This window comes from Hypanus sabinus, chromosome 2 (assembly GCF_030144855.1).
Source record: "Hypanus sabinus isolate sHypSab1 chromosome 2, sHypSab1.hap1, whole genome shotgun sequence".
NCBI classification, from domain to species: Eukaryota; Metazoa; Chordata; class Chondrichthyes; order Myliobatiformes; family Dasyatidae; genus Hypanus; species Hypanus sabinus.
Window position 1 is genome coordinate 94,940,006 of NC_082707.1, and position 436,156 is coordinate 95,376,161.

The 436,156-nt window shown below is 43.1% G+C and overlaps 6 protein-coding genes across 11 annotated transcripts; 1 reads left to right on the plus strand and 5 right to left on the minus strand.

Annotated features, from left to right (window-relative positions):
• Positions 1–17,896: 17,896 nt before the first annotated feature.
• On the plus strand, positions 17,897–107,669 carry stk25b (serine/threonine kinase 25b). Of its 5 annotated transcripts, none has more exons than XM_059950552.1 (12): positions 17,897–18,088; positions 53,294–53,471; positions 59,421–59,651; positions 76,979–77,035; positions 79,201–79,309; positions 82,858–83,015; positions 86,999–87,184; positions 94,419–94,564; positions 96,014–96,125; positions 97,546–97,617; positions 99,184–99,320; positions 104,827–107,669. In XM_059950552.1, exons 2-12 carry the CDS (start codon positions 53,319–53,321, stop codon positions 104,864–104,866), a joined length of 1,401 nt encoding a protein of 466 aa, XP_059806535.1. In that variant the 5' UTR covers positions 17,897–18,088; positions 53,294–53,318; the 3' UTR covers positions 104,867–107,669. The 5 variants fall into 5 exon arrangements, with proteins under 5 accessions (XP_059806535.1, XP_059806544.1, XP_059806554.1 ...); XM_059950561.1 differs by having other exon boundaries at positions 53,336–53,471; XM_059950571.1 differs by lacking the exon at positions 53,294–53,471.
• Positions 107,670–140,333: 32,664 nt separating this feature from the next.
• LOC132405258 (transmembrane 4 L6 family member 5-like) lies at positions 140,334–164,771 on the minus strand. Its single transcript, XM_059989943.1, has 4 exons — positions 164,682–164,771; positions 149,667–149,747; positions 141,807–141,976; positions 140,334–141,544 (listed from the first exon to the last, which is right to left on the minus strand). Exons 1-4 carry the CDS (start codon positions 164,742–164,744, stop codon positions 141,370–141,372), a joined length of 489 nt encoding a protein of 162 aa, XP_059845926.1. The 5' UTR covers positions 164,745–164,771; the 3' UTR covers positions 140,334–141,369.
• A 7,158-nt stretch (positions 164,772–171,929) lies between these two features.
• ubxn7 (UBX domain protein 7) lies at positions 171,930–279,254 on the minus strand. Of its 2 annotated transcripts, XM_059950614.1 has the most exons (11): positions 278,810–279,254; positions 255,764–255,908; positions 248,206–248,273; positions 245,409–245,474; positions 241,134–241,246; positions 232,228–232,374; positions 218,235–218,325; positions 202,780–202,907; positions 202,149–202,551; positions 181,894–181,973; positions 171,930–175,026 (listed from the first exon to the last, which is right to left on the minus strand). In XM_059950614.1, the coding sequence occupies exons 1-11, from the start codon at positions 279,213–279,215 to the stop codon at positions 174,865–174,867; spliced, it is 1,809 nt and encodes a 602-aa protein (XP_059806597.1). In that variant the 5' UTR covers positions 279,216–279,254; the 3' UTR covers positions 171,930–174,864. The 2 variants fall into 2 exon arrangements, with proteins under 2 accessions (XP_059806597.1, XP_059806604.1); XM_059950621.1 differs by lacking the exons at positions 171,930–175,026; positions 181,894–181,973 and adding an exon at positions 191,798–192,742.
• A 10,375-nt stretch (positions 279,255–289,629) lies between these two features.
• On the minus strand, positions 289,630–323,786 carry rnf168 (ring finger protein 168). The gene is made up of 6 exons (XM_059950629.1): positions 323,226–323,786; positions 307,321–307,397; positions 306,935–307,111; positions 305,743–305,876; positions 302,388–302,460; positions 289,630–291,039 (listed from the first exon to the last, which is right to left on the minus strand). Exons 1-6 carry the CDS (start codon positions 323,542–323,544, stop codon positions 289,936–289,938), a joined length of 1,884 nt encoding a protein of 627 aa, XP_059806612.1. The 5' UTR covers positions 323,545–323,786; the 3' UTR covers positions 289,630–289,935.
• Positions 323,787–334,073: 10,287 nt separating this feature from the next.
• On the minus strand, positions 334,074–382,632 carry LOC132403759 (single-pass membrane and coiled-coil domain-containing protein 1-like). Its single transcript, XM_059987427.1, has 3 exons — positions 382,499–382,632; positions 342,259–342,408; positions 334,074–334,479 (listed from the first exon to the last, which is right to left on the minus strand). Exons 1-3 carry the CDS (start codon positions 382,630–382,632, stop codon positions 334,074–334,076), a joined length of 690 nt encoding a protein of 229 aa, XP_059843410.1.
• A 27,949-nt stretch (positions 382,633–410,581) lies between these two features.
• On the minus strand, positions 410,582–430,878 carry LOC132403766 (uncharacterized). Its single transcript, XM_059987439.1, has 10 exons — positions 430,868–430,878; positions 427,038–427,165; positions 426,318–426,440; positions 426,055–426,201; positions 425,531–425,961; positions 421,231–421,414; positions 416,517–417,321; positions 413,291–413,390; positions 412,149–412,270; positions 410,582–411,278 (listed from the first exon to the last, which is right to left on the minus strand). Exons 1-10 carry the CDS (start codon positions 430,876–430,878, stop codon positions 410,582–410,584), a joined length of 2,748 nt encoding a protein of 915 aa, XP_059843422.1.
• Positions 430,879–436,156: the final 5,278 nt, after the last annotated feature.

A 436,156-nucleotide genomic window follows, 5' to 3' on the forward strand; every position in this document is an offset into this window, starting at 1 on the left:
GGAATTCCAATTAAAGGAACCTTGATTTAAGTGAATGTTGTGTAAATTCTCCCCATACACAGTTATTAGTCACCAAGAAATAACAGATCGTACACCAGCATAAAATTATAAAGGAAGTATATTTACCAATTTCAGCTTTATCAAATAGTTAATAAGAAAAAAGAAATAAAAGGGCCCATTACAATTAAAGCAGTACACACAATGTTGGAGCTCATGTTGTGTCTGTAATGGTCAGGTGTACAGTTTTACTCAAGGCACTAAATTTTCATCACCAGTTACAGGCAGAACTTCCCTCCATGGACTCCTTTGTCTCGCAAAGCATTCCTTGCAATAGGGTCACCCCTTTGGATTGGATCCTTTCCTCTCCACATTTCCTGCCAAAGAAAAGCACAAATCTGACCACTGACCGTCACAAATATCCCTCCATCCAGCTCTCTCTAGAACCTTTTCCTGATCCCACCATCCTAACTGGCTGACCCAATATTCTTAACTTGAACAACATGGCTCCTTATCTTTAGCCGAAACTAAAACAGCAGGACATACCGCTTTTACAGAAAACTGCAAAAATGAAATACCTACAACATAGCAGTAGAAATCTTAACCAGGACACCACATAGTTCAAGTTAAAGTTTAATTATCATTCAACCATACATGAATAGCCATGAATACATCCAAACAAAACAGCGAATAAACAAACGAAGCTGGCTATATTCATATAATAAGTGGGAAAGATTCTTTGACATTGGACATCATCATAGCTTTTTCTCAGATACCTACAAGACACATACTGAAAATTTTCAAACTCTGAGAACCAAGGTAACATAAATGATGGAAGAGGTATGTTACTGTATCTTGTGTATTTAATATTTCAGTTATATTTGAGTAATATTGTAAATATATTGTTTTATAAATATTTGCATTTTTGTTTGCTTAATGAATTCATTATGGGTTATATTTAACAGTAAGAGAAGGCTTACATTATCACACCACATCATACGTGGGCATCTCACTAAAAATGTAACTAAGAATGCACACGAGTTGTTCTGGCTCCATGTTTCCTTTCAATTAGTTTTTATGTTTTTAAGTTACAAAACATAACAGTAGCAACAAGGAAGTTTTAAATGAACCCAAAGTGACTACCTACCTGTTGAAGTGCAGTGAGACATTCAAGTTAAAAGAAGCACAATGAGAAACAATCAAGTAAAAAACAGCGCAGCATGTGTTCTTCAGAAAGGAAGAGATGTTCAAGTAATAAAAAAGCAGAAAATAGACAAACTCACAGGTTCATAAATAAAAAATGCAGAAATGGCTAGCTACATCGGAAAGATAGATACATTTGATTGCACAAGAGATAACTAGGTATTTTATACTGAGCGGATTGAGCCATATTTTGAAGCAACTTAAATGGACAAAAGCAAGTACCAATTTTTCTGAGCGCATTAGGTGGGAAAGCTCACAACTTGCCTAGTTTAACTGCTCCAACCAAACCAGCCGAAATGAGCTTTGCTGATATCGTTAAAGTAATGCAAGAATGTTTAGAACTGAAACCATTGTTGACTAAAGAATGCTTTAGGTTTCATAAGCAGAATCAAAAGGAAGGGGAATCAATTTCAGTGCACTTGGCTGAATTGAAAAGTTTGTCTGAGCATTGATGTACTGAGAAGTCGTTTAATTTGTTGAATTTTACAAGAAAGCATTCAAAAACAGCTCTTAACTGAACCACAGCTTACATTTAAAAGAGCAGTTGAAAAAGCTGTGTCAATGGAAACAGAAGTGATCCAATTGAGTTGCTGTCAGGAATGAAAGTGAGCAGGAACAAAATTCCAACGCATGAATGAAAACCTGCCTAGCCTGTCAAATTCTGTTACCATTATGGCAGGGGTCATATACACCAGACCAATGCAGGGTTAAAAGTGAAGCTTGCAGAAAATTCAACAAAATAGGGCACATACAACGAGCATGTCAGGCAGACAAAAATAAATGTACTGCACAGAAAAGATAAAAAGTCATTACAGTTTCAAAAAGAGCACCAATCTGCATGCTGTTAATGAAAAATATAATGATGAGAGTGTCACAGGACTGAGTAGCCTTGAGACTTACATTGTGAAAACTAACATGAGACAAGCAACATGTCTGACACTAAAAGTGAATGGCGAATTAATTAAAATGGAATTGGACACTGGCTCAGCTGTTTCAGACCCTCCACAAAATGAGTTTTAACAGCATTTCAAAGATACTGAACTGAAGTCTGCAGAGATCAACTAAGAACTTATATGGGATAAAGGATGACACTGGTGGAAATTACATTCATAACAGTGAAATACAACAACCAACAAACTACATTGGATTTGTATGTGGTAGAAAAACAGGAAGACCTGCATAATGGGGCCATGATTGGCTGAGACAACTACAACTTGAACAACCATCCACCATTTGCATGCCACATCCCCTGCAACAGAGACAACCAAAAGTAAATTAAGAAAGGTACTGGATAATGCCACAACAGTGTTCAGGGATGGCAGTGGAAAACTCAAACATATCAAGAGTAAAATAGTGTTAAATGAAAATGCCACACACGTTATTCAAAGCCGATATAGTTCCTTAGACCACCATGACAAAATAACCAGTAAGCTAGATTACGTGGAGGCTGAAGGAGTTCTTTGCAAGATTGGATGGAGCCCATGGGCAAAACCAATGGTCTCAGTAGCCAAGAAGAATGGGCCAGTCAAGGGTCTGTGGTGATTCTGAGGTCAGCATCAACCCAGTTCTGAAAGTTGATCAATACCATCTTCCCAGGATAGAGGATATCTTTGCAAACCTTTCTGGAGGAAAACACTTCAGCAAAGTGGACCTAGCTGAGGCCAACCTACAGATGGAGATAGAAGAAGAGTCCAAAGTGTTTCTCACCAAAAACTCTCATAAGGACTTTACGTCTATAATAGGCTTCCATCTATGTGAACTGATGGATATTCAAATTCCAATCTTTGGTGAGATATCATTTCAATCAATCAGTAAGTAAACCAATTCTGGAAAGAGAGTTTGCCACAATTACCGCAACTGAAAGGGTACTCCAATAATAATGCAGGCTGATTACTGGTTTTATGGTTTAGATTACTAAGCTAGTGATACTAGCTGCATAGCTGCTGATTGTCTGGTCCAAAGCCTACATTGCCATTTGCTTCTACCTTTAGCTAATGTTACCTTTGTCATAATCAATGTTGAATGCTTTTACTATGAATCTTTGAACTTTGAGCTATCACATGTTTTTGGCTTGAACTATCTCCATGTAGTGCACACTTGAAGATGCAGCTGTCTTTCAATCTGTCCACCTGGTCAATCCACTTAAGTATTTCTTTCTGGGATGATGATTGTGTTCGAAAACTTTTCCTTCCCTGAGTTATCAAGAATTTGCCATTAAGTTAAATGTGAAAGTTTCGAGCAGCTGTATAAAGTCCATGTTCCAATGCCTGTTAGAAACCACTACTGTTATACGGTGGATCCAATTAATTGTACCATTGGTTAATCAGGGCAGCCACTTATTTTGGACAACTATTAAAGAACAAAAACAATTGAAAAAATAGCTAGGATACCCTTGTTTATTTGGGGTACTATGCTGATTAATTGGGATAGGAGAATTGTTGAACAGTTTCTAACTAGTGTCTGTCACATGAAAGTCGTGTGGTTGTTAGATACTATGCAGTGATTAGAGCAAACGGTTTTAACATAGCATCACTTGCATGTACTTACATTCAAAAAGCAGTAAAAAAATTTAGAACTGTTTTATCCACTGCGATTTCAAGCATTCAGGCTTGAAGATGCCAGAAATGACCTGGAGTGAAACTGAAATGATTTCACTACTTCAACAAGTTAGAAACTATGAAAATTTTGAAGGTATCAACAATCCTCTTGAATGTTGCAATGAAAACGTTGATTTTCAGGATTCAATGGTCAAAAGTATTGTTTAAAGGTAGTCTACTATCTGCACTAGGTGTCTGCACTGATTTTGTTAATTTACTGTCAATCAAATGAACATGGCACCATACACTGGATGAATTCCTCTGACAACAACCATTAGGAACTAATACACAGTTTTATAGTACTGTGGTGACCCACTTTCTGTGCAGGCAAACCGGCTCACAAATAGCCAGCGCGCGGGGGGAGACTTTGGTAATGCACCCCTGATATCATTTCCGCCCAGAGAGGGCGGGCGCAAGGGATTAAATGCCAGCGCCGCGAAGTTTGAATAAACTAGTCTCGAAATGACTTACCGACTGCGTGTCGTTATTTCAGCGCTGTGTGTAGCACATCGCTATATTGGTGACCCCGACGGTCCAACGGGATTTGGACCAAAGATGACCGACTCTTCATCTGTTCATGCAGTTTCGCTAAAACTGCCGACTTTCTGGACGCTGCGACCATGCGTTTGGTTTAGCCAAGCAGAAGCCCAGTTCCAGATTCGGCAGATATCATGGTGAGAGCCCTTGACCAGGAGATGGCCGCCCAGGTTGCGGATTTCATACAGTCACCCCCGGAAGAAGGCAAATATGAAGCATTCAAAGCATTGCTCATTGGGAGCTTTGGCCTCTCACGGCGTGAGCGGGGTGCCCGCCTGCTTCACCTGGATGGTTTGGGAGACAGACTGCTGTCGGCATTGATGAATGAGATGCTGGCCCTGGCTGATGGACACAAGCCCTGCCTCATGTTCGAGCAAGCGTTCCTAGAGCAACTGCCCGGGGACATATATCTGCTGCTGGCTGATGAAGATTTCAGCGACCCCCGGAAGGTGGCGGCCCAGGCAGACGTGCTGTGGAAAGCCAAGAGGGAAAGCGTGGCATCCATTGGTCAGATTACCAGGCCACATGCCCAACAGCGGACCAGGCCCGGCAGGCACACAACACAGAGGCATCAGTGAGGAGGCCAGTGAACAGTGGTGTTTCTACCACCAGCGGTGGGGCATAAAAGCCCGCCATTGTTGCCTGCCCTGCAAGGGCCAAGGCCAGGACTAGCTGCCGCTAATGACTATGGCGGCTGGCCACCAGTACAGCCTCTTGTACATCTGGGACAAACTCTTAGTCGACACTGGAGCAGACATCAGCGTCTTGCCCCCGATGGGGTATGACACCAGCAACAGGAACCCAGGACCCGCCCTGAGGGCTGCAAACGGCAGCACGATATGGACCTATGGCACCCGCACAGTGCAGCTGCAGTTCGGCGCCAGCCGGTTCACGTGGGACTTCACACTGGCCGCTGTGGCCCAACCACTCCCGCAGGCGGACTTCTTGCGAGCTCACAGCCTGTTGGTCGACTTGCAAGGGAGAAGACTGGTACATGCTGAGACTTTCCAGATGTTCTCCCTGGGTGAAACCAAGTTGCTGGCCCCACACCTGGACTCCATCACACTGTCGGACAACGAATTCACCAGAATCCTGGCGGACTTTCCATCGATTCTGGCACCACAGTTCATGGCAACCATGCCCAGACACAGGGTTCAGCACCACATCCCGACCAAGGGACCAACCCTCCTCGCCCGTGCACGAAGGCTCCCCCCGGAAAAGCCTCTGCCTGGCGAAGGAGGAGTTCAAGAGAGTGGAGGAATTGGGGATCGTACGGAGGTCTGAAAGCCCATGGGCCTCCCCCCTGCACATGGTGCCCAAAGCAGCTAGGGGTTGGAGACCATGCGGCAACTACCGCAGACTGAACTAGGCTACCACTCCAGACCGCTACCCCGTGCCGCACATACAGGACTTTGCAGCAAACCTGCTGAATATTTTCCAAAGTAGACTTCATCCAGGAATACTTTTCCGGTGCACCCTGAAGACATCCCCAAAACAGCACCTATCACCTCATTCGGCCTGAAGAATGCCGCACCGACATTCCAGTGGCTAATGGATGCCGTGGGACGCGACCTGGACTTTGCGTTCATCTATTTGGATGACATCCTTATAGCCAGCAGTAGTCGCCAGGAGCATCTGTCCCACCTCCGCCCGCTCTTCTCCCGCCTGAGCAATTTCGGCCTCACGATCAACCTGGCCAAATGCCAGTTCGGTCTCAATACCATCGACTTCCTGGGCCACAGGATTTCCAAAGACAGGGCACACCTCTGCCCACCAAGGTAGATGCGATCCGCCACTTTGCCCGGCTCAACACGGTCAAAGGCCTACAGGAGTTCGTTGGTATGGTGAACTTCTACCACCATTTCCTCCCCTCAGCAGCCCGTATCATGCGCCCTTTGTACACCCTGATGTTGGGTAAAGGCAAGGACATTACTTGGGACGAGGAGGCCACAGCCGCTTTCGTCAAAGCCAAGGAAGCCTTGGCAGATGCCGCGTTGCTGGTGCACCCCAGAACGGTCGTTCTGACCGCCCTCATGGTGGACGCATCTGACACAGCAGTCGGTGGGGTGATGGAGCAGCTCATTGAGGGGCACTGGCAAACCTTGGTGTTCTTCAGCAAGCACCTACAACCACCCGAACTCAAGTACAGTGCTTTCGACTGGGAGTTGTAGGCACTGTATCTGGCAATCCAGCATTTCAGGTACTTCTTAGAAGGCAGGCCGTTCACCGCGTTCACTGACCACAAACCGTTGACCTTCGCGTTCATGAAGGTGTCCGAATCCTGGTCGGCTCGCAAGCAGCGACATTTGTCGTACATCTCCGAGTACACGACAGACATCCAGCATGTCTCGGGAAAGGACAACATCATGGTGGACGCACTCTCCAGACCAGCTGTCCAGGCCCTGTCCCTGGGGGTGGACTCTGCAGCACTGGTGGAGGCGCAGCAGGCAGACGACAAGATGCCCAGCTACAGGACCGCAGTCTCGTGTTTGCAGCTGCAGGACTTTCTCGTAGGCCCAGGTGAGAGGACCCTCCTGTGCAAAGTGGCTACCGGCCAACCTCGCCCCATCGTCCTGGCAGCCTGGAGGCGGCAGGTTTTCGACTCCATACACGGTTTGACACACTGATCTATCAGGACAACCGTCCGGCTGGTCTCCAGCAAGTTCGTGTGGCACGGAATTCGCAAGCAGGTCAGTGAATGGGCCAGAACGTGCGCGCAATGCCAAACAGCCAAGGTGCAGCAGCACACTAAAGCCCTGCCACAGCAGTTCGAACCCACCCACTGGAGGTTCGACCACATTCATGTGGATATCGTGGGCCACCTACCAGTGTCCCAAGGAGCACGGTACCTCCTAACTATGGTAGACCGGTTCACAAGGTGGCCAGAGGCGGTCCCGCTCACCGACACATCTGCCGATTCCTGTGCCCGAGCACTGATTGTAACCTGGGTAGCACGCTTCAGGGTACCAGCCCACATTACCTCCGACAGAGGTGCCCAGTTCACCTCCAGCCTGTGGTGTGGCCAGCCTGCTGGGAACGCAGCTACACCACACTACAGCCTACCGCCCACAGTCGAACGGACTAGTGGAACGCTTCCACCATCACTTGAAGTCGGCTCTCATGGCCCGCCTGAGTGGACCTAACTGGGTGGACGACCTTCCCTGGGTCCTGCTTGGAATTCGCACAGTGCCCAAAGAGGATCTGCACGCCTCGTCGGCCGAGTTGGTGTACGGCGCGCCCTGACCGTCCCAGGAGAGTTCATACCAGCCCCAAGGGGGCAAAAGGAGGAACCCGCAGCAGTCCTGGACAGACTATGCGAAAGGCTCGGCAACCTGGCCCCCGTACTGACTTCACAGCACGGACGGACCCCGACCCATGTACCCAAAGACCTGCAGAACTGTAAGTTTGTGTTTGTACGAAGGGGCGGACACCGGGCACCGCTACAGCGGCCGTACGAGGGGCAGTTCAAGGTGACCAACAACAACGGGTCCACGTACGTTCTGGACACTGGGGGGAAAGAGGAGGTTTTCACGGTGGACCGACTCAAACCAGCCCATGTGGACGGCACAGCCAGTCGAGGTTCAGGTACCGCAGTGCAGAGGCAGACCTCCCAAACAGAGGCTGATCCAGACTGTGGACATTGGGGGGTGTATTGCCAGTTCTGGGGGGGAGGGTTATGTGGCGACCCACTTTCTGCGCAGGCGAACCGGCTCACAATTAGCCAGCGCGCGGGGCTAGACTTTGGTAATGCACCTCTGACGTCATTTCCGCCCAGAGAGCACGAGCGCTAGGGATTAAATGCCAGCGCCACAAAGTTTGAATAAACTAGTCTTGAAATGACTTACCGACTGCATGTCGTTATTTCAGCGCTGTGTGTAGCACATCACTACAGTACTGTAGTAGTTTTGGTCATTCTAATTTGTTATGTATTTTATTTAAATACATAATTTGTTATTCAGTTAAATGATAGTTTGTCTTTTTTTACACCTTTATAACTTCGACTAATTGGGGCAATTAGTCCTGCAACCCTCAATTTAACCCTAGCCTAATCATGGGACAATTTAGAATTACCAATTAATATCTATTGACTGTGGGAGGAAACTAGAACACCTGGAGCAAACCCATGCAGTCACAGGGAGAAAGTACAAAATACTTACAGACAGCGGCAGGAATTGAACCTGGGTCTTCAGTACTGTAAAGCGCAATGCCAGCCACTACACTACTGTGCCACTCTGTACTCCTGAAATATATCACATCAAAGGGTGCAGGTATAGTCAGAGGACATTATCAAAACATCAATTAGCCTGAGTTAAAGAAGAAGGGATAGGTTTTGGACCAGGGGAAGGAGAAAAGAGGGATATCCTACAACATTTCCCAGCCTTCAGTGGAATAATTCACAGTGGAAGAGTTAAGTCTTAAGTACCTGCAGAAGCTGTGCCTCATCATCTTGGGTCTGCAAGAAACCAGCTGGAATTAGTGAATTGCATAACCATGATAGTCTTTATATTTTTGGTGAGTGACTCATAAATTTCCACTTGGACCACACACTGAGTCTGAACCCCAATGAACCAAGTAATTAAATTTAATGGGGACTTATTGTACATCCTTACAGCAATATACTAAGAATCCAAACTTTTTAATATAAACATAGTGCCGTATACCTGTTATGTTAATCACCGAAGTTGGTAGGTGTATTTCAAATGTGTGCAGGTTAAATGAAGGCATTGAATAGTAGAAGGTGCAGTTTTAAGTTATAACATAATGCATGTACTTTAGATGTAATGGGGAGACTCCTGAAGTATAAGTAATAGGGTAAGGAAACAAACTAGATTTCATCGCATAACATTTTGAGAATTGAAAAGAGGAACTGTACTACAATTATGAACGTCACACCCAAGTATAACAATTTAGGAAAACCTTTAAATTAAAGAATAAAATTATGGTAAGATATTGGATGAACAGGAACTTTTTCTTTATGATGCAAAGGCCATCTGATCTGAGATATTTACAATTGTGGAAATAGGTAATAGGCTAGAGATGAATTCTTCATCATCATAGGGACCTCATAACAAGAAGAATTTTTCAACTTAAGTTGAACTGAGTTAAAGTAAACTCAGAATAAACTTACTTAGATAAGGAGAAAAAGTACACAGTCCCAGCTAACCCTTGGATTCAAAGTAAATTAAGGTATTGAAAGAAGAGACACAAGCTCAACTGGGACAAGGCAGGCTGTAAAATTAAGTTGTTCAGTGCCAATTGTAGGCAATATGGAAGCCATCAGCATAAGAGATTCTGCAGATGCTGGAAATCTTGAGCAATACACACAAAATGCTGGAGGATATCAGCAAGTCAGGCAGCATCTGTGGAGGCGAATAAACAGCTGATGTTTATTCCCCTCCTAGATACTGCCTGACTTGCTGAGTTCTTCCAGCATACTGTGAAAGCCAATTTGGCTGAAGTTTCCACCATGAATCACAATTGCAAAATCCTGGTATACCACATACAACTTGTCAAATCCACTCAGCTTAAGAGTATGCAAAGCAAACAGTTGGCATTATCTGGGCTCCAAAACTTCTACCTTGATGTTTGTTCTGTTAACCTGAGTCTTGTTAACAGAGCTAACATATTCCAGTAGCTGTCTTTTGGAAAACTGCTCTGACAACATAAAGAGGCTCCTCCACATATTCCATAAAGCATTCTAAATTACTTAAATATTAGTAACAGAAAATGATGGGGACATTGCATAGATCAGGCCAAGTAATGGATGATCCTTCATTAGGATTTGCAATAATTTCTCAATTACTGACGTGCTTGTCGGGTGTTGGATTGGTGATGCACCTTTTTTGATAATTTTCTTCCATGAGTTCAGAAATCTGAGGTAATAGCACATTTTGTTCAAAAATAAATCATTTGATTGGGTTCTACTGTGTTTCCAAGCGTGACCGTAAACAGGATGAAAGGGTCTGAAGGGAGGACCTACTCCGGCTATACATCCAAATTACTGAGTAATGAGTTAAAATTCTCCAAGCTGGTAGTAACTGAGATCTGCCATGTAGCTCCAGCCACAGAGGTATGTTTGAACTACTCCGCTGCAACTAGAAAGCTAGTGATAACTTTTGGCCTCATGCACTGTGTGTCATATCAGAATGAAATCATTCAGTCCACCAGATACTCACCACCTCATAGGAGAGGGGAAAAGGCTCTAGATGGGAAGTCCCTAGTAGATATTTCCAATCTTCCAGGAGCCACACTCCTAACTGCAACTTTCCAAAGAGGAATGGACCAGGAGCCTAAAACCTAAGTTGGTTATGAAAGAGATCAGTCTCCAGTTGCAGCATTCTGTAAATATCAAAGCCTTTGTCACTCTGAATTCTGAAGTCTCTTTTCATGTCATTCCAGAGGTTTATGTAAGTTATTTATTAGACTTTACTGCTCATTATATACATGGAGTCTCAGGAGTGCCATAGGTAGAAGGATCTTCCAAGATTGTGGACTTCTTGAAGGAACGATAAACAGAGGTCCCTCATGAACTGAGCACACAGATTGTGCATGATGTTTCTCCCAGCCTAATAAAATAAATCCTCCCTGTCAACACCATTCTTCCAGGAAGCTATGTGTTACCCATGAGGCAGCTTATTGCATTGCAGTCACTGACCCATTAAAATGGATGCTCACCTGGAGCTAAAAGACTATCTATTAGCACAGCTTTTCTTACTCTCAACCAGGGTCCTTGACCTTGATAGAAATCTGCAAGCCCATGCTCAGTGCCACCTAGGTTCTCAAGGTAGGAATCTGCACATTGTCTTGTATTCAGGGTCTCATGCTTTGTCATCCATCTTTGTATCCTCAACAACCTGGACATCTTGAAGACATGGCCTGTGTCCACATTGCAGCAGGAAGAAGAGAAGGAAGGTGGTAGAAAGTAATTCTGGACATGCTGAGATGATGTGCTTTTCATACTGAGATTAACCTAATGGTCATGCTCCTCTATTCCAGAGTACAGAGAAATAATCTGTGTTCCAGTGTCCCAGGACTTTACAGCTATGTGAGTTGGAACTTTAAGGTGCAAGTTATTATTTAGGAGAGAGAAGACAGGGAACTATGAACTAAAAACATAAAATCATAAGACATTGAAGCAGAATTAGGCCATTGGGCCCATCAAGTCCGCTCTGCCATTCCATATGGCTGATTCATTCTCTGAACACCATTCTCCTGATTTCTCCCATAACATTTGACATCTTTACTAATCAAGAACCTATCAACTATTGCTTTAAATATTCTATTCCAGTTTAATTATCGTTCAACCATACATGAATACAAACAAATGCAACACCATTATTCCGGGGCTAAGGTGCAAAACACAGTGCTGACAGTCACAAAGCACAAATAGCAGATAATACATACAAGATAGCAAGCACGTAAAGATATCAGTATAACACAACCAAGTAAAAAAAGATTGTACAGACCTGAGCCATGAATGCTGCAGAAATCTGCAGTCGACCACAATACAGCTTATCTACTGCCGAGCAAACACAGGGGGGCAGCACAGACTCCAGCCTGGATGCCACCCCACATCGCTCCTCCTGTAGCGCACCAGCTCCAACTCCTCCCTCCTGGCAAATGTAAACAGTCGACACCCAGCTTCAGGCCTAGTCCTTGCTATGACCAAGGCTACACAACACCCTCGCCATCCGAATCTGCTCACCCTCAATAACATCAGTGAACCGAACTTGTGGCATTCATCATTAACATTGCCCAAACGGGACTTGCGATATCAAGAAAAGCAACCAAGAACATACTCGCTATTAGTCTGTATGCCTTCTTCAATGCAAGCAGAGGCACCATGCACAGATCCTTCATTTCCTCCTCCAACAGGCAACTTGCTGATGGAGTAGACATGCAGTACTTTGTTCTTAATGTCTTGCAGGATCTTGCAAACATAAAAGATACATTTAAAAAGGACAATAGCACCTCTTGTTAACCCCATAGAAGTCGCTGTGATCAAATGCACCACCATCTTGCTGGAACCAGAATACCCAATGACTTGGTCTCCGCAGCCATATGTGGCAATAAATTCTACAAATTTGTTGCCCTTTAGTTCAAGAAATTCCTCCTCATCTCTATTCTATAGGGATGTCCTTGTATTCTGAAGCTGTGCCCTTTGGTCCCAGACTTCCCACCATGAGAAGCATCTTTTCCATGTCCATGCTATTAAGGCCTTTCAATATTCGATAGGCTTTAATGAGAACCTCCCCCACTCCATTCTTCTAAACTCCTGTGAGTACAGACCCAGAGCCAGAACCATCAAAGACTCCTCATACATTAACCCCTTCATTATGGGATCATTCTCATAAACCTCCTATGGACTTCCTCCAATGCCAACCTAACATGAGTAGCAGTGAAAGTATTAGATTTATTATTACAACACAAAAACACAAAAAGCACTAGAGGAACTCAACGGGTCAGGCTGCATCTTTGGAGACACAAGAGGCTGCAGATGCTTTAATCTGGAACAATACAAAAAGCACTGAAGACACAAGATGTATTATTACAAAGATTTGAAAAGCACAAGTAAAAATAATGTAGGATTGGGTAGAGTTGGCATGGATTAATGAATAAGAAATCGTATTTGACAAACCTGAACAAGCTTTTTTAATGTAGCCAACTGAGTGGATAAGAGGAAAGCCAATGAGTATGGAAAGAAATTAGACTTTGATACGATGCCACACAAGAGATTATTAAACAAAAGTCAAAATTCAACAAGTGATGAAAAATCAAAAATATACACTTTACAAATTAACATCTCAGGCTGAAGACTCTTTATCAGTATTTTTTTATTTTTATATTAGCACACATAGAATTGTAGATTATATACTGGGTACTGGTTAGTGGGCAAAACACTTTTGGGTTAGGAGGTGTAAACCAGTGGGGTGCCACAGTGCTTCAACTTTATACATAGATACATGGAGTTATACACCATGGAACCAGGTCTTTTAGCCCACACCAATTATCTTTACATCACTTTCACCAGACTCTACCACTGACTACGCTGCAGGGGCAATATACAGGAACCAGTTAATCAATCAACGTACATGTCTTTGGGATAAAGGAGGAAATCCATATATTCATAGGGAAAATGTGTAAAATCAACAGACAGTTCCAGCAGTCAGGATAGTACCTGGCTCACTGGAGCTGTGAAGTAGCAGCTCTACCAACTACACCAATGTTCTGCTCCAAAGTAACAAGAAGCTAGATCTGTAGTCCTAGTGTGTAATATCCAAATTTGCTGATAGTATATCTACATTTAATAATCAAAAGCTGGCTGGCAGGATGAGATATGAGAATTAGAATTGGATTATTATTATCGCACGTACAAGATAGAGTGAAAAACTTATCTCGCATACCGTTCATACAGATCAAGAGAATCAGGAGCCGAATTCGGCCGAATGAGTCTGCTCTGTCATTCCATCATGTCTGATTTATTAACCCTCTCAACCCCATTCTTCTGCCTTCTCCCCATAACCTTAGACACCCTTACTAATCAAGAACCTATCAACCTCTGCTTTAAACATACTAAATGACACAGCCACCTGTGGCAATGAATTCCACAGATTCACCACATCCGGCTAAAGAAATTCCTGCTCACCTCTGTTCTAAAGGAATGTTCTTATATTCTGAGGCTGTGCCCTCCGGTCTTAAACTCCCCACTTCTATTTCACTGTTTGCAGACTCATTCAAGAGTCTTTTAACAGTAAAAGCCATTCTTGAGCCTAGTGGTACAAGCTTTCAGGCTTTTGAATCTTCTGTCCTGTGGGAAAGGGTAGAAGAGAGTATGACTAGCATGAGTGGGACTTGATTATGCTGCCTGCTTTACTAAGGCAGTGAGAAGTACAGTCAGAGTCAATAGAGGGGAGGTTTCCATTTTATGCTGAGCCCTGTCCACAACTCTGCAGTCTCTTGTGGTCACATCCAGAGCAGTTACTATACCAAGCCAATATGCATCCAAATAGGATGCTTTCAATGATCCATTGATAAAAATGGGTAAGAGTTGGCATGCCAAATTTCTTTAGCCTCCTAAGGAAGTAGAGGCAGAATGAGCTTTCTCAGTTGCCTCCACATGCTAGTACTAGAACAGTTTATCGGTGATGTTCAGACTTAGGAACTTGAAGCTCTCAACCCTCTCACCTTTGATGCAGGCAGGTGCATGTGCACTGCCATCTTCCTGAAGTTAATAACCAGCTCTTTTGCTTTGCTGACATTAAGGGAAATATTGTGGCCGTAACACCACACTAGTAAATTCCCTATTTGTTCCCTGTACTCCAATTGATCATTATTTGAGATACAGACCACTTTGCTGTTATCATCTGCAAACTAGTCAATGGAGTTAGAGCAGAATCTAGACAAGCAGTCATAAGTGTACAGGGACTAGGGTAGGGGCTGAGGACACAACCACATGGAGCCCCAGTTTTAGAATAATTATAGAGGAGTTGTGGATTCCTATCCTTACTGATTGCAGTCTATTGGAACCTTTCGGAGTGATATATACAGGCTGATTGAAGGGACAAGATCATGACAGAATGTGATGTAGACAAATTTCAGATCATTGTTAGAAAAAAAAACATTAATGAAAAATATGCAATAAATCACGAGAGATTGGAAAGTGTACGATTCGGGGAGACCCTGGTGGTCTTGCATGTAAATCACCAAAAGCTAACAAAGGATTACAAACTATGGTGACTTTATTAGAGAGGATCTGGGTACTTTTAGAAATCATAAAAAGCCAGCTGGGGTTGTAGTGACATCTGCACCGGACTTTGAGGCAAGTAGTCCTGGGTTCGAATTTTGTCGGCTCCTTGCATGTTTTCCATCTGTGTAGGGTTGAGTGTTGAGCTAGCAACTTGGCCTCATAAAAAACAAATGCTAAAGAAATGACAATTGCTGCCCAATGCACCACAAGGTGTGGAGAGGAATAACAAGAAATTACATAGGGCGCTGTTGGAATCAATCCTCAGTCAGTGAAGATCGCTAACAACAATGGCACTGTAGCGTAACAGTTAGCGCAACACTTTACAACAACAGCAATCAGGGTTCAATTCCCATCGCTGTCTTTAAGGAGTTTATACATCCTCCTCATGAGCATGTGGATTTCCTTCAGGTGCTCCAGTTTCCTCCAACGTTCCAAAGACATATAGGTTAGGGTTAGGATTAGTAAATTGTGGACATGCTATGTTGGCACTGGAAGTGTGGAGGCACTTGCAGGCTACCCAGCACATCCTTGGACTGTATTGGTCATTGATGCAAAAAGATGCATTTCACTGTATGTTTCAACGTTTTAATGCACATGTAATAAATAAGCTAATCCTCTTGCTGACCATCAACGCAGATGCGCCTCAAGTCTGTGTGCTTAGCCCATTACTCTATTCCCTATACACACAGGACTGAATGGCAAAGCATAGCTTCACTGCTATATACAAATTGACCAATGGGGGTGATGACTCAGTGTACAAAAACAACATAGGACAACTGGTTGAATGGTGCCCAACAACAACTTCTCACACTACATCAGTAAAAGTAAAGAACTGATTGGGGAAGGATGATGCACATGCATCAGTCTACATTCGGGGAATCAGCGGTGGAGAGAAACTACAGCTTTAAATTCCTGGGTGTTATATTGAACCGTCAATCCTGGGCTCAGCATATAGATGTAATCACAAGGAAGTCCTTATTTTTTTTTAGGAGATTAAGTGATTCAGCTTTCCACAATCTGTCACAAACTTCCTCTCTTGGAAGTATCCTGACTGATTGCTTCCTTGTCTGGTATAGCAATTTGAATTCTCAGGAATGTAAGAAGGTACAGACCAGTGGATTCAGCTCATTACATCCCTGACACAACCCTCCCCAACTACAGGTGGTGCTGCCGGTTGGGGGCATTAACCTCCACTTTCCACAGAGGAACACTTCAAGTATAATCTTCTTTCAGCTCCTCAAGCTCAGTTTCATCCTATAAAAATATTTCTGACAGCTTACTATATCCTGTGTGAGTGCACCTGAACTGGCAGTTAGGCTAATATGATGGAGATAATGAAGATGGAGCATCACATCACAACTGAAAGTTCAACTGTTCATTTCCCTCTATGGATGCTGCCTGACATGCTAAGTTCCTCCAGATTCTAAAATCTGCAGTCTGATATGTCTTAATGAAGATGCAGCTGAAGTTGCAAAACACGAGCACTCTGAGAACATAAATAAATGCAAACTTTTGTGAAGTACAATACCAAAGAATTGATCTGTAAAATCAGTAAGTAATATTGACTGCTAATAAATACTGCAGTAGCCAATACTCAAGACACTGTCTATTGTTACTGTGAATTGTCCATTTACTATTGTAATAATTACCACTCATATGAATAATCAGCATGATTATTAGTACACATATTGGACCGCAATTTAAAAGAACAGGTATTCTGCTAATTTCAAATACATTTAGTTGTTGCTTTGTATAGTGCTGTGATTCTCAGAGTCTGTCATTCACTGGTTTCTCATGTAAGAGCCTGACCTTATTCCATCAGTCCTCCTGACTTTGTCCATTTCTCATATATGCACACGCTACTGGGTTCATTTTCTGACTTCATTATCCCTGAAGGATTCAGATACACTGATTTGGCTGGGTATCATACATTCCTTGAGTTTCAGATTCCTTCTGGTCTATATTATTCTATATTTTTCTCTAGGCTTTACACCCTTATTGGGACTTCCAATTACCTATCTCTGTTGAGCTCTCACTGTTCCGTTTTTCTGGAATCCTTATTGTTGCAGGTTTGCTAATCCCACCACACCTATTTCATTCTTCTGGACTGGGCCCCTGGTGAACTTGGTATTACTATTGGTTTTCACAGCCTCCTCCTGTGGATTTGAATCGCTGGGTTATTTTATATCCTCAACAGGGAGGCTGTGTTGCATGGGCTTTGTATTTTTGATTCCTGTCAACTTTCTATTAGGTAGTTATACTAACATTGTTCCATTGCTTGTAATCCCAGCCGTGCTTCTAGATTGGGTTTTGTAACTGGTTCCAAACATCACACACTTTCTACACCCCACAGAAAAAAAACTTTTTTTGCTGTGTTTTTTTTTCCTGCAGGGTTTGGAAGACCTGTGCCATTCTTTCTCTGGGATCCCTCTTGGTTGATCATGCTGTTGAAATCCCTGTCTGTCGAGCTGGGATAATTCTATTGGGTTCGTCTCTGGGGTTGGGGTTTAGGCGACACATTTCCTTTGCGAAGCCATCCACGACGTTTAAACAACGTCAAAGGTCGTTCCCAGCTGAGAATCCCCCTTTGGAGATGCCGCTACATCATTGCCGGAGTGACAAGAGCCTGCTCCAGAGGGATTCGGAGAAGGAGGGTGTGTCGTGACGCCAGTCGAGGCGGCCTACTCAGGCCGGAATCTCCGCGCCACTGCGGTGCATGCCGGGAGTTGTCGTTCTCTGTACAGCCGTCAGCGGCAAACGCCGATCCGTAGCCAGCCGGAGAACTCCGATTCCCGGCAAGCTCCGCGGTGAGCGCGCGCTTGCGCAGTCGGAGGGCACAGGAGGGCTGGAGACCCAAACAGTGAGGAGCTGACGGGCTTTGCGGAGGTTCGAGGCGGCGATGTCCTCTTGGGCCTCTATGTAGACATTGTGCTGCAGTCCTTGCCCTCGGAGACTACCAGTACCGGCCCTGATGGAAATGGCTCACATTCGAGACTTCAGTTTACAGGTAGGAGCAGAGGCAGCTGCTGGCGTTTTATTGGCTGTGGCTCCTCTGGGTATTTTTTCTCTCCTGTTCCCTGTTCTCTTGCCTGGCAGATTGAGGGCTCGGAACTCCCATTTTGGTTAAGCTCAAATCAAGCCGACGACGGGTCTGCCATCTCCAGCTGGCTGCCACGTGCGGCCAAGGGCTCCCGGCCCGATTGGCGCCCACCAAGGGGACCCTGGTTTGAGTTGGCAGTGCCAGGATGCCCTCCCCACCGCACCTGAGGTAAAAGCTCCCAGCAGTATCAGAGAACTTTATTTACTGATTGAAGCATCCCATTGTGTCTTTACAGCAAGAACTGAGATTTTTTTTTCTAAATTAGCACCCTAACTTGATAAATAGGTGAAAATATATTTGTGCTTTAGAATTGATACTTTACAGGTATTGTCAGTGTATCAACTTTAACTACCTGCGCCTGCCTACTCACGATTTCAGCTGACCACTGAGGTGAATCATTCCAGTGGAGAAGTTCACTGAATGGTGTGCAGCCAACTGTGTTGTGGACATATGTCAGCAGCTGGTAACAATCTTTCTCACGCTTGTGTACTGGATCATATGATGGCAGCTTCTTCCACGTTGGATTGAATAGGATCAGTTCTGTACCTGTACTCCTCAAATTTCTTCATTCTTGATAAGGAATCATTATTACAAAAAACCTTATTGTAGTCAGTGAATTGTAGTCATTGTTTCTGTTTGATCCTACAAATAGGCTGCTAATCTGATGAACATATCAGATTGGTTGAAGCTGTATGTCCAAAGTCGTTTTAACTGCATTTGAAAGCAAGTTCAAAATACATTAAATATACAAGGATGCCACTATGAAGAGCTGCGGCATTCACTTTGAAGAAAATTGCTTTAAAGAAAAATTGTTGTTGCACATGATCTGCTGAAGGGATTTGAAGAGTTTATGGGGCTGAAAGACAACTAGAGTTTGAGTAAATTACCATATTTAATCCCTAATCAGTCTGAGAATGGACATGAATGTCATCTCAGATCCCTTCATTGTTGGCTCCCCTGTAACCAATGCTACTGAATCTTTAGTCCTTATTGATGATGAGGTTAAGAGATGCAATCAGTCAAGACATAACAATCAATGTTGGAGTAATTGGTGGAGCTAAAATCTTGGAGTTGAACAACTGAGTTTTGTGGAAACAAATATGGTAATGCATGCAATATATATTTTTGGAACATTTAGATCTACATGGCATGGAATCAGGACCTTTGGCTACCAAGTCCACAATAACCATAAAGTATTTGCACTCAGCCTACACTGATCACACTTCATTCTTCCCACATTGCCATATCATAATTAGCTGACAGAAACGGTTACCAAATACATCTGCAACCTTTGTGTTAACTCTTATCTGATTTGGATACAACATGGCAGCTATTCTCATGGGTGAATTGAGAAGGAAAAGCTGAAAAAGCTAACAAGCTCTGTCCAAACAAAACTGAAATAAAAATAAATTGTTGGAAATAATCAATAGATGTAAAGAGCATCCATGGAGAGGGAAACAAGCCAAGGTTAATATTTCAGGTTAACTTTTCTCTCTCCATAGATACTCCTCAGTACTTCTATAGTTTTCTGTTTTATATTAGCAAACAGTGCCTCTTTTTGACAGATGCACACATTGACAGTTACATATTATTCTGAGAAATTCTTTTTACAAGGTATGTTAGATATTCAGTTTGGAAGATCCATCAATAGAAAGTTTCTATTGTTGTATTCTTTAGAACAATATTGTCCTGTTAAAATTATTGGTTGGCCATGTGTGTAGCCGTGCAGTTTCATTTTAGTCAAAACAAAAATGTATTGCATGTAATTTAGGTAAATGTATATATTCTTAAATCCTTCAGGTTTTCTGTTTCATCAGAGTTGGAAATTCTGTTATGAATTTATCAGATGCCATTAATTTAATGCAGGTTTTAGTCCAGAGATTGTCTTCAGTATTCAAGGGAGTGCAATGAATCATGCACTCAGCATCAAATATTTGCAGTTCAAAACTTTTACCACTCATTGTATGCAAATGTGACTTCTAACTTCATACTTTAAAGATCTGGCCCTCCATTTTTACTTTGGATAATGCTTTTTAGTCCAATATTCCTTAACTAACAAATCATTCTGCCCTTTGGTACAAGCTTCTCAACTAATAGTAATAGATTCTTCTTATTGCCTTCACACATTCTTATCAATATCTTGAAACCTTCAATGAAATCATCCCAAGTTGTAAATTACCAGACAGTGTATTCTTCCGAAGATTTGAGATCCAGAGTAGCTTGTATCAAACCATTCTTAATCCTATACTTCGCAGTTCTTTAGAATTATTATTATTGTTTTAATGATCTGCACCTATTCCTTATTGGTGCTTTAATATTTTCACCATTTAAAACATTATCCATTCTCTCTGTTTTACTTCTCACATTGTTTATATTGAAAATTTGACCAATTAGCTTTGTAAATTGAATACTTTGGTCTATATCATCATAATTCCATTGAACCTCTGCCATTCACACAAATAAACCGGACTAGAAAGCTATACATCATATTGTTCATACATGCCATTACGTGTAGCTTTATATAGGTTTCTGAAGAACATCACTGTTCGTACCCAGCCTTCTGACCAACTGTCTCCTGCTTTTCCTTAATCAGATCAATAATTTGCCTTTAATTGCTTAAGCTTTAGCTAATGGTTTCTTTATTTAAAATATAGAATAATTTTTAGATATCCGAATAAACAATTTTCTTGCCTTTATTGATCAGGAATGGTATCTCCTGAAAACCCATGTTTTCTCTATTTGGTTAGTAGGCAAATTTCAAGCCATTCAGTCATTTGACTCTTAATAATTTTACTATAATTGAAGTTGGGATAATTGATCTGTAATGTTCTGGTTTCTTCCTCACTATTCTTAAATAGTTGAGTGACAAACAGAACTAGAAAAAGAAAGCACATGAACATATAGTAAATTTGAAATAATGCAAGTGTAAGTTGAACTTGGGTGGTATGGATGTCCCATTGTGACATGAAACCCAGTTAGTTTTATAATCTGAAACAGGAGTTCCCAGCCTTTTTTATGCCATGGACTCCTACCATTAACCAAGCGGTCTATGGACCCCGGGTTGGAACCCCGCTATAAAAGAAATGCTTCCTCAGTTGAGAGCAAGCTATAAGTGACTTAACTATTACTGTCCAATGTTCTCACTTCTTTCTTAAAGCCTTTGAGATGGAAACTCTTTGCGTGTTGCAATTTGGCATACTTCTCATACTTCGTCATTTTACTCTTCATTATTGCTAATTAGGAAATGTTAATTTTGAGATTTCAGACATTCTCCTATTCCTCCCCATAATCTACTGACATACATGCTCATTGCTCCTAGCCCCACAAATGAATTTTAAAAAAAACATTGAATGGATTGACTACTTCACTGAACAACTCTTTTTGGACTGCAAAGATGAGCTTCCAGGTAGCTTCCAATACTGTTCAATACCAAGGAATAGCATCACCTCTTATTTGACCTGATACAGTTTTCAGGACTTGATACTGGATTTGACAATTTCGGATGATCAGCACTCCACTGTTGTTTGTTTGTTCCATTGTACATTTTGATTATCCTCTCCATTTCTGGTTACATTTCACTCATCATCTCTGTTGTTGTTCCTTTTTGTGCCTTGTTGTGCATCAGGCGGCATTTTTTTGCTGTTTCCTTAACATTTGTCTGCTTTTTTTTCTTACGAGGCCGAGTTGCTAATTTGACACTCAACCCAGCACAGATGGAAAGCATGCAAGGGGCAGACCAGGGAATATTCGCTTCAGAGTACGGAACTTACGCCACTACATCACTGGCCAGCACCGCCTTTCTGTACCTCTTCCATTTACACTTTTACTACTCTTTCAGTTGGCATCTCCATGCTTGAATTATTCAATCTCTACTAGTAAAACATTAGAAGTGCTATATCTGATGAATGTATCACTTGAATCACCAAGTTATGGGAAGTAAACATAGTCTCTGAAAAAAGATGTGGAACAGGTTTGCAGATTGCTTAGGCTGGATTTGTTTCCTCTGAAACAAGAAACCTGAGAGGATGCTTGCATGTGATTAGGAAGAACCCAGATAACGCTGGTAGGAGCTGCCTGATTCCAGTTTAAATAGCAGAGAGCCTAGATTTTTATTAATTGGAAGATGAACTGGAGAGAATCAAAGCAGGAAAATAAACACCCCAAAAGGAGGTTGGAAAGGTAGAAATCTTCAGTGCATTAAAATTGTATTTGAAAAATCATGTCCTGCATGACTGAAGATTGTGCAACAGATTGGGAATAGGTTGGTCATCCCTGTTAAGGCTGGCACAACAATGATGACTGAATGGACTTTTTTTGTTAGAATTTTTAAATTCTCTTGTGCTCCATTCCATAACAGACCTTTATCCTTTATTGTTTTCTTTACCTCTCCTTTGACATTTTTCAAACTAGAAAATCACTTTACTTTTATGTTTTTGCAGTTCTGATAAAACATTCTGTTTTTCTTCATACAAATGCTGCTCAGCCTGCAGAGTATTTCCTGTTGCCTATTTTTATATCCAGTGTATTGATTTTGAAATTGCTTGGAAATTTCTTTCCGTACTCTTGTAGCTGATTTGTACCTCTCCCAGAAGCAAAAATCTGTGTGGAATTCCAGTTTTGTGTGCTTTCCTTTTAGTTCTGTTATCCCTATTAGTGTTTTGTTTTCCTTAGGGAAAATAATGTGAGTACATCAATTTCTTTAACAAATACCTTCATTTGATCTTGTGTCATTTTACCTATTTACACATTTTATCTTGTTTACTGTTGACAATGTCTTTATCATTCCATTGAAGTCAGCTTCACCTAAATCTATTTTCATAATTGATTTCCATGATTTTAAACACTAAATTGAATTTAATCATGTTATAGTCATTATTAGATAAAAGCTAATGTACTGTTAGGACGTTAACCATGTCTGGAACCTTGATCAATCATGGGCTTCCATGCCCCCTAACTTATAGTGGGGCCTATTGCTGTAGAACCCTTTTTACTATGCATCAAGAAATTCCCTACATTTCAGGAAATTTAATATTCCCACTAAAATAAATCTGCCTTTACTACATTTATAACTTGGCCTAATATGTGTATTCTAAAAGCATAATGTTACATATATTTGTTTTCTATCCATTAAATTCCCACTGTCTACTTCCTTCCTTCCTGACATCCAAGCTTCTTTATTCTCAATCTTTAAAATTCCTCCATTCCTACCATTTTCTCAATCTTTACTGTAAACCAGGTTTATTTATTTTCCAGTGTTGACCAAGTTTCCGTATCTTAATATGTTCTTTTTACTTCATATGTTTGTTTTTTCTAGTTCTGTGTATATATCTGCCACTGGTTTAAATTACACTTTTTGTTTAAATCCCAGACCTCATCTGACAAACAGTAAATTATTTTCACCTGCTGAAAGGAAAAAAATTATTTGGATATTTATAACAAATATCCCTAAGGCAGTCCTACATTGAGTTCAATGTTGACGGGCAACTCCTGCGATACTGCTGACACCAAACTGAATCAGTGTCTGCCATTTCTTTGGGTTCACCAGATTTGTGGAGAGGGAGCTTGCTACATGGGCAGCAACTTGCTTTCCATATCTACTGTCCAGGCTTACATATCTAGAAAGCTAGATGCAGTATCCATAGTCAACTCCTTCCAACAGAGGCCTCAGCAGCAACAGCTCAGCCAGGTGCATTGGAAGCTGCCTCTATTCATTGAGAAATTTCATTTTTATTGAGCAACAGCTGTGGATATTAAGACAAAGCTGACAGAAAGGGGTTTGGTTTTGTTGGAGAGATAGTTGACATTTATTGTCAAGGAGTTACATCAGCAAAAATAATTCCCTTTTGTCTTGCATGGAAAAATCACCTTTTATCATTCTAAATGAAAAAAAATCAGTCCCTGAAAATGTTCTGCTTTAAAAGGAAAAGCTCAATCCCAGCTATGATCCATTTTACCTAGGGGAGCAAGTATGTGGAGGTAGAATTACTGACCTGACCTGCTTTATAATTAACTAGTTTTCTAAGTAGATTATGTCCTTCTAAGGAAGTTTAATGTGATTTAGCAGGTTAATAAGAAATTATTCACAAAACTATTTGGATTTAGAAGCAGTAAATTGCTTCTGGCTCCCAATGTCAAGGAAACCTTCAGCTTTACTAACATTCTTCCCAATCCAATATAAAAGCAATTTGTTTTTATCATAGTCACCAAAATATTTAATAACTTTGAAGATAACCAACTGAACTTGTATACCGTTGTGGGTAACATGGTTGAATGTTAAAAAAAAATCACAAGTATTTGAAATTTAGCAGGGAATCATCAAGGTAAAATTAGCAATTTCAGTCATATGGTAGATATAAAATATGTATTATTCTGTGCATGTGTCAATACAATTTCTGCTGTTTTTTGGTACATTTCGGATGCATTGCACTATGCATTTGCTTAGGTCATTGATTCCTTGTCTATACAAACCAGAGTCTTCAGATTTGTTTTGATATCGCATTTGCTGTGGTTTCTTAATGCATTTGTTTTTGTTAATTCCTGTGTTGACCTTGGATGGCAGACTCTGGAAGCGAGTGTAGTTCCCCTTTAAGTGGGAACAGCATGCCAGTCTTCAAGTAAAATTGAAACGTGAAGGCCTTAGACCCTTATTCCAGTCAATACTACTGGCAAATGTAAAGTCTATGGAAAATAAAATTGAAGACCTCAGATCAAGATTGCAATACCAGAGGGACATCAGGCAATGGTGTGTACTTTGCTTCATGGAAACATTGCTTACATTTACAACACAGCACTGCAGCCCAGTGGCTTCATCATTCACTGTATGATGTCTGAGTCAGTTGAGCCTTTTAAAGATAGAGGAGGTGAAGTATATTTAATGATTAACTCATTATGGTGCATTGACCTCACCTGACCTGGAACATCTTAGTCAAATGTCTAGCTTTTTACCTTTTCAAGGGAGTTTTCTGTCATCATCCTGGTGGCAGTGTTCATTTCACCTGAGGCCACATCAGACAAGCACCAGAAGAGCAGAGCATCGTATTCAGTAGGCGGGATACATTGCACCCTGATGCCTTCCCTATCATTCTACAAGGCCAGTCTCTGAGCAACTACCACCAACATATTACCTGTGGAACCAGAGAAGCCAACACACTTGACCACGGTTATACCTCCATCAAGAACACTTATGATCCACCCCACACCCATATCTTGGAAAGTCCAATCACTGGGCTGTACTTCTATGCCTACTGTATAGGCAGAGACTTAAAGCTTACAGCATTGGTGGTGAGAACCAAGTAGGCATAGTCAAGGGTGGTGGAGGATTGCTTACAGGGCAGCAGAAATTTTGTGGCGTGCAAGGTGTACTGTTCAAGCTCTTCTGAAGAAGCACGAAGAAACCGGCAAGGTTGAGGACATGGTGATCGGCATGGAAACAGTGCAGATGTACGTCAATATGACATCCCTTCTAACAAGTCCAGCACTGCTATAGCTCTAAACTCAACAAAAACCACAGAAATCCAAGGACACCCCTCTGCAGTTTGAAGAAGTCTTTTCAGAAGTGGTCCTCATGAATGAGTTTCAGCCAAAGAGCCATTCCTCCAATGTAAAAAAAAGGCAAGAGGCTCACCTATGCACAAAAACACAAGGACTATTGTGGTGAACAATGGCAACAAGTGCTCTGAACTCTAAAATGTTTAAGTTTTAGCTCAAAATAGGCAGTTAGTCTGTAGAAGAACTAAAGAGCTCAACATCGATGAGTGTCTGGAGCCAAGTGAAGCATGGCGAATGTCCCCTGCAGGTTTGGAGTAGGTGATCTGATCAGAATTAATGGAATCCTCAATGCCAAGAGGTACATGCATATTCTCATCCATCACGTAATACCATCTGGTCTGATTGGTCCCACCTTCATTCTGCTTCAAAACAATGGCTAGGGTCATTATGGGACTATCTTCACGGGAAAGAAGAAAAAGGAGTTCTGCAACAGGTGGTATGACCTCCGCAAAGCTTGGTCTCAACATTATCGAGACTGTCTGGGATTACCAGGAGAGACAGAAGCAAGCAGGATAGGTAAAGGCTGCAGAAGAACTGTGCCAAGTTCTCCCAAGATGTTCGGAACAACTTACCAACCTATTTTTTTCTTATGAAACTGCACGACAAGAGAACTGATGCAATTTTAAAGGCAAAGGGTGGTCACACCAAATACTGATTTGACTTTTTTTATGGTTTACAGCTCTTTATAGAATTTTTTAAATATTTAAAAACATTACTTTTCTAAACAGCTTTGCTTTACAGATTTTTTGTATGTGACTTTTGCACAGTAGTATATACCAGTGATATTAAACCTGATTCTGATTAACGTATTCTTTAGAACATAGAATATCTACAGCATGCTACAGGCCATTCGGCCCACAATGTTGTGCTGACCATGTAACCTAGTCATTCTCATGTAAGCCATGAAATCTTAGTATTATGATGCATTGAAACTGTCTGCAGAGTTATTTCGATTTCTTTAATATATTAATGGATTCAGAAGGGAAGAAACCACAAGTTGTTATTCAGCAATTTACTGTAGATATATTCAACAGGTTCTTATAATTTTGCTCCAGCTTGCATTGTCTCTGCTCCATGAAATGCATTACTTCCTACTAGGTATGGGCAATATTGTGCATCAATCATTTTGTTCCTGATATTTTTCCCTGTAGGAAGTCAATGATCCCCACATTATACAAAATAATTACTGTTCCCACAATCTTTGAGTATTATAATCTGCTTTCCATCCTTGATTTCAAAAGACAAAGTATGTGCAAGTTCAGTTCAGGACATACACAAGTCACAGTATTTGCATTTCTACAGTACATTTCTCAACCTCTATCTAAATCACTTTAGATCCAATTAAATATTTTAGAAGAATGGTCACATTTTAGTGGAAGTTGAGTACGATCAACTTCAAACTTCCGTGGGATCCTGTGACTGATCATAACAATTTTATTTATATAGTACTTCTAAAATATAAAATATAACAAGTCAAACTACAGCAAGACAAATTAGCTGAGGCAGTTAATCCAATTCAACAACTTTTCCTTTTAGTCTTCTAATTTGTTTTCCCCCTTGTAATGTTTATCCAATTCCAAACTGCTCAGTTTATTTCATTGCCCCTTTGGTTTCAAGTCACAACAGCTGACCTGTTTTTAGAAATGTTTCAAATTCAAGTTTAATTCAGATTCTCTGGTTTTGTTGGTAAACATCTAAACTTGTGCTGTGGTTAATACTTATCTGAAAACCAGTTTTTCCACATTTATTCAAAATTATGAATGATTTTTGAACAACATTTTCCTCTTCTATTACAATAGTGAATGCACTTCAAGCAAGACAACCTCTTTGTTGTAATGTTGAAGATGTGCTCAAGCAATACATACTAATTGCCAAGCTGTTACAGAATTGTTAGTATCCAAGCATCCAAATAATAATTTGGAAATTATTCCTCATAAAACAGGACATATCCAGTAAACCTACTTGCTATGCTTGCACTAAATAATTTGTAGAATTGCTGCCAGAGACCCAGGTTCATCTAATGTCTGGCTGCTCCAGTTACCTTCCACATGCCAAAGACCTGCAGATTTGCAGGTTCATTGGTCACTAAATTTACCTAATCTGTAGGTGGGTGGTAGGATCTGGGGTGCTAATAACAATGTCAGTAGTAGTTGATATGGACTCAGTGAGAAGGGCCTACTACTATACTACATCTCTTATCATATTCCTGTTATCTGCAAAATGATTATAGGTGTTATGGACAGTGTTATCAAGTATCCTGAATAGGAGCAGCAGGTTTAAGGAAGCCATGTTCGATTCCCATATACCATCTGAACATGAAAATGTATTGCCATTTCTTTATCCTCTGTGCTTAATTCCTAACAACACTGACATATCTTCATCAGAAAGATGACAGTACTTCAGGACAACAAAGGATGACCACTACAAGCTACCTTGCTAGTAAAGCTCACTTCCATAAATTGGAAAAAAAATATAGGGTACCTCATTGGTTATAAAATGCTTCAGAATGATCCGAAGACATAATATGCACTGTTAGAAATGTAAGCCTTTTGTAACTATCCAATTTTTGTCCTTCAGTCATTTTTTAATTTACACAATCATCCTTTTTCAATAAAGTTATGTAACACCTTCTTCACTATTTTACAATACCTCTTTAAAGTACTTGATCAAGTTAATCAAGCACTATTTGTCTTTAACTTTCATTTAACTTGCCATTCTTTTCCAAATGTTAGTTAGACTTGACCAAATTTATTTTTTCTAATGGTTTTTCCACCAGTAATTTAGGCATTTTTTTAATTGTTAGGCTTAACTCGTGTTGTATTTTATTTGAGTTTAGCAAGTAGATTTGCACTCACCCAGTTCTTTTGTATTATCCACAAATTCAGAAGAAGTTTGGAATATTGTGACTTGGACATCCACAATTTTAGTCCCTGCCTCAGCAGCTTCATCTGGACTATGTGCTGTTTCTACTTTGAATGCTTAAGTATATTCTCCTAAATTTTAATTCTCTATGATTGTACCTATCTCCTCCTTTCAATTGGATTGACAGCATTGTCTTCCCTGTTGAAGTTAGATGTAAAGTAATAATTATTAATATATCTATTCCCTCTACCTTTATAAGATAGTATTCTTGATCCATTATCAGCTCCACCGGTAATTGACTTAATATTTGTTAACTATTTTTATAAACTGCGATGGATCAAGAGGAGCTTAGCATTGATTTTTATCGAGGAATACAGCTGTAAGTGGCATGAAAAGCTTGAATATTCCATTCATTAACTTGAAAGTCAATGAATTGGCATGGTATTTTTCAGCTGTTTTAAATCATTCTACTGTAGCATGATTTGGAGGGTTTTTTCCTGGAGAGTTAATCATCTGAGAATTGGGTTTCATTTAGTCATTAGTCCAGTACCCATTGGAAAATTGCGTGCTGCCCATATTTTGGTAAAATATTCTCAGTTCTGTCACTGACAAAATGATTGTTTGCTGTGGTGCAGTTCCACTGGCAGTGTCCATCTCATAGAGACACACGTGGCCATTTTTGCATGGATGATTTGCACTAAGGCTTTAAAATGCCCTAAGGAAACTTTAGGTGAGCATTATCAGATAAAATTTGATACTGAGCCATGTAGGAAATATTGGGGAAGATAACCAAAACCTTGGCCAAAGCACTCGGTTTGAAGATGCATCACCTGTTTGGTAAAGATGCTGTCCAGAAAGCGGCAAAGGTAAACCATTTCTGTAGAAGAATTTGCCAAGAATAATCATGGATCAATAATCAAAGACCATGATCACCTATGTCGTATAACATGGCACATAGCAAATGAACGAATGGCTTATTTCAATACTCGGTTTTATATATTCTCTTTGAGCTATCAATGAAATGTGTTCATTCAGCATTGAGCATTTTCTAAAATTGAAGTTTTAATTCAAGTCAAGTCAAGTCACTTCTATTGTCATTTCGACCATAACTGCTGGTACAGTACATATTAAAAATGAGACATTTTTCAGGACCATGGTGTTACATGACACAGTACGAAAACTAGACTGAACTACACAAAAAAAAACACAGAGAAAGCTACACTAGACTACAGACCTACACTGGACTGCATAAAGTGCACAAAAACAGTGCAGGCATTACAATAAATAATAAACAGGACAGTAGGGCAAGGTGTCAGTCCAGGCTTCGGGAATTGAGAGTCTGATAGCTTGGGGGAAGAAACTGTTAGATAGTCTGCTTGTGAGAGCCTGAATGCTTCGGAGCCTTTTCCCAGGCAGCAGGAGGGAGAAGAGATTGTATGAGGGGTGCATGGGGTCCTTCATAATGCTGTTTCCTTTGCAGATGCAGCGTATAATGTAAATGTCCGTGATGGCGGGAAGAGAGACCCCGATGATCTTCTCAGCTGACCTCACTATCCACTGCAGGGTCTTGCGATCCGAGATGGTGCAATTTCCGAACCAGGCAGTGATGCAGCTGCTCAGGATGCTCTCAATACAACCCGTGTAGAATGTGATGAGGATGGGGGGTGGGAGATGGACGCTCCATAGCAAAGCAAGCCCAGCAGCATCTCTACTTTTTGTGAAAGCTAAGGAAAGTCATTCAGCGCATCTGGGAGGGAGGCATCACCTGCACAGTCAGGTAATGTTGTCCTGTAATTGGTGATATCCTGGATACCCTTCCGCATGCACCGCGTGTCACCGCTGTCCTGGAAGTGGCTGTGGATTCACTAGGTGTGTGCATGCTTTGCCCCTCTGATGGCCCGGGACAGTTTGGCCCTTGCTGTTGTTAGAGCTGCCTTGTCGCTTGCTCTGAAGGTGGAGTCGCGGGTCCTCAGCAGCGCACACACCTCCGTGGTCATCCATGGCTTCTGGTTGGTACGTATAGTGATGGTCTTGGACAGAGTAACATCATCAATGCACTTGCTGATGTAGCTGGTCACTGATGCTGTGTACTCCTCTCAGTTTATAGAGTCACCATCAGTTGCAGCTTCCCTGAACACGTGCCAGTCAGTATGCTCAAAGCAGTCTTGAAAAGCAAAGATGGCTCCTGCTGGCCAGGTTTTCACCTGCTTCTGAACTGGTCTGAAGCGCCTGACCAGTGGTCTGTATGCTGGGATTAGCAGAACAGAGATGTGGTCTGAGTAACCGAGGTGGGGGTGGTGCTCTGCCCAGTATGCATCGGGGATGTTTGTATCAAGTAAGCTCCAACGCGTTCTCCCCTCTCGTTGCAAAGTCCACATACTGACGGAATTTGGGGAGCACTGACTTAAGGTCTGCGTGGTTAAAATCACCGGCGACAATAAACAGTCCATCGGGATGTGCGTTCTGCAGTTCACTAATAGCCCCGTACAGTTCGAAGAGCACCTCCTTAGCGTTAGCGCCAGGGGGAATGTATACACTGAATATAAGAACAGAGGTGAATTCCCGTGACAAATAAAATGGTCTGCATCGAACTGCTACAAACTCTACTAGCGACGAACGGTGTCTGGAAACCAGCACAGAGTTCTTACACCATTCCGTATTGATGTAAACACACACATCACCACTGCAAGTCTCACCGGAGAGAGTTGCTTCCCTGTCCGTACGAAACAAGGTGAGTCCATCCAGTTAAATGGCAGCGTCCGAAATCCCATCAATGAGCCATGTCTCTGTGAAGACATGCAGAGCAGACTCTGTACTCCGCTGAGTATTTCGTTGGAGTCGGATGTAGTCCAATTTATTGTCCAGTGAGCAGACATTGGAGAGTAGAATGGACGGGAGAGCCAGCCGGCTAGGTTTCGCTTTTTGCCAGGCATGGATCCCTGCCCGCTTGCCTTGCTTCTGCTTCCTTGCGCATCTCTTACGATGTCTCCATCTCCCGCTACCAGCATCAGGCGAGTCCGAGGAATGTAGGCCTATTCCCCTCAGCAAGCCGAGGTTGCGTAATTCTGCCAGCAGCTATTTGTGAAGGTGATGATAGATAGCTGCTCTGTTATCCATTTACCCTAATCGAAAATTGTGTATCACACTTAGATTAGAAAATTCAATTAAAGTAACACCTGGTCTGAAAGGCCGCTGCTGCCGTGCCGCGCCGCCTCGTGGGAGAAATTATTTGAACATTGACGGAAAATACAGTTCTGAATGGTTAAGCAAGCCAGGTCATCTAGATTCAGATGTTGCTCTTTGCAATAATATTCAAAAATCTGACATTTGTGTCAAATAGAGCAATCCGCTTAATCTTGAGGGATTACTACTGGACATGTAGATTAAAACATTTTAAAATTGGCTGGATTTAGGGCAGTATTGCATTTGTCATGAAGAGTAATGAAGTGGATATCTTTGAATAGGTTTGGCCAGTTGGTCCTTAAAATTTTACATGCAGCTATGTTATTGTCATTGGTACAAAAGGAAAACAAAATAAGGCTCAACATAAATTGTTAAATTATTGCAGGTGAAATTGTGAACAGGGCAGGAGATTGTAGAAAAGTAGTATTTGTAATTAATAGCAGACATTTAAAAGCTGGGAGGGTGGTGTTTTTCCTCCCAAGTGTTGGGAGGAAAAACACTTCTTGGGAATAAAATCTTTTTATACCTGCTATTAATATTGACTTGTATCTGTTGTTGAAAATCATTTGCTGTCAGCTATTATTTTACAGCAAGGATTAAAATAAGCTAGAATGTAGGACTAATGGACTGGAGGAATGGTGAATGATGCTGCTTTGTTTTGCTATCATCCCCAGTTTGAGGGGAGTAAAATCCCAACATCACCAGGTCTAATCACAGGAGCAGGTCCCAAATCCCAGAAACTGCAGGTATCCTTCATTGGGCCAGAGTTGTAAATCTCATGTGCCAACACCGTCCTCTGCTGTGTCTTCTTCCCTATCTGGATCACACATCAGGAGAGATTATGTGAAAGAGAGAGAGAGTGACATGGTGTGAGGAACTACATGCGTACTAGGCTCCAGTGTCACAGAACAACAACATTATTGTTGGGGCTTAATGTGCAATCCACAGGTTCCACAAAAATTGAAATTCTTGTAGGGACCATGCCGATTATTTTGGGTCCTATTAGGAACTGAACATGAAGTGTTTGTAAGAGAAATTAGGATGGAAGTTTCCTTATAGGTGTGTGGTATAGGCAGAACAATCAGAGATGAGTGGAAAGAAATGTAGTTACTGTGAAATGACTGGGCATCAGTTTTGTAACTAGAGCACAGCCCTAAATCATCAGAACATTCCTTAATGTCTGCACCAGCTGTTGGTCTGGATTAGAGTTCAGCCTGATTATCAAGCCATTTTGTGATTATTTCTTTACTGGCAGTGCCAATTTGTTTATACTTTTGACTGATAAAATGTACCTACTGTACTAATTTATTTTTAATACTTAAATTAAGTGTTATCCAGCTGATTATTTGCATTATCTGAGTTTGTTAACTTGCTTTACTATTTTTAATAAATTGCTTTATGATGACTTTGGACTTCTACCCCATTTATGTACAGTGGATTCTGGTTAATTGGAACAGCTGCTTATTTGGGGTAACTCTTAAAGAAAAAAAATTAATCGAGAAAATAAAGCAACACACACAAAATGCTGGTGGGAACGCAGCAGGCCAGGCAGCATCTATAGAAAGAAGTACAGTCGACGTTTCAGGCCAAGACCCTTTGTCAGGACTAACTAAACGAAGAGATAGTAAGAAATTTGAGAGGGGGAGGGGGAAATCCAAAATGATAGGAGAAAACAGGAAGGGGTGGGTGAAGCTAAGAGCTGGAAAGGTGATTGACAAAATGGATACAGAGCTGGAGGAGAGAGAGGATCATGAGACGGGAGGCCTTGGGAGAAAGAAAGGGGAAGGGAAGCACCAGAGGGAGATGGAGAACAGGAAGGAGTGATTGTGAGAGGGGCAGAGAGAGAAAAGGGGGGAAATAATAAATAAATAGGTAAATAAATAAGGGATGGAGTAAGAAGGGGAGGAGAGGCATTAACGGAAGTTAGAGAAGTTTATGTTCATGCCGTCAGGTTGGAGTCTACCCAGACGGAATATAAGGTGTTGTTCCTCCAACCTGAGTGTGGCTTCATCTTGACAGTAGAGGAGGCCATGGATAGACATATCAAAATGGGATGGGATGTGGAATTAAAATGTGTGGCCACTGGGAGATCCTGCTTTCTCTGGGGGACTGAGCGTAGGTGTTCAGCGAAACGGTCTCCCAGTCTGCATCGGGTCTCACCAATATATAGAAGGTCACACTGGGAGCACCGGACGCAGTATACCACACCAGCCGACTCACAGGTGAAGTGTCGCCTCACCTGGAAGGACTGTCTAGGGCCCTGAATGGTGTGAGAGAGGAAGTGTAAGGGCAGGTGTAGCACTTGTTCCGCTTACAAGGCTAAGTTCCTCCAGCAGTTTGTGTGTGGCATGAACATTGATTTCTCTAACTTCCATTAATGCCCCTCCTCCCCTTCTTACCCCATCCTTTATTTATTCCCCCCTTCTCTCTCTCTCTGCCCCTCTCACCATCACTCCTTCCTGATCTATCTCCCTCTGGTGCTCCCCTGCCCCCTTTCTCCCTAGGCCTCCTGTCCCATGATTCTCTCTCTCCTCCAGCTCTGTATCCCTTTTGTCAATCACCTTTCCAGCTCTTAGCTTCACCCCTCCCCCTCCGATCTTCTATCATTTTGGATTTTCCCCTCCTTCTCCCACTTTCAAATCTCTTACTATCTTTTCTTTCAGTAAATCCTGACGAAGGGTCTCAGCCCGAAACGTCAACTGTACTTCTTCCTATAGATGCTGCCTGGCCTGCTGCGTTCCACCAGCATTTTGTGTGTGTTGCTTGAATTTCCAGCATCTGCAGGTTTCCTCTTGTAATCGAGAAAATAGTCAGGATTCCCTTTGTTTATTAGGGACAGTATGCTGCACAGTCTGTTGCCGAACCGTTTCACCCTAGTGTCAGTCAAGTATACTGTGTGGCCATCAGACACTACACTAGTGGTCACCAACCTTGTTAAGCCCAAGATCTCCTACCTCGACTTTAGCGAAAGGCAAGATCTACCTACTAAACCATTTAGAGAGAAAACAGCTTAGATTGTACTTCCAATTTGAGGCCTTTTATTTGAGCTAATTGTATTTGAATTATATGAAATGCTTTTGTCAAACTTTCAAATTAATTCAAACAAGAAAACACTATAACTCGCCTATCAAACAGGCCACAGCTGTCTTTCTTTAAATAATATTACAATACTTCACACCCAAGTTTCATTATTTAATTTTATTTCAACGTGAAAAATAAATAAATAAATAAATAAATAGATAAATAAATAAATAAATAGAATCGTTTGCTGCACTCAGTGAGATGACTGGGGCTGAATACTTTCTGCTAGTTCCCTGAAATTTGGCTCATAACTACAGACAGCCTGTCTGAGATAGTCTGTGAGGTGTCTGTCAGTAAGACAGCTCCTGTACTTAGATTTAGTAATTTTCATCTGTGAAAATGCAGTTTCACACAGATAAGTTGACCCGAAGTAGGCACTGACTTTTAGTGCACATGTGGTGAGATGAGGAAGCTTCTCCCTACTGACAAGCCCCCAAAGGTCACCGTCCCTTGACCTTGCTTTAAACTCAATGTCATTTTGCAGATCTATTATTTCCATTTCAATATCACTTGGCACACCAAATACTTGCTGGAATTTGGCTGCAAATATATCTGTTCTATATTGATTGGCAGAAATGAGTTTGAAATAAATGCAGCAATATCTTTCAGGACGTTTAACTCCCCAAATAGTAATTGCCACCAGTTTATGAATGGGGATGTCATGTTCATAGATATTTTTTAAACTCATTGTAAATATCCTCACCTCTTGGTCTCTCCTTTAATTGCAAAAGAGTGAGGAAGTCCTCCTTTGCTGTAAAATCCTGGAAAGCCAATCTGACAAATACAACAAGCTGAGTTTTTTGCATTACATCCAGGGATTCATCGAACTATCGCAAAAAATATTCACAGAGTGACAAGTCCTTTAACACTTGTCGATCCACTTCCTCTGACAGTGACTCTACCCTCCTTGTCACTGTTGCAGGGCCAAGCGGTATATTATCTATTGTGGTTGTGATGTCGTTTTTGTTTTTAAAGCCACTAAAAACAGTCTCTGTGGTGATGGCCATTGGCCATTGCTTCCTTGAATAAATTGCCATCTGTAAAAGGCTTCTTGTGTTTAGCCCAGGGGTCAGCAACCTTTACCACTGAAAGAGCCACTTGGACCCGTTTCCCACAGAAAAGAAAACACTGGGAGCCGCAAAACCCGTTTGACATTTAAAATGAAATAACACTGCATACAACGTTTTTTTTGCCTTTATGCTATGTATAAACAAACTATAATGTGTTGCATTTATGAAATTGATGAGCTCCTGCAGAGAAAACGAAATTACATTTCTGCATGCAACAAAAACATTTTGAACTCCGAAAAAAAGACGTTGGGTTGAAAGTTACTTTTAAGTAAAATATTCAATGTCTATTTGAGTCCTTCTTGTATTTATGAAAAACGCCGAACTTAAATTTTCCGCCAGCAGCAAACCAAAAATAATGTCAGCCAGCTGTCATCCTGAAAAATGAAAGGACTATTTCACTGAACAATGAAAAAATATGAATATAAGTAAAATAATAGGCAATTAAAATATTTATCATACTTGGTTAATGGGATTTCTGCTCCTGGACCTCAGCGCACAGCGTCTGCACATCAGGGCTGTATGACGTCACCTTCATCTTTACACAGGATCGCAAGCTGTCATCTGTGAGGTTTTCAATATCACTCCATTTGTGTTTCTGAGCAAGAACGGCCTTCTGACGGGCAACATCTTCAAGGTCTGCTGTCAAGCGTCTAAACTTGGACACCCATATGTCTTTGTCGGCTATGTCGGCCAGTTCCATCTCAAGATCAGGTTGACTCACACCTGCCAATGCAGTCGTATTCAGTAGGGAAGGATCGATGCTTAAGGGAGTGACCGGGAAGGATAATGTGTTTTTTTCCTCTCTGAACTCACAGAAGCGTTTCCCAAACGATGTTTGCATTGCGATGATTGCAGAATGTAAATACTCCGAAATTATCATGTCGTGACCTTGTTTGAACTCTCTCAAATTGGGGAAGTGAGACAAAGTGCCTTTCTGTAAATCTCTGGCAAGCACTGTCAACTTGCGCTCGAATGCCAAAACATCCTCCAACATGTGCAGGGCTGTACGTCCTTTCCCCTGAAGAGCTGTGTTCAGCGTGTTCAGGTGCGCTGTCATGTCTACCATGAAGTGTAGCTTTTCCAGCCACTCTGGCTGTTCCAGCTCAGGAAAGGTGAGCCCTTTGCTGCCCAGGAAAGTTTTCACTTCTTCCAGACACGCGACAAAGCGTTTCAGCACCTTCCGTCTGGACAGCCAGCGATAAAAACACGTTGTAGCGGTGTCAGTAAACTGCAGTCAAAGATAGCTTTATTCGAACTAAACAGCCTTGCTTTTAAGCCTCCCTCAACCCAGCCCCCATGGACGCAGATGCTGCAAAAGACGCATACTCACAAACCCCCGTAGGCTATCTCCCTTAGCCGGAATGCTGGCTAATTGTGAGCCGTTTCGGATGTGGCAGGAAATGTGTCGCTACACTTAGGTTGTACAAGATCACCATAATTACATTTCAAAAGCTAACAAACTAACATAAAATACATTTTAATTAAATACTGACCAATTATTTCCCAAAGCCACAGGGAGCCGCAGCACAGAGGTGAAAGAGCCACAAATGGCTCGGGAGCCGCAGGTTGCCGACCCCCGGTTTAGCCAAAAGGTGACTTACATGAAATGATGCTTCAATAGCGGCCTTATTTTGAGCAGCATATTTTATGAAAAACAATTGCTGGGCCTTCAACCTCGATTTCTGCTCCTCAACTTTTCTGGCATGGATTGCACTTTCTGTGGGGTGGGTGCCTTTAAATTTCTGGTGGTTGGTGTTGTGGTGCTGCTCCAGATTCCCTCTTTTAGTCAGTGCTTGTGTTTGGTGGCACAGCATACATACACACTTGTCTTTCACCAAGGTAAATAGAAATTCCCCTTCCCATTCTGGATGGAATTTGTACGTTTTCATCTTCTTTCGTGGAGCCTCCGCCGTGTTAGCTACCTACCTTGCAGGATATCACCAGCAAGTGCCGTATATTGATGTTTGCAACAGTCTGTACTCTTATCTAATGTAATTGGTCACTTTGATGCAGCACAAGCTACGCTGAAACCGCGGTGCATGGCAGGGGAGCTATGCACACTGGGCAGAAAGAATGGCACTAAAATCCCGCAACCTGAAAACAATCTCTCTTTACAAGCAGCTTTCAAAAGCGGGAGTATTGCTATATTGCCATTATCCTAATTAGTGTTACTTATTTTTATAATGCTCACATTACAACAGCATTTGTGTATTTATGTTTCATTTTTTTCGGAATCTACTGGGAAGGTCTCAAAGATCAACCAGTCAGCGACCACTGCACTACACCATGCTTAGAGCAAACAGTTCTAAAATAGCATTATTTGCATCTGTTTGTGTTCAATAAGCATTGATTTTTGTCACTGATAGTTGGCAATAAATGAGCTGTAAGACAATTCAGAACTGTTTTGCTCACTGTTGTTCAAGCAGTCAGGCTTGGTGATGCCAGAAATGGCCAGGAGTGAAAACAAAATGATTTCACTAATTCAACAAGTTAGTAACTGAAGAATTTAAAGGTATCCCCAATCATCTTGGATGTTACTATTCAGTGGAGTTTTAAAAACTGCCAGTGTATGTGTTGACAACAAGTTGTTGGGTTGTCACAAAAATGCAACTGGGTTATTAATATCTTTTCCTTTGTTTGTTCAGAGTGACATGTGTTTCTAATCTCATCCACAAAATATAAACTATAAAAATTGAGAGTTCCCTCTCACTCGCTGCCTTGGAGTTGATCATTTCTTTTTATTTCTTCAACTAGACTTTCAACTTCAAGCTTTGTCTACAGACCTTTTAATCTCGCTGTCATGACCAATTCATATAGTTTTTGATTTCTTTCACACCTGAAAGCACTCCAGCCCCTTGGGCTTGATTTGATTTTGCTCGCACAGTTCATTCCAATTTGGCGATTCCAAACATCAAAATCAAAGTGGAGTTTATTGTCACATGCACAAGTGCATGTGTGTGCAGGTGTAGTGAAAAACTTGCAGCAGCATCAAGGGACATAACATCATATAAACCACGTTCATGAGAAAAGTACATTATATACAATGTTTACAAGAAAACACAATACAACTAAAGTTACATGTTATTGCAATGTGGTCATAGTGTTGCTAAACTGAATGGTTGAGGGGAAGTAGGTGTTCTTGAACCTGGTGAATTTCAGGCTTCTGTACCTCCTGCCCAACCTTTTTCCAAATTTTTTCTAGTCCATCAACAAATAACTTTTAAATAGTAATTCAAATTGAAATCTGAACTTCTAAATAAATTTTCCAAGCATTTCTTGGAAGATTTGTTTCTTTTAAAACTCTGAACAACTGAGGTATGAAGGATCAGAATCAGGTTTATTATCACTGACATATATCATGAAACTTGTTTTTTGGCAGGGATGCAGTGTCAAACATAAAAATTACTGTAAGTTACAATGACTAAATAAATAGCGCGAAAGAGAAATAATGAGGCAAGGACCATTCAGAAATCTGATGGCAGAGAAGAAGTTACTAAAATTTGAGTGTAGGTCTTCATGCTCTTGTACTTTTTCCCTGATGATAGTACTGAGAAGAGAACATGCCCAACATACAGATGGATGAATAATAATTCTGAAATTATTTTGAATTTAGCAAAATTAATTGCAGTTTTTTGCTATGCTGTTGTCAGTTGTGTTGGTAGAATGCACTTTACAAACAAATGTCAACAGGGAGTTGAGTTTGGCATATTGTTCTGCCTTGGAGGTTTGGTCACTGAAGCATTTGACATCCATGACAAAGAGCTGAGTATGTACTTGTGAACAAAGTGGAGGGGAACCAGCATAACCACAAGTCTTTTGACTTGCGCATTACATTAAATTAGCAGCACAGAAATGGACCATTTGGCACTACAGAGCCCAGGCTAGAATTTGTTCCTTCATTAATCATATCAGTGTAACCTGCATGTTTCCGCCATGCATATTTGCATAGTTTTTCCTTGAGTATACACTCAATGGCCACTTATATTAAGTACACACGCACATCTTGTTAATGCAAATATCTAATCAGCCAATCCTGTGGCAGCAATTTGGTGTAAAAATAAGCATGCAGGCATGGTCATATGGTTCAGTTGTTGTTCAGACCAAGCGTCAAAATGGGGAAAAAATGTGATCCAAGTGACTGACATTGGAATGGTTGTTGGTGCCAGGACAGGATGGTTTGAGTAACTGAAACTGCTGGTCTTGAACTTTTATGCACAAAAGCCTCTAAAGCTTATAGAGATTGGTTCAAAAAGAATTGTAGTGAGTGACAGTTCTATGGGTAGAAACGCCTTGTTAATGACCAAGGTCAGAGAGAATGGCTAGACTGGTTCAAACTGACAGGAAGGCAAAGGCAACTTCAGTACTATGCATTACAGATTAAATCAAGTTTAATTATCATTCAAACTATACATAGATACAGCTGAACAAGACAGTGTCCCTTTGGGACTAAAAGTGCAAAACATTCAAAATAGTGGGTAATGTAGTTCAAAATAGTGAAAAAAGGAACACATTCATTTGAAACAAAACGTGTAGTCCTGAGCAATGATGTCCGGCAATTGATGATACGGTCTCCCAGCAGCATACAGATGCATGCAATGCAGCCTGTCATTCCACCGCTTGAACACGGGAGGACAGAACCAACAGGGGAGGCCAGGCCCCAGCCAAGTGTGGACACGACACTGTAGCATTTCCACTTCTTCTCACCCGAGCTGCAGCAGGCAAGCCCAAGGCTTGAGGCCTAGTCCTCGCTACAACCAAAACTACACAGCTCCTGTGTCATTTGTCCCTCCACCAGACAAGGGTAACAGGCCTACGGCCACTTACATTATCACTGACCAACAGAGTCTTGCGATCGCTAGTGAAATGCCCAAGACAATCTCCCACAGTTATGTTGCACCAAATCTGACGCTTCCAAGTAGTGGGCAGCAACACAGTCTGCAGCCAGGTCGGCTCCTCTCTCGATGTCCCGGCCGGTGGGCTTCTCTCCCAACACCAGTTCTGCTACTCTGATCAACAAGCAACTCACTGATGAAGTAGCCCTGCAGTACTCAAAGTTCTTGGAGTAGAATCGTAGATCATGAAAAAAACGATTTTTACCAATAAAAATGTTGTGCAGAAAAACATTTTTGAATGCACTAGTTCATGGGTCGGCAACCTTTACCACTGAAAGAGCCATTTGGACCCGTTTCCCACAGAAAACACTGGGAGCCACAAAACCCGTTTGACATTTAAAATGAAATAACACTGCATACAACGTTTTTTTTTGCCTTTATGCTATGTATGAACAAACTATAATGTGTTGCATTTATGAAATCGATGAACTCCTGCAGAGAAAACAAAATTACATTTCTGCATGCAACAAAAACATTTTGAACTCCAAAAAAAAGACGTTTGGTTGAAGGTTACTTTTAAGTAAAATACTCAATGTCTATTTGAGTCCTTCTTGTATTTATGAAAAACGCCGAACTTAAATTGTCCGCCAGCAGCAAACCAAAAATAACGCCAGCCAGCTGTCAACCTGAAAAATAAAAGGACTATTTCACTGAAAAATGAAAAAATATGAATATACGTAAAATAATAGGCAATTAAAATATTTATCATACTTGGTTAATGGGATTTCTGCTCCTGGACCTCAGCGCACAGCGTCTGCACATCAGGGCTGTATGACGTCACCTTCATCTTTACACAGGATCACAAGCTGTCATCTGTGAGGCGTGCGCGATGTTTGTTTTTAATAAAGTTCATGTTGGAGAACACCTGCTCACATACATGTGTGAATCCAAAGATCGACAGGACTCCAAGCGCATACTTTTTAATGTTTACATAAATGTCGGGGATAGCATTCCATGTTTCGAACACAAGTTTGTCCGGTTTGCGGAGGTTTTCAATATCACTCCATTTGTGATTCTGAGCAAGAACGGCCTTCTGAAGGGCAACATCTTCAAGGTCTGCTGTCAAGCGTCTAAACTTGGACACCCATATGTCTTTGTTGGCTATGTCGGCCAGTTCCATCTCAAGATCAGGTTGACTCACACCTGCCAATGCAGTGGTATTCAGTAGGGATGGATCGATGCTTAGGGGATTGACTGGGAAGGATAATGTGTTTTTTTCCTCTCTCAACTCACAGAAGCATTTCTCAAACGATGTTTGCATTGCGATGATTGCAGAATGTAAATACTCCGAATTTATCATGTCGTGAGCTTGTTTGAACTCTCTCAAAATGGGGAAGTGAGACAATGTGCCTTTCTATAAATCTCTGGCAAGCACTGTCAACTTGCGCTCGAATGCCAAAACATCCTCCAACATGTGCAGGGCTGTGTGTCCTTTCCCCTTTCCCCTGAAGAGCTGTGTTCAGCGTGTTCAGGTGCGCTGTCATGTCTACCATGAAGTGTAGCTTTTCCAGCCACTCTGGCTGTTCCAGCTCAGGAAGGGTGAGCCCTTTGCTGCCCAGGAAAGTTTTCACTTCTTCCAGACACGCGACAAAGCGTTTCAGCACCTCCCCTCTTGACAGCCACTGGACTTTGTTGTGCAGCAGGAGATCAGAATATGCGCTTTCCAGCTCGTCCAGTAACAAACGGAATTGACGGTGATTTAAACTTTTTGCCATTATTTTATTGACGATCTGAATGACAACATCCATTACTTCTGTGCATTCCGGCGGAAATGTTTGAGCGCACAGTGCCTCTTGGTGCAAGATACAGTGAAAAGTCAGCAGCTTTCTGTCCAGCAACTTCTTCAGTAAAGCCACAAATCCCTTGTGCGCTCCTGTCATACTTGGTGCCCCATCAGTAGCTACTGACCCCAGGTGCGTGGTCTTTATTCCTTTGGCTCTTAAACAATTCAAGACAGCCTCACAGATGTCCTCCCCACGTGTTTGGCCTTTTAGAGGTATCAACTCAATCATTTCTTCCTGTGGCCCGGCAGAGCTTACATACTGGCAGAACAGCGCTATTTGTTCAATATCACCTTTGTCTTTAGACTCGTCACAGGCAATCGAGTAGGCCACAGCTGAATTGATGTCTTTAATTTGCTGTCTTGTGATGTCTTCTGCCATTTTTATGATTCTGTCTTTGCAGAGAGGGGCATATCCCTGATTTTCTGCACAATTTCACTCTTGTTTTTAAAGTCTGTGAATAGATGTTCTGAAATCTTAATGAAAGATTCTTTTATATATTCACCATCTGTAAACTGCTTCCCGTACCTGACTATTTCCTGAGCGGCAACAAAACTAGCATATGTAGTTGGATTTTCCAGACTTCATCCACTTCTTGAAATGATTTTTGCTCAGATCAACCTTACGCATCAGTTCCGAAAAGGCTTTTTTTCTCTCATCTCCATCCGGATATTTTTGAGCAAAGGCTGCGTGTTTATTCTGGAAATGTCTTGCGACTTTTGACTTTTTGTTGTTTGCTAGTTTCTCATTGCATATTAAGTATACCGGTAAACCAGTCTCGTCAGCAGTGAAAGCAAATGAATCTGCCCACGTATCATTAAACGTTTTGTTTTCTTCAGTCACTTTTCATTTTTTTTTAGAATTCTCCATAGTTAGCCTACCTTGGATCAAAAAATTAAAGAAATCGCGCACTGGCAGGTGTCAGGCATTGGCAGTGGTGACGTATATTAATAGCGACAAAAAACACATTTTATTTAGATTGTACAAGATCACCATAATCTTCAAATTTAGAATTACATTTCAAAAACTAACAAATTAATATAAAATACATTTTAATTAAATACTCATCATTTATTTTCCAAAGCCACAGGGAGCTGCAGCACAGAGATGAAAGAGCCGCATGCAGCTCCGGAGCCGCGGGTTGCCGACCCCTGCACTAGTTAAACTTGAAATAGATGAGCTACAAGAGCAGAAGTCCACACCAGGTTCCATTCCTGTATCTAATTAAGTGGCGACTGAGTATATCTAAGCTATTCTCCAAGTGTAAACACATTTCTCTTAAATTTTTTCTATTGGATATATAAACAACTTGCTTGTATTTATAATTATTTTTTGATCTCACCCAGCCTTGCCCTGCACACTTCAGCTATATTTTCAGTGTATTGGTTTATGTAAAAGCCCCGAATTGTGATCTCCAATGGTCAGAGTTCATTGCTTTCACTGTAGTGTAATCTGTAAATGTCAGAGTTTGTTATGAGTAACCCAGATCAGAATGGTCTATGAATTGGTGGAGGAATTTATATTTGCAGCCTTTTATGAGATGGGAGGTGTATCACAGTACACCATTAATGTTATGAGTCTTGTGTTTTATGTACTTGGATTAACAGTACAACAATAAGAAGATACTTGTCAGAAAATGTTGGTGCTATGCGAAATGTGTGATGTTGTGCAACTTTGCATCAGTGCTGAACTGTACTACTAAAATTTGATTATATTGTTAATCATTAGCAGTTATAGTTGGAGCTATATAAATAACTGATCACTGTAACAAGTTCCCAGTGATGCTTCTCTGAATGTCTTATGGTGCAGTGGACACTACTTATAATGTCAGCACCAAATAAATAGTATTTGCTGGTTCTGAAAGATCAGGTCGTGTAGTTATTATATAATTGCCAAACTCAGAGAATACTTGCTGGCATTTAGTGTTTTATTGAATGAGATTGTTTCTGCTAACTAAATCAGTCTGTACACATGCACGTTCCTGTTTGTCCTGACGGTAACGGTAAGAAAGCCAACCAGACACTTGCTACATGTCTAGCACGCATGAACCACTTCCCTGGTATCTGACCCTAGATGAGTGACTCCAAATCACTTCTATAGGCTTCTCGGTTTTTCTATGAATTGTAATGCCCTATCTAGATATAGTACAGTGCTTATAAAAGGTAATCAATCCCTTGGACGTTTTAATGTTTCCCTGTTTTACAATGTTAAATCACAATGGATGTAATTTGGCTTTTTTGACACCGATCAACAGAGAAAGACTCTTGTCAAAGTGAAAACAGATCTCTACAAAGTGATCTAAATCAATTACAAATATAAAACACAAAATAATTGATTGCTCAAGGATCCATCCCCTTTAATGTGACACATCAAATCTCTGGTGCAGCTAGTTACTTTTAGAAGTCACATAATTAGTTAAATGGAGGTCACTTGTATACAGTCAATGTGTTTCAATTGATTGTAGCAGATGGGAGAGACTGCATATACAACAATTGTTGCCCGGGTACATCACCGGTCGCAGCTTTATGGGAGAGTGGCAAAGAGAAAGCCACAATTGAAAAAAATTCACATGAAATCTCAGATAGAGTTTGCCAGAAGGCATGTGGGAGACTCTGAAGTCAGCTGGAAGAAGGTTCTATGGTCTGACGAAAAGAAAATTGGCCACGACTAAACATGTTTGGCGTAAACCAAAAACTGCACATCATCAAAAGCATACCATCCCTACCATGAGGCATGGTGGTAGCTGCATCTTGCTGTGAGGATGCTTCACTGCAACATGCCCTGGAAGACTTGTGACGGTAGAGGGTAAAATAAATGCAGCAGAATACAGGGAAATCTTGGAGGAAAACCTGATGTGGTCTGAAAGGGAACTGCAACCTTGGAGTAGATTTGTTTTTCAGGAAGGCAATGGCCCCAAATATAAAGCCAAAGCTACACAAGAATGGCTTAAAATCAACAGAGTTAATGTCCTGGAGTGGCCGAGTCAGAGTCCAGATCTCAATCCAATTGAGAATATGTGGCTGGACTTGAAAAGGATTGTTCACTTTCGATCCCCATGAAATCTAACAGAGCTTGAGTAGTTTTGTAAAGAATGGGGGGAAATTGCAGTGTCCAGATGAACAAAGCTAACAGAGACCTATCCACACAGAGTCAAGGCTGTAATTGCTGCCAGTGGTGCGTCAATTAAATATTGACTTGAAGGTGGTGAATACTTATGCAGTCAATTATTTTGCTTTATATTTGTAATTAATTTAGATTACTCTGTTTTCACTTTGATATAAAAGACTCTTTTTCTGTCAAAATGGCCAAATTAAATCCACTGTGATTCAATGTTATAAAACATGAAAACTTTTGGGGGGGTGGGGGGTTGAGTACATTTTATAGGAACTGTATTTCAGGAAGCAGGAGTGATCATATGAAACCTTTAACTAGCTGTGAATTTTAAAGTAATTTTATACTTAACAGAAGATATTTGCTGAAGATATATTAAACTCAAGGTAGATTAATTCAACCAATGAAAGAAAATAAAAGCTATGAAATAAGTGATAGTAAGACTTATAAATCCCTGCTAGAAGTATACCTTGTGTTCAACAAACTGCTTTCATTAACTTTTTGATCTTGCATATCTAAACTGAACATTTCCTCTACAAATAGGAACCAATTACATCATATCAGTACACTGATCTTGACCATTTTCTTTTCTTCCCTTTAAAGATTTTAAGAAACCTACAGCTTATCTGGTTGAGTTTTGGAATTAGACTCTGTGCAGGTTAATTACCAATTGGTGCCATGCCGTGTGTGCAGTTACTTCAGGGTCAAAGGATGTAGGTTTAGGACAGGAAAGTGATGTTAGATCCTGCTATTTAATTCTTAGATTGGACTGTTTAATTGTTAAACTGAAAAGAAAATATCAATCATCTGCTTGTATTTAAAGTTTTTCTTATATGCATATTACAGTTTATATACATGTAACAGTTTATTGTATGTATAAGTAAATTCAATGTGCCCATTAATAGTTGTATTGGTATAATATTGGTATAATCTGGAAGTTTCTCTTGTACTGTAGAATTTAAATAAGTGGTTTCTCATTGGCTAACTCTTATCTATAAATTTGGGTACAAAAATAGCTGCTCTATGTTGGATGACAGCTTAGCTTTTTGTTTCTCCCTTCACTTAGCAGATCTCTATCACTGTTCATTTTCAATTTTCCTTTGTTCCATCAACACTTACTAAAACAATCGTGAAACGAGTTGTCTGTTTTCCTGACCTCTGAAAGAACCTTGGATTAGTTATCAGATTCCAACAAGTGGCGTGTTCAGCAAAGGTTTTGAAATTAAGGACTCGGAACAATCACTGACAGTGGAATTTTTAGTGCACAACAGAAGGGGTAAGAACTTTCTCTATTCCTCTGAGAGAAAAACTGGTTGTGGCTTCAAATATCTGATGAAAATTAGGATTGAGAACTGCTGCATTACTATTTAAAAAGAAAACAACTATAGAAATAACACTTGCTGGAACAATCCATTTTGGTTGCAGGGCAATCAATCAGTATCTAGTAAAAATAACAGTGGTGTAATCCATTAATTTGGTTGTGGGACAACCCAGCAGTTGCGGGAACAATCTGTTGGTTGCAGGACGACTCAATTGGCTGTAATATTTTAATATTTTGAGATCATGGTCAAAGTAATAGAAGGTAGGCAAAATTATGGCCAAAGTCATGAAACTTACTTACTAAGAGCTCTTTCCTGAATTAAACATCAGTAAGTGCTCAGATGACCCTATGACTCTCAATGAAGAATTGAAAGTGTTTCAGACGTTAAAGGTGACATTGCATTCTGCATCTGCATTAAGAATCCATGATACAGATACACCTGTATGTCAATGAGAAACACATGATTGAAGATTCTACTAGAAGGTGTATGGATGCAGCAGCCATTCCAGTTCCAACCAGCGGTGAAATTGCTGTACATTACAAACATTAAAATTGGCAAGTCTACCTTGCAAGCGAGAAGAATAACAAAGGTGCTGTACAGTTACAGACTAACATGGGTTACAGGCTTTTGCTTAGTGATGTGGCCTACTATAGCTACTCAGAAGCAGCCAACAGAAGTAGTGCACTTGAACGCCAGTATTAAAGTTAAACTTAAAGTGGATCATGCAAGTCCATTATCCCATCAGTTACATGCACTAACTGGATCATCTGCATCTGAACCAGAGTAAGATGAAGGATTGTTGTATGTGCATTCTGAAAGAAATGTGGCTCCAGGATACCATTCCAAACTCAGCCATCCAGCTAGAAGACTTAATCAATTTTGGGTGGACAAAAATGCTACAATTTCCAGCAAAGCCCATGGAGGAGGTCTATAAGTATCTACATCAGTGTTTTCTAACTTCTTTTAGGCCAATGCACCTCCCCCCCACCCAAGCACCTTTGCTAACATGAGAAAAAGGATTCTGTTTGAAATTTTTGTTTGCTTCTGAAACTAGCTTACACAGTACCTGTGAGCTGTACAGCAACTATGATATCAATGTGGTTTTTAGGAAGCATTGAAATAGCTGGTTCAAGTTGTGATTGATAGTAGATTGATTCTCCGTTGATATTTGTTTTAAACTTTTTCCAAAACCTTTTCAATTTTTCATAGACCATACATGTGCCATTAACAATGCCAGGTCGTCTCACACAGTTGACTGATTCATTTGTATCCCAAATTCTGTCTTTTGTAGCTCTGAGCATAGTTGATACTCAATATCTTCACTCATTTTGACAATATGGTGAGCTACAAAGTTATTACTCGGAGGAATTGATTTAAAAATACTGGTAAGCATTTTGAGAACAGTGGGTGAGCACCTCTGATATAGCAGGCATTATTTATCTTTCACCAGTTGTATGAGATTTTCCACACGGCTATCATTTTGGAAATGTTATAAGAAGCAATGAGACCACTATCAGGGTTATTTTTAGCTTGGCAAATGACTCAATTGTGCAACACTTTTCAAATGCTTCTTTCATCTTCTGGAACTGAGTAATACCATAAGTAACCTTTTCAGGGTGTTTTTTTAAGGTATGTTCTACATTTTTGATGGTTTCCTGACTTCATTAGACTGTACAGTATAACAAATAAGACACATGGGATGCCGTTGATCTGACAGGAACAGAATAAACCATACTTTATGTATTTTACATTGTATTGACACACTTTCTGTAGTTTTAGTTTCTTAGCAGGATTAGAATTCAAGGCTTCACTGCCTTCAGACTCGATCATGCCAAACATATTTATCCATCATTAAAGGGGCTAAATTAAAATTTTAAAAAATGTACACAGACTGGGAATACCTATCAGAGGTTGACGACAGCAGTGAGTTGACATGGATGAAATGATGATCACAGCACATAAAGGAACAAGATGAAGACTAACACAACAGTGAAGATTGCATTGACAACGATTCATATTGGAATCTGAGTGTTAGTCAAGATAGAGCTGTTGTTTAGCAAGCTACCTTTATTCTATTCTAGTTAGCACAATTGATCAGTCATAGCTACCTACGATCATCGTGTCAACATTGATAACTGGCTACATTGGAAAGTGTATTGAGGACACTGCACTGCAAGGGTAAACCAGAAACCATGCCTGACTAGGGTTTTGTGCACTGCTTAAAAATCAGGATACGGTCTTTAGATCAGGGGCAGTATGACTCTAAGGTCAACAAAGCCAACTGTCCCTTGGCATCAGGAAGGCAAAGTGTGAGTATGCATAGAAAATCCACAGGCACCTTTGTGACACTAGGGACACGTAGAGCATGTGGCAAGGTATAACTGATTATAAGTCCACCCTGTTCATCAATGACAAATTTGCTGTCTTTCCTGATAGGCTTGAAAGCTTAATGTGCATGATTTGATGAATTGAATGATGTGGCATCAAGGGAAGCCCCCTCTCTTCCCAAGAAATATGCACTCTATGTGGCCACAGGTGGAATGAGTAGGACCCTAGCCTGGTAAATCCGAGCAAAACTGCAGGGCTGGACAATGTACCTGGTCAAATAGTGAAAGACTGTGACCCAGCTAACAAAGGTCTTTATGGACATCTTTAATCTCTCCCTGTAACAGTCCTTTGTCCCTGCAGGCTTCAAGACAACCATTATTATTCTGGCCTTAGAGCAACAGTAACCGGCCTAAATAATTACCGCTCAGTGGCACTGACTTCAACAATCATGAAGTGCTTTGACTGGCTGATAATTGATTATATAACATCCCAACTTCCAGCTGCTTTGGACTGTTTCCAGTTTGCCTACCAGTCATATTGATCCACTGATGATGCTATAGCTCTGGGCTTGCACTTTCTCCTGTCCCACCTAGTAAACAATGCCTCATATGCCAGTATGTTGTTCATTGACTTCATCTCTGTTTTAACACAATCATCCCTTAGAGGCTGGCGGGTAAACTGGCCTCTTTGGAACTCAGCAATCCTCTCTGCTATTGGATCTTGGGCTTATTGGCAGAAAGACCCCAGTCAGTCTGAGTTGGCAATAAAATCACAATCTCCATCCCACTGAGCAATAGCGCTCTTCAGGGTTTTTGCTCAGTCCATTGCTGACTCAAGTTCACTGATGTTACTACAGTGGTTGGCCTCATCAGCAACAATGTTGAGTCGGCATACAGAGGGGAAGTAGAGAGACTTGTCAAATGCTGCAAGTACAACATCAATGGGTCTGTCATGTAGAGTGAAGAGCGCAAAGTTCCTTAGTATGCACATATTAGACAATCTAACCTAGACCCAGAATACCTCACTAGACAAGAAGGCTCAGCAGTGTCTACACTTTCTGAGGAGTTTGAGGTGTGCAAGTATCCCCACCCCCATTTTAACTCCTTTCAGGAGTACCATTGGGAGTGTCCTGTCTGGCAGCATTTTTGTGTGGTACAGAAGCTGCAAGGATTCAGACTGCAAGACCCTACAGAGGATATTGAAAATCACTGAGAGGATCATCAGGGTCTCATCCACTGTCCCTCCCCTCCCCCACCCACACACACACACATGGTTGGTTATTACTCTGATTCTGTACACTGCCTCCTCAGTGACTGAAAGGGGAATTTGAATGGCTTCTGGTACCCCAAGCAACAGGCAGAACTAAAACTTTTGGAGTTTGTAAGTTGGCAGAAGAAAGATTGGCTATTACCTACACTGATTCTTTATATGCTTTTGAAGTTGTTCATGATTTTTGAAATTTATGAAGACAGAGGATTCCTTAGCACTGTAGGAACCCCAATCAAGAAGGCCAGCTAGTACAAGAACTTGTTAATGTCATTGGAGGTTGCTGTATGAAAATGTAAAAGCCACTGCAAAATAACTACAATGAAATGTATCCACAGATGAAATAACAAGAAAGGCAACATGGGAGGAAATAAAAGCAGTAAATGTATGCAGAACATGTGCGATGAACCTGACAGCAGGAATTATGGAAACAAAGCTGACCCTGTACCACAAACGTATAAAATCATCCGACATAACAGACACACTCCCTAGGACACATTGGAGTGCAAAAGATGATTGACAGATTTTCACAATGGTGGCGAAATCCAAAGTTCAGGGCACAAGTTTGACAAACGTTTGAAATTTGCATGACATGCCATGAAACAAGTCTTGGAGCAATGGAAAAACTACCATAATTAGGTGCTCCTGGCCACCTGGTCCATTTTTACACTTATTAAATTATCAAAGTGTCAAGGATACTCAGACGTACTAGAAATAAGGAATGAGGTTTCAAGGCGGGTGGAACCTATTCCAGCAAGGAAAACCACTACCACATACACAGCAAAAATTCTGTTTAAGGAATACATTCTAGGTGGGAATTGTCAGGAATTATGTCGACTAATGAACATTGAATGGTCCGCATCACCCGGAGTCAAACAAAAGAATGGATTTATCAAAACAACTAAGTATCCTGATGATGGTGTACCATGGCCTATGGCTCTTCCTATGGTCTTGTGTATCATCAGAGCAATCCCAAACAAGAAAACTCAACTAAGTCCATTCAAAGTGGTAACAGGATGTCCTGTGTCATTGCTGGGAACCCTTGTTCTTGGAGTGGCTGATATACACATTATGGCAGGTAGTTTAGATAACTATTGAGTGAAATTAACCCAAACTGTCTAGTCTGCTTCCCAGGAGGTTTCTGTTGCATGGAGTGATCCAGCAGAAAGAGGACACATCCTGATTCCTAGTGAGTTGGTTCTGATTAAGAACCTGCATAAGGATCCACTGGGAATTTGACAGCCATTGAGTGTTGTTAATTACCAATTCAGTGGTGAAAATTTAAAAAAAAAGCAAATGGATATATGCCAGCCACTGAAGGCAAACTAAAGTGGTACCCAGTAAAGACGAGCACTGTGATTAATGTGCTAGTAATGTCTTGGCCCATGTGTACACTGATTGGCTACAGTTAGCAAATCACTAAACAGGTAGGAGACTTGAAGCAGGTTGTCAACTACTGGACATTATGAAATTTATTCTAATATTAGCTGCTATATTTTTGTCAATTTTCCCTAGTCATAATGTGCCAGTTGAGTTAACTCATAATGCATACTTGTGGGTATCGCATAAATTTACTGGTGCTGTTAATATATTGACATGCTATTGGGCATGTCAGTATATACCACACATTTCAACACTGGGCATTCCTGCAGGCCCAGAGTAAACATGCACCCTCTTTATTAAACATTCTAGCAATGGTGATGTTGACACTATGCCTATGATACATTATTCTCAAGGGAGACATAAATATGTGATGATTGTACCCCCAAAACACCTGGATCATTTATGTAAATATAATCAGCATGATTTAGGGAATGTTATATCTGACCTTATTCATGTCTTATCCTGAGATATATCCACATCTAGTGTGTATGACAAAGCTATTAAATATTTCATGTTTACTGTAAAATCTACCTTTTGAGTAGAGATGGTACCATTCCAGTTGGGCCTTGTTCACTTGTACACTTCACACTGACCTAAATGGGTAATAATTCTATAAGATAGAGGAGCAGAATTAGGCCATTTGGCCCACCATTCAATGAGCCTTTCTTCCCTTCCTCAGCCCCACTTCCTGGCCTTTTTCCCCATTATCTTTGATGCCTTGTCCAATCAAGAACTTACCAAGTTCTGCCTTAAATACACCCAATGACCTGGCCTGCATAATTCCACAAATCCCCCACACTCTGGATAAAGAAATTTCTCCATATCTCTGTTTTAAATGGATGCCCCTCTATCCTGAGGCTGAGCCCGGTTGTCTTAGACTCCCCCACCATGGGAAACATTCTTTCAACATCTACTTTGAATGCCTTCCAACATTCAAATGGTTTCAATGAGATCCATCCAGATCCTTCTAAATTCCAGCAAATACAGACCCAGAGCCTTCAAACGTTCCTGTTAAGATAACCCTTTCATTCCCAGAATCATCCTTGTGAACCTCCTCTGAACCCTCTCCAATGCCAGCACATCTTTTAGATGTGGAGCCAAAAACTGTTAATGACTCTGGAATTTCTATTGATGATCAGAAAAATTCAACAAGGTTCCTCTTAAGTGATAAGAAATGGTCGGAGACTCCACTTACTGCCTACGGAGTGACACACATTTGTATGGCTGTGATTAATTCTTCCTTTTCCCTAGTTTAAACTTCGAATTTTTTAACTTTTTTTGTCAGATCTTAGAGGGGAATAATTGTTGTTATGTCACTGTCTTTAAGAAGTGGAAAGCAGCTTCCTGAATCTAGCAATGGAGAGGGGAAAACTTCAAAAGAAAAATCAGAAGATATGCCGGTCTGGGCTGAGCGTCTGGAACATTCACTGATGGTTTTCGACAGGAAAATAGACAACAACATGGTAAAACTTGATGCTACCTCTTCTGAGATGAAGTCGTTATGGGAGAATATTCAATTTGTGCAGGAAAATATTATTTCCCTGGATTCTGAACTTAAAGAGACAAAGTGTCAGTGGACATTTCAGCTCACCTGGAAAAGTCTTAATGTAAAATTATAGATTTGGAAGCAAGATCTCGTTGGAATAATATTGGAATTGTTGGTTTGAATGAAAGATCTGAGAGTGGGGATTTATTGGACTATTTTGCTAACCTGTTTCCGGATATTTTACCTCAACCTCCCGATATTGAAAGAGTGCATAGAATTTTCACTTCGAAATCTCGGGATCCGAATAAGCCAAGGTCAGTTCTGGTCTGCTTCCTTCATTTCAAAGTTAAAGACCAAATTATGAAATATGCAAGGAAACAGAGTTTTTAAATTCAAGAGTTCCGAGATTCGTTTTTATGATGATTATCCACAGGAAATTATGGACCTGTGGTCTAAATTTGTTCCAACTGTGAAGATAGCCTATGATAAGGGATTATTCCCATCACTTCGCTATCCAGCCCGATTAAAGTTATTTCCCAGAGATTCGACTCCATGTGTTTTTCCAGACCCCAAAGAGGCATTGGACTATGTTAACTCTATTTCGGTTGCAGCCGAGGTTTGAATGGTTTTAAGTCTGTTGAATAATTGTTATTTCGGAAAGAAAATAAGCTTTGAAGATTTCTGATTCGCTTAAAATGTCCTTTGATCGATGGACCATTTAAAGAAGATGTGAACTTTTTGATGTGACTTTTCCAAAATCTGTTTGGTCTACTGAGCGAATTAACACAGTGGACAGATTGCTAACCGGTTTGATTATTTGTTTCTATCCTCCTTTTATTTTCATTAATTAGTTTTCATAGTTCGTAAGGACTTTTTCTTATACATAGTTGGGAGGGCTTAGTAGATAGATACTTAGTTTTTTTTTCTAAAAACAGTTTTTCATTGGGTGTGTAAGTTAAATGGAAAATGGTGCTGATTTTTCTTCATCAGAGATTACATAGGCATTCTTCTTCTCTTTGTTTAACTTTATTGTTTTGGCATTTTTGGAGACTGTTTCTGCATTCCCCAGCTTATTTTGAAGGATTCCTCTGCAGGGCTTTTTTAGGGCTGTGTGGGTTTTTTTTGTAACGGGGAGGTATTAAGGAAAGCTTTTAAAATTACCACTATAAAATAGGCAGCTAGCAGAGTCTTTCCCTTGTTTTTTTTACTTCTATAGGGATGCATTTCGGCTTTTTTTTGCCGAATTTCGGGTCTTTCGGAGTGGTGGGAGGATTGGGGTTAGCTTTGAGTTATAAAATTAATTGTAGGATTAATTTTAGTTTTCCTTTTTGTATTTTTTTCCCCATTACGGAGTTCCGGAGCATACATGTTTTGTATATAGTTATATTTATTACCGCCAGTTTTGATTAGCCCGCACTGGTATGGGTGTATTTATGTGTTAAATAAAATAAAATTTTTGAAATCTATTTTCTCTACAATTTCTAAAGTTTTAAAGCTTAATTTACAACCTAATGAATTGACAGTTTTGTTTGGTATAATCCCTCAATATATTCATGGTATTTCTCTATCAGACCAACATTTAATTGCATTCGTTACATTATTGGCCAGAAGGGCTATTTTGTTGAAATGGAAAGATGCTTCTGCTCCTACTTTGATACAGTGGTTCTCTCAGGTGATGCTATGTCTTAGACTGAAGAAAATTAGAGGTCGAACTTATGAGCCTCGATTTGATTTTGAGAAAAGGTAGGGTTCATTTGCCCGCTACTATCATCTGACTTGAGTTAATTAATATGGTTTCCTTCCAATTTTTTTTAAATGGATTTGAGTTGGTGGATTGATGTTTTTCTTCTATGGAAGCTTGTGTGATGTATAGCTCCGGGGTTGTGCTCCCAATGGGTTTTTTTCCAGTTTTTTTTAGTTAGTAGGGGTTCTTTTTTTCTTTTCTATTTATCAAAAAAAATTCTTAATACTTTTTTATTATTATTGATATATTGCTTAGCTTTGTTAATCAGTTAATTGTTGGTTAGTTTATTGTACATAATGATATATTGACTTCATTACCTTAATGTATTTTGTTTTGTTGATCTTCAATAATAATCAATAAAAAATTCTAACAATGAAATGAGAATGGTCTAAGTTCATGGAACTGTATGTACAGGTAGTTCCCGTGTTACATACGTCCAACTTATGGATAACTCAAATTGAGGAAGAAGAACACTGTCCGCCATTTTAAATCAGATTGCAACGTTGTCCACCATTTTAATTCGTTGCCGTTGACACTGTGTGGAGTGTGTAACTTTGTATTTGGCTTAAGTTTTTCTTAGCAAGATTCACCCTGCCCCCCCCCCCCATTCCGTTCAGCTAGTGGCGCAGTGAGATTCGAGAACAGAGGTTCCCAAGTTCGATCCAGTGACAGACCACTCCCGAACGTGCCGGGTTGATGTCGATCCAGTGACTCCCGTACCATCCGTGCCAGGGTTGATGTTGAGCTCGCAACTCGACCTCGTAAAAAAAAAACACTGCCCCCACCCCCCCCCCCCCACTTGTCCCATTTAGCCTGTCCAGTGCAGTGGTCCTTTGGACCCAGCAGAGCTCAGGACTCGCCACCTGCAGTGTTTCTGTTCCATTGATGGGAAGCGATCACGATTGAAAATAAAGTGGAAATAATAAAGCGTTTGGAAAGAGGTGAAACATCATCAGTCATTGGAAAAGCGTCAGGCTACAGTCAGTCAACGATCAGAACAATTTTAAAGAAAAGCGAGAATAATGGAACATGTGAAAGGCCTACCCCGATGAAAGCTACAATTATTACTAAGCAACGCAGTGGTTTAATTATTGGAATACATACGATTCTTAAGTGTTTTATATGCATAGAAAAATAAAATATATACTAAGACAAACATTTGACTAACTGGTGCTAAATTCAGATTCAAATTATTGTAATTTAGAAACCACAAATGCAATGCAGTTAAAAAATGAGACAACATTCCTCCAGAATGATATCACAAAAGCATATGACAAAATAGACTACACCAGAAAATCCACATAACATTTGGCAATCCCCAATCCAGAGTCTGAAGAGGCTGCGGTGTATTAATATTGTGCTATCATCTTAGCACGTTCCCCAGAAAGGAACTCCAAATCCACCAGACAAAACAAGACGAAAAACTAAAGCTACAAGACCTGCACAAAGCCACATAGTTACAACATATAGTTACAACAGTGCAAACAATAGCATAATTGATTGAAAAACAGACCATGGGCACAGTAAAAATAGTCCAAAGATGTTAAAAGACTATAAATTCGAAAGAAACCACCACACAGTTTCCACAAGTCCTCAGGGTCCCGATTGACTCGTCATTCCATGCCAGCAGCAGAAGGGAATACCCCTGCTATGGATTTCCATGATGCCCCCCGACTCAGCCTTGCAGGCGCAGCACACAATGAAAGCTCCATCAAACCAGCCTCGTAGGCGCAGCACACAGTGAAAGCGCTCTGACCGCGGTGGACTCCAAGTCCGTCGAACCTCCGACCATCTCCTCCGGCAACATCACTCTGCCAAGTATGTTAAGACGATGCCAACGGCCATCGGCAACACAACCCCGAGGACTGGGGGCCTGTTCTTCCCAGCAGAGACCTGGACCTCACAGCAGCAATGAAGAAGGTCTTCCTGGAGATTTCCAGATGTTCCTTCGTGCTCCCACATCCGTTTTCAACCGATTATGACTGCACACGGCACCCCGCTTCACAAATAACAGATAATCAGCTCCGGAGTGGCCGCTGCAAGCTGTGTCGTGTCGCCATCTTGGATCTTGCCTATCTAAATAATACCAGATCTTGCATCAATTTTATTTCCATTTTATGGTGTTGCAAGGAGTATAAGAGAGACTAATAGTGTTGTGGCAGCCCTAGAAAGAGTAAACAATAACACTGCCGAAGCCTTGGGGAAAATTAACAACAGAAATAGTCGCCATGCATAAGATGGTTCTTCAAAATCGTATGTCATTAGATCTTCACCTAGCAGTTAATGAGAGAAAGTGTGCGGTTGTAGGCAAAGAGTGTTGTACTTACACACCTGCGAGTCTGAAAATATAACTAATTTGGCTGATCATATCTGTAAAGAAGCGGTTAAAATACTGATGAAGGGGATTTCTTATGATTCATTTAAGTTTCAGAAGCTAGAGAGTTATTCAACTAATGTTGAGTCATGTTGTTTATAGTAATATGTCATCTCGTAATTTACCCTGACATAATCCTGTGAATACTTTAAGGAATATATACCCTTTGATATTTCATGACTTGGGTAGTTTTTGATTATACTTAATGTAGATACCACAAGTCTTTTCTACCTCTGAATTTTCAGGTGTAATGATTCTAAATGTGTGATTTAGAATTAAAAAGGGGGATTGTTGTTTAGTTGGTATTTTCTTTGTTAATTTCTTAGTTAACAATTATCAGCTTGTATTTTAGGTAGTTCTGTTGTTTGTTATGCTTCTTAGTGGTTATGTATATGCAATTTTAATGTGTTAGAAACAATTTTTTAATACTTTTTTATAAGATATGTACTTTTTAAGAAACTCGTATTTTTCAGATAGTGGCAGAAAGTGGTATAGCAGCTAAATAAATAGTTTATCACCTTCCTCATTTTTCATTGGCTAAGTATTAACATATTACCCATGTGATGTACTTATTTTAATTATGTAGCCAATTAACTTGTTCAATCCTATCTAAGGATTTTCACGCATCCATAAAAGTGATAGATTTCTTAGAAGCGTCATCTTCATTCTTTTGTCTCGCATCCCTTAGCATCATTTCACAGTTCTTTATTTAGTGCACTTAGTATTAGTATGTTTGTTTGTTCTCTTAAAATAAATGGAATTAAGACTGCTTCTTATTTTTGACTTCCAGATTAGAAATTTAATGGAGATCCAACAGCTAATGGTTATATTAGTATAACACTGGTATGATTCTGGAAGCTGCTCCTGTTACTGCAGTATTGAATAAGTGCTTTCTCGTTGGTTAATGTTTATTTATAAATGGAATTTCCTTATCTATTGGTTTAAGAATAGCTGAGCCATGCTGGGCACTACCTTGCCCTTTTATCTCTCCCTTCATGTAGTAGACCTCTATTACCCTCCATTTTCAATTTTCCTTTGTTCTATCAGCACTTAATAAAATGATCATGAAGCAACAAGTTTTATGATGCTTTCCTGACTTCTGAAAGAACCTTGCATTAAAACATCAGAATTCAGCAATGAGTTGATGTTGATGTATAGTCAGGTTCATATTACGCAGGAGTCTCTGTAAGTCTCTTGCAATGATATTTTTTTCATCTTGTGTCTCATAACAGATAGTTGGGAAAATCAAAAATGCATGAAATTGGATACAAGTTTGTGACTTGGGTCAGAAAGTAAGACCAATGAAGGATAAATGGGTTGTCTTCTTATAGGGTATGACAAAATGGCATTTGTAGATATCTGTGCTTTTGGTTTGTAACACAGCTATAGGATAAGCCTGGAATTTTTTCCCTCAAAAGATTGTGGATGCTGGATCAGATTTTCAGCTTTCTGTAAAGTAAGTGTAGTAGGGAATCTAGAAGTTAATTATGTTACAATTTAATAACTTTCTTGAATGTTGGAACAGCCATAAGAGGTTGAATTCCTGTTTTTGTTTCATAGAGACTAGAAAATTACATTGCACTTAAAGGAGAGCATTCGGTCCATTGTCCTGCCTCAGTTCTTTGTGAAGTAACACTTGACATATCTTTTTAAACTCCACTTTGCATCCTGTATAACATTCTAAATTGTTTAGAATTCTGAACAAAAGCAATTATGGAATTGAATGCCAGTTATATTATACCTAAACAAACAATACTTTGCATTCTCTTTTAGACCAAAAAATGTGTGATGTTGTGGTTTTCCTTTAGAATGCACGCATGGACCCTGAGGAGCTCTTTACGAAACAAGAACGGATTGGAAAAGGCTCTTTTGGTGAAGTTTACAAAGGAATAGAGAATCGCAGTAAAGAAGTTGTGGCAATCAAAATCATTGACTTGGAAGAGGCAGAAGACGAGATAGAAGACATACAGCAGGAGATTACAGTGCTCAGCCAATGTGATAGTCCATATGTCACCAAGTACTACGGCTCTTACTTAAAGGTAAGGGATTTGGAGTAAGCATTGAACGAGACACCAGCACCATGCTATTTAAATCTGTACACCTGTATTCATAGTTTCCAAAGGAGAGATTCTTCATTTACTGCCACAATTTTGTTTTTGATTTAAAAGAAGTTTTGTCTGCTTTACTATTCGCTTCCTGATAAATGCAGTCATAGGAGTGTTAAAATGACAAATCTGGTATGGAGGCATGAACTTGCTGAACTGTGGAAAGCTAGACCATACCAAACCAATATGAAATAAGAAAATAATATGAAAAATAGGAAATGTCCAATAATTCCCCAAGATTTAAAACATAAAAATCTTGTACACCACATTGAACAATGACTTTTTCCAAATGTACAGTTCCAGTAGAACATGACAATTTCATCCTGCTCCACAAAAGCCTATCAACAACAATGAGAGGAGCAGCAAAATAATCCATTTTATGGATGTTAGTTGAGGAATAATCCTGAAAGAACAGTAGGGAAAAATTCTCTTCAAAATGGAATCTATTACTTCCTCTGTTTAGAAGGGATCTCATTTTGACTTCCTCAGAGTATGCCAGTACAGTCTTACCCCAGTACTGAAAATGTCTGTGCATTTTGTGCTCAGATTTCTGCGGAAAAGGTCTTTGGTTTTTCACTTGAGCAAGAGTTCTGCTACTTGACCACAGATGGCGCACAATTAGTGCAAGTTAACTCTTCTAGTAAATTAAAAGATGTTTCTTGTACAATGCATAAAGTAGCTTAAAATCTCAAAACCTAGTTATTAATTCTGGCCTTCGGGAGATAACTGCATGTAACACCACAGATGTAAAAGATATAAGCAGGAAACTTATTTGCACCAGAGTATTTTCCATAACTAATCTTTCGAAGGTTGTCTGCTGTGTACTTGATGCCCTATTCTATGTAAACTTGTTTCATCGATTAATCTCCACACATTACTTGATCCTCAGCAAAAATAATTCACTTGAAGATGTGAGATGTTTGAGATTCAAAGAAGGCACAGGCAGAGGTTTCAGTAAGGACTAGTTAAGAGAACAAAAAAAATCATTTTAAAGCAAAGTAATATGGATGCTAGTTAGAAAATGCATGATATACTAATAAGCTGGGCAGTATCAAATGAAGAAATAATCAATTTTTCAGGTTATGATTTCCTCATTGTCCTGAAGTGCTAACTTGCTAACTCAGCCTGAATTGCTGAATAGTAGGAAGACGTCTTGGGGTGATAAAGATTCTTAATAAGGTTTCCACTCTTTGAACAAGCAGATTTGAAATCCCAATAAGATGTGTGATTTCAGTATCTAAGAATCAGTTATGGGTAAAGATGGGAAAGCAAATGAGTGACTGGAATATGGGATGAAACTATTTACATTAGTTTAGAAGTAGCTGCTTAAAGGACCATTCTTAAAGGACCAAGTATTAGAGAACAGTTACGTCAGGATGATGAAGAGAAATATAACTTTGAAGTAAGCAATTGTATTAATTTTTTTATCAAAGGAATCACAACACACAAAACTCATCTTTAGCATGTATTGTTGGTATAAGAAAATAATAGTATATGAAGCTACATAGAAATCATCAGTTGTTCAGAGGGCTGGAAAATAACTAAATTCTTGATTGTGATGAATATCAGTTCAGTTTGCTCCATATAATCCTCCCCCCTTTCCCAATTATTTTCCTTTCTTCAAGAAGATCTTTCTAAACGTATTCAAGTGAGTAAGAAAACTAACATAAAGTAGCTTAAAATCTCAAAACCTAGTTAGGCCTTCAGGAGATAACTGCATGTAACAGTTGGTAGTTAGCATTTGTGTTGGTAATATTGGAGAGGACAAAAGCAGGGGCAGATATCTGAGATCTTTGTTGCTGTGATCTGTTGCTTTTTTGTAAGTTGTGACAATGCAATAATTGGAAAGAATTTTCCATTTAAACCATAATATCAGCAAAAGCAATTATCTGCTCCTGTGTCCTCAAGCATCTCATGCCATTTTTCTGGATGACTGAAGGATGGGATTTGCAAACAGGAACTCTTATCATGTTGGCCGACTATCCAGCTAATATTTCTAACATGTATATCTAAAGATCCCAATGATTCATATTCAATCTGTATTACTAATTACACTAAATCTGGGAGAGACTTAATAGATTAATGTTTGTAAAATACCTAGTTAATTTTAAAATTTAACAGTAGAGATTCAAGTTTAAATTCAAGTTTGAGACCAAAGGGTTTTGAAGCATCAGTGTTGTTTATAGACCTTTAAGCACAAATTCTTTAAGTACCTTTAAGTTTTGCTGCTTTAATTATCTTTGCAATAAGCCCATACCTTACTGATGCACAAAATGATGTCAGAGCTGTAGCACGGTCCTTAGAAACAATATAATTTCTTTCCTAAGAAAAGTGTGTATGACATTTAATAAATTGAGTAATAATAAATTGAGGGATTAAATCAAAGAAATGTAGATTAAATTAAAATAAGTGTAACATAGAAATTTGTCTTTTTGTTAAGGGGAATAGTAGGCAGGAAGTGATTTTAATTACCTTCTTAAAAAGCTAGCAGAAAATATTGAGTGACTTTTGATTAGCTAACCAAATTTTAGTTATGTGAATTATTGCCAAAGAAGAAAAGTAATCCAGGCACAGAGCAGGCAGCATCTGTAAGTTTCCAATGACATAACTGTTGTTGGCAGAATTTTAGATGGTGACAAAAAGACCTACAGGAGTGAGATACATCAGCTAGTTGAGTGGTGTCACAACAACAACCTTCTATCAAACATCAGGAAGAACAAGGAATTAATTGTGGACTTGGCTGGAAGGGAAAGTTGGAGAACACACTAGTCCTCATCAAGAGGTCGGTAGTTGAAACGGTGAGCAGTTTAACTTTCTGGTGTCAACACATCTGAAGATCTATACTAAGGCCAACATACTGATACAACAAAGAAAGCATGACAGTGGCTGTACTTCATTAGGAGTTTGTGGAGATTTGGTACATCAAATACTCTTAACAAATTTCCACAGATGTATCGTGGAGAGCATTCTAACTGGCTGCAGCACTGTCTGGTATAGAAGGGCCACTGCACAGGATTGGAAAAAGCTGCAGGAGGTTGTAAACTCAGCCAGCTCCATTATGGACACTACCCTTCCCCCCTCCCCAAGCGTTGAGGTCATCTTCAAAAGGTGATGCCTCTTATTACTACCATCAAAGAAGAGGTACAGGAGCCTAAAGATACAAACTCAATATTTTAGGAACTGTTTCTTCCCATTCACCATCAGATTTCTGAATAGACAATGAAGCTACTCATGAACACCACCTAACATTTTTGGCTCACTTTTTGCACTGATGGTAACTTAATTTAACCCTGATTCTGGGTATGTCCATGAATGGGAGACAGGAATGATGTTTGTTTTGCTGTTCTTCTTGCTTATTGTGTCCTGTGATTTTTCTGCCAAGCATCGTGGGCATGTCACGTTGGTGTAGGAATGTGTGGTGACACTTGGGCTGCCCCCAGCACACCCTATGATGTGTTGGTTGTCAACACAATTGACACATTTTAATATACACATGATAAATACACTTAAATCTTGAGTCAATAAATTATAAGCCTTTGAAAATATTGAGTTAAATCTTTCTTTCATATCCAGAACTCTGATCACTGTCTGGAAAATACTTAAAATTTTGAATACGATTTATAAAATGAAATATTTTGTATATACAGTGACATGCGTAAGTTTGGGCACCCCGGTCAAAACTTCTGTTACTGTGAATAGTTAAGTGAGTAGAAGATGAACTGATCTCCAAAAGTCATCAAGTTAAAGATAAAACGTTCTTTTCAACATTTTAAACAAGATTAGTGTATTATTTTTATTTTGTACAATTTTAGAGTGAAAAAAAGGAAAGGAGCACCAAGCAAAAGTTTGGGCACCCAAGGAGATTTGAGCTCTCAGATAACTTCTACCAAGGTCTCAGACCTTAATTAGCTTGTTAGGGCTATGGCTTGTTTACAGTTATCATTATGAAAGGCCAGGTGATGCAAATTTCAAAGCTTTATAAATACACTGACTCCTCAAACCTTTTCCCAACAATCAGCAGCCATGGGCTCCTCTAAGCAGCTTAAAATTAAAATCTGAAAATTAAAATAAATGATGCCCACTAAGCAGAAGAAGGCTATTAGAAAATAGCAAAGATTTTCAGGTAGCCGTTTCCTCAGTTCATAATGCAATTAAGAAATGGCAGTTAATAGTAATGGTGGAGGTCAAGTTGAGGTCTGGAAGACCAAGAAAACTTCCTGAGAGAACTGCTTGTAGGATTCCTAGAAAGGCAAATCAAAACCCCTGTTTGACTGCAAATGACCTTCAGGAAGATTTAGCAGACTCTGGAGTGGTGGTGCACTGTTCTACTATGCAGTGACACCTGCACAAATATGACCTTCATGGAAGAGTCATCTGAAGACAACCTTTCCTGCGACCTCAGATGCGAATTCAGCATCAGAAGTTTGCAAAGGAACATCTAAACAAGCCTGATGCATTTTGGAAACAAGTCCTGTGGACTGATGAAGTTAAAATAGAACTTTTTGGCCACAATGAGCAGAAGTATGTTTGGAGAAAAAAAGGGTGCAGTTTCATGAAAAGAACACCTCTCCAACTATAAAGCATGGGGGAGATGCTTTGGGCTTGTGTTGGAGCCAGTGACACAAGGAACATTTCACTGGTAGAGGGAAGAATGAATTCAATTAAATACCAGCAAATTCTGGAAGCAGACATCACACTGTCTGTATAAAAAAAAAAGCTGAAGATGAAAAAAAGGATGGCTTCTACAACAGTATAATGATCCTAAGCAAACCTCAAAATCCACAATGGACTACCTCAAGAGGCACAAGCTGATGGTTTTGCCATGGCCCTCACAGTCCCCCAACCTAAACATCATTGAAAATCTGTGGATAGACCTCAAAAGAGCAGTGCATCCAAGAAGGCCCAAGAATGTCTCAGAACTAGAAGCCCTTTTCAAGGAAGAATGGGCGAAAATCCCTCAAACAAGAATTGAAAGACTCTGGCTACAGAAAGCGTTTACAATCTGTGATACTTGCCAAAGGGGGTGTTACTAAGTACTGACCATGCAGGGTGCCCAAACTTTTGCTTCGGGCCCTTTTCCTTTTTTGTCATTTTGAAACTGTGAAAGATGGAAATAAAAAAAGTAATCTTGCTTAAAATATTAAAGGAATGTGTCATCTTTAACTTTATGCCTTTTGAATATCAGGTCATCTTTTCCTCACTTAGCTATTCACAGTAACAGAAATTTTGACCAGGAGTGCCCAAACTTTTGCATGCCACTGTATCAGTTTAATAAGTAAACTTTGAAAGAATTGTCAGTAGAATGTTCATTTTTGAACTTCTTTTCCTGAATGTGATATATCGGCCAAATGTGGAGTCCTGAATTAGGTAGAGATTGATGGGGATTAACCAGCAAAAGGATAATGAAAACAAATATATCTTAATCAAAGGGAATAAGAAAAAGGGAGTGAATAAGTAAGACTGGAGATAGATACAGGAACAAAACATGGTAATTTAAGCACCTTTTAAAATTTGAGATGTGGGATTAAAAGCCAATGTAGATGAGCAAAGATGGGTCATGGGTGAGTGGGACGAGAAACAACACACACAAAATGCTGGTGGAACACAGCAGGCCAGGCAGCATCTATAAGGAGAAGCACTGTCGATGTTTTGGGCCGAGACCCTTTGTCAGGACTAGGTTTGGTTTGTATTTAATGTATTTATTTTTGACATTTTGTGGCACCTAATGAAATTTTCTTTTTCCATATGGAATCAGCTATATGACATCTAATAATGCAATAACCTTCTGCTCTTGTCATTTTTCAAAGAAATTGGCTGAAAAACATTAATTGTATTTAGTCATGTTGCATAGTTAAGAATTCCTTATGCACTTTTTAAAAATACTGAAGTTTGCTGGGTGGACTACAGGAGGAACTTCAGAAGTAAGAGTGTATAAAAATGGCAAATGAAATCAGAATCTGAATCAGGTTTAATATAGAAACATAGAAAACCTACAGCACAATATAGGCCCTTCAGCCACAAAGTTGTGCCCAACATGTCCCTACCTCAGAAATTACTAGGCTTACCTATGGCCCTCTATTTTACTAAGCTTCATGTACCTATCTAAAAGCCTCTTAAAAGACCCTATCGTATCCGCCTCCGCCACAGTTGCCGGCAGCCCATTCCACGCACTCACCACTTTGAGTAAAAAAAAAACTTACCCCTGACATCTCCTCTGTACCTACTCCCCAGCATCTTAAACCTGTGTCTTCTTGTGACAACCTTTTCAGCCCTGGGGAAAAAACCTCTGGCTATCCATACGATCAATGCCTCTCATCATCTTGTACACCTCTATCAGGTCACCTCTCATCCTCCTTCGCTCCAGGGAGAAAAAGCCGACTGCACTCAACCTATTCTCATAAGTCATGCTCCCCAATCCAGGCATCATCCTTGTAAATCTCCTCTACACCCTTTCTGTGGCTTCCACATCCTTCCTGTAGTGAGGCGACCAGAACTGAGCACTGTACTCCAAGTGGGATCTGACCAGGGTCCTATATAGCTGCAACAATACCTCTTGGCTCCTAAATTCAATTCCACGATTGCTAACAGCCAATACACCATATGTCTTCTTAACCACAGAGTCAACCTGTGCAGCTGCTTTGAGTGTCCTATGGACTCGAACCCCAAGATCCCTCTGATTCTCCACACTGCCAAGAGTCTTACCATTAATACTACATTCTGCTATCATATTTGACCTACCAAAATGAACCACTTCACACTTAATTGGATTGACCTCCATCTGCCACTTCTCAGCCCAGTTTTGCATCCTGTCAATGTCCCGCTGTAACCTCTGACAGCCCTCCACACTATCCACAACACATCCAACCTTTGTGTCATTAGCAAACTTACTAACCTATCCCTCCACTTCCTCACCCAGGTCATTTATAAAAATCACAAAGAGCAAGGGTTCCAGAACAGAACCCTGAGGCACTCCAGTGGTGACCGACCTCCATACAGAATATGACCTGTATACAACCACTCTTTGCCTTCTGTGGGCAAGACAGTTCCAGATCTACAAAGCAAAGTTGCCTTGGATCCCACACTTCCTTACTTTCTCAATAAGCCTTGCGTAGGGTACCATACCAAATGCCTTGCTGAAATCCATATACACTACATCTACTGCTCTTCCTTCATCAATGTGTTTAGTCATATCCTCAAAAAATTCAATCGCGCTCGTAATGCAGGACCTGCCCTTGGCAAAGCCCTGCTGACTGCTCCTAATCATATTATACCTCTCCAAATGTTCATAAATCCTACCTCTCAGGATCTTCTCCATCAACTAACAAACCACTGAGGTAAGACTCACTGGTCTATAATTTCCTGGGCTATCTCTGCTCCCGTTCTTGAATAAAGGAACAACATCCACCACCCTCCAATCCTCCAGAACCTCTCCCATCCCCATTGATGATGCCAAGATCATCGCCAGAGGCTCAGCAATCTCCTCCCTCACCTCCCACAGTAGCATATATCTCCAGCATATGTTGTGAAATCTGTGAACTTTACAGCAGTAGTGCAATGAAATACATGATAAATATAGAGAAAAAAACTGAGTTACATATTAAATATATCAAATAGTTAAGTTAAAATAAGTAGTGCAAAATAACACAAATAAAAAAAGTAGTGAAGTAGTGTTCATGCGTTCAATGTCCATTTAGAAATCAGATGGTAAAGGGAAAGAAGCTGTTCCTGAATCGCTGAGTGTGTGCCTTCAGGCTTCTGTACTCCTTCCTGACGATAGTGGTGTGAAGAGGGCATGTTCTGGGTGGTGGGAATATCTATGAAGGAAGCCACCTTCCTAAGGCACTGTTCCTTGAAGATATCTTGGATACTATGGAGGCTGGTACCTGTGATGGAACTAACTAATTTTACAAGCTTTTCAATCTTGTACACTAGCCTTCCCCCTCCCCCCCACCAGACGGTGATGCAGCCAATCAGAATGCTCTCCAAGGTACATTTGTAGAAGCTTTCAAGTATTTTAATTGACAAATGAAATCACCTCGAATTCCAAATAAAATATAGCTACTGTCTTGCCTTCCTTAGGGCTGCATCAATATGTTGTGTCCAGGTTAGGTCCTCAAAGATATTGACACGCAGGAAATTGAAATTGCTCATTTTCTCCATTTCTGATCCCTCTGAGGATTAGTTTGTGTTCCAAGTTCTAACTGTGGACTTTGAAGTCCACAGTTAGCTCTTTGGTCTTTCTGATGTTGAGTACAAGTTTGTTGCTGCATCACCATCCAACTAACTGGTATATCTCGCTCCTGTATGCCCTTTTGTCACCATCTGAAATTCTGCAACAATATCATCAACAAAATTATAGATGCTGTTTGAGCTGTGCCTAGCCACATAGTCATTGGTGTAGAAAGAGTAGAATAGTGTGTAAAGCATAAACTCAAGGGCAAAAAGAACCTAATTGTAGAATAGATAGCAAGAACCAGTGTATTTGAAAAAGCTGTAATGGAGTTCAGTAGTGACAGCTTTCAGTGAAGTCATATAACAAGAGGTTGGTTGACAAGCTAGTGGAGAAAGACAATATTTAAGAGTTAAACGTCCATAAGTTTGTGTCATGAGGAAGTCCTTAGACAGAAAACAAATGCACAGACTATCCAAAATATATAACACATAATAATAATTTAAAGGGGAACAGCCAGAAGTCATGGTGCATTTTGGCGACAATGTCATAGGCAAAAAAGGGGAAGAGATCCTACACTCTGAGTATGGAGCTAGAAAAGAGGCTGAAGAGAAGGACCTCCAAGGTAGTAATGTTCGGATTGCGCTCCGTTCCTTACAAAGTTTCCTAAATCAATTGTAAATATAAAGCACAAAATACTTAAATGCATAAGAATTATCCCCCTTTAATATGACGTACCAAATCATCACTGGTGCAGCCAATTGCTTTCAGAAGTCACATAATTAGTTAAATGGAGATTGCCTGTGTGCGTTCAGTGTGTTTCAGTTGATTATAGCAAAAATACACCAATATCTAGAAGGTCCAACTGCTGATGAGTCAGTATCCTGGCCAAAGCTACGCACATGAAAATTGCAAGCAACTCTGTGAAAAGGCTATTGAAAAGCACAAGTCAGGAGATGGATGCAGGAATCATCAAGAAATATAAAGAATATGGCTGTAAATCTGCCTAGAGCAGGCCATCCTCAGAAACTGGGTGAACTTCCAAGAAGGGGCTAGTGAAGGAGCCCACCAAGAGACCTATGACAACTTTGAAGGAATTAAAAGCTTTAGAGGCTGAGATGGGAGAGAGTGCACATATAACAACTGTTGCCTGGGGGCTTCACCAGTCACAGCTTTATTGGAGAGTGGCAAAGAGAAAGCCACTGAAAAAACTCACATGAAATCTCAGATAGAGTTTGCCAAAAGGCATGTAGGAGACTCTGAAGTCAGCTGGAAGAAGGTTCTATGGATCAATGAAAACAATAATCAGACTAAACACCATATTTGGTGTAAGCCAAACACCACATATCATCAAAAACACACCATCCCTACCATGAGGCATGGTGGTGGCTGCATCTGGCTGGGGATGCTTCACTGCAGCAGGTCCTGGAAGGCTTGTGAAGGTAGAGGATAAAATGAAAGCAGCAAAATACACAAATCCTGAAGGGAAAACCTGATGCAGTCTGCAAGAGAACTGCGACTTGGGACGTTTTCCAACAAGACAATGATCGCTAACAGAAAGCCGAAACAACACAGAAATGATTTAAAAACAACAAAGTTGATATCCTGAAGTAGCCAAGTGAGAGTCGGGATCTCAATCCAAATGAGAATTTGTGGCTGGACTTAAAAAGGACTTTTCACTCATGATCTTCATGCAGTCTGACAGAGCTTGAACAGTTTTGTAAAGAAGAATGGGGGAAGATTGCAGTGTCCAAATGCACAAAGCTGGTGAAGAACTATCCGCAAAGACTCAAGGCTGTAATGCTGCCAAAGGTGCATCTGCTAAGTACTGACTTGAAGGGGATGAGTAATTAAGCAATCAATTATTTTGTGTTTGATTATTGTATTAAATTTAAACCAATTTGGTGAAACTTGCCACAAGAGTCGTTTCTGTTGATCGGTGTGGAAAAAAACCCCAAAGTAAATCCATGTGATTCAATGTTATAAAACAATAAAACAGGAAAACTTCCAAGAGGGATGAATACTTTTTATAGGCACTGTTATGTTCCTGTTTAGAAGGAAGGACTGAGATGGAAAGGTAAGAGAACCTTGGATTTCCAGAGAGGTGTTGAATTTATCAAGAAGGAAAAGTATGTAAAGCTTTGGAAGTTAGGATCAAATGAAGCACATGAGGAGAATAAAGAAGCCAAAAAAGAACTAAAGAATGGAATTAGGGAAACCAGGAAGAGTCATGAAAAGTCCTTGGCAAGTAGGATTAAGGTGAATCCCAAACATTCTACACATGCATCAAGAGCAAGAGAATTACTTGAGAGAGGGTAGGACCATTCAAGGAGAAAAGGGGAACATTTGCTTGAATGTGGAGTATGCGAGTGAGGTATTAAATGAGTACAGTCGGCCCTCCTCATCTGCGAGGGATTGGTTCTGGGACTTCCCATGGATACCAAAAAACACGGATGCTCAAGTCCCTTATATAAAATGGCATAGTACTTGCATATAACCTACGCACATCCTCCCATATACTTTTAAATCATCTCTACTTATAATACCTAATACAATGTAAATGCTATGTAAATAATTGTTATTTCTGTAATGATTAGGGAATATTGACAAGAAAAAAAAACTGTACATGTTCCTCGTCGAGACTTCAGAATTGCAGCTCCTCTGGGAACACTGCTGTGGCCTCGGCATTAGCCAATGCCAATTCTCCCATAATCTTTACGTTCTTGAGGCTGTAGCGCTTTACATAGCCAGTCAGCCATCCCTTACAAGCCTTAAGCTCTTTTCTCTCGCTTTCATCAACCCCGTCACAGTAGAACTCATAGAGACGAAGAGCTTTTTCACGTATAATTTGGCCATTTACAGGGATATGCTTCTGTAACATGTTCTCTAGCCACACACTTTATACTTTCTCAGTCTTGCAAGCACTTTATCACCAACTAGAGAGACCATTTTTGCTGTTGTAGGGGCAGCACTAACACTTCCATGAATTTCAGTTCTTTCCGCTTTATTGTGCCAATGCTCAATTCATCCTTACCAACTTTATGGCCCACTTCGGAATGCGATTTGCCTCTTTTCAAAAGGTCTGATATATCTACTTTCTCGGTGAGAGGTAGCATTTTACACTCCCTCTTAGCCTTTGAGGAATTGCTTTTTAGGAGCCTTTTTTTTCACAGGAACAAAGTAGCGAACAAACAAGATGTGAGACGAACAATTCTCAAACAACAAGTGCTGGAAGAGCACTTTTGGTTTCCTCGATTCACAGTTGGTTGAATTCGCGCATGCAGAACTCGCGGATAAGGAGGGCCGACTGTACTTTGCTTCAGTATTTACCTAGGAAAAAGATATGCAGAGCCAGGAGATCAATGCTGAGTGTATAAATGTGTTAGGGCATTTAGAGGTTAAGAGGAGGAAGATTTGGGCCTTCTAATGAGTTTTAAGCTGAATAAGTTCTCAGGCCTTGATGGAATTTGCCCTAGGATTACCAAAGGAGGCAAGAGACAAGATTGCTGGGCCCTCTTCAGTTCCTTTCTCGACATAGGCAGGGTTCCGGAGATCTGGCGAGTGTCTGATGTTTTACCTCTATTTAAGAAGGGAACAAGGGAAAATCCTGGGAACTATAGACTGGTGAGTCTCACGTCAGTTGTAGGGAAATTTCTGGGCAATATTCTTAGGGATAGGATAAAAAAGCATTTGGAACCCCATGGCGTAATTAGGGAAAGCCAGCGTAACTTGTGCGTGACAGGTCTTGCCTTACCAACTTGATTGAGTTTTCTGACAAGGTGACAAGAGATTGGTGAGGGTAGGGCAGTGGATGTTGTCTATATGGATTTTAGTAAGTCAAGTCAAGTCACTTCTATTGTCATTTTGACTGTAACTGCTGGTACAGTACATAGTAAAAAATAAGACAACGTTTTTCAGGACCATTGTGTTACATGGACAGTACGAAAACTAGACTGAACTATGTAAAAACAAACAACACAGAGAAAGCTACACTAGACTACAGACCTACACAGGACTACATAAAGTGCACAAAAACAGTTCAGGCATTACAATAAAAAATAAACAGGACAATAGGGCAAGGTGTCAGTCCAGGCTTCGGTTATTGAGGAGTCTGATAGCTTGGGGGAAGAAACTGTTTCATAGTCTGGCCGTGAGAGCCCAAATGCTTTGGAGCCTTTTTCCAGACGGCAGGAGGGAGAAGAGATTGTATGATGGGTGCATGGGGTCCTTCATAATGCTGTTTCATTTGTGGATGCAGCATGTAGTGTAAATGTCTGTGATGGCAGGAAGAGAGACCCCGATGATCTTCTCAGCTGACCTTACTATCCGCTGCAGGGTCTTGCGATCTGAGATGGTGCAATTTCCGAACCAGGCAGTGATGCAGCTGCTCAGAATGCTCTCGGTACAACCCCTGTAGAATGTGATGAGGATGGGGGGGGGGGGGGGTGGGAAATGGACTTCCCTCAGCCTTCGCTGAAAGTAGAGATGCTGCTGGGCTTTCTTTGCTATGGAGCTGATGTTGAGGGATCAGGTGAGATTCTCCATCAGGTGAAACCAAGAAATTTGGTGCTCTTTACGTTCTCTACCGAGGAGCCGTCGACGTTCAGCGGGGAGTGTTTGACAAAGTCATTCACAGGAGGCTGATCTAGAAAATTAAGATGCATGGGGTCTCCGGTGAACTGGCTGTTTGGATTTACAACTAGCTTGTGCATAGAAGGCAGGAGGTAATGGTTGAAGGGACTTATTCGAGCTGGAGATCTGTAATAGTAATGTTCTGCAGGGATCCATGTTGGGACCGCTGCTGTTTGTGATGTATATAAATGACCTGGATAAAAATGTAGATGGGTGGTTTAGTAAGTTTACTAGGGCAAATACAAGGAGACTATACACTGTGAAGGACAGGATACTTAACAGTACTGCTGAGCAGAGAGATCTTGGGATCCAAGTCATAGCTGTTTGAAAGTGGCTACACAGGTTGATAAGGTGGTTAAGCTGGCTTATGAAATGCTTGCTTTTATTAGTCGAGACGTTGACTTCGAAAGTCAAGAGGTTATGTTGCAACTTTATAAAATGTTAGTTAGGCCAGATCTGGAGTATTGCATACAGCTCTGGTTGCCCCACTATAGGAAGGATGTCTGGAGGTTTACCAAGATGCTACCTGGTTTAGGTTGTTTTCTCTGTTGTGCTAAGAGGAGATTTGATAGAGGTTTATAAGGTTAGCAGAGGCTTAAATAGAATGGACAGAGTATCTGTTTCCCAGGATTGAAATGTCTAAATACCAGAGGGCACGCATTGAAGGTGAGAGAAAGTAGGTTCAAGGGGGATGTGACGGGTGAGTTTTTTTTACTGAGAGTTGTGGATGCCTAGAATAGACGTTGTAATATAGTAGTAGATGCAAATACGTTAGAGGCTTTTAAGAGACATTTGAATAGGCATAAGGATGTAAGGAAAATGGGGCGATGCAGATATGGTGTAGGTAGAGATTAGTGTTCAAGTGTTTTTGATTTGCTTTTTAGCCGGTTGGCACAGCATTATTAGCCGAACAGCCTGTTCCTGTTTCTGTGCTGTACTCTTCTCTGTTCTAAGGTTGCAAGCAGTATTGATCAAATAGTTCAGTTAGTCATTCCTCATCACCAAGGGTCTACTGGCTGCTGGTTCCCTGGTCTGGTGGCACCACTGGCTTAATGTGTGATGCATGGATCCAAGTTGTCTTCCCCTGGGCCTTCAGAACAGTATATGTGGTTAGCAGTACTTGAAATGGGCCTTCTCAACAGGGCTTAATACAATTCTTTCATTGGTAGGATCGCACCAGTACCCAATCTCCCGGCTAGTGGCTATGGCACTCTACAGTCATCACGTTCTTATGAACAGCAACACGTTTATGAGGACAGTGTAAAACAAGCTCATATACTTAAGGATGTTGATGTTAAGAAAGCGGCTGTGCTAGAATGTTTGAAAAACATTAGAATAGATGAATCACCAGGGATAAATGCAGAGTACCCCAGATTACAATGGAAAGCGAGGATAGAGATGGCTATGCCTTTGTGATCTTTGCTTCCTTATTGGCTACAAGAGAAGTATCGGATAATTGTAGGGTGGCAGATGGTATTCCTTTGTTCAAGAAAGGGAGTAGGTAAAGTTCTAAGAATTATAGACCAATAAGTCTTATTCCAATAGTGGGCAAATTATTTAGGGGGTTAGAGATTAGATGAATGCATATTTGGACTAATTAGGGATAGTCAGCATGGCTTTGTGAGGAGCAGATCAGCCTCATGAGCCTGATTCAGTTCTATGAGGATGTGACAAAGCACATTGATGAAGGTGGAGCAGTGGATGTGTTGGATGTGGTGTTTGATAAGGCTCCCCATTGTAGGCTCATTCAGAAAGCTAATCAATATTAGGAAACTTAAAGTCCCCATCATGACAGCATCCCTGTTATTTCTGCACCTTTCAAAAAATCTGCCTCCCTATCAGTCAGTCTCTCTCTTGCTTTTGGAAGGTCTAGAGAATACTCCCGATTGTGTGTTTGCTCCCTTCCTGTGACTTCAGGTTTATTATCACCGGCATGTGTCATGAACAGCATCCTGACATATGTGTTTATTTTATCCAGGTGGTCTAAAGCCATGTGAAGAGCCATTGAGATTGCATCTGCCATTAACCTATTGTGGCCATAGGCAAATTGCAATGAATCCAGGTCCTTGCTGAGGCAGAAATTCAGTCTAGTCATGACCAACCTCTCTGAGCATTTCATCACTATAGATAGTTATTAAGACTGCTCACATTGTTCTTCTTAGGCACTGGTATAATTGTTGCTTTTTTGAAGCAAGTGGGAACTTCCATTTATAGCAGTGAAAGGTTGAAAATGCCCTTGAATACTCCCGCCAGTTGATTGGCACAGGTTTTCAGAGCCTTACGAGGTACTCCATTGGGACTTTCTACCTTGTAAGGGTTTACCCTTTGAAGACAGCCTAACATTGGCCTCTGAGACAGAGATCACAGGGTCATCAGGTGCAGCAGGGATCTTCACAGCTGTAGTTGTGTTCTCCCTTTCAAAGCGGGCATAGTTGAGTTCATCTGGTAGTGAAGCATCGCTGCCATCCATGCTATTTGAGTGTCGCTTTGTAGGAAGTAATATCTTGTAAACCCTGCCAGACATGTAGTCAATGTGTTTTAGCAAGACCTTTGACAAAATTCTACATGGAAAACTTGAGTTAAAAAGAAGTCCATAAGATCCAGTGACCTGTGGCAAGCTGGATTCAACATTGACTCTGGCAAGAAATGAAGGAAAATGTTGACAAGTGTTTTAGTTACTGGAATGCCATTTATAGTAGTTCTGTAGAGCTCAGCACTGGCCAGGTCCCTTATAAATATCGAAAATTTAAACAGCTGTATGACGCATAATTTAAAAATTTTGGAGGTAATAAATTTGCCCATGTAGTTAGCAGAGAGGATCAAAATCAATGGACTCGTCACAATGACAGAAAAGGAACTGAGTTCTGATCAGTGTAAGGTGCCAGGCATTAGAGTAATGGTCGCCAAACTGTCGATCGCAATCGACTGGTCGATCTTTGAGACTTTCCCAGTAGATCCCGAGAAAAATGAAAAATAAATACACAAATACTGTTGAGAGATTGTTTCCAGATTGTGGGGTTTTAGTTCCGTTCTTTCTGTCCAATGCGCATGCAAGTAGCTCCCCGCCACGCGCTGGTCCTCAGCCACCGGGCCACAAGGAAACGATATGAGTCAGCTGCACCTTTCCTCATTCCCTGTCATGCCCACTGTTGAACTTGAACTCACGCGAGGTCATTACCCAAGCGCGTTAGCAATCACTGGTTGGCCTCGGGTAACTGGCCACTTCGTGCGGCCGGCAAGAAGTGCCATTGCTACCGGCTTGGAGCGCGGACAGATGGGCGCAGCCTCTAAATCTGTTTAACACACCGAATGTTCGTGGGGAACTCAGTGCTAAAATATTCGCAGACGACCTAATTTGGGCTCAGGGTTTCGTAAGTGCCAGAGCAGCTACCGCGCTGCGACCTACTGAAACAAACTTTAGTCGGCCGATAAATCCTACAAGAGGGGTGGGCAGGCGCCCTGTCACACTCCTCGCTCTGTTGCTCTCTTCAGACTATGACTGCCACGGCCCCAGTACGGGAACAGACGCATCTGGCCAAGGTGGCAGGCGGGTGGGAGGCTGGAGTTCGGGCCTGGAGGCTGTCTAATGTGGTAATGAAGCCCTCAAAACTGCTTCGGTACCCTGAGTCCAAGCACCCCGCACTTAAAAACAAACCAACTGAGTTTTTCAGCGGGAAAAACGTGAGCAAGCGTGACAGCAGATAAAGTAAATTGCAGAATAGACTGGACGTAAGGAACCTGCTTCAATCTGGCCGTGATTAACCCCCCCCCCCCCCGTTAGCCGGTCCGCAAGAATATTGTCAATATTAAACTGGTCCGTGGTGCAAAATAAAAAGCATGGTGCCCCCTGGTGTTCATACATTATTTCTACTTCCGGGTTGTGGGGTTTTACTTCCGGTCTTTTCTGCCCCAGTGTACATGCGTGTAACTAATTGATTTGGAGTCGATCTTGCCTTTCACTGAGGCCGAGGTAGGGGATCTTGGGCTTCAAAAGGTTGGTGACCACTACATTAGAGGAATATACAAATTAACTTTTTATTGAAAAGCTTACTGCATGCAATTTTTCTAGATGGGTACAAAGAAACATTGGAAGGAATGGGAGTAAAGAGTACAAGGAAGAGGTGATCAAATGAGAATACTGAGTAATGAGGAAGGAGTGTCCTTAAGCCATCCAGAGAAAGCTAGGAATGATGGTTTATTTTTAAAACAAAAATCCAATAAATGGCACGAGAATTTGAATAGAAAAGGAACACTTAGGAGTCGGTTACCAAAAAGTATCATTAGTCACGAGCAAGGTTTTGTCAATTTGTGCTGCGTGAATTTCAAAGGATAAAGTTGTTTATCTTTAAATTGATTATCAGTTTCCTGGATCTGTGCTTTTTACATTTTGGTGAAACTCTTGAGTTATATTTCAGGATGACTTGTTGCTGATGTTAGAAGTTGTTTGTTTGATCCCTAGGGCACAAAATTATGGATAATTATGGAGTATCTGGGTGGAGGCTCCGCTTTAGACTTGGTGAGTACAGTTTTCAAATATGATGCCACTCTACTTTGTCTTATATATGGACTAATTTTCAGGAAACAAGATTCACCACTGAAGGATAATGAGATATAATCCCACTTTTTAGTGTCGCTTTGAAATAATACTGGAATTCCATTGAAAAAATGTGTTTTAACTGCAAATGTAAATCTGCTTGTTAACTGCTTTACTAGGTTATCCTGCCTTTAACCTCAGTGATGTTTTAATATTTTCTGGGTTAGTGACAACTTTGTATGTACTATCCAACCCAAGGTTCCTGATTGCTGATTATTAATTCCAAAAAATTTTTGGTCTGGATAAGAAGTAGTTATGCTTTAAGGCAATGGATTTGAGCTATTAAGTTGAATTTGCTGGACAGAATAAAACAGATTCAATGAAAGAGGCATTTTACATTCAGGCACAAAATGCAAACTTCCAGAAGAACTGTGGGTCAAGCACATTCATGGAGATGAGGGGACGATAAACATTTCAGGACGAGACCCACATTATGACTGAGTATAGAGGGAAGATGGTCAGCATGTAGAAATGAGGGACAAGTGAGAGGAAGCCCAGTATGTGAGATAGAAACAGATAAATAGATGGTGCCAGATGAGGGAAGAAATAGGAAAGGTGAACCAAGGGAAACTTACTTGGGTACATGGGTAATGAGCAGATGGAACCATGTAGGGGAGGGTGGACATGTAGAAAATGGAGACGATGCAGATGAAAACTCCCATCAGCTATGGCAGAAAGGAAGCTATGTTTCTTGAAGAAGGACATTTCAGAAGGCCTAATAAGAGCAGATGTGGCAGAGACGGAAAAACAGAAATTACTGTGTTGTTTTTGCAGGAGGCAAAGGTATGGTGTGATAGCCATCCAAAGAATAAATAGTGGTAGTGTATTTTTTTAATATAGAAAACAGCTTGCTCCAGTGCAACTTTATTACCCTTCTGCTGTCAAATTCTGCCCTTCATTCATGGTCTACTTCTGACTGTTCCTTTTCTCAATTTCACTATCACTATCTCAGGATATAAGTTAGCAGTTAATGTCAACACAAGCCCTTTGGTTCCAAGGAAGAGGCTTCGACTTGAAGCATTCACTCTTTCTCATTCTATAGATGCTGCTTGACTGGCTAAGTATTTGGTGTTTTCTGTTTTATTTTAATCCATTACAAGCTTGCAAACTCCCAGAGGTATAGTAATGACACCTCTTCCTTCTAAGGATATTCCTCCATTTTCCTGGTTTTTCTGACTCTTGGGTCTGTTCTAATAATGATACTTCACACACAAGTGCTCCTGAAATACTTTCCGTTCTTCTTAACAGTAGTTCTCCATCACCATTGTTTTTGTCTCCATAGATGCTGCCTACCCCACTTGGCATTTCCAGCTGGGCTGTGATCTGCAGATCTATAAAATTCCCACACTTATCCACAAAAATCCCACCTAGAATAAAGATAGGCTTCCTTTGTCCTTGTCCTTATCTTCTACCAGCTTCCACATTCATGTATAATTTTCCATAATTCTGCACCTTAAAGTTTCCATTACCTCTCATCCCCTCTTAGCATTCCAAAAGAACAATTCTCTCAGAGATTCTCTGGTTCATGCTATGAGTACCCATATCAATTCTCACAGTGCTTTTCTCGTAAAACTGCTCTCTAACCTCTTTGCTTTCCCACTGTCCAAACACTAAACAGTGATTCACTTGTAGATTTAGTGTTTTTGTCTCCTAAACATTAGCAACAACAAAAGGTGGATTGGGCGATTGCTTGTAAATCATTGTTCAATTTGCAAAGGCAAACCTGGCTTCAATCTGCTCATCACTTTAAAGTCCCAAATGACCTCTGCCCTTGGACAGTGTAAAATTCCAAAAAGAGCCCGGCATAAGCTCCAGGAACAAGATTGGAAATGCCTTGTTTGTTATACTTGAACGCTGGATGTTTCCCCTGGCAATACTACCTGCATGTTCTCACAGGAAGGTCTAGAATCTCAAATGGCTAGCCTGCCCAAGCTAATTCTTAACCTCTTTAACCAATAGCCAGCTGAGCTTGTTTGAAACATTGCGGGTTTGGAATTGAACCAGTGATTTTTCTACAGAGCAGCTCAGTTATTCAAGCTTGTTCCCTGACCATCAGTATGGTTAATTCACCGCTGTGATCTTTGCAGCTGAAACCAGGCCCTCTGGAGGAGACATACATTGCCACAATTCTTCGGGAAATCCTTAAAGGTTTAGACTATCTGCACTCGGAACGGAAAATTCATAGAGATATTAAAGGTAAGAGTATCTGATAGGTGGAATTATGCACAAGATGTTATAATAATAAGTACTTTATTGACCCCGAGTGGGAAATTATTTCATTACAGCAGCAACATTTAAAAGCACACTTAGCAATAACAATATTAATAATATTAACTAGTAATGAAGTACAGAATAATATACACAATAATAATTTACCAATGTGGGATACTGTGCAACTAATAAAATACAAAATAATAAAACAGGCTATTGTATTATGAGGCAACACGAGTGAATCTGCAGATGCTGGAAATAAATAAAAACAAAATGCTGGCAGAACTCAGCAGACCTATGGGAGGAGGTAGTGACAACGTTTCGGGCCGAAACCTTTCATCAGGAGTGAAGTAATATGGGATGGTCGAGGGGGGATAAGAAGTAGGGGGAGGGATGAAGTAGAGAGCTGGGAAGTGATAGGCTGGAGGGAAATGGGCTGGGGGAAGGTGGAGAATTACGGGAAATAAAAGAGAAAGAAAGGTAGGGCTGGGGGGGGGGGAGATTATTGTGAGGGGGGGAAAAGAGAGAGAAAGAGAACCAGACTAAAATTATAGATAGGGATGGGGTAAGGGGGGGCAGGGGTATCAACAGAGGTCACCTGTGGACCAGCACCTTCAACACGTGAGATGTGAGGGCAATTGGTCTGTAGTTGTTAAGTTCTGGTAGAGTTGCTGCTTTAGGTACAAGCAGGAAATCTTCCATAGTACCGGTATCTTAACCTGATTCAGATTGTAAAGGTGCTGCAAAATACCAGACATCTGGCTTACATCGGCCTTCAGTATCCTGGAGCTGATGTGGTCCAGTCCAGAAGCCTTGCCCTGGTGTAGCCTCTTAACCTGACCTGCACAGTCAGGCTAGGTAGGGTGGTCATCCCCAGCAGGCAGGATACTTCAAAGTTTGAGGGTTTGGAAACAAGCAGTCACCAGAGGGAAGGGAGGGGTAGAGGGAGAAGGCTTTGGAGGCAGGGAGGCTGTGTGGTTTGGGCAAGTGGAAGAGTGGACAGCAGGAGGTCCCATGCTGAACCTGTTGAAAAACGTGTTCAGTTTGTTGGCCCAATCCAAGCAGCCCTTGATCTTCCTTTCCTTCAGCTTGAAGCCAGTGATCCGCTTCGTGCCCAACCACACATCCCTTATGATATTTTGCTGAAGCTTGCACTCCAGCTTCTTCTTGTAAGATTCTTTGCACTCCCTCAGCTTTACCCTCAGTCCACTCTGTACTCTCCTCAGTACTTGTCTGCCGTCAGACCTGAAGTCTTTCTTCTTTTTCAAAAGTTCTTTCCGGTCGCTGGTCATCTAAGGCTTGTTGTTGGGGAAGCAGTGTCCAGTCCTGGCTGGCAAGATGGTGTTCTCACAGAATTTGATATAGTCTGTGATACAATCAGTTATTTTGTTAATGTCCTCCCTATGTGGCTCACATAACACATCCCAATCCATCCTCTCAAAGCTTTCCTGCTGTGCCTGCAGTCCACCTCCTTACAATCCACATTGAGACAGGCTGCTGCTGGACAAGAGGGACGTACCTGGGTCTTAGCAGGACCAGCTTGTGATCAGATCTGCTTAAGTAGGGGAAGGGCAGCAGCACTGTCTGCATCCTTTACGTTCACATACACAAGGCCCAGTGTTCTTTTGTTCCATATAGTGCAGCTGACATATTGATAAGAAGTTGATATTGTTGCCCTGAGATTATCTCACTCCGGAACTGATCATCTGTTATTTGTTAAGTGGGGTGCTGTGCGCAGTCGTAATCCTAATCGATTGAAAATGAACGTGGAAGCACAGAGAAACATCAGGAAATTCCAGGAAGACCTTCCTCATTGCTGCTGTGAGGTCCGGGACTCTGCTGGGAAGAACAGGCCCCCAGTCCTCGGGGTGGCGTTGCCGATGGCCGTTGGCGTCTTAATACGCTCAGCAGAGGATGGTGCTCGGAGAAGCTGTGCCGGAGGGGATGGTCGTCGGCTCGGTGGTTCGACAGACTCAGGTTGCTTTCGGTGTGTGCTGCGTCTGCGAGGCTGATTTCGACGGAGCTTCCATTGTGTGCTGCGTCTGCGAGGCTGAGTCGGGTGGCGCCTTGGAAGTCCATAGTGAGGATACTCCCTTCTGTCACCGGCGTGGGATGGCGAGTCAATCGGGCCTGGGGACTTGTGGAAACTGTGGTGATTTCTTTTGAACTTACTGTCCTTTAACATCTTGGACTATGTTTACTGTGCCCATAGTCTTTTTTAATCAATTATGCTATTGTTTGCACCGTTGTAACTATATGTTGTAATTATGTGGTTTTGTGCAAGTCTTGTAGCTTTAGATTTTGGTCTTGTTTTTGTCTGGTGGATTTGGAGCTCCTTTCCGGGGAGCGCACTAGACGGTAGCGCGATATTAATACGCAGCAGCCTTTCCGGACTCTGGATTGGGGATTGCCAAATGTTATGTGGATTTTCTGGTGTAGTCTGCTTTGTCATAGGCTTTTGTGATATCATTCTGGGGGAACGTTGTCTCATTTTTTAACTGCATTGCATTTGTGGTTTCTAAATGACAATAGACTGAATCTGAATCTGAGAGAACCATGATTAAAATCCCTAGTAACAGCCACAAAAGTATTGGGATATTGAGTTTGTATTCTAATGATGGTTGAAAGAAAAGTGTCACACGCTACATTCACATCAGTTGACGGTTGAATGTAAACAGCAGCTGAGAATTCCTGTGGTCATTTCCCATGCTTGATGTCCGGGCTACATCATCATTCCTTTACAGTACATGTGTGGGATTATACCACCTTTTGTTCATATTTATTTAGTAAGTAAAGGCAGTGACTGCTTTCAAATGATTATATTTGCTATAATCTGATTTTTTTTCTGACTTAAACACTGGTAATGGAAAAAAAACACAAAGTACACTGCAGGTGCTGTGGTCAAATCAACACGTGCAAACAAGCTGGATGAACTCAGCAGGTTGGGCAGCATCCGTTGAAACAAACAGTCAATGTTTCGGGCTAAGAGTATTCGTCATGACTCAGGAAAAATATCTTTTAGAAAGCAGGAAATAGCTGCCATCAAGCACACTATGAGATGCATACTGAATTATTGCTGTGACACATGTCGAAAGCCCTTTGGTGATGGGATCTTGCTGCATTGCAGTTGAGTATTACACAAGTGCTGCATATCACTCTTGACCTCAGACATGTTCTATTTCTGAAACTGGGTGCAAACTCAAAGCACAGATCTGCAGTGAGAAAGCTGCAATTGAGCCAGGTGAAAGATAATGTAATTGCAGAAACTGAGTTGGGAATAAAGAAGAAACCTTGCCATTGGGGAATGACACAAGGACAAAGACAGCCAGTTGCTGAGATTAGGTGACTTTGCCTCCGCGTACCCATTTCCAAGTTGTTACACACAGCTCCTAATCCAATTGTACATTTCAGTGTCAACTTAAATGTGGGTGCAGAAGTCTCTGGAGTTAAAATTTGAACCCACAGCCTTCTGATTCTGGGGACTTAAACCAAGGCTGACTTACATTTAGTTTTAATTTTCTTCTTCTCCACAGCTGCTAATGTTTTACTGTCAGAACAAGGTGACGTCAAGCTCGCAGACTTTGGAGTTGCAGGCCAACTAACAGATACACAAATAAAGAGGAACACTTTTGTGGGCACGCCCTTCTGGATGGCACCAGAAGTCATAAAACAGTCTGCATATGACTTCAAAGTAAGTGAACAAATGCATGCATTTGGTCTGTGGGTTTGCGTTCTATCTCTCCAGGATTGTTTCTATTGCTATCAACAAACACCTTTAGCGCACAAAACAGGAGAAAATTCAATTGAAGCACAAGCACTATTCCAGGAATAACATTTGAATAGTAGCGTGTGTGCTTCCATTGCTCAAATTGCCTGGGCAAGTGGCTTCCCCCAGTTAAGTTGCAATGGGAAGAAGTGGAAGATGATTGTTAAGTCATATATTCCAAATTTTGAGTTGTGACCAATTATAGTACTTCAATTGACTTAATAGATATTATATGATTAGATATATACTTTATTGATCCCAAATGAAATTACAATATCACAGTAGGGTTACAGGTGCACAGATATCCAATATTAGAAGAGAAGTAAGAAAAGTTACATTGACAGTCTAACAGGAGGGTGTCATCACTTCCCCAGCTATAGGGGGGTTGACTCATTATAGAATGTAACGGCCGAGGGTAAGAATGACCTCATAGCACTTTTTGGAGTAGCACTATAGTCTTACTCTATCACTAAAAGGACTCCTCTATTCAGCCAAGGTGGCATGCAGATGGTGAAAAGCATTGTCCAGAACTGCTAGAACTTACCGTAAATTGCCTCGATTGTTTTACGACAGCTTCCAGTTTGACTCGTATGACAGAGCCAGCCTTTCTGATCACTTTATTAAGTCTGTTGGCATCACCCATGCTGATGCCATTGCCCCAGCACACCACGCATAGAAGATTGTACTGGTGACAACAGGCTGTATGAACATGTGATTTTCCCCCAGCAATGAGAGCTGTATGGTATTGAAGGCACTTGAGAAATCAAAAAACATAATCCTCAGTGCTGTCCCACTTTTCCAAATGGGAGCAGGCTATGTTCAACAGGTCGATGATAGCATTGTCAACTCCAACTGGCAAACTGCAGGGGATCGAGAGCTCATCTGACAAGGGGTTGGAGGTGAGTCTTGTTAAATGGAATTCAGAAATGTGCGTATAAGGTAGTACCTATTTGAAAGGGTAGCAAAATTTATCAGATCATTTCCAGTTTGCAGAAACTTAATTTAAATTTATTCAGAGCTGTTCATTCTTTTGTCAGCTATTGCACCTTGCAATAGCTATTGCACTCAATGAGTGTAAATCTCACCCCCCACTTTGCCACTCTCTCCCCCCTCTCTTTGCCGCTCTCTTCCCCTCCCCTCTCTCTTTGCCACTCTCTCCCTACTCCCCCTCTCTCTTTGCCACTCTCTCCCTACTCCCCCTCTCTCTTTGCCACTCTCTCCCCACTCCCCCTCTCTCTTTGCCACTCTCTCCCCACTCCCCCTCTTTGCCGCTCTCTCCCCTCCCCCTCTCTTTGCCGCTCTCTCCCCTCCCCCTCTTTGCCGTTCTCTCCCCTCCCCCTCTCTCTTTGCCACTCTCTCCCCACTCCCCCTCTCTCTTTGCCACTCTCTCCCCACTCCCCTCTCTCTTTGACACTCTCTCCCCACTCCCCTCTCTCTTTGCCACTCTCTCCCCACTCCCCCTCTCTCTTTGCCACTCTCTCCCCTCCCCCTCTCTCTTTGCCGCTCTCTCCCCTTCCCCCTCTCTCTTTGCCGCTATCTCCCCCTCTCCCTCTCTCTTTGCCACTCTCTCCCCACTCCCCCTCTCTCTTTGCCACTCTCTCCCCTCCCCCTCTCTCTTTGCCGCGCTCTCCCCCCCTCTCTTTGCCGCTCTCTCCCCTTCCCCCTCTCTCTTTGCCGCTATCTCCCCTTCCCCCTCTCTCTTTGCCGCTATCTCCCCCTCTCCCTCTCTCTTTGCCACTCTCTCCCCACTCCCCTCTCTCTTTGCCACTCTCTCCCCACTCCCCCTCTCTCTTTGCCACTCTCTCCCCACTCCCCTCTCTCTGCCACTCTCTCCCCTCCCCCTCTCTCTTTGCCGCGCTCTCCCCCCCTCTCTTTGCCGCTCTCTCCCCTTCCCCCTCTCTCTTTGCCGCTATCTCCCCCTCCCCCTCTCTCTTTGCCGCTGTCTCCCCTCCCCCTCTCTCTTTGCTGCTCTCTCCTCCCTCTCTCTTTGCCGCTCTCCTCCCCCCCCCCCCCCCCGCCGCCGGCTCCCCCCCCTTTGCTGTTCCCCTCTCTTTCCACTTTAATTCATCATGACGTTATTTAAAACAAAATAAAGAAATGCATTAACTTCTTGCTTCAGGCCTTCTGCAGAGCAGAAGATCAGGTTTCTGATAACCAACTTATTCCTGCCACCACCTCTGCAAGGCATCAGAAAGTGCAGCTACCAGCAAACCTCATAAGAAATAGAAACAGGTGTAGCTTTTTGGCCCGTTGTGTCTGTTCTGCTACTCAGTATGATCATGGCTGATGTTCCCTGCACTAACTTGATAAATAAGGATTCCCTTGAAAGCTAAACAATTCATAAGTGGTTATTTAAACAAATCTATTAATCACACTTGACTGAACTCAACCATTGAACTCTCACAGCCCTTTTGTGCTGTGTGTTCCAAGGATTTATCAATCTGTGTGCAGAAATTTCTTCTCATTTTTGTCATGATTATTCCACCCCTTGCTTTAAGACTGACTTCTTTCTTGACACCGCAATCAAAGAAACATTAACTAAAAATCTTACCTGAAAAGGCTGCATTGAATTTCTGTTGTTATTGTGAGGCTGCTAGTTAACAAGCACGTGATCTCACCTGACATTACCAAACTGCTCTGACGAAAGGTCTTGACCAGAAGTCTTAACTCTGCTGCCTCCAGAGATGTCTGTTCTGCTATTTCCAGCATTTTATCTTTATTCCTCCTTGGATGAGTCTGATATTTGTAGTTTATTTATGTGTTTTTGACTTTGCTCATTTAGCATTAATCCTTGAAAAATAAATTCAGAGGTTATTTAAGCAATGATAAATATTATATAGGTAGCTGCAATAAAATACTATGACTTTGGGAAAATGGGAAAAAATCTCAGAAGATCTTGGGTGTCTCAGCCACAGCTCATGGATTTTAAACCAGGTCAACTAGATAAAATCCTTCTGGTTTTAAGCAAAATCAGTTAAATTTGTTAATCAGTAATCTGCATTTATTTACATGTCGTGCTGCTATTATGCATGTGCTATTAATGCATGTTTCCGTTTTGCGTGCTCTACTTTTTCTCCCATTTGTGCATGTGGTCCCCTTCATCTCCACACCAATTTTGCCATCTTTTTTTCTGTTTTCCCCTCCCCCTTTTTTAATTGTATCTGTGTTACTCAATAGTTTCAGTTAGATAATTGGATCACTCCAGAAATTACTTTGCTTTTCTGTCTAATTAGTTGAAGGTCCAATTAATGTAAGTTTTAATCATTGTTAAGTATTAAGATGGCTTCATGCCACAAAGATCGTAGGAGCAGAGAGCCTGATGAGGGTGGGGAGAGGGAAGCAAACTTTTCCACATCATGAGTAAACAGATTAAACTTGATTATTCTTCTAAATGAATTAAACCAAAGAAAGAAACTTGAGCAAAATTAATCCCAATCTGTTAACATGTCCTGCACAGTTTGGGTTCATTACACTGCAATGTATGAAAGAGAGCCAGTGTGTTCTTTAGAAGCAGCAGGTTCAATAATGAACAAAATCTGGTCACTTCTCTACACAGACTAGCAATAGGTGGTGTGTGTGTGGATTGGGGGTTGGGTCTAGATTTGCCAGGTGACGATCTAGAAATGTAGTTACACTGCGGCAACCCAGAGTGGTGTGCAACATTAGTTAATTTTGAAATCCATGCATCTGGAAGCTCTGTTGAATGACTTCAACAGCTCTGTCACATTTAAAAACTAAGACTCTAACAGTTTTTAAAATAACAATATTTTCATGTGCAATTTTTTAATCTGATGTATCCCAGTTGCTTCTGTATTCATACTTATAAATAGACAAGTTGCCAAATGTAGACTGATATAGAAACCTAGTCTGTTTTGAATAGTTTCTCATTCTCTGACATTAATTTTTAGGCAGACATCTGGTCCCTTGGAATAACTGCAATTGAGTTAGCAAAGGGGGAGCCACCTAACTCGGAGTTGCATCCTATGCGAGTTCTATTCCTTATTCCGAAGAACAACCCCCCAACTCTGGAAGGAAATTACAGCAAACCCTTCAAAGAATTTGTAGAGGCTTGCCTCAACAAGGACCCCAAATTTGTAAGTAGGGCTGATTTGTTTTGAAGGAAGGAATATGAATGGTCCAAAATTTGTGTAACTAATGCAGAGGTGTGTGTTCCAGTGTCCTTATGAAAAAGGATCTACAATGTTTACAAAGAATATTGAGCACTTAATTCCCACAAATTACTTTGAATTATGTTTAATATTGTAAAGAAGTTTAATAGCTAATTTGTGTATTCAACACTGAGGTAGAGAAGTGTGGTAAATACCAGATGACGTGATATTCCAAACTTCATTGATGGATAAATGTTGGCTAGGAAATGAGGACAAACGAGCCTCAGATTGTGCTGTAAAATCCTTTATTCACCAAGGCAGAAAGAGAGCATGCTTGCATTTACTACTTAGTTGAGGAAGGTGCATCTAAAAGTAAGCCCAAAGAAATAAATTAAATACAGACTTGGATTAAGTGTGGTGAGTGATGTTTTAATTTACAATCTTTCTACATTGAGGCATCAGATCTACCACCAAGGCCGGATGTGTTAAACAAAGGCTTTCTATAGAGAAGTATTTATGCAGCTGCTCTACTGTTATCAAGGTGAGGGAATGTTAAAAGAAAGATCTACAATCTGCAGTAGTGTAGAGATTACAAGTTTGAGGTTGTGTAGTCCTACACATGAATGTAGATAAACCAGTTTGTTAAACAAACAAATAATCTTAAAGTTGATGTAGATTGTATTAGAGAAAAATGAGTGGAGCAATATTTCAGAAGTAGTTATACAGTTGCTTAGTGTTCAGAATTTCCCTGCTTTGGTTTGGTTCTGTCTGCTGGCAGCTTCTCAGTTTCTTCCCAAGAAATTATCACAGTTTAGGTATGACAGTCCTGCTTCTCAGATTGGATGAACAACATCTCATATTCTGCCTGGGTAGCCTCCAACCTGAACATCAATTTTTCTAACTTCAGGTAATTTCTCCCCCCTCCCTTTCTTTCCTTTTCCATTCTCCATTCTGGGTCCACTCTCGTTTCTTTTCCTTTCCTCACTTGACTATCACCTCTCTGGTGTCCCCCCTCCTTCCCTTTCTCCCATGGTCCGCTGTTCTGTCCTGGCAGATTCCTTCTTCATTTTCCACCTATCACCTCCTGGCTTATCAATTCACCCCCTCCAATACTTACCTACCTTCTCCCTTACATGTCACCTTGTACACTTCCCTCCCCCCATTCTTATTTAGGCTTCTTCCCTTTTCCTTTCCGTCATGATGAAGGGTCTCAGCTCAAAACATGAACTCTTTATTATTTCTGTAAATGCTAACTGATGTGCTAAGTTCCTGTAGCATTTTGTGTGTGTGTTACTCTGGTTTTCCAGCATTGACTGAATCTCTTCCATTTATGACAATTCTGGTTTCATCATTTGTCAATATATAGTACTTTACAAAAGATGTTACTGGATGTCTGCAGGGAGCAGAAATCCATTTGTGTCCCTCCCTCCCTCCTCCTATCCCATGAAATGTAATAGCAGCAGTTGTGATAGCCATTTCTGCTTATAGTGTGGCAAGTATTGTCTTCATATGCTGAACTTTCAAGGGTTCATATGGAGACTGTGGAAGCAGTGTGTGATTTAGGGAAAGAATACTGATCTACGTATTTAGGCCCTTTGAGCTAAATGGTTCATCATCTGTATTCTCATTGTGGAAAAACTTCCTTCAACTAATGACAATAAGCTGATTTACTGAATTTGTGTAGTTGAGCAATAGTGATCCATAAAATGAAGCAAAAATCAGTTTAAAGCTAAGAGAAAATATTTAGTGGGAAAAGAAAAGTTAGACTCAAGGATGGCTTTAAAGAACATCAAAGGAAACAAAAATGTACAGGCTCTATAAAGAAAATGTCACAAGGACATTAAAACTGTCAGAATGTAAAAGAATTGAGAGATATGGAAGAAGACAAGTATTTTATTTATTTTTAAATAGAGGAATATACCACAAGTGGTTGGAATCTAAAAATATCAAATGGCCTTAGAGGCCTTAAATCTTAAAGTAATGTATTTGAAAATAATAATTAGATAAACACACCTTCAGGACCATGTGAGGACTAGAGAATAACCAATGTTGTTCCCTTGTATAAGAAAGGCATTTGGAACAAACCAGGAAATTCTAATGCAGTGAACCTTGCATCAGTTACAGGGAAATTATTAGGAGAAGATCCTTAAGGATAAAATTTTCTCACATCTGTAAATGCCTGGTTTCATGATGGATTTTCACAAGGTTTGCATGAGGGAGGTCATGGTGGCCAACCATTTTAATTCCTATCCCCATTCCTGTTCTGACGTGTCAGGCCATGGCCTCCTCTTTTGCCATGATTAGGCCACTCTCTGTGTTGAGGAGCAACACCTCATATTCAGTCTAGATAACCTCCAGCCTGATGGCATGAACATCAATTTGTCCTTCCAGTTTTTTTTCTTCCCTCTTCTCTCTCTTCTATTCCCACTCTGGCTTCTTACTACTTCTCACCTGCCTATCACTTCCCCCAGCTCCCCTCCGTCTTCCCTTTCTCCCATGGTCCATTATCCTGCTATCTGATTTGTTCTTCTCTAGCCCTTTACCTTTCCCACCCACTTGGCTTCACCCAGCACTTTCTACCTACTCCTCCTTACCCAAACCCCTTCCTTTTAATTCTGTCGTCCCCATTTCTTTCTAGTCCTGAAGAAGGGTCACGGTCTGAAATATCAACTGTTTATTCATTTCTATAGATGCTGCCTGACCTGCTGAATTCCTCCAGCATTTTGTACGTCTTGTCATGGTTTTACAAACTTGTTTCTAATTTTTGAGGAGATGACAAGGGTAATTGGTGAAGCCAATTACCTTAAGTAAAGCATTCAGCAAGGTAATTTGTGTTGGGTGATCCAGAAGATTAAGGTAACTGGGATCCACAGAGGCTTGGTAGATTGGATTCAGGTTAGCTTGACCTTAGAAAACAGAGGACAGTGGTGGAGTGGTGTACTCTGACTGGAGGTCTGTGACTACTGGAGGAATCGGTACTGTGGCTTCTGCTGTTTGTGATATATGTTAATGATTTGTATGAAAATATAGGTGGACTGATTGGTAAGTTTGCAGAAGTCACAAAAGTTGTTGGAGTTGTGTAGAGTGAGGAAGGGCAGCATATAGATGAGTTGGAAATCTGGGCAGAGGATTAGCTGCTGGAGGTTAATCTGGATACATGTAAGGTATTGTATGGTACCATCTCAAATGTAAGATGGAAGAATCCACTAAATTTCTGAACACATGGGAGGATTACTGTTTAGAGGGATCTTGGGGTGCTTTTTGGCTTCTTGGATAAGGAGAGTTGTGTGTCTATTTACAGATGACACCAAGTTCAGAGTGCAGTACGTCATGTGATGGAACAGAAAATTATAAAGCTGGAAGGACAAGAAATGCTCAGCATATGGATTATGAAAATGTCAAATTTGGCTGAGTCAGACCAGAATATTTTCAGAATTGGAAGGGGAAACTTTTTGATGTTTACACAAATATCTTGAAAGTCTTGTACATTTAGCCAAAGTAATCAAAAATAATAACGACTGTTTAAAGTGTTTGTTACCCTTTTCAGCCAGAGGTGCCACAGAGGTTATCATTATTATTTTCTTCACAAAGCCAATTTTTGGTCAATTTGCTTCAATGCTAGTGACACCAAGCATTGAGCACAAAGGTTATGGACTTCAGCAATATCCTGATAGTGCTGAAAAATTGTCCTTTAGATGCAGCGGTGCCTCTAGTCAAGCTCTTTCAGTGCACCTGTAATGGTGTCTACCCATTGTGGAGGGAAATTGTGTGATTATGGCCAGGGGAAGCTATGAAGGATAATTTTACCCAGTCACTGAACCACTCCATTTATCTGCTCTCAATTAACATTAAAGTGATGAAATAGGTCTGATACATTCACTCACCATTAACTTCATATCTGTTGATTCTAGGTTCTGCAAGAATCAGATAATGACTTAGTTCAGCACATTCTTGTCCTAAGTACATAGAAAGGGGTGATATCAAGGCAGATTATAATTGTGTACCCATGAGAAACCCAAGTAAAATGGAAGTCAACAGGAAAATGTTTGACTGTCTAGGTTTACTTGTCACAAGTGGAAGCTACTTAGTGATTTTAAGAGGAAAATCAGTTTGGCCCAAAGACGTTGCTACCTCTGACCCTTGTGAGAGTGTTTGTGGCATACCCAGTTCGGCTGCTTCATCAGTGATCCTCTCTCTATTTTAACATAAGAATTGGAAACATTAGCTGATGAATAAAATGCAGTTTCATTTAAAAGTCCTCGGATACACACAGGCACATGCAGCAAGACTTGGACAACCTTCAGGTTTGGGTTGAAGTGGTAAGGTTTATCCAAGCAACATAACAACCTTCTCTTAATTACACATATCAAATCCCTATCATCAATATCCTAGAAGTCATCATTAACTGGAGACTTAATTAAACTGGCCAGATAAATGCAGTACATGGGCGTGGGGGTAAAAGGACAAAAAAAGTGCATGTATGCTTCTTCAAAGCTTTTACTAGCATAACTAAGGTGTATGCTGTTTTATACTCTAGCTGTGTAATTCCAATTACAGTGAGTAAAGCTTTACACCAATCAGCCCATGGCAACCTCAAAATCTTAATGACTTTCTTGAGGCACAAAATGACTAGTGCAGGGGTCGGCAGCCTTTACCACTGAAAGAGCCATTTGGACTCGTTTCCCACAGAAAAGAAAACACTGGGAGCCACAAAACCCGTTAGACATTTAAAATGAAATAACACTGCATACAACGTTTTTTTTTTTGCTTTTATGCTATGTATAAACAAACTATAATGTGTTGCATTTATGAAATCGATGAACTCCTGCAGAGAAAACGAAATTACATTTCTGCATGCAACAAAAACATTTTGAACTCCAAAAAAAAGAGAGGGGCATATCCCTGATTTTCTGCACAATTTCACTCTTGTTTTTAAAGTCCGTGAATAGATGTTCTGAAATCTTAATGAAAGATTCTTTTATATATTCACCATCTGTAAACTGCTTCCCATGCCTGACTATTTCCTGAGCGGCAACAAAACTAGCAGATGTAGTTGATTTTCCGGACTTCATCCACTTCTTGAAATGATTTTTGCTCAGATCAACCTTACGCATCAGTTCCGAAACGGCTTTTTCTCTCTCATCTCCATCCGGATATTTCTGAGCAAAGGCTGCGTGTTTATTCTGGAAATGTCTTGTGACATTTGACTTTTTGTTGTTTGCTAGTTTCTCATTGCATATTAAGCAAACCTGTCTCGTCAGCAGTGAAAGCAAATGAATCTGCCCACGTATCATTAAACGTTCTGTTTTCTTCCGTCACTTTTCTTTTTTTTAGAATCTCCATAGTTAACCTACCTTGGATCAAAAAATTAAAGAAATCGCGCACTGGCGGGTGTCAGGCATTGGCAGTGGTAACGTATGTTAATAGTGACAAAAAACAAGTTTTATTTAGATTGTACAAGATCACCATGATCTTCAAATTTAGAATTACATTTCAAAAACTAACAAACTAACATAAAATACATTTTAATTAAATACTCATCATTTATTTTCCAAAGCCACAGGGAGCCGCAGCACAGAGATGAAAGAGCCGCAGCGGCTCCGGAGCCGCGGGTTGCCGACCTATGGACTAGTGCATAATACATGAGGTTCACTATATCATGTTTTCAAACTTTCTTTGAAAGTTTCTCACAACTTATGACTTCCATCCAGAGGTACACCAGCACCTCCACATTTCCTCTAAGTTAAAACTTGTGTTGATTTAGATTTATATAATAGTTCCTTCATTGTTGCCCTTGCAACATTCTGAAATTACTACTAAACAGCAGAGTGAAATGTCACATAGATACTGTAGTTCAAGAAAATGGTTCTGAACACCTTATTAAGGACAATTACAGCTTCCCAAATGTTGGTTGTCAGTAATATACTTAAAGAAAAGTTTTGCAAGCTGGAATTACCTCTCTAAGCCTCCATGGGCATCTACTTCTCTTTCCTCTAAAGATGCTTTCTAAAACATTTTTGACTAAACTTTAAATCACCTGATTATTTCCTTCATGATTAATTCTTAGTAATGCTCCAGGGAAGTGTTGTGGGATTTCGCAATCAGGTTTATTATCAAGGACATATCTTGTGAAATTTGTTTAGCAGCAGTAGTGCAGTGCAAGACAAAATTACTTTAAGTTACGAAATAAATAGTGCAAAAGTTGAAAATTAAAATATAATCCATGGACTGGTCAGAAATCTGATGGCGGAAGGAAAGAAGCTGCTCTTAAAACGTTGAGTGTGAGCTTCAAGCTCCTCTACCTCTGTCCCAATGGTAGAAATGAGAGAAGTCATGTCCCAGATAGTGAGGGTCTTTAATGATAGATGCTGCCTCCTTGGAGCATCACATCTTAAAGATGACCTCGATGGTGGGGAGAGTTGTGCTCGTGATGGAAATGGCTGAGCCTCTTGTGATCCTATGCTCCATACCAGACCATCCAACACTCAGAATGCTCTCCACCATATGTCGGTAGAAAATTGCAAGTCTTTAGACTAGATTCAAATCTCTTACTATCTTTCCTTTCAGTTAGTCCTGACGAAGAGTCTCGGCCCAAAACGTCGACAGCGCTTCTCCCTATAGATGCTGCCTGGCCTGCTGTGTTCCACCAGCATTTTGTGTGTGTTGTTGTGCCATTGGTGAATTTAGAGATGGTGTTTGAGCTGTGCCTGGCCACACAGTTATGAGTGTAGAGTGAGTTGATTAGTGGGCTAAGTATGCCCACATCCTTGAGGTGCACTTGTGTTGATTAACAGTGAGATGATCTTGCTGCCTTGAAGGTACTACATAAATGAAAGTTACCCTTGCTGTGCAGAATTGTATCTATTCCGGTGGCAGGCCACGTTAAAAACGTCTTCACCTAATTTGCTGAAACTTCAGGCTAGTTTCTGTAATTTTGTAAAAAGCTGGATATGTGTTTTTCTGGTTCGCCTGTTTGTACCTATTAACTTCAATTGGATGTATGGTTCAAGTGAGTTATAGATCACCAGTAGCACTGAGCCTGTATATGAAAGTTAACTGGAGATATTAACGTAATGACAAAAGAATGTTCTGAATACTAAACTGAAAGGGAAGCTAAAAACCACACTACTGGAAAATGAGAAACAGAAAATACTGTAAGTGATGCAGGGGAGATCAAATGATTCCATGGGGCTCTAAAACCTTTGGTTTCAAATCCTAGAGACCAACAGCAAAAGAACTCCTGAAACACAAGTACATCCAGCGCTACACAAAGAAAACTTCTTACCTAACAGAACTGATTGACCGCTACAAACGTTGGAAATCAGAAGGTCATGGTGAGGAGTCCAGTTCAGAAGACTCTGACCTGTAAGTATCGGTATGATAGGAGGAGTACTCAATAACTGAATGCATGTTCCTGCATTCAGTCTACTCTGAAGGTATAGTAGACTTAAAAGAACATGTTTTTATTCAAGATGTTTTTTCCTTTAGTTTAATACACTTTATTATTCATTGGATTGTCAGGAATATTCTGTGCAATCAAATAATCAGTTTATCCTGTTTCAGTCACACAAGAGATTCTGCAGATGCTTGAAATCTTAAGTAACACAAACGAATGCTGGAGGAAACTCAGCAAGCCAGTCAACATCTATGGAGAGGAATAAGCAATCAAACCTTCAGGCCGAGTCCCTTCATTAGGACTGGAAAGGAAGGAGGCAGAAGCCAGAACAAGAAGGTGGGGGTGGGGCAAAAGAGTACAAGGTGGCAAGTGATGGGCAGAAGAAGGAAGATATTAATGGAAGAGCTCAAGTTTTACAGCATCTGCATAATCTTTTGTGTTTGACTTGCTGTGAAGTCTCTTAAGATGTGCATACTCTTAAGAAGTATAACTCCTTTCTTTAATGGGAATTCAATGAGACCCTCTCTCACTGCTGTTCTCTGACTCTTTGGTAATTACTCCCCCTCCCTCCCTCCTCCCTTTATTTCATTTAACCTTTTACCCTTTTTTCTTCTCGCCTACTGATCACCTCTCTCTGATTCTCTGCCTCCTTCCTTCCATGGTTCACTGTCCTCCCTCTTAGATTCCTTCTTTTTCAGGCCTTTACCTCCTCCACCTATCACCACCCAGCTTCTTCATCCATCCATCCTCCCTCACCCACCCACCTTCCCCCTCACCTGGTTTCACCCATCCCCTTCTCCACCACCTTATTCTGGCTTCTGCCCCCTTCCTTTCCAGTTGTGATGAGGGGTCTTAACCCAAAACATCAACTGTTTATTCCCCTCCATAGATGCTGCCTGACTTGCTGAGTTCCTCAGGCATTTTGTGTGTTAGCATGTCTCAGTATTTGTTGACACATTTTAAGGTTCTTCCCTCCAAGTTTGTATCTCAGTCTCAAGCCCATTCCTGTTGAATGCAGACACAGAAAATAATTTTATAGAATGGATGTGTAAATGTGGAATAAATTTAAATATTGGTATGAGATGGCACCTTTTGACAGAAGGAATAGATCAGAAACCAGCATACACAGTAATCACTTTGAGTAGCAATGTAGGTTAACATGAAAATTAAAGCAAAATACTAGGATTCATTTTTTTGAGAAAGAACACAAAAAAGAGGATCTGCAGTTGAATCTGGGAATTTACTGTTTTTATTTGGTGAGGTGCTATCATACATCAAGTCCCTTTTGGTGCTGTCATTAATATGAATGCCTCTGGGAATGACTAGGAATACTGAAGCTATTTAATAAAGATTAACTGAAGTTCCCTGTGTGGTTCTGATGTTAAGTATTCTCATGGGAGCTTGCTATCTGTAAACAGTGAAGCTGATGCCGATGAAAGAGATCAGTGTCCAGTTTGGACTTTCCCCACTGTACGTCCCAGCACCTTAAGCAAGCTGCAAAACGGAATGCCTGTACAGAGTTCTCAGAAGGTAAGACTGTATACATCTAGCACCTTCTCACTGGCGTTATAGCAATAAGTGGGTTAGACAATTTCCATAGAAGTGCTCTGAAAACTTGTATGGTTGCAGCACTCCTTTAATTTTATGGCTGTAAAGATAAGTAGCACTATTTTCCTAGTCTCTGGGCTTCTTCTCTGCTTTTCCTCTCATGCCATTCCAAGACATAGTTTGACCAGGGGTTATCAAAAACCTATCTCTTTACATGCACCAAAATGAAATTGACCTAAAAACAAGAAAAGAATACATTCAGGCAACCTTTGGGAAAAGAAAGATAATTAATGTTATTGGTCCAAGACCTTTTTCTGGAAATAGAAAAGAGAAAATAACTGCTTTCAATAACATAGAAGCTGGGTTATTTGCTTTTGGAAACTAACGTACTCTTTGCTGAAAAATCATAAGTCCCATTTGCTAGAAATGTGAAATAAAAACAAAAGCTGCTCAAAGTATTCAGCAGTTCAGGCAGTACATGTGGAAAGGAAATAGTTGTTTCAGATATGGGACTCTTCATATTCGTATTCAAGGTTTCCGACAAAGGGTCCTGACCCTGAGATCTCAAGTGTATCCCTTCACTCAAGTATTGTCTGACTTGCTATGTATGTATGAGGAGAAACATCAGCATTTTAATGTTTTGTATACTGAATCTTGACTGCATTCAAAGAATGCTTGATCTGCATTAAAACACTACATAGAAGAGGTTGAGACACAGAGATCAGAAAAGCAATTCCATTGTTTTGTCTGCACCAGGATTGACTTTTCCATTAAGCATACTTTGGAGGCACATGCAGCACCTGAGGTTGAAAATCTGACAAGTTTGGCAAAGGGGTACCATAGGTTAAGGCTTCAGGAGCACAAGACACAGATATCAGTTAAAATCAGGCCAGATATTAAAAAAGTTATCACTATGGAGCTCTAGACAGTTACACGCTCGGCAAAAGGAAAAGGCCATAAAGGGATTTGAAAGTGTGCAAGCTAGGAGTCAGGCAGTCCTGCTTTAAGTTATAAGTTTAGAGGGTGGAGGTAAACCAGCTGTATCTGAGAAAAGTCAATGTAATGAGAGAAATAAATTGAAACAACCGATAAGGCAAGGCATAATATAGTGATGTTTCCAAGCTGGAAACAAATGTATTTACAGATGTGAAGTGTACAAGGACTGAAAGTGATAGTGATATTGACATCAAACTGACAGTCCCCGTCTATATTGTCAAAGAACTAAAACAGAGGTCTGAAATTTTATTGGGTTCCATTGGTAAGGCAAGGAAATTCAGAGCTCTGAGGAAAGTTCAAAAGCATTGAGTATGATATGAAGTAGAGACAAATCTGGTTAAGATCAGTTGCATGGAATTTTCAACATTGGTTTGCTTACTGTGCTTTTGTGTTATTTTAAAATAAGCCCTCGGAACCAATGAAGCGACTGCCAAAGTCAAAGTGCTTGACGACCCTGGTCAATCCCATGTTCAGAGAGGTAATGTAGCACTATGTGACCATGTACTACTTATGGATATGCTCGTGCTTACTCCAGTTGCTTCAGACCACAATAAATTATTTTCCCTTTGATTAATACCAACAGAAATTAAGTGCAGGAATGGGTTGGTAAGATGCCCAATTTTCCTGTCTTTACTAATTGTGATTTGTTTTCTCCAACTAACATGATGTCCACCAAGCTAATCCCAGTGCCCTGCTTGAGACTTTAGCCCTCTAGACCCCTGTTATCCATGTATAGTACTTGTCTCAACATTCTCCGGTAGTTCATTCCATAGGCACACTACCCTCTATGTGAAGAGGTTACTCTTTGTGATCCCTTTCCAAGTTCAAAGTAAATATATTATCAAAGTACATGTACATAATCAGATACAACCCTGAGATTAATTTTTTTGCAGGAATACTCAATAAATACATAATAGAATGAATGAAAGCCCACACCAACTTGAGCATTCAGCCATTGTGCAAAAGGCAAACTGCAAATACAAAAAGAAAGAAATTATGCTAATAAATAAACAATAAATATCGAGAACATAAAATGTAGAGTCCTTGAAATTGAGCCCATAGGTTGTAGGAACATTTCACTGATGAAATTGAGTGAAGTTTTCCGTTTGGTCAGGAACCTGATGGTTGAGGGGCAATAACTTGTTTCTGAGCCTGGTGGTGTGAGTCCTGAGGCTCCTGTACCACCTTCCCTAATGGCAGCAGTGAAAAGAGAGCATGTCCTAAGTGGTGAGGGTCCCTGATGATGGATGCTGATTTCCTGCAACAACGTTTCATGTAGATGTGCTCAGTGGTGGGGAAGACTTTACCTGTGATGGACTGGGCCGTATGAACTTTTTTTTTGTAGGATTTTCCATTTTAAGGTATTGGTGTTTCCATCCCAGGCTGAGATACAGCCGATCAATACGCTCTCCACTTCACATCTATAGAAGTCTGCCAAAGTTTTAGATGTCACCTCATACTTTAAACCTATGCTGTTTTATTTTTAGTTTCCTTTCACTGGCGAAAACACATTGAATGCATTCACCCTGTCAATGCCCCTCATGACTTTATATACCTCCTCAATCTCCCACATTCCAAAGTCCTTGCTTGCTCAGCCTCTCCCAGGCTCTTGAGTCCTGGCAGCATTTTAATCTATTTTATTGATAATAGCGCATAGAATATCATTCCAAATCTCTTTTATTTTTAAGATGTCATAGATCTGACAATTTTCCTTCATTATCTGAAATAATTTTATTCTGGTTGCCTGCAGTGATTCAAATACAGTGTATTTTGGAGATGCTATTATCATTGTAAGATGCCAGTTAGGTAATGACTTGTTATAATGAAACATTTGTTAAGCTGCATTTGTCAAGTCAGCTCTTTAGTATAGTGAATTTTTATATTAAGGTAACTCACTCCCTAGAAATATCAAGAAGTTTATCCCTCCCTTTGATCACCCTCTTTAAGTTCTGATCCTTAGTGCAAGTCTCATCCCTTACCATTTGAAGTTGGTTGCTTTGATGTTGGCATGTTGATCAGCAGTTTTTTGTTTGTTTTGGTGAAGCTACAAGAAAAGCACAAAGTAAGTGGTGGGAATCTGGGTGCCATTGAAGAGCTGGAGAATGCTTTTAATCTGGCAGAGGAATCCTGTCCAGGCATTTCGGATAAACTGGTAGCACACATGGTGGAGCGGGTACAAAGGTGAGTTATCCACTGAAAGGACGCATTATGCAGAAATGTGGTCACAGAATTAAGTGAGTTTCCTTGTATAACTAGTAAATCCTCATTACCTTTTATGATTTGGAATATGTTAGTGTTTTTGTTTTAAGCACACATTAAACTGAAGACTGATCTGTTCATTAAACTTTCAAATGCATTCAAGTAGGAACCAACTGCTGATAAATCCAAAACCTAGTTTTAGCTCATATGATAATTTCCTTGGCTCTTGATTAAGAAATGCCATAGAGCTGAAAACTAACAAAGCTAGCACCTTACCAAAAGCGAATGTTGTCCCCTTGTTCAAAAAAGGTAGTAGGGATAGTCTAGGTAATTATAGACCAGTGAGCCTTACGTCTGTGGTGGGAAAGCTGTTGGAAAAGATTCTTAGAGATAGGATCTATGGGCATTTAGAGAATCATGGTCTGATCAGGGACAATCAGCATGGCTTAATGAAGGGCAGATCGTGCCTAACAAGCCTGATAGAGTTCTTTGAGGTGATCAGGTGTATAGATGAGGGTAATGCAGTAGATGTGATCTACATGGATTTTAGTAAGGCATTTGACAAGGTTTCACATGGTAGGCTTATTCAGAAAGTCAGAAGGCATGGGATCCAGGGAAGTTTGGCCAGGTGGATTCAGAATTGGCTTGCCTGCAGAAGGCAGAGGGTCGTGGTGGAGGGAGCACATTCAGATTGGAGGGTTGTGACTAGTGGTGTCCCAGAAGGATCTGTACTGGGACCTCTACTTTTTGTGATTTTTATTAACGACCTGGATGTGGAGGTAGAAGGGTGGGTTGGCAAGTTTGCAGACAACACAAAGGTTGGTGGTGTTGTAGATAGTGTAGAAGATTGTCGAAGGTTGCAGAGAGACATTGACAGGATGCAGAAGTGGGCTGAGAAGTGGCAGATGGAATTCAACCCGGAGAAGAGTAAGGTGGTACACTTTGGAAGGACAAACTCCAAGGCAGAGTACAAAGTAAATGGCAGGATACTTGGTAGTGTGGAGGAGCAGAGGGATCTGGGGGTACATGTCCACAGATCCCTGAAAGTTGCCTCACAGGTAGATAGGGTAATTAAGAAAGCTTATGGGGTGTTAGCTTTCATAAGTTGAGGGATAGGGTTTAAGAGTTGCGATGTATTTATGCAGCTCTATAAAACTCTTAGGCCACACTTGGAATACTGTGTCCAGTTCTGGTCGCCTCAGTATAGGAAGGATGTGGAAGCATTGGAAAGGGTACAGAGGAGATTTACCAGGATGCTGCCTAGTTTAGAGAGTATGGATTATGATCAGAGATTAAGGGAGCTAGGGCTTTACTCTTTGGAGAGGAGGAGGATGAGAGGAGACATGATAGAGGTGTACAAGGTATTAAGAGGAATAGACAGAGTGGACAGCCAGCACCTCTTCCCCAGGGCACCACTGCTCAGTACAAGAGGACATGGCTTTAAGGTAAGGGGAGGGAAGTTCAAGGGGGATATTAGAGGAAGGTTTTTCACTCAGAGTGGTTGGTGCGTGGAATCCACTGCCTGAGTCAGTGGTGCAGGCAGGTACACTAGTGAAGTTTAAGAGACTACTAGACAGGTATATGGAGGAATTTAAGGTGGGGGGTTATATTGGAGGCAGGGTTTGAAGGTTGGCTCAACATTGTGGGCCGAAGGGCCTGTAATGTGCTGTACTATTCTATGTTCTGTGGAACTGAATTGCCAGAGGTGCTGTGATTCTAAAAAACAAATTTACTTTTAAAACAAGTGACACAACTGCTTGCATTTGCATTCCAGTAGAAATTAAATCAAACTTTTGATGTATTTTGTGTTTAACTGAGCAGTTCTGGAGGAATCCCAGTTAAATGTCTCACTATTTGAGCAGCCATATATGCACATTTAGTACCTACAAGTATGTGAAGAGCAAGAAGAAAAGATGTGAGAGTATAAGATCAATCAAGTGTGTCAGTGGAAAAGTGTGTATGGAACCGGAGGAGATAGTGGAGGTACTTAATGAATACTTTGCTTCAGTATTCACTGTGGAAAAGGGCCTTTGCGATTGTAGGGGTGACTTGCAGCAGACTGAAAAACTTGAGCATATGGACATTAAGAAAGAGGATGTGGAAAGCGTCAAGTTGGATAAGTCACTGGGACCGTAGAGACGAGGGAGGAGATTGCTGAGCCTCTGGTAATGATCTGTGCATCATCAATGGGACAGGAGGATTGGAGGGTTGCAGATGTTGTTCCTTTATTCAAGAAAGGGAGTAGAGATAGCCCAGGAAATTATAGGCCGGTGAGTCTTACTTCAGTGGTTGGTAAGTTGATGGAAAAGATCTTGAGAGGCAGGATTTATGAACATTTGGAGAGGCATAATATGATTAGGAATAGTCAGCATGGCTTTGTCAAAGGTAGGTCGTGCCTTAAGAGCCTGATTGAATTTTCTGAGTATGTGACTAAGAGGTAGAGCAGTAGATGTGATGTATATAGATTTCAGCAAGGCATTTGATAATGTACCCCATGCAAGGCTTATTGAGAAAGTAAGGAGGCATGGAATCCAAGGGGACATTGCTTTGTGAATCCGGATTTGGCTTGCCCACAGAAGGCAAAGAGTGGTTGTAGATAAGTCATATTCTGCATGGAGGTTGGTGACCAGTGGTGTGCCTCAGGGACCTGTTCTGGGCTCTTCATGATTTTTATAAATGACCTGGATGAGGATGTGGAGGGATAGGTTAAGTTGCTGATGACACAAAGGTTGGGGGTGTGCTACTCACCTCCTTCTTTGCATTGCAACTTCCTAGATTTCATAGTGTGCTACACAGTGTTATTGAACCAAGTGTGCGATATCCTGTTTCAGTCACGCTGTGACACCACTGACTTCTGATGCTCCTTCAGAAGTGAAGTTGATCATTTTATGGAGGTCAAGGTTGTTCTTCTCATAAAACTCTTTGGGCAAGTTTTTTGATGGTAGGAGCTTCACACTCCTTCAGCTGAACTATTCCACTAAATGAAGTTTTATACACAGTACAGCTTTTCTACAGGTCTGAACTTGAAGCACAGAATGAGATATTTGTTGACACATATATCTGGATTCATCCACTATTAAAGTGTGAAAATCGGCTGATGCTATTTCTTCAAACATGTCTTTTTGAACAATGCTGTTGATAACATTAAATTCAAATGCATAATTTTTGCTTCTTCAACTGCCCAGGATTTGAGCATACTTTTCCATATATTTATTACTGTGTTGAACTGAGTATATAGAGGTATTCATTTTAACAACTAGTTAAACATTATCAGTAATAACTTTGATCTCTGAGTTTGATCATTCTTACTCTCGTCCATCTGCACTCTCTCAAGACGTGTTGTGGGTAATGAAGGATTTTCTCATGGAGCTTTTGCACACCATCCATATGTGATTTTCTTGCTAAATGATGCTTTTAAATATCAAGTTTCCAATTATCAGTATGCTTCTTCCCACTGGCAAATTCTCCAGCAACTTTTACATTACAACAATACACAAAGGTAACACCAGTTTCTATATTGTACATAAACACTTCTCACAGCTGCACGTTCCTAACCTCATGAGGTTTTGATGTGGAAGTTTCTACTGTTTCATTAAGCCATTTCGCTTTCAGTGAACCTGCGGTTCTTTTATTTCTCATGCCCTTTTGCTTCTTCATAATGAATCAATAACTTCTTCAATAAAACCAGTATAAATGGGCCAGTTCTAAAATCTGCAGACAAATCATTGCAAACTCCACATTGTCAACACTATAAGATTGAAAGAGTGCGGAGAAAATTTGCAAGCATATTGCTGGGACTTTAGGACTTGTATTATATGGAAAAGTTGAATAGGTTAGCTCTTTATTCCCTGGAGCATAGGAGAATAAGAGGACATTTGATAAAGGTATACAAAATTAGGATAAAAGCAAGCAAGATTTTTCCACTGAGGTTGGGTGGGACTAGATTTAGAAGTCATAGGTTAAGGGTGAATGTATTTTAGGGGAACCTGAGGGGGATCTACTTCACTCAGGGATGCAAGCATGGAACAAGCTGCCAGGGGAAGTGGTGGGTGCAGGTTCAATTGCAACGTTTAAGAGAAGTTTGGATAACTACATGGATGGACGATTATGGAGAGCTGTGGTCCAGGTGCAGGTTGTTGGGACTAGACAGAATAACTGTCGGCATGGACTAGATGTGTCAAAGGGCTTATACCAATGCTGTAGTCCTCTGACTCTTAACTCTTAGATTCTACCACTCACTCAGCTCACACCGGGACAACTTAGTGGCCAGTTTTTGGAATGTGGGAGGAAACCACAGCAGCTGGAGAAAGTCCACATTGTCACAGACTTCACATTCAGCACTGAAGGTCAGGATTGAACCTAGCCCCAAGAGTTGTATAGCAGTAGCTCTAGCTGAAAATGTTAGCCATTTACTCAATGTTAAAATGTTGGGTAGTCACATGTGGGATCTTGTTTCTCTTCCAAAAATTAAAACTGATGGTTGGCTGCTATTGGTGGTATTGCACACTTTATCTACAGTGGAAGATACAATAAATGAAAAATTGAGTATGTTTTGAAAGAATTGTTTTAGCCCATTCATTCCAACATAAGTACCAATTTCAAATGGGTAAGTGGGAAAAGCAGAAATTCAAGTTTAAACCAATGCTGTCTACACCATGCAGAATGAATACAAGAATGCAAGAAATTTATAAACTTTTACAACACCAAGTGTTCCAAATTGCTGTGCAAATGAGTTATTTCTTCTGTAATCATAATTGTAAGAATCAGAACAACCAATTTATATATGGTAGGTATCCACAAATGGTAGTGTTGATCTGCCCAAGTTGCATAGATTGAGGTAGTAATACTGACCGTGGAATGGCTATAACTCCTCTACTAGTAAACAGAGACTTGATTTAACATCTCATTTGACAAGTCAGCATTCTCTCATCAAGTCTCATTCTGATGGGCAAACATTGAGAGAGGTATAAATAGGTTTTTATTTTCACCTCCCCCACCCCCCCAAGTGTAAAGGTCAAATCATAGAGGGCAGGGGTTTAAGATAAGAGGGGCAAAGTGTAAAGGAGGTGCACAAGGCAACTTTTATTTTACACGATGGTCAGTGCTGTCAGTTGAGCTGGTAGACGCAGGTTTGTTAGCAATGTTTAAAAGGCACTCGTACAGCTATATTCACAGGCAGGGAATAGAGGGATATGGTCCATAAGCAGGCAGATTAGATTCATTATCTTGCACAGAAAAGTCCACCTCAAGAGCCTACTCATCTGTTTCTTTGTACACTTAATATTTTCAAAGAACCAATGAGACCCTTCTGTAGTCAATTGCCTATTCCATTCCCAAGTTCAGTGCTCTTGAAGCAGTTGATTATCACCAAGACTGCATGTGTGTGCTTATGGGTGTGGGAGGGTAACAGGACAGAACTGAAATTGAGTGGGTGCAGTAGAACCAGTGGGTTTAAGCCACTCGTTTAAGCATTTTTGTCTTTACTCAGGTTTTCATTAAGCGGTTCTAGCAAGAACTCGGCACGGTGAGGATCTCGGCACCTTCAGGGGCTTCTTATGTGCCCCGTGACCCGGCACCCAACAACACCCTTCCTGCTGCAGTTAGGAAAGTCCGTGACTGCTGATGCCACTGCTTCATGGCCAAGGCGCTGAGACTCGATCACACTGTTGGATCAGAACTGAAGATGTTTTACTTTTAACACTGCTGCCATGAGGGGTGGCACCAAATATGAGGGGTTGATTTTTTTTGTTGTTTTAATTAGAAGTTATAATATTTTTACAGTTTCTTTATATGCAGAGAAGGTTAATTGATGGTGTATATCAAACTGTATTAGTAGAAATGTACTGTGTGAGAGACAGCATCTCTTGCTTGCCTGTCTAGGTTCTGTTTCTGATTTCAATGGTCAATTTTTTAAAAATGGTTTTAAAATTAAATAATGCCATTTATAAGGGTGCGCAAGCATGGATTATATACATTCAGGGTAGAGACTCTGAGACAACTTTCACTGAACTACTCTGTTTAAGAGGGGGCTACAATGCTTTCTAGGATGTTAGTTGGATGTGGGAGTTGGGTGTGCTTATCCAGACCTTAGATCAGTCAAATCAGCCAGGACTGCCATTGGAGGAGTCTGATGGCATGGGCAAAATACCTCTCGACTGCCAAGGCTGCATTTTTCAGTCAGTCCAATCTGCTGACCTGATCAAGAGAGACTACTTGAGTAACAGCCTTCGAGATGGACCCTGCATATTGCAGGAGAAGATCGAGCTTGGCCATTGAAAAGACCAGCTCAGCAACTGGAAGGGAGAACTTGTGAAGGATAAGGTTAAAGAAGGATTGAAAACAATTTTATTAAAAAAATATGCATTTAAATGTGAAGTTATAAAAACATGAATGTTACTCTCGAGAATTTAATAATCCCTCATCTAAGACACCACAAAGCTCCCTTTTCTGCCACCTTTCCAATACTCCAAATTACAGTGACATCACCATATTTTAATTTTTGCTGTGACCTGCAAAAGCGATTCTGTCTCTTCATAGGACAGTTCCACAGTGCTGAATTGTAGAGTTGGTTGAAAGAATGCAAGTCTCACCTGTTGGGGATCGCACCTTGTTTCCCTGCAGATTTTTTTGATGGAGGAGAGAGAAACATATTGCCTTCCTAGGCCAGATCTCGGTTTCTGTAAGTACTCCAGCCTGGGTTGTGACACAAGAGCAGGAAGCAAATAAAATAGGTTGTTACTTGGATCAGATCGTAGAGAAGTTCAAGACCGAATGTCTTAAATCAGAGGCTAGTCACATCCGGAACAGTTTCTCTTCAGATTAACACTCCAAACATGTAACTAAATAGTTGGCAATGAGTGATCTTTGGGGAGCTGGGAAAGAATTTTCTTTCTTGTTTTAAGGACCGATTCTCAGATGTTATAACCATAATCTGCACCCCCCACCCCAACACTGATTTTGCACTGTTAGTGCTCCAGTGAACAAGAATTTGTAGGCATATTGAAGAAGTATTACTCTTACCATTTGTACAGCAATGGAGTTGCTGTTGCCAAAGGATCACCAGGTCATTGGAGATCTGTGGAACTGTGTTCAGTCCTTGAACTGAAACGCTGCTGGCCAATGTCTTTAATGGCATTGACATGGACTTTCCTACTGAACAAACTAGGGAAATCCTGGTGTTAGCAGGGCTCATGACAATTGAGTTTTGCAATGCAGTTTTTAATTCTGTTTTCTTTATCTCACTCGATGTAGCACAAAAAAATTATAATAATATCGCGTCCCAATTACGTTTGTGTTTTTCTCTGCAAGTACATAAATGTTCCATTGTATGAGTATGATCACATTCCTTCCAGGTTCTATTATATAAGTTGGAATCAGTGATAATTTTGAATGGATCCTCTGTATGGCCTTAAAAGGGATGGCAAGCTGATTGGATTATTTTGCTTTTACACTATGCATTAAGAAGGTAAACAAAATGAGTGACAATACCACTATAAAATATGCCCAGCCAAATTGTCCTACTTATACAAAAAGAACATTTGCCCCAAATCTGGTAAAAACACCATGATATAATTAGGGGTGAGCTAAGTAAGCAAATGAGTTTTTTTTAGAGTGGAGGGACTGTGTTTAGAACTTAAATGTTCTTGATCTAAAAGACTAGTAAAACATAAGGGTGGACATTTGGTAGTAAAGCTGGGGAGTAACAAAAACTGTAGCATAATGTAAAGGAAAATGAGATGTGCAAAAGAGTCTTTTTTTTTGAGTACAGTTGGTAACATCCTCCAGGCAAGAACTCTGTGTGAGAGTAGCAGTCGACCTTGAGTTCCAGCTGCAAGTTTTGCAAGGTTCCCAGGAAGAACTAGTTGATTCATTTTGCAGAGTTTTACCCCAGGGCTGTGTCTGGAGATCTGGAGAAACCCACCCTAATGTGACTCAGGATCATGGTTTGCTGGCACAAAATCTGACTTTTCAAATTTTTGATTCTGCTTTTCATCAAGGGCCTATTCCCTTGGTGATTCCAGGTCTGACATACAGCTGTATGCAGTTCGAAGTTTTAGATACCTGCATCCCATTGAGGAGAAGAGCAGTAACTCCACAACCTTGTCAGCAAAACTGGGGATTGTATTCCTGTCTGTCTTATATTTGTATACTGCATGCATTAGCAGTGTACACGTGCACACTAGGTCTGCAAATCCAATTATTACCTATCTTAAAATCCAGTTTAGGTTTGGTTGTAGTTATTTATGGTGAAGGAACGTATCCATGCTCTTGGAGCACTGGGTCGTGTTTTATATACAGTGTAATGGACAAGAATAAAAATCAAGAATGGGCTACCTGCTGTTTCTGACTTTATTTGCAACAACTACTTCAAGGTGGGTCTGTTTCCACCCATGCATATTTGAGGAAGAAATGTTGACACTCGCATGATTGGTCAGCTAATTTGTTTTCAGTGAGGAGGAATTCTGTCTAAGATACCCTAAGAACTGCTATAACACTCTCAACAACACCTTGCTATCCTTAGTCAGCTGAGAGATAGCAACATAATTAATATTTTACAGAACCCCCCCCCCCCCCCCAAGTTAGGGCAGGGTTTGGTTCCTCTGAATTGTTTACAATCCAAACAGCATACAGCTCATAAGTGCGGTCACAAACCAAGTTCCCACCTCGCAAAAGATGCCTGCAGCCAGTAAATCCACCCTGCTGGTCTTCCAAGCATTTGTTCCTATGGGCTATAAATAAAAATAAATCAGGTGTTCATAAGCAGATTCAAAGGCTTCAGAACACAACAGAATCCATTGAGTAACACTTTGCCCCTGATACTGGAGTAGCAGTACTGGTAAAGTTCTCCCTTCCGTTTGAAGGACCTGATTTGATGTGTTCCAGCTCAGTCTGGTGGTAAACCACTGTGTTCGTTATCTGCTATAATTGTTCTGGTGTATAATCGTTGAAATCCCGGATATTAGGGAGATTTTCACTGGAGAGGAGTTGGAAATAAGGAAATTGTTGAGCAGTAATGTTCAATTTTAGAGGTGTGGAGAGAGATAGGTTTTTTTATGCCTTTTATAGAGTTGAATGATGATGGATTACTCATCCTTGGACAAAGTGAGAGAAGGGGATGAGTGGCATTATGGATCATTTTCATGTTTTCTCTCTGACCAAGTTAGTTTCCTCTGGGTGATCCAGTTGCCTTTCGTATCCTAAGTACATGTGTTTTGTTAGGTTAATTGGCGGCTGTACTGCGACAAATTGTCCCAAGTGTGTAAGTGGGTGATGGACACGGGAGGTGGGGGGTGGAGTTGATTGAATGTAGGGAGAATAAATGGGTGTTTGGTGACATGGACTTGGTCATTTCACTATGACTACGGTTTAGCAATGAAGTCCATTTGAGCTGGGCTACATTGCTGCTTGTTTCCCACCTGATTGTACTTCCTAATCTATGAGACCAAAGATTTTGTTTAGTGACGCACCAATGCATGTTGGTGATATTCTGCCTATTGCAGTCCTCATTTGATAAGTTGCCATTAGTCTATTTACTAAAATCATCCACCCTATCAATACACTGCCCTTATAAGTGGATATTTAAGATCTGCAAGAAGAAATATTCAAACTACTTTCCCCAATTCTGGGTGCTAGTTGGATATTTCAAAATGGCAAATGATACTAGAAGGCCTTGTTACAGAAGCCATGACAAAGAATGTATTAGCAATTTTTAATGCATTAAATCTAGCAAGTTGCATCCCTTAGTGAATCATCTTTTTGAACTACGGCTAGTAGGTAGAATTTTAGGATTGTAACCTTCAGCACTGTAGTACAAATGTCTCATGCTTCTAGCTGACTGGCTTTGAATCTGAGCCCTGGTGCTGTGGTGTGGTTTGAAAACTCTTCCACCACGCCAGCACGTGTTTCCTCTAGACATCTGGTTTCCTCCTACATCCTGAATTTCTGCTGGTGGGTTACTTAGTTGCTTTAACTTGACCCTTAGTACATACAGTGGCTAAAAAACTGATATGTGCGTATAACAACAAAGGAGAAAATTAATATGACAAATAGGATTGGTACCTGGGACCCAGCATGATCCTGATGGGCTGAACTACTTCCTATGTTAGTCTACATTCAAGGAAGCAAACCTTTTAGTATGATGGTATCCCATGTTCCTATGAACTTCACTGATGTTTAACTGCATGTGTTAGGTGAAATAACAGAACAGAGATTTGATCCGTTGTTAGGGGGAGCACCTAGCCTACTCTGAGCCGTTGCATTGTAGCTTTACCCAAAACCACCTTCCCTTATAGCAACACCCATGCCTGCGCCTGGTGTGCTCTTCTGCAATAAACCAGCATTGAACCTAGGTAATGGTAAATAAGAAGGCTGTGTGTTGTGATCCACAGTTATGATGGAATAAAATTACAAGTAAAATTTATTGACCGATGCACATATACACATAGGCACCAGTGGAATGCAAACTTGCAGCAGCATTACAGGCATATAAGCAGCATTCACAAGAAAAGCAAACATTACAGGACTTGTGGTGATGACCCAAGAAGTGTGCACGACCAACCAAAGACTGCAAACTACCGAAGGAATTCAAAGTCAGGCAGACAGAGGGGAGCATCAAATATTCTTTTGCCTCCGCAGATGCTGCTGACCCACTGAATGCCTCCAGCAGGTTTTTTTTGTCACTGGTGATTACAACTTACCCATGACTTGATAATTGTTAGTTATGGTTAATCTCTCACTGAAACAATTATTGCAAGTGTCAATGTCCAATTATTCTACCTCATTGACCATTTCCTCGGTAATTATCTCCTTGTTTGTACCATCTTTCTATTAGTTTGCTGTCTGCCTGCCTCCAGTGTAGGAACACTCTCATTGAAACAATTATTGCAAATGTGCAAGTTCAATCGTTAGTGATTTTAAAATGCGAGTGTGCAAAACATCTTCTTGCTGTTGCTCTTCTTAAACTAATTGTTCAACCTTTTTTTCTCTTCCAGAGCCCAAAATTGACGATCAAGTTCACAAATGAATTATCTGCCTGCACACAAAAATATAAAAGCCAGGCACCCAGTGGGAAACACAAGTACTCATTGTTAGGTGATAATAATGTTACTTTTACTAGACAATGCAGTTTCATCACTTCAGAACTCAGTGATTCTGGTAACATGCTGGCTGCCAGCTGTGTTAACCACAATCTGAGCTGGAAGATTTGTACAACAATTAGAGCTTGGACACTGGTGCAGAAGCCCTGGCTCCTCTCGTTTTCCTATGGCCAGCAAGATGCAGACAGAGAAACATTACTAATTTGAAGCAAGCAATTAAAAATAATAAAACACGTGAAAAATAACATTGACTATAACCCTCAGAAGTTTCAGGACTTGGCTAATTCTGATGGATGCAATGTCTTAAGAGGTTATTTTCCAGATGTAAGACTAAGTCCCACTATAGAATTTTGGTGACCATCACTACCCAGAAGTGTGGTTGTAAGACAATGCGGTCATGCAGCACAGAAACAGGCCCACCACCAAGTCTGCTCTGCCATTCCATCATGACCAATTTATTACCCTTCTCAGCCCCATGATCTTTGATGCCCAGACTAATCAAGAACCTATCAACCTTTACTTTAAATATACCCAGTGACTTGACCTCCATAGCCATCTGTGATGATGAATTCCACAGATTCCTCTCATCAGTTCTTAAGGGGCATCCTTCTATTCTGAGACTAGGCCCTCTGTTCTCAGAAATTGACCCCCCCCCCCCCCCCATCCATTATAGGAAACATCCTCTCCACATTTGTTCTCTAGCTAGGCCTTTAATTATTCAATAGATTTCGATGAGATCTGCCCCCCCCCACCCCACCTTACTTCTGAACTTTAGCAGCCACAGGCCCAGAGCCATCAAATACTCCTCATGTGTTAAACCTTTCATCCTTGTGAACCTCCTCTGGAGCCTCTCCAAAGCTAGCACATCTTAGATAAGGGGCGCAAAACTGCTCACAAGAAGATTAGCTGACTGGCAGAAGGCAAAGAATCGGAATATAGGAGGCCTTTTCTGGTTGATTGCCATTAGCTAATGGTGTTTCACAGGGGTCAGTGTTGGGACTGCTTCTTTTCATGTTATATGTCAATGATCTGAATGATGGAATTGATGGCTTTGTGGTCAAAATGGTGGATAATATAAGGATAGGTGAAGGGGCAGGTAATGTTGACAAAGCAGTGTCCATAGAAGAACTTAGATTAGGAGAATGGGCAAAGTGGAATGCAATGTACGGAGGTGTATTGCCATGTACTTTGGTATGAAATAAAGGCGTAGATATTTATAAATGAGTAGAAAACTCAGACATCAGAATCAGAGGAATTGGGAGTCCTTGTGCAGGATTCTGTAAAGGATAACTTGCTGACTGAGTCAATGGTAAGGAAGGCAAATGCAATGCCATTGTCTATTCCAAAAGAACAAGGATGTAATGCTGGGGCTTTATAAGGCATTCGTCAAACCACACAGTGTATTGTGAGTATCAGTCTTCACAGTGGAAAACACTAGCCATATGATGATAGTTCTGGGTCTCAGGGGGCATGAAGTGTGAGAAGTTATCATAACTAGAAAGAAGTTTCTTGGTAAACTGAAAGGTGTCACCTGGACCAGATAGTGTACACCTCAGGATTCTGAAAAAGGTGGCTGAAGATCTTGCTGAATGATCTTTCAAGAATCATCAGATTCCTAAATGGTTTCAGAAGACTGGAAAATTGCTTATGTCACTCCACTATTCAAGAAGGGAGAGAGGTCGAAGAAAGGAAACTACAGGCCAGTTACTCTGACAGTGGTTGGGAAGATGTTGGAGTCGATTATTAAGGATGAGGTCTCCAGGTACTTGGAGGGACTTGATAAAATAGGCTGTAGTCAGCATAGCTCCCCCAAGGGAAAATCTTGCCTGACAAATCTGTTGGAATTCTTCAAAGAAATAACAAGCAGGATAGACAAAGGAGAATCAGTTAATGTTGTGTACTTGGATTTTCAGAAGGCTTTTGACAAGAAACTACACATGAAGCTGCTTAAGCTATGAGCCCATGGTATTACAAGAAAGATTCTATCATGGATAAAGCAGGAGGGAGAATGGGAATGAAGGGAGCCTTTTCTGCCTGGCTGTCAGTGACTAATGGTGTTCCACAGGGTTCTGTGTTGGGACCACTTCCTTTTACATTATATGTCAATGATTTGGATGATGGTTTTGTTGCAAAGTTTGCAGACAATATGAAGACAGGTCTAGGAGCAGGTATTTTTGAGTAAGTAGAGAGGATACAGAAGGACTTAGACAAATTAGAAGAATGGGCAAAGAAATGGCAGGTGGAATACGGTGTCAGGAAGTGTGTGGTCATGCACTTTGGTAGAAGAAATGAAAGAGTGACTATTTTCTAAATAGAGAAAAAATATAAAAAACTGAGGTGCAAAGGGTCTGGGAGTCCAGCAGGATTCCCTAAAGGTTAATTTGCAGGTTGAGTCTGTGGTGAGGAAGGCAAATGCAATATGCAATGTTAACATTCATTTCAAGAGGACTAGAATATAAAAGCAAGGATGTAATGTTGAAACTTTATAAAGCACTGGTGAGGCCTCACAGAGCATTGTGAGCAGGTTTGGGCCCCTTTTCCTAGAAAGGATGTGCTAAAACTGGAGAAGGTTCAAAGCGTGTTCACGAAAATGATTCCAGGATGAATGGCTTGTCATATGAAGAGCATTTGATGGCTCTAGGCCTATATTCACTAGAATTCAAAAGAAGAGGGGGGGTGACCTCATTGAAATGTATTGAATGGTGAAAGTCCTTGATAGGGTGGATTTGGAGAGGAAGTTTCCTATGATGGGAGAGTCTAAAAGCAGATGACACTGCCTCAGAATAGAGGGGTGTCCTTTTAGAACAGAGATGAGGAGAAATTTAGCCAGAGAGTGGTGAATCTGGAATTTTTTGTCACAGGCAGCTGTGGAGATCAAGTCTTTATATATATTTAAGGCAGAGGTTGATAGATTCTTGATTGGTCAGGGCATGAAGAAATACAGGGAGAAGGCAGGAGATTGGGGCTGAGAGGAATATTAGATCAGCCAAGGTGAAATGGTGGAGAGGGCGTGATAGACCAAATGGCCTAATTCTGCTCCTATATCTTATGGTCTTATGGAAATCTGAAATAAAAATATTGAAAACACTTGGATGGAGAAACAATTAACAGTTCAGGTTGAAGACATCTCATCTGAGTTTGTTCCTATTTCCCAAAAGAATACTGACCTCAAATGTCAACTGTTTCTCTCCATAGATGCTGTATTTTGTGTTTCACTTGTGTGTCTAGATTCCGTGCCCACACATCCAGATAATAAGGCTTGCAATATTTTGCAGGTTATACAAACTATTTAGCCAACTATTTATCAACAACTTGCAACCATCATTGTTCCATGCTCTCACACACATTTCAGGTAATGTGACAACAGACACCTCCAGATGCAGTGCTAGGCTCATCCTCAGTCACCCCAAGGGAGTGCAGGATGTTGCAAAACATCTCCTGCATTGTGGGCTTATAGAAGACTATGGTCTCACACAATTTCTTGGACCCAGAATCATAGAGGCAGACAGATATGGTGGAGCAAGTCCCCTGGTGATTTGTAGCACTCAGCTGGATGTGGACCAGGTCTGAGTAGACACGGGGATCACGGTGAAGCACCCTGGGCTCTGACAAGCTGCCTGGTTCCCGTGCAGCTGGGACATGGGACTGGTGGGGTGGCAGTAAAGCACCCAGGGCGGTCAGCAGCAAGTCCCCAGTGCTAGTGCTGAGGTGCAGAGGGGAGGTCTGGGAAAGAGGAACAATCGCTAGCCCTGGAGTCTCCAGCCCATCCCAGAACGGGAACTAGGAAACCAGCCACACTCCCGTTGTGACCATTGTGTGGTTCCGCCAGCTTGGTGATGAGGGTTCCCTCCTGGAAGATAGCCCCTGGGTTCAGCAGTTGCCTGTTGTCCTGGCATTGAAACTTAGGTACCGTGTCCATGACCTCCATCCAGCACCACCAGTTGACACTTTGCTGTCTCCAGGTTGCTAATGAACTCTCCAAAACCTCAGTGCTTGTCTTGATTGTCACTGTAAAAGGCAAAGTAGAATGGACAACCCCTACACCACCTTCTGAAGCACTCCAGTATGTGTAGGCTGGGACAAGGAACTGCCTGCACTACAGTTTGATTCTGTGGCCAGGACGGAGTCTGAAGGTGGCCCAGCGTGAGATCAGCCTGGTTGGAGCTGCTTGTGTAGCAGAGATGGATCATGTTGAGTTCAGTGTGCAGTTGATCCTGCCTGGGACCATGCTGAAGAAGAGGAAGAGAGTGTGTACATGGGGCACAGGTTCATGGCCCTGTGGTCTTGCAGCTGTGCCAAGGCCAGCACCTCCACATTCCCCCACTGGAAAACAAAATCAGGCACGGTATATCACAGCTGAAACTAACAGTGACCCTAAATGTGTCACCGAAATGCCTTGACAGTTCTCCCAAAGGACCAATAGAAGCATCTGTCCTCCCAGAAACGTCACCTCCAAATCTCAGAGAACAGAGATAGGCCAGTCAGCCCAACTGGTCCTGGTAGCCCCAGATGCCCATCTAAGCTAGTCCCATTTGGCCCATATCCCTCTAAACCTTTCCTGTCCATGTACCTATCCAACTGTCTTTTATATGCAATTGTACCAGCCTTGCCACTTCCTGCGGTAGCTCATTCCATATATATACCATCCTATGTAAAAAAAAAAACACCTTCAAGTTCTGTTAAAATCTAGTTCTCTATTCCTCAGAACTGGGGAAAAGACCTTGTGCGTTCACAAGGGTCTTTATGCCCCTTGATTTTTTTAAAACTTCTCAGTCTCTGATGCACCAATGAAATAGAATCCTAGCTTATCCAGCTGCTCCCTATAACTAACTCTACCAAGTCCTGGCAACATCCTTGAAAATATTTTCTGCAATCTTTCCAGTGTAATAAGATTTTTCCTGTAGCAATGCAAACAAAACTGACCAGCAGCCCATGCACAAGCCCTTAAGCAGCTTGTATAACTGCAACATCACCTTCTCACCTCTGCACTTAGTGCCTTGACTGGTGAAGGCTAGTGGTCAAAAGACTTCTTCATCACCCTGTCTACCACTTTCAAGAAACCATGTACCTGAACTCCCAGGTCCCTCTGTTCCATAATACTCCCAGGGCTCAGCCATGTTACTGTGGAAGTCCAACCCAGAATTGACGTTCCATAATGCAACATCTCACACTTATTTTGCAAGAGGCAGTGAATTGAACAGCAGGACATCAAAGAAATAGCTGCTAAACCCCTCAGATCTCATCTCATCTGGTATTTCAAATAAAACGCATCCCTTCCCTTCCCTTTATATATTCCCAATGATCCAGTCTCCACAGAAGAGAATTCAGAAATTCTGAGAAGTATCTTGTTCAAGATTATGTCACTATTAGAAATATCTCAGCATCTATCCCATCATATCTCAAGATCCAAAATCGTTTATTGTCAGTTCCTGTACACAGTGTAAGAAGAATGAAATAATTGTTACTCCAGATCCGATCCGACACAAAGAAACACTAAAGATAAAGATCACAATATAATAATAATAAACCACACACAATAAATATAAATTCGTAAGATAGACTGGAAAGACAGGGTGTCAGGATCGGAGGCAAGAGCCAATTTCACTCGCTCTTCTGCTCTGTCCATGGTGCTGAGGCTACGAAGACTGCCCGGCTGCTGTGATGGACTGACACTGAGGCTTTGGGCCTGCTCCAGGCTGCTCCAGGGTTTGGATTTGAGAACTCATTTTGGTTCAGAACGCTATTGCTAGCTTCTATTGTTTGTATGATTGTGTTTGTAACACTTACCCACAGGCTGGTATATGTCTAGGGGAAAAAGGGATCCAGCCACTCTCCAACCCACCTCCCGTACACGCAGGTGCTGTGAGAATCGAGTTTACGCCTCGAGCCCGCCAACAGTATCAAATCCACAACAAATACCGTTATGAAATACACTTTAAAGAGTTTACTAAAATTAAAAAGAGTAGTAAGCAATACAATATATATACACAAGGAAAAAAAACAAAAGGCGCCACTTATCAAAGTTCAGTCTGTTTAGTGCACTCGTTGGAGCTCAATCAACGAACCAATCGACCCATCCGGCCGTCGCACCTGGGACCACCCCGGTGGTCTTACGAGCATTCCAGCACACGTCCACCTTCTTCAGTGTCTTCCTCGGCCTCCCCCCAAAAAACCCGCGAAAACCCCTCCCCCAAGTTCCCAGCATCACAAGACACAATGACATTCCCCATTGATTAACAAATGAATACAATTACCATATCAGCCATTCTAAAGTGAAACAACGGCTAGAGAAACACTTATCCGACAAAGAAACATTCCTACTTGTAACAAACCAAAGAGGCCATTTTGAGTAACATACCCAGGACATTGTACATTCTCTCCCCACCAGCAAATGTCATGCCCTCATGGCATTACTAGAGGTCCCCAAAGCTTCTTGCAACACACAAAACCCAACCCAGGTGCAGAAGGCAATGACATAACTACCCAGAGCAGTAGAAATCACACTCGGTTCTCCCGGTACCACATATGTCAACTGCTCCGGGGGGCGCCTAATCCTCTGAGATCTCCATACCCCTTCTGCCCCACTGGGCTCCCTCGTCACCTGCGAACCCACTGTCTCGGACACCCCAGGTCTACCTGACAGACCCGCACCCCCTTCCTCACAGGGGTCCTCCCTCACCCGAGATCTCCCCGGCTCACGCTCAGATTCCACCCTCTCTCCCACCAATGTAGGCTGCCTCTCCATCTGACCCTCAAGACCTTCCCTCCTCTCACCCAATTCAGTATGGGAAGGGCCAGGAGCCTCCTCTCCTGGTACTGGAGCACTAGCGAATGGGAACAGGACCCACTCATCTGAGTCGTCCTCCTCTGAATCGGTAGCCATTCCCGGGTGAGGGACCCGTCCCCGCTCTTCAGCAGCGGGCTCTTCCCGTTCTCCGTTCCCTCGCAGAGTCCTTGTACTGGGCGTAACCTCCCACTCGGGCTCCTTATCCACCTGCACCGCTTGACCCAGTGGCAGCAGGTGATTCCTATGGAGTACCTTGATAGGCCCTTTTCCATCCTCGGGTTTCACCCGGTAAACTGGCAGGTTCGGCATCTGGCTCTCTATTACATAGGGGCTGGCCGCCCATTGATCTGCCAACTTGTGCTTACCAGGGAGTCCCAAATTCCGTAAAAGGACCCGGTCGCCCGGTAATAATTGTACAAACTTCACCTTTCGATCATACCGCATCTTATTCCGCTGATTTTGTTTGGTAGCCGCCGCCTCGGCCAACTCGTACGCCCGCTGTAACTCCCTCTTCATGTCGGACACGTACTTTAGATGGGACTTCCCGGGAAATTCACCCACTCCACCTCCAAAACACACATCAATGGGCAACCTCGCTTCCCGCCCAAACATCAGATAATAGGGTGAATACCCTGTAGCCTCATTGCGAGTACAATTGTAACAGTGAACCAATTGTCCAATATGACGACTCCACCTGCTTTTCTGCCCAATCTCCAGCGTCCCGAGCATATCCAACAGGGTCCTGTTGAATCTCTCTGGCTGAGGATCTCCCTGTGGGTGGTAAGGGGTAGTCCTGGATTTCTCAACCCCAAGCATAGTCAGTAATTCCTGGATAAGGCGGCTCTCAAAGTCCCGCCCCTGATCACTATGGATTCGCCTGGGAAGGCCGTAATGCACAAAATACTTCTCCCATAACACCTTCGCCACTGTCGTCGCCTTCTGATCCTTGGTGGGAAATGCCTGAGCATAGCGAGTGTAATGATCGGTGATGACTAATACATTCGCGGTGTTGCTGGTGTCAGGCTCAATCGACAGGAAATCCATACATACCAGGTCCAGAGGTCCCGCACTCTGCAAGTGCGACAGTGGAGCCGCCAACGCTGGCAGGGTCTTCCTCTGGATGCAACGACGGCATCCCCTACAGTATTCTTCGACGTCCCCCCTCATCCGGGGCCAGTAGAACCGGTCTTTGAGTAATCCATATGTCTTTTCCACCCCCAAATGTCCAGAATCATCATGTAAGGCCTGGAGTACAGTCTGGTGATACTCCTCCGGCAGGACCAGTTGCCAACAGCGGGGTTGGTCCGGAGGCGTTGTTACCCGGTACAAGATTTTGTTCTTTAACTTCAACCGAGACCACTCCTTCAACAACAGAGGCACGTATGGGTGTTTCGCCTTCTCAGCCAACGCCCCATCCCCCTTCTCGACCGCTCTCCACACTGTGCCAATGCCCGGGTCATTTTGCTGAGCAGTTGCCACTTCCCCCGGACTCAGTTCCGGCAACTGTTTAGTCCCCAGAGCGGTCAGGTCACAGTAAACTAGGGGTATGGCGTCGTCAAAAACCCCCAAATGGTCCACGGCTCGTTCCAGCCTCCCTCTTCCCTCGGCCTTCACGGTGATAACAAACTGACACATCGCCTTCACTCCAGGGGCAGGGACACTCTCCCACTCCTCGTCCCTCTCCTCCTCCCCCGGCTCCCGACGAGACAATGCATCCGCATCGATATTCTTGCTTCCGGGGCGGTACCTCAGGCTGAAATCATATACCGACAATGCCGCCAGCCACCGATGTCCTGTGGCATCCAGCTTCGCCGAAGTCAAAATATAAGTGAGAGGATTGTTATCCGTTCTCACCTCAAACTTGGCTCCGTAAAGGTAATCGCCCAGCTTGTCCACCACCGCCCACTTCAGCGCCAGGAACTCCAACTTGTGAGTGGGATAGTTTCTCTCCGATGGCGACAAGCTTCGGCTGACAAAGGCTACCGGCCTCAATGCTTTGCCATGCTCCTGGTACAGAACAGCCCCGAGACCCTCTCGGCTGGCATCCGTGTGCAGCACATATGGCTTCTGGGGATCGGCAAAAGCCAACACCGGGGCCTGGGTCAGTGCCCTTTTCAAAGATCGGAACGCCTCTTCACATTGATCATCCCATCTCGAGCCAAAAGGTTCCGCCGGGTTCCAGTATCCTCCAGCATCCTGCCTCTGGTTCCCCGTCCTCTTCTTCCCCACCGGGGGATAGCCACACAACAGCTGAGTTAACGGGTGACACACTTTGGCGTATCCTTTCACAAATCGCCGGTAATACCCACAGAACCCCAAAAATGAGCGCAGAGCACCCACTTTCTGGGGTCTCGGCCAGGTGGTCACAGCCTCTATCTTGGTTGGATCAGTAGCCACTCCCTCTCGCGAAATGATATGGCCAATGTAGTTAACCGACGACTTGCAGAACTGGCATTTGTCCAGGGAAAGCTTCAACCCTTCTTCATTAAGCCGGCCCAACACCTTCAACAGTCTCTCCTCATGTTCCTCCAAAGTCGATCCAAACACTATCAAATCGTCCAGGTACACCAGCACCTCCAACAGATTCATATCCCCCACAGTTCACTCCATGAGCCTCTGGAAGGTGGCTGGGGCTCCGGATATGCCTTGGGGCATTCGTTCGAACTGAAAGAACCCCAGCGGGCAGATAAAAGTGGTCTTCTCTTTATCGGCCGCACTCATCGGGATCTGGTAATACCCACTTCTTAAATCCAGCACACTGAACCACTTTGCACCGCTCAGGCAGGCCAACGCATCCTCGACTCTTGGGACAGTATATTGATCAGGGACAGTTCGCCGATTCAACGTCCTGTAGTCAACACACATGCGCACTCGCCCATTCTTCTTCCGTGCCACCACTATTGGGGACGCATAAGGACTTCGAGACTCAGCTATGATTCCGGCCTCCTTCAACTTGCACAAGTGCTGTCGCACGTCCTCAACATCTGCCGGAGCCAGCCGCCGGGATCTCTCTCGGAACGGGGTGTCCTCCGTCACCCGGATGGTGTGGCGAGTGCTTTTGGAGCAGCCAACATCAAACTCGCCCCGAGAAAAAACAGCTTCCATCTTCAGCATCTTCTCCACTAGCCTGCGTTTCCACTCCGGCGACACTGGGGAATCCCCGAAGTTAAAGGCTTCAGCGGTCAGCTCCCTTCGATGCTCCGATCCCTCCCCGTTAGGGGTCCTCACTGGTGCGCTAGACATTACCGTCACTGGGAACAGATGTGCCAGCGGCATTCCCCTCTTAAAGGTGATTTCTCTTGCCGTGGTGTTCCTGACACTTATAGCTATACGCCTCGCATGTACCACCCCTGGTCTCTGCACTTCGGGCCTCACCAGCGCCCCCGCCGGAAATCGTGTCTCCCCTTCAAGATCGTCTGGGGCGTCTACTAACGGGGCTTCTCCCGTCGGCACTCCTGGGAATCTGGGGGTCCCCATCACTAGTGCTACCTCCCCGGGTCGGATCACCTTGGGCCTCGCCTGCGTACACCACACCGTCCCTCGTTTACACTCCGGGTCCAGCCCTTGGGAGGCAACCCCTTCTGCGAACACTGCTCGAAACACTGGATGCACTGAGAAGGTCTCCAGAAAGTCTTCCCGCCCTTTCTCCTTACAAGCTCCCAGGAGCCGTCGCACAACTGGGGAGTTAGTCCCCACCAGGAGGGCAGCACCACCGGTTTCCACCGGGTCAGGACACACCAACACCAACGTCTCAATAGCTTCCGACACTCCCACATCGCCCTCCGAGAACTCCAATCTCACCGATAGGTACCCATCGTACGGGTAGTCACCCTCGCTCACACCCCAAATCTGCAGGGCGTCAAATGGTGTTACGGGCAAATGCTTTAGATGTTGATTGTAGAAAGACCGGTACAATAAGGTCACCTGCGATCCAGTATCAAGAACGGCTTTTGCGTAAACTCCCTCTATCTGTAGACCCACACTGGCACGGGGTCCTACCAGCCCATCCGGAACAGAGGCGTGGGCACCCGGTGGTCTTCCGGCTGATCTCTGGGAACGTGTTCCTCCAGAGGCTCCAGTCCATTCCCTCACTGAGCCTCTCCTAAGTTTCCCCGACACCTCTCCCTTCTTATTTGCAGGGGGGGCTTGTCCTCCACGGGACTCCTTGTCTCTCACAATCCCACCTGAAGTGACCCTCCTCTCCACAGCTATAGCACACCCTTGGCCTTCCACAGTCCCGCCTGAAATGCCCCTCTTTCCCACAGTTAAAGCACACACTGCCGGCTGCCCCTCCTCTCCCAGGACGGCTCCTGCTCCCAATCCACTGCACTGATCGCCCCTGAGAGTAGGTACCTCCCCTGTCCCTCCCCTCCAAAGGGGGTTCCCTACTCCCCGGGGGTTTGTCATTCCTCCACTCAGCCACCACTTCCTGTATCGCTGAGGATCGCTCCCGTAGGCCCGTGCCCCTTTTCCGCCCCAATGCTCTCTCTTCCTCTCGCACCTCTCTAATCAGTTGCCCGAAGGATGGAGGGGGACCTTTCCTATAAGCCTGCCGGATAGTCCATGCCACCTTGTCCTCCTCCAGAGAGCCACTGAATAGCTGACTCATCCTCACGCTAGCCACGTCAGTCGCCTTCACTACCCCCCCGGCGCCACAGCCCCGAGAGCATCCCCTCCATCCTAAATATGTACTCGGAGAGCTTTTCCCCTCTCCATTGCTCCAGGCGTTGAAACTCTGCTAAAAGCAGCCAGGGTTCCCCTGACAACCCAAACGCTCCCTCCAAAACTTCTAGGCAGTCCTCCACTGAGGCCCCAGGCTTCTCAGCTTTCAACTCCCGGATGGTTTTGGCTGCTAAACCCCTCAAACTTCCCAGCAATCGCTGCCTCTTCTCCTCCTCTGAGCCTGGCCACTCCTCTAACATCAAAGACGTATGCTCGATCCAGGTCTCATAGTCCACCTCCCCATCCGGAGTAGGCTTGGCTCCGGAGAACACCCCCAGCTTCAGCCGTGGCCTCTCGGCCACCCCCACCAGGGAATAAAGTGCGGCTGCCAGCTCCGAGACTTCCACCCTACCTGGGGAGCGGGGCTTAGTCACGACTCCCTCCTCCCACCTCCCTTTACTAATGCCGGGCACCTCTCTGGGGTCCACCTCTAGCTCTAGCTCCTCCTCCGATGTCTCCTCAGCCTCATCCTTGTAGGAGTGGAGCCCCCATGGCCCCTCCTCCCCCGGTACACTGACCGTCGCCGGCAGTTCCACCGTCCTGACTTCAGCACTCGTACGAACCAACACCCAGCTAGACTCCACCTCTTTACCACACCGTCTAGCTACCAATTCTACCTGCTCAATACCCTTCACTGAACTTAAACCCCTCACTATCGCGTCTCCCGAAACTCGAACATCCACTCCGCTCACTACGCATGCGTACTGTACCGGTACACCTTCAAACTGGCACCAACAAACAAACTTGTCTCTGTCCATCTCCGCTCTGCTGCCTGCGACTCCACAGCCCCTGACAATCCAATCCAGGACGAGCCCCCCACAAATGTAACACTTACCCACAGGCTGGTATATGTCTAGGGGAAAAAAGGGATCCAGCTACTCTCCAACCCACCTCCCGTACACGCAGGTGCTGTGAGAATCGAGTTTACGCCTCGAGCCCGCCAACAGTATCAAATCCACAACAAATACCGTTATGAAATACACTTTAAAGAGTTTACTAAAATTAAAAAGAGTAGTAAGCAATACAATATATATACACAAGGAAAAAAAACAAAAGGCGCCACTTATCAAAGTTCAGTCTGTTTAGTGCACTCGTTGGAGCTCAATCAACGAACCAATCGACCCATCCGGCCGTCGCACCTGGGACCACCCCGGTGGTCTTACGAGCAGTCCAGCACACGTCCACCTTCCTCAGCGTCTTCCTCGGCCTCCCCCTTACACCCAAAACCTGCGAAAACCCCTCCCCCAAGTTCCCAGCATCACAAGACACAATGACATTCCCCATTGATTAACAAATGAATACAATTACCATATCAGCCATTCTAAAGTGAAACAACGGCGAGAGAAACACTTATCCGACAAAGAAACATTCCTACTTGTAACAAACCAAAGAGGCCATTTTGAGTAACATACCCAGGACATTGTACATGTTTTTTTCCCTTTCTTTGCATCAGGGATTTTAAATTGGGTTTTTTCAGGTTTTTTTGTTTTGTGGCTGTAAGCAAACAAATCTCAAGGTTGTATAATTTATACATTCTTTGATAATAAATGTACTTTGAAACTTGAAACATTGATTGTATTATCTTAAAGTGATGCAAGGCTGTACATAAGGTGACTGGTGGGGAATAATAAAGTGGGGGAGGTGTTATTCAATCTTACTGCTTGGGGGAAGTAACTTTTAGAGCCTGTTGGGCCTGGCTCTACAGGATATTAAATCTCACCCACTCTTTCTGGTGAACTCCAAACCTCACGAATTACCTTTGATGGTAGCCCTCCCAGCCCAGGGACTCTGCTGGACCGCCTTCAATGCCACTACTGTAAGCCCCAAGAAACTGGCACACACAGATCTTCAGTGGTGCAAATCAACAAATTCTCCAACCACTGGATGTTAATGAAGCCCCAACAAATTTTTAGTCACAAGTTTCCCAGTAAGTGATGTTGAAAGATTCCAAGAACTGGGGTCAGGCTAGTTTATTGTGCTCCCACTCCACATTACCATTAGGATTTTCAATTGACCGGCAGTAGGTTAGTGGAATCTTACCATCCCTGCTTCAACAAGTATTAATGTAGCCTTGTGCAACTGTAACAAAGCCTCGTCATTTCTAAACTCGGAACCCTTTGCAAATAATGGTATGCTTGTTGAGAGAAATGATACTTAAGGAGTCCATTTAGAATGTGCTGACACAGAAAGAACGTGCAAAGCAACTTGCAGGGCAACGTATAAACCAATTTGCAAAATGAGGATGAAACAATAGCTTGCTGATTAAAGAAGCGATACGGGTAACGGGAAGACATGCTTAACGGTTGAACAATAACGGTGTTAATGCGCTGAGGCTGATAAGTGGGCCAAAGGGTAATCACATTTGTAATTTTGTAATGAGATTAAGGAAGAATGTCTGCACCTCACATGGGTGCAACTCACAAAGTCGTAAACAAGTAGGGTATAAAAAACTGTGCAAAGTGTAATTCGGCACTCAATCTAGCAGGAGCTGGTTGGGTCCGACTCTGCAGACTCGAAAAATAAAGTTTACCGTTCTGCAAATTGCTGAGACTCAGTGTGTTTCTGACAACGTGGGGGCTCGTCCGGGATCCACACTCCGGCCGCGGTGGACACGAGGAAGGACATCGGAGACGGTGCACCCCGCCGAGTTTGGCGGTCCCTGGCTCCTTGCTCGTCGCTCCGGCACGGCTTGAGCGAGTGATATCCGGACAGCGCAGAGCGGTAAACGGGGAGAAGGGGACAGTACCTGGTACTGGAAGTCCCCAGGACGCACCGGGTAAGTGCCTACTATTATAGTAGAAGGGTGCGGGAATAAGTAAGGACGGAGAAGACCGGGATCGCTACCCGGGGGTCCTCCTGATAAAAGTCCTTGGGACGCACCGGGTAAAGTGCCTACTGTTGCAGTAGAAGGGTGCGGGATTAAGTAAGAGCGGAATAAGATGGGAGGGGGTGGCTCTAAAAAGAAAGAGGAAACGGAAGGACCGGGACCATACCCGGGGGTTCCTCCTGATAGCCCCCTCGGTAGAATGTTTGAGAATTGGGGATGTGGAAGACTAAAAGGGAAACAAAAGAAAAAAATGATACAGTACTGTTTAATTTGGTCGAAACAGCCGATAGAAAAACCTGCGGTCTGGTGGCCGCGGCTTGGGTCTGAGGAGGATTGGGTACGACAAGCCTTAAACATTTACGTTAATTCAAAACCAAATGTAAAACCGGAAGAAATTGCTTATGCTTTTTGTTGGGCTCCCTGGCCAGGAGTAACAACAAAGAGTTTTAAATTGGGCATTAAAAGGGAGCGGAAGTGGGACCCACTCGATCATTTACCCCCTCCCTATGTCCAGCCTTCTGCGCCCCTTGCGGGAGCAGAGGGAGGACGTGAAGAAAGTGAAAAAACAGAAGAAATAGACCCGGAGAGGGAGGAGAGGGATGTTTAGGGAAAAAGCAAAAGCAAGGATCGAAACAAGGAGTGTGACAAGAGCAGATAAGAAAAAGAAAGACGAATTAAAAAAGGAAGAGGTACAGCTGTGTCCCCTTCGAGAGGTTCCAATGGGAGGAGAACGGGGAGGAACAGGATTTGTAAACGTCCCTCTGACAAGTACCGAAGTACGAGGATTTAAGAAAGATATGAAAACTTTATTAGAAGATCCAATGGGACTGGCAGAACAGTTGGATCAATTCTTAGGACCTAATGTTTACACTTGGGAAGAAATGCATGCGATTATGGGAACGCTATTTTCTGCACAAGAGAGGCAAATGATACGACAAGCTGCAATATCAATTTGGGGAAGGGAACAGCCGAATGAGTTACCGGGGGACCAGAAATTTCCAGTAAACGACCCACAGTGGGACAAACAAGCAGAAGAGAGAAGACGGCAATATCCCATTGCCATGGAAGGGAGGAGGGGATTACAACCTGTAATTGAGACATTAGTATCAGATGGACTCCTGGAAGAATGTATGTCACCCTTTAATACCCCCATCCTACCGGTCCGAAAGCCCGACGGCACGTATCGAATGGTTCAAGATCTGAGAGGCTTAAATGCGGTAGTCCAAACACGATACCCAGTAGTGCCTAACCCCTGTACATTAATGAGCAAAATACCTCCTGAACATGAATGGTTCAGTGTGATAGATCTAAAAGATGCCTTTTGGAGTTGCCCGTTGGAGGAAGGTAGCCGAGATATGTTCGCATTTGAATGGGAAAATCCCTTCACTGGGCGGAAGAAGCAACTCCGGTGGACCGTCTTGCCCCAAGGGTTCACGGAGTCCCCAAACCTATTCGAACAGGTACTGGAGCAAGTATTGGCTGGATTCCATTGTACCGAAAAGAACCAACTATTACAGTATGTCGATGACCTACTACTATCGGGACCAGCAGAGGAGGTAGTGCGAGACGATACTATAAGACTCCTGAATTACCTAGGAGAAAAAGGATTGCGGGTGTCCAAGAAGAAACTGCAATTTGTCGAGAAGGAAATAACATATCTCGGACACAGAGTCAGTAAAGGGCACCGCCAAATAACCCCAGAAAGAATAGCGGGAATAACTAAAATACCGCTTCCCAGGACAAAGAAGGAAATAAGACAATTTCTGGGCTTAGTGGGCTATTGCCGGATTTGGGTAGAGAATTATACCTCCCTGGTGAAGTTTATGTACGACAAATTGGCAAAGGAAGACCGGGGAATAATCAGCTGGACCGAAGAAGAAGAACAGAAGTTCAGGAAAATAAAAGGGCAACTAATTCGGGCCCCGGTATTAGCACTGCCAGCACTGGAAAAGCCCTTTCAGCTGTATGCAACAAACAATGAAGGAACTGCGTTAGGAATACTAACCCAAGAAAAAGGAGGAAAGCGGCAACCTGTGGCCTTTTTATCAAAAATGTTAGACCCGGTATCCCGGGGATGGCCGACGTGCATACAAGCCGTAGCGGCAGCAGCCGTACTAGTAGAAGAAGCACGGAAATTAACCTTTGGGGGAAGAATGACGGTGTATACCCAGCACTCCGTTAGCACCCTCTTAGCCCAAAAAGCTCAGCGGTGGTTGACGGACTCTCGCATACTGAAATACGAAACCATTCTGATGGTCGGGGATGATTTAAGCTTTGAAAAGAACAATAGTTGTAACCCGGCACAGTTCTTATACGGGGAATCAACAGGGGAGGAAACCGAGCATAACTGCGTGGAGCTAACAGACCTTCAGACAAAAAGTAGGGAAGATCTACAAGAAGTTCCCCTAATTGAAGGCGAGGAACTATATATCGACGGCTCCTCCAGATGCATCAATGGGGTACGACACAGTGGATATGCTATTATAAACGGGAGGACTAGGGAGACGGTGGAGTCCGGCCGGCTCCCGGGTAATTGGTCAGCCCAGTCTTGTGAACTATATGCCTTGCAGAGGGGACTGCAACTGTTAAGAAACAAAATAGGCACTATATACACCGATTCTAAGTATGCCTATGGAGTGGTACACACCTTCGGAAAGATTTGGAAAGAACGGGGGTTGATAACAGCCAGGGGAAGGGAATTAGCTCACGAACAAATGATAAGCATGACTCTGGAAGCCCTAACATTACCTCAAGAAATTGCAGCGGTTCACGTTCCAGGACATCAACGAGGAACAGCCCCGGAAGCAATAGGAAACCGGCTCGCAGATGAAGAAGCCAAACGGGCAGCAATGGAAAAAACGGTCCGACTTCTAACCCTGATACCAATAAGGGAAGGGCTTAACAAACTGCCAGTCTTCACCCAAGTAGAAATAGACGCTATGAGCCAGCTGGGAGCCCGACAAACATCAGAAGGCGAGTGGAAGACCCCCGACGGACGGCAAGTACTGAATAAGGAAGTAACTCGTCATATACTGCAACAACTACACCAACAAAGCCATTGGGGAGTGCAAGCTATGTGCGACACTATCCTAAGGGACTATGTTTGTAAAGGGATATTCACACTAGCTCAACAGGAGGTGTGGGGCTGTTACACCTGCCAAAAGGTAAACAAGAAAATGATGCGTGCCACCCATAAGGGGGGACAAACACTAGCCGTCCGACCGTTCCATCGGATCCAAATAGACTTTACGGAACTACCACAAGTTCAGAGATGGAAGTACCTGTTAGTAATTGCGGATCACTTCACTCGGTGGGTGGAAGCATTCCCAACCACTAAAGCGGACGCCCCTACAGTGGCACGGATCCTATTAGAAAATATAGTCCCGAGATATGGAATAATGGGGTCTATTGATTCAGATAGGGGAACACACTTTGCCTCAAAAACACACCAGCTAATCTGTGACGCCTTAGGAATCCAGTGGAAGCTGCACACCCCCTGGCACCCTCAGAGCTCAGGAAGAGTTGAGAGGATGAACAGTACTCTGAAGACGCAATTGACAAAACTAATGATGGAAACCAAGCTACCCTGGACCAAGTGTCTACCCCTGGCCCTACTAAGAATCCGCACGGCTCCTCGAAAAGATATAGGAGTATCCCCTTATGAAATGTTGTTTGGCCTTCCATATTGGAACAAGGTGGAGGGCTATCCTTCCCTGCAAGGGGGAGATGTCTTTGTAAGGGACTATTTACAGGCACTGTCTCGTTCTTTTGCAGAATTGCGCAGGAAGGGGTTACTCGCACAAACCCCACCTCTGGACTTCGCACTCCACCGAACTCAGCCCGGTGACTGGGTCCTGATTAAGACTTGGAAGCCAGAGAAGTTACAGCCGCAGTGGGAAGGCCCATTCCAGGTGCTACTGACCACCGAAGCCGCAGTGAGGACAAAAGAAAAAGGGTGGACCCACGCCGCGAGAATCAAGGGACCTGTAAAGCCCGAAGAAGGTGCAGAATGGACTTGCGTCCAGGGAGAAGACCCGATGGTGCTAAAGCTCAAAAGACGGACAGAATGAACTTTGGGACTGTAATGTATATACTGCTATTGTTGAGAAGCGCTGAAGGGGGATGTGATAAGTGCAGGACGACGGTAAGGGTGGGCATGACGGTTTTTCCAGGGTCCTTTGTATCACACTCGCATGTAAACGAGAAATGTTATGACTACAACAAAAAGGAGGAGTATGTGGAAAGTTTAATCTAACCAACTGCTGCTTAAAGATAGATGACAACGGAAAGGTGGTTCAAAAAATATCAGATAAAATAAGGAAACTGGCCCACGTGCCGGTACAGACCTGGAAGCCGCTGGGGTATTGGGACTGGCTGGACGGATGGTTGAAAGGAGGCTGGTGGCGAACCGCTTTAGGGGTTATAGGAGGGGGATTGATGGTCCTCCTTCTGCTACCATGTCTGATCCCCTGCTTGCGGGAGCTAGTAGCTCGGGTGGCAAGACAAGTCATGCAACCAGGGGCCCCAGCTGATCCTGTTCAGGTACTCCTACAAAGGGAAATAGAGCTAGAGGAAGAAGCCTATGTAAACCCGTGGCAAAAGCCCAACTGATAGCACATTCTAAAAAGAAAAAGGGTGGATTGAGAGAAATGATTCTTAAGGAGTCCATTTAGAATGTGCTGACACAGAAAGAACGTGCAAAGCAACTTGCAGGGCAACGTATAAACCAATTTGCAAAATCAGGATGAAACAATAGCTTGCTGATTAAAGAAGCGATACGGGTAACGGGAAGACATGCTTAACGGTTGAACAATAACGGTGTTAATGCGCTGAGGCTGATAAGTGGGCCAAAGGGTAGTCACATTTGTAATTTTGTAATGAGATTAAGGAAGAATGTCTGCACCTCACATGGGTGCAACTCACAAAGTCGTAAACAAGTAGGGTATAAAAAACTGTGCAAAGTGTAATTCGGCACTCAATCTAGCAGGAGCTGGTTGGGTCCGACTCTGCAGACTCGAAAAATAAAGTTTACCGTTCTGCAAATTGCTGAGACTCAGTGTGTTTCTGACACTTGTGTAGCGTTTATCGTTTTTTTATCACTGCTGGGCTCAACTGTTAACTTTTCATTAAGTGTGCATAAAAACATTTCCCATCGTTTTTGATAAACCTTTAACTCCACAAACCTGGGTACCGTGCGCCCCCAACCCCACTCATGTCCTGTGCCACAGTCACAATTTTAATCAGTTCTCTTTTAACCCATGAGGGTGGGAGATGGAAGTAGGGAGAGAAAGGTGGGGGGGGGGGTCAGTGAGAAGCTGAGAAACATGATTTAACAAAATGGAGTGCCATCACCTCCACGCGGTTCCAGGACACTTCCCCAGGTCACACGCCCATCACGTCAGTGCCCAAATCAGCCTGCCTGCGTCTTTCTTCGGCAAACGTGAGGAGGATCCCCTAGGCAGGCAGGTAGAGTAGAGCCGGGACCCCATAGCCGGCTTCACCCATCCCCTGCTCTAACAATAATCCTATTCAGCAGGTAGAGGGAACTCATCTTGAGCAAGCTCAGGGGTGGGAACAACCAGGGAGAAATGGGAAGGGTGGGGGGGGGGTGTTCACTCAGGCAAAGTCATAGGACCTGGATAGAAATGCCATAATATCAGTGGGACAGCGCACTAAATGTACTGAGATGGAGGTCGGTCCGTTACCACTGGGTTAACTCTTTCCTCACCGCAGACTTCCAACGTAGATATAGCTTGATCACGGAGGATGTAAGGAATGGTGAAGGATACAACGGGAGAAGTTGGAGGGGAGATAGAATGGGAGAGTGTGGGTCAGAGATGCAATGGGAGAGTTTGAGGGAGATGAAATGAAACGGGAGAGGTTGAGGAGTTACAACAGAAGTGGGTGGGAGAGGAAAATGCAGGAATTGAATCTCCTGAATGTGAAAAGTCAGATTTGTGGTAATTCATCGAGACTCATTGTGAAACAGATCTGCTAGTGACCACATGTGGGTCAAAATGACCAAATCATATATATGACTGCTAAATCAGTTGGGCTCACAGATAAGCTACAGCCTGAATTCTCACACCAATTATTCTGTTGTCGGGCATTTGGACAGGTGTCATCAGCTGACCATCCTGAACCAGGACTAGATTCTGGTGCAAATCAAATCCTGGGCTAAATATTTGGTTGAGAATTCTCCATGCAAACACACCAGCCTTTATAACTCTATTTTATTGCCAACACTTGGATCAATGGTACCAGGAATGCCCAACCGGCAGTGGTCAAAAGGTCAAAATCTATTTGCACTTTAATATTTTAAGTAAGGCAAGCTAATATTGGGGCGGGTAACAAAAACCTCAGATAGCTTTGAAAGGACAGAAAGGGTTGCAGTTAGGAAAATGCCAGAATAAAAAGATGGGTGGGGTGGGAAAGGTCTGGGTCGAAGAGTTGGAGGACAGAGATCACAGAGGGGGAGCATTGAGAGAGGGTTACTTATTATACCTTCCCTATTCTTCTTTCTATCCCACGAGTGTCCAGTAGACTATTCACTTCAATCAGTTTTCACATGGTGTTATCAATTATAGGCCATTTAGTCCACTGAGGTTTTGTCAGCTTTCAGAGCAATGCCAATAGCCCCACTCCCCGAATAAATCCCTCTCACATATGACCATTGAGCTCTTCCCCTCTCCCATTCTCTGCCCACCCTCCTACACTACGGAGTGACTCGCATCGGTCAATTAACCAACCAGCCTGCACATCTTTGGGATGTGGCAGGAAACCAGAGCCTCCAGCAGAATCCCACATGGTCGCAGGGAGAAAGGTCCAAAATCATCTGGAGGTCAAGGTTGAATTTGGGTCTCTGAAACCATGAGGCAGCGGTGCCCACCCCCCCAGGCCTGTGCACACACCACTCCCAGTGGGAAAGGCAGCTCACCATCCAGGGCAGAAAGAGACAAGGTACCGAATGCCAGCACCCACGTCCTTGGACATCTGAGTTGACTGTGTTGTGGCAAAGTTGGAAAATTGTTAATTAGTTTATTATTGTCACATATACTAAGGGGCAATGAAAAAAAAAATTTTCATGCCATCCATACTGATTATTTCATCTCATCAGCCACAGATGACTGTGAAGCCAAGTCTTTGGGTATATTTAAAGTGAAGGGTGATAGGTTCTGAATCACAGCAAGCAGGCAGCGGAGTAAGTTGCTGGTTTTTCGGGGAAAAAGTTCAGATTTTTTTTCACACAACTTGGGATTAAAGAGGCATGACTGCACAGGCGTGTGACCTCAGAGCGTGGAAGATTTAAAAAGAACACCACCATATCCAGCGGGCAGCGGAATGAACAGGTACAGAGTGATAGGGCTTTGGCTCAACAGGCTTAGGCGGAAACGGGAAGAGGCTTTCTGCGACTGCTGAGTCTTACAGTAAAGTGGTAGGTTACAGATTTACTTATTTAGAGCTACAGTAGCATTAGAGGTGTGCATTTAGGATTAGCGCTGTGCCTGGAGTGCCAGACGTGGGGACCTTGGGAGACTCCAGCCTCCCCCAGGATTACATCTGCTCCAGATGCAATGAGGTGAAGCTCGCTAGGGACTGTGTGAGGGATCTGGAGCAACAACTTGATGACCTTCAACTTATTAGAGAAAGTGAGGAGGTGATGGATAGTACCTATAGAGAAATAGTTGACAGCACCTCCGTGACAGTCCCCCTCGGGAATTGATATATAGTTTTAGATACTGTTGGAGAGGTTGACCAGACAGAGGAAGATCACAATGAACGGGACTCTGACACTCTGCCCAATGCTGTGATCAAGACAGCAAGGAGAAATGCAGTCGTTATAGGGGATTCCATCGTGAGGGGAACAGACAAGAGATTCTGTGAGCCGACAAGGATACCCGAATGGTGTGTTGCCTCCCTAGTGCCAGGGTACGAGATATCTTGGATCGGGTCCACAGTATTCTGAGGAGAGAGGGCAAGCAACCAGAAGTCTTGGTACATGTTGGTACCAATGACATCGACAGAAAAAGAGAGGAGGTCCTGAAGGAAGATTACTGGGAGCTAGGAAGGAAGTTGAAAAGCAGGACCTCTAGAGTAATAATCTCAGGGTTACTGACTGAGCCACGTGCTAATGATGGTAAGAATAGCAGAATGAAGCAGATGAATGTGTGGCTGAGTAACTGGTGCAGGGGGCAGGGCTTCAAATTCTTAGATCACTGGGATCTATTTTGGGGGAGGCATGACTTATACAGAAACGATGGGTTACACCTGAACTCAAAGGGTTCTAATACCCTGCTGGGAATGTTTAATATAGCTGTTAGGGAGGGTTTAAGTAAGTGGGCAAGGGGAAGGAAACCAGGGTGTTAGGGTCAAGGAAGAGGAAAGTAGAAATAAGTCAAGGATACTGTGCAGCAAAGATGGCAAGAAGGACAGGCAGGTGAATAGACAGGATAATTTGCTGTGAGATAGAAATATAACAAATTCAGTAATGGATACTGATCTAAGTGTACTATACTTAAATGCCCGCAGCATTAGAAATAAAGTGGATGACCTTTTTGTACAGCTACAGGTTACAAGATATGGCATAGTGACCATCACTGAGTCATGGCTAAATGATGGATGTGATTGGGTGCTGAATGTCCAAGGATACACAGTGTATAGGAAAGATAGGAGGGTAGGTAAAGGGGGTGGCGTGGCCCTGATGGTGAGCAACGATATCAAATCACTAGAAAGAACGGACATAGGATCTGAAGAAGTAGAATCCTTATGGGTCGAGTTAAGAAATAACAAGGGTAAAAAGACACTAACAGCAGTTATATACAGGCCTCCAAACAGCAGCCAGGATGTGGACTACAAGTTACAGCTGGAAATAGAAAAAACATGTCAGAAGGAAAATGTCAAGATAATTATGGGGGATTTTAATATGAACGTGGATTGGGGAAGTCAGGAAAGTACTGGGTCTCAGGAGAGGGAGTTTGTAGAATGCCGACAGGATGGCGTTCTGGAGCAGCTTGTCCATAAGCCCACCAGGGGATCGGCTGTTTTGGATTGGGCGCTGTGTAATGAGCCTGAGGCGATTAGGGAGCTAGAGGTAATGGAACCCCTTGGAAGTAGTGATCATAATATGATCGAGTTCAGTTTCAAATTTGAAAAGGAGAAGCTGGTATCAGGTGTATCAATATTTCAGTGGAACAAAGGAAATTACGGTGGTATGAGAGAGGAACTGGCCCAAGTTGATTGGAAAAGTAAGCTAAATGGAGGGACAGAAGAGCAGAATTGGATGAAATTCCTACAAGAAATAAGGAAAGTGCAGGAAAAATATATTCCAAGAAAAAAGACAATCATAAAAGGAAAAATGACATGAATGTGGCTAACGAGAGAAGTTAAGGCTAAAATAAAAGCAAAAGAGGCAGCATACAAGGAAGCAAAAATTAGTGGGAAAACTGAGGACTGGACGAACTTTAAAAATTACAGAAGATAACTAAGAAAGTCATTAGGAAAGAAAAGATGAATTATGAAAGGAAATTGACAATTAACATAAAAAAGGACACTAAGTTTTTTTAAATATATGAAGAGTAAAAGAGTGACACAGGCAGATATCGGACCTATTGAAAAGGATGCTGGAGAAATTATAATGGATAACAAAGAGATAGCAGAGGAACTAAAGAGTATTTTGCATCAGTCTTCACAGTGGAAGACATTAGCAACATAGCTGATAACCAGAGGTCTCAGGAAATAGAATTAGGTACAGTCAAGATTACTGGAGAGAAAGTGCTTGGGAAGCTAAATGGACTAAGGATAGATAAGTCTCCCAGACTGGATGAAGTGCATCCACGGGTTCTGAAGGAGGTGGCTTTGGAGATTGTGGAGGCATTGGAAATAATCTTCCAGGAATCAGTAGACTCTGGCACGGTTCCGGAGGACTGGAAGGTTGCAAATGTAGTTCTGTTGTTTAAGAAAGGGGGGAGACAGTAAAAAGAAAATTACAGACCTATTAGTCTGACATCGGTAGTTGGAAAATTATTGGAGTCGATCCTCAAGGCTGAGATTATGAATTACCTTGAGGTGCATGACAAGATAGGCCCAAGCCAGCATGGTTTCATGAAGGGAAGATCCTGCCTCACCAACCTATTGGAATTTTTTGAGGGAATCTCAAATAAGATTGACAAGGGAGAGGCTGTGGATGTTGTGTATTTGGATTTCCAAAAGGCCTTTGATAAGGTGCCGCATAAGAGGCTGCTTAATAAGATGAGGGCCCAAGGAATTACAGGAAGGATATTGGAATGGGTGCAGCATTGGCTGATAGGCAGAAAGCAAAGAGTGGGAATACAGGGATCCTATTCTGGTTGGTTGCCGCTAGTGGTGTTCCGCAGGGGTCGGTGTTGAGGCCGCTTCTTTGTACACTGTATATCGATGGATTAAATGTTTTTGTGGCTAAGTTTGTGGATGACACCAAGATAGGTGGAGGAGCAGGAAGTGTTGAAGAAACGGAAAGGCTGCAGCGAGACTTGGTCAGTTTAGGAGAGTGGGCAAAGAAATGGCAGATGAGATACAATGTTGAGAAATGTACAGTTGTACATTTTGGAAGAAGAAACAATCGGCATATTATTATTTAGATGGGGAGAAAATTCAAAAATCAAAAATTGGAAGTGCAAAGGGACTTGGGGGTCCTAGTGTAGGATACCCTAAAGGTTAACCACCAGGTTGGATCAGCAGTAAGGAAAGCGAATGCTATGTTGGTATTCATTTCAAGAGGAATAGTGTATAAGAGTAAGGAGGTTGATGAGGCTGTATGGGGCACTGGTGAGACCTCATTTGGAATACTGTGTGCAGTTTTGGGCCCCCTATCTTAGAAAGGATGTGCTGATGTTGGAGAGAGTTCAGAGAAGATTCACTAGGATGATTCCTGGAATGCAGGGACTAACATATGAGGAGCATTTGTCGGCTCTTGGACTGTATTCATTAGAGTATAGAAGAATGAGAGGGGATCTCATAGAAACATTTCGAATGTTGAAAGGGTTGGACAGAGCAGATGTGGAAAGGCTCTTTCCCTTGGTGGGCCAGGGTGGGTATTTTTGAAAACACTGCTCAGGCAGATCAGTGTGGACGGGGTAACCAGAGAAATCTGAAAATGTTGTCAGACGGCAGTGCGCCATTTCGTTGTTTTCCTGAATGCAACCTAACAACTTCAGAACAGACAGTAACCAGACTGAAGGCAGAAGAGTTAGAAATGTACTCAGCAAATACTTTGACCCATAACTTACTGAATAAATAAGTATACTCACTTTGCCCTGTTTTCTGTCCTTGCATGTATGCAAGTACTACTCTGACAATAGATGTGTAACAGCCTAATGTAACATTGTATGGAAATACAAGATAACACTGATGCAGACATTAAAACATTTATACATTTAACAAGGTGCTTTAATAATGCAACAGAGTTAGTCAGTTTTTCGGTTTTTTTGTAATTTATTTTTTTATTGAAGTTCATCATCAAACATTTCCATAAGATGTATTTCAGACATTGTACATATATATCATATAATCATATATATCACAAATCACCCACAAAGTATTTATCTGAGGTACATACTTATAGAAAAGAGTGGAAAGAAAAAACAAGCAAAAGGAAAAAAACTATGTACAAGTAGGGAGTGATCTTTCTTTTTACAACATATTGTGAGAATAAAATCAGACCTATGAGGCATTATGTAGTTAAACCATTTTTCCCAGTATGAATCAAATTGTTCCAAATTGGATAAAATTCTCTTACATTTGATTGGATTTAATAGCCCATTGACATTAAAAGAAATGAATTTTACCTTGTCCTTAGCCATCTGTATTTAACTGTCAACGTACCATTGAAATTAGAATAAAACTTAATCGATCTACTCCCTGAACAAATAAGAACCAAGAAATGCAAATAATAACAAAAATGGCAACGAACGTGTGATTCCAAGGCTGAGGTCCCTAGTAGATGACCCTGCGTTGAGCTAGAGGAAATGTCTAGCTGTGGGGGATAACCCCTCCTACTTGTGAGTTGAGGGCCCCCAATGCAGTATTCATAAATGTCAGTGAACAAATCCATTACACAGAAAAGATTTCCCTCTGTATTCCTCATATATATATATATATATATATACATACACACACATATATACACACACACACACACACACACATATATATATATAAATATATATATATACATACACACACACATTCATACATACACATATATATATTGTCATTTTGGTGGGGAAAAAGGAGTAAGTGAGTGAATAAAGAATAACAACTAAGCAATATAAAATCCACATTATAATAAGTATTTCTCGAGATAGGTATATCACGTCTACTTTTGCTTCCGTTTAGCTTCTCAACATTTTTAAAGTTAGCCAAACCTTATGGCTCTTCTGAAGGGGCTGAGGACTGTCTTTGGGAAACTCCCGGTCTCTTCCTGATATATTTCCCTCGGCCTCCTTCCGTCTCCTGCCTTCTCGATTCTCACACTATTTCCCAAGCGGAGCAGGATAATTCCTCAGTAAGGCTTTCCCTCATTTTGGTGACACTAACAGGCAACCCTCTGGCCTTCATGTCTGTAGTCGCCTCTTCCACCGTCTGGTACAACCATGTCCCGTTGTCCTAAAACACTCGAAGTTTAGCAGGGTACGGAGTTTGAAATCTAATCTTTTTTTGCTTTAGTACTCGCTTTACTTCAGAGTATTCTTTGCGTTTCTGCAGGACCACGGGGGGGGGGGGTAATCTTGGTCGAAATATATTAATTTATCGTCGTAAAACACTCTCTTCTTACGCCAGGCCCTTTGTAGAATCTGCGCCTTGGTGCTGTACCGCAGGAATTTAATTATTATTGAGCATGGCTTTCTATCCTGGGTAGGTTTTGGTACGAACGCGCGGTGGGCTGTCTTGACTTCCAGCTCCAGAGCCGAGGGAAGATCCAGCGCGTCCCGCAGTAACTTTTTAACAAACTCCATCACAGCTTCAAACTCCGCTCCTTCGGGAACATTGTAGATTCTGATATTTTTCCGCCGTGATCTTCCCTCCAGGTCAAGCAGTTTACCTTCTTGGTGATGTATTATTTTTATTGTCTTGCTCAGTATCCGTTCCACGTTTTAAACACGATCTTCCACCTTCTCAATTTGAGTCTCTGCCACCACTATTTTTTGATTAACACTGGTGAGCACAGCCTTAATATCACAGAGCTGCTGCGTTATATCTTTCTGGACCTCCATTATTTCTTTCAGGATTTCGAAGATATTTGCCACTTTGCCTGAACGAGGCCTAGCAGCCGCCTCGCTGGCATGCGGTTGGGTAGGAGAGCCACTCGCTGCACTGCTTTCGGCCGCAGGCTCCGCAGTGTCGCTTTTTTATTTCCATTTCTTCTCCCCATTCCTGCCCGTTTTCAGTTCAAATATTTTTCATAAAATATTATATTTGATGGGATAACGGGGCTTAATACACATTTTTCCGGAGGAGCTAGTGACTTAAACTGCCATTCTCAACAATGACGTCACCGGAACGCGTTAGTCAGTTTTTCAATGTTCGTCGTCAGCCGGGTCAATCAGTCCGTGAACTCCCTGTCGGTTGTCTCCGTATGCTCCCGTATTTGTTTTTTTTTACTTTTAAGTTCTCCTGCATGACAGCCAACAGCTGTCCATCGTTTTAAGTTTTTCTAGTCTGTAACTACACAAACGCCAAACATGTCACTTGTTTTCGGTAGATGTGTCCTGCGCATGCGCAGGAGGAGGAGATTCACCAAAATCTCTGTTTCAATGTGGACAGAGATATTTTAAAAAGCACATAGTGTGGACGCCTATTGTCCTTACATGAAACTGGCGTTTTTAAAATTATCCAGTCTAGTGTGGATGTAGCGTCAGGCAACAGTTAAAATCTCACCCATATATTCATTTAAATTAGGAAGAGATGCAAATAGATGTTTAAAGAATTCAGGATAGTCGGCATTTGGTGCATAGATATTAACCATAACAACTTTTTGGTTATAAAGTAAACCAGCAATTAATAGAAACCTACCATTCGGGTCTGAGATTGTTTCATCGTGAACAAATGAAATCGAGGAGTCTATAAAAATGGATACACCTTTTACACCTTAGCCTGTGAGTTAGAGTGAAATTGTTGTACTTTCCAAAACCTAAACAACGCTGATTATCCTCCTTCCTCACATGAGTTTCCTGGGCAAAGATAATCTGAATATTCAATCTATGAAAAATTTTAAAAATCTTCTTCCGATTAATCAGATGATTCAAACCATTTGTATTCCATGAGATAAAGTTAGTAATATTATCCATTTTATTTGAATAAACCATATGGTATGTAAAGGGTGATGCACCATCAATAACTCACTCTGAGGCGTAAGGCAAGATATCGACTTTTATTGACTGGAAGAAGGAACAAGCAGTGAAGTGACCACCATACTACATCCTGGAGACTGAGAGGCCGGGCTCAGGCCTCGATCGCCTTTATACAGGGGTCAGTGGGAGGAGCCACAGGAGCAGTCAGCAGGGGGTGTGTCCAGACAGGTATATGTAGTTCACCACAAGGGTTAACCTTCCTGCATAGAAAACTCATGAGGGATAAAGTTTAAAGGGGAACCGGAAGTTATGACAATTCAGACATATTTGTAGTTTCAGTTCAGCCCAGATGAAAAAAAAACTAAACTAAGGATAGCCCCACCCACACCCACAAAAGCCGGAAAACTGGCCAATAGAGAGCCAGAAAGCTAACTAGAAACTCCCTTATCCTCCCTCTCTTGAAGGCAAATCTCCAAAATTGAAAAAAGATGCAAAATACCACCGTCAAGACATTGAAAAAGGAATGTCATATTTGCAAAACATTTTGAAAAGCGAGTGTGTTGCCCTTAAGGCATTTATTTAGCTTTATTACATTTTCACTTTAAATAATTCATTTGTAACTATTTTCTAGTTAAAGGTTGATAACTATGTTGCAGTTGCTGAAGGTAAATTCATTATCTGTGATGTATCACGTCATGTGATGATGTCACACCCAGTTTTGCTGCACCTTGTGGGTAAGTTCTGGTTTGGAGAAATGGGAAGGCGGAGACTTGCGTGTGCAGGTTCAACACGAGGACAACTCCATTTCTACTCACTAAGAAACATCATAGAAGCAACGCCTTTTCACTGTAGTGTTCTCATGCAGTGTGTTGGAACTCTGACTAAACACCAAGTTAAACCGGAGTCAATGAGGACAGGATCGCAGTAAGATCAACAGTTGTCACCATATGTTAATGTGGAAAAGTGAACAGTAAACAGTTAATCTTACTGCAATCCTGTCCTCATTGACTCTGGTTTAACTTGGTGTTTAGTCAGAGTTTCAACACTGAGAACACTACAGCGAGATCTTGAAAAGTGAAACAGAATACAATTTTATTGATATTTCAGGAAAAAAACAATCAATAACCAGATCAGAAAAAACTTCAAACTTTAATAGTCCTAATCTATAAACTGGTTATTAATTTATTAACTAAATGAAAAGATAAAAACAGACATGAAAAAGATTGAGAAAAAAGCAAACTTCCACCTTACTCAAAACATTGAGAAGGGAATGCTATAAACACCACCAAAAAAGTGTTTTAAAAAAAGATCAGCCCCATTTGCAAAACATTTTGAAAAGCAAACTCTTGAAAAATGAAACAGAATACAATCTTATTAATATTTCAAGGAAAAAAAAGTAAGTTTACAAAACAAGTTGGAAACAATAAATTAAGTAGAGTAGGAGCAACTACATCGACAGCCAGGCTTTGTTGAAACATTCTTTTCAACATTTTAAGCAAATTTATTGTATTATTTTTGTTTTGTACAATTTTAGAGTGAGAAAAACATCATGTAAAAGTTCGGGCACCCCGAGAGATTTGAGCTCTCAGATAACTTTTACCAAGGTATCAGACCTTAATTAGCTTGTTAGGCCTATGACTTGTTCACAGTCATCGTTAGGAAAGGCCAGGTGAAGCAAATTTCAATGCTTTATAAATATCCTAACTCCTCAAACCTTGTCCCAACAATCAGCGGCCATGGGCTCCTCTAAGCAGCTGCCTAGCACTCTGAAAATTAAAATAAATGATGCCCAAAAAGCAGGAAGAGGCTATAAGAAGAGATCAAAGAGTTTTCAAGTAGCTGTTTCCTCAGTTCATAATGTAATCAAGACATGGCAGTTAACAGGAACGATGGAGGTCAAGTTGAGGTCTGGAAGACCGAAAACTTTCTGAGAAAACTGCTCGTAGGATTGCTAGAAAGGCAAATCAAAACACCTGTTTGACTGCAAAAGAACTTCACCCAAACATTTGCTTTGGGCCCTTTTCCATTTTTGTTATTTTGAAACTGTAAAAGATGGAAATAAATAAGTAATCTTGCTTAAAATATTAAAGAAATGTGTCATCTTTAACTTTATGCCTTTTGGAAATCAAGTCATCTTTTACTCGCTTAGCTATTCACAGTGACAGAAATTTTGACAAAGGGTGCCCAAGCTTTTGCATGCCACTGTATGAGAATTCCATCCAGTAAAACAAGCCTGTGATGTTCGGGAGGTCAATATGTGACCAACAAGCTGCTATCTACCAAAAATACAACCAAAAAATGCATTTATGATCTGAAAGCTACATAGAACAGCCTCCAGGCTACTGACTGCAAGGAGTATGGAGAAGAGTATTATATTCCAGACCACAATGTTCTTGGGTTCCACACAAGTTCCCCAGCGTGAAGAGTCATGCAGGTAGTTGGCAGCACTGCAGGCAAAAGATACAAAACACACCGCACAATCAGATCTGATATCACACACATGGAAAAAGCAGAAACTCATCAGGAGAGATTAGATCTGACCACACTAACCCCAGTACCAATGCACTGGGATAAAGAGAAAGGAGAAGTTACAACACATTTTGAATTAATTTACAATGAAAGAAAATTAAGTTTTCTTTGAATTGTGAATTACAGAAAAGTCACACTAATTAGAGGCAGAAGTTTTAGAGAGTAAGTACCAAGTGTTACCTGACATTCCTCTTCTGGAATGGGTAATTCCACAGCTGAGCATGGCCATTGTTGGGTAAGGTGACATTAGATAAGCAAAGAGGTCCATCTGCAAGTCCGCAGGCAGATATACCAAAACAAATTGCTGAGCCAACGATTGCTAATAAGGAGTAAAAGATGGAGGCAAACATCTGCAGACGGGGAATAAAAGACAGTTACTCAACCTATAATATACCTTCCACTTCCCTTAATATTCCTCTTGAATTCTGTTTTAGTTAGCTCCATTGTCTCCCAGGTCCTTAATATAACTTGACTGGGACTCCCAAGCCTGCAATGAAGATACTATCCAGGCTATGACAATGTCTCGAGTGCTAAAGTTAGCCAAAATACCTTTAAATCACACAGAGAAAACTATGATATCTATATATGCATTGCAATGTCTTGGTCTTGTATGTGAAGATTTTAGATGAGGGTCAATTGTGTAGGCACAAGAAACTGCAGGTGCTGGAATCTGCAGCAACAGACTATCTGTTGGGGGAGCTCAGTGGGTCTAGTAACATCAATGAGAGATAAGGAATTGTCAATGATTCAAGTTGAAATCCTGCTTCAGGGCTGACAATAAAGTGGGAAGTTGGCCAGTATAACGATTGGGGGGAGGAGCTGAGACAGGGGCCAGGGTAACTGAAAGTCTGAGGGCTGGTGGTTGGATGATAAACCAGTAGGGGAGGGGAAGGGCTGAAGATGGGACACAAGAGCAGGTAGATGGTAGATGGAGGTAGAACAATTCAGAAATAAAAACAGAAAAATCAGAAACAGGCAGCAGGTCAAGCAGCATCTGTGGAACAGAAGCGGAATAAACGTTTAATCTAAGGCCCGTTATCAGAAAAGTGAGAATGTTTACAAGCAACTTGTTTTGTCACTTCTCATGACCTGCTGAGTGCTTCTGTTTTTATTAGAAACTTTTAAGTTGTGTTCTGTCGATTTGGCACCTTAATTTGGTTGAAGTTTCCAAAATATTCAAGTAAGTTCTACAGGTAGATACAGAACTCCAGTAACCAGCATATAGGGAACTGGTGGTGTCACATCAGCTTATTTGCTGCATTATTAACTGTTGTATGTTAATACTCCAATAACCATCTAATTCATATTGTTTATCATATGTCACACAGTAGGAAAATACAATTTCCGAAGAACCTGATAGTTTAAAAGAGAATGTGGAGAGTTTGTTAAAGGGAGTGTGAGGGCCAACACTCAGACAGCTGATCACTGAACGATGAGAATTCCCAAATAATGGGTTACTGGAACTTTGTGGAGAAAGGGTTTGAAATTCAATTTTAAGGTTATTGTTTTCATAAACATACATCCACAGCGTAAATGCCATGAAATTAGCTTTTTGCAGCAGCAGAGTACATGACATTAACATGTGCTTGTCAAGTTTGTAATCTTGAAGGAACATAAAATTGAGATTTGAGATTTAAGCTTGGGGAGCCCAGTGGTAAGGAATACATAGAGACATGACTTTCAGAAATAAAACAAGGACAGGAAACACTCAGGGGATCAGGCTACATCTGTGGGAAGAGAAACAGAGCAAACGTTTCAGGTCAAAGACCCTTCAACAGAATCGTGACTGAGACATGAGACTTGTTTACACTATGAAAGTCCCACCCTATTTTGACTTATCAAAATGCTGCACCTCACACTTAAAGATGAGGGGCTGCAGATACTGGATAATGGAACAACAAACAATCTACTGGAGGAACTCAGCAAATTGAGGAGCAATGTGAAAGAAAGACATTGACAATTTCTTCTCCTTCCACAGATGCTGCTCGGCCTGCCGTTCCTCCAGCAGATTGCTTGTTACCTTACACTTAACTAGGTTCAATTCCACTTGCTGTTTTTCAGTCCCATGGTAACTTGCTTCATTATCTGTGGTCCTGTTTTGGTGTCATTTGCAAACATTAACCATGCCTTGTACATCTTCATTCAAATCATTTAGATAAATGAAGAAAAATGGGCCCAGCACCAAACTCTGAGGCACATCACTAATCAAAGGGGGAAAAGCTTCCACCATCAACGTCTGCTTCCTACCGTCAAGACAGGTAGCCAGCTCTCCCTTCATGCATTGTGATATCACCTTCCACACTACCCGTCCATGCAGGACTTACTAAGGTTCACATAGACAATATTCACTGCCCTTCCCTCATCAATCTTCTTAGTTACCTTTTCGACAAAGTCCTATAAATTTATGAGATGTGATTTCCCACACTCAAAACTCTGCTGACTATCCCTAATCAGAACATATCTATCCAAATGCTGGTAGATCCTGCCCTTCAGAATCGCTTCCAGTAATGTATTCACCACTGATGCCTGGCTCACCACCCCCTTCTTTTTTACTGGCTTTTTAAAATAATGACACAATATTAGCTGCTCTCCGGTTTTGAACATCACTTGTGGTGAACGAATATGCAAATATTTTTGTAAAGGCCCCATAATTTCTTCACTACCTTTTCACAAAGTCTAAGGATGCACTTGGCCAGGCCATGGGGATTTATCCACTTTAATGTATGTTAGGATTGCTAATGCCTCATTAGTAATTTGTTGCTGACGAGACAGTTCAAGGGGCAGGGATTCAGGTTCTTAGATCATTGGACTTGAACTGGAAGGGGACCAGCATCCAGGTGAGAAATTTGCAAGTGTCCATCTCCAGGTTTAACCTAGAGATTGACAGTGGAGGTCCCTGAACAGAAATGAGGCTGTTTAGACATTTGGGGGGAAATACCGTAGTCAATGACAGCAAGTTTGGTAGACAGGACTGTCAAAAGTGTAGCAAAGAAACAGGAAAGACTGCAGGCATAAACTGCAATTATTTCAATGCAAGAGGGTTAACAGGTAAGGCAGGTGAACTCAGGGTGCAAACTGGCCCAGGGGACTAGGACATAACAGAAATATGGCTATGAGATGGGCAGGACTAGCAGCACAATGTTCCAATACACAAACCCTGCAAATGTGATAGAAGTGTAAGCAAGAGTTCGAAGTACATTTGTCACCACATACTACACTTGAGATTCAATTTTTGTTGGCATTCACAGTAAATACAAAGAGAGACAATTGAATCATTGAAAAACTACCACCAGTGTGCCCAAAAATACCAGCTGTGCAATTACAAAATAATAACAATAATAAAAAATGATTTAAGTGAATCAACTGGGGAAATCTACTGAGTGTTTTTTATAAACTACCCACTAGTAACAGGGACATCAGATTCTAGAAAGGTGTAATAATAACAGGGTTGTCATGGTGGGAGATTTTAATTTCCCAAATATCAGTTAGCATCTCCCTAGTGTGAGGGGTTTAGATGGGGTGGAGTTTGTTAGATGTGTTCTGGAAGGTTTTCAGGAGAGTGTTTCAGGAGAGGCTGTACTTGATTTGGTATTAGGAAATGAACCTGGTCAGGTGTCAGATCTCTCAGTGAGAGAGCATTTTGGAGATAGTGATCTCCAATACTATCTCCTTTACCATAGCATTGGAGAGCGATAGGAACAGACAAGTTAGGGAAACGTTTAACTAGAGTAAGGGGAAATATGAGGCTATCAGGCAGGAACTTGGAAGCACAAATTGGGAACAGATGTTCTCAGGGAAATGCATGAAAGAAATATGGCAAATGTTCAGAGGATACTTGCGTGGGGTTTTGCATAGGTACATTCCAATGAGACAGGGAAAGGGTTGGGTACAGGAACCATGGTGTACAAAGGCTGTTGTAAATCTAGTCAAGAAGAAAAAAAATCTTATGAACGGTTCAAAAAACTAGGGAACGATAGAGATATTGAAGATTATAAGGCTAGCAGGAAGGAGCTTAAGAATGAACTTAGGAGAGCCAGAAGGGGCCATGAGAAGGCCTTGGCAGACAGGATTAAGGAAAACCCCAAGATATTCTACAAGTTTGTGAAGATCAAGAGGATAAGATGTGAGAGAATAGGACCAATCAAGGGTGACAGTGGAAAAGTGCTTATAGAACCGAAGGAGATAGCAGAGGTACTTAATGAGTACTTTGCTTCAGTATTCACTATGGAAAAGGATCTTGGTGATTGTAGGGATGACTTACAGCAAACTGAAAAGTTTGAGCATTTAGATATTAGAAAGCGGATATGCTGGAGCTTTTAGAAAGCATTAAGTTGGATAAGTCACCGGGACAGCATGATATGTACCCCAGACTACCATGGGAGGCAAAGGGTGGAGATTTCTGAGCCTCTGGTGATGATCTTTGCATCATGGGGATGGGAGAGGTTCCAGAGGATTGGAGGGTTGCAGATATTGTTCCCTTATTCAAGAAAGGGAGTAGAGATAGCCCAGGAAATTATAGACCAGTGAGTCTTACTTCAGTGGTTGGTAAGTAGATGGAGAACATTTGAAGAGGCATAATATGATTAGGAATAGTCAGCAAGGCTTTGTCAAAGGCAGGTCGTGCCTTACAAGCCTGATTGAATTTTTTGAGGATGTGGCTAAACACATTGATGAAGGAAGAGCAGTAGATGTGGTGTATATGGATTTCAGCAAGGCATTTGCAAGGCTTATTGAGAAAGTAAGGAGGCATGGGATCCAAGGGGACATTGATTTGTGGATTCAGAACTGGCTTGCCCACAGAAGGCAAAGAGTGATTGTAGACGGGTCATATTCTGCATGGAGGTGGGTGACCAGTGGTGTGCCTCAAGGATCTGTTCTGGGGCCTCTTCTCTTCATGATTTCTGTAAATGACCTGGATGAGGAAGTGGAGGGATGGGTTAGTAAATTTGCTGATGACACAAAGGTTGGGAGCATTGTGGATAGTGTGGAGGGCTGTCAGAGGTTACAACAGGACATTGATAGGATACAAAACTGGGCTGAGAAGTGACAGATGGAGTTCAACCCAGTTAAGTGTGAGGTAGTTCATTTTGGTAGGTCAACTATGATACAAAATATAGTATTAATGGTAAGGCTCTTGGCAGTGTGGAGGATCAGAGAGACCTTGGGGACCAGGTCCATAGGACACTCAAAGCTGCTGCACAGGTTGACACTGTGGTTAAGAAGGCGTACTGTGCATTGGCCTTCATCAATCGTGGAATTGAGTTTAAGAGCTAAGAGGTAATGTTGCAGCTATATAGGACCCTGGTCAAACCCCACTTGCAATACCGTGCTCAGTTCTGGTCACCTCACTACAGGAAGGACATGGAAACTATAGAAGGGGTGCAGAGGAGATTTACAAGGATGTTGCCTGGATTGGAGAGCATGCCTTATGAGAATAGGTTGAGTGAACTCGGCCTTTTCTCCTTGGAGTGACGGAGGATGAGAGGTGACCTGATAGAGGTGTACAAGATGATGAGAGGCATTGATCGTGTGGATAGTCAGAGGCTGAAATGGCTTTCCCAGGGCTGAAATGGCTAGCACAGGAGGACACAGTTTTAAGGTGCTTGGAAGTAGGTACAAGGGTAATTTTTTTTTATTACTCAGAGAGTGATGAGTGCGTGGAATGGGCTGCTGGCAACGGTGGTGGAGGTGGATGCAATAGGGTCTTTTAAGAGACTCTTGGATAGGTACATGGAGCTTAGGAAAATAGAGGGCTGTGGGTAACCTGAGGTAATTTCTAAGGCAAGAACATGTTCGGCACAGCTTTGTGGGCTGAAGGTCCTGTATTGCACTATAGGTTTTCTATGTTTCTATGAATCATAGGTTGTGGAATATTTTACTGTTGGGCTGAGTGAAGTTACCCATGCTGGTTTTCAGGAGCCTGATGGTTGAAGGGTAATACCTGTCCCTGAAGCTGGTGGTATGGGATCTAGGGCTCCTGTATCCTGTGATGGTCTGGGCTGCATCCATTGCTTTTTGTAGGATTTTCATTCAAGGACCTTGGTGTTGCCATACTAGGCCATAATGTAACTAGTCAGGATACAGTGCTCTGTGCATTTATAATTGTTTGTCAAGGTTGTAGATAATATGCCGAATCTGCACAAACTGCTGAGAATGTAGAAGTGATGCCATGCCATCTTTGTAATAGCATTTACACGCTAGCCCCAGAACGGATTCTCTGAAATTATAATGCCAATGAATTAAACACAAGAGACTCTCTCCACCCTTGATCCCCGATGAGGATTCTGGTTTTGTCCTACTGTACTCAATAATCAGCTCTTTAGTTTTGCTGATGTTGAGTGAGAGGTTGTTGTGGCACCATTTAACCTGATTTTCAATCCCCCTCCTATGTGCTGCTTTGTCATCACGCATGGCATTGGAGCTGTACTTAGCCTCACAGTAGAGCAAGGGTCTAAGCACACAGCTTTGTGATGCAGCTGTGCTGATGGTCAATCTGAACTGACTGTGGACTGTAAGTGAGAAGATTTACAGATCCAGTTGCACAAGGGGGTATTGTAGGTCTTGGCATGTATTGACTAGTTTTGAGGAGATGATAGTGCTGAATGCTGAATAATGTCCTGCTGTATGCCCTATGAGGGGTGATTGATAAGTTTGTGGCCTAAGGTAGAAGGAGTCAATTTTAGAAAACCTAGCACATTTATTTTTCAACATAGTCCCCTCCTACATGTTCACACTTAGTCCAGCGGTCTTGTAGAAGTGGTCCACAGCAGGGGTGATTGATAAGTTCATGGCCTGAAGGAGGTGAGTTTTTAACTTCAAAGTTTCTGCATTATCACTCAAAGAGTTGAACTGCACGTGCATGTAACGAGCGTCTTGGACCTCCAGGTGGTCCACCGCAGGGCAGGTAGTAGAAGAAGAATAGCCTTTAGCTCGGCAGTGGAGTTATCAGGGCACCGTCGTGACGGTGTTTCCGTAGCGAGCTATTCTTGTTTTATGAGGCCGAGTTGCTAACACTCGACACTCAACCCAACTTGGATTCGAACTTGGGAACCTTCGCTCCGTAGTCCAGTGCTGATATTATTGCACTACCAAGTGAGCCTAAAGTAGAAGGAGATGAATTATACAACTCTCGTTACATGATCTTTCAGTGAAAATGCAGAAAGTTTGAAGTTAATAACTCATCTCCTTCTACCTTAGGCCACAAACTTATCAATCACCCCTGCTGTGGACCACTTCTGGAGGTCCAAGACGCTGACTTCTACAAAGAAGGATCCGTATGCTCCACGACCGCTGGACTTAGTGTGTAAATGTAGGAAAAATAAATGCGCTAGGCTTTCTAAAATTGACCCCTTCTACCTCAGGCCACGAACTTATCAGTCACCCCTTGTATTTCATTCACTAAAAGGACACCCAGTTACAGTCTCTCTAGCAGGTACCTCCACATATCGGTCAAGAAGGAAGAGCAGATTTGCCTTTGATAAGAGAGAACATTACAGTAGTGCTTAGAGAGGATATTCAGGTACCGTCCAGTGAGGCCACATGGATAAAACTGAGGAACAAGTAGTGGTGGTCACTTTGATGGAACGGGGGTATCTGGATAATAACAACACCTATATTGGACTAGTAATTCTTGGCTACAACTTCACTTTCATTACTTTAACAGCAAACAAACTTTTCACCAAACTCTGGAACCGAGGAGTCAGCACCTCCCTCTGCAACTGGATCCTTCATTTTCTGACCAAACTGTGTCAGTCAGTATGGAGAGACTGAAACACCTTCACCAGGGTTATCCTTAACACTGATGCTCCACAAGGTCATGTCTTCAGCCCCGACTCCACATCCTGTACACTTATCACTATGCAGCCAGATTCTGCTCCAATCGTATCTGAGTGTTTGCAGATGATACGACCAGACTGGGCTGTACAGTGGAATAGATCTCAGAAGAGAGTGCTTGGAACTTTCCACAGAACTCTGACCTGTGGTGGGTCAGTGGTTCATTTTGAAAGGAGCCTCATTCTGACACTGTGAAGGCGGACTTACTTTTAGCCTGGAGCCTAGGCAGAAACAGCAACAGCATTCGGCAACAGCAGCAGTGTTGATCTTATAGGAAGCTACAATGACCTGCGAACATCAGAGACGGTAAAGACAAAGGATGTGTTTAGTATCGAGTCAGATGCCTCTGAAACGACCCGAGCCCACCAACTCCTCAACAGCTCCCAAGCCCAGGAGCCGCCACACCCTCCCACTGAACAGTCTGAGGTGCAGAGATACATGTACAGCGACCACCCTCTGAGATGGCCTTTCTCCGCCGGGGACACTGCCTGCAGGAGTGCACGTGAATCCTGGCGGACGTCATCAATCATGCTGCTTGTTGCGTTCTCTATACGTACCGTGGGTTACTCATAAAGAAACATATTCTGGAAGAAAATAACTAGAACTTTTATTTAAAAGCAAACAGCAACCATGTTTCAAACTGCCACACTTCTAGATCATTCTGTCAGTTCTGCGCATGCTCAGAACTCCGTCCAATCACGTGTTACACGTGACATCACCTGAGGGATCTATCCCGCTTCAGCCGGGTACAGCGGAGGGTGCGGGGCCCGACCTCGGCCGGGCTGGGCCTGATCCTATTACGGTGAGTGTCGGGAGGGCGCGGGGAAGTGGAGGGGGCCCGGACGTGCTTGTCGGACCCAGGCCTCGGGAGAGGGCCCCGCATAATGTGAGCCATCTCGCCGGGATGCCCACGGGGCCACTCTGAAGCGTTTCTTGTACGGGTCACTCCTGCACACAGGACTGGCCAAGTTGGCCATTCACGGGGTGAGGCGCCTAACAGTAGAAGGCCGACTGCCTGGCCCTTTTCCAAGGATACGTTGGAGGGGGAGCAAGCCGTCGCAATGGGAGACTTCCGGGAGCGTTGCACCCCTCCCCCCGGGGTATTGATTGTCTAATAAACAGTGGTAACCATATTTTAATTTCAGTGGACTCACTGTCTTGTAAATACCAAATGTCTGTACCTTGTGTACTTATGATGTAAATAAATTTCTATAGTTTTGTAAAAAGAAAGGTTCCTGCTGCTGGCTGGACCCCGGAGCAGAGCGAGCAAAGGGAGGCGCGGTCTGCAGCAAAGCCTCTGTCTCAGACTGCATGGGCTCTTTATGTGCTTCTGAAATACTTCTGATGCCTAAAGACTTCTAAAAGTGATGTGAATACTCTAAATGAGGAAAATAACTTCGAACATATCAACGATGGTCACACCCGTGATCTCAGGTCCACCTGCTGTGAACTCCATGCAGACTTTCCATTTTACAGCCCTTCGTCAATTCACCCTCAGCCTTCTCTGAACCATCTACTGGATCTTTAGCTCTTAATGAAAAAGACTTTACTCATAATAAACATATATTGTATATACACACTGCAGAACCTTTACATTCATGGGCATCCCATACAGTCGTGTACGCTTTTTAAGAGTAGACACTAAGTAAGTTTCCACTTTCAAACGATAATGAATCATGCATGTTGTAACAGACTAAAGTTCTTTACTTTTTAGGTAAAAATAACTACTACTGAACTGCTGTTAAAAACTGACTACACCCTCAGCGTTGTCTTGAGGCCTGGGATGTGCCAGTCTACAGCATTCCCTTACAGGCACCTCGTTGTGACGGAAGCCTACCTTGTACACGAAGATGAAGTGCATCCGGGACCGTCCGGAGTGTGCTACAGCCGTGCTCCACCTGCAGGAGTGCTGAAGACGTTGCACAACTTTACATCTCTATCAGCAACACGGAAAGATTCCTGTTGAATTGTCTTTTTTCCTTCCGTTGTCTCTAGGGCGGTTTCACCACCTGCCATTCCTCTTCTGTTGATCCCCCCTCTCGATAGAGGGCCTCCGAGCTGGAGGCTGGGGTTTTGGAGCTCACGGTGGCTGGTCACTGGTTGCTGGAGATGAACTGGGACACAAACCCTTGCGTCCGCCTCCATGCTCTCTTTTCAAATCGGTTTGCAAGGAGGTGGGTGGAAGCCTCTCCCCGCTGCAGCCGTCCTTAGTGATATGTCTCGGAAAGCTCTGACAAGAGGGTCCCTCTCACCATCAATCAAACTATATCTCTGTGCTTTTTATTATGGCGATCAGGCGTCTAACCAGACAGTTTGGACAGTCTGCTCCGGGATCCACTCCACCATATCCATAGAGTCTCTGTCCCGTAGTGTTCCATACTGGCTAATGGATTTTGGCCAAAGGTGTTTGATTGGATGAATTCTTCCGTAAAGGACTGGAGGTAGCTCTGGGACGTTTTGTAGTTGAGAGAAATGATTCTTAAGGAGTCCATTTAGAATGTGCTGACACAGAAAGAACGTGCAAAGCAACTTGCAGGGCAACGTATAAACCAATTTGCAAAATCAGGATGAAACAATAGCTTGCTGATTAAAGAAGCGATACGGGTAACGGGAAGACATGCTTAACGGTTGAACAATAACGGTGTTAATGCGCTGAGGCTGATAAGTGGGCCAAAGGGGTAATCACATTTGTAATTTTGTAATGAGATTAAGGAAGAATGTCTGCACCTCACATGGGTGCAACTCACAAAGTCGTAAACAAGTAGGGTATAAAAAACTGTGCAAAGTGTAATTCGGCACTCAATCTAGCAGGAGCTGGTTGGGTCCGACTCTGCAGACTCGAAAAATAAAGTTTACCGTTCTGCAAATTGCTGAGACTCAGTGTGTTTCTGACAGTAGTGAAGGAGCCAGACCCACCATCCACACCACCAGAGATAGGTACAACCCTGGCACGTGGTGCCCTGCTACTTTTGGTCCACATGTCGCCTGACACAGCCATACATGCAGGTGCTCATCAGGGCAAGGGCAGAGTTGTGTATTTTTTTGCCCCCATTTCCTAGGGACCTATGCAACGTGATCTGACGGGCTCATCTTGGACCCCAGGTAAACTCAGTACTGATCTATCGTTGCCCCTTATCTCAAGAACCAATTCCCGTAAATTTCATGGGTCCTCTTGAGCGTCTTCACATCTCTTCAATAATGTGGTGACTATAATTCAACATAACACAGATGAGGCTGAACTAGTGTTTTATAAAGATTTAGTTAAGACCATAAGACGTTTGGACAGAATTAGGCCACTTGGCCCATTGGTAGCGTCGTCGATAAAGTCCACAATGTATATGCGTTTGTTATGAACCATTTACTGGGGCTGCCCTGAATAATTTGTTCTCCATTATCCAAATCCCTCTACCCCTCAACCCCTTTGGAACAGTGAATTGAACTCCCTTTGTGTTAACTACATGCACATTTCAAAAGTAAAATTAATTAAAAACCATGGTAATGTAACACTTTAAACAAAATCTTCTGATTATCTAAGCCAAGACTGAACTGAATGTGTGTCCGGTGAGTGCTTCCCCCCCCCCCCCCCCCCGTTGCTTCAGTGTAACACAGCAGGGTCTGAGTAAGCCTGGGACCCATCCCCATACTCGTTTGGGACTTGCTGTGCGATACGGTAGAGTAAGACTGTTTCTGGTGACTGCTCATCTTGCTAAACAATCAGACCAGTGCAATATGCTATTGTTTCAGCTGCTCCCAACATCTCGGGATGAGAGTGGTGGGACTTTGAGACTCCCTCTCGATGCTCAAGTGTTTGGATAAACTTGTACACTTGCTTATAGACATCAATAGAACAGCGCCACACCCAGAGAGTTGCACATTTGAAATTATTTTTTCATAACTACATTCCAAATGCCTAGCCTTTGGCCAAAGTATTCATCAATGCCAGTACAGATGAAGTCTCCCACTCCTATAAGTGCCCGCCCGATGTGCCGAGCTGCTCTAGCATCTGCAGTCTCGTTTATATCAGCATGCCTATTTTTCCTACAGGGTAGTTCCTGCTTTCGTCCTGCTTGCAGTTTTGGAACCGCGTCGTTTAAGAAATAACAAGCAGAGGCTCTCAAGTGGCAGATGAGTACTTTACTAGTCCTCCTGCACTTCTCCAAGCCCCAACTTGCAATGCAGACTCACAACCCAGTCGGCAGATGCACTGTGATCAGCCGGTGGTTCAGCGCAGCACCACCAACATGAAATCCAAAGTGAATTTAACCGGTACCCCTGCAAAATGCTATCTGTGGAGAGCCGGGCAAACCAGTGTCCACCTCCTGGCAATGTCTGCATTGGCAAATTGCATTGTGCAAAGGTTGGGTAGAAGTTATGGGTGAAGAGGTTGACATGGGCCTCATGGAATCATTAGACCACCAAGGAAAAAGGTTGGACAATGTTGCATTGTATAAAGGCAGAAATACTGTTGATAATCAATTTGCCAGGGTGGAAACTTTAAAAACTAGTGAGCATATCTTTAAGTTGAGATGAGAGAAGTTGAAAGTAGATTAATGAGTCATAAAGTAAAAAAAAGCACAGCACAGGAACAGGCCTTCGGCCTATCTAGTCCGTGTCTAACAATTTGAACTGCCTTCTCCCATCGACCAGCACTGGGATCATAGGCCTCCTTGCCCCTGCCTCCATGCACCTACCAGAACTTCTCTTAAATGGTGAAATTGAGCTCAAATCCACCACTTGCGATGGCAGCTCATTCCACATTCCCATGACCCCCTGAGTGAAGTTTCCCCTCATGTTTCCCTTAAGCTTTTCACCTTTCACATTAAACCCATGACCTCTATCAAACTTCCCCTCAATATCCTACGTTCAAAGTAATAAAGTCCTAACCTACTCAATCTTTCCTTATAACTCAGGTCCTCTTGTTCCAGTAACATCCTTCTAATTTTTCTCTGCACTCTTTCAACCTTGTTTACATCTTTCCAGTAGGTAGGTGACCAAGCTTCACTGAGTACTCAAATTAGGCCTCGCCAACATCTTTTACAACTTCAACATAACATCCCATGTCCTCTATTCAGTACTTAGATTTATGAAAGCCAATGTGCCAAAAGTTTTCTGTAGGTCCCTACTTACCTGTGATGTCACTTCCAGTGAATGATGGACCTATATTCCCAGAACCTTCTGTTCTACCACACTCCTCGGTGCCCTACCGCTCACTGGTCTGTCCTACCAAAGTGTAACACGCCACACTTGTCTGCATTAAATTCCGTCTGCCATTTCTAACTCATTTTCCCATCCGCCGTGACATTTCCCCTGACTAGTAATGCCATCCCTTCTCCTTTAATCCCTGCCACTCTTTCACATCTAAAACATCGGGACCCTGGAATACTGAGCTGCTAGTCCTGCCCCTCCTGAAACCAAGTCTCACTAATAGCTACAATATCATAATTACATGTGTCCTGAATTCATCTGCCTTTCTTACAATACCTCCTGCATTGAAATACATGCAGCTCAAGACATTAGTCACACCACGCTCAATCTTTTGATTCCTGTCTTTGTCTGAGGTCTCAGCAGCATCTGTCTCCACAACCTCTCCACTGTCTATTGTGTCACTCTGAATTCACTTTGCAAAATATCGTAACTCTTGCTACCTTTGCCATTGGATCGAGCCCTCTGGCTATTCACCCTCCCACTGAAGAATGTTGAGGCCTTAGTCTGAGATGTCCTGGACCCTGACAACAAACCATCTGGGAATCTCGTTCTTGCACAAAGAACCTCTTGTCCGTCCCCCTAACTAACTGAACCCTTATCAGCACAGCTCGCCTCTTCTGCACCTTCTTTAAGAGACTACTAGACAGGTATATGGAGGAATTTAAGGTGGGGGGGGTTATATGGGAGGCAGGGTTTGAGGGTCGGCACAACATTGTGGGCCGAAGGGCCTGTAATGTGCTGTACTATTCTATGTTCTATGTTCTCTTCTGAGTCAGAACCAGACCCAGTGCCAGAGACCTGACTGCTGTAACCTTCCTCTCCTAGGTCACCCCCCCCCACCCCCCAAGCGCATCCAAAGTGGTATACGTGTTGTTGAGTGGGGTGGCCACAGGGGTACTCTACACTGGCTGTGAAACACTTTCCCCCTTCCTGACCATCACCCAATTTACTGTGTCCTGCACATTGTATGCAACCATCTTTCCTTATGTCCTATCGATCACCCCTCAAGCCTTCTGAACAATCTGGAGCTCATCCAGTTCCAGCTCCTTAATGTGGAGTGTTAGAAGCTGCAGCCTGTTGCACTTCTTGCGATTGTAGTGGTCGTGGACAATGGCAGTCTCCCTGCCATCCCACATCTTGCAAGAGGAGCTTTCCACTATCCTGCCTGGCACCCCTACTGTTCTAACTGAGCAAACATGTGTACGTTTGAATTTACAAGAGAGTGGTGGTGCCCAGGTTGGTGGTGGAAGCAGATATGATAGTGACATTTAAGAGGTACGTAGGGACACGAACTGACAGGGAACGGAGGGATATAGATCATGTGCAGGCAAGTGGGATTCGTTAGACTTGGCAACATGGTCAGCACAGACATCGTGGGCCGAAGAGCCTATCCTGTGTTGTACGTTTCTGTGCCGTATATCTCTATCACTCCGGATTCGGCAATTAACAACAGCCCCTGACCAACCATTGTTTCTCATAGTTTAAAGGTGCTTGGAAATAGGTATCGATGGGATGTCAGGGGTAAGTTTTTCACAGAGAGTGCTGGGTGTGTGGGATGCACAGCAGTGATAGTGGATATAATAGGGTCTTTAGGGGCAGCTTAGAAAAATAGTGGGCTATGCTGTAGGGAAATTCTAGGCAGTGTCTGGAGTGGGTTACATGGTTGGCACAAAATTGTGGTCTGAAGGGTCTGTAATGGGCTGTAAGTTTCTATGTTCTATATTATCTAACTCATACAACGTCAAACTCAAGCTTCACAACTGCGTACCATTACATATTGAAGCATCCTTAATAACTGCCTAGACTCACTCATCAGACAAAATGGAAGCAGTGCTAATTCAGGAAATGTAACAAGGTTGTGTAGCTGTTAGGATATTATAACCAACTGGCCTACACTGTCCTCACCTATAGTACAATGTAGAAGACAAACCAGGTTCTCGGCCCGAAACGCCGACTGCTTATTTATTTCCATGGATGCTGCCTGACCTGCTGAGTTCCTCCAGCATTCTGTGTGTGTTGCACTGAAATTCAAGCATCTGTGGAATCTCATGTTTGGAAACACCCATGTCTGAACATGCCTTGTCCTGCACAATTATAACCAAGTTGTGATCATAGTTTTATTTGGATCCTGGTGCTGTAAGGGCAAAATTAAAATAAAAACTTTTGGTGGGGACGTCACGTGGGTGCCGGACAGGATGGCTGCATGTTAGTGGAGCTCCGACAACCCACCATAAAATTCTATCAATTAGAGCATATTTATCCTGCCTTATTCGAATACAACTGTTCTACAGTTAAAAACTACTTTTTTCACTAAAAAATAACAACTTTGCGAGATAATTCAGTGCAATGCCAAGACCTTCGAAGAGGGCTACAGCAAGCCACGTGGCTATGAGACAGGGCCCGCAATCCAAAGCTCAAGGCACACTAACTACACCGACGGACCGGCTCCAACACGGAGAATTTACTGGCTGAGGTTAGCCGTAGAAGTTCCATTCTGCTCGGGGTGGCTACCGATGTACCTACAATTAAAGGAACGACAATGGAGTTGAAGAACAATGCCATTCAAGAGAGGCTGATGGAAGCCGAGGGTCGCCTCTGCAGTGTGGAGGATGCCACTGTGCAACCGGTGGGTGCCAGCGAGCAGAATAATAAACGCTTGGACCTGCTGTGGAGCCGTGTCGAGGAGCTTGAGAACAGCAGCAGACGGAACAACGTCAGGCTGGTCGGTCTAAAGGTGGGTGCAGAAACGGGCGGTCTGATTAAGTGTGCAAGGAACCATGCCCGAGGGATTTGGCGTCGAACTGAACACAGAGTTTGAGATTGAGAGGGTGCACCGGGTCCCGGTTCTGAGGCCGGGCAAGGATTGTCCCCCCCCCCCACCCCAGGCTGGTATTAATACGATTCTTGTGCTCTTCGGCCAGAGAGAAAGTGCTGCAAGCGCCCAAAGCAAAAAGAGGAGTTGAGTGGGAGGGATGCAAAGTCTCCTTCTTTCCGGATATGTCCAGGGAATTGGCTGAAAAACGGAGGGCATGTCTACGGCTGCAAAGAGTCAACGTGAGGTATACACTCACTTATCCAGCAGTTCTATGCTTCACGTGGAAAGGAAAGAACAAGTTCTTTACTACTGCAGCAGCAGTGAAATTCATTCATGAAAGTGCGGCACTGGCATTGACTGAGAGACAGTAATAGGTGAAGTACAACAGGGTGGGTGGGGAGCTGGATAAAGCCGTCTGTTTAGTGCTAGGCCTACTAGCTGGCACGGTACTTCGCAGACCATATCATGTGTCTCTTTCTTTTCTGTTTCTTTGTAGAGTTTATCTGGCCTATTTGTTTTCATTTGTTAGTTAATCTGGCAGGAATATATTATCGCTGGTTTTGGGTTATGTTGGTTGTTTAATTGTTTGAAAGCGCAGCATTTGCAGTGTTTATTGGCAATAATCGAGCACAGGGATAGAGTTCAGCAGGTTTTTCTTTGGATTTTTTTTGGAATTATTGCATTCCAGACAGTCATCCGGGAAAATGTATATTTTTGCAACGTGTGCATGAAGTTTAAGACATGAAAATGGTTAATTTTATATCATGGAACATTAATGGGTGTGGAAACCCAATCAAGAGGAAAAAGATTTTATCATACTTTAAAGGTAAACAAGTTGATGTTGCATTTGTCCAGGAAACATGTTGAAGCACTGAAATTTAGAAGAGATCTATATGCATCACCATTTAATCAAGACCAGGAGGAGCTGAATCAGTTTTTTGCTAACATAAAATTGCCTACATTACCCCCACAACAAGCGGAGTTCTTGAATGCCCCAATTACTGAGGATGAGGTCAGACAGGCTATTGCGGCTATGAAAGTGGGGAAATCTCCAGGTATGGATGGCTTCCCAGTTGAGTATTATAAGAAATTTCTGGACATATTGGCTCCTATTCTAACAAAAATCTATTCAGAAGTATTTAATTTGGAATCTTTACCTAATACATTTAATGAAGCATTAATATCGTTGATCCCAAAAAAAGACAGGGATGCAATAGACCCTTCCAATTATAGGCCTATAAGCTTAATTAATGGGGACTGTAAGATACTGACTAAAATACTGGCTTCACGATTAGAGAAAGTATTGCCATCTATAATTAACACTGACCAGGTTGGCTTCATTAAAGGCAGATCCCCAACTGACAATTTAAGGAGATTACTGCACTTAATGTAGCTGAACTCCCCAAGTAGTATCCCAGTTGCTGCCATCTCCCTGGACACCGAAAAGGCCTTTGACAAGGTTGAGTGGAGATTGTTAGCCATGGCCTTGTCATTCTTTGGGTTTGGCTCTATCTTTAAAGCATGGATTAGAATTTTGTATAAAAACCCTAAGGCTACAGTTATTACAAATAATATCATATCCCCATTTTTCAACATTTCACAGGGTACATGCCCCCTCTCCCCACTGTTACTTATGATTTTTTTTGGAACCGTTGGCAGTCATGATTAGAGCAGGTCCAAATATTAGAGGGCTGAAGGGAGGTGTAAAGGAGCATAAGTTGATGCTATATGCTGATGATATTTTATTCCTGATTAGTGACCCTCCTAATTCCTTACCCCCATGAATGAAAACAATTCAATTATATTCTGAAGTGTCTGGTTATAAAATCAACTGCAGTAAATCTGAGGCTATGCCAATGTCAAAATTGTGTTATTCAAATTCAGTCTCTCAGTTTAATTTCAGATGGGAGCCAGTTGGAATGAAGTATCTGGGGGTCAAACTCAGTCAGAGTTTGGATGAAATAATTACTTTAAATTATGATCCGTTGTTGGGTAGGATAAGAAATAATCAGTATAAGTGGGGAGCACTGCGACTATCACTCTGGGGTAAAGTCAATGTAGTTAAAATGGTCATAGCACCTCAGTTTAACTATCTTTCTTTGATGCTTCCTTTAAATATTTCAGATTTGATCTACAAGCAATACAACAAAATTATCAGTGACTTTCTGTGGGATAAGAAGAAGCCCAGAATTAAAATGAGTAAGGTGTACATGTCCAGGGACATGGGAGGGCTCAGTCTACCAGACGTCAGGGCATATAAATTATCCTTTGAAATGACCAAGTTAGCTAAACATTGGGACAGAGCTGATGTTGATTTAGATTGGGTAGTTATAGAACGGAGCTTGGCTGCACCACATTCTCCCCTTAACATTCTCTCCCAACATGTGGAAAACAAGACTAATCTAAATCCTATACTATTTCACTCAAGGAGTGTGTGGAGTACAATTCATAAAGCTTGTAAAATGTCACATTTAAATCAGTTATACTCTGGAATAACCCTGCGATATGCATTGGGGAAAGAATGGTGTACTGGAAAGAATGGAGGATTGAAGGTGTAAATACAGTAGGTGATCTCTATGAAAATGGGATTTTTATGTCGTATGCGGATTTGCAGAGGAAATATAACTTCGTAGATATAACTTTGGAGAACTGCTGCGGCGGGGCTTTGGTGTGCCGCTGCACCTTGGCTGCTTGGCACTGTGTGCACGTTTTGGCCCATTTGCTGACCTGTTTGCGAAGTCCATGCCACGCGAACTTGCTGGAGACCAGCCGGAAGGTTGTCCTGACGCCGCCAGGCTGCCAGGACGATGGGGCGAGGTTGGCCAGTAGCCACGTCGCACAGGAGGGTCCTCTCACCTGGGCCTACGAGAAAGTCCTGCAGCTGCTAAACCAAGACTGCGGTTCTGTAGCTGGGCATCTCGTCCTCTGCCTGCTGCACCTCCACCAGAGCTATATAGTCCACCCCCAGGGACAGAGCCTGGACAACTGGTCTGGAGAGTGCGTCCGCCACGACGTTGTCCCTTCCCGAGATATGCTGGATGTCCGTCGTGTACTCGGAGATGTAGGACAGATGTCACTGCTGGCGAGCCGACTAGGATCGGACACTTCCGTGAATGCGGTGAAGGGCCTGAAATGCTGGATTGCCAGATCCAGTGCCAACAGCTCCCGGTCGAAAGCGCTGTACTTGAGTTCGGGTGGTCGTAGGTGCTGGCTGAAGAACATCAGGGGTTGCCAGCGCCCCTCGATGAGCTGCTCCAGCACCCCACTGACTGCTGTGTTTGATGTGTCCGCTGTGAGGGCAGTTGGAACGACCGTTCTGGGGTGCACCAGCATCGCGGCATCTGCCAAGGCTTCCTTGGCTTTGACGAAAGCGGCCGTGGCCTCCTCATCCCAAGTAATGTCCTTGCCTTTACCCAACATCAGCGTGTACAAAGGGCGCATGATACGGGCTGCTGAGGGGAGGAAACGGTGGTAGAGGTTCACCAGACCAACAAACTCCTGCAGGCCGTTGACTGTGTTGGGCCGGGCAAAGTGGTGGATCACGTCTACCTTGGCGGGCAGAGGTGTTGCCCCGTCTTTGGTAATCCTGTGGCCCAGGAAGTCGATGGTATCGAGACCGAACTGGCATTTGGCCAGGTTGATCCTGAGGCCAAAATCACTCAGGTGGGAGTAGAGCTGGCGGAGGTAGGACAGATGCTCCTGATGACTACTGCTGGCTGTAAGGATGTCGTCCAAATAGATGAACGCAAAGTCCAGGTCGCATCCATTAGCCGCTGTAACGTCTGTGCGGCATTCTTCAGGCCGAACAGCATGCGGAGGAACTCGAAAAGGACGAACGGGGTGATGAGTGCTATTTTGGGGATGTCTTCAGGGTGCACCGGGATTTGATGGTATCTCCGGACGAGGTCTACTTTGGAAAAGATTCTTGCCCCGTGCAGGTTTGCTGCAAAGTCCTGAATGTGCGGCACAGGGTAGCGGTCCGTTGTGGTAGCCTCGTTCAGCCTGCGGTAGTCGCTGCATGGTCTCCAACCCCCGGCTGCTTTGGGCACCATGTGCAGGGGGGAGGCCCACGGGCTGTCAGACCTCCGTACGATCCCCAATTCCTCCATCCTCTGGAACTCCTCCTTTGCCAGGCGGAGCTTTTCCGGGGGGAGCCTTCATGCGCAGGCGTGGAGGGGTGGTCCCTGGGTCAGAATGTGGTGCTGTACCCTGTGTCTGGGCATGGCTGCCGTGAACTGCGGTGCCAGAATCGATGGAAAGTCCGCCAGGATTCTGGTGAATTTGTTGTCCGACAGCGTGATGGAGTCCAGGTGTGGGGCCGGCAACTTGGCTTCACCCAGGGAGAACGTCTGCAAAGTGTCGGCGTGGACCAGTCTTCTCCCTTGCAAGTCGACCAGCAGGCTGTGAGCTCGCAAAAAGTCCGCCCCCAGGAGTGGTTGGGCCACCGCGGCCAGTGTGAAGTCCCATGTGAACCGGCTGGAGCCGAACTGTAGCTACACTGTGCAGGTGCCATTTGCAGCCCTCAGGGTGGGTCCTGGGTTCCTGTTGCGGGTGTCGTACCCCGTCGGGGGCAAGACGCTGATTTCCACTCCAGTGTCGACCAAGAAGAGGCGTCCCGACTGCTTGTCCCATACGTACAAGAGGCTGTCCTGGTGGCCAGCCGCCATAGTCATTAGTGGCAGCTGGCCCTGGCCCTGGCCCTGGCCCTTGCAGGGCGGATGACAACGGTGGGCTTTTATGCCCCACCGCTGGTGGTAGCAACACCACTATTCACTGTCCTCTTCACTCCTGCCTCTTGTGTTGTGTGCGCCCCCCTGCCGGGCCTGGTCTGGTCTGCTGTAGCTACACTGTGCAGGTGCCGTAGGTCTGTATTGTGCTGCCGTTTGCGGCCCTCAGGGTGGGTCCTGGCTTCCTGTTGCAGGTGTCGTACCCCGTCGGGGGGCAAGACGCTGATCTCCGCTCCGGTGTCGACCAAGAAGCGGCATCCCGACTGTTTGTCCCAGATGTACAAGAGGCTGTCCTGGTGGTCAGCCGCCATAGGCATTAGCGGCAGCTTGCCCTGGCAGGGCGGGCTTCTGTGCCCCACCGCTGGTGGTAGAAGCACCACTGTTCATTGACCTCCTCACTCCTGCCTCTGTGTTGTGTGCACCCCCCTGCCGGGCCTGGTCTGGTCTGCTGTCGGGCGCGTGGCCTGGCAATCTGACCGACGCTCTCCCTCTTGGCTTTCCACAGCACGTTGGCCCGGGCCGCCACTTTCTGGGGGTCGCTGAAATCTGCATCGGCAGTATGTCCTCGGGCAATTGCTCTAGGAACGCCTGCTCAAACATGAGGCAGGGCTTGTGTCCGTCACAATTTTGGTTGTATGTTAATTTAAACTTAAATTAGAAGTTTTTTTCTGTTTCTTAGTTTTATATGTTTTCCTGTCATGGGATGTCTGTAAATATGCTGTACTGTATCTGCTCTATGATATGTTGTGCTGCTTTGTAAAATAAGAATAAATAATAAAAATTTGAATCACAAAAAAATAAAAACTTTTGTGGAGTTATTTACCGTAATCACCCCGGAAACTTCAGGAAATGTGAAATGAACCCAAAAGAAGACTGAAGCTCTGATGAAGGCAGTTCCGCTGACGACTGTATAGAGAGAAACGCTTTCATTGCGGTTCAGAGAAACGACATCAGTATTGCGAAAAGGTTTTGTTTTAAATTCGGTTGGAGTGGAGGAGTGGGGAGACATTAGAGGACTAATTCTTCCATTTTTGACGAAGGGACTCAGGGCTAAAACATTAACCTATTTCTCTCCCCAGAAATGTTGCCTTACCTACTGAGTGTGTCTGGATTTCCTGAGTGAAATCCTGTTCTGTGCTGCTTCTTACCCCTTCTCTGATCGCACAACACCGTAACCTAAACTTTCCCCCACTGCTGAACTCCTTGAACCCCGAGACTCCGTTTTTTTTAAAAAAAAATCCCAAAACGCTTTTATCTCTGTTCTGCCGAAGGGTTTTGGCCCGGAACGTCAACTGTATTTTTTCCTGCTGAGATCCTCCAGCATTTTGTGTGTGTTGTTCGGATTTCCAGCATTTGCAGATTTTCTCGTGTTTATCCCTGTTTATTTCCACTTTGTAGTTCAGCTCCCTCCATTTCCCTTGCTCTTTCCCTTACCTTCCCTTGTCTTCATCTAGCAGCGAGACCTACCCCTCCTCTCCTGTACCTGTAAGGTTAACACGGGTCCCGCCAGGCGGTTTCCACAACCCCTATCAAGAGTGCTAGACAGACAAGGTTAGAGAACAGGTACAGTTACCACAGTGTAATCACCCAACACAATACCCGTGAACTCACAAAAAAGGTCCGTCTCTCGCCAAGCTCTTCCAATATACAGGTATCCCCGCGAGACTACGCTACCAAACTTTGATTCCTTATTGCGTTTGCAAACCAACTTATTGCATATTTATTGCTCCCACAGCGAACTCTTATAGCCACTGCTGCAATGCACAGAGGCTACCTGTAAAGAACGGCGTTTCATGACCTGAGGTCATGACGAAGGACGGGCTTCACCCTGGTCGGCATGGAGTCGGAGACCAGCTGTCCCCACCCATCTCCTCTCTGCCTCGCACCTTCCAAAGACATACGGCTTGGGGTTAGCACACCACGTTGCCCAGTACATCCCGATGCAAACGATGCATTCCGCCATGTTTAGACGTACGCGTGAAATAAGCGAGTGACAGGATTGAACAATCAGTTTGTTCACTGTTGTGGTTTTCCAGATGAGAATAGTGGAACTGAACAGGGCAGACAGAAAGAAAGCCTTTGGAAGTCGCAGACAAGCTTGTGAGAAAGGACAGACATCGTCCAGATGTCTTTACACTGAAGCGCATACCGCCTGCCATAATATGAATGCGCAAATTATCTGAACAGGGCTGATTTGATACAGTAGAACAGCTCTGAACCCACAAAAAGCATACATCCCTCGCCAAGCCGTTCCAGTATACCGGTACCAAACAGTCCGCTCTGACTTAGCGGGATTCTATTTTCCTACTTTGGGTTACATCGTCGTAAAAGCAACTTCCCTAAGCAACATTTGATGCAGATTACAATTGTTCTCGTATATCAGCGTGTACACTAGTCGGGCACGAATTCTTCTCTACACGTTTAAGGCTGATCATTGCTGGAATGTAACCCCACGTTCTAAGTAAATAAACTTACCAATAATCCGCTTCCCCAAAGTCCGACCTGAGCCATGATCGTCCAGGGGATATGATTCTTCATTAAGTGGACAGTTTCTCCATTTGGGAAAAGCAAAGCGAGACTGGCCACCATGGAGGTAAGTGCCAGAGGTATGAGACACAAGGCTATACAGCGAGCACAGCAGCCAGCGCCCATACTGCCTGTGACTCCGAAGCCAAAGGTAACTCTTGGAAAATGAAGTCGTCGCCGGGATGTCCTGCTCTTTTCAAGCCTCTATACCTCCTTCTGGACTCACTCCTGACCGGAAAGGGATGGGACTAAACCACTGGCGACACAGCTCCCCTGCTGTCTTTGAAACAAAGTTGGTTGACAGTAAAAACTTATTCTGACCACGTCATGTGACGTTCGGCAGATCTGACTCAGCCTCTCTTCGTCCATCAACGCTACCCTCAACCGCATCTTTCATTTCGCGCACGTCTACCCTCCTGCCACCCTACCAGGGATAGGGTCCCTCTTGTCCTCACCTCACCAGCCTCCAGTCCAGCCCACAATTCTCCATATCTTCCGCCACCTCCAACGGGATCCCACCACCAAGCGCATCTTTCCCTCCTCTCCCACCCCCCCCCCCCCGCCACTTTCTGCTTTCCGCAGGGATCGCCCAAACATGATAGAATCTGGACACAATGCTCAAAGAGGGCAGATTCATTTTGTACACCCTCCACAAAAGATGATTTGCCAATTAGGAGTTTTATAATCAATCAGTAGAGGACTAGCTTTTTATTTAGCCATCCTGAACTGAAAGGTATGAGTTACAATTGGAGTCTGTTAAGACTCTTGACACAAGGATGTAAAATGATGGCTTTCTCTTTCAATTTAACTATGTAACTATAATTCAATGTTAAAAATCCTTGTTATGAAATGATCGGCACCAACAGTCCAAACCCTTCAATGCTCTTAAAATCACCTCTAAGGTCATTTCTTCCTTGCCTCTTCTTGGTTAAGTCCATCATTCCCTCATACTTTCAACTCAACTCGCCTGCAGCCTTTGAATGTAAAACATAGAACACTACAACACAGTACAGGCACTTTGGCCAATGAAGTCATGCCGACATTTTAACATTCTCTTAAGATCAATCTAATCATTTTCTCTTATATAACCCTACATCTTTCTATTACTCATCTGTCTAAGACTTTCTTAAAAGCCCCAATGTATCTACCACTCTGGCAGGACTGTGTGAAAATATTTAAAACCCCTCCTATATTTTCCTTCAATCACCTTAAAATTAAACTCCCTGGTATTACATGAGGAAATCTGCAGATGTTGGAAATTCAAACAACACACAAAATGCTGGTGGAACACAGCAGGCCAGGCAGCATCTATAGGGAGAAGTGCTGACGACGTTTTGGGCCGAGACCCTTCGTCAGGACCCTGGTATTAACTATTTCTTCCTTTGGGAAATATCTCTGGCTGTGCACTCTGTGTCTCTAATCATCTTGTATACCTCTATCAAGTCACCTCTCATCTTCCTTTCACTCCAAAGAGAAAAGCCCTAGATCGTTCATTTTATCATCACAAAACATGCTCTTCATTCTATGAAGCACCCTCGTGGAAACGTCCAGAAACTTCCTATAATGAGGCGACTAGAACTAAACACAATATTCCAAGTGTTTTCTGACCAGGATTTTATAGAGCTGCAACGTTATCTTGCTGCTCTTGAACTAAATTCCCTGACTAATGAACACGCCATATGCTTTCTTAACCACCCTATCAACTTGCGTAGCAACTTTGAGGGACCTATCGATGTGGACTCCAGGATCTCTCTCTTCCTCTATAATGTGAAGAATCATGCCATTAACACTGTATTCAGCCTTCAAATTCCTCCTTCCAAAGTGAATCAGACCATACTTCTCTGGGTTGAACTCAATCTGCCACTTCAGTCCAGCTCTACATCCCATTAATGTCCCAATGAAACATACAACGAACTTCTACACTATCCATAACTCAACCAATCTTTGTGCCATCTGCACTTATTAACACACCCTTTCACTTTCTTATCCACGTTACTTATAAAAATCACGAAGAGCAGGGATCCCAGAACAGATCCCCACGGAACACCAACTTCCAGGCAGAATGTGCTTCATCAACTACCACCCTTTGTTTTCTTGGCAAGCAAATTCTGAATCCAAGCAGCCAGGTTTTCCTAGATTTCCTGCCTCCTGAATTTCTGAATATGCCTATCATGGGGAATCTTTATCAAATGACTTACTAAAATCCACAGTTATCAATATACTTTATCACATCCTCAAAAAATTCAATCACACTCTTGAGGCATGACCTGCTTCCAACAAAGCATTGCTGACTATTCCTTATCAGACTATTCAAATGCTTATAAATCCTGCCTCTAAGAATCTTCTCCAAAAATTTGTCTACCACTGAAGTAAGACTCAGTGGTCTATAATTCCCAGAGTTATCCCTATAACTTTTCTTGAGTAAAGGGATAACATTTGCCACTGTCTAATCATCCAGTACTACTCCTGTGGCAAGGATGTAAAGGCCATTGCCAAAGGAGCAGCAAATTCTTCCCTCATTTCCCATAGTAGCTGGAAGTTCCCTCAGAAGTTCCAGCACATCCTTTCCTATAGCCAGTATATTCAAACATATCAGCCTGCTGTCCTCACAAATGTCAAGGTTCTTCTTACTGGTGAACAATGAAGCAAAGTACCAAGGACCAAGGACCTCCCCTACCTCTTCTGACTCCAGGCACATGGTTCCTCTTCTACCCCTGATCCCTCACTCTCGCCATCCTCCTGTGTAGAATGCCCCCCCTCTAGTTCTCCTAAGTCCATTCTTAAGCTCCTTCCTGGCTACCTTGTAACCATCTAGAACTTGTCAGCCATGGACCCTTTATCTTACATTCCTTTCCCCACCTCTATGGGACAAACCTATGCAGAACTTGCAAGTGCTCCCTAAACAAAGTCCACATTTTCACTGTGCGTTTCCCTGAGCACATCTGTTCCCAATTTATGCCAAGTTCTTGCCTAAAAGCTCCATAATTCCCCGTCCCTCAAATAAATATTTTCCCATACCATTTGCTCCTATCCCTGTCTTCAAAATGCTCACCAACTGAGAGGTCTGACACCTGTCCAGGTTCATTGCTTAGTACCAGAACCAGTTTGGCCCCTACTTTAGTTCGCCTGTCCACATATTGTGTCAGGAATCCTTCCTGGACACTCCTAACATATTCTGTCCCATCTTCTTAATGCAGTATGTTTAGGTGCCAACTACACCACCTTTCTCCATCCTTGTCTGACTGGGCAAGAATGCACTTGTCCAATTCCAATCTCATCTATCGAATTGACCCAGAGAACCAACTACAATTGTTTGTGTCCACATGCCTCACTATTATCCACCCACCACAAATCCTGGATTGCTTTCCTATTGTCTCCTCAGCAAAACACAAAAAGAAAAGCCTGCATGCCCATGTCCAGTCTATTTTTTGAGGATGTGACTAAACACAGTGATGAATTTGGAGCAGTAGATGTAGTGTATATGGATTTCAGCAAGGCATTTGATAAGGTACCCCAGGCAAGGCTTATTGAGAAAGTAAGGAGGCATAGGATCCAAGGAGGCATTGCTTTGTGGATCCAGAACTGGCTTGCCCACAGAAAGCAAAGAGTGGTTGTAGATGGATCATATTCTGCATGGAGGTCGGTGACCAGTGTTGTGCCTCAGGGACCTGTTCTGGACCCTTACTCTTCGTGACAGGTTAATAAGTTTGCTGATGACACAAAGGTTGGAGGTGTTGTGGATAGTGTGGAGGGCTGTCAGAGGTTACAACAGGACATTGATAGGATGCAGAACTGGGCAGAGAAGTGGCAGATGGAGTTCAACCCAGATACGTGTGAAGTGGTTCATTTTGGTAGGTCAAATATGATGGCAGAATATAGTATTAATGGTAAGACTCTTGGTAGTGTGGAGGATCAGAGTGATCTTGGGGTCCCAGTCCACAGGACACTCAAAGCTGTTGCACAGGTTAACTTTGTGGTTAAGAAGGCGTACTATGTATTGGCCTTCATCAATGTTGGAATTGAGTTTAGGAGCCAAAAGGTAATGTTGCAGCTATATAGGACCCCAGCCAGACCCCACTTGGAATACTGTGCTCAGTTCTGGTTGCCTTACTACAGGAAGGATGTGGAAGCCATAGAAAGGGTACAGAGAAAATTTACAAGGACACTTGCCTGGATTGGGGAGCATGCCTTTTGAGAATAGGTTGAGTGAACTCGGCCTTTTCTCCATTGGAGACAGAGGATGAGAGGTGACCTGATAGAGGTGTATAAGATGATGAGAGGCATTGATTGTGTGGATAGTCAGAGGCTTTTTCCCCAGGGCTGAAATGGTTGCCACAAGAGGACACAGGTTTAAGGTGATGAGGAGCAGGTACAGTGGAGATGTCAGGGGTATGTTTTCTCACTCAGAGAGTGGTGAGTGTGTGGAATGGGCTGCTGGCGACGGTGGTGGAGGCGGATACGATAGTGTCTTTTAAGAGACTTTTGGATAGGTATATGTAGTTGAGAAAAATAGAGGGCGATGGGCAAGCCTAGTAATTTCTAAGGTAGGGACATGTTCAGCACAACTTTATGGGCTGAAGGGCCTGCATTGTGCTGTAGGTTTTCTATGTTTCTGTATCCAACTCTCACACTCTCCTTCAATGTTCTTAGGTAACTGAATTAATATCTGAAGGTCCGTATAGGCATCTTCCATTACAGAGGGAATGCTGAAGCCATTGATCCATGACACTTACACTTTTCACTGGCCATCAGCTTCACATGCAGCCAAAATGAACTGCTTACAAACTGATGTGGGACCTGAGGATGGGCTTACACACGCTCACAGCACAAAGTAAAAGTATTATTTCTGCTTTTAATATCACATCTGCCCAAACCCAATCACTGTTGGAACCCTGTCATCTAGACTTGAGTCAAACACATCCCTAGCCAGCATGTCATACCTACTCTCTAGCTAAGTGTAAGCCTGTGTCATAACTTGAAATATCCAAAGACCTACCATCACTACTCACCTCAGTTAAAGTTTTAAATATTTTTAATTCTGTATCTCTCAAACTTTCTATGGTTAAAAATTCTGCTAATTAATTTCTGTAATTCCTTCCAGTCCTATAGCCTTCAAAGCCTAACCACTTGAGGAACTCTTATTGTAATTTCTATGACGATAGTCATGTCATCACCAAGGTGTTATATTAGTATACAGACTAAGCTTTTGGTTATCTGCCCCGATCTCGCCTTACCTGAAAATCTGAAGATGCTGGAAGTTTGAAATTTTAAAAATACAGGAAACACTCAGCTGATCAGGCATCTACTGTAGAGAGAAAATGGTTGAGAAAAAGAGAAAACCAGTTAGTTTTAAGTAACAGTGAAGGTGGGGGAGGGGAGAATACAAGTTATTTATGCGGAATATTGTTTTTCTCTGGCCACTCATACAGTACAAACCCCATTTTCAGAGAAGTTGGGATATTTTCCAAAATGCAATAAAAACAAAAGTCTGTGATATGTTAATTCACATGAACCCTTATTTAACTGACAAAAGTACAAAGAAAAGATTTTCAATAGTTTTACTGACCAACTTAATTGTATTTTGTAAATATACACAAATTTAGAATTTGATGGCTGCAACACACTCAACAAAAGTTGGGACAGAGGCATGTTTACCATTGTGTTACATCACCTTTCCTTTTAATAACACTTTTTAATCATCTTGGAACTGAGGATACTAATTGTAGTAGACTTGCAATTGGAAATTTTGTCCATTCTTGCTTGATATAAGACTTCAGCTGCTCAACAGTCCGTGGTCTTCATTGTCTGATTCTCCTCTTCATGATGTGCCATACATTTTCAATAGGAGATAGATCTGGACTGGCAGCAGGCCAGTCAAGCACACTCACTCTGTGTCTACAAACCCACGCTGTTGTAGCCCGTGCAGAATGTGGTCTGGCATTGTTCTGCTGAAGTAAGCATGGACGTCCTGGGAAGAGATGTCGCCTTGATGGCAACATATGTCTCTCTAAAATCCTAATATACGCCTCAGAGTCAATGGTACCTTCACATACATGCAACTCACCCATGCCATGGGCACTGATGCACCCCCATACCATCACAGATACTGGCTTTTGCACCTTTCGCTGATAATAATCAGGATGGTCATTTTCATCTTTGGCACGGAGAACTCGAAGCCCGTTTTTTCCGAAAACTAGCTGAAATGTGGACTCATCTGACCACAGCACACGGTTCCAGTCTTTCAGTCCATCTGAGATGAGCTCGGCCCCAGAGAACTCGCCAGCGTTTCTGCATAGAGTTGATGTATGACTTCCTCCTTGAGTAATACAGTTTCAAGTTGCATTTCTGGATGCAGCGATGGACTGTTAAGTGACAATGGTTTTCCGAAGTACTCCTGAGCCCGGGTGGCTATAATTGTCACAGTAGCATGACGGTTTCTTAGGCAGTGCCGCCTGAGGACTCGAAGATCACGCGCATTCAATAGTGGTTTTCGACCTTGCCCTTTACGCACTGAGATGTCTCTGAATTCTCTGAATCTTTTCACAATATTATGTCCTGTAGATGTTGAAAGACCTAAATTCTCTGCAATCTTGCATTGGGAAATGTTCCTTTTGAACTGACTAACAATTCACTCACGAATTTTGGCACAATGGGGTGAGCCACAACCCATCCTTGCTTGCAAAGACTGAGCCTTTGATGGATGCTACTTTTACACCCAGTCATGATAACTCACCTGCTACCAATTAGCCTGCTTAGTGTGGAGTCTTCTAAATCAGTGTTACTTGAATATTCTGTGCACTTTTCAATCTTATTTTAACTCTGTCCCAACTTTTGTTGAGTGTGTTGCAGCCATCAAATTCTAAATTTGTGTATATTTACAAAATACAATTAAGTTGGTCAGTAAAACTATTGAAAACGTTTTCTTTGTACTTTTGTCAGTTAAATAAGGGTTCACGTGAATTAACATATCACAGATTTTTGTTTTTATTGTATTTTGGAAAATATCCCAACTTCTCTGAAAATGGGGTTTGTACATATCAAAACCCCACCCTTCTTCATAGCTTTGTTTGTATTATTGGTTTTATACTGTCCTCATCTCAAGCTTTTCCTATATTTTGTAACACTTTAACTGGCCCCATGAACTCAAGAACCAGATGATCTTTGAAAATTGGGGTAAAAAATACATCTATACAGCTGTTAAAAAGCAAACTATAAATTTTATTGATTGAGGTTTACAAAATGTGATATTGGTTGACGCAATCCTGTAATGTTCAAATTATTCAGTTTACTGGTTCACTTGGTCAGATGTGTGGGAACTGCCTAGTCTTTGGAGATCTTATCCAGGCAGTCTACTTGGGAGTATAAACTCATGTTTCACAAACTGAATAACTGAAGTACTATTAAAAACACGTAGTAATCTGACATGATTTAATATTTCATTGAGATTTGGATGAAGAATTGATTACAGAACCTGGGTGTGCGATGCATTGATCTGCTTTGTTTAGCCATTTACCATCTTCCTTTCACAAACAAGAGAGAATCTGCAAATGCTGAAATACAAGTAACACACACAAAATGCTGGAGGAACTCAGCAGGCCAGATAGCACCTATGGAAAAGAGTACAGTTGATGGTTTGGGCTGAGACCTGCTGAAGGGTCTCAGCCTGAAATGTTGACTGTACTCTTTTCCACAGATGCTGCCTGGCCTGCTGAGTCCCTCCAGCATTTTGTGTGTGGTATCACCTTCTCTTACAATCACGGAGCCATTTTGGTCCATCAAACCCATGCCAGCTCACAAAGCAATCCTATTCCTCACTAATTTCCCCCATTGTAACCCTTTCTCCCACATTTTCAAAGAATTGATCAAGATCATATCATATATCTGATAGTTACAGATTAAATGCAGAAAATCAGTGGACAGAATTCAAATATTATTGACCATCTTTTTTCACAATTAGACTTCTGATCTCTCTTGTCCAGTTACATTATCACCAGCATGTTTATAATACAGCCCAACAATTTCCATATCTGTGAACTTGAAAGTGGCTAATTTTGAACATTATTTCATCAATCAAATTCTTGTTTAATTGCTAATGTTTATTCCTTTCACAGAGTACAGAATGTTCATAGCCTCTGCTGGAAAAATTGATTGATAATTACAGGGATCAAAAACCTTAATTGGCAGAAAAAAAATGAACAAGGGACTTATTCTGCTATGATGCAATGCTCACCATACTTAATTACACACGGTAACAGTCTATTTCCAATATGGCTCTTTCCAAAGTGACACAGAGCTCCTCCCACTTAATTATTTTTTCTTAGTCAGTCTCACACATTCTTACTTTACAGTTACCTGACCCCAGACACACTTAACTGTTCTCATTGGTGTCCACCTTCCCTTCAATGCACAATGCTCCCACCCACCCCCACCCCTATTGTCCCTTTTGGGTTCGATCTCCTCCTTTGCCAACCCTCACCCTCCCACCCAAAGGGTCCCAACTGTTCCAAACAATAATTCAATACCAACCATCCCCTAGCACATAGTCTCCAGTGTTTCATGCTCTCTCCATGTATGTACAAATGCCTGCAGAACCATACAAGATTTGCTCGCTGTGTTCATACAACTTTGCCAAAGATACTTATTATCAATATACTCTCTCAAATTCCTCTCCTCCTCTGAAAATGAAGGACCAGGCCTGAAAACAGCCATAAAACACTGATTGTTCCCAGCAGGACACACTAACATTGCTCACTCCCTCCATGGTACTGGCAGATATACATAGTTGTTTACTGTCCTTCATTGAACCCCAAAACTGCATCAATCACACATTAGCACCACCATCACTACCACATCCCTATCCCAACTCTCACCCATCACAGTTTGGGGCTTGACTACACCTCAAACCATTCTCAATGGGTAGGTTGCTCATCTCCAAAGTTTACCATGGAGGATCCTGCTTCATCCAACCCCTCAAATTTGTAACATGACACAAACCAGAATGATAAGCAGGATCACAAAGAAATTTATGTCAGGAACCAGGTACAAACCTTGAAGTTTGATGTTGACAGAAATGAGCACAATCACTCAATTCTTGACCTTACATGGAATAATGGACTATGTAAAAACCCTCAGTATTAACCTTGCTTTACAGAACATAGAAGCTTCACTCTGTTAGCTTAATGTCAAGGATCAAATGTGTTTTCACAGGACTCGCTGCTCTAGTCAGATGGGCTAGATTGCCTCGGGTCCCTTTAGAGCAGGGGCTCTCAACCTGGAATCCATGGACCCTTCGGTTAATGCTAGGGGTCCATGGCATAAAAAAGGTTGGGAACCCCTGTTTTAGAGCTTGTTGATCTTGGAATGATGCACTAAAGCATTAAATAATCATTCCACAGCAACTTGTGCCTCAAAAGTGCAGACTAAAGTAAAGTTGGTGGCTTTAGACCCAGCATGCCAGACCTATGAGATTATATCTGGCTATGCTGAAATAACTCCACCCATAACATAAGGACATGAATTCCAGCACAGGCCTGAGCTGGGTTGTTTGAAGATATCAGGACAACTGAAGATGCATCATAGTGAACAACATCAAATTCCTATCACGCACTTACAGCCTAAATATGCAACACTACCAAGAGACAAAATCAAATCTTTTTGGATGCCAATCCCATCATTTTGCATCCTGGTTCCCCACCGATTCCTGTAGTGAACTGCTCTTAGTGCGAGGAAAGCTTCCTCCTAGTAGTAAAAATGCAAGGCTCTTGTAGATTTTGGTTTTGGCAACTTGGAGCATTGCCAAGACCAGCAGGTGTAGGGGGACAAATACAAATGAAACTGATGTCTGGTATTGTCCAAATGTAATGGGTCAAGCATAGAATGATGGACACTTTATGAATAACAAAACAAAAATTATATCCAGTGTTCTATGGTCCAGTAAAAAGGGTTCTTCGTTTGGGAATCAAAAAGTATTAAGAATTGAGTGTAGATCACCAAATTTCTTCACATCAGTTGTCTCACTGGGTCCAGTAAAAAGATGAAAATACATAGTTCTCCTTGTTCAGGCTGAAGCCAGGTTATCACCAACCAACCAGATCTTGCAACATTTGTATAAAATCTTTTTTGCACTCCCAGGTTAATTTCGCTCCTGAACAAAGACAGTTTCCTGAGGACACAGTCCAGCTTCTTGAAGTGTAATTTCATAGTCCAAGTGGGAGAGCTTCCTGCGTGGAAAGTTGGTGACCAGTTCAAACCGCTCATTTGGGTATCCTTTTGACTGGATGTGCTTCACCAGTGCCTGAGAGAAACACAAAGCAAAAGAGATTACTGAGTGACACAGGAGAGAAGCTTTGCTCAGAGTAATAGCTATCTCCATTATGGAGTTCAATGCTGGACATTTAAATCTCACTTCAAACAGCTTTGGGCTACAGTTAGGGTTTCCACTCCAGAGTAAACACAAATTCATTCAGCTGGGTCATATAGCTCATCTCCTCCTCCAGGATACATTTACTTGAAGAGGGGCAGAAAACTCTTTTTTGAGAATGAGTGCCCAAATTGGCAATAATCTTTTTAAAAAATTCTCTTGCATGTCATAATTATGAACAGAGATTGTCATTCATTAGTAACAATAATGATGGATTTCTTAAGGAAAAAAGATTGAGTCCTTTTGCTTATTTACATGTATTCATGGTTTTACTATTAAAATACAACAGAAACAAATTAAAATATAATTGTTAACCTATTAAAAATATTAATATTTTAAAATATTGAAAAATAACAATTTCCAAATAGCATTCTTATTGCAACCATTTACTATCCAAATACTGATAAGTACTCCAGGTCTGTAAGGATTTCAAAACACATCATTCAGTCACATATTCTTGAACCAACTAGCTTGTAGCAAGAAGGCGTGAGACATGTTCTGTGAAAACTTCTCACTGTTCTTAGTTACAAAACGTCATTTGTTGCTTCATTTGGCCGTAAAGATAAACATTATGGTTTTAAAAAAATTATTGGTAGGGTTTAAAGAATCGAGGGGAGTAGGTTCGCCACCTATCAGGATCTACTGTCCACCAACTGCACAACCAATGCAAGAACTACATTTTGCTGTATGAATCCTGAAATCAACTTGGCATTTGTACCTTTTACGCTAGAGAATTTCACGGATATGAAACTTCTTTAGTGAGCGGAAGCATAGTCATCAAGTCCCACTCCATTCAACAATTATGAAGAATAATGAATTATATAAAAATAAAGTTACAAGCTTTAAATTATAATTTAGTTATAATTTAATATAAATGTTGCCATGTTCAAATCTGCAGGAACTATCCCGCATTCTATAGAAGTTTGGATGATGATATCCATGGGTACTTCTTTTAGTCCCATAAACTTCTTAAGCAATTTTAAAGCTAATTTTTAAAAATGTTGTTTTCATTAGAATCTCAGTTCCCTAGCATTTTTAGAAAATGTTACATTCTCTTCCTCAAAATATTTGTTTAAATACTCTGCCCTTTTTTTTATATGCTTCCCACAATAGATTCTGCAATTTTTGACTATGTGACCCATGATTATCCTCATTAACTTGGCTCTTGTTATATATTTGCAGAGCTTTTATAGTCCATATACTTGTAACCTCATTCTCAAAATTTATTAAGAAACAGGAGCAGAAGTAGGCCACCTGGCCCATTGAGCCTGCTCCACCATTCAGTAAGATCATGGCTGATCTGGCCATGGACTCATCGGCACCCATCTGCCTTTTCCCCATAACCCTCAATTCCCCTACAGTGCAAAAATCAATCTAACCTTGTCTTAAATGTATTTACTGAGGCAGCTTCCACTGCTTCATTGGGCAGAGAATTCCACAGATAAAGCACTCTCTGGGAAAAACAGTTCCTCCTCACCTCCATCCTAAATATACTCCCCCAAATCTTGAGGCTATGTCCCCTTGCTCTAATCTCAACTACCAGTGGAAACAACTTTCCTGCCTCTATCTTATCTATCCCTTTCATAACTCAATGTGTTTCTATAAGATCTCCTCTCAATTTTCTGAATTCCAACGAGTACAGTCCCAGGCAACTCTATCTCTCCTTGTAGTCTAACCCCCTCATCTCTGGAATCAAACTGGTGAATCTCCTCTGCACTGCCTCCAAAGCCAGTACATCCTTCCTCAAGTAAGGAGACCAGAATGCATGCAGTACTCCAGGTGCGGCCTCACCAGTACCCTCACAGTTGTAGCATAACCTCCCTGCTCTTAATTTCAATCCCTCTGGCAATGAAGGCCAACATTCCACTTGCCTTCTTGATAGCCTGCTGCACCTGCAAACCAACCTTTTGTGATTAGTACTCGAGTACTCCCAAGTCCCTCTGCAGAGCAGCACACTGCTCATTTTTACCACTTAAATAATAATCTTCCATTTTTCCTTCCAAAGTGGGTGACCTTGCATTTACTTACATTGTTTTCCATCTGCCAGACCCCTGCCTACTCACTTAACCTATCTATATGTCTCTGCAAACTCTCTGTATCTTCTGCACAATTTGTTTTTCCACTCAATTTAGTATCATCAGCAAACTTAGATACACTCTCGGTCCCCTCTTCCAGATCGTTAATGTATACCGTGAACAGTTGCGGGCCCAGCAGTGACCCCTGCGGCACACCACTGATTGCCAAATAGAGTAACACCCATATATCCCAACTCTCTGTTTTCTATTAGTTAACCAGTCCTCTATCCATGCTAATATATCACCCCCAACTCTATGCATCCTTATCTTATGGATAAGTCTTTTATGCGGCTCCTTATTGACAGCCTTCTGGAAATCCAAGTAAATTATGTCCATCTGTTCCCCTCTATCCACTGCACCTGTTATATCCTCAAAGAACTCCAGTAAGTTTGTCAAACAGGACCTGCCTTTGCTGAATCCATGCTGCATCTGCCTGATGATCCATTTCTTTCCAGATGCCTTGCTATTTCTTAAAAATGATAGTTTCAAGCATTTCCCAACTACAGATGTTAAAATAACTGGCCTATAGTTACCTGCTGTTTGCCTACATCCCTTTTTGAACAGTGGCATAACATCCTCCACCTTTTAATCCACTAGGACCTGCCCAGAGTCCAGAGAATTTTGGTAAATTATCACCAAAGCCTCTACTATAACTTCCGCCATTTCTTTCAATACCCTGGGATGCATTCCACAGGGACAGGGGACTTATCTATCTTCAGGCCCACAAGTTCCCTCAGCACTAACTCTAGTGATAGCTATGTATCGAGGTTCTCACCTTCCATTGCATCTATAACCTCTCTCTTTGGCACTTTAGATGTGTCCTCCACTGTGAAGACCGATACAAAATAGTCATTCGAAGACTCTGCCATTTCCTCATTACCCAATATCAATTCCCCCTGCTCATTCTCCAAGGGACCTACATTCACTTTAGTCACACTTTTCAGCTTTACATGTAAGGGGGTTTTCTTCTTTGTGAGGGGGGTTTGTTTCTCTTTTGTGAGGGGGTTTTTTTGTTTCTTTTTCTGTTACTGCATCTGTTAATCAAAATGGCTTCTTTGTTTTGTTAAAAGTAGGACTGCTTCTTTGTTGCGAGAGAGTGCTGGAAGCTTGTTTGGGTTAAAATTTACTGGTAACGAGAATTGTGTTCCTTTGTTAACCAATTGGGATTAATGTTGTTCTTTCTTCTGAGTCTGTAAGCTATTGTTGGCAGGCGTTTTGGGTGAATTGGCGCGAGGGGGTGAGAGAGAGGACGCGATGCTGTAAGCTGGGCGAGGAACGGACCCCAGGCAGGGGTCCGAGGCCAGGAGGTACCATGAGGAGAGGGGACTAGGATAGATGTGCTTGGTTGACCACTTCAGAGGGTCCTGTGCTGCGAGTCGAGGAGTTTGGAGGGGATCGAATGGCGGCCAGAAGACTTCAGTAATTGAGCTCCAACGTTGTGCAGGAAGTAGTTTGGACTTTGATAAGTTTGGCACCTTTTCTTTATTTTCTTTTCCTTCATATATACTGTATCATTATTAATCACTTAGTTATAGTAATCTTTATAAATTGTAACCATTTAATCGCATGTGGTGTACTGTCTGTTCTTTGGCGAGGCGGGGACATCACACAGCATCCACACAAGCTGATTACCTAGTTTGGCAGGGCCGAAGGCTGCTCCCCCTAGACGAGAACGAGCTGAGTGAGCCTGAGGTGACCCGGGGGGGGGGGGGGGGGGTGTTACCCAGGGAATTATAAAAACTTTTACTATCCATTTTTATATTTTGAGCTAGCTTATTTTCATAATCTATCTTCCCTTTCTTTATTGCTCGCTTAGCGATTCTTGGTTGCTTTTTAAAGTTTTTCCTATCTTCCAATTTCCCTCTACTCTTGGCGAATTTGTACGACTGGAATATACTTTTGTGGAACACTATGAAAAATCTCTTTTTCAACAGTCTTCCACTGTTCCTCAAACATCCCACCATATAGCCTGTGTTCCCAGTCTACACTAGCCAAACCTCCCTCATCCCGTTGTAGTCTCCATTATTTAGGCATAATACACTGCTTTTAGATCGAACTATTGCACCCTCCATTTCTATGAAGAATTCAATCATACTGTGATCACTCTTTTCAAAAGGATTCCTAACTACAAGATCACTAATTTTACCCGTTTCATTGCACAGGACCAGATAAAGGCTAGCACGTTGCCTTGAAGGTTCAGTAACATGCTGTTCTAGAAAGCCACCATGGATGCATTCTATGAAGTCCTCCTCAAGACTGCCGCGACCACCTTGATACACCCAATCTATGTGCAAGTTAAAGTTCCACTCTTACATGGCTCAGATATTTCTCTGTTTATTGCCTGGCCACTGTAATGTTTCTATTCGGAGGCTGATAGACAACTCCCATCAGTGATTTTTTTTCCCTTTACTATTCCTAATCTTTACCCCAATGGATTCAACATTCTGCAACTTAGATCTTATATTGTCTCTCATCATCACTTTGTACTGATTTGTGCCACAAGTTCACTGACCTTATTTTGAATACTAGTGCCCTTACACTCATTATGCTTTTAAAATCTTGTAATCATTTTCTCTTTTGCAATTGACTTCTTTTTTTACTCCACTCTTATTTTTTCTCTTTTTTGTCCTTTGCTTTTTCTTTATCTTTATCCACACTCTTCTCTTTTACTTTATCCAATCTGTTGAACCCACCCTTCATACTATGTAGTTTAAAGCCCTATCCACAGCCATAGTTTCGCAATTCGCTGGGATCCAGGTCCTATCAGGTGGAGCCTGACCCGTTGGTACAGTTCCCTCTTTCCCTAGTACTAGTGCCAACTTTCCATGAATTCAAACCCACCTCTCCCACACCAGTCCTTGAGACATGCATTTAACTCTCCAATCTTCTTGACCCTGTGCCAATTTGCACATGGCTTAGCTAGTTATCCAGAGATTACCACCTTTTTGGTTCTGCTTTTTAATTTAGTCCCTAGCTGCTAAAATTCCCTCAGCAGTACTTCTTTCCTCATTCTACCTATGTCATTGGTACCAACATGGACAACTGGATCTTTCCCCTCCCACTGCAAATTCCTCTGCAGGTCAGATAAGATGTCCCAAACCCAGGCACCAGGCAAGTAACACAGCCTTCCAGATGCTCTATCCTTGTGACAGAGAACTCTGTTTATTTCCCTGACTATACTATCCCCAATTACCACTACATTTCTCTTCTCTCCTCACTCTTGTATAGTTCCCTGAACTATGATGCCACAGTTAGGTTGCACATCCTTCCAGAGCCCCCACTCTCATCCACACGCGGAGCAAAAATCTCAGACCTGCTGGAAAAGCTCAAGGACTGAGGCTCCTCCAGCACTGTCTCTTGGATCCAATGACTCGCCTCACTCACAGTCACACTCTCTTTGTCCCTGACCGCAGACCAAATTTGAGGCAGCTAATCTAATGGGTGTGACTACCTCCTGAAACAGAGAATCCAGGTAACCCTCCCTCGCCCCTCCGATGTGCCAGTGTGTTTGAAGATCAGATTCCAGGTCATCAACTTTGAGCAGTCAACACTTGCTACAGATGTGGTCACCAGGAACCACAATGAGGTTCACCAGCTCCCTCGTCATGTAGCTACAGCACATCAGCTGATCCTGCATCATCCCTATTTAATTTAACTAGCTGTAATTTAGTGACTTATTATTCAACCACTACAAAACCCTTACCTGCTACTAATCTGTGCCTCCCCGCCAAAGCCTCTTGAGCCAAAGCCTCAAGCTCCCACTCCTACATCAGTCCACTCACACAATGGCCACTTGCTTTGGCTGTGCTTTACTTTTAGTTGCCTCTGATAATGAATCGCAAATTGACTGGTCCACTACTAATGCGCTGAGACCCACAAAATGCTCCATTTTTAAACTCTTCTTCCAACCTGTGTAAAGTTCTCTCTCTCTCTGCAAATCGATTGGTCTGCTGCTAATGCCAATTTATTGCTCCTTTCAAGCAATCTTTTGGTCCTAACTTGGGCTATAATTTCAGCATCTTAAATCCACTGTAATCTCTATACAGCAGACAGGTCCAAATGAATGAGATTAAAGGCTGATTTATACTTGTGCGTCCCATCTACACCGTAGGGTGACGTGCACCTCCCCAAAAAATTAACTCGCGCGTTGCGGTGACGCAGACCGCAACAACTGTGATCGTTTTCCGCTTGGTAGCATCGCATTTCCTCCTACGCATTTCCGGTTGCTTCTTCTCCGCCATGTCTGCACTCGATGCGAAACAGATTAACCAAATCATCAAATCTACCTGCCAACATGTGAAAATGTTTGAAATGCATTTCCTCGTCCATATCTCTCATGAAGAAACTTAACACAGCGGCATAGAAACCCCACCGCCAACTAGTGTTTTGGTGCACACCAACACATGCTCAATACGGCGTAGAGCGACATAGAAGTGAAAATCAGGGCTATGGCGTAGGCTGCGGTGGAGCCCGTACACACAAGTGTAAATCAGCCTTAAAGCTCAAAGCACAAGGTACTTTGCATATTCACTACATTAGAAAAATAACAAGACACTTTCAGACCCAGATGTGGCATCTCCTCAAATCATCACAGCAAAGACCAAATCATTTAAAAATGTCAACTAGTATAGACTACTTTTAGGACTAGTTAAAGTAAAATACAGACCAGTAGTTTTGCTTGAGCTGGAAGTGCAATTTGTTCCCTTTGTCCATTCGGATATCGCAGCATCAGACTTGCTTTTGGTCCTATTTGAAGAGAATAGCATAGAAGACAACATTATATTTATTACTCCATGCCAGTCTGTATAGTGTCTCTCAATGTGTGTTGTGATTCACTTAGCCGGTGTCATGCTATATTAGCCACTTTCACCTTGGAGATGCAAAATGAACTTGGGAAATATATACAATGTAACATTCAACCTTGTCACCAGTTGACCCTTTCATTCCAGATCTGGTGAATCCTTCAGCACGTCTGTAAACTTGCATAAAAAGAACAAGATCTTAAGTCCATGAAACTGCAGTAAACTCTACTGGCATAAGGGTTAATTCATGTAACAGAATAGTTAATGTTTATCACAACTGGGGTGAACATGGCATTGATTAGTAGGCTAGCACAAGTCCAGTTAACGCAGACTAGTTGAGATAAGATTAAACGGTCTCTTCTTTACTTGTGATAGAAACAAAGACTAATTAAAGTCAGTATGCATTTCAATCTTTGATTAAGAAATCATGTTATATCTGATACATAAACATATAAGTTCGCAAGTGTATATTTCGAAAGGGTGGGGGAAGAAAGGAATTCTGCAAATTGTTCCAAAAGACACTACAACTTGCCTAACATGATACACTCCCTATAAGTTCACCTCAAATGGCCCCTTCTGTCTTGAATTCTATCATTGATTGGTTCTAATATCTAACCTAAAAAAACAAGGAACAGATCAGCATTTGTCACATCAGAACCACTTTTGCCAAAATGTTGCTGTCATCATGTTTCAAGTGGCATAATGAACCTTCTGAAGACCCATGATATTTATGTTTTTAAGACATGCAATTCACATGCTGAATGAATTGTACTCCAAAGTAGATCTGACCTTGAATGGAACATTCTACAAATGGCAGTGGATTTGGTGCAGTACATCACGGGTAAAGCCCTCCCAACCATTGAGTACACCTACATGGAACACTGTCACAGGAAAACAGCATCTATCATCAGAGATTCCCACCACCCTCGGCCATGTCCTTTCTTGCTGCTGCCATCAGGTAGAAGGTACAAGAGCCTCAGAACTTGCACCAGCAGGTTCAAGGACAGTTACTACCTTACAACCATCAGGCTCTTTAACTTTCATTCACTTGTCCATCCATTGAGAAGTTTGCACAATGATCTCACTTTAAGAATCCTTATTCTTGATATCTCATTGTTACGTGCGTGCACACTGCGCACCCATGATCTTGTTTTTGTTCTCTCTCTAACATCCAGCTTCCATAGTTTCAGGTAAGCCAAACTGCTGTCAATCTTCATCTGGAGCACTGCTGGACCACCCTTTTGTCAGACTATTCCAATCAGAATTTGGAGAGTGCAATTTTGAAAAGCCAGCATCTGAGAAGAGTAGCTGGGGAGAATTGGTTGGTAAACAAACATGTTAGTTTTGTACTTACAAACTTGTAGTCTTTGTGTTCTGACCTGTCTTTTCGTACTGTGGATTTTGGTTTTTTGATTAATCCTTGGATTTGGTTGCCTTGGACAGCCCAAGTCTGCCTTGTCCTTTTCTCATTGTAGCCAGTGCACGGCGCTGACAGTGGACTTTTCTTACTGTTGCTCCCCTGACAGCCCTAGACAAGAGCCATCAAGGGAACATAAGGGTGAGCTAAAGTTATTCTTTTTCTTTTGAGTGGACACCATGATACTGAGGGTTCTCTAATTAGTGTGTTCCAGCTGGAGTGTGTTTACTTTGGAACATTAGTTTGTTATTTTGCTTTGTTACTTTCCATTTATTGTTTTGGAGGGTAATTCTGGGTGGGGACTTAATCCCCAGTGGGAGTACGCTATCAGACAATTAATTCAGGATTATCAGGGCGTTGTTTAATGATGTGTCTATTAGAACGAATGTGTTGGAGGATGACATTGTTGCGAATGGTGCGAAGCCTATTAAGCAGCATGTGTCCTTGTGAACCCCACTAATACAGTGTTGATTCAGCAATCCTCCTCAATCATGGGCTCGCCCATCCTAGCTCTAGTCTGTGGAGTTCCCCCTGAATCCCGGTGCCCAAGAGCAATGGGACTGTCCATTTCTGCACAGACTACTGAAAGTATATGCTGATACGGTGCCGGACTCATTTCCACTGCCGCACATGGAGGATTTCATTGACAGAGTAGGTTCAGCTAAGTTTGTCAATGAGTCAGACCTGCTAATAGGATATTAGCAGGTTCTGCAGGCCAACTCCTCATGCTGCTGAAATTTCTCGCCTTTTAACTCTGGACCATTTCCTCCAGTACTCTGTCATGACACTTAGAATGCATAACACACCCACAACATTCCAATGACTTGTGTTCCTAGTTTTAGAGGGGGCGCCTAACTGTGAGACTTATTTAGATTACCTATTCTGCTGCCTGGCCATTGCACATGGAGGTTCTTCAACATGTTTTTAAGCGTTTAGATGAGGCCTTGTTGACCTATATTTCAGCTGAGTGTGACTTTGGGAAAGCTTTGGTCACCTATCCGGGCAAAGTCATTGACTGGGGTTCAGTGTGTCCAGTTGATGTGAAGAGTGAGGCACTACATTCCTTCCCTGTGCCCGATACAAAGTGGCAGCTCCAGCGCTTTAGTAAATGGTTGGTTATTACCGATGTTTCTGTTGAAATTTCTCCACAGTGGTGTCCCTGCTTACTAGCCTGCTGAGGTCTTCCTGTGAGTTTGCATGGACCTGAGAAAGCCAGGCGCTGCTTCAGCATCTGAAGATGCTGCTGGGTTGCACACCTGGACCAGTGCTATTGCAGGAGGGTTATAACGGTATCAAACACCCCGCCAGATACTTTTCCAAGAAGTTTGGCATTAAAGGAGTGAAAATATATTTCAGACACACTGTCTCTATCCATGAGTAAGTGTTACTTTTGTTGTAAAGTCGAGGCAAGTTTGTTATTGTGGGTGACATTGTTACGTGCGTGCCCTGTGTTTTTGACTGTTCTCTCTCTCCGGCCAGCTTCCACTGTTTCATTTACTGAGCTGCTGTCAATTGTTACATACCCTGTAACTGGGTCACTTACCAGCAAAGATAGAGAGGCCCGTTGAAGTCTGATGGTACTATTTTTAACAGTATTTATTGATAAAAATACACAAAAATAATATCAATGCAAACACACAGATAATATACATCGTCAATACTAAATCTAAAAAGCACGGGTATAATAATAATCAATAAGAAATAGCTCTATCGTTGTCTAGGGGATAATGTATTGTCCGATGGAAATATAAAAGTCACTTTAGTTCATTCAAGCTGCAGCTTTTCGGTTGGAGAGAAAGACGGGTTAAAACTTGCCCATTTCTTTTATGATGTCAATCCTTCGAGAGTCGTTGGGAGTTGATTTCCCCGTTGTTAGCTAAAAACCATTCTTCCGTGGTAAAGCACCACCGATTCCGGGGCAAATGGAAACGGACACACGTGGCCTTCCCACCGGCTTTCGCTATTACGGGATAGCTAGCGTTTCTTCTGGTGCGTCTGAGGGGCTGTTCCCACAGACCCTCTTTTATCCTGACTCACAGGGTCTCAGATGTCAATCAGGTTGGGATGATGCAATCCCTCCACCAACCTCCCCCTCGGTTCATTGCCTGGGGCTTCGATGCATCGTACAGGATTCAATACACAATTTTGTCTCCAAGAAACAATAGCCGGTATCAATGGTCCCGCCTTTCGGAGGCCAGGACACATTCCAACTCTTTGTGGATTCTGCATGTCTTTCTCTCATTTCCTGGGTCTCCTGAACTGACTTAATAGTGATCTTGCGATTCTCACAAAGGAGGGGCTACCCCGCACCCTTCGGCCCCTCAGAGCTGTGGTACATTCGTAACACAATCTCCATTTAGAGCACTGCTGGACCTGCCCCCTTGTCAGGACTGCTCCAATTGGGATTTGGAGAGTGCAATTTTAAAAAGCCGGCATCCGAGAAGAGGGCTGCTGGGGAGAATCAGCCATTAAATAATTGCATTAGTTTTTGTATTTACAAACTTGTAGTCTTCATGCTCTGACCTGTGCTTTTGTATTGCAGATTTGGGCTTTTGGATTACTCCCTTGGAGTTGGTTGCCCCTGATCACTCTGTAAATTCCGCAAATATGTTATTGTTCGTCCTCCGGAGTCGAAGACAACCACGACTTCTGTCAGGTGGAGGGTTTGTGACTGTGGGTCTGGAGGCGACTGATGAGGCCAATCTGGGCCCTGAAAGCTCGCCCACAAGTGGGACACATGAGGGTAGGTGCTGCAGTGAAAGTGGAGGTAGCTTGAGCCTTGCGTGCAAATATATTACAAATAGGACCACCTGTGTCTGCCTTGCCCTTCTCCCATCACAGCTAGTGCACGACACTTGTTTCTCTGTTGCTCCCCGACACCATTAGACGACCCAACAAAAGGACATTAATACTCATGTTCCCATTATTTATTGCTATTTATATTTGCATTTGCAATTTATTGTCTTCTGCACTTTGATTGATCTTTCATTGATCCTGTTAGTTACTATTCTATGGGTTTAGTGAAAATGCCCACAGGGAAATCAATCTCATGATGACATATACATACTTCGATAATAAAAATAACTTTGAGCACTTTGAACTTTGACAATTACTGCTAATAAAATGTAGTTGAGAAGTTCACAGTTTCAGATAGTAAACCAAGGCTTGTCTGTCTATTGTGGAATACCAGATAATACCTTGAGCACCATTTATCCATGTTGCAATAGCACTGAAACAGATTAATGAGTCATTCATCATCTCAGTGGTGCTGTTGTATCTCATGTAAGCAGCACCTATAATTGACAATAGATTTATTACCTTTAAGCAAGTCCTTAAGATTGTGAAAGATGACGTAACAGGGAAGCCCTTTCTCCTGCTATCAATTAGCTCATTCCAATGTTGTGTAGAACCTTCCAGGCACATTGCCCAACAGGTAAGTAGGCTGGCCACACAGTGAGCAAGCCGGGACGTGACACTAAAAACAGCTGGGCAATAACTGGAACCCAATAAGGCTTGCAAAATATTGTCCTTCAAAAAAAAAAGGCTTTTCTGTACTTCGACTTCTGTTATTACAAGCGGTTATCTCTCGTAATGTGGCAGAACTTTCAAAGAAATAGTAATACATTCAATGAAACACAACTTTAAAGGAACTTAGGCATAACAAGAATTATTGGACAAATCAAATACGTTCTTTGTAATTCATGGTCATTTGAAGCATGTTCTCATACCTGTGACCAGCTGCTGATGTGCACAAACCATAACTTCAGACCCAATGCAGAGAGAAACTTGGGATATCAGATAAAAGTTTATCTCTCTCAGTGACAGATAAATAATGTTAACATATAGATCATGACACAGTGGTTGGCCACAAAGTAAACTTTGGAGATTAGCATCTGAAATTACATTAAGAAATTATATATGACTAAATTATGGCATATGGATTCCAATGCAGGCAAACACATTTCACATTTAAAATGTGAACACTTCCCACTTTCACCATGTACTTTCTACATAGTGAAAAGCCAGACATAGTGAAGGCCATAGAAAGATGGGAGTCCAAGTACATAGATTGAGGCTTTTTATATTTGCAGAACTGAAAACAATTCTCAGGAGTCTTTAGTTTTGTTAACTAAAAATATTTTGCAAAAAGAGAAAAAGATATATGTAAATCATGGAAAAGCAAAACCTTATTAAATGTCTGCAGGTGAAGAATTCTTTGTTCTGTTCTGAGGAAGGATTTGCAACAAAATCATTGATCTCTTTCCACAGATGCTGCCTGACTTGCTGAGTTTTCCCAGTACAGGTTGAGTACCACTTACCCCAAATTCTAAAATCTGAAAACCTCCGAAATCCAATTTTTTTTGAGCAACGACAAGACATCACAAATAGAAAATCCCTACGATTCTGGGAAGGTTCCCAAACAATGCACAGGTCTCTGCGCATCAGAGATCAGAGACCATTCTGAGACCTCACATATGGAATGAAAAAAAGAAAAACACTGCATAAAGTGAAACATGAAAATCTTGATCATGTATCGCCAGTATTGGAGTGAATATATGCCGCTTAATGTACACTAATCATGAAACAAACAAAGACAAATAGAAAATTGAAGATAGTTATGAACATTCAGCAGGCAGGTTGCAGAAATTTAAGAAAAGGCATGGCATTATATTTTTCTAAAGTGTGTGCTGATCAGGAAAATCTAACACCAGAAAAAGTCTATGATGTCAGTTGATTTTATACCTTACATAACAGCATTAAATTTTTTTTAAAGCATTGCTGATGAAAATCTAACACCAGAACAAGTATAGGATGCTGGTTGTTTTTATACCTTACACAAAACATGAAAAAAATACAAATACTGTAACCTTTTAATGAAAACACAGCACCATAGGTGGAGACAGAAAGCCTGCTGTTGTTTGTTGTTATTCAACAGCTGATTCCCAATGTCTCTCTGCTGCTTTTGATACCCGACACACATTCTACTTTCATTTAATGATATGTAATCATTTTAACTGTAAGTACATATGTGTGATCAACAAGTGTAAGACTATGACAGCTTACCAGTAATGCATAAATTCAGAGTCAGAAATGAAGACTATCCCAAGCTATCTCATTACATTTTCCAAAATCTGAAAAAGTCCAAAATCCAAAACACTTCCAGTCTCAGGTATTTTGAATAAGGGGTATTCAACCTGTATTAACTATAGTAATTTCTGTTTTCATTTAATTTGAGTTGAATACCAGTCTTACTGTTAAAATAGTGATACAGTTAGAAGCTAACTGTCAAAATGGCAAAATATTTTATCTAACTACCAACAGATTTGTGCCATAGAAGAGCATATGAAACGAAGACTTTAAATATACCAGGACAGATTAGGAATTTAACCTAGGAATCCCAAGGGCTAAATAAATCCAGAATTTAAGGAAAATTAAAGCACTTAGCTCTTTCCTTTTTAGATAAAAAAAACTACTGAACAGCTGTTAAAACATGCATGATTCATTATCATTTGAAAGCGGAAACTTGCCCCTAAAAATTCCCCTTCGGTTTAAAGACTTCCTAAAATGCAGTTAAATGCATAATTAAGGTGGACATGAAAAAAAGTTACTTTGTTTACAAATACTGTACATGGATGCTGATGCTGAAATTAATCTATAGTACAGCTTGTGGTTTTGCTGCAACTAATCTTCTATCAAGATATTAAGCAGAAGAGATCTCACTTGTGCTATCTTCAGTCATGAATTGTACATAAGAGTGCAATTTCTAAGATGTCAAGAACAAATTCCAGGTGAAATTTATTAGGTAAAGTTCCGACTAGTTTTATTGCTGCAAATACATCTGAACGAGCATCAAGTTTTCCAAACTGCATACCAAGAAGTATGCCTGTCTCTCATATTTTGAAACAATGCAATGAAGACTATATCCATAAAGTTCCTTCAGTGTCAGTTTACCAAATAACATAATCCAGTGGAAAATTGGAACATTGTATCTTGGTTCAGGGTTGATCTCCATCACTATAATCCTCTCCAAACTCTATCATATAACTACCATTACTTTCCAAATATAAGAGTGTCTTCAAGGAATTCTAACCTAGATTCTTACAGATGGCTTTGGGTGCCAAAATATACAATTACTATGAGCTCTGGATAACTGATCATCCAGAAGCACAAAATGTTCCAAATTAACGTACAGCAAGTAAACTACCTGGTCAGATTTACTTTACAAAAAAATATTAAAGTCCACAGTGACAAGTTCAGCAGCATAAGTGTATTTTGCATTTAAAAAAAATCATCTTATAATGAACAAGGCCTTGATTAAAAAGTTTTAATCTCTTTCTTGGAATTCAATAAAATTAATACATGTTTAGAGATAAGTAAGTGAAGCTACGTTTCTCATGAAACTTCTTACAATTATTTTACAAGAGATTAAGATACTCTATTTTGAAATGAGATGCTGACCATTGCTCATTGTTAGATCCACAAATGGAATTCTTATCACAATTTATCACATCAGTATCCATACCGCAGGTGGCTTGCATATCATTCAAATTGTACTTGAATCAATCAAGAATGTGAATGAGCAAAACTGCCTTCTCAAAGGCATCGTCTGTGCATTCAGAATTGCAGGCTAATGAAAGACAATTCTGATGCAAGAAGAGCTTTGAAAAAATTAACTGGGGTACTGGTAGTCAGTCACATTTATCACATCATGAAGCAAAGTCAGTCACATCTGTTAAATCATATACCAAGCAGATGCAATACAGCACACGTTCAAAAGCATCAACAATAAACAAATAAGCTAATAGCTAAATATCAGACTCAAAATGTTTCTATTTGCATATTAAAAACCAATGCTTTGAATTTTTAGTGAAATACATAACTTTGCACAATATTATATCTTGCAATTGAAAAATAATCTGTGGATGCTTTAAAATGTTACAAAACATTCAGATAAATATAATGGAAAAGAGCATTTATTATGATAATGGATGGCAAGAGGAAATACTCTTTCCATTCTCTATACCACCCATCCATAAAAAACTGAGGTTGCTATTTTATTGGTGGTTCATTAGATTCGGGTTGACCCCGACTACTAACAGTTGATGTGACATTTTGACAATCACCCACTGCAGGAAATTTGGTTAACAATTATTGACAAAGTTCCCATAAATGGTAATATAGTAATGACCAAATAATCTGCTTTAGCATAAACATCAAGGGAAACGTGAAATAACATCCCTGTTGTTCTTCAAAAAACAAACTACAAGAGCCACTTAATTAGGTACAGAAGTGAAACCTGGTGTGGTTCTCCACTGTTGTAGCTATCCACTTCCAAAGTTCAACATTCTGAGATGTTTTTCCACACACCACTGTTGCAATGCATGGTTGAGTTACTGTTTCCTCCTTGTCAGTTTGAACCAGTCTGGCCATTCTCCTCTGACCTCTCTCATTAATAAGGCATATTCAACCACAGAACTGCCGCTCACTGGATAGTTTATGCTTTTCCATACCATCTCATTCCAGAGACTGTTGTGCATCAAAATCCCAGGAGATCAGCATTTTCTGAGATACTCCCATCACTTTGTCTGGCATCAATAATAATTCCATGGTCAAAGTCGCTGATCACATTTCTTCCCTATTCTGAAATTTAGTGTGAAGAACTGAACCTGTTAACCACGTCTGCATGCTTTTATGCATTGAGTTGCTGCCACGATTGGCTGATTAGTTATTTATTATACATTTATTGATTTAAGGGTACAGCACAGAATAGGCCCTTCAAGCTGTACCACCCAGCATCCCTAACTACTTGATCCCAATCTAATCACCGGACAATTAACAATGACCAACTTGTTACCTCTTTGGACTGTGGAGGAAACCAGGGTGCCCGAGGAAACTCCACGCATTCCACGGGGAGGATGTACACACTCCTTACAGGTGATGCAGGATTAAATGCCAAACTATAATAGCATTGCAATAACCGCTGTGTTACCTTGGCATCCTTAATGTGTAAAAATGTGCATCAGATGTGTAAAATTGATATTTCTGGCTTCACCAGTTCAAATAACCTGGTCATTATTTCAGATACACCCACCCATTTCTGGATTTGTGTACCATCAAAATTTGGCAGGCAGGTTGGTCAATCTGTAATCAAGCTTCAAAATGATTAGTACAGAAAGGAAGCTATGCAGCCCATCTTTTTGTGAAGACTAGTCTTCCCTTCAGTATCCAGAAGATGAATGCACGGTAGGTGTTGTGCATGAAATATGCTCTTTAGTAATTCTAATTGTGACAACTGTTACGTATTGTCACTCCAAAACATTAAACTACGGAAAAGACAGGAGTCTGAAATGCAAGCTTAACTTAGTTTTACTTTAAGCAAGGCGTGCACGTATCAGTGGTAGCATCACAATGTATGCAATTCATGTACTGAAATATTTAAAAGAACAAGAATGCTTAATCAATCAATATATATACCAGATTATTCAAATATCACTGAAATATTAAATACACAACACTCCTCTCTGCTTAGCCATAAACTCTAACTCAATAGAGAATGAATCTCAACTATATACACATTATATAATGTAACTACTATATACAGACATCCTCAGCATAGTGAAGTTTAAATTGTCCCATTGAGGCCTAAAAATTTAATCTCTGTAAAAGAATTTCTTACTCTTGCAGGTTAACTTCTTTCCTGACAAGGAGTATCTCCCCGCTTGGCAGATGAGACTTGTGGGTGCGAAAACAATCTCAGGTTTCGGGCTCTCCTCTTTGGTGGTCATAGGAGTTGACTCTGGGACTGCAGAAAGTGGTTCTGACAGCAGTAACACCTTTCTTCTCTAACAATTGATTCTGCTCTCCTCGACTAATCGATGTATCGTCACCAGATGATATCAGACGCAATCTCCACTGTGTAGGAGAGTTGTCCAAGTATGTCCTTAATTATTCCAAGTATCCACTTTTGATCACCTCTGTAGTCCCTCACCAGGACTTCTTGTCCAAGAGTGAAACATCGAACCGCCTTCTTTGTCCTGCATACTCCTTCTCAGATTGGGTTTGAGGAGATCCAAGCATAAACGAAAGGAACAACCCAGGAAAAGCACTGCTGGTGAGTTGTTAGTTGTGAAGTGTGTCGCACAGCAATTTGCAAGGAGGAAATTGGTGAGTTCCTGATTCAGTGTCAGTGTGGTGTCAAGAAAACAACCTCTCCCTCAACGTCGCAAAAACAAAGGAGCTAGTCGTGGACTGCAGGAGGAATGGAAACAGGCTAACCTCTATAGACATCAATGGATCTGGGGGTGAGAGGGTGAACAGCTTTAAGTTCTTTGACAAAAACATCACCGTGGATCTCACGTGATCTGTACGTACCAACTGTATGGTGAAGAAGGCACAACAGCACCTCTTTCACCTCAGACGGTTGAAGAAGTTTGGTATGGACCCCCTAATTTTAAGAATTGAGAGCATCCTGACTGGCTGTATCACTAACTGTACTTCCCACAGTCGCAGGATATTGCAGAGAGTGGTGCAGACAGCCCAGCGCATCAGTAGATGTGAACTTCCTGCCATTCAGGACATTTACAAACACAGGTGTGTAAAAAGGGTCCAAAGGATCACTGGAGACCTAAGTCACCCCAATCACAAATTGTTCCAGCTGCTACCTTCCGGGAAACGGTACTGCAGCATAAAAGCCAGGACCAACAGGATCCGGGACAGTTTCTTCCACCAGGCCATCAGCATGAATTAAGCAGTCTGACGCTTCTGTATTTCTATGTTATACTGACTATCCTGTTGTACATAATATTTATTATAAATTGTTATAATTGCACATTTGAACGGACAAGTAACATAAGAATTTTTACTCATGTATTTGAAGGATATAAATAATAAAGTCAATTCAATTCTGCTGACGTTGCTTGCAGTCTGTTTTGTCCATTGTCTAAGCCAGTCAGAGTCATATAGAATGGTAGAGCACAGGAATGGGCTCTTCAGCCCATGATGTTATGCTGAACCAGCTAAGAAGTAAGCCCCTCCCCCAAAAAAAGCTAATCCTCCTTTCTAGACAATGTCCATATCCCTCCATCCACATTATATTCATGTACCTATCTAAACGTCTCTTAAAAGCTTCTAACACATTTGCCTCTACCACCATACCAGACTGCGCATCTGAAGCATCCACCACTCCGCATTAAAAAAACTTACCCCTCACATCCCCTTTGAACCTACCCCCTTTCACCTTCAATGCATGCCCACTCGTATCAGACATTTCAACTGAGAAAAAGATGCTCCCTGTCTACTCTATCTATTCCTCTCATAATCTTATAAATCACCATCAGATCGCCCCTCAGCCTCTGCCACACCAAAGAAAACAACACAAGTTTATCCAGCCTCTCATGATAGCACATGCCCTCAACACAAGACAACATCCTGGTAAACCTCTTCTACACCCTCTCCAAAGCCTCAACATCCTTCCTATACTGTATGCAATACTTCAGATGTGGCCAATCCAGAGTTTTATAAAATTGTAACATAACTTCTTGACTTTTGAACTCAATTCCTCGACTAATAAAAGCAAGCATTCCATAAGCCTTCTTAACCACCCTATCAACCTGCGTAACCACTGTCATGGAGCTATGAACTTGGACCCCAAGATCTTTCTACTCAGCAACACTGAAGGGTCTTGCCCTTAGCAGAGTACTGCCTTCGTGCATTTTCCCTACCAAGGTGCAACACCTCACATTTATTTAGATTAAACTCCACCTGCCATTTCTCTGCCCATGTCTGCATCTCATCTATATCAGTCTTCACCAGTTTTCTACACTATCTACAACTCCACCAATCTTTGCATCATCCGTAAACTTACTAACCCATCTATCTCTATTTTCATCCAGGTCATTTATATACATCACAAACAGCACAGTTCCCGGTGGAACACCACCAATTACACAGCTCCAGTTCGAATAAGCCCCTTCGGCCACTACCCCCTCTCTTCTACGTGCAAGTCAGTACTGAATCCAAACACCTAATTTGTTGCAGACCCCAAGAATTAGCCTCCCATGAGGGTCTTTGTCAAATGCCTTACTAAAATCCATGTAGGCAACATCCACTGCCCTATCTTCTTCAATCTCTCGTCACCTTGTCAAAAAACTCATCAAGTTGGTAAGACACGACCTGCCCTGCACAAAGCCATGCTGGCTCTCCCTAATTAGGCCATGGGGTTCCAAATGCTCACACATCCTATCCCTAAGAATTTTCTTCAGCAATTCCCTACAAATGTTGTGAGACTCACCGGTCTATAGTTCCCAGGATTTTCCCTTGTTCCCCTCATAAACAGAGGTACAATATTAGTCACTTGCCAGTCCTCCAGGATCTTGTCTGTGTCTAGAGGACACAAAGGTACTGGTCAAGACCCTGGGGACTTATCTACTTGAATACTCATTAGGAGACCCAACATCTCCTTCTCCTTGACCCCTAAACACCCTAAGATATCTATACACTCAGAACTGATCTCGTGGTCCTCTATGACTTTTTCCTGGGTAAATAACAGATGTCCTATCCTTTATCCCTGAGTGGTCCCACCCTCTCCCTAGTTATCCTCTTGTTCTTGATGTGTGTATAGAGTGTTTGGGATTTACCTTAATCCTATTTGCCAAGGACTTCTCATGGCCCCTCCTGGCTTTCCTAATTCCTTTTCTGGCTTCTTTATAATCCTCCTGTGTGCCATTTGATCCCAACTTCTGAAACTTTATATACTTTTCCTTTTTCTTCTTGACCAAATTCATGACCTTTTTGGATATCCAAGGTCCTCTTATCTTTCTATTCCTGTCCTTCCTTCTAACAGAAACATATCTCTCTTGCACTTTGTGCAATTTATCTTTAAACTTCCTCCAAATGTCTGACGTTGACTTGCCAGAACAAAGGTGTTTCCAAATAACTCTCCTTAGTTCCTGATTAATGGTGTCGTAACTTGTCCTATTCCAAGTTAAGATTCCAGCAAGGATCATGCCTATCCTTATCTATGGCTATCCTGAAAGTTAAGAAGTTATGGACACTGTTACCTAACTGCTCACCCACTGAAAGATCAGTCATTTGGCTGGGCTTGATTTAAGAAACCCTCCTGGATACACAAATTCTGTCCCATCTAAACCTCTTGCACTAAGAAGGTCCCAGTTTATATTAGGGAAGTTGAAATTACCACAATCTTATTATTTTTACATATTTCCTTAATCTGTTTACATGTGTGCTCCTCAATGTCCCAGTGGCTATGGGATGATCTGTAGTACAAACCCATCAGCATGATTGCACCATTCCCATTCTTAAGTTCTACATAAATGGATTCAGTGTCTGAACCCTCCATTACATCTCCCTTGAGTGCAGCTGTGATATTGTCCCTGATTAGTAGTGCAACTACCCCCCCCCACCCATTCCTGTCTCTCTCTCAACCAAGTTTCAGTAATGACTACATCATTGTTCCATGTACTGATCCCTGCTCCAAGTTCAACAACTTTACCCATTATACTCTCAGCATTAAGACACTCACATTTCAAACTAATCAACCTAACATGCCTGTTATTTCACTTTTGTTTTTCAATACTTTTTCTGATATCTACTTTCCTATCCAATCCTTCACTTACTGACTTGGTGCTCCAGTTCCCAGCCTCCTGCAAAATGAGTCGAAACCCTCCTGTAAGTAACATTAGCAAACCACCCGGCCAAGATATCAGACCATAAGACAAAGGAGCAGAAGTCAGCCATTTGGCCCATTGAGTCTGCTCTGCCATTTCATCATGAGCTGATCCAATCTCCCCTCTAATCCCATTCCTCTTCTCACCATAACCTTTGATGCCCTGACTACTCAGATACCAATCAATCTCTGCCTTAAATCCACCCAATGACTTGGCCTCCACTGCCGCCCGTGGCAACAAATTCCATAAATTCACCACCCTCTGACTAAAATTTTTTTTTCGCATCTCTGTTCTGAATGGGCACCCTGCAATCCTCAAGTCATGTCCTCTCGTACTACACTCCCCCACCATGGGAAACAACTTTGCCACATCAACTCTGTCCATGCCTTTCAACATTCGAAATGTGTCTATGAGGTCCCCACTCATTCTTCTAAACTCCAAGGAATACAGTCCCAAGAGTGGTCAAACGTTCCTCATATGTTAACCCTCTCATTCCCAGAATCATTCTAGTGAATCTTTTCTGAACCCTCTCCAATGTCAGCACATCCTTTCTTAAATAAGGAGCCCAAAACTGCACACAGTATTCCAAGTGAGGTCTTACCAGTGCCTTGTATTGATTCCCCTCTAGTTCAGGTGCAACCCATCCCTTCCCCAGAAAAAGTTCCAATAATCCAAGAATTTAAAACCCTGCCTCATCTTCTCAGCCACTCATTCATCTATGCTATCATCCCACTCCTACTTGCACTAGCCTGTGGCACTGGGAGTAATCCATAGAATACTACCTTGGGGTCCCTCTCTTCAGCCTTTTTCCTAACTCTATATACTCAGCGAGTAGGCCTATTCTTCCCTTTATTGCCTATATCATTGGTGCCAATATGAACCACAGCCTCTGATTGTTCACCCTCCCCTTCAGAATATTCTGCAGCCGCTCTGATACATCCAGAACCTTAGTACCTGGGAAGCAACACACCATCCTGTTGTCTCTTTTGTGTCCATACAATCTGTCTATCCCCCTAAATATAGAGTCCCCTATCACTAGCACACTGCCTGCCTTTACCCTTCCCTGCTGAGCTTCAGAGCTGGCCACAGTGCCACTAGCCTAGCTGCAGCTGATAGGTCATCCCCAGTAGCAGTATCCAAAGAGGTACACTTGTTGCTGAGGGGAATGGCCACAGGGGAACCCTGCACTGACTGCTTACCCCCCTTACTTCTCCTGGTGGTCACCCTTCTACAGTCTGAAGCCTGCACTCTGGGTGTGACCACCTCTTCAAAGATCTCATCTAAAATATATTTCAGATCCTGGATGATCTTGAGTACATCGAACTCCAGCTCCAACTCCATAAACTGGTCAATCAGGAGCTGAATTTGGGGGCACTTCCCACAGATACAGTCATCTGAAATTATCACATCCTGACTATGTACTTTTTTTTAAACAAAAGCTTCTCTTCTTATTTGTTCCTCTGCCTGCTCTTGCCAAAGCTGGTTAAGCCAAATCCTTCCCACTCTATCACAGGCACACTCCAACCCTGCCTGCCTTTTATTTGCTGCTGAGTTTAGCTCTCTGACGCTGCCACTTACTGCGTCTGTGCAGCCAAAAAAGACCAGCCTTACCCAAAACTGCTCCTTTATTCCTCTCCCGACTTTCAGTAGGGCTCTGACACAGACACTCACTGTGCCTGAGGTGCTGACAGCAGAGTGGCAAGTGCATGGAGCGTACCGCCAAGGGTGATGGATACATCAGAGAGATTTAACAGGTCCTTAGATAGGTGCATGGATGAAAGAAAAATGGAGGGCTATGTAGGAGGGAAGCATTAGGTTGATTTTGGAGTAGGTTAAAAGGCTGGCATTACACATGGGCTCAAGGCCCTTTTGCTATTCTAAAACTCCTCAAATAGAAGCAGCCATTTAACACTTTATCAATCTTACACAGAACATAATACATCTTCTCAACTCCATTTGGTACATGCCAGCTTCCATTTTCCTTTTTTTTCGGACAACACTTCATTGTAGCCCAATGATTTAAATGCAAATGGATCTGGATAGCAAATCTATACACAGTACCAAAACATAGTTTCAAAGTCCTGCATAATCTCAGCAAGGCATCAATCAGCTGTATTGATATCCCACTTGCTTGCAGTACCTGTATTTTTTTACATTTTCTATATCACGAAATAGCACACCAAGATTCCTGCGAATATCCAATATTTTTTTCTGACCTAAGATAATAACCACACATTTTGTTGAACAGCACCTGTTACACCAAAACAATGAGACTGTAATCTGATAAAGCTGCAACATTCTATACATGTTGAGCTCCACACAGTAAAGAGTGAGCTGTCCCACCATCAGCTGACATGATCACAGCTCTGCAGCTTTGACACATACAGTTGTGATTGCTGGAGGACAATCAGAAAACTAATAGGAGGTGAATGAGCAATGAATGTCACTGGACTCAGCCAGATGATCCGTGGATAGCCCCTGTCAGCCTATTCCTGAAGTCTGCCATCATGGAAGACAACCTTCAGAAAAGATGATTCAACACAAGAAGCAACAGCTGAGACTACGCCCAAGAGAACACGCCAGCTGAAGTTCCAAAGAATGGCACTGTAAAACTTGTGAAACTATCAGAACTTCTCCAAAAGAATGATAAAATGGCTATCTTACATGTTAAATTGTTTTGGTATGTCCTGTCCATTAAAGGATAATCTAGCTAACTACTGCTATATTAAACAATAATGGTTAGTACATTAATCAATAAATGGAAAGTGCCATTGACAATTAAATATAATAGAAAATGCTGGAAATATTCAAGGCAGGCAGTATCTGAGACAGAAAGCACCTTTCCAATCTGTTATCTCTCACCACAGATGCTGCCTGGTTTATAGACAATAGGTGCAGAAGTAGACCATTCAGCCCTTCGAGCCTGCACCGCCATTTTGAGATCATGGCTGATCATCTACCATCAATACCCGGTTCCTGCCTTGTCCCCATATCCCTTGATTCCCCTATCCATAAGATACCTATCTAGCTCCTTCTTGAAAGCATCCAGAGAATTGGCCTCCACTACCTTCCGAGGCAGAGCATTCCACACCCCCACAACTCTCTAGGAGAAGAAGTTTTTCCTTAAATCTGTCCTAAATGACCTACCCCTTATTCTCAAACCATGCCCTCTGATACTGGACTCTCCCAGCATCTGGAACATATTTCCTGCCTCTATCTTGTCCAATCCCTTAATAATCTTATATGTTTCAATCAGATCCCCTCTCAATCTCCTTAATTCCAGCGTGTACAAGCCCAGTCTCTCTAACCTCTCTGCGTAAGACAGTCCAGACATCCCAGGAATTAACCTCGTGAATCTACGCTGCACTTCCTCTACAGCCAGGATGTCTCTCCTTAACCCTGGAGACCAAAACAATACTCCAGGTGTGGTCTCACCAGGGCTCTGTACAAATGCAAGAGGATTTCCTTGCTCTTGTACTCAATTCCCTTTGTAATAAAGGTCAACATTTCATTAGCCTTCTTCACTGCCTGCTGCACTTGCTCATTCACCTTCAGTGACTGATGAACAAGGACTCCTAGATCTCTTTGTATTTCTCCCTTACCTAACTCTACACCATTCAGATAATAATCTGTCTTCCTGTTCTTACTCCCAAAGTGGATAACCTCACACTTATTCACATTAAACGCCATCTGCCAAGTATCTGCCCACTCACCCAGCCTATCCAAGTCACCCTGAATTCTAACATCCTCATCACATGTCACACTGCCACCCAGCTTAGTATCATCAGCAAATTTGCTGATGTTATTCTCAATGCCTTCATCTAAATCGTTGACGTAAATTGTAAACAGCTGTGGTCCCAATACTGAGCCCTGTGGCACCCCACTAGTCACCACCTGCCATTCTGAGAAACACCCATTCACTGCTACCCTTTGCTTTCTATCTGCCAAATAGTTTTCTATCCATGTCAATGTCTTCCCCCTGATGCCCTGAGCTTTGATTTTACCCACCAATCTCCTATGTGGGACCTTATCAAATGCCTTCTGAAAATCGAGGTACACTACATCCCCTGTCTAACTTCCTGGTTACATCCTCGAAAAACTCCAACAGATTAGTCAAGCATGATTTACCCTTGGTAAATCCATGCTGGCTCGGCCCAATCCTATCACTGCTATCTAGGTATGCCACTATTTCATCCTTAATAATGGACTCTAGCATCTTCCCCACCACCGATGTCAGGCTGACAGGTCGATAGTTCTGTTTTCTCCCTCCCTCCTTTCTTAAAAAATGGGATAACATTAGCCATTCTCCAATCCTCAGGAACTGATCCTGAATCTAAGGAACATTGGAAAATGATTACCAATGCATCCGCAATTTCCAGAGCCACCTCCTTTAGTATCCTAGGATGCAGACCATCTGAACCTGGGGATTTGTCAGCCTTCAGTCCTATCAGTCTTCTCATCACCGTTTCCTTCCTAATGTCAATCTGTTTCATTTCCTCTGTTACCCTATGTCCTTGGCCCATCCATACATCTGGGAGATTGCTTGTGTCTTCCTTAGTAAAGTACTCATTAAATTCTTCTGCCATTTCTCTGTTTCCCATAACAATTTCACCCAATTCATTCTTCAAGGGCCCAACATTGTTCTTAACTATCTTCTTTCTCTTCACATACCTAAAAAAAGCTTTTGCTATCTTCCTTTATATTCCTGGCAAGCTTGCGTTCGCACCTAATTTTTTCTCCCCGTATTGCCTTTTTAGTTAAGTTCTGTTGTTCCTTAAAAACTTCCCAATCATCTGTCCTCCCACTCACCTTAGCTCTGACATACTTCATTTTTTTTTAATGCTATGCAATCTCTGACTTCCTTTGTCAACCACTGTGGCCCCTTTCCCCCCTTTGAATCCTTCCTTCTCTGGGGGGGTGAACTGATTTTGCACCTTGTGCATTATTCCCAAGAATACCTGCCATTGCTGTTCCACTGTCTTTTCTGCTAGGCTATCCGTCCAGCTCCTCCCTCATGGCTCCATAGTTTCCCCTGTTCAACTGCAACACTGACACCTCCGAGCTGCCCTTATCCTTCTCAAATTGCAGATAAAAACTTATCATCCATGGTTTGCCATGGATTCCATCTTGTTTTTATTCCAAGTTCCCAGCAAATACAGTTTTGTGGCTTTGAACACTTACTTATGACTAGGACATTCAGCTCATTACAGCCTTGGACCAAATATTTGAATCTGAATTTGGATTAAGTAGGAGTGAGTGTCTTTTACATCAAAACAGTATTTGACAGAACAGTTTATCAAGAAGCCCCAATACAACTGAAACTGATGGAAATTCTCCAGTGGTAGGAGTATACCACTCACATAATGGAAGATCAATTTGTTACCCATCAATCATTTCAACCCGAGGACATCACTGCATCACCATTGATCAGAAACTCATAGACTAGTCATGATAACATTGCAGCCAAGAAAAGATCTGAAACGTTTCCACTAACCACTAAGTACAAACCAGGAAGTGATGGAACACTCTCCACTTGTCCAGGTGAGTGCAGCTCCAATAACTTTCAAGTTTGACCCCATCCAGGACATCCCCCACTCCCACCATTGAGGTGGGTACCTCTTACAAAATGGTCTGTGGATTCTTGTTGGTTATTCTATCTATAGTGTTTTCTTGGTGCAGAAGTTACGAGGACAATGAACCTAGGAAAAATACCAACTGAAAATTTTTCATCAAATTTCACATTGTCATTTGGAAAGATAATGTCCTCACTTCATGGTTACATTATGACATATACAATCATGAGACACGGTTGTGATAGAGTTACTTCATGTGGAATCTTGAAACTCGCCACCCAAGAACATAGAGAGCACCATCTTCAGAAGAACTGCAGTTCAAGGAGACATCTCAGTAATAAATTCTAAATTATTAATCAATACCATAAAACAATACATTGTTGGTCCAACTGTTCCTTAATAGTTATACATGAACTTAAAGGAAATCAGAAAATGGTCCTTACCACTGTTATCAAAAAAGACTGCAGTATCTTCTATTTCTTGCTGCTTTGTTGAGGTTTCTGCATCTGCCCCTGTTCGATTTTTTTCAGATCTGTCCTTGCAGGAAAATTCCGAACTAGTTTCTTTCCCTGCCTCAGTTCTTTCAGCAAATTCTACACGTGTTTGTTTAATGCTTAGATCCTTACGTGGTGTTTGCTTCTTTTTTGTGGTACTTTCTTCTTCCCTTTCTTCATCTGAACCATTAATAGAAATGAATCCTTCACTGTCTGAAAAAGCTTCTGCCTCCGACTCATCCTCTGACTGATCTTCATTCTCAGGGCTTGACGACTCATAATGCGTTTCTTGTAAAGAAGCCTTAATTGCTGCTTCTAGCTGGCTATCTTCACTGGCATCTATTAAGCTCTCCTAAAAGAGAGGAACCAGAAAATGGAAGATGATTATCACATAAAGGATTATAAAAAAAAGTGTAAGACTATTATGTCCCTATACTTCTGACACTGAAGCGCACAGTGCTTCTTCTCCCATCCCAGACATCGGCTTTCTCTTTCCTTTTGAAAGATATCTCTATTGGCCATCCTTCACTGCCTTTTGCACAGAGGTACCAATGTAACATCTGCAGTTTTTCATACTTACTGATCGTAGTCGCTTCTTTGGTGGGCTACAGGAGAGTCCATCTAATAGCCCATGTTCTGTTAAAAATCCCGTCACCTGCTCCAGGAACGAATTCACATCCAGGTTTCGCCATTCAACTAATTTTTGACCTAAAGAGGAATTGAGGGTGGGGAGGTGAGAGAAACCAGTGAAAAGCAAACTTAAAGAATTACAAGCCAATTTTTATTTTTCGAACTTTGCCAACAGTGGTACAGCTAGAAGAGCTGCTACCTCAAGGCACCAGAGAGCAAGGTTCAATCCTGAGCCCAGTTGCTATCAGTGTGTAGTTTGCACATGTTCCCTGTGACCAGTTGCTCTGGCTTCTTCCCACATTCTAAAGAAATCCATGTTAGTAAGTTAATTGGCTGCTGTAAATTGCTCCTAATCTACAGGTGAGTGGTAGAATCTGGGGTAAACTGATGGGAATGTGGGGAGGTCAAAACAGAATTACTGGAAAAATATGATTGATAGTTAGCACAGACCAAGTGCATCAAAGGGCCTATTTACATGCTGCATCACCCCAGGACTCCAATAATATTAAATCATTGGAGATGGGGTGGGTTCATTGCTGGACAATGGAAAATTATGTTTTAAAAATAAATATCTTGTCAATGATTGAAAACACTAGATTTTCACCATGAATATTTAGAGTTATCTTATTCATCGTTCTTCACATACCTCAAGCAGACCAAAGTTGCAGCACGGTAGCGCAGTGGTAAGCACAACACTTTACAGTGCAGGCAGCCCAGGTTCAATTCCTGCTGCTGCTTGCAAGGAGTTTGCATGTTCTTTCCGTTCCTCTGGGTGCTCCGGTTTCCTCCCACAAAACAAAGGTGTACCATCACTGTAAATTCTCCTGTGATTAGGGTTAAATCGGGGGTTGCAATGCAGTGCAGCTCAAAGGGCCAGAAGGACCTTTTCTGTGCTGTTCCCTCAATAAATAAAAAACTGCCGCTCTCAGCATGATTTTTTTTGTTTTTTGCAGCATTCACTGTAAACTCTAGTGACCATTATGTCTGAAAACTGGGATACTTAAACTGTCCTGTCTGGCATCAACACTCACTCACTCTATGGTCAAAGTAACTTAGATCACATTTCTTCCCCATTCTAATATTTGGTTTTAACAACTGAACTCTTGACCATGCCTCCCAGCTTTTTATGCATTTTCTGCCATATAATTGGCCGATTAGATATTTGCACAAATCAGCAAGTGTACAGCTGTACCTAAAAAAAGCGGCCACTGAGTATATTACAGGGAGGTATATAATTAATACAATCAGAATTGCTGAAAAGCACATTTCATAGACAGTGCCTCTTCTGGAAGTATTGAAGGGAAGACCAGTCTTTACAAAAAGATAGGCTGAGCAGCCTCCCTTTCGGTACTATTTATTTTGATGCCTGATTACAGATAGACCATCTGCCTGCCATATTTTGTTGGTCCACAAATCCAGAGGTGGGAGGATGTATCTGAAATAATGACCAGATGTGTAAAACTGATACTTCTGGCTTCTCCAAATGCAAAAATAATCTTGACAGTTGTGCATACACTAGTGATACCAACAGATTGCAAAGGAGAGAATGCACATTGACACCTTGCAGATAACATCAGGTGGTCTTATAAGTCGAGGCTATTTAATTAAATGTGACGATTGTGTGGAATTCGTGCAGCAATGAACATGTTAATGCAGATGCATCAATAGAATAAAGATACAACCTTCAATTGCATTGTTTGCCAACACCGTAAAAGTAGTGCCTCAAGCCTCTTATGTACTTAATATTTCAGTAATATTTGAGTACTACTGTAAGCTTATTGTTTAAACATTCTTCATTGTTTATATAATTCCATGTGGGTTATCTGCAAAAGTAATGCATGAAAATGGCATACATTGTCACACAACAATTTCATACATACATACCTTGCTAAAGTAAAAACAAAGCACATGTTTACCTCCTGGCTCATCTTGCTTCCAATTAGGTTGTCTGTTTAGGAGTTTTAGAACTTAATGAGTAACAGATAAGGAAGTTTTAAAAGAACCTAAGACATTTGTTGAAGTGCAGTGAGAAACGGTCAAGTAACAAAAAAGTGCAGCACGTGTCTCTTCAGAAAAGACAGAGACAATAGAGTTTAAAAAAAAAGGCTCATAAACAGCAGATACCGGGTGTTAATAATACTAAATTAGCAATAAAGCAGGAACAACTGGCTACATCAGTATGACTGACGTGTACGATTGCATAAAAAGCAAATGGATTTTGCATAGTGAAGGAGTATACAAGGAATAGCATTTTAAAAATGGAATAGCCAATGAAAAACAAGTATCAGTTCTGAAGACGTTGTCTGTGCATTGTCAGTTCAGTGATTAACTTAATGATGCACTGAGAAATCATTTAGTTTGTGGAACCTTACAAGAAAAAAATTAATGAACGGCTCTTAACTGAAGCACAACTTACATTTAAAAAGAGAAGTTGAAATAACTGTAACAATGGAAACAACGGACAGAGATGCAATTGATTTGTAGTCAGGAATGAGAGTCAGTGTGAACAAAATTGCGATGTCTAAACAGAAACCAGCCTTGCTGAACAAATTGTGTTACCGTTATGGCAGAGGCTCAGATACACCAGACCAATGCAAATTTAAAGACAAAACTTGCAGCAAATGCAATAAAATAACACACATACAAAGAGCATGTTTGGCAAATAAAAAGTAAATGGAAAAGAGGACAAATAAATGAACAAATAAAAAGCTGCAGTTTCAAAAAGACCCCTAATCTATGTGTGGTTGATGAAAAAGATCTGATAATGATGAGAGTGACAAAGGATTAGATAACCTTGAGATTTATAATATGAAAACTAACAATAGGCCAGCGATGTAGCTGACACCAGAAGTGAACAGCAGATTAATTAAAATGGAATTGGACAAGGCTTGGCTGTTTCGGTCATTTGACAAAAAGAATTTGAACAGCATTTCAAAGATAACTGAACTGAAGCCTGCAGGTAGCCAAGTAAGAACTTATGCTGGAGAAAAGATAACTCCTGTGGGAATGATATTTGTAACAGTGAAATACAACAAGCCACATTGGGCTTATATGTGGTAAAACATGAGGGCCAGCATTGTGGGGATATGATTGCCTGAGACAACTAAAACTTGATTGGAGATCCACCCACTATTTGCATGCCACATTCCCTGTAATAGAGTCAGCTGGAAGTGAATTAAGAAAGGTACTGGATGATGCCACAGCAGTATTCAAGGATGGCATTGGAAAACTCTAACATAGCAAGTGCCACACCCAAGTTTTGCAAAGGCCAGCAAATTCTTTGTACCATCCATGATAAAGTAGTCAGTGAGCTAGATTTCACGGAGGCTGAAAGAATTCTTTCCAAGGATGAGTGCAGTCTATGGGCAACGCCAATGGCTCCAGTGGCCAAGAAAAATGGGTCTATCTGCATCGGTGTTGATTTTAAGGTAACTATCAGCCCAATACTGAAAGTAGATTAATACCCTCTGCCCAGGATAGAAGATACCTTTGCAAACCTTTCTGGAGGAAAACCTTTTTTTTTTAAAAAAGATGGTGCCGGTAACTGGCGACTCTGAGTGTGCTCTGCTGAGCAAACTGCCCTCTACACTATCCTATACCCGAGAAACCCTTCTAAACCTCTGATTTGCTACATCTAGTAAGATCAACAACACCCTGGTGAAGTTACTGACCCAGCTGGAGATCATCGATGCACCAGAATTGCTTCAACTCCAGACCATACCTGGACCCGATTGTCGAGGCCTGGTCCAAGGTCCACCACATTCCCAGAGACCTGTGGCCTGCTACCATGTCAGAGCGCCTGGAGAAATGGCCCATTCCGACCAGCACCTCTCTGAAGCAAACGAGCACAGAGAAGTGATGTTGGAGACCTCAAGATACCCCAGACGCTTCCCCGGAGCGACCACCGTAGAGCCTCGTTGGTGGCTATCCACAGCTTCCAGAAGTGAGGCCTCCGCCGCCAACCTCAGAAATCGAGCCCGGGGCTCGGCTGGAGCGGAGGCCTCCGCAACCGCGGCACAATTCACGGGCTTGTTTCAGCCGGCAGCCTGGCCCTCCAGGATTAAGCGTCGGCTTCGGGGCCTGACCCGATCGACAGCCCGGGTCCCCGACAATTGGAAGTGGCACTCGGCCTGACCTGGAGCACCCGACGACGCGACCTGCCGATCGATCCCCGCAGGACGTGTTCACCAACCTCAAAGGTTGGTGAACCTGCCAACAACACACTGCATCGATGGAAATCTGGAAAGATGCACAAATTATCGAGGAAGCGTGGGAAAAGAGCTGGGCTGCTGGTCAGATTGAAGCAGAGGGGCTTTAGGATCCCTCTGCCCACCATTTTCTTTTGTATTTCAAGGAGCGTGAAGCACAGAAACAAATATCACTGTGATGATTGTACGCTATAGTACCAATTGTTTGGTGACAATATAGTATTTGTATTGTATTTCAGCAAAGTGGATTTAGATGAGGCCCAGCTACAGATGGAGATGGAAGAAGAACCCAAAGTGATTCTCACCACAAACACTCACAAGGGCTATTGCTATAATAGTCTAATTTTTAGTGCAGCATCTGCAACTGTGCTCTGGCAGTAAGCTACGGAACAGGTGCTGCAAGGCTGTTCAGGTAATCAGTGTTACTGGGATAACATCATTTGTTACTGGTAAAGATGACAAGGAACATCTCCAAAATCTCAAAACAATGTTAAAAAGATTTGAAAATTATGGGCTAGGAGAAAAATGCAACAAGTGTGAATTCTTTCAACCAAGCATCACTATGGTCACACCCCTGCTGCACAAGGATTACAGAAGTGTGCTAAGAAAATTCGAGCAGTGGTAGATGCCCCACGGTCAAAGGATGAGTCACAGTTGTGGTCAAGCGACAATGGTGTCAACAGGGCTTCAACTCCAGATGATAATCTCAATGTCTTTTAGTCTTCGATGCTCACTTTGACCATCAAAACATCACAATTTCCCACAGCCCCCAGTGATCCTGAGATTTCAGTATGTGAGAACCATGTGCGAGCACCCATCAGGAGAACGAACCCACGGAAAGCATAAGGCCCAGATCGGGTACCTGGCCGAGTACTAAAGACCTGTGCTGATCAACTGGCTGAAGTGTTCACTGTGCAAGTGTTCTCGCTTTGCCAGACTCCAGTACCCACCTGCTTCAAGCAGGCTTCAATTATACCGGTGCTCAAGAAGAACCTGGTAACCTGCCTCAATAACTATTGTGCAGTAGCATTTACATCCACTGTGATGAAGTGTTTTCAGAGGATGTAACATATCAATTCCTGCCTGAGAAGTGACTTGAATCTGCTCCAATTTCCCTCCCAGCTCAATAGGTCCACAGCAGATGCCATTTCACTCACCCCTGGAACATGTGGACAGCAAAAATGCATAGATCAGGATGCTCTTTATCAACTACAGCTCAGCATTCAATAATATCATCCCCTCAAAACTAATCAATAAACTTCAAGGCTTTGGCCTCAATATCTCCTTGTGCAATTGGATCCTCAATTTCCTCAGTCAATTCAGATTGGCAACATCATCTCCACAATCTCCATCACCAGATGCACCACAAGGCTATGTACTTAGTCCCCTTGCTCTACTCATTTTACAATTATGACTGTGTGGCTAAGTGTAGCTCCAATGCAATATTTAAATTTGCTAATAGCTCCACTGTCGTGGGCCTAATCAAAGTTGGTGATGAATCAGCATAAAGGAGAGAGACTGGAAATTTGGCTCGGTGGTGCCACAACAACAACCTCTTGCTCAATGCCAGCAAGACCAAGGAGCTAATTATTGACTTCAGGAGGAGGAAATCAGAGATCCATGAGCCAGTCCTCATCGAGATATCAGAGGTGGAGAGGATCAGCAACCTTAAATTTCTCAGTGTTATCATTATTCTGGGCCTAACACATAAGTACAATTACAAAAAAAAGTGTGGCAGCGCCTCTATTTCCTTAGGAACTTGCAAAGATTCAAAGTGGCAACTCAAACTTTGACAAAATTCTACAGATGTGTAGTGGAGAGTATATTGACTGGATGCATCACAGCCTGGTATGGAAACACCAAAGTCTCTGTATGGCACATCCTACAAAATGCAGTGAATGTGGCCCCAGTCTTTCTTGTCAGGAGTTTGATCCAAAAGTATAGTAGTGGAGATAATTTAGAAATAGATGATATTTCCCTAATAAAATTTAGAAATAGATGATATTTTAACTAATAAACTGCAAAGTAACAAGCCACTAATAGTCACAAAGCAAGAGAGAACAGATACTTAACATGTCAAGGCAACAAGGTAACTGAAGGCTTGAAGGAACTGGTTGAGGCTGGCTGGTTCGATGAGTAAACAGGGGCTGTGGATGAAAGCTGGGTTTACATGGGCTGCAGGTGATGAGTTGGATACAAGTGACAGGCGATTTCTGTTAGCTGGATGGAGAGTAGGAGGTGCCCACCTGTGCAGGCCTGATATTGACAGCTCCAGCCGTTGGAGAAGCGGTAAACGGCAGTGAAAGGCTGCTGTTTTCCACAATACATCAGGATGTTCACTACCCAAGAAGGCGAACTGGAGGGAATATCCAGCCAATTGGCTGAGCTGAGCTTTCCAGAAGGCAACAGGACCCGTGAAGATCTGCACCAACTCGCGGGCAGTGGCTAATGGCATGGCGGTGTGAATGCCTCTTTGGCATGGTGGGAGGTGCAGAGGCAACCCTTCTGGGGGCACTCTTATTGGGAATGCACCTAGGAGGATGCATATTAACACCAAATCACAGTTTAACGTGTCGACGTCCACACCTCTCGGGGCACTGAAGAGGAAATATATAATGCCGCTGCCAATCGAACAGCACAGATATTGCCAGCTGCAGTATTTTCCAAAGAGAACAACAGCGGGTGCCTAGCAGTATGGGCACAGCAATAGAGCAGGCATTTGGAAGAGGTGAGCAAGGAAATGGGCAGATGCTTGAGGTGGCATTGACGTTTGATGAGGCCCTACCTGCCTGCAGATTAAGCCCAGATGCTGGACAGTGGGTCCCTCAAGATGCATCTGAAAGGGCATGGGAACTGGACAGGTATGGCAAGTAGATTATGTGGGGCCTCTGCCATTGCAGACCAAGAATTGATATGTGGTCACAATTGCTTATAGCTGTAATTTATAAATGGTTATTGAATTTGCAGAAGGTATCTAACGATAAAATTAAAGCTGCGTGGGAACTGGAATTTCGAGAGTCACTTTCAGATAATCAATGGGATAAAATTTTTCATTTGGTAAATACTTCATCTATTTGTGCCTGCCATTCCTTGATACAGTTCAAGGTAGTGCATCGGGCACATATGTCAAAGGATAAATTAGCCTGTATCTTTCCCAATATTAATCCTATTTGAGACAGATGTAATATTGAGGTGGCTACTTTAACTCATATGTTTTGGTCTTGTATCAAGATAGATAATTTTTTGGAAAAAAGTTTTTAAAACTTTATCAAAAGTCTTGAATTTGGACCTACAAACGAATTTACTTACAGCAATTTTTGGGATCATTCCACTGGAAGCAGGATATATTCCTGTTTCTGCTCAATGGCTGATAGCTTTTACAACTTTATTGGCTAGGAGAGCCATTTTGCTTAAATAGAAGGACTCTAATCCACCTACTGTTATTCATTGGCTTACCTCCATTATGTCCTGTCTAAGTTTAGAGAAAATAAGAAGCCGGACATTTGATACATCCTTTAAATTTGAAGAAACCTGGCGACCTTTTATTCAATATTTTCATACGGTTTGATTCATTGCTCTTCCAGTTACTTTCTTGATACTTTGAATTTGATCAGAAAGTTTCCCTTTTTTCTTGCTTTTACTCTCAATATGGGCTGCCCAGTCCCTTTTTTCCCCTTTTTTTTTGTTTATAGAGAATAGTGTTTTTTTAATGTATATGAAAATTATATAAGTTTCTTTACCTTTTTTTCTTTTTATGGAATAATGAGAGGAGAATTAATTACCTTATTTTTATTATATACTATTAGATTATTACTATGTATGATCTTGATCATGTTTATTTTACCTTTTATATGAATTGTTATCGATATGATATTTGAGATAATTCTCCTCTTGTTTGTATATACAAGTGGCCCCCGCTTTTCGAACGTTCGCTTTACTACAACTCGCTGTTACGAAAGACTTACATCAGTACCTGTTTTCACTAACCAAAGAGGATTTTCGATTTTACGAAAGAAAGACGCCAGCTTTATACATGTATTTACCCTGAGAAAGACTACCATGACCGTGAAGCCTTGTGCGGGCAGTTGTTTGTGCACGCGTGTACGTGACAATTTTTTTTCTCCAAATCGATTTTGGCTTGCTGCCTTCCCGAGTTTGATAAGTGAAACTACATCGTACCTACAATATTTCTACTTTATATAGGTTGTAAATTTATCATATCATTCCTGCTTTTACTATATGTTAGTGTTATTTTAGGTTTTATGTGTTATTTACTTTGATTTAGTAGGTTATTTTTTTTGGGTCTGAGAATGCTCAAAAATTTTCCCCATATAAATTAATGGTAATTGCTTCTTCGCTTTATGACATTTCGGATTACAAATGGTTTCATTGGAACGCTCTACCTTCGGATTGCGGGGGAAACCTATATGTACTTTTTTAATTAATAAAAAGATTGATAAAGAAAGAAGACAACTGCACACTGCCCTGGTGTTGGTGCCATGCTGACCAGGAAAGCACAATAATAGGTCTGCAATACTCGTCATCCATGTATGGGATTCCCTGGGAGATCCAATTCAACAATGGCTCCAATTTTGCAGTACCCAAAGTCCAGGAGTAGGGTGCAGAGTCCAGCATTTTGTGGGTGTTCCACAGCCCATACTACCCACAAGCAGCAGGGCTGTTCGAGCGCAGGTACATGCTGTTGAAGCAACAAATTAATTTATTGACTTCACACCCGTCAGGGGTGGCTGAAGTGTTCTGCAGCAGGTGGCAGACAACCTGTGGGCTTAAGAGGGTCCCTGATGTCCTGGCGTTTGCCAGTGTTGTATCCTCCAAAAGAAGTGGAGTTGGAGGAGTCAGGAAAGATTGGGTGCGCACTCACCAGAGCAGAAGGAAATTGTCATGCACAGACAATCGGTTGATGCGGTTGAGGGCAGTGTTGATGGTGGAAGAAGAAAAGCCGCTTTCTTTGAAAAAGGAGGACATCCTCATTCTGGAAAGAAAAGCTTTAAGAGTGAGGACAAGCTCCACTGGATGGAGGAGAGTGGGGGTGGAGGGGAGTGGTTGGGTCTGGTGTGCAGAAGAAAATGGAGAGCTTTGAGGCCTTCCTGGTGAGGGAGGGAGGTGTATAGGGACTGGACATCCATAGTGAAAATAAGATGATGGGGGCCAAGGAACTTGAAATCATTGAAAAAATCCAGAGCATGTGAAGTGTCATGGATGTAAGTAGGAAGAGACTGAACTAGGGGGGATAAAACAGAGCCCGAGGTAAGCAGGTATGAGTTCAGTGGAGCAGGAACAAGCTTGACCATTTACCTGGTCCAATTACGACACCACCCTCCCCTTTCTCGATCTCACTGTCTGGAGACAGCTTATCTACTGATGTCTATTATAAACCCACAGACTCTTATAGCTACCTGGACTATACATCTTCCCATCCAGTTAGGTGTAAAAATGCCATCCCCTTCTCTCAATTCCTTTGTCCCTGCCACGTCTGCACTCAGAATGAGGCTTTTCCTCCTTTATGTCCTCCTTTTTCAAAGGGGCTTCCCTTCTTCCACCATCAACACTGCCTTCAACCGTCTCTCTTCCATTTCATGCACGTCTGCTCTTACCCCTTCCTTCCGCCACCCTACCAGGGATAGGGTTCCTCTTGTCCTCACCTACCACCCCCCCAGCCTCCATGTCCAGCACACAATTCTCCAGAACTTCCGCCATTTTCAACGGGATTCCACCACCAAACACATCTTTTTCTCCTCTCTGCTTTCCACAAGGATTGCTCCCTACACGACTCCCTTGTCCACCCGTGCTTCCCCATTGATCTCCCTCCTCGCACTTATCCTTGCAAGCTGAACAAGTGCTACACCTGTCCCTACAATTCGTCCTCACTACCATTCAGGGCCCCAAACAGTCCTTCCAGGTGAGGCAACACTTCACATGCGAGTTTGTTGGGGTCACATACCACGGCTGGTGCTCTCGGTGTGGCCTCCCATATGTTGGGGAGACTTGACATGGAATGGGATACCTCTTCACTGAGCACCTACGCTCCATCCACCAGAAAAAGTGAGATCTCCCAGTTTTAATTCCACTTCCCATTCCGATTATATCAATCCATGGTCTCCTCTACTGTCACAATGAGGTCAGTCAGGTCAGAGGAACAACACTGTATAATCTGTCTCAGTAGCCTCCAACCTGATGGCATGAACATCAATTTCTCCAACTTCCAATAATGTGACCCCATCCCCCCTTTCATCATTCTCTCACCTTATCTCCTTGGCTGTCTATTGCCTTCCTCTGGTATTTCTTCCCCCTTTTCTTTCCTTCATGGCCTTCTATTCTCTCCTATTAGATTCCCCTTTCTCCAGCCCTGTATTTATTTTACCAATCAACTTTCTGGCTCTTTACTTCATCCCTCCCTCTTGCGGTTTCATCTCTCCCTTCCCCCCAGCTTTTAAACCTATTCCTCATCCTTTTTTTCCTCCAGTCCTGCCATAGGGTCTCAGCCCAAAACGTCAACAGTACCTTTTTCCCACTGGCCTGGCCTGCTGAGTTATTCCAGCATTTTGTGTGTGCTGTTTGGATTTCCAGCATCTGCAGATTTTCTCTTGTTTTTTTAACAATTCTACTAAATTGCCTATTTATTTCTATCCTGCATAAAGGATGCATTTTAGTACAAAGTACCAAATATCATTAAGGGTTTCAGATTGAAATGACAGCTGTGGCTGAATTCAAAGAATTGTTAAGTTAAAATAAGCTATAACATCAGCTTTTGAAGAGCTCTTGTGAAGAGACTGTGCAGAGCAACACAGACACAGGTGAAATGTTGCAAAAAGTATAAAACTGTGGCGGCTCATTTCCTAGCGTATGCGAACCGACTCACAATTAGATAGCCTACGGGGGTTTGCGAGCACAGAGCTTTGGAGCCTCTTCGCCATGGGGGGCCGGTTGACAGAGGCTTAAAAGTGAGGCTGAAGTTTTCGAATAAAGTTTTTCCTTCGACTGCAGTTACCGACTCCGTGTCGTAATTTTAGCGCTGTTTGTAGCACACCGCTACAATTGGTGACCCCGACGGTCCAAACGATTTTTGGACCAGAAATGACCGACGCCGCCTCTGTTCATGCGGTTTCGTTGAAACTGCCGGGTTTCTGGATACAGCGACCGAACCTATGGTTCCAGCAAGCCGAAGCCCAATTCCACGTTCGCCGGATCACCTCAGAAGACACCCGCTACTACTACGTGGTGGGCTCCCTCGACCAGGACACAGCTGCCCAGGTCGCGGAGTTCGTACAGTCGCCCCCGGCAGACGGCAAGTACACGGAATTCAAAGCCCTGCTCCTCAGGACTTTCGGACTCTCTCGGCGCGAGCGGGCTGCCCGTTTACTGCACCTGGATGGCTTGGGCGACAGACCTCCATCGGCTTTAATGAATGAGATGTTGTCTCTGGCCGAGGGACACACAGGCCTCATGTTTGAGCAGGCATTCCTGGAGCAGCTGCCCGAGGACATACGCCTGCTGCTGTCCGACGCGGATTTCAGTGACCCCCGGAAGGTGGCAGCCCGGGCGGACTTGCTGTGGAACGCCAAAAAGGTGAGCGGGGCGTCCATCGCACGGATCTCCCAGCCACGCTCCCGGCAGCAAACCAGTCCAGGCCCGGCCGCAGAGCCCGCCAACCCCCGGCCCAATGACCACTGGTGCTTCTACCACCAGCGGTGGGGCGCAGAAGCCCGCCGTTGCCGCCCGCCCTGCAAGTTCCCGGGAAACGCCAGGGCCAGCCGCCGCTGATGGCTACGGCGGCTGGCCATCGGGATAGCCTCCTGTATGTGTGGGATAGCAGGTCGGGACGCCGCTTTCTGGTCGATACTGGGGCTGAGGTCAGCGTTTTACCTCCGACAAGTTACGACACTCGCAGCAGGGCACCGGGTCCCCCCCTGAGGGCCGTGAATGGCAGCACAGTAAGGACCTATGGCACCCGTCAGGTGCAGCTACAGTTCGGCCCCAGCCAGTTCACGTGGGACTTCACACTGGCCGCCGTAGCCCAACCGCTTCTGGGTGCGGATTTTTTGCGAGCTCACAGCCTGCTGGTTGACCTGCCCAGGAAGAGACTGGTACACGCCGAGACCTTTCAGACGTTCTCCCTGGGCGCGGCCCAGTTGCCAGCCCCTCACCTCGGCTCCATCACGCTGTCCGACAACGACTTCACCAGGGTCCTGGCGGAGTTCCCATCGGTTCTGGCACCGCAGTTCACAGCAGCCATGCCCAGGCACGGCGTACAGCACCACATCCCGACACAGGGACCACCCCTCCATGCCCGTGCTCGGCGGCTTCCCCCGGACAAGCTCCGACTGGCGAAGGAGGAGTTCCAGAGAATGGAGGAATTGGGGATCATCCGGCGGTCCGACAGCCCCTGGGCTTCCCCCCTGCACATGGTGCCCAAAGCGACGGGGGGCTGGAGACCGTGCGGCGACTACCGCAGGCTGAACGAGGCTACCACACCGGACCGCTACCCTGTGCCGCACATTCAGGACTTTGCGGCAAACCTGCACGGCGCCCGGATCTTCTCCAAGGTCGACCTTGTCCGAGGGTACCATCAAATCCCGATGCATCCTGACGACGTCCCCAAGACGGCTCTCATCACCCCGTTTGGCCTCTTCGAGTTCCTCCGCATGCCGTTCGGCCTGAAGAATGCCGCACAGACGTTCCAGCGGTTAATGGACGCGGTGGGACGGGACCTGGACTTCGCGTTCATCTATTTGGATGACATCCTCATAGCCAGCGGCAGTCGTCAGGAGCATCTGTCCCACCTCCGTCAACTCTGCGCCCGACTGAGTGAGTACGGTCTTACAATTAACCCTGCCAAATGCCAGTTCGGACTTGATACCATTGACTTCCTGGGCCACAGGATTACTAAAGACGGGGCAACCCCTCTGCCCGCTAAGGTAGATGCGGTCCGCCACTTCCCCCGACCCACCACGGTCAAAGGCCTTCAGGAATTCGTAGGTATGGTCAATTTCTACCGCCGCTTCCTCCCTTCAGCTGCCCGGATCATGCGCCCCCTGTTCGCCCTGATGTCGGGTCCGAGCAAGGACATTACCTGGGACGAGGAGTCCGCCGCCGCTTTCGTTCAAACGAAGGAAGCTTTGGCTGACGCCGCAATGCTAGTACATCCCAGAATGGACACCCCTACCGCCCTCACAGTGGACGCATCAAACACGGCAGTCGGTGGGGTGCTGGAGCAGCTCATCGCAGGTCGCTGGCAACCCCTGGCGTTTTTCAGCAAACACCTGCGGCCACCCGAGCTCAAGTACAGTGCTTTTGACCGGGAACTGTTGGCGCTCTACCTGGCAATCCGGCATTTCAGGTACTTCCTAGAAGGTCGGCCCTTCACCGCGTTCACGGACCACAAACCGCTTACCTTTGCGTTTACGAAAGCATCCGACCCCTGGTCATCCCGCCAGCAACGCCACCTGTCCTACATCTCTGAATACACAACGGATGTCCGGCACGTCTCGGGTAAGGACAATGTCGTGGCGGATGCGCTCTCTCGCCCTACCGTTCATGCCCTTTCCCAAGGGGTAGACTTTGAGGCACTGGCAGCGGCACAGCAGGTAGATGAGGAGATTCCGAGTTACAGGACTGCAGTCTCTGGTTTGCAGCTCCAGGACTTCCCCGTGGGCCCAGGTGAGAGGACCCTACTCTGTGACGTCGCCACCAACCAGCCCCGTCCGGTCGTCCCCGCAGCCTGGCGGCGACGTGTTTTCGACTCCATTCATAACTTGGCGCATCCCTCCATCCGGACAACTGTCCGGATGGTTTCCAGCAGGTTCGTTTGGCACGGACTCCGCAAACAGGTCAGTGAATGGGCCAGGACGTGCATGCACTGCCAGACGGCCAAGGTTCAGCGGCACACCAAAGCCCCACCGCAGCAGTTCCATCCCGCCCACCGGCGTTTCGACCACATTCATGTGGATATCGTGGGCCCCCTGCCAGTGTCGCGCGGAGCGCGTTACCTCCTGACTATCGTGGACCGGTTCACAAGATGGCCAGAGGCGGTCCCGCTCACCGACACCACCTCCGAATCTTGCGCCCGAGCCCTGATCGCCACCTGGATATCCCGCTTTGGTGTACCAGCCCACATTACCTCCGACAGAGGCGCCCAGTTCACCTCCAGCCTGTGGTCAGCTATGGCCAGCCTTTTGGGGACTCAGCTGCACCACACCACTGCCTACCACCCACAGTCGAACGGGCTAGTGGAGCGTTTCCACCGTCACCTGAAGTCGGCCCTCATGGCCCGCCTGCGAGGAGCCAACTGGGCGGACGAGCTTCCCTGGGTCCTTCTCGGCATCCGCACAGCGCCCAAGGACGACCTGCACGCCTCGTCGGCCGAGTTGGTATACGGCGCGCCCCTGGCCGTCCCCGGGGAGTTCCTACCAGCCCCGAGGGGGCAAGAGGAAGAACCCGCTGCAGTCCTGGGCAGACTTCGCGAGAAGCTCGGTAACCTGGCCCCCATACCCACTTCACAGCATGGGCGGCACCCGACCTGCGTACCCAAAGACCTACAGAACTGTAAGTTTGTGTTTGTACGAAGGGGCGGGCATCGGCCACCGCTGCAGCGGCCATACGAGGGGCCGTTTACGGTGCTCCGGAACAACGGGTCCACGTTCGTGCTGGACGTTGGGGGGAAGGAGGAGGTTTTCACGGTGGACCGCCTCAAGCCGGCCCATGTGGACCTGGCGCAACCGGCCGAGTTTCCGGCGCCTCGGCGCAGAGGCCGACCTCCCAAGCAGGTTCTGGCCCAGGCTGTGGACATTGGGGGGTGTATCGCCGGTTCTGGGGGGGGGGTTATGTGGCGGCTCATTTCCTAGCGTATGCGAACCGACTCACAATTAGATAGCCTACGGGGGTTTGCGAGCACAGAGCTTTGGAGCCTCTTCGCCATGGGGGGCCGGTTGACAGAGGCTTAAAAGTGAGGCTGAAGTTTTCGAATAAAGTTTTTCCTTCGACTGCAGTTACCGACTCCGTGTCGTAATTTTAGCGCTGTTTGTAGCACACCGCTACAAAACCATCATTCTCATCATAAATAGCAAAGTGCTTCTACTCACAAAGCAAATATGACTGTAAAATGCCTTGGTTAACAAATAAAACACAAATTTCTGTTTTCAAAAGTGTTTTAGAATATTACATCTTAAAAGATGCTTACCAGTGCGGGGGTCTAGTATGGACACGTAAGGGAAATCTGAAAGTTGATAGAATTGGACATATCTCTGTCCTTCTTCACTGTCATGGTATACCTGGGAAGAAGAGAAAAACATGGGCTACTTGTAGATTACATATTTGAAATATATGTAAAATTATTATTACTGCAAATAAATAGTAAATGAATATGTTGTCAAACTAAAAATAAGCAGCCTGATTTGTTGTGTTAAACAAGCATAGTAAATTCGAGCACCTGCTGGCCTCCATTTTGTTTTTGTGATGTGCTCACAGCATGTCAATGACACCTCTCAAAGAGGTGCAGTGTGTAAAGAACAATCTTAACATAGAAATCTACAGCACATTACAGGCCTTTTGGCCCATAATGTTGTGCCGACCACATAATCTACTCAAGAAACTGCCTAGAATATCCCTACCGCATAGACCTTTATTTTTCTAAGCTCCACGTACCTATCGAAGAGTCTCTTAAAAGACCCTATTGTATCCGCCTTGTATTCGCTAGCAGTGCATTCCATGCACCCATCACTCTCTGTGAAAAACTTAGCCCTGACATCCCCCTTGTACCTACTTCCAAGCACCTTAAAATTATGCCCCCTCGTATTAGCCATTTCAACTCTGGGAAAAGCCTCTGGCTATCTGCACAATCAATGCCTCTCATCATCTTACACACTTACACCATCTTAAGAATAACTAGGTATTTAAATACGAAAACTGTTAATGAAATGTTCCACTTGCACTCATGTCCACCTGAATGATGGTCTTATGTTGCTGGATTAGAACAGCAATATTCATAGATTGCTTCAGGTGTAAGTATAAACCTTCATGGTGTTTTTGAAATCTATTCTTTCAAAACAATGTAAAGCTTTGAGATATTTCTCACAACCTTGTCCTCAGTTCCATTTTTATTAATACCACAAACCATGTATTTAATTTCAAGAAATGAAAATAAATGGGAAGTATTAAGTCATCACAAATGCAACGCTTTGAAATTTGGAGCTCAGCAAACATTTAAGTTCTGGACAATCACTAACATTTTGCCGCCATAGATTCTGAGGAGACATTGGATTGCATGAAGGGACAGAGTTTAAATGAAGGAAGCGGTCTCCAGTTTCCAAGGAGAAATTGCATTGTGTAAAGGGAAAGAAAGTTTAATAGAAGTGAGAGGCAGTTAGCACATTTTTGCATACCACCCTTCCAAGGAGACTTTGGGTCGTGCATAATAAGGTACTTGGCAAGGCCCAATACAAAGAAGTTAGGTTTAAGCGGTGTGGCCATTGTGTAAACAGGCAGTTGAGGCTCCGGCTCACTAAGGCTTCAGCAAGAAGAGGCAGAGGCCGTAGGTAGATTTTTTTGGTAACTGATTCTTTGTTCTCTTTTTGCACGTATAGTACAGTGGGGATGCCAGGCAGGATAGCGGAATGCTCCTCCTGTGGAACGTGGGAAGGCAGGGAGACTTTCAGTGGCCCTAATGACTACTCCTGCAAGAAGTGCACCCAGCAGCAGCTTCTAACAGACTGAGTTAAGATAGAGCTGGAACTGGATAAAACAGAGATCATTCGGCAGGATGCAGAATTGGTAGACAGGACAGCTACACCAAGGTGCAGGTCACAGGTAACTGTAAGGAGGGGGAAAGGGGATAGGCAGGAAGTGTAGAGCTCCCCTGTGGTCGTTCCACTCAGCAACAGGTTTACTGCTTTGGATACAGTTGGGGGAGATGACCTAGCAGAGGAAAGGTACGGCGGTCAGGTCTCTACAGCTCAGAAAGGAAGGGGAGGAGAAGAGACAAGCTGTAATTCATTGGGGATTCATTGGTTAGGGAAACAGAAAGGAGGTTCTGTGGATGAGAATGAGATAGCCAGTTGGTATTTCGCCTTCTGGGTGCCAGGGTCAGGGACATCTCTGATCGATTCCACAGCATTCCTATGTGGGAAGGTAAGCAGCCAGAGGTCATGGTCCACATCCACATCTGTACTAATAATACAGGTAGGAGGGGTGAAGAGGTTATATAATGCATATACAGTATACAGGGTGAAGAGATGAGTTCAGAGAGTTAGGTGCAAAGTTAAGGGCAGGACCCCCAGGATTCTGGTCTCTGGATTTCTACCCATGCCATGCGCTAGTGAGGCCAGAAATAGGAAGATCATACAGCTTAAAATGTGGATAAGGAGAAGGTGCAAGAAGAAGGGCTTCAGATTTTTAGATAATTGGGCTGTCTTCCAGGGGAAGTGGAATCTGTACAGAAGGGACGGTTTGCACCTGAACTGGAAAGGGACTAATAACCTAGCAGGAAGGTTTGCCAGTGCTGCAGGGAGGGGGTTTAAAACTAGAGTTTCAGGGGGATGGGAACCAGAGGACCAGAACAGATAGAGGAGTGGTTGTGAGAAAGATGCTGTGAGACTGCATACAGAGACAGGAATCAAAAGGAAGAGCATAGTGGGACTAATGTTCGAAGCTGCACATGCAGTATTCAATGCAAGGAGTATTGTAGGAAAGGCAGATGAGCTTAGGGCATGGATCACCATGTGGAAATATAACATTTCAGCCATTAGTGAGACTTGGTTTCAGAAGGGACAAGACTGGCTGCTCAATGCACTGGGTTTCTTTTGTTTTAGATATGATAGAGCAGGAGGAATGGTATTACCAGCCAGGGAAAATGTCAGGATAGAGTGGCAAGCTCATCTAGTGAGGCTTTCAGGTAGAAATGAGGAATGAGAAACATATGACCATGTTAATGGGATATTATGGACCACGCAACAGTCTACAGGATTTAAAGGAGCAAATTTGTGGACAGATTGCAGACCTATTGCAAGAAACAAAGTTGTGATCAGTGATTTTAACACTCCACATACTGGTTGGAACTCCCATACAGTATAAGGGCTGGATCAGAAAGAATTTGTCTAATGTGTTGAGGAAAGTTTCCTTAACCAGTACGTGGAAGTCCCAAATAGAGAGTGCGATACTAGCTCTCCCAGTAGGGAGTGAGACAGGGCTGGTGACAGAAGTCCCTAATAGAGAGTGCGATACTAGCTCTCCCAGGAGGGAGTGAGACAGGGCTGGTGACAGAAGTCCCAAATAGAGAGTGCGATACTAGCTCTCCCAGGAGGGAGTGAGACAGGGCTGGTGACAGAAGTCCCTAACAGAGAGTGCGATACTAGCTCTCCCAGGAGGGAGTGAGACAGGGCTGGTGACAGAAGTCCCAAATAGAGAGTGCGATACTAGCTCTCCCAGGAGGGAGTGAGACAGGGCTGGTGACAGAAGTCCCTAACAGAGAGTGCGATACTAGCTCTCCCAGTAAGGAGTGAGACAGGGCTGGTGACAGAAGTCCCAAATGGAGAGTGCAATACTAGCTCTCCCAGTAGGGAGTGAGACAGGGCTGGTGACAGGAGTCCCAAATAGAGAGTGCGATACTAGCTCTCCCAGTAGGGAGTGAGACAGGGCTGGTGACAGAAGTCCCTAATAGAGAGTACGATCTAGCTCTCCCAGTAGGGAGTGAGACAGGGCTGGTGACAGAAGTCCCTAATAGAGAGTACGATACTAGCTCTCCCAGTAGGGAGTGAGACAGGGCTGGTGACAGAAGTCCCTAATAGAGAGTACGATACTAGCTCTCCCAGTAGGGAGTGAGACAGGGCTGGTGACAGAAGTCCCAAATAGAGAGTACGATCTAGCTCTCCCAGTAGGGAGTGAGACAGGGCTGGTGACAGAAGTCCCTAATAGAGAGTACGATACTAGCTCTCCCAGTAGGGAGTGAGACAGGGCTGGTGACAGAAGTCCCTAATAGAGAGTACGATACTAGCTCTCCCAGTAGGGAGTGAGACAGGGCTGGTGACAGAAGTTTGCATAGGGGAACACTTTGCATCCAGACAGGTGTTGCACTTTGGAAGGACCGACCAGGGTAGGTCTTCCACAGTGAGGAGTGTGGTAGAACAAAGGGATCTGGGAATACAAGTCCTTAATTACTTGAAAGTGGCATCTCAGGTGGATAGGGTGTAAAGAAAGCTTTTAGCACATTGGTGTTCATAAATCAATTTGTTGAGTATAGGAGTTGGGATATTATGTTGAAATTGTACAAGACCTAATTTGAAGTATTGTGTGCAGATTTGGTTACCTACCTAAAGGAAAGATATAAATAAAATTGAAAGAGTGCAGAGAAAATTTACAAGCATGTTGCTGGGACTTGAGGACCTGAGTTATGGGGAAAGGTTGAATACGTTAGGACTTTATTCCCTAGGATTTAGAAGACTGAGGAGGGATTTGATAGAAGTATACAAAATCATGAGGGGCACAGATAGGGTAAATGCAAGAGGGCATTTATCACCAAGGTTGGGTGAGACTAGAACTGACTCTCAAGATGGTGCTCATGGGGTGAGGCTGTATTAGGCTTCGCTCCAATCCTTTTACTTTTTACCTGCAATCACCCCTTAACTGACTTATTTATACCTACACTAAAGGGGTTGATACTTAAGATATACTTTTCGACTTTTTGAATTTTTTTTTTGACTCGTCAAAATGGCTGGGAGATCATGAGAAACTAAAGAGGCGACACCAACTAAAGAACCATTAACTCTGGATGTAATTGGGAAACTTATGGATGAGAGACTGGAGGATAAGCTCGGTCCAAAGTTTTCTCAGCTTGATGAAACTTTAAAGCCAGTCGACGCAAGTCTTCAATCACTTAAATCAGAAATTTAACAGCAAGCAGCAAGAATTTCAGCTCTTGAAGAAACCGCCCGCCAGAGAGATCGTAAAATTGGAACTTTGGAACAAAAGCTGTCTTTGACTTCTCAAGTACTGGAACGTTACAAATCCAAACTTATTGATCTTGAAAATCGATCTCAAAGACAGAACCTGCTGATAATCAGGTTCCCGGAAAATGTTGAGAAGGGAGATCCAGCTGAATTTTAAATTCTTAATGGATGTCTTCAGCTCAGATGTTCTGGATACCCCTCCAGTGATCGACCGCACACACCGCATTTCTCGCTTAAAACCAGCTCCAGGTGAGAGACCACAGCCAGTAATTCCCCGGCTTCACTATGCTCACATTGAAGATCACCTGATTCAAGCTGCCTGACACAAGGGTATGATCAATTTTCAAGATTTCAAGTTTCGTATTCTGGAGGACTATAGCCCTGCAGTTCTGAGGGAAAGAATGGCTTTTAAACTGGTTATAATGGAATTCTATCAGAAAGGCTACAAACAAGTGCTGTTATTTCCAGCGCAACTAAGAGTCGTTCTTCCCGATGATTCTCGTCGGCTGTTTAAATCTCCAGCTGATGCCCAAAGATTTCTCAAGAAACAGCACCTTTCTACTACGAGTTGATTAACGTATTGTATTTTTATTATCCATTTTTAATGGCTTTTTATTGTTTTGGCTTTTTCCTTTAAGTTAATAATTAGCCTATAGGTTCGGACCTTTCATAATTTGAGGATCCTTATGGGATCACTGATAGTGTAATTATTTTTTACATGTTTAAGTAAAGATCTGTTTTTGGTTTATTTCAAGACTTTTTTATTATTATTCTGTTGATTTTGAAAGCTACTAATTAAATGTTTTTAAGTTTGGATACATTTTTGCCTTATATCTTTTATGCTGAAGTATTTAGTCTTTTAAAAAAAAATTTCTCTTTCCAAGCTGTCGTTTCTTCTTCCCATAAGACTTCAGTTCTTGGACACGTCACATCCGTTCCGGTGTGTCTGAACTAGACTGCTGGTCTTCTTTCGAAATATTAGTATAACGCTATCCTGTTTTAGGTTTTAACGGTATGTTTTTTTTTCTTAATCTTGTCTTTTTTTTTAATAATATCAATTTTATAGTCTTATTTCTGTTATACTAACCCTTTACATTTTTTTGAATATGGATGATTTGTGTCTTTTTTTTCCTGAGTTACCGTCTTGAGAGATGGGGGTAAAATTAGTGTTAGTTTGCCTGCTTGCCTCTCTCTGGCTTTTTCTTGGGTTTTCGTGGGTGGGGGTAAGGGGGTTTCTCTTTTGCTTTTGGCCTAGTTTTCCCTTCATGGGCTGACTTGAAACTACCAAAATGACTGAAGTGTCGCAACTTCCGGTTCCTCTTTGAAACTGCTCTCCTCTTCCGGTTATGAGTTTATTTTCTGTTTAACCTGGTGCGTTTACTACTATAAATATTAGCAATATGGATAAGATTATTAACTTTGTTTCTTGGAATACAAATGGTTTAAATCATCCAATTAAATGAAAAAAATATTTAAAGTATTCCACAGAATGAATGCTAATATTATCTTTGCACAAGAGACTAATGTGAGGAAGGAGGATAGTCAACTTTTTTTAGCTTTTGGAAGGGCCAACAGTATCATTCGAATTCTCAAGCTGAAGTAAGAGGCATTTCCATTTTTATAAATTCCTCAACCACTTTGATACATTATGAAACAACTTCAGACCCACAAGGTAGATTTTTTGCTCCCTACTGGTTTACCTTTTAACCACAAAGTTGTTTTCGTTAATGATTATGCTCCAAATATTGATGTCCTGAATTTTTAGGTGTTTATTTACATCCTTTCCTAATTTAAATGAGTATATGTTGATAATGGGTGGGGATTTTAACTGCAGTCTAAATCCCTTGATTGTCAGATCTAAGTCCATTCAGATTCTTCCGAATAAATCGGCCTCTCTCATCATCTCCTTTATGGTTGATTCTGGAATCTCTGAAATTTGGTGATTTCTGCATCCCATGGATAAAGAATTTTCATATTTTTTCTCATGTTTATCATAATTACTCAAGAATTGACTATTTATTTTTGATTATCGTTTACTTACAGACTTTATTGATTGTGTTACGTATCCGTGGGTATCTTGTACTTGTCACATGACAGTGGTGTTGAAGCTATACTGGACTTAAGGTAGTGGTCTTGTGATGGTGGAGTGACGTCATTTTCCCGCCAGTAGAGGTCATGTGACAGGTTTTTGTGTTTTTTTTTCAGGGTATAAAAGAAGGACCCCTCCCTGTGAGGAGGGGCAGTTCGTGGCTGGATTTGCCATTTTGACTCCATGCCACTGTGTAGTCCAATATTATGACACAGTTTGGTTGAAAGGTGGAGTTTTATTTAATACCTAAAGTTTAAAAGGTCATTGCCAGCAGTTTCTTTATAATACTGCCAGTTAAAAATCAGTGGAGAGTGAAGATCGGAGTTCTGGAGCTAAAAGATCGAGGAAAGTCAATTTCAACAGTGAAACAGGTTTGACCTTGTTTGATCCTCATTCGGAAGGAATTCGTTGGCTATCCCTCTGGTAACCCCTGCGAAATATAGCAGAAAGGGTTGGGTACAGTTTTGTCAAGGAAAGGTCCGTGCCTTTAAGCCGTTTCACTTTCATCTTCGTAAATTCTCTGGGAAAAGTACAGTTCGACTGGGAACCGCAGCAACACGACGTGAAAGAGAATATAAATCGTCTGAAAAGTCTCTCCTTTAATGGACTGTAAGCATTTTGAACTTTTGCAGTACTACTTTGAAGAACTGTTTTTGCAACATCGCTTTAAGAACTGTTTTCACTTTATTCTTTTAAGAACTGTTTAAGCTGCCGCACAGCAGCTGATTTCCGGTTGCGTTAGTCGTTTGTTTACTTTTTGGGGGTTTGTTTTTCAGTGTTTAATAAATGTTTTATTTGTTATAAAAAAAACCCTGCCTCACTTATATATTTATTGTTGCTGAATCCGTAACAATTGTAACTATGACTCTATTACTATCTCTGATCATACACCTTTGACGCTATCTATTAAGAAAACGGATTCATCCTCAAGTGTTAAATCATGGCAGTTCAACTCTACTTCAGGATTCAGACTTTCTCAACTTTATTAAACAACAAATTGATTTGTTTTTTTCAACAAACTTTACAGAAGAGACTTCTAGTGGAATATTATGGGACACTTCTAAAGCATTTATCCATGGACAACTTATTTCATACTCTGCTGGAGTCAGAAAACGAATTAACACTGAAGTACTCACATTGGTTGATAAAATTAAAGAAATTGGTAAGACTTACTCTGTGACCCCTAGTAAAGAACTTTATAAAAAGAGTTGAACTTCAAATGGAGCACAGTTTGCTATTATCCTCTTCGATTGAAAATCAGTTAATTAAATCTAGGACTCAGTTTTATATACATGGGGACAAAGCTGGTAAATTATTAGCTAATCAATTGAAAACTGCTTCGGTTAAACGGCAGATCATTAAGACTCATAAATGAAATGGCACTTTGACGATTGATCATAAAGAGATAAATAAAGCCTTTCAAGATTTTTATAATTCTCTATATCAATCAGAATTTTCTGATGATTCTTCCATAATGGATGAATTTTTAAAGAAACTGAATATCCCGAAATTAACAGCTGAGGATTGTGTATCATTAGATGCACCTATTATGGAAATCGAAATAAAAGAGGCTATTTTTTCAATGAATTCAGGTAAAACCCCTGGTCCGGACAGTTATACTGCAGAATTCTTTAAATCTTTTTCCTCTATACTCTCTCCTTAGTTATGTAAAATTTTTAAGGACGCATTAACTGTAGGAAAACTACCACAATCTTTTTATGATGCCTCCATTTTTCTTTAATTCTCAAAAAAGATAAAGACCCAATTGAATGTGCATCCTATCGGCCTATATCTTTGCTGAATACGGATTCCAAGATTTTTACTGAAATTTTAGCCACTAGATTGGAAAATATATTACCTCAAATTATTTCTGAGGACCAGACCGGATTTATTAAAAATCGTTATTCATCATTTAACATTAGAAAGTTAATTAATATAGCTTACACTCCTTCTTCTAGAATCCCAGAACGTGTTATTTCCTTAGATGCTGAAAAAGTGTTTGACAGAGTTGAATGGCCATATTTATTTAGTACGCTACAGAATTTTAATTTTAGTTCGACATTTATATCATGGATTAAATTAATATATTATAAGCCTTTGGCTTCGGTTCTTACCAATAATCAAGGATCTTCCTTTTTTCAGCTGTTTCACGGCACGAGCAAGGCTGTCCTTTAAGTCCTCTACTATTTGATATTGCTTTGGAACCCTTAGCCATTGCTATTCGTGACTCACCTAACATTTTTGGTATCACCAGTGGGGAAGGAACATATAACATATAATTTGATCCAAGATGGCGGCGCAACGCAGCTTGCAGCGGCCACTCCGGAACTGATTATCTGTTATTTGTGAAGTGGGGTGCCGTGCGCAATCATAATCGATTGAAAATGGACGTGGAAGCATGGAGAATCATCGGGAAATTCCAGGAAGACCTTCTTCGTTGCTGCTGCTGCTGCGAGGTCCGGGACTCTGCTGGGAAGAACAGGCCCCCAGTCCTCAGGGTCGCTTTGCTGATGGCCTTTGGCGGGGCCATCTTAGTACGCTCGGCAGAGGATGGAGCTTGGAGAAGCTGTGCCGGAGGGGATGGTCGCCGGCTCGGAGGTTCGACATACTCGGAGTCCTTTCGACGGACTCAGGTAGCTTTCGGTGTGTGCTGCGGCTGCTAGGCTGGTTTTGACAGAGCTTCCATTGTGTGATGCGTCTGCGAGGCTGAGTTGAGCGGCGCCTTTATGTCCATAGCGGGGGTATTCCCTTCTGCCGCCGGCGTGGGATGGCGAGTCTGTCGGGACCCTGGGGACTTGTGGAAACTGTGGTGATTTCTTTTGAACTTACAGCCCTTTAACATCTTGAACTATTTTTACTGTGCCCATTGTTTTTTTATCAATTATGCTATTGTTTGCACTGTTGTAACTATATGTTGTAATTATATGGTTTTGTGCAGGTCTTGTAGCTTTAGTTTTTGGTCTTATTTTTGTCTGGTGGATTTGGAGCTCCTTTCTGGGGAACTCGGTAGACGGTAGCACGGTATTAATATGCAGCAGTCTCTCCAGACCCTGGATTAGGGATTGCCAAACGTTACGTGGATTTTCTGGTGTAGTCTGTTTTGTCATATGCTTTTGTGATATCATTCTGGGGAAATGTTGTCTCATTTTTTAACTGCATTGCATTTGTGGTTTCTAAATGACAATAAACTGAATCTGAATAAGCTATCACTTTATGCTGACGATTTGTTACTATACATCTCTGATCCTGAGAGATCTATTCCTGTTATTTTATCTTTGCTTGCTCAGTTTAGTAGCTTTTCTGGCTATGAACTGAATTTTAATAAGAGTGAATTATTCCCATTAAATATGCAAGCTCCAATCTATAAACATCTATCATTTAAAGTAGTTACAGATAACTTTACTTATTTGGGTATTAAAATCACCAAGAAACATAAGAATTTATTTAAAGTTAACTTCTTACCTTTAATCGACCAAATCAAGCAACTTGTTACTAGATGGTCCCCATTGTCTTTGTCATTGGTTGGTCGAATCAATGCTATTAAGATGATAATCTTACCTAAATTTTTATATTTATTTCAAGCACTACCAAATTTTTATTCCTAGATCTTTTTTGATATTATTGATTGCAAAATATCCTCGTATTTGTGGCACAATAAAAATTCTAGATCAAGTAAAAAGTACTTTCAGAAGCCTAAGAAGGAAGGTGGTTTAGCTCTGCCAAACCTAAGATTTTACTACTGGACAGTTAACATCCAATATTTAATATTTTGGACACAGGAATCGGCGACATTACAAAGCCCACAATGGGTAAATTTGGAGTGTAAATCTGTACAAGGCTTTTCATTGTTCTCTATTTTAGGATCTTCGCTTCCCTTTGTTTTATCTAAACTGAATAAACAAATAACTAACTCTGTAGTTAAATATACATTACAAATATGGTTTCAATTTCGTAAATATTTTTGTTTGAATAAGTTCACCTTATCAAGCCCTATTATATCTAACTTTCTTTTTCAGCCCTCTTTTATGGACCAAGCCTTTGTGCCATGGAAAACGAGAGGTATAACATGTTTTCATGATTTATTTTTAGATAATTGCTTTATGTCCTTTGAACAGTTGTCCAATAAATATAGTTTATCTAGAACCCATTTTTTTTTAGATTCTTACAAATTAGAAATTTTTTGAATAATATGTTAGTCATTTCCGAATTTATGCCCAATTGATATTATGGAAAAAATTCTAGGTTTGAATCCCTGTCAGAAGGGTTTAGTAGCCATCATTCATAATATGATCATGAAAATACAACCAGGGATGTCAGATAAAATTAAGAAGGAATGGAAGAAAGAACTTTATTGTCTTTTACCTACACAGCAGTGGGAGAAAATTCTACAGTTAGTTAACTCCTCTTCTATTTGTGCCAAATATGCCCAAATACAATTCAAGGTTGTACATAGGGCTCATATGTCCAAGGACAAACTTGCTTGATTTTATTCTCGTGTTAATCCAATCTGTGACAGATGTCACTCTGAAGTTGCCTCAATGATTCACGTCTTAGTCTTGCCCTTGTTTGCAAAATTACTGGAAAGATATTTTTGGCATTATTTCAACAGTTTTGAATATTAAATTGCAACCTCATCCTATTACTGCAATTTTCGGCTTACCAATGGTGGATAACAGTCGTTTATCCCCCTCAGCTCGGCGGATGATTGCATTTGTCACACTAATGGCTAGAAAATCTATCCTATTGAACTGGAAAGAAATTAATCCCCCAACTACATTTCAATGGTTTTCCCAAACTATTTCTTGTTTGAGTTTAGAAAAAATTAGAAGTGTCATTTTTGATCAAATTTGAAGAAACCTGGAGACCATTTATTCAACATTTTCATATGAGTTAAACTGACCTTTCCCAAACCTTTTTCTTATCATCTTTAATTATTTGGATAGAGGTGCGGAGTTATTGACACTACTGTGTATATTTGATATGATACAATAGCCCATGTCGGTTAGGTTAGTTTTTTTGGGGTTTTTTTTCCATTTTTCCATTTTTTTGTAGCATACTATGAGTTTGGGAGGTTATTATATTTGGGATATTAACTGTTTGTATTTGTATTCTAGCCTATCAATGATGTACTCTCAAGCTCCCTGTACTCGATGTTTTTCTTGTTATGCTTGTTTGAAAATTAATAAAAAGATTTAAAAAGAAAAAGAGACTAGAATTAGAGGACATGAGTTAAGGGTGAAATGTGAAATGTTTAAGAGGAACATGAAGGGGAAATTTTTCACTCAGAGGGTGGTGAAAGTTTGGAATGAGCTGGCAGCACAAGTGGTAGATGCTGGCTTGATTTCAACACTTAAGAGAAATTTGAATAGGTATATAAATAGGAGGATATGGAGAGCTATGGTTTGGGTGCTGGTCAATAGGACCAGGCAGATTAATGGTTTGATATGGACTAGATGGACCAAAGGGCCTGTTTCTGTGTTGTAGTGTTCTATGACTCAAAGATTTTAAGACCATTGACACGATGATAATTAACTAATTGAACTATAACATACTCAGCAATAAAGTGCAAGTGAAAATGATCAAAAAAAAATCTGAGAAAGTATTCACAAAATTCACACAAGGTAACACTTAACTAATGTAAACCATGGCTAGGTTAGTAGCATCCTTGCTGCACAGTGAGAAAACTTTGCATTCAAATTCCACACCAGAGGTCCAAGCACAGAAACACAGAATGACATTCTGGTATGACAGAGGAAGTTCTGCATTGTATACAGATGCCAGCTTCTTTCCGTTGAGTTCTATGGATCTCCTTAAACTGTCCTGGAGTTCACAGTTCTTATCCCTAGTACTCTGGCAACTATTTATCTCCCAGTCACTAAATTTGAAAATCTGGTCAGTATGAAATCAATGTTTGTGTGAAAAATTGGTTATTTTTTTCTTATAGTGAATACACCACAGAATATCTGAATGGCTGAAAGTGTCTGGGGAATACTGATGTCATAAATGACACAATATGTTCACTTGTTTGATTACTTACTTGTAATAGAGGAGAAGGTCATTCAGTGTCATGCTTATGATAGCAATCAGCAGAAGCCTAGCAGTTCCATTGCTGTCCTTTTCCCTGTATTATTATTTTTGCATGCATCTAAGGAACTCGCTTACATATGAAGGCAATGATTACTCAAATGAATTTAGACTGACTTTACAGAAATTGAATTTTAATTTAAGATTCTGTACATTAGACTAGAAATCAAAATTAAGTTTGGACAAAAGACAGTTAAAGATTTTCTATATTTCACAAGTGTTTACAGCTCATCAAAATGGAAAAGCTATGAAGATTCTGTGCAGTAAACTGTAATTTACTGTGCAGTTACTAATCTGAAGATTCAGGCAGATTACTAACTGCACAGTAAATTTCAGTTTAAATTTTGTCAATTGTTTAAAAAACATGGATAATTACATACAGGATTACATCTCAGAAGTATTTTACCATTAAAGATGTATTCTGAACGTCAAAATGGTGTGTTCTGAAACACAGTTATGCTTTAACAGGTTCAACAAAGTTGATTTCCAAACATATACATCCAAGGGATCTGGATTGGAACTGTTCTTCTGAAGATACAACTTTATAGTAGCATTTATTTTTAAAATTTAAGATTCATGATTGATTTTGCATATAAAGATTTACCTAGTTGAGCTGCATAGAGCAGAACTGGGCAATGAGGAGCACATGTGAAAAGACCAATGGCATCAAATGGTTTTGAAATAGGAAAGAAAAAGAAAAAAAATGCAGGAAACTGGGACAAGCTGGGCGGCACTGTGGATGACATGGACACTCTATCCAAAGGGACCGAACACGTGCTGCATTGCCTAATTTCCAAAGTGTAAGTAATGAAAAGTAAACTTTTATACATGTGTATATCTATTCTAGATCTGCAGGCAGGCAGGCAAGTTTAATATCAGCATTATTCACCATAGCAGTTACAGCAACAGAAAAAAAATGCATTGTTTTAACTGGAACAAATTTCAAGGAAGTTAAGTATCAAGATACCATGGTAGAGGAGTTATTTTCATTTCAAGAGAAAGAATATACTGAATGTATTCACTGAAGCTTGTAATACCTTGACCCACTCATTCCCCTGTACCTGCCAAAAGATGAAGTGTTCTCGAATGATGGTTTTCACTGCCTCATTGCTCCAAACATCACGATTCAAGCACTGACAGGCAAAGTCTTGCACATTCTGGATATTTACCATCAACCACTTGTTCTGCAACTGTCCCGACTCTTTTGCCTGTCCAAAGAAAGAAGGAATGGAATGCTGTAATTTTATAATAAATATTAAGCAAAATTATAAATCATATGGGAACTTGCATGCACAAACAAATGTATTCTATATAACCTTACACAAACTGGTAAAGAAATAGACACACCCAGAGTCTCCAGCATTTCTGCATCTGGTTCCTTAGAATAACCACTGATTCACACGCACTAAAAGAAAGAACCAGCCTAGAACTGATTTGAGAATCTGACAGGGGAATAAGAGAAGCTCTACTGTCCACAATCTCTTTAAGGTGCGACAGATGAGCAAAACTGAGTTTGAGCACAGAAGCTAGACATCAAAACCACATGCATGAGAGCATTCCACCTAAGATTCTGTAAGGCTTACAGAAATTAGTTTAATTCTGTGCAATAATCAATAATACATTCAATGCAAATCTAGTAATGGATAGTCCTAAACTATTCTACCTGCCTCTTGAATTTCTTCCCTTTCAGTTGTGCATGTTCTAACATTGCAAATGTAATTCAAATATTCTTGGATCAAGTGTCTTCTAGTTGCTGCTTCTTTCCAAAAATCACTATCAAATGAGATTTATACATGGTGAAACCAGACTACCATGATATATAAATCACACCTGAAATAATGTAGACTTTGATAATTTTATGTGGAGCTGATTATTGACTTCGGGAGGAAACAATGAGCCAGTCCTCATCGGAGGATCAGAGTTGCAGAGGGTCAGCAACTTTAAATTCCTCAGTAATCATTTAGAAGGACCAGTCCAGGGCCCAGCATGTAAGTACAAAAATGAAGAATGCATAGCAGTGACTTCCCTTCCTTTTGAGTTTGCGAAGATTCAGCATGACATCTAAAACTCTGACAAACTTCTATAGATGTGTGGTGGAGAGTATATTGACTGGCTGCATCGTGGACTGGTATGAAAACACCTTGAATGGAAAATCCTACAAAAAGTAGTTGATACGGCCAATTCCATCATGGGTAAAACCATTCCCACCACTGAGCACATCTACATGGAGCACTGTCGCAGGAAAGCAGCATCGATCACAGGAATTCCCACCACATGGATCATGCTTTCTTCTTATTGCTGCCATCAAGGTACAGAAGCCTCACAACTCACATCACCAGGTTCAGGAACAGTTATTACCCCTCAATCATTAGGCTTTTGAACCAAAGGGGATGACTTCTATCAACTTCATTTCTCCCATCAACTGAACTATTCCCACAACCTATGGACTCGATTTAAAGGCTCTTCCTCCCATGTTCTTGATAGTTATGCTTATTTATTTATTATTATCTATTTCCTTTTATATTTTCACACTGGTTGAATGCCCACGTTGGTGAGGCCATTCACTGATTCTATTATGGATTTATTGAGTATTTGCACAAGAAAATGCATCTCAGGCACACATACGGTGACATACAGATGCAACCCTTTGCAATTATCTGGTTTTCTGAATTAATTACTCATAAAATGTGGTCTTATCTTTAACTAAATCACAATAATAGACAAACACAATCTATCTGAACTAATGACACATAAACAATTGTTCTTTTCATGTCTTTATTCACACATTGTTTAATCATTCACAGTCCAGGCTGGAAAAAGAATGTGAACCCTTGTATTTAGTAAATGGTGGAGCCTCCTTTAGCAACAATAACCCCCACCAAATATTTCCTATTCATAATTTACTCATTATTATGTTATGTTTTTTGTGTGTATATATGAAAATCAATAAAAAGATTGAAAAAGAAAGACAAATATTTCCTGTAGCTGCTGATGAAATGGCGAAACAAAACAAAACTGTTACAGTTCATCAATATTTCTGGGATACCTTGCATGAGCAGTATCTCAGGTCATGCCACAGCATCTCAATTGGGTTAAAGTCTGGACTTTGACTTTTCTTCTTTTTAAACTACTGTTGTTAATTTACTCCTATTTTTTGGATCATTGTCTTGTTGCATCATCCACCTTCTATTAAACTTCAAGTGACGGTTAACTACCTTAATATTCTCCTGTAAAGTGTCTTGATACAATTTTGAATTTGTTGTTCCCTCAATGATTGCAAGCAGTCCAGACCCTGAGGGAGCAAAGCAGCCCCAAACCATGATGCTCCTTCAACCATGCTTCACAGCTGGAGTGAGGTTTTGGTGTTAGTGGTGTGCATTTCTGTTGAAAAGTTCAACTTTTGTCTCCTCTCTCCACAGAACACTGTCCCTGAAGCACCGTGGAACAGGCAGGTGGCCTTTTGCAAACTTGAGATGTGCAGCAATGTTTTATTTGAAGAGCAGTGGTTTTCCTCCATGGTGTGCTTCCATGAACACCATTCTTGTTCACAAACAGAAGGAAATCTGCAGATGCTGGATCCAAGCAACACACACAAAATGCTGGAAGAACTCAGCAGGCCAGGCAGCATCTATGGAAAAAAAGTACAGTCGACGTTTCAGGCCGAAACCCTTCATCAGAACTGGAGATAAAAGATTAGTCAGAATAAGAAAGTGGATGGAGGGGAGGAAGACCCCAAGATGATAGGTGAAACTGGTGGTGGGGGGGGGGGGTGTGAAGTAAAGAGCTGGGAAATTGATTGGTGAAAGAAATACAAGGCTGGAGAAGGAGGAATCTGATAAGAGAGAACAGAAAGCCATGGTAGAAAGAGGCGAGGAGCACCAGAGGGAGGTGATAGCCATATAAGGAGATAAGGTGAGAGAGGGAAATAGGAATGGGGAATGATGGATTGGGGGGGGGGGGGCATTACTGGAAGTTCGAGAAATTGTTGTTAATGCCATCAGCTTGGAGGCTACCCAGATGGAATATACGGTGGTGTATCTCCATCCTGAGTTTGGCCTCATTACGACAGTAAAGGAGGCCATGAACTGACACGTCAGAATGGGAATGGGAAGTGGAATTAAAATGAATGGCCACTGGGAAATCATGTTTTTCTAACAAACAGGAGTGTATGTGCTCAGTGAAGCGGTCTCTCAATCTGTGTCGGGTCTCACCAATATACAAGAGGTCACACCGGGAGCTCCAGATTCAGTAGATAACCCTAACAGATTTACTGGTTAAGTGTCACCTCACCTGGAAACACTGTATGGGGCCCCAAATGGTAGTGAGGGAGGAGGTGTAGGGGCAGGTGTAGCACTTGCTCTGCTTGCAAGGATAACTACAAGGAGGGAGATCAGTGGGCGGGGAGTCACGTAGGGAGCGATCCCTGTGGAAAGCAGAAAGTGGGGAGGGAAGGAAGTATGTGCTTGGTAGTGGAATCCTGCTGGAGATGGCTGAAGTTATGGAGATTTAAGTGTGGACAGAGGCTGGTGGGATGGTAGGGGAGGATAAGAGGAACCCTGTCACTGGTGGGGTGGTCAGAGGATGGGGTGAGGACAGATCTACTTAAAATGGAAGAGACACAGTTGAGAGCAGCATTGATGGTGGATGAAGGGAAGCTCCTTTCTTTGAAGGCCATCTCCTTAGTTCCAGAATAAAACGCCTCATCCTGAAAGCAGCTGCGGCGAAGGAGGAGGAATTGAGAGAAGGGGATGGCGTTTTTACAAGTAACAGAGTGGGAAGAGGTACAATCCAGGTAACTGTGAGAACCAGTGAGTTTTACAATAGCCATCAGTAGATAAGCTGTCTCCTGAGACAGAAAGGGGAGAAAATGGACCAGGTAGATTTGAGAGCAGGGCGGAAATTGGAGACAAAGTTGATGAAATCTATGAGCTCTACATGGGTGCAGGAAGAAGCACCAATGTAGTCGTCGATGCAGCACAGGAAAAGTTGGGAAGCGACAGCAGTATAGGCTTGGAGCACAGACATTCTTATTCAGTGTTTTTTTTATACTGGACACTTGAACAGAGATTTTAGCAAGTTCTAGAGATTTCTGCAGGTTTTTTTTCTGTTACCCTTAGGTTCTTTTTCACCTCCTTCAGCATTGCATGTTGTACTCTTGGTATGATCTTTGTAGGATGCCCTCTCCAAGGGAGAGTAGCAACAGTACTAAATTTCCTCCATTTGGAGACAATTTCTCTGTGGACAATTTACTGTGGATGAACACTCGGGTCTTTAGAAATGCTTTTGTAGTCTTTTCCAGCTTCATGCATCTCTACAATTCTTCTAAGGACCTCAGAAAGTTATTCTGATCAAGGCATGGTGCACATAAACAGATCTTTCTTGAGAAAAGTAGGTTCTATCAGTAATCTGACTTTGTTTGCCTTTTTTATAGGGCAGGGCACCTCTACAACCCACACCTCCAATCTCATTTCACTGGTTGGAACACCTAACTCCAAATAGCTTTTGTAGAAGGCATTACCCCAGAGGTTCACAGAACTTCTTTGAACCCAGACTGTGGTTGTTCAAATGATGTACTCACTATTGAAGAGCAGTACAATTGCTTGTGTGTTATGAGTTTAGACAGATTATGGTTGTCTATTATTGTAACTTAGATGCAGATCAGACCACATTTTATGAATAATTAATGTTGAAAACCAGGTAATTGCAAAGGGTTCACAATTTTTTTCTTCTAACTGTATATACCTTGATAATAAATTTACATTAAACTTTGAGAATATTGTCTTTGTAACTTGCTGCATAAATCAAAAATTACAACCCTATAAGAATAAAAAAAATTAATTATCATATCATCTCAATGAAACACTTATTTATTTATTTAGAGATACAGCAAAGAATAGTCCCTTCCAGCCCAACAAGACAGCCAGTCAACAGCCCACCTATTTAATCCCAGCACAATTTACAATGACCAATTAACCTTTCATCCAATCCATCTTTGGAATGCAGGAGGAAACCTGAGCACTTGGAGAAAACACATGCATTCATGGGGAGGACACACACACCCCTAATAGACTACACCAGAATTGAACTCTGAACTCATACACCTTGAGATGTAATAGCATCGTGTTAATCGCTACACTACCATGTCTCTTCATGTATATACTCCAGGTGATTAAGCAACTGTTAGAATTTGCACAAGGACAGTATATCATTACATTTCTTTTCCCAGACTTCTCTCATATACCAACTGCTGCCTTAAATTGTGTTTACTTAATCAGGTTATCATTACACTTTAGCTGACATTTAGAGTCCAGAACTATTATTCGCACACCTAGAACCAGTCCTCAGCCAATCAAAGCATTAAGCTTTTCCTTGCACCTTCTTCAGGAAGACAGCCGTATGTTCTCCAGCTATGACAGCATTGTATCTGGAGTTAGATTTGGCTAACTTCAAACACTTAGGAATACCAAATTTAGCACAAGAGGAGATAACATAAGCATCTTGAAAGCAATCTAGGATATGGACAATATAATAGCATTCAAGATAATACCGATGCAAAACAAAGAATTAAACAGGGAAAGTCTTGTTTCACCTTTGAGGTTAGATTATAGATGGTGCTTACGTATTTCTTTGAGCAAAAGATCAGTGAAAATGTAACAGATGTATCTAAGGTCATGACTGGTTTAAATAGAAATGAGATATACCCTTTTGTGGATCATCCAAAAGCCATGAGGCAGCTAATTAAAATGAATAACAATCTGCTTTTCGTTACATAATGGCACATCCAGAACCTGCTGCAATACCCTAGTAGAAAGTCTAGTAGAAAGGAATCTGTACCGATTGTAAATTTTAAGTAACTTAATTCAGACCCCCACTTTCAACATCAAATTGGGAGGGAAAAGAAACACTGAAACCAATTTTAATACCCCAACTTTTCATGTTTCATATAACATTTATAAGGGTTCCCTTCAGCATTAATAACTGAACAACTTATTTCTGGAAAACACATGTCATTCCCCTTTTTCCAGTAGGCATCACCACACACCTTTAAATTACAATCAATGTTTTCTAGTACCGGGCACTTTGCCAGTTTCCTGTATAAAATCATGGCTTCCTTCCGAATTGTACAGACCACTTGTTTCAACCTTTGAAGAAATTTCTCTGAATTTCCTTACTTGAACTCAGTTCTGAATTTTTGTTGACTGCAAGATTACCAAGTCTCATCACAAAGATCAAAGACAAAAAAAAATCAAGTCTTGTTTTTTTTTGGTCAAGAATCTGAGGAGACACAAATGGCAGTTGCCATATCATAAGTCTAATTCTTCTCAGTACACAAATACTGAAGCATTTTTGTTACCAGACATATTTGTTCCATTTGTAGATCATAGTATTTTTTAATCAATTCCAGTCTCAAATGATGACCTAATGTGTTCCCGCCTTTGAAGCACAAGGTAGATGTTTCACTCCAGATGCTTGAACACAAGTTCTAAGATGACATTCCAGTGCAGGTGCTGAAGGATTGCTCGGCTGTCAGTTACTGACTCTTCGATGAGCCGTTAAATTGAAACCCTCTCAAAAAGGAGCAAAAGCTTCATCTATACGTTGAAAAATACTCAGTTTCAGCAAAATTCTGCAAATTTAGAGCCAATGAGAAACCAGTAGGGACCACACTTGACAGACAAGCAACAGATTCTCAAAGGGCATTTCAGATGGGGTTCTGGCTGAATGATATTGGGAGAAAAGGTATGTAGATAACGACTATGTCTTATCAACAGCTAGATACAATTCCATTTGTACTCATTCCACGTTCCAACTATACATCACAGGACCAAATGAAATGGATATTAGTTTGGAATTAAGCTTGGGCACTGAAATAGATTACATGAAATAGAATCTTTGAAAAATAACTAAAGTATGATGGAATTCTACATTTAATTGAAGAACACACCATCAAATCAGAAACTAGACATGGACTTAAATGAAGCAAACCATGCAGGCTTAGTGGGCAAGTAGTTCTAGAAATTGGATGAGAAGATTTGCTAGTACACTGGTGCTCTGCTTAGCACTACCCCATAGAGAGCTAGTTCATTAAAGCACTCACAGATACTTACACTGTTGTATTTTCAAAAGGCATCGGCACATGCTACACTAAGAATATGGCACAAACTCAGGCTTCCTGCTGCTGTAATCTTCCATGCTGGGAAGCTGATGCAAATCCCTGCTTTCTGCTCTGCCCTCGCAGCAACAAGCTGCCCCATGGTTTAGCATTTAAAGACTATCTACATTGGACAGTATGGTGGTATTCAGTTGGGGCTCAGGGCTGCATCAGATAGTGCAAGCCATTGCTGGTGTTTGCAAGCAAGCCTAATTTTCAATTAAATATAATTTAATTGTCTACACATAAAAGAACTTAATGAAAATTAATAACTACAAAATTGTTTGCTTTGATTAAATGAATGAATAGACTCAAAGTCAAAACCAGAATATGTAAAATAATTTACATATTAAACCACTTTACAGAGTTCAATATATATTTGGAATAATCTAACTGGGAAGGTAGAAAGTATGGATGAGGCAACAGAAACAACAGACAAAACATAGTGACAGGTGGTACTTTTTAAACTTTAAGATCTGATTCTATACATTTCCACAACTGTTATCAAAATTAAATACTTTTAATTAAGCTTGTGAAAAGTACGATACCACTATTTGGCATTCCATCACTCAAACAGAACAATGTTAGTGCCATCCCTATTAAAAGCAGCAAGGTTTCAAATTCTGGACATCTGCCGAGGCCACACATGACTGCTAGCCAGAACTGGACGCTTACTTCAAAGCAATGGGAGTAAGTTACTAAAATATCCTTTTTCACTGAAAACAGTACTTAATAGAGATCTCCCACAAAAAAAATCAAAAAAAAGCCAAAAATGAAAGACTGCACAAATTTAAGCAAACATTTGACAGCAGAATCATTAGTTATGTGACTATATTGGAAAAGAACACTATACAAATGAAAATAACTATCCCTGGTTTGCAATCAGATGTGAAGCAGCATTCCGAAGAAAGATGCCATATACTTACCGATCATCACGGCACATACATGATCTTTCCCAATATTGGCTTCAGCCAAATATCACATCTGGAGGGATCACCAAAAACTATGATGTCAAGCAGTTTGCCAATCAAGCTGAAGATTTTCCCCAAAGAGCACAATCCAAACAAATGCATCATTTTTAAACTGCTTTAAATATTTTACAAAGTGCAAAACAGAATGGAATATGTACAAAATGAAGGCAGATGCTTAATTAGCAAATGATAGAAAAGTTAATGTGGAGTTTCAAAATATGTGGGGAAATTTGAAGCAATTATATATTCACACACACACACACACACACACACACATATACATTTTTACAACCAAGTACAAAATTGCTGTTTAATTATGATTTACCTATGGATTATGCAACATTTTTAGTAAGTCTTTAAAAACATTTTTAATCTTACCTTTTATGGCCAAAGACAATTACACAGCAATTTTTATTTATGTACAGCTGATTCAACATTTACAGGAAGTCATTACAAACATTTTTAATCTTGCCTTTTATGGCCAAAGATAGAATTAAACAGCATTCTTATCCATGTACAGCTTGTGCCATATTTTAATAAGTTTTTTTAAACAGTTGTAACTATTTCATAACTACTTGAAATGCTCAATAAAACTTACTAATGCAGATTTCAACGGAGATGATTCAAAACCACATACTGAGTGAAGTAGGAATCAACTAACAACAATTTTGACTAAATGTTTTGTACTCAGAAATTGCTGACAGATTTTTTTCATTTATTAGAATGGGTGTTGACAATCACATCATAATTCGCTAATACAAAGTTTGGGCAACATAATGTCTGCAGCTCTCTAACAATACTATTCCATTCATGCTTATATTTGCAATTACATGTAATTCCTCACCGTTTCAAAGCTGCCTTTGTGCATTAGGTCTATGGGTGGCCTGAAGAGGTCTGCCAGAGTGGTCAGCTTCTTGTCCACTGGACCACCATTTCTTAGCTCCTGCTCCTGTCTGACTGCAAACATATCACCACACAGTGTTAGTCCATTAATGTGTGCACTGTATTTTCACACTCAGAATGGCAATCTTGATGTTATAAAGCTGCAACAAAAATAAATTTTGTTTTTATATTACAGGTTGGATGACAACTTAATTCTCACCCATTTTATTTCTAAAAACCTTAAACACTTTTTCTATGGGGTACGGTTTACTAGAATTTTAATCAAGTAATTAAAGAATCACTTCTACCTTCTTGCCATTTCATAACAAGTTATTTTATAGTCAAATTAAAAAAAAAATCAGGGTGTGCCAAGAAGTCAATGACCTGGGTTTAAAGTCTTCGCTCCAGTATTTTGGATTGAAAATGTAGAAGACACATACATATAAGCATTAAACATTAGTTGATTCCTTATACACTTCCTGCATGTTCAACAAGAAAACCCCATTTTTCTACATTGAAATACAAACAATTAATTCAACTTTCCTTGCTGTCAAATCAAAACAGATGGCCTTGTTACTAATGAGAAAGTAGCAATTAAAGAACCCCCCCACCCCCACTCAAGTTATAGACAGAAAGATGAATGGTTGTAGGAAAATGGGAACGCTGAGCTTGTAACAGTGCAGGGAATCAAGGGTAAAGAAGATTGTAAAGTTGTTCCTACAGACTTTTAGATTCAAAGACATTTACTTAGATAATATCTGTATGGTATGTTATGGCTTCAATTTTGATCTCACAGATTATTGCCTTTAAACTTCCCTACAAAGTTCAGTACAGGTAAGTACATTGTAAATTGCAAAGTAGGAAAAGCAGACTGTTGCCCTCTATGGGTGATCTGGCACTGTGCAGACCAAGTAATACCAAATTTTCATGAAGAATCCTCAGAAACATGAGCAGATGTTCAAAGACACATCTGAATTGCTACATAGCAGAGTATGTGTGTTAAACAATGATGAAATTCTATTCATTTAAGTTATACAGAAGCAAATTCTGTAAATAAAATTTAGCACACATGCACTTGGAACATTTGATCAAGCCTATTTTTCAACCTCAGTGAGATTAGAATAATTGGTGTTTCATAATACTTAAATCAATACAAAATTATCTGCAGGAAGGAAAATAAAATTTGAGGCAAGAAAAGTTGAATATATGAAGATCTTGAATGCTCTATTTTTTTACTGGTACATTTACTGAGGACCTATTGTATAAAAACAAACATACACTGAATGTATTTGAAAGTTCAGTATTTTAGCATTAGACAAATTTATGAAGAATAAGAATGGCTCAAACAGCAATAACTTGATGTCAGTGTTCAATTGTACACCTACAAATGCTGTCCAGTTTAAGTTTTAACAGCAGAAAGGGCCAAAAATTGTAGCTTAGCCCTATTCGAGTATTTTAGCAACCGTTAAGTCAAATCCAAATCATAAATGACAGCTCAATTCTGCTAAAAAATTTGGAAGAGTAATTTTCTATTCAAAGAAAAGAATCTAGCATCACACAGTGTAATGAGAAAAGATGAGGGGAGTTGTGAACAGTAAGAATGAGGTTATGAGTAGCAAGAACAAGCCCAGACCTTCCCACGCTCAGTTGTAAAGGTTGACTGTGAGCCACTTGCTTTAATAAATATACAGTGGTAAAAGAGATGAGAGCTAATCTTCTAAGTCAACTACAGAAGTGAAAGCACGCTTTCCTTCTCAGTTGTTCACTGAAAACAGTGGAAAATTTTATAGTGTTCCATATCGAAACACAGCAAACACTGACATAATCTAAAACAAAAACACTCACTGGGTCAGGTGGAAAAAGACAGCTGATGCTTCAGATGGAGTCCCTTTACCCAGAAAGAAGGGACAGCCAGTATAAAAGGATGGGGAGGTGAATGTGGAGAAGAATTGGTAGCTTTGGTTGCAGATGGGGGTAAATAGACAAGTGGGGTGGGGGAAAGTGGGAATGATCTAAGAAGCTGAGAGGCGACAGGTGCAAGTGGCAAAGGGCTGTTAAAGAAGGAATCTGATAGGACAGTGAACCATGAAATACAGGGAAGGAAGTGGTGAAGCGTAAGAGATAACGGGGTCAGTTTGACAAGGGAAAATGGGGTGAAGATGTGGAATCAGAGAGGATTGGTTACCATAAGGTAGAGATGTTGATGGCCATGCTATCAGGTTGGGAACTACAAAAGGAGGATGTGTGCTGTTCTGCATCTAGCCTCAGCTTGGCAGTAGAAGAGTCTATGAACAAACTTGCTGGTGTGGGAATAGGAAATGGAATGAAAACGGCTGGCCAGAATCAGGTTAATTATCACTGGCATGTGACGTGAAATGTGTTAACTTAGCAACAGCAGTTCAATGCAATACATAATCTAGCAGAGAAAATAATACTAATAATAAACATAAAACATAAATAAACAAGTAAATCAAGTACGTATATCCAATAGATCTAAAAGAATCTATTCTTTTTGTGAATCTATTTCTTTTTGTGCAAAAACACAAATACTATATATTAAAAAAGTGAAGTATTGTCCAAAGATTCAACGCCCATTTTGAATCAGATGGCAGAGGGGACGAAGCTGTTCCTCAATCACTGAGTGTGTGCCTTCAGGCTTCTGTACGTCCTTCCTGATGGTAACAGTGAGAAAAGGGCACGCCCTGGGTGTTGGAGATCCTTAATAATGGATGCTGCCTTTCTCAGACACCACTCCCTAAAGATGTCCTGGTAATTTTGTAGGCTAGTACCCAAGATGGAGCTGACTAGATTCACAACCTTCTGCAGCCTCTTTCATTCCTGTGCAGTAGCCCCACCCCCCGCCTCCCCCATACCAGACAGTGACGCAGCCTATCAGAATGCTCTCCACGGTACAACTATAGAAGTTTTTGAGTGTATTTGTTGACACGCCAAATCTCTTCAAACTCCTAATAAAAGTATAGCCACTGTCTTGCCTGCATTATAACTACATCCATATGTTGGGACCAGTTTAGATCCTCAGAGATCTTGACATGGAGGAACTTGAAGCTGCTGACTCTCTTCACTGGGAAATCTAAGGTGTTCTGGTGGTCAGAGCAAAAGTGCTTGACGAAGTGATGGCAGATGGGTCTAATACATTAGGCTAGAATTGAGGATCAAGAAAACAAAGTATTTTTGGGGTGTTGAGGTGTAGCAGGAAGGAGGAAAATTTGGGGCAGATGTAAGTTTGGAAAATCAGGGAGTCAGTGAAGACAGAAAAGAATGCCACATAGTTGGTTGTTGGACAAAACAGCTAATCAGGAACTAGCAGTTAAGTAGAAAGGCATCCTGGCTTTTTTTTTGCAGTTCCGTTCCCCAAGCCTTCAAACTCTGCTGCCAAAGTTTTAGTATGTAATAGTAGGCAATATAAAGATGAAACCTCATTTCCAAGCTCTCTTCTTGAATTGTATTACAACTGAGTTGGCTGTGGTCTATCTGCAAACTAAATTCCTAGCCAAGCCAAATACATCAGATTTAGGAGTTATATACCAGTCAACTAAGTCCACCTCTTGCTGATCCACTGTATTGAAAAGCATCTCATTTTAGCAACACATTGAAAGATCATAGGGCAAGAGAACAGAGTAGGAAGATTCATCAGATTTATACAAGCAGCTCGTTCTGATACCAAGATGAGTCTATCTCTTGGTGAATAAATGTCAAACAAACAACTCAAGTTCCACCATGAAGAATTAAATAGGAATGTGGATCCAAACTACAGACAGCAACTCATCAACCAAATCTTAAGTGATAAAAGTACTAAGGAAATCATACTCCTTGCACAAATTTAGGAACAACTGTTTGGTGCACTAGATTATAGAATTTGACCCTTTAAATGACGATCATACAGGACCATTTGGAGCAGTAGCACAGCAGAGTAAAGGACTTGTGGTAGCTCTCAATTGTACCAGACAACCAATTTAAAGAAAAAAATTCCAAATTAAGGACACTTCACAAAGTGCATAGCAACCCAATGTTTGAGCTTTAATTATTGCCTTTAAGTTAACTGACTCAAGAAGCAAATAGTAATGAACAGCAAGCACTGAAATTTCTGAAGTGCATTTTTAGAGTTTAACTGAGTGCATTTCTCCCTTGCAAACTTCCACATCATGAATAATGCATGCAAAAGTTGAAGTTATTTCCCACTTTTATAGTTCTTCAAATTCAAAAATAAAATACTCACTTGTTTCAGTCTGAAAGTCTCTGAATCCATCAAATATCGAGCGTGCAGGTCTCCGCCGTTTGGGGGCTGCGAAATGCATGAACATGATCAGAGTGTATCAAAAGCAGTTTGCAAATTTTAATAAAACTTTGCTAAATAGTTTAAAGTTAACATAAAGGCAAAACTGACCAAATTTACTGCAACATACACAAGCTATAATGAACAGCACATAATTAAATTAACATGGAAGTTAGCTCTGTGGCAAAAGGGGAAGTGGGTGCATAGGACGAAGAGGAGGAGGAAAGCAGGTGGAGGAAGAGATCAAAGATGAGGGTAGCAGAGGCGGTAGACTTGGCATCCCACAAAGGATGAAAGCTAAGAGGGAAACTGGTGTCAACCTTTAGATGTTTGAGGTGGTGTTTTAGACATGTAGGAGTTAAATACAAACTTTATCAAGTATTCAGAAAATGAACATAAAAAAGTAGGCCATCAGGCCTGTTGAGCCTGCTCCACCATTCAATAAGATTATGACTGATCTGACTGAAAGCCTTATGGGATCTGTCCCACAACCCTTAGTTCCACTACTATGGGTCTACCTGGGTCTTAAATATATTTAATGAGGTGGCTTCTACTGCTTACCTGTGCAGGGATTCACTGATCTCAAGGAAAAGTAGTTCCTCTTCTTATCCATCCTAAATCTACATCTAATGTATTTTGCAGATAGTTGTGGGTCCAGTACTGACCCTTGCAGCATTTTGCTCACCACTGACTGACAATCATAGAAGCACACATTTATCCACCTCTCTGCCTTCTAGTAGTTAACCAATCCTCTATCCATGCTAATATGTTACCCATAACTCCATGTATCGTTATCTTAAGGATATGGTTTTAACACTGCACCTTATCGAATGCTTCTGGAAATCCAAGTACACAGCATCTACCCGTTCTCTTCTATCCATTGTGCTCAACATATCCTCAAAGAACTCTGGTAGGTTTGTCAAACAGGACCTGCATTTCCTGAATCCATACTGTGTCTGCCTGATGGAACCAATTCTATCCAAACGCCTAATTTTTCCATAATGATTGTTTCATCTTCCTGACTACAGACATTAAGATGATTGGTCTATAGTTACTTGCTGTTTTCCTACTTCCTTTTTTAAGCAGTGGCAGAATATTCACTGTCTTCTAATCGGCCATGACCTGCCCAATGTCCAGAGGACTGTTATAAATTATCTCAAATACCTCTGCTATAACTTTCTTTCAATACCCTGGGTTGCATTCTAACAGGACCGGTGAACCTGTCCACCGTTAAGCCTACTAGTTTGCGCAGCACCACATCTTTAGTGATAGTGATTTCATCAAGCTCTTCACCTCTCCATAAGATCCCTCTTTAACATGTTAGATACATCCTCTGCTGACCAACAAAAAATAGCCATTCAAGGCTTCAGACATTCCACATAACTCAACATTAATTCCCCCTTTTTTTCCAAAGGATCTATGTTCCCTTTAACTACCCTTTTCTGCTTTATAAAATTATAAAAACTTTTACTATCTGTTTTCATATGTTGTGCTAGTTTACTTACATAATTTATTTTCCCTTTCCTTATAAACTCAAGAGATACTGGAGATGCTGGAAAGCTTGAGGAACACACACAAAGTGCTAGAGGAACTCAGCAGGCCAGGCAGCATCTATGGAGAGGAATAAACAGTCGACATTTCGGCCGAGACACTTCATCAGGACTGGAAAGGAGTGGGGAGGAAGCCAGAATAAGGAAAGGGAGGGGAAGGAGTACAAGTTAGCAGGTGAAAGGTGAAACCAGGTGAGGGGGGAGGTTGGTGGGTGGGAGAGGGAAGATGAATTAAGAAACTAGGAGGTGATAGGTGGAAGAGCTAAAGGGCTGAAGAAGGAGGAATCTGATACAAGGGGACAGTGGATATCTCTCTGGGTAATCCCCAACTGGATGTCATGAACATCAATTTCTCTAATTTCTGGTAATTTCTCCACCTCCCACTTTTACTCTTTTCCATCCCACACCCTAGATCCCCCTTACCCATTCTCTCCTCAACTACCTGTTGCCTCCCTCTCTAGTGTTCCTCCTCCTTCCCTTTCTCTCATGGTCCACTGTCCTCTACAATCACCTTATTATTCTGGCTTCCCCCCACCTTCCTTTCCAATCCTGATGAAGGGTCTCGACCTGAAGCATCAGCTCTTTATTCCTCTCCATAGAGGCTGCCTGACCTGCTGAGTTCCTCCAGCACTTTCTGGGACTTCCCTGTCCTTACTGCTTGCCTAGTGGTTCTTTGCTGCTTTTTAAAGTCTTCCACTACTTTAAATTTACCACTACTCTTCCCACCCTTACTCTACTTGCTCCTAACAGGAACATACTTCTGTTGAGCTCCATGATAAATCTTGGTGAAACTCTTCAACACTCTCTATATCCTATGTCCCCAGTCTATCCCAGCCAACTCCTCCCTCTTGCTGTTAAGAGTCTCCCTTGTTTTGGCATAATATAAAATTTTTAGATAAAACTATTTATACCCACCATCTGTATGAGAAATTCAATCATTCTGTAATCTCTTTCCAAGAAGAGCCCTAACTACAAGTTCATTAATTTTACTTGTCTCACCCAAACAATCAAACAGGGTGTAGCAGCAAAATACCAGGAATTAACAGGACTGAGGACAGAGACACATACATTTGTCCTGCATCATCAAAGCTTCCTCAATCCTTTAAATCATCTGGAAGCCTGCAACACACAATTATACTATTAAACATATAAACAACCTTAACAAAACTGTTTCCTTTGAAACACCTTACCACCAAATAACGGTTCAGGTTCCACCAGAATTTCTTGCTTTTGTGGAATTGGAGCTCGTACTTCGTCTCTGAAATTATACAAAGTGAATGGATATGAGCCTGAGAATGAAGTTACACTCATCTCTCAAGAAACAAGCTTAAATGAAGCCACAACTAGAATATCTAGCTACATATTGTAACCATAATGCTATTAAACACCGTGATGATTAAAAATGTGCTAGCTATTGTATTGTATGAGTTTCTAGACTGTATCTTGGATGTAAATGTAGCAAAGGTTGGATCCAGACTGAAATGAACATCATTAAGTTCTATTATACTACAATTCTGCTACTTTTATTGAAACAGTACAACAATGATATTGTGATATCTGCCTGATTTTAAGTGCTACAAAAATCATTTTCTCACAATACTGCCTTGATTAGAAATGTTCCACCTGATCAGGAATAGAGAGCTAGTTTGGAGGAATTAAGTGGAACAAGTGGCACATGTTACATTGGGGGAGATCCAAGCAGATCCTAATACAAATTCTACTATAAGGGATGGAGGTAGATTCTAATGAGAAGTGCAAATTTAAAGAGGAAAGTTATCACTATAAAGAAGAAAGTTACAGCAAGCATAAAGTTAAGGGAAAATGTAGATAAAGATTTATCACAGTTCAATAAGGATTCATATTAAGATGGACAACAGGCCCATGAGTCCCAAAGGGTTCAATCAAACAATCTTGAGAAAAATAACTACTGAAACAAAATACTGCATGTTGGAAATACTCAACATCAACTTTGAAAGAGGAACAGAGTTACTGATTCAAAATCATGGTGAACAATGATACCCTATTTAGAAGGAACAGGCAAAACCGAATGTTGGGTGCCAGCACTGGCACCAAAGGCATCTAATTAAACTGACAAATTATCTTGCCTTGTAGAATGTGTGCTTTCAATGAGTGAGGATCAAGAACACAAACACTGGTGGAAGTAGTTCATGGACCTCCCAAATATATCTCCATTTAAGTATTCAGAGAAATCACAGGATTTTAAGATTTTTAGATTTCAATAGTTCTCTAATTTAGAGAAAGCAGGGTACCACAAATATCAGGCAGCAAGTATGCATGATCATGAGGATTCTTATTCCAAACTTATTTAATTGTACCCCCAAACTACTCCTCCCCCACCACGTGATCTCAGTATTAGAACAATCAAATGATCTTGCAACTGAATATAAGAAAGCACTTTTAAAGAATGTGGCTTCAGTTGCAGATTTTTACCAGAAGTGACTAAAGCAAAGTTCACATTCTGTTGTAATAGTTAGGCCGCTGAAATGAAATCAGACATATAGGAATAGAAAGCGTTTGTGTTGATAGTACCTCAGACTATTTAAAGAAATTGACCACTGAGTTTCTTTACTTTGAGTTTGAATCACAAACACAGGAACAACAGCAACACCAACTATTAAGAACCCACTATTGTTAATATCTTTTTATCCTCTTCATATTAACCTCAACTCCAAGATAGCACCATTGACTTACCCATGAGGGATAAGTAGGCATATCATCGAAGGGCAGAAGCAGTTCTTTTAGCTGTGGCACCACAATGCCCCAAATATTTTGTAATGCTTCTGAGCATGTTAAAATGAATCTGCAGACTATTTATGATACAAACAAGCCTTTAACAGAAAGTAGACGGAAGGCTTTCCAGCATGAACACCGATTTATCGAACTTCTGGTATTTGCCCCCCCCTCACTATTGCCCATTCCTACTTCCCTCTCCCACCTTATCTCCTTACCTGCCCACCAACTCCCTCTTCCTTCCCTTTCTTCCAATGCCTTCTGTCCACTCCTATCAGATTCCCCCTTCTCCAAATCTTTATCTCTTTCACCAATCTACTTCCCAGCTCTTTACTTCAGCTCTCTCCTTTCCCCAGTTTAACCTATCACCTACTACCTTATATTTCTTCCCCCACCTTCTTACTCTGACTTCTCATCTTTTTTCTCCAGTCCTGATGAAGGGTCTCAGCCCGAAACATTGTCTGTACCTGACCACCTGAGTTCCTCCAGCATTTTGTGTGTGTTGAAAGGGAAGTATTTTCCAGTAACACAAGTGGCAAAAGAAAGTACAAGATTGAAATCGTATTATGCATCCAGGGCTTAGAATTGGGAATCTATCATTTGTTAAGGTGAAATTAAAATAAATTCAAAGAAGCCTTTAAAAAGATTCTCAGTTGAATACTCGAGGGGAGAAAAAAAAATCAAGAATATGGATAAAATGTGGGAAGTGGAACAAAATTATGGGAAATGGAGAGTCTGGTGTAAAGGTGATACAATGTGTAGAGTCGACAAGAAAGGATAAGCAGTGAAGAGGGCATAAATGCAGTCAGTTGGATGGATTGAAATGCTTAATGCAAGAAGTATCAGAGACAAGGATGATGAACTTCAAGCATGGATCAGTACATGGCCAATACAGAGACTTGACTGCCATTAGCACAGGAATGGCTACACAATGTTCTTGTTTTTAGATGTTTAAAAGGGACATAGAGAGAGGTAAGAAATGGGGGGGTGGGGCAAGTGATACTGTTAATCACAAGTGGAGGAATCATGTACTGGGTCTGTGTGGGTACAAATCAGAAACAAGAATGGAACAAATTACTCTATTAAGAGTATTCTATAGACTATCCCACCCAATAGCAACAGAGACACTGAGGAGTCAATCAGGAGGCAGATTTTGTAAAGGTCCAAAAATAACAGGGTTGTTGTCATGGATGACTTTAACTTCCCTAATATTGACTGGAACTTCCTTACTTCCTTAGATGGAGAGGACAAACACAAGGAAGTCTGCAGATGCTGGAAATTCAAGCAACACACACAAAATGCTGGTGCATTTTCCCCTCCCCCTCCTACTTTCAAATCTCTTACTATCTTTCCTTTCAGTTAGTCCTGATGAAGGGTCTTGGCCAGAAACTTCAACAGCACTTCTCCCTATAGATGCTGCCTGGCCTGCTGTGTTCCACCAGCATTTTGTGTTTGTTGCTCAGATGGGGAGGAATTTGTTTAGTGTGTCCAGGAAGAATTTCTGACACAATATGTAAAGAGGCTGATGAGAGGAGAGTTCATACTGGATCAGCACTAGGCAATGAACCTGCCTAGGTGACAGATCTCTCAGTGGATGAACAATTTGGTGACAGTGACTGCTAAACCTTAACCTTTACCATAGCCTCATACAGGGATAGGAGCAGCCAGTATGAAAACCCATTTAATTGGGGAGGATGAATTATGATGCTATTAGGCAGGAAGTTGGGAGCATAAAATGGAAAAAGTATTCAGGGAAATTGCCAATGAAAATGTGGAGGTTATTTAGGAAGAACTTGCATGGGTTTCTGGATAGACGTGTATGGGGTGTCCAGAGCTAAACCAGGTGAGAGTAACCAGTGGCATCATACCCTAATGAGATAGGGACATGCCTACCCTAGAATGAAAAATCAGCTCCTGCGGACTGGACGGATGAGATCAAGAGTGAGAGCCAATGGCCAGAAAGGCAGTTCTGCAACACTTTGTTGAGAGTGAAGAGCATGATGAGGCACAGAAGTCAAGGTCATATAATGCACTCAAGTTGTGATGACTACTTGTACCACTGGATCCAGACTTTCAAGGTCAAGAGAGTGGAACTGCCCCATGCAATGGTTTTCCACTTTAAAAAAACTCTCCCACACAGGTTTCCTGTCATCATTCGATAAGATGGACAGCCAGTACTTGTCCCATTGAGGCAGGGAAAGGATGGTAGGGTGAAAGATCCATGGTTAACAAGAGTAAAACATCTAGCCAAGGGGAAGAAAGAAGCATACTTAAGGTTTAGGAAGCAAGGATCAGTCAGGACTCTTGAGTAATTAGGTTTCCAGAAAGAAGCTTCAGAACGGACTTAGGAAAGCTAGAAGGGGACACGAGGATGCCTTAGCAAGTAGACATAAGGAAAACCTCAAGGTGTAATACAAATACAGAAAGAAAAGGAGAATGCCAACTAGAGTGAAGGTAGGGCAGACCGGAGATAAGAGAGGAAACGTGTCTGGAGCCAGGGAAGTAGGGGAAGTCTTTAATGAATACTTTGCTTCAGTATTCACCATTGAGCAGGATCTGGAAGAATGTGAGGACAATATAGAACAGGCCAGTATGTTGAAATGTGTTGACATTAAGAAAGAGGATGCTCTGGAACTTTTGAAAATCATTAGGATAGATAAATCTCCTGAGCCTGTTACTATGGGAAGCAATGGAAGAGATTTACTGCGCCTTTGGGTATGATCTTTGCATCCTCAATATAGGAGTGGTACCAGAGGATTGGAGGTGCCTTTGTTCAAGAAATGAAATAAGGATAACCCAGGGAATTATAGAGTGATTCTAACATCATTGTCGAGCAAACTAATGGAGAAGATTCTTAGAAGCAGGATTTACGAGCATTTGGAGAAGCATAGGCTGATAGGGATAGTCAGCATGGCTTTGTGAGGGGCAGTTCATGTCTCATGAGCCTGAATGACTTCTTCAAGAGCAGAGCTTGAGGTGTCAGTAAATTTTAGGAAGGTGCTCGAAAAGGTTCTGCATAGTGGGCTCATTCAGAAAGTCAAGAGGCTTTGGAATCCAGAGAAACTTAGCTGCATGGATTCAAAATTGGCTTATCCACAGAAAGCAGTGGTGGTAGATGGAATGAATTCTGCCTGGAGTTAGGGGTTCCACAGGGATCTGTTCTAGGACCCTGCTCTTTATGAAGTTTATAAATGACATGGATGAGGAAGTCGGATGAGTTTGTAAGTTTGCTGATGACACAAAGGCTCATGGTGTTGTGACTAATGCAAGTGGTTGTCATAAGTTATAACAGGACAATAATAGGATGCAGAGCTGGGTTGAGAAGAGTTCAATGTGGGGAAGTGTGAACTGATACACTTTGCAAGGTTGAATGTGAAAGCAAAGTACAAGGTTAATGGCAGTGTGGAGGAACAGAGGGATCTTGGGGCCCATGTCCATAGATCCTTTAACATTGTCTCACAAATTGATAGGGTAATTAAGGAAGTGTACGGTGTGTTGACATTCATTAATAAGGGAATTGAGTTCAAGAGCCATGAGGTAATGTTACAGCTCTATAAAACACTGGTCAGACCATACTTGGGAGCATTCAATTCTGGTTGTCTTATTATGGGAAGGATGTGGAGGCTCTAGAGGGTGCAGAGATGTATCAGAATGCTACCTGGATTCAAGAGCATGTCAAATGAGTAGAGGTTGAATGAGCTAGTGTTTTTCTCTTTGGAGAAGGAGAACGATAGATGATATAAAAGAGGTTTAAGGATAAAGGGTATGGATAGAGTGAACAGCCGGTGCCTATTTCCCACGGCTGGAATGGCAATAATTTCCATTTCCCCCTTGGGAAATTCCAGAGGGTATCTTTTTTTTTAAATCAGTGATTATAGGAAGGATGGAACATGTTGCCAGGGGTAGGAGCAGAGGCAAATACATTAGGGACATTTAAGAGACTCGTAGATAGGTACCTGGTTGAAAGAAAAGTGGAGAAGGAAGCATTAGATTGATCTTGATGTAGGTTACAAGATCAGTGTTGAAGGGCCTGTACTGTTTTACTATTCTATGGTGTACGTGAAACTGGCTTGCTGGTTGAAAGTTTGTGCATCTAAACTTGTTATGCGTTTTGATACAAGTGTTAAAAAATATTGCCTGAGCTTGTAAAGTTAACAGAATACACTAGAAAGAGATATAAGTTAGCAGTTTACAAATCATCAGCAGGCCTCAGTTTAAATATAATAAATCATTTGTTCCATCTTCTGGGCCTCAGATAGCCTCAGAAAAATTCTTAACAAGTTATTATCAGGTTTTAAAGACTTTTGTCTTGAGAAAAAGGCTGGCCTAGTCTTTTTTTAAAAATCAAGTTAAAAAATATACTTTATCAGGAGTTTGAAGAGATTTGGCATGTCAACAATTGCGCTTAAAAACTTCTATCGTTGTACCATGGAGAGCATTCTGACAGGTTGCATCACTGTCTGGTATGGAGGGGCTACTGCACAGGACCGAAAGGTGGTTATAAATCTAGTCAGCTCCATCTTGGGCACTAGCCTCCAAAGTACCCAGGACAACTTCAGGAAGCGGTGTCTCAGAAAGGCAGTATCCATTATTAAGGACCTCCAACACCCAGGGCATGCACTTTCTCACTGTTACCATCAGGTAGGAGGTACAGGAAGGCACACATTCAGCGATTCAGGAACAGTTTCTTCCCCTCTGCCATCCGATTCCTAAATCGACATTGAAACTTTGGACAACACACACAAAATGCTGGTGGAACACAGCAGGCCAGGCAGCATCTATAAGGAGAAGCACAGTCGACATTTCGGGCTGAGACCCTTCGTCAGGATTAACTGAAAGGAAAGATACTAAGAGATTTGAAAGTAGTGGGGGGGGGGGAGAGGGGGAAATGCGAAATGATAGGACAAGACCGGAGGGGGTGGGATGAAGCTAAGAGCTGGAAAGATGATTGGCGAAAGTGATACAGAGCTGGAGAAGGGAAAGGATCATGGGACAGGAGGCTTTGGGAGAAAGAAAGGGGGAAGGGGGAGCACCAGAGAGAGATGGAGAACAGGCAGGGTGATAAACAGAGAGAGAGAAAAAAACAAACAACTAAATATGTCAGGGATGGGGTAAGAAGGGAGGACGGGCATTAACGGAAGTTAGAGAAGTCAATGTTCATGCCATCAGGTTGGAGGCTACCCAGCCGGTGTATAAGGTGTTGTTCCTCCAACCTGAGTGTGGATTCATCTTGACAGTACAGGAGGCCATGGATAGACATATCAGAGTGGGAATGGGACGTGGAATTAAAATGTGTGGACACTGGGAGATCCTGCTTTCTTTGGCGGACCAACCAAAGGTGTTTAGCAAAACGGTCTCCCAGTCTGCATTGGGTCTCACCAATATATAAAAGGCCACACCAGGAACACCGGACGCAGTAAACCACACCAGCCGACTCACAGGTGATGTGTCGCCTCACCTGCAAGGACTGTCTGGGGCCCTGAATGGTGGTGAGGGAGGAAGTGTAAGGGCAGGTGCAGGTAACAAGTGCTCCTGGTGTGGCCTTTTATATATTGGTGAGACCCGACGCAGACTAGAATACATTTAAATTGAATGCAGGTTAAAATATATAAATCAATATTTCAGTTATGCAGATTAATGACAGATTATATATCACACTCTGCTGGCAATATTTACTCCATTGTGAGAGGTGCAGTCTTTCAATGGTTACATTGAGACCTAGTTAGCTTATATTATAGGACTTTGAGAGTCTTGGAGTTAATATGGCTCATTAGGTTTCTGTACCATAAATTGACTGTCACATTTGCCCTTACTGCAAAGAAATAAAAGAGTAATCCATACCAAATCTAGAGGATATGATAAAGCATTATATATGTGGCATATTATTCTTGAGGCCATAGTTGTGTACGGGGCATGCAAGGGGATAAAAGCAATATCATAAAATAGATACCCAGAATCTAAGCAATTCAACCAAATTAAAAAAATCATAAAACATACTGTGGAGGCAGTCTACTCGACGTCCCTGCTGTACTAGTACTGGGTTCTTCAGCTATTCCACCGCCATCCAGGTACATTGTGACAGCCATCTCCAGATTGTTGCTGCATGCTTCTAATATATGTTTCCCCACACTTTCACTGGCACCTAAATCACAAAATGTTGAGAATTTAATATGACCAAAAATAAATGCAGTTGAATTTCTTAAATATGTAAATATAAGCCATAGCAGTATTTAGCATATCAAGGATATAATTATTACAAAAAAATGAAAAAAGTACGAAATACCATTCTTGCGTCATTAAGAGTTTCACATCTGGAATTACCACACAGGAACTGGAAGTAGTTGTACTCATCTCAGCAGAGAATAATACACCAGGGCAATGTGCAGGTGTTTCTACACTACAACTGTCTTCTCCTAGTCCATCTTATCTCAATATCTTTCAGTTCTTCTCCTTCTCAACAGCATTTACATGCCAGTCAATGCACAGTTCAGGGCAAGATAATTGTGTCACTTAACATTTACTGTAGGTTAGTTGTATGGTCAGGGAGCTGTTCCTCAACTCTAACAAAAGAGGTAGGTTTTGGAGATTGTGCTGAGCAGCTTTCGACAAACCACCTATATTCAATATTCACAGATGCTTAAACATGAGAAAATCTGCAGATGCTGGAAATCTAAGCAACACACACAAGATGCTGGAGGAACCCAGCAGGCCAGGCAGCATCTATCAGTCCTGATGAAGGGTTTCAGTCCAAAACGTCGACGGTTTATTCTTCTCCATATTTGGGATGCAGTACTATTATAGTTATGTAATGTTGCAATGTTACTTGTCTATAAAAAATGTTAAAGTAGGTGATCATAGCCATTGAAACTGTAGTTAATCTTTTATTATTTTCTTTGCATTTATAATGTATAAAACATTGTGAAAGGAGACTAGAACTAGTTTCCCCTCCAAAAGATCTGTTGCATCGTGTTTTCTATCTCCTAGTTACAGCTTCTGTGTAACTCAATTTCGCCACAACATTTGGGGGCTTGCCTGGGATAGATTTGTGACTCACTACATGGCCAGTGGACATACTTATTCAGGAGAATGTAAAGCATTACACTTTTTTGTATGAGAGTATATTTGTGTGTATGTGTCAGAAAACCTTTGCAATGGCTCAAAGGGGAAAACTCATGAATTTATCCCGTTTATCCCTTTCCCATCTTCGCCTTCTACTTGGGACTGGAAATAACATGGAAATACTTGCAAGAGAGTAATCAGTGCCAGGCACAGCAAGAAGTACATAATACACAAATAGCAGTATAGAGAAGTGTTAAGTGGGTTGCAAATAGAGTGCATGCAAAGAAAAAGAGACAGGAGCAAGAAAGAGGAATTACAACAATGAAGGACCTGGATATGTAATATTAAGAAGTTAGCATCTCATAGGCCGCTTGTGACCCTGGCTATTTTTTAAAGGTCATAGCAGCTATGAGCTTGAGGAAAAGATTATAAATGCACAAATGCTTTCTCATGAGACAAGCTGAGCTTGAGAAAAAGAGTATAAATGCACAAATGCTTTCCCATAAGATAAGCTGAACAGGTGACAATAGCCTTGGTGTGAGAAATATATTGTGCTTTGTGTTTCTTATGGCACCTGCAAGATAAGCAATTAGAGGGAGTGACTATTTACAAGGGCAGCAGACTTTGGGTGGTGGGCTTGTGCATGTCTGCATCCAGACATAGTAGCAATTAAAACTGTTACACAAACAGTTTATAACTGATAACATTAACAATACTCATCTGTAGAGAAACTAAGCCGGGGGTAAACCCACATGTATCTGTGTAGGTGACTGCATGATATAAAAAGAACTGTATTTGCTTCAGAAGGCAGAGACCCTCGAAGCAGCTTCCGAAAGAGAGTGCTTAAAGAGGGTTCTCTCGAGTAACTTGCTAATAAAGAGTTAAAGTTACTTTCACCATAGTACGTCGTGTCTTTGCATCGGGTAGATCGAAAGAAGTTTATAACAGATAGGCTGAGAGATAAATGGAGAAGGGTCCAACAGGTGAATGCTTACCAGGTAGCAGTCGCGGGAATAGCCAAAGAGGAAGGTTATGAAGAAGATTGGGAGATACTGGGTCCAGGAAGTTGACAGGCAGGAAAGTGCCAGCAAAAATACCCAGGTATGACTGAAATTCATTAGAATACATCCTGAAAGCTTAGATATTGGTTAAAGCAAAATGTCTGAGGAACATATGGGACAGTACTGCCCAGAATTCTTGGTCGGTACATGGGTACTAGTAGTGGTAGTGCCAGTAATGTGGAGAGGGATCACTACTTTAAGGGGTGAGTAAGGCAGTGACTTGGGGAAGATGAGAGTAATTGGGGACTGACAATGTTAGTAGTTCAGAAAGCTGATGAACCCATCACAGATTATGGACGCAGAAATACTGGGCTTATGAAGAATACGCAGGAGGATCTGTCACAGGTTCAGCATAGAAGTGCCATTACAAAGAAAGCACTGCATCATCTCGACTTTCTTACAAGTTTGCATAGGTTCATGTCACCTAAAACTTTGCCAAACTTCTATAGATGTGCGGTGGAGAGTATAATGACTGCTTGCATCACGGCCTGGTATGGAATCGCTAAAGTCCTTGAACGTAAAAGCCTACAAGAAGTAGTGAATACAGCCCAGTCCATCACAGGTAAAGCTCTCCCGACCACTGAGCACATCTACATGAAGTGCTATCACAGGACAGCAGCATCTATCATAAAGAACTTCCATCACCCAAGCTATACTTTCTTCGCGCTGCTGCTGTCAGGAAGGAGGTATAGGAGCCTCAGAGCCCAGAATACCAGGCTCAAAAACAGTTATTACCCCTCGACCATTCTGCTCTTGAACCAGAGGGGATAACTTCATGCAACTTCACTCACCCAAACACTGAACTGAACACAACCTATGGACTCGCTTTCAATAACTCTTCGTCTCATGTTCTGGATGTTAATTGCTTATTTATTCATTATAATTTTTTTCTTTCTGTATTTACATCTTTTTGTCATCTTTTGTACATTAGTTGGTTGTCTATCTTGTCATGCGTGGTCTTTCATTGATTCCATTGTTTCTTTGTATTTATTGTGAATGCCCACAAGAAAATAAATCTTAGGGTTGCATATGGGTTCCTTAGGGTTGAGTATGTGACATGAGAATAGGTTGAGTGAACTTGGCCTTTTCTCCTTGGAGCGATGTAGGATGAGAGAGGTCCTGATAGAGATATACAAGATAATGAGAGGCATTGATTGTGTGGATAGTCAGAGGCTTTTTCCCAGGGCTGAAATGGCTAACATGAGAGGACTCATTTTAAGGTGATTAGAAGTAGGTACAGAGGAGATGTCAAGGGTAAGTTTTTATTTTACACAGAGAGTGGTGAGTTCGTGGAATGGGCTGCCGGCAACAGTGGTAGAGGCTAATACAATAGGGTCTTTTAAGACACTCTTGGATAGGTACATGGAGCTTAGAAAAGTAGAGGGCTATGGGTAACCTGAAGTAATTTCTAAAGTACACATTCAGCATAACATTGTGGGTCGAAGGGCCTATACTGTGCTGTAGGTTTTCTACACTTCTATAGAGTGACATATATGTAACTGATAATAAATGTACTTTGACCAGCAGTGGGATCAACCTACTCCATAACAGTATCATGAGCTGGGAAGAAAGATTTGAGGAGGGGGAAAGAGGCAGCTGTAGCGTACGCAGCTACTACAAGGACACGGAGGATTTGCTTTGTATATTAATTAGTAAACAGGGCACCTCGTTAGAGACTGTCGCAACAGACACAGAATGGTAAAATAGATAGTGCACTACAGTTGTGTTCACTCAGATCACAGTTCAAGGCAGTGTCTCATTAAGGAATAAAGTGTGATAGTCACCCACAAAAACAGACCGGTCCTGAACTGTGCATTAATTGGCAAGGATACAACTTTAACAATGTGTTAATACAGGAAATGGCCACCTAATCACCTATTCACTTGTGCTCCTCATCTTCACCCCATACTTCTGCCCTCTTTCTTTCCAGTCCTAATTAAGATGTCAGCCCAAAACATAGACTGTTCATTATTAGTAAGGATAGACAGCAACATCGAACCACAATTACTTACAACCCCGGTGCTCCACAAGGTTGCGTCCTCAGACCCCTACTCTACTCCCTGTACACTGTTGACCATATAGCCAGATACAGCTTAACACAATCTACAACTTTGCAGATGGTACACAGTAGCAGGCCGGGTTTCAAATAATGAGTCAGATTACAGGAGAAAGAGTAATTAGCAATGTACGTCCATGACAATAACCTTTCCCTCAAGATCAGCAAAATGAAGGAACTGGTCACTGAACACACACAAAATGCTGGAGGAACTCAGCAGGCAAGACAGGTTCTTTGGAGAATAAATAGCCAAAGTTTCAGGCTGAGATCCATAATCAGGGCTGGAAAGAAAGGGTGCAAAAGCCAGAATGAGTTCAGGAAAGGGGATAGTGCACATACTCCTGTCATCATTAATGGTAAAGTGGTCAAGACTGTTAAAAGCTTCAGACTGACAGCTCAAAACTTCAAAGTTCAAAGTAAATTTAATATCAAAGTACATACAGTACTGTGCCAAAGTCTCAGGCACATATATAGTTAGGGAGCCTAAGACATCTGCACAGTACAACAATAATTTTACATATTACATACTGCCACAAAAAGAGGGGAATCATGGCTAGGAAAGGGGAAAGGGAGAGGGGACAGAGCGGGAAGCCTCAGTAATGATCAATAAACCAATTGTTTGGAGTCAAATGACTTTGCCTGGTGTCTCAGGTCACCCGAAGTCCCAACACTCCTCTGCCACCTGTCCCACACCATTCCTACAGCAATCCACCCTTGCTATTCCTTTGCTCCTACCAGATTTACAAACTCGCTCTCCACTTTGTATTAACAAATATAGTACTATGCAAAAGTCTGTGTATGCCTAAGACTTTTGAGCAGTACTATACATGTCACCATATACAACCCTGAGACTTATTTTCCTGCAGGCATACTCAATAAATCCAATAACCATTATAGAATCAATGAAAGACCACACCAACAGGCCGGACAACCAGTGTGCAAAAGACACCAAACTGGGCAAATACAAAATAAAGAAATAATAATAATATAAAGAATTAGGCAATAGATACTGAGAACATGAAGAGTCCTTGAAAGTAAGCACATACAGTAGGCTATGGAAACAATTCAGTGATGGGGCAAGTGAAAATGAGTGTAGTTATCCCCTCTGGTTCAGGAGCCTGATGGTTGAGGGGTAATAAAGTTTTAGATAACATTTCAAATCTTTGCAAATGCCTCAGCAAGCAGAGGCACTGCCATACTTTCTTTGTAATTGCACTTACGTTCTGGGCCCAGTACAGGTCCTTTGAAATGATAACACTGAGGAATTTAAAGTTGCTGACCTCTTGAGGACTGGCTCATGGTCCCTAGTTTTCTTCTGAAATCAATAAACAGCTCCTCAGTGTTGCTGACATTGAATAAGAGGCTATTGTGGTTAAATTCCGAGAAGAAAGTATCACCATTAGCTTGTCCTGGTCCAACTACGCTGATGCAAAAGCCAAGAAAGCTCACCAGCACCTCTATTTCCTGAGAACTTACTTGAATAAAGTATATGAATTTTGTGTGATTAACTAAAAAAAATGTGCTGTTGATGCCCAGTCTAATGGAAATTGTCTTTTGAGTGACGTTGAAAAGCCATAGAATAAGATACAGAAAATGTCAGGAAATTTTTAAAAAACTGGCTGGGTGCTAGCAGCATTATTAAAACTTAAGAAAGCTTAAGCATGCCGAGCTAGGAAGTCAAATAAATGAAACTAAATGTGAACGTGCGGAGTTAGAGATTCAAGTGTGTCAACTAAAGCGAGAACAAGGTAAATTGACTGAGCAAGTTAATAATTTAACTCATCAATTGGGGGAAAGGAAGAATGTGGAACATGTTGAAGTAACAGTATAACAGAGACAGTAAAACTTCTAACAAACAAATCTCCTTGTTAACTAAATGAGTGAGAGTGCATCAAGATAAATGTAGCTGTATCGAAATGCACTGTTCAGAGTTGCAGAACAGACTGGAAGAAAGCTGCAATGCACAGCAGGAGCCTTCAGTGGGCAGTTCTGCCAACCCAATGGACGGTGTTAACAGTCATGCCATTTAAGTTGGAATGCAGCCAACACAGACATAGTGCCACCTTGGGAAATCCAAGGAACTGTAAAATGGATATAACACTGACTCACAGACCTCAGGTAACTTAAGTGATGATCACTCTGATGAGGTAACTGGTCTGGCAACCATGTTACGAGTTACCCCAGCAAATAAAACAGCTGACATATCAAGTTAAGGATGGTAAAGGAGAGGATACACAGAATTTACCAGTGGTCGGGATGCAACTAAGAAATGGCTGGTTGAGCAAAAATCAGACAGCTTATATGTTAATTACTAGTTGGAAATGAACACGTTTCATTCTTACTGGATACAGGAGCGGAACTAACATGCATAACCAATGTTTTTGCCCAAAAATGCAACATACCATTGACTAACATCCGTAAATATGCATATGGTGTTGGAGGACAGAGAATTTAACTAATCAAAAACAAACCCGTTGACCAATTGGTCCTCATCTACGAAAATTACAGTTCTGGGTGGGAGACATCCTACAACTTCTCCTTGGAATGGTTGTCCTATTGATTTTAAACTCCACTCTTGAATTCCTGGAGGATAAAATTATGTGGATAATTGATAACTGATAAACATTGAATGGTCTTTTCATTATACACATCATCCAGAGTCATCAAAAGAAATTGAAAGAATGAATGGCATCACTAAACAACAGCTGACTAAGTATCACTACAGCTCTTTCTTTGGTTTTATGTAGCATCAGAGCAACCCCAAGCAAGGAAACAAAACTTGAGTCCACTTGAAGTGGTAACAGAGTGACCAATGTCACTACCAGAAGCCCTCGATCTCAGAGGGGCTGATATATACAGTATGGCAGAAAGTTTAGCTGATTATTGTGTTAAATTATCCCAAGCAGTTCAGCCTGCTTCTCAACAGGTATCTGCTGCTTAGAGTGGTCCATTGGAAAGTGGATACACCCTCTCCTCTTGCTGTGGCAGTCCCTTGTTAGTGAGAGACAGAGAGCCTGCTTGAGATGACAAAGAGTGGTGGATTGCAGATCATGTTCTCTATAGGCTTGCTATTGCTTGCATGCTGGGTGGCGGGAGGGTGTGGCTGATACTTCTGCTGGAGCAAGTGGGAGCAGGGAAAGGGTTGATGCTTTTGCTGCTACTTGTTCATGGGGTTCTAACATTTTTCCGTTATTCACTCTTTGGGTTTTTTTCCCTTCTCTGTTTTGTTGACATCTGCAAAGAGTAAGGATTTCAGGATGTATACTGTATATATTTTCTGAAATTAAACTGAACCATTGAAAAATCCAAACTTGTAAAAGCGTGCCTGATGTATCCATTCATGAAGTATAGTCGGCCCTCCTTACCTGCGGATTCAACCAACTGCGGATCGGGAAAACCCGGAAGTTCTCTCTCCAGCACTCGTTGTTTGAGCATGGGCAGACTATTTTTTCTTGTAATTATTCCCTAAACAATACAGTATAACAACTATTTACACAGCATTTACATTGTATTAGGTATTATAAGTAATCTAGAAATGACTTAAAATTCCAGGCAGTCCCTGGGTTATGAATGAGTTCCATTCCTGAGTCTGTCTTTAAGTCGGATTTGAAGTCAGAACAGGTACATCTGGTATTATTTAGTGTGCCAGTTAGTCAAATGTTTTTCTTAGTATATAGTACATATTTTACTTTTCTATGCATATAAAACACTTAAGTAACATACATATTTCAATAATTAAACCACTGCGTTGCTTAGTAATAATTGTAGCTTTCATCGGGGCAGAGCCTTTCATATGCTCCATTAAAATTGTTCCGATAGTTGACCAACTGTAGCCTAACATTTTTCCAATGACCAATGGCGTTTCACCTCTTTCCAATTGCTTTATTACTCCCACCTTATTTTCAATCGTGATTGTGATTATTTTCGTAAACAGAAACACTGCGGATTCAGAACTGCGCTGCCAGGTCCTAATGTCCACTACACTAAGACATGTTAAATAAAGTCCAGAGTTCCGCTGGGTCCTAAAGACCACCACACTGGGACAGGTTAAATAAGGGACTTGAGCGTCCGCATTTTTTGGTATCTGCGAGCAGTCCCGGAACCAATCCCCCGCGGATAAGGAGGGCTGACCGTAATGCTATAAATGCTTTGATGAACATGTATATATTCTTTGATATTATACAACTGAAGTAGTTTTTGATTACTCTGTAACATGGATACTTCCAAGTTTTCCTGTCTCTGAATGTTCAGACATGATTCTAAATGTGTGATTTAGAATCAAAGGAATGATTGATGGGATCAGTTGTTCTTTATGTTTTAATGAAGTATTAATTGAATTCATGAGCTTTTAGCAAGACTAAATTTATAGCTTCACTAACATATAACTTGTATTTTTAATCTATATGTTTCACAATGTGGTGTTAGACTCCACCTACTGGTGGTAAAATGATATAACCTTTACATAATGGTTTATCACCTCATTTTTCATTGGCCAAGTGTTAAACTTGGCCAAGTGTTAAACAATGGCCAAGTGTCCTCTTGTACATAACCCTTAACTCAGGAATTTTCCTTAATCTCAGTATAAATGTGTCTGCCTCTTGCAAAAAAAATCTCCATCTTTCTTTGTTCTTAGCTCTTTGATTCTCAAGTTCCTGCCCATCTCCTAGTAGTAACTACTGCCACACGCTCTGTGCCTGTCTTTTTGTTTAAACTTTCAATAAACAAACATGAAGCAACAAGATTTCAACCTACTCTTGGACTCTTGAAAGAACCTGCAGGTTGGAAATCACCAGATCAAACACAGTCTAGCAAGCTTTCACTGCTTTATGCATATAAATGAGGTCACCCTGTGTTATCTAATATAAATTACAAACATAGAAAAACTACAGCGCAAAACAGGCCCTTCGGCCCACAAAGCTGCGCCAAACATGTCCCTACCTTAGAATTACCTAGGCTTTACCCATAGCCCTCTATTTTTCTAAGCTCCATGTAGCCATCCAGAAATCTCTTAAAAGACCCTATCGTTTTTGCCTGCACCACCTCCGCCAGCAGCCCATTCCACGCACTCACCACTCTGCGTAAAAACTTAGCCCGACATCTCCTCTGTACCTACTTCCACGCACCTTAAAACTATGTCCTCACATGCTAGCCATTTCAGCCGTGGGGAAAAGCCTCTGGCTATCCACACGATCAATGCCTCTCATTATCTTGTACACTTCTATCAGGTCACCTCTCATCCTCCGTCACTCCAAGGAGAAAAAGCCAGGCTCACTCAACCTATTCTCATAAGGCATGCTCTCCAATCCAAGCAATGTGCTTGTAAATCTTCTCTGCACCCTTTCTATGCTTTCCATGTCCTTCCTGTAGTGAGGCAACCAGAACTGAGCACAGTACTCCAACGGGGGTCTGACTAGGGTCCTGTATAGCTGCAACATTACCTCTCGGCTCTTAAACTCAATCCCTCGATTGATGAAGGCCAATGCACCATATGCCTTCATAACCACAGTCATCCTGCATAGCAGCTTTGAGTGTCCTATGGACTTGGACCCCAAGATCCCTGTGATATTCCACATTGCCAAGAATCTTACCATTAATCCTATTTTTTGCCATCATGGTTGATCTACCAAAATGAACCACCTCACACTTATCTGGGTTGAACTCCATCTGCCACCTCTCAGCCCAGTTTTGCATCCTATCAATGTCCCGTTGTAACCTCTAACAGCCCTTCACACTATCCACAACACTCCCAACCTTTGTGTCATCAGCAAATTTACTGACCCATCCCTCTACTTCCTCATCCAGGTCATTTATATAAAAAAAATCAGAGTGATTTCACAACTATTTCCTTAAATACATGCAGTAACAATCTTTGCATGGATTCAATTCCCAAATTTAAGCTGAGGAATTTAAATTTAGCTATTAATCTGGCAATCTGAAATAGTTTTAGGTATGATAGCTATGAAACTGACAGATTAACATAAATACCTATTTGGCTTATTAATATTCAGGAGAGCAAATCTAGAGTTCCTATTCCATATTAAAGCCAAAAATAATCAACAAATAACATTGAAGCTCTACAATCCTATATCTTACTGTGCGTGGCGGACAATTACACAACTGAAGAACATTCTTATCCCAACAATTCTAACCTGCATTCATGAAAGTCCATGCTGGAGTATTTGTGACCATATTCTGCCAGGAGCATCAAATGGATAACCCATGTCAGCTTTCCCTGGAGATACCCATCATCACAAAAGTTCAATTGATGTGTTTCAGCACATTACATTAAAAAATAGTTGAATATATCAAATATGGCAAAGGCATTGGGATCAAACAAAATCCTGTTGTGTTTCTTAACTAACTGCCAAATTGTTCCAGCAGTAACAACACTGGCATCAGTCCAATAGGATTGTTTACGTCTTGTTCACAAAATGCAGAACAGATACAATCAATCTTCTTCTCCGGTGGTGTTTAGGACTTCCTTCATTGTATCGGTACCTTCCCCTCGGTTTTCACTGCTGTTAGTCACGCAAGTCCCAGGTGGAGACTCAGGAAAACCAATGCACTCAAGTATAGGATTTTTCATTGTTGTTTCTATAACAATTTTGTTCTACCTGTCAGGGATAAACGCCCAAAACTGGAGGATGGCAGACCATTCTACCACTCTAGTGTGGTCTCTACCCTTTGACATGTTTGGCATGGGTGATGCTACCAAGAGCAAAAGGATAGAGCCATAACTCGAGCAAAAACAGCTCTCTGGGTCATTGAGGCATGCAAGTTTACAAACCCAACTACAAAGTTTTGGTTTTCTTGGAGGCTGTGGAGAGAATGGTAGGATTTAAAAAGTGAGCAAGACCTGTTTGGGACTTCCTTGAGAGCTTGAGACCACAGGAAGAGTTACTTGTGGAGAGAAGCTGTAGGCCAGTGGTGCTATTCATGCAAGATGTGGTAGATCTGGGAGATCTATAGTCTTCCTGATTACTACATCTGCGAGAAGCTCATACAGACTGCGTTAGGGAACTGGAGCTAGAGAGCTAGATGACCTACGGCTCATTCAGGAAAATAGTGAGGTGATAGGTAGGAGCTACAATACTTTTCGTGATTTTTATTAACGACCTGGATGTTGGGGTAGAAGGGTGGGTTGGCAAGTTTGCAGACAACACAAAGGTTGGTGGTGTTGTGGATAGTGTGGAGGATTGTCGAAGAATGCAGAGAATCATAGATAGGATGCAGAAGTGGGCTAAGAAGCGGCAGATGGAGTTCAACCCGGAGAAGTGTGAGGCGGTACACTTTGGAAGGACTAATTCCAAGGCAGAGTACAAAGTAAATGGCAGGATACCTGGTTGTGTGGAGGAGCAGAGGGATCTGGGGGTACATATCCACAGATCCCTGGAAGTTGCCTCACAGGTAGATAAGGTAGTTAAGAAAGCTTATGGGGTGTTAGCTTTCATAAGTCGAAGAATAGAGTTTAAGAGTCGCGGGGTAATGATGCAGCTCTATAAACTCTGGTTAGGCCACAATTGGAGTACTGTATTCAGTTATGGTCTTCTCACTACAGGAAGGATGTAGAAGCATTGGAAAGGGTACAGTGGAGATTTATCAGGATGCTACCTGGTTTAGAGAGTATGCATTATGATCAGAGATTAAGGGAGCTAGGGCTTTGGAGAGGAGGATGATGAGAGGAGATGATAGAGGTATACAAGATATTAAGAGGAATAGATAGAATGGACAGCCAGCGCCTCTTCCCCAGGGCACCACTGTTCAATACAAGAGGACATGGCTTTAAAGTAAGGAGTGGAAAGTTCAAGGGGGATATTAGAGGAAGGTTTTTCACTCAGTGGTTGGTGCTTGGAATGCACTGCCTGAGTCAGTGGTGCAGGCAGATACACTAGTAAAATTTAAGAGACTACTAGACAGGTATATGGAGGAATTTAAGGTGTGGGGGATATATTGGAGGCAGGGTTTAAGGGTCAACACAACATTGTGGGCCGAAGGGCCTGTACTGTGCTGTACTATTCTATGTTTTTAGATATTCACTGCTAAGTTTCAGGAGGCAGATAGCTGGATGACTGTCAGAGGAGAAAAAAGATATAACCTATACAAAGGGATGGACTACACTTGAACTCAAGGGACCAATATTCTGGTGGGCAAGTTTGCTTGAGCTGTTGAGGAGGGCTTAGACGAGTCTGGCAGGGGATCAGAACCAGCATGTCAGAGTTAGGGTAGTAGGTGTAAAGGTACACTCAGTTGCCACTTTATTAGGTACATCTGCACACCTGGTCATTATTGTAAATATCTAACCAAATAATCAAACAGCAAATCAGCACGTAAGAGCATACAGAAATGGTAAAGAGGTTTAGTTGTTGTTCAGACCAAACATCAGAATGGAGGAGAAATGTGATCCAAGTGATTTTAAGCATGTTGGTGCCAGACTGGGTGGTTTGAGTATCTCAGAAAATGCTGATCTCCTGGGATTTTCACGTACAACAGTCTCCAGAGTTTACAGAGAATGGTGCAAAAACAAAAATCATCCAGGCATCAGCAGTTCTGCGGCGAAAACGCCTTGTTAATGAGAGTTCAGAGGAGAATGGCCAGACTGGGTCAAGCTGACAGGAAGGCAACAGTAACTCAATAAGAATGGATTACAACAGTGGCGTGCAGAAGAGTATCTCTGAACGCACAACACAACAAACATTGAAGTGGATGGGCTACAGTAGCAGAAAACCACAACAGGTTCTACTCTAGTACCTAATAAAGTGGCCACTGAGTGTAGACAGAATGGGTAGAGAGAGACACTGAGGAGGTACAGGCAGTGAATAGGGCATAATAGCAGTCAGTGGATGGGTTAAAACGTGTTTACTTTAATGCAAGAAGTGTGAGGAACAAGGGTGATGGACTCAGATCATGAATCAGTACATGGAACGACAAGCTCACAGCAGAAATAGATGCTAGTTTGTCTGGAGGCTTAAATGTTTCAAAAAAAGGGAAGCAGGGAAAGAGATGACGTGGTGGATAGATCATCGTGTGTGTGTGTGTGTGTGTGTGTGTGTGTGTGTGTGTGTGTGTGTGTGTGTGTGTGTGTGTGTGTGTGTGTGTGTGTGTGTGTGTGTGTGTGTTCGCGCGCGCATGCGCCTCAGAACCAAGAATCACTAGATCACCCCCCCCCCCCCCCCCACCTCCAATAGCAACAGAGATACTGAGGAGCAGATTGGGAAGCAGTTTTTTGGAAGATGAAAAAAATTGAAGGGTTGGTGTCATGGGTGAATTCAATTTCCCTAACACTGATTGGCACATCCTTAGGACACAAGGAATTTGTGAGGTGTGCTTCAGAAGGTTGACGAAAGGAGAGGCCATACTGGATCTGGTACTAGGCAATGAACCTGGACAGGTCTCTATGTGGGTGAGAATTTCAGTGACAGTAACAACTCCCTGACCTTTACCATAGTCTTGGACAGGGATAGGAACAGATGGTATGGGAAAGTATTTAATTGGGGGAGGATGAATTATGCTGCTATTAGACAGGAATTTGGAACCGTATATTGGGAACAGATGTACTCGGGGAAATGTATGATCGAAATGTGGAGATTCTTTAGGGAGCACTTGCATAGGGTTCTGGATAGGTATACAGTATCTCACTGAGGTAGGGAAAAGCTGGACCAGCTGGAAAAATGGGCTGAGAACAGCAGATGGAATTTAATGCAGACGATTGTGCGGTGTTGCACTTTGGGAGGACAAACCAGGACAGGACTTACATGGTAAGCAGTAAGACAGTGAAGAGTGTGGCTGAACAGAGGGCTCTAGGAATACAATTTCCTTGAAAGTGGCATCACAGGTAAATAGAGCTTTTGGCACACTGGCCTTCATAAATCAAAGTATTTAGTACAGAAGTTGCATAAGACATTGGTAAGGCCTAACCTGGAGTATTATGTGCAGTTCTGGTCACCTATGTAAAGGAAAGATATCAATAAGATTGAAGGTGGAAAGAAAATTTACAAGGATGCTGAGTTATAGGGAAGGTTGAATAGGGTAGAACTTGATTCCCTAGATGGTAGGAGAATGAGGGGAGATTTGAAAGAGGTATACAAAATTATAAGGGGTATAGATAGGGTAAATGCAAGTAGGCTTTTCCACTGAGGTTAGCTGAGTCTAGAACTAGAGGTCATGGATTAAGGGTGAAAGATGAAATGTTTAAGGGGAACACCGGGAGGTGACAGAAGTTTGTGTAGGGGAACACTTTGCATCCAGCAACCACAATGCCATTAGTTTCAAAGTAAATATGCAAAGAGATAGGTCTGAAATTCTAAATTGGAGAGAGGCCAATTTTGATGGCATCAGAAATGATCTGTCAAGTGTGGATTGGGACAGACAAGAGAAAATCTGCAGCTGTTGGAAATCCAAGCAACACACACACAAAATGCTGAAGGAACTGAGCAGGCCAGGCAGTATCTATGGAAAATAGTCGATGCTATTTTATATTGTTATATTGTTCCACTGTTTAAAAAAAAGGCTCTAAACAGAAACCAGGAACTATAGGTCAGTAAGTCAGACATCAGTTACGGGAAAGTTATCAGAAGCTATTCCAAGGGACCAGATATCCAAGTATTTGGATAGAATGGACTGATTAAGGATAGTCAGCATACCTTCATGCATGGTAGGTCGTGTCTAACCAATCTTAAGAGTTTTTCAAGGAAGTTACCAAGAAAGTGGATGAAGGCAAGGCAGTGGATTTTGTCTACATGGATTTTAGTAAGGCATTTGACAAGTTCCCACATGGAAGACTGTTCAAGAAGGCTCAGCATTCAGGATGAAGTAGTAAACTGGATTAGACATTGGCTTTGTGGGAGAAGCCAGAGTGTGGTAGAAGAGGGTTGCCTCTCTGACCAGTGGTGCGCCGCAGGGATCATTGCTGGGTCCTTTGGTGTTTCTTACAGCAGCGTTCTTTGTGGACTGGGAAGTATTCACTACTTTTTTAGGCTTTTCCTTTATTGGGCATTGGTGTTTTCATAGTAGGATGAGATGTAGCCAGTCAAGATACTCTCCACTGTGCATCTGCAGAGGTTTGTCAAAAGTTTTAAATAACATGCCAAATCTGCACAAACTTCTGAGAAAGTAGAGGTGCCTTCTTTGAAATGACATTTGTGTGGTGGTCACACAAGAATTTAAAGTTATTGGTCCTCTCCACCTCCAATCCCCTGAGCACTGGCTCATGAACTTACAACTTCTTCCGAGTCAATAATCAGCTCCTCCATTTTGCTGACGTTGAGTGAGAAATTGTTGTCATGGCATCAGTCAACGAGATTTTCAATTTCTCCTATATGCCACATTTAATTCAGCCAACAACAGTAGTGTTGTCAGCAAACTTAAATATGCCAATGGACCTGTACTTAGACTCACAGTCATAAGTCTAAAGAAAGCAGAGCTATGGTTAAATACACAACCTGGTGGTGCACCTATACTGATGGTGATTTTGGAGGAGATGTTCCCAATCTGCACTGACTAGAAGTGAGGAAATTCCCAATGTTCTTACTATCGTTTTTGGTATTTTTTTTAATAAAGACCTTTCCAAATCTTTGAAGCTTTGCTGCACTTCTTCATAAATTATCCTTTCTTTGATATATTAGACATTGATTAGCCACTATAATAAACATTGATTTCTTTACTCCAGTAGCCTCATAGTTTAAGCAACCGGCTATAAGTTTAATACTCTATTTTCAAACCCAAAAACATTATCAAACCCAACAGGTAAATTATGTGTTGCAGCTTCTCTTCTGCAGAAAATTCTTTTCTCTGAGATTACTACTTGACCACTTTTCAAATACAATTCAAGATGCAAAACAGCTTTTTCTGGATAGTTCCACAAGGTCTTGCTTTTGGAAATTGTCTTGAATACTTTCAATGAAAATCTCTTAGATAACTTCCATTTCTCCCTGCCCAAAGTCAAAGCATGAAAAGTAACAATTACTAATTACTATCACTGCAAACTACACATTTCTGGATAAATATGGTTAGGTGACCTATAAGCCATTTAACTATCACCTGTGTCCTGTTCTTTCTCAGGTTTGCCTATAATTAGTGTTAGTGTACCCTCCAAAACTCAGTATAAAACATTCCTAACTACCTTCATAACACCACTGCCTTTAGGGCAAACACTTACACTGTTCTACTCAGCTTTTCAGATGAGCCCATACCTTAAAATGCTTAGTTCTCCATCTTGGCCCCTTTGTAAACACGTGTTTAATAACAAAGCTGTCAATAAAGCTAACGGTAGGGAGGTGAATTGAAAACAACATGTTTGAAATACTTATGCATAGCATATGAAAACAGGATTGGAAGGAGGATGAGATATGACCTGATAAAGATGTACAAAATGATAAGAGAAAACAGATAGAATGGATAGCCAGACTTTTTCCAGGGGTGGAAAAAATACAGGGGTATAATGCGAAAGTGATTGGAGAGAGGTATAGGAGTGTCAGGGGTAAGTTCTTTATACAGAGAATGCTGGGTTTGTGGAATACCCTACCAGGAGAGGTGGTAGAGGAGGGTACATTCCGGCATTAGAAGCACAGGGAAAAATTGATGGTTATGCAGGAGGGGAGGGTTAGATTGATCTTCAGGTAGGTTAAAAGGGTGGCACAACACTTTGGGCTGAAGGGCCTGTACTGTGCTGCAATGTTCTATGTTGTAATACTCCGCAAGCCACACCAGCTTCAAATCAATGACCTTTCATCAGAATTTGGAAATATTAGAAATAAAACAAGTTAGACAGAGTGGAAGGATGGACAAAAAGAAATGTCGATAACACTTATTAATTTGAATATATTTCTTACCAGTAATTTGCATAACTTTCTATAATTTTTCATCACTGCAAATTATCATTAATTTTGACTTTTGAACCATCTTTCCTTGCCTAGCAACTCTTTGCTGGTATTGCTTCAAGTCAGAAAATTATATTAGAACGAGTATTGGGGAGTGGGAGAATATAACACAGTAACATATAGAAGCAGAATTAGGCCATTTGCCCCATCGAGTCTGCTCCGCCATTTCATCCTGGCTGATCCATTTCTTTCTCAACCCAAATACTCTGCCTTCTCCCCCTAACCATTCATGCCCAGACTAATCAAGATCTTATCAACCTCTGCATTATATATACCCAAAGACCTGGCCTCCACAGTACCTGTGCCAACAAATTCCACAGATGCACCACTCTCTGGCGAGAGAATTTCCTCCTCATCTCTATGGACAACACTCTATTCTGAGGGCCTCTGGTCCTAGACTCCCCCACCGTAGGAAACGTCCCCTCTGTATTGAGACCTTTCAGCAATCAATGGGTTTCAATGAGATTGCTCTCATCCTTCGGAATTCCAGTGAGTACAGGCCCAGAGCCATCATTTGGTCCTCACGTGGTAACTTGTTCAGTTAAGGAATCATTCTCATGAACCTCCTTTGAACCCTCTCCAATGTCAGCGTATTCATTCTTAGATACTGTTCACAATACTCCAAGTGAGGCCTCACCAATGCCTTATAAAACCTCAACACCACATCCTTGTTTTTATATTCTAATCCTCTCGAAATGAATGTTAACATTGCATTTGCTTTCCTCACCACTGACTCAATCTCCAAATTAACCGTTAGAGAATCCTGCATAACGACTCCTAAGTCCCTTTGCACCCCAGCTTTTTAAAAATGTTTCCCCTATTTAGAAAATATTCTATGTTTTTATTTCTTCTACCAAAGTTCATGGCCATACACTTCTCAACACTGTATTCCATCTGCCTCTTTTTGCCCAATCTCCTAATTTGGCTAAGTCCTTCTGTAGCCTCTCTACTTTCTCAACACTACTTGCCATTTCACCTACCTTCATATCATCCGTAAAATTGGCCACAAAGCCATCAATTCAATCAATCGAATTTCTTGGCATAAAATGTAAAAAGTGGTCCTAAGACAAACCCCCTGTAACACCTGTAGTCACCAGCAGCCAATCAGAAAAGGCTCCCTTTATTCCCACTCTTTTCGTTCTGCCAAATAGCCAATGCTCGATCCATGCGAGTATCTTTCCTGTAATATCATGGGCTCCTAACTTGTTAAGCAGCCTCACATGCAGCACCTTGACAAAGGCCTTCCTAAAATCCAAATAACATCCACCGATTCTCCTTTGTCAATCCTGCTTGTTATTTCGTCAAAAATTCCAACAGATTTGTCAGGCAAGATTTGCCCTTAAGGAAACTATGCTGACTTTGGCCTATTTTATCATGTGCCTCCAAGTACCCTGAAACTACATCCTTCACAATCAATTCCAACATCTTCCCAACCACTGAGGTCAGATGAACTGGCATATAATTTCCTTTCTTCTGCCTCTCTCCCTTTTTGAATGACATTTGCAACTTTCCAGTTTTCCAGAACCATGCCAGAATCTACTGAACCTTGAAAGATCATTATTAATGCCTCCACAATCTCTTTGGCTATCTCTTTTCAAAACCCTGGGGTGTACTCCATCCGGTCCAGCCATTTCACCTACTTTCAGACCTTACAATTTCTCCAAGCACCTTCTTCATAGTAATGGCAACCTCACTCACTTCTGCCCCTGAATACTCTCAAACATCCAGCACACCGCTAGTGTCTTCCACAGTGAAGACTGATGCAAAATACTTATTCAGTTCATCTGCCATTTCCATGTCCATCATTACTACCTCTCCAGCGTTATTTTCCATAACGGTCCTATATCTACTCCCTTTTACTCTTTATATATCTGAAGAAATTTTTTGTATCTTTTTTAATATTGACTCCAAACAAATGTGGCCTTTTTAACGCCACAATGCGAGTTTGAAATGCACATTACACAGTTCCTTATGATTAACTGTGCAATGCAACATATTAAATCTACCAAAATGAAGAACAGTATTTTTTATTGTGTTGGTCAGTCTAATTCACAAACTGCACAGCTCAATGAAATCACCTTTACCTTTTACTACTCTTGGTCTTATTCTAACATGAGAGCAAAGAAAAACAAAACAGCAGGAGACTGGTATTGAAGTCTAGCAGAAAGCTTGCACGTTAATGAGAATAGTTTAGGAATAAAGTTACTTTATTGTAAAAGTGACAAACCACCTCAGAGAGATGTGCTGGAGCTCAGCTCCGTGGAAGAAACCTCCTTGCATTGTAACTCTAACATCTAGAAATGTTTTCCACTTCACTGTTATTGATAAACAAGAAATTCATGAATGGCACTACTATACTACTCAATAAACATATCCTATATTTTACATGGGTTCCTAGCATAACAATTCAAATGGTATTTCCTCCTGACAAATATAATATGAAACTAGCTAGAGATTCAGCCAAAGGTCCAACCCACCCCACTCCACAGATTGTGGAGATCACTTAGCAGATTAAAAAACATTACCAACGTCATAACTCATAAACCTATCCTAAAGGAAATGTGTCCAGACCCAGTCACCTGTGTTATTCATTTCAAACACAATTTTATGAAGAAAAGCCACAACTATATCCTGTACACTGCACATAAACAGCACACAAAATAACAGCATTCGATATCAACCAACACACACAAGACGCTGGTGGAATGTAACAGGCCGGGCAGCATCTATAGGAAGAAGTACAGTCAACGTTTCGGGCCGAGACCCTTCGTCAGGACTTACTGAAAGAAGAGATAGTAAGAGATTTGAGAGGGGGAGGGGGAGATCCAAAATGATAGGAGAAGACAGGAGGGGGAGGGATGAAGCTAAGAGCTGGAAAGTTGATTGGTAAAAGGGATACAAGGCTAGAGAAGGGAGATAAACATGCATTTCAACAAATGACAGAAACAAATTTTGGTATATAGCTGTTGCATTGTACTCTATCAATTCACCAATCTGTATTTGCATGTTAGAAGAATATAATCTAGTCTGTGCAAATTACTCCAGTCATATATCGAACACGCAACAATCACAAATTGTCATACCTAACAATCACAGTACATACAAATCTCAAAGTATGTACTGAGGTATGAAGGTCCATTGAGCACATAGTACAATTCAAAACTCGACTCATTTAGTCTTCTTCATGAGATGAGAAAAACAAAACTCAATTTTTTATTGCTTGGGAATAGGCACTACTTCAAGAGTTGACTGACCTCTACCGGGAGATGATTAACATAATCTCTTTATGTTAATAATCTCTCTATAAAAAGAGACCTATAAATAATCAATAACATACAATCAATAATCTGCACTGGCTATTTTACACAGGACCAAGGGCTATCACTTAACTTTGTCTACAAAAAAAATTGAATGTGAATCTTGAGATATTTATTTGCCTTTCATCATAATTTTGACAAATCTATGGCCTTTAGATCTTACCTTGAATCAATGGATCAGCAAGAATTTAACAATAACAATTAATTTGACCAGAAATCAATTTTAGCAAGTCAGAGCCTGCAATGCTGAAGAAGGCATTGCTATTAAGAAATCACAGATGAGACTCTACTGCTAGACTCCAAGCAGAGCATATTAATGAAGCAAATGGACAAATTCAGCCTTCCACATCCAGAGTGAGTACAACACCTCTGCATTTTGACAGCACAGGCAGAAGTCCAGAACCTAGTGCTACTCAGACAACTAAGGATCCACACCTCAAGGTTCAATATCAGCTTCTTCCCCAATGCCATCAGTTTTTTTTAAACCAACCTAATTCTACTTTGACTATTTTACCCTCAACTTGCACTAATGTTGTTATGTTCTTTTTGTTTGCTTTGGGTAAGTCATGTTTAATTCATTGTTATGTAATTTCTGTTTGTTCATGTTTGCAATGTACCGTGCTGCTGCTAAAAAAAATGTTAATTTTCATGGCACTTATATGTATGCCCATGACAATAAATTTGAACTTGTGAAATGGTGGTTCTCGTGAACTGGATTCACACAATGAATTTAACGTAGCAACTCCTGAGAGACAGAAAGCCTCTGACTCTCAACTTTGATTTGAGTTTTCTGAAATTACCACATTGGAGGTTAAGTGCAAATAGTTGACAATATCCAGATGAATTTTTAGAAAGCTTTAGACAAAATATCTTGACTTTATTTCAAAATTGGAAATGAAGTAGGATCATTTGTAAACTGATAGATTAGATTACTATTTGGTGTCAGTCTTCATGGCACAAAGTTACAGTTAAGAAACATGGATCACTTTGGAAAAAGGTTTACTAGTAGTGTCTACTGAAAACAATTAAACCAAACAACAGGACTGGTTCTTAGCAGGGAAGAAAACTACTTTTAAATATGAAATTGTGTCCGAGTGGTCTAACAAGAATGCTAGAGCTTAAAAATGCTTTCCCCAGTATCCAGTCTTCATTGGAAATGGGTGTCTGGTTCTCCCAAGATTTAAACACTGCATTAGGGTAGGAAATGTTAAGCAATAGTACGATGATCATGATACTTGAAGACGTTAAAAATGAGCTCTCGCTGCCTGTTTAATTTGTACACAGAACGAACTTGTTGCACCCCAAAACGAAATGTTTACAGCGACAAGCAGGAAATTTACAGAAGCAGTAACTTTAGTCTTTGAGTTAGAAAGTTGCAGAACTAAGCTAACATATCATGAGCACCACAGAAGACTAAATTAAGATCACACTCAGGGTTCCAGGGACTGTGAGCAAACAATCATAAACTGTGTTTCAAATAGAATAATGAGTAAGCAGCAGAGTACTTATTCTGTAATGGCACCACAAAATAGGAAAATCAACACCACAGTCATTAAAAAGGGTGACTGACACATAACAGGGGATACACCCCCTTAATAAGGTGTGGAGAGAGCAGAGACACAACATTGCACTGATCACAGAATGGAAAAAGACAAGATTAGAGAAACCAGAAAATGTGAAATGCAAGCAGCACAAAATGGCAAAATGGACATTCAGGGGAAAGAATCCTCATCATACAGGGGTAAGGAATTGGAAGATGTCAGTACCCTAACCCTATACAAAACCCAAGAGTAGACAAGGATTGTCAACCAAATATGCACTGCACCCAAAAGCAGCATTCCAGGATTGGCCTTGGAGCATTAAAGAGGAAAAAGGGTTCAAGCCTGTAGTGCCTAGTGAAGGTAAAGAGGACATCAATTCTGCAGAGGGCCTAGGAACAAGAATTTGGGTGAACCCAAACTTTGCACATGGCTAGAAAGGACAGCATCCATCCAATGGAAAAGGAATGGGGCAAAATCGCATGAGAAAGAAGCTGTAATAAGAACAAAGTTCACGGAGTTACTCAGCAGGTCATCAAAAAATGCTCCAGAGTAACTTCATTTTTTGTTTGATTTCATGTCTGCAACATTTTTAATTGCTGAGAAACGGAAGGTTAGCATGGACCACAAAGTAGTCAGGACGCAGCTCCACAATAGAAGCTACAGAGAAACAACTCTACAGTAAGTCCATGCAGCCGGTGTGACGGGGGCTCAGGGAAAGAAGATAACAGAGACATCTACTCTTCAACAGACTTAGATAACAGATTTGCCAAGTACAATGCCAGACTCGGGGTGGGCGTGGTCACCAAATCCAAACTCACGCATCTAGCCCAGAATTCGTAACGGAAAGGGGCCGGAGCACCAAAACTATGAAGGGTCGTCATGCAAGGTAGAGCATGCGTTGGAAGTCGTTTACCCCTCCCAAGGAACAGCTGCCCTACTCCAACACCGTCGCCGTGCAACAGCAACACTCAGAGCTGCAGTACATCAGGGACCTGGCCTATTCCCTGGCCCAGGCGCCAACCCCTCCTCTCTGCCCCCCACAATTCTTCTAGGCTCCACTATTCTGGCAGGGGCACTTTGGATGTCCCCGCACGCCCCATCCCAGCCAGTACGGCCGGCCCTTCAGCCCTTTACCTGTAATGGCTGTAAACTGCCGAATTAACCCTTGCAGCGCCGACCCAGTTGACCCCGTTCCATCACCAACCGCCGCCATCTTACACCGAGCGCCCACGCAGGCGCATTCCCTCCAAAAAACACAACCTCTCACCTCCGCCTCTGCCTTGACATCAAATGCTCGCATTCGATTGGACAATGGCGAGCGGCAACCGCCATCGAACGCGAGTGAGCAGGGCGCGCTGGACCTCGGGGACCATTGGCGGGCGTAGCTGCACGCCTGCGCATACACAACTTCTGCTGGTTGGATCGGATCCCGCCGACATATTTCTTCAAGGCAGGAAAAGTTTACTGGCGCCTCGAGATTCTGCGTGTACGTGATGACATCTGACACACCATCCCCTATTAATATTAAGCCCACGTACATTAATAGCCAATCAGGATGTTCTATGCAAATACAGAGATCGGCGCCGGCAAAAAGGAACCCAGTGTATCTGTCAAAATCAGCACTTTAGGACAATGGAGAAACTGGACACTGGTTCCAATCCGTTTGCTGTTAGAAATAAAATCCCTGCTAAGTAGGCATTTTATTAGAAATAGTTTCTTGTTATACATTTCATTTGGAATAGTCTTTACATGATGGATGTCCGGTGTATCTCTTTATGACAAAGTTTTGATCCACAAAGGTAGTTCACTCCTGCAACAAATTGTTACAACTTATAAATGTTTGCAGACGAAATGAAGATACATGGAGGGACAGATAATATCGAGGAAACAGAGTCTGCGGGAGAATTTAGACAAATTAGAATAGGCAAATAAGTGATAAATGGAATATAGTGTATAGATGTGTATAATCATGCACTATGGTAGTAGGAATAAAGATGTAAAGTAGTTCAAAGTAATCTCATTATTAAAGCATATATATGTCACCATATACAATCCTGATGTTCATTTTCTTTCTGGCATTCTGAATAAATCCATAATAGAATTAGATGAGTGTATCCCCACAAAATCATTCAGAATTATCCTAATCAGAAGCCTTGGATGAACAATAAAATACAGAATTGGCAAAGGGCCAGATCAGAGACATTCTGATCTGGAGAACAAGAATGCTACAGGTGGTACAGCTATGATCTCTGGAAAGCCATCTCATGGGAGGTGGAGATTCCAGGCTAGGCTGGAATCAAGGGATGCTCGACAGCTGTGGCAGGGTTTGAATGCCGTAACCTCCTACAAAGTCAAATCTAGCAACACGGGGGACAGCAGAGCTTTGCTTCCAGATCAGCTCAATGCCTCCTGTGCTCACTTTGACCACCAGAAAAGTGAGGAACCATTGCGCTAACCCATGTTTCCCGAAGACACTTTGTTCTCAGTATCTGAAGATAACGTGTGGGCTGCCTTCAAGAGAGTGAAACCAGTGAAAGCATTTGGTCCAGACGGAATACCTGGTCAAGTACTGAAGACCAGTGCTGATCAGCTGGCTGGTCTATTCATGGATATCTTCAAGCTCTCACTCTGGCAGTGTGTGGTATCCACCTGCTTCAAGCAGACTTCATTCATACTGGTCCAGTGCCCAAGAAGACCATGGTAACTGCCTCAATGACTATTGTCCACTGGCACTTACATTCACAGTGATTGCATTTCGGGAGGCTGGTGTTCAAACACATCAACTCCTGTCTGAGTGGTGATTTCGATTCACTCCAACTTGCCTACTGAAGCAACAGGTCCACAGCAGATGCCTTCTCACTGGCTCTTCACACAACCTTGGAACATCTAGACAGCAAAGATGTATACACCAGGATGGTCTTTTGGTAATTTCAGCTCGTCATTTAGCACCATCATTGCCTCAAAACTAATCAGTGAACTCCAATACCTAGGCATCAATACCCCCTTCTGCAATTGGATCCTGGATTTCCTCACTTGCAGACCAGTCAGTTCATATCAGCAAAAACATCTCCTCCACATTCTCCATCAGCACAGGAGCATCGCAGGGATGTGTGCTAAGCATCCTGCTCTACTAGTTTTACACCTGTGACTGTGTGGCTAAGTTGAGCTCCAACACCATATTCAAGTTTGCTGATGACACCACTGTGATGAATCAGCATATTGGAGGGAGACAGAAACATAGAAAACCTACAGCACAATACAGACCCTTCGGCCCACAAAGCTGTGCTGAATATGTCCTTACCTGAGAACTACCTAGGCTTTACCCGTAGCTCTCTATTTTTCTAAGCTCCATGTACCTATCCAGGAGTCTCTTAAAAGACCCTATCGTTTTCGTCTCCACCGCCACCGGCAGCACATTCCATGCACTCACCACTCTCTCCATAAAAAAACTTACCTCTGACATCTCCTCTCTACCTACTCCCAAGCATCTTTATGCCCTCTCGTGCTAGCCATTTCAGCCCTGGGAAAAAGCCTCTGTCTATCCACACAATCAATGTCTCTCATCATCTTGTACACCTCTATCAGGTCACCTCTCGTCCTCCGTCATTCCAAAGAGAAAAGGCTGAGTTCACTAAACCTATTCTCATAAGGCATGTTCCCCAATCCCACAGTAGCCTGGGGTATATCCTGTCCAGTCCTGGTGACTTATCCAACTTAATGCTTTCCAAAAGCTCCAGCACATCCTCTTCCTTAATAACTTCATGCTCAAGTTTTTCAGTCTGCTGAAAGTCATCACTACAATCATCAAGATCCTTTTCCATAGTGAATACTGAAGTAAAGTACTAATTAAGTACCTCTGCTGTCTCCTCCGGTTCCATACTCACTTTTCCACTGTCATGCTTAATTGGTCCTATTTCTTTCATGTCTTATCCACTTGCTCGTCACATACTTGTAGAATGCCTTCGAGGTTTCCTTAATTCTGTCCACCAAGGCCTTCACATGGCCCCTTCAGGCTCTCCTAATTTCATTCTTCAACTCCTTCCTGCTAGATCGTCTAGATCTCTATCTAGTTTCTTGAACCTTTCATAAGCTCTTTTTTCCTTCTTGACTAGATTTACAACAGCCTTTGTACTCCACGGTTCCTGTACCCTACCAACCTTTCCCTGTCTCATTGGAACATATTTACGCCACGCAAATATCCCCTGAACATTTGCCACATTTCTTCTGTACATTTTCCTAAGAACATCTGTTTCCAATTTATGCATCCTAGTTCCTACCTGATAGCCTCATATTTCCCCTTCCTCCAATTAAACATTTCCCTAACTTATCTGTTTCTATCCCTCTCCAATGCTATGGTAAAGGAGATTGAATCTAATCTAATCTAAAATTCTACTTTATTGTCATTGTGCCGAGTAGATACAAAGCCAATGAAATGCAATTAGCATCTGACCAGTGCAAAGGAATAGTATTATTTACAAATTAACTGTGAATAAAAAGTAAGTGCTACAGCATACAAATATAAAAGTACTGAAACAGTCCAATATGGGTGCAATACTGCTTAGCGCTATGATGTGAGGTTCAACAGGGTCACAGCCTCAGGGAAGAAGCTCTTCCTGTGCCTGTTGATGTGGGAGCAGAGGCTCCTGAAGCACCTACCGTATGGGAGGAGAGTAAAAAGCCCATGGTTAGGGTGAGATGCATCCTTGATAATGCTTTTCACCCTGCCCAGGCAGCGTTTATGGTAGATGTTCTCAATGGTGGGCAATTGGGTGCCAATAATCTGCTGGGCAACTTTCACCACCTGCTGGGGTGCTTTGTGGTCCGATATGGTACAATTGCCATACCACACTGAAATGCAGTTGGGGAGTATGCTATCAATGGTTCAGCGGTAAAAGTCCATCAGTATGCTAGGATAGAGGTGAGCTTTCTCGATGTTCCACAGGAAATAAAGGCGCTGTTGCGTCTTTTTGATCAGGATGGAGGAGTTCAGGGGCCATGTGAGATCATCAGAAATGTGGACACCAAGGAATTTGAAGCTTGATACATGCTCCACTATAGCTCTGTTAATGTAGATGGGGACATGAGTGTGGCTCCTAGCATGTCTTAAGTCCACAATAATCTCCTTGGTCTTCTGGGTGTTAAGGGCCAGGTTGTTATCGGCACACCACGCGGCCAGGTGCTGGACCTCGTCCCTGTAGGCCATCTCGTCATCCCCTCTGGTCAGGCCAACCACCGTGGTGTCATCTGCGAACTTGATTATAGAGTTAGAACCATAAATTGTCATCTCTATCTCCAAAATGCTCTCCCAATGAGAGTGCTGACACCTGATCAGGTTCATTTACCAATACCAAATCAAGTACAGCCTCTCCTCTTGAGGCTTATCTACATATTGCGTCAAGAAACCTTCCTGAACACACCTAACAAACTCCACCCCATCTAAACCCCTTGCTCTAGGGAGATGCCAATCAGTATGTGGGAACTTAAAATCTCCCACCACAACAACCCTGTTATTATTACACCTTTCCAGAATCTGTCTCCCTTTCTGCTCCTCGATGTCCCTGTTACTATTGGGTGGTCTATAGAAAAAAAACACCCAGTAGAGTTATTGACCCCTTATTCCTAACTTCCACCCACAGAGACTCCGTAGACAACCTCTCCATGACTTCCTCCTTTTCTGCAGCCATGACTCTATCCCTGATCAACAGTGTCACGCTCCCACCTCTTTTCTGAAACATCTACATCTGGCATTTGAGGTAGCCATTCTTGCCCCTGCACCATTCAAGTCTCTGTAATAGCCACAACATCATAGCTCCAAGTGCTGATCCAAGCTCTAAGCTCATCCGCTTTGTTCTTAATACTCCTTGCATTAAAATAGGCACATCTCAAACCACCCATCTGAGCACGTCCCTTCTCTATCACCTGCCTATCCTCCCTTTCGCACTGTCTCCAAGCTTTCGCTATTTGTGAGCCAACTTCCCTTTCCTCCGTCACTTCAGTTCAGCTCCCACCCCCCAGCATTTCTAATTTAAACTCTACCCAATAGCCTTTACAAACCTCCTTGCCAGGATATTGACCCCACCTGGATACAAGTCACACCTGCCCCATAAGAGGTCTGAATGATCCAGAAATCTGAAACCTGCCCCTGCTCCAATCCCTCAGCCACCCATTCATCCTCCACCTCATTCTATTCCTATACTCACTGTCACGTGGCACAGGCAGTAATCCCGAGATTACTATCTTTGAGGTCCTGCTTCTCAACTTCCTTCCTAGCTCCCTGTAGTTTGTTTACAGGATCTCCTCCCTTTTCCTACATATGTTGTTGGTACCAATACGTATCACGACCTCTGGCTGTTCACCTTCCCACTTCAGGATATCTTGGACGGGATCTGAAACATCCCCGGACCCTGGCACATGGGAGGCAAACTATCATCCGTGTTTCTTTCCTGCGTCCACAGAATTGCCTGTCTGACCCCCTAACTATAGTGCCTTCTATCACTGCTGCCATCCTCTTCCTTTCCCTACCCTTCTGAGACACAGGGACTCTGTTGCTTCACCCAGTTAGGTCATCTCCCTCAACAGTACTTATTGTTAAGGGGTACAGCCACAGAGGTACTCTCTAGCATCTGACTCTTGTCTCTCCCTCTCCTGACTGTTACCCACTCATCTGTCTCCTCAGAGACTACCTGCCTATAGCTCTCTATCACCTCCTCACTCTCCCTGACCAGACGAAGGTCATTGAGCTGCATCTCCAGTTTGACACACAGATGTGGCCATCTGGGAGGCTGGGAGTCTCCAGGACCTCCCACATCTGACACCGAGCACAGAAAACCAGCCTCACACACATTCTTGCTGTCTGTATTCTACACGGGCAACCTGTCTTGCCTCGACCTGTTAACGCTGAAGCCCTGTTGAGCCAAAGCCTTCCTACTCTGTCTCCCTCTACTCGGCCGCCTGCTCTATAAATCTGTCTTCTTTTTAAACTCTTCTCGTTGTTCTCACTGGCTGACCTCCACATGCTTGCGCAGTCGTGCCCCATTCAAACTGCTGAAGAAATAACTGTCACCTTTTGAACTCTTCTCGCTGTTCTCACTGGCTAACCTTTATCCATTAGGCCACTAATGAACTTTGCACAACCACACTATTTCAACATTGATCAATTTACTCACAAAAAACTTTCCTCACCAAACCAAGGTAAAGCACTCCAACGTCATTCTCTGTAGAACTTTGTTCTACTCTACACATGCAAAATGAGGTAGGAAATTTGACTGAGTGGTGTAATAATAACAACCTCTTGCTCAATTTCAACAACACCGAGGAACCGATTGTAGACTTCAGGAGAGGAAAACCAGAGGTCCATGAGCCAGTACTTATCAGAGGATCAGAGATGGAGAAGATCAATAAATTTAAATTCCTCGGTGTCACTATCTCAAAGGACCTGTCTTAGACCCAACATATAAACGTAATTGCAAAGAAAGCGCAATGGTGCCTCTACTTCCTCAGGAGTCTGCAGAGATTTGGCATGTCATCAAAAACCTTGACAAACTTCTACGGATATGTGGTGGAAGTGTATTGACTGGCTGCATTACAGTCTGGTATGGGAACACCAATGCCTCTGAGCAGAAAATCCTACAAAAGGTAGTAGAATGGCCTAGTAGTACATCACAGGTAAAACCCTCCAACTATTGAGCACATCTACATGAACCATTGCCATTGAAAAGCAGCATCCATCATCAAAGGTCCTTTTCTCACTGCTGCCATCAGGTGGAAGGTACAGGAGCCTCAGGACTTGCACTACCGGGTTCAAGAACAATTACTGCCCCTCAGCCATCAGGCTCTTGAACAAAAGAAAATAACTACATTCATTCTATTTCAGGTATTCCCACAACCGATGGTCTTGTTATTTATATTTGCATTTGTACAATTTATTGTTCATTGATCCTGTTTATAGTTACTATTCTATAGATTTACTAAGTATGCCCACAGGAAGAAGAATTCAGGGTTGTATGTGGTGACATGTATGTACTCTGATAATAAAGTTTTACTTTACGTAATGGAATCAATGAAAGGCTGCACCAACTTGGGTGTTCAACCAGTGTGCAAAAGACAACAAACTGTAAATACAAAAAAAATTAATAAATAAGCAAAAATATTGAGATCACAGGATGCAGAGCCCATGAAACTGAATCCATTGATTGTGGGAACATTTCAAATGATAGGGCAAGTAAAATTGAATGAAATCATCCCCTTTGGTTCAAGAATCTGATAGTAATAACTGTTCTTGAACCTAGTGGTATGAATCCTGAGGATTTCCCATTCAGGGCCACTGGTGTTTCCATAACAATCTGTGATGCAGCCAGTCAATATACTCTCCACCACATATCTATAGAAGCTTGTCAAAGTTTTAGATGTCATGCTGAATCTTCACAAACTCCTAAGAAAGTTTAGGCACTTGAGTGAGAGAATTTGGTGTTATTTGGGGGGGGGGGGGGCCTGTCCTGGGCTCAGTACGTAAATGCAATTATTAAGAAATTAGCTCCTTGGTCCTGCCGACATTGAGTAAGAGGTTATTGCTGTGGTACCACTCAGCCAGATTTTCAATCTCCCTCCTATATGTTGATTCATCACCACCTTTTGATTTGACCTACAACAGTGGTGTTATCTGCAAACCCAAATATGGCATTGGAGCTGTGTACAGCCACACAGTCATAAGTGCAAAGCAGGGAGCTAAGCACACAGCCTTGTGATGCACCTATACAAATGAAAATTGTGGAGTTGTTGTTTCCGGTTCAAACTGACTGGGACCTGCAAGTCAGAAAACCAAATACCCAATTGCACAAGGAGGTATTGAGGCCAAAGCCTGGAAGCTTATTGATTAGTTTCGAAGGGATGATTGTATTGAAGGCCAAAATGTCATCGACAAAGAGCATCCTTTATGTATGCATCTTTGCTGTCTTAGATGTTCCAGAGCTGAGTGAATAGCCAAATAGATGCCATCAGTTGTGGACTTGTTGCTCCACTAGGCAAATTGGAGCAGATCCAAGTCAATTCTCAGGAAGGAGTTGATATGTTTCATCACCAACCTCTCAAAGTGCTTCACCACAGAAGATATAAAAGTGCCACTGGATGATAGCCAACGAGGCAGGTTACCATGCTCTTTTTAGGCACCAGTATAAATGAAGGCTGCTTGAAGCAGGTGGTACCTTAGACTGCCGAAGTGAGAGGTTGGAGACCTCAGTGAACACTCCAGTCTGTTGATCAGCAGAGTTCTTTATAATTGGCCAGGCACCCCGTCTGGGTCAGATGCTTTTCATGGCATCACTCTCCTGAAGGCTGCTTGCACGTTGGCCTCTGAGACTGAAATCACAGGATCATTGGAATCTGCATGAGTTCCTGATGACTCCTCCACATTTCAATGGCCAAAGCTAATATAGAAGGCAGTATGCTCATCTGGAATCGAAGTTCTGTTGTTGCTTATGTTGCTTGATTTTACTTTTCAAGAGGTGATAATATTCAAGCCCTGCCACAAATGTTGAGCATTCTTTGATGATTCAAGTAATTAGGCAGGGTTTACTTCAAACCTGGTTGAAGTCCTCGACCATGATTTGCAGTGCGTCAAAATGGACTGTTCCTTGTTTGGAGACATCATACAGTGTCTCAAGCACTTGATTACAGTTGGCTGCTAGTGGCATGTAAACTGCAGTCAGAATTACTGAGAACTGCACAGGGAAATAGAACCATTAGGTGTACAAGTTAGGGGGGAAAATTCAGAAATTAGAGGTGCAAAGGGAGTCCTCATGCAGGATTCCCTGATGGTTAATTTGCAGGTAGCAAAGAAGGCGCATGCATTGTTAGCATTCATTTCGAGAGGACTAGAATATAAAAGCAGGAATGTAATGTCTCATTGAAACCTGTCAAATATTGGAAGAGCTAGAGTGGATGTACTGTGTTAATGTGTTTCATATAGAGTTTGAAAGGTGCAATATGTCCAAATGGAAGAGGATAGCTTTTGCCAACCTTGCATTGTGTATGTTTGCAACAACATGGGAGGCTATGGTTAGGTAGGTCAGAGTGAATGGGATTAAGAATTAAAGTGGCAGACAACCAGAAGTTCAGGGTCATTGCTGTTGATTGAATACAGGTGGCCCTCAAAATGATTCAAAGCATGAGCATTATGATGCAGGAGTGATCAAGCTTTCTGTAATCTGCTATATTTAGTTTTGCTTAGGATTTAAAAAAATATACTTTAGGATGTTGCTACCCTAATTATTTTTTTGTTTATAAGCTAAAGTAGAAGAGGGTGGAGAAAGATCCAAGTACAGAATTGCCATGTATCTTCCTGCTTTCATCAAAAGTAATGACGATATTACTCCCACTTGCAATGAATGCCAAACCATCCACAAATATCAGACTCGTTTAGCCAAATTCTCACTACAGCAGCTCTTTTGTGAATCAGCTCAACAATGGATTTGTCCTCCTTGGTCAATATGACTCATTTCTGGATGTTAGAAGCATCCAGAAAGATGAGGATGCAGCAATAAAATGGTGTTGAGGTAAACCAATCTTGTTGAATGATCCATGGTTTTTTTTGTTCTTTGGGATTACAATCAGCATAAGTATGCTAACGCTACTTTGTGGAAAATGGATAACAGGTTTATTGGATTTTGATAAGTTTAAAGAAAATAGAGTCATGGTAATAATAGTTTGTGGCATAGAAATCTGGGTTCTTCAAATTGAGTCTTGCCAAAAAAGTGTTTAATTAGATGAGGCCACTTTCTTTCTCAGTCTCTGCAAATTCATTAATCTCTGTTGGCATTGAGGTAAGCACTACATCCACCTTGTCTGGTTTGTACAACACTCTCCTACATTGTGCCAACCCATAACTTCTCATTTTGCTGGACATAATTGTATTCACTGCATTTAGCAGTACACCAGTCCCTTTGCCTTGTGCCCCAATTTATCCTTCAACAATATACAGATTTTCTGGTCTTCATCATATCACTAGATCTCCAAAAAATTAACTGCCTTCAGCAATTACAAGTGCATTTCTAAGAACGATATGTGACAGTAAATAATTTAAAAGGTTACAAGTAAAATACACTTTTATACTAGAGAAATGCAGTACATCTTAAATTTCTCTGTGCAAAGATTCATCACTATGTATTCCCAAATTGACCACAAGGTTATTTAGAAGTTTCTTCTGGCTTTCAGGCAGAAGAAGAAGTTACCTGGAATCCGCACAGGTCTTCCTTGAGAAATCAACATCTGCTGTCTACATCATTAAAACTAAAAATGTTAATTTTTCCAAAGAGTTAAAATCTCCTACATTGACATTTCAAAAAGCTTGCTCCCAATACTGGTAACCATTTTCCAACCGGTCCCAAAAAAAGTAAACTGATGGTCTCTATTCCTTACCCTCATACCCAATCATTCACATCCCTCACCATTTCCATTCTACCACCCTTATGTTCACCTTCTGGCAACTGCCTCCAAGCACCCAAACTTCAATATGACCATTCCCTTCCTTGTATATCCTGGTCACTGGAACAGGGGGAAAGGAATGGTCTGATGTTAAAGAATAATCATGTTCTGAATTCAAAACCACTAAACATGGAAATGATCTGTTCAAGGCTCCAGAATGGTACTACAGAGAGCTAGAATCTTCAGTCTTGCAAAGAATGGAAAAAAATAGACCCTCTTGATTAATGAATACAGCTTTCTCGCTTCCTTTCATCTTTAGTTTTGGCATCCTCTGGTGCAAGTAAGAATCAATATTGAAGATGTTATTCTGTCTGCTGTAATTCATTGCAACGTTAAAGAAGCAGAATGCCATTTTTCTCCCCAATTCCTTTTCTGTAGTCTACAGAAATATCCAAGCTGTTACAGCTATTTAAAATTATCAAGTACAAAAAGCAATACTAATGTATGGTGTTGTCGTTCAGTAATGAAACAGTAACTGATTCTCATGGTTTATTAATTACTAGAACCAAACAACCGTCAAACTTTGCCATTTTAGTAACAAGATGCAACACTGTTTTAATGAATTTGACAATTACTTAAATGTTCAGAAAGCACAACCTGAGGAAGTGAACAAAATCATGCCAATCTGAAACTCCGAGAACTTTAAACAGAAACTTGAAGTACTGCAAAATAAAAGCAGGAAAATTATTTCAGAGAAGAAATCAACGTTAAACTTTAAACTGGGCAGAGGAAACCCACATTGGCAGGTCAAAATGATGACTGAATTCTCAACAACTCTTATTTTAAGTGTTGCATTTCTGGAACATATCATCAATAGTCTGTTGTTTTTTACCATTTCTTGGTTCGAGAAGCCTCAGTGCAGCAGAGTTAGCATCCATGGAGGCGAGTGGTCTATGACTTTTAGCCCTTTGCTTATTACAGGATTGTGTTGGATCATGCAAGATTCTACTTTTCTGTCTTTGTGTTTCAGAAGAAATACTCTTGAGCATGGCTTGCTTATTTCGGGACTGTGATCTCACTGAACTTTTGGAAGTTTGATGGCCCTTTGCTGTTGGTAGTGGAGTTTTATTTCTTGCAAGCATGTTTTTCTCACTTGTAGGCAATTTCTTGGCCCGAAGTAAGTATTCATCAGGAGTTCCCCTTGTTCTGTTAATAGACCGCATCTCTTTATCAAGTTCTTTCTGTATTTTTAAGGCTAGCAATCGATCCTGCTCTTCCATTTTGCGCTTTTCAAAAAGTTGTTTCTCCCAGTCTGCAAGCTGCTCGTGATTGAATGCCTCATGGAAAAATTCAGTGTTCTCACTGGGTATATCATGGACATTGGGACAAGTTTTTCTCTTTTTAACCACGACACAAGTCGGCGTAGAAACGTCGGAGGAATTGCATACTTTTCTTTTCAGAACTGTTGACATTTTAGAGGGAGTTTGACTCAAAATTTCATCTTCTGCAGCTTCATTTTGTATCAAACTTTGGACTGCTGTATGGTCCATATTAACTGAACTACAACAGTCTGCACTAGTGCATGTGTGCTCAAGTCTATGATTTAAAATTGGCATAAATGTGGAATCTAGCAGGTCATCATTGCAATTAATTGAATTCATCTTCAACTCTTTAAGTAGTACACTTTCCATGGGCTTTTCAGAACCATCCTGTGCACTGCTGCAAGCTCGTGGCATCACGCTTTCAATGCATTCTGGGCTGTGCTGACGACTGGTATACTCCATCTGCAAATCTGTGATTTCTTCAATAGGAGCTCCTTCAATAACCTGCACCAATTCTGACTGGTGTGAACTGGAGTCTGGCTCTTCACTTTTATCACAATGAAAAAGATGAATTTTTGTAGAGCTACTGCTTGCAATTAGTTCATCTGCCTCACTTGTGCTCTCCTGAAGGAAAAAAAAAATCAACAATTTACCCTTATTCAAACATCTTCAAATACAGGATAATATTCACTTTAAAAATGAAAGCAACTACATAAAGAGTTTGCCTTCTCGTGACCATCTTTAAGTTTATACAATTTAAAATATTTTAAAGTGAAAGCAGATATTTTCAGTAACTGCTGATATAGGAACTAATTGGGAATATAAAATTGTACTTTGCCCCCAAGAAAATAAAATGTCACCTTTAAACAAAAACTTGGAGCCAAACTTTACTGGATTCCAAAGTGTTAATTGTAACTATAACAAAATTTAGGAGCAACAGAACAGGCTTTCAAGAAACCAGCCTTAATATGAATGCAGATGAACAGCCTGTCAGTTACATAGGGAGAAAGCAGAGGGTGAAATCAACAGTTGGTTTGTTCCCCTCACACTACTGAATTGAACTCCAGCACAAACTTGCCCTGCTTTAAAAGCAATACCAATGGACATGGCATCCTTCTACACCTCCATCCCACAGATAGTCCCACGAGCTCCTTCTGTCACAAGCTATTTAAAATAATTCTTACATTGAACAGCTTCTCAGAACACCAGTTTCTACTAATCAGGAAGATGTAGACAATGGAAATTCACATGGGTCCTAACAATGCCTTTTTTGAGGTACACAAAAACCGTCCTTGCATTGGTCAAATTCAAATAACCTCTTCACAGTGCCAATCCCACCCCCTCTCCACTTCTCAGTCACTGATTAATGTATTGGATAGCTAATCCTGCACTATGTAGAATATGAATGGGTCATCACCCTGCTAATAGCTTCTACATGATCCATCATAGTCTTGCTTTCTTCAAGCCAGGGAATAGTATCCTGTACCATATAACCTACTGTATAATATGGGACTCATTCATGTTGTAGTAACACATTATTGAGCATGCGTATATAGGTGCGTATTGATCTGTATATACAGTTGAAGTCAGAAGTTTACATACACCTTAGCCAAATACATTTAAACTCAGTTTTTCACAATTCCTGACATTTATTCATAGAAAACATTCCCTGTCTTAAGTCAGTTAGGATCACTATTTTAAGAATATGAAATGTCAGAATAACAGTAGAGAGAATGATTTACTTTAGCTTTTATTTTTCATCATATTCCCAGTGGGTAGAAGTATACATACACTTTGTTAGTATTTGGTAGCATTGCCTTTAAATTGCTTAACTTGGGTCAAACGTTTTGGGCAGACTTCCGCAAACGTCTCACAATAAGTTGCTGGAATTTTGTTCCATTCCTCCAGACAGAATTGGTGTAACTGAGTCAAGTTTGTAGGCCTCCATGCTTTTTCAGTTCTGCCCACAAATTTTCTATCGGATTGAGGTCAGGGCTTTGTGATGGCCACTCCAATACCTTGACTTTGTTGTCCTTAAGCAATTTTGCCACAACTTTAGCAGTATGCTTGGGATCATTGTCCATTTGGAAGACCCATTTGCGACCGAGCGTTAACTTCCTGACTGATGTCTTGAAATGTTGCTTCAATATATCCACATAATTTTCCTTCCTCATGATGTCATCTATTTTGTGAAGTGCACCAGTCCCTCCTGCAGCAAAGCACGCCCACAACATGATGCTGCCACTCCCATGCTTCACTGTTGGGATGGTGTTCTTCGGCTTGCAAGCCTCGCCCTTTTTCCTCCAAACATAACGACGGTCATTATGGCCAAACAATTCAATTTAGTTTCATCAGACCAGAGGACATTTCTCCAAAAAGTAAGATTTTTGTCCCCATGTGCACTTGCAAACTGTAGTCTGGTGCTTTTTTTTTAAAAAAATGACAGTTTTGGAGCAGTGACTTCTTCCTTGCTGAGCAACCTTTCAGGTTATGTCGATATAGGACTTGTTTTACTGTGGATATAGATACTTGTTTATCTGTTTCCTCCAGCATCTTCTCAAGGTCCTTTGCTGTTGTTCTGGGATTGATTTGCACTTTTTGCGCCAAAGTATGTTCATCTCTCGGAGACAGAATGCATCCCCTTCCTGAGTGATATGATGGCTGCGTGGTCCCAGTGTTTATACTTGCGTACTATTGTTTGTACAGATGAACGTGGTACCTTCAGGCGTTTGGAAATTACTCCCAAGGATGAACCAGACTTGTGGAGGTCCACAATCCCCCCTCCCCCCACCCCCGAGGACTTGGCTGATTTCTTCTGATTTTGTTTGTAAACTTCTGATCCACTGGAATTGTGATATAGTCAATTAAAAGTGAAATAATCTGTCTGTAAACAAGTGTTGGAAAAATTACTCACATCATGCACAAAGTACATATCCTCAATGTCTTGCCAAAACTATAGTTTGCTAATATGAAATCTGTAGAGTGGTTAAACAATGAGTTTTAATGCCTTCAACCCAAGTGTATGTAAACTTCTGATTTCAACTGTGTGTGTTCAGTTCGGGTTCTGTAAGTAAAAAGCCCTGTTAACTTAGCTCCAGTCTCTAGTGTTTTTTATTGATAATTTTGTTGTGTAACCCGGTCACATACACAACAAATTGGCAACGATGTTAATGAACCTGCATCGTATTGGAACGCAGCTTTAATTGATAATGGCACTCAGAAGAGGCAGAGTGAGGCCGTGAGTCTGAAAAGAAGTGGGAGTTCAGCTGGAGTCCGGAGACTGAAAGACACAGTCAGAGCCACTGCCCTTCCAGGTGAGATCACAGCCAGCGCTGATCCCCAGGGCTGAGGGTTTGTCTGCCTCAGAAGGGAGATTTAAAAAAGAACAACACACTCATCTAGCCACAGTATGCTCGCGACTCTAGCAAAAAAGGGTCATGCGAGTCAAAAAGAAAACAAGGGACCAGGCTAAATTAACATAACAAGGATATATTAACACAAGGGTGGCATTAATTGGAACCATTACAGCATTTGATGGTGGCATTGAAGACTGGGCAACTTGTATTGAAAGAATAGAGTTACATTATAATGCTAACGATGTTGATGAAGAAAAGAAAGCCAGTGTCTTACTTCATGTAACGGGTGTGAAAACATACGGCCTGCCACGGAGCCCCTAAACCCTGAAAAGCCAGTTGACAAAATGTTCAAGCGAATAGAAGACACTCTCCAACAGCATTTAAACTCCAAAACGCTGGTCATTGCTGAAAGATTTAAATTCCATAAATGGAATCAGAGCAAAGATGAAAGCATTTCTGAATATTATGCTGAACTGTGCAAATTATTAGAACATTGTCAATTTGAAGCTGGTCTATCAGATGCATTGAGGGATAGGTTAGTGTGTGGCATGCACTGTGAAACCACACAGAAGCTCCTGAGTGAAAAAGACCTTACACTCGAGAAAGCGCTAAATATCATTAGAAACAGCTGCACCAGGTGCTTCACAGATACAACAAAAATCTCTGCAATATGCTACAAATAAAATAACACTACGCAGAAATGAGGGAAAGAAATGTTAACTTTGTGGGAACAGGTCACATGACCCTGATGTTTGCTGGTTTAAAGATAAAGAATGCTTAAACTGTGGCAAACAGGGACACACTGGGAGAGTATGCAAAGCTGATCAACAGCAGGAAAAGGGCAAAATGCAGAGAAACAAGGACAATACAACAATGTGCACAAAATGAAACAAAGCAATTCTGATGAAAATGACCCAGACTTAAGTGAATTGTCCTGTCTGCCACTTCACAGCGTGGAAGAGACAGATGACCGAAGAAGAATATGGATCACTCCACAGTGGACAGCGCGAGACTGAAAATGGAGTTGGACACAGGCTCAGCCTTAACAGTGGTCTCTGTACGCGACTACAAATGACTGTTTTTGCACATACCTCTGAAACAAACTAAACTTCTGCTAAAGACTCACACAGGACAGAATGTATGTCTTGAAGGCAAAATTAAAGTGACAGTGACCCATGGAGATAAAACCCAGCAACTGAACGTCTATGTACTGAAAAATGGAGGACCACCGTTGCTGGGATGTGAAAGGCTTAGGAAAATTCAGTTGGACTGGCACACCATCAAGCACTAACTGTGACAGCAAAGGACGGCAGCAAGGCTACATCTAAGAGACTGTCGCAAATACTTGCTGACTCTGCGGAAGTGTTCATGAAAGGAATAGGAACACCTTGGGGCATGAAGACAAAGATTGAGATTGAGGAAAATGCATGTCCAAATTTTCACAAAGCCAGGCCAGTGCCATATGCAATCCGTCCTCCAGTACAGGCAGAGCTGAAAGATCTGGAGCAGACTGGGGTCCTGTCAAAGGTGGATTGGAGTGAATATTCCATTGTTCCAATCATGAAGAAAACCTCCAGCACAAAATCAAGAAAACCAAGCAAGGTGCGTAGATGTGGTGACTACACACAGTACATTATCCTCTACCTTGTATTGAAGACATTTTTGTTTCCCTGTCAGAAGGGGTAAATTTCACAAAAATTGACTTGACCCAGGCTTATCTTCAAATGGAAATTGATGAAACAGCCAGGAAATACCTGACAAATACACCCAAAGGACTTTATCAGTACAAGAGGTTGGTGTTTGGGATAGCATCAGTGCCTGCAATCTGGCAAAGGGCAATGGACCAGGTTCTGCAGGGGATTCCAGGGACTCAGTGTTACCTGGATGACATCATTGTCACCGACAAAGATGACGACGAACACGTTTCTAACCTAAACCAAGTACTCACCAGGTTACGAGAATATGGGCTCAGAGCTAATTGACAGAAATGTGAGTTTTTCAAAAAGGAACTTTCTTACTGTGGGCATGTGATCAACAAGGATGGCTTACACATCTCAAGACAAGATAGAATCCGTGCTTAAGGCACCACCACCTGAAAATGTGTCTCAGCTGAGAGTATATCTTGGTCTAGTTCACTAAATGCATTATTACAGGCAGGGACACAATGGAAGTGGACTGAGAGCTATGAGAAGCATTTAAGGAAATGAAAAGACTCATAACTTCAGACAGGGTGCTTGCGCACTTTGACCCCTCCTTACCTATCCGACTAGCTTGTGATGCCTCGCCCCATGGGACAGGAGCTGTGTTATCGCACAAGTTTCCAGATGGCTCCAAAAGACCAATAGCCATTGCCTCAAGAACGCTAACTTCAGCTGAACGCAATTAAGCCTCCTGTGGGGAGTCAAGGAATTCAGTCACTACCTGTATGGCCAAAAGTTTACTGTTGACTGACCATCAGCCTCATGTGCCAACCTTCAACCCAAGGAAAGGCGTTCCAGTGATGACAGCACAAAGGCTGCAGCAATGGTCCCTTTTCTTGGGAGGTCACAGGTACGACATTGAACACAAGGGGACCAAACAACACAGCAACGCAGATGGTTTGTCACTTTACCGCTGCTCACTTCCGAGGTAACTATGCAAATGGATTCAGCAGAGATCTTTCACACGACAATAGTTGAACAATTACCAGTAACAAACAGCCTCATCAAAAGGCAAACATGCAATGACCCTATGTTGTCAAAAGTATGACATCACGGTAAAGGCAGGTGGCCAGCGCGTGGTAACACACTTTCCAGCCTTCTCAGTGAGGAAAGAGCAGCTGTTAGTGTGTCGGTGAACACTAATATGTGATTCATGAGTTGCGATTCCTCCCAAGTTACGCACCAGAGTGCTGGAGGAACTGCATGAGGGGCACCTGGGTACCATGAAGATGAAAGGTCTTGCCCATGCCTATGTGTGGTGGCCAGGAATCATAAACAAATTGAGGATGTTACCAAGAAATGCTCCGGATGTCAAAAGATCCAGAACACACCAACACGAGCCCCTCTCCATCCGTGGGAGTAGCCCTCATCACCATGGCAGCGAGTGCACATCGACTTTGCTGGACCATTCATGGACTCCAAATCACCGTTGATGCAAATTCCAAATGGCCAGAGGTCAGCAAAATGAAGGACAACCACATCGGAAAAGACCATTACAGTGCTGAGGACCATGTTTGCCTGGAATAGCATACCAGAGCAAATCTGCACAGACAATGGACGACAATTTGTCTCTGAAGAATTCCAAGGTTTTGTGAAGAACAATGGAATCAAGCACTTTACACTGGCTCCTTACCATCCATCCACAAATGGCTTGGCAGAAAGATTTGTGCAAACATACAAGCCCTCAAGGCAAGGGACAATGAAAGTCGACCACTACAACACAAGATAGACAGCTTCCTCCGTGTCTATCATAATGCAGTACATGCAACCACTAACCAGACTCCAGCGATGATGTTTCTGACCTGAGATCCCGCATGGATCTTCTCAAACCAAATGTACAGCGTGATGTGGAGAACAGACAGTTCAAACACTTGAATGTTAAGTCAACATGGAGCTTCAATGTGGGACGGTCAGTTCTTACATGGGATTACCGGACTGAAAAGTGGCAGCCGAGTGTAATTTCAGCCATAGACGGGCCACTGATGTATACAGTACAGGTGGGAGAGAATGTATGGAGACATCATGTGGATCAAATCCTGGATGCTCAGGTGAAAAACTCAACATCTTGCCCGGACTCCCATGACACAGAAGCACATCATGGATCAAATCGTGAATGCTCAGGTGGAAAACACAACAGTATCTTGCCTCGACTCCCCAGACATAGAAGCAAACACTCCTGATGTGACCACATCAGCCTCGCCCACAGATAAGCCTGTCAACAGTGCTGAGGACCCACCTGATGTACCTGTGCAGACTAATACCCCAAATCAAATGTTGCGGGGCAGACATTACCCAGTGAGACAGAGAAGAGCCCCCAGAGACTTCAGTTATAATTATTATGTTACTAATTAAACGGTTGGTGGGTATTTGTATATTAAGGGTACACATACAGTATTTGTTTAGCATAGTGCCCCTGTTAGCTAAAAAAACATTTGATACACTTTTAAAATAAAAGAGGAGTGTACCACATAGCCTGCTGTATAATATGGGACTAGATTATGTCATAGTAACACATTATTGAGCATGAGCAATTAGGCACATATTGATCTGTATATACGTGTTCAGTTCAGGTTCCGTAAGTAAAAATCCTTGTTAACTTGGCTCCAGTCTCTAGCATTTTTATTTATAGTTTTGTTGTCTAACCTGGCCACATACACAACATGTCCAATGTCCACCAATTCCACAAATGTCTACTGCCCCAACTATGCTTTTCCTACCCAATTTCAGAATCAGAATCAGGTTTATTATCACCAGCATGTGATGTGAAATTTGTTAACTTAGCAGCAGCAGTTCAATGTAATACACAAGAGAAAAAACTAATAATAAGTAAATCAATTACAGTATACGTATATCAAAGATTGGGAAAACGTGCAAAAATAAAAAACACAGTATATTAAAAAAGTGAGGTAGTGTCCAAGGGTTCAAAGTCCATTTAGGAATTGGAAGGCAGAGGGGAAGAAGCCATTCCTCAATCGCTGAGTGTGTACCTTCAGGCTTCTGTACCTCCTTGATGGTAACAGTGAGAAAAGGGCATGCCCTGGGTGCTGGAGGTCCTTAATAATGGATGCTACCTTTCTGAGACAATGCTCCCTGAAGATGTCCTGGGTACTTTGTAAGCCAGTGCCCAAGATGGAGCTGACTAGATTTACAACCTTCTGAAGCTTCTTCTGGTCCTGTGCAGCAGCCCCTCTGTACCAGTGATTCAGCCTGTCAGAATGCTCTCCAGGGATAGAAGTTTTTGAGTGTATATGTTGACATACCAAATCTCTTCAAACTCATGAAGTATAGCCACTGTCTTGCCTTCTTTATGACTACACCAATATGTTGGGACCAGGTTAGATCCTCAGAGATCTTGACACCCAGGAACTTGAAACTGCTCACTCTCCATTTCTGATCCCTCTGAGGATTGGTAGGTGTTTCTTCGTCTTATCTGTCCTGAAGTTCACAATTAGCTCTTTCATCTTACTGACATTGAGTGTTAGGTTGTTGCTGCAGCACCACTCCGTTTGTTGGCATATCTCATTTCTGTACACCCTTTCGTCACCACCTGAAATTCTACCAACAATGGTTGCATCATCAAATTTATAGATGGCATTTGAGCTATGCCTTGCCACACAGTCATAGGTATAGAGAGAGTAGAGCTGTGGGCTAAGCACACACCCAAGGTGCACCAGGGTCGAATGTCAGCGAGGAGGATGTTATCACCAATCTGCAGATTGTTAGGAAGTCAAGGATCCAATTACAGAGGGAGATACAGAGGCCCAGGTTCTGCAACTTCTCAATCAGGATTGTGGGAATGATGGCATTAAATGCTGAGTTACAGCCAATAAGCAGCACCCTGACATTGGTGTTTGTGTTGTCCAGGTGGTTTAAAGCTGTGTGAAAAGCCATTGAGATTGCACCCACCGTTGACCAATTGTGGCAATAGGCAAGTTACAATGGATCCTGGTCCTTGCTGAGGCAGGAGTTCAGTCTAGTCATGACCAACCTCTCAAAGCACTTAATCACTGTCAATGTGAGTGCTACCTTAAATTTCCTTTAAGGACACAATTTGCATTTCTCTCCTTTGTATCTGCTCATCAACTTTCCAAACCTGTGTCCCAGACTCCTTTCTTCCTAATAGTTACTCTTCCAGTGTAAAGAGCTCAATTAAAAGGCTAAAAAGGGGAAGGCAGTTCCAGCCTATTCTCATTCACTGGTAAGAAAAATGATAAAACATTCATAACCAAGTTCACCCAGAAGTGCTGGATAGATGATCCACATCAGCTTCTACCAAACTCTACCATAACACAAGTCCAAAAATTCAATCCATACCCCATAGTTTGCAAACTGAAAAACAATGCCATGTGCAGAAATGGAAAGGATGTCAAACTACCAGATAAACAGTAGTACCAAAGACCTGCATTCCAGAGCTAGCTACAGCCCTAACTAAGATGATTGAGTAAGGTTACATCAGTGACATGTATTCAATGTGAGTAGAGGAGAAAACTAGAATCACCCAGGTATGTCCTATTCATAAAAAAGTACTAATCTGATTAATATCCAAACATGTCTACTCTCAGTTATCAAAATGAAGGAGTTATCAACAAAGCTCTCAGATTCTGCTTACTGATGCTCACTTCAGATTTCAGAGCTATTTTCACTGCAGTCAGATTCAAACATGAACCAAAGATCCAAATTCCAGACACAAGAGCAACTGCCCAAGTCATCAAAGCAGCATTTGACTGAGGGGTATGTTTCTGGTAAAACTAATAGGAAAGAAGAAAATGTCAATGACTGGATCATAGAAACATAGAAAACCTACAGCACAATACAGGCCCTTTGGCCCACAAAGTTGTGCCGAACATGTCCCTACCTTAGAAATTACTAGGCTTACCCATAGCCCTCTATCTTTCTAAGCTCCATGTACCTATCCAAAAGTCTCTTAAAAGACCCTATCATACCCGCCTCCACCACCGTTGCTGGCAGCCCATTCCACACACTCAATCTGAGTAATAAACATACCCCTAACATCTCGTCTGTACAAAAGCCTGACTATCCACACGATCAATGCCTCTCATCTTATACACCTCTATCAGGTCACCTCTCATCCATCGTCACTCCAAGGAGAAAAGGCCAAGTTCACTCAACCTATTCTCATAAGGCATGCTCCCAATCCAGACAACATCCTTGTAAATCTCCTCTGTACCCTTCCTATGGCTTCCACATCCTTCCTGTAGTGAGAACACCAGAACTGAGCACAGTACTCCAAGCAGGGTCTGATCAGAGTCCTATATAACTGCAACATTACCTCTCAGCTTCTAAATTCAATTCTACGACTGATGAAGACCAATACACCATATGCCTTGTTAACCAGTCAACCTGCGCAGCTGCTTTGAGCATCCTATACACTCAGACCCCAAGATCCCTCTGATCCCCCACACTGCCAAGAGTCTTACCATTAATACCATTATTCTGCCATATTTGAGCTACCAAAATGAACCCCTTCACATGTATCTGGGTTGAACGCCATCTGCCACTTCTCAGTCCAGTTCTGCATTCTATCAAGGTCCCGCTGTAACCTCTGACAGCCCTCCACAACTATTCACAACACCTCCAACCTTTGTGTCATAAGCAAAACTTAATAACCCATCCCTCCACTTCCTCATCCAGGTCATTTATAAAAATCATGAAGAGTAAGGGTCCCAGAACAGATCCCTGAGGCACCCCACTGGTCACCTCCACGCAGAAAATGACCCGTCTACAACCACTCCTTGCCTTCTGTGGGCAAGCCAGTTCTGGATCCACAAAGCAATGCCCCCTTGGATCCCATGACTCCTTACTTTCTCAATAAGCCTTGCATGGAGTACCTTATCAAATGCCTTTGCTGAAATTCATATACACTACATCTACTGCTCTACCTTCATCAATGTGTTTAGTCACATCCTCAAAAAATTCAATCAGGCTGGCAAGGCAAGACCTGCCTTTCACAAAGCCATGCTGACTATTCCTAATCATATTCTACCTCTCCAAATGTTCATAACTCCTGGCTCTCAGGATCTTCTCCAACTTACCAACCACTGTGGTAAGCCTCACTGGTCTATAATTTCCTGGGCTATCTCTACTCCCTTTCTTGAATAAAGGAACAACATCCGCAATCCTCCAATCCTCTGGAATCTCTCCTATACCCACTGATGATGCAAAGATTGTTGCCAGAGGCTCAGCAATCTACTCCCACAGTAGCCTGGGGTACATCTCATCTGGTCCCAGCAACTTATCCAACTTGATGCTTTCCAAAAGCTCCAGCACATCCTCTTTCTTAATATCTACATGTTCAAGCTTTTCAGTCTGCTGAGAGTCATCATTACGATCACCAAGATCCTTTTCCATAGTGAATACTGAAGTATTCATTAAGTACCTCTATTTCCTCCGGTTCCATACACACATTCCCACTTGAAAGGTCCTATTCTTTCTCATCTTATCCTCTTGCTCTTCACATACTTGTAGAGTGCCTTGGGGTTTTTCTTAATCCTGCCCGCCATGACCTTCTCATGGCCCCTTCTGGCTCTCCTTATTTCCTTCTTAAGCTCCTTCCTGTTAGCCTTATAATATTCTAGATCTCTAATGTTATCTAGCTCTCTGAACCTTTTGTAAGCACAAGGAGATGTTGAGAGTGAGAGCTACAACATAAAAAAGGCCCTCTCGCCCAACAAATCCACACTGACTGTTAACCACCAATTTACACGTCTCTATCTGTGTTAGTACCCCACATTTTCATTAACTTCTTCTTGACTATTAGGGAGGAGGTCAATTGCAGAAGACCTAAAATATAATAGCAATGAACTAAAGCAATTTTAGGGCACTTGTAATATAACATTAAACTGCACATACAAGGTATATGTAATACAAAAATCGAAATGATCAATTTCATACTTACTGCACCAGTGAGATTGCTTCTCAGTGTACTTATCTCAGCAGTTTGATACTTTGGCACAGTAGGTGATAAATACCTGTGTAGATGAAAAAAAAGGGGAAATTTAAAGATAACCATTCAATGACTTTATGCTGATGCTGGTCATGGTCTAATGGCAGTTAATGAAGTTAGTAACATGGAATAACTAAATTGCCATACAAATTAGGACCAGATCACTCAACCACTCAAGCCTACCCTGCTATTTAACAAGATTAACTTGACCCGATTGTAAATACAACCCTACATACCTGACTGCCCATTACCATTTACCCACATGCTGAGCAAAAATGATTCTACCTTGCCATAAAGCATTCTAAAACTCCACTTTCACTACTCTACAATCCTGAGTTTCAAAGAAACTCGAAGGTTGTTCCTCATTTGTCTTAAATGGGTGTCCCCTCATTTTAAAAGAGTGTCTATTAGAACAAATGAAGCAGGAGGTCACTTGAATGCCTAGGCCTACTCCAGCATTTAACACAACCATAGCAAATTTGGCTTATTATTGTCATATATACTATGATTACCTGTTTGCTAAACCTTCCTACCAGCAATAAGATTCAAACACAAAACCCAGACCCTCTGTACTTCACTTACTGTACTTCCAATTTCCTCATTTAGATTGAATGTCTTTTGATTCCTATATTAAACTCCTTTCTTCACAATTTTCACCTATTTTCCCAATCAATCCAGGTCCTGCTACAAGTATCATTTTCACAGCATGCTCTCCCATCTACATTCACAGTATTGACAAACTTGTTTACCTGCACTCTCCACCAAGTCATTAACATAGCAAGTCAATAATTGAGAGCCAAGGATTAATCATTGGAACACACCATTAGTTACATCCTACCCGCCTGAAACTTTGAGTACCTCAAATTTTGAGTTTTCAATATGTAGTACAAACATTAAGTTTCAGTTGTAAATTCTCCACAGGAAACCTCCACTCAATATGCAATATGTCAAGACCCCTCAGGATCTATCAACTTCTGAATTCTGCTGTGTACAAGACTTTGCTGGCAACCCTTCCACACACTGCCCATCCCAGATACCAGTCTCAAACACCCTTTCCAAGCAGCTTTGAAAACAGCAACCGCAATTAAGTGGACACAATATTATATGCAGTTCACCAAATTCAAACAAAATGTGGCTATAAACGCTACTTCTACACAAAAGCGAGGTGCAAGCACTCAAATTTACATTTGCATTCACTTTAAAAGTTACGGAAGCAATGGTTTACAAAAAACTTTATTTAGATGCACAATTTGCATTCTTGAACTAGGATTTAAGAACATTCATAAAATTTGTCACAAAGCACTCAAGGAATAATCTGGCAGGGCAATCACCATTTTAGCCAAGGAAATAAGACAAATTTGAGACAGAATGCCAAGGTTAATTGTAGGCAACTGGAAGGATTGTCACTAACAATGAAGTGATTAAACAATGAGGTGCTTGCAAAGCTAGAACTGAAGAATGCAAAAACTGTGGCAATAGTGACTAAAGCAGCAAGGATGACACTGTGAATCTCTTGCAATCCGAAGGCGATAACTGAAAATTTGATATTGAGGAAACTGGGAAACCAACATAGGTCAGCAAGGACAAGAGTGACAGGACAGCAATGTTCTTAAAAGTGCAAGGGTTTTAGATTTTCATCAAAGCCCATTTTGATTGCAAGTTAGACTTCTTCAAACCCTCAGTCTGTTCTTTACCATCTCAGTACAAATGCTGCCAACCCTCATACATATATATTCTTGTTAATTCTTGACTTAAATTTCCGTGATTCACTTGGTCAGCCTTCTCTCTTCTGTAAGCTTTGATTCATCAAAAAAAGCTTTGCAGCATGGATCCTTTCTTCTGATCTGAGACTTATGTTCCACTAATCTATGCTGGAGAAGGATGCTGGGCATTAAAGCTTACTTTAAAATTCTCAACCCTCATGTGTAAATATCCTCAAACTAGTAATCTTCACAATCTGGACAGATCTGATTTCTTCCAAGATTGGCCTTCTGTACAACTTTCACTTTTTCGGTATTACTGGACCTACAACATTCATCCTTAAGACATTAAGATTCTCTTCAAAACCATTCACATCCAAAATGTATTACTTATTTAGTCATTCTATAGTGCAGAGTATATTCAGTCACAATTTAATTATGCAGATATCAATCACTATGTTATCACCATTGATTTTACATCCAATAATATGGGTCATTCTGCCAAAAACAAGGCACAGTAGTGTATCAGTTCGCGCATTATTACAGTGGCAGTGATCCAGATTCAATTGGTTTTGAGGGTCTGTAAGGAGTTTGCACATTCTCTCTGTGGCCACATGGGTTTCCTTCCAAATTCCAAAGATGTACAGGTTAGTAGTTTAATTTGTTACACAAGTGTAATTGGGCAGCATGGACTCATTGGGACAGAAATGTGTTTATTGATTTAGCTGTATCTCTAAATCAATAAACACTTCTATAACATGAACTGGTCATAACGCAATTGATGGACGAAGGAATACTGTTTACCTGATGCAGGCCACATTGGTTATAGCACAATCAGGAAAATCTGTTTAAATTGCTACTTCAGGTGAATTTCTACATCATCAGGTTTCTTAGCAAACTACTGTAATTATTAGAGAATTAAATGTATACCTTTAGGTTAAAATAAAATGGCACCCAATAATTACATTTTTGTTCTTTGATTGCCCATCTTATTCAAAGATAATTCCACATATATGGACTGCCCGTTCAATGCATCTTCAGACCACAAAAAGGCATGCCAGATTTATAAAGAACATTTACACAGATGCAATGAAAACATCATGTAGAAACATAGAAAACTTACAGCACAATACAGGCCCTTCACCCACAAAGCTGTGCCGAACATGTCCTTACCTTAGAAATTACCTAGGGTTACCCATAGGCCTCCATTTTTCTGAGCTCCATGTACCTGTTCAGGAGTCTCTTAAAAGACCCTATCGTATTCACCTCCACCACCTTCGCCAGCAGCCCATTCCACATTTAAACTCTCCCCAACAGCTTTAGTAAACCTCTCCACCAGGATAACAATCTCCCTTGGGATTGAAGTGTAACCTGCCCTTTTTGTACAATCACATTGCATCTGCCTTTACTATTTTATATAACAAATTGAAAACTTAACATAAATAATCTCAAAGTTTAAAAAAAACAAACATCCACTACATATTCAACAGCAAGTGATCTGCCCAATTCAGAACCCAAAGTTCCTTTTGAATTAAAACAGAAGAATCAGAAGTGTGCAAAAATGATCCATGTGATTGGTTTAAGAATCCCATCACACCTCTACTTGCCTTTGTATATTTTCCATATTATTTGGGTTATGTGCTGTCAATTTGGTTCCTTTGGAGATGGATGAATTAAACTTCGAAGAAACAGATTTTGTGCATTCACCAAAGGCTTTGGAAGCAGTCCCATACATTAAACTCTGCAAAGTATAAAAGGTAAAAAGAACACCAAAGAACATTAACTGAGGGCAATTATTTTCCTTCTTTGTTCTTAGCACTTTTACCAACAAACAACTCTTCCATTGCTGTACTGGAATACTGTGCCATGAATTAGCCTCTAGGAAAGGATATGCATGTCCTGCAATGGCAATTAAGGATTACTAGTTTAATTCCTAAAATGAAGGATTTCCATAATGAGTTCATAAGAATAGAGGCAATCATATTGAAATGTTATTCTGAAGGGGTACAGTTCAAGCACAGCAGGTGATTTAGACCCAATTAGGAGGGCAAATATTTTGGGACATTAGTCCATCTGAAAGACCGTGTAAATCTTTCATTCACTGCTTATGCATCCAAGCCACAAAATTACAGGAAGCCAGAGGTCAGCAGTCGCTCTCCATGGAAGGACAGAATTCAAGTAGTCACTCTGCTCCATGCTGACGGAGGAAACTTTTGAAATTCTGAAATTTATATGATTATTGGTGTGGACTGTAGTTTATATCAGTCTCCTTCAGTTTTCTTTCTTTTTGGTGATATGTTAGTTTTTGTGTGAGAGAGGGGTTGGGGTTTTGGGTCTGGTGTTCTTGTTGGTGTTTTTCCGTGTGGGGCCTATTAAATTTGTGTTCCAGAGGCATGGGGCAGGTGTTCTAACTGCTGTTTTCTGGGTGGGTGGGTAATCTGTTAGTTTGTGTGCAAAAGAGAGGTTAGCGAGTATGCGTCTTTCTTATGCGGTAGGTCGGGGGAGGGGAGAGAAGGGCTAAGATGTCTTTTCTTACAACGATGGTTTTTCTGTATTTCTTGGCTCTGGAGAAGACCAATCTCAGAATGGTTTTCTGCATACATACTTTGATACTAACACGAACCTTAGGTTCTCTTCTAACTACATACAACCACCAATTTATTCCAAGGTTAATGGCTGTATGGTGTACTAGACTTTTCTAGCATCCTAATTTATACTTGCATCCTTAAAAATAATAAATCGAGACCAATTAGTTCAAACTATAAACACATATAGGCTTCTCCACAAATAGTTACTTACCACTTCCTTACTCAATAACTTGGCTAGCTGTTCATCTCTCTTTAGTTGATCTTCCATCTCTTTCTTCTTTTGTGTCAGATACATTTGCTGCTCTTGTTCCTCTGCCAAAAGCTTCTGAATAAAATCCTCACTTGCTCTGTGTTCCTCCTCTTCACGAGCACGACGCTCTTCCTTCAGCTGTAATCAAGAACATTTACTCATATGGAAAGTCTTTAATAAACAATCATAATCAATTATGAACACTAGCATCATTTCTCATTTTGTGTAACCGAAAAAGTACTATTATTGCATTGCACACGCACAAATTCATCTGATTTCTAAAAAAAAAACCAAGATGAATCAGAAGACACCACAGTGGACACAAGAAGCAACTCCCTGCTTCTCACCTTACTGATCTGCTCTTCATATTCTTGCCGCAGCTCACCGGGTTTGCACAGTTGAGGTGGTGGGCCCAATCTGTTAACTTTTAAAAAAGAAAGGCAACAGGTTGATCAGTTGTCTACTGCATTACTCATTGATACAGATAATTTTTATTCCTTACTAGAGAAGCAAACAGGAATACTTCAAGAGCCATTGGGCATACAAGTTTGAAAGACAAAAGGACTATCATTCAAGAACTTAAGTTTAAAAAAGATCAGTGACAATACAATTCATCCAATATCCAAATAAACTAAATTTTACTTAACATATTGTTCGGCTTTGGTACAATATATAGTGCAGCCACATCACCTTGTAGCAGAGTTACAAATCGGCAGATATGATATCGTGGGCATCATTGAGTCGTGGTTGAAAGAAGATCATAGATGGGAGCTTAGCATCCAAAGACACACATCATATCAAAATGACAGGCAGGTGGCCAGAGGCTGTGGGTGCAGTTGGGTTTAAAAAAAATGAAATTAAATCCTCAGAAATAAGCAGCATAGGATCAGAAGTTGTATAATCTTTGAGGGTAGAATTCAGAAACTGCAAGGGTAAAAGGACCTTGATGAGGAAGTTATGAGAATGCAGGGTGACTTGGACAGGTTGGGTAAGTGGGCAAATGTGTGGCAGATGTGGATAAATGTGAGGTTATCCACTTTGGTGGCAAGAACAGGAAGGCAGATTACTATCTAAATGGAGTCGTTAGGAAAGGGGAAGTACAATGAGATCTAGATGTTCCTGTACATCAGTCAATGAAAGCAAGCATGTAGGTACAGCAGGCAGTGAAGAAAGCTAATGGCATGCTGGCCTTTATAGCAAGAGGAATTAAGTATAGGTCCTTCTGCAGCTGTACAGGGCCCTGGTGAGACCCCACCTGGAGTATTGTGTGCAGTTCTGGTCTCCAAATTTGAGGAAGGACATTCTTGCTATTGAGTGCAGCGTAGGTTCACAAGGTTAATTCCCGGAATGGCGGGACTGTCATATGTTGAAAGATTGGAGCAACTGGGCTTGTATACACTGGAATTTAGAAGGATAGGAGGGGATCTGATTGAAACATATAAGATTATTAAGGGATTGGACACGCTGGAGGCAGGAAGCATGTTCCCGCTGATGGGTGAGTCCAGAACTAGAGGCCACAGTTTAAGAATAAGGGGTAGGCCATTTAGAACAGAGATGCAGAAAAACTTTTTCACCCATAGAGTGGTGGATATGTGGAATGCTCTGCCCCAGAAGGCAGTGGAGGCCAAGTCTCTGGATGCATTCAAGAGAGTGTTAGATAGAGCTCATAGATAGCGGGGTCAAGGGATATGGGGAGAGGGCGGGAACGAGGTACTGATTGTGTATGATCAGCCATGATCACAGTGAATGGCTGTGCTGGCTAGAAGGGCAGAATGGCCTACTCCTGCACCTACTGTCTATTGTCTATATATATAGACCTCTGAACAGTAGCCAGAATGTGGGTTACAAAAGACAGCGGCCAATGTTACAATGATCATGGGGGATTTCAAAACACAGATAGATTGGGGAAAATTTCAGGTTGGTGCTGGATCCCAAGAGAAGGAATTTGTGGAATACCTCCAAGATGGCTTTTTAAGAGCAGCTTGCAGTCGAGCCCACTAGGGAAAAGGTAATTATGGATTAAGTGTTATGTAATGAACCACGCTGATTAGCAAACTTAAAGTAACATAACCCTTTAGGAGACAGTGATCTTAATATCATAGAATTTACACTGCAGTTTAAAAACAAGCTAAAATCAAATGTATCAGTATTATTGTCGAGTAAAGGCAACTACAGAGGCACAAGAAAGGAGCTGACTTAAGTTAATTGGAAGGGGAAAGTAGCAGGGATGATGGTACAGCAGTAATAGTTGGAATTTCTGGGGGTAATTTGGAAAATGCAGAATTCATTCATTCCAAAGCAGTAGCATTCTAAGGGAGGATGAGACAACAATGGTAGACGAGGGAAGTCAAAGACAACAAAAAAAAAGCATAAGAAAAGGCATATCACCTAGCAAAAATTAGTGGGAAGTTAGAGGAGCAACTTGCTTTAAATAAACCAATAGAAGGCAACTAAAAAGCAATAAGGAGAGAAAAGATGAAATATGAAGGCAAGCTGGCCAACAATATAAAAAGAGGATACCAAGAGTAAAAGAGGCGAAAGTGGATATCAGATCATAGGCAAATGACAATGGAAAGGTAGTGATGGAAAACAAAGAAATGACAGATGAACTTAATAAGTATTTTGCATCTATCTTCACTGTGGAAGACACCAGTATACTAGAAATCTGAGTGTCAGAGTCAGAATTGAATCTAGTCACTAAAACTAGTGCTTGTGAAGCTGAAAAATGACCTCGACCAGATGGACTAGACACCAGATTGACCAATTTGTTACAGAATGGAGAAACCACAGTAAAACATGCGAGTTTTCAGAGCTGACAGACTCTCTCATTAAAGACAGAATTGTTTGCAGCATTCTGGCTAATGGTCTAAGACAGGGGTCAGCAACCTTTACCACTGAAAGAGCCACTTGGACCCGTTTCCCACAGAAAAGAAAACACTGGGAGCCGCAAAACCCGCTTAACATTTAAAATGAAATAACACTGCATACAACGTTTTGTTTTGCCTTTATGCTATGTATAAACAAACTATAATGTGTTGCATTTATGAAATTGATGAACTCCTGCAGAGAAAATGAAATTACATTTCTGCATGCAACAAAAACATTTTGAACTCCGAAAAAAAGACGTTGGGTTGAAGGTTACTTTTAAGTAAAATACTCAACGTCTATTTGAGTCCTTCTTGTATTTATGAAAAACGCCAAACTTAAATTTGCCGCCAGCAGCAAACCAAAAATAACGTCAGCCAGCTGTCAACCTGAAAAATAAAAGGACTATTTCACTGAACAATGAAAACATATGAATATACGTAAAATAATAGGCAATTAAAATATTTATCATACTTGTTCAGGTTGACTCACACCTGACAATGCAGTCGTATTTAGTAGGGATGGATCGATGCTTAGGGGAGTGACCGGGAAGGATAATGTGTTTTTTTCCTCTCTGAACTCACAGAAGCGTTTCCCAAACGATGTTTGCATTGCGATGATTGCAGAATGTAAATACTCCGAATTTATCATGTCGTGACCTTGTTTGAACTCTCTCAAATTGGGGAAGTGAGACAATGTGCCTTTCTGTAAATCTCTGGCAAGCAACGTCAACTTGCGCTCGAATGCCAAAACATCCTCCAACATGTGCAGGGCTGTACGTCCTTACCCCGTTGAAGAGCTGTGTTCAGCGTGTTCAGGTGCGCTGTCATGTCTACCATGAAGTGTAGCTTTTCCAGCCACTCTGGCTGTTCCAGCTCAGGAAAGTTGAGCCCTTTGCTGCCCAGGAAAGTTTTCACTTCTTCCAGACACGCGACAAAGCGTTTCAGCACCTCCCCTTTGGACAGCCACTGGACTTTGTTGTGCAGCAGGAGATCAGAATATGCGCTTTCCAGCTCGTCCAGTAACAAACGGAATTGACGGTGATTTAAACTTTTTGCCATTATTTTATTGACAATCTGAATGACAACATCCATTACTTCTGTGCATTCCGGAGGAAATGTTTGAGCGCACAGTGCCTCTTGGTGCAAGATGCAGTGAAAAGTCAGCAGCTTTCTGTCCAGCGACTTCTGCAGTAAAGCCACAAATCCCTTGTGCGTTCCCGTCATAGTCGGTGCCCCATCAGTAGCTACTGACACCAGATGGGTGGTCTTTATTCCTTTGGCTCTTAAACAATTCAAGACAGCCTCACAGATGTCCTCCCCCCGTGTTTGGTCTTTTAGAGGTATCAACTCAATCAGTTCTTCCTGTGGCCCGGCAGAGTTTACATACCGGCAGAACAACGCTATTTGTTCAATATCACCTTTGTCTTTAGACTCGTCACAGGCAATCGAGTAGGCCACAGCTGAATTGATGTCTTTAATTTGCTGTCTTGTGATGTCTTCTGCCATTTTTATGGTTCTGTCTTTGACAGTCTTTGCAGAGAGGGGCATATCCCTGATTTTCTGCACAATTTCACTCTTGTTTTTAAAGTCCGTGAATAGATGTTCTGAAATCTTAATGAAAGATTCTTTTATATATTCACCATCTGTAAACTGCTTCCCGTGCCTGACTATTTCCTGAGCGGCAATATAACTGGCGTATGTCGTTGATTTTCCAGACTTCATCCATTTCTGGAAATGATTTTTGCTCAGATCAACCTTCCGCATCAGTTCCGAAACGGCTTTTTTTCTCTCATCTCCATCTGGATATTTTTGAGCAAAGGCTGCGTGTTTATTCTGGAAATGCCTTGCGACATTTGACTTTTTGTTGTTTGCTAGTTTCTCATTGCATATTAAGCATACCGGTAAACCAGTCTCGTCAACAGTGAAAGCAAATGAATCTGTCCACGTATCATTAAACGTTCTGTTTTCTTCAGTCACTTTTCTTTTTTTAGAATTCTCCATAGTTGGCTTACCTTGGATCGAAAAATTAAAGAAATCGCGCACTGGCGGGTGTCAGGTATTGGCAGTGGTGACGTATATTAATAGCGATAAAAACACGTTGTAGCGGTGTGCTCACGCAGTCAGTAAACTGCAGTCGAATAACTTTATTCGAACTAAACAGCCTTGCTTTTAAGCCTCCCTCAACCCAGCCCCCATGGACGCAGATGCTGCAAAAGACGCGTACTCACAAACCCCCGTAGGCTATCTCCCTTAGCCGGAATGCTGGCTAATTGTGAGCCGTTTCGGATGTGCCAGGAAATGTGTCGCCACACTTAGATTGTACAAGATCACCATAATCTTCAAATTTAGAATTACATTTCAAAAGCTAACAAACTAACATAAAATACATTTTAATTAAATACTGACCAATTATTTCCCAAAGCCACAGGGAGCCGCAGCACAGAGGTGAAAGAGCCACAAATGGCTCGGGAGCCGCAGGTTGCCGACCCCCGGTCTAAGAGAACGAGACGTAAATTTGGAAAAAGCTTCAATTCTCCGCAAAGCTTTGGAGACCATGATGTCACAGGCTAAAGAGCTTTTTAATCAAGAACGGCAGCGTAGACGCTGTAAAGCGTGAACATATTAGAAAAAAAATAATGAAGTAACAACGAACTGATGGAGAGCAAGGCATCATCTGAAAGAAAAAAAAAACTTTGAAATCGCTGTGGGCAGCAGCACCAACCTAAAATGTGTCCAGCATATCGGAAAGTGTGCAACAACTGTGGTAAGAGTAATCATTTTTCACGCTGTTGCAGAGGTAGAAAGGAAATAAAACACGTAAATGCAGTGCTTGAAAATGAACACGAGGAGTTTTATATTGATGTGCTTTGTGAAAATAAACAAAGTAAGAATAATTGGACTATGCCATTGCAAGTGAACCAAAACATTATTCTGTTTAAACTGGATACTGGAGCACAAGTAAATGTTCTTGCAGAATCTGAGCTTAATGCATTAAAGCCAAAAGCAAAGTTACATCAGACAGATATGAAAGTGACTGGGTATTCAGCTGCAGACATTCCAGTTAAAGGAACATGTGTGGCAAATGTATCACACAAAAATATAGTGCACACGCTTTCATTTGTGGTCGTGCCCAAGAATGTACAGTCAATACTGGGTTTATCTGCCTGTGAGACTGAATTTGGTGAAATGAGTCTTAGCTCTCGACAGAGACACAGAGTCAGAATACAGTGACTTGATGAGAGAGTATGAGGACTTGTTCAAAGGGCTTGGTTGTCTTCCAGGAGAGCACATGATTAAAATTGACAACACATTGCTACCCATAGTACATCCATGTAGAAAAGTACCTTTTGCATTACGTGATCAACTGAAAACAGAGCTTGACAGAATGGTTAGGGGGTCATACAAAAAATTGATGAACTGACTGAATGGATCAATTTGCTTGTTATTGTTGATAAGTAAAACTGAAAACTCAGGATTTGCTTAGATCCAAGAGCCTTGAATTGAGCCATCAAAAAAGAGCATTTCAAATTGCCTACTCCTGAAGAAATTATGTCACAGTTCGCTAATGCAAGTACTTTAGTAAATTAGATGTATCCTCTGGATTCTGGCAACTTAAATTAGTTGAACTGAGTTCAAAATTGTGTACCTTTAACACTCCTTTTGCCAGATACCCTTTTCTTAGGCTTTCATTTGGAATTGCATCACCTCCTGAAGTGTACCATAAAACATGCTATAGGAGCACATTGAGGGCGTGGATACTTCCATGGACGATATTGTTTAGGGATCATCTAAACAAGAGCATGACGCCAGACTCAGACAAGTCTTAGAGGCAACACACAAGTGTTACGGATTCAGCAACAATAAATATATAAGTGAGGCAGAGTTTTTTTTATAACAAATAAAACATTTATTAAACACTGAAAAACAAACCCCCAAAAAGTAAACAAACGACTAACGCAACCGGAAATCAGCTGCTGTGCAGTAGCTTAAACAGTTCTTAAAGCAATGTTGCAAAAACCGTTCTTCAAAGTAGTACTGCAAAAGTTCAAAATGCTTACAGTCCATTAAAGGAGAGACTTTTCAGACGATTTAAATTCCCTTTCACGTCATGTTGTTGCGGTTCCCAGTCGAACTATACTTTTACCGGAGAATTTACGAAGATGAAAGTGAAACGGCTTAAAGGCACGGACCTTTCTTTGACAAAACTGTACCCAACACTTTCTGCTATTATTTGCTGGGGTTACCACGGGCACAGCCAAAGAATTCCTTCCGAATGAGAATCAAACAAGGTCGAACCTGTTTCACCGTCGAAATCGACTTTCCTCGATCTTTTAACTCCTGAACTCTGATCTTCACTCTCCACTGATTTTTAACTGGCAGTATTATAAAGAAACTGCCGGCAATGACCTTTTAAACTTTAGGCATTAAGTAAAACTCCACCTTTCAACCAAACTGCATCATAATATTGGACCACGCAGTGGCATGGAGTCAAAATGGCAAATCCAGCCACGAACTGCCCCTCCTCACAGGGAGGGGTCCTCCTTTTATACCCTGTAAAAAAAAACCTGTCACATGACCTCTACTGGCAGGAAAATGACATCACTCCACCATCACAAGACCACTACCTTAAGTCCAGTATAGCTTCAACACCACTGTCACGTGACAAGTACAAGATACCCAAGTAACACCTCCCTCCAAAAAAAAATTTTTTTGGTCTGTCAAGAACAAAATTGTAAACAATTATTTACAAGAAAAAAAACAAATGTATAAATTTCATAACATACACAGTATACATAGTATCATCATATAACATCTTACAACTTACAATACAGGAGTGTTACAAATGTAAAAAAAAACCGCTCCATAAAAAAATTACCTTGTACATTCAACATCGAGATAGACAATCAGCAACCACATCATCTTTACCTTTAATATGAGTTATCACAATTTTGTACTCTTGTAACATCAAATTCCAATTTAATAACCTTTTTTTTTGTTTTTCATCTTACTCAGAAACACTAACGGATTATGATCAGTGTAAACGAAAAGTGGTTTTTGATTTGTACCAACATATACGTCAAAATGTTCTAAAGCTAAAACAAGAGATAACAATTCCTTCTCTATTGTTGAATAGTTTCTTTGATGCTTATTAAATTTCTTAGAAAGGTAAGCTACTGGATGATCAACCTCATCACCCTCATTTCTTTGCATTAAAACTGCTCCTGCAGCCTCATCACTAGCATCTACAGCTAATAAAAAAGGTTTTTCAAAGTCAGGTGCCTTGAGCACAGGTTGTTGACATATCATAGTTTTCAATTTCTCAAATGCTTCTTGACAAGGCACTGTCCACACAAATTTCTCATTCTTCTTCAAGAGGTTAGTTAATGGAAGGGCAACATTAGCAAAATTCTTACAAAATTTTCGATAATATCCTACCATTCCCAAGAATCTTCAGAGTTTTTTTTCCCGTTGGAGTGGGAATCTCGAAAATTGCCCGAACTTTTGCCTGAACAGGAGCTACTTTCCCTTGACCCACAACATAACCAAGGTAAGTCACAGTGGCATGTCCAAATTCACTCTTAGCTAAATTAATAGTTAAGTTAGCTTTTGAAAGCCTTTCAAACAATTTCTCCACCACAATAATGTGTGCTTCCCAAGTATCATTTCCTGTCACTAAATCATCAATATAAGCACCTGTATCTTTCAATCCTTGAATCACACAGTTAATCATCCTCTGGAAAGTACCTGGGGCAATCTTCATTCTAAATGGAAGAACATTATATTCATATAGCCCAGATGGAGTTACAAATGCAGAAATCTCTCTACCTCTGTCTGTTAGTGGAACACACCAATACACTTTCAATAAATCAATCTTTGTAAGAAACTTTGCTTTTCCAACTTTATCTACACAATCATCTACTCTAGGAATTGGATATGCATCTGTTTTTGTTACAGCATTCACCTTCCTATAGTCTGTACAAAACCTAATACTACCGTCTGGTTTCGGCACCACAAAACAAGGTGAACTCCAATTCGAGTTAGAAGGTCTAATAATATTATTCTCTAACATACATTTAATTTCTTTCTCAGCAAGTTCACATTTTTTTATGTTCATCCTATATGGGTGTTGTTTAATGGGTTTGGCATCTCCAACATCTACATCATGTGAAGCTATAGTAGTCCTTCTCGGAACATCTGGAAACAAATCCTTATATTTAAAAATTAATTTCTTCATCTGCTGTTTCTGCTCTGGCTGTAAATGTGCTAATTTCTCATCAATATTTTCCAGAATGGTTCAATTTGGTAACCTGACAGAAACAATGTTGGAATTAGAATGAAATTCAGATGAATCATTTATCATGTTCCGAGTTAGATCAAATTCATTATCATTAACCACAACAGTCACAGTATCAGATTGTTTCTCATAATATAGTTTTATCATATTTAAATGGCACGGTTGTGTTGGCCTTCTACGATCTGGAGTTTTTAAATCACGTAATCCACATCATTGATTTTAGACACAATTTCATAAGGACCATGAAATCTAGCTTGTAAAGGATTCGTTTGCATTGGGAAAAGAACCAGCACCCTTATCTCCAGGCTTAAACATCCTCATCCTAGCTTCTTTATCATACCAAGTTTTCATTTTCTCCTGAGCCAATTTTAAATTTTCCTTGGCTAAGCTACAAGCATTATGTAACCTGTTCTTAAATTTCAAAACATAATGCGACAAATTAGTGTGTACTTCCTTACTAGTCCACTGTTCTTTTAATAAAGATAAAGGTCCTCCAACTCTATGCCCAAATACAAGTTCAAATGGACTGAAACCTAAAGATTCTTGTACTGATTCCCTTACTGCAAATAAAGTTTATACCCTCATCCCAATCACTTTCATTTTCCACACAATATGTCCTAATCATATTCTTGAGGGTAGAATGGAACCGCTCCAAGGCACCTTGCGATTCCAGATGGTATGCAGATGAAATGATTTGCTTAGCTCACAATTTATAAACTATCTGTTGAAACAATCCAGACATAAAATTACTGCCTTGATCAGTTTGTATTTCCTTAAGTAATCCAAAATAAGTAAAGAATTTTATAAGAGCCTTTGTCACAGTTTTAACTGTTATATTCCTAAGTGGTACTGCCTCTGGAAACCTAGACGAAGTATACATAATAGTCAACAAGTACTGATAACCAGTTTTTGTCTTTGGTAATGGACCGACACAATCTATAATAACTTTAGAAAACGGTTAACCAAATGCTGGAATAGGTTGTAATGGAGCCACTGGTGTAACTTGATTTGGTTTACCCACAATTTGACAAGTATGGATCGTCACCACATCTTTTCTTAGACCAGGCCAGTAAAAATGTTTTAAAACCTTGTCCAGTTTTCCTTACCCCTTGATGTCCACCTAAGGGCACACTATGAGCTAAAGACAAAATCTCATTTTGATAAATTTTAGGGACAACTACCTGGTAAACAATATTCCATTCATCACTTTCAGGAATTGTAGGTGGTCTCCACATTATTAAGGGTAATACCCTACTGGCACCTTCTCAATTTCACTATCTGGTAGAGTTTGTTCTCTTAATTTTATAATCTCAGGGTCTCTATTCTGCTCTGCTATCATCTCCTTCCGAGACAAAGATAAATCTTCATAGTCAGACTTACTCCAAGAATCTTGTTCAAACAATGAAGGTAAGAAAGTCTCTGACACATCCTCAAAACACGAATCCTGAGTTGAACAGTCATGAGTAACAACCACATTCTGCGCATCAGTCTTGTCAGCCATAGCTCTAGTCACAACACAGGACAAATTTATGTTAGAATTCATCTGTGGTTCCTCTGACTCCATTGTCAAATGCACTTCAGGAAAAACTTGTCCACCTGCCAGGTCATTACCTAACAATAAAGAACTATCCTTCACAGGTAAGCTAGGCTGTAATCCTACTTTAACAAGTCCTGTAACTAACCCTGACTTTAAATTTACTTTATGCAAATGTACAGGCATAAAGGCACTCCTGACACCTCATATATAATTTACCTCGCCAGTATCAGACTCTTCATTAAACTTCAATACACTGTCTAACATCAGTGATTGAGAAGCTCCAGTATCCCTATGGATTTTTATTGGTAGATCCTTCTTTCAAGGATACAAACCCTTCAGTTATAAAATGATCATATCTCTTTTTAACTTGGTCAGACTCTTAACAAAACCTCATTTGTGTTTATTGAACCCTGTAATTTTACAGGTGCTTCAGTATGTTGCACACAAGCATCTGGGACTGCTTCCTTCCCTTTCTTTTTCCAATCGGAAACAGTTAGCTATTACATGGCCAGGTTCCTTACAATAGTTACGAATAGGACCAAACTGTCTTTCCTTCACAGGTTTTCCTTCCTCCTTACCTTTCTCATTAACTTCTGATTTAATTTCTGGTTTACCTTGAGTCTCTGTTTTATTTTTCTTCTTAATTCTGCCCTGCGGAAATTTTTTCTTATGGATTAAAACATTCTCATCAGCTAATCTAGCAGAGTCCTGCAATGTATCAGTATCCCTCTCATTTAAGTAGGCTCTTACTTCAACAGGGATACTTCTTTTAAATTCCTCCATTAAAATCAACTCTTTCAATGTATTATAGTCCCCATTTACATTTTTAGAGGAAACCCATCTCTCAAAACACACAGCTTTATCATAGGCAAATTCCACATAAGTTTTTAAACACAGACTTCTTCAAACTTCTGAATCTTTCTCTATATGCTTCTGGGACCAATTCGTATGCTTTCAAAATCTGCTGTTTCACAATATCATAATCTAGTGCTTGCGCAGCAGTTAAAAGCTGTATAAACTTGTTGAGCTTTGCCTTTAATTACACTCTGTAACAACACTGACCATTTAACTTTCAGCCACTCTGAAATCTGAGCAATCATTTTAAAATGTTGGAAATATCTTTCTACTTCTGATTCACTAAATGGAGGGACCAATTTAATTTCTTGACTAGCAACAAACAGTTTTCTAGAACCAGAAGACTGATTCTCAGACCTTAATTCCGCCATCGCCTATTCAAATTCCCTCTTTATTATCAGCTTCTAACCTACAACGCTCCAATTCTGATTTACTTTGATCCAACTTCATTTGTTCGATTTGCAACTACATCTCTAGATTACTTATTGGAAACGACTCAAAGATCGATTCATCAAAATCACCCGAATCTACATAGAGTGACACGATTTTTCTCTGTATTAGAGCCTTTGATGTAGACCTCGAAATACCTTTAAGTTCCAATCTACTAGCTATCTCAGACACCTTTTTTTCCGCCTTCGCTAACAACTCCACGTCTGGCGAAGCCAGAAACTCATCGATATTCATTGTTGCCAAATACCACTCACAAGCCAATCAAACAAAAGAATCGAGTATTCCCCTTTTCCAAAGCACCGATTCAAAATTTAACAGGCATTTAAACTCAAAAATGGTTCATCCCGGATACAGCCCCCATATTTATGTTACGGATTCAGCAACAATAAATATATAAGTGAGGCAAGGTTTTTTTATAACAAATAAAACATTTATTAAACACTGAAAAACAAACCCCCAAAAAGTAAACAAACGACTAACGCAACCGGAAATCAGCTGCTGTGCGGCAGCTTAAACAGTTCTTAAAGCAATGTTGCAAAAACAGTTCTTCAAAGTAGTACTGCAAAAGTTCAAAATGCTTACAGTCCATTAAAGCAGAGACTTTTCAGACGATTTAAATTCCCTTTCACGTCGTGTTGCTGCGGTTCCCAGTCGAACTATACTTTTACCGGAGAATTTACGAAGATGAAAATGAAACGGCTTAAAGGCACGGACCTTTTCTTGACAAAACTGTACCCAACCCTTTCTGCTATTATTTGCTGGGGTTACCACGGGCACAGCCAACGAATTCCTTCCAAATGAGGATCAAACAAGGTCGAACCTGTTACACCGTCAAAATCGACTTTCCTCAATCTTTTAACTCCCGATCTCCACTGATTTTTAACTGGCAGTATTATAAAGAAACTGCCGGCAATGACCTTTTAAACTTTAGGCATTAAGTAAAACTCCACCTTTCAACCAAACTGCATCATAATATTGGACCACGCAGTGGCATGAAGTCAAAATGGCAAATCCAGCCACGAACTGCCCCTCACAGGGAGGGGTCCTCCTTTTATACCCTGTAAAAAAAAACCTGTCACATGACCTCTACTGCAGGGAAAATGACATTACTCCACCATCACAAGACCACTACCTTAAGTCCAGTATAGCTTCAACACCACTGTCACGTGACAAGTACAAGATATCCACAGGTACTCAACACAAGTAAAACCTGAAGTTGAATAAAGACAAATTTCAGCTAGAAGTGACTGAACTTACCTTTGTGGGTGATATCAGCAAAGAGGGTGTGCATCCTGATTCACTAAAGGTTTCTGCTATCGAGAACATGCCAAAACCACAATGTAAAAAGGATGTTCAAACGTTTATGGGAATGGTCAACTAACTAAATGGGAAAATTCATAACCAATCTTTCAGAACAGCTAGTGACAGATCACTCCCAAGCGCTCTCTCCACTGTGCCAGGTTGATGTGGAGGATCAAAAACCCAAAAACTAAACCACTGCGTTGCTTAGTAATAATTGTAGCTTTCATCGGGGCAGGGCCTTTCTCACTTTATCCTTTAAAATTGTTCCAATCGTTGACTGACTATAGCCTAACGCTTTTCCAATGACCGATGGCGTTTCACCTCTTTCCAACCACTTTATTATTTCCACTTTATTTTCAATCGTGATTATTTTCGTGAACAGAAACACTGCGTATTCAGATCTCTACTGCTGGGTCCTAATGTCCACCACACTGAGACATGTTAAATAAGGTCTGGGGTTCTGCTGGGTCCTAAGATCCAACATATTGATATATTGATACAGGTTGAATAACGGACTTCAGCATCCGTGAATTTTGGTATCCACGAGGGATCTCGGAACAAGACCCTCACGGATAAGGAGGGCTGACTGTATAGCTTCTTCAGTGTTCGGCCTCATTATGGCATAGAGGCAGAAGTGGACAGACATGTTAGAATGGGATTAGAATTGAAAGGGGTGTCCACCAGGAAATCTCGTGTTTTGCAGTTAACAGCGCAAAGGTGCTCAGTAAAGAGGTCCCCCAATCTAAATCTGGACTCAATGATGTACAGGAGACCACATGGGGGGGGGGGGTACTCATACAATTATGACCCCAATCCTTAAGCCTCACCTGGAAGGACTGCTTGGGAACGGTAGTGACTTTGGTGGTATAGGGGCAGGTGTAGCACTCATCATGGTTACAGGGAGTGCCAAGAGGGAGATCGGTGGGGTAGAATGAGTGGACAAGAGAGTCACAAAGAGCGATACCTAGAGAAAGCCGGGGCGGCAGGGGGGTGAAGGAAAGGTACTTGGTGGTAGGATCCCATTGTAGATCACAGAAATTACATAAAAATGATGTGTTTGCTGGACATGGAAGCTCATGAGGTGGTAGGCAAGGACAAAAGAGGGAAATTACCCTATGTAATTTCTAAAGCAAGTAAATGTTCCGCACAGCATGGTGGGCCGAAGGGCCTGTATTGTGCTGTAGGTTTTCTATGTTCTATAACTGAGTCAGCAGGTTTGTAAAACATATCAGCAGATAGTCTGTCTTAAGAGATCAAGAAAGGGGTGAGAGGTGTCAGAGATGGACCAAGTAAATTTGAGGGCAGGGTGGAATTTGGAAGCAAAGTTATGAAATTGACAACTCAACGTGGCTGCAGGAAATAGCACTAATGCAGACATCAATGTAGCACAAAAACCATTGGGGAGCACTACCAGTGAGGGTTTGGAATGTGGGCTGTTCTACACCCGAAAAAAAAAGCGGCCGGCATACCTGGGCCTGTGTAGATGCCCTTGGCTACACATTGAGAAAGTGGGAGGAGCCAAGAAATTGTTGAAGGTTATGTTCTTGGTGGGGTCTTGTTCAAGGGGAAGGTAAGAAGAGTATTGAGACAACACACACAAAATGCTGGTGGAACACAGCAGGCTAGGCAGCATCTATAGGGAGAAGCGCTGTCAACGTTTCGGGCCGAGACCCTTCTTTTGGGCCTCATATCCAAGGAAGCATGCAGCCTTTGGAGAGTGTCCACCTCCCTTTGATGCTCCTCCCCTTTCTTCCATGGTTTTCAGTCCTCTCAAGTTGTCATTTCAACCATAACTGCTGGTACAGTACATACTAAAAATGAGACTTTTTTCAGGACCATGGTGTTACATGACAGTACAAAAACTAGACTGAACTACGTAATAAAACACAGAAGAAAACTAGACTACAGACCTACACAGGACTGCATAAAGTGCACAAAACAGTGCAGGCATTACAATAAATAACAAACAAGACAATAGGGCTCCCCCTCTCCCGGTTTCATCTATCACCTTGTACTTCTTCCTCTCATCCCTTTCTTACTTTGACTTCTCATCTCTTTTTTTCAGTCCTGATGAAGGGTCCCAGCCCAAAACGTCAATAGTTTACTCTTTTCCATAGATGCTGCCTGGCCTGCTGAGTTCCTCCAGCATTTTGTATGCATTACTTTGATTTTCAGCATCTGCAGATTTTCTCCTGTAGGTGATAGATGGAAACAGCAATAAAAAGCAGATGGAGCCAGGGGAGGGTAAAAGTGGAGAAAGTTGCTGGTGGGTGATAAGTATAGGAATGTTATTATCACATGTACAAAGATATCATGGAAACAACTGCCTTGTATACAATGTCGCTGCAGTTTCAGAGAATCTGCATTGCAGATAACCAAAGTAGAGGTCACAACGGGGAGAATTCATGAGAAAGACGAAAACTTGGCACATACTAACCCAAATAAATACAAAACACAACGCTCTATCGTGTTTCACGTAAATGTTACAACATAAGACAGTCACCAGCAGTGTTATGAAATAAAAGCAAGCTGTGAAATATTAGTCAGGCTGTGTATGTGGTAAGGAAAACAACAATTTACGCAGATCTTTCATCAGAACAGGAAAAGCCAGAAAAGTTCTAACAGGACTTCAGATAAAAACCATTCAAAAATTTTGGCTCCCGCACTTCACTGGGTCTTTTACCAGACGCACAGGACTTGAATTATTAACATCAATTAAGTTTTTTAAAGCAATAAACAAAAATTATTAACATCAATTAAGTTTTTTAAAGCAATAAACAAAAATTTTGGCTCCCGCACTTCACTGGGTCTTTTACCAGACGCACAGGACTTGAATTATTAACATCAATTAAGTTTTTTAAAGCAATAAACAATGAGGGAAAGGGGAGGGAGTTCATTTATTTCGCTCATATTGCAGCTGTTTTCAATGTTTTGACAGCCGCTCACCTTCGGCCGGCTCCTGGACGAGGCCCCGCGGGAACTGCTGGCGGATGCGCTGCTCCAGCTCGGTGTTGACCAGGCCGCCGCGCCGGGCCTGGGCCCGCACCCAGTTAGAGAGGCGGCGACGGCACATCGGGCAGTTGAGATTGCTCATCTCCACCGTCTGCTGGAAGCAGCCCCGGCAAAGCGAGTGGCCGCACGGCGGCGTGACCGGCTCGTCCAGCAGCTCCTGGCAGACCGGGCAGAGGCACTCGGCCAGACTGAGGGCTGGAGGCGGACCCGGCGCCTCCGTTTCAGCACCGCAGCCCTGTTTGTTGTGTCTCATTGTCACCGATCGGGCTTCCACGTAGCTCCAGAGTGCGACTCAACGCGCGGCTATTATGCCGAGCTCCATTTCAGACAGCAAAGGAAACTCTGCCCCTCACCGCAGGCGCCAAACGATCTCTCCGCAAGGTCTGGCCCACAGCTTTGAAATACCCCGCCTGCGGGGGTAGCGTCGCAATGCGGCTGCGCAGGACTTTCAGTTAACCGACTCGCCCGCTCAAACTGTGCGCGACTGTACGGCTGCGCAGTGCCGCGGGGTCCTGCTCCGGCCTCGCGGCTGCGCGGTGCCGCGGGGTCCTGCTCCGGCCTCGCGGCTGCGCGGTACCGCGGGGTCCGGCCCCGGCCTCGCGGCTGCGCGGTACCGCGGGGTCCTGGCCGTTCTGCTTTTCGAACTGCGACTGTGCGAACCCTCTCACTGGCGCAACTGACTTCATTTACTTCAAAAGTTTAAAGTAAGTTTATTGTGAAAATGCGTATAAAAGAGGACCGTACGGAAAATCCTGGCAATTCTGGACAATGTTCCTCATCCTCTGCATGCTCCCTTGGCTGAACGGAGCAGCACGTTTAGCGATAGACTAAGACAACTCTATATGAGGTCATTCTTACCCCCTATAATGAGTTAACCTACAGTCGGGGAAGTAATAACTCCCACCTGTTAGACTGTTTGAGGTAACATTTTTTACTCTTTCTTACTTCTAATATCTTTGCACTTGTAATGCTTCTGTGATAGTGATTTCCTTTGCTGTCATTAAACTATCGATCTATTTATCTCTATGTCACTATATACTGTCCTGTGATAATTGTCTTTTTTTTTCAGATATTCACAGCAGAACAAAGAAATACAAATAGAATCAATTACAAACTACACACAAAAACTGATAGGCAATGTGCAAAAGAAAAACTGAGCAATTACAAAAATAGTAATATATAAATAAGTTAATATTTAATACAGAGAACACTAGTTGTAGAGTGGAATCAGTTCAGTATTGAGGTGAGTGGAGATATCTGCACTGGTTCAGAAGCCTGATGTTTGAATGGTGATAATTCCCTGAACCTGGTGGTGTGGGACCTACGGCTCCTGTACCTCCTCCCTGATGGCAGCATGGTCTGGACAGTGGGGGTCCTTGATGAAGGATGTTATTGTCTTGTAAAGTTGTTTCTTCACAGGAGAACTTTCAGTTAGTCCTGACGAAGGGTCTTGGCCCAAAACGTTGACTGTACTTCTTCCTATAGATGCTGCCTGGCCTGCTGCGTTCCACCAGCATTTTGTGTGTGTTGCTTCAATTTCCAGCATCAGAATTTTCAGATTTCCTCGTGTTTGAGCTTTTCCTGTGATGGATTTATCTTTGAGCTATCAGGTTCTCCAGAAGTATTTCAATTTTTTAAAGTTTCCAATCAAAGCTTTCCTGGAATTGAGATGTAAACTTAACATTCTTTGAAATAATGGACAGGCTGGCTAGCACCTGTTGATACATGACTTGGGGGCAGGAATGTCCCCAACATAGTTTTCAGTTGTCTTTAGAAAAGAAGATGACTGTTGTTGGTGTGATAGCATCTAAAAATAATATTTCATCCAAGATTAAGTGGTTGCATTTTTACATCCAGAAAATTGTATGTGCCTTGGAAGCACAGGTGTCCCTGTGTATTTAGGAGTGGAATGACTAAAAGCTTTGCATGCTTCAACAATGGTGAAAAAGGTGTCCTTATTTAGTCAAAACTGCTTTCAGAAATTGAAGCAGGTCCATAAAATTAATAGCACAGCTACCAAAGGTGAACAGGTGCTTCACTTTAATTTACAGTGCACATTGTTCCGGCTTATCCACTTATTGGCAAAATAACTGTATTAATCGTACATCTTAAAAAAACCTACTCCAGAAAGAACAAATGCCGTTTGCGATGTACATTTCCCATTTCCTGATGTGACTTGCACTTGTAACACCAAGGAATCTCTGGTATTCCAGGGTAGTAATTTCAGGATTGCTGGCTGTGCCACACGCCAGTGATGGTAGAAACAGAATGATGCAGCAGACTAATGTGTGTCTGAGAAGCTGGTACAGGGAACAGGGCTTCAGGTTCTAGGTTCATTGGGGTCTCTTCTGGGGGAAGTATGATCTGTTCAAAAGTGACGGGTTGCACCTGAACTCGAGGGGGACCAATATTCTCACAGGCAGGTTTGTTAGAGTTGTTGGGGAGGGTTTAAATTAATTTGGCATGGGGATGGGAACCAGAGTGAAGGGATTCAGGATAGGACTGAATGTAAAAAAGCAAAGATAGCATGCAAACAGACTGTCAGGAAGGGCAGGCAGGTGATAGGACAAAATTGCAGCCAGCAGGGTGATTATCAGTGCATTAGGGATGCAGAATTAAAAAGAATAGCAAATACAGTGCTCAAAGTGTTATATCTCAATGCATGCAGTGTAAGAAATATGGTGAGTGATCTTGTTGCACTATTACAGATGGTCAGGTATGATGTTGTGGCCATCACTGAATCATGGCTGAAGGATGGTTGTAGTTGGGAGCTGAATGTCCAACGTTATATGTTATATTGGAGGCATAGGACCTGGTGTAGGCAGAGGACTTGGTGTGGTTCTGCTGGTAAAGAGTGGCATCACATCAGTAGAAAAATGTGACATAGGATCAGATGTTGAATCCTTGTGGGTTGAGTTAAGAAACTGCAAGGGTCAATGGACATTGATGGCAGTTATATACAGGCCTCCCAACAGTAACTGGGATGTGGGGACCATAGATTACAATGGGAAATAGAAAAGTGTGTCAAAAGGGCAATGTTATGATTGTCATGGGAGATTTTAACATGCAAGTCAATTGGCAAAATCAGGTTAGTAATAGATCTCAAGAGAGTGAGTTTGTTGAATGCCTAAAAGATGGATTTTTAAAGCTTTTTGTCATTGAGCCTACTAGGGGATCAGCTATACTGGATTGGGTGTTGTGTAATGAACTGGAGGTGATTAGAGAGCTTAAGGTAAAAGTACCCTTAAGAGACTGTGATCACATCATGATTGAGTTCAACTTGAAATTTGATAGGGAGAACGTGAAGTCTGATGTGGCAGTATTTCAGTGGAATAAAGGAAATTACAGTGGTATGAGAGAGGAGTTGGCCAAAGTAAGGAGATGCTGGCAGGGACGTCAGCAGAGCAGCAATGGCGTGAGTTTCTGGGAAAAATGAGGAAGGTGCAGTATAGATGTATTCGAAAAACAAAGAAATACTCAAATGATAACATAGTACAACCGTGGCTGACAAGGGAGGTCAAAGCTATTGTAAAAGCAAGAGAGAGGGCATACAACAAAACAAAAATTAATGGGAAGATAGAAGATTGGGAAGCTTTTAAAACCCTACAGGGAACAACTAAAAGAATCATTAGGAGGGAAAAGTTGGAATACGAAAGCAAGCTAGCAAACAATATCAAAATGAATAAAGTTTTTTCAAGTATATAAAAAATAAAAGAGAGAAGAGAACCAATATAGGACAGCTAGAAAATGAGGCCAGAGAAATAATGACAAGGGACAAGGAGATGGTAGATGAACTAAATGAGTATTTTGCATCAGTCTTCACTGTGGAAGACACTAGCAGTGTGCCAGACGTTGAAAGGTGTGAAGGAAAAGAAGTGAGTGCAGTTACTATTACAAGGGAGAAAGTGCTCAAAAAGCTGAAAGACGTAAGGGTATCCAAAAGTCACCTGGACCAGATGACCAGAACTGTAGGATTCTGAAAGAGATAGCACTGGAGATTGTGGAGGCATTAGTAATGATCTATCAAAAATTATTGGACTCTGGCATGGTAGCAGAGGACTGGAAAATTGCAAATTTCATTCCACTCTTTAAGAAAGGAGGAAGGCGGCAGAAAGGAAATTATAGACCAGTTAGCCTGACCTCCGTGGTTGAGAAGATGTTGGAGTCAATTGGTAAGGATGAGGCTATGGAGTACATGGTAACACAGGACAAGATAGGACAGATTTTTAAGGGAAAATCTTGCCTGACAAACCTGTTGGAATTCTTTGAGGAGATTACAAGTAGGATAGATAAAGGGGATGTAGTGGATGTTGTATATTTGGACTTTCAGAAGTGTGGCCTTTAACACATGAGGCTGCTTACCAGCTTAAAAGCCCATGGTATTACAGGAAAGTTACTGGCATGGTTAGAGCATTGGCTGATTGGTAGGAGGCAGCGAGTGGGAATAAAAGGATCCTTTCCTGGTTGGCTACCAGTGACCAGTGGTGTTCTGCAGGGGTTGGTGTTGGGACCACTTTTTATGCTGTATATCAATGATTTAGATGATGGAATAGATGGCTTTGTTGCCAAGTTTGTAGATGATATGAAGATTGGTGGAGGGGCAGACAGTGTTGAGGAAACAGGTAGGCTGCAGAAGGACTTAGACAGATTAGGAAACTGGGCAAGAAAGTGGCAAATTAAATACTTTGTTGGAATATGCATGGTCATGCACTTTGGTAGCAGAAATAAACATAGTCTATTTTCTAAATGGGGAGAAAACCAAAAAATCTGAGATGCAAAGGGACTTGGGAGTCCTTGTGCAGAACACCCTAAAAGTTATCTTGCAGGTTGAGTCAGTGGTGAGGAAGGCAAATGCCATGATAGCATTCATTTCAAGAGGTTTAGAATACAAGAGCAGGGGTGTGATACTAAGGCTTTATAAGGCACTGGTGAGGCCTCACCTTGAGTATAATGAGCAACACACACAAAATGCTGGAGGAACTCAGCAGGCCAGGCAGCATCTACAGAAAAGAGTACAGTCGACTGTATGTGTGTGTGTTGCTTGGATTTCTGACATCTGCAAATTTTCTCTTGTTTGTGATTTGAGTATTGTGAACAGTTTTGGGTTCCTTATCTAAGAAAAGATGTGTTGGTGTTAGGGTTCAGAGGAGGTTCACAAGGATGATTCCAGGAATGAAAGGGTTATAGAGTTTAATGACTCTGGCTCTCTATTCACTGGAATTCAGAAGGATGAGGGGGAATCACATTGAAAACTTTCGAATGTTGAAAGGCCTGGACAGAGTAGATGTAGAAAGGATGTTTCCCATGGTGGGTGAATCTACGACAAGAGGGCACCGCCTCAGGATAGAGGGGCATCCACTGAAAACAGATGTGGAGGAATTTCTTTTGCTAGATGGTGGTGAATTTGTGGAATTTATTACCACAGGCAGGTGTGGAGGCCAGTTCATTGGGTGTACTTAAGGCAGAGCTTGATAGATTCTTGATTGGATGGCCTCAAAAGTTACAGGGAGAAGACCAGGGAGCGGGGCTGGGGAGGGGAGAAAGGGATCAGCCATGATACATTGGCAGAGCAGGCCCAATGGGCCAAATGGCCTAATTCTGCTCCTATGTTTTATGGTATGGCGAGCACTGTGAGGGTCAAGTTTTTTGACTTCTCCAGTGCGTTCAACACCATCCGCCCTGCTCTGCTGGGTGAGAAGCTGACAGTGAGGCAGGTGGATGCTTCCCTGGTGTCATGGATTATTGATTACCTAACTGGCAGACCACAGTACATGCGCTTGCAACACTGTCGGGCAGAGTGGTCAGCAGCACTGGGGCTCCACAGGGGACTGTCCTGTCTCCCTTTCTCTTCACCATGTACACCTCGGACTTCAGCTACAACACAGAGTCTTGCCATCTTCAAAAGTTTTCTGATGACTCTGCCATAGTTGGATGCATCAGCAAGGGAGATGAGGCTGAGTACAGGGCGACGTTGGGAAACTTTGTCACATGGTGTGAGCAGAATCATCTGCAGCTTAATGTGAAAAAGGCTAGGGAGCTGGTAGTGGACCTGAGGAGGGCCAAGGCACCGGTGACCCCTGTTTCCATCCAAGGGGTCAATGTGGACATGGTGGAGGATTACAGATACCTGGGGATATGAATTGACAATAAACTGGACTGGTCAAAGAACACTGAGGCTGTCTACAAGAAGGGTCAGAGCCGTCTCTATTTCCTGAGGAGACTGAGGTCCCTTAACATCTGCCGGACGATGCTGAGGATGTTCTACGAGGCTGTGGTGGCCAGTGCTATCATGTTTGCTGTTGTGTGCTGGGGCAGCAGGCTGAGGGTAGCAGACACCAACAGAATCAACAAACTCATTCGTAAGGCCAGTGATGTTGTGGGGGTGGAACTGGACTCTCTGCCATCTTGGACAATGACTCCCATCCACTCCATAATATACTGGTTAGACACAGGAGTACATTCAGCCAGAGACTCATTCTACTGAGATGTAACACTGAGAGTCATAGGAAGTCATTCCTGCCTGTGGCCATCAAACTTTACAACTCCTCCCTTGAAGTGTCAGACACCCTGAGCTAATAGGCTGGTCCTGGACATATTTCCACTTGACATGATTAACTTATTATTATTTAATTATTTGTGGTTTTATATTGCTGTATTTCTTCACTATGCTTGGTTGGTGCGGTTGTAACAAAACCTAATTTCCCTTGGGATCAATAAAGTATGTCTGTCTGTATTCAACAGTGATACAAAATGCACAGGTTAAATTTTTACAATTTAAAATATGAAGCACATTTCAATAGCAGTTTATTATTTTGAAATCCCTTTATAAGTACTGACTCAGATGTGACAGAAATTACTCACAAATGCCTATAATTCTGGCAGCATTCTCTGATTTGCCCCACATAACTGACAATAACTTTCAAGTTTGCTGATACATTTTGCCACTGAATGGTGTTTTTTAATATCTGGTTTAAAGATATAGCACGGTAATGGGGCCCCTCTGGCCCAATGAGCCTGCACCTCTTGTGGTGTACTCTTCAAGAAGTTGAGCCTGGGAAGAGAGTCTTGTGCACAATACTTAGATTTCAGATGAATGAGTCCTCAGCCAAGTTGGTGGAAGCTCAGTTGCCTTTTTCACCCCCTTTTTTTACATGGGAGAGATCAGCTGAGGTATGCTCAGTTAGACATCACTCTGGAATGGATTTTTATTGGGCTCTTAGTTTTAAAAATGCTCAATATTCTTAAAATATCTTTGACTTTGATTTAATGAAGTGCTTAAAGTATATCATGCCTTTCAGTAATTTTAAATTATTTTTCTACATAATTTTTTTTGAGTGCCAGAAACGTTATGCTCTTACCGGTAACATTTCAAAGAAATCTACCAAATGGGTCAAGCAGTTTTATAACCTTCCTTTTGCAAGAACCTGAAAAGATGGGAAGTTATCATTTCACATACAATATATTGTAATGCGTATTTGCTTCCTGGACTGGGCTTTTTTTGCCAAGCTTAGCTTTCTAAAGACATCAACTGCCACTTTAAAGATCAAAACATTTGTAAGTTAAATTTCCAGCTAGCTTCCGGTTGTAAATGGGAGCCTGGTTTTCATTTCTTAATGTAAACAAAAAGTAGTAATCAGCTCAAAGTTGGAAAAAAAAAGTTTTGCAAACAAGCACTATTTATAGCACAGGGCCATAGCACCTGTTTTATTGCTGAAGAGGTGTAGTATATGTTACGAATGAGGAGCAACTCTGATGGGCAAAAGGGTACAGAATCGCCAATGCCCACCCCCCCCCCCCCTTTTGAGAATCGCAAGATCGCTATTATTTCGGGTCTGATACCCAAGAAATGAGAGAGATACACATCATGTCACGCCAGAATACACAAGGTGGAATGTCTCCTATTGACAAAGAGAGGGATTACTGCTATTGTCTCTTGAAGGAGGAATTGTGTATTGAGTACTGTACTATTCATTGAAACCCCTCAGGGGGCAGCCAGAGTGGTCTGGTTGAGGGATTGCATCATCCCAACCTGATTGACATCCGAGATCCCGTGAGTGGGGATAAAAAGTCGGGTCTGGGGAACACCCCTCAGACGCACCAGGAGAGACGCTACGAGACTGGTGGGGGCTTGTGTGTGTGTCCACCCTTGCCTGGGTGACGAGTCCTCCACGGAACGGTCTAGCTAAAGGACGGATACAGATCAAGATCGTAACAAGGAAAATCGGCAAGTTTCTCTCTCTCTCTCCAACAATTGCCACACAGTGATCAGCAACGACTACAGCCTGTATGAACTGAACTGAACTTTATATTTCCATCGGACAATTCATTATCCCCTAGACAATGATAGAGCTTATTTCTTATTGATGATTATTATACCCACACTTTTAGGTTTAGTATTGATGACGTATATTATCTGTATATTTGCATTGATATTATTTTTGTGTATTTTTACTAATAAATACTGTTAAAAATAGTATCATCAGACTTCAACGGCTACTCCTATCTTTGCTGGTAAGACACCCAGTTACGGGGTTCGTAACATATAAAGCAATGGGTTCTTTAATGGGGCTTGTTTCAAAACAGTCAACACTGGCAAAGTTGTGTATTTCAAGGAAGCTTGCACATCAGATGGAGATAATCATTTGGTATATCAATAACTGATGTGCTAATAAGGCTTATGTACTCAAGGAAGTTAGCTACACACTATTAATTGTGGGTACCTGGGATCTGTGTCTCCAAGGAGCTTTTGGACCATTTGTGTTAAAAGGTATATGAAAGAAAATAATGTGTGTGAAGTCACCCAAGTGGCAAGGAAACTATAAGTGAAGAGAGCAGTTTAGGCTTATTAGGAACAGACCAAGGAACATCCAGAAGCATGAAAGAAACACAGGGTGAACTAGAATCCATTCCTCTGGCTTTGATTTCTGCAACGGATGACTAGTTTATCTGTGATTCATGGGTATGTCTTTTTAGTTTCACCCCATGTTTCCAAAACACACCTTTGTGTGTTAGATATTGTTTGTAATTTGGAAGTCCTAAGATATAAATCCTTTGAGTTTTAAATGTGTTTTAATAATGTTGTTTGGATTTAACCGTTGTATCACTGAAAATAAATGAACTGTCTTTTAAACTGCTTTGGTAGTTGGAAATATGTTCTCCTGGGCAGGGAAGGAGGGTCCTTTTGCTCAAATAGTGGCAATTGGCAGTTAAAATTGCCAAGGAAAATAAACAGGAAAGTAAACTAGTCTTTGGATATCGAGTAGTTACAGTATAACTCCCTTTAGTGAGCGTACTCTGGCTATTTACGTTGAATAGGGCTTAAGGTCTTCATTTGAATTAGAGCTTGGTGATCAGCAAACCCAACACTGTCACAATATTCAACACATAAGATCCATGACACTCCTGCATGCCCTTCCAAAAGTGAGCTAATTTACATTCGTACCTATGATTCAGCATTTGAACCAAGTGCATGGGTTCAGGTCACAGTCCAGTGACTTGAGCCAATTCCGCAACACTGCATCAAAGTATTGCAATACACACAGAACACTGAAGGAACTCAGCAGATCAGGTATCTATGGAAAAGAGTAAACAGTCAATGTTTTGGGCTGAGACCCTTCTTCAGGTCTCAAAAGTTCACTCTTTTCTGTAGATGCTGCCTGACCTGCTGGATTCCTCCAAAATTCTGTGTGTATTGCTCTGGATTTCCAGCAGCTGCAGACTTTTTTGTGTTTGTGATGTACCAAAGTATTATCGCAGCACCTTCAGAAGTGTGAACTGTTGGACCTACCGTTAACAGAAATGCCATCAGCCCTCCCAGTGGACTTAAGAAGTCCCTTGGTGCTATTTTAAGGAAAAGCAAGTGGTTTATCTAATGGTCTCACCTAACATCCAAAGGTGGATACTATAATCATTAATTTGATGGTTGTTTATCTGAGCTTTAGTGCAGGATGGGGTCAGTGGCATCTTCCATTGGTGTTACTCCAGTGTGAGAGATTCTGAATGCTACATTTGCCTGAGATAACCACAACTGTAGGAAGTCTCTGATATTTTGGCCAGGCATGTTTATTACTGGGCTTCAATTCTACATAATACATCCCATCACTTTTGGAAGGCTGGAAACCTTTGTGAATGTTTCCCATACAGTCACTTACAGAGCAAATATGCAAGATGACATCTGTTTCAAAGAGCAGTCCAAAAGTTGTTCTAAAATGTTTACATAATTGATGTGTATTTAATACCCAGTATATTAAACATGATAATAGTTTGGAAGTAGAAAACCTTGCATAAAACTAAGGTATCATGGAAAAGGGAGTTGGTCAAAAGGGAATAAGTGGCATATGGCCAGTGGAAATCCCACTTCCTTCTAATTTAAGGATGCTACCAACTGTGTCACAGTGAACAACTAGGTTAGGAAACAAGAGAAGACACTTGCAGAGATTTCAATTAAGAGGGATTAATTTCCCAGGGCTTACTGTTTCATTTGAAAAGAAGCCTTGATTCATTAAATTGCAATAACTCTTCAGTGAATCTACTGTACATATCAAACAAAACAACTTATTTAGCTTTACAATCCTTGTTAAAATTCCAGCAGCAGTTTTGCTTTCCCTTATTTTGTATTCTCCGTGTTTGTCAGTTTTGGAAATGATCAGGCTTTATTAATGTAAAGTGTAGGCATGAGAATGTGAACAATCATGCCATTTCCGTGACAGGTAGTTTCCAGTTGTACACGGACCTTGCTTCTCACTCTGATGCAAACAGCTGTGGTGCAGTTGTCTTGGTGGCTTAATGACTCCCAGTTGCCACCGTGTCATTTTCTTTATCTGACAACTGCACAATATGGAGGAGACAGTGGTGTAGAATATGGCTGGACACAACTTTATTTAACACCTCTTGGATGTTCTGATTGTACTTCTTTCTTGCAGGAGGTGGGTAATACTCGGCCTCATTGTAATAGGTTACAAAGAATGTGCACAGAGCCTTTTCATCAGAGTCGGTGAGACCAAGTTCTGAAAGTACACTTGTCCACGTGGCTTCAAGTTCCCTATCCCAAACCTTCCTCTTCAAGATAGAAGACAAAGTGGGCAGAACACTGGCAGATTCTGGCTGTTTCTCCAATACACGAGAATGCAAAGACTGAAGCATGTCCACAACATAACTGAAGAACAGGTTGATTTCCAGCTGTGTGAACCTATTAAATATAAAGAACAAGTTAAGCTGTATATTGGTGGATATTATTTATGAACATTATTAAGTAAGCCAAAAAAACTGGTTTGAAAGTATCAGTTCACATCTTCAGTTTTCCAGGATGGAATTTAACTCATGAGCCAAGGATTTTAATTACATGATATTTGTTTTTATTTGAGACTAAACTGGAATCAGGGCTCACACAATGTATTTTCCTACAAGCTGAGATCAGGAAGCATGTGGCAATGACCCAGATGATCTCAGCATCTTTCATGCACATTGTCATAGGGTCTGACATGACACACCACATGAACGTTCGCACCTCCAGATGATTCTGTAATCTCAGTCTCTGAGGCTGACGTCCGGGCATCCTTCAAGAGGGTGAACCCAAGAAAGGCAGCTGATCCAGATAACGTACCTGGCCAAATACATAAGATCTCGGTGGACCAACTGGCTGGAATATTTACGGAAATGAGCAACCCCTGGCCTACGCAATCTGAGATATCTACTTCAAAAAGGCATCTATTGTACTGGTGTCCAACTAGAGCATGAAGATTTGCCTCAATGGCTATTGTGAGTTGCACTTGCACCAGCTGTAATGAAGTGCTTCAAGAGCTTGGTTACGGAGCAAATCAACTCTTGCCTCAGAGCTGAACTGCATCTGCTTCACATTGCCCATCACTACATTTCAACAGCAGATGCGATTTCCACTGCTGTTCATTCTGCTCTATACCATCTCGTGTCATTCTGCTGTTGGTCAACTGCAACTTGGCATTCAACACGATTGTCCCATTCAAGCTCATCAACAAACTTCAAGATCTGGGCCTCTGTGCTTTGCTCTTCCACTGAATCCTCAGCTCCTTACCCAGTAAATCTCGATCAGTGAGAATTGGTTACAACACCTCTTTCTTGCTGACCATCCACACGTGCACTTTAAGGATGTACTTAGCCCTCAACTCCATTCCGCATTCACACATGATTGTGTGGATAAGAATAGCTTTGATGTCATATGCAAGTTTGTAAGCAACCCCACTGTTGCTGGACGAATCGCTGGTGGTGATGACTCAGCTAGCAGGAGTGAGATTGGACACCTGTTAAGTGATACCAATGCGATAAACCCTCACTCAATGTCAATGAAACTAAAGAGCTAATTCTTGCTCTCAGGAAGGGGCAGGTGGGCGAACATGTGCTCATCTACATTGGAGAATTGGCGGTGGAGAGTGTCGGCTGCTTTAAATTCCTGTGCATCAACATATGGGATGATCTGTCATGGGCCCAGCACATAGATGCAGTCACAAGGAAGAGACGCCAATGTCTTTACTTTCTTAGAAGGGTAAGGAAGCTTGGCATATCACCAAACACTCTAACAAACTTCTACAGGTGTTTTGTTGAAAGTATTTTGTCTGGTTACATCATGGTCCTGTACAGCAATGTGAATGCACAGGGCTGTAAGAAGCCACAAAGAGCAGTGGATTCTGCCCAATACATCACACGTTTATGCTTTCCCACCATCAGTAGTATCTACAGGAGACACTACCTCAAGAAGGCAACATCTGTGATTAAAGATCTCCATCATCTGAGATATGCCATCACCTCACAGCTGCCTCTGGGCACGAAGTCCCTCACCACCAGGTTGAAGAACAGCGACTTCCCTTCAATTATTCTGTTCTTGAACCAGACTGCAAGACTCTAATCACTACCCCAGTAAAGCAGCACTTTGATCATTTTGTTATTTTTGTTCTAATTGTGTTCTTTCTTGTAAAAAAAGAGTGTATCATTTATGTTTAATATATGTTTTTCTGTGAATACTGCTTGTCTAGTGCTATGTGTCTTTGATGCTGTTGCAAATAAGTTTTTCATTGCACCTGTGTATATATGTACTTGAGCGTATGACAACAGACTTGACTTTGGCTTCGACTTCAGAGGTTTGGTGTCTGCTGATTTCCCAAATCTGATTTAATCCTGATCCTAAATTCTAACTAGTGTTGCCATCTTAGACTGAGCATATCCCTGAATATGTCATTGAATAACCTCCTCTTTTAACATTCCTGTTCCACACCTCTGTTACAATGTGCCTGATATACTAATCTTTGGGTGCACCAAGCATATGGAACATTAATCAATGTCTTGTTACGTGATAGAATGGTATTAAAGCTCATATTTTACTCCAAAGTGCGTATTTTTATAGTTGTGAAGAGAATGTTTTCAAAATTTCAATTGAACACTTTTATTTCCCATGAAGTTCAAAGATCTCTAGGGAAGCCTGGTAACTGTTATCCTAATGAACCTTAACTCTTAACTAATCCGTACTCCTTATTTTCAATCCAAATCAAATACTGTGGATTCTGGTAAATTAAGCCATTGGTTAATTGGGACGGCCACTTATTTGGGACAACTTCTAAAGAGCAGAAACTAGTTGAGAAAATAGCTGGATTCCCTCCATATATTTGTGACACTATGCTGCTTAAGGGGGATAGGAGACTTTGCAGAAGCCTAACTAGTGTCAATCGTATGCACTTGTGTAGCTATTAAACACTACTCTATGCTTAGAACAACCAGTTTTTAAAAAGTGTTAGTTGTGTGTGCTGGCATTCAAAAAGCAGTGAATTTTATCACTGATAGCTGTTGAGAAATACACAATGTGGGGCTGTTTTTCTCACTGCGGTTTTAGGCATTCAGGCTTGTAGTTGCCGGAAATGACCAGGAGTGAGAATAAAATGATTTCACTACTCCCAAGTTAGGACCTATGAAGAATTCGAAGGTGTCAACAATCTTCTTGAGTGTAACAATGAATATAAAGATTTGGAGGATGCAATCATCAAAAGCAATGTTTGAAGGCAGTCCATTATCTGCACTAAATTTGTTCATTTACAGTCAAACAAAAGAACATGGCAGGGCACTCTGGATGAATTTGTCCAATGATAAGTATTAGGAACTAATACAGCTGTATTATACTATAGTAGTTCTGTATTTCATTTCAATACATAATTTGTTACTCAATTAAATGGAAGTTTAATACATTTTTAACTATTTCTATGAAACTTCAGCTAATTAGGATAGCCACTTAATTGGGCCAAAATGTACTGGATCCGATGTGTTCCAATCAATCAAAATCCACCATATTTAATTCTGATGTTAAATTTAATTTGATCGTTAATTCCAAATTTAATCGCTAGGAATACTTAATTCTTCAGTACAATAAATGTTTTTAATGGCTTCACCAGTATCAAAAAGGTAGGGTTCAGCAGCAAATTCAACTGGAGAGACAGAGCAGAACAGGGCATCACATATGCTACAGTTTTTGCCTTTTGCCCATAAATTGCCCCTAGTGGTGTAGGTGAGTGGTAAAAGCTAGAGGTGTTAATGTGAATTCAGGGGAGAATAAATTTGGATTAGTGCAAATGGGTGTCTGAAGGCTGATATGGACTCAGTGAGTTGCAGGGTCTATTTCAGGACTTTGGTGAAAAAGTGAGACGATAAGCTAAGTTGAACCTGTTGCAAGAAACCTCTGGAGTAGTATCCGCAATTGCTGGATAATGTGCTATGTAATAATGTATATATTTAGCACAGGAAAACTGCCTGGTATAAGAAGTTGCAGAGGATAAGGAGAGAGAGTAATAACAACTCAAAATGATCCATTCATCAGATTCATGGCTGAGTTACTTTTTAGATTGAAATGTCACCTGATTTTGATAACAATAGATTAATTATTGTACTGTGCAGGCCAGTAAAGCATCATGCAAAAGGGCTGCAATGAACTCAAATGGAAAGCAGTCGGCAGCAACCTTGGAAACTGAGTTATCTGTGAGAGGTAAAGAAAGTGATTCACATAATTACTAACAGTTTCACTCCAAAGATCAGTCATATAATGTACTGTATGACAAGACAGGATGGGATTAAGCTCTTCCAGATGAAGGGTCTTGGCCCAAGACATTGATTATCCACTTGCTGCCTGACCTGCTGCGTTCTTTCAGTATTTTGTGAGTTGCTCTGAGTTTAAGCTAGAGCGACACACAAAAGAGATATCACATGGTTGGCTAGTTAAAGCTCTAACATCATATTCTTTAACAAAACTCGATGCATTACAGCTGAAGTATAAAACTAGAACATAATGTATCTGTGGAGATCAAAAATTGATTCCAGATTGATAAAGCACTTGATTGTTGACAGGTATCTTCTTGAGAGTGTAATAGAGAAACATAGAAAACCTACAGCACAATACCAGGCCCTTCAGCTCACAAAGCTGTACCAAACATGTACTTTAGTAATTACCTAGGGTTACCCATAGCCCTCTATTTTAAAAGACCCTATTGTATCCACCTCTGCCACCATCGCTGACAGCCCATTCCCCACACTCACCATTCTCTGTGTAAAAAAAACCTACCCCTGAAATCTCCTCTGTTCCTGCTTCCAAGCTCTTTATAACTGTGCCCTCTTATGTTAGCCATTTCAACCCTGAGAAAAAGCTTCTGACTATCCACATGATTAATGTCTCTCATCGTCTTATAAACCTCTATCAGGTCACCTCTCATGTTCTGTTGCTCCAAGGAGAAAAGGCCAAGTTCACTCAACCTATTCTCATAAGACATACTCCCCAGTCCAGGCAACATCCTTGTAAGTCTCCTCGGCAGCTTTTCCAGAGTTTCGACATCTGAGGTGACCAGAGATGAGCACAGTACTCTAAGGGGGTCTGACCAGGGTCCTATATAGCCGTAACATTACCTCTCAGCTCTTAAACTCAATCCCACGGTTGATGAAGGCCAATACACTGTACGCCTTCTTAACCACACAGTCAACCTGCGCAGCAGCTTTGAGTGTCCTATGGACTCGGACCCCAAGATCCCTCTGATTCTCCACACTGCTAAGAGTCTTACCATTAATAATATATCCTGCCTTCATATTTGACCTACCAAAATGAATGACCTCACACTTATCTGGGTTGAATTCCATCTGCCACTTCTCAACCCCGTTTTGCATCCTATCGATATCCCGCTCTAACCTCTTGACAGCCCTCCACACAATCCACAACTCCCCCAACCTTTGTGGCATCAGCAAATTTACTAACCCATCCCTCCACTTCCTCATCCAGGTCATTTATAAAAATCACGAAGGGGTCCCAGAACAGATCCCTGAGGCACACCACCAGTCACTGACCTCCATGCAGAATATGACCATCTACAACCAGTCTTTGCCTTCAGTGGGCAAGCCAGTTCTGGATCCACAAATCAATGTTCCCTTGGATCCCATGCCTCTTTACTTTCTCAATAAACCTTGCATGGGGTACCTTATCAAATGTATTGATGAAATCCATATACACTATACCTACTGCTCTACCTTCATGTGTTTAGACACATCCTCAAAAAATTCAGTCAGGCTCGTAAGGCACGACCCACCTTTGACTAAACCATGCTGGCTGTTCCTAATCATATTATACCTCTCCAAATGTTCATAAATCCTGTCTCAGGATCTTCTCCATCAACTTACCAACTACTGAAGTAAGGCTTACTGGTCTATAATTTCCTGGGCTATCTCTACTCCCTTTCTTGAATAAGGGAACATCTGCAACCTTCCAATCCTCTGGAACATCTCCCATACCCATTGATGATGCAAAGACTATTGCCAGAGGCTCAGCAATCTCTTCCCTCGCCTCCCACAGTAGCCTGGGTACATCCCACTGACTTATCCAACTTGATGCTTTCCAAGAGCTCCAGCACATCCTCATGCTTAAAGTCTATATGCCCAAGCTTTTCAGTCCACTGTGTCATTCCACAGTCGCCAAGGTGAATACCATAGTGAATACCGAAGCAAAGTACTCATTAAGTATCCTGCTACCTCCTCCGGTTCCATACAGATTTTTCCACTATCACACTTGATTGGTCCTATTCTCTCACATCTTATCCTCTTGCTCTTCACATACTTGTAGAATCCCTTGGGGTTTTCCTTAATCCTGCTCGCCAAGGCCTTCTCATGGCCCCTTCTGGCTCTCCTAATTTCATTCTTCAACTCCTTCTTGCTAGCCTTATAATTTTCTAGATCTCTATCATTACCTAGTTTTTTTTAATCTTTTGTAAGCTTTTCTTCTTGTCTAGATTTTCAACAACCTTTGTACACCATGGTTCCTGTACCCTACCATCCTTTCCCTGTCTCATTGGAATGTACCTACGCAGAACCCCATGCAAATATCCCCTGAACATTTGCCATATTTCTGCCATACATTTCCCTGAGAACATCTGCTCCCAATTTATTCTTCCAAGTTCCTGCCTGATAGCTTCATATTTCCCCTTACTCCAAATTAAACGCTTTCCTAACTTGTCTGTTCCTATCCCTCTCCCATTTTATGGTAAAGGAGATAGAATTGTGATCACTATCTCCAAGATGCTCTCCCAGTGAGAGACCTGACACCTGACCAGGTTCATTTCCCAACACCAGATCAAGTACAGCCTCTCCTCTTGTCGTCTTATCTACATATTGTGTCAAGAAACCTTCCTGAACACATCTAACAAACTCCACCCCATCTAAGCTCCTTGCTGTAGGGATATGCCAATCAATATTGAGGAAATTAAAATCTCCCATCACGACAACCCTGTTGTTATTGCGCCATTCCTGAATCTGTCTCCCTATCTGCTCCTCGGTGTCTGTGTTACTATTGGGTGGTCTATTAAAAACACCCAGTAGAGTTATTGACCCCTTCCTGTTTCTAATATGTTGTCTTATTTTAAATTATGCATGAATTCATTAATCTTGAAACTTACTGCATCTAGATTTTGGCTAGAATGAAAATCCCATTTGGAATCAGTTGAACCGAGCTAAAAAGTCTTTATTTTTGTTTTTTTTTGGCCATAAAGAACTATAATGTACAAATCACTGAATTCAAATGAATCAATGATTGTAGAAGCAGACAGACCAATTGCCTTTATTCTTGCCATGAGGGAGAAGATGGAGGCTGCCATTTTATGAAGAGACTGTGTTCTCCATTTTGTGAGTTGAAGTCACTTGGCCTGATCAGTGTTTTAAAGACAATGATGTCTCAGATAATCTGCTGAACTAGGGATAATTTCCAAACAAGAAGTTATTTGTGAGGTGTTCTTTGGTTATATATAACATTCAGGTTTGTGACTGTCAGGGTCTGTATTTGCCCTGTGTGTTTCTAGCTGGTTGCTAGTTGAGAATGAAGAGCGATAAACAACTGATTGTCACTTGCTGGGAATGGGTGCTAGCCTAGAACTGAGCCAATGAAAAGGTGTTAAAGGTCAGACACATGACCTACAGCCAATGACACTGGAATGCAATATTTGAATGGTAAGAAATGAGCATAAGAGCAAAGATTTTCACATAGAAGCCAGTGAAGACTCGGTAGGAAGTTCACCATCGCAGACCCCACAGACGAGGAGATTTGAAACAGGACTACAAGGAACATGTGGCCAGTAGGTGAAACTCCTTTTTAACTGGTCTTATGTTTTATGTTCTTTGACTGTTCATGCAAGGTCAAGAAAACTGAAAAGGTGTGTACACAGGTAATTGGTTGTGTAAGTTCATGTGTTCATCCGTTGAGACAATAAAGGCACTTGTTGTGGATTACAGATTCTCTCTGTGCTTCCCTGATCATTATTCCAAGGGGTAATTCTTGTAACATAGGAATAAAATGACTCCCCCCCCCCCCCAATGTTCTGATATCCTCTGGCCAATTTAATTAAAAACAAACAAAATCCAGAACTCCTCTCCAAATCTCCCAGTCTCCAGGATCACAAAGTCCTTACGAGCTTTCACTAATACTTATTCTCACCTCTCCTCCAGGAGCATTGACCACATCTCATCCTGTCCAGTTTGTTCTGCAATGTTTGCACAGTGCGGGTCAAAGGACTGCACGAGAGTCTTTGCATTCTGATCCAATTTCTGGTACTGAAGTGTCAGTTCCTCTATTGTCTTCTCTAGCCTAGAAATTGAAGTAAGAGAAAAGCAGTTTTAAAAATTTTGGATCATTTACTATATACTAGTGAAAACCCATGATTATGAACTGAGGCAGTTCAACGAGGATGGTGGTAATGATCTGGCATTATTCAATCACTTGCCCAACTATCGTGGATCTGGACGATTGTTGAAATCACACATTGTGAAAAATCTAAATTAAAAGCCTCTGGAGAAGGGCGAGTAATTTCAACATACTGGCAGCTTTTGCCAAGGGCACTAATGCCAAGATAATGACAAGGAAAAATAGAAAGAAACCTGAGAGGATAGGCTGATAACTGCAAGGCAAGTAATGGAAAGCAGGTGTCAACTCATATTTGACCCCTCCCTGAGCAACAGTGTATCCTTATGAGGTGATACTCCAAGATACCACCTTAATTAATAGAGAAGAATCTATGAAGGAAATTGGGGGAGAAAACCGAACAGTCCGGTTCTGATAGAGGAGTGGCTCTGTGGTGCTCATTGGCAATAGTTGCCTTTACAGCAGCAGTAATAGGTTTACGTCCTCATCCTTTGCTAATCTTGGGTCAGGGAGCCCACCACCCAGGTCATGCTCTGTTCTTGCTGCTGCCATCAGGTAGAAGGTACAAGAGCCTCAGGACTTGCTCTGCCAGGTTCAAGAACAGTTACTATCCCTCAACCATTAGGTTCTTGAACAAAAGGGGATAACTACACTCATCTTCACTTGCTCCATCATTGAAATGTTCCCACAACCAATAAACTAATTTTCAAGGTCTCTTCACCTCATGTTGTTGCTATTTATTGTTGTTTATTTATATTTGTATTTACACAGTTCATTGTCTCTGGTTGATTTTTCATTGATCCTGTTATAGTTACTCTTCAATAGATTTGTTGAGTATGCCCACACAAGAAAATGAATTTCAGGGTTTTATATGGTGACAAATATGCATTTTGATAATAAAATTTACTTTGGACCTTTTATGAACTTTGAACCCCTGAAAACAGATCCCACTGACCTCTCTTTGTTGGTTTGGCTTTTCAAAATGGTAATAATGATTTTTCACCTTATTTCATACAAAAAGTAGTAAGATGTGCTTGGAATGCACCTGAAAGCTACTCAGCAGAATAACCAGTGAACCCTTGCACGTGAACGTCAGGCTCCAGTAGTGTACCTGGCAGGGCATTGAAAACCTGTGCCAACCAACTGGCGGGAATGTTCAAGGACATTTTCAATCCCTCACCACTACGTACAGTTGTTTTCACCTATTTCTAAAGAGTGATGATAATATCAGTGCCAAAGAAGAGCAAAATAAGATGCTTCAATTGCTATCTTCTAGTGCACTCTCATCTACTGTGATGAAGTGCTTTGAGAGGTTGATCATGGCCAGAATCAACTCCTGCCTAGGCAAGGACCTGGTCCTGCTGCAGTTTTCCTATCACCACACTAGGTGTACAGCAGATGCAATCGCAGCGTATTTAGTACTCAGATTCCTTCCTATATTGACGTGACCATAACTGAACACAATATTCTAAGTGTGCTCTAACCAGGGTTTTATACAGCTGCAACATTACGTCACAGTTCTTGAACTCAGTGAAAGCTAATACACTGTATACCTTCTTAGCAATCCTGTAAATTAGCACAGCAACTTCAAATTGGACATCAAGATCACTCTGTTCCTCTACTGGCCATTAACCCTGTGTTCCATCTTCAAATTTGGCCCTCCAAAGTTATTCACATTACACTTTTCCAGGTTGAACTCCACCTGCCACTTTCAGCCCAGCTTTCCAGTGTTCCATTCTAACCCTTGACAATATTCTATGCTATCCACATCACCACCAGCCTTTGTGTCATCTGCAAATTTACTAACCCATCCTTCCACTTCCTCATCCAGGACATTTATAAAAATCACAAAGAGCAGGGGTCCCAGAACAGATCCCTGCGGAACACCAACCTCCAGGCAGCAAACGCTCCATCTACAACAATCCTCTGTGTTCTACAGCCAAGCCAATTCTGAATTTACATAGCCGTGTTTCCCTGAATCCCATGCATCCTGTGTTTATGAATGAACCTACCATGGGGAACCTTATCAAACGCCACTGAAGTCGTAAGGATCGTCACTAAAGAGTAGCAATCTCTTCCCTCGCTTCCCCTAGTAAGACTGGGGCATATCCTGTCTGGTACTGGGGACTTATCCATCCTAATGTTTTTCAGAGGTTCCAGCACATTCTCCTCCTTAACATCGACATGTTCTGGCATATCAGCCTACTCAGCACTGTCTTCAAAATCGTTAAGGTCTCTCTCACTAATGAATACTGATGCAAAGTATTCATTAAAGACCTCTCCTCCATTCTTCAACTCCAGGCACATGTTTCCTCTTCTCCCTGAACAATCCTACCCTCACTCTAGTCACTCTCCTGTTCTTCACGTACATGTAGAACACCTTAGGATTTTCCTTAATCCTACTCAGCAAGACATTCTCATGCCCCCTTCTAGCTCTTGTAAGTCCATTCTTAAGCTCCTTTTTGGCTACCTTGTAACTCCCTAGAGTCCTGCCTCGTTGTTGCTTCCTAAAACTTAAATATGCTTCTTTTCTCCTCTGGGTTAGATGTTCCACATCTCCTTCCAACCACAGTTCCTTCACCCAACCATCCATTCCCTACCTCAATGGGACAAACCTACCCAGAACCACCAGCAAGTATTCCCTAAACAATCTCCACACTTCCGTCATATATTTCCCTGATTACATTTGTTCCCAATTTACGCTCCCAACTTCATAACAAATAACATCATAATTCACCCTCCCTCAGTTAAATACTTCTCCATATTATCTGCTGTTATCTCTTTCAATGTCTATGGATTACTCCCAATAGAATGATTGTGTGCCTTCCACCCATACTGATTCAGTAGACAAATCTTCCACACCTTCCTCCCCTTCTGCGGCTGTAATACTATCTCTAATTAGCAGATCCATACTCTCACCTCTTTAACCCCCCCCCCCCCCGTCTCATTTGAAACATCTAAACCCTGGAACATTCAGTAGTCATTCTTGCCCTTGTGACAGCTAAGTCTCCGTAATGGCCACAACATCATGGTTACATGTACTGACCCATGTTCTACATTCATCACCCTTTTCCTGGTACATCTCATATAAAATAGACACACCTCTATCCATCGACTGACTTCAATTTTGATCAAGAAAGTATGAGATTTATTGAAAAGTCTCCTCACTGTACCCCTTAAGTGCTGAGCAACAGTGGGTGCATTTTGGATGATAGTGTGATTTAAATTGCAGGGGACAATTAAGATTGTCCCTGCAACTTGAAACAAAATGTCATTAGGCCAGTACTATATTGTTAAAATACTGTATTGAAGAAACAACTGTTCCAGCAAATCTGTGGTTCCATAAGAAACAACTGAAGGTGGAAAATGGGCAAAGTTCTTGTTGCCTCAGCTGCTTACAAGGTCCCCAGTTCATAATTTGCCCCATCAACACCTGCTGCTTACAAGGTGACAGGGCCTGAAAAATCTGTCAAGGTCCACGTTGGGCGGAGCATCTTTGGGACCAAGCCCACAGCTCCTAAAGTGGCAACAAAAATGACAGTGGTAAAGAGGGTGTATGGTATGCTTGGCTTAATTGCTTGGGGCATTGAATATAGGAGTCAGGAAGTTACTGTACAGTTGTGTAAACCATTGGTTAGGCCACTTTTGGAGTATTGTGTGTAGTTCTAATCACCCATTGCAGGAGGGTTTTGGAGGGTGAGGGACGACCTGATAGAACTTCATAAAATCATGAGAGGCACAAATAGTGTTGTCTGATTCCCAAGGTAGAAATGTCAAATACAAGAAGCCTTGTTTTTAAGGTTTGAGGGGCAAAGTTTAAGGGAGATATTTGGGGCAAGCCTTCTTTTTACTCTGGGAGTGGTAAATGCCTGGAGAGTGTTGCCGGGCATGGTGGTAGACAGTGACATGATAATGACATTTAAGAGACATTTTGACCAACACAGTAATGGAGGAATATGTAATACGTATAGGCAGATGAGATTAATTTAATTTGGTCTGCACAGACAAAGTGGGCTGTAGTTCGATGTTCAAGATTCAAGTTTATTTATCACATGTACACTGAAACATACAGTAAAATGCATCATCTGAGCAACAAACACACGCCCAAGGGTGTGCTGGGGGAAGCTCACGTGTCGTCACACATTCCAATGCCAACATAGCATGCTCACAATGTTCAGCAGAACAACACAGATCACAGCGAACAGTACACAACATGCGACAAAGCAACAACAGCAAAACAAGCTTGGACCTAAACTCGGACTCAGATTTGGATTCAGAATCTGACGCGCAGACATCGGGCCTTCAACTGCAGCAGTGGACATGCAAAGATTTACAGACCCAGAGCTCTGACCAATGGACCATGACTTCTGGTCCACCATGCCTCGATCCTCGGCATCAACCACATGACCTGCCAATCATCAAACACCTGGTAGTCACAGTCCATCATTCCCAAAGACAGCACTGGCCATGACTACACCTGATCGCCATAACTGTACACTTTGCCTTGTTCAGAATTTCATTCCCAGGCATTCGCCTTCAATGATTTCACTCACAAACTCAACTGATCCCCAGCTCTGTGACAATATCTTCATAAAATGTTTTGAAATACCCTGTGTCTATTTTGATCTCTTGAATGAAATGGTGTTGCCTTTAGCTCCTGAGCTACGAGGAGTGGTTTGGTAGAGATGCAAGGCATACTAGACCACTTGTACCTCTCTGTCTAGGTGGGGAGGAACTATAGTAACATTTCAGCCAGTGCAAATGTGGGCAGAAGAATTTCCCTCCTGAAGGGCATTAGTGAATCAGATGGGTTTGCACAACAATATTACAGACCTACAATAACTGAGCAATAGATACCTAATAATCCAACTGCCATGGAAGGATTATTATCTCATGTCCGGGAGTGCGTCACTGGTGACATGTTAAATACAGAATTCATTGGTGGTTCCATGTATTCTACCCCCACTTTCAAAGATTCAATCAAACTTCAGCAAGAGACGATGCACAGTGCCATAAACCCAAAGGACTGAGGGAGGATTTGTGCATGTTGTTCTCTGTAGCACCATAACCACTACACTACGTGCCCCAGTTATTGTAAAACAACTCTGTAGATTGAGGTGATTTAGCCAGCTAATCAACTCAATCAACATTGGTGGTCTTCAATCTACCGGAAAGGATTCTTAAGGATAGGATCTACGAGCATTTGGAGAAGTACAGTCTACTCATGGATAGTCAACATTGCTTTGTGAAGGGAAGATTGTGCCTCATGAGCCTGATTGAATTTTTTGAGGAGGTAACAAAAGAAATTGATGAGGGTAGGGCAGTGGATGTGGTCTACATGGACTTTAGCAAGGCATTTGACAAGGTCCCTCATGGGAGACTCATTCAGAAAGTCATGAGGCATGGGATAAGTGGAACCTTGGCTGTTTGGATTAAAAAATTGGCTTAAAGGAAGAAAGCAGAGGGTAGTTGTGGAAGGAAAGTATTCTGCCTGGAGGTCGGCGACTAGTGGAGTGCCACAGGGATCTGTCCTGGGACCCCTGCTATTTGTGATTTTTATAAATGACCTGGACGTAGAGGTGGAAGGATGGGTGAGTAAGTTTGCGGATGACATGAAGATTGGAGGAATTGTGGGTGGAGCTGCAGTTTGTCGAAGGTTACAAGAGTATATCAATAGGCTGCAGAGTTGGGCAGAAAAATGGCAGATGGAGTTCAATCGGGATAAGTGTGAGGTGATGCATTTTGGAAGGACAAACCAGAAGACTGAGTACAGGATTAATGGTTAGTTACTTGAGAGTGTGGATGAACAAAGGGACCTTGGGGTTCAAATCCATACATCCCTCAAGGTTGCTGCACATGTTGATAGGGTAGTTAAGAAGGCCGATGGGATGCTAAGCTTCATTAACAGAGAGATTGAGTTCAAGAGTAGAGAGGTCATGTTGCAACTCTACAAATCTCTGGTGAGACCACACTTAGAGTATTGTGTTCAATGCTTGTCACCTCATTATAGGAAGAACGTGGAAACTGTGGAGAGGGTGTAGAGGAAATTTACCAGGATGTTGCCTGGTTTGGAGAACAAGTCATATGAAGCAAGGTTAGCAGAGCTGGGACTTTTCTCTTTGGAGCGTAGAAGAATGAGAGGGAACTTCATAGAGGTCTACAAGATTATGAGAGGCATAGATAGGGTGGATAGCCAGTACCTGTTTCCCAGGGCACCAATAGCAAACACCAGAGGGCATATGTACAAAATTAAGGGAGGGAAGTTTAGGGGAGACATCAGGGGTAAGTTTGTTTTACACAGAGGGTTGTGAGTGCCTGGAATGACTTGCCAGGGATGGTGGTGGAGGCTAAAACATTAGGGGTATTTACGAGCCTCTTGGACAGGCACATGGATGAAAAGAAAAATAGAGGGTTATGTGGTAGTGTTGGTTTAGTACTTTTATTTAAGGATTATGCGTCGACACAACATGGAGGGCTGAAGGGCCTGTACTATGCTGTAATGTTCTGTGGTTCAATAGATCTAGCTCATTATTGTGTTGATCCAACCAATTGCCTTCAGATCACTGCAGTAATTCAGTACTACAGCTGCTATCCAGGGATTGTTTGCCACTGCTGAAAGGAAGCCAACAGCTCTTTCCTCACCTCCATTTAGGATAACAAACAGTCCTTCCAGGCGAGGCAACACCATCTGTGAATCTGTTGGGGGTGATCTATTGCATTTGGTACTCCCAATGCAACCTCTAAATTGGTAAAATCTGATATAAATTGGGGGACCACTTTGTCAAGCACCTCCGCTCCATCTGCTGGAAGTGAAATTTCCTTGTAGTCAACCATTTTAATCCTTATCCCCATTCCCATTGTGACATATCAGCTCAAGGCCTCCTCTTTTGCCACAATGAGGCCACCCCTCAAATTCTGACTAGATATGTAGCCTCCAAACTTATAGCATAAACATCAATTTCTCCTCCTAGTAAAATGTTTTTTCCCCTTTTCTATTCTCCACTCTTGCCTTTTACTTCTTCTCCTCACCTCCCCAGGTCCCCTCCTCCTTCCCATTCTCCCATGGTCCACTCTCCTCTCCAATCAGATTCCTTCTTCTCAGCCCTTCACCTTTCCTGCCTCCTATCGGCTTCTAGCTAAAGTCCTGAAGAAGGGTCTCAGTCTGAAACAACAACTGTTTATTCATTTCCATAGATGCTGCCTAACCTGCTGAGTTTCTCCAGTATTTTGTGTGTTGCTCTGGATTTCCAGTATCCACAGAATCTCATGTTTATAACAGCTTTATGTTTATGCAATCTTCATCCATCTGTGTTCAGTGCTCTGAATCGTATCTGGGTGTGAATTTGGCTAGTTTAAACAGCCTCAAAACATTGGTTAGAGCTGTCAAATGTCCCACATGCTTTGTTTGGCCACAACAGAGTAACTTATATCTGGAAATGTATACATTTCACTTAGTTGTTATATCATCCCACGATTGTGAAATCTTAGCAACCTGACATTATTTATCAAACAGACTCAGCTGTGACAGTAAGTAGATGCAATCCCATCAGGTTGGGGAAAAAATAGATCTAATTTCTCAAGAAGTTGGCATGTAACTTCAGTTAGTAAGAATAGATATGGGGCAAACCGGGCCGAAACTCAAGCAGGAAATGAATTTCATTGCTGGTGCTAACGGAAGTGCAGAGTGAATTCTGAATGGGGGAACCACCACAGGGAGTGTCTCAGTATTGCTACTGCCTGACACTTGTGGTTCTGATCTCAGCAGTGGCCAGACTGGACTTGCGGTGTAAGCACCCACATATGGATAAATGCTTCTTGATCTAGTGCCTGTTATAAATGCAAATATCATAACAGTTAAATTTTAGTGCAGGTACAAGAGCTCATGTCTCTTATTCTAGAGATGTCAGTTCAATCCTGACCTTCGGCCCTGTCTATACTGAGGTTGTATATTCCTCCTGTGACCACAGGGGTTTCCTATAGGTCCCTTGATTTCGCCCCCTCCACTCCCAAAGACATGGGCGGTTGTGGATCGATTGGTGCCCGTAGGTGAACGGTTGAATCTGGGGGTAGTTGATGAGAATGTGAAGAAAATACAAATTAGGTTCAACACAGGAATTGGTGTAAATCTGTCAGGGAATGGGTAAACGTAGGGTAATTGTAAATAGGTCCGGGATGGGATAAATGTAGGATAATTGTAAATAGGTCAGGGATGGGGTAAATGTAGGATAATTGTAAACAGACATACAGACATACTTTATTGATCCCGAAATTGGGTTTCGTTACAGCCGCACCAACCAAGAATAGTGAAGAAATATAGCAATATAAAACCATAAATAATTAAATAATAAGTTAATCATGCCAAGTGGAAATAAGTCCAGGACCAGCATATTGGCTCAGGGTGTCTGACACTCCGAGGGGGGAGTTGTAAAGTTTGATGGCCACAGGTAGGAATGACTTCCTATGACGCTCAGTGTTACGTCTCGGTGGAATGAGTCTCTGGCTGAATGTACTCCTGTGCCTAACCAGTACATTATGGAGTGGATGGGAGTCATTGTCCAAGATGGCATGCAACTTGGACAGCATCCTCTTTTCAGACACCGCTGTCAGAGTCCAGTTCCACCACCACAAGATCACTGGTCTTACGAATGAGTTTGTTGATTCTGTTGGTGTCTGCTACCCTCAGCCTACTGCCCGATAGCACTGGCCACCACAGCCTCGCAGAACATCCTCAGCATCGTCCGGCAGTTGTTAAAGGACCTCAGTCTCCTCAGGAAATAGAGACGGCTCTGACCCTTCTTGTAGACAGCCTCAGTGTTCTTTGACCAGTCCAGTTTATTGTCCATTCGTATCCCCAGGTATTTGTAATCCTCCACCCTGTCCACACTGATCCCTTGGATGGAAACAGGGGTCACCAGTGCCTTAGCCCTCCTCAGGTCCACCACCAGCTCCTTAGTCTTTTTCACATTAAGCTGCAGATGATTCTGCTCACACCATGTGACAAAGTTTCCCACCATAGCCCTGTACTCAGCCTCATCTCCCTTGCTGATGCATCCAACTATGGCAGAGTCATCAGAAAACTTCTGAAGATGGCAAGACTCTGTGCAGTAGTTGAAGTCCGAGGTGTAGATGGTGAAGAGAAAGGGAGACAGGACAGTCCCCTGTGGAGCCCCAGTGCTGCTGACCACTCTGTCTGACACACAGTGTTGCAAGCGCATGTACTGTGGTCTGCCAGTCAGGTAATCAATAATCCATGACACCAGGGAAGCATCCACCTGCATCACTGTCAGCTTCTCACCCAGCAGAGCAGGGTGGATGGTGTTGAACGCACTGGAGAAGTCAAAAAACATGACCCTCACAGTGCTCTCCGGCTTGTCCAGGTGGGCGTAGGCGCGGTTCAGCAGGTAGACGATGGCATCCTCAACTCCTAGTCAGGGCTGATAGGCGAACTGGAGGGGGTCTAAGTGTGGCCTAACCATAGGCTGGAGCTGCTCTAGAACAAGTCTCTCCAGGGTCTTCATGATGTGGGAGGTCAATGCCACCGGTCTGTAGTCATTGGAACCACTGGGGCACGGCGTCTTCGGTACAGGGATGAGGCAGGACATCTTCCATGGCACAGGAACCCTCTGGAGACTCAGGCTGAGGTTGAAGACGTGGTAAAGTACTCCACAAAGCTGGGGGGCACAGGCTTTGAGCACCCTGGGGCTGACACCATCTGGGCCTGCAGCCTTGCTTGGGTGGAGACGTTTCAGCTGTCTTCTCACCTGTTCAGCTGTGAAGCCCACCGTGGTGGTTTCAGGTGGGGGAGGGGTGTAGTCACGAGAGCAGGGTGGGGGGCTGTGAGGAGGGGTAGGAGGGGAGAGTGGAGTATGTGTTGATTAGGGGCCGACAACAGATGAATCATGTGGGGGATGGGCAGGGGCCACAGTGTCAAATCTGTTAAAGAACAGGTTAAGTTCGTTGGCCCTATCCACACTGCCTTCTGCTCCTCTGTTGCTGGTTTGCCGGAACCCAGTGATGGTCCTCATCCCACTCCAGACTTCACTCATGTTGTTCTGCTGGAGTTTCCACTCAAGCATCCTCCTATACCTGTCTTTAGCCTCCCTGATCTTAGTTTTCAGGTCCCTCTGTATCGTCCTCAGCTCCTCCCTATTTCCATCTCTAAACGCCCTCTTTTTAGTGTTCAGGATGTCCTTAATATCCTTTGTTACCCATGGCTTGATATTTGATAACAAAGGACAGTTCTTGCCAGAACATTGCAGTCCACACAGAAGCTGATGTAACCAGTGATGCACTCTGTGAGCCCATCAATGTCCTCTCCATGTGGCTCACAGAGTGCCTGCCAGTCTGTCACCTCAAAACAACCCTGGAGTGCCTCATAAGCCTCCCCCGACCATTTCCTCACTGTCCTCGAGGTTGAAGGTTTACTCTTCACCAGAGGCACGTAGCAGGGTCAGGGCTGGGGTAAATGTAGGATAATTGTAAACAGGGCAGGGATGGGGTAAATGTAGGATTGATGTAAATGTGTCAGGGATAGAGTAATTGTAGGATAATTACAAACAGCAGGGATGGGGTAAATGTAGGATAATTACAAACAGGGCAGGGATGGGGTAAATGTAGGATAATTACAAACAGGGCAGGGATGGGGTAAATGTAGGATAATTACAAACAGGGCAGGGATGGGGTAAATGTAGGATAATTGTAAACAGATCAGGGATGGGGTAAATGTAGGATAATTGTAAACAGATCAGGGATGGGGTAAATGTAGGATAATTGTAAACAGATCAGGGATGGGTAAATGTAGGATAATTGTAAACAGATCAGGGATGGGGTAAATGTAGGATAATTGTAAACAGGTCAGGGATGGGGTAAATGTAGGATAATTGTAAACAGGTCAGGGATGGGGTAAATGTAGGATAATTGTAAACAGATCAGGGATGGGGTAAATGTAGGATAATTGTAAACAGATCAGGGATGGGGTAAATGTAGGATAATTGTAAACAGATCAGGGATGGGGTAAATGTAGGATAATTGTAAACAGATCAGGGATGGGGTAAATGTAGGATTGATGTAAATGTGTCAGGGATAGAGTGATTGTAGGATAATTATAAACGGCAGGGATGGGGTACAGTGTTGGAAAATACATGGTCATGCACTTTGGTAGTAGGAATAAATGAGCAGACTATTTACTAAATGGACAGAAAATCCAAAACTCTGAGATGCAGAGAGACTTGGGAGTCTTTGTGCAGAACACCCTAAAAGTTAACTTGCAGGTTGAGTCGGTGGTGAGGAAGGCAAATGCCATGTTAGCATTTATTTCAAATGGTCTAGAATACAAGAGCAGAGATATGCTGCTGAGGCTTTATAAGGCACTGGTGAGGCATCTCCTTGAGTATTGTGAACAGTTCTGGGCTCCTCATCTTAGAAAAGATGTGCTGGCATTGGAGAGGATCCAGAGAAAGTTCACAAGGATGATTGCTGGAATGAAATGGTTATCATATGAGGAGTGTTTGGCTCTGGGTTTATATTCGCTGGAATTTAGAAGGATGAGGGGGGGGGGGCTCTCATTGAAACATTTTGTATGTTGAAAGGCCTAGACACAGTAGATGTGGACAGGATGTTTTCCATGGTGGGAGATTCTAGGACAAGAGGGTACAGCCACAGGATAGAGGGGCACCCTTTCAAAACAGAGATGCAGAGCAATTTCTTTAGCGAAAGGGAGGTGAACATGTGGAATTAGTTGCCACATGTAGCTGTGGAGGCCAGGTCATTGGGTGTATTGAAGGCTGAGATTGATTGGTTCTTGATGGGACATGGCATCGATGGTTACGGGGAGAAGGCCGGGAAATGGGGTTGAAGAGGGAGAAAAAAGATCAGCCATGATTGAATGGTGGAGCAGATTCCATGGGTCAAATGGCCTAATTTCTGCTCCAGAAATGGTCATCTCCAGAAAGACAAACATCTCACAATGTGTGATCAAGATTGGAAATACAAACATCAAACAAGTCAACAAATTCAGATATCTTGGCAGCCAAATAACAAGTGATGGCAGGTGTGACACAGATATCAAATACAGAATAGTAATGGTGAAAGAAGCTTTCCAGAAAATGAAGACCATATTAACAGAGAGAAAGACGAGCACGTACACTAAAAACAGAATACAGTCGGCCCTCCTTATCTGCGAGGGATTGGTTCCGGGACCCCTCGCAGATACCAAAATTCATGAATGCTCAAGTCCCGTATTTAAACTGTCTCAATCTGGTGGACCTTAGGACCCAGTGGAACCCCAGACCTTACTTAACCAGTCTCAGTGCAGTGGACAGTAGGACCCGGCAGCCGAGCTCTGAATCCACAGTGTTTCTGTTCACAAAAATAATCACGATCATGATTGAAAATAAAGTGGAAATAATAAAGCAATCAGAAAGAGGTGAAACGCCATTGGTCATTGGAAAAGCGTTAGGCTACAGTCTGTCAACGATTGAAAAAATTTTAAAGGATAAAGTGAGAAAGGCCCTGCCCCGATGAAAGCTACAATTATTACTAAGCAACGCAGTGGTTTAATTATTGGGTTTTGAGTTTTTGATCCTCCACATCAACCTGGCACGGATGGAGAGCGCACTCGAAAGCGGCCTGTCACTGGCTCGCACTCGGGAATGGTTCCCGAGCCGGGTGCTGAAACATATGTTCTTAAGTGTTTCATAGAAACACTTAACATAGAAAGATAAAATATATACTATATACTAAGACAAATGTTTGACTAGCTGATGCTTAATAATGCCGGATGTACCTGTTCTGACTTAGTAAGAGAACTGATTTTTTTCAATTCCAATCCACGATAACCCACGCACATCTTCCCGTATACTTTAAATCATCTCTAGATTACTTATAATACCTAATACAATGTAAATGCTATGTAAATAGTTGTTATACTGCATTGTTTAGGGAATAATGACAAGAAAAAAAAAGTCTGTACATGGTCGAACAACAAGTGCTGGAAGAGCACTTCCAGGTTTTCGCCATTCCCGGCTGGTTGAATTTGCAGATGCGGAATTTGCGGATAAGGAGGGCCGACTGTACTGCTGTGCTACATTTATTCTATCCTGACTTATGGAAGTGAATGCTGGACCATTTCCACAGCAATGGAAAAGAGACGAGAAGCAGCTGAACTATGGTTCTCAGGAGAATGTTAAAAATATCATGGACCACACACACATCAAATGAAGAGCCCAAGCAGTTAGATCACACATACCAACAATAAGAGAAAGACAACTCAGATTCATAGGACACAACATGCGAAAAGATGAACTAGAAAAACTCAGACTCTCTGGAAAAATCAAGGCGAGCAAACCTAGAGGAAGACCTCGGCTTTTGTACATCAAAAGCTTAGCCAGGTGGCTACACACCTGGAAATGGAAGTCATCTAAAGAACGAGGGATAGATCTGTATGGAAAACCATGGTCACCAACATCCACATTGGATATGGTACCTAGACTGAAAGACACGTTTTATGGATGGGGTAAATGTAGGATTGGTGTAAATGTGTCAGGGATAGAGTAATTGTAGGATAATTATAAACAGGTCAGGGAAAGGGTAAATATAGAATAATTATAAACAGGTCAGGGATGGGGGAAATGTAGGATAATTACAAACAGGGCAGGAATGGGGTAAATGTAGCTGGAGAATGAAGAATTTGTGGTATTCAGTGGCACAGGTAGTTGTGGAGGCCACATCTTTATGCATTTTTAAGCAGAGTTTGATAGATTCTTGATTAGACAGGGCATGAAAGGATACAGTGAGAAGTCAGGAGATTGGGGCTGAGGAAAAAAATTGATCAGTTATGATGAAATGGTTGTGGAGACTCGATGAGCTAAATGGCCTCATTCTGCTGCTTTGTCTTATTGTCTTGTGGTCTTATAACTGTAAATAGGTCAGGGATTGGGTAAACGTAGGATGTGTGTGAACGTGTTAGAGACAGGGTTAATTTAGGATTGGTATAAATGGGTTAGGTACAGGGTTGATGTTTAGCATAAGGTGGGCCAGAGGGCCTGTTTCTGCCCTGTTTCTCTCTGTGATTCTATGAATGGTGACATAGTTTTTGTGGGGACAAAGTCCTACATTCGTATGGGAGACTCTCCCATCCTGCTGTAAAACACTCCTGTCACACTTTATGAAATTGATTAGGAAAAGATGTTGAAACGCAAAATTGAAGGTACCATGGAACATCAGATAGAGTTGTATCCCACCACAATCTTTAATCATATGTCTCAGCAATGGACCATGAGATATAAGAGCAGAATTAGGCCATTCGACCCAATGCATCTGATCCCCCAATCCGTCTTAACTGATCTATTACCTGTCTCAACCCCATTCCTCCTGCCTTCTCCCCATACCCCTTGATGCCCTGACTAATCAAGAGTCTATCAGCCTCCGCTCTAAATATACCAAATGACTTGACCTCCACAACCATCTGTGACAATGAATTCCACAGATTCACCACTCTCTGGCTAAAGGGATGTCCTTGTATTCTGAGTCTGTGCCCTCTGGTCCGAGACACCCCCACTGTCGGAAACCATCCCCTCCACTTCCACTCTATTGAGCCTTTTAAGATACAATATGTTTCAATGAGTACAGTGTGAGCCATCAAACACTTCTCACATGTTAACCCTTTCACTCCCAGAATCATTCTTGTGAACTTCCACTGGACTGCCTACACTGCCAGCACATCTTTTCTTAGATAAAGGGCCCAAAACTGCTCATAATACTCCCAAGTACAGTCTGATCAATGCCTCAGAATGATAATCTTGCTTTTATATTCTAGTCCTCCTGAAATAAATGCTGGCATTGCATTTGCCTTCCTTACTGCCGACTTCTCCTGCAAGTTAATCTTTTGGGAATCCTGCATGAGGACTCCCAAGTCCCTTTGCATCTCTGGTTTCTCTGCCATTTCTTTCCCCTTTCTCCTAATCTGTCTAAGCCCTTCTGCAGACCCCCTGCTTCCTTAGTAGTTCCATTTAATATCAGAGAAAAGTATACATTACACATCCCAAAATTCTTGTTCTTCACAGACATCCACAAAAACAGAAGAGTGTCCCAAAGAATGAGTGTCAGTAAAAAAGTTCTATTCCCCCTCCCACACACAAGCACCCATGAAGCAGCGACCCTCCACCCACCAAGTGGGCAATAACAAAGCCCCCAAGAAAGACCATGATCTGCTGTACAGAAACTAATTATTCACCTGACAATTCAACATACCACAGCATTCTCTTTCTCTCTCTCTAATAAATGGAAAAAGAGGTGTCCCTTTTCACAGCAGGAGGAGAGACATAACAAAACAACTCACTGATTTACCATGTTAAAAGTCTGTCGCGGCGCTTTCTTGTCGGAGTTCCTTGACCCGAGAATCGGCAAAAGACTCCTCCCACAATGGAGAGAGAAAAAGAGACTGCAATTCACTAAGTACAAAGCCTCCGACAGCTGATCTGCTGCTCCTGATGTTCCACTTTTCTCCTGCGACACTTCTGTCAGCAGCACTGCGTAGAGTCCACAGGGCTGCAAAACCTCAGAACCCCGAAGGCACGCTTGTCTTCTTGACCACATCCTTGGGAATTCGAAAAACAGCTGGTCACGAGCCCCTGGACGTAGGTCCCACCACTGCAATACTAACTGCACGTCTAACTATCTTTGTATTGATCACAAACTTGTCTGCATTCCATCATCCAAATCTTTGACATCTGTAACCCTCTCAGCATGGCTCATAATAAACCAGGTTCATTAGCTAGCTCTGGTTAACAACCATGTGACTCAGAATTGCATGGTTAATAGTGAGACGGCCATATTCAATAAGCAACACACGTCTAGTGTCGGTATGATTCTGGTTCAACCAGACAGAAAAGTTGGAATGTTCCGTTGAGGGAACGGAAACTATGGTAAATGCTGTGTAAATACTGCCCCATGTAATTCCTTAGAAAATAACAGAACTTACACCAGCATAAACTTAAAGTGGAAGTATATTTACAGATACTTCAACTTTAAGGAACAGTAACAGAAAAAGAGGAACCACTACAGTTAACCAGTCTACATGTGCACCTTGACGTTGAAGCTCGTTTCCAGATTGTCGGGTGTTTCACTTTAGTTACATGGTGCTGGACCCATGTTCTGTGTGAAAGACACCAGCCACAGTTCAAACTTCCCTCGAAGACCATTTCGAACAAACTGGCTAACTCAGGCGTACGGACACTCGTTCTTTGGAACCATTAGTTTGCACAAAGCAATCTCTCCTTCGGCTGGGGTTCTATGAGCCTCTTCCCTTCTGTTCTTCTCCGCACCTCCTTCTTCTTCCAACACCTGCCAACAAAAGACCCAAAACCAACCCACTGGCTCTGTGAAATCTGATGCCACCAAATTCTCTGGAATGTTCCAGGGCATCCCACTGGACAATGTTATTAAGACAAAACCAGAATGGCTGACATGACATTCTTAAAGCTGAGTAAATGACTCCTTATCTTAGCAGAAGCCAAAATACTGGACTAACAGAGCACATTGCTGAAAAGAAAATACCTAACAGCATAATAGTAGAAATAAAATAAAACATGTTTTTAACCAGGGCATTACACATATAATGTGAAAAGTGAAAAGGTGCCACGGTAGTGTAGTGGTTAGGTGCTCTGGTTTCCTCCGACAGCCCAAAGACGTACCAGTTAATAAGTTAATTGGTCATTGTAAATGTCTCATGATTAGGCTAGGGTTAAATCAGTGGGTTGCTGGCAGTGTAGCCCGAAGGGCCTATTCTGCACTTTATTTCCAAATAAATAAATAAGTGATCCCAACTCCAACACCTGCAGAATGCCACTAGTTACCGGCAGCCAAACAGAGCAGGCCCCCTTTATTCTCACTCCTGCCAGTTAGCCAATCTTCATCCATGCTAGTATCTTTCCTGTAATACCATGGACTCTCATCTTGTTTAGCAGCCTCATGTGTGGCACCATATCAAAGGCGTTCTGAAAATCCAAGAACTGTACACAGCATCCACTGACTCTCCTTTGTCTATCCTGTGTTATTTCATCAATGATTTCCAACGGATTTGTCAGGCAAGATTTGCCCTTAAGGAAACCATGCTGACTTTTGCTGATTTTTATCAGAATCAGAATCAGGTTTATTATTACCGGCATGTATCATGAAATTTGTTAACTTAACAGCAGCAGTTCAATGCAATACATAATATAGAAGAAGAAAACAATAATAATAAATAAGTAAATCAATTACAGCATACATATATTGAATAGATTAAACTTTGTGCAAAAACAGAAATTATATTTAAAAAGTGTGGTAGTGTTCACAGGTTCAATGTCCATTTAGGAATCAGACGGCAGAAGGGAAGAAGCTGTTCCTGAATCGCTGAGTGTGTGCCTTCAGGCTTCTGTATCTCCTTCCTGATGGTAACAGTGAGAAGAGAACATGCCCTGTGTGCTGGAGGTCCTTAATAATGGATGCTGCCTTTCTGAGACACCACTCCTTGAAGATGTCCTGGGTACTTTGTAGGCTAGTACCCATGATGGAGCCGACTAAATTTACAACCCTCTACAGCTTCTTTTGATCCTGTGCAGTAGCCCCTTCCCCCCCCATACCAGACAGTGATGCAGCCTGTCAGAATGCACTCCCTGAAGCTTTTGAGTGTATTTGTTGATATACCAAATCTCTTCAAATGTGCCTCCATTACACCAAAACCTCATTCTTACTAATGGAAATCCAACATCTTACCAACAACTGAAGTCAGGCTAACTGGCCTATAATTTAATTTCTTCTGCCTCCCTTCCATCTTACCAACAACTGAAGTCAGGCTAACTGGCTGATAATTTCCTTTCTTCTGCCTCCCTTCCATCTTACCAACAATGGAAGTTGGGCTAACTGGCCGATAATTTCCTTTCTTCTACCCCCCCTCCTATCTTGAAGAATGGAGTGACATTAACAATTTTCCAGTCCTCCATAACCATTCCAGAATTCAGTGATTCTTGAAATATCACTACTAATGCATCCATAATCTCTTCAGTTACCTTTTTCAGAAAACCCTGGGGTGTAGTCCTTCTGGTTCAGCTGACTTATCTATTTTCAGTCCTTTCAGCTTCCCAAGGACCTTCACCTTAGAAATAGTTCCTATGTTTCTGACCTCTGACACTCGAATTTCTGGCATACTGCTGTTCTCTTCCACAGTGAAGACTGACACAAATTTTTTATTGAGTTTGTCTGCCATTTCTTTGTCCTTCATTAATTCTTCTCCAGTGTCATTTTCCAGCTGTCCAGTATTCACTCACCTCTCTTTCACTCTATATATCTGAAAATACTTTTGGTAACTCCTTTTTTATTATTAGCTAACTTACCTTCATATTCCATCCTTGATCACTGGGCTCTGCAAAGAGTGGTATGGACAGCACAACACATTTGTGGATGTGAACTTCCCTCCATTGAGGACATTTACAGCAGCAGGTGCAGAAAGAAGGGCTGGAAGATCATCGGGGACACTAGTCACCCCAACCACAAACTGTTTCAGCTGCTTCCCTCTGGCAAATGGCACCGCAGCACAAAAGCTAGGACCAGCAGGCTACGGGACAGCTTCTTTCTAGAAACAATTAGACTTACAAACTCCCAGGTCTGTACTTGGTGATGGGATGTAAGATTAAATAAATTCAAATTCATCTTTTCTCTCCTCCAATATGATTAGCCTGCTGAGAGGTGTAGAGGCAATGAGTTGTTTTTGAAACATGGACAATGAGTGAACTAGATGAGGTCTTTTGTATTATTAGCTTTGCATGTGAAAAATTAGTGAAGTTGTGAAAAGTTGGCTTGTTCTAGCCATTCATTAACATATTTAGGTTGCAAACAGTGCAAATTGTGCTTAAAGCCAAGGTTAATCTTATCAGAGTATCATAAACAGAAAATGTGGCTACCTCTCCTTAGGGTGTAGATAGTGGGTAATTCACTTGTTAAATACATCACTTAGTTGGTTTAACAACACACTCCTCAGTTTGTGTACAATTGCCGTGATTAATAGTTTGAACAGTAAAAGTAACTTGCAATTGTTCTCATCTAGTTTCAGAAATAAAGTTGGTAAGGACATTAATGCATGTTGCACTTCCTAATGGATAATTGTCAGCTAATGATTAGCATAGTTAGATTAATGTTTTTCTATCTGGTCTGAAGACAGTAAAACAAGTTCAACACACACAGTATCAACTGCTTATTTCCCTCCATAGTTGCTGCCTGACCTGAGTTCCTCCAGCGTTTTGTGTGTGTTTCTCAGGATTTCCAGCATCTGCAGAATCTCTTGTGTCTCCAATAAAAAGGTTTGTGTTTTTGTGTAATCTCAACTGCCCTGCAGTTTCATGTTTCATCCTGGTCTGTATCTGAAAGTGGTTTGACTTATTTCACACATACCTGGGCAATACGCAGGCTTGGGTTGATAAGAAATAAATAATGGTCAAGTCATCTGAATGACAGGCGCTTACTGTGACAGAGTGCATGATAAAGATCATAAACCACCTTGCCTTGATGATCATCTCCCTGAGAGTCACCACTGATCAGAGGCCACCAGACTAACCACAAAATAACATGGAGAAGAGATGGAGTAATTCTATGATGTTAATCTCCTGATCTCCTGACATCAGAGACTCTCTGTAATTTAAGACTGTAATGGAACATTGTTCACCAGAACAACTCTATAATTTTATCTCCTGAGTCAGTCCAGTTAACTACTGATTTTTTGTTACATGGACTGTTCTGCAAAGTAAATTATGAGGATGATCTGATTGCTGATTTCCATTTGATTGAGGTTAAGTTCTCCCCGTGTGGTGAGAGACATGTTGCTAACTCAAGAGTGGGGTCATTGCTGAGGGAAGGTATCAAAGGAATTTTAATGGCTGTGTCACACTATAATTTGACTGATAGACTTGTCACCCCACCCAATAATGTCAGTACTGCAAGGATAGTCCACCCAACTTTAGTCAGTCTCAAAGCTGGACATTTCAGGCATGCTTAAAGAAATGTTACATTCATTGTGGTTCATTATTCTTCACCAGTTCTTCTCATCAGTGAAAATGTCTTCAGGTTTTTGGAGTTGTTGATGTGAGCGCAAGGCAACCAATTTTCCCATGGACAGCCTACTTGGAGATCACAGAAGAAATCAATATCTTGGTCATCACCCCAAAACCTGAACCATTGAAAAAGGAGATTGACTACTTTTCTCGTAATAACAAGAGGACAGATAACCAGTTTTAGCTTTAGCCATGATCACTGCTGTGCATCCTTATTCACCATTTAATATAAGGCCATGCTGAGCAACTTGATACTAACTCCCTCTATCCACTTTATCTTCTGCTTGTCCACTTTACCTTTCTATTTGTAGTTCTTTGTTCCCAACTTTGTCCCTGATGTGAACTTCTGGTTCTTCTCATGAGTCCTTTCTTAGTTACCTCATAATAAACAGAAGCAAGAAGAGGCCATTTGGCCACTTGTGCCTGATCTGTCATTCAATGAGATCACAGCTTATCTGCTCCTCAGCAACACTTTCAAGTTCAAGTTCAACTTTAATTGAGATTCACCATGTATGAATACCCATGAATAGTGTTCCTCCAGGGCCAAGCTGCAAAACACAGTATCGACAGTCATACACAACACAAGGCACATACAAAATAGCAGTGAAATATAGTCACACAATAAAACATAATACAGACCAAATCCTTAGTCCATGGATGTTTTTGGCAAGAACAAGCCTACAGCAGTCCATAGACGAATGCAATCCAGCTCATCATCCACCGAGCAAATACTGGAGAGCAGCATCGATGGGAAGTAAGTTCCCCAAATCCAGCATGGGCGTTGCACCACACCGCCTCCAGCGTTAACCCCCCTGGGTGGCTGCAACTGGTGACACCATGGTAAAAGGCCTAATCTGTGCTACAAATTGGGCCATTCATATTCCCTGCCATCAGTCTCAGCAATAAATCAGTGAACCAGACCAGCAGTATTCTACATTACCAGTGTCCAACAGGGTCTTACGATTAAAAGACAAGCGCCCTAAACAATCACTTGCTGTTAGACTACACACTGTTTTCATGAACTGACTGCAATGCCTCTCTGCACAGTCTGCACCAAGTCCAGCTCCTTTGCTAACAAGCAACTCACTGATGGGGTAGACTGACACTAATACCACAATTCCTTGGTGTATAAACATCTATCAGTCTCCCTTTTGAATATACTCTGCAAGTGTGCTTCCACAATTGTTGCAGTAAGAGTCTTAGCTGACCTGTTCATTGAAAACCACTACCCTGTGGGAGGCAGGGACTGGCCCATATAAGGAGCATTGCAGCCCCTCCCAGTAGCTCCCACTACCTGATGGCATCACGCCCCTAGTGGCCTTTAAATCTAGCACGCAGTAGCTATACAGTCATTTAGTTCTAGTGTTGTATTGACCAGGTAGACAGTGCTGCAGTGAAGAGTGCCCCTTCACACAATTAGAACATCTAGTATTTGCCACTGTGTGTATGTTGATTGTTTGTTTTATCTGTTTAATCCAGTCCGCTCCAGGGTGGATGGACATCAGTGCAGGATTTGGGAGTCCCACCAACCTCTTGGCTGACTATCGGATGCCCATAGTCTGGTCAGACAAGTTGGACTCCAAGGAGGTGAAACTGGAATGCCAGAATGGGTTTGTACTTAATAAGACAGGGCAAGGGGAGCCAGTAAGGCAGCAGCATGAGATAATCTCACAAAAGGAGAAGGAGATAGATGGTTTGAGGAATGAAACAGAATCAAAAACCAGGTTGCCCGGTTTGCACAGATCTGAGCCAGAAAGGACACAGAGATGGCCTGTTGACTAGTGAAGGTGCAGCAGTCAGAGGCTGCCAGTGGGGCTAATTGGCAACCAGACCCCATTAAGGTCCCAGCCCTGATGTGACCCCGACACATGGGTAGGAGATGGGGACATCTGGTTAAATGGTGAGGATGGGGAAGAGAGCCTTGTGTTTCCCCCTCTAACTGTGCACACGTTCCTCTATGCAGTTGCACTACTACAGGCCAGACTGGTAGCCATGTAGTCCTGTACCCGTCTAGGGTCTGCTGGCCCAAAGCCCCTCCCAGCCTCCATGGAACAGGGTGAGGAAGAGCAGAAGGCTAAAGCAGGGGGACCTAAGAAGGATAACACAGCAGCTCTCGTCCAGACAATTGCCACTAAGAAGTTCTCCACTAAGGAACTGACAGAGTTGGGAGACAGCTACAGGCAGAAACTAGGGGGCGCAATGCCTTCGTGGTTGCGAGGATCTAGGATGCAGAATTTGGGTGTCCTGGGGTGGGGGAGGGGACTGATTAACAACGCCCTGAGAGTCCTGCCTGCTTCCACTGAGGGGAAGGGTGATAGTGGTGGTTAAAGTCAGGTATCAGTCACTCTTCCAGTGGGATTTGCAGTCCCAGGTAGAGTGGAGCACAATGGAGGAAGGAACCAGACCGACATCCCACCGGATGGGCATTGAGTAGCTCATGGTCTACTCTAAAGAGGGTGGTGCTGCCTTTATTGGAGCCATCGATTGGGGGCACTGTAGACGCCGCCATCAGATTATTGGAGGGATTAGAGTATGTGGGGGAAGGTCCCTGCTGTCGGGTGCGCAAATTAGACAAGCGGCCTTGAGGTGGAGAGCCTTGCGTGAACTGTAATGTTTCTGGCGTTGCTCGGAAGCGGGTTCCTGAGGGAGCAGACAGACGGGTTCCCACTCCTACCCTCTGCCATGTGAAGGGAACAGTGACAGTGTAGAACAAGCAAAGAGGCAGTGAAGGAGAAAGGTCATTCTCTAAACCCGTCCCCAGTTAAGGCTCCTTCCGTCTGTTCCCTCGCAATCTGCCCTATATCCCTTGCTGGAGGCTCTGCGAAAGGCACCACCAGAGGTCCTTCAGCGGTAGCACAGGTTGGACGGTAGGTGGCGCTTCTCCGCCCCACTCCCATAAAGTGGGATAATTTGCCCTGCACCCCCTTATAATAAAGTGTGAATGGTTTGAGTTCGAGAAATGTTCCGTGAGATGTGGCCATACTTAAGTGAGTTGGTGTGTGCAAAGTCTCTCATGTGTTTGTTAAATCTGTATTGGAAGGGTGTTTGAATTAACCCTAATTAAACAGAAAAAGTGACTGAATTATTTCGCTATTCGGTGAAATGAATTTGTAGGAGTTCTTTTATCTTTTAAGAGGGCTGTGCCTTTAAGTGGCTGCGTGAATGTGTTTTTTTTTCTCTTTATTCCTTGGAAAATGTGTTTCGTTTTCCACTGTGGAAATTAACTGTTTGCTGTAAACTTTGCAGTTACTTGCGTAGGTCCTGAAAAAAAAACAGTTCAAGCGTGGATCAAATTTGTTTTTGGAGGGAGCTGATTCCGGCGTACTGAGTGTTTACCCACAGGCGGCAGGGCTGATCGAGCGCTTGAACAACAGATTAAGTTATTGACTCCCCACGCACACTGATTTCAGAGTGTGCTGCTGCAGGCGGTGGGCCTGCGTTGCTCCTCGGTGTCCCGGAACCTGGCAATGTGAGATCCTCCAAAAGTGGAATTTGAGGGGGAATCGGAGAAGGTTTGGGGGCAGCAACCACACGGGTCACTAGGGCATAGGGAATGCGCGATGGGTGGCTGAGAGAAATGATTCTTAAGGAGTCCATTTAGAATGTGCTGACACAGAAAGAACGTGCAAAGCAACTTGCAGGGCAACGTATAAACCAATTTGCAAAATCAGGATGAAACAATAGCTTGCTGATTAAAGAAGCGATACAGGTAACGGGAAGACATGCTTAACGGTTGAACAATAACGGTGTTAATGCGCTGAGGCTGATAAGTGGGCCAAAGGGGTAATCACATTTGTAATTTTGTAATGAGATTAAAGAAGAATGTAGGGTATAAAAAACTGTGCAAAGTGTAATTCGGCACTCAATCTAGCAGGAGCTGGTTGGGTCCGACTCTGCAGACTCGAAAAATAAAGTTTACCGTTCTGCAAATTGCTGAGACTCAGTGTGTTTCTGACAACGTGGGGGCTCGTCCGGGATCCACACTCCGGCCGCGGTGGACACGAGGAAGGACATCGGAGACGGTGCACCCCGCCGAGTTTGGCGGTCCCTGACTCCTTGCTCGTCGCCCCAGCGCGGCTTGAGCGAGTGATATCCGGACAGCGCAGAGCGGTAAACGGGGAGAAGGGGACAGTACCTGGTACTGGAAGTCCCCAGGACGCACCGGGTAAGTGCCTACTATTATAGTAGAAGGGTGCGGGAATAAGTAAGGACGGAGAAGACCGGGATCGCTACCCGGGGGTCCTCCTGATAAAAGTCCTTGGGACGCACCGGGTAAAGTGCCTACTGTTGCAGTAGAAGGGTGCGGGATTAAGTAAGAGCGGAATAAGATGGGAGGGGGTGGCTCTAAAAAGAAAGAGGAAACGGAGAGACCGGGACCATACCCGGGGGTTCCTCCTGATAGCCCCCTCGGTAGAATGTTTGAGAATTGGGGATGTGGAAGACTAAAAGGGAAACAAAAGAAAAAAATGATACAGTACTGTTTAATTTGGTCGAAACAGCCGATAGAAAAACCTGCGGTCTGGTGGCCGCGGCTTGGGTCTGAGGAGGATTGGGTACGACAAGCCTTAAACATTTACGTTAATTCAAAACCAAATGTAAAACCGGAAGAAATTGCTTATGCTTTTTGTTGGGCTCCCTGGCCAGGAGTAACAACAAAGAGTTTTAAGTTGGGCATTAAAGGGGAGCGGAAGTGGGACCCACTCGATCATTTACCCCCTCCCTATGTCCAGCCTTCTGCGCCCCTTGCGGGAGCAGAGGGAGAACGTGAAGAAAGTGAAAAAACAGAAGAAATAGACCCGGAGAGGGAAGAGAGGGATGTTAGGGAAAAAGCAAAAGCAAGGATCGAAACAAGGAGTGTGACAGGAGCAGATAAGAAAAAGAAAGACGAATTAAAAAAGGAAGAGGTATCGATGTATCCCCTTCGAGAGGTTCCAATGGGAGGAGCACGAGGAGGGACAGGATTTGTAAACGTCCCTCTGACAAGTACCGAAGTACGAGGATTTAAGAAAGATATGAAAACTTTATTAGAAGATCCAATGGGACTGGCAGAACAGTTGGATCAATTCTTAGGACCTAATGTTTACACTTGGGAAGAAATGCATGCGATTATGGGAACGCTATTTTCTGCACAAGAGAGGCAAATGATACGACAAGCTGCAATATCAATTTGGGGAAGGGAACAGCCGAATGAGTTACCGGGGGACCGGAAATTTCCAGTAAACGACCCACAGTGGGACAAACAAGCAGAAGAGAGAAGACGGCAATATCCCATTGCCATGGAAGGGAGGAGGGGATTACAACCTGTAATTGAGACATTAGTATCAGATGGACTCCTGGAAGAATGTATGTCACCCTTTAATACCCCCATCCTACCGGTCCGAAAGCCCGACGGCACGTATCGAATGGTTCAAGATCTGAGAGGCTTAAATGCGGTAGTCCAAACACGATACCCGGTAGTGCCTAACCCCTATACATTAATGAGCAAAATACCTCCTGAACATGAATGGTTCAGTGTGATAGATCTAAAAGATGCCTTTTGGAGTTGCCCGTTGGAGGAAGGTAGCCGAGATATGTTCGCATTTGAATGGGAAAATCCCTTCACTGGGCGGAAGAAGCAACTCCGGTGGACCGTCTTGCCCCAAGGGTTCACGGAGTCCCCAAACCTATTCGAACAGGTACTGGAGCAAGTATTGGCTGGATTCCATTGTACCGAAAAGAACCAACTATTACAGTATGTCGATGACCTACTACTATCGGGACCAGCAGAGGAGGTAGTGCGAGACGATACTATAAGACTCCTGAATTACCTAGGAGAAAAAGAATTGCGGGTGTCCAAGAAGAAACTGCAATTTGTCGAGAAGGAAATAACATATCTCGGACACAGAGTCAGTAAAGGGCACCGCCAAATAACCCCAGAAAGAATAGCGGGAATAACTAAAAATACCGCTTCCCAGGACAAAGAAGGAAATAAGACAATTTCTGGGCTTAGTGGGCTATTGCCGGATTTGGATAGAGAATTATACCCCCCTGGTGAAGTTTATGTACGACAAATTAGCAAAGGAAGACCGGGGAATAATCAGCTGGACCGAAGAAGAAGAACAGAAGTTCAGGAAAATAAAAGGGCAACTAATTCGGGCCCCGGTATTAACACTGCCAGCACTGGAAAAGCCCTTTCAGCTGTACGCAACAAACAATGAAGGAACTGCGTTAGGAGTACTAACCCAAGAAAAAGGAGGAAAGCGGCAACCTGTGGCCTTTTTATCAAAAATGTTAGACCCGGTATCCCGGGGATGGCCGACGTGCATACAAGCCGTAGCGGCAGCAGCCGTACTAGTAGAAGAAGCACGGAAATTAACCTTTGGGGGAAGAATGACGGTGTATACCCAGCACTCCGTTAGCACCCTCTTAGCCCAAAAAGCTCAGCGGTGGTTGACGGACTCTCGCATACTGAAATACGAAACCATTCTGATGGTCGGGGATGATTTAAGCTTTGAAAGGAACAATAGTTGTAACCCGGCACAGTTCTTATACGGGGAATCAACAGGGGAGCCCGACAAACATCAGAAGGCGAGTGGAAGACCCCCGACGGACGGCAAGTACTGAATAAGGAAGTAACTCGTCATATACTGCAACAACTACACCAACAAAGCCATTGGGGAGTGCAAGCTATGTGCGACACTATCCTAAGGGACTATGTTTGTAAAGGGATATTCACACTAGCTCAACAGGAGGTGTGGGGCTGTTACACCTGCCAAAAGGTAAACAAGAAAATGATGCGTGCCACCCATAAGGGGGGACAAACACTAGCCGTCCGACCGTTCCATCGGATCCAAATAGACTTTACGGAACTACCACAAGTTCAGAGATGGAAGTACCTGTTAGTAATTGTGGATCACTTCACTCGGTGGGTGGAAGCATTCCCAACCACTAAAGCGGACGCCCCTACAGTGGCACGGATCCTATTAGAAAATATAGTCCCGAGATATGGAATAATGGGGTCTATTGATTCAGATAGGGGAACACACTTTGCCTCAAAAACACACCAGCTAATCTGTGACGCCTTAGGAATCCAGTGGAAGCTGCACACCCCCTGGCACCCTCAGAGCTCAGGAAGAGTTGAGAGGATGAACAGTACTTTGAAGACGCAATTGACAAAACTAATGATGGAAACCAAGCTACCCTGGACCAAGTGTCTACCCCTGGCCCTACTAAGAATCCGCACGGCTCCTCGAAAAGATATAGGAGTATCCCCTTATGAAATGTTGTTTGGCCTTCCATATTGGAACAAGGTGGAGGGCTATCCTTCCCTGCAAGGGGGAGATGTCTTTGTAAGGGACTATTTACAGGCACTGTCTCGTTCTTTTGCAGAATTGCGCAGGAAGGGGTTACTCGCACAAACCCCACCTCTGGACTTCGCACTCCACCGAACTCAGCCTCGACTGGGTCCTGATTAAGACTTGGAAGCCAGAGAAGTTACAGCCGCAGTGGGAAGGCCCATTCCAGGTGCTACTGACCACCGAAGCCGCAGTAAGGACAAAAGAAAAAGGGTGGACCCACGCCGCGAGAATCAAGGGACCCGTAAAGCCCGAAGAAGGTGCAGAATGGACTTGCGTCCAGGGAGAAGACCCGATGGTGCTAAAGCTCAAAAGACGGACAGAATGAACTTTGGGACTGTAATGTATATACTGCTATTGTTGAGAAGCGCTGAAGGGGGATGTGATAAGTGCAGGACGATGGTAAGGGTGGGCATGACGGTTTTTCCAGGGTCCTTTGTATCACACTCGCATGTAAACGAGAAATGTTATGACTACAACAAAAAGGAGGAGTATGTGGAAAGTTTAATCTAACCAACTGCTGCTTAAAGATAGATGACAACGGAAAGGTGGTTCAAAAAAAATATCAGATAAAATAAGGAAACTGGCCCACGTGCCGGTACAGACCTGGAAGCCGCTGGGGTATTGGGACTGGCTGGACGGATGGTTGAAAGGAGGCTGGTGGCGAACCGCTTTAGGGGTTATAGGAGGGGGATTGATGGTCCTCCTTCTGCTACCATGTCTGATCCCCTGCTTGCGGGAGCTAGTAGCTCGGGTGGCAAGACAAGTCATGCAACCAGGGGCCCCAGCTGATCCTGTTCAGGTACTCCTACAAAGGGAAATAGAGCTAGAGGAAGAAGCCTATGTAAACCCGTGGCAAAAGCCCAACTGATAGCACATTCTAAAAAGAAAAAGGGTGGATTGAGAGAAATGATTCTTAAGGAGTCCATTTAGAATGTGCTGACACAGAAAGAACGTGCAAAGCAACTTGCAGGGCAACGTATAAACCAATTTGCAAAATCAGGATGAAACAATAGCTTGCTGATTAAAGAAGCGATACAGGTAACGGGAAGACATGCTTAACGGTTGAACAATAACGGTGTTAATGCGCTGAGGCTGATAAGTGGGCCAAAGGGGTAATCACATTTGTAATTTTGTAATGAGATTAAAGAAGAATGTAGGGTATAAAAAACTGTGCAAAGTGTAATTCGGCACTCAATCTAGCAGGAGCTGGTTGGGTCCGACTCTGCAGACTCGAAAAATAAAGTTTACCGTTCTGCAAATTGCTGAGACTCAGTGTGTTTCTGACAGTGGCGTTACCGGTGGAAAGGGAATAAATACCCAGCGACTGAGCAGGAGGGAGGGAGTGTGTATCACCGTATGTTACAGAATGATGAAGCGGTGGTTGCTGACGGCAGTTGTGATGTTTGAATTTTAACTGAATTTATTTAAGCTTTACTTCCGTCCCACGATGTGAGGGAGTAAAAATATTCGCGTTATGACTCTGTCGCAATGTACAGACGTGTGAATTTAAAAGTCTAATGACTTGTGCAAAAGAAGCTGTCCTGTGTCCCGGCGGTCCTGGCTTGTGTGCTGCGGTTTTACTGTGTGCAGCTGAAACAGTTTGTGGTTGGGGTGACTGGTGTCCCCGATTATCTTGCAGGCCGCCTTTTTGTACCTGCTGCTCTAAATGTCCTCAATGGAGGGAAGATCACGCGTTGGGCTGTCCGTACCACTCTCTGCAGTGCCCAGCGATCAAGGTTGGTGCAGCTCCCATACCAGGCGGTGATGCAGCCGGTCAGGATGCTCTGAATAGTGCCCCTGTAGAAGGTTTTGAGGATTTGGGGGCCCATGCTGAACTTCTTCAGTTGCCCGAGGTGGAAGAGACGCTGTTGTGCTTTTTTTGTTGTCATTGAACCATATGACTTCAGACTGTTTTTTTGTTGTCATTGAACCATATGACTTCAGACTGTTTTTTTGTTGTCATTGAACCATATGACTTCAGACTGTTTTTTTGTTGTCATTGAACCATATGACTTCAGACTGTTGGATCTGCGCGAGGGCGCCGCTGATACTGATCCTCATTAAGGAAGAGCACAACTGTTAGAGCTTCTCCGACTTTGGCATTCTGACTAGGAAACCGTAAGGGAGTCTACTCCATGGTATAGGTATGGTCTTAAACAACTTGAATCTCGGGTGTTGTTTCGTACGTCGGGCGTTTTTCTCTTCACAAGCCACTCCTCCAGCTTGTGGCCGCATCATTGGACCACGGCAAAGCCGTCTCGGATCTTAGTGAAAAGGTGTGTTTGGACCGGGTGGAGAACGTGCTGGGTTGGAACACCACAGGGGCAAACTGGGGTTCCTCGTGCGCCCCATTTGCGCTGTTTTGGCATGTCGACTTCTGAGTGTTTGTGGCAGTCTGGTAGCTGTGGTAAAGACCGGTGGAGCGAGGTGGGTCTTTGATCAGACCTCCGCGGGGGGTGGGGGGCAGTACCGGCGTGTTCGTCATAGGAGTCGAGATTTTTCAAGTTGTAAAAGGTGTTGGGGATTTGACTCGGGAAGTTGGAGTGGCATTTTCGATGAGTTTACGAACTGGACGGTTGTTGGCATATTTTGGATGCGCTTGTAGAATTTTGCTGAAGCTGTGTATCTCCGGATCACTGGGGAGCTATTCCGCTTGTTAATAGCCGCGGACAGGTGCGGGTTTTAGGGCTCCTGAGATTATTCTGGTGGAAACATGGTGTTTGTGTGAGCAAGGTGTGTGCGCAATATGCAACGACTGAGAAACATAGTGCTAGGCTGCTAGTTCGTAGGTCTGACCCGTTAGTTCTTACTATCTTCCTGGCCATGGCCGGTTTGAATTTTAGTTTTCTTGCCAAATTTCGAAGGTGGGTGAGAGAGTCCGATCCAGTGTGACTCCTAAGTACTTTGGGTATGGATTATTGGGTAGCTGTTTGTCATTTGGATTTATGTTGTTTTAGTTCAGATGAAATATGGAAGTTACTGTTTTGTTGGCATTCATTTTTAGGTACCACTTTGTGAAGTAGTTGGATAGGGAGTTGATATCCTAGGGAAGGGTTCTTTCAATTGATTTGACATCGTTTGTTTGGAAGGCTATGGGCCAATCCGAATTTAATAGATTTGGTTTCACGGAGGTGACTGAGGGACAGATAGAACAAGGCGCACAATGGGGTGGTAAATTGGATTAGTAGGTATGCAGATGATACTAAGGTAGGTGGCGTTGTGGATAATGAAGTAGGTTTTCAAAGTTTGCAGAGAGATTTAGGCCAGTTGGAAGAGTGGGCTGAGCAATGACAGATGAAGTTTAATGCTGATAAATGTGAGGAGCTACATTTTGGTAGGAATAATCAAAATAGGACATACATGGTAAATGATAGGGCATTGAGGAATGCAGTAGAACAGAGTGATCTAGGAATAACGGTGCATAGTACCCTGAAGGTGGAATCTCATGTGGGTAGGGTGGTGAAAAAAGCTTTTGCTATGCTGGCCTTTATAAATCAGAGCATTGAGTATAGAGTTGGGATGTAATGTTAAAATTGTACAAGGCATTGATAAGGCCGAATCTGGAGTATTGTGTACAGTTCTGGTCACCAAATTAGAGGAAAGATGTCAACAAAATAGAGAGAGTACAGAGAAGATTTACTAGAATGTTACCTGGGTTTCAGCACCTAAGTTACAGGGAAAGATTGAACAAGTTAGGTTTTTATTCATTGGAGCGTAGAAGGTTGAGGGGAGACGATAGAGGTATTTAAAATTATGAGGGGATAGAGTTGACGTGGATAGGCTTTTTCCATTGAGAGTAGGGGAGATTCAAACAAGAGGACATGAGTTGAGAGTTAGGGGGAAAAGTTTAGGGGTAACACGAGGGGTAACTTCTTTACCCAGAGAGTGGTAGCTGTGTGGAACGAGCTTCCAGTAGAAGTGGTAGAGGTAGGTTCGATTTTGTCATTTAAAAAAAATTGGTAGGTATATGGACAGGAAAGGAATGGAGGGTTATGGGCTGAGTGCGGGTCAGTTGGACTAGGTTCAGCACGGACTAGAAGGGCCGAGGTGGCCTGTTTCCGTGCTGTAATTGTTATATGGTTGGAGCCAAAACTGACCCTTGCGGAATTTCATAATGCGACGGGTGTCACTCCCTGGGCGGGTGAAGAAAGGACGGGTGCCTGTCATTCTGTGGCGGAACGTAGGATCTTTTTATATGGGATCATTCGGGCTAGTTTTAACATTAAGCCTTGGTTTCAAACGATGTCGCATGCAGCGGATAAATCGATTAAAAGTTGCTGTGGTTTTCTTTTGGAGTTCAAAGCCTGATTCGATGTGAGTGTGACACCTCGCTCACTGGTGTTGTCTGAAGACAGCTTGGTCGATCGGAATGTAAGGATCTACCGGGGTAATATTCTAGATAAAATAATACGCTCAAGAAGTTTGTCACACAGCAGAAGAGAGAAATTGGCCGGTAACTTGCTGGGTCGTCTGGTTTCGATATCGCAATGAGTTCGGCACGTTTCGGGGTATTTCCCTTTTGTTCTGACAACAGTACTCCCCTCTCCGAGATGTTTCAGCGCTTCTGGAGAGATGCCGTCGACGCCGGCGGCTTTTGCCGATTTAGTGCTTTGCAAGGCCGATTTTACTTTGGCGGCTGTTATTGCAGATGTAGCATACTCTAGCGCTATTGTAACGTTTTGGTATTCGTGTTTGACTTGTTTCGAATTGATGGTTGGGATGTACGTTCCTCTGTGCCTGGTGTGTTGTCTGCACTGACTGGACAACTGCTTTGTTGCTTGCGTGTTGTAAAGTTTGAGGATGGGCCATGCAGGGTTGCTGCGGTGAGTGAAGGCCACGTTTTCGGCTGCTTCGGTTGTGGTGGTGGAGCGACGTGAGACCATTAGCGGTACTTCTCTCACCTGTTGTTTTAAACTCTCGAAATAGTTCCTTGCTTTCTTTAGACCAACAAGGAATGCATTCTTGTCGACATTGCCTCTTTCGCGAAGTCTATGAAATCGGTGGAAAGGTGGTATTCTGCGCGTATTGTAGACTTGCCAGGTGATTTTTTTCCCAGTTTGCTTTTCTGAAGATCCATCCAGGGTTCGGGGTGTTTGGGATCCAACCGGACCTGTGCTGACAGTGAGGAAAATCACCAGACTTCTCGAGCAGCTGGTAGGGGTTCAAGTTAACTTGTTGCAAAACAGAGGTCTGGTGTGTAATTTCATCGTTGACGTCGTGTGGAGGTTTGTGCGCTTCAAGGACTCTAGCAGGCGGTGCCAACTCGGGCCACCCGTGTTGGAACGGCTGTGGACGAGGTTGATGCAACCCCGGCTCTCGTCTGCCCCTTCTGAACCACACTTCATCATCAATGTTGGATCTCAGTAACCCCCCGGCGGAGTAAGTGCTCTCAGGGTTTATACTCTTTGTGGTTTGTCTAATCCCAAGGTCCCTCCCGAGGCTGAGAGTAATCCTTCTGCCAGCAGGGAAGTGGAAGGAGTGTCGATGAGCACACGGGTCCGACCAGTCGGTGGGGTATAGCCCCGGGATGTTTAAACAGTACGTCTACCTGTGGCGTCTTCATCGTAACTGGATAGCCCGGACGAGCGCCCTGGCCGTGAGGTTCGGTGCAGTAAGAGGCAGAAGGATTCTGTATGATGCCCTTTCCCCTGTTTGGTGTGGCCGGGCTATCCTGGCAACTGATGCGCATGGCCTCTGCGATGCCACCGAGACGGCCACCATTGATGCCCTGACCAGGGTGTCAGCTGAGGTGACGGCCTTGCAAAATCGGACGATGTGCCGATGGAGAAATCTGTGTGGTGACCGGACAGGAGTGCAGCCCCTACACCCTAGGAGGCTGGAAACATTTACTCAGCGGGCTGAGCAGTCAGATAAGATCAGAGAAGTAGGGGGCAGCTCCATAACTACATCATCCCTCGGGAAGTTGATCTTGGGAGGCTGGTGGAAAACTGCAATACACTGGATAGTAACTGGTGTGCTGATAATTCTGGGTATTATTGCGTGTGGTAGAGTGGGATGTCCTTAGGGGTTCTCCTTGCCTGAAGGTTGAGTGTCACTGTGTTGTGACTTTCCAGAGGTGGAATGTTGCAGTAAGTGTCTTTAACTTACCTGCTCATCGAACCCCCCCCCCCACTATGTAGGGGGCATTGTGGCCCCTCCCACTAGCTGCCATTTAGCTGATGGTGTCAAGGCATTGGTAGGGTTTAAATCTAGCTCTCGTGTCGCTGTGGTCCAGGTAGGTGAGGGTGCTGCAGTAAGGAGTGCCTGGGTGCACACTTTTGATAAGTACGTGCCACTGTGTGTATGTTTGATGTCCCTTCGTCCTGCTCTTTGGGCACTCAGTTTAGACAAGTATCTGTAACCGAGTTTAGCTTGAATGTTACTAAATACTGAATGTTTAGTGTCTGCTTTGTCTAGTAAATAAGTAGTTAACCTACTTACTAGTAGTGAGTGTCTTCTGACCCCACTCACCTAAACTGTGAACCTGTTTTTCCACAGTAACAATCCTTGTGGTTGCCACAAGGAAAATTTTCCTCATCTGTCTGATTCTTGTGGTAAGGAAATTTCTCCTCATCTGTCCGTTTCTTGTGGTAAGGAAATTTCTCCTCATCTGTCCGTTATGGCCAATATAGTAACAGCGACATGCACAAGTAATTGTCCCAGAAGGAGGAGAGGGGTCCTTGGCAAGTTGGAATACTGAGGTGAGAGTCTGTATTCTTTGGTTGACGGTCAACCTGATTCTACACTAGATCTGAGCTCCATGTGTGAGCTGCCTTACCAGCAGTCTCATCAGAGCTTCATTTAACTTGCGTATGACATCTCTACTCCTGTACTCAGATCCTCTTACAACAAGGCCCACCTATTGAACTACTTTCCAAATGATTGCTGAACCTCATATTAGTGATAAGATTACAAGAATTCCTTGGTCCCTCTGAAGATTAAAACCCTTCAATTTCTCATCATTTATCCATGTTCTTTCTACCAAAGTGGATAAACCTCACAAGTTTCCACATTATATTCCATTTCCCCTGGCCTCCCTCACTCAGTTACCCTGTCCATTGCCCCCAAAGCATCGATCCTCCTCACAGTCCACACTCTTGCCTAATTTCATACCACCAGCGAGTTTGGATACATTACGCTTGATCCCTGCATCCAGATCAACTGGGCCCCAGCACTCATCTCTGTGGCACATGATGGGCCACAGTCTATCATATTTATTCATTTATTTCAATGATGTTTTCTGTCCTTCAGCAAATTGCAATCCACAGCAATATCTTCCCCACAAATACCCTGTCCTCTAATTCCATTTAATAGTCTTTACCTTTCTGAAATCCTTTTGAAAATCCAAATACATCACACTCACTAATCTGACCATTCCATTATTCCAGTCCCAGGTACTCCTGTTTTCTCCCACATACAAAGCACATATGGGTTGGTGGATTATTTGGACACAGTAGGCTACCCATCTGGTGTGGATGAGTGGAAGGACAATCTGGGCAGTGTGGGGAAAATACAATGGAGGAATGGAGATGTTGTAGGTGGTTGATAGTCAGTGTAGATTAAATGCCCCAAGTAACTTGTTACCATGTTGTATGACTCTCTGTGACTTGTTATTCTCCAAGACCACTATTACTGATATCTTTAACCTCTTTCTTTGGTAGTCTGAGTTACCCATCAGCTTCAGGCAAGCTTCAGTTATACTGATGCCTAAGAAGAATGTGGTAACCTGCCTCAATGACTATCATCCAATAGCACTGACATCCACTGTGATGAAGAGCTTTGAGAGGCTGGTGATGAAACATATCAACTCCTGCCTGAGGAGCGACTTGCTTCCATTCCAATTTGCCTATCGTCACTACAGGTCCACAGCAGGTGCAATTACATTGGCTCTTCACTCAAACCCAGAACATCTGGACATTGAAGGGGCATGCATCAGAATGCTCATTATTGGCTACAGCTTGGCGTTCAATTCTATCATTCCTTCAAAGCCAATCAACAAACTTCAAGACCTAAGCCTCAATTCCCCCCTGTGCAATTGGATCCTCAATTTCCTCACTTGTAAACCGCAGTCAGTTCGGATTGGCAACATCATCTCCATGTTCACCATGAGTACAGGTGCACCACAAGGCTGTGTGCTTAGCCCCCTGCTCTACTCACATTATACTTATGACTGTGAGACTAAGCACATCTCCAATGCCATACTTAAGTTTGCTGACCAACTGTCATTGGCCGAATCAAAGGTGGTGACGAATTAGCATATAGGAGCGAGATTGAAAGTCTGACTGAGTGGTGACACAACATCAACCTCTCACTCACTGTCAGCAAGACTGAGGAGCAAATTATTGACCTCAGGAGGAGAAACTGGAGTCCATGAGCCAGTCCTCTTTGGGACTTCAGGGGTGGAGAGGGTCAGCAACTTTAAATTCCTCAGTGTTTTCATTGCAGAGTATCTGTCCTTTGTAAGAGCCATTACAAAGAAAGCACGGCAGTGCTTCTACTTCCTTAGGAATTTGTGAAGATTAGGCACGACATCTAATGCTTTGACAAAGTCCTATAGCTTTGTGATGGAGAGTATATTGACTGGTTGTATCATGGCCTGGTATGGAAACACCAAAGCCCTTGAATGAAAAATCCTACAGAATGTAGTGGTTGCAGCCCAGTCCATCACAGGTAAAGCCCTTCCCAGCATAAAGCTCATCTACTCAGAGCACTGATGCAGGAAAGCAGCATCCATCATCGGGGACCCTCACCACCCAGGACATGCTCTCTTCTTGTTGCTATCATCAGGAAGAAGATACAGGAGCCTCAGCACTCACACAACTAGGTTCAACAGATATCCGCCTCAACCATTAGGCTCTTGAGCTGTTCCCACAACATCAGGATCATTTTCAAGGACTCTTCATTGCATGTTCTTGTTATTTATTGCTTATTATTTTGCTCTTATATTTGCACTGTTTGTTGTCCTTTGCACATTGGTTGCTTGTCCCTCCTGTTGGGTAATGTCTTTCATTGATTCTATTGTTTCTTGGATTTACTGTGTATGCCTGTCAACAAACGAACCTCAGAGTTGTATATGGTAACATATATGTACTTTGATAATAAATTTACTGTGAACTTGAACCATTTGTAAATAACTGTTCCCTGTTTACTTCCTTCCTTAAATAGCAACAAACAATCTGTTGGGGGAACTCAGCGGGTCAGGCAACATCTCTGGGGATGGGGATGGTGAAAGGAACTATATATGTTTCAGTTTGAAACCTTGTATCAGGAAGCAAGTTTGTTGCTTACGATTCCAGTATCTGCAGTCTCTTGGTGTCTACAGATTGCTTCATAAAGGTATCTCTGTTTTGTTTTGATTAGTTCCTATCTAAGATACCATGCTCAAGTAATATCAAGGTCCAGACCATTGACTCAAAGCCATGAGCTTGGACCCCATATTGGCAGCTGGGGAATTAAACTTCAAATAAATAAGGGCTTGGAATTAAAAGAAAATAAAATGCAGACCTCAATAACAGTCACTACTGGTTTGTTGTAAATTCCAACTGGTTTTCATTGACCTTCAAGGAAGTAATCTATCATAAACAAGAAAAAATCTGCAGATACTGGAAATGCAAGCAACACAAGCAAAATGCTGGAGGAATTCAGCAGGCCAGACAGCATCTATGGAAAAAAACATACAGTCAACGTTTCGCTCTGAGACCCTTTGGCAGGACTGGAGAAAAAAAGATGAGGAGTAGATTTAAAAAGTAGGGAGAGGAGAGAGAAACGCAGGTGGTAGGTGAAACCTGGAGGGGGTTAGATGAAGTAAAGATCTGGAAAGTTGATTGGTGCAGGGCTGGAGAAGGGGAAGTCTGATAGGAGAGAACAGAAGGCCATGGAAAAAAGATAAGGGGGGAGGAGCACCAGAGAGAGGTGATGGCCAGCCCATGTTCTAAGCCTATACTAGTATCCGTCCCTCACTTTTCCCTCATTATGTCGACAACTGCATTGGTGCTTCCTGCACCCAAGCCAAGTTTGTCGACTTCATCAACTTTGCCTCCAACTCCCTCCCTACCCTCAAGCTTACCTGCTCCATTTCCGACACCTCCCTCCCCTTTCTTGATCTCACTGCCTCTATCTCTGGAGACAGCTTATCTACTGATGTCTATTTTAAACGCACAGACTCACACAGCTACCTGGAATATTCCTCTTCCCACTCTGTTACTTGTTAAAACACCAACCCCTTCTCTCAGTTCCTCCGTCTCTGCTCTCAGGATGAGGTTTATCATTCCAGAGTGAAGGCGATGTCCTCCTTTTTGAAAGAAATGAGCTTCCCTTCCTCCACCATCAACACTGCCCTCAATTGCATCTCTTCCTTTTTTAGCACGTCTGTCCTCACCCCATCCTCCCGCCACCCTCCTGGAGATAGGGATCCTCTTGTCCTCACCTACCACACCACCAGCCTCTGCATCCAGCTCTTAATTCTCTGAGAGACGGAGGGACTCAAGCAAACAAGTGCTACACCTGCCCCTACCCCACCTCCCTCGCTACCAGTCAGGGTCCCAAACAGTCCTTCCAGGTGAGGCAACACTTCATCTTTTAGTGTGTTGGGCTCATACCCTGTGTTCAGTGCTCCCAGTGTGGCCTCCTGTACAGCAGTGAGACCTGACGTAGATTGGGAGACTTTGCTGAGCACCTACGCTCATTCCGCCAGAAGAAAAGGGATCTCCCAGTGGCCACCCATTTTAATTCCACTTCCCATTCCCATTCCAATATTTCAGTCCATGGCCTCATGAACATAGATTTCTCAAACTTCTGGTAATGCCCCCACCCTCTCCTTCACCATTCCCCATCCCCCTTTCCTTCCCTTACATTATCTCCTTGCCTACCCATCACCTCCCTCTGGTGCTCCTCCCCCTTATCTTTCTCCCATGGCCTTCTGTCCTCTCCTATCAGATTTCCCCTTTCCCAGCCCTGTATCTCTTTCTCCAATCAACTTCCCAACTCTTTACTTCATCCCTCCTGTCCTGGTTTCACTTTTCACTTTACATTTCTCTCTCTCCTCCCCCCACCTTTTAAATCTGCTCATCTTTTTCTCTCCAGTCCTGATAAAGGGTCTCGGCCTGAAGCCTTAACTGTTTTTTCCATAGATGCTGCCTAGCCTACTGAGTTCTTCCAGCATTTTGTGTGTGTTGCTGGGTAACCTATTATGTTTAATCTCCCAATTTGGTTGACTCATAACTACTTCTGTTCAGTGACAGATAGGAATGGACAAATAAATGCTAGCAATGTGTTAATAAGGTTCAGGAGCAGCCACATCCCTTCAATCATTTAGTTCTTGAACCAACCAGCAAAACCCCTAATCCTTAGAATCTAGTAACACTATGATGATTTGACCATTTTGTACTAAAATGATCTTTGGTGTTAATTTCTGTGGAAGTTGTGTTTGATTTACTGTTTTCTGTGAATGCGCCTGTGATGCTGCATTGCAACTGCACCTGTGCATATACGCACTCGTCATAAACACAACTTGATTTTGTCTGTAATAGAGAATACGTACTGTACCTGCAAAACATTCTCACGTGTGTCTTCCCACTGCATGCCTTATAAACCTTCTGCAGCAGAAGACAGATCACACAACCTGGTTTTATCTTATCAGAGACATTCCCCACTCTCCTATTCTCCCTGCCTTTGTCTCCTTCCTAGTTCCGATGAAGGGTCTTCGATCTGAAACATTATTTCTGTTCCTCTTCCCACAGCTGTGGCCTGTCGTGCTGAGTTTTTCCAATATTTTCTGTTTTTTGTTTCAAATGTTCAAATCCCCTGTTTTTAGTGGTGAAGCAAACATTGAATCATCCCAACACTACCTCCTTTGCTCTAGACCTTTCTCGAAAGCAACAAATTCCGTACTAATCTCCTGAAGAAGTTAGAAGGGGATAGGTATCCTTCCAAAGGAAACCTGTTGTACTCATCCCATCACCAATACAGATATTCCCATCTGGATTGGACGGGTGGTAGTTTGGGAGGGTCTGTGCCTGTTCCTACCCAAAAAGGATGTTCTTGCCATCCAGCTAAGATCAACCAGATTAATTCTCAGCCTGGTGTCTCTGTGTGACAGTGTGAAGCAGTGTGGGCTGCAGACGCAGGTAACTGCAGATGACGGAACCAGGAGTGACAAGTAGGCTGCTCAGCGCTTGTTTTCTGCAGCAGTTTGGCCGGGATGCCTTACTCCTGTTTCCATTTATGTTAAAATTCGTTCTCTTCTGATTTTGGGTTTAAGTTCTACAAGTAATCAAATGCTGCAGTCAGCTGTCAATCACCTCCCTCCAGTACAGAACCACACAGATGCTCCAGAGTTAAGTATCCATGAGTCCTGACTTCTCAAAAATCTCAAACTGCTGACTCTGAAGTTCTGATTCTTTTAATTTGGTGCAGTTCCCCCTCCCCCAACATCAGCTCACTAGTTAAGGTCGCATTGACTTGCTGGTTGGATCAGAGGGCTTTGATTCACAAGGCTCGTCATTGCACAGAAGGTCTAGGAGATCCGAAGAAGTGAACTGTGTCCAGAAGGCACTCCTCCCATCTGCCTCTCAGAGCTGTTTCTGCCCAGCAAAGCAACTGTTACAATTTATACCATACCTGCCAATCCTGTGGCGGAGAAGGTCCATGGACACCCTCTCGGAAGAAGCCTTCGACTCTTGGCTCTTGGTTGGACCGTCCTGCTTCTCCACCTTCATTCCCTTCCTCTCAGTCTTTGTGGCCCACCTCTTCATCCTCCAACAGATCTGCTAGCAAGCTGTGGCCCTCCGGTACACGGGCAGTTGAATGAGCAGACTAGGTGAAACAGCTGTGCAGGGGACAAGCTGGCCATGTCCCAACAACATCTCAGTGGCACCTATTTTAAACTCTGCAAAAAATAGAAAGGTTAGAGTGGGCATGATGATCAGTTCAGTGACTTGCAACGCACCATCTTCTGTATTAAAGCCTTGAGCTGGAGGGGGTTGATAAAGTCCTTTCAAGAACACAATTTCATGTGTACATCAAATAACTAATTAATGAAGACTACTTTAAAGTTGTAGTTAAGATGGCCATCTTTGAAATCTGAGCCTGTTGTTTATGAAGTTTAAATGATTCTAAAAATAAAAGTGATTACATCTGTTTCTGAGCTGCAGCATGTGTCACAGTCATTGGCAGCAGTATTGGCTTTTTTATACAAATGCAGTCTGATTTTAAACTTATGCAGTCTTACAAAGAGAGGAGTGTGATCACGTACTGTCTGTTTATTACAGTGACTGGAAGCAGGAAGATCGATTCCATACAATCCTAGAATCTGTTTATCAGCTCACACAGCAATCAGAAGGTGGTTGGATCAACTGTACAACTGTTAATACAGAGACCAGGACACAGTGAGATCATCTGTATACTAACGTATCGTCTGTGTATACAGAGACCAGGACACAGTGAGATAATCGGAACAACAACATATCGTCTGTGAATACAGAGACCAGGACACAGTGAGATAATCGGAACAACAACGTATCGTCTGTGAATACAGAGACCAGGACACAGTGAGATAATCGGAACAACAACGTATCGTCTGTGAATACAGAGACCAGGACACAGTGAGATCATCTGTATACTAACATATCGTCTGTGAATACAGAGACCAGGACACAGTGAGATAATCAGAACAACAACGTATCGTCTGTGAATACAGAGACCAGGACACAGTGAGATAATCGGAACAACAACGTATCGTCTGTGAATACAGAGACCAGGACACAGTGAGATCATCTGTATACTAACATATCGTCTGTGAATACAGAGACCAGGACACAGTGAGATAATCGGAACAACAACGTATCATCTGTGAATACAGAGACCAGGACACAGTGAGATAATCGGAACAACAACGTATCGTCTGTGAATACAGAGACCAGGACACAGTGAGATCATCTGTATACTAACATATCGTCTGTGAATACAGAGACCAGGACACAGTGAGATAATCGGAACAACAACGTATCATCTGTGAATACAGAGACCAGGACACAGTGAGATAATCGGAACAACAACGTATCGTCTGTGAATACAGAGACCAGGACACAGTGAGATAATCGGAACAACAACGTATCGTCTGTGAATACAGAGACCAGGACACAGTGAGATAATCGGAACAACAACGTATCATCTGTGAATACAGAGACCAGGACACAGTGAGATAATCGGAACAACAACGTATTGTCTGTGAATACAGAGACCAGGAGACAGAGAGATAATCGGTAAGCCAACACACCATCCATTAAGAAGGCAAGATTAACTATATACCAGCTGTTAATACTGTGACCGGGAGGTGAGATCGATTGTACAGCAACACATCATCCGTGAATACAGTGACCAGGAGAGCGTGTGCTTATCTATACACCAGCACACTGTATACTGTATACAGTGACCAGGAGACAGAGAGATCAGCTATACATCTCCCTTTGTTTGAAATATCAAGCAGTGACTGAGACAAATCCTCATTCTGTGTACAACATTGCTGTGATGGTTGAAGCTCGTGATTATATCACTAGAGTCATTATGATTTTCAAGAACATATTTTATGTTTGTAATAGATCTGAGATATCAGGCTATCAGGCAATCCTAAGTAACACTAAGGCAACTGATAGGGTAATTGCAAAAGCTCAGTGCAGTATTTTTATCAGCAATGTACAATTTGTTCAGAATGTTGTTCCAACTGAAAGGAATAGGGGCAGGGGGGCAGAATTTAATGCTGTTCAAGTGACTGGTCACAGTGTGATTGATTATAAAATGTGTCCTGTTTATAAACTGCTTAAGGATACTTGCAAGATTATTTGTAATGTGTGGCCTGTTTATAACACTGGGAATAGTGTGATTGTGAAATAAAACTAGAAAATCAGACTTCAGATTTTCAGTATCTGTAGTATTTTGCGTTTGACAGTGTGATCATAAGTTCAAAGCAGAATGTGTATACTGAAACTGCAGGGAATGTGATAAACCTTGGTAGATTCGTGAATCTGAACAAATAGCTGAGACTCAGTTTCCAAAATACAGTATTTTATTTATAGAATGCATCACTTAAAAGTTCAGTCTGGTTCACACTAAAGAGAATTGGGGAGTTTATAACAGACTTTGGCCCTGGTTCCACTTTAGTTGTTAAATGGCCGACTTTAGAGGTTCTTAAGTCTAGTTTGTAAACAGCCTGTAGGTAACTCCTTTCTTATGAAAAAACCATGATACAAGCAGAGTGTACTGAATGGCCAATGCCTGCACTGTACTTCAATCATGGCTAGAAACAACTCAAAGAGCTACCTGGGGAGTAACAGTTGGCAGGGGCTTCGTTGGAACTTTTGTTTGGGAGAAGAGACGAGGTATTTGCTTCTGTCATGGGAAACTGAGGGGCACAATGCAGACTAGTACTTTACCCTCGTAATTCATTCAGGGGAAATCTTGCGCTGCTATTTATAGAATTATGAAGCAGGTCCGTCAGCCCAACTCATGCACGCTGACAAAGGTACCTTTCCAAGCTGGAGCTATTGCCTACGTTTGGCCCGTATCTCTCTAAACAAGGGCACCAGGTTGGGAACCTGTCCATGCATCTGCTTTCTGTGGCCCTTGCTCTTATAGATAGACCTGGATGAACAAGATGCCATCTGTTTACTTACTGGGTGTGGGTTGCTAGTATAGCAGTGCTTCTGAAAACTGAGATATTATCCCTTAATGACTACCATCTGGTGTCTCTGACATCAGCTCACACAAGTGGGGTGTGTGAGCTTGATTTTGATATTTAAGAGAAGTTTGGAGAGGTACTTAGGTGGTAGGGGTATGGAGGGCTACGGTCCCAGTGCAGGTTGATGGGAGTAGGCAGTTTAAATGGTTTTAGCATGGACTAGATGGGCTTAAGGGCCTGTTTCTGTATCTTTGTATGATTCTATCACATCTATTATCATGAGGTGCTTCATGGCACGCATCAGCTCCAGCCTCACCTTGACTCACCGCAGTTAGCCTGGCACTGAAATAGGTCTTTGGCAGATGCCATCTCCCTGGCCCTGCTCTCATTTCTGGAAAATCTGAATAACAAAGGCACCTACATCAGATTCCTACTTATTGACTGTAGGCCCGCCTTCAATACTATAATTCCAAACAAACCCATTTCCAAACATCTGGACTGGGAAGTCAACAGCTCCCTTGACTTCCTGACCAGTGGGCCGTAAACAGTAAGGACAGCCAGCACCACTTCCACCGTGATCACTCTCAGCACACTGCCCCATGAGACTGCGTCCTCAAACTCCTTCCTGTCGTACTTCTACACTCACAACTTGTGGCCAGATTCTACTCTTAACTCCATCTACAAATTTCAGATGACACCTCCACTGTGGGCTGCTTTCCAGAGTACAGGAAAAAGATTGAGAGCCTGGTGCCATAGTGTCAAAACAATCACCGTTTCCTCCATATTAGGAGCTGGTCACTGACTTCAGGAAGCAGGCCGAGTCTTCATATCAATGGTGCTGATGTGGGAGTGGTTAAGAACTTCAAGTTCGTAGGTGTAAATATCACCAAAAGCCTGTCCTGGTCCAACACATGGGTGCTATGGGCAAGAAATCACACCAGTGCCACTGCTTTCTCTGGAGGCTATGGAAATTTGGCATTGCCTACTTCTTTTATATATAGTACACCATAGAAAGCATTATCCAAATGCATCACTGCTTGGTAGGGTAACTGCTCTGACCAAGACTGCAAGATGTGAACACAGCCCATGGAAATCAACCTCCCCTCCACTGACTCTGTCGACATTTTCTGCTGCCTCTGGAAAGCAGCCAAACTAATTAACTTCAGGCATCTGCACTTCCCCTCTTCCCTCACCCTTCCATTAGACAGAAGATACAGAAGCTTAAGAGTATATGCAACCAGGCTTAAGAACGGTTTCTATCTTGCTGGTATATGATTCTTGTTCAGTAAAGTTGAACTCTTGCTCTCTCAGTCTACCTTGTGATGGTCTTTGCACTTTATTTGTCTCCCAGTGCTGCACTTTCTCAGTAACTGTTACACCATATCTGCTTCCCTTTATTGCTTTTCCTTTGTACTTTACGTATGAAATTACCTGTTTGGATGGCATGCAAAACTAAACTTCTCACAATAATAAACCAATTACTAAACAGCAACAACATACTGTTGAGTTTGTGAAAAAGAAAATTTGCAGATGTAATGATTCTTTAAAAAATATAGAAAATTCAAGAAATAATAAGCAGGTCAGGAAATATCAGTGGAGCAAGAAATAGGATGACCTTCTGAGAATTTCCAGCATTTTCTGTTTTTATTTTGTGGTATGTGTTGTGAGTCTATGAGTAGAGTCTGCGCACTTGTGTGCACACGTGAGAATGCACGAGTGTGTGTGTGTCACACCTTGATCTGGCCACCAGAGGGAGGCAGAGATGACAAGGCCAACCCCTTCCTGCTCACCTGCCTATTAGACTAATTATTAGTTCACTGTTATCACCTGTGCCCCGTTTGGAGCCCTATAAAATTTCCTTGCTGTTTGTTTCTTTGTTCAGACTTGGAATCATCTTTTGTAAGTGAGGTTCTGCCTTTGTTTGTAGGAATTTCCAGTTAATTTTTTTGGAGTTTGACTTTGCTTGGGTTTTTTCTTGGACCCTGTGCCTGTACATTGCCTGCTAAGGAATCCAGTCTGGTACATCCTTGTGGGATTCTTTCCTGTGATTCTGAGTAACTTTTCTCTGCTATTCTGAGTGCAGGAAGTTAAAACTGAGGAAGTTACCTAGTCAGCTGTAATGGAATGAGCTCTTTTGTGTGACATGCACAAAGTGCTGGAGGAACTCAGCAGGACAGGCAGCATCTAGGAAGAGTACAGTTGATGTTTTGGCCTGAAACATTTACTGTACTCTTTTCCATAGATACTGCCTGGCCTGCTGAGTTCCTCCAACATTTTGTGTGTGTTGCTTGGATTTCCAGCATCTGCAGATTTTCTCTTGTTTGAGATATTTGTGTGTAGTTTTATCACTTCCCTTTATAATATAAGAAAGGTTTAGATGGATATTGGCCAAATGCAGGCAGTAAATGAGACTAGTTCAGGTTGGCACTTTTGTTAGCATGGATCAGTTGGGCTGAAGGGCCTGTTCCTGTGTTGCATAACACTGTCTTTATCTATCAGTATCAATATGCTGGGGGGAGAAAAGGAAAATGGAATTGAATTGATGCAATTTCTGGGATTATCCTTTCTCTGAGATCAGCTAACTGACATCTTCACTCTGATGTACTTCAATAGGACATGGTTCTTCTGGTCCAATAAGGAGTACAGAAGGGGTTTCAATTCTAAATGTTCATTGGCACACTGTATCTGGTATCAATAGCAAATTATGAGCCAATTTTCACATGTGAGCATACACATGGAAATGAGTGCTTTCAGCCCCTGGAGTCTGCTCTGCCCTTTAATAAAGTCTGACTGACCTCATTTTAGTGTTCCTGTCTACTGGTGGCAACATTGCAATCTGTCTACCTTTGTCTTTAAAGCCTTTCAAAGGATGTTTCACAGCCCTTGAATGATTCACAGCCCTGTGAGAGAAAATATTTTTCATCTTGTCTGTTGGTGTACCCTTTTTAAACTGTGAACCCTTCTTTTAGGCTCTCCCATAAGAGGTCATGTCCTCTCTGTATCAGTCCTGTCCAGACCCCTTGTGATTTATGTATGTTTAAATCAAATCCTCTCTTCCAAGGTCCAACAGTTATAAGCCTAGTCAATCTGATATTCCCCAAAAGATTATTGGCCCACTCCAGGTATTAGTCTGGTAAGCCTCTGAATGTGTCTGATGTATTAACATTTTGCAATAATTTGATTGTACTATTAAACATATGGAGAGTGGTATCTGTTTAAAATCCCCTCCAAAAACAATCGCATTAGAATACGTCTTCATGTTCTGCAGAGCTTGGTGATCACACATCAAAGTTGGTTCTCAGTCCCATGCTGAGATTCATTGCAGGGTAGAACTGAAGGTGTAGGGCAGGAATTCTCTGCCGTGCATTGTTGCCACAGGTTCTTCCGCATCCAGTTGAAAGGCCAACCTGCTGCTCTGCTTTCAAATATGACTTTTTACCTGTATAGAAGAAGAAATTGGAAAGAACTGCTGAGAACACTGTCCACGGCCAACATCAATGACTGAGTAATCCAGGTACCTGCCACATCCCAAAGTTGGTAGGTAATTGTCTGCTTTACACTGCCTCCAGTGTGTGGTGGAAACTGATCGAATGGGAGGTAAATAAAATGGAATTGCTATAAATGTGTTGATGGTCAACATGTACTCTGTGAATGCAAATAAGAATAGATTGGCTGTTAAAATGCATTAAATGCCCACATGTAATCTTAAAAAATCTGATAATTATTTCATTGTTAATATAAATGTTCACAAACATGTATATATCGGCATTAATGGATTCCAAGCAAACCATTCTCCTCATAATAATGAACACAATGCATCTTATGTTTAAATATATGCACAACACACATTCATTTGAAGTACCATTCCAAAAGTTACTTTTAAATGTCTGGTGTCCCTGGAGAACTTTGATTTACTTCTGGGTATTCAAATCTGCTCTTACAAGAGATTTTATACATGGGTTTTATGCAATCTGATTATGCACAAGTGTTAGTGAGTCATCAAGGAAGGATCTCTGATTTTTTTGTATCTGTTAACTGAAGGGTTAAGTATAATGATCAAAGTGATGTATTGGAAGCCTAGAAACTGGGATATCATATGTTAATGTTGGAGTTTTTTGTCTTATTCTTGTGTATAATAAAGTATTTTGTTTGAATCATGAGTTTGGATTGAAAGTAGAAGTAACATCAAGGTTAAAAATGCTTTGTGCAGATGGATCCAGGTTTACATCTCTGAAGTCTGGTTTTTTTTTTCAGTTTGTTTTTAAACTGACACCTAGTTCTAGACTTTTCACATGTAGGAACATCTGGGAGCTTTTATGAAGGAACATGCTTTCTTGAAAGCCAGGGGATTTGAGTGGGATCCTAAATTAATAATTTTCATCAAGGAGGATGATGAAGGGTTAGGGGAGTGGAAGATTTGGGGAGAGTTGATGAGAATGGTGTAGGATTAGTGCAGATGGGTGGTGGATGTTTGACACAGACTTGGTGGGTTGAAGAGCCCGTTTCTGTGCTCCATCGTTCTGCCTCTAAATCCAATCTTCAGTGATGTTTTTCAAGCTTTGAAGTTCCAGTAGTAAAGGGAAATATGCAGAATCACCACACCACTGCTATGGCTGCATGATATCTGATCATTTTAAGTACGTTTGGGGTTTTTTTGCTATAATTTGGCAATAAGGGAGTAGTTCTTTCCAAAAATCTCATCCAAGAAATGGTTGCTTATTTACCAAGCTGCATTGCTAATATAAGTTCACTTTTTAAAATTTAAAGTTCATTTGATTAAATGAACATTCAGCACAGTTACAAATGGAAAACTTTGACAGATGGAGGCACTCCAGTGAGGTTGACAATAGATGGGGCATCCTAGCTGTATATGCAAGTCATGGCAGCATGATATAGAGAGCAAACCATTGCCCATGCAGCAGGCTCCCCCTCTCCCACATAACTGATGAGGCCAAAGGAACAGTTGAGACTGATAAAGTTAGCCACCAGTGATGTTTCAGGAGTGGTCAGTCAGTGTTGAACTCAACGTAGGACTGCCATAGTGACTGGAATTTTCCTCGGGGTTAACTCCCAAAGCTTTCCCCATGAGAGGTTACAGCCACAAGGTAGCAGAGGTTTGAGATTAGTTTTTCTTCTCCAAGATGAGCTCAAGCACCATCTGTCCAGAGCAACTGGTTTTGAGGTGCTAGTAACCTGCCTTTGCCCTCTTCTTTGTGTAGAGATGGTTCCATTGGGCTTAGTAGCTAGGCCACAGGTGAAGGCCAGGAGCTGGACTTGGTTGTCAGAGGCTTTTTGAGATGCATGCCTTTGGGAGCATTTAAAAGGTAGGGAGCTCATCCCCACTACCCTTTCCACCCCCTCTCTCTCCCCCCCCCCCCACCAAAGCAATGACAACCTTGAGGATTGACTGATGTCTGTCATATTATTGAACTATCTTGGATGTCCTTAGAAGAGCCAAATGTGGGGGGGGGGGGGGGTGGGTGTTGTGATTTTAAAGGCTTAGTGTGGTAATTGACTTTGCCAGTGGAATCCTCTTCATGGATATGCACCTTTCTCCTTCAAAATCCCACTGAGCACCTGGGGATTGATTGCAATGATTAGAGCAGGGAGCAGCCTTGCATTACAGGGGTAAATTAAGCTCTCCTGGTTAATTATTTCTGATTACTTTACACAAGGGACTTGTATATTATTTTATACAAATCTTGTTGCTCCTTCTGAGGCAGTCCTTTGGAATTAGAATCGGGTTTAATATCAACGGCACCTGTTGTGAAATTTGTTGTCTTAGTGGCAGCAGCACAATGCAATACATAATAGAAAAACATGAATTACATTAATATATGAAATAGTTAAATAAGTAGTGTAAAAGAGAAATAAAAAGTAGTGAGGTGTTTATGGGTTCAATGTCTGTTCAGAAATCGGATGGCAGAGGTGAATCGTTGAGTGTTGCTTTTGTGCCTCCTTATGGATGGTAACTGTATGAAGAGGCATGTTCTGAATGGTGGAGATCCTTGATGATGGACTCCGCCTTTGTGAAGCATCACTCCGTGAGGATGTCCTGGATATCATGGAGGCCTTTGCCCATGATGGAGCTGACTCAGTTTGCAACACTGTGCAACTCATTTCGATCCTGTGTAGTAGCTCCCCTATACCAGGCAGTGATGAATCCAGTTAAAATGCTCTCCACAGTACATCTGTAGAAATTTGAGTGTCTTTGGTAATGTATCCAAACCTTCTCAGACTCCTAATGAAATACAGCCATTATCGTGCCTTTGTTGCTACATTGGTATGTTGGCCCAAGACAGATCCTCAGATATTGACACACAAACTTAAAAATGTTCACTCTTTCCACCTCTGATCGCTCTGAGGACTGGTGTGTTCCCTCGTCTTACCCTTTCTGAAGTCCACAATCAGTTCTTTGGTCTTACTTACAAGTGCAAGGTTGTTGTTGTATACCACTCAACTAGCTGATAAATCTTGCTCCTGTACACCTTCTCAACACCACCTGAAATTCTGCCAACATTAGTTGTATCATCAGCAAATTTGTAAATGGCATTTGAGCTGTGCCTAGCCACACAGTCATGGGTATAGAGAGAGTAGAGCAGTGGGCTAAGCACACACTCCTGAGGTGTGTCAGCAAGATGGAGATGTTATTTCCAGTCTGTGCAGACGGGGGGCTTCCTGTTAGGAAGTAGAGGATCCTGTTGCAGAGGAAAGTACAGAGGACCAGGTTCCAGAGCTTTTTGATCAGGACTGTAGGAATGATGTTGTTAAATGCTGAGCTGTGGTCAATAAACAGGATCCTGACATGGGTATTGGTATTGTCCAGGTGGTCCAAGGTCGTGTAAAGAGACCATGAGGTCGTATCCACTGTAGATGGGCAAATTGAAGTAGGTTCAGGTCCTTGCTGAGATGGTATTTAATTCTAGCCATAAGCAACCTCTCAAAGTATTTAATCACCGTAGGTGTGAGAGCTAGTGGACGGTCATAGTTATGGCAGTTCACCCTGCTCTTGGCTGGATTGATTGAAGCAAGTGGGAACTTTCAGCTGTAGCAATGAGATTGAAATGGTTTTGAACATTTTCCCTGCCAGTTGAGCCACTCAGGATGATTCATCACCACTCCTGTATTGTGGGTTTTAAAGTTACTAGTGAGATCAAAATAGGAGACAGTTCCTAAATCCACACTTGCAGGTGGAGGAAAACATTCCCACAAGAACAAGGATAGTTTGAGGTGGAGTGCTCCTTCTAACAATTACACAGGATTTCTGTGGACTCCTGATACGTGGTCTTGAAGTTCTCCATTTTGAGTGGTCATGGGAAGATTCCCAGGGCATGGTGGAGATCTTGCAGTTTTTTTCAAGTAGGCTTTGTGCAGAATCTTTTCATGTAGTAGAGTTTGCTGGTGCCTCTCTCAATCCCTTACTGAAATTTTATCTTCTCTGGAGCTTGTCTCAAGATAATTATTTTAGATTTCTTAATCGTCATTTGATATATTTCCCTTGTTTGTTCTTCCTCTTCCTTATCTTGGCATTTGCTCTTTTTCCATTACAGAATACTCACAGAATGAAAGAAAGCACTTCCAGCTCTTAACTCTGTTCCAACTCTAAGCTAGAAGATAGACCATAAAACATGGAATAGTACAGCACAGGGATAAGCCTTTCAGCTTTGCTGTTGTGCTGAATTAATTATGCTAATGACATTTTAATCCTTCTGCTGGCACATATCCCTTCATTGTCTACATATTTATGTGCAGAAGAGCTTCTTAAATGACTCCTATCTGCCTGCATCACACCCTTGGCAGTGCATTTCAGGCAGCTACCACTCTATGAAACAAAACCTTGCATTGCACATGTCTTTTAAAATTTCCCACCTCACTTTAAATGCATGCCCTCAAGTATAAGACATTTCAACTTAGGAAAGAATGCAGAACTGGAAGATGCTGCTTTAAACTATAATGAAGAGATTAAATGATTTATTTTCCCTGAGGCTTGTGAGTCAACATAGAATGTAGCACAGTACAGGCCCTTCAGCCCATAATGTTGTGCCAACCATGTAAAGCTACTCAGTGATCCATCAAACACAGCCCAAAAGCCTCCATTGTATCTTCACCCATGTGCCTATCCAAGAGTCTATTAGAGGCCCTGATGTACCAGCCTCAACCATCATTCCAGGCACTTAGCACTTTCTAAAAATTAAATCTTTCCTCTTACATCTTTCCAAAATATTCCCCCACTTACTTTTTCAAAACTACAAGTCATTCTCTGGTATTATCCATTGCCACCTTGGAAAAAGGCACTGGTTGTCCAGTGTTTTTTGTCTTATACAGTGTCTATAAAAAATGTTCACTCCCATTGGAAGTTTTCATGTTTTATTGTTTTACAACATTTAATCAGTGGATTTAATTTGCTTTTTGTGACACTGCTCAACAGAAACTCTTTTGTGTCAAAGTGAAAACAAAATCTTTACAAAGTTATCTAAATTAATTACAAATATAAAACATGAAATAATTGCATGTATTCAGCTCCTTTAAGTCAGTATTTAGTAGATGCACCTTTGGCAGCAGTTACACCTTGAGTCTGTGTGGATCGGTCTCTATCAGCTTTGCACATCTGGACACTGCAATTTTTCCCCAAACTTGCTCAAGCTCTGTCAGATTGCATGGGGATTGTGACTGAACAGGCCTTTTCAAGTCCAGCCACAAATTCTCAATTGGATTAAGGTCTGGACTCTGACTTGGCCACTCCAGAACATTAATTTTGTTCTTAAGCCAGTCCTGTGTAGTTTTGGCTTTATACTTGGGATCATTGTCATGCTGGAAAACAAATCCTCTCCCAAATTGAAGTTGTCTTACAGAATGCATCAGGTTTTTCTTCAGGATTTCCCTGTATTTTGCTGCATTCATCTTACCCTCTACCTTCACAAGCCTTCCAGGGCCTGCTGCAGTGAAGCATCCCCACAGCATGATGCAACCGCCACCATGTTTCACGGTAGGTACGATGGGCTTTTGATGATGTGCGGTGTTTAGCTTATGCCAAACATGGCATTTAGTTTGAGGGCCAAAAAACTCAATTTTAGTTTCATCAGATCATAGGACTTCTTCCAATTGACTTCAGGGTCTTCCACCTGGCTTCTGGCAAACTCCAGACAAGATTTCATGTGAGTTTTCTCTTTGCCACACTTCCATAAAGCTGCAACTGGTGAAGCACCCGGACAACAGTTGTGTGCGCAGTCTCAGCCACTGAAGCTTGTAACTCCTCTAGAATTGTCATGGGTCTCTTGGCCTCCCTCACTAGTCCCCTTCTTGCACAGTCATTCAGTTTGAGGACAACCTGCTCTCGGCAGATTTAAAGCTGAGCCATATTCTTTCCATTTCTTGATGACGGACTTCAAGGGATATACAGTGACTTGCAAATTTTCTTCTATCTATCTCCTGACTTGTGCTTTTCAATAACCTTGTATGGAGTTGCTTGGGGTGTTCTTTGTCTTCATGGTGTAGTTTTTGCCAGGATACTGACTCACCAGCAGTTGGATCTTCCGGATACAGGTGTACTTTTACTAAAATTAACTGAAACACCTTCACTCCATGTAACTAATTATGTGACTTCTAGAAACCAATTGGCTACACCAGTGATGATTTGATATGGCAAATTAAAGGGAGTGAATACTTGTGTAATCAATTATTGTTATTAATTTGTAATTAATTTAGACCACTTTGTAGAGATCTGTTTTCACTTTGACATGAAAGTCTTTTTCTGTTGATCAGTGTCAAAAAAGCCAAATTAAATCCACTGATTCAATGTTGTAAAACAATAAAACATTAAAGATTTCTTGGGGGGGGGGAGGTGATACTTTGTATAGGCACCATAAACCGTCATCAAGTTGCCTCTCATCTGCCTTCACTCCAAAGAGAAAATCCATAGCTCATTCATCCTTTCCACATAAAACATGTTCTTGTTATAAGGATCACTTGTTAGTAATAATGACCAGAGAGGTACAGAGTCTGTAATTACTGACAAGTACCTTTATTGTCTCAACAGAAGAGCACTTGAAATTACACAACCTGTAAGCACACCTAAGTTTTCCTGACCCTTCATGATTAATTAAAGAATAGTAACAGTAATAATGGTCAAACGAGTCTATGCTGGCTGTGTTCCTGCTCTGATCTCCGTATATCCATGGGGAATTCTATATTGGTGCTGGCGGACTCTAAAGAGAAGTATTGCTACTTTTGCAATCAAAGCATCTATTTTTATATTCATCCCTTACCCGGTCAAATGTTGCATTTTGGTGTTATTGGCTATGATCATCTGATCTATTGGCTCTGGTCATTTATTGACCAGTGCCCATTAATTGTCCTTTCTCTGCAAGTGATAACTGGGAACTTGAGGCTCTTTGTTTCAATCAGTAACCAGCTCAAATGACTCGAGGCAGACACAGACCACGCCATTCACAAAACTACATTTTGTATTGTATCAAGTAACACCTCCCTAATAACTTATTTGGAAATTATCTCTAGTCTAGCAGATTACCTGGAACATCATTGTCTACTTTAAAACACTAACTCAGCCAAGCAAATCTAGTTCACTAAATGGAGGATGCAGAGCAGCTTCACAAAATGGCAGCCTCCATTTCTTTGACCTCATGACAAGAACAAAAGCAATTGGTCTGTCTGCTTCCACTGTCGTTGATTCATTTGAATTCACTGATTTGTAGATATGCCTACTTAATCATCTTCCCAATTTGTACAACAACTTTGGGGGATCTATGGTTTTGCATTATAAGTTTCCTCTGTGCTTCCACACTGCTAAGAATCCTACCACTAACCTTGTACCCTACTTTCAAGTTCAACCTTCCAATGTGAATCAGTTCATATTTTTCTGGATTGAGCTCCATCTGCCATTTCTCAGCCCAGCTCTGCACTCTGTCTGTGCCACGACTATCTTTTACACTACCCACATCTCCACCAACCTTTATGCTATATCAATCACCTAATTCTACTTCCCTCTGACTGACCTGTAAATATATTTGTATGACACTCTCTCCTGTATGTCTCTTTCTTCCTGTACAGTTGTCCTTGTGTTCCCTCTGTCTGGATTCATGATCCCAGAGCTGGTTTCCAAATGGGGAGGGGTGGTGGAGAGTAGTGGACTGGAGAGCCCATTTGCCCTCAGCTGTTGCAGCATTCAGGACATTGTGATTGATCTGGGAGCTATCTCCCCATGTATTGGTTTTTGTTGCAAGCCCTTTCCTGCTCATGCCTCTGGGGATTGCCACCTTGTTGTGGAGAGGCTCAAGTTCCTAAGGTCCCAAGAGTGATGTTGCCTGGAGCTTAGCTCCTGATAGGGTCACCCATAATGGTAAGGTCAAGGGGGAAGATTCAGTCTAAGAGCAACCCAACCAAGACCTGTGGTGGAACTGACAGAAGATGACAGTGAAGGGGCACCAGTCACCTTGCATACCAAGCCCCTGTTCTGTGTGGAGGCAGCCCATGTACCAGGCTCCCCACTTGAAACAAAGCCATGCACAAGCATTCTGCATTAGGGAGAACATCATACTCAACTTGAGTGATCACACTACCACTGCTACTACTCTTGACTGACAGGAATGTATCAGAAGTAGCACAGTTTAACACAATGATGGGCATCAGTTCCCATTTGCAGAGGGGAGTTCCAAATTTCTATCACTACTTGCAAGTAGAAGTATTCCCTAACTGATTGTGATCCTGTTCTAGGTTTCAGTGATATCCTCTTGTGCCAGACACTCAGACAGTGTAGAGATCTACTCAGTGTAGATATTTCCAAGCTCCACCTGCCATTAGTTCTGTTGAACCGGTCAAAATATTTGTCTTGTAACAGTCACTTCAGCTCCCTACTGAGTTTGGACTGAGAGCAGGGATCCTGAGGTTGAGTCAGCTGCTAGACGCCCATCACACAGACTCTGGGTACAAAGACACTGTACACTTGTTGACTAAGATCTGCTCGCATGCACATGCACACAGACTTGGCTATACTGAACAGGTCAGTGCCATTCCACATTGGCCATGATAGTCTAACGGTTAGAACGATGCTAAAACAGTTTGGGGCAGTTTGGAGTTCAATTCTGGTGCCATTTAGTAAAAGGTCTCTGTACGTTCTCTCCCTGGCATGCACGGGTTTCCCCGGTGCTCCTGTTTCCCCTCGAGGTTAATTGGTTATTGTAAATTGTCCCATGATTAGATAAGGATTAATTGGTGTGGTGGGGTTGCAGGGTCAACATTGCTCAAAGGGCCTACTCTGTGCTGTATCGGTAAATAATGAATTTGCTGCATAATGATCTGCAAGCCACAATCCTAACCAATGGGTCCACCCAACAGTGCCTCGTTATTGCACACATCCTCTTCAGTCTTCTTCACTGCAAGTGTTGCCTTCCACAGGTATGCCATTGGAGAGTCGATCCACATTAGAAATGGGAAAACTTTGAGCAACACACACAGTGCTGGAGGAACTCAGCAGGCCAGGCAGCATTTATGGAAAAGAATACAGTTGGTGTTTCAGGCTGAGACTCTTTAGCAGGACAAACTTTGGTATTGGTTCATTTTTGTCACAAGAACCACAAAGTTTGTCTTGCATACTGTTTATACAGACCAAATAATTACACAGTACATTGAGCTAGAATGAAGCAAGACAGTAACAATGCAGAAAAAAGTGTAAAATCAATAAAGTGCAATGCAAATAAATGAGAAATTGCAAGATCATTACAAGGTCATCTCCTCTCTGGAGCCAAGATTCAGAATGAGAGGCATTAATTCACATTTGTTAGTAAAATCTGGGATGATGAAGAAGAGGTGTACAGGAGTGAGATAGATCAGCTGGTTGAGTGATGTTTCAACAACCTCTCATTCAATGTCAGCAAAACTAAGGAATTGATTGTAGGCTTCAGGGAGGGGAAGTTGGGAGAGCAAAAACCTGTCCTCAGTGAGGGATCTGCAGTCGAAAGGATGAGCAGATTTAAATTCCTGCGTGTCAACATCTGTCCTGGGGCAACAGTGATGCATGCACAAAGAAGGCATACCAGCAGTTCTTAGGAGTTTGTGAACTTTTGGTATGTCACCAAAGACTCCATCAGACTTCTATAGAGCATTCTGATTGGCTGTTTCACCATCTAGTACAAATACAATGGACCAGAAGAGGCAGCAAAGGGTTGTAGGGTCAACCAGCCCCATTACGGGCACAATCTTCCCCACCATCAAAAACATCTTCAAAATGCAGCATCCATCATTCTGGGACATGGTCTCTTCCCATTACCACCATCAGAGGGGAGCTATAGAAGCCTGAAGGAGCACATTCATTTATTCCCGAACAGTGTTTTCTCACACATCATCAGATTTCTGAATGGTCTGTGAACTCATGAGCACTGCCTCATTATTCCCTTTTTTGCACTTCACGTTGTAATTCAGAGTCATTTTATGCCTTTGCTCTGATGTGCCGCAAAGTAACAAATTTTACGTTGTATAAGATGGCGCTAATAAGCTGGGTTCTGAAGATCTGATGGAAAGGGCAGGGATGGGCTGAAAATTAAAGGCATAGACAGAATCTTCATGTGAAGATCAAGGACATACAGGTACTGGTGGAACTGGAAAAAAAGTATAATCGCAGAAAAGGTTGGCAGGACTTACGACACTTAAAAACAACAATGGTGGTGCAAAGAACTGAGAAGTTATGATTGCAGGGATTGTTATTATACAATCTTGTTAAACCAAACTAACAATAGTAATGTGAAGCATGAATGCATAGAGAAGCCAAAAATGGCTGGGCTACAAGAGAACCAGCATTGTGCAGATAGAAAGGATTCATTTGGAACCTTGTCGCTGAGCAGTAATTATTAATTTATTGGGACTCTGGTTCTGTGCACCGTGGGTTCCTACGCATGCCCTTCACATCCTCCTCACCTCTGGGGTTCCCGAGCGCACACTTCCAACTGTTCAAATTCCATGTAAGAAAAATAAAATGGAGCATTAAATTAATAAGAACTGTGACTCAACTCAAATTCATAAGGAGCTACTGCAATGTAGTTTGTCACACCTAATTCATGATGATTTCTGCTCCACCTGACAGAGGAAAGTCACAGTGGTTGGGCATCGGGTCTGCCTTTGACTCAGAAGGGGTGTGGGGTGGGAAGAAGAGGTGAAAGGGGATTTGCTCATTAGAGGAACAGAAAAGAGAATCTGTGGCTGAGAATGAGATTCTCAGATGGTGTGTTGCCTCCCAGGTGCCAGGGTCTGGGACATCTCTGATTGAGTCCTCAGCATTTTTAAGTGGGAGGGTGAAGGGTGAACAGCCAAAGGTATTGGTCCACGTAGGTTGAGTGATGAGGTTCTGCATAGGGAGTTAGGAGCTGTGTTAAAGGGTAGGACCTCTAGGGTTGTGTTTTCAGGATTGCTAACCATGCCATGAACTAGTGAGGCCAGAACAAGGAAGATTATACAGTCTTACACATGGTTAAGGAGTTGGTGTCAGGAGGGAGAGTGTAAGATTTATTTTTAAAATCATTGGGTTGTCGTCAAGGGAAGTTGGGAATAGTATAGATCGGATAGTTAGTACCTGAACTGGAGAGGGACTAATATCCTAGCAGGAAGGTTTGTTATTGCTGCAAGGATTGATTTAAACTGGAGTTGCAGGGGATGGGAACCAGAGAGCCAGAACAGATAGTGGAGATGTTGTGGAGGCAGATGTTGGCATGACCTTGGATAAAGTCAGGAATCCTGCTGGTGGACATGCTGTGACTAGTGTCCTGAGCTGTGTATATTTCAATGCAAGAAGTATCGTTGGAAAGGCAGATGAACCTGGCATTATGATGCTGTAGCCATTAGTGAGACTTGGTTGCAGGACTGGCAGCTCAATATTCCAAGGCTCCATTTGTTGTAGATGTGACAGTGGGAGGGATTAAACAAGGAAGGGTGACATTACTAGTCAGAGAAAGTCACAGACTGGAGAACCAGAGTGAAGCATTATGGGTGGAACTGAGAAATAAGAAAAGTATGACCACATTAATGGGGCTATATTACAGACCACCTTATGGATTTTGGGGAACAAATTTGTTAAGAAATTGCACACTGTTGCAAGAAACATAAGGTTATTATAGCAGGTGATTTTAACTTTCCATGTATTGACTGGGACTCCCATACTGTGAAAGGACTAGATGGGATGGAGTTTGTCAAACGTGTTCAGAAACGTTTGTCAAACGTAATCAGTACGTAGAAGTCCCAGTGAGAGAGTGTGTGATGCTGGATCTGCCTAGGGAATGAGACAAGGCAGGAGACAGACGTTTATGTAGGGGAACACTTTGCATCCAGTGACCACAATGTCATTTGTTTCAAAGTAAATATGCAAAAAGCTAGATCTGGTCCATGGGTTGAGATTCTAACCTGGAGCAAGGCCAACTTTGATGGGTTCAGAAATGATCTGGCAAGTGTGGTTTGGGACAGGCTTTTTTTCTGGCAAAGCCCTACCTGGAAAGTGGGATGCTTTCAAAAACAAAATTTTTGACAATAGAAAGAGTTTAAGTGCCTGTCAGAAAGATAACAAGTGTAGAAAACATTGGTTTTCAAGAAATATTGATGCCCTGGTTAAGAGGTAAAAAAGGAGGTGCATAGCAGGTATAGGCAGGTAAGAATAAATGAGGTGCTTATGGAGTATAAGAAATGCAAGAGAACACTTAAGAAATCAGGAGGGGTAAAAGGCATGAATTTGCTCTAGCAGACAAGGTGAAGGAGATCCCTAGGGGATTCTACATTGTATGGTAAAGGCAGAAGGATTGTGAGGGATAAAATTGATCCTCGGGAAGACCAGGATGGTAATCCATGGTCGACCCTGCCTTGTGTAGCTGGATCCTGGACCTCCTGTCAGATCGCCAGCAGGTGGTAAGAGTGGGCTCCCTCAGCTCGGCCCCTCCGGCCCTCAACACAGGAGCCCCTCAGGGCTGTGTACTAAGCCCCCTCCATTACTCTCTGTATACTCATGACTCTGTCACCACCCACAGCTCCAATCTGCTAATAATTTTGCTGATGACACTGCATTGATTGGCTTTATCTCAAACAATAACGAGGTGGCCTACAGGGAAGAAGTCATTTCTCTGATACAGTGGTGTCAAGAAAACAACCTCTCCCTTATAGTTGCAAAACCAAAGGAACTGTTCGTGGACTACAGGAGGAATGGAGATGGGCTAATGCTGATTGACATCAATGGATCTGGGGGTGAGAGGGTGAACAGGTTTAAGTTCCTCAGCATCCACATCACTGAGGACCTCCTGTGGTCTGTACACACCAGCTGTGTGGGGGAAAAGGCACAACAGAACCTCTTTCACCTCAGAAAGTTGAGGAAGTTTGGTACGGGTGCCCAAATCCCAAGAACTTACTACAGGGGCAAAATTGAGAGCATCCTGACTGGCTGTATCACTGCCTGGTATAGGAACTGTACCTCCCTTAATCACAGGGCTCTGCAGGGAGTGGTGCAGACAGCCCAGCACATCTGTAAATGTGAACTTCCTATGATTCCGGACGTTTACAAAGACAGGTGTGAGAAAATGGGCCTGAAGGATCACTGGGGACCCAAGTCACCCCAACCACACTGTTCCAGCTGCCACCATCCGGGAATGGTACCGCAGCATAAAAACCAGGACCAACAGGATTCAGGACAGCTTCTTCCACCAGGCCATCGACTGACTAACTCACACTGATTTGAGTGCATTTCTATGTTACATTGACTGCTCTATTTATTATAAGTTACTATGATTGCACATTTAGACAGCGATGTAACATAAAGATTTTGACTCCTCATGTATGTGAAGGATGTGAGAAATAAAGTTAATTCAGTTCGATGTGTAGAGCCAAAACAGATGGGGGTGATCTTTGCATCTCTGTTTACTCGAGATGGATTCAAACTCTCTAGTAGTGAGGCAAATCAGCATCAACATCATGGATCCTGTACAAATTAGAAGAGGAGGTGTTAGCTACCCTGATGCAAATCAGGGTGGATAGATACCCAGATCCTGACAAGCTGTTCCCTTGCAAATAAAAATCTGCAGATGCTGGAAATCTGAGTAACGCACACAAAATGCTGGAGGAACTCAGCAGGCCAGGCAGAATCTATGGAAAAAAGTACAGTCAATGTCTCAGGCCGAGACCCTTCATCTGGACTCACGAAGGATCTCAGATGAAATGTCTCATCCTGGAACATCAACTATCCACTTTTCCATAGATGCTGCCTGGCCACTGAGTTCCTCCAACATTTTGAAAGTGTTTCCTCGGACTCTATGGGAGGTAAGTGCAGAAACTGCAGGGGCCCGAACAGATAGTGACTGGTCAGGAGACAGGAGAGGTACCAGGGGACTGGAGGATAGCCTAGGTCATTCCACTGTTTTAAAAAGGCTCTAAATGGAAACCAGGATGTTATAGGCCAGTGACTCTGACATCAGTTGTGGGAAAATTATTGGAAGGTATTCTAAAGGACCAGATATTTAAGTGCTTGGATATATAAGTTTTAGCACATTGGCCTTCATAAATAAATGCATTGAGTACAGGAGATGGGGCATTATGCTGAAGCTGTATAAGACATTGGTGAGGCCCAAGCTGGAGCACTCTGTGCAGTTTTGGTCACCCATCTACAGGAAAGATGTAAACAAGGTTGAACGAGTATAGAGAAAAATTACAAACAAGGATATTGCCGCATCTGGTGGGCCTGAGTTATGTGGAAAGATTGAATAGGTTAGGACTTTATTCCTTAGAACGTAGAAGATAGTGAGGAGATTTGATATACAAAATTATGAGGGGTATAGACAGGGTAAATGCAAGCAGGCTCTTTCCTCTGAGGTTGGGTGGGACTACAACCAGAGGGCATGCATGAAAGCTGAAAATCTGAAGGGGAGCCTGGGGGGATTCAGTAGACTGTGAGAGAGCGAAATGCACAAGTGGTGCATGCAAAATAGATTTCAAAGTTTAGGAGAAGTTTGGATAGGTAGGAGTATGTAGGGCAATGGTCCTCAATGGGAGTAGGCAGTTTAAATGGATCATCATGGACTAAATGGGTTGAAGGGCCTATTTCTATGCTGTATTTGACCTATATCCCTCTGAAACAAGGGCTCTCAGTCTTTTTATGCAATGGACCCCTACCATTAACGGAGGGGTCCACAGACCGCAGGTGCTCTGGAGTTCACCTATCCGTGTATCTGTCTCTTAATCTGCATGCACCCACCTCTCACACTTCCTCTGGTAGCTTGCTCCATATATCCACCATCCTTTGTGGAAAAACATGCCTCTCAGATCGTCTTTTAAATCTCTTGTAACAGACAGACAGACATACTTTATTGATCCCAAGAGAAATTGGGTTTCGTTACAGCCGCACCAACCAAGAATAGTGTAGAAATATAGCAATATAAAACCATAAATAATTAAATAATAATAAGTTAATCATGCCAAGTGGAAATAAGTCCAAGACCAGCCTATTGGCTCAGGGTGTCTGACACTCCGAGGGAGGAGTTGTAAAGTTTGATGGCCACAGGTAGGAATGACTTCCTATGACGCTCAGTGTTACATCTCGGTGGAATGAGTCTCTGGCTGAATGTACTCCCGTGCCTAACCAGTACATTATGGAGTGGATGGGAGTCATTGTCCAAGATGGCATGCAACTTGGACAGCATCCTCTTTTCAGACACCACCGTCAGAGAGTCCAGTTCCACCCCCACAACATCACTGGCCTTACGAATGAGTTTTTTGATTCTGTTGGTGTCTGCTACCCTCAGCCTGCTGCCCCAGCACACAATAGCAAACATGATAGCACTGGCCACCACAGCCTCATAGAACATCCTCAGCATCGTCCAGCAGTTGTTAAAGGACCTCAGTCTCCTCAGGAAACAGAGACGGCTCTGACCCTTCTTGTAGACAGCCTCAGTGTTCTTTGACCAGTCCAGTTTATTGTCAATTCGTATCCCCAGGTATCTGTAATCCTCCACTATGTCCACACTGACCCCTTGGATGGAAACAGGGGTCACCGGTGTCTTAGCCCTCCTCAGGTCCACCACCAGCTCCTTAGTCTTTTTCACATTAAGCTGCAGATGATTCTGCTCACACCATGTGACAAAGTTTCCCACCGTAGCCCTGTACTCAGCCTCATCTCCCTTGCTGATGCATCCAACTATGCCAGAGTATCTCCTGTCCTGAGGAAAAGACTGAGACCCTCCACCCTTCTATTTATACACTGATAATCACATCGGTAGACTTCAATGGCGAAATAATAACTGGGATTATTATTTTGCAGCACAGTTGAGAGCTGTGATATGTTGGTGCAACCCATCATATGACGCTCAATGGAAAAACATTGAGGAGCGGGTACTTTCCATCCCCATACAGGCAATTTTGGCTGATAACAACCTGCAAAAGTACATAAATACTGTTGATAACCCATGGGTGAAATTGACTCTTAAAATATGGAAAACTATTATAAAAGAATATAATCTAGAGGGAGATATTGCAATTCTTAAATGGTGTGTATATGACTCAGATTTTACACCAAATAAATTGGATGCTAGATTTAAGGACTGGACAGCTAAAGGAATAACAGTTCTTTGCAACATAATGAAATAAATGCTTAAAGAGAAACACTTATTAGAAAAACAAGATTTTTATCGGTACTTACAGATGTGACAATATGTTAATAAGACACTTAAAAATGTAACCAAGGCAAGTACATGCTTGATAGAGTTATTTAGAAAAGCATATAATTCAGAAAATGGTAGTAGAATCATTTCAAGCATATATAAGGGGATGTCAAATCTTAAAACACATTCGACTTCATACATTAAAACAAAATGGGAGAAGGAAGGAGGGATAATTATATCAGAGGAAGAATGGACAACAATATGGAGATATCAATGGAAGTGTACCAGTTTACAGAAATAGAGGGAGTTTGGATGGAAAAACTTGATAAGATATTTTATTACACCCTCTCAGGAATCCCATTATGATAGTAATCTCCCTGTTTACTGGAGAAATTGTGGAAACCAAAATGCAAATCATTATAATATTTTTTGGGACTGCCCTGTTATCAAAAACTATTGGAGGGTGATACACAATGCCCTACAAGACATCTTTAAATACGAAATACCTTTAGAGAGTAAGACCATATGTTTTGGATATATACCTCAAGAATGGTTGAAAAGAGATAAATATTTAATGAATATACTGTTGGTGGCTGGTAAAAAGACACTTACTAGGAAATGGTTATCACAGGAGAGCCCAACTTTAAATACATTGATGGAAATTACAATGGACATCTACAAAATGGAGAAGGTAACAGCATCTGTTAATCATAAGCTGAAACAATTTGTTTCATACTGGGGAAAAATGGTTTAACTACATAATACCTCATAGGCCTGATTTTTTTCTCACAAATCAATGAATATGTTGTAAAAAAAGATCACTCCCTACTTGTAATTAGTTCTTTCCTTTTGCTTGTTTTTTCTTTCCACTCTTTTCTATAAGTATATACCTCAGATAAATACTTTGTGGAGATTTGTGATATATATGATTATATGATATATATGTACAATGTCTGAAATACATCTTATGGAAATGTTTGTTTGATGATGAACTTCAATAAAAAAATTACAAAAAAATAAATAATAACTGGGGGAAGTAATTCTGGTCTTTAAAGTATAAACACCTCTTCCCTTAACCAGGAACATGGAGCCAAGGAGTCAATTAGCTTGCAGTGATTCAAAGTTATTGGTTAAGAACAGCTTTATTTTTACATGTAATGTGTATTAATGTTCTGGCCCCTGGGGGTGCAGTTTGTTTTATATGAACATCACTTCCTGTACATAAGCTATTTCTATGTGTATTAATTCAGATTTTGTCATGAAGTACACGGTGTTGAAGGAAATCTATCTCCATCCCCTCTTTATTCACCCTTGAAACTCTAATATTGGTGGTGAAGAAGGCATATGGTGTATCGGCCTTTATCAATCGTGGGACTGAGTTTAAGAGTCGAGAGTTTAAGAGTGCCGAGAAGATTTACAAGGTTAGTGCCTGGACTGGGGAGCATGCCTTATGAAAATATGTTGAGTGAACTCAGCCTTTTCTCCTTGGAGCGATGGAGGATGAGAGGTGACTACATAGAGGTGTACAAGATGATGAGAGGCATTGATCAGAGTCAGAGGCTTTTTCTCAGGGCTGAGGTGGTGAGCATGAGAGGGCAGTGTTAAGGTGCTTGGAAGCAGGTACAGAGGAGATGTCAGGGGTAAGTTTTTTTATGCAGAGAGTGGTGAGTGTGTGAAATGGGCTGCCAGCGACAATGGTCTTTTAAGAGACTCCTGGACAGGTACATGGAGCTTAGAAAAATAGAGGGCTAGGTAACTCCTAAGGTAAGGACATGTTCGAGACAGCTTTGTGGGCCAAAGGGTCTGTATTGTGCTGTAGGTTTTCTCTGTTTCTATCTGAGTCACAGACGGGAAGTGTCAGAGGCATTGGTGGCAACGGAGCCTGAGTTCTTTCTCCTTACGTGGGGGCTTTTCTTATTTTTTTTAAACCATAAAAGAGAGAGGGTCTAGTGGAGCGGCCATCGTCAGAGAGGGGGCTGGAGTCAGAGAGAGAGCTTAGAGGCTTTGACTTAAGGCTTCAGTGAGAAGAGGCCGGAGCCAAAGAAACGGGTAAGAAGGTTAGGTTTTTCCCTTTGCTGATTTGGTCTTGGTTGCCCATTGTACAGTGCAGGTGGGTTGGCAGATATGGCAGTGGAATGCTGTTCCTGTAGGATGTGGGAATTCGTGAAACCTGATGACAACACCTACAGGAAGTTGAGCCAACTCCAACTCCTGAAAGACTGCATTGAGCAGCTGGAGTTGGATGAACTAAGGATCAGCTGGGAGGCAGAACAATTGAAAGATACGACTTTTGAGCAGGTGGTTACACCCAGAGTGCAGAATTCAGGGAGTAGATGGGTGAACACCGAGAGAGGCGAAGGGAGAAAGAAGTCAGTGCAGGGTCCCCCTGTGGTCATTCCCCTCAACAACAGGTAGAACCCTTTGGATGCTGCTGAGGGGGGTGACCCATCAGGGCAAGGCAGCAGCAGCCAATAGCACTGTGATCGGCCCTGAGCCTCAGCAGGGTAGGTAGGGAGAAGTCAGGTGGAACAATGGTCTTAGGGGTCTCGATAGCTGGGGGGCAGATAGGATGATCTGCAGCAGCAAAAGGGACATCAGGGTAGTGTGTTGCCTCACGGGTGCTGGGGTCCAGGATGTCTCTGAGCAGCTGCAGAATATTCTTGAAGGGGAGGGTGAGCAGCCAGAGGTTGTGGTATGTGTTGATACCAATGACATTGGCAGGAGAGGGGTAGAGCTCCTGCGCAGTAAGCTTCGGGAGTTAGGAAGGAGGCTGAAGAGCAGGACCTCCAAGGTGGTAATCTCCAGATTACTCCCGATGTCACGAGCGAGTGAAGATCAGAACAGGAAGGTAGTGCAATGAATGAGTGGCTGAGGAGATGGTGTAGGGGGCAGGGTTTCAAGTTCTTGGATCGTTGAAAGCTTTTCTGGGGAAGGGCTGACCTGTACAAGTGGGACGGTTTGCACCTGAACTGGAGAGGAACCAATATCCTGGGAGGAAGGTTTGCTAATGCTGTTGGGGAAGGTTTAAACTAGATTTGCAGGGTGTGGGAACCAAAGTGAAGAGGCAGAGGATGGGGCGGTTGGTGCACAAGGAGACACAGTTTGCAGAGAGTTTGAGGGAGGACAGGCAGATCATAGAGCAAAGAAGCATTCATCCAGATGGTTTGAGATGTGTCTATTTTAATGGAAGGACTATCATAAGCAAGGCTGATGAACTCGGAGCGTGGATCAATACGTGGAACTATGATGTTGTGGCCTTTACAGAGACTTGGATGTCTCAGGGGCAGGAATGGCTGCTGAGTGTGCTGGGCTTTAGATGTTTCAAAAGGACAGGGGAGGGAAGCAAAATAGGTGGGGTGAGGCACTGCTCATCAGGGATAGTAACACAGCTGCAGAAAAGGAGGAAGTAATGGAAGGAATGACTACTGAGAGCATGGATGGAAGTCAGAAACAGGAAGGGGCAGTAACTCTACTGAGTAATTTTTATAACCCCCCTAATTGTAACAGACATCGAGGAGCAGATACGGAGGCAGATTCTGGAATGGTACAATAATAACATGGTTGTTATGATGGGTGATTTCAACTTACCTAATATTGACTGGCATCTCCTTAGAGATGGGGCAGAATTTGTTAGATGTGTTCAGGAAGGTTTCCTGACACAATAAGCCAACTAGAGGAGAGGCTGTACGTGATCTGGTGTTGGGAAATGAACCTGGTCAGGTGTCAGATCTCTCGGTGGGAGAGCATTTTGGAGATAGTGATCACAACTCTATCTCATTTCCCATAGCACCGGAGCTGACAGCTTGGGGAAATTTAACAGGGGTAGGGGAAAATATGATGCTATTAGGCAGAAACTTGGGAGCAGATGTTCTCAGGGAAATGCACGACAGTAATGTGGAAATGTTCAGGGAACATTTGCATGGAGTTCTGAGGAAGTAGAAGGGTGGGTTAGTAAGTTTGCTGATGACACAAAAAGTTGGGTGTGTTGTGGATGGTCTGGACGGTTGGCTGTCAGAGGTGACAGTGGGACATCGATGGGATGCAGAACTGAGCTGAGAATTTGCAGATGGAGTTCAACCCATGTAAGTGTTCATTTTGGTAGGTCAAATTTGAAGACAGAATATAATATTAATGGTAAGACTCTGAAAATGCTAACACGAGGGGGCATAGTTTTACGGTGCTTGGAAATAGATACAAGGGGATGTCAGAGCTAAGTTTTTCACGCAAAGAGTGACGGGTGTGTGGAATGCACTGCCGGCGACGGTGGTAGAGGTGGATACGATAAGGTCTTTTATGAGCCTCTTAGGTACCTGGAGCTTAGAAAAATAGAGGGCTGTGGTAGGGTAATTCTAGGCAGTTTCTAGAGTAGGTTACATGGTCAGCACAACATTGTGGGCCGAAGGGCCTGTAATATGCTGTGCATTTCTATCTTCTGTTATAAAATCTGCAGATGCTGGGGATCCAAAGCAACGCACACAAAATGCTGGAGGAACTCAGCAGGCCAGGCAGCATCGATGGAAAAGAGTAAACAGTTTTGTGTTTTGTTAATATCAGTAAACATTTAGTAGATATATTTTGAAGGAAGTGTTTATTATTAAGATACTGCTGTGCTACAAGTTTACTCTAGTTTACACTGCAGAGTTACGGAGTGTTGAGCATGTGTATTACCCTGGTTAATGCCAATTATGGAAGTAATTGTCAGTATTAGTATATCCAGGTGATTCTGTACTTAACTTTCTGCAGTTTCACGTGCAAGTTATTTAAAAGCCCTGAAGGAAGCTTCTGTCTTGTGTGATTTTTCTGAGGGGGTGTTTAACTCACTGCACAGCTTTGTATATCAACCCTCTGAGGGCAGTACAGTGAGAAGCTAATTCACCCATGGACTGGAGATGTGTCTGAATGCTGTACGCTACGATGTCAGTTTCTGACCCAAGCAGTGTCGATCGCCAAGCCCTGGTAGTCGGGTCAGAATTTGGCACGCCAATCATTAGCTCAGCTGCGACATGAGCCCGCGGCAGAGCAGAAGCAGCACGAATGGCAGCAGTGTTTACTAAACGCAAAGTTGACTTAGTGATCATCTCTCTGGAAAGATGTGTGAGGCACCGGCCATTGGTGCGTGTTCGCTAATATGACATGGTTGCTCAACAGAGGGTCAAGTCAAAAGCAGCAGACAAAGATAGGGACCAGCTTCCTGTCATACTTCACACCAAACTTATCCCCCGTCCTCCTGAACTTACACCCTGTGCCTCAGGTTCAAACCCAAAGAAAGATGAGCCCTCATTTAAGGTAGAAAGCGAGAAGTGCCCAAGGTCACCCAACTGGGAAAGATATGGCCACTCAGCACTTAACAAGAATGCACAAGGGCTGAATCGTGCTCCAAGTGCATCAGTGTCTCACCTTTCAAATAGACGGTTCCTCACTTGCCGCACTAGACCGTTCCTCACTCGCCGCACTTGACCGTTCCTCAATCACCGCACTAGACCGTTCCTCACTCGCTGCGCTAGACGGTTCCTCACTCACCGCACTAGGCGGTTCCTCACTCTCCACACTAGACCGTTCCTCACTCGCCGCGCTAGACGGTTCCTCGCTCGCCGCACTAGACCGTTCCTCACTCGCCGCGCTAGACGGTTCCTCACTCACCACACTAGGCGGTTCCTCACTCTCCGCACTAGACCGTTCCTCACTCGCCGCGCTAGACGGTTCCTCGCTCGCCGCAATTGACGGTTCCTCACTCGCCGCACTAGGCCGTTCCTCACTCTCCACGCTAGGCCGTTCCTCACTCGCCGCACTAGGCAGTTCCTCACTCGCCACACTTGACGGTTCCTCACTCGCTGCACTAGGCCGTTCCTCACTTGCCGCACTAGGCCGTTCCTCACTCGCCGCACTAGACCGTTCCTCACTCGCCGCACTTGACGGTTCCTCACTCACCGCACTTGACGGTTCCTCGCTCGCCGCACTTGACGGTTCCTCACTCGCCGCGCAAGACGGTTCCTCACTCGCACTAGGCAGTTCCTCACTCGCCGCACTAGACCGTTCCTCACTCGCCGCACTTGACGGTTCCTCACTCACCGCACTTGACGGTTCCTCACTCGCCGCACTAGACGGTTCCTCACTCGCCGCGCTAGACGGTTCCTCACTCGCCGCACTTGACCGTTCCTCACTCTCCGCACTAGACGGTTCCTCACTCGCCGCACTAGACCGTTCCTCACTCTCCGCACTTGACGGTTCCTCACTCACCGCACTTGACGGTTCCTCACACGCCGCACTAGGCCGTTCCTCACTCTTCGCGCTAGGCCGTTCCTCACTCGCCGCACTAGGCAGTTACTCACTCGCCACACTTGACGGTTCCTCACTCGCCGCACTAAGCCGTTCCTCACTCGCCGCACTTGACGGTTCCTCACTCGCTGCACTAGACCGTTCCTCACTCTCCGCACTAGACGGTTCCTCACTCGCCGCACTAGACCGTTCCTCACTCTCTGCACTAGACGGTTCCTCACTCTCCGCACTTGATGGTTCCTCACTCACCGCACTTGACGGTTCCTCACACGCCGCACTAGGCCGTTCCTCACTCTTCGCGCTAGGCCGTTCCTCACTCGCCGCACTAGGCAGTTACTCACTCGCCACACTTGACGGTTCCTCACTCGCCGCACTAAGCCGTTCCTCACTCGCCGCACTTGACGGTTCCTCACTCGCTGCACTAGACCGTTCCTCACTCTCCGCACTAGACGGTTCCTCACTCGCCGCACTAGACCGTTCCTCACTCTCCGCACTTGATGGTTCCTCACTCACCGCACTTGACGGTTCCTCACACGCCGCACTAGGCCGTTCCTCACTCTTCGCGCTAGGCCGTTCCTCACTCGCCGCACTAGGCAGTTACTCACTCGCCACACTTGACGGTTCCTCACTCGCCGCACTAAGCCGTTCCTCACTCGCCGCACTTGACGGTTCCTCACTCGCCGCACTAGACCGTTCCTCGCTCTCCGCACTTGACGGTTCCTCACTCACCGCACTTGACGGTTCCTCACTCGCCGCACTAGACGGTTCCTCACTCTCCGCACTTGACGGTTCCTCACTCGCCGCACTAGATGGTTCCTCACTCGCCGCACTAGACTGTTCCTCACTCGCCGCACTTGACGGTTCCTCACTCGCCGCGCTAGACCATTCCTCACTCGCCGCGCTAGACGGTTCCTCACTCGCCGCACTTGACCGTTCCTCACTCTCCGCACTAGACGGTTCCTCACTCGCCGCGCTAGACCGTTCCTCACTCTCCGCACTTGACGGTTCCTCACTCTCCGCACTTGACGGTTCCTCACTCACCGCACTTGATGGTTCCTCACACGCCGCACTAGGCCGTTCCTCACTCTTCGCGCTAGGCCGTTCCTCACTCGCCGCACTAGGCAGTTACTCACTCGCCACACTTGACGGTTCCTCACTCGCCGCACTAAGCCGTTCCTCACTCGCCGCACTTGACGGTTCCTCACTCGCCGCACTAGACCGTTCCTCGCTCTCCGCACTTGACGGTTCCTCACTCACCGCACTTGACGGTTCCTCACTCGCCGCACTAGACGGTTCCTCACTCGCCGCACTAGACTGTTCCTCACTCGCCGCACTTGACGGTTCCTCACTCGCCGCGCTAGACCATTCCTCACTCGCCGCGCTAGACGGTTCCTCACTCGCCTCACTTGACGGTTCCTCACTCGCCGCACTTGACGGTTCCTCACTCGCCGCGCTAGGCGGTTCCTCACTCGCCGCACTAGACTGTTCCTCACTCTCCGCACTAGACGGTTCCTCACTCGCCGCGCTAGACCGTTCCTCACTCTCTGCACTAGGCGGTTCCTCACTCACCGCACTAGACCGTTCCTCACTCGCCGCACTTGATGGTTCCTCACTCACCGCACTTGACGGTTCCTCACACGCCGCACTAGGCCGTTCCTCACTCTTCGCGCTAGGCCGTTCCTCACTCGCCGCACTAGGCAGTTACTCACTCGCCACACTTGACGGTTCCTCACTCGCCGCACTAAGCCGTTCCTCACTCGCCGCACTAAGCCGTTCCTCACTCGCCGCACTAGACCGTTCCTCGCTCTCCGCACTTGACGGTTCCTCACTCACCGCACTTGACGGTTCCTCACTCGCCGCACTAGGCCGTTCCTCACTCTCCGCACTAGACTGTTCCTCACTCACCGCGCTAGACGGTTCCTCACTCACCGCACTAGACCGTTCATCACTCGCCGCACTAGACCGTTCCTCACTCGCCGCACTAGGCGGTTCCTCACTCGCCGCACTAGACTGTTCCTCACTCGCCGCGCTAGACTGTTCCTCACTCGCCGCGCTAGACTGTTCCTCACTCGCCGCGCTAGGCGGTTCCTCACTCGCCGCGCAAGGCGGTTCCTCACTCGCTGCACTAGACGGTTCCTCACTCGCCACACTAGACTGTTCCTCAGTCGCCGCACTAGGCCGTTCCTCACTCGCCGCACTAGGCCGTTCCTCACTCGCCGCACTAGACTGTTCCTCACTCGCCGCGCTAGACTGTTCCTCACTCGCCGCGCTAGACTGTTCCTCACTCACCGCACTAGACGGTTCCTCACTCGCCGCACTAGACCGTTTCTCACTCGCCGCACTTGACGGTTCCTCACTCGCCGCACTAGACCGTTCCTCACTCTCCGCGCTAGGCCGTTCCTCACTCGCCGCACTAGACGGTTCCTCACTCGCCACACTAGAGGGTTCCTCACTCGCCACACTAGACGGTTCCTCACTCGCCGCACTAGACCGTTCATCACTCGCCGCACTAGACCGTTCCTCACTCGCCGCACTAGGCGGTTCCTCACTCGCCGCACTAGACTGTTCCTCACTCGCCGCACTAAACCGTTCCTCACTCGCCGCGCTAGACCATTCCTCACTCGCCGCACTAGAGGGTTCCTCACTCGCCGCACTAGACGGTTCCTCACTCGCCGCACTAGACCATTCCTCACTCGCCGCACTTGACGGTTCCTCACTCGTCGCACTTGACGGTTCCTCACTCGTCGCACTAGACTGTTCCTCACTCTCCGCACTAGACCGTTCATCACTCGCCGCACTAGACCGTTCCTCACTCGCCGCACTAGACTGTTCCTCACTCACCACACTAGGCCGTTCCTCACTCACCGCACTAGACCGTTCCTCACTCGCCGCACTAGACCGTTCCTCACTCGCCGCACTAGACTGTTCCTCACTCGCCGCACTACACTGTTCCTCACTCGCCGCACTAGACGGTTCCTCACTCGCCGCACTAGGCCGTTCCTCACTCACCGCACTAGACCGTTCCTCACTCACCGCACTAGGCCGTTCCTCACTCACCGCACTAGACCGTTCCTCACTCACCGCACTAGACTGTTCCTCACTCGCCGCACTAGACGGTTCCTCACTCGCCGCACTTGACGGTTCCTCACTCGTCGCACTAGACGGTTCCTCACTCGCCGCACTAGACGGTTCCTCACTCGCCGCACTTGACGGTTCCTCACTCGTCGCACTAGACGGTTCCTCACTCTCCGCACTAGACCGTTCATCACTCGCCGCACTAGACCGTTCCTCACTCACCGCACTAGACGGTTCCTCACTCGCCACACTAGACGGTTCCTCACTCGTCGCACTAGACGGTTCCTCACTCTCCGCACTAGACCGTTCATCACTCACCGCACTAGACGGTTCCTCACTCGCCACACTACACTGTTCCTCACTCGCCGCGCTAGGCGGTTCCTCACTCGCCGCACTAGACGGTTCCTCACTCGCCGCACTAGACGGTTCCTCACTCGCCGCACTTGACGGTTCCTCACTCGTCGCACTAGACGGTTCCTCACTCGCCGCACTAGACGGTTCCTCACTCGCCGCACTTGACGGTTCCTCACTCGTCGCACTAGACGGTTCCTCACTCGCCGCACTTGACGGTTCCTCACTCGCCACACTAGACGGTTCCTCACTCTCCGCACTAGACCGTTCATCACTCGCCGCACTAGACCGTTCCTCACTCACCGCACTAGACGGTTCCTCACTCGCCGCACTAGACGGTTCCTCACTCGCCACACTAGACTGTTCCTCACTCGCCGCACTAGACGGTTCCTCACTCGCCGCACTAGACTGTTCATCACTCGCCGCACTAGACGGTTCCTCACTCGCCGCACTAGGCGGTTCCTCACTCGCCACACTAGACTGTTCCTCACTCGCCGCACTAGACGGTTCCTCACTCGCCGCACTAGGCCGTTCCTCACTCGCCACACTAGACTGTTCCTCACTCGCCGCACTAGACGGTTCCTCACTCGCCGCACTAGGCCGTTCCTCACTCGCCGCGCTAGACGGTTCCTCACTCGCCGCACTAGACCGTTCCTCACTCTCCACACTTGATGGTTCCTCACTCACCACGCAAGGCGGTTCCTCACTCGCCGCACTAGACGGTTCCTCACTCGCCGCACTAGACCGTTCCTCACTCTCCGCACTAGACGGTTCCTCACTCGCCACGCAAGGCGGTTCCTCACTCGCCGCACTAGACGGTTCCTCACTCGCCGCACTAGACGGTTTCTCACTCGCCGCACTAGACGGTTCCTCACTCTCCGCACTAGGCGGTTCCTTACTCGCCGCACTAGACCGTTCATCACTCGCCGCACTAGACTGTTCCTCACTCGCCGCACTAGACTGTTCCTCACTCGCCGCACTAAACCGTTCCTCACTCGCCGCGCTAGACCATTCCTCACTCGCCGCACTAGAGGGTTCCTCACTCGCCGCACTAGACGGTTCCTCACTCGCCGCACTAGACCGTTCCTCACTCGCCGCACTAGACCATTCCTCACTCGCCGCACTTGACGGTTCCTCACTCGCCGCACTAGACTGTTCCTCACTCTCCGCACTACACTGTTCCTCACTCACCGCACTAGACGGTTCCTCACTCACCGCACTAGACCGTTCATCACTCGCCGCACTAGACCGTTCCTCACTCGCCGCACTAGACTGTTCCTCACTCGCCGCACTAGACGGTTCCTCACTCACCGCACTAGGCCGTTCCTCACTCGCCGCGCTAGACGGTTCCTCACTCGCCGCGCTAGACGGTTCCTTACTCGCCGCACTAGACCGTTCCTCACTCTCCACACTTGATGGTTCCTCACTCACCGCACTTGATGGTTCCTCACTCACCGCACTAGACGGTTCCTCACTCGCCACGCTTGATGGTTCCTCACTCTCCGCACTAGACGGTTCCTCACTCGCCGCACTAGACGGTTTCTCACTCGCCGCACTAGACGGTTCCTCACTCTCCGCACTAGACGGTTCCTCACTCGCCGCACTAGACGGTTCCTCACTCGCCGCACTAGACGGTTTCTCACTCGCCGCACTAGGCGGTTCCTCACTCGCTGCACTTGGCAGTTCCTCACTCTCCGCACTAGACCGTTCCTCACTCTCCGCACTAGACTGTTCCTCACTCACTGCGCTGGACGGTTCCTCACTCACTGCGCTAGACCGTTCCTCACTCGCTGCACTAGGCGGATCCGCACTCTCCGCACTAGACCGTTCCTCACTCTCCGCACTAGAATGTTCCTCACTCTCCGCACTAGACCGTTCCTCACTCTCCGCACTAGACTGTTCCTCACTCACTGCGCTGGACGGTTCCTCACTCACCGCGCTAGACTGTTCCTCACTCGCCGCACTAGGCGGATCCGCACTCTCCGCACTAGACGGTTCCTCACTCACCGCAGTAGACCGTTCCTCACTCTCCGCACTAGACTGTTCCTCACTCACTGCGCTGGACGGTTCCTCACTCACCGCGCTAGACGGTTCCTCACTCGCCGCACTAGGCGGTTCCTCACTCGCCACAGTAGGCCGTTCCTCACTCGCTGCACTAGACCATTCCTCACTCGCCGCACTAGGCGGTTCCTCACTCGCCGCAGTAGGCCGTTCCTCACTCGCTGCACTAGACCATTCCTCAGTCGCCGCACTAGGCGGATCCGCACTCTCCGCACTAGACGGTTCCTCACTCACCGCAGTAGACCGTTCCTCACTCTCCGCACTAGACTGTTCCTCACTCACTGCGCTGGACGGTTCCTCACTCACCGCGCTAGACCGTTCATCACTCGCCGCACTAGGCGGTTCCTCACTCGCCGCAGTAGGCCGTTCCTCACTCGCTGCACTAGACCATTCCTCAGTCGCCGCACTAGGCCGTTCCTCACTCGCCGCGCTAGACGGTTCCTCACTCGCCGCGCTAGACTGTTCCTCACTCGCCGCGCTAGACTGTTCCTCACTCACCGCACTAGACGGTTCCTCACACACCGCGCTAGACCGTTCCTCACTCGCCGCACTTGACGGTTCCTCACTCGCCGCACTAGACCGTTCCTCACTCTCCACACTTGATGGTTCCTCACTCACCGCACTTGATGGTTCCTCACTCACCGCACTAGACGGTTCCTCACTCGCCACGCAAGGCCGTTCCTCACTCGCCGCACTAGACGGTTCCTCACTCTCCGCACTAGGCGGTTCCTTACTCGCCGCACTAGACGGTTTCTCACTCGCCGCACTAGGCGGTTCTTCACTCGCCGCACTAGGCGGTTCCTCACTCGCCGCACTTGGCGGTTCCTCACTCGCCGCACTTGGCAGTTCCTCACTCTCCGCACTAGACCGTTCCTCACTCTCCGCACTAGACTGTTCCTCACTCACTGCGCTGGACGGTTCCTCACTCACCGCGCTAGACCATTCCTCACTCGCCACACTAGGCGGTTCCTCACTCGCCGCACTAGACCATTCCTCACTCGCCACACTAGACTGTTCCTCACTCGCCACACTAGACTGTTCCTCACTCGCCGCGCTAGACCGTTCCTCACTCGCCACACTAGACTGTTCCTCACTCGCCGCACTAGACGGTTCCTCACTCACCGCACTAGACGGTTCCTCACTCGCCACACTAGGCGGATCTGCACTCTCCGCACTAGACCGTTCCTCACTCTCCGCACTAGAATGTTCCTCACTCACCGCGCTAGACCGTTCCTCATTCTCCGCACTAGACTGTTCCTCACTCACCGCACTAGACGGTTCCTCACTCACCGCGCTAGACCGTTCCTCATTCTCCGCAGTAGACCGTTCCTCACTCGTCACGCTAGGCGGTTCCTCACTCGCCGCACTAGGCCATTCCTCACTCGCCGCGCTAGACCGTTCCTCACTCGCCGCACTAGGCCGTTCCTCACTCGCCGCACTAGACCGTTCCTCACTCACCGCACTAGGCCGTTCCTCACTCGCCGCACTAGACCGTTCCTCACTCGCCGCACTAGGCGGTTCCTCACTCGCCTCAATATACCGTTCCTCACTCGCTGCACTAGGCCGTTCCTCACTCGCCGCACTAGACTGTTCCTCACTCGCCGCACTAGACTGTTCCTCACTCGCCGCACTAGGCGGTTCCTCACTCGCCGCACTAGGCCGTTCCTCACTCACCGTGCTAGACCGTTCCTCACTCGCCGTGCTAGGCGGTTCCTCACTCACCGCACCAGACTGTTCCTCACTCGCCGCGCTAGGCGTTTCCTCACTTGACGCACTAGACCATTCCTCACTCACTGCACTAGACCGTTCATCACTCGCCGCGCTAGGCGGTTCCTCACTCGCCGCACTAGACCGTTCCTCACTCTCCGCACTTGACGGTTCCTCACTCACCGCACTTGACGGTTCCTCACACGCCGCACTAGGCCGTTCCTCACTCTTCGCGCTAGGCCGTTCCTCACTCGCCGCACTAGGCAGTTACTCACTCGCCACACTTGACGGTTCCTCACTCGCCGCACTAGACCGTTCCTCGCTCTCCGCACTTGACGGTTCCTCACTCACCGCACTTGACGGTTCCTCACTCGCCGCACTAGACGGTTCCTCACTCTCCGCACTTGACGGTTCCTCACTCGCCGCACTAGATGGTTCCTCACTCGCCGCACTAGACTGTTCCTCACTCGCCGCACTTGACGGTTCCTCACTCGCCGCGCTAGACCATTCCTCACTCGCCGCGCTAGACGGTTCCTCACTCGCCGCACTTGACCGTTCCTCACTCTCCGCACTAGACCGTTCCTCACTCTCCGCACTTGACGGTTCCTCACTCACCGCACTTGACGGTTCCTCACACGCCGCACTAGGCCGTTCCTCACTCTTCGCGCTAGGCCGTTCCTCACTCGCCGCACTAGGCAGTTACTCACTCGCCACACTTGACGGTTCCTCACTCGCCGCACTAAGCCATTCCTCACTCGCCGCACTTGACGGTTCCTCACTCGCCGCACTAGACCGTTCCTCGCTCTCCGCACTTGACGGTTCCTCACTCACCGCACTTGACGGTTCCTCACTCGCCGCACTAGACGGTTCCTCACTCGCCGCACTAGACTGTTCCTCACTCGCCGCACTTGACGGTTCCTCACTCGCCGCGCTAGACCATTCCTCACTCGCCGCGCTAGACGGTTCCTCACTCGCCGCACTTGACGGTTCCTCACTCGCCGCACTTGACGGTTCCTCACTCGCCGCACTTGACGGTTCCTCACTCGCCGCACTAGACCGTTCCTCACTCGCCGCACTAGACGGTTCCTCAATCACCGCACTAGGCGGTTCCTCACTCGCCGCACTACACTGTTCCTCACTCGCCGCGCTAGACGGTTCCTCACTCGCCGCACTAGACCGTTCCTCACTCTCCGCACTAGACTGTTCCTCACTCACCGCGCTAGACGGTTCCTCACTCACCGCACTAGACCGTTCATCACTCGCCGCACTAGACCGTTCCTCACTCGCCGCACTAGGCGGTTCCTCACTCGCCGCACTAGACTGTTCCTCACTCGCCGCGCTAGACTGTTCCTCACTCGCCACGCTAGACGGTTCCTCACTCGCCGCACTAGACCGTTCCTCACTCGCCACGCTAGACGGTTCCTCACTCGCCGCACTAGACTGTTCCTCACTCGCCACGCTAGACCGTTCCTCACTCGCCGCACTAGGCGGTTCCTCACTCGCCGCACTAGACTGTTCCTCACTCGCCGCGCTAGACTGTTCCTCACTCGCCGCACTAGACTGTTCCTCACTCGCCGCGCTAGACTGTTCCTCACTCGCCGCGCTAGGCGGTTCCTCACTCGCCGCGCAAGGCGGTTCCTCACTCGCTGCACTAGACGGTTCCTCACTCGCCACACTAGACTGTTCCTCACTCGCCGCACTAGGCGGTTCCTCACTCGCCGCACTAGGCCGTTCCTCACTCGCCGCGCTAGACAGTTCCTCACTCGCCGCGCTAGACTGTTCCTCACTCGCCGCGCTAGACTGTTCCTCACTCACCGCACTAGACGGTTCCTCACTCGCCGCACTAGACCGTTTCTCACTCGCCGCACTTGACGGTTCCTCACTCGCCGCACTAGACCGTTCCTCACTCTCCGCGCTAGGCCGTTCCTCACTCGCCGCACTAGACGGTTCCTCACTCGCCACACTAGAGGGTTCCTCACTCGCCACACTAGACTGTTCCTCACTCACCGCGCTAGGCGGTTCCTCACTCGCCGCACTAGACCGTTCATCACTCGCCGCACTAGACCGTTCCTCACTCGCCGCACTAGGCGGTTCCTCACTCGCCGCACTAGACTGTTCCTCACTCGCCGCACTAGACTGTTCCTCACTCGCCGCACTAAACCGTTCCTCACTCGCCGCGCTAGACCATTCCTCACTCGCCGCACTAGAGGTTTCCTCACTCGCCGCACTAGACGGTTCCTCACTCGCCGCACTAGACCATTCCTCACTCGCCGCACTTGACGGTTCCTCACTCGCCGCACTAGACTGTTCCTCACTCTCCGCACTAGACTGTTCCTCACTCACCGCACTAGAGGGTTCCTCACTCGCCGCACTAGACCATTCCTCACTCGCCGCACTTGACGGTTCCTCACTCGCCGCACTAGACTGTTCCTCACTCACCGCACTTGACGGTTCCTCACTCTCCGCACTAGACTGTTCCTCACTCGCCGCACTAGACTGTTCCTCACTCGCCGCACTAGACGGTTCCTCACTCACCGCACTAGACGGTTCCTCACTCGCCACACTAGAGGGTTCCTCACTCGCCACACTAGACTGTTCCTCACTCACCGCGCTAGGCGGTTCCTCACTCGCCGCACTAGACCGTTCATCACTCGCCGCACTAGACCGTTCCTCACTCGCCGCACTAGGCGGTTCCTCACTCGCCGCACTAGGCCGTTCCTCACTCGCCGCGCTAGACCATTCCTCACTCGCCGCACTAGAGGTTTCCTCACTCGCCGCACTAGACTGTTCCTCACTCGCCGCACTAGACTGTTCCTCACTCGCCGCACTAAACCGTTCCTCACTCGCCGCGCTAGACCATTCCTCACTCGCCGCACTAGAGGTTTCCTCACTCGCCGCACTAGACGGTTCCTCACTCGCCGCACTAGACCATTCCTCACTCGCCGCACTTGACGGTTCCTCACTCGCCGCACTAGACTGTTCCTCACTCTCCGCACTAGACTGTTCCTCACTCACCGCACTAGAGGGTTCCTCACTCGCCGCACTAGACCATTCCTCACTCGCCGCACTTGACGGTTCCTCACTCGCCGCACTAGACTGTTCCTCACTCACCGCACTTGACGGTTCCTCACTCTCCGCACTAGACTGTTCCTCACTCGCCGCACTAGACGGTTCCTCACTCACCGCACTAGGCGGTTCCTCACTCGCCACACTAGACTGTTCCTCACTCGCCGCACTAGACGGTTCCTCACTCGCCGCACTAGGCGGTTCCTCACTCGCCACACTAGACTGTTCCTCACTCGCCGCACTAGACGGTTCCTCACTCGCCGCACTAGGCCGTTCCTCACTCGCCGCGCTAGACGGTTCCTCACTCGCCGCACTAGACCGTTCCTCACTCTCCACACTTGATGGTTCCTCACTCACCGCACTAGACGGTTCCTCACTCGCCACGCAAGGCGGTTCCTCACTCGCCGCACTAGACGGTTCCTCACTCGCCGCACTAGACGGTTTCTCACTCGCCGCACTAGACGGTTCCTCACTCTCCGCACTAGGCGGTTCCTTACTCGCCGCACTAGACCGTTCATCACTCGCCGCACTAGACCGTTCCTCACTCGCCGCACTAGGCGGTTCCTCACTCGCCGCACTAAACCGTTCCTCACTCGCCGCTCTAGACCATTCCTCACTCGCCGCACTAGAGGGTTCCTCACTCGCCGCACTAGACGGTTCCTCACTCGCCGCACTAGACCATTCCTCACTCGCCGCACTTGACGGTTCCTCACTCGCCGCACTAGACGGTTCCTCACTCGCCGCACTAGACTGTTCCTCACTCACCGCACTAGACGGTTCCTCACTCACCGCACTAGACCGTTCATCACTCGCCGCACTAGACCGTTCCTCACTCGCCGCACTAGGCGGTTCCTCACTCGCCGCACTAGACGGTTCCTCACTCGCCGCACTAGGCCGTTCCTCACTCGCCGCGCTAGACGGTTCCTCACTCGCCGCGCTAGACGGTTCCTTACTCGCCGCACTAGACCGTTCCTCACTCTCCACACTTGATGGTTCCTCACTCACCGCACTAGACGGTTCCTCACTCGCCACGCAAGGCGGTTCCTCACTCGCCGCACTAGACGGTTCCTCACTCGCCGCACTAGACGGTTTCTCACTCGTCGCACTAGACGGTTCCTCACTCTCCGCACTAGGTGGTTCCTTACTCGCCGCACTAGACGGTTTCTCACTCGCCGCACTAGACGGTTCCTCACTCGCTGCACTTGGTGGTTCCTCACTCTCCGCACTAGACCGTTCCTCACTCTCCGCACTAGACTGTTCCTCACTCACTGCGCTGGACGGTTCCTCACTCACTGCGCTAGACCGTTCCTCACTCGCCGCACTAGGCGGATCCGCACTCTCCGCACTAGACCGTTCCTCACTCTCCGCACTAGAATGTTCCTCACTCTCTGCACTAGACCGTTCCTCACTCTCCGCACTAGACTGTTCCTCACTCACTGCGCTGGACGGTTCCTCACTCACCGCGCTAGACCGTTCCTCACTCGCCGCACTAGGCGGATCCGCACTCTCCGCACTAGACGGTTCCTCACTCACCGCAGTAGACCGTTCCTCACTCTCCGCACTAGACTGTTCCTCACTCACTGCGCTGGACGGTTCCTCACTCACCGCGCTAGACGGTTCCTCACTCGCCGCACTAGGCGGTTCCTCACTCGCCACAGTAGGCCGTTCCTCACTCGCTGCACTAGACCATTCCTCACTCGCCGCACTAGGCGGATCCGCACTCTCCGCACTAGACGGTTCCTCACTCACCGCAGTAGACCGTTCCTCACTCTCCGCACTAGACTGTTCCTCACTCACTGCGCTGGACGGTTCCTCACTCACCGCGCTAGACCGTTCATCACTCGCCGCACTAGGCGGTTCCTCACTCGCCGCAGTAGGCCGTTCCTCACTCGCTGCACTAGACCATTCCTCAGTCGCCGCACTAGGCCGTTCCTCACTCGCTGCACTAGGCCGTTCCTCACTCGCCGCGCTAGACGGTTCCTCACTCGCCGCGCTAGACTGTTCCTCACTCGCCGCGCTAGACTGTTCCTCACTCACCGCACTAGACGGTTCCTCACTCACCGCGCTAGACCGTTCCTCACTCGCCGCACTTGACGGTTCCTCACTCGCCGCACTAGACCGTTCCTCACTCTCCACACTTGATGGTTCCTCACTCACCGCACTTGATGGTTCCTCACTCACCGCACTAGACGGTTCCTCACTCGCCACGCAAGGCCGTTCCTCACTCGCCGCACTAGACGGTTCCTCACTCTCCGCACTAGGCGGTTCCTCACTCGCCGCACTAGGCGGTTCCTCACTCGCCGCACTTGGCGGTTCCTCACTCGCCGCACTTGGCAGTTCCTCACTCTCCGCACTAGACCGTTCCTCACTCTCCGCACTAGACTGTTCCTCACTCACTGCGCTGGACGGTTCCTCACTCACCGCGCTAGACCGTTCCTCACTCGCCACACTAGGCGGATCCGCACTCTCCGCACTAGACCGTTCCTCACTCTCCGCACTAGAATGTTCCTCACTCACCGCGCTAGACCGTTCCTCATTCTCCGCACTAGACTGTTCCTCACTCACCGCACTAGACGGTTCCTCATTCTCCGCAGTAGACCGTTCCTCACTCGTCACGCTAGGCGGTTCCTCACTCGCCGCACTAGGCCATTCCTCATTCGCCGCGCTAGACCGTTCCTCACTCGCCGCACTAGGCCGTTCCTCACTCGCCGCACTAGACCGTTCCTCACTCACCGCACTAGGCCGTTCCTCACTCGCCGCACTAGACCGTTCCTCACTCGCCGCACTAGGCGGTTCCTCACTCGCCTCAATATACCGTTCCTCACTCGCTGCACTAGGCCGTTCCTCACTCGCCGCACTAGACTGTTCCTCACTCGCCGCACTAGGCGGTTCCTCACTCGCCGCAATAGACTGTTCCTCACTCGCCGCACTAGACGGTTCCTCACTCGCCGCACTAGACCGTTCCTCACTCTCCGCACCAGACTGTTCCTCACTCACCGCACTAGACCGTTCCTCACTCGCCGTGCTAGGCGGTTCCTCACTCACCGCACCAGACTGTTCCTCACTCACCGCACTAGACTGTTCCTCACTCGCCGCGCTAGGCGTTTCCTCACTTGACGCACTAGACTGTTCCTCACTCACCACACTAGACTGTTCCTCACTCGCCGCACTAAACGGTTCCTCACTCACTGCACGTGACGGTTCCTCACTCGCCGCACTAGACTGTTCCTCACTCGCCGCGCTAGGCGGTTCCTCACTCGCCGCACTAGACTGTTCCTCACTCGCCGCACTAGACCGTTCATCACTCGCCGCACTAGACTGTTCCTCACTCGCCGCACTAGACCGTTCATCACTCGCCGCACTAGACTGTTCCTCACTCACTGCACGTGACGGTTCCTCACTCGCCGCGCTAGGCGGTTCCTCACTCGCCGCACTAGACTGTTCCTCACTCGCCGCACTAGACCGTTCCTCACTCTCCGCACTTGACGGTTCCTCACTCGCCACACTAGACTGTTCCTCACTCGCCGCACTAGACGGTTCCTCACTCGCCGCACTAGGCCGTTCCTCACTCGCCGCGCTAGACGGTTCCTCACTCGCCGCACTAGGCCGTTCCTCACTCGCCGCGCTAGACTGTTCCTCACTCACCGCACTAGACGGTTCCTCACTCGCCGCACTAGACGGTTCCTCACTCGCCGCACTAGGCCGTTCCTCACTCGCCGCGCTAGACGGTTCCTCACTCGCCGCACTAGACCGTTCCTCACTCTCCACACTTGATGGTTCCTCACTCACCGCACTTGATGGTTCCTCACTCACCGCACTAGACGGTTCCTCACTCGCCACGCAAGGCGGTTCCTCACTCGCCGCACTAGACGGTTCCTCACTTGCCGCACTAGGCGGTTCCTTACTCGCCGCACTAGACGGTTTCTTACTCGCCGCACTAGGCGGTTCCTCACTCTCCGCACTAGACCGTTCCTCACTCTCCGCACTAGACTGTTCCTCACTCACTGCGCTGGACGGTTCCTCACTCACTGCGCTAGACCGTTCCTCACTCTCCGCACTAGACTGTTCCTCACTCACTGCGCTGGACGGTTCCTCACTCACTGCGCTAGACCGTTCCTCACTCGCCGCACTAGGCGGATCCGCACTCTCCGCACTAGACCGTTCCTCACTCTCCGCACTAGAATGTTCCTCACTCTCCGCACTAGACCGTTCCTCACTCTCCGCACTAGACTGTTCCTCACTCACTGCGCTGGACGGTTCCTCACTCACCGCGCTAGACCGTTCCTCACTCGCCGCACTAGGCGGATCCGCACTCTCCGCACTAGACGGTTCCTCACTCACCGCAGTAGACCGTTCCTCACTCTCCGCACTAGACTGTTCCTCACTCACTGCGCTGGACGGTTCCTCACTCACCGCGCTAGACGGTTCCTCACTCGCCGCACTAGACGGTTCCTCACTCGCCGCAGTAGGCCGTTCCTCACTCGCTGCACTAGACCATTCCTCAGTCGCCGCACTAGGCGGTTCCTCACTCACCGCGCTAGACGGTTCCTCACTCGCCGCACTAGACGGTTCCTCACTCGCCGCATAGGCCATTCCTCACTCGCTGCACTAGACCATTCCTCAGTCGCCGCACTAGGCGGATCCGCACTCTCCGCACTAGACGGTTCCTCACTCACCGCAGTAGACCGTTCCTCACTCTCCGCACTAGACTGTTCCTCACTCACTGCGCTGGACGGTTCCTCACTCACCGCGCTAGACCGTTCATCACTCGCCGCACTAGGCGGTTCCTCACTCGCCGCAGTAGGCCGTTCCTCACTCGCTGCACTAGACCATTCCTCAGTCGCCGCACTAGGCCGTTCCTCACTCGCTGCACTAGGCCGTTCCTCACTCGCCGCGCTAGACGGTTCCTCACTCGCCGCGCTAGACTGTTCCTCACTCGCTGCGCTAGACTGTTCCTCACTCACCGCACTAGACGGTTCCTCACTCACCGCGCTAGACCGTTCCTCACTCGCCGCACTTGACGGTTCCTCACTCGCCGCACTAGACCGTTCCTCACTCTCCACACTTGATTGTTCCTCACTCACCGCACTTGATGGTTCCTCACTCACCGCACTAGACGGTTCCTCACTCGCCACGCAAGGCCGTTCCTCACTCGCCGCACTAGACGGTTCCTCACTCTCCGCACTAGGCGGTTCCTTACTCGCCGCACTAGACGGTTTCTCACTCGCCGCACTAGGCGGTTCCTCACTCGCCGCACTAGGCGGTTCCTCACTCGCCGCACTTGGCGGTTCCTCACTCGCCGCACTTGGCAGTTCCTCACTCTCCGCACTAGACCGTTCCTCACTCTCCGCACTAGACTGTTCCTCACTCACTGCGCTGGACGGTTCCTCACTCACCGCGCTAGACCATTCCTCACTCGCCACACTAGGCGGTTCCTCACTCGCCGCGCTAGACCGTTCCTCACTCGCCACACTAGACTGTTCCTCACTCGCCGCACTAGACGGTTCCTCACTCACCGCACTAGACGGTTCCTCACTCGCCACACTAGACCGTTCCTCACTCGCCGCACTAGGCCGTTCCTCACTCGCCGCACTAGGCCGTTCCTCACTCGCCGCGCTAGACGGTTCCTCACTCGCCGCGCTAGACGGTTCCTTACTCGCCGCACTAGACCGTTCCTCACTCTCCACACTTGATGGTTCCTCACTCACCGCACTTGATGGTTCCTCACTCACCGCACTAGACGGTTCCTCACTCGCCACGCAAGGCGGTTCCTCACTCGCCGCACTAGACGGTTCCTCACTCGCCTCAATATACCGTTCCTCACTCGCTGCACTAGACCGTTCCTCACTCGCCGCACTAGGCCGTTCCTCACTCGCCGCGCTAGACGGTTCCTCACTCGCCGCGCTAGACGGTTCCTCACTCGCCGCGCTAGATGGTTCCTTACTCGCCGCACTAGACCGTTCCTCACTCTCCACACTTGATGGTTCCTCACTCACCGCACTTGATGGTTCCTCACTCACCGCACTAGACGGTTCCTCACTCGCCACGCAAGGCGGTTCCTCACTCGCCGCACTAGACGGTTCCTCACTCGCCGCACTAGACGGTTTCTCACTCGCCGCACTAGACGGTTCCTCACTCTCCGCACTAGGCGGTTCCTTACTCGCCGCACTAGACGGTTTCTCACTCGCCGCACTAGACGGTTCCTCACTCTCCGCACTAGGCGGTTCCTTACTCGCCGCACTAGACGGTTTCTCACTCGCCGCACTAGACGGTTCCTCACTCGCCGCACTAGGCGGTTCCTCACTCGCTGCACTTGGCGGTTCCTCACTCTCCGCACTAGACCGTTCCTCACTCTCCGCACTAGACTGTTCCTCACTCACTGCGCTGGACGGTTCTTCACTCACTGCGCTAGACCGTTCCTCACTCGCCGCACTAGGCGGATCCGCACTCTCCGCACTAGACCGTTCCTCACTCTCCGCACTAGAATGTTCCTCACTCTCCGCACTAGACCGTTCCTCACTCTCCGCACTAGACTGTTCCTCACTCACTGCGCTGGACGGTTCCTCACTCGCCGCGCTAGACCGTTCCTCACTCGCCGCACTAGGCGGATCCGCACTCTCCGCACTAGACGGTTCCTCACTCTCCGCACTAGACCGTTCCTCACTCTCCGCACTAGAATGTTCCTCACTCTCCGCACTAGACCGTTCCTCACTCTCCGCACTAGACTGTTCCTCACTCACTGCGCTGGACGGTTCCTCACTCGCCGCGCTAGACCGTTCCTCACTCGCCGCACTAGGCCGTTCCTCACTCGCCGCACTAGACCGTTCCTCACTCACCGCACTAGACTGTTCTTCAATCGTCGTGCTAGACTGTTCCTCTCTCTCCGCACTAGACGGTTCCTCACTCTCCGCACTAGACGGTTCCTCACTCTCCGCAATAGACCGTTCCTCACTCTCCGCACTAGACGGTTCCTTACTCTCCGCACTAGACTGTTCCTCACTCGCCGCGCTAGACCGTTTCTCACTCGCCGCGCTAGACCGTTCCTCACTCACTGCACTAGACTGTTCCTCACTCTCCGCACTAGACCGTTCCTCACTCGCCGCAGTAGGCCGTTCCTCACTCGCCACACTAGACCGTTCCTCACTCGCCGCACTAGGCGGTTCCTCACTCGCCTCAATATACCGTTCCTCACTCGCTGCACTAGGCCGTTCCTCACTCGCCGCACTAGACTGTTCCTCACTCGCCGCACTAGGCGGTTCCTCACTCGCCGCAATAGACTGTTCCTCACTCACCGTGCTAGACCGTTCCTCACTCGCCGTGCTAGGCGGTTCCTCACTCACCGCACCAGACTGTTCCTCACTCGCCGCACTAGACCGTTCCTCACTCGCCGCACTAGACCGTTCCTCACTCGCCGCACTAGACCGTTCCTCACTCGCTGCGCTAGACGGTTCCTCACTCGCCGCGCTAGACCGTTCCTCACTCGCCGCACTAGGCCGTTCCTCACTCGCCGCACTAGACTGTTCCTCACTCGCCGCGCTAGACCGTTCCTCACTCGCCGCACTAGACCATGATGATGAATCACCATTGGACAATAGTTTGAGCTGCTGAGACAGGCAGAGTCAGTCTGAATGTGAACGAGACAGTCATCCTGTGGGTGGTGGAGAACCTGGAGAAGCGAGGATAATTGGCATGTGACAGTTCTGCATTGAATTTAATATGCATTTTATTTGACTTTCTGCAGTTTCACAATTAAGAGCTCATTAAAAATTCTGAAGGAAGCTTTAGTCTCAGATGATATTTGAGAAGGTGTTTAACTCACAGCATAGCTTTGTACGTGCACACCGCACGTTCGATAGAATTAAAGTGATAGTTTACAGAACTAAGAGTATATAATACTGAGTTGGCAGTGTGGAAATTTGAGTTCTGCAAATCTGTTCCAGCCAACGCCGATCAATTCACACCTTTCCTCACCAGCTTCACTTTGCCTCCAGATCACAAGCTCTCAACGCTCCAATTCACCTACAAATCTCCCCCACTAGCTCAGACTACTGCATGGCCTAGGATGAATTGAGTAGAAGCTTTTACCTCAGTTATATCTGATCATGCCCCTTGTCAACTTTTTTGTACCCATTACTTCTATAAAGATATGCGAACCTGAACAGTTGTCTCCACTGGCGAATTCATTCATTCTAAGACCAGTTCACAGCCTTCATTTCAAATCTAAGTCAACATTTGCAGTTCAAGATTCCTCTTCCTTCATTCTTTCCACCTCCCACCCCAATTTATAGCTATAGATCATAACTTATGTAATACATTCTGACCACGTGAGAACTATGCGTGTGTAGGTCTGCTTTCCGTGATAGGTGACTAGTCTGTCTTTCTAAAATATTTTTGCCATGGTGCAGTTGGAAAGCTGCTACCTTTCAGCATTAGAGAATCCTGGGTGCTGTCTATGTGGAGTTTGCATGCTTGCCTTCTGAAAATCTGGGCTTCCCAAAGTTCAAAGTAAAATGATCATCGAAGTACACGTCACTGTATACAACCTTGACATTCCTTTTCTCGCGGGCAATCGCGGTGAATGCAGGAAACACAATGGAATCAATGAAAGACCATTCACCAACAGGGTGGACAACAGTTAACGTGCAAAAAAAAACCAACCTGTGCAAATACAAAAAGAAAGGGGGGGAAGTAATAATAAGAAGAGGGAATAAGTAAATAATAAATATTGAGAACATGAGATGAAGAGTCCTTGAAAATTAGTCCAGTTCAGTGATGGGGTGAGTGAAATTCAGTGAAGCTATACACCCTCTGGTTCAAAAACCAATAGCTGAGGGTAATAACTGTTCCTTTACCTTGTGGTTCAGGTCCTGAGACACCTGCACCTTCTTCCTGACAGCAGCAGCGAGAAGAGAGCATGACCTGGATGGTGGATGCTGCTTTCCTGCCTGCATTCCATGTGGGTGTGCTCAGTGCTGAGGAGGGCTTTACTCAGTGTGAATTGTACCATATCCACTGCTTTTCTGTGCAAGGGAACTGGTGTTTCCATACCAGGCTATGAGGTAACCAGTCTCCACCACACATCTATAGAGGTTTGTCAACCAGAAAGTGCCCTCTTTATTCCAACTCTTTGCCTCCTGCCTGTCAGCCAACCTTCTATCCATACTAGTACCGAGTGAAGAACGAGGCAGGCAGCAGGTCACACCGATCAGTCAGGAGGTGATGAGGAAGACTGTAGGGTCTGGACGGAGCGGGTAGCAGTGCCCACTCTCAGCATACCAGCCAGGATATAGCCCTGAGCGGCACTCACCTGATGCCAGGCCTCACAGACAGATTGCCTCAGCTGCAGTGGGATCCATTGCTGCAAGAGTGCCAGCAGAGGGCTGTGTACTTCACCAGGATGCCACACAGCAGTGTTCTCATATCTCGTCTCTGTGCAATGCTATCAAGACCCTCTCAGCAATGATCCTAAAAACACACCTCATGTATTCTATGGGTTGAGTTAAGAAATGGCAGGGGTAAAAGGACCTTAATGGCAATTGTATACAGGCCTCCAAACAGCAGCCAGGATGTGGATTACAAATTACCGCAGGAGGTAGAAAAGGCATCTCAGAAAGGCAATGCCGTGATAATCGCCGGGGATTGGGAAAACCAGGACTGTACTGGACCTCGAGAGAGAATCTGTAGAATGTCTAAGGGATGGCTTTTTGGAACAGCTTGTTGTTGAGCCCACTAGGGGATCACTTGTGCTGCATTGGGTGTTGTTCAATGATGCAGAGATGATAAGAGAGGTTAAGGGTAAAGAACCCTTAGGGAACAGTGATCACAATATGATCGAGTTCACATTGAAATTTGAGAGGGAAAAAATAAAATCCAATGAGTCGGTATTTCAATGGAATAAAGAAAATTACAATGGCATGAGAGGGGAACTGGCTGAAGTTGACTGGAAAGGTACATTTGCAGAGAAGACAGCTGACCAGCAATGGCTGGAGTTTCTGTGAAAAATAAGGGAACTACAGACAGATATATTCCAAATAAGAAGAAATTTTCGAAATGACACTACCATGGCTGACAAGTGAAGTCAGAGCCAAAGTAAAAGTAAAAGAGGGACAAGGAGACCAAAGCTAGTGAGAAGATAAAGGATTGGGGAGCTTTTAAAAGCTTGCAGAAGGAAACTAAGAAGGTTACTTGGAAGGAAAAGATGAATTATGAGAGGAAGCAGGTGACTAATATCAAAAAAGATACTAAAAGCTTTTTTAAGTATATAAAGGGTAAAAGAGAGTAGAGGATAGACATGGGACCAACACAAAATGATGCTGGAGATATTGTAATGAGAGATGCAGAGATGGCAGAGGAACTGAATGCGTATTTTGTATCAGTCTTCACAGTGGAAGACATCTGCAGTTTATCAGACATTCAAGAGTGTCATGGAAGTGGGGTTAGTCCAGTGAAAATTACGACTGAGAAGGTGCTCAGGAAGCTTAATGGTCTGAAGGTGGATAAATCTCCTGGACCTGATGGAATGCACACTCGGATGCTGAAGGAAGTAGCTGGAGAGATTGCAGAGGCATTAACAATGATATTCCAGGAATCAATAGATTCTGGCATTGTACCAGATGACTGGAAATTTACAAATGTTACTCTGCTATTTAAGAAGGGGGGGAGGCAGCAGGAAGGAGCCTGACATCCTGTTAGCCTGACATCAGTGGTTGGGAAATTGTTGGAATCAACTGTTAGGGATGAGATTACGGAGTAAATGGAGTTACATGACAAGATAGGCCAAAGCCAGCATGGTTTTCTGAAAGGAAAATCCTGCCTGACTAACCTACTGCAATTCTTTGAGGAAATTACAAGCAGGGTAGACAAAGGAGATGCAGTAGATGTGGTGTACTTCAGCTGTCAGAAGGTCTTTGAGAAGGAGCCGCACATGAGGCTGCTTAACAAGATAAGAGCCCATGGATCTTATACGAAACTTGGTTTGGAAAAAGAGGGATATCTACAATAAGTATAGGCAGCATGGAGTAAATGAGGTGCTCGAGGAATATAAAGAATGTGAGAAGAATCTTAAGAAAGAAATTAGAAAAGCTAAAAGAAGATACAAGGTTGCTTTAGCAAGTAAGGTGAAAATAAATCCAAAGGGTTTCTACAGTTATATTAATAGCAAAAGGACAGTGAGGGATAAAATTGGTCCCTTAGAGAATCAGAGTGGACAACCATGTGTGGAGCCGAAAGAGATGGGGGAGATTTTGAACAATTTCTTTTCTTCGGTATTCACTAAGGAGAAGGATATTGACGTGTAAGGTAAGGGAAACAAGTAGGGAAGTTATGGAAACTATGACGATTAAAGCGGAGGAAGTACTGGCGCTTTTAAGGAATATAAAAGTAGATAAATCTCAGGGTCCTGACAGGATATTCACTAGGACCTTGAGGGAGGCTAGTGTAGAAATAGCAGGGGCTCTGACAGAAATATTTCAAATGTCATTAGAAACGGGGATGGTGCCGGAGGATTGGCGTATTGCTCATGTGGCTCCATTGTTTAAAAAGGCTTCTAAGAGTAAACCTAGCAATTATAGGCCTGTCAGTTTGATGTCAGTGGTGGGTAAATTAATGGAAAGTATTCTTAGAGATGGTATATATAATTATCTGCATAGACAGGGACTGATTAGGAACAGTCAACATGGATTTGTGCGTGGAAGGTCATGTTTGACAAATCTTATTGAATTTTTTGAAGAGGTTACGAGGAAATTTGACAAGGGTAAGGCAGTGGATGCTGCCTATATGGACTTCAGTAAGGCCTTTGACAAGGTTCCACATGGAAGGTTAGTTAGGAAGGTTCAATTGTTAGGTATTAATATTGAAGTTGTAAAATGGATTCAACAGTGGGTGGATGGGAGATGCCAGAGAGTAGTGGTGGATAACTATTTGTCAGGATGGAGGCTGGTGACTAGTGGTGTGCCTCAGGGATCTGTACTGGGTCCAATGTTGTTTGTCATATACATTAATGATCTGGATGATGGGATGGTAAATTGGATTAGTAAGTATGCAGATGATACTAAGGTAGGTGGTGTTGTGGATAATGAAGTAGGTTTTCAAAGTTTGCAGAGAGATTTAGGCCAGTTTGAAGAGTGGGCTGAGCTATGGCGGATGGAATTTAATGCTGATAAGTGTGAGGTGCTACATTTTGTAGGAATAATCCAAATAGGACACACATGGTAAATGGTAGGGCATTGAAGAATGCAGTAGAACAGAGTGATCTAGGAATAATGGTGCATAGTTCCCTAAAGGTGGAATCTCATGTGGATAGAGTAGTGAAGAAAGCTTTTGGTATGCTGGCCTTTGTAAATCAGAGCATTGAGTATAGGAATTGGGATGTAATGTTAAAATTGTACAAGGCATTGGTAAGGCTGAATTTGGAGTATTGTGTACAGTTCTGGTCATCGAATTATAGGAAAGATGTTAACAAAATATTGTTACCTGGGTTTCAGCACTTAAGTTACAGGGAAAGATTGAACAAGTTAGGTCTTTATTCTTTGGAGCGTAGAAGGTTGAGGGGAGACTTGATAGAGGAATTTAAAATTACGAGGGGGGTAGATAGAGTTGACTTGGATAGGCTTTTTCCATTGAGAGTAGGGGAGATTCAAACAAGAGGACATGAGTTGAGAGTTTGGGGACAAAAGTTTAAGGGTAACATGAGGGGGAATTTCTTTACTCAGAGAAATTGTGAAATTGTGAACTGTGTGAAACAAGCTTCCAGTAGAAGTGGTAGAGGCAGGTTCGGTATTGTCATTTAAAGCAAAATTGGATAGGTATATGGACAGGAAAGGAATGGAGGGTTATGGGCTGAGTGCAGGTCAGTGGGATTAGGTGAGAGTAAGCGTTCGGCACGGACTAGAAGGGCCAGGATGGCCTGTTTCCGTGCTGTAATTGTTATATGGTTATATGGAATTAGAGAGAAGTTACTAGGATGGGTAGAGTATTGACTGATCGGCAGAAAACAGAGTGGGAATAAAGGGATCTTATTCTGGCTGGCTGCTGGTTACCAGTGAAGTTCCACAGGGGTTGGTGTTGGGACCGCTGCTTTTTATGATGTATGTTAATGAATTGGACTATGGTATTAATGGATTTGTGGTTAAATTTGCTGATGATACAAAGATGGGTGGAGGAGTGGGTAGTGTTGAGGAAACAGAGGGGCTGCAGAGAAACTTGGATAGTTTAGGGAAATGGGCAAAGAAGTGGCAAATGAAATACAATGTTGGAAAGTGTATGGTCATGCACTTTGTTGGAAGAAATAAGTGGGCAGACTATTATTTAGATGAGGAGAGTATTCAAAATGCAGAGATGCAAAGGGACTTGGGAGTTCGTGTGCAAGATACCCTAAAGGTTAACCTGTAGGTTGAGTCGGTTGTGAAAAAGGAGAATGTAATGTTGGTATTCATTTCTAGAGGTATAGAATATAATAGCAGTGATGTGATGTTGAGGCTTTATAAGGCATTTGTGAGACCACACTTGGAGTTTGTGTGCAGTTTTGGGCTCCTTATTTTAGAAAGGATATACTGACATTGGAGAGGGTTCAGAGAAGATTCACGAGAATGATATCAGGAATGAAAGGGTTACCGTATGAGGAATGCCTGGCAGCTCTTGGGCTGTATTCCCTGGAGTTCAGGAGAATGAGGGGGGATCTCATAGAAATATTCCGAATGTTAAAAGCCCTGAAGAGGTTAGATATGTTATTTCCCATGGTAGGGGATTCTAGGACAAGAGGGCATGACTTCAGGATTGAAGGACGTCCATTTAGAACAGAGATGCGGAGAAATTACTTTAGTCAGAGGGTGGTAAATCTGTGGAATTTGTTGCCACGAGTGGCTGTGGAGGCCAAGTCATTGGGTGTATTTAAGGCAGAGGTAGATAGGTTCTTGATTAGCCAGGGCATCAAGGGTATGGATGAAAGCAGGGGAGTGGAGATGACTGGAAGAATTGGATCAGCCCATGACTGAATGGCGAAGCAGATTCAATGGGCCAAATGGCCTACGTCTGTTCCTATATCGTATGTTTATAAGTACCAATGTGCAACATTTGCCCCAATGTTCCACTGGCATGCAAGTTATGGGACTAACTGGCGTTGTCTTAAAGGCAAAAACATTTTTTTCCCAAGTCTTTTATGTAAAGTCAAATTCCACTCATAGACGTAAACACATCTTTAAATATCACAATCTGCCCCTGAGTGGGGCAGGGGTGAGATGGTCTGGAGAAGGGAGGGAGGAAAGAAATCTCTCCATTGTTAAATCGAACAAGACAAATCAAGGCCCAACCTTAGTATGGGTTCCAGCCCGTTATCAGGCAGGTGAAGCTACAGGGAGCAACCTTCACCAACCAGCTCTTCCCAAACAATCAGCACCTTGTCAATAAGCATTTGTTCCTTTGGCCAGTGTGGAACCTGAAATT

Coding starts and splice junctions, on each gene's coding strand:
- ubxn7 (XM_059950614.1), bottom strand. CDS start 279,215: ATGTACGTGGGCTTAATATTAATAGGGGATGGTGTGTCAGATGTCATC. Junction 241,247..245,408: donor AGACTTTCAGACTGAAACAA/GTGAGTATTTTA, acceptor ATATGTTTGCAG/TCAGACAGGAGCAGGAGCTA. Junction 232,375..241,133: donor ACAAAGGCAGCTTTGAAACG/GTGAGGAATTAC, acceptor TTCTTTGGACAG/GCAAAAGAGTCGGGACAGTT.
- rnf168 (XM_059950629.1), bottom strand. CDS start 323,544: ATGAGACACAACAAACAGGGCTGCGGTGCTGAAACGGAGGCGCCGGGT. Junction 305,877..306,934: donor AGTTATTGAGTAAGGAAGTG/GTAAGTAACTAT, acceptor TATACTTTGCAG/AGTTTAATGTATGGGACTGC. Junction 291,040..302,387: donor GAAGCAATCTCACTGGTGCA/GTAAGTATGAAA, acceptor TTTTTCCTTCAG/GAGAGCACAAGTGAGGCAGA.
- LOC132405258 (XM_059989943.1), bottom strand. CDS start 164,744: ATGAAGAATCATATCCCCTGGACGATCATGGCTCAGGTCGGACTTTGG. Junction 149,748..164,681: donor TTTGGGGAAGCGGATTATTG/GTAAGTTTATTT, acceptor TGATGTTCGCAG/GTCATTGTAGCTTCCTATAA. Junction 141,545..141,806: donor TTCCAGAAGAGGAATGTCAG/GTAACACTTGGT, acceptor TTTTGCCTGCAG/TGCTGCCAACTACCTGCATG.
- stk25b (XM_059950552.1), top strand. CDS start 53,319: ATGTCACTGTCTTTAAGAAGTGGAAAGCAGCTTCCTGAATCTAGCAAT. Junction 83,016..86,998: donor AGTCTGCATATGACTTCAAA/GTAAGTGAACAA, acceptor ATTAATTTTTAG/GCAGACATCTGGTCCCTTGG. Junction 97,618..99,183: donor TCAATCCCATGTTCAGAGAG/GTAATGTAGCAC, acceptor GTTTTGGTGAAG/CTACAAGAAAAGCACAAAGT.
- LOC132403766 (XM_059987439.1), bottom strand. Junction 426,441..427,037: donor GGAACGGTCTAGTGCGGAGA/GTGAGGAACTGC, acceptor CGTCCAGCGCAG/TGAGTGAGGAACAGTCTAGT. Junction 426,202..426,317: donor GGAATGGTCTAGTGCAGCGA/GTGAGGAATGGC, acceptor GGTCTAGTGCAG/CGAGTGAGGAACGGCCTACT.
- LOC132403759 (XM_059987427.1), bottom strand. CDS start 382,632: ATGAAGAGGTGGGCCACAAAGACTGAGAGGAAGGGAATGAAGGTGGAG. Junction 342,409..382,498: donor CTCCGCCACAGGATTGGCAG/GTATGGTATAAA, acceptor TTCAATTTCTAG/GCTAGAGAAGACAATAGAGG. Junction 334,480..342,258: donor TCAATGCTCCTGGAGGAGAG/GTGAGAATAAGT, acceptor TATATTTAATAG/GTTCACACAGCTGGAAATCA.